The sequence below is a fragment of the Heloderma suspectum genome, chromosome 5, assembly GCF_057233095.1.
Source record: "Heloderma suspectum isolate Gila_16-S chromosome 5, 16-S_ref, whole genome shotgun sequence".
Taxonomy (NCBI): Eukaryota; Metazoa; Chordata; class Lepidosauria; order Squamata; family Helodermatidae; genus Heloderma; species Heloderma suspectum.
In genome coordinates this window covers 123,287,620-123,864,335 of record NC_139462.1, presented here as the reverse complement: position 1 = coordinate 123,864,335, position 576,716 = coordinate 123,287,620, and the positions used below count along the sequence as shown (strand labels likewise).

General features: G+C 44.1%; 5 protein-coding genes and 1 pseudogene across 41 annotated transcripts in view; 1 reads left to right on the top strand and 5 right to left on the bottom strand.

Annotated features, from left to right (window-relative positions):
• The window catches only part of ITFG2 (integrin alpha FG-GAP repeat containing 2), a 98,102-nt gene extending 15,297 nt beyond the window's left edge, over positions 1-82,805 (bottom strand). For 3 of the 25 annotated variants that reach the window (XR_014792512.1, XM_084859926.1, XM_084859931.1), the window contains exons 1-11: positions 82,204-82,774; positions 79,273-79,368; positions 74,553-74,594; positions 69,675-69,864; positions 45,507-45,646; positions 38,516-38,664; positions 24,967-25,061; positions 7,855-7,908; positions 5,503-5,594; positions 4,000-4,117; positions 1,167-1,340 (exon numbers count right to left, since the gene is read on the bottom strand). Coding sequence is in view for 23 of the 25 variants with exons in the window: in XM_084859926.1 (XP_084716052.1) it covers positions 1,167-1,340; positions 4,000-4,117; positions 5,503-5,594; positions 7,855-7,908; positions 24,967-25,061; positions 38,516-38,664; positions 45,507-45,646; positions 69,675-69,864; positions 74,553-74,594; positions 79,273-79,368; positions 82,204-82,371 (1,318 nt within the window). In the remaining 2 variants the exon portion in view is untranslated. Of the gene's footprint in view, positions 431-1,166; positions 1,341-3,999; positions 4,118-5,500; positions 7,909-14,184; positions 22,908-24,966; positions 25,079-38,515; positions 38,665-45,506; positions 45,647-69,674; positions 69,865-74,552; positions 74,595-79,272; positions 79,369-82,203 lie in introns of those variants that run through there. The other 22 variants (XM_084859936.1, XM_084859932.1, XM_084859950.1 and 19 more) reach the window with 21 other exon arrangements.
• Positions 82,806-93,806: 11,001 nt separating this feature from the next.
• Positions 93,807-178,702, bottom strand: FKBP4 (FKBP prolyl isomerase 4). 8 transcript variants are annotated; one of them, XR_014792514.1, is made up of 11 exons: positions 178,454-178,702; positions 166,353-166,497; positions 160,361-160,503; positions 140,057-140,177; positions 133,104-133,260; positions 132,766-132,856; positions 127,533-127,616; positions 98,869-99,069; positions 96,657-96,896; positions 94,717-95,848; positions 93,807-94,571 (listed from the first exon to the last, which is right to left on the bottom strand). XR_014792514.1 is itself a non-coding variant. In XM_084859957.1 (10 exons), the coding sequence occupies exons 1-10, from the start codon at positions 178,550-178,552 to the stop codon at positions 95,753-95,755; spliced, it is 1,377 nt and encodes a 458-aa protein (XP_084716083.1). In that variant the 5' UTR covers positions 178,553-178,702; the 3' UTR covers positions 93,807-95,752. The 8 variants fall into 8 exon arrangements, 2 of the variants coding, with proteins under 2 accessions (XP_084716083.1, XP_084716084.1); XR_014792515.1 differs by having other exon boundaries at positions 93,807-94,565; positions 94,712-95,848; positions 98,869-99,054; XR_014792516.1 differs by having other exon boundaries at positions 98,869-99,054.
• A 14,333-nt stretch (positions 178,703-193,035) lies between these two features.
• Positions 193,036-365,353, bottom strand: LOC146344360 (dihydropyrimidinase-related protein 1). 3 transcript variants are annotated; one of them, XM_084859925.1, is made up of 15 exons: positions 359,291-359,346; positions 356,866-356,958; positions 352,192-352,280; positions 342,425-342,609; positions 317,038-317,202; positions 295,671-295,732; positions 284,448-284,528; positions 246,505-246,573; positions 245,919-246,039; positions 243,232-243,388; positions 242,202-242,343; positions 206,944-207,114; positions 198,356-198,535; positions 194,709-194,874; positions 193,042-194,035 (listed from the first exon to the last, which is right to left on the bottom strand). In XM_084859925.1, the coding sequence occupies exons 2-15, from the start codon at positions 356,878-356,880 to the stop codon at positions 193,944-193,946; spliced, it is 1,695 nt and encodes a 564-aa protein (XP_084716051.1). In that variant the 5' UTR covers positions 356,881-356,958; positions 359,291-359,346; the 3' UTR covers positions 193,042-193,943. The 3 variants fall into 3 exon arrangements, with proteins under 3 accessions (XP_084716050.1, XP_084716051.1, XP_084716049.1); XM_084859924.1 differs by lacking the exon at positions 356,866-356,958 and having other exon boundaries at positions 193,036-194,035; positions 359,291-359,543; XM_084859923.1 differs by lacking the exons at positions 356,866-356,958; positions 359,291-359,346 and adding an exon at positions 364,835-365,353.
• Positions 365,354-378,548: 13,195 nt separating this feature from the next.
• Positions 378,549-476,426, bottom strand: LOC146344359 (janus kinase and microtubule-interacting protein 1). 3 transcript variants are annotated; one of them, XM_084859984.1, is made up of 5 exons: positions 476,346-476,414; positions 466,042-466,187; positions 412,741-412,869; positions 382,263-382,424; positions 378,549-379,875 (listed from the first exon to the last, which is right to left on the bottom strand). In XM_084859984.1, exons 2-5 carry the CDS (start codon positions 466,084-466,086, stop codon positions 379,813-379,815), a joined length of 399 nt encoding a protein of 132 aa, XP_084716110.1. In that variant the 5' UTR covers positions 466,087-466,187; positions 476,346-476,414; the 3' UTR covers positions 378,549-379,812. The 3 variants fall into 3 exon arrangements, with proteins under 3 accessions (XP_084716110.1, XP_084716112.1, XP_084716113.1); XM_084859986.1 differs by lacking the exon at positions 382,263-382,424 and having other exon boundaries at positions 476,346-476,426; XM_084859987.1 differs by lacking the exons at positions 378,549-379,875; positions 382,263-382,424; positions 466,042-466,187; positions 476,346-476,414 and adding an exon at positions 421,591-421,696 and having other exon boundaries at positions 412,838-412,869.
• A 16,882-nt stretch (positions 476,427-493,308) lies between these two features.
• Positions 493,309-562,728, top strand: LOC146344357 (wolframin-like). Of its 2 annotated transcripts, XM_084859921.1 has the most exons (7): positions 493,309-493,416; positions 501,251-501,333; positions 508,334-508,478; positions 510,383-510,553; positions 513,165-513,245; positions 552,464-552,612; positions 560,040-562,728. In XM_084859921.1, exons 2-7 carry the CDS (start codon positions 501,256-501,258, stop codon positions 561,849-561,851), a joined length of 2,436 nt encoding a protein of 811 aa, XP_084716047.1. In that variant the 5' UTR covers positions 493,309-493,416; positions 501,251-501,255; the 3' UTR covers positions 561,852-562,728. The 2 variants fall into 2 exon arrangements, with proteins under 2 accessions (XP_084716047.1, XP_084716048.1); XM_084859922.1 differs by lacking the exon at positions 513,165-513,245.
• LOC146344358 (uncharacterized) lies at positions 557,339-559,023 on the bottom strand (annotated as a pseudogene).
• Positions 562,729-576,716: the final 13,988 nt, after the last annotated feature.

Here is a 576,716-nt window from a genome sequence, read left to right as displayed (position 1 = left end):
CAAGTGGTTTAGATACAGTGTGAGAAGGTGTTGCAGAGTTAGAAGTCACTTTAGATTGTTCCAGATGGTGAGAAGAACAAGAGCATTGGCAATGGGGACAGTTGCACTGAAACACTCTCCATAATATTCTGCGCTGGAAGAAGCTGAGAAAAGGCAGAGCTGGTTTCTTGCAAATGGAGGCCAAGGCAGTGCGCAGAGGCCAGTTCAGCACACCCATGTATGCTCACTTGAAGGCCTGCTCCCACAATAGGGCACAGAGGCAAGCTGTTCTGTTTCTCCTGGCCTGCTGGAGTGTACCCTGTGTGCCTCTCCAAGGCAGAGAAGGCAGTTGGAATGTCTGTCAGTCAACAGCATTTTCCCACCACAGCCGGCACACTTTCTGAAGAAGGCCTTGGAGATCAAGCACCCATAAGGGGCAGAAAGAAAAACTCTGAGGAAATAGGGAAGAAAGACAGACACTAAGAATCTTTGGAGATCTTTTAGCCATGAGGCATGAGAACATTCCAAATGCTGCTAGTCGCTGCTGTGGATAAAAAGGAACTGAGAGGCAGGTGGGAGCCATGCCTGGAGCGTGGGCATGGGAGGTTGGCGGGGCTCCTGCCTAAAACTCTGTTTAGATCTACAATACTCCAAATGACTGCATGTAACCCATATGTGTGAGTCACAGAGACCATGAAGAAGAATCTGTCTCTACTGCATTGATGGTGTGGTATAAATAAATCTATTAATGCATCCTACTTTTTCAATATACTCCACCAGCCTGGTTGTTGTGAAAAATATTTCAAAATTGTAAACACTGTTGGGTTTGGGGAGGGAAGTTACCAATCAGATGTTTTAAAACAGGGGTGGGCAACTTGAGACCCTCCAGATGTTTTGGCCTACAACTCCCATCAGCCCTACCCAGCATAGCTAATGGTGAGGGATTATGTTCTTGATGGTCACAAGTGGTCCACCCTTGTTTTAAATACACCTACTGAAAATTTACATCTTTTCATAAGAATATTCTAATCACAGAATCTGGTGATTTTTAGGATGGAATCCTAAATTTGCTGCTCATAGTTCTTGGTCCCCCCACCCTTCTCTGTCTTATTTATAACCCAGATAAATTATTTTATTATCTTATTTATAATTCAACATTTTTAGGTTACATGAGGCTTGTGACATACCCACATCCAGTTGGAGCAGGAGATCTCTGTATTCAGAGTTGCTTTCTAGTATCTTCAGCAAATTGGTGGATTCCATTCTTTCCAACTGCACATCCCAATAGATGTAGATATTTTGGTTGAAACTGACATATACCAGACAAGGGCTATTGCAGCCTCCTTTGCAGGCATAGAGGCCTAGAGAAATGAAACAGCCATTAATTCAAGAACTAAAGGAACTACAGAAAAAGATTAGTGAAATGGGGGAATATCTGGTAGGAATATCAGATGATGAGATGCATAGTGAACCTCTCCCAATTCACTGTACTGTCCTATCAGTTGAGATGAAATACACTTTTCTTGATTGTTGTACATGCTGACAGATGAATGGGTGAATCAAGTCCACTGAAAAGCATGGTGCTACTGAGGTGATTTTTAGTGACTCATTCACACATGCGAAACTCCATTTAATGCTATAGCCATCAAGCAATGCCTTGCACACATAAACTAGCCTAGAAGAGGTAGGGGCCTTTTCTGAAAATTAAAGGCATTCCCAGAAAGCAGCTTCTTGAATAAATGACTCTGGGTTTGTTCACTAAAAAAGTACAGTGAAAAAAACAAGTGTCAGCCGCTCTGTGGAATATATACAGTATATATCACAGAATCATATAACAGTAAGGTTGGAAGGGGCCTATAAGACCATCGAGTCCAACCCCCTGCTCAATCCAGGTATCCAAGTCAGAGCATCCCTGACAGGTGGCAGATCAGCCTCATCTTGAATGCCTCCAGTGAGGGAGAGCCCACCACCTCCCTAGGTAGTTGGTTTCATTGTCATATTGCTCTAACAGTCAGGAAATTTTTCCTGATGTTCAGCTGGAATCTGGCTTCCTGTAACGTGAGCCCATTATTCCGTGTTCTGCATTCTGGGATGACTGAGAAGAGATCCTGGCCTTCCTCTCTGTGACAACTTTTCAAGTGCTTGAAGAGCGCTATCGTATCTCCCCTCAGTCTTCTCTTCTCAAGGCTAAATATGCCCAGTTCTTTCAGTCTCTCCTCATAGGGCTTTGTTTCCAGTCCCCTGATCATCTTTGTTGCCATATCGTTGCAGTTTGGGAGGGAGTGGATGTACTGCATGTACATCCATCTACAGAGAAGAAGATGGATATGTGTGTGACCATGCGCATGCACATATATATTTATGTGTATGTGCACGCGCATATATAATCACAAGAAATTCAATCAAACATGGGCATTCATCTCATGAAAATGGCTCTGTCTAGCCTAACTGCCAGCTCTTGCTTCTTGAAAGTTCTGGGCTTTGGGGTTTCTCTAACTGAAGTCACATATGCAAAGACACAGGCTGGGCAGGACTGTTGCTATTCTGTGCTTTAGTGATGGTGGAGCTGGGGCAACCAAGGCAGAGGAATTAGTTAAGACAGAAAGACAATATGGCATGATTATTTTTTTAAATCAGAAAAATAGGATTTTTAACATTTTAAATTGGATTTTCATAATTAAAAAAATGTAAATAGTAAGTTTCGCTTAAATAATAACAACTAGTTTAACATTAAATAATCTAGATATAAGCATTTTAGCCATACGGTTAATTTCTAAACTGAATCAATGCTCTACCAGATGCACTGAATTAGGCTTTTCTTTGGAAATGAAGATCCAATCTGATGCGATCATTTCTCAGATATAAATATTTGCATTCTACCTACCAGACATAGGCATTTCATTTTTATTTGATGAAAATAAATTGTTCTAGTCTGCCCAGTATAATCTGTTCCTCTGCTTTGACCCATGGGCATTTCATTTTTGTTTCCTACTTTTGCTTCCTGTGAGAGTTAGATTGCGCCAAGACAGAGTGAAGTAAAAAGGAACACTTGAAAAAAGAAGAAGACAAAATTGTCCAGTGTGCGTCTTCCGATATTCCCATACATAGGCTGAAATCCTATAACCACTTGACCGCTGAACTCAATGGAACACATTTCTGAGTAGATATGTACAGAATTGCACTGTTATCTTCAAACTGTTATGCTGGTCATAAGACCCTATAGGAATATTTTATAGATGCTCCCTCTATAGGTAAAAAAAGGAGAGCATGCAAAATATATACAGTGAGACAAATAGGCACAAAGCCTGCTTGTAAATAATACTCTAGTTGTAAATGAACATGGTTTAGAGGTCAGATTTGCATCATTGTTCAGGAAATATATAACAATCTATCAAAACTTCAGTAGGAAACTTTGTTTAATCATGATTTAAATCACCTTAAGTTAAACCAATCTGCCCTTGGGTGCAAGAGATCTTTTCCAGCCCTAATTTCAGGAATCCTTTTAAACCAGAGATGCTAGGAATTAAATGTCAGACTTTTTCAATGCAAAACTTGTGCTCTAGTTGTTAGCTAGCTATGGACCGCTAACTAAAAGTAGTTAGCGGTCCATAGCTAACTAACAACTACTTAGCACAGTAACAACTAACAACTAAAGCACAGCAGCAGTTTTTTGCTCACGAACATATGAAGCTACCTACCAGTAAGTCAGGCCATTGGTCTGTCTAGCCCAGTACTGTCTAATCTGCCTAGCCCAGCTCTGAACTTTCTGAAGGAAGAGTGAATATAAGTTTAATAAATGAATGAATATAGACTTGCACAATGACTCTCCAAGGCTTTAGTCAGGAGTCTTTCTGAGTCCTGATGCTTGAGAACCTTTAACTAGAAATAATAGGGACTGAATCTTGAATCCTTTGCATGAAAAGTGTGTGCTCTACCAATGAACTAGGAAGCCTCTATCACAGGGGAAGGAGTTCAGTTATTACCCAAGCCTATGGATCTGTTGCCAGATAAGCAGCTCACCTGCACAGAAGGCGCTCACATTTTCATCTACTTGGAACCTAGCCACTGTCCGGCCATGGTCTATGATGTATGTCTGACCATCCCAAGCACAAGCAATTACTTCTTCATGTCCATTTCCCTGGAAGAATTAAAAGCTTCTGATTAGGAAAAAAAAAATCAACCTGTGAGGATAACACCCATTCCAGCATCTATCTGGCCCCAGCACTGGCAGCTTATCACTAAAGTCAAATCAGGAAGGTTGATGCAACAAGACAAGAAACTGGACTAATATCTACAAATACAAGCAGCAGGCTTGTACAGGCTACAACAGCTGTAAAGCATATTGTGGGGAGGGGGAAGGAAATGGCACACTAACTCTAAGTTCTCTGTGTCAATGCGAGCACCATCAGTCTTGTTCTTTTGCTGGCTAAAGATCAGAGAATGGTCCAGGAGTATATGATCTGTTAAGGGCACAATCCTATGGAGAAAGTCAGCAGCTGCTGAAGTTGGAGGATGCTGAGTATCCAATGCAGTGGCTGAAGCATGGAGATGATCCTTGCCTCCATGCTCTGGCCACCCTGCATTTTTGCTAGATGGGCGATTTCGCCTGCCTAGTTGCAGCGCTTCTGAGTGGGAGGGAAGGAAGCTGGGGCCGGTATACAAAGCTGCATAACACAGCTTCCCCAATTTCCTCCCCTCCCCACCCCCGGGACCTCCCCCTTTTCCTCATCTCCACGCTCCGTTTCTGAACATGGAGATGTAGCCAGAACTGTGCTGGCTCCGAGGGGGAGTGCGGTTTCTGGGCTCTGAGGTCAAAGCCCTGTTTCCAACCTCGGAGCCCAGAAACTGAACAATCCTATGTCCCCCCAGTCACTCTTTAGGGGCATAGGATTGCTCTCTGCGAGTATTAAAATGAAGCAAGTCTCAGCTTGGTCAGTGACTGCTGGGAATCTTCCTGGGGGCCTCATGAAGATGCTCTGAACTTTCTGAAAGAACAATGGATATAATTTTAATGTACGAATTAATATAGAGGTTCAGTTCAGAAAGTAGCCATCAGAATAATAGAAACCTCTCTCTGACTGAAGAGGTTGCTTTTCAAACAAGCTCTCCAGGCACACGTTGTTGAAATGACGTGTACCTAGAGAGGTATTCACTGTCCCATCCTCTCTACAAGGAGAGTGTCACTGCCTCTGCTGCTCAGTTACAAAAGCAGCCTTGCCTTTTCTTCCTACGAGGGCATCACTGCCTTGTCCCCTGAATCTAGGAAGAAAAAGCAAGTGGATGGCACCAGTAGTGGTGACAGCTCTCTCCTCGGAAGAATGTATGCCAGTAGCATGTGCCTGGAGAAATACCCCTAAAGCAAATACATATTTTATTTTTGTGGTGGTTCATTAAAAGGTTACTGTCTTAGCTATTTAGGACAGAATGGACAACACCAAGATGCTCCTCTCTCTTCCAAGGGGTGACCTGGATGCATCTGCATCCGACTGTTTCAGCTGTTGTAACCTAGAACACAGCACTCACGGTAACATCCAGTTTTTCTAAAGCAAAAAGTTGATGGTCGACCTGCACTGACCACAGCAGCTTGTCTGCTCCCTCCATGAGTTTCAGTGTCCCTACGGTAGAAAGAGAAGATTAAACAGCAAGGCAGCCACCACATTCTTTCCTTATGCTGTGCCACAGAGAGTTCATTACGGGGGACAGTAGAATCCCATCCCAAGGTCTTGAATTACATCTGGATCAACACATCTGGCAGAAACACTCTTTATTTGGATAGGAGGAAGATAAACTGTGGGTGGGAAGTCTGTTTTAACTTTCTTGTTGTGGAAAGAAAATGTCTTAGTTAGGTTTGAGCTGTGGGTCCACACTCGGAGGCTTATGGTTTCTGAAGGTTTCTTGATGTCTGTCTGATTTTCCTGCCAACATGGTTGGCAGACGTGCTGTGGCTCTGGTCTGCCTCTGGAAAGGAAAGATGATCTAGGCATCCCCACCCAAACTGGAGTGCTCATTTGGTGTACTGAGGAGCTATGGACAGCAGCACAATTAGTCAATGGGTAGAGTGCAAGTGGTGAAAGACTTGTGACAGTCCAACTGAATATAGGTTAGAATACTCTGTGGCAATGATGGTGGGAAAGGATGTGTACTTCTCTGCCACCTTTACAGCTGTACAGTGTTAGCCAGCAGAGCTCTCCCAAGTGGTGAGGGGCCGTCTATAATCTGATCCAGAAGGGCAGTTACGGTAGCCCACTGTGACCATTTTTGCATATAAAATTGATCCCATCTATTCTCACTTAAGACACCACATTTTCAGCAGTCAGCGATGCATCTAGATATTGTCCCATCTAGTCAGATTGTTATGGGTTCCTTTCAGATTGTTCAGCCTGAAGATGTGGACAGGATTGAGTCCCACCACATGTACTCTTGACCCTTGTCCTTCCTTGTTCATTAAATTTGCCAGATCTGGCTTACATGTTTGGGTGTCAGGTGGCCCTAGTGTTCTTAAAAACAACCACCCTGGATCCAGGTGATTTGAACTATCCAGCTATCACCCCGTATCCATTTTGCCATTTGGGGGCAAGTTGTTAAGAGTGCATGGCAGCATCTCACCTCCAGGTAGTTGTCAATGAAAGTGGTCATTTAGACCTGTTTGAGTCCAGGTTCCAACCTGACTTTGGGATGGAACCACTTTGGTCTCCCTGACCTGTGCCAAGAGATGGAATGGTGGAATGTGGCCCAGTTTATTCTCTTGGACCTCAGTGGCTTTTGAAAAGCAATATTCAGTATGTTTGGGGCTACCTTGTCAGTGTGGGATTGGGAAGCACTGTTTGAAATTGGCTTTGGTCCTTCCTAAAGGGGTATTTCCAAAAGGTGGTGCTGGAGGACTATGGAGTACCAACAAAATCCATCTTGTCCCTTGTCATTTTCAATATCTATATGAAACCACTGGGTGAGGTTATCTGGAGGTTTGGGCTGAAGTGTCACCAGCAGGCTGATGATACCTAGCTCTACTTCTTGTTCCCATCACATGATCCTAGGGAGTGGTAGAAATTCTGAACTACTGTTTGAGGCAGTTCTTGTCTCAATTAAACTTCAGTTCATTCAAACAAGATGAAAGAAGAGGGAGGGGATTTTAATTATGTCCAGGGGAGCCCAGCTTGGGCTGCAAGCCCATTACCATGAGGGAAAAATAGTCTAAATTGTAGATCATGTTTGAGGATGTCCACGCAAACTTATTTTCCTGTATGCATAAGCGAATCTTGTAAGATTTGCTGGAGTCCATCAGAAGTAAGCTGTACAATACCATGACTTCCTCTTCTTTGTAATCTGCCCTGGGAACACCAACTAGCATTGCAGGTGCAGAATAAATCCTGGGGTAGTAAGACTGTGAAGCATTACATTGCACTTCCAGGGCTTTCTTCAGCAGCCTCAGAACCTATTTCTGATGCTAGGGCTCAATGAAGTAATAACAGATATGCAGAATGCCTCCTCTTCTCCTCAAAAGTAGGGTGACCAGGTGCCAAGGAAGACAGCAGCAGTCTTGTGCTTTGTATATAAAGCTGTCACATTACTTTTCAAAAACTGTGCAGGCAGTATTCACTAGTGAAATACTGGCCCTAATCCACGACACTTACAGTCACATTTCACACAATTCAAACAGCTATGGAAGTACTAATGTGAGGTGGTGGTGAGAAAATTATATTACTTGCAATTTTGAGTTCTGGGAAAATGCAATTTCCATGTCACTGATGGGCTAGCTGAGGGACTGTTTCGATTCCTGCAACAACTGAGTCATGATTGCACAAGCAGTCTGAAAAGCTCCAGCCTAAAGAATCCCTCCCCTTCCACTGATGTTCCCAGGAGATTACTAGGACTTACCATCCAAAGTGCAGAGTGCAAAAAGTCCTGAGCCACTATGCTCCTTGGAACACCCTACAGAGAAGAATCCAAAAGAGCAGAGTCAGGAATGCAGCAGAGCTAAACCTTCAGCACTGAGCTTCAGTACAACATTTGATGAGGGCTCCTCAAATGTTTTCCATTCTCAGAATTACAAAGCACCAGGTATTATCTGTAAAAAACCCCCAACCTTGGATAGTCGTTAGTCTTGAGAAGGGCTTCAGCGTACATGTCTCAACACAATCTTCCTTTTCCCATGGAATTTTATTTTATTTTGAAATAAATATAAAAATAGAGACAACATAAGCTTCCTAATTTCACTGTCCTTTGTCTGGACTTAATTATTCTTTAAAATGCTTTTAAAGTTTTATTTAGTATAATGTACAGAGAGGTTTCTGAGACTCCCGGGGAGCCGAGTCAGTCCAAGAGACTGGTAAGGATTTTTCAAGCAAAGCAAAATTCCCTCTCAATGAGCTTAAAATGGACAGGCAAAAAGTAGGAGAAAGAGAAACATTTCAATCGTTTCCCCAATAATCCTCAAACAGGGTGGGATAGCTAAACCAGCATTTCCCAAACTTCTGGTAGCTGAGGCATATTCCTTCCCCACCCCCAAAAACTGAAGATGTTTTCTGTCTCCTAATTCAGAAAAGCAGCAGTGCAGTGAGGGCCAGACCTCGGGGCCAAAGTCCAGCACCACACAGCCCAAGGGGGCCCCAGAGAGTGGCAGGTGATGGGAGCAGCAGCATGCAGGCCTAGTGTCAGCACCTGGGTGTGTCCTGTCCCCCCCACCGGCAATAAAACCATTATGTTTAGGTTCTAAAATTACCTAGCTTCACCACTACAGGGAAAGGCAACCAAATAATGATGGTGATGATTTATTAAATATCAGAAAAGACTTAAGTTGGCTTACATCAAAATTTAGAAACACAGAAAAATTTAAGACACTTTAAAACAGCTAAAAACAATTAACAACAAAATGCCACAATCTGATAAAACTACTAAATTAAGAAGTCCATTATATGCTATCAAATGCCTGGAAGTAGAGGCATCTTAACCTGGTACCAAAAAGATGACACTGTTGGCACCAGGTGGACCTCACTGGGGAGAGCATTCCACAATCAGGGGGCCACCATCGAAAAGGCCTTCTCCTTTGTAGCCATCCCCCGAACCTCCTTTGGAGGTGGCCCTCAGAGGAGAGCCTCAGATGTTGATTGTATTGAACGGCTAGGTTCATACCAGGAGAGGTGTTTCATCAGGCATTATGATCCTGAGCTGTGTAAGGATTTATAGGTAAAACCAGCACACTGAATTGGGCTCAGAAATGTACAGGCAGCCAGTGCAAGTGGGCGAGAAACATTATTATGTACTCAGACCTTCTGGCCCCTCTTAGCAATCTGGTAGCCACATTTTGCACAAGCTGCAAAATGATCAGAGGTTTGGAGTACCTTCCCTCAAGCATTTGGAGCTTTTTAGTTTACAAAAAAATACAACTAAATAAATTTATGCATGGTATGGAAAGAGGGGACAGAGAGAAAGACAGGTTGCTACCTGTACCTGTAGTTCTTCAAGTGGTCACCTTTGCATTCACACATACGGACTCTGCGTCTGCACGGAGCCTCACTTCAGGAAACCTCTATAGCTGAGGAGTTTGGTGGGAACCCCTCCCCCTACCATCCCTAGCTGGTTTCCGCTTCTTCCCTCAGTTCCTTGAGACTGATATTGTGGCCTCGGAACCAAGAAGAAAATTACTTTTGGTACCCAACATTGAACTTGAGTATGACACCAAAGAGGGGACAACGGGTGGGTTGTGTTGATCACTTGAAGAACTACAGTTACAGATAGCAACCTGTCTTGCTTCTTCGTGGTCTCTGTGCATCACACAGATGGGCGAGTAGCAAGCAGACTTACACAGATGTGGGTCAGTGTCCTACTACAGTACAGATGACAGGACAGCACAACCAAAAGCACAGTCGCATAGTCAGCCTTAGCCCGAATGTCTCACAAAGGTAGACGGTGCAGCACAGCACAGCTCAGGGATGGCAATCCCTTTGTCGAATGCGACTGACGTCGCTACCACATGAGTAGAGTGAGCTTAGACTGGGCCAGACAGTTGGAGTCCAGTGAGCTGTTACGGTAGTTTAATAGTCTTTATGACGCAGGACGCAAAGCACTGAGTCGGCCTTTGCATTTGACACCATTACAGACAAAGAGGTGAGGTAAACATCTGACCTGCTTGGTCTGTGATTTATAAAAGGCTAAAGCATGTCAAACATCAAGCACATGCAGGGTTGATTCCAATGATATTGAAGGGGCAGCCAAGTGAAACAATGTCCTGATTAAGATGGAACTGTGACATGACTTTTGGCAGGAAGGCAGGATCAGGCTGAGAACCACTTTATCTCAGTGAAAGTTAAGGTTGGTCCACTCTGAGAGCGTATAGTTCACTAGCATGGTGTGCTGATGTTACTGTCAGCAAAAAAGCCACCTTCCAGGAGAAAAGGTACAAGTCTATAATTGCCCACAGTTCAAAAGGTTTGGATGAAAATGCCTTCAATACCACGAAAATGCTCCAGCTCAGTACCGTTGAGCAAACTGGTGGTGTGAGATTCCTGATCCCTTTCAGAAACCTTTTCGCAGTCGGATGCAAGAAGATGGAGAAGCCCTCAACAGGAGGGCAGACAAAAGTAGAAACGGCAGATAAACTCTTGTAGAGGACAGTTTGAGTCCTCTCTCAAATAGAGATCACAGAAATCAAAGAATGTGGTGCAGGCTACATTTGCACGGTGGAAACAATGATCCCGGGGAAAGGAGGAAAAAGCAGTCCATTTCCTAGCATAGGAATGCTACATAGAAGGCTTTCTTGCTGCTTTGAGGACTTTCTGTACCGATGCTGGAACTTCCTCATTCTCCATCACCTGACCCTGCACACCATCAAGCAAAGAGTCACTAAGGGTGTCGGATTTGGCTGTTCTTCCTGGTGAGAAGGGATGGATGTGACAGGAGACAATGGTATCAGTCCAGGGCCATTCCGAGGAGCGGGGCAAACCATGGTTGACGGGTCCACCACAGAGTGATTATTAGTATGCACTTTGTGCCATCTGTCCTGACCTTTGCCAGGAGCTTTGTGATCAATGGGAACAGAGGGAACAGGTAATACAATGCTTCTGTCCATGGGAGAATGAAAGCATCTCCCAGCGAACCCATCCCAAGTCCTGCCTGACTGCCAAACGCCTGGCAAGCTGCGTTGTGTTGTGTGGCAAAAAGGTGTAGTTCCAGTGTACCTCAGTGCTGAAAAAATGTCCTCAGGACCAACTCCCATTCATGGAAGGTTAGCTTGGTCTGACTGAGTCGGTTGGTCAAAACATTGTCCACTCTGGCAACATGGATTACTAGCAATCTGATTTGGTGAGGCCAACACCAACTGAAAATCTTGAGCATCAAGGCAAACAGTGGAAGCGATCCTGTACCGCCTTGGTTGTTCAAGTATGTGACCACTGTCATGTTGTCTGCTGTGACCTGGACCAGCCTGCTTGGATGCCTGAAGGGCCTTGTCCATTGCTCTGAGCTCCAGGAGGCTGATGTGTTGTTTCGCCTCTGCAACCAAACCATTGTCTGTCGACCGTTAAGCCCAAGCCATCACGAGAGTGACGCATCCGTAGTTACTACTCGGGATGGAGAGGGTTGAAGGGCAGACCTTCAGATAGATTGGTTGGTACCGTCCATCATCACAGTCAGTCCTTGACAGCTTGTGGAAGTTGGAGCCTGGTCTGGCATGCATCCCACTCTGTATCGAAATGGCATATGAGCCAGTTCTGGAGAGGTCTCATATGCAAGCAGGTATAATAAAATGACAGATGTCGTAGCAGCCATAAGACCCAACAAGCGCTGGATCTTAAGCGCTGAGGTAGACATGTGAAATATGATTTCTGCCACCAGCAAAGTCAGCACCTTAATTTGGTCTTGCAGAAGGAAGGCCCAATCTGATCGAGAGTCCAACAATGCCCCATAAACTGAAGACTTGGGGTGGGCTGCACATGAGACATTTTGATGGTGAGGCAAAGTCCCAGGCTCTGAAGGAGACTGGTCACCTCTATCAACCATAGAAGATGGTTTTGTGCTGATGCCACCAATAACCAGTTGTCTATATATGGGTACACCTCTATGCCCCATATACAAAGGTGAAAACAGGCCACTGCGATGCACTTGGTGAAAGATCCTAGAAGCGGTGGCAAGGATGAAGGGTAGCACCTGGCCACTGGTGAGAGGATTCAGCATTGACTGCACTGGGAACAGGGTCTTGCACTGTGGAGGCTACATGCTCGGTCTCCAGACCCAAGGCCTGTGCCATTCCCAGAACCTGGCTAGGAAACTGTCCTAGGTCTTCCGTGGGAGAGATGGCATCATTCGACCCAACAATGGTGTCAGGTGAAGAGATAGAGAAGGGGCATGATGACTGAGATGTACTGTCAGATTGATAGATTTCTGTACAAGAAAGTGGAGATTCCTCTGCTGGAACCTGACATGCCGTCTCCCCCTGTGTGCAACTGTTATATGGCCAACAGTTGGATGAACATTAGGAAGGTCTGCAACTGCGCAGTTTGTGACTGCGGTGCATTCGGTAGTGTGGCTGAGGGCTGGGTGAGTTGCGGAGTGGTCTGCATCTGTGTAGTTTGAGGCCGCAGTGGAGCAGGTAGCACAGTCTGCAGCTGCAGTGCCTATTGTGTGATCAGCGTTAGGGAACGAGGAACTTCCTCCTGTTCCGGAGGTCTTGACACCACAGCCAATGGCTGCCATCAGGACTGACTTCCTCCCCAGTAAGGAGTATCAGGATGGTGATGGGCGTAGTATGGCCCATAAGGCTGGTTACAGTATTCATCCCAATCCTGCAGTCTCCTGTAGCACATATCCCAGGTTGGACACGTGTCCCACACATGGAGCAGTAATCTAGACCTGTGCCTATAACTGATTGACTTGTAGAAACTAGGGACATGGCCTCTGTTAGAAGAGATAACTGAGTAGGCTGAATCCAATGATCGTGAACATCGATCACAACCTGCACCATAGTCCTCCAGCTCATAACAACAAGGTGATGGAGTGTGTGGGTTTGCCAGAGATGTATCCCAAATCTCACCTGACGCTGACATTACTGGAATTGATTCCATTATTTCAACTGGATTCACCATAGGAATAAAGGAAAATACCATTGGTGGAACAACTGGTATGGATGTTGGCACAGGGGACCATATTCGGCCCTGAAGCATTGGTAGAGCAGTGAAAGATGTGGCAGGTACCAAGGGTTGCTGTCAAACCTGAGATGCTGAAGTAGAGATGAGTGGAGCGGTTGGAATCAAGGGATGCACTTCATAGACCTGGTTGGAATGCTGGTAGACGCAACTGAATGTGGAGGTTGCTGTTGATCCTGAGGTGCTCGCACAGCAGGGGAAGCATGTTGTTGTGAACTACCCCCAAATTCTGCTGTTTGGGGAAGATAGGGGCCATATCTGGAAGGGGATTAGGGTTTTTGGTTTTGGAGAAGGGCAGAAAAGCAGGTCAGATAAGCAGGTCAGATAGGATATTGAGGCCTTTCATAACCCAAGTGCAGATGCAGACTTCTTACATACAACTTTCTGGCCAGACATTGTGCTCTAATGGCCTTAATTCCTCAGTGAACACTTGCAAATTTCAGATCTTACCTCAGGAAAACAACTACAGAAGCCCACACCATGAAATACTTTATACCATGAAATACTTTATTTCTAACCTTTTCGTTTAAGCCAAATAAAAGGAAAAATAAAGAATTCAATGTCTTTTACAGCTGTAAGACCCTGAAAACCCAATACTGTGTAAGCAAGCATGCCTACATAACTCTTTTGTCACCTTTGTTTCCATCACCAAAATCCCCCTGGCTATCTTGCTCACCTGGACCTGTGAATAGGGATGGGGGAGAATTTCTCCCCGAAACTTCGGGGGGCCGAGTGCCAACGTATTCGGCCCCCCAAAGTAGTTTCGGGGAGAAATTCTCCGCCCCCCGCCCCCCCCCCCCGGGATGGGACTTACCTTTCCTGAATGTCCCTCCCGGCGGCGGGTCCTGGCGGCGGTTCGGCAGGTCTTCGACAGGGGCAGAGGCGGCAGCCGGTCTTTCGACCGGCTGCCGCTGCCGCCATTCCAATAAAAGTAAAAAAAAAACAAAACGCCCCCGTGATAGGCTACGTGACGATTAACGTAGCCTATCACGGCTAGATTTGCAAAGTCAGCCGTGATAGGCTACGTAAATCGTCACGTAGCCTATCACGGGGGCGTTTTTTTTTTTTAAACTTTTTATTTCGCGGCCGGGCGAGGCGAGGCGCCTCCTCCCCGGCCTGAATTTCGGCCGGGCGAGGCGGGAAGCCTCCCCCCTGGCCTGAATTTCGGCCGGGCAAGGAGGGAAGCCTCCCCCCCCGGCCTGAACTTCGGGGGGAGCAGTGAAGCGCCTCCCCCCCACCGCGAAGCAAGCTGCGAGACCAGGTAAGTGGCTTTCGTGCACCCCTACCTGTGAAAGCCAGAGATATACACCCATCAACTCCCATCTTTTCCTCACATCAGGAAAGAACAGCCCATTGACCTCTTTCTTCCCTTAATGTCTGACACCTAAAAATCCATTTCCCAACATCCATGAGCAATCTTAGAAGACTTGTTTTGATTTGATTACTAAATCCTGAGAGAAGAAGGATAAAAAGAGCAATCCAAATTCATAGAACACACACAGAGAGGGAAAGAAGAGGATTTCTGCTCAGTAGAGCAACCCCGCCCCCAGCTTTTCCTCCCATCTCCCTGTCTTTCCCAGAAGGAACTCAACAGAGCCTCCCATCACTTTACAAGTCAGCAGATAAGGAGAGATAAATCTTTGCATTATCTTCTGTTTTCCTTCTAAGTGCTCCATATTCCAATTATTCTCTTTTCCTCCCTTTTTCCTAGTATTCCATCCCATTCCAGACTCCAAAAACCCTTGGCTTTGGAATTTCCTGTTGCTCTTTTACACCTCTCGATCCACGTTCTTCCCAAACTGCTGTGTTTGCTCCTCCAAACCCTCTCTTTCACAACTCCCCCAAAGAGTCTGTTCCCCCACATTCAATTAATCCCAAGATGAAATGCCTTTCCCACATGATCAGTCGTCCTCCCCACACTCATACCTTGCTAAAAGTCAAAACTGCTCTTTGAAGTGCTACACTTCTATCAAAGCCCTTTTAAACACACACACACACACACACAATTTTCTACGCCCAAGTGCACCTAGCTCCACTATTGACTTTAAATGCTTAAGAACTTAAGAGCCATGCTGGATCAAGCAAAGGGTCTATCTAGTCCAGCATTCTGTTCACACAGTGGCCAAGTGGCTGTCGACAGGAAACCCACAAGCAGGACACGAGTGCAACAGCACCCTCCTGCCCATGTTCCCCAGCAGCTGGTGCACATAGGCATACCGCCTCAGTACCGGAGGTAGCACATAGCTCTCAAGCCATTATCTTGATTGTGATAGCTTGATTATCTTTAACCATCTCTGTGTTTATGTATGATTCTAATTCCCCAAATGTATGCATAATTCTAATTCCCCTGTTGTGTGATTTTAATTCATTAAAAAAATCTTCTTTAATAAAACAAAGGATTGCCTTCAAAGACCTTGTTGTGGTCTCTGACTCTCTCAGCATTTGGGGGTATCAGGTTTTCCTAAGTGCCCAGAGTTCAATGCGAAAAGATCCCTCAGGTATGTACAGTATGTGCTTGTTTTACACATATGTGATATGCACGTCCATGTAAATTAAAGCATACTTTGTAACAATGCGAGCCCAGAGAACTTGCTTGATCCAGATTGAAGTCATTAGGCTTTTTTGAAGTCTTTTTCTTCTTCTTTTCAATCTCCAAAGAAGTCGGACTAACCTGTTGAAAAGCTTTTGCCTTTTTTGTTAGCTTCTTGATCAGTGAAAACATCAGAGATCGCCCTGGCGTGGGAGGATCTTGTGTACTCGGAGAAGTACAACGTTGAGAGGAGGCGATCCCCAACGCTGCAGCAGGCTCCTGCATGGCAGGCAAAGTCTCTGAGGGCGAGGTTGGCTTCTCCGCCATACCTTTTGGCCCCTCAACAGCTTCTAACGGTAGTTTCCAGAGAGCAGCTTTCAGCCAGTCAGAGTGATTTCACTTCGCCTGTTTAGAAAAGGCTAGGCAGTGAGGACAAGCCTCCACAATGTAGCCTTCGCCAAGGCAGTAAAGGCACAATGAATGCCTGTTGGAAGGCGATAGTTTAGCACCACAGCAAGTATACTTGTGAAAAGGGGCCCAAAGGGTCATACGCCTGTGAGAGTGATCACAAGATCACAATAAACAAAGAAATACTTAACTGGAAAGAAGGAAATAAAACTTTGAGAGAAGAGAGAATATAAGCCTCAGCTTTTAATGACAAACTCTCAGTACTAACTGAGCACAGGAGAAATTCCCTCATGAGGCTGCCACAATGGTGGTTGAAAGAGGACTGAGACAATAAGTGGAAACCTGCTAGGGACATGCATACTGGGATGGTGAGGGAGGAGTTCCCACCCAAACCCCTCAGCTATAGAAATTTCCCAAATTGAGGCTCTGTGCAGGCGCAGAGCCCACATATGTGATGCACAGAGACCACAAAGAAGAAGCATTTCTCTCTTTCTCATGATACTAGAACTTGGATTCATCCAATGAAGCTGATTGTCAGAAGATTCAGGACAGTACTTCTTCACACAACGCACAATTAACATACAGAATTCACTGCCATAGGATGTGCTTGGCTATGTGAACATGAGGGGGAGCCCCAATGAGAGAGTATGATGTTAAGCATTGCCCATTTATTCAGTTTGTCGAGCATCACTTGAAGCTGAAGTATGGGCATTGCTTGAAAGGCGTTAAATCCTAAGGGGCAATCCTGTAGAAGGTTTTTTCAGCTCTGCACTGGCAGCAAAGCTTTCAGTGGATGAGTTAAACCTCAACCAGAAACCTAGACAAAAAACAATTTTTAATGGGGGGAAGGGGAATGAATCTATAGTTTGATATTGCCAAAGGTCCAGTGCAGACCTAGCTAGTGGAGAAGACATCTTATAAACAAAAAAGTCTAGGTTTAGGTTTCACTCCAAGATCACTACAGTTTTTAAGTGCACACTAAGGAAGGCTTACAGCGTGTCAGACTCCTGCATTCCCAGTGGGGCTCTAACTGCCCATACCCTCTCCTTAACCCCAAACCACTGTCCACACCCTTGGTAATCACATTCCAAGGGGCTCAACTGACCTAGCCCACCCTTCACATTTCCACTCACTGGAGGCTGGTGCAGTCCAGCCGTTAATCCACAACCCTTTCTTTTTTAAATGAGGCCTCCTAATCTACCTGGCCACAGCTGATGTTGGGGGAAGCTAACCAGGGGTATAAAAGTAAGGCAGGCTTGCTGCTGAGCCCAGCTCTATGACCATGAGAAGGCGCTCCAATGACAAAACATCAAGCTAAACAGACTATTTACATTTATTTCTAAAATGTAATAGTCACCCTATAGCTTCTGGCTCTCAGGGTGATGTATAATAAAAACAAATAAAATCCAAAATCCACGTAAAAACAACAGCAGTATAATAAAATGATCAATTTAAAGCAGCAGAGGTGGTGTTATATCAATTATTTAGTGCAACTATCAGGGCCAATGTGCTAGATGCGCTGCCCATTAAGCTTCATCAAGGGACTAAGCAGGGATGGTCCCTCTCTCCGTTTTTATTTGCCCTCTCCTTAGAGCAAAGGCTTTGAGAGCCAATCTCTCTGTCCCCTTACATCAACCCCACTGGTCCAGAAAGAACTACAAGAGGATCCGGAGGTGGTGGGATTCAAAATTAATTATACTAAATGGGAATGACTTTGCTTTAATATCCACCAGGGGTTCAGCAACAAATCAAGGCCCTATCAGGCTTCACTCTACGCTACACATCGCTGAAATACTTGGGTGTGACTATCTGAAAGAACCTATCCAAACTAAAGCAGTTTAACTTTGGCCCAGTCCTTTGTCCCAGATTAAACTTGATCTTAAAAGGTGGGGATAACTAAATCTATCCTGGTTGGGGTGGGTGGCTGGAGTAAAGATGACCTTGCTTCCAAAGCTTTCTGAACAACAAATTCCGAAATATCCCAAAATAGTCTTGTTGGGCATTTTTATGGGAGAGCATAAAAACAAAGCATAAGGGCCTAATTTTGTTTCTGTTGGGGGCAGCAAGATTAGTTTTTGCAAGACACTAAAAAAAATAATGCTGTAATTTCAATTTAAGTTTGGTACCAAAAGGTTTGGCACACAGCCATTGCTTAGGCTTTTAAAAGAACAAACAAGCCCAGATGCATTTTTCATGATTTGGCACCCTTTATCTCTTTCACGAACCTATCAGAAAACAGGTGTATAGCATCTGCCATTTATGCACAAATCTGTAAAATGTAATCATTGTTTTGATTTGCATTGGTACTCTAAATACACTTGTACAGCTGTGTTTTAGTTGTTCTGTGTATTTATCTTACTGATGAAATCTGTAACAGAAAAATGAGAACTATAATGATGTGTAAACTACTACCTGTTCCTTTGTACACTCAAAAGATTTATAATAAAGTGTTTAAAATTTACATATATATAAATAAAGCAGCAGAGGCAAAAATGGACATTAGAGGAAGAACTAAAAATACCAGAGTTAAAACTACTTAAAAATACAGCATAGGAGAAAAAAATATAGAGGATTAAAAGCCCCAAGAAAATAAAAGGGTCTTTACTAGGTGCCAAAAGGATAACAAAAAAGGTACCAGGAGGAGTTCTCTGAGGAGGGTATTTCTTAATTGGGGGCTACTGCTGAAAAGGCCTGCTCCTGAGAAGCTACATGCCTTAACTGAGCATGTGAGGGTTCTTGGAGCAGGGCCTCTCATGATGATCTCAGGGCTTGATTACGAATATACAGGAAGAGGCAGTTCTTCAGATATTGTGGCCCCAAGCTGTGTACTGCTTTGTAGGCTAACAACAGCACTTTGAATTGGGCCTGGAAATTAACGGGAGCCAGAAGAGATCACACAATACTGGTGTAATCAGATCATAAAACCCAGTTCCAGTTAGTATCCTAGCAACCATATTTTGTACTAACTGAAGCTTCTGGACCATCTTCAAGGGCAGCCCCACATACAATGCATTGCAGTCAACTAAACAGGAAGTTACCAGGGGATGGGTCATTGAAGCCAGACTGTCTCTATCCAGATAGAGTTGTAGGTGGCATACTAGCCTAAGATGGTAAAAGGTGCTCCATGCCACACAAGACAGTTGTGTCTCTAATGTCAAAGATAGATCCATAAGCACCTCCAAGCTACAAACCTGATATTTTAGGGGGTATGTAACTCTTTCCAGAATATGTTGAACACCACTCACCTGGACAGATGAACCACCCATGAACATAACTCTATCTTGTTTGGCCTGAGCTTCAGTTTATTGGCCCTCATTCAGTTATTACCATGGTCAGGTATTGATTAAGCATTTCTAAACCGGCCTCACTTTTATCTGATGAAAAAGAGAGCTAGAGCTGCATGTCATCAGCATACTGAAGGCTCTCTACTCTAAACCTTTGAATTACCTCACTCAACAGTTTCATGTACAGTCATGTGAAAAATAAAATACACCCTCTTCAGAGTTCTATGGTTTTACGTATCAGGACATAATAAAAATCATCTGGTCCTTAGCAGGTCTTAAAATTAGGTAAATACAACCTCAGATGAACAACAACACATGACATATTACACTGTGTCATTATTTATTTTACAAAAATAAAGCCTTTGCTTCATTGCCCTCAGCTGAAGTGTGAACTAAGGAGCTGAATGTGCTCTTCAAAGCAGGAGAGGGTGCTCAGAAGTGATTCTGTCAACTGCCTGGATCATCTCTCTGTTCCACACTAGGAGCACCCTCCATACTAGCCGGAAAATCCCCCAGAGCAGTCTGGAATCCGTTAGGTAAGGGAGTGGAGCATACTAATATATCCCCCACCAATGTAGCAAGGAATAGTTACTGTAAGCCTAAATATCAGCAGTAAGTGGACTGAACATGACAAGGGACTAGATATAAAATCTCCTGCCTTCAGACCACCACCACCATCCTGTCCAATACAGAAAACACAATTTAGAATGTGACCAGATACATGTGTTGGGCTGATAACAAATTAAGACAGCCCGATGGTCAGCATGGCAGCCCTTAAATCCATAAACATGGCAGCCCTGACAGAGATATTGAGGCTCCCAGAACCATCATTCTGGGAGTCATCAGCACCAAATTTGAGACCACCTCCATCAGCTCAGTCAGGGAGATAGATATTCATACAGGTATACATACTGAAACGAACAATAATGCTGTCCAGTGTCCATAAAAATCTACCAAAGATTTACCAAACAGATAAAAATATTAAATACAATTAAAACCAGCATTATGCAATTTAAAACTCAGGATGCCTTTGCTGCCCTCACTTTAACAGCAATTGGTAAAAATTTTGCCATTTTTGCCATAACTAACCTATCACAGTCCTCAAGAAGAAAGTTCACATAATAATCAGCCAGGCGCCATGGATAGGGCACTAATAAACGGGTAATTAACGCTTCACGGGCATTTCTATACAAACAGCAAAACAGCAGCACATGGGCTACAGTTTCGATATTTCGATCTCCACAAACACATACCCGATTCTGAACTGGGATTCTCCTGTAGCACCCTTCAAGTGCCGCAGAGAGTTAAAACGTGCACTTGAAAAAGCTATTCTATGTTTAGGGTATGAAAGGTGTTGTGAAAATAGCAATGACTTATCAACAGGACTAAGTAAGGACTGTCTAAGGTAAGTGCTCAATTTCTTCTTTATGGATGAACTATTTTGTCGTTCAATGTCCAACAGATGGTGTTTCGGTATTTCTTTAGCTTTGGGCAAATCTAAGCCCAATAATTGTTGGGGTGATAAAACAGCTAGATTTAACCTCAGGTTAACAGCTTTCATCCAACTGCTACTGTGCGAGTCTTTTTGTATTAAGGAAAGCAAGCTCATTGGAACTGAGTGCAGCTGCAACCAGTAAATAAGTTGTAGGGCCCTGGGCCTGTAAGCAAGCTAGTAGTAATTTTAGAGATGCCTAGAGATCCATAATGCTCTCTGCTTTGGTTCGTTATTAACTGCAACTCCTTGCAGTCAGGCCTCTCAGCTCATAAGATGAATCAAAGGCCGGTGTAGCACCCCTCAGCACATTCCATGCTAACGAGCTCTGGTACTGTTTAGCTTATCAGAGCCTAGGATGTGCCTGAGAGTGAAGCTATGTTTATCTTAAGCCACAGGTGTCCATGCTGAGAAAATTACGATAGTCTTGCTTCTGCCAGATATGTTGCTAAGCCCTGTTAGGCTATGCTGGGAAAGTTGTAGATGAACTCTAATTAATGCTTGCACCTATCATACTATCTCACTGCTATGCCTGAATAACATGTATGATATAAAAATCATCTTGCAGCAGATTTCTGGGTTCAGAGCTTTTGTCTGATCCAACCACTAGGTACGCCTGTGCGCTGTAAGTACTCAATAAAGTCTCCTTGTAAGCAAACCTGGATCTAGCTTATCATTTTTTCGGCACCTCTAAATCTTGAAAGCCCACGGCCGGGGCATACATAAGTGTCCTCATCCACACCTGTGTGTAGATAGAAATGACATCACCTTTGAGCCGCAAAGTGGCATTAGGCACACAGCTTGGAACTACAAAAATCTGTCTAAGAAGTTTAGAGTGCACTGCTTCCAATGATTTTAAATTGGCATCAGCCCAGATTTGAATCCAAAAGAGCAGCTGAGCTATAGGCTTAGCTTTGAAATCTTCAAGTGCTGCTGGAATAAAGTTGCGCCCCTTTGTTCTATAGAAATGCAGTAGCATTCTAGTACTTCTCATAGCTTTTTCTATCACATAATCATGCTGAGCTGACTATGTCCCGGAAGATTGGAATACTATTCCCCGGTATTTAAATACTTTAACTTGCTCTGTAAGGTGCCTATCCAAATACCATTTGTGTGGTTTATGACATCTGGAAAAGACCATTACCTTTGTTTTATCACAGTTAACTATGAGATGATCTTTTTGGCAGTACTCAGAAAATGCTCTTAACAGCCTCCTTAGGCCCACTTTGGTCTGCGTTAAAATTACTGCATCATCTGCATACAGTAAATATCTTTTTTCTTTGTGGATACATTTGGCGCATGAAACTTTGCGGATGATAAAGATTCAACAATGTCATTGATATATAGATTGAACAAGACAGGAGCCAGAATGCATCCTTGCTTGACCCCTTCAGTGGATAAGACTGGGTCTGTAAGGCCTCCATTCATTGTGCATCATATTCTCAACCTTGTATTATTATACAGGCTTTTAATCAGGAAAGAAGTCTTTTGTCTATAGACATTACGGCCAATTTTTCCCAAAGTCTTATATGGGAAATTGAATCAAATGCTGCTTTTAAATTGATAAATCGATATAAGGCTCTTTTGTTGTTGTTCCTACTTATCAATTAGATGGTTCAAAACCAACCACTGATCTAAAGTTGATCTACCTTGTCTGAACCCAGCTTGTGCATCTGACAAGATATTCTCCTAATCCATCCAGTTAATTAACTTGTTATATAGGTGTTCTGCATACAATTAACTAATTTGCACATAGCAAACTGATTGGATGGTAATTTGCTGGATCAGTTGGGGGGCCTTTCTTGTATAAGGGGGATGATTACTGCGGTATCTCACACCTCAGGGATTTTCCCTGTTAAATCAATACAGGTAAATACCACAGCCAACACAGAGGCCCACCAGTTGATGTTAGGTTTTAGTAGTTCTGGTGGTATAAAATCTATTCCATGTGCTTTATTAATCTTCAATTGGGAAATAAGACCTTTTACCTCGATTGTTGTCACACCAGGCCATTGGGGTAGATCATCTGGAGCTTCCAGAGACTGATTGGCCCTCATATTGCTATCAGAGAACAGTGCCTGATAAAAACAGCATCCATTCCTCAGGACTAATAACACATAACAGACTCATAACACATACTGACATTGTCCACTAATCCTGTCACTGTACGCCAAAAAAGACATGTAACTCTGTCATAAGAGGCTTTCAACAGTGTTTGCCAAGTGCTTACTCCATCCTGCCATTTTTTCTTTTTAATCAATGCTTTATACTTTTGCCAGTCCAACCATCGAGTCCAACCCCCTGCTCAATGCAGGAATCGAAGTCAAAGCGTCCCTGACAGATGGCTGTCCAGCTTCATCTTGAATGCCTCCAGTGTGGGAGAGCCCACTACCTCCCTAGGTAATTGGTTTTAGGTTGAATCATCCATAGGGTATGAGGGTGAAAATATTACTGATCATCTAAATGGGGATGGGATAGAATTAGGCAATGAACGTGCAGTGCAACATGATATTCAGGGAGGCCAAAGGGAAAAAATCATATGCCAGATAAATTTGGAGGGGGATACCATGTTTCTATGCTACTGCTAGAAGCTTGTGAGCCAGGAGCTGGAGTGCTTGGTTTTAAAGGAGAACCTAGATTTGCTGGGCATAACAGAAACATTGTGGAATAGAGAGAACCAGTGGGATATGGTTATCTCTGGATACAAACTCTAAGGCAGGGGTATAGAGCCAAAAGAGGGGGGGAATGACCCCCAACCTAGACCTCCACCAGCCATCGGATGTCAGGTGCATGTGGAGGAGGAGGAGTGAAGGGAGTTGAGCTGGCTCTGTCTGGGCTTCACTTGCCCTACCCCTTCCCCACTGTGGAGATGGCAGGATGGCTGAAGCCACCTTTGGTCCTCTGGCCGGGAAAGCCCACGCACAGCAAAGCAGTAGCACAAGGGAGTCCCCACCATTATCTCTGATTCATGATTGGAGATAACAGGGGGGGATTCCTCTTCCTGCTTCCCTGGGGAATCCCCTGCATTGCTGTTTCTCTTCCCATTGTTATCTCCAATCTGTAGGAGCAGGATTTGTGGAGCTGGGGGGACAGACCCATGGCGATGATGCAAACCTCCACAGGCCAGATGGGAAGCCTCTACAGGCCAAATTAGACCTGCAGGCCAGAGGTAATGCACCTGAGGACTGAGAAGGATGTACTGGGGGTGGGGTCAAAGATGACATAGAGTCAAATAAACTAGAAACCTTAAAAAGGGCAGACTCCTCTACAAAATCACTGTGGTTGGCAATAGTCAGCCCCAAAAGTAACTTAGTACTAGGGACATATTCCACCATATTCCAGGGGCAAAATCCTGTCTGTGTAGAGCTCTGAACATCCAGAAAGTAAATGCTATACATTGCCACCATTACAATCTAGACATGTTTTTTACTACAAAAAGTTCCAGGGCAACCTGTGCAACTGTACTCATGCTTCATAGCATGGGTGGGCAACCCCCGGCCCGTAGGCCTAATTTGGCTCAGGGAGGATGCCCACCCACTCCAAAAGCCCCACTCCCTGGACTGCAGGCTACCAGAGACTTTGGGAGGAGGTGGGGAGAGGAATCCCCTCGTTATCTCCAATCTGTAATTCACCTGATCCTGGGTGCCCAATCCTGCTTCAGAATTAGGTGCTAAGATGGTCTCAGTCACTCTCTCTGAAGTCACCTCTTGTGTCTCCTTTGTGTAGCTCTAATCTCCATTCCCCTGCCTGCTCTGAGCATGCTCTGCTCTGCTTCGGATCACCTGCAGGGAGTGGCATTCATCCACACCCTCTGGCTGGAAATTGGGGGAAACTCTGGGGAGGGAAAAGAGCCTCTTATGGACTCTTTTCTCTTTCAGAATGAGTGAATAAGAATAGTTCTTTTCAAATAATATTGCTGCAAAACGAAAAATTCAAAGTAGTAATTTGAGACTAGCTGGAAATCCTGAGAGTTAGGCTCGCTGGTCCTGAGAACAGATCTGCAAACTTGAGTCTCAGGGCCAAAGCTGGAGACCCAGCAACCCTAGACCTGGCTAATGCAAGCAGCCTAGATTTCATCTACAAGTAAATACATTTTATTTCCTCATTTTTGCCAAGCCCAGAATTTCTGCCACTTACCTCTGCCAATGCTGCCAATGAGATGAGTAGAAACATTCTTGTTGTGAATTCTTCCTGATGTCTGGTGGAGAATGACATCCCGGACTGGAGCTTCCCTAGAAGAAAACAAAGTCTGAAGAGGTACAGAGAATCTCGTTGTTAACAGCAATGTCTTGAAGTCTCAGGCCCTAACTAGGTATTATGGTGGGAGATGCCCAGGTCAGAATATGGGTCTGCTGCATAGCTGTAAAGTGGGAGTGACTGGAACCTGGGTAGGAGTTATGTTAATTTTTCCTCCATGTCGCAAGTATGATAAGCCCTCCCCCCACTTCTACCTAGGCTATAAAGCAGAGGTGTTAGGCTAGCAAGCTTTTGTGTTCATGTTCATCCATGTAATGGTTTGAAGATACTTCAGGACTCATAAACACTTCCAAGCTTGTCCCCCTTTCCTGCATTACTGGGTCAGCAGGAAAAGATTCTAATACCTGTACAGATGCTTATACCTCTGTGAAGGATTCTTAGTAAATTAACTTCACTAGTCTAGCAGTGTGAACTGCATTTGTATAGTTTTTAATAAATGAACCCTCTGGAAATAGTTAAAATAAAGAGTAAAAATGTTCTACAGTCCTTGGTATCAGGGTCCAGTCCTCTTCTTCTGAAGGTTGGAGTACGGGCATTATGAGGGCAGTGGCCATGTAACTCAGGGTGGATAAAATCTATATATTTTAAAAATCTGTTTAAAATTTAAATCAGAATTTATTTTAAAATCATAAATAAAATATTAAATACATAGCTACAATTAAATTTTATAAACATGCTAAATCTATTAAGAGAGCAATCCTATGGCCACCAGACACTAGAATCATAGAATCATAGAATAGTAGGGTTGGAAGGGGCCTACAAGGCCATCGAGTCCAACCCCCTGCTCAATGCAGGAATCCAAGTCAGAGCATCCCTGACAAATGGCTGTCCAGCCTCGTCTTGAAGGCCTCCAGTGTGGGAGAGCCCACCACCTCCCCAGGTAATTGGTTCCATTGCCGTATTGCTCTGACACTCAGGAAGTTTTTCCTGATGTTCAGTCGGAATCTGGCTTCCTGTAACTTGAGCCCATTATTCCGTGTCCTGCACTCTGGGATGATCAAGAAGAGATCCTGGCCTTCTTCTCTGTGACAACCTTTCAAGTACTTGAAGAGTGCTATCATATCTCCCCTCAGTCTTCTCTTCTCAAGGCTAAACATGCCCAGTTCTTTCAGTCTCTCTTCATAGGGCTTTGTTTCCAGTCCCCTGATCATCTTTGTTGCCCTCCTTTGAACCCTCTCCAGCTTGTCTGCATCCTTCTTAAAGTGTGGTGCCCAGAACTGGACACAGTACTCCAGATGAGGCCTAACCAGTGCTGAGTAGAGGGGAACTAGTACTTCCCGGGATTTGGAAGCGATGCTTCTATGAATGCAGCCCAAAATAGCATTTGCCTTTTTTGCAGCCACATCACATTGTTGGCTCATATTCAGCTTGTGATCGACGACAATTCCAAGATCCTTCTCGCTCGTAGTGTGGTTGAGCCACGTATCCCCCATCTTGTAACTGTGCATTTGGTTTCTTTTTCCTAGGTGCAGAACTTGGCATTTGTCCCTATTAAATGCCATTCTGTTGTTTTCTGCCCAGCACTCCAGTCTATCCAGATCACTTTGAATTTTGTTTCTGTCTTCCAAAGTATTAGCTATCCCTCCCAATTTTGTGTCATCTGCAAATTTGATCAGCATTCCCTGCACCTCCTCCTCCAAGTCATTAATAAAAATATTGAAGAGCACTGGGCCCAGGACTGAGCCCTGCGGTACCCCACTCGTTACCTCTCCCCAGCTTGAGAAGGTCCCATTGATAAGCACTCTTTGAGTCCGATTCTGTAGCCAACTGTGGATCCACATGATCGTTGTTTCATCTAGCCCACTTCGAGCTAGTTTGCTCATCAGGATATCATGGGGCACTTTGTCGAAAGCTTTGCTGAAGTCGAGGTATATGATGTCTACAGCATTCCCACGGTCTACAAGGGAGGTGACTTGATCAAAAAATGAGATCAGATTTGTCTGGCAGGACTTGTTTTTGACAAATCCATGTTGGCTTCGAGTAATCACGGCATTGTTGTCAAGGTGCTTCCAGATGGATTGCTTTATGATCTGCTCCAGAATTTTCCCAGGGATTGATGTCAGACTGACTGGTCTGTAGTTCCCAGGTTCCTCCTTTTTACCCTTTTTGAAGATAGGGACAACGTTAGCCCTCCTCCAGTCATCTGGCACTTCCCCGGTCCTCCATGATTTCTCAAAGAGAATAGACAGCGGTTCTGAGAGTTCTTCTGCCAGTTCCTTTATGACTCTAGGATGCAGTTCATCTGGCCCTGGAGATTTGAACTCATTCAAAGTAATGAGGTGTTCCTTGACCATATGCCTGTCGATCTCAAGCTGCAATCCTGCCCCTTCAGCCTGTACTTCGCCTTTGCCAGGGGGGTCATAGACCCTCTTTTGGGAGAAGACTGAGCCAAAGTAGGAATTGAGCACCTCTGCCTTTTCTTTGTCCTCTGTTATCATTTTGCCATCCTTATTTAATAGCTGAACCACCATTTCTTTCCTCTGCCTTTTACTATGCACGTAGCTGAAGAAAGCCTTTTTGTTGTTTTTAGCATCCCTCGCTAACCTCACCTCGTTCTCCGCTTTAGCCTTCCTGACGCCATCCCTGCAATTCTGTGCTACCTGCGTGTACTCTTCCTTTGTTACTTGGCCTTCTTTCCACTTCCTATATGTGTCCTTTTTTGTTTTCAGGTCATCCCTAAGCTTTTTGTGAAGCCACATTGGCTTCTTCTGTTGTCTTCCACCTTTTCTTCTTGTTGGAATTGTTTGTAATTGTGCCTTGAGAATTTCCTTTTTTAAAAGTTCCCACCCATCTTGGACTCCTTTTCTCGCTAGCATTGCTTGCCATGGGACCTTACTGATCATTGTTCTGAGTTTATTAAAATCAGCTTTCCTAAAATCCAGGGTACGCGTTTGAGTACACTCGGCTTTTGCTTCCCTTAGAACCAAGAACTCAAGTACAACATGGTCGCTTTCCCCCAGAGTTCCTGTAACTGCTACTTTATCCACTAAGTCATCTCTGTTGGTTAGGATCAAGTCAAGGATAGCCGATCCTCTAGTTCCTTCCTCTACTTTCTGTAGGAGGAAGTTATCCGCCACACAAGTCAGGAATTTCCTGGAGGGGCCATGTTTTGCAGAATTTGTCTCCCAACAAATATCGGGGAAATTGAAGTCCCCCATTACTACTACATCATGCTTCCTTAAAACATTGGCTATTTGCTTTTCAAAAGTTTCATCCTTGTCTTCTCCTTGATTGGGTGGCCGGTAGTAGACTCCGACCACCAGGTTCCTTTTATTCTTTGCTCCATTTATTTCAACCCAGATGCTCTCGATGGGGCTACCAAGCTCCTCCTCCTGTATTTCTGTGCAGAGATATGTATTTTTCACATACAGTGCAACCCCGCCTCCCTTTCTGTTCCTCCTGTTCTTTTTGAACAAGTTATATCCTTCAACTGCTGTATTCCAGTCATGAGAGTCATCCCACCAAGTCTCAGTTATACCTATCAAGTCATAATTTCCCTCCTGTATTAAGAGTTCAAGTTCGTTCTGTTTGTTTCCCATACTCTGGGCATTAGTATATAGACATCGAAGACCATGTGCTTCATAGTCTGGCTTTCTTCCTACCTGTGTCTGAAGACTATTATTGGGCGCTATCAGAGCTGTTCTCTCCATTGCAGTGCATGCGCCTACGTCCATTGTTACCCCCAACATTACATCTCCCTTCCCCGTAGGATTCAGTTTAAAGCCCTCCTGATGAAGTTCTTCATGCTGTGGCCAAACACATTCTTCCCAGCCTTTGTGAGGTGCAACCCATCCCTAGCCAACAGCCCATCTTCCAGGAAGTATAGCCCGTGGTCCCAGAATCCAAATCTCTCTCGTCGGCACCACCTTCGTAGCCAGTCATTCACCCGGAGTATTTTTCGTTCCCTTTCTATCCCTCTTCTAACTACTGGAAGGATGGATGAGAAAACTATCTGGGCCCCAAAGTTCTTGAGTTTCCTTCCCAAAGCTTCAAAGTCTGACGTGATCTCTTCGTAGCTCCGCTTGGCGGTATCATTTGTTCCCACATGGATGAGAAGAAAGGGATACCTGTCAGTGGGCTTTATGAGTGCAGGCAACCTTTCAGTCACGTCTCTAATCTGTCCTCCTGGGAGACAACATACCTGGCGAGTCCACGGGTCTTCGCGACATACTTGGGTCTCGATCCCACGCAGCAAGGAGTCTCCCACTACTACCACTCTTCTCTTCTTCTTCTTGTAGGCCTGGGTTTCATCGCCTCTGTTTGACTGACCTTTAGCCTCTTGCTCACTCTCATGCAGGTTCCCCTGTGATTCTTCCTCTGCAGGCTGTCCTCCAGTCTCATCTGCAAGTACCTGGAATCGGTTCCACAGCTCCACCGCTTCCACTGGTGCAGAGTGGCGTCTAGTTCTTCTTCTCCTAACTGTCACCGTTTTCCAAGGAGTATCCTCTACTCCATTTTTCTTCACCTCAGCATTTCCCACTGCCTCATCTTGCTGTTGCTCTTCAAGCTTCTGGTCTGCCCTTTGCTGCTGTAGTTCCCCCATTCTGTCCAAGAACTCTTCGTGTTCTCTTATTCCCCGGAGGGTTGACAGTCGCCGCTCCAGTCCACTTACTTTTTCCTTCAGCAGCGTGATCAACTTGCACTTGTTGCAGGTGTAGGCCAAGTTGTTCTCAGGCAAGAAAACAAACATTGCACACACCTTGCAGGTCACCACCACTGGAGAGTCTTGTCCTTCCATAGCCTCTTTTCCCTTTTTGTGTCTAGCTTTGTGATTGTTCTAGACTAGCCTGTGCCTGCTCCTCTACTCAGTAGAGGTTAAAAGCAGAGTCCCACTGGTGTGGAAGTGTGTGTTACAAGACAAATAAATGAAAAAAAATTAGTAAAAAAAAAAAATAAAATAAAAAAAGTCAGGGGCCTCCCCCTTGACCTCCCCTGCCGAACTCCCCTGGCCAACTCCTGTTTGCTCCCCCTGTTCGCTCGCTCTGTTCGCTCGCTCTCTGGGAGCTTGCCTGCTTCTGTAGTCCCTGGACCAGCTGGAGCAGCTTGCTCTGCTCTCTGTCTAGCATTATGTCCCATCCCCTCCCCCCAAGCCAGTACGGTTCTCTCTACACTGGCTGCTTCTCTGTGCTCACAGAGCACAGAGAGGGCGAAAAGGAGGCAGTCCCAGGGGTGTGGAGGGGACCACGGAAGCCTCTTTATGAGCAGCCCCCCCCCCCGCTCTGACGTCCCTGACTAGATGCAAGAAATTGCCTGTCTAGCCAGAAATGCAGAGCGGCCCAAGCATGGAGAATCATAGAATAGTAGGGCTGGAAGGGGCCTATAAGGCCATCGAGTGCAAACCTCTGCTCAATGCAGGAATCCAAGTCAGAGCATCCCTGACAGATGGCTATCCAGCCTCATCTTGAATGCCTCTAGTGTGGGAATTTCCACCACCTCCCTAGGGAATTGGTTCCATTGTTGTATTGCTCTGTCAGGAAGCTTTTCCTGATGTTCAGCCAGAATCTGGCTTCCTGTAACTTGAGCCCATTCCTCCGTGTCCGGCACTCTGGGATGATCGAGAAAAGATTCCAGCTTTCCTCTCTTTGACAACTTTTCAAGTACTTGAACAGCGCGATCATATCTCCCCTCAGTCTTCTCTTCTCAAGGCTAAACATGCCCAGATCTTTCACTCTCTCTTCATAGGGCTTTGTTTCCAGTCCCCTGATCATCTTTGTTGCCCTCTTCTGAACCCTCTCCAGCTTGTCTGCATCCTTCTTCAAGTGTGGTGCCCAGAACTGGACAGAGAACTCCAGATGAGGCCTAACCAGTGCTGAGTACAGGGGAACTAGTACTTCCTGGGATTTGGAAGCTATGATTCTATTTATGCAGCCCAAAATAGCATTTGTTTTTTTGCAGCCACATCACATGGTTGGCTCATATTCAGCTTGTGATCAACAACAATTCCAAAATACTTCTCGCTTGTTGAGCCACGTATCGGCCATCTTGTAACCGTGCATTTGGTTTCTTTTTCCTAGGTGCAGAACTTGGCATTTCTCCCTGTTAAATTTCATTCTGTTGTTTTCTGCCCAGCACTCCAGCCTATCAAGATCACTTTGAATTCTGTTTCTGTCCTCCAGGGTATCAGCTATCCCGCCCAATTTTGTGTCATCTGCAAATTTGATCAGCATTCCCTGCACCTCCTCCTCCAAGTCATTAATAAAAATGTTGAAGAGCACTGGTCCCAGGACCGAGCCCTGCGGTACCCTGCTCGTTACCTGTCCCCAGTTTGAGAAAATCCCATTGAGAAGCACTCTTTAGAGTCCGATTCTGTAGCCAGATCTGATTCTGGATCCACCTGATCGTTGTTTCATCTAGCCCACTTTGAGCTAGTTTGCTCATCAGGATATCACGGGGCACTTTGTCATAAGCTTTGCTGAAGTCGAAGAGGCTCCCCTCCGTGTTCCAGCTGCCCTGCACAGGATAGTCGCCAGCCTCTGAGTTCAGAGGCTGGAGCTCTCTTTACAGGATTGAACCCTTAATCTCATAAAATGAATGTCACACTCATACACATCGAATTACCTACGAATCAAACATGGGCATTCATTTCAGTTTTTCATCCCATGAAAATGGCTCTGGCCAATATAAATACAAGCTCTTGCTTCTTGAAAATCCTGGGCTTTCAATTTCTGTTGCTTAAGACGCTGAACTGCAGACTGGAAGGTCGGCAGGTCAGCAGTTCGAGACCCGAGTGCTGCATGACGGAGTGAGCTCCCATCTTCAGTCCCTGCTTCTGCCAACCTAGCAGTTTGAAAGCAAGAAATTGCAAGTAGATAAATAGGTACCGCCTCAGCGGGGAAGGTAACAGCGTTCCGTGCACCTCGGTGTTCAGTCATGCCGGCCACATGACCACGGAAGTGTCTTCGGACAGCGCTGGCTCTTCGGCTTAGAAACGGGGATGAGCACCGCACCCTAGAGTCGGACACGACTGGTTGGGGACACCTTTACCTTTTTACCTTTTATATATATATATATGTGTGACACACATACACACACACACATATACATATACGCACGCACGCAAATATAATAACCCAAAAAAAAGGAGGGGGGAAACCATGAAAGAAAAAGAGAGGAAAGAATAAGAACATAACATAAAACGCATCCATACACAATAATCATTTACAACACCATCAATAAAGAATGAACAAAGGGGGGATTTGATACTTCTATCCGAAATACATACATTAATATAAGCAGTCCATATATCTAAATAAGCATCCATTCAAAATTCATGACTGTAGGAGATATGTTCAAATGTATCAAGAGCAGTAAGGTCTTCATACCATTGAATGATATAAGTCGTAGGTGTTTATCCTTCCAAGCTTCAAGTATGAGTTCCTTTGCAACTGTAAGGGCTCTGAGTCCACTTTTGCTGTCCATCTGTTAATCTCCACATCACAGGAATATAATTTTAAAGCGCATGAACATCCTCAATTACCACAGATTTTTCAAACACCAAATTTATTCGAGCAAAGACGTCCAACCAAAAAGAAGTCACTACAGGCCACGCCCACATCATATGCCTCAACAAGGCATTGTCCACATTACATCACTAACATCTAGCAAAGCGAGTCAGCTTCTCCTTAACAAGCCTCTGTGGTGTCCAATATACGTGAAACATCAATTTTTGTTGAATCAGCCTCAATTTTAAATCTACAGAAATAGTACATATGGAAGATAGGGCAATTTTCCATTCATAGACTTTATGCAGCATTCTAATTCCTTATTCTATTCCTCTCTATTGCCCCCTTACATGCTCCGTTTCCCAGCATGGAGACCAGCGAGAACCGTGCTGCCTACGAGGCGCCGGGGGAGGGGGTGGAGAGCACGGTTCCTGGCAACTGCGGTCAGAGTGCTGGCTCCAACCTTGGTTCCCAGGAACCAAGAAATCCTATGGCCTTCTAGACACTGTCTAGTGGCCATAGGATTGCTCTCTAAGAGTCTAAAAGGATCTCTATCTACCAAAATCCTTGGATCCAGTAATCCAGTAAAAATCAACACTGAAGCAGTTAGAGAGTGAAGCAAAGGAAAAGATAAGAAAGACAGGCAAAACTCTCGCTACTTGTACTTTTATACACTTGTTCTGGCCAGAGGTGAGACCCCAATGAGTGATGAGACAACCATCTTCCAACCAAAAATGGGGTGCGGGGTTAGACCAATCAGAAACAAGGTGTCTATCTACCCCCTCCAATAATAGGGTTTTATGCCCACATGATTTGGGAACATTTCAGGCACTATTGTCAAAGGGTTAATCTGAGACTTCTTAAAACATCTACCATTTGGTCATGTTATGTTGATGGATGCGTTTCTATTCGGTACATCTTCCTGGAACTCACGTTCATCTTCAGTCATATTTGGTCATATCTGCTTTAACATTTTTGTTACTGGTATTTCTTAGCCAATAGGTGTTGAGCAAGGACATTCCTTCATCTCTGCAGGTGGAAAACATGAGATGTCCAACAACAATTCTTTCCTCCTAGTTGGTGCCTGTTCACGCTCAATTCTTTTCTTTCATTCATATCAGTTTCTCTGTCAGCACAGTTCACTGTGATGTTGCTCTGCAAGAAACTGTTGCAAAAGCAACTGCATTTTTCCCCTCTTCTTTCAAACTCAGTCCTGCAAAGTCTTAAGTTAGAGGCATTATAATGCCATAACCTTAATTAGCATAGAATCACAATTTCAGGGTATTCTTGCTCATGGGTCAGTGGTCTGGAATATAAGTATGGGGTCTTCTTAAATATGAGTCTGGGGTCTGCTTGTAGGTCTCCCCAAGACCCTCGTTCAGACCATTCAACCGTTGCAGATCAAGTTCACCATCAAATTCGCCATTGCAGATTCGTTTGAAGTAGCCCCTTCAGTCTTTTGTTGGCAAAATTATTTAGCCCTTTCAGTGCCAGATTAACAACATTTATAAACAGTTATTGTAGGCTTAGCTTTCTATAAAGAGACAATTCGCCCAACAGTATAGGAAATGCTGAAGCACTCATCACTGATGGCCCATACTCCAACAAATGCTGTACCTGAAAAAATTGCCAACCAGCACTACACGGTGTTACCTAATTCACAATACTGAAAATGGTAAAAACTCATCATCTGATCCTATTAACTGATTAATTTATTAGCTTAACCACAGAGTTAATTTAGGATGAGAATATGGATCAAGCTGCAGCTGATGAGACATTACATGCTGAGTCTCTCTTGCTGCTAAAATTGCTAGTGGAGCCATTGCTTCCTTTTTAATATACCTTGATCTTAATATACTTCAGTCCTAACACCATCCAGCCAGAAAGAGGTGCCAAATACGTAAGTTGACTCCAAAACAACACATGGAGGAGTATTAAAAGCAAAAGATGTTTCCAATCATCAGTACGAGTTAACAAATAAGCCTTATGATATAAACTAAAATGTGAAAAATTAAATCCTTCCTCCCTGATTGGCACCTGCATCCTCTTGAGCAAAACACAGGGAAGAGACCTCCCCACAAATAAACTCCCAAAATGCTTCATAACTATTTTGAAAGTATGTTTAGGGAATGTATAATTGAAGATTGCACAGTACATAAATTACCTGTGCCAAAACATTCATCTTAAGCATGTTAACCTTACCCCAAGTACTTTAATTAAGTGATGTCCACCTTTCCAAGTCAAGAGATACCTCTGCTGTTATTCAGTTTAACCATTTGGGAAATAACTCTAGGCACCGATATACCAAGATACTTTATTACTTCTGGACAGCAACGAAATTGCCATTTAGTAACTACATTGGGTGTCAGATTTTGACCAATTGATAGTATAACCCAAAAGTATACCAAAGGTATTAATTAATATTATTAATTTCGGTATAGAAGGTTCTAACCTACTCATAAATAACAAATTATCAGTCTATAACGCTGTTCTATATTCAACTCGGTCATGCACAAAACAGTAAATATCTCTACTCTGCCTAACTGCACATGCCAAGGGTTTCAAGCACAAATCAAATACCAAGGGAGACAGAGGACAGCCCTGCCTTGTGTCCTGCTCTGTTTCACTGAATAGAGTCACATGTGCAAAGATATAGGTTGGATAGGATTGTTGTTATTCTGCATTTATGTGGTGGTAGAGCTGGTTAATTACAGGAATTAGTTGAGACAGAAGGACAACATATAGCAGGTGGAGAAAAATCCATTAAAAATCAGAAAATTGGATTTTTGAACATTTAAATTGGATTTTTTTTAAAAAATGTAAATACTAAGTTGCTCTTAAATAATAATTAAATTAATGTTAAATAGTTTGGATATAAGCATATTAGCTGTACAGTTAATCTCTAAACTGAATCAATGCCTCTACCTGAGTTAAAGGAGGCTTTTCTATGGAAATGAAAAACCAACCTGATCATTTCTCAAATAGGAATATTTACGCTCTACATACATACATATATATAAATATAGAGCTTTCATTTTCACCTGATGAAAATAAACTGTTCTAGCCTGCCCAGTAACTATCAAACTTTTGCTTTGATCTATCAGTCATGGGCATTTAATTTTTGTTTTCTACTTTGGTTTTGTGAGGGTGAGGCTGGGCCAAGACAGAATGAAGCAGAAAGGAGGAACACTGAAAAGAGAAAGACAAAATTGTACAGTTGCATCTTCCTGTATTCCTATAATTAGGCTGCAATACTACTATAACCACTTGCCTGGGATTAAGCCTCATTGAGCTCAATTGAACTTATTTCTAAGTAGACATAGGATTGTGGTGTTAACCTCAAATTGTAATGGGTGATGGTTATAAGAAAGACCCTATATGGGAATCTTTTATAGACATTCCCTCTATAGTAAAAAAGGATTTATGCAAAATAGATAGTGAGACAAAGCCTACTTGTAAGAATGAGTGTAAATAATAATCTATTGTAAATAATAGTCTAAAAGCACAATACTATTGGGATAGCAGTAACCCTCCGAACGTGGAGACTTACAGACATCCAGTGGAGGCTTACAGACATCCAATGCAGAGTGGGATGAGCGGTGGATGTGATCTTTGTCTCCACGCTTCTCCTGCTTTGCATTTTGGCAAGATGGGCTTTTTCGCCCATCTAGCTGGGGTTCTGCAGAGCGAGAGGGAAGGTGGCTGGGGAGGCCGGGGGATATGGAGTAAGCTAGCCTCCCCAGTCTCCTCCCCCTCCCCCGGCATCCCCCCTTTCCCTCCTCCCTGAGGTTGCTTTTGTGAGCTCAGAGAGGCAGCAGGCACAGTTCTCTCCATGCCGGCTGTGAGGGGGAGGGGGCAGGGAGCTCGGATACCTGGGTCCGGATCCAGGAATCCAAACTATCTTACGCCACCGCTATCCCACCATCTCAGGGCCACAGGATTGTTCCTTAAATATGTTTAGTGGTCAGATTGGCACCACTGTTCAGGAAATATATGAAAATATTTCAGTGGGGAACTTCATTTAAATCAACCTTTTTCTTACTGATTTAAATCCAACCTGGCATAACACCAGTGTAAAATCTACATGATTTTATTCAGGTTAGAGAAAATGGTACAAATTAATATCAACAGGTTGTATATAAGGGGAAGAAGGTTGCTAGATGGAGGATGTAGATAAAGCTGATGGCCAAATGAGGAGGTAAGTTCTGCACTTATGCAAAATATGAATAGGACTGGCTTTTGCAACAGGTTGGCTTTGTTTAAAATGAATTTACTAAATCATGAGAATTTACAAGCAGAGCAAGTCTGAAGTTTGGATGATGCCTGAATAATTACATTGCTGGGTGTACTTTTGGTTTAATATGCACAAGATTGCACTCTGCTGCTTAAGATAAACAATGTTAATTGTCAGCATTAAAAGTTTAGAGTTTGCAAGCATATCTCTTATTAACCATTGTCCACCATTTAATATTGACTCCAGCTTCAATGCTGCCCACAGCATGAACAGGAAAAGAATTTGGGCTGAAAAACCAAGACAAAGTGTTGATGTATATAATTCATGTATATAATTTTATTAATATTTACATTAAGTTTGCAAGCTAGGCCATTTTATTACCATCCACATATTATTCCTGTTTTTAGTATTATCTCAAGAAGTATACAAGGCATAGAGCGTAGTCCCTTGTTATCCTCATGTTGCTTTAACAGTTGTCTCAATCTCTCCAGTTAAAATGGAGACACCGTGGCTTACGACAACCCTTGAATGTAGTCCACTGTTACCACAAACTGCATACCAAGTGAATCCATGACTAAGATCTTAAAAGACATAGAGAACAAATGACTCAAATAAATGAGCCCAGATTACAAGTGAAATCACAATATGGAATACAGCAGGCCCCGCCCCCCCGGATTTTCTGGACCAGTGCACACATTTGGGAATTTGAGAAACTGCTGTGGGCACCCCCACAAAATAGCTCTGATGAAGGATGTGGCTAATCACATAATGGCTGCCGCAGGAGCCTGGCTAGTCAAAATTGAACTACAGAGGGCCAGGGGAGAGAAAAAGTGAGGCTGGGGGGGGGGTGTGGAAACAGCAAGGCAAAGGGGCAGAGAAAGAGCAACCAGTGAGCTAATGAGGTGGGGGGAGAAACAGCGAAGCTGGAGGCTTGGAAGCAGGGGGAAATAGAAAGGCAAAGGGGTAGAGGGGAGAGAAAGAGCCAGGCTCGAGGCTAGAAAGGGAGAGAAAGGAGACTGCCCTAACATTTTCCAAGCTTTTTCTTCAAACATTTTCTTTAAGGAGACAGGGAGGGGAAAGCTTTGTGGATGTCATTGGAGGTCCACACAGGCACTATGTTGGGGACCCCTGGAATATAGAGTCAAAGAATAAAGCTTGTAGAAAATATTTATGCATTGAATGCAAATGCGCGCTCGCTCGCTTTCTCACACACGTGCACACTTTGCCCCCCTACTGCTGCTGTAGCCTCCTCATTGTGGTGATGGCCATTTTACTGTTGGAAAGCAAGCTCCACCAGGGAAGCTTCAATCTGCCAACTGGCCATGTGCTGTATAACTTGGCTTGAGTTCACTTCCTGTGAGTTGAATGGGAATTTTAAAGCCTCTTACCTTTAGGGAAATACAATAGACTTCAACAGAGGGGTGAAAGGGAGAGCACTGTGCTTTGCTTCAGTTTTCGCCATTATCTACATCACCAAAAGCCCAAATGTAATTTATTTGGGGGGGGGGGAGTGGTTGTGAATGTGACTTCATGCAAGATTTTTAAGCTACTATAGCTCATTCATTCTTCATTGGCTTTTTCAGAAATGTGGGATTACCCCACACCAAGTCAATTCTCCCTGTCAAATTTAATGATAGAACACTGAAAAATAAATCACCCTAACTATGGAGAAACTCCTAACTCCATAATATCAATAATGAATTGAGATTATTTGATTATACCAGTCTGCCCCACTAGACTCTAGTGGTCTCACCTGCTAGTTGCAGAGCTGTCGATCCTCTCCACTGGAGGCTGCTGCTCTGCTTTCCAAGTACAGAGTAAAACTGCGTAACCACACCCAGGCTGGGACACCATCATCTCAGGAGCACAATCAGCACCTGGATTCACAGACAGGCTATCCACCTGTTCCAGCCGAGAGAGAGCACGAAACAGGTCAACCAGGTTAAAGTTACCATTTTCCTTTGGTTTATAATTGTCAGGGTGGAAACTGAGCCGATAGAACCCCAGAGCAGTTCTGATTCTGAGGAGGAACAGCAATCCATGGGAAAGGAGCTCACTCATCTCTCACAGGCACAGCAGCTGGCAGAGATTCCTTCTGCCAGCATTCCTGGGATAGATAGTGGCCCTGGCAGTGAGAGAATGCTGGAGGGGGGCTTGCTGGATGGTCGACGCTGATGCAGGGAGTGACGACAGATGGAGGACGTGGAAAGGAGGTGTAGTGCTCGTTTGGCACGCAAGCAACGGTCGCGTCCTGAGGACCCAAGGGAAAGAGGGAGGATCACTCCCTACCATAAGTTCAGGGTCTTCCCGTGATTCTCCTTCAAACGGGGACCAACTGCCTAACCTGGAGCATAGGCTACTCTGCTATCTTTCCCCAGTGCTGTTCCTTGCTTAGTCGCTGGTGATTAGCATCTGAAATAGTCATTAAGTTGTAAAAGGATTAAAGCCTTTAAAAAGAATCCTTTTGTCTGTGTCTTGAGTTGGCTATTGGAATAGACTGTTAAGAGGCAGCTAGGGCACATCCGGACAATGATTTGGCTACCCTGCTGTCCTTATCTAAAACCTTAAACTATGGAATTCACTATCACAAGGTAGTGACGGCCACCCATTTGGATAACTTTAAAGGGGAATTAGACAAATTCATGGAGGATAAGGCTATCAATGGCTACTAGTCATTATATACTACCTCCAGTATCAGAGGCAGCATGCCTATGTATACCACTTGCTGGGGAATATGAGAAGGTAGGTGCTATTGCACTTATGTCCTACTTGTGGGTTTCTTACAGGCAGCTGGTTGGCCTCTGTGTGGACAGAATGCTGGAACCAGCATGGCTCTTCTTATATTCTTACGTTCTCTATGTTGCCCCTTGATCCTACCCCCTTTCTGGTTGCTCTCTCCCCCGCTATTAACCTTCATGTCCACCACAAAATCAACCTGTCTCTATCTCCCCACTCTGGCTTCTTCCCCACTGTGTACAAACATGCTATTGTCTCTCCTATTCTAAAAACAACAACAACACAACAACAACAAATCCCTTGACCCATCTTCTCTCTCCAATCTCTCTTCTACCCTTCATCTCCCAGTTCCTGGAATGTGTTACTTACTCATTTTTTCTCTTCTCCAACTCCACTCTTGACTGCCACCAATCTGGTTTCTGTCCCCTAAACTCCACTGAAGCTGCCTTCTCAAAAATAACTGATGAACTGATTGCAAAGTCTATTCATTATTCTTGACCTTTCTGCTGCCTTTGATACAGTTGATCATTCTCTCCTACTTGACTCCCTTTATGTTCTAGGTCTCCATGATTTTGTCCTTAATTGGTTCTCCTCCTATCCAATTGTTCTTTTAAAGTTTCCATAGGTGGAAGCTCTTCCTCTCTGCCAGGGTCTCTCAGGATTCTGTTCTTGGCCCTCAGCTCTTCTCTTTCTACTTGCTGTCCCTGGGTGACCTCATCATAGGGCTGAATGGACTCACCTCCACCCAGGTTCTCTGAGTGCTCACTAAGTCACCCCGCCCCCCCGGACCTGCTTGCGAGCCCCTGCTCTCACCCGGACCCATGCGCTGAGCAGGCACACGCTGAGCAGGCACGTGCCCAGCAAGTGGATCCAGCAGCGGTCTGCTCCCTCTGTGAGTCACCATTTTACGAAAAAAATGGTGACGCGTTCTTTTCCGCAAATCTAATCTTCTGCAACTGTAATGGCCCCAGGAGTGTAACCAAGTCACCTGTAGTTTTAGAGGGGCCTAGAGATCCATAATGCTTGGCTTAGGTTCATTATAAGTGCAATTTCCTTGCTAGTGGGCCTCTGAGCATGTGAGATGAGTCAAAGGTCAATAGCATGGCCTCAGCACATTCCATGCTAACGAAGGCTAGTATCTTATCAGGGCCTAGGATGTGCCTGAGAAATGAGGTTATGTTTATGCTGAGTTACAGGTGGCTGTGCTGGGAAAGTTCTGATTGTTTTCCTTCTGAACAAGCACTCTTAATCTATGCTGGGAAAATTGTAGACGAGCATTAATTAACGCTTGCTGCTGTCATGCTGCCTCCCTGCTAACATGTATGGTATAAAACCCACTGTACCTCTTGGCTCTGGGTTCAGAGAAGCTTTCTGAGCAAACAACTGGGTACGCCTGTGTGCTGTAAGTACTCAATAAATGCTCCTTGTAAGCAAACCTGGATCTGGCTTATCATTATCTCGGCACCTCCAAACCTTAGCAGCCCACGGCCGGGGCATACAGCAACTGGCGGCTGTCAGGGGGCCACCTGCGCCTGTAATGTTGCAGAAATGGCTCTTTTATGGCTGCCATTTGCATAACATTCGATTCACAGAAAAGAACGAGTCACCGATTTTTTCATAAAATGACAACTTGCTGAGGGAGCGGACAGCGCTGGGCACTTGCAGACGGGTCCGGTTAGTGCTGAGGACTTGTGCAGCTCAGCAAGTGGGAGTGGCGGCTCAGCAGGTGCGGTGCAGTGGGCTGTCAGAATCCACTCTCCACATGTCATCATATCCCATGATTTCTAGTAAGACCTATATAAAGATGAGACCCAATTATCTCTACCCCTGAACTGTCCCCCTTGTGCCAGTCCTGCATCTCGTACTGCCTCTGATATTTCTTCTTTGACGCTTTTTCATCATCTCAAACTCAGTATGTTTGAGACCAAGTTTCTCATCTTTCTTCCCAAGCCCTCCCCACCCTGTACATCTTCCTTATTCACCCACCCCGCACATGGCCTTGGTGTTATCATTCACACCTCTCTCCCCATGTTATCCATACTCAGTCTGCCAACTTGTGTCATTTCTCTCCTTGCAGAATTTCAAAAATATGCCCCCCTTCTCTTCCCTCAGCAAAATCTCTGGTCTACGGCCAGTCAGTTGTTGCCTGGACTACTGAGTATTCTCTACTCTCATCTTCCATTCTCTCACCATGGTCCCCTCACATCTGTCCAACATGCTGCTGTCAAAATAATTCATCTCTCTGATCACTTAACACCCTCACTCCTTAAATCCCTATACTGGTTTCCTGTCCGTTCCCAGATCCAGCACAAGAACCTTGGTCTTATCTTCAAAGCCCTCCATGGCCTCCTCCACTCTTCTATCCTGATACAGCCCTACCTGTGACCTTTGATCCTCTAGCTCCACCACACAGAAGTCTCCTGCACTCTCAAAATACTCTGCCCTTTCCCCTTGCCACCCAACTGCCTCCCAGAACACCTGTGTGATGCAGTCTCTTACTTTCTTCAAATCCTTCCTCAAAACCTACTGTTTCTATGAAGCCTTTGGCACAACCCCTTAGTTCCCATGCCCTACTCTGAGCTTGTAACTAAGCCCAAGTACATGTAACTAAAACACCCACGATGCTTTAGGTGGTATGCTTCTCAGGACAGGGGCCTATCCTCTTATAGTCTGTAAAGTGCCATGCACACTGATGGTGCTATATAAATAAGAGAATGGGGGTTGCAGTCCCTCTGAAGGAGCAGGCAGGTAGTTTGGGGGTGCTCCTAGATCCATCTCTGTCACTGGAGGCCAAGGTCACCTTGGCGGTCCAGAGTGCCCATTACCACCTTTGGCTAACTACACCTGCTCCTTGACAGGGACAGCCTGGCCACGGTAACCTCATGATTAGATTACTGTAATGCGTTATATGTGGGGCTACCCTTGTGCCTGGTTCAGAAGTTGAAGCTAGTACAGAATGCAGCAGCTAGGGTGCTCACTGGGACACCTTGTTATGTTCACATAAGACATGTGTTAAAAGAAATGCATTGGCTCCCTAGTAGCTACTGAGCCATGTTGAAGGTTATGCTATTGTCATAAACCATTTTACACACACACACACACACCCAGATTACCTATACAATCTTCACAGGAGGCCTTGCTGGTCATTCTGCAGAATGTTGCCATGTAATACCTCGATGGCGGACCTTCTTGGCAGTAGCCACCCTCGGGAAAACCTCCCCAATGCAGTTGGGGGGGCAAAAATGTGGTATATTTTAAATGCCTCTTGAAAATGCACTTGTTCACCCAAGCTTTCTCTAGCTTCTAATTAATTAAGAAGGCTACTTCATCTTACTGCACCTTCTTTGTTTTATATTGTTATTGGAATTGTTTTTAATACTGTATTTTAAATGTGATTTTTAATAATTATATGTGAACCCTTTGGAGTTTTTATTATATTAAGCAGCATACAAGTATAACCAATAAATAAATAAATAATAAGAGGGAGCATAGTTAATACAACATCTGATAAGTGGCATAATTCCATAGTTTCAATCATTATTTTGATCACTACGTTGCCTTGAGGTAAGAAAATAGGTAGGCAGATATTCGCACTATATTGCACAAAAGACCTAGTCATTTAAAATGGTGGTTCATTTAAAATCTCATACATGATAGAATGTGGGGTTTGAGAGGCAGCAGCTATAGAGCTCTGTACTATGGAGGTCCTTTATATACTGTGCTCCCTACACTCATAAAGCCCACCGACAGGTATCCCTTTCTTCTCATTCATGTGGGAACAAATGATACTGCCCAGCGGAGCTATGAAGAAATCATGTCAGGCTTTGAAGCTTTGGAAAGGAAACTCAAGAACTTTGGGGCCGATAGTTTTCTCATCCATCCTTCCAGTAGTTAGAAGAGGGATAGAAATGGAAAGAAAAATACTCCGGGTGAATGACTGGCTACGAAGGTGGTGCCGACGAAAGAGATGATGGTGACCTGCAAGGTCTGTGCCATGTTCGTTTTCTTGCCTGAGATCAACATGGCCTACACCTGCAACAAGTGCATGTTGATCATGCTGTTGGAAAGAAAAAGAAGACTAGAGTGGCGATTGGCGACCCTCCAGGGAATAAGAGGAAGGCTATAGCTGAAAACGAGCTGAGGTAAGCGAGAGATGCTAAAAGCAGCAAAAAGGCTTTCTTCAGATATGTGCATAGTGAAAGACAGAGGAAAGAAATGGTGGTTCAGCTATTCAATAAGGATGGCAAAATTATGACAAGGAAAAGGCAGAAGTGCTCAATTCCTACTTTGGCTCAGTCTTCTCCCAAAAGAGGGTGTATGAGCCCCCTGGCAAAGTACAGGCTGAAGGGGCAGGATTGCAGCTTGAGCTCGATAGGCATATGGTCAAGGAACACCTAATGACTTTGAATGAGTTCAAATCTCCAGGGCAAGAGGAACTGCATCCTAGAGTCATAAAGGAGCTGACAGAAGAACTCTCAGAACCATTGTCTATTATCTTTGAGAAATCATGGAGGACGGGGGAAGTGCCAGATGATCAGAGGAGGGCTAATGTTGTCCCTATCTTCAAAAAGGGCAAAAAGGAGGAACCTGGGAACTACAGACCAGTCAGTCTGACATCAATCCCTGGAAACATTCTCGAGCAGATTATAAAGCAATCCATCTGTAAGCACCTTGAAAACAATGCCGTGATTACTCAAAGCCAACATGGATTTGTCAAGAACAGATCCTGCCAGACGAATCTGATCTCATTTTTGGATCGGGTAACCTCCCTTGTGGACTGTGGGAATGCTGTAGACATAATATACCTCAACTTCAGCAAAGCTTTTAACAGAGTGCCCCTTGATATCTTGATGAGCAAACTAGCTCAAAGTGGGCTAGATGAAACAACTCTGAGATGGATCCACAGTTGGCTACAGAATCGGATTCAAAGAGTGCTTATCAATGGGATCTTCTCAAACTGGGGACAGGTAACAAGCGGGGTACTGCAGGGCTCAGTCCTGGGCCCAGTGTTCTTCAACATTTGTATTAATCACTTGGAGGAGGAGGTGCAGGGAGTGCTGATCAGATTTGCAGATGACACAAAATTGGGCAGGATAGCTGATACCCTGGAAGACAGAAACAAAATTCAAAGTGATCTTGATAGGCTGGAGTGCTGGGCAGAGAACAACAGAATGAAATTTAATAGGGATAAATGCCAAGTTCTGCACCTAGGAAAAAGAAACCAAAGGCACAGTTACAAGATGGGGGATACGTGGCTCAACAACACTACAAGCAAGAAGGATCTTGGAATTGTTGTCGATCACAAGCTGAATATGAGCCAACAATGTGAGGTGGCTGCAAAAAAGGCAAATGCTATTCTAGGCTGCATTAATAGAAGGAGAGCTTCCAAATCATGTGAAGTACTAGTTCCCCTCTACTCAGCACTGGTTAGGCCTCATCTGGACTACTGTGTCCAGTTCTGGGCGCTACACTTTAAGAAGGATACAGACAAGCTGGAATGGGTTCAGAGGAGGGTAACAAAGATGATCAGGGGACTGGAAACAAAGCCCTGTGAGGAGAGACTGAAAGAACTGGCCATGTTTAGCCTTGAGAAGACCGAGGGGAGATATGATAGCGCTCTTCAAGTACTTGAAAGGTTGTCACAGAGGAAGGCCAGGATCTCTTCCCAATCATCCCAGAATGCAGGACATGGAATAATGGGCTCAAGTTACAGGAAGCCAGATTCCAGCTGAACATCAGGAAAAACTTCCTGTTATAGTAACACGACAATGGAACCAATTCCCTAGGGAGGTAGGAGGCTCTCTCACACTGGAGGCATTCAAGACCAGGCTGGACAGCCATCTGTCAGGGATGTTTTGAATTAGATTCCTGCACTGAGCAGGGGGTTGGAGTCGATGGCCTTACAGGCCCCTTCCAACCCTACTATTCTATGATTCTTCTCATCCCCCCGGGCCCTTGCTTCGGAAATGCATTCTCTTACACAGGTGTCCACACACACCATTTCCTACCTGTCCCTCCAGGAGCCACTTTTTGAGCAGCACCAGCTGTCCAGAGATATTCTCTGAACTCTCAGATGAGTCCTCCCAACGAAAGGCACGCACCACACGGTCTGTATAACCCACCACCAGTTCACTCTTTCCATCTCCATCTGCAGGGAGCAGAAGACAGACCAACAGTTACGTCTTGGGAGGCTGTCACAATATCAAAGTGTGAGTGTGTGCATATAGGGGAGGGGGGGAGAGGGAAAGGGAGAGAGGGAGAGGGAGAGGAAAACAAAGAAAACCCTAAAGAAAACCAACTCGCTTACACAGAATGATACATATGTGCCTCCAAAGTGGCTGCTTTAATCAATTAATCAATGGGTGGCTAACTTTAATCCATGGGGCCAAGACTCCAGGACCTGGTTGTTTATTTTTTAGACTATTTTGGTTCCAGTGTGTTACTGTAACAACAACAGGGAGGCACTCCAATCCGAAAGGCCACCCTAAATGGCATTTAGACATAGTCCCTGGGAAATTGTGCATGAATCATTTGAGGGTCTGACTTTTGAGAAGAGCCCTGAATGCTGATTATATGCACCTGTGGGAGGAAAGTATAAAGTAAACCCTTTCCAGCAAAGGTTTAATGGACAGTTGTTGAAGTGGATATAGGTAGTGCAGGTAAAAACTGTTTGGTGGTTTGGCATTTCTAATGTCGGAGGACAGTATTATACTTTGATAATAGAACGTTATTCTTCTCATTTGAATTTGTAGATATAAATGTACTTATTTGTACCTTGTCCATGGTACAGATTTTATGCAAGAGTGTTTTTAAATTTCTGTATTTTGTTATATTGCAGGCAGCCCCTGATGGAGACTTGTTCTAAGAAACATTGGGCACACACATAATAAACAGGAACTTTTGTGACTCAGTCACTTGTTTTCTTTCCAGTGTGTTACTGTAACACAGAATGAATGCTTCCCCTGCCCTTGTGGCTCCTCTTGGAAGGTGGGCACTGGGAACTCAACAGTGGGAATTTAAAGAAAGGCCCCACTGCTGGCAGAGAGCTGCTAGAGAGTTGTAGCTACAGAGGCTCACCACCTGTTTGGTCAGGTCTTCCTGATTAGGACTCAGGGCTATGGCTGTTGGTCTAGCAAGGAAGGGGCTATTACAATAGTGCTGATGAAAAAGAAACAGTAACAGAGCAATCCTAACCCCTAGAGGCTAGTCTAGCATATTTTGGTGGTGCATTCCTGACCCTTGGCCACACTGCCTGAGGCTGATGGGAGCTGAAGTCCAAAATATGTGAAGGGCACCAGGTTGGGGAAGGCTGTCTTAAAGCAACAAAGTGAATTTAGATCTCTAAAAGCGCTAAAAAAAATAAGTATTGCTTATTTTTCAATGTTTCCAAAATTTCCAATTTTTCCAGAAAAAAACCACTTTTTTCCCCCATGGCCTCAAAATTTCCAGAAATTTTACGTCTCTAGCTGGGTGTTTAGGGAATTTGGCCTGAGGTAAAAAAAATAATTAAGAGGCTTTCCTCTCAAATATAACGTAACATATAGAATGTTTAACATTAGGCAACTATACTACTTCCCACCGCCCCTTTTCTTTGTTGCCCAGACTTGCAGCATCACAGAAGCTGTGGTCTAATTTCTAGGGCTGTGCACAGACCACCCCCCCCCCCAATTCGTTTCGGAGGCCGATTCAGATCTTCTGAATCAGCCCTGATTTGCTTTACACCGATTCAGCCCCGATCCAATTCACTTCAGATTCAGATCTGAATTGAGATTGGGATATCCATATTATTCAGATTTTATGTTTTCCTATTGACTTGCATTGGAAAACAGAAATGTCCACATTTTTTTCAATTTTTATGATAAACACACAAGATTTGAGGACCTGGCAGCCCCAATGGAGATGAGTGAACCTGCCAAACTTTGGACAGTTTGGCCCAGTAGTTTTTGTGCTAGCCATACATAAAATTTCCTTTTTTCAGAAACTAAAACAAAAGGTAAAACACTGTCAGCCACACAGGGGATTAGAGATCCTAATCAGAAGTTGTTTAAAGTGACAATTAAGAGGTGACTCTCCCTAATCTCTGGTGCTGGGGGGGGGGGGGGTTGAAGTGCAGAAGTACCTTTCTTTTGTCTGTCCTGAAGTAAGGGAAGAAAGAAAAGTGGAACACTTCTTTGGCTGCAAATTGCAATGCACATTACCTGGAAAAGTCACACTGACTGAACTCAGGGGGGCTAAATATTTATTAAATGCACTGCTGCACTTTCTCAACTCCATATAATTTTATAAACCTTCCCCCTTATTTGCCTTTCTTCTAAATTAAGCAGCCCAAACACTGAAGCCTATAGAGGAATTGTTCCAGTCCCCTGATCATTTTGGCAGCCCTTTTCCCCAAGAAGGGTAAGATGAAGCAAACATTTAAAAAAAAATACATATAGCCTAGCCTAGCCTAGCATCTTCTTTATGGCCATTTGATGTACAGAAGGGAAAACAAGCAACAGGCGAAGTGTCTTGGAAGATCAGCAAAAGTGATGATGCTTCATATTATTTGTACTGTGTAGTGTTTTGCCCCACAGTATATACTGGACTGTGTATTAGTGTACTGCTTTGGCCACACACAGTTTGCTTGTGCACAATAATGTGTATGGTGCTCTTACACAGCACACACACATGCACAAAAACCAAAAGAAAAGCAGATACAGAAAGAAAAACCTACCTATAAGCTAAGGGGTGAGGGAAAGAGAAATAACACTAACACCTAACAGTAGAGATGAGGGGTTGTGTTTTTTTTTGTATTCTTTAGTTTTTTATAAGAATATAAAAGTTGAAAAATGGGAAGGGAAGGAATAGTAATTGAGAAGGGGGGGGGGAGCCAAAGAACAAGCAGTACAAAGCAAGGAAACGAATTGCGGGGTTAAAAGTTCAGCCCTATTAGCACCTAGAGATGTCACTTTCCAAGGCTCAGTTCCCCCCTCCCAACTCCTCTCCCCTTCCCTTCTATAGCAAGTTGTTACATTTGCTCAGACAGGCTCTCTGGGCTTCAGAATTGTCCGAAGTGATCCGAAGCACTTCAGATCTCTCCAATCCACTTCGTATTCAGACTGAAGCAGTCTGAAACACCCCATTCTGCTTCAGAATTCGGGATTCGGACCAAAGCAATGCACACCCCTACTAATTTCCCTTGTGCTACATGTTGTAAAGTCCAAGTGGAGCTCTGATCACATCTTCAAGATGTCATCTTAGGTTGGTGGGACAGTAGAGTGCATTTCATTGCTGCTTGGTGACATATCTTGTAGTGCATGGTTTCTTGGTATCTTTGATCTCTGCATTTGCTTCTCTTATTTTCCTTTCTTTTCAAACCTGTTCCTACTTCATCCAGGGACAAAGTCTCCCCTCTCTTCACATTCTGGTAGACCTTGAACCTGAATGCTTTATCTGAGATTTCTGTCCTCCTGAACTTCCTGGTGCATCTGTAGTTCCCTGGACAGTTTAGTTAGCTTCTGTATTTTTGGTTCATGTTCTAGGCTTAGGTTCATGGCCACATTTACTGTTTTTGAGATCTCTGTGAGCTTTGTTGACACTACTTAACTGTTTTTGCAGTGGAGAGAGCGCAGTCATTTGAACCACTGTCCAATCTTCAACTAGGTCTTTCCTGGCTTAGTAAGAGAATGTCAGTTTCCTTGGATAGAACGCTTGCCAGTCTCCCACCTTTTCCTCTTTGATGGAATACTCCAAGCTCTCAGTCGTATTATTAGTGTAGGTGACAAGTTTTGGCAGTTGAGAATATTATTTAATGGATGGAAATATCGATACAGTCATTGCCAGAGCTTAAAAAGAGCCTGAGGTTTGTGAAGCCAATAAGTCAGGCCTCCATTTGCTCCTCGGCAAGCCATGGCCGCTCCAGTTTCAGTATTAAAACTTAAGTATAAGAAACAGAGAAGTCAAGAAACGTTAGTTCAGAAGGAGATGGAATTGGAGGGAAAACATAAGGAGGATTATTTGGATGAGACAACTGGAGGTGGTGAGAAAGGAACTGGATATTATGGAAGTAGATAAATTGGAAGATCAGTTACTTTCTTCTAACAAATATACTTTGAAGGAGGAGCTAAATATGGTTCTTTCATCACAAGTGAAGAGGAGCAATGAAATGCAATATTACCAATACATAATGACAATGAGGAGCTTATTAAACAAGGAGAGAGGCTATATGTGTCATTTTTTAGGATTATGTATCAAAAAAAATAGTCCAAAATCTGAAAATATACTTTTTTGAGAGAGAGAGGATACGAATACTTCAGGTTACAGAGGAAGGTCATCTGAGGTTAGATTCTTATATAATGTATCAAGAGGTCGTTCCAGAGATAAAAAATTTAAAACAACATAAGTCAACCAGATAGGATGATGGCAGAATTTCATAAGCATTATATGGCTGTCTTACAAATGTATATAATTCTGTAATTGAGTTTGGGATAGTCCCTCTATCTTGGAATGAGGCTAGGATTACACTGATTTCAAAGGAAGGAAAAGATGCTATGTGAGTAGTCTCATATAGGCCAATTTCCCTTTTAAATACATATTATAATTTTTTTCTGGCATTTCTGGCTAAACGATTGAATAGTATAACAGGAAACTGTGTGTCAACAGACCAAACTGGATTTATTAAAGGGTAGAAATTGGTTTCTCATATTCACAGAGCTATTAATATAGTAAATAATGCTAGGAACAATAGTAAAACAACACTTGTATTGCTTTTGGATGAAACTAAAGCATTTGATCTGACTGAATGAGTTTATATGTTACACATTTGAGGCCTTTAATAGAAAAGGAAATTTTAGTACTTAGATTAAATTGCTGTATTAGTCACCTTCAGCAAAGATGCTAGTTAATAAGGAACTTATACATATGTTCTGCTTAACAACACAAGCAAGGAAAGGGTGTTCACACTCTCCACTGAATTTTGTATTACTTATAGAACTGTTAGCAGTAAGAAATCACCAGGATAACAGGCAGGCAGGGCCTTGGCGTACAAAATGAAGCAGGACAAAGGCTAATTGAGTTTTGCCAAGAGAACACGCTGATCATAGCAAACACTCTTTTCCAACAGCACAAGAGGCAACTCTACACATGGACATCACCAGATGGTCAATATCGAAATCAGATTGATTATGTCCTTTGCAGCCAAAGATGGAGAAGCTCTATACAGTCAGTCAAAACAAGACCTGGAGCTGACTGTGGCTCAGATCATGAGCTTCTTGTTGCAAAATTTTGGCTTAAATTGAAGAACGTAGGGAAAACCACTAAACCATTCAGGTATGACCTAACTCATATCCCTCATGAATATACAGTGGAGGTGACAAATAGATTTAAGAGATTAGACCTGATAGACAGAGAGCCTGAGGAACTATGGACAGAGGTCTGTAACATTGTTCAGGAGGCAGCAACTCAATCCATCCCAAAGAAAAAGAAATGCAAGAAAGCCAAGTGGCTGTCTGAAGAGGCTTTACAAGTAGCTGAGAAAAGAAGGGAAGCGAAAAGCAAGGGAGAAAGGGGAAAATATATCCAACTGAATGCAGAGTTCCAGAGAATAGCAAGGAGAGACAAGAAGGCCTTCTTAAATGAACAATGCAAAGAAATCGAGGAAAACAACAGAATGGGAAAGACTAGAGATCTCTTCAAGAAAATTGGAGATCTCAAGGGAACGTTTTGTGCAAAGACAGGCATGATAAAGGACAAAGAAGGCAGGGACCTAACAGAAGCAGAGGAGATTAAGAAGAGGTAGAAAGAATACACAGAAGAACTATACAGGAAGGATCTGAATGTCCCTGACAGCCATGATAGTGCAGTCACTGAACTTGAGCCGGACATCCTCGAGAGTGAAGTCAAGTGGGCCTTAGGAAGCATTAGTAACAACAAAGCTAGCGGAGATGACAGTATTCCAGCTGAGCTATTTAAGATCCTAAAAGATGATGCTGTTAAAGTGCTGCACTCAATATGACAACAAATTTGGAACACTCAACAGTGGCCACAAGACTGGAAAAGGTCAGTTTACATTCCAATTCCAAAGAAGGGCAACGCCAAAGAGTGTTCAAACTACCGCACAATTGTGCTCATTTCACATGCCAGCAAGGTGATGCTCAAAATCCTACAAGCTAGGCTTCAGCGGGATGTGAACTGAGAACTACCGGAAGTACAAGCGGGGTTTCGAAGAGGCCGAGGAACTAGAGATCAAATCACCAACATTCACTGGATCATGGAGAAAGCAAGAGAATTCCAGAAAAACGTCTATTTCTGCTTCATTGACTACGCTAAAGCCTTTGATTGTGTGGATCACAACAAACTGTGGCAAATTCTGAAAGTGATGGGAGTACCAGACCACCTTACCTGTCTCCTGAGAAACCTGTACGAGGGTCAAGAAGCAACAGTAAGAACCGGACATGGAACAACCGATTGGTTCAAAATTGGGAAAGGAGTACAACAAGGCTGCATATTGTCACCCTGCTTATTTAACTTATATGCAGAGTACATCATGAGAAACGCTGGGTTGGATGAATCACAGGTCAGAATTAAGATTGCCAGGAGAATTATCAACAACCTCCGATATGCAGATGATACCACCCTAATGGCAGAAAGTGAAGAGGATCTAAAGAGCCTCTTGTTGAGGGTGAAAGAGGAGAGTGCAAAAGCTGGTTTGAAACTCAATATTAAAAAAAACTAAGATCATGGCATCTGGCCCCATCACTTCTTGGCAGATAGAAGGGGAAGAAATGGAAGCTGTAACAGATTTTATTTTCTTGGGCTCCAAGATCACCGCAGATGGTGACTGTAGCCATGAAATTAAAAGACGCTTGCTCCTTGGGAGGAAAGCTATGGCAAACCTAGACAGCATAGTAAGAAGCAGAGACATCACCTTGCCGACAAAGGTCCGCATAATCAAAGCTATGGTTTTCCCAGTAGTAACGTATGGCTGTGAGAGCTGGACTGTAAGGAAGGCTGAGCGCCGAAGAATGGATGCTTTCGAACTGTGGTGCTGGAGAAGACTCTTACGAGTCCCCTGGACTGCAAGGAGGTCAAATCAGTCCATCCGAAAGGAAATCAACCCTGACTGTTCATTGGAAGGACAGATACTGAAGCTGAAATATTTTGGCCACCTAATGCGAAGAGAAAACTCTCAGGAAAAGACCCTGATGTTGGGAAAGACTGAAGGCAAAAGGAGAAGGGGACGGCAGAGGATGAGATGGCTAGATAGCATCACCGATGCAATGAATATGAACTTGAGCACGCTCCGGGAGAGAGCGCAGGACAGGAAGGCCTGGCGTGCTATGGTCCATGGGGTCACGAAGAGTCGGACACGACTGAACAACAACAATAAGAGCTAATAATAATATAACAGGGATTAAAGTTGGTCAGAGCTCGGTTAAGATTGCACTATATGCTGTTGATATAACGTTCTCACTGGAAAGATAATTGACCTATGAGATCAATAGAATACCTGTTTCTGGAACTGAATCTTTATAGTCAAGTAGCAGGTTATAAGGTAATTTAGAATAAACGTGAAATACCGCCTATTAATATTTTAGTAGAAGAACAAACTGAGATATTAGGGGTATTTGGTTCAAGCAAAGTAAGTTCAGAGGTTAAATATTTAGTGGTACGACTATCTTCAAATTTAAGTCAGTTCTGTATTCTGATTCTTTTATTGTTCATTGCTCAGGAATCTTATCAGATATAGAGCTGTAAATAAATAATATAAATAAGTAATTCAACAAAAGATGTTTTCTCCAACCATTCAAATATGCAGTAGAAAAGCTAAACTCAAACCTGCCACAATCAAGAAGTCTGTGATAGGTTAAAAGCTGTTTTTATCGTTCTTACCATTGGTAAACATTTCAGTTGTTAATACAGCATTCTTAATACCAGAGTTCCAGGGCTGCCTAGCTCACTGAAACTGGGTTTGAAATAGATCCCAAGAAGTCTCCAGTATTGAATTATAAAATTAACACACAACACTGATACCTGCACTTCCCCCCTTAAAGACATACACAGAACTCACTTCAGCTCACATACGTAAAAGCCCTTTGTTCACAAACCTAAGTGACTGTACCATTTCCTCTTTAGCATTCACTCTAGGCTTTGGTTCTCAATAAATGTAGCCTCCCTAATATTTGTCTTGTGTAAATTTAATTAATTTGCTGAAATACACATATTAACTTCAATTATTCGTCTGCACATTCTTCTCTAGCATGCAGCACCCATGGTTTATTTCCACTACCACTATGTTTAATATCTGATAATTATTCTTTTACCCTAAGTATGAATGGTCTGCCCACTCATACTGAGCATTCCCCACTTCCCCAAGACTGTGCCTTTTTTCCCTACGAACACCTTCATTTTCCTATGCACTGGATATTGTTTGTTCATGCATTTTTAATCATACAACCATGATCTAGTTAATATCTGTTAAAAGCGGGGGGGGGGGGGGAATAGTCATTACATTGACCTCAGTCTTACAGGCCACAAATATATTTTTAATATCCCTCAAAAACCTATTGGTAATAAAAGGAATTTTGAAAACTGAACTCTCTCTCTATATTTGTTGTTTTATGACCCAAGGTGCCTATAGGAAAAACGGCATAGCGTATAAAATGGAATGTGCGGAATGCGTGGCATGTTATATGGGAGAGATGGGCACACTGCTCATCATTAGGGTAAAAGAACATCTACCAGATATTAAGCATAACAGTCGTGGAAATAAATCATGAGAGGGTTTTACCCTTAATGGTGGCCTAAAAATACATTTAAATAAATAAAAAAATAGGCACTGCACGCAAGTGAAGAATATGCAGGTAATATAACTGAAGTCAATATATTTCAGCAAATGAATTAAATTTATACACAAGAAAGATTAGAGAGGCTATGCATATTGAGAAATGGAAGCCTACTGTGAACGCTAGAGAGGAAATGGTACAATAATTCAGGTTTGTGAACTAAACGCTTTAAGTATGTAAACTGAAAGTGAGTTCTGTGTATGCCTTCATGGGGTTAACGGAGCAATCCTATGACCCATGGAAGAGCATTCCAGGGACCATAGGATATTTTGGATTCCCTCTCTTGAAGCTGTAGACACTGCTACAGCCTTGGGAGGGGGAATCCAACAGCAGATCCCTCCTCCCACCCCCTTGCAGCTGTCAAGGGACATTCTGGTGGGTGGGTAACGGACGGGGAGTGGAATGGCCAGGATCTGCGGAATCCCATGGCCTGCCCATACCCACCTTTTTTTCCCCCTTGAGGAGGAACTGGAAGTGAAATTGCCTCCGTCCTCCTCCCGCCCTGTCAGCAACAGCCTGGCAGGGTATAGGATTTTTGGAACCCTCTGACCTCAGAGACTTCCATATAACAGGCAGCAATCCCAAAAGATTGCACCCTAAGTGCAGGTATTCGTGTTGTGTGTTAATTTTGGAATGGAATACTGGAGGCTTCTTGGGGTCTATTTCAAACCTTGTTTCAGTAAGTGAGGCAGCCCTGGAGTTCTGGTATTAAGAATGGTGTATTAACTACCAAAACGTTTACCAATGGTAAGAACAATAAAAACAGCTTCTAACCTATCATGAACTTGTTGATTGTGGCAGGTTTGAGTTTAGCGTTTCTACTGCATATTTGAATGGTCGGAAAAAACACCTTTTGTTGAATTGATGATCTATAACGTTTTATAGGAGAATGTGTATATCTTCACAGAGTTAACAATTTATCAATCAGTCGGGAAGTTAAATTATCAACGGTTAGTTAACAAGATTAAAAAAGAACTGGAGGGCTGGTCAAAATTAAAATTAGTTCTAGTTAGTATTTAGTAAAATTAGTAAAATTAGGGCTGGATTAGGGATGGGGAATCTGTTTTGAATTTAGAGTTGGAACAAGAGTCGATTGCAGATGAAGGAGAAATCTTTGGAATTAACTAGGTTAAATGGTTGCTTAGATTACATTTGGGCTACTGGCAGCCTACACATGGCCCTTAGCCACTAGTAAAGCCTATAGAGCCCTGTCCCCTATTCCGTGCAGCCCAGCTACCAGCTAGACTTCAGGGAAAAAGTGATCTGGATCAAGATCACCGGGAGGCAGAGAGGTGTTAACCTTGCTCCCTTCCCAATCATCTTTGCAAGCAAAATAACGGTTTCCCTGCTGCTATTTGCAGCAGGGAAGTGGCAGTCTTGACCAGGATTGCTGGGGGATATGTGTGTCAAAGTTAAAGCCTCTTCCCCTTCCCCAGCAATCCTGGACCGGGACTGCTGGGAGGAGCAAAGTTAAAGCCTCTCCCCCAAATTACCCTGATCAGGATCAGTGGGAGGAGGTGGCTAACCCCCTCTCTTTCCATAATCCTGCACCGGTGTCTATGAACTGGTGTCTGAGTGAGTGTTGTGTCTATGAACTGGTGTCTGAGTGAGTGTTGTGATCTCACACATTGCTGCCCCACTTATTACCAGCCTCACCCACTTGTGCAGCCCCCCCAAAGAGTTCTGCAGGGGCCTATGTGGCCTGTCAACCTAAAAAGGTTGCCTGCCCCTGACTTACTTTATCTGTTCCTTGTTTAAGTAGCCAACTTAATTAGAATAATTAGCTAACTTGTAAGCTCTAATCAATGTAGATGTAAATAAAGTAATCAAACTAAAAATAGATACAGGCTACTGGCCCAGATGGTTTTTCTTCAGAGTACTATAGGACTTATATTTGTATAGCTACTCTTGCACCAATTTTGACTAAATATGTTTGTCTGTTGGAAAAACGAATCCCAGAAAATTGTAAGCAAGTCATAATGATACTTATCCCTAAACCTGGAAAGGAACCTAAAAAACAAAAACCCAGACCCATACGGATTTATTTATTTCCTAATGTTGAATATAAGGTTCTGACATTCATTTTGGAAGCAAAGTCATACCTCAATATATCCTGGATGATACACATCAGGGGTGGGCAGCCTTTACAGCCCTGAGGGCCACATGTGGTATTGAGTGGGCAGTCAGTACACATGCACACATGGCACCCCCACCCCTCTGCACACACACACACATCCTGCTCCAGATAACTGGGAGGAGGGAGAGGCTTCCAACTCTGCCACCATCCTGCTCTAGATCACAGGGGTAGGGAGGAGGCTTTAACCTCTTTCCTACCCAGCAATGTCGAATAGGATCGCTGGGGCAGTGTGACTAAAACCTCCCTCCCGCCCCTGTGATCCTGCTGTAGACATAGCAGAGAGCTTCAGCTATTGGGCGGTATAGAAATAAATAAATAAATAAATAAAAAATAGTCAGAACGCTCCTTTTGTCAGCACACTCCTTACTCCCTAAATTTTACTAAGCATGCAATTCTATACTCACTTACCTGGGAATAAGTCCCCTTGGACTTAATGGAACTTATAAAAAAACAAATATAGGATGGTAAATGTGTGATTACATCATTTATATAGTGCAGGGATGTCAAACGTCTGGCCTGGAGCCCTAACCCAGCCCACTCGGGTCCCCAGTCTGACCCCCCCAACTTCCTGGAATGGACATGCCCCTTTCCCAATATTACACACAGTTCCCGAACTTCTTCGCTTTTATTGCATGCTTTTTTCTCCAAACTGGTCAGTATAGATTTTTCATTTTGTTAAAACATTTTTTACTCTTTTTTTTTAACCTGCCAAAACATGATCTGACCTTCTACCATGCATTCTGACTTTCCACCATGCATTCTGGCTTCTTTCCTTCCTCTGGCAACTTCACATGCTTTGGAAAAACAAGCCAGAATGTGTGTGGTAGGTTTTCCTCCCTTTTTTTTTTTTTTAAATCTTTTTCTTGTAACACACACTTCCATACCAGTGGAACTGTGTTTTTAACCTCCAGTGGATACAGGACAAAGCACAGGCTATTCCAGTACAATCAGAAAGCTAGAAACATAAAGGGAATAGACACAATGGATGGAAAAGACTCTCCAATGGTGGTGACCTGCAAGGTCTGTGCCATGTTTGTTTTCTTGCCTGAGATCAACATGGCCTACACCTGCAACAAGTGCAAGTTGATCACGCAGTTGGAAAGAAAAAGAGGACTGGAGTGGCGAGTGGTGACCCTCCAGGGAATAAGAGAACACAAAGAGTTCATAGACAGAATGGTGGAACCACAGCAGCAAAGTGAAGAACAGAAGCTAGAAGAGCAACAGCAAGCTGAGGCAAAAGAGGAAAATGCTGAGGTGGGGAAAAATGAAGCAGAGGATACTCCTTGGAAAAGGGTGACAGTTACGAGCAGAAGAACTATAAGCTACTCTACACCAGTGGAAGCACTGGAACTATGGAACTGTTTCCAGGTACTTGAGGAAGAGACTGGAGGACAGCCTGCAGAGGAAGAATTACAGACGAACCTGAATGAGAGTGAGCAAGAGGCTGAAGGTCAGTCAAGCACAGGTGATAAAACCAAGGCCTTCAACAAGAAAAGTAGTAGTAGTGGGAGATTCCTTGCTGTGTGGGATCGAAACCCAAGTATGTCACGAAGACCCATGGACTCGCCAGGTATGCTGTCTCCCAGGACGGATTAGAGACGTGACTGAAGGGTTGCCTACACTCATAAAGCCCACTGACAGGTATCCCTTCCTTCTCATCCACGTGGGAACAAATGATACTGCAAAGCAGAGCTACGAAGAAATCACGTCAGACTTTGAAGCTTTGAGAAGGAAACTCAAGAACTTTGGGGCACAAATAGTTTTCTCATCCATCCTTCCAGTAGCTAGAAGAGGAATAGAAAGGGAAAGAAAAATACTCCAGGTGAATGACTGGGTACGAAGGTGGTGCCGACGAAAGAGATCTGGATTCTGGAACCACGGGCTATACTTCCTGGAAGATGGACTGTTGGCAAGGGACGGGTTGCACCTCACAAAGGCTGGGAAGAATGTGTTTGGCCACAGCATGAGGAACTTTATCAGGAGGGCTTTAAACTGAATCCTATGGGGGAGGGAGATGTAATGTTAGGGGTAACAACGGACAAAGGCTCATGCACCACAACAGAGAGAACAGCTCTAATAGAGCCCAATAATAGTCTTCAGAAACTTGTAGGAAGAAGCACATGGTCTTTGATGTCTATATACTAATGCCCAGAGTATGGGAAACAAACAGAACGAACTTGAACACTTAATACAGGAAGGAAATTATGACTTGATAGGTGTAACTGAAACTTGGTGGGATGACTCCCATGACTGGAATACAGCAACTGAAGTATATAACTTGTTCAAAAAGAACAGGAGGAACAGAAAGGGAGGTGGAGTCACAATATATGTTAAAAATATGTATCTCTGCACAGAAATACAGGAGGATGAGCTTGGTAGCCCCATCAAGAGCATCTGGGTTAAAATAAATGGAGCAAAGAATCAAAGGAACCTGGTGGTTGGAGTCTACTACCGGCTACCCAATCAAGGAGAAGACGAGGATAAAACTTTTGAAAAGCAAACTGTCAATGTTTCAAGGAAGCATGATGTAGTAGTAACGGGGGACTTCAATTTCCCCAATATTTGTTGGGAGACAAATTCTGCAAAACATGGCCCCTCCAGGAAATTCCTGACTTGTGTGGCGGATAACTTCCTCCTACAGAAAGTGGAGGAAGGAACTAGAGGATCAGCTATCCTTGACTTGCCCCTAACCAACAGAGATGACTCAGTGGATAAAGTAGCAGTTATGGGAACTCTGGGGGAAAGTGACCATGTTATACTTGCGTTCTTGGTTCTAAAGGAAGCAAAAGCCAAGTGTAGCCAAACGTGTGCCCTGGATTTTAGGAAAGCCAATTTTAATAAACTCATAATAACTAAGGAAGGTCCCATGGCAAGCGACTGTAAGAAGAAAAGGAGCCCAAGATGGCCAGGAGTTTTTAAAAAAGGAAATTCTAAAGACACAATTTCAAACAATTCGAACAAGAAAAAAAAGGAGAAAGGCAACAGAAGAAGCCAATGTGGCTTCACAAAAAGCTTAGAGATGACCTGGAAACTAAAAAGGACACATATAGGAAGTGGAAGGAAGACCAAGCTACAAAGGAAGAGTACAGGCAGGTAGCACAGAACTGCAGGGATGGCGTCAGGAAGGCTAAAGCTGAAAACGAGCTGAGGTTAGTGAGGGATGCTAAAAGCAACAAAAAGGCTTTCTTCAGATAAGAGGAAAGAAATGGTGGTTCAGCAGTTAAATAAGGATGGCAAAATGATAACAGATGACAAAGAAAAGTCGGAAGTGCTCAGTTCATACTTTGGCTCAGTCTTCTCCCAAAAGAGGGTGTATGAGCCCCCTGGCAAAGGCAAAGTACAGGCTGAAGGGGCAGGATTGCAGCTTGAGATCGATAGGCATATGGTCAAGGAACACCTAATTACTTTGAATGAGTTCAACTCTCCAGGGCCAGATGAACTGCATCCTAGAGTCATAAAGGAACTGGCAGAAGAACTCTCAGAACCACTGTCTATTATCTTTGAGAAATCATGGAGGACAGGTGAAGTGCCAGATGATCGGAGGAGGGCTAATGTTGTCCCTATCTTCAAAAAGGGCAAAAAGGAGGAACCTGGGAACTACAGACCAGTCAGTCTGACGTCAATCCCTGGAAACATTCTCGAGCAGATTATAAAGCGATCCATCTATATGCACCTTGAAAACAATGCCGTGATTACTCAAAGCCAACGTGGATTTCTCAAGAACAAATCCTGCCAGATGAATCTGATCTCATTTTTGAATCAGGTAACCTCCCTTGTGGACTGTGGGAATGCTGTGGACATAATATACCTTGACTTCAGCAAATCTTTTGACATAGTGCCCCATGATCTCCTGATGAGCAAACTAGCTCAAAGTGGGCTAGATGAAACAACGATCAGATGGATCCACAGTTGGCTACAGAATCGGACTCAAAGAGTGCTTCTCAATGGGATCTTCTCAAACTGGGGAGTGGTAACAACCGGGGTACCGCAAGGCCCAGTGCTCTTCAACATTTGTATTAATACAACGTTTTAATGTGGAATTCCATTGTTTTAAACTGTTGTATTATTGTACATTGCTCAGAGTGGCTGGGTGACCAGACAGATGGGTGAATAAGAAATTTAATGAATGAATGAATTACTTGGAGGACAAGGTGCAGGGAATGCTGATCAAATTTGCAGATGACACAAAAGTGTGCGGTATAACTAATACCCTGGAAGACAAAAACCGGATTCAAAGTGATCTCGATAGGCTAGAGTGCTAGGCAGAAAACAGAACGAAATTTAACAAGCATAAATGCCATGTTCTGCCCCTAGGAAAAAGAAACCAAATGCCCAGTTACAAGGTAGGCGAAACTTGGCTCAACAATACTACAAGCGAGAAGGATCTTGGATTTGTTGTCGATCACAAGCTGAATATGAGCCAACAACGTGATGTGGCTGCAAAAAAGGCAAATGCTATTCTGGGCTGCATTAATAGAAGTAGAGCTTCCAAATCACATGAAATACTAGTTCCCCTCTACTGAACCTCATCTTGAGTACTGTGTCCAGTTCTGGGTGCCACACTTTAAGAAAGATGCAGACAAACTGGAGAGGATTCAGAGGAGGGCAACGAAGATGATCAGGGGACAAAAAACAAAGCCCTGTGAGGAGAGACTGAAAGAACTACGCATGTTTATCCTTGAGAAGACTGAGGAGAGAAATGATAGCGCTTTTCAAATACTTGAAAGGTTTTCACAGAGAGTAAGGCCAGGATCTCTTCTCAATCATCCCACAGTGCAGGACACGGAATAATGGGCTACAGGAAACCTGATTCTGGCTGAACATCAGGAAAAACTTCCTGACAGAGCAATATGACAATGGAGCCAATGACCTAGGGAGGTAGTGGGTTCTCCCACACTGGAGGCATTCAAGATGAAGCTGGACAGCCATCTGTCGGGGATGCTTTGACTTAGATTCCTGCATTGAGCAGGGGGTTGGACTCGATGGTCTTATAGACCCCTTCCAACCCTAATGTTCTATGATTCCTGTAACGTGTGTGTGTGTGGGGGGGGAGGTACATTTCCGTGACCTCAGTCTTTCTGTTCATTCCCGTTTGCTGAAGAGATCATTTGCAAAAGATCATTTGCAGGAGATATAAAGTGAGCAATGGATTTTAAAATGAGCATCTGAATGACACTGAGAAGGCGGGGTGGGGATTCCACTGTTTCAGCTTTCATCAGCTCTGCTTTACTTTTTGTGCTTGTGCTTGGCTTTCTGTACTCATAATCGTTGTGGTGGGGGGGGATGCTTTTTCTCCACTTGCTTTCTGTATTTATAAAGGAGGAAGCTGTTGGATTTTTAAAATGCTCCACTTCACAGATTCATGTGCTTTGTGATTGGTATGGTTTTGTTAGCAGGCTATTTGGCTATAGGGCAGGCCCTGCACCCTCTCTGATATTGACAGCCATATGCATGTTGCTTTTACTAAGGTTTAGCTGGAAAAGTTAGCAAAGTAGATTGTTCAGCAGCTTTGGATCACATATGGAAGGTGAGTTCTGACATTAGGAGGTCTGAGGGAGGCTTGGAAGGTGGCAACAAGGGAGAGGGCCTTCTTGGTGACAGCCTCCCAATTACAGAATTAACTCCCCAGAGGGGCCCACCGGGCACCAACATTATCTTTCTGGTGCCTGGTTAAGACCTTCCTCTACTTCCAGGCATTTGGCAGTATATGGTAAGTTTTTAATCTGGTCATGGGATATTGTTTGGATATGTGTGTCTGCTCTGTTGATATGTTTGTAGCTAAACTGTTTTCATATCATGCACGGTACTGTATTTTTAAGGTTTTTAATCTTTGTAAACCGCCCAGAGACCTTGGGCTATTGGGCCTTATAGAAATGTAATAAATGAAATGAAATGACCGTATCAGTTCAGTAGCCTCAAGCCAGGCAGAGAGGAGAAATTAATCAAATATGCAAATAAAACAGTTCTGAAATAATTTATCTCTCCTGATTAGAAGGAAGCAACCTCAAGGTGTAAGGAAGGGAAATTGTATGTAAAGGTTTGTTGTAAAGGTTTTACAATTTTGCTAAGCTGATAAGCCACTCCGCTGGATGAGCATCCATTTACCAATGGTATCTTATTTTGTGTTTCACTGATAGCTCTGGTAGTTAAACCTTTATTAAAACCCTTTTTTTTCATTCAGGAACTGCAATGTTCAATACTTAAGAGTTTTCCTGCAACCTGAGTGTTTTGGTCATGACAGACATGTTGCCAACGTATTTGTTTACATTGTATAAAAACCCAGAATTTTGTGCAGTTGGTGTGCCAGTTTTGGGGTTAGTTCTGACTGGGGCTGTTGGACGTATATCATCTAACTCGTCACTACTGGAATTTTTGGACTCTTGGCCAAACCAGGTCCCAGGAAAAGCTCCAAACAGTCTCTCCCAGAGACAACCCATGGAGTCCCATCACCCTTGGGCAAGCCCAGATAGAACAGTCTAAAGGGTGCTGGACACTAATTGACTCAATAGTACTCAGAAATGAATAAGGACATAAGCCTTTGTTAAGTGCAAAAAGTGCTGAATGAGTAATGCAAACTTACCCTAAGCCCCTTTACTTACTGTGACTGTTCACCAGGAACAACCTGACTGCACCGGCCCATAGGAGAAGTATTTATTTATTTATAAAATATTTCTTAGGAGCCTTTCAGGCCACAAGCTGTCCCAAGGCAGCGTCCAACAATAAAACACACAGTAAAAACCAATGTAGTATTAAAAACAGTAAAAACACAATAAAAACAGCAACAACAGCAAACATTCTAAGAAACAACAAACATCAGCATAAAATAAAACAAAACAAAACAAAACAAAACATAGAACAGACAACTGCAGCTACACCCCAGTCCACTGAAATATAATCAGAGGAAAGCCAGAAGAAAGTAGCATGCTTTCAGGGCCTTCTGGCAGACCTCCTCTCCTCTGCACTCCTTTCTATTTCGCTCCAGAGTGAAACATACTCTGATTTACCTAAACCCCACCTCTTTGATCTCTCACACTGACAAACCTGTCCTACAGCAGATGGAACAGCCAGCACATGTCCATGGCTTAGTTTAAGTTCTAGAGCCAGCCTCTGAGAGAACAATGCTAATGTCCCCACAATAATTTATCTTTGCAAGCTTTTCATTGATTTGTATGTTTATATTTGAATTACAGTTGCTCTACCAAGTTACTCTCACCAAAATGATTGTACATTTTAAATTCTTGCCTTTGTTTAATAAACCCTTGTTTGAAGAAGCCTGCGTGAATGTGGATTATTTGGGCTCCCCCTTTGCCAAAGACACACTATTGCCAAAGTAAAAAAAGCCCTTTAAATGAGTGCATATCTTAAGAATATGCACAAGTTTGCACACATGTCTAGAAGAGACATAACATATGTCTTAATTGGTGCACATCATAATAAGTTTTAAAGTGTGGTATAACCGATCCTCCTTCTTGCATAGATCTATAACTGAACACCTTTGCTGTTCATGGCCTTTTAGTCTTATAATTTTTTCTATGCTGTTTTGCCATGTTTTAAACCTTTCAAATGGAATTTCTTGTGGAAGATCATTAAAAAGATAAGTAAATTTCGGTAATACCATCATTTTTATACTCGTAATCCAATCAGAAAGTGTTAAATTTATCTTTTCCCATCTGGCTGCATCATTCTTTATTTCCTTCCATAGCTTTCCATAATTTAGCTTCAGCACATTTTTCTGTCTTTTAGGGACTTGAACTCCTAAATATCTAAATGTTTGTTACTAAAGGAATACCTGTCATTTTTGAAATTTCTGTGTGTTCCCGTGGTCCTCTATTCAGACACATCAAATCAGATTTCTTTGTATTTACCTTTAGTCCTGCCACCTGTTGAAATTCTCTTATCAGTTCTTTTATTCCCTCTTCTGAATTCCCTAAAGTAAATAAAATGCTCCAGTTCTAGCTGGCTGGTGGGAGTTGTAGTCCAACACATCTGGAGGGCACCAGGCTGGGGAAGGCTTATCTAGAGAGTGTAGGGAATGGCTGACAGAGTCAGAATAGTTGTTCTGAGTTGGAACTTATTTGTTAATTCTTGGAATGTGAATTTTAACTAAGATAGGGAAGGATACTCTATAGTTCTAAGTAACGAAACACGATTAACAGGATAGGTAAGTAAAATTGAGCGGTAATCTTGTCATATTATATATACAATTCAATGATTTAAAAAAAACCCTGCTGGTGTAAGCCAGAGTTAAGGCTACCTCCTGTTGGCTCAAGCTCCACAAAGCCAGGAAATGGGAAGCTAAAGCTGAGGAGCCATGCCCCATGATCAGTAATGGTTGCGCAATGTCACAAATTGTGCTTGCTAACAATTTAACTTCTATGCACCCACCCCAGGCTCAAACAAAGATGGGGAGGATTGAGTGTCTGGGACAAGCAAAGATGCCTCATGTTGTCCTGGCCCTGTATTGCCTTATGAAGCCTTACTATACTGCTAGAGGAATCCTCCTACGAGTTGACTCATGTCTGTTTGTTTCTTGTAAGCGAACACAAGTTGTGACATTGCACAACATCATCACTGATCATGGGGCAAGTCTGTTAAGGCTGAACTTCCAGTGTCCTGGCTTTGTGGAGCTTGAGCCAACATGAGATAACCAGAACTCTGGTCTTAAACCAGCACGTTTTTTGATCATTGAATTTCCCTGGTTTTTAAAAATAAAATGTATTACAGTGTTCTGAAAAAAGCAAAAACACAAACTAAAAAACAAAGAAGGAGAAGGGAAAGGTGAAAAACAAGAAAGTGAAAGAAAAATGAATAGGAAAAGAAAAGAAAACTAAATAAATATGGTACAGTGTACATCTCTGAATATAGAGGAGAAGGGGGTTGGGTAAAACAAACTCAGATGTATAAATTGATAGCTGAAATAAAGCCTGAGATACTATTTTTGCAAGAACTCCACAAACCCAAGACAAAGAGTGGGATATTGGGCAGCAGACAATGGGGACACATTCTTAGCTCCAGGATCTAGATGAGTAAGGGGGGTAGGCATATTAATAAGATACATTTTCAGTTAAAAGGAATGATGAAAGATAAAAAGGGGAGATATATATATATATATATATATATATATATAAATAATTTGTAGCAGGGATATATAATAACAAAGAGTTAATAACACTGGCACCAATATATAGCCCTAACACGAATCAATTACATTTTCTACAGAAGATCTTAGCTGAAGTTAACAGATTCTCAAAATCAGAAAAAGTCATTGCAGGAGATTTAAAATGGAATCTGTAGGGGGCAACACCTAGGGGCAATATGAAACGAAGAACAATGTTAAAGCAGGACAAAAGAGTATCCTGGTATATGGAGATTTTGAAAAAATATGATATTTACGATGGTTGGATCGAAATAAACCCTAATTACTATAGTCATACATATTTTTCAGAAGTATATAAAAGTTTCAGTAGGTTGGATACAATTTTAACAATAGAAACCTTTTTACGAAGGCTTAAAAAAATGGAAATTGGACAAATAAAAGTAACAGAACATGCCCCAGTTAAAATGTATATAGAGATGGACCAACAAATTAGAAGGGATTATATATGGAGATTGAATCCCATATTATTAACTAAGGAAGATATTAAAGCTAGGATAAAAAAGGAATATAGAAAGATACTTTGAAGAAAATAAAACAGGGGAAACAGAAACAATTAGATGGGAAGTGGGCCAGGAAACAGTAAGAGGGGTATGTATAAAAGAGCTAAGTTTAATAAATTTAAGAAAAAGAAGGAGAAGGAGGAGACACTGGATCAAGAAATTAACAGATTAATGGAGCAGTACAAGTACACTGGTCAGACTAGAATCAGAAAAGAAATGGAAAAACTGGGGAAAGAGGCATTAGAAATAAATAAAACAATGATAGACATGTTATATGTCAAGCAAAGGTATTATGACTTTACAGGAAATAGCTCAAAATTGTTGGTAAATAGAGTCCAGAAAAGAGAACTAGGAACAGAATTTCAACTTTGAATACAAAAGGAGAAATTAAAACATATGATCAAGATCCCAGTTGTAATAATGACACTTCATCTCTATAAGGCATTCGATATGGTTAATCCAAAATTTATATTAAGTCCGCTAAATAAGTATAATTTGGGGAATAAGTTTAAAGATATAATAGAGGCAATATACATACAAACAACAGCAAAAATAAGGTACAATGGATTAGAGGCAGAAGAAATAAGGCTTAATTCAGGAACAAGGCAGGGATGCCCCCTTTTACCACTTTTGTTTACAATGGTAATTGAGTTTCTGGCTGACAGAATCAGGGGAAATAAAGACATTAAAGCAATACTCATAGGCAGGAGAGAATTTAAACTAAACCCATATGCAGATGACATTTTATTTACATTAGGGAATTCAGAAGAGGGAATAAAAGAATTGATAAGATAATTAACAACATTTCAACAGGTGGCAGGACTAAAAGTAAATACAAAGAAATCTGATTTGATGTGTCTGAATAGAGGACCACGGGAACACACAGAAATTTCAAAAATGACAGATATTCCTTTAGTAATAAAAACATTTAGTTATTTAGGAATTGTCACCAATTAAGACATATGTTAGCAATAATGAAGGAAGGGGCAAGGGTAAATTGGATAGAAATAGAAAGGGAATTGATGGGATTAAAGGAAGAGGGATTGCAAAATATGTTCTACATTAAAAAGTACATAAAACAACAAATAAGAAATAATGGAATAAAAGCATTATTAAAAGTATGGAACTTTAGGAAAGAGAATCTAATGCCAGCGGTTTCTCAATTAATACCGATTTGGGCGCACCCACAGTTTGATATATAACGGAAAGCGGTGGGGAAAAATAAATTGAAAGAAATAAGACTGAGCCAAATGAGAAGTTTTTATGAACAGCAGAATCCTATAACACAAGAAATATGGAACAATCATGTATGGGAATGTCATGGTTAGCATGGATGCAAATCAGTAAATTTATAAGAATTAGAAGGATAAGAAGGCAAAGTACAAGAGATTTAAAAGAATGGGAAAATGTGTAGATAATTATCAGTTAGGAGAAAAAGGTATAATAACCCAAATATATAAAATGTTGATAAAGCAGGAGATGGGGGGAATGTAACAATAAAGCAGATATGGGAAAGAGATATTGATGAGAAGATAGAGGAAGAAGACTGGAAGCAAACTTTAGATGGATTTCCCTTTCAAGCAATATCCACCAAAATAGAAGAAGGTGGATTAAAGTTGGTTGAGAAGTGGTATTTGACACCAGTGGAGTTAGCAAAAATGAATAAGAATCTATCACCTTTGTGTTGGAGAGAATGTGAAATTAACAGTACTCAAATACATACATGATGGGAATGTAGGAGGGTTAGAAAATTCTGGGACAAGATATTTCAAGAAATAGAAAGAATTGCTGATCAAAAGATTTGTAAAACACCAGAATTAGTTTTACTGAATATTTGTAAAAGAAAACAGAGGTTAGAAAAAAAAATTAATTGGTTTTTTGTTGGCAGCCGTGAGGCAATTAATTGCAAGTAACTGGAAGACAGCCCAGATGCTAACAATATCTATGTGGAAAAAGAAAATCTGGGACATAACAATAAATTAAAAGTTGATAAAGAAACTAAGAATCTACAGAGGAATAAAGAAAAGAGACACTTTCAAGAAGGATTAGCAAAAATAGACTGTATGACAAGAGTCAAATGGAACAACCTTGGTGGAAGCCTACAGAAATCTATGGGACTCATGAAAAGAAGAAGGCAATAAAGAAATGAAACAGGATGAATATATTAACCTGGAACAGAAATAGAAAATAAAGGGAGAAGAAGAATCCTGAAACTGTTTGAGCTGGGGGAGGGATTGGGGAGGGATTTTGAATTAATATTAATGTGGTGATTTTTTTGGAATTTCTTTTGAAAAAAAATTAAAAATATTTTTTTAAGAAACTAAAAAGCAAAACACTAACAAGTCATTAACCAAGTAGATGTGTACAAACAGATATGTCCGTGTATGTTCGTAAAGGCTTACTTCTGAGTAAGCCTGCACAGGATTCCAACATACCCTTTCTGTTTCCCTCCCTATCTCCTCTTCATCAATGATCTATCAATCAGTGAGAGTGATTCCATCAGCCTTCAAGATTACCTCACTTTGATCCGCTACCCCTCCCCCACTGCAGAATGACAGGAACACTGGGATTCCTCTCGAAACACTGGAGTATTGGCAGCATTCTAGCTTCAGAGTGAAACTGAGCATGACCAACATAACCTTCCTAGAAGCTGTTGCCATAGGCTTTCATGGGGCAGAAAAATCTTAGTAAGTTTTGAACCACTACTCAGAACTTCACTAAACCAAAGAAAGGCACATCTCCTCAACAAGGCTCAAAAAAGTATATTAGTAGTTTTCACCAAAATTTGAAAGAAATATACGATATGCTGAGCTGCACTTGGAGTAAAAAGTACAAATATGTAAATTCTCAGCACTTTTTAACTTGCTGTACCTGTGGCAATTTTTACTGGATCACTTTGACATTTTGCACAACTACAGACCTCATTGGGTAGATCATGGATGCCATGTTTCACATTATCAGCTAAACAGGTGTCATTTTTATGCAGAAGACGACTTTTGAGGCTTACAGTGGCAGAATTTCTTTTTTTGCTACTCATCTTAACTGAAGGGATACTCTTGTGGCCCTTTTATATATTTTATACACACTTGGTGGGATATTGTTATTTAATTTTTTTCCTCTGTTCAAATGTAATTACAGTATGTTAATTATGAGTGTGACAGCAATGCATGGGTGGAAATTTGGCTAGGCTCGCTACTCCACCTGAAAATAATTGCAGCACTCCCAAAGGAGCTGGTTGTCATGTGCAACTAATGAGCCCAAGCCACCAAGGCAAAGTATAAACTGACCAAAGACAGAAGGAAGGAGCTGGTGGATGGAGGATAAGACAAGGAGCTCTGTGTATGAAGCCATGCAACAGACAGGCAGGTTTTGTTTTGGAAAGACTGTAGGAGGTGATGGGACTTCTGCTCTGTTTCATGTCTCAGAAGAACACTCAAGGACTCAGGAGGAAAAGGGGGTGCTTTGGGGGGTTTTATTTTTGTTCTTCCTTGTGGGCTTTTCCTACTGATTTTCCTACACCCTATGAAAGCCCCTTGCACTCCCTGGGTGTGATTACTCACCAATGTCATTGATCAGCATAACTTTGGTGTTGGCAGGAATGTGCTGCTTGAATCCCAGCTTCTGGTCATCTGCTGTTGGGACGTCGTGGTGGCCTAAGGCATCCAGGTGCTTTGAGGATGGAGTAAGGTCAAAGAGATGAAACCAGCCTTCAGCACTCACTGCAACAACCAAGTTCTGACAGAGACGTTTCTGGATCAATAAGAGGTAGTAAGATAGGGAGGACAGCAATAACATGAAAGCAATGGACACCACCCTGGAAAGACTGTGGGATCAACAGTAGAAAGCCCCATGCACTGTGAAAGTCTTGGGCATACACAACGGGAGGGACAGCAAACTGAACAGGATCTAGCGTTCTGGACACGCTACCCGTCAGTGTCAACTGTACTACTTTCTATTCAACTGTACATGTGCATGGTTCTTTATACTGTCTCAGTAACAAAGCATGTGTTTACTTCAGCTTGTGCTTTAAGTACTCTCATTTTTCAAGCGTATACCTTTATATTTATATTTTAATCCTGAAATACATCATTTTATAAACCACTCTGAAATTTATTGAAAAGAGGCACGTGCATTTTTAATGAATAACATTTACTAACAGGTCAAGATCTCCAGCAAAGGAGATCGTTACCTTGTCGTGGTGCTGGAGCTTGCGCACCTTAATGACGTCATGAGCTAAACTGTGAAGGGACACCCAAGACGGGAAGGTCATGGCAGAGAGGACAGACTAAATACGATCCCTGGGGAAGGAAACGGCAACCCACCCCAGTATTCTTGCCATGAAAACTAAACGGATCAGTACAACCAGAGATAAGTTGGTATACCGTCGGAAGATGGTCAAAATGCTACTGGGGAGGAACAGAGGATAAGTTCAACTAGCCCCAGATGTGATGACGCAGCTAGCTCAAAGCCGAAAGGACGGCTAGCAGCCGATGGTGCTGGTGGTGAATGACGAATCTGATGTTCTAAATATCAACACACCATAGGAACCTGGAATGTATGAGCCAGGGCAAATTGGATGTGGTTATTGGGGAGATGTCAAGATTAAATATAGACATTTTGGGTGTCAATGAACTGAAATGGACTGGAATGGGCCACTTCACATCAAATGACCACCAGATCTACTACTGTGGACAAAAGGACCACAGAAGAAATCGAGTAGCCTTCATAATTAATAATAAAGTGGCTAAAGCAGTGCTTGGATACAATCCAAAAAATAACAGAATGATCTCAATTCGAATGCAGGGTAAGCCATTTAACATCACAGTGATCCAAATATACGCCCCAACCACACATGCTGAAGAAGCAGAAGTAGATCAGTTCTATGAGGATCTGCAGCACCTACTGGATAGTACGCCAAAAAAATATGTTATTTTCATTACAGGAGACTAGAATGCTACGATGGGTAGTGAAATGACACCTGGAATTACAGGCAAGCATGGTCTGGGAGAACAAAATGAAGCAGGACATAGGCTGATAGAATTTTGCCAAGACAACTCATTGTGCATAACAAGCACTCTCATCCAACAACCTAAGAGACGACTTTATACATGGACTTCACCAGACGGTCGACACCGAAATCAGATTGACTACATCCTTTGTAGCCAAAGGTGGCGGACATCTATGCAGTTGGTAAAAACAAGACCTGGAGCTGATTGTAGTTCAGATCACAAACTTCTTATTGCACAATTTAGAATCAGACTAAAGAGAATAGGGAAGACCCACAGATCAGTTAGATATGAGCTCACTAATATTCCTCATGAATATGCAGTGGAGGTGAAGAATAGATTTAAGGGACTAGATTTAGTAGACAGGGTCCCGGAAGAACTATGGACAGAAGTTTGCAACATTGTTCAGGAGGCAGCAACAAAAAACGTCCCAAAGAAAAAGAAAACCAAGAAGGCAAGATGGCTATCTGCTGAGACACTGGAAGTAGCCCAAGAAAGAAGGAAAACAAAAGGCAACAGTGATAGGGGGAGATATGCCCAATTAAATGCAAAATTCCAGAAGTTAGCCAGAAGAGATAAGGAATTATTTTTAAACAAGCAATGCGCAGAAGTGGAAGAAGATAATAGAAGAGGAAGGACAAGAGACCTCTTCCAGAAAATTAGAAACATCGGAGATAAATTCCAGGCAAAAATGGGTATGATCAAAAACAAAGATGGCAAGGACCTAACAGAAGCAGAAGAAATCAAGAAAAGGTGGCAAGAATATACGGAAGATCTGTATAGGAAGGATAACAACATCGGGGATAGATTTGACGGTGTGGTCAGTGAGCTAGAGCCAGACATCCTGAAGAGTGAGGTTGAATGGGCCTTAAGAAGCATTGCTAAGAACAAGGCAGCAGGAGATGATGGTATCCCAGGTGAACTGTTTAAAATCTTGCAAGATGATGCTGTCAAGGTGATGCATGCCATATGCCAGCAAATTTGGAAAACACAAGAATGGCCATCAGATTGGAAAAAATCAACTTGTATCCCCATACCAAAAAAACGAAGCACCAAAGAATGTTCAAACTATCGAACAGTGGTACTTATTTCACATGCCAGTAAGGTAACACTCAAGATCTTGCAAGGCAGACTCCAGCAATTCATGGAACGAGAATTGCCAGATGTACAAGCTGGGTTTAGAAAAGGCAGAGGAACTAGAGACCAAATTGCCAATATCTGCTGGATAATGGAGAAAGCTCCTGAACTTCTGAATGGAGTTTCAGAAAAACAACTATTTCTGTTTTATTGACTATTCTAAAGCTTTTGACTGTGTAGATCATAACGAATTGTGGCAAGTTCTTGGTGGTATGGGGATACCAAGTCATCTTGTCTGCCTCCTGAGGAATCTGTATTCTGTATTGATACCAAGAAGCAACGGTAAGAACAGACCACGGAACAACGGACTGGTTTAAAATTGGGAAAGGAGTACGGCAGGGTTGTATACTCTCACCCTATCTATTCAACCTGTACGCAGAACACATCATGCGACGTGCTGGGCTTGATGAAGCCAAGGCTGGAGTTAAAATCGCTGGAAGAAACATTAACAAGCTCAGATATGCAGATGATACCACTTTGATAGCTGAAAGCGAGGAGGAACTGAGGAACCTTACCATGAAGGTGAAAGAAGAAAGTGCAAAAGCTGGGTTGCAGTTAAACCTCAAAAAAACCAAGATTATGGCAACCAGCTTGATTGATAACTGGCAAATAGAGGGAGAAAACATGGAGGCAGTGACAGACTTTGTCTTTCTAGGTGCAAAGATTACTGCAGTCGCTGACTGCAGCCAGGAAATCAGAAGACGTTTACTTCTTGGGAGGACAGCAATGACAAATCTTGATAAAATAGTGAAGAGCAGAGACATCACACTGACAACAAAGGTCCACATAGTTAAAGCGATGGTATTCCCCGGAGTAACCTATGGCTGTGAGAGCTGGACCATAAGGAAGGCTGAGCGAAGGAAGATAGATGCTTTTGAACTGTGGTGCTGGAGGAAAATTCTGAGAGTGCCTTGGACTGCAAGAAGATCAAACCAGTCCATACTCCAGGAAATAAAGCCAGACTGCTCACTCGAGGGAATGATATTAAAGGCAAAACTGAAGTACTTTGGCCACATCATGAGAAGACAGGATACCCTGGAGAAGATGCTGATGCTAGGGAAAGTGGAAGGCAAAAGGAAGAGAGGCCGACCAAGGGCAAGATGGATGGATGATATTCTGGAGGTGACGGACTCAACCTTGGGGGAGCTGGGGGTGGCGACAGCCGACAGGAAGCTCTGGCGTGGGCTGGTCCATGAAGTCACGAAGAGTCGGAAGCGACTGACCGAATAAACAAGAAAACAACAGGCCAAGATACACATGCAGACAAAATCACATGAAGCAGCCTTGCTGGGACAGTATCACTTCAAATGCAATCTTCTCCTTTCTTGTTTTCCACTGTTTCATCTTGATTCTCTCATCTCTATCCAGCACTCTGCTGCTGAAGTTATTCACCTCTCATCACTTAACCCCTCGTTAAACCTTGACAGTGGCTTCCTTTCCACTCCCAGATCCTGCACAAGCATCTTTTATTTTAGAAACCCTCCATGGTCTTGCCTCTTCTATACAGACAGATCCATTCCTGGGTCCTTAACTCATCCAGACCCACCGCTCTCAGCTGTCTGAAGATCTCTTGCTCCCCCAAACAACTTTTCCCTATGCCTTGCGCTACCCCCTAGAATGCCCCTGTGATGCCACCTCTTTTACTTCATTCAAATTCCTCCTCAAAACTTACTTTTTCCATGAAACCTTTGGCACAATCTCCTAGTCCCCATTCCCCAGTGTAATTAAACCAAAGTACATGTAACTGGAATACTCTTCCTCTGTCTACCCCTGCCTCAATTCCCCCCCTTCCTCTACTGTTGCCCTTATGTCTGTTTTCTATATTGCAATCCCATCAGTCTCCTCATTCTATGTAAATCTACATGTATAGTACTAAATGAATGAATAACCCTTCAGCTTCATCCTAAGCATGGTTACTTTGATGTGATCCCCAATGACTTCAATGAAACTTACTTCAGTGTTTGACCAGCCTCTCTCAACCTTGGGTCCCAAGATGTTGTTGGACTGGTCATGCTGGCTGGGGAGGATAATTCTAGCCCAACATCTGGGGACCCAAGGTTGGGAAAGGCTGGTTTATACCCAACAACTTCATGAAATGTATTATTTTTGTTCCCATTTGACAGAGGCTGACAGAGTGACTTGTTTTGACATTAAGAGCTGAACAATCCATTTACTGAGCCACCCATTATCCTGATTCTCCCCCAGAACTGGAGAAAAAGTTTGAGATTATTTCGCACTATCCTGGCACATGAATGCAAGTTGGGAAGAATATTTAAAAAACAAAACAGCATTTACCTTTCCTTTATTGCACACATCCCCAACACCGACACAGGTAAGCTGGAAGAGGAGAGTATTTATTTTATTAGTTCTAACACTTTCCAAACCAAAACCTAACCAAGCAACAAGCTGCAAGGAAAGGGTGGTAAAGCAGAAGATCAACTCTAATGCAGATAACTAAACAATGCTAGAGTTATAATTTGAAATAAACACAAAGAGAACCACATTACATGCAAGTACCAAAAAGGCCATTCTGGATGAATGGCCTATGAATAAGCCAAACCACAGTGAACCAGGATTGCTCTAACTAACTGGCTTTCCAATGTTCTACCCCCTGGTAACCTGTTACATATTGACCTGTTTGCCAAAGAACCCCTGAGGATTACAGAGGACACTTTACCCTAAAAAACGCCTCTCAGTTCATCCAAAGCAGGGGTGATTGAACCTCTTTCAGCCCATAAGCTCAATTCCATTTTGGTGCTCTTGGGGGCTGCATTCTAGTGGTGGGTGGGGCTGAAGGCATAAGATGTGGGGCAAAACACCAAAAATACCAATGTATTTTAGCTTAACTTGCTTTCTGCTAGTAACTAAGCCTTAAGAGAGGCTCTGCAACTTTTAAAATGGGAGGGGAGGGGACTGAACAAGAGCTGGGAAGTCATCAAATGATCAGCAGTTGGAAGAAGGGGCATTGTCTTCTGGGGAACACAAGAGGGCCAGACTGGGATCCCAAGAGGTCTAGATTTGGCCCCCAGGTATGGGGTTTGACATCCCTGATCCAAAGCAATAGCTATGATTGTAGGATTACACTGCTGTCCTGCATGATCTTAGACTGGAACTCCAAACACACATAACGTTTCCAGATTTATGTTCTACTCTCTGTACACTCTTAGATGTTTGATACAGAGTAGAAGCCCAACAGGAAAGGAAAAGGAAAGGCAACTGCAAAGGGGATGACAACAATAAAATCTGTGCACTCAGCAGAGGAGCATCATTCTGCTGTGGAGCCTTAAAGAGCACCAAAACTCATGACTAGCTGGTGTACTGCAAGCATACCACATTTTCCTCTGGCAAGTATGATTAGCCTGGCCTTCACCTCATCTGTGGGACAAAACACAAAGGGGCTGTTGGGACTGCAGTATAGTCATTAATATCTTTTAATTATTAAATGAAAATCTGTAGGACAGATCACTCCAGTATCAATATAAACACTACTGGTGTAAGAGACCTACAACACAGCACTGGGCCAGTTGGTTACCAAATTTATAATAATAATAAATAATAAATAAAAGTATTACTGTAATTATTATCAGAAGGGGGCATTTGCTCCCTGATCCTGCTGACCCCACAGTGTGGACAAGTTTCCCTGGAAGGCAATGGCACTTTTGAAGAAGCCAAGCCACTCAGTTCCACTTTGTGTCAGCCAGCCACCATCTTAGATTACCTCAAATGTGGTGCACGACCTCAGATGGCTTGCTGGAGCAGAGCCAGTTCTGCTCCTGTTTGGAAGTGCCACCAGCTGCTGTGACAACCAGACATTCACCTCACTGGCCCTCACCTACTTCTGAATGGGAGCTGAGTCACGCTTGGATCTGCTCCAATTCAAAAGTGCTTCTTTTTCCCAGCTAGGAAATCATGGTTGTTTCCCTAGCATGGTCAGGGCCTGCCTGGTTGGTAAGTGATACATCAACAGGCAAAGGCAGAAGTTTGGCAGTGGCCATAGACTAAAGGGGTAGATGTTTGGTGACAGGGGATTCACCGGAAGTTCCACGAGCTGACCAAAGTCTGGAGGCAGCCCTGAGAGGAGTTTCAGGTAATTCCAGTCACTTTAGCCTAGTGTTTATCCTGGTAGAGGATCACAGAATCATAGAATAGTAGGGTTGGAAGGGGCCTAGAAGACCATCGAGTCCAACCCCCTGCTCGATGCACGAATCCAAGTCAGAGCATCCCTGACAGATGGCTGTCCAGCCTCATCTTGAAGGCCTCCAGTGTGGGAGAGCCCATCACCTCCCTAGGGAATTCTGCCCATCGCTCCGGTCTATCAAGATCACTTTGAATTTTGTTTCTGTCTTCCAGGGTATTAGCTCTCCTGCCCAATTTTGTGTCATCTGCAAATCTGATCAGCATTCCCTGCACCTCCTCCTCCAAGTCATTAATACAAAAGTTGAAGAGCACTGGGCCCAGGACTGAGCCCTGCGGTACCCCACTCGTTACCTCTCCCCAGTTTGAGAAGGTCCCATTGATAAGCACTCTTTGAGTCCAATTCTGTAGCCAACTGTGGATCCACCGGATCATTGTTTCATCTAGTCCACTTTGAGCTAGTTTGCTCATCAGGAGATCATGGGGCTCTTTGTCGAAAGCTTTGCTGAAGTCGAGGTATATTATGTCTACAGCATTCCCACAATCCATAAGGGAGGTTACTTGATCAAAAAATGAGATCAGATTCGTCTGGCAGGATTTGTTCTTGACAAATCCATGTTGGCTTCGAGTAATCACTGCATTGTTTTCAAGGTGCTTATAGATGGATTGCTTTATAATCTGCTCCAGAATTTTCCCAGGGATTGATGTCAGACTGACTGGTCTGTAGTTCCCAGGTTCCTCCTTTTTGAAGATAGGGACAACATTAGCCCTCCTCAGGTCATCTGGCACTTCACCCATCCTCCATGATTTCTCAAAGAGAATAGAGGAAAGCATGATTAAAGCTATAAGAACCTGCTTTGCTGAGAAAGAAACAGAATGGTTTCTCCAAAGCGAAGCCTCATCAACCTTTGGTAATTCTACGGGAGTTCAACTAGCATGTAGATAGGGGTAATGTAGTAGACACCCGAAAAGTTTTTGATGAAGTCCTTCACTAAAGGCTCCTGAGTAAACTTAGCTGTCATGGGATAAGAAGATATGTCCTGTTACGGACTAGTAGCTAGTTAAAAAAAAAAAAAAGGACAGGAAGCTGGAATAAACAGGAGGTTTTCACAAAGGAAAGAAGGAAGTAGTGGGTTTTACCAGGGGTCTGGTGCTATTTATAGATGATCCACAGCCAAGGATGAGCAGTGAGGTGGACAAGTTTGCAAATGATCCTGAATTATTCAGGATGATGAAATCCCAAGCAGATTCCAAAGAACTCCAAAACAATCTCTCCTAAGTAGGAGAATGAGCAACAAAATGGCAATTGAATTCAGGATAAGTGTAAAGAGAAAGGGCAAAGCAGGGGTTCCCAATGCGGTGCCCATGGGTGCCACAGCACCCACAGGCACCTCCAATGATGTCCACAGAGCTCTTCGCTCCTTGCCCCCTTCAAAAAAATTGTAATAAAAATTTGAAAAATGTTAGGGTACCAGGTTCTCCTTCCTGTTCCTGAACCTGCACTGATCAGCTGTTCAGCGGGCAGGAAAAACAAAGCAAGGCCAAGGGGAAGTGGGGAGAGAAAGAGCAAGGCTAGAGACTAGGGAGAGAGAGAGAGGAAGAAGGATGGGATAGGGAAGGGAAGGGAAGGGAAGGGAAGGGAAGAAGAAAGAAAGAAAGAAAGAAAGAAAGAAAGAAAGAAAGAAAGAAAGAGCAAGGAAAGGGTTGTGGGGAGAGAAATAGTGAGGATAGAGGCTGGGAGTGGAGAGAGGGCGAGCACACAGGGGAAAGGTCTGCATGGATGGAAGATTGGGCAGGCCAGGAAGCAACTCTTTCCATTTCCCCCTCCCTCCCAGCCTCGAGCCTTGCTATTTCTCTCCCGCCACACACACCCCTCTTGACTAGCCAGGCCCCACAGCAGCCATTATGTGACTAGCAACATCCTCCACTGGTGCCCACAGCAGTTTCTAAAATTCCCAAATGTGTTCACAGGTCCAAAAAGGTTGGGGACTCCTGGGGCAAAGACTCCTAACTTCATACATATATTGATGAACTGGCTGTGACAAACCAGGAAAGAGATCTTGGGGTTATGATGGATTTCTTAATTAAAAAGTCAACTCAGTGTACAGGAAAGCAGGAAAGGGCAAGAAACTTATGTTAGAGATTGATAAAAAAGCCAGTTCACTGCCTTTTTTATGTCACTTTTATATAACATTTATTAAAAGTGATGTCTTTTTATAAAATGGTGCGGCTGCATTTGGAATACTGTGTATATTTCTGGTTGGCTCACCTCAAGATGGTTACAATAGTTCTTGAGAAGACACAGAAAAAAGTAACTGAAATAATCAAGGCTCTGAATTATCTCCCCTACAGGATAAGGTATTGCAGACTTTATGGAAAAATAGACTGACTTGGGAGGCAGGCATGATAGCAGTTTATAAAATTATGCACGGTTTACAGAAAGTGGAGAGACACTTTTCTCCTCTCAGAATTTGGGGTCACCTAGTGAAACTGATTGGCAATAGATTCAAGAGAGGCAAAAGAAAACCTTCCCACAGACATAATTACTGTATTGAATCTGTTGCCACAAATATGGTGATAGCCATTAGCTTATAAAAGGGGATTAGACATGATAGCTCAATAGAACCTTCAAGTTTGGAGGCAGTGTACCTTGGAATACCAACTGCTGGGAGTTAACAATGCAAGCAGGCTTTTTCCTTCAGCCCTGCTTATGAACTTCCCAGAAACATGTGACTGGCAACTTCAGAAACAGAAGGCTGCACTCGATACACCTTTGATCTGATCCAGCAAGGCCTACATATTGCCTCTACTTATAATCTCTGCACATTAACTACCAGATGCTGGAAAATCCAGAGGACTACAAATGTCAGCTTCTACTGACCATTCCTTGACATGAGCGCACAGTCCAAGGCTTGCTTTCATCATTCTTGTATATGAATAGCCTCCCACTGGTGTCTCCAACCACTAGCTCATTCAGCTGGAGAAGAAGAGGAAACTATATTAACAGGGAATTTTTTTAAAGTTCAAAAATGTTGTTTTCCCCAGAGTTTACTTACACATGCAAAATCTTAAAATTCCCCTTCCTACCCCACACCAAAACAAATCATTTCCCATTATTACAAGCTTCTAACTTTGTTGACTTGAATACGCCAAATGAGAAAAGAGAAATTGAAAGGAAATTATAGGGGGGGGGGGGCCTGAGCTGACCTCAAATGGTCTCTTTTAGAAAATGCTCCAGTCCAGTCTCCAGCTATTGGAGCATCTGCTTAGTGCCCATCCGTTGTCTGTTACTGTCCATTAGATCCCTGATTCCGCATCTTTAACAACAGCCACTCTCAAATGTAGCATGGGAGATTTACGTTGCTTTACATTTAGCAGTGGGCAGACTCCAATGGGGGGCTTACACCGCCGCCAATTACTTTCTGCCCCAGCAATTCCCTTCGGCAAGCAGTGGGTCCCGCCAATTCCACTTCCCTAGGGGAAGCCCTGAAATAAATGGAAATGCTTCTTTCTGGAAGGAGGCAGGTCAGCGGAGCTCCCTTATGCTGCTTGTGCAATGGAATTGACAGGAGAGAACTGCTCTGGCTGCCTCTCCAAGTTTTGGGGGCAAGGAGGGAGGGGATGAAGAGGTGACTGGGGAGGCCGGCTTACAAAGAATCCTCTGGCCTCCCTAGTTTTCTTAACTCCCGCTCCGCAGAGCCCCAGCTAGATGGGCGAAAACGCCCATCTAGCTAAGATGCAGAGCAGGAGGACCACCTCTGCCCCATCTCCTGCTCTGCATTGGATACCTGTAAGCCTCCAAGTTCAGAGGATTACAGCCATCGCCATGTGCCCTAAGGCTGTCAGTTAATTTTTCATTATTTATTCCTATGTGTGTATGCGCACACATACACGTACATGTAATTCTTATATCTTTTTAATAAAAGTTCATTTAACAAGAGCCTGTACCATTTCATTCAAGGGACCAGCAGCTACACACAAGCCAAGTGTTTCCTCTATAAGGTGAGTTTATTAGGACTCATCTTGTAGTTACATTGGCAATAGATACATTACAGCTGCAGTAATAAATTAAAATTCCTACAGTAGCAATCCAACAGAAAGATTTTTTCCCCGTCACTCTACCTCCATGCCAAGGAAAACCTTGTGCGTCAGGTTAGGTGTTAAGAGACAGGAGCGGGGCCAATAAAGAACTATTGGCAATACCATTTCTAACTCCCAGAAGCAGATATGGGCATAGTTATAAGTAGCTAATTTTAGGTAAGTATCTTGATAATAAAATTTCAGGACCAAGGTCATTGCTTGAGTCTCCCAGGGCCACTTCAGTACAGACGTAACGGGAAATCAACAGCGGCCAAGCAAGCCTGGAAGCGTAATTGACTTAGCCCCAAAAGGAAACATAAAGATAGCAGACCATGGGCCAGAAGGAGTAGTTGTTACCAACTGGAGCAAATAAACTAGGTAGCAATTTTTGATCACTTTTAGCCCTAGTAAAATTATTAGTCATGGTCACAGGTAATGGATAGCTTTCACAAGAAAAAGCACATGAATTATAAAAAGAGAGCCAAAAATACATACTATTTGGGGCTATAAGTTCAAATTGACTGGAAAAGATCCAGTAAAACTTATAGCCCCCCCCCCCCCAATGTATTATGTATTTTAAGCTATTTTTTTACATACTTAAGGGAGCACTCCTATGGCCATTAGACGCTGTCTAGAGGGCCACAGGATATGCTCATTTCCAGGAACTGGAAAACTGAAAAATGATTCCTGGAAAACTGATCTCCCCCCTCATCCGTGCTGCCTCGGAGGTAGCATGAAGAAGCCCCATTCTCCACGCTCAGAAGAGGAGCACAGAGCGACTGAAAAGGGGCATTCTGGGGGGTGCTCCAGGGCAGGGAGAGCGGAGCTGTGCGTACAACACATCCAATGTGTCGTAGACACAGCTTCTTCTCCTGGTCGCCCCCGCCCTCCCGTGGCTAGACAGCCAAAAACGGCTGTCTAGTGAAAAACAGCAGGGCAGCAGAAGTGCAGAGGGAACGATTCCCCCCCCCCCCCGTGCCTCTCCTGCCTTTCTTTGGATAGGCATTTGCCTCTGAGTTCAGGAGGCGGCCGCCTATTTTAATAGGATTGCACCCTAAGGTGTTTTTTCAGTGAAAGTTAACTCATTTCCAACAGCCATCATTACTAATAATTCTACTATGGTCATAGGCTATCAAAAAAAGGCTACATTTACTCACGCCAGACGATACTGATCACCCCTTTTTCAGACCTGTGGCCCCATGGAAAAAGGGGCTCTTCTTTCTAAGCCTGGTCTTATTTTAGGTTAAAAAATTAGTATATATTTTTTAAACATTTTAAAATATGGCTTGCCAATGTCAGTCCTCCTGTATTGCATGTTCACTTTGCTGTGACTGAAAGTGGCTCAAGACAGGTTTGCAATATAATCTACTGTTAATACTGCAAACTAGAGGTGGGGCTATGGCTGTTTCAGACTTATAGCCAACTGTCCCCCCTCCAAATCCTTCAACTTGCAGCAAAAGTAGATCTACTTCAATTGAACCTCACATTCAGTTGCACTCAGTCACCCACCCACCCCCTCTCTCTCTCTCTCTCTCTCACACACACACACACACACCTGAATCAGAAAGAATATGAGCTTTTGGCTTTACTATCTTTTGGTCCTGGATGGACAATAGGCTACTGTCCACTACAGCCACTCGGAGGCTGTAATCCTATCGAATTTATTCGGAATTATTTTTGATTAAATACGCATAGGATTACTTTGTAAAGCTCCAATCCTATACTTACTTACTTGGGGGGAAATCCAACTGAATTCACTTGGACTTACTTCTGAGGAAACATGCACAGGACTGCACTCTAAAGTCCTAGATTTCTCTATTGTTTTTATTGGCAGCTCCCACCTGTGCCCTGTAGGAGACCCAAAAGTAGCGTCAAAGGGAACCTTCAGATCTGTCACCATATTTAATATACGGAATATATTATAACTCTATGGTCCCAATCCTTTCCCCATCAAATTTAGGCGTGGCAACTTCCAGAGGCCATTTTTGTGTCGTCGTCCCCCCGCCCTCGCACGCCTCCACGCTCCCCGGCCCCGCTATCGCGGAATTTCCGCGGCAAACAGCTTCGTAGCGTTGGCAGAGCGCTACAGTGAGTAACTTCAGCTTCGTTTGCCAACAAGCTACATTTCCTTTTCGGCGTTCCGTAGGTACTACGGGCGCCATTATATATATATTGGGGGGCGGATGCACCGCGGCGGTTACAGACATACCGCGTCGTTGTCCGCATCTCCCAAGCAGATGGCGCGCGGAAAGACGCTGCCGCTAAATTCCAGCGCTACTCGCTGCACGTAACTCACAGACCGCATGCTCCTCCCGGAGAGATTCCGCCCTTTCTGGCCAGCCGCGGGGGCCGTGTAGCCGCGCTAGGTCTCTATGGCAGCGTGCTTCAATAAGGGTCCTCCATTGGGCCAAAACATGTGTGAACGTGCATAGAGATAAGAAAAAATGAAGAGTCACAATTACAATCTGGAGAGATAACTTCCAGGTATCTTTGGACACCATTTTTGTGTCTCCCGAGATGGAAGCGAGCGCTGTATTTTAGCGTCCCTGTGATTGGGTAGCAATCCCTCCCCAGGCCCGCCCACAAACGAGATTTAGGGTGCAATCCTGTGCTTGTTTAGACAGAAAAAGGCCCTACAACTCCCAGCATGACTGGCTGGGGAATGCTGGGAATTGTAGGACTTTCTTCTGTTTAAACATGTATAGGATTGCACCTTTAGAAACGGAATTCAGAGGGGGGGGGGGTTGCCTCAGCCTGTGTTTCATATGAAAAATGTGTTTTTCAGATTTAAAAATAAAATATACAATTATCCTGCCAATTCAAATGACAATATCATTATTGCCCCCATATTGCAGTTTGAGCTGATGTGTGGCTGAGAATTATCCCTGCAATATAGTCTATCGATATTGCAAGTTAGAGGTCTGGCTGAGACATTATTTTTGACATGGATTATATTGTATTTTGTTAAAAAACAACAACAACACCACAAAGCACTATTGGGCCATGAGACCCCTTCAAAGCCACAGTTGGGCAATACCTGTATTAGGATAAATTAAAATGCCTCAAAAGTGTGCAAGCTTTTGAGTTCTCAGAAATGCTTCATACAGCTAGGTACAAAAAGCAGGGAGGGGATAGGGGAAGAAACAGCGAAGTCTAAATATTTGGCCAGATGTTAGGTGTTATCTACCTGTTACGCCCCCAAGTGATTCATCTAGTCTGCAAATTTCCAGTTTGAGACTTGGTCTAAACTGCAGACCTTATGCCACATAATCTGTCCAGATTTTTGGATTTTTCTGTTTCTTCCCCCATCCCCTTTCTTGGTACCTCCTAGTCTGATGAAGAGTTCTGGAGAATTTGAAAGCCTGCATGCTTTTTTGGAATTTTGGTTGTTTCTAATGAAGGTACTGTCCAACTGTATATGTATAACTTTTGTGTTTTGTCCCCTGATAAAGGACCCTCAGCTCTTTGAGCGTGAGGAGCCCCAGTGACAAAGCAACTCTGCTCCAGTGACGAAGCCTCCGCAAACAAGTGAATTAAGCAACTGTGCACATTTAGCCACAGGGTGAGGAAGCCAGGGCAGCCCACTCTTTCCTCCCTATTCTGTAGTCACAGTAACTGTAAATAAATAACTATAGATAATTTCCCCACCTTTTGGTAGTAAACAACTAAGTTTTCCAGGAAAAACACACCCAAATAAAATACCATTTATGAAGGTAGAAAGCCTGCAGTGGGGAGGGGACTATCCAATGTATTGCACTGGGTGCTACATGTACAACTATCTGCCTGCTGGACGAAGTCATGGTTGTGTGCTCGATGTAATGAGCTCCTGGCTCTCAGGTGACAAGTTGAGGCCAAGGATGCTGACCTAGAGAAGCTGAGAGAGGCAGAGAGATTGGTGGATGGGACCTTCAGGCATCTAACAGCAGTGTCCCACTCCCAGGGCAACAGCTCTTCTGCTGTCATGGAGAATGGACAGCAGTCTCTAGAAAGGAGGGTGTCATTCTGAGGAAGAGGGAAATGATCCTTAGGAGGGACCCGTTCCTCGGAAGATGAACAAATATCCTCCCGCACTGAGGATGTGCCTCTGGGGGGAGGGGGGCTTGTGGTGGTGGGAGATCATAGAATCATGGAATAGTAGGGTTGGAAGGGGCCTATAAGACCATCGAGTCCAACCCCCCTTATCGAATGATAAAATTCGATCATTTGACACATAGACAGCTGGGTTTCTGATGGGCATGTAGACTGCATGGTGAATTACTTGCCTGGTGTGAAGACTGCAGATATCACATGCCATCTAGATAACCTAGTAGAGTCAAAGAATCATAGAACCATAGACTCATAGAATAGTAGGATTGGAAGGGGCCTATAAGACCATCAAGTCCAACCCTCTGCTCAGTACTGGTATCCAAGTCCTTGACAGGTGGCTGTCCAGCTTCATCTTGAATGCCTCCAGTGTGGGAGCGCCCACTACCTACCTAGGTAATTGCTTCCATTGTTATATTGCTCTAACAGGGGTTCATCACCTGGAGCTTTTATCCTGCTATTGAGATGGCTCTCTCTCGGGCTCTTTAGATGACGCCGTTACCCTCCAGGGTGTCTCCTGCCATTTCCTCCAGCCTATCTTGTGTTTTCCCCAAATGCAAAATATGTATTTTTTCCAGCCCACAGAACAGGAGCACCATGACCTCCCTGTGAAATTCTCCAATAGCAGGAGAAACCGCTGTGTCTGCCTGCTGTGGGCATTTGTTTTCAGTTGTTGGGAGCGCGGTCAGGATGAGATTTGACAGGAGCAAGGGAATCACCTGCCGATTGCGCCTCCTGCCTCTGCATTCCTCAGTTGGAGGGAGAACAGGGTAAAATGCTTCCTTGCAACGAAGGGAGACACATCTGATCTCCCACCCCACCAAGCTCGGAAGCAACGTCCTCTGTTGTTTCAGAGCACCCTATTAAGTTCAATGGGGCTTACTCCCAAGTAAGTGTGCCAAGGGTTGCAGACTTACAGGGTGATGGTACATTTTATGTCTACTCAGAAGTAAGTCAGAGGTTTCATGGGGGGCTGCAAGAAAACAGTACAGCAGAAGTTAAGCTATGATAACAAGACTCCCTCACCCCTCCTTTTCACACATGCCAGGAAGAGAGAAAGGCACTCCCTCAGTTCAAACCAGGTGTCTGCCGTGTAAAGAAGCCCTTCCTAATCCTGCAAAGAAGCCAAAAGCAGGACACTCCGGAAAGGATGTAGGTTTTTGTGGGGGGTTTGCTTAATGTAGAAACACCCACAGTCAGGAAGTTTTTCCTGATGTTCAGCCGGAATCTGGCTTCCTGTAATTTGAGCCCATTATTCTATGTCCTGCACTCTGGGATGATCGAGAAGAGATCCTGGCCTTCCTCTCTGTGACAACCTTTCAAGTACTTGAAGGGTGCTATCATATCTCCCCTCAGTCTTGTCTTCTCAAAGCTAAAAATGCCCAGTTCCTTGAGTCTCTCCTCATAGGGCTTTGTTTCCAGTCCCCTGATCATCTTTGTTGCCCTTCTCTGAACCTTTTCCAGTTTGTCTGCATCCTTCTTAAAGTGTGGTGCCCAGAACTGGACACAGTACTCCAGATGAGGCCTAACCAGTGCTGAGTAGAGGAGAACTAGTACTTCCTGGGATTTGGAAGCTATGTTTCTATTAATGCAGCCCAAAAGAGCATTTGCCTTTTTTGCAGCCGCATCACATTGTTGGCTCATATTCAGCTTGTGATCGACATCACTTCCAAGATCCTTCTTGCTTGTCATATTGTTGAGCCAAGTATCCCCCATCTTATAACTGTGCATTTGGTTTCTCTTTCCTAGGTGCAGAACTTGGCATTTATCCCTATTACATTTCATTCTGTTGTGTTCTGCCCAGCGCTCCAGTCTATCCAGATCACTTTGAATTTTGTTTCTGTCTTCCAGGGTATTAGCTATCCCACCCAATTTTGTGTCATCTGCACATCTGATCAGCATTCCCTGCACCTCCTCCTCCAAGTCATTAATAAAAATGTTGAAGAGTACTGGGCCGAGGCCTGAGCCCTGCAGTACCCCTCTCGTTATCTCTCCCCAGTTTGAGAGGTAGTGCTGGGGTGGAGTCAGTGGTTGTGGTCCATGTTGGTACCAACAATGTAGGAAAATGTAATCATGAGGTCCTGGAAGCTAAATTTAAGTTGCTAGGTAGGAGGTTGAAATTTAGGACCATGCGCAGGGCCAGCTAGACATGCGAAGCTGAGGAGTCTCAATGTGTGGATGAGACAGTGGTGCAGGGAGGAGAGGTTCAGATTTGTTAGGCATTGGAGAACATTTTGGGACAAGCCAGGCCTGTACAAGAGGGACAGACTCCACTTGAACAAAAATGGAACCAGACCGCTGGCACTACACATAAAAAAGGTGGCAGAGCAGCTTTTAAAATAAACCCTGGGGGAAAACCGACAGGAGCTGGGAAGAATCCGGTTCGGGTTAAATCATCCCAAAGGCATGAAGATGAAAATGTTTCTGATTGCGCAGATGTAGAAGGGAAGGACGCCAGAGGCATCTGGGGAGGGATACCATGTATAGGTGTTTCTATGCAAATGCTAGAAGCCTCCGAGACAAAATGGGAGAGTTGGAGTGCTTGGTTGTAAAGGAGAACCTGGATATAGTGGGCATTACAGAAACCTGGTGGAACGGAGAGAACCAGTGGGATACAGTCATCTCTGGATATAAACACTATAGGAAAGACAGGGAAGGGCATACTGGGGGAGATGTTGCCCTGTATGTCAAAGATGGCATAGTATTGAGCAGACTACAACACCTAAAAGGGATAGGCTCTTCCACTGAAGCACTGTGGGTGACAATACCAGGCTCCAAAACTAGTTTAGTGCTAAACTAGCACTAAACTTAGGAACGTGCTATTGTCCCCCAGACCAGGATGCTCAGAGTGACCTTGAGATGGAAAACGAAATCAGGGAGGCCTCCAAACAAGGAAATGTTGTAATAAGGGGTGAGTTGAATTACCCCCACATTGACTGGATAAATGCATGTTCCAGTCACAACAAAAGGTTAAATTTCTGCCCTAACTGATTGTGCCCTAGAACAGTTGGTCATGGAACGAACCAAAGGTGAGGTGACCTTGGATTTAATCCTAAATGGTGTCACCCAGGACCTAGTACGAGATATAAATGTTGTTGAACCAATTGGAAACAGTGACACAGTGCAATCAGATTTAATATATACTTAACTGGAAAATTGCCCAGGAAGTCCAGCATAGTCACATTTGACTTCAAAAGAGGAAACTTCTCTAAAATGGGGGAACTGGTGAAAAGGAAGCTAAAAGGGAGAGTCAAGAGTATTAAATCCCTTCAAAATACTTGGAAATTACTCAAAACCACAATAATAGAGCTCAGCTAAAATGTATACAACAGCTTAGGAAAGGTAGCACCAAGTCTCGCCAGCATGGTTAACAAGCAGTGTTACGGGAGCTATTAGAGAAAAGACAGCTTGCCCAAGCGAAGAAAACAAAAATGAACACAAGCTTGCACAAAGGCGATTCAAGCAGCCAATAAGAGATGCAAAAAAGCATTTTGGAAAGCATATCACTAACAATATCAAGGCCAATAATAAAGAATTCTTTAAATATATCAGAAGCAGAAAACCATCTAGGGAGGCAGTTGGACCACTGGATGACAATGGAGTTAAAGGAGTACTGAAGGAGGACAAGGAGGTTGCAGAGAAGCTGAATTTTTTTCATCGGTCTTCACTGCAGAAAATATAGGACAGATATCGGTGCCTGAAATGTTTTCAGGAAGGGAGTCTGAGGAACTGAGGGAAATAGTGGTGACAAAATATGAAGTTCTCAACCTTATTGATAAATTGAAAGCAAATAAATCACCGGCCCAGATGGTATCCAGATGGTATTCTGCGCAAACATAGCAGTCATGGAATAAGAGGACAGGTCCTCTTATGGATCAGTAACTGGTTAAAGAACAGAAAGCAGAGAGTAGGAATAAATAGTAAAGTCTCCCAATGGAGGGAAGTAAATAGTGGGGTCCCACAGGGATCTGTATTAGGACCAATGCTTTTCAACCTGTTCATAAATTATCTAGAATTAGGAGTGAGCGGTGAAGTGGCCAAGTTTGCAGATGACACCGAATTATTTAGGGTGGTTAAAACAAAAAGGGATTGTGAAGAGTTCCAAGAGGATCTCTCCAAACTGGGAGAATGGGCATCTAAATGGCAAATGCAGTTCAATGTAAGCAATTGTAAAGCAATGCACGTTGTGGCAAAAAACCCCAACTTCAAATATACCCTGATGGGATCTGAGCTAGCAGTGACCAACCAGGAAAGAGATCTTGGGGTTCTGGTGGACAGCTCAATGAAGATGTCAACCCAGTGTGCAGCCGCTGTAAAAAAGGGCAAACTCAATGTTAGGCATTATTAGAAAAGGAACTGAGAATAAAACTGCCAATATCATACTGCCCTTATACAAATCATTGGTGCGACCACACTTGGAATAGTTCTGTTCTGGTCACCACACCTAAAAAAAGATATTGTAGAGCTGGAAAAAGTGCAGAAAAGGGCAAGTAAAATGATCAAGGGCCTGGAGCATCTCCCCTATGAGAGAAGGTTACAACAGCTGGGCTTGTTTACCTTGGAAAAAAGGAAGGTAAGGCAAGACATCATAGAGGTCTACAAAATTATGCATGGTGTGGAGAATGCAGATAGGGAGACCTTTTTTTCCCTCTTTCAAAATACAGGAACCCGGGGTCATCCTATGAAACTGATTGGTAGGTGATTCAGGACAGATAAAAGGAAGTACTTCTTCAAGTAGTGCATAGTTAAACTGTAGAATTTGCTACCACAGGATGTAGTGATGGCCACCAATTTGGATGGCTTTAAAAGGGGGTTGGAAACGTTTCTGGAGGAAAAGGCTATCAACGGCTGCTAGTCTGGATGGCTATGCACTCTCCAGTACCAGAGGCAATGAGCCTATGTACACCACTTGCTGGGGAACATGGGGGCGGGGGGGCTGTTGCGCTCATGCCCTGCTTGTGGGTTCCTGGTTGGCTGCTGTGTAAAAAGAATGCTGGACTAGATGGACCCTTGGTCTGATCCAGCAGGGCTCTTCTTATGTTCTTAACCGTGTACTCAAAAAATGTAGGTACTAAGATATTTATAATTTGGATTAATAAATCACTCTTCTCCACCTGCTAAATTCCTTTTTGTGTGGAATCCCAAGTTCGAAGCCAGCTTTGTTTTTGTGTTTTAGGGCAATGAAGTCTGAGGGAGGCAGAGCTGCTGCACAGCTGATTACAGCTGTGGTGCTGGAGGCAAGCATGATTAACCCTTCCCCTGAAGGCCATTTTTGCAATCATTCTATTGCAGGTGTATCCTGCTTGTGGGCTTCCCATAGACATTAGGCCTTTCGTCTGATCCAGCATGGGTGGTTTTATGTTCTTATGTAGATGGGATCACAACTGTGAGGGCAATTTTAATCATAAAAACGGCTTTCAGGGAAAGGGTTAATCAACCCCTCTCCCAGCATAACTGCTGTAATCCCGTACATCCTCTCTGTATTTCCAGCCCCAAATCCCATGTGTAGTTTGAACTCTGTAAATCTATGAGAATGTGGAGATGACATGATGGCAAATCCCTCCAGTAGTTTTGCACAGTCAAAAGAAGGAAATAATTTTTCTAGGTTGATTTCAGAGGTGAATTTTTGGTTGCTGCTGAATGTTCAGAATATAGATTCAAAATTGATCTTCATTCTAATGTAAGCAGTCAGATGAAGCTCTATAAAGCAGAGAATGTGGCATTTTAATCTGCATAATGTCTACATTTAGAAAAACCAATGAAAACTGGAATTCAAAAGCTTTGGCTAATTAATGGCCAATTCACATTCTACAACAACCATGATTTGCCACTCTTGTGTGCTCTCAGCAGAGCAGTGGTCACAGTAATGACAAATGTACTTGTATGATACATGTGTTTTCAAAAACCTATTCGTTAGTCACAATATACATCTTTAGGCATTCTTTTTAAAATCATAATTTTTGCAGTATCCCTTCTTTTTGTTCATTAGGTGTCATGATTCATGCACAATTGAGCTAGAAAATGGGCTCAGGTTGGGCCAAACTAAACACGACAATTACGTGAAATCAATTGTGCACATTTTTTCTTACACAAATGGCTGCTGCAAGGCAGGGTCAACTACAAAATTCAAGAAGGGAACTCTTTGTTGTTTGTGCAAATGAACCCAATTTATTTACCTGAAAGAAATTCTACTGATGTCAGTATGACTTGAATACAAATAAATTAGATTTCATTATAAGTAAACTAGACATGATAGAAACAGCCACATTCACAGTGCAATCATATACATGGCTATTCAGAAGTAAGCCCCATTGCATTCAATGGGGCTTAGGCCCAGGTAAGTGAGTATAAGGTTTCACCCTTAATTATATATCTGCCCCATTCAAGTATATGTGGAGGAAGGTATTGAATTTCAACATCAAAAGGGATGTGTGTGAGGGAAAGTGAACCTTAAGATTGTGGGGTAAGTTTCAGGTACCCATATTTTACTATTAAAGTATGTTTACCAAGAATCATAGAGTTGGAAGGGGTCTAGTCCAACTGCCTGCCAGGATGAAGTTACATCCCAGCCTCTGCTTAAATAACTCCAGTGAAGGAGACACCCCCCCACCGCCCCCCCAGCAGTCTGTTCAACTGCCAAATAGCTCTGTTAGGAAGTTTTTCCTAATGTTTAGCTCAAATCTGCTTCTCTGCATTTTCCACCCATTGGTTCTAGTCCTGCCTGCGGGATCCACGGAGAACAAGTGTGCACCAACTTCTGCATGGCAGCCTTTCAGATATTTAAAGACCACTATCATTCCTCCCCTCACTTTTCCAGGCTAAACATACCCAGCCCTTTCAACTGCATCTCATAGGACTTAAGTTTCCAGACCCCTCACGATCCTGGTTGCTCATCTCTGGATACAGGTCAGATGGTTAATGGTTCTTAAAATGTGGCACCCAAAACTGGACATGTTACTCCAAGTGTGGCCAATGCAGAATAAATCTGAACTATTACCATGACCTGGATACTATACTCAGTGGTGTACTGTATATTTTGAAGTGCAGGCACTTATCCTGATAGTTCCCATAGCCACCACCCCAAGGAGAGTCCAAAAATCCAGGCAGCTGGGTTGAACTATATCAACACACCGGTTCTAGCAGTTTCATTTCCACCAGGAACAGGTCTTTTATAAATCCAGTGGGTCTTCATTGGCCATTCAAGACCAAGCCACCCCCAAATACTTCACATTTCAACAGCAATATGTTGTTGTTGGGAAAATGCATTTCTCCCCAGCTACTGTGAGGAATTGGGGGTAGGGGGGCTGATGGTGACAAGTGGCAGGGTAGCTGGCCAGATGGGCAGCTAATAAATCTAATAAATAAATAAATACTAATCAAAAAGTGCTAGTGCTGAGTCCCTGCAAGCCCTGGCCTCACTGCACTACTATGCTTCTGCTAATGTAGCCTAAGATTGCACTAGCTTTTTCAGCAGCCATATTACACTGCTGGCTCATTAGTTGGGTTGTGATCCACTAAGGGTGCAATGCCATGGGGATGCCATAAGTCTCCAAATTGGGAGGCTTACAGCCATCCAATGCAGAGCGGGAGACGCGGCAGAGGTGATCTTGGCCTCTGCACTCCCCCCCCCACTGCATTTCTAGCTGAGGCACTGGGCAGGAGGGAAGGAGGCTTGGGAGGCCAGATGATTCCTCATAAGCCAGCCTCCCCAGGGACTGCCCCTGTTACCTTCCCTCAAAGGTCATTTTTACGACCTCGGAGAGGCAGCTGGCACAGTTCTCTCCACACTGGATGGGGAGGGGCAGGGAGCTCAGACTTCTGCGTCCAAGGTTGAAGTGCTGACTCCAGCCTCGGATCCAGGAATCTGAACTATCCTATAGCCCCCAGACTCTGTCTAGGGGCCATAGGATTGCTCTCTAAGAGACCTTCACCTGTACTACTGCCAAGCCCGGTCTCCCCCATCCCATGTTCATGCTTTGATTTTGATTTTTGGGGTATATAAATGCAAGTCTTACCTTTATCTCTGTTGAATAATGTTCCTAACCCCGTCCTTACAGGTCCGGGCTACTCTATCAGCTCTTGGTTATATTTATTTATTTAAATTATTTATTTAATTAAATTTCTTAATCGGCCATCTGGCCAGTCACCCGGCCACTGCGGCCGGTACAATAGTACAACTTAAAACAATACAATTCCACATTAAAACATCATATTTCTAAAAATACCCTAACCCAGCCCAAATGCCTGCCTGAACAACCACGTTTTTAATGCGCGGCAGAAGCTCATTAAAGAGGGGGTATGGTGGAGTTCCGTAGGGAGTTCCACAGAGTGGGGGCCACCACGGGGAAGGCCCTCTCCCTCGTCCTCACCAGCCTAGGTGTCTGATGGTTCTATACTTTATTGAATCAAGGAAGCCAAAATCAAATATGCTTTTTATCATTTCCCAAATTATTTGGTTTCATCACAGTGTACACACTGAAATTTGATTACTGTTTGTTAATCCAATGTAGAGGCACTTCAACTTTTAGGGTCAAGCCTTTACTCACTGATTTAACATGAATTATTTCCCATATTAAGGATGGAGTAACTGGCAATATATATATAGGACTGACTCATCTAGGGGTATAAAACTGTTAAGGTACTTCCACATGACCTAGAAATCTGAACTAATCTGAAGTTTGGTGCACATGTCATCAAATATATCCTGATTACTAGGGGAGGGGGGATGTGAAGGAGGCTTTGACACTGCACTTCCTTAGGTGTACCTGTATATGTGGGTACCTTTTAACCCAGGGATGGGGAACATGTGGCCCTCCAGATGTTGTTGGATTTCAACTCCCATCAGCTTAATCAGTGGTGAAGGATGATGAACACTGCAGTCTGCCAATGTCTGGAAGGCTGCACATCCCCCATCCTTGCTCTAACGTATTCTATGGGAGATCACAGCCAGGGTTCATACCTGTGCACTGATGTGACAAACTGGCCCATAGGGCTCCTCAGTCCTGGTGTATACAGCTGGGTGGCAAGACTGCGAATTCTCCCTGATCTGTGTTTCTCCTGTGTACATAAAGAACCACTCTGTGGCGCGGGAGGTGTGCATTCTTGTCCTGCCTCCTGGCCACCTCTCGCCTTTTCTTTTTTCAGACATCCAAATGGTAGGTTTTGATAATCCCTGTAGATGGACTTCAACCCAATCTCCTATTCCCTATATCAGTACTTTTATCACAATGAGACACTGGAGAGGTTACAGGCTTGTTCCCTGTGAATTTATTTATTTATTACATTTTTATACCACCCAATAGCCAAAGCTCTCTGTGAAGGTACAATTGTGGCTTTCTGTTGCTTGTCCTCACATCTCTCTTCCACATCTCTGGCCAAAAGGTCATTCTTCTCAATGGACCTTGAACTTGTGGGAGCCTGTGGGTTCTCTCTGTACATTTTCATACAGACTGGGGTTGGGCAAGTGTTCCAATGGAAATGTCCATCCCACCTTTGCTATGCGTTCCTGTGTGTTTTCTTGTTAAAAAGACAGCTGTTTGCAGGGTAGATGTGTTGTATTTGTGTTAGAAGGGATTCAAACCCCTAATGCAGGAATCCCTGACACACATGGCTAACGTGAGGGTGTTGCAAGAGGCAAAAAAGACAGGATATAAATGTAATAAATAAAAATAAATAAAATTATGCTGGTGGTAGTGATCATAGTTGGGACCACAGGATAGACAGCTACCTGTGTCAACTTTGTATAATCACTTACGTCAAGGTGTGAATTTACCCTGGCAAGTGCTCTGTGGGGCTCCCTTCTTGGGCTAGCAGATCAAAGGCAAAAGAGATTGACATCCCACCAAACAGGACCAGTGGGAGAGCACATGCATGGCTCCACCGCACTTCCCTCCACCCGTATGCTGCATCTCCCCCCCATACACACACCACTGAGAGGGCAGATGGATGAGGGGTGTCTCTGAAGAGCCACATCAGCTATAAAACGGCTGAGAGATGGCCAGGCCCAAATGCCTGGCTCTGAGGGGTTATTCCTAAGCACCAGGCATTGTGGGAGGGGTGTCCCTAAAGAGCGCTTACGACACAGGCAATCTCCAGGAACACCCCCTCCCACCTTGCCTGGCGCTGAGAAAGGACCCCTCGGAGCCAGGCATTTGGGCCTAGCCAAGCTGTACTTTTTACGTCTGACGCAGCTATTTAGAGAGACCAGCCACCCTTTGGATTACCCCAAGAGGATCCTCTGGACGAGCCAGAGTGGGTGCCTGTTCCAGAGAATCCTGTTGCTGGCTCTCCCCCTGCGGCATTTGCTGCAGTGGGAGAGCGGGGCCAACAGGGCTCTCTGGAACACCCACGGTTGTGCCGCCGGGCTGGGCAGCAGCTCCAGAGAGCCTTGTTGGCTCCGCTCTCCTTCTGTTGCAAATGCAGCAGTGGGAGAGTGCCTGGCAGGGTTCCCTGGAGCACTTCCCTCCCCCCCCCAGCGGGGGTGCTCCTGGTGATGGTGGGGAGCACATAATTTACCACTTGTCCTGCTCCTCTGCCTGAGGTGGGGGCTTCACCTCGCTTCACGGAAGGGCCGGCCCTGCCCGAAATCTATATTTGTATTCCAAAATTTTGCTGAACATGGCACCTACTCAACACTGCTGAAGATTTTTAGGGGATGCTTTATTGCTCAAGTTTGGGACTTCAGTCTTCATCTTCAGCAATGTGCAAAAGAGGAGGCATTACAAGAAAGGTGACAACGCTTGCCCATGGGAGGAGGACACTTATATTGACAGAGGAAACAAGACAGGATCAGACTGTTGTAGGAGAAGGGACACATTGGTTTTGTTTGTTCATAAGTCTCCCATATAATCACCTTTTTTTCTTTTTTGAGAGTAAACAGAGTGAAGAGTGAGATTTGGGACAAAATGGAGCTTGAACCTGAGAGAGATGCCAATGAGAGAAGAAAATGGAACCAAGAAGGAAAGGATCCTGATTGAACTCCCAAGATCAACAATAACAGAGTCAGAATGCATGATTGAATAAATAAAGTCCTTAAGATTACTCAGGTCTGTTCTGCCACCAACGTTTCCTACAGAGACAGACGCAAAGCAACACCATAACCCTAGCTGCTGCCCCTCTTTCAGTTAGATAGAAAAATAAAGGTCTAGTTCACTGGAAATTCTTCAGTTTTACAAAACTAACAGATCAGCATTTCAGCCTCAAGCGTCTATGTCAACTTCTGCTTTCTCTTCAACTCCATTCTGTTTCTCGTCTTTCATCTCTGTCTCTTCTTTGTGGACTGTTTCAGCTTCCAGCTACAGAAAAGGCATTAGGAGAAAAATAAGGTGAGGAGGACTCCTGCCTCTTTCAAGCTGTCTGAGCATTTTAAGGCAGGGTTTCCAAATGTTTGACACAGTGGCCTTCTAAGTCAAAGGAATATACTCCAAATGGAACAGTTTAAATCATGTCCTTAATTCTTATCCAGTGTTTAAACAATAAAAGGAGGGGGCATAAAATATGCTCCAATGAGCCAGAGGAATGTATTTTAGGAAAACTTTTAACAGAGATGAGGAACTTCTCGCCTGCAGGCTGGATGCTGCTCAGGTGGTTTCCCCATCTCATCCTCAGCCACCCCAGCCAATGAAGCAATGCGACTTTTAAAAAGCCTCAGTTGGTGACAATTGGGGCTTTTAAAAAGCATCACTGCTGTTATATGTGTGTGTGTGTGGGGGGGCATTGGGGGTTGTGATCCCCCCTTTAAATGTCCCATGGCAGCAATTAGACTTTTGAAAATGCCTCCATTACTGACACTAGCTTTTGAAAAGCCTAACTCCAGAAGGGGAGGCATTTCCTTGGTGCTGGCGAGCCTGTCTGTATGAATTTGTGTGTAATGTTTTTGAATAAGTATGTATTATTTTTGTGTGTGTGAATGCATGCGTATGGGGGGCAGGGCTGCCCGTTTTCTGCAGCCCCTGGAGGGGTCCCCGAAAGGGAATGTGGCCCATGGGCTGAAAAAGGTTCCCAATCTCTGCATTATAGTATCCATCAGTTTGAATGAGAACAAGTGGGATTTAGCCGTTGGCCCAAAACATACATGTGATTCTAAAGAACACTCATGCCTACCTTTGCTTCCTTGTCTGCGAGTCTCTGAAACATGTTTGCATACATCCTTTTCTCTTTCTCATGCTGTTCACGGATCTTTTGCTGACAGATTATTAGCTGTGTTTTGGCTGCTTTGTTGCTTGGGTAGATCTGCAGCACCCTCTGGAAATCTTCTCTCGCTAACTCAAAGTCATTGACAGCCAGCCGGGCCTCTCCACGCCGGAAAAGGCCTTTCTCATTGCTGCTGTCCAGCTCAAGGCCCTGGTAGTTAAGTGACAAAATGTGGAGTGAAATGTTTAGAAAACATACCCAAACATAGTTGTGAGAGCAGCATACAGCCAGACTTCTCTGGTGCTTTTGAGGTATTATTCCAAACAAGAGCCCTAAAACACCTTAAAGGTGTGTAGGGGTGTGTGTGTGTGTGTGTGTGTGAATGTAGAGATGGGGCAGCAGCCTAAGAGGAGGAATGCGAGAGAGCAGCCATCATTACTTACCCTAAAGGGCAAAGAGAAAACAGAGAAGAGCACGTGCTTACTGGGGGAAGTGAAAAGAAAGTTCTGGCACAGGAAAAGTGCAAGACTTAAGAGCTGCTCTGCTGGATGAGGCTAAGGTTTCCCCAAGCCCTGCATCTTTTTCAGCAATGGCCAGCCAGACACTTTTCAAAAGCTTATGAGTTAATCATGAACGTAACAACCTTCCCATATGTCCCTGGTATCTGGTATTCAGAGGTATAGATTCAATGTTGCTCCCAAAGCTATCAGTTGTTAGACCTTTCCTCTGTGGATCTGTCTAATCCTTCTTTGACTCCATCTAAGCTAGTGAGCCACCACAACTCTTATGGAATTCACTCTCACAAGATGTGATAGCCAGTGTGGTGTTCCCATGTGGTCATGAAGCTCACTGGGGATGACTTTAGACCAGTTACTATCTCTCAGCCTAACCTACCTCACAGGGTTGTTGTAATGATAAAATAGAGAGGAGGATTATGTACATTGCCTTGGGCTCCTTGGAGGAAAGGGTGGGATATAAATGTAACAAATAAATAAATGGCCATTAGCCTAGACGCCTTAAAATAAAGGATTAGCGAAATTCATGGCAGTCTATTAATGCTTTGGGCAGACAGAGGCCCAAATTGATGGCTATGTGCTACCTCCAGTACCAGAGGCAGTGAGCTTATGCACTCCAGTTGCTGGGGAACATGGGCGGGAGGGTGCTGTTGCGCTCATGCCCTGCTTGTGGGTTCCTGGTCGACAGCTGATTGGCCACTGTGTGGACAGAGTGCTGGACTGGATGGCCCTTGGTTTGATCCAGCAGGGCTCTTCTTATGTTCTTATGTGACATACAGTTGCATGTATCTTTCCCCCAACTTTAAAAAACAAAGCAAAATCAGCCTTAGGAGGTTGGGAGTCTGAGTGGAGGAAACAGAAAGGTGGTGGTGGGGGAAAGGTTGCTTACCTCTCTCCTCCCCAATTGTTTTCCAGCTCAGTCAACCCCACCCCAATCAGCTGTGTGCGCGAGGGTGCATGCCGAGTGGGAAAAATGGCCTCTTCTAGCCATTCTTCAACTCAAGCTTCCAGGCTTCCAGCTTTTTAAATTTTAAATAGCTGGTGGGGGTGGGGATACATACTACTGTATGCCATATCTAGCTTGCCTCAGTCTGCATGTTGGCTGCCTCAGAACCAATTTGCCTTGATGTGTTTATTCGTGAACTGTGTTGGCACGGGGACTATTTTACGGGGTCAGTGAAGTTGTGGGAAGCTGTTCACATATTACAGCGCAGCTTGCTTGCGCCCTCCTACATCAGCAATGAGATCTTTTCCTGTACTAGGGATACAGCAGGAGAAAGAAAAAAGAGGCTGAGCCAGTGAGCTTTTCCTCAGTCCCCCTACTCTGCACAGGCCATAGGTAAGTAATTTATAAGAGCTTAATTGAATATTTCTGCAATTTCCAGCTTCTGCATCAACTCAGTTTCTCATGTTTCAGCAGTCCAACTGCTGCTGTGTACGTTGACAAATCATGAAGTCTGGGAAATACAATTCACAAATAAATGGATCTAATGTGTTTTAAACCAAGATGCACATTCAATCACCAGGCCAAGGGAACCAAACTTAGATAAAGGGCACTGTATGGGTAATGTACCTTTATCTCAATCCACACATCTTCAAGCACAGCACTGGGAGTCTGCTCTTAGTGGCTGATGTTTATTTCCCTGGATATCTAAAGTGACACTTACCTTGTTGCAGTTCTCCAAGACCTGGGAATATTCCTTTAGCTTCAGATGGCACATGGCTAGGTTAAGATGGGCAGCAAGTCTCAAGTTCTTGGCCTTTGCTTCCTCCACATCAGAAAGCCCTGTTTCATGCTCTAGCCATGAAACAATCTTCTTATACTGTAATGTTGCCCGTTTGTATTTCCCTTCCTGGAAAACAATGTACTGGTTCAAATTAAAATGGGCTGGAGGGCCAAATTCCCCACCCAGAAGATGCCCAGGGGCCAAATGCACAATGTTTCAGCAAACAATTCCACCTGAATTTGCAGTGAACTATCAACTCCACCTCAATTAGATTTAAGAACTGGAACAATTAGGAAAGAATCTGCAGTTCTGGGAAGGCAGCTCTTCTTGAACATTTATAAATTAAATATAACAAATATATTACCAGTACATAGATATTACATTGGTTTGGCATGCAATAGCTTTTGTCATGATCTAGCTTCAGTCTTATGTAATTATGTGTGATTAGCTGTGGTAGAAGGTGGATGCATATCTGAATGGATATTCCCATCCACATTCTGCTTCAACTATCAGCTAAGTACAACTGGATTAAGACAATGAAGCATTGGCCCAGTTGCCTCATCAATGGGACTGTGTTCCCTCTTCTCACCAAGACCCAACCGCCTGTGAACAGTTTTGCACTCATTCACAAAAAGGTGTGAAAACTGCTATAAGGAATGGGGGTATGTTTTGCATCAGATTAAAATATCCACAAAATTCACCATTCCATTTTGGTACACCACTATTCTTGTACGCACAAGCTAGGCATAAAAATGCCTAGTTTACAGTAGATTAAACATGAACTAATTTCTTGAGGTGCATCGAGGGTGCCAGGAGCAGACTACAATGTTACTGAGGCACAATCTTCTGCCAGTCTTCCTAGATGAGGAGAGTGGGTATAAGAATAAGCAGTGCTCCATGCATCACTTCGCTAGGTGTAGTTTGTGTAGCATGTTTCATTCTCTCAAAATGTAGCAAAACAATCACTCTTGGGTCTCTTAATGGAATTCTGCTATCAGAATTTACTGTTCACACTAGTGAACTCCCTATCACTAATTTACTGTTCACACTACTGTTCACACTAGTACTGTTCACAGAGTAGACAGAGATTACAAGGCTGCATGTTGCCATTTTGCTGAAGGGCACAATGTTGGCACAACATTCAATTTCCTGAGAACAGAACATTGGGTTCCTTCTCTTCAGAGATAAGACACTGTAATGGTCTTGGATGAAGCAGATTATCTGCGTGCATTTCAATCCAGATTCAGGCCTGGGTTTGGCATTGAAACAGCCTTGATCATCCTGATGGCTCTTTTCGGAGGACAGGAGGAGTGGGACTCTGCCACATCTCCTTAAACTTTCAGTGGCTTTTGATACCATATTTTGCTGGAATGGCTCTGTGAGATGGGAGTAGGAGGCACAGTGAAATGGTGGTTGAGCTCCTACCTTCAGGATCAGTTTTAGTAAATAGTATTGGAGGTTTCTACTCAACTCCATGGCATTTATGGAATCCTGCAAGGTTCCATCTTTTAAACATCTATATGAAGCTGCTTGGTGAGGTCATCAAGGGGTTTGGAGTGAAGTCCTATCAGTATGCTTATGACACTCAGCTGTACCTCTGGGGTTAGGAAACATGTATTCTGGGTATGAGTGAGAGTGTGTATGTGAGGTGGGGGCCAGGTGTGGCCGATCCTGAAATGGAAAGTGAAATGAGTGACTTGGAGGGAAGTGGACCCTGTGTGCTGGGAATGTGGGGTGAGAGTAGAGATGCACAATTTCCAGAAGAGTTGAAGCCATGCCCCCCCCCCCCCAGAGAAATTTGGGTTGAAATTAAAAAATATGCAGTGCTTATTTTTTAGCACTACTAATAGAGCTAATAAATTTGGAATTATTGACAGAATAAACTATACTTTTAATTTAATATACTGAACATGACAATTTTATGACCAAACTACATTTTAGTAACTTCAGCAAATGGTCCCTGAAATGTCTGAATCATCCTAAAAGCAAAAAGAAGCAGGAAGAGTTGGAGGCAGAGGAAGACTGGTATACAGCATCTGTTCTTGGTTGTGAGGAATTGGAAATTTAGGGAAATCTGGTCTGAAGGAAAAGCTATTGAGAGCTTATTTAGCTGGGGAAGACGCTCTTACCTATTAGGAATGATAACCAAGCATATTTAAGAACCTCTGATTATTTGAAAAGTGACATTTTATTCCCTTTTGGAAATAATTCCCCCTAATAAACATCTTAACTTTTGCTCATTTTGAAATGTTGACTCTAGTGATGATGTAAATTCCATGCCTATGCGACAGGAACCAGGCTACTGAGTTTCTTTTAGGTACAGAGGGTTTATTTTGGTGGCTGTGATTAAATATTTTAGCTGAGGCAGCATTCTCTAAAAGGCTAGGTATAATTGGGAACTTTATTAAAAACTGTTTTTAATAAAGTTCCACAGATCGAAGACTAATTTAAAGAAAAGGAAAAAATAAAAGAAATATAGGTGGGATAATGTACATGTTGTTCTGTCACATGTGATAGTAGTGGCGGGATAACACTGTTTCCTCACATGAAGTTTTTAGAACATCCTTAACTGACTGCTACAGAACAACCAGCATACGTCCAGAAACACAGAGTTTGAAACAACAAAACCCAAATGGTCAAGAATTCACATTTTCTTGACATATTATGATATGGTCACATGTTGGGAAACTGAACATCCCTTGGAGCATTCCTAAAATTTATCAGTAAAAGATACATTAGATCAGTAATTTTAAAAAGGAATGGATGAAATAACTATGCTGAGAATATTACAGAGAGGATTCAAAAAATGATTCCCCTCATGACTTCCAGAAATGTTATATCTCTAGTCTTCCTATTACTTAGTTTTTAGAAATGATTTGGCGGGAGTAAAGGCCATGTCTTGTTTTTAAGCTTTTTGTATACTGCCTTGATATCTTAAGATAAAAGGTGGGTTAAAATAGTTTAAATGAATAAAAAGTCAGGGCTTATGCTGAAACTTACTTTCTCTATTGGCAGGAAGGGTCCCCTCCAAGTTAAGAGACTTTGCTATAGCAGGAAAGAAATAATCAAGTGATGTGGGTTTCCTGGAAGATTTGGAATTGGAAGATTTGCATAGGGTCATTTGCTAATTTGCATAGGGTCATTTGCATTGGAACATTTTCAGTTTGCATCAAAAAAAAAATTTGGATGCCCTAGAGAATGATCCAATTTAGTGCATTTATTTAATTTATCTATTTAATAAACAACAAAGTGCCCTATGTTAATTTCTGTGTCAATACATCACAAGTATTTGACTTGAAATATTTGAAAGGAAAAATTAAAACACACTTAGGGAGCAATCCTATGGCCACTAGTCAGCAGCTAGATGGCCATAGGATATGTGGTTTTCCGGGAACCTACCTAGGAGAACTGACTTCCACCCCTTCCGTGCGGCCTCACAGGCAGTGCAGAACAGCACTGTGCTCTGTGCTCAGAAGAGGAGCACAGAGTGGCCAAAATGGGGCGTTCCGGGGCAGGGAAGGCGGAAATGCCGATACGACACATCCTATGTGTCGACTGGCAGCCTCCTCCCCTGCTCTGCCTATCTAGCTGCAAATGCAGGGCAGAAGCCCTCTGTGCTTCTCCTGCCCTGCACTGGATAGGCAGTCGTCTCCAAGTTTGGAAGCGGCCACCTATCCCCATAGGATTGCTCCCTTAACGTGATTTAAGTGTTCCATTAATAGAAATTTGTATTAGAATACTTGTGAAAATATAAAGACAATGCATGTACTTCTATCACATTGTTTAAATTTAATGGGGGGGGGGAGAGACTGAAAGCTGTTGATACACTAATTAATTTTAGCAAGCTAAAGAACTGTGTATGCTGACAACCACTCATCTATTTCAATAGAGTTCAACTCTCTTCCAATAACATTGTTAGGGCACCTTCAGTTTCACTGTCACTATTTAATAATACAATTTCACACCGAGACAGATATGTGTACTTACTAGGGATAATCACACTGAAAACATTAATTACAATGTTGAAACTGCCAAGCTTGCCTAATATTGTATTTGCAATTGGCATCCATTATTTCTAATGAACTTATGAAATAGAAAATTTTCCATGGGAAAATAAAGCACATCACTGGAAAAAATGTGCTACTTTAAAAAATGTAGCCAATAATAGGCCAGCGGTAGAGCACATAGGAAAAGGTCCTAGGTTCAGACCGTGGCATTCAGTAATGAAGAAGACCTTTTCCTGAAATCCTGGAGAGTACTACCAGTCATGGTGGACAATACTGGGCTAGATGGACAACTTGTCTGTTCTGGTATATAGTAGTTTCCTATATCCCCAAGGGGAGGCAGTTTAGAATAAAAAGTAGGCAGGGACATATAATGAGAAATCCAACTGGAACAAAAATCTAGTAAGATTAGGATCCCCCCCCCCATTTTTCTATTTTGTCCAGAAATAGCCCCAAGCAAGATGGACTGGGCTGTGGCTGGGGCAGATAGCCTTCTATCTTCAAAGAGAAGGAACATTCATGGTAAATCTAATGTTCCATTCTCCTTTGGGGAAGGAGGACATGCTGTAGAGCATCCTTCCTGAACCTAGTTCCTGATCAGGAACTCTGGGGGAAAGCAACCATGTTGTACTTGAGTTCTTGGTTCTAAGGGAAGCAAAAGCTGAGTGTAGTCAAATGCGTACCCTGGATTTTAGGAAAGCTGATTTTAATAAACTCAGAACAATGATCACTAAGGTCCCATGGCAAGCGACGCTAATGAGAAAAGGAGTCCAAGATGGGTGGGAGCTTTTAAACAAGGAAATTCTCAAGGCACAATCACAAACAATTCCAACAAGAAGAAAAGGTGGAAGACAACAGAAGAAGCCAATGTGGCTTCACAAAAAGCTTAGGGATGACCTGAAAACAAAAAAGGACACATATAGGAAGTGGAAAGAAGGCCAAGTAACAAAGTAACAGTACAGGCAGATAGCACAGAATTGCAGGGATGGCGTCAGGAAGGCTAAAGCTGAGAATGAGCTGAGGTTAGCAAGGGATGCTAAAAACTACAAAAAGGCTTTCTTCAGCTACGTGCATTGTAAAAGGCAGAGGAAAGAAATGGTGGTTCAGCTATTAAATAAGGATGGCAAAACGATAACAGATGACAAAGAAAAGGCAGAGGTGCTCAATTCCTACTTTGGCTCAGTCTTCTCCCAAAAGAGGGTCTATGACCCCCCTGGCAAAGGAGAAGTCCAGGCTGAAGGGGCAGGATTGCAGCTTGAGATCGATAGGCATATGGTCAAGGAACACCTAATTACTTTGAATGAGTTCAAATCTCCAGGGCCAGATGAACTGCATCCTAGAGTCATAAAGGAACTGGCAGAAGAACTCTCAGAACCGCTGTCTATTCTCTTTGAGAAATCATGGAGGACGGAGGAAGTGCCAGATGACTGGAGGAGGGCTAACGTTGTCCCTATCTTTAAAAAGGGTAAAAAGGAGGAACCTGGGAACTACAGACCAGTCAGTCTGACATCAATCCCTGGGAACACTCCTTGCATGAGGAGTTCTTTTGCCAGTTCCTTTATGACTCTAGGATGCTGTTCATCTGGCGCTGGAGATGTGACCTCATTCGAAGTAATTAGGTGTTCCCTGACCATATGCCTATTAATCTCAAGTTGCAATCCTGCCCCTTCAGCCTGTACTTCGCCTTTGCCAGGGGGGTCATAGACCCTCTTTCAGGAGAAGACTGAGCCAAAGTAGGAACTGAGCACTTCCGACTTTTCTTTGTCATCTGTTATCATTTTGCCATCCTTATTTAATAGCTGAACAACCATTTCTTTCCTGTCTTTTACTATGCACATATCTGAAGAAAGCCTTTGCTAACCTCAGCTTGTTCTCAGCTTTAGCCTTCCTGACGCCATCCCTGCAATTCTGTGCTACCTGCCTGTACTCTTCCTTTGTAGCTTGGCCTTCTTTCCACTTGTTATGTGTGTCCTTTTTTGTTTTCAGGTAAACTCTAAGCTTTTTGTGAAGCCACACTGGCTTCGTCTATTGTCTTCCACGTGTTTTCCTTGTTCGAATTGTTTGTAATTGTGCCTTGAGAATTTCCTTTTTTAAAAACTCCTGGCCATCTTGGACTCCTTTTCTCCTTACAGTTGCTTGCCATGGGACCTTACTTATCATTGTTCCGAGTTTATTAAAACTGGCTTTCCTAAAATCCAGGGTATGCATTTGGCTACACTTGGTTTTGCTTCCTTTAGAACCAAGAACTCAAGTATAACATGGTCACATTCCCCCAGAGTTCCCGTAAATGCTACTTTATCCACTAAGTCATCTCTGTTGGTTAGGATCAAGTCAAGGATAGCTGATCCTCTAGTTCCTTCCTCCACTTTCTGTAGGAGGAAATTATCAGCAACACAAGTCAGGAATTTCTTGGAGGGGCCATGTTTTGCAGAATGTGTCTGCCAACAAATACCGGGGAAACTGAAGTCCCCTGTTACTACTACATCATGCTTCCTTGAAACACTGGCAATTTGCTTTTCAAAAGTTTCATCCTCGTCTTCTCCTTGATTGGGTGGCCAGTAGTAGAGTCTGACCACCAGGTTCCTTTTATTCTTTGCTCCGTTTATTTTAACCCAGATGCTCTCAATGGTGCTACCAAGCTCATCCTCCTGTATTTCTGTGCAGAGCTATATATTTTTAACATATATTGCGACTCCACCTCCCTTTCTGTTCCTCCTGTTCTTTTTGAACAAGTTATATCCTTCAATTGCTGTATTCCAGTCATGCGAGTCATCCCACCAAGTTTCAGTTACACCTATCAAGTCATAGTTTCCCTCCTGTATTAACTGTTCAAGTTCATTCTGTTTGTTTCCCATACTCTGGGCATTAATGTATAGACATCGAAGACCATGTGCTTTATAGCCTGTCTTTCTTCCTACATGTTTCTGAAAACTATTACTGAGCGCTATTAGAGCTGTTCTCTCCGTTGCAGTGCATGAGTCTTCGTCCATTGTTAGCCCCAACTTTACATCTCCCTCCGCTATAGGATTCAGTTTAAAGCCCTCCTGATGAAGTTCTTCATGCTGTGGCCAAACACATTCTTCCCAGCCTTTGTGAGGTGCAACCCATCCCTTGCCAACAGTCCATCTTCCAGGAAGTATAGCCCGTGGTTCCAGAATCCAAATCTCTTGTGCCGGCACCAGCTTCGTACCCAGTCATTCAAGCGGAGTATTTTTCTTTCCCTTTCTGTAGTTCTTCTAACTACTGGAAGGATGGATGAGAAAACTATCTGTGCCCCAAAGTTCTTGCGTTTCCTTCCCAAAGCTTCAAAGTGTGATGTGATTTCTTCATAGCTCCGCTTGGCAGTATCATTTGTTCCCACATGGATGAGAAGAAAGGGATACCTGTCGGGCTTTATGAGTGCAGGCAACCCTTCAGTCACGTCTCTAATCCGTCCTCCTGGGAGACAGCATACCTGGCGAGTCCAAGGGTCTTTGCGACATACTTGGGTTTTGATCCCACGTAGCAAGGAGTCTCCCACTACTACTACTCTTCTCTTCTTGTTGTAGGCCTTGGTTTCATTGCCTCTGCTTGACTGACCTTCAGCCTCTTGCTCGCTCTCATGCAGGTTCCCCTGTAATTCTTCCTCTGCAGGCTGTCCTCCAGTCTCATCCTCAAGTACCTGGAAACGGTTCCATAGTTCCACTGCTTCCACCGGTGCAGAGTGGCTCCTAGCTCTTCTGCTCGTAACTGTCACCCTTTTCCAAGGAGTATCCTCTACTTCATTTTTCCTCCCCTCAGCATTTTCCTCTTCTGCTTCAGCTTGCTGTTGCTCTTCTAGCTTCTGTTGTTCACTTCACTGCTGTAGTTCCACCGTTCTGTCCAAGAACTCTTTGTGTTTCTTTATTCCCTGGAGGGTTGACACTCGCCACTCCAGTCCTCTTACTTTTTCTTCCAACAGCGTGATCAACTTGCAGTTGTTGAATATGTAGGCCATCTGATCTCAGGCAAGAAAACAAAGATGGAACTGGCCTTGCAGGTCACCACCGCCGGAGAGCCTTTTCCTTCCATAGTCTCTGTTCCTTTTACGTTTCTAGCTTTCTGATTGTACTGGAATAGCCTGTGCTTTGTCCTCTATTCACTGGAGGTTAAAAACACAGTTCCTCTGGTATGGAAGTGTGTGTTACAAGAAAAAGAATTTTTTAAACAAGGGGGGAAAAAGAAAAAAATGTTAGGGGCCTCCCCCTTGACCTCCCCTGGCCAACTCCTGTTTGTTCTCCCTGTTTGCTCTCTCTCTCTCTGGGAGCTTGCTTCCTTGTATAGCCCCTAGACCAGCTGCTCAGCTAGGAGACAGGAAACAGACCGAGACTTCCTGCCCACACAGCTGCTAGGATTACTCAGGCCACACCCCAAATCAATTGGTGCTCTCAGGAGCACTTGGTGAGCACATGGCGACTCAGAATGGAAAGGATAGCCCCCTGGGCTTTCTCCAGCCCACTCACCACTTTGCCTTTGTCTCCTCTTCCACTGCAACTCCCCAGGCCAACTCCTGTTTGCTCTCCCTGTTCACTCACTCTGATCACTCGCTCTCTGGGAGCTTGCTTCCGTGTATAGCCCCTAGACCAGCTGGAGCAGCTTCCTCTGCTCTGCTCAGCTAGGAGACAGGCAACAGACTGAGGAGGGTTGTTTTTTTTTGTGGGGGGGGGGGAATGAAATAAGTACATGCTGTTTCTGAACCTTGTGCTTCTCCTTTCTAGGGGCAGAAGCCATGGCCTCCAATGAAAGGAGACGTTGCTAAGTTGGATTTTGATACCTTATATCCTGCCCAAGTTTTGAGCCAGAGATTGCACCTGACCATGACAGCCAACGCCTTAGCTCTAGCTGAGAAATTCATGACATCTAGATTAACTATTGCCTTAGCTAATTTGTGTATATTCTCCTTGAGTTTGCGACACTGCAAACTTACCAGGAAGGTCCATTCTGATATGGTGCGATTGAGGAATGCAGAAGACTGGGTTGTTTCTTTGCAACTGCGCAGGAAGGCAGGGATCACAAGTTTGTGTTCTTTCAACTGCTGCTTCCTCCCAGTTCCTTCCGTGACCAAGCAAGGAGAAAAACAGGAGTCTAGAGGTGAAGCAGTAGGTATGTGGAGAATACCCTGAGAGGCAAAGGAGGGCAGATGCTCCCTCCAAGGGGCCGTTACATGGTAAGGTGTACTATCCTAAGGTTTATGTCACTTGGTATCCCATCAGCCACCCATGAAGGGTGGGGTTGGACACCTCCATCACACCATACCAGAATGGACCTTCATGCCAAGTCCCCAATGTCCCATTCTCTGTATGGTGTGAGGAGGTGTCCAAAAGACTGGGACATCCTACTGCTTCCTCCCAGTTCCTTCCGTGACCAAGCAAGGAGAAAAACAGGAGTCTAGAGGTGAAGCAGTAGGTATGTGGAGAATACCCTGAGAGGCAAAGGAGGGCAGATGCTCCCTCCGAGGAGCCGTTACATGGTAAGGATGTACTATCCTAAGGTTTATGTCACTTGGTATCCCATCAGCCACCCATGAAGGGTGGGGTTGGACACCTCCATCACACCATACCAGAATGGACCTTCATGCTAAGTCCCCAATGTCCCATTCTCTGTATGGTGTGAGGAGGTGTCCAAAAGACTGGGACATCCTAAAGCTGAATTTAATTAGGGAGAGAATGTGGCTGACCTCAAGGTGGGGACACCACCCATTGGAGCACCCTCCTGCCAAACGCCACTTCAGCCAAGACAAATGAACCCAATTTGTAATGTCTAGTGAAAGTTTTAGGTGTCAACCAGATAGCCACTCTGCAGATGCACAAAGGAGCATTTATGGAAAAAGCAGTGGAGGATGCTGCAGCTCTGGTGGAGTGTGCCGTGAGGTGTAGAGACCTAGGAATGTGTTGTGCATCATAGGCTGATGTGATGCAGGCCTTAATCCAGTGTGTGATAGTGGTCTTAGAGAGGTCTTTTTGCCTAGTGATGTTGACTGGAAAGATGTGAATACTGAGTCTGTGAGGCATAGGTCCTTGGTTCTACGTATGCAAATTTTTAGAGACCTGCAGACATCTTTGTGCCATAGCTTCTTGGAGGGATGAGGTGGTTTTGGACAAAAGGATGGAAGGACCAGTTCCTAGGACTGGTGAAACGGAGTTTACCTTTGGAATAAAGGAAGGATGAAGTCTAAGTGTAACTGAGTTGCTGGTGAAGACACATAGATGGTCTCAGATACAGAGAGCACCCAACTCAGAAACCCTTCTGGCTGAGGGTTGCCTACTCCAGGTAGCCCTGGAGTAGGTGTCAGCATTCCAGTGTTTCAGCCACATGGACTTCCTGGTGACACTGGCCACAGCTATGGTTCTGGCTGAGTAGATTAGAGCATTCCAAGTGGCAGCTTCCACAAATGCGGATGTCTTATTTAATGTAAGGATCCCTCTATGTAAGGTCCTGCTGTCCAAATCAGGGGTATTAAGTAAATCCTCCACCCAGAGCATGGGTGCATGGGTAAAGAGCAAGGAAGAAGAGGATGCTCTGATGGCTAGTGAGGCTGTTTTGTGAACCCTTTTAAGGGTGAAGTCAGAGCATTTCTCTTTAAAACCCTTGAGTGGGGCATCTCCTTCTTTAGGAGCAATGGTTCCTGAGAGGAGGGCGGTCACTGCTGCATCTATGACGGGTCTCTCACATTTTCCATTGCTTGTTGTGGGAGTAGAATTTTTGTGCTACATTGATGCCTCATCTGCCTTGGAGTGGAGCAGCCCATTTGGAGTTAAGCAGCTTTTCAAACAGTGGAGGGAAGGGAACCTCCCTATTAGTTGTCTCGGATTCTGGAAAGACTGACACACCTGTGGAGGCAGCTGCTGAGGAGGGAGTAGTCTCTTCCAATCTCCTGCTTTGTGATTGGAGAGAATTGAACAAACGGGGTTGCTTTCATTGTCACTAACCCTATGCCCAGGGGGGTGCTCACTGCACAAGAGGGAGTGAGGCAATGGAGAAGCCCAGTGAAATTCCTCTGAGGAGCGAACAATGGCCTCCGTGGTCGTGGGTTTGCTTTGGGTGGCTTGCTTAGAAGCTTGCCCTTTGACATACTGTCCTTTTGGGGGGGCCTTTTTTGATTTAGGCATGGCTCTGGTTGGTGAGGAGGAAGGCAAAGACTGAGTCCCCCTGTAGTATTCATTCTGGAATGTCTTGAGAAATGCCTGTCAAGGATTTGGTTGCTAACTACCACCATCATAATTCTTTGGATTAATTGATCCTTATTAAAAGGAGAGGAATAGAAGTTGTCCTGAAGAAAAGATTAGGCTTGGTGAACTGCGGCTGCTGGAGGTCTGGGTAGGCCTGAAAAGTGGAAGATGGTGCCACGTGAAAAGGGCAGGAATATTCCAGCCAGCTAAAATGGCAGTCACGATCTGTGGCGCTGCTCCAGTCTCCCCCCACTGCCAGCGCCAAACCCCATGTATGGGCTGTGGCGTCCTCCACTGGGGCTGAGTTGGCATCTGAGGCCTCGGAATTCACCGCTTCCTAGACTAAGGGCTGATCAGTGGTGTGGTGGGGCCCCATTTGGGGTGTGGCCTCTTTGGAGCTTGGGGAGCTCCACCTCCTTGTGCTGCTGGTGCTGGTGTCTACCCCGCCTGGTTGTAGTAGCGCAATCGCAAGATGGTGAGGCATAGTCGTTCGGTGATCGGAAAAGCAGGACACCAGAAAGCTGCATGGGGAGGCATGCTAGCACACACCTGGAGGCTTGAGAACCCTAACATGTGGCATCCTCTTTCCAGACTTCTTTGATGCCATTGTTCCCTTCCCTACCAGAGCCATCAGAATGGAGATGAGAGGATAAGGAGAGAGATGATTTGTTTATTTAAAAGAGAGGGTAAAGGAAGCCTGGGACTAAGAAAACAGCAAGAAAGGAATTAAGGAGAAGTCAGAAAAAAGGTAGTTTTAAGTGGAAAGCTGGAGTGGAAGCTTGAGAGATTACTGTTCCTGGGCAAGGCAAGGAGGGAACTGTGGACAGAGCTGGAGGAAGCAGCTCTTGAAAGATTACAATCACGTTATCCCTGCCTTCCTGGGAGGTGCCAAGGAAACAACCCAGTCTTTTGGATGCCTCCTCACACCATACAAAGAAGTACTGTTTTCCAGAGTGGTTCATCAAGGCATTTGCAGGTTCATAATATCTGGCATGAGCTGGTGAAAATGTAGGAAGCTGCTGACACTCTGATAGCAAGGGTGGACTTGTTAGTCTTACACAGAAGAAATTTGGATTTTCTATCCCCTGCATTCCTTAAAGAATTTTTGTGAACTGCCCAGAGAGCTTCGGCTATTGGGTGGTATAGAAATGAAATAAATAAATAAGGAAGTCTTCCTATCTTTGGGGACCACTGTGCCTGGAACTAGGGTGACTACAGGAGTATCCACCAGAAGACACTGCATGGTCTCCTTGGGTTTGGTTTGGTTTGTACCAGACAAGGATCTCTGAGATAAAGGTCCATTATCATCTGGGCCTCAAGGAATTCTGGGGCAGTTGGGCTTCAAACAACTCTGGGAAATAACTTTATCCTTGGGGGGCATCCTCTTGGGAAGAGCTTCCTGGCCTTGGGTGGGTTGGACAGCACTGTTGCTGCAGGGATGAGGACTTGAGGCTATTTAGAGAAGAGGAATCTTGCACCGTGAGAAAAACCTCATCTTCTCCTCGACAAGCCACCATCATGTTGCCAAGGCGGGTGAACCTAAGGAGCGATGGCTTGGCTGGCCTGATGCAGCTACTTTTTGTCTTTCTCCTCCTATCCTGAAACAAAAAGCTGTTGTGGGGAGAGATGAGAAGCACTGACAGAAAAGAGAGGTCTGATTATGCTTACAGAACCGTCTCAAAATCTGCTCTCCTCATGGAAGGCAGTATGGGGCTCATGAAGACTTCCCCCGCCCCACTGGCAGGGGATGGAAACATCAGCATAATCCCTTCCCCTAGAAAGCCTGGGAGGAGCCACTCTCTATAGTAGAACCATGGGTTGGAGGATTCCCATCTGCCCAACAGGGCTCCCCTTATGGGGGGGCTGTAGCTCAGTGGCAGGGTGGATTGATTTAAATCAAAGCAATTCAAATCACCGATTTAAATCGTAATTTCAATCAGCAAGAAAATAAGGTTGATGAAACTATAATTCCTGAACAATGGTGCAGATCTGACCACTAAGCCATGTTAATTTAACAACTAGAGTATTATTTACAGTTTCATTCTTACAAGCAGGTTTTGCATATCTTTGTCTCACTGTGTATTTTCCATGCTTTCCTTTTTTAACTATAGATGGAATATCTTTAAAATATTCCAGTATCGAGTCTTTTTATGACCAGCACCCATAACAGTTTGTGGTTAATACTGCAATCCTGTATGTGACACTCAGAAATGAGTTCAATGGGGCTTGCTCCCAGGCAAGTGATGATAGGGTTGCAGCCTAATTATAGGAATACAAGAGGATTCAAATTGGACAAAATTGTCTTCTTTTTCTTTCCAGTGTTGCTCCTTTCTTTCACTCTGTCTTGGCCCAGCCTTGCCCTCACACAAACTAAGGAGGAAACAAAAATGAAATACCCATAACTGATAGGTCAAAGCAAAGTTTGATAGCTACTGTGCAGATTCAAACAGTTTATTTTCATCAGGTGAAAGTGAAATGCATGTTTGGGTAAATACTCATATCTGAGAAACTATTCAGATTGGTTCTTAATTTGGATAGAAAATCCTCCTTTAATTCAATGTATCTGCTAGAGGTGTTGATTCAATTTAAAGATTAACTGCATGGCTAACATGCTTGTATCCAGATTATTTAATGTTAATCTAGCTATTATTTAAGAGAAACTTTAATTACATTTTTAAAAGAATATATCAAAAATTCCAATTTAAACATTTTAAACTCCATTTTTTCTGATATAAAAAGAATCATTGATTTTTCTCCATTGTACTATATTGTCTTCTGTCTTAACTGACCCTTCTGCTTCATTTGGTCAAGCTCCACCACCACATAAGCAAAGAACACCATTCCTATCTAGGCACATCAGACTATAGTTAAACAGAGACCTAAATCCCAGAACTAGCAGTAGTTAGGCTGCTGCTGTTTATTCGGTCAGTCACTTCTGACTCTTCGTGACTTCAAGGGCCAGCCCACGCCAGAGCTTCCTGTCGGCCGTTGCCACCCCCAGCTCCCCCAAGGTTGAGTCCATCACCTCCAGAATATCATCCATCCATCTTGCCCTTGGTCAGCCTCTCTTCCTTTTGCCTTCCACTTTCCCTAGCATCAGCATCTTCTCCAGGGTATCCTGTCTTCTCATGATGTGGCCAAAGTACTTCAGTTTTGCCTTTAATATCATTCCCTCGAGTGAGCAGTCTGGCTTTATTTCCTGGAGTATGGACTGGTTTGATCTTCTTGCAGTCCAAGGCACTCTCAGAATTTTCCTCCAGCACCACAGTTCAAAAGCATCTATCTTCCTTCGCTCAGCCTTCCTTATGGTCCAGCTCTCGCAGCCATAGGTTACTCCGGGGAATACCATCGCTTTAACTATGTGGACCTTTGTTGTCAGTGTGATGTCTCTGCTCTTCACTATTTTATCAAGATTTGTCATGGCTGTCCTCCCAAGAAGTAAACGTCTTCTGATTTCCTGGCTGCAGTCAGCGACTGCAGTAATCTTTGCGCCTAGAAAGACAAAGTCTGTCACTGCCTCCATGTTTTCTCCCTCTATTTGCCAGTTATCAATCAAGCTGGTTGCCATAATCTTGTTTTTTTTTAGGATTAACTGCTTTTGAACTTTCTTCTTTCATCTTCGTCACGAGGTTCCTCAGCTCCTCTTTGCTTTCAGCCATCAAAGTGGTATCATCTGCATATTTGAGATCGTTAATGTTTCTTCCAGCGATTTGAACTCCAGCCTTGGCTTTATCAAGCCCAGCACGTCGCATGATGTGTTCTGCGTACAGGTTGAATAGGTAGGGAGAGTATTCAGCCCTGCCGTACTCCTTTCCCAATCTTAAACCAGTCTGTTGTTCCGTGGTCTGTTCTTAGTAGTTAGGCTAGACAGATCCATTTTCAGTGAGATGAAAAAATAAAAAGAATGCCCATGTTTGGCTGAATTTCCTACCAATGTGTGTGAGTATGACAGAGCCATTAAGGGCACAATCCTATGCACGTTTACTGAAAAAAATCCTACAACTCCCAGCATCCCTGTAGCCAGCCATCCTGGCTGGGGCGTGCTGGGATTGTAGAACTTTTTTCTGTCTAAACATGCATAAGATTGCACACTAATTCATTTTTATGTGATTGTAAGTGTAGGTTTAGCACGTTTATGATCAGACTTCATTATAAGTATGTTATTTTTTTAAATGAGGGAGAAATTTAGTATGTTATAATTTTTAATTTTGTTTGAAGTCCATTTTAAATTTTTAAAATCCAAACTTTATTTTTTTTAAAAAACCTATTTTTATCCACCCTGCTCCATGGTAGAGCACATGATTTGTATGCACATCGTGCCTAAAACCCTGGACAGCTGCTGCCAGTCAGAGTCGACAATACTGGCTAGATGGACTAATGGACTGACTCAATATGAGGATGCTTCCTATGTTCCTCCTCCTCAGTTTTTTTGCTGCCTTGTCGAGGAAGGGGCTTCTCTTCTTCCCCAGCCAGCACAGAAATGCAGCAAATCACAGGTGCGGGATCTATACAGGTCTTATTCTCTGAAGAACCTCAGCTTTCATTATTAAAAAGGCACGTTTCTAGCCATTATGACTGCAAAGATATGCTCAGAAGTGCGTGGGTAATGCCTGATGAAATCTCAGAAGCCAGAATAATTGCTTACTAGATTTCCAGAGAGGGCAGGGTGTCTGTGTCCTGCAGACTCTCCTTGGCTCTCCTAATAAGGATCAAAAACTGAATTATGCAAATTTGAGACATTATATAGATTATATAATCTATATAGTTCACAGAATTTGCGTTTTCTGGGTACAGAATTATTGGGCTGGATCCAATGCTGCCCTTGCATGGGCAGCCCAGGCCAGCTGCCGGGGGTGTGCACGCGGTCCCTGCTGCTGGCGGCCACCATGTAGCACTTCCAGGGGCAAGCGCAACATGAGCAGAAAGTCTTGTTTCCGGGAGGGCCAAATCGCACCCCTTCTGGAAACAAGCGTTTCCGCTCATTTCAGCACTTGTCCCTGGAAGCGCTTTAGCGCATCTGCCAACAGTAGGGGCTGTGTACACCATTGCAGGTGTGCCTGGGCTGCCAGCACAAGGGCAGCCCTGGGTCTAACTTATTATTTAAAAAAACTGTTAATGCAGAATACATACATCCCCAAGTACTGTTGCTTTCTGACAGCAAAATAACTGGGTATTTTATTTCTAATCAGTATGTGTGAAAGTCATCCCTCTGCCCCCACAACCAACTGCTTCTTAGCCCTTATACTCCCTTCTCCCTTAGGATACTAAATCACAATGCTGCCATGACAGAAGCCACCACTGGTAGAACTTCCTTTCTTTGCAAATCTAAAAGTTATAGTAGCCCTTGTAGGCCTCCTTGGCTCCCTACCTACTCCATCTTTAGCTCCTTCTTCCCTCAGTTCTGTCTCCTCTGCCCATTTCTCCAAGACCCCTTCACCAGCCCTTTCCTCAAATTCCTGTTTCACAGTCCATTAACTCCTTCAGCCACTTTGCCTCTGGTCTCCCTGCATGCTAGCTTCATCCAAGTCTTCAGTCCGCACCACAAAACTACTCCTGTCTTTAGGGTCTGTGTTGAGCTTAATTCCAGTTAAAAACTGTTTTTCCTTCCTTCACAGAATGAACAATTGGACTTACAGTGGATTTCCATTCTGTCCTAATGATGGAAAGACAGTCAAGAATGTGTTAATTATGTTCATACAACAGAAGTTAGGGGTTTAAAACTGATATTGGGAGGCAAGAAATGGCCTTGCTTCCCAGGTTGAGACATAAAATCATAGAGTTGGGAGATGCCATTTAGGCCACTGAGTCCAACCCCCTGCTCAGTGCAGGAATCAAGTTTAAAGCATCCCTGTCCAGTCTCTGCTTGAACAGCTCCAATGACGGAGAGCTCACCACCTCCCTTGGCAGTTGGTTCCATGGTCTGACTACTCTGACCATGAGAAGGTTTTGCCTGATGTTCAGTCAAGATCTGCCTTCCTGGAACTTAAGCTAGTTCTTTCCAGTCTTATAGTCTTGGATGATAGAGAACAGGTTGTGGCACTCTTCAGTGTGACAACCCTTTAGGTTCTTGAACAGTGATATCATATCCCCCATGCAGTCTTCTTTTCTCAAGGCTAAAGATACCCAGTTCCTTCAATCTTACCTCGTAGGACTTAGTTTTTAGCCCTCTGACCATCTTTGCTGCCCTTCTCTGAACTTGTTTCAATTTATCTGAATCCTCCTTAAAGTGTGGTGTCCAAATTGGACATGGTATTCAAGGTGAGGTCTGACCAGAGTAGAATGGAACTTTTACTTCCTGTGATTTAGAAACTACACTTCTACTGATGCAGCCTAAAATTGCATTTGCCTTTTTTGCAGCCACATCGCACTGCTAACTTATATTCAGCTTCTGATAGATGAAAAGATCCTTTTCACATGTACTACTATCAAGTCAGGTATCCCCAATCACCTGTGCATTTGATTTCTCTTTCCTAAATGAAGAACTTTGTACTTGTGTTAAATTTCATTCTTTCATTTTCTGCCCAGTTTTCTAACCTATCAAGATCATTTTGAATTTTGTTTCTGTCTTCTAAAGTATTAGCTATCCCAACCAATTTTGTGTCATCTGCAAATTTGATAAGCATTCCTCCCATCTCTTCCTCCAAGTCATTAATAAAAATGTATAGGGCCCAGGACCAAGCCCTGCGGCACCCCATTTGATACCTCCCTCCAGTTTGATGAGGAACCATTGATGAGCACTGTTTGAGTACAATTCCCCAACCAACTGTGGATCTATCTAGTAGTAGTGCCATCCAGTCTACATTTACCTAGCTTGCTAATCAAAATATAATGGGGCACTTCATTAAATGCCTTACAGGAGTCATTATGCCCACAGCATTTCCACAATCTACTAAGGAAGTTACCTGATAAAAAAAAATGAAATAAAATTTGCCTGGAAGGACTTGTTCTTGACAAATCCATGCTGGCTTCCAGTGATCACTGCATTAGTGTCAAGCTGCCTACAGATTGAGTGCTTTATAATCTGCTCTAGAATCTTCCCAGGTATTGATGTCAGACTGATTGGTTTACAGTTTCCCAGATCTTCCTTTTTACCCTTTTTGAAGATAGGGACAACATTTATCCTCATCCAGTACTTCGCCCATTCCCCAGGATTTCTGAAAGATGATAGATAGAAGTTCCAAGAGCCTACCCACTAACTCCATTAACACCCTAGGATGCAATTTATCTGGACCTGGGGACATGAACTCATTTAAGGTGCTTAGATATTCCCTTAGATATTCTCTGTCAACCTCAAGCTGGACTCCTGCCCCTTCAGCCTGTTTGTCACATATGCCAGATGGAACAGAGATCCTCTTTTGGGAGAAAACTGAGACAAAATAGGAGTTCCCCCTTTCTTTTTCACCTGTGAGAATTTTGCCATTTTCACCAAGCAGCTGGTCTACCGTTACTTTTAGCCTCCTTTTACTCTGAACATATCTGAAGAAGCCCTTTTTGTTAGCATTCGTTGCTAACCTCAGCTCATTCTTCCTGACACCATCTCTGCAATCTGCCTGTACATTTCCTTAGTGACCTATCCCTCCTTCTACTTCCTATGTGTGTCCTTTTTGATATTCAGATTATAGCTAAGCTTTTTGTGTAGCCATATTGGCTTCTTCTGTTGTCTTCAATTTTTTTTCCTCATTGGAATTTTTTTCTGATTGAGCCTTGAGTATCTCCCCTTTTAGGATCTTCCACCCCTCTTGAACTCCTCTTTCTGTTAGGTTTTCCTGCCATGAAATCCTACTTATCATTGCTCTGAGTTGATTAAAATCACCTTTCCTGAAGTCCAAGGTACACATTTGAGTACTCTCAGCTTTAGTTTTCCTTAAAATCAAGAACTAGCCCCAATGTTCTGGCTTTCACCTCATCACCTAACTCTTCCCTATTAGTCAGAATCAAGCCAAGGATGGCTCATCCCCTCGTTCCTTCCTCCACCCCTCTGAAGGAGAAAGTTGTCAGCAAGGCAAGTCAGGAATTTCCTGGAGAGACCATGTTTGGCAGAGTTTGTCTCCCAGGAGGTATCAAGGTAATTAAAGGCTCCCATTACTACTACCTCATGCTTCCTTGACATATCTGCAATTTGCTTTTGGAAAGGATCATCCACATCTTTGTCTTGGTGAGGTGGCTAGCAGTATCATAGAAGCATAGAATAGCAGGGTTGGAAGGGGCCTACAAGACCATCGACTCCAACCCCCTGCTCAATGCAGGAATCCAAGTCAGAGCATCCCTGCCAAGTGGCTGTCCAGCTTCATCTTGAATGCCTCCAGTGTGGGAGAGCCCACCACCTTCCTAGGTCATTGGTTCCATTGTCGTATTGCTCTTACAGTCAGGATATTTTTCCTCATGTTCAGCCGGAATCTGGCTTCCTGTAACTTGAGCCCATTATTCCGTGTCCTGCACTCTGGGATGATCGAGAAGAGATCCTGGCCTTCTTCTCTGTGACAACCTTTCAAGTACTTGAAGAGTGCTATCATATCTCCCCTCAGTCTTCTCTTCTCAAGGCTAAACATGCCTACTTCTTTCAGTCGCTCTTTATAGGGATCTATTTCCAGTCCCCAACTGGACCCTAACCACAGTATTGTTTTATTCCTTCCTCTATTTTAGCCCAGATGCTTTCAACGGGACCACCATGTTCATTCTCTTGAATTCCTGTGCAGGTTTGTAGATTTCTATCATACAGTGCAATTCCTCCCCACTTTTTATGGCTTCAGTTCTTTTTGAAAAAGCTATATCCTTCAATTGCTATATTCCACTCACGGGAGTCATTCCACCAAGTCTCAGTTATGCTTATTATGTAATATTAACCTTTTAAAATTAAAAGTTCAAGCTCGTTTTGTTCATTTCCCATACTCTAAGCATTAGTATAAAGACATCAAGAGCCTTGGACTTTATGCTCCAATAACCTCCCCGCATTTTTATTAAGCGGTTTAACAAGCCCCACAATAGGTACTCTCCCAGTTCCTGCTACAGTGCACGAGCTCGTATTTGTAGTCTTTACCTCTGGGCTTTCTTCTCTACCCCACACATAACTTCAGATTCTCCATCCCTCACATACATTCAGATTCTTAGAATTGTCAACTTGCCCCAAGAAGCAGCCTCAGTGATGACCACCTCCCCCTGCCCCCTGGCAGCAGCAGTACACCACAGGCCTCTCCCTCAATGCTGCACTGTGAGGGGTCCCTCCTCAGAGCAAGGCACTGGCAAGAAGGTGGCCTGGAGACCACCTGCGCAGCACAGGTGACCTCGAGTGCCACCTCAACATGAATGCCTCTCTGAGGAAGGACTCCTCACAGCAAGGCATTTGGGCTGGCTTCTCTGGCCCCTTCTTTCTTCTGAACGGCTGGTGGGGCTTTCCAGAGAGTTTACTCACCCGATGCTATGCTCCGAGGTCCTCAAAGCGAGGCATTGGGCAGGGTGCAGTCCGGAGAGCTGTCCCAGCCATTCTTGTCACAGCAGGAGAGTGGCTAGCACTGTTCTCCTGGGGAACTGGATCTGCTGTCCTTCAGGATCCACTGCCTGAGGCAGAGGATTCACCTCACCTCATGAAATGGCTTGCTCTGTGGGGAGGGGCTGTGGCTCAGTGGTAGAACCCCTGTTTGCATGTAGAAGGTCCCAGGTTCAATCCCCGCCATCTCCAGGTAGGTCTGGCAAAATTTCTGCACCCTAAATGGCTGCTGCCAGTCACTGTTGATAATACTGGGCCTAGATGGATATTGGGTCTGACTCAGTATAAAGCAGCTTCCCACGTTCCTAGGACGCTTGGACACTAGTGTTCCTAGGACACTAGAAATGGGGCTTCTACGGCAGGAACCATGGAGCCTGTTCCTAGGGTATTTGTTCCTTTTTTTCTTTTTTCCCTACACATTCCAGGTAACTAGGGATGTCAGGATCCTTCAGAAAGAGACTGGATTACAGGAAAGAGAAGGGCTAGGAGCCAAGATTCCTGTATGGCTGGTGGTTTGAGAACAGAGGTTTCAGGGGTGGGATGTGTGTGTGCTGGTTTTATCTGATCAAAGCAGGTGTCAGGCCTCTGAAATGCTTTTGGGCAGGACTTGGATTTGAGCTGGTGTGATGCAAGCTTGTGGTGTATGTCGTATGTAAATGTATGTGCGTGTGCACACATGTGCATCCCCTGCCACTTTAACAGGCACCCAGTGCAGCCCTCAGGGCTGAAAAAGTGGTGCACCCTTGCTAGATCCTCAACTTTCAGCACGAAGCTTAGAGGGATGCCTATTTCCTAAACCTTTAAAGAGACAGGCAAATGCTGTGTCCAATATTCTTGGTCACACTAGGGGCCTTGCCAGGTCCAGGATTCTCACACCCAGAGGTTTCTATAAGGGGTGGCTCAGGTCAGTGTACTTCGCAACTGTTCCCCTTTAAACCTTTCCTCTAAAAAGTTTGGCAATTCTGGGGTTTTCCTTTACTCTTTCTCCACCTTATATCATAGCTAACTAGGTCCCAAAATGGCTGCTGCAATTTTTTGTCCAAGGCCAGCACACTAGAAGGAAAGCATAAACAGGATGTATGTAGGATGCACTCCAGGTTTACACAGATGTAGTGCCCAGTGGGTGGGGGGAAGCAAACACCAGCCCCTTGACCAGTCAATTACCTCCCATTGCTGGAATCCTGGGGTTACTTGAAGGAAAGGCATATTTCACATACAAATTATAACTAAATCATAAAACGGACATTTTAAAAGGCTGCAACCACTAAAAGGACTCATTTCAGTGAAAATATATTTAGGATGGGAGTGTTAAAGTGAAATATTCCATTATTTATCTTTTGAATATCCAACGTGTGGGAGAAAGCTTCTCGTGCCACCACTGGGTTTTCATGACCAGAAATCACAGACAGCACAATTATTTTCCTTCAGGAGATCTTGTTGTAAAGGAAAGTGTTTAGGTGGTTTACATTCTGATTAATATGTGTAAAGCCAGTGACTGTGCCTAGATATGGCCTGCTGAACCAATCTTTTTTGTTATTTGAGAGTACTGCTTTTCTGCTCTATTGAGATAAGAAGATGCCTCTCCATCCAAGAAAAGAGAGGCTTCCTCTTCCTGTAGGGTACTTAACGGGTTGCCTCCTTGGCTGTTGATATGACTATGTTGTCCAAATAGATAAGAAACTTGCTTGTTGTGTAAACAGTGCTGAAAAACTCAGGAGGCAAGGTGGCTCACCAGAGGCTTCAGAGAGCTGATGCTCTGTGGTCTCTCTGCTGGTGACCACTTTGATAAAAAGTTTCTTAAGAGAACTCATGAGCTTAGTATTTAGAGATGACTCCCTAAGTTTCTTAAGAGAACTCATGAGCTTAGTATTTAGAGATGACTCCCTTTCCAAGGAACAAGCTCATAAGTCCCAAATGCCAAACACTCTGGAATGGGACCAGTAAACACTTGGCCGTTGACCCAAAAAATCATGGTGAATCAAGCATAAAGACATCTGTAGACCAAATATACCAAAGTGATAGCAACATCGAGTTAGAAGACCAAGGTCTATTGTTGCTCTCCAAAACACACATCTGTTAAAAAGCCTTTTAAAAAGACTATAGATGGGAGAACATTCTAATAGTGGCTCCACTATCAGTCCTGAGACAGATTTCCACCCAATTTCAAGCTGGCCTGAGACCAGCAGGGGCAAACAGGAGAATGGATCCAAGGGAGAAGATCTGAGGGAATCTCTCTCATTCTGCTTCGTGGGTTCTCCCATTAAGTTGCCTGCTTTTTAATGAGTTTCCCTGGCAACCTCGACAATCACAACAACCCTCTAGGTGCGGCCCCCACTCCGCTGCCCCTCAATTTAGAAAGCAGCAATTTTGCTTGAAAACAAGGCACAAGGGGCACACCTTGTTTGGAAGCAGAATCACACTCCCTGAAGCCTCCAGCAATTTTGGCAGCAAATTCAGTGGTGGAGGGCAGGAGTGCACCCCTCATGGGTTCTGGGAAACAGTGTGGCTCCTCGACCCCCAGAAGATGCTTACCCTTGTTCTAGGTCTATCAAAGGAGATTAATGCTAATTGAAAGAAAGGAAGAGAATTGTTAAGAATGCCCACAATCTGTTAGAGTGGCTCCTAGTGTTGGACCATTTTCTCCTGATGAAAGGGAGGATATGGACCGTTCCCCCTTACACGACTGTCCACCTCAATGGTCCTTTGCTGGCTTGGTGCCTTCCTGGATTGCAATCACTGTCAGCCTGTGAATGGATGTCCTCCTAGGACCTCTATGCAGCCACCTCCTGACACCGCCATGTGACCACCTCCCTTATTTCTTTTAAATTCCTTCTCAAAATTCACCTTTTCCAGGAAGGGTATGGATCAACCCCAGCTAAGCCAAAGTACATGCAACTGAAGTATCACGTATTCTTCCTCCACTTACTCATGCCTCTATTTCCTACTTTTCCCTTTATTTACCTTGTGTTTATTTCAGTTTGTAAGCCCCTTGGTGTAGGAACCTGCCATACCTGTTCTTTGTGAAATGCCGTGTATGCATAAATCACAACGAACAACAACTAACTGCATGGCTCTTATTACTGAGGTAGCTATTTCGAGGTAAAAAAAAATCTTCAGGTCCTTCTTGCTGCATAAGAGATCTCACACAGCCCCCACCCCCCTTGAAATCATAAAGCTCAGAAACATTTAGAGTGGCCTCTGGTAAACAAGATTTTCCTTCTTAAAAACCATGCTGTCCAAGAAGCCACAATGCCCTTCCTTCATGCTAGAATGAAAGACTGGTCACTTACCGTGAAAGATTCCTTCCAGACTGGTGTGAAGGAAGTATGCAAAAGAGGGTTAAGTCCTCCTACGGTCCAGGAAAGGCAGGGATCACATGACAATGTTTTTGTGTCTAATTGTTGTGATCCGTGGCTTCTTGCCCAGTTCCATCTGTGGCTAAGCTGAAGACAGAAGATACTTGAGGACTGGCATAGAAAACATACAGGGAAAAACAGCTGAGAACTGCCCTCCCCAGTCAGAGACAGTGAGCAGTGCTGAACTTGGTGAGCAACAGCAAGGCCATGTGGACACAAGTAAGCATTACTGACTCAGCCTGGCAGTTTAGGGTAGGGCTTGGATGCCTCCATCATACCAAAATGGAAAGAATCTTCACAATAAAATGACCACTCTTCTACTCCTGTTTGTTGTGATGGAGACATCCAAGAACAGGATGCACAACGCTAGGCAAAGGAAGAGGAGGCCACGTCTATGTGAGCAGGACCACCTTTTGTAGCACCCTCCAGCAGAAAGCTGTTTCTGCAGAGGCATAAGGGTCAATTTTATAGTGTTTGACTAATTGCTATTATTAGCCGAAGCTCTCTGGGCAGTTTACAAAAGATTAAAACCTTAAAAATACAATATAAAACACAACATTAAAACAAATTATAAAACAATTTAAAACACCCAATAACCCTCTCAGGAACAGTTAAAACCTTAGCATATCGTGCCAAATACCAAGTCTTAACCTAGTGCTGAAAGGATGACAACGCTGGCACCAGGTAGACTTAGGTGGGGAGAGCGTTCCACAATTGGGGGGCCACCACAGAGAAGGCCCTCTCCCTTGTTGCCATCCTCCAAACCACCCACAGAGGAGGCACCTGGAGGAAGGCCTCAGGTGACGAGTGTAGTGGATGGGTAGGGCAGAGAGAGGCACTCCATCAGGTCTTTTAGTCCCAAGCTGTGTAAAGCTTTATAGGTCAAAACCATCCCCTTGAATTGGGCTCAGAAACATACAGGCAGCCAATGCAAGTGGGCCTGAATTGGTGTTATATATTAAGACCTTCTGGTCCCCACTAGCAATCTGGCTGCCATATTTTGCACAAGCTGCAGTCTTTGATCCATCTTCAAGGGCAATTCCACGTAGAGCGCATTACAGATCACCACAGCAAAGGCTATCCCTGGGACTGGACTATGTAGCCATAGTTCTCAGCGAGAAGAGAGTTAGTGCTAAATGCCACTGAGTTGACTACAGCCTTGGTGGAATGTGCTGTTTACACAGAATCATAGAATCGTAGGTTGGAAGGGTGCCTAACAAGATGAGGCCTAACAAGACAATCGAGCCAACCCCCTGCTCAATGCAGGAATCCAAGTCATCCAAGTCATCCAGGAATCCAAGTCATCCCTGACAGATGGCTGTCCAGCCTCGTCCTGAATGCCTCCAGTGTAGGAGAGCCCACTACCTCCCTAGGTCATTGGTTCCATTACAGTCAGGAAGTTTCTCCTGATTTTCAGCCAGAATCTGGCTTCCTGTAACTTGAGCCCATTATTCTGTGTCCTGCATTCTGGGATGATGGAGAAGAGATCCTGGTCTTCTTCTCTGACAACCTTTCAAGTAAGTACTTGAAAGAGCACATTCCACCAAGGCTGTAGAGCACTAGTGAAGAGCACTATCATATCTCCCCTCAGTCTTCTCTTCTCAAGGCTAAACATGCCCAGTTCTTTCAGTCTCTCTTCATAAGGCTTTGTTTCCAGTCCCCTGATCATCTTTGTTGCCCTCCTCTGAACCCTCTCCAGCTTGTTTGCATCCTTCTTCAAGTGTGATGCCCAGAACTGGACACAGTACTCCAGATGAGGCCTAACCAGTGCTGAGTAGAGGGGAACTAGTACTTCACATGATTTGGAAGCTCTCCTTCTATTAATGCAGCCCAAAAGAGCATTGGCCTTTTTTGCAGCCACATCACATTGTTGGCTCATATTCAGCTTGTGATCGACAACAATTCCAAGATCCTTCTCGCTTGTAGTGTTGTTGAGCCACGTATCCCCCATCTTGTAACTGTGCATTTGGTTTCTTTTTCCTAGGTGCAGAACTTGGCATTTATCCCTATTACATTTCATTCTGTTGTGTTCTGCCCAGTGCTCCAGTCTAGCAAGATCACTTTGAATTTTGTTTCTGTCTTCCAAAGTATTAGCTAACCCGCCCCATTTTGTGTCATCTGCACATCTGATCAGCATTCCCTGCACCTCCTCCTCCAAGTCATTCATACAAATGTTGAAGAGCACTGGGCCCAGGACTGAGCCCTGCGGTACCCCGCTTGTTACCTCTCCCCAGTTTGAGAAGATCCCATTGATAAGCACTCTTTGAGTCCGATTCTGTAGCCAACTATGGATTCACCTGATTGTTGTTTCATCTAGCCCACTTTGAACTAGTTTGCTCATCAGGATATCATGAAGCATTTTGTCGAAAGCTTTGCAGCAATCAAGGTATATGATGTCTACAGCATTCCCACAGTCCACAAGGGAGGTTACCCGATCCAAAAATGAGATCAGATTCGTATGGCAGGATTTGTTTTTGACAAATCCATGTAACTCTCATTCTCCCTTCACACCTTCCTTATGGTGTTCAGAACCCAGAAATTCAAGGCTGTGGACTTTCAGGCCAGAAGGAAGTGCTGATGTCTTCCTCCGACCAGTGTTGGGAGTGTCAGAACTACTGACGTCCTGATTTGTTAGCTGAGGGGTCACTGGTGCCTTACACTGCAAACGTAAGAGAAGACGTGGCTTTAGATAACAGGTAAAGGAAATCCTTACTGTTGAAAATCTGGTGTTCAAGGAATCCCCTCGTGGCCCCGGATTTGACCATCATTCCTCTTCTTTGTCAGAACTGATAGGTCAACCAACTGGGGAGGGGGGCTTTTCCCAAAGCCATGGTTCTGGGGTTAGGGGATTCCCCTGCAGACACATTTATGGAGTATGGTCTCTCATCCAGGTTGAAGCACTGCAATTACGGCAACGATTAACCGGCTTCATTTTTCTTCGAGGTCTGAGAGGAGATGAAGATGAATCTGAGGGGGAGGGGCTGTCTTGCCCTGTCCTCCTGTTTCTGAGGAGATCATCAGTGAGTTTGGCACGTACCACTCTTTGGATTCAATAAGAAACTGGATTGTATAACTTGCGGAGGAGAGTTGAATCCTGCTTTGTCAGGCTGAGATGAGCTATAAAATTAAGCAAAGGTTCCCCCTGGTGGCCATCCTGCAGTAGAGAATGACCCCTGATTTTGGCATGAAGACCTGGGGAGGACAGAAACAGCTGAGTGGGTTCTCCTGCCAACCCTTTGTCCAAAAAGGCACGCTCCCTTCAGGGATAAGCCTACATGTCCACTGTGGAAGGGCCTGATCTGGAGGGCCTATGCAGAAGCTGGACTCTGCCCTCTCTGATCATGGCTGGCAGGGAGGTATGGGCTGGCAAGTCAGTGTGGCATGTGGTCCAACGCCGCTTAAACCACCGCATTTTGTGAAGCTCCCTCAGACAGTTGTGACTGGCCTGGTTGCAGCAAGTGAAGCTGCTGTGGCAGGTGGTGGTGGCAATATCGAACTCCCTCGTGGACTCCTCAGGAGTTGTCCTCTCTGATGCCTCTGCTTTTCTGTTTGCACCTCAGGGGACACTCACATTGTCCTTTGAGGAAGGTTTGAGGCTCCGCATGATACACATATGCCTGGCTGTTTTAATTTTTGTGGTCTCAGAGGTAGTCTTTTTTGCCAGTGGCCCAATGAGGCAGCAAAATTGCAAGGGGAGGGGAGGGAGGGAGGGAGGGGGGGGTTTGAGAGAGAGAGAGAGAGAGAGAGAAGAAACCAGAAGGGAAGAAAAGATGAGAAAAAGAAGCAGCCTTAAAAAAAAAAGGTTAGAGACTCTTACAAGGAAAAGGATAGTAAGTTTTAGTGGAAAGAGAGGTTGTTGAGGAGATAGCCCAACAAGAGCTCTGTCCTAGGCGAAAGATGCAAATTGGAGAAAGGGACAAACTGGAGGAGGAGCCACAGATCACAGGTATGACACACAAAAGCAGTGTCGTATGATCCTTGCCTTTCTTGGGAGGTACCAGAACGTAATACATTCTTGGATGCCTTCTTCACACTAAAGAGGGAAGGCAGGAATTATTTGGGTGGGGCAGGGCCATTCCTTGCATCGTAATATTGGAAGATTTTAAACCTTGCCACCTGCCATATAAGCAGAGGAGTGAAGGTCTTCCTTACTGGCTTTCCTCACTGGAGTACAAACATTCAGACAGTTGGAATGTTCATGAACATTCTGTGCTATTATAATATCTCCTCCAATTGGTATTAGAAGTTTCACCATCACAAACAGTACAATTTAGATTAGCAAAGCTTTCACAACAGCAAAGTAATGTATTTCTAAACTTGTTAGATTAGAAAAAAAACTGGAACTGTGCAAGGCTTCAATTTTCTGACCACTGCACCCAGAAGCCACTTCCAACAGTATAAAGAATTTCTTTTGATGAATTTCTTTTTAGTTATTTTCCAATACTGAAGACACTCAATTCCTAGTTTCAATAGAATATAAGTCAAGAGCACGCCAAGCACGCGTTCTACTACAAAAACCTGCTAGTGAATACAAAAACCTGGCAGCAAACATAGAACCCTTCGTTATACCTACTTTGAAATACTGGGTCCCCTTTTCCTTTGCAATGGTGCCTTGTTCCAGCTTCTCATCAGTGTTCATCTCCCAGGACTCCTTAGCCTACGCAAAGAAAACAAGCTAATCAGCAGGGTGCTTTTTTGAAGACAAGAGCCCATGGAAAAATGACACAGAACAATATAGAAGCATAAATAGAGGAAGATCTGGCAAGTGTATACACACATCACCTTACTAACCCCATTGCTCAGCATAAAGGCGCACACACTGACAATGCGATGCAAGAAGATGTAAACAGCAAGCAAGGGATAACTTCCTTATTCCAACTTTAGTTAAGCCTTTAGGACCGGTAAATATGAGATAAATGTATACTGTTTCACTTCAGCTTCACCACCTGCATGCCAATGTAGCACACAGCAGTAGGATGGTTTAGCGTTTAGTGCCTTTCTATTCCCTGTTTTGTACCTTTTCCCTATTTCCCAAGTTTCTCTCCTGAATAGACTGTGCTAGGATGGTTTTACAGTTTCTAGATTAATCTGCAGCATGGATCCCTTGTTGTAGTCACTTCTGTGAAACTAATGCGCAGCTAGTTCCATGCAACACACATGCAACATATCATGTGTGTTGCATATCGTGCAACACACATGATATGCCCTTCTTTATGTTGTTCATCCCTGGGAGGAAAAACTGAAAAAAATGTGGTGTATATACATTTGGGGGGAAAATATCTAAATGCGCAAAACAGGAAGAAGAGGACATCTCTGGTGAAGGACAATGGCAATAGCCTTTATTGTATGCTCTATGTGTTTTGGAGTGTAAAATCCCTTCGTCAGGAGCAAAAAAGGAAGATATGTGAATTCCAAAGGACTGTAGCTTTCTCAGTCTCTTTGAGAAAAAAGCGAAAAGCAAAAAAGCTTTAGTTCTCTTCACACTTATGAAAGGTTTCTGCACTGCAGAAATCTTTTAAAAAAAATCTTATGAACTGGTTTTTAAAAGCAAGGTTTAAAAATATTTATTTATTTAATCAATTTCTTAGCCTCCTTTCAAGTCTTCCCAAGGCAACTTACAGCATAATACAACAAACATATTAATAAAATTATATTAATATAAACAATTTTAATAAAACTAGTTAAAATAAATCACGATTTTAAAATATTGATCACCAGCAAATACCATTAAAATTTTCAGTTAAAAGCCAGGGAGAACAGATGAGTTTTTAGTAGCCACAAATGGGGCCAACTGTATATCTCTCATGAGCAAATTGCACAGGGTAGGAACCACCACTGAGAAGGCCCTATCTCTAGTGCCTGCCTGCCAGCCTGACTAATCTTCATGGTGGGCCAGCAACCAGGGCTTCTGATTATCTTAAAACCTGCACACATTCCTACATGTCTAGGTGGTCCTTCAAATAACCTGAACGTGAAATATTTGGGGCTTTAAAGGTAAAATCCAGCATACTGAATAGGGCCTGGGAATACACTGGCAACCAATGCAGCTGGTACGGAATTGGTATAATATGATCTGACCGTCTAGCCCCCCAAAGGCCCCCCTACTGTCAAAGAATCCCCAGCTCATCACAACTTCTAGGACTGCCGCTCCCTTCTGTTCCTCATCCCATTATTATTCCCCCGAAACACATCTGGATTTTGAACTTAATCAGATCCTGAACTCAATAACCCTCAAACTACAGCCCCTCTGTACAATACTCCCTTTCTCCCATCTCACAAGAGATCCTCAATCCATCCATATTTAAGAAAGGACCCCAAAAGTTCTTATAGCAGGGGTTGGGCAACTGTGGGAGGTCCGGGGGCCGTTCTTGCCCCCCAGAGTCCCCCTGTAGGTCACATACTTTGGGGGGCACAGTCCACAGGGTGCCACCCAAAAAAATTAAAAGAAAGAAAGATTCAGCAACAAAGGACTCCATAGTGCTACAGAGAGCTACTGTTTGGTGCCCTGTAGTAGCTACAGGGCACCAAAACAGACAAGTTTAGCTTACAAATAAGCTAAATTTGGCCCTTTTGCTGCTACAGAAACCCTTTTCTGTAAAAATAAAAAATACATAGGGGGGCACCAGAGGCTGCTTTGTTTTGTACTTGTTTTTATTTATTTTTAATGTGTGTTTCATTGTTGTGACAATGAATTGTGATTCCCCCTGCCCTTAAGCGGCTTTGAAAAACATATTTTTTCAAAAAAAGAAGTAGGGTATAAGTAAATAACACAGGTTTCATGTGGCTAATTTTATCCTCAATCACTATGATAATGATACGCTACTAAAGATTTCAACAGTATTATCAAGATTAATTCAATATGCAGATATAGTAATAGTCCTTAACACTGTGGCCTGTTAGGCTAGAGACAAGACATTTCCTTCTCCCAGCCTATTTGAAGCTATTTGAAAAGAAGGATCATTACTTGTGGTATGCAAGTATTTTCCCAGCTACCAAAAATGAACACATACTTGAGTATATTTGGGTACAATAGTTTACTGCTCCACCTTCAACATCATGCTTGCAACTATAATTGCACAGCATACAAATATGAAGCAGCCAGGGAGGCAATCTGCCAACCCTGCTGTCCCAACCTGCTGCTTCTGCTTCACCAAGCTGGGCTGGGCCCCTCCTCCCCTCACAGAGGACGTTCCAACCATCTGCCCGTGATCAGGCAAGGAAGATGCCAGGGAGGCAAACTGCAAGAACTGTCTTTTCCACTAGCTGTTGCTTTGCTTATGATCTCTGGATGATTATTTACAACTTTCGCACCCACAGAGCTGTAAAAATCTGACTGCTGTCGCTCCCTCAGCTAGGAACACTATAAGGCTGTGAGATAGATGGGAACTAAGGGACAGGACTATTATTGGCATCTGCCTTTTAGCTGCTGAGAGTATTCACTAGATCAAGCTGTAACACCTCTGACTGAAAGCTACCTGGAGGAGGAGAGTTTCAATAGGTTCTGGGTGATTGTTGACAACTTTTCACCCTCAAGAGGTTTCACATCTGGTTGTGGTATGGTGTGTTTACTGGTGTGGTTGCTGATGGACAGATTGCTTGTTGGCAGAGTGTGTTTGGGTTGTGGAATATGTGTTTGAGGGGTATAGCTTCAGGATGTTATTGAGTGATGGTCATTGTGGGAGATGCAGATACAGATGTGAGATGCTGTTCCCTTCTCTGGTCCTTCCTCCAACTCCCCTCCCCCTCCCGCCTGGTAGTGCTGTTACTTATGCCAGGTCAGTTCATAAGAAGATCTTACTCATCCATTGAGTTACTTATGGATGATGAAGCCGAGACTTGGGTGGGTGTGCTGGGTGGAGTTGATCTGACTCAGCATTGCCCACCTGGGGACTCAGTGTTACATCAGCACAGGCTACAGGGTCGGGGGTGGGAGAGCGATGTTGCCATAACCCATTGGAGTTCCATTTCCCTCACCAGGAAACCCCACCATCTTGGGGCTGCCTTGCACCTGCAGATGCACCTGCATCTGGTATTGGGCCAAAGAGACAGATTGGGAATATTACTGGTGTACTGCCCACCAAGCTGCCCAGCAGCCGCCCTGACTGATGTGGTCTCTGGCTTGAAGCTGGAGGAACCCAGGACAGTGATCCTGAGGAACTTCAGTGTTCATGCCAAGACCACCTCTAATGGATTGGTTCAGGACTTCATACCCTCCATAGCAACAATGGGGCAGTTTCAAGTTATCACTGGCCCAACTCAAAGAACATATCCTCAATGTGGTATTTGCCCCAAGTTATGAGATGGATAGTCTGAAAATCGGGGGGGGGGGGGGATCCAAATAACTATGTTGTCATGGTTAGACTATACTCTGGTGAGGTTTGTACTCATAACTCCAGTTTCCCCTTGCAGGAATGGGGGTCCAATTCAGATGGTCCACCCCTGGAGACTAATGGAATCTGATTCATTCCTGAATGCTCTGGGGGAGTTTCAGTGGATAGAGCTGGCAATCCTGTCGAGGCCCTAGTCTCACTATGGAATGGTGAGGTGCAATCCCTCCTGAATGCCCTCTCCAGCACCATGATGTCAGTTTGGCTCCCTGGTATTCCAGAGAGCTGCAAGCAATGAAACAAGCTGGATGATGTACAGAGTGAAAATGGCGCAAGCTGACCAAACACGTATTAGAGCACATAACTGTGCCTATTGCGTGGCAGTCAGGGCAGCAAACGGGCTTATTTCGCTGCATCCCTTGCATCCTCAAGTCCAGCAGAGCTCTTCAGAGAGATCTGGGGTTTATTAACATCTACTCTGGTGAATGGAGGTTTAGATCCATTGGAAGCCTGCTATGCCCTTTTTGCAAAGCACTTTGAGGATAAAACTGTTCACCTCCAGAGTGACCTTGATGCTGTTATTGTGACAGATCAAGGTGTCCAACGCTGCAGCTAGCCCAGTTGTCTGGGATCAGTTTCAGTGGATGTGATCTGAGAATGTGGACAACATGCTTGAGTATGCATCTGACCATGTACTTACTTAGTCCTTGCCATCATGGCTGATTAAAGCTAGCTGAAGGGGTATGACCAGATGGGTCTAGGCTGTGGTAAATGCTTCTTAATGTGGCGGAGTGTTCCCTGCTTCCTTTAAAGATAAATCAATCCATCCTGGACGCAAAGGTTCTGGACAACTACTGTCCAGTTGGAAGTGTTCTTTTGGGATGATAAGTGTTCTTTTTGGATGATAAGTGTTCTTATCATCCAAAAGCACCTGTAGTTGCACCGTCACAACTCTTTCAACACTCCCCCCCCCCGGGGAGTCTTGAAAGAGTTGTGACGGTGCAACTACAGGTGCTTTTGGATGATACAGATTATTGAGACTCATTTCAGGACCATTTAAATAAACTCAAACAATTTTTAAAAATAAATTAGACAGCATAATTAAACAAGCTAACCCAATTATGCATAGTGCATTTTATGTCTGTAAAGTAAATTTAGATCAGCTAAGAAAATTAATACGGCATATTTCAATTTTGCCTTGCTCCCCCCCCCCCCCTTCAAGGCTTCAAGACGTTTGGAAATTTTAAATCTTTAGCACAGTTCTTTGCCGGAACGATTTCCTTGACTGTGCATCTCAAACTGCCCGAAGGAAGCAGACAGGAAAGAGAAATATGGCAAGGCCAACAGACGTTATGGGATATTAATACATGTCCCTAAAAGTTATTACTCCCTCCTTCACACACATACTTGTTATTGATTAATTAAAAGCAAAACCTCTCTTCATCCCCTTTTTATCAGAGGAATCCCTCCCATACATACCTTTTCAAAGCTTTTGAGTTTGATTTCATACTGTAGCTCTGCATCTGGAGGAATATGAAACTTCTGTTTTCCAGCACTTCCAAAACCATAGCTGTGAGACAAATGAGAAGCTTCTAAGAGCCAAATCAGCCCATCCCTTTTCACTCAAAAGAACGTCAGCCATGTAGTGGCATCACACCATTAACCACTCAACAAGGAATCTCCCAATCAATGAGTTTTAAGATGAAGGCTCCCAAGGACACACCCAATCCCCAAAGTTAGGCAATGGCAAGAACAGACTGTGCCTCATTCACTCAAGTAAGAGGTCTGGCAGGATCACTTCAAGACAGGGGGTATACCTGGGTTTGAGATACACCACAGACTCTTCCAACTTCTCCATTTTCTGCAGCGCTTTGTCCAAGCCTGGAGGAAGGTCATAGTTTTCTCCCTCTCCTATTTCAAACCGCAGCTCCCGTTTGTCAAAGACTGTGTCTCCATGCCAACCTTCTACCTCAACTGGTACAAAAAAGTAGCATATTTATATGGGATTACTGAGGTTGTGCATTATGAATCACTCTCAACACTCTAAGCACTGTATCAATACTAGCATTATGTCATTACCTAGCATGGTATGAGAGCAGATGGAGGTTATAGCATACTTCGCTGTAGTGGGCCGTGACACACCCAGGAAATCACAGTTATAAAATCATTAAGGTGCTAGACCAACATGCATTGGGAGAGTGAATTATCTTTTTGAAATACACAGAATCAGTATCAGATGCAAAAAGAAGCTAAATTCCAAACGTCCAAATGTGTGTCAGTAAGGAATCTTATTTTCCACATTATGGAGAACTGGTTATTGTGCCATTATGCTTGATAAATGGGAGTACATCCTATGGCCAATAGCAGACATCACTTGCATGTAAAAATTTCTACACGGGGGTTAAATCAGCAGTCCACGCAACTCCATGTCCTACTTCTGACAGCAGCGAAATAACAATGTTCCCCTGGAGTAAACCAGGGGCAATCAAGAAGAAATCAATCCTTTCGCACTCATTCACAATTTCTAGAATTTGTTCAGAGAAACTATGACTGCGCTGCTGCATCTTGGTTAATAGCAACTGATGGCCCAATTAAAAATAGACATGCTTTTCTGAACTCAGGATGATGACCTAGATAACATAAAAATAGGGATCACAGTGGATTCTTCATCTGCTATGGGAAGTCAGCTTCCTCACAGTCTTGTAACTCAAATGGCAAGCATGCATACCAGCCAAACTAATGCCAGTACAGCCATCAATGATGCCCCACCCCCATGCTTCTGGCAGGTTTCCCATCCTGGAATACTCCTCTCACTTCTTCCCTGCCACTGCCCCACCCACCCCCACTACCATGTCTAAGCCCTTCCTCACCAGCTGGGAAAAGTTAACCAAGCACCTTTTAGCAATATAAATAGCCCTCTTACTTGTATGGGTGCCCGAGATGGGAGGAGGAGGTATCGTTCCCTCCCTCCCTTCCTTTACAGCTCTGTATAAAATCAGAGGATCATTTGCTCCCCCTCACCTCTGCAATATACAGAAGACCAGGGGAAGGGGTTTATGACAGCCTAATCCTCTCCGTTCACACTGGGCTTCAAAAGAAAAGAGGAAGCAGTACAGCACCTGGCTCTCAGGCAACTTAACAAAGTAAAACGATAATTTATGTGGCTGGAGAGTGCTTGTTAGTCTTGCCCAGTGAAAGAGAAGGAGGCAAGAGGAGTGGCAGTTGCTGGGCAGGCAAGTCCGAGGCAGGCACCCACCTGAAGAATATAATGAGGGTCAATACTGACAGCTAAACTAGCATTCAGTTAGCTGGTATTCAGCTCTATCATTACAGGTGCCAGAAAGAACCTGCGGTGAGTTCTGTTTTTATACAGTTGTGACAGTAGGTTTTTCAGCTCCCTACCATTGTAATGCCTGAAAATAAAAATTAGTCCTGTCAGGATGAAAACTGGCACAGAGATCTTGGCTGGTGAGGGATATTATCTAGCCAAATCTGACGAAGGACACCTGAATTATAGCAGTTTCAACATTTGACTTTGAGATGCATGGCTCAAAGCAAATACAGACTTCCAGGGTGGGGCCTCTTCCAGAAAGAGAAACAGCAACTGCTAGCTGGACCAGACTGCTGCAGCCGACATCATTAGGTGGAGAAAGGGCAGGGCAGCACCGTGCGTGTAAAGACGTGCAGGCATGAAAGAATTCACAATGAATGTATTATCTCTGTCTCTATGCCCTATCTGTAAAATGTGTATATGTTTGACTATATAATCCATATTGTGATTGGTTGTAGAACGAGGTTTGGATCATCCTATAGTGATTTCAACTGTATGTATTCTAAGATCACTGCCATGGGTTCACCTGATTTGCAGTCTGTGATAAATCCACATCACAGAACTGTGGTAAGCTACTCTGTTTCAGCTTTATCACCACCCTTTGGGGGCAATTTGGAATAACAATGAACTAACTGTATGCCTCATACACTTCTTGGCTCACTAGACTACTATAGTGGACTATAGTTCACAAAAGCTTAAAGGTGCCAGAAGACTCTTGGTTGTTTTTGCTGCAATAGATAACTATGAAAATAATAAAAGCAGGGATAATATGGGGATAATAAGAAAAATAGCCTAGATTACCAGGCTGATGTAAAATTACTGAGTTAATATATGTTCAATGCTTTCAAAACCCTGAAGTGCAATGGTAGTTATTACAGAGTCGTAGTAAAGCTGAATTTTGCACCCCACACCAGGAGGGCTCATATAATTTCCTTTCAAAACAAAAAAAAGGAAAAACGTTATAGGACAAACACCAAAAATATTTGGTTTAAGAAAACAGTTTAGGCACTTACAAGTTACTCATGTTCCAAAAAGCATGAGAATCATAAACTAAGGTCTTAACGTCCATGACAAATATGCATTATTTTTTTTTTACTGTAATGGCCATATTTGGACCAAACACTAAGCCAACATTCTTCAGAATCCTGGCTTATCAATTCATGAGCAAGCATGCTCATGCATGCAGCCCGATTGCTCCAGCTTGGCTCCTCTTGTAATCAGGAGCTGCTAAACTACCCAAGCAGGAACCTAGCAGGGTGGAAAAGCTTAGAGTTACATCCCAACCTGAACCTGGCTTGTGCTTCTTCAACAAGCCCATATCTGGAAACCAACTTCAAACCCTGGCTTCAATTTCTAGCTTGTTAGAGGAGAGAAAATGCAGGAGTTCCAGTTCAGACATAACAGTAAGCGTTACCATCCTGCCAAATTCCTGCTAAGTTCAACTGCTCCTGCTTGCAAGACAAGCTAAGATGATGCACAGGCAGCATGCATCAGCCACTTACTTGTGAACAGTAAGCCAGGATTCTGAAGAATTCTGGCTTAAGTGTTTTGTGCAAATGTGACCATTGTGCCAACCTTGACATTCAGTTTGGCTTTTCACCTGTATCACATATGAATACAGTGGGTTCCACACAGGTAAATCTTGCAATGTATGATGGAGTGCTATTATTTTGCGGTCATTTTAAGCCAGCCTTCCCCACCCAAGTACTCTCCAGATGTTTTGGACTGCAGCTCCCATCTTCATTCACCACTGGCTCTGCTAGATGGGGCTGATGAGAACTGAAGCCCAAAACATCTGGAGGGCACCAGGTCAGGGAAGGCTGTTCCAAGCATACGTTCCTTTCATTTTATGGAGTGTTCCCACTTGGTTGTTGTATTCTGAGGAAAAGTAAATGGCGACCCTTCATTATTTTTCACACAATTCTTCACAGCCCACACCTCATCCTCTTCTATCTTCTAATATTTTCTCTTGCATCTCTGAATTAGTTTAGTTTAGCAACAAGAAAAGCCCCAAACAACTACTCCACAAGAGGTGTTGAGGTATGCATCTGTGCAGCTCTGGAAAACTAGAAGCTAACTAAAATACTTTGTTTTAGTTAGCTACTAAAACATTTAGTAGCTAACTAAAACATTTTGAAGTCCCTAACTCTTTGAAAAGCAAAATGGAGACATTGGGCTGGTGTATAGATGCAGTGCTGGCTCCTTACTAACTGCATTTAACTATTGGAGGCAACCTCAGGAACGTACAATCAGGAAAAATTCCACTCATCCTGCTTATGTGCAATTAAGCAGTTCACTGGCACCAACATTAACCATGGTCAAGGTTTCCTTTAATCCAGAATTTGATACCCATTTCAAAATGTGGGTTCAGGGAAACCCTAATTAGCCTTGCCCATAGTTAAGTGCTGACAACCTCATTAACTGCTGTTACATCAAACAGGGCATAGAGTCAAGCAACCTAGAAATTTCAAAAGGGGCAGACTTCTCTACAGAATTGCTGTGGGTGGCAATATAAGGCCTCCAATGTAATTAGTACTAGGGACATCCTATCCACCCCCACCCTTTTATAATGAGATAGAGAATGAAATTAGGGAGTGGGTAACTTCAATAACCCTCATAGAGACAAGGTAAAATGCATGTTCTGATCATGCCAAAGCAGTAACATTTCTAGATAGACTGTCCCCTAGAACATTTGGTTATGAAATCAACCAGAGCGGAGATGACCCTGGCCTTAAGCATACATGGCACCTAAGAGCTGGTGTGAACATATTCATGATCTGGAAATAGTGACCACAGCGCTATGACATTCAATTTCGTAAGTGGACAACAGACAAGGAAATTCAACACAGTCACATATAACGTCAAAAGAAAAACAAAACTTCTAAAAAATTATGGGATTGGTAAAAAGGAAGTTAAAAAAAAGGAAAGCAGGTGGGTCAAATCTCTCCAGAAGGTTTGGGAATTATTCAAAGCCACAATAATATAATTATTATGTTAATTATACATGTTAGCAAAGGTGAGTCACCAAAAAAAAGTTTTTGCTGTTATAAGCATCACAATTCTACTGCTTATAAAAATGACATTTGTTGAGCAAATAACTCGAACCCTGACATCCACAATCTTCCTGATGCGGTCTACAATTGTGCTAAATTTCAAACTGATCTGATACAAATTGCCACAGGTACAGCAAGTTAATTAGAGCTGAAAAATAACACATTTGTCTTTTTTACTTCAAAATGTGGCTTGGAATATCATATATTTCTCTCAAATGTTAGTGAAACCTACTGATAAATCTATGTTATTCAGGCTTGTTGAGGAGCTGTCCCTTTCACTGGTTTGGTGATGAGCAGTTCTGAAGAGCAGTTCAAAAGTTATTAAGGCGTTCCTGCCCAATGAAAGCTGACGGCAGCAACTGCTGCCAAAGCTATGCTGGACACGTTCAGTTTCATTCTGAAGCTAGAATGCTGCCAGTACTCCAAGGTTTGCAGAGGAATTCTACTACAGAGGCATTCTACTATGCTTGTACGTGCAAAACATATTATGGAATCTGAAAAAGCACATATATATATATATATATATATATATATATATATATATATGGAATCATAAAGCATATATTATGGAATCTGACCACACAAGGTGGGACAACATGTTAGTATATGGATTAGGATCCTAGCATGGGTGGGTGGGTGCAGAAACTCGAATCCTTTGTCTCCCCCCGCCCCCCCTTGCTATAGACCCAATCTGGATCACACACACCCCATGCCTCCAATTTACATTGCCAAAATAGCATCCAGTTATAAAGTAAATTTCAGGTATAGGGAAAAGGGTTAAAAACCCCTACCCACTCCTCAAGGATCCTGATCCATATGAAGTCCCATGAGATTACTTTTGAACAAAACCAAAACCTAGCTACAGCTTTAAAGTAACATGCAGTTTGACCTTCAGAGAATTTGGGAGGGATGTGGATGAAATGCACAGGTGGGAGGAGCAGAAGGATCCGGTCCTCATACCACCGTTCTGAAAGCAGAAATGCAGTGCAAGGGCCCTGATCCTTGGTCTTACTTTCTGTATGGTGGGAAAAGAACATGGAAGGATCGTGTCTCACACTTGGGGTATATCCACACCTTACACTCAACGTGCATTCACATTATGTACATTCATTAAAATGGTTGCGAGAATCTAGCCCTATTCAGTCATTCTCATTGTGTGTAAACTTTAAAACATGAGGAAAGGGAGCAAGGATAAGCTTGCTAGCTCCTCCCCCTCCTTCACCATTCTCATCGCTTTCTAGGTATGCAGGGCAACTTTCTACAAAGGAGAGCCTCCTCTATTAGTGGAAGTTCTTCCTGAGATTTAGAATCCTGATTCTTGAAACGAAATCATGATCACCATTAGTTAAATATTTATAATCCCATTTACCATATACGTACACTTGCAAGCAAGCAGATTCAAATACATTGGGGAGAGGGTAGCATTGCCAATACTGTAATTATCTATTTCCGTTTCAAAACAAAGGGAAATCCAATGATAAAAAAATCTGCTGGTTGAAGACTAGAGTTAAGGGGTGAACTGCACATGAGGTTCAGTGTAAGTAATTGTAAAGTGATGTACTTTCAAGCAAAGCATCCTAATTTCATATATACACTGATGGGGTCTGTGCTAGAGGTTACTGATCAGAAAAGAGATCTTGGGATTGTGTGCAGCAGCTGTGAAAAGGGCCACATCTCACAAAAGGTATTGTAGAACTGGAAAAGGTGTAGAAAAGTAAAACCGAAGTAATCAGGGAGCTGGAACAACACCCTTATGAGGAAAGGTTACAATGTTTGGGACTTTTTAGTTTAGAAGAAAGGTACTTAAGTGGGGCACACAGTGGAGTATAAAACAATGCATGTTTTTCCCCTCTCACAAAATACTAGAACCTGTGGTCATCCAATGAAGCTAAATGGCAAGAGATTCTGGACAGATAAATACTTCTTCACACAGCATATAGTTAAACCATGGAGTTCGCTACCACAAGATGGCCACCAACTTAAATGGCTTTAAAAGGGGATTAGACAAATTCATGGAGGCAACCTATGATTACTAGTGATGGTGGTTATATATTTCCAGAATCAGAGGCAGTGTTATTCAGAAACAACAGCAGAAGAGGGCTATTGCCCACATGTTCTCCTTGTGAGCTTCCCATAGGCATCTGGCTGGTCACAGTGGGAAACAGGATTCTGGATTTGATCTGATCCAGCAAGGTTCTTCTTATGCTTTTAAGGAGGGAGTGGAGTTTGTCCCAGGGAGGGGCTGTGGTTAGGGACTGTGCAATCCTGCATTGCACCTGGAGTTACATCAGCACCAGCCCACTAGGATCCAGATACATATTCAACCCAATCTAACATCTTCCTAGTGATAGTCTTGACAGTTCTTCACAGTTCTTTGGATACTTACTCTCGACAAGAGCTCCCTCATTAGGTTTGGAGTAGCCTTCTCCCTTCTTACGGATTCTTCGAATTATTCCACCATCTTCATCATCTGTGAGGTCTTTCCCCTTGAACTCAAACAGCTCAATCTAAAGGAAAGAACAATAGACATTTGCATTTAATCCTTACAAAACCATGATACAATTCTGGAGAGCTGACTTTACTCCAAAATAGCAGGAAGAAGTGTAGCATTAACTGAAGATGTACCCTTCCTAAGGGTGCAATCCTATGCATGTTTAGGCAGAAAAAAGACATATATCCTGGTGCATTCTGGGAGTTGTAGGCCTTTTTTCTGTTTAAACATGCATAGGATTGTGCCTTAAAGATCTTTTCTAAAATTCAAATAACCACCCATTAAAACTTAAAAGAAAAAAGGACTTTTCAATTTTAAACAGACAATTTGAACTCTTAGAATGCCAAACCAAGTTAAAACAAAAAATGAATAAGGAAAACATTAATTACAGTTAATTACAGAAAAACTATTTCCATTGAAACAGTACCACAGGAGTAGTATTCAGGCAATACAATATTGGACCTAAGAAAATGCTCCTTCTCCCATATGAGTTTCCCTCTACCACTAAATACTAAGGCCATCAACTAAGGCTCTGCTTCAGGTGCCAGAAAGACAGATTTTTATTCATATAATTTTATTTTATTTGTTACATTTGAATCCTGCCTTTACACCAAATAATGCTTAAGGTGGCTAATGGATACACATAGGGTACAATAATACAAATAATAAAATATAAAACACAATACTATAAAACAGCAATAAAATGCAAAGTAAAAAACATGAGAACAAGGCAGATAAACATCCATAAAATCAATAAACACAACCAGTCTAAACCAGTAATAGATTTACAGTGTACAATTAGAGGCACCCAACCCAAGCACCCTCTGGATTCAGTCTTCATGGAAACAAATAGAGACCCAGCCAATGTAGATGAATAGCTTACAGCATGGTAGGCTTTATTCACACGGTTGTCTGCATTACTACCAACATGATGTAATTGTCAGCACTGGTGCAAATTCTCCCGCCACTTGAGAGCACTTGCACTAATGAAAGTGGTGGCCATTGTTGTTGCTGCACTTCCCCCCACATGTGCCATATCTGTTTCCCTCCTCTCCCCACCCACTGTGTTTGTCTCCCTCCCCTCCCCTCGCCCGCTGTGTCTACAAGGCATTCAAGCTCCCTGAAGAGCTGCATCACCTGGTAAAGAGGCCAGCACGGCTCTTTAAAGATGTGGCCATGCCCAAATGCCTGGCTGAAGGGGTCATTCCTCAGAGCCAGGCATTATGGGAGGGAGTGTCCCCAGATATCACAAAGGAAGGGAGCACAGTAGCAGCAGGTCCTCCTGGCAGGGTGTGTGGTGTGTGTGAACATGCAGTTGGTCACTCCTCCCACTTCACCTCGCTTCATAGGAGGACTGGCCCTGGTAATTGTTTCCTGTCTCACATTTTTATGTGCAGTAAAGATTGGGGTAAAGCTTCACCACATTTATCTTGTGTTGTAATCTGAATTAGAAAAGTGTGAACGACATTTTTAAATGGGGAAATTATTTCCCCAAGTTACAGTTTCATGGGTAAAATCTTCTTTTAAGGAAAGTGTTGCCTTCCTGCCTTTTTCTCCATTGGGGGTGGGGGGATGTCACAATTCAAAGTAATTCCATACTTTGGAATTCTCTATTGCCAGTTCCGGTCAGCACAAGCAGCAGCAGATTTCATGGCTCCTCGGTTTGTTTGTTTTAATTTTAATTGTTTTAAATTGTCACGTGTTTTAAGTTTTAATTTGCCAGTTTAAACCTCTATTATTGTAGTGCATGCCAGGCAACTGTAATGTTTTGGCTGCCCTAAGGTTTAATCTGTTCATTTTTTTCCAGCTGTGAGGAGGCAGCGCGAGAGCTCTCAGTGTTTGGACTATGTTTTGAATTCTTCTGATAAAGTCCTTACATACACACACAAGCCGTAGAGGCATATGTGAACGCCTGCCTCATTGCTTTGCCAATTTTGCTGACTTCTGTAAGCATTTATCAAGTGGAGGAGTTTGCGGAGTGGTGCTACCTGATTCTTCTACCCTCTGTTTGCAATGTGTAGTAAGAAAAAGAGGCAGAGAGTCCAACTAGAGTCTCCAACTTTCCCTGTTTCAAAACAATCTAAAATTGATAGCTTCATGTTTGGTGGCTCTGATACCCCAGGAGGACTCCCAATCCTTACTACTAATCGTTATTTAATCCTGGCCTCCCCTTTGGGGGAAAATGATGAGTCCCAGGAAGGAAAAATTGAGGAGTCCCAGGAATGGAGAAATATGGAGAAGCAGGCAACTACCAGGCTGAAGCCTAAAGATGTGAACATGGCAATTATTGATACCATGGCAGAGCAGTGTTTGTTAATTTTTGAAACTCTAATTTATGTTTTTGGGACAATCGGAGCTATAAATGTTAAACTAACCCCTATCACTGGATATACAAAGCAACTTGATGAGATTATACAACTTCTCAAGGATCAGGATACCAGAACAAGAAGTGAATCCAAAAGTAAATCAGAAAGACATGACACTTCCAGTTTTACAACCTATTCAGGCTTTGGTTCCTTCAACTGTATTCCAACATTCGAATTCCTTGAACCTTGCAGACTGTGGAGAACTTGCAGAACTGAAGAATTGGGACTTTAAGGGGAACTTAATTTTAGTCACAGACCAGGTGGCCTTTGAAATATCACCATTATCAAATGGGGTTCTGCCAAGTTGGTGGGGGAAAAACAGAGTTGTATATAATCTTAATGCATTGTTGAACTTAAGAATTCATATAAGAAATATTAGATCTGTACACACGCTTCCAGGCTCTCTGTATTTACAGAGATGTATAATAACTTTCAACTCACCAATGTTGGTTAAAGAAATCTTTGCTGCGAGGCTCCAACTGGGTAAATATGGAGTAAGGGCTAGAAGGGTCTTTAAAACTTCTTCATTAACACCACTATTTAAGCAGATATCCAGAAGGAAACCCATAGATCAGTATGCCCCAGAAGCAAGTAGACTACACAATGTTTTAGAGCAGTCTAACACTGAAATGCTCATTGATTTTACAACTCAGGAGACGGATGTTGGGACCATTGACATACAGTCCACTGATCAGGGCCTACAGAGAACAAACTGTAGGACTCTATGTCCTTCTAGTCCCCCACTCAAAAATGATATTTTGTTAGACACTGAAATTCTCTTAACCAATACTGCAATTAATTCTAATATTGACAACTTTCAGTTGATACCGCAAAAAACCCAGAAAACAGTGGTGGCTGAAATTAACACCACAGTAGTCCCAATAGCAAATAATTCTCAAAGGAAACACATGATCCAGAACTCCACTTTCCACTTAAATGGTGCCGCGCAGCTTGACCCCTCAATAGATCAAATTACATCAGATTGTTCCTCCTGACAAAATAAAGCTTTGGGGAGTTCACTTAAGTGTGTCTCCTGGAACATCTCTGGATGTTCTAATAAAAGGGCAGATGATTCATTCAGAAGGTACCTTAGATCTTTTGATATCATATTCCTACAGGAAACATGGTGCACGGGGGAAATTCTTTTGAGTGATTACAAAACCTATGAAGTCCCTGCAAGCAACTCCAGAGGCATGGGATGCCCGTGGGGGGGGGGGGGAGAATTAGCCTGCTATATATCAACTTCATTGAAAGAGAAAAGCTATCTCATCAGTAATTTGCAGTCCTGGGCTTTGGCTATTATTATTATTATTAAATTTATTAATCGCCCATCTGGCTGGTCACCCAGCCACTCTGGGCGATGTACAACATACAATAAAACAGTTTAAAACAATATAATTCTACAATAAAAACATTTTCTAAAATACCCTAACCCACCCCAAATGCCTGCCTGAACAACCACGTTTTTAATGCACGACGGAAGCTCATTAAAGAGCTATATTTTTCAAAATTAATTCAACACCATATATCATGGTAAATGTATATATTCCTCCTTGAAAATCAACTCATCACAGCAAGAATGTTTAGGAAAGCCTTACAGATTATATACTTGGCCTGCAGACCCAACTATCTGAAGCTCACTTGATATTAGTTGATTTTAATGCCCGGATTGGCCCAAACTGGAATGCAACAGAGCCAGTCTCCTATTTTTCCCTGGATGACTTCCCACTGACAGAGGATAGACAGTCAAAGGATCACACAATTAACACCCAAGGGAAGCTGTTTATTCAAATGATCTTTCAATCTGGACTTCTCATTCTGAATGGCTCTCTGTCAGAGGATTTGACAGGGGAATTTACCTTTATCAACCATCTTGGGGCTAGCGTAGTTGATTATATTGCAGTCCCCCCAGCTGTGTTTGGGCTGATTACACTCTTTAGAGTAGATTCATATCCATGTAGTGATCACCAACCACTGATTGTCCAGTTGTAATGTCTTAAAAATGCCCGGGCAAATCAAGAAAATAGGCTCCCAGTCCCAAGCACGAGGGTTGCAACATACCGTCGTAAATGGGCAAATGTGAATTTAAATGCTTTGGAATGCTTATGGCATTCTGAGAACGTACAACTCTTGCTGAATACCCTGTCCTCTTCCAAAGAGACGGAAGTAGTACTAGAATGTTATGCCCAGATTATAGCAGCAGTCGAACCTCTCTTATTTTGGAAAGGCCAGTCAAAGAACCAGAGGCCAAAAGAGGGCAATCCATGGTTTGACGAGGACTGTAGGACACTTAAGCAGGAAATTAAAAGACAACATAAATTCCTAAGAGACAGAGGTATAGTCCTTTTACCACAGTCCTATTTGGCACTGCATAAATTATATAAAAATACAATTAAAGAAAAAAAGCAAGAGCATGCCAGGTTGCAATGGGTGGAACTAGCATCAGCATTCGAAAGAAATGATAGACCTAGATTTTGGCACCTTACTTCAGATTTAAGATACTCTGGGACTCCATCCATTGACTCTGTTATTACGACACATGAATGGGAACGACACTTCCATTCCTTCTTTTATGATGAGATGGCCTGTCTTCCCCCATTGCAGGAGGAAGACCCGGAATCACATAGTTGGCCCCCAGTCACCTGTGAGGAAATAGCTATGCTGATACAGAAGTTGACGCACGGAAAGGCCCCCGGAAGGAGTGGCATTTCATCAGATTTCTTGACTGATTATCCGCATTGGTGGATCCCAATGTTAGCAACCTTATTTACACTTATTGATAGAACTGGGAAATTTCCCCAAGATTGGGCAGTGGCTATTGTAGTGCCTATTTATAAAAAAGGCAATCGGTCAGACCCTAAGAATTATCGCCCTATAAGTCTACTGGATGTTATCATAGAATCATAGAATAGTAGGGTTGGAAGGGGCCTACAAGGCCATCGAGTCCAACCCCCAGTTATAAGTTACTTACAACTTATAAGTAAGTTGTATGCAAGACATCTTTTAGATAAGCTGGAAAATTGGGTGCTTGGGGAGAATTTCCTAGCTGAAGACCACCAGGCTTCCAATATGGCAGATCTACAGTAGACCATTGTTTTCTACTAAAATATTTGGCTGGGAAATATACATCTCCCCCTTATCACTCACTTTTTGCTGCATTTGTAGACCTTCGAGCAGCCTTTGATTCTATATCTAGACCCCGCCTTTGGCAAAAGCTTACATTTTTAATATGGATCATAAATTGCTCAGGAGAATAAAGGGGCTGTATGAGAATTCTATCTTGTGTGTGAGTGTTTTCAGGTGATCTTTCAGACCCCATTATTGTTAACAAAGGAGTGTGCCAGGGATGTTTGCTTGCACCTCTTTTATTCAATCTATATCTTAAGTAGTAGTTCCCTACTTATCTAGTCCAGACTTCTTCCCACCTCTTTTAAAGGACAGGAGTATTTCAGTGTTATTATATGCGGATGATGCTGTTCTCCTGTCATACACCCACGTGGGGATGCGTAGGCTTTTAAGAGCCCTAAGCTCATATTGTGTGAGAGAAGCCCTTCAGGTCAACTATGAAAAAACTAAAATCTTAGTCTTTGGCGAAAGGAGGAAAAAATACCAATGGCAGCTGGATAACCACCTGCTTGATCAGGTTAACAAATATAAATACCTAGGAGTGACATTTCAAAGTTCAGGATCTTGGTCGGAGCACTTGAAAGCAATAGCCCTGACAACTAATGCAACTAGTAATGCCATTCTTCGTTTTGCTGCTGGACCAGGTGGTAAGATGGTGGCCCCTTTAATAGAGCTATACCAGGGCAAATTATTTCCCCAAATATTATATGGGGCACCTGCCTGGACCCAGGCTAACATTGCTTCATCGGAGTCAGTGCAGCATACATTTCTATCCAGAGTACTTAGGGTTCCCAGATCCACTTCTAAGGCCATTGTCCGACTAGAAACAGCTTGTCACTCAGTGGGAATGCTCGTCCAAAAAGCTGCCACTTTCTTCTGGTTAAAGATAGTATTCCAACTGGCCTCCCCTTGGACTTATTAGCATATGAAGCTATGGGAAGGGGCTCATGGGCAGACAAGATAACCACATCTATCTCTGAGTTGGGCTTTTCACAATCATATTTGCTTGCAAGGGGCTATGATAGAGCTAGGGATGAGATTTCAAAGAGGTTACAAGATGCTGATATTCAAACAACAATGGCTGTGGCTGCTGAAAGTCGCTCTAACAAGATCTATAAAAGCATCATGACCTCTCCGGGGAAGGTTCCCCCGTATTTGATTTCCATCACCTCACATAAATTGAGATGGCTCATGACTAGGTGCAGACTGAACTCACTCCAATTGATGGAGGTGAAGGCACGTTATAGGACCCATCATGGCATGAGTGCAGATTGCCCAGCTGGTTGCCCCAAGGCAGAGGACATGGTACACTTTCTAGCAAAATGCCCATTGTACATCGATTTGAGGAAGCAATACCTTGAGCCCCTATTAGCTGTGCTTGAGGATACTTCTGGTGCAAGAATAACTTGATTATTATTAGCTGGAACAGATCATTATACATCATATAGGACTGCTACGTTTGTCAGTCGAGCCCTGGAGAGGCGAAAGTCATTGACTGTTATAAAAAAACTAAATTCATAAACATGGTAATAACATTCTGGCAAATATTGTTTTAGGATTTTAAAATGTTTTTAACTTGCTCTTGTTAGTTATTTTATTAATAATTTGTACTTCGGTTTCCCTTTTGGTTGATGTGAGAATTCTATTTGTTTTGTGTGCGGATGGCCTCATCGGCTAAAAAGCAATAAACTGTATTCCATACTTCGATTCCCCATGCCCTCTGGTATTACATTTTTGTGTGTTTTGTCTGTTCAAGCCATTTTCAGCAGCCATGTGTGAGAGAAAAATTAAACTCCTGAATACTGGCTGCCTGAGGCCTCTCCGTGCCTGCACCATAGAAGATATCAGGGATATATTATGGCATCCATATTGTGCCTATGAGGTTTTGGCATGTGTGATAGATGGTGGACAGTTCTCCATCTCTATACATGGCTTGGCTCCTTCCATGATTGACCGCTATGGGGGAGGGCATTGTCAGCAGGCAGTATGGAATTCCCTCTCCAAACAGGCAAGCAACTTCTCTTGCACTTTTATTTTGGATGGCATTTGAAGGTCTTAGGTGAATATTGTTTATTGCCACCATAATCCCTTAATATCTGCTGAACTGCTTTTGTTTATTTGGTTTTATTTTTTGTTATTTATGTAATTCATAATTTGCCTTGAGAGCTCCCTTTTGTGCCAAATGGCATGGCAAAATACTGTCCAAATTAATGAAGATATAATTTCAGTGCACGTATTGAAGTGAAGGTTTCCTTTTTTAATGTGCAACCAAACATTAAATGTGCAGTTCTAGGAGGGAAAGTACATTCTAAAGGAATATTCGTTGAAAGCTCCAAGTCATACAAAACTTGCATTATGTTTGCTGATGTAAAAGGTGACTAACAAATGTATGAAAAGTAAAGTGAATCATCCAGGCTCCATTAGAACCCCAGACCCTGATCAAACAAATCCATTTCTTCTTCCCCTGTCAAAGCCACTGCTTTTCTCCACAGAGTGACTGTTCAACAATATTTCAGAGATAAAGGAAAGCATTCTAGAACATGGGGACCCCTTTCCTGACAAATAATGTGAAGCTGTCACTGTTATATGAGCAGGAATGACAAAAAATATCCAGCATCACATTCTTAAGAGAGACGTTATTGGGACAAAGTTACATGAAACAATTGTGTCTGCACATTTGCATCAGTACAATACAGCATCTGGTCTGGTCTTCAGTGAAAAAGCTTCCTTGAAGATATTTCAAGATTCCACCAAATACAATAAGACAATGCTCAGGGACAAAAATTACTGAGCTTCGAGAAGAGAGAAATCTCCTATCCAAATGTATAATTGTAATGAGAAATCAGCCTCATATCATACTGACCTCAAAGAGGTACTTGGGATGTATGAGTTCTCAGCTCTCCCAAAAAAGTCAGGTTGCTTACCTGTAACTGCAGCTCTTCAAGTGGTAATCTGTTTATTCACATATATAGGCTCTGCGCCTGCGTGGAGCCTCGATTCAGGAAATTTCTATAACTGAGGATCACTTTGGCGGGAACCCTCCCCCACTGTGCATGTCCCTAGTGGGTTCCCACCCAATCCCTCAGTTCCTTGAGACAGCCTAATATGGCCTCGAAGCCGAGGGTAAATATCACATCTCAGTACCGACACGGACGCGGGGATGGTGGATGGGTTGTGTGAATGCACAGACGGCCACTCAAAGAACTAGTTACAGGTAAGCAACCGGCCTTTCTTCTTCATGGTCTCTGTGCATTACACGTATGGGCGATTAACAAGGTGACCCTGAGGTGGGCCAGTATCCTGCTGTAGAAATGAAGACAAAACTGCTTGACCAAACGTGCAGTCTGACTGAGCTTGAACATCGAGCTTCTAGTGTGTAATAAACATTGATGGCTTTGCCCATGTTGCAGCCTTACACAAGTCTGGCAGGGAGATACCTTGTGCAAATGCTGTCAATGCAGCTATGCCCCCCATGGAGTCCCCCCAGGTCGAGTCAGAAAGTTCTAGCCCAGCTATCTCATAAGCCAACCATATAGTCTGCACTATCTGAAGTGGAAGTGAATCCTTGCAACAATATCAGAAACCCTTTCTTGGGTCCCCCATAACATACAGACGTTGAGTCTTTCAGAATGCCTCAGTGCTGGATTTACAGAAAGCCAATGGCCGGTGGACATCTACGGCATGTAATGTTTTCTTTGATTTCCTTGTTGTGATTGGATCACTTTGTGGTAATGTTTAGAACTGCCAATCATGAGAAGACAGGCAAGTCAGGCTCAGTGCATCCGCTTGGATGTTGTCTTTGCCCACAATATGGAGTGCCATCAGCATGATACCTTGAGGGATAGCCCAATCGAAAATGTCGACAGTCAACGCCACCAGTCAGGATGAACGTGTCTCCTCTTGTTTGTTGAGGTGCCAGAGCACTGCAGTATTGTCTGAGTGGATTTGGATGTGTGTGTGTCCCAAAGACCCTTTTTGAAAGCAAGAAGAGCTTTCCCCACGGCCAAAAACTTGAGAAAGTTGATATAATGCTGCTTTCTTTCATCGACCAATGTTCCTGTATTCGAAGGGGACCACAATGAGCTTCCCAACCTAATAGGGAAGTGTCAGTCACGAGCACATGGGACTGAGAAGGGCGCAGGACCAGTCAGAACCAAGCGGCGTCAGTGGTACTGTCGAATACATAAAGGAACCAATTCAGTAACAATCTCATTCACACGTAGACAGTTGCTGCCATCAGATCTTGTAAACGCTGAACTGTAAATACTACCATGCAGTGCTGAAGGCATAGTTCCTTGGCCAGTTTGACAAGAGTCAATGCCTGATCATGTGGAAGGTAAGCCTGACCTGATACTGAATTTAACATGGCTCCAATGAACAGAATGACTTGGGTTAGGATCAGTGTGGACTTTTCTTCATTGATATATAGGGGCCCAACGACCCCAGAAGGTTGTGAACTATCACTATGGCTCGAAAAAGATGGGTACGGGGAAGAGGCTACAGTTAGCCAGTTATCTAGGTATGGGTAGATCTTGACCCTTGGATGTAGAGATGTGCACATACCACTGCCATGCATTTGGCGAAGACCCTCAGGATGGTGGCCATTCCAAACGGTAGCATTTATAACAGGAACATCTTAGAAATTATGATGAATTGCAGGAATCTCTGGTACGAATGTTCGATAGCAATGTGGAAGTAAGTGTCCTTGAGGTCCAAAGCTGCAAACCATACTCCCCGACTGAGGAGTGCAAAGTGGTCATCCAGAACTTTCTGGGGATAATGAACAAATTCAGGTCCCTGAGATCCAGAATCAGATGTCATCCATCCTGTTTTGGAACTGTAAAATACCGGGGGGTATGGGACGATGACACATGACCCACTGGACTGCTGGAATGGTATGATGCGCTGTATACCTCCGTTGAAGAAGGCAGAAGAAACTCCATTTCAGATTGCAGCATCTCTGACACACATATTATAACACGTATTGAAGCCATGGGAGGGAAGACGTTAAATTCTATTCTGGTACCATGTTGGATGATATTTGGGAACCAAGAGTCTGATGTTATCATAGTCCAAGTTGGAAGGAAGTGAGACAGAAGAGTACCAAACACAGGGGGTCAGGAAGGGAGGACAAAGAAACAGAGTGGGTGAGTCAAACTTGCTGTCTGGTGGCATTATCAGATATTCCACAGGCCTGGTGAAACTGACTGGAGGTGGATTCCCTTCTTTGCTGCTGCAGCGGTGGTATCAAAAAGCATGGTCCGAAGGCTGACGTGCCTGGGAGTTGCTGACAGAACCCTTTATGAAGTCTATAGGATGACTGTTGCTGTCTGAGGCCCATTTTCTTAGGAGTTGACTTAGTTTTCTGGACAGTGTCCATTGCCTCATCCATCTTTGCATTATTAGACCTGTAACCAGGCACACCCCCTGAACGCAACTGCACCGACCACAGCCTTGGCATCACAGCCTGCCTGATGTCTGGTCATGTTGCCTGCTGCCTTGAAAGCTTAAGGGCCTGAAAAAAATCTGCTGCCTTGAAAAAATCTGCTGCCTTGAAAGCTTAAGGGCCTGAAAAACTCTTGCCAGTTCCCTCTGGCCATCTGGGAGATAATCACATGCGGAGCTAATTTTCTCCCATAAGAACAATCAATAGCGCAACGTAGTGGCTTGGTAATTAGCCACCCGAAGACCTAATGCTGCTAATGAGTACAGTCACTGACCCAACAGATCTAATCTGGGACCTTCTTTGTCCACAGGTGATGCATGGACTTTCTGTGATCTTCCTTGAGAAGATTCTACTATAATTGAGTTGGGTCTTGGGTATGCAAAGAGAAATCCCGCATCTTTCTCTTGTACTTGGTACATAGACTTAAGGCGCTTCAATGTTGGTGTCATGGATGAAGGTGCCTTCCAGGACTGTTTGCAGAATTGCTGGACTGTTTGCAGAAGAGTAGGTAAAAACCGAATTGCCAGCGGGGTAGATGGTTCGATATACATCGTGCTGAAAATCAGGTGCTGTATACGCTCAGCTGGTTGAACATCAAACCCTAATGACTGCACCATTCTGAGCACCTGATCTGTGAAATTCCCCATGTATTCTGAAGGAGATGCTCTATCCTGAGTGCCCACTACATCCTCAGGGGATGAAATCGACAGTGGTACTGAAGAGAATGAGGTTGAATCTGATTGGTAGTCCTCAACAGAGTGAGGAAGCACCATAGGACTGAGCAATCTCTCCTCCTGTAGCTCCTGTATCAAAGAGGGAGAAAATGGTAGTGGGGGTTCAGAGAAGCAGTTCCATGTACCTCTGCTGGCTGCACGCTTGATGCCTGAGATGGACAAACCTAAAAAAGGGAAGAAGACTGTGGAGGCACTGGAAGAAGAAAAGAAGAACTCTCCACCAGAGGACATGATAAGGACATCGAAGGAGAAGGCCGGTACTGGGGTGATGTCACACTGAGGTACCTGGTATGGTCATAATACATGTCTTGGTCTCGACAATACTGCCACTTTGGAAACTGATAGGTGGCAGAGACCTATCAAAATATCGATCCCGCTCTGTACATGGAGAGTGAGACCTCTCACAAGTATCTGGTCCATAGTGTCTTCCTATGTTCCTCCCTGACCAGACCAATTCAGAAGAAATCTCCATACTCCCTAGGCAGGTGGGGAATATGTGGTAGCTGAGCTCTGGAACTGGGACTATGCCCTTCTCATATCGGAGAGGTGTCTTTAATCTTGCCTTTGGAGGTCAACACCGTACGCATAGGTTCCAGCCTCGGTACCAATATTGATGCAGTCGTCGATACTGGCGAATTCAATAGTGGCAGAGGCACTGGCATGGAGGTTTCAGGTTCCAAGTCACACAATTTTTTTGGAATCCTTATTTTTCTTTTGCTCCTCCAAAGCAGGCTTTGGAGTTCTCATCTTTTTAGACAATTTTCTAGCAGCGATGATTGCCAGAGAATGGCCCAGAGTTGGAGGGTCCTTTCGACCCATGTCTAGAGTCGAAGGACATGGTGAAGTAGGCTTAAGGAAAGACATTCTAGTGGGTCCAGGTGATGGTCCCCTGGTCCGCAGATTCTGTGCCTTCTGAGTATCTACGGCCTCTAAAGCCTTCTTCCAGAGGAGAGCTTCTTCTGTCCAACCTGCTCCTCTGGGCTTGCTTAGTGAACCCTTGACAATGGGGACAGGTCTCAACTACATGAGCCTCCTGCAAGCAAAGCAGGAAGAGGAAATGTCCATCCGTTGGAGGCAGCTTACTGCAACAAACATATTTGCGGAAAGGGGCCTTTAAGGCCATACGCCCCATGACAACACAGCGATCAAAGATTGTGAACAAAAAAATGCTTTTTTTTTTTTTTTTTACTATAGAGAGAAAAAAGTGATAGATTGGGAAAACAGAGAAATGAGAGAAAACCCCCAGTAATGCAGTCAAAAAAGCTAAATCACAAGATGAAGATCCCTATGAAGCAACCAGTAAGGTGGGTGCAAGAGAACTGCATAGTTGGGTGGAAACCAGCTGGGGACATGTGCGGTAGGGGGAGGGCTCCCGCAAAAATTATCCTTAGCTATACAAGTTTCCCGAATTGAGGCTCCGCAAAGGCACAGAGCCCATATGTATGATGCACAGAGACCACAAAGAATACTCTGTTCTGTACTCTAGAAGAAAACATGTTTGCCTTCTCCTTATGTATGACAAGTTAAAAGCCAACAATGTCCAACCCCACAGTGATTTAACTTTCAAAATAAAAAATCACCTTTAAAAGTCAAAACCCATTTTGCTTTACAAAATAACCTTCCGTTCAACAAAGAATCAAATAGTTTTATTTAAACATTTCATGCACACAGAACTGCATATTAACAATCCCCATTATAAGGTCTAAAGCTTATTTGGGGTTGGTGCACACATTAAGGACGTCTGGGCTTCTCTCTTTCTTCCTATTCCCCCTCATCTTCCCTCCAACCTTCATTTCTCTCCTCCCTCTAGTTCCTCACTCCCTCCTTTCCTCCAACATCCACTTCTGGGTTTCTCTCCTGCCTTCTACTCCCCTCACCCTGCCCTTTTTCACAACATCCATTGCTGGGATTCTCTGCCCTTTTTTTGGTTTGTTTTTGAGGGGGACTTGCACTCTGATCCCATACATGCTTACTCAAGATAAAGTGCAGCAGAGTTCAAGGAGGGTAACTGGAGTAAGGGCTCTGAGGATTCAAGCCCTCAAGGGAATGCAGGTTGTAGGGATGGCCGTTGCAGGGAAATCCGGCCCTTTTTAGGCTCGTTGGGAGTTCCCTCGAGCACCCAGCTTGGCTTGCATTTGCGAGCCAAACCATGGGCTTTTTTCTGAAATCCGGGAACTCTTCTTGGGTTTTTTGGTTTTTTTCAAATAGAAAATTACGTCAGTAATTGCCAGCTGATTATGCCAAACTCTGCCTTCATCTGCCATTTTGCGGGTAGAAAGTTTGAGAACCCCTATTTTATGTTAAGAGACGTTCTGAAATTAATCATTAACTTTATTTCCAGCTGGGACATTAAAGGGGTTAGTTTGACCCCAGTAACAGATAAATACTGTCAAAAATGGCATGCAAGGTTTAAATAAACGTTAATTATTAGCAGTTACAGCCACGGTACAAAAATGACTTTGATGTGATGCCTGCCTGCTTCTTTCTCTCATATTATATAACAGTCTTCCCCAGTCCGATGTCTTCCAGATGAGTTGGATTACAACTCCCATCATCCCCAGCCAGCATGTCCTACAGCATCATTTCATTCATTCATTTCATTTATATTCTGCCTTTCTTCCTCCTCAAGAAACCCAAGGCGGTGTACATAATCCTCCTCCTCCGTTTTATCCTCAAAACAACAGCCCTGTGAAGCAGGTTGGGCTGAGAGTCTGTGACTGGCTCAAAGTCACCCAGTGAGCTTCCATGGCCAAGTGGGGACTAGAACCCAGATCTCCCAACTCCCAGTCCAACACTACACCACACTGGCTCTCAACACTGGCATCGGTCAACTAAGCACCTTTGCTGAATACATAAAACGAACTTAGTGGCCTTATTTGATATGAACTGGAAATTCTGTTCCCAGCATTGTGAAAACAACTGACTGTTCCACCTATAGTCAACTATGGGCTCATGGGGAGCAGAAGAGATTAAAAAGTACATATCATCGTTGTTATAATAACTGGATTTGCTTAGAATGAAATGGCTGACTGAAGATAGTAGACAATCTTCTTGAAGGCCACCCTGGGAGAGGTCACAGAATACACTGGAATGATTAAAGCAACAGAGAACCACAAAGTCATTCTGTCTGTAGGCATTAAAAGTCCAGCACCTACTCTACTAGACCAATTTCAGGCAGCCTCTGTTGCTCCCTCATTCATGACCTATAACAAGGATCACCACCTTCTGTATTCTCAGGTTCCACTTTATTCTGCAGATAGTGGTGGGGGGGTGGGGGGAGGAGGAAAATAGTTTATTGCAAAAAATAATGGTCCATCCCAGTGATCCAACTTCATAATTAAGTTGTTGCCACTTTATAGGTAAGATTTTCTTTAAAGATTGTTTAAAACCACAATTTAATTAAAATATGGTCCAGTTGACAGCTAGCAGAGAAAATGTCTCTGAGGGCTGGACCCAGCCCATGGGTTGCGAATTGTCTTTCCCTGATCTATACAGAGATGCCTCCTTAACAGTTACTATATCCTGGAGAGAGCAGCCCTAGTAATGCATACAATGTACAGGCTCCTTCAATTTCAACATCTACACTTTTCTTCCCAGACATACAGCTGCAGCTCACTAAACTGCAATACATTCACACAGCTGTACATCAACATTTTTCAAATGTTTTGAATGCAACCCCCCTTCAAACGTTATCTCTGCTTTCTATGCTCCCGTCCCTGAAGCCACTGGCAGTCATTTCTTCAGCAGGCAAACACTCACAATCCTTGCTTACAGCTGCAGTCATGCAGCCTACCGCAGAGTGTCTAAGGCACCCTGGAGCACTAATCCAACAATGCCATTAGAATAGGAATAGAACAGATATCTCAAGACTCCCTCCTAAAACCAACCAGCCAGAGAAAGGGGAAAGAACAGGGAGGAGCTGCTATAGTCATAAGCTCCCATACTCTCTCTGCAGCTTCAATAGTTAGCAAAGCAATTGGGTGGCTGCAATGCTACACCTCCGTGCTAGGAAAAAAGGGCCTCTAGCTTTGCCTGTTGCAGGACACTCTCCTTCCATGGAATGTTGCACCCATCTTCCAGCAGACTTACACACCCACAATTTGAAAACAATGCTGTACACCAAACCTCTTGTAATAAACTTTGCACAGGGAGTGGCCAGCTGGAAGGCAGAACCAAAGTGGTAGGCTCCTGAGAGTTGCTGGTTACCATGAAGAGAATGTTGTTTGGGAGGGTGGGGAATGACAACTGGAAAGGGTAAAAACAAAACACTGTTGGAAAGAATGATAGATAAGGTTACAGAGGAAAGCAGATTGAGGAGAAGGAGGGGGGAAAAACAACTTGAGTGGGCAGACAGTGAAGGGGGCATGACTGCACAGAAGTGTGAAGAATAAATAAGACTGCACAGAATAAAGAGCCCCAGAGTTCAACACTGTCAGAGTCTGTTATGTGAAGCCAGCAAGACTTACATTCCAAACATTCAGAGAGAAGGCTACAATGATGATGGTCAAGTACTGGATAATGGGCAGTATCCAATACTGCTGCTGCGCCTCTGCTGATTCCATTGGGACCCACTGTGAGTGCAACAGGAACTTAGCACTCCCTGAAGGAACCCCAGAAATGAGCAGAAACACTTTGTTTCTGGAATGCGACAGGTCAGAAGAGCTCCCTTCTATATTGGTTTCTGACTGCTTCGTGCACCGCTAGGTTCCCATTGCACTAGTGGTAGGTCCCACTAGCATGCAGGAAGTATTGGATACTGCCCACTGACTCCTCTCTGCCTATTTGTGTGCATTTAAGGATATGCAGAGTAGGGAAATTACTCAGGTACTGGGAAACAGAATAGGAGCAGTTAAACTTGCAGGGTTGGATCCAGACTTAGTCATACTCAGAGTAGATCCATTATCTTGATTCAACCCAAAGTCTGGAAAGACGTAGTTTATATAGGTTAGTTAAAAGCAACTTACTAGGAGGGGTTAATGTTTATAGCATATAATCTGACAATTGATAACTGACAACCCATTCATGTTGGTTCCCCAGCCTCTGATCCCTCATTTCAAAATAAAGAAAGCAGCTTGAGAATTTCAGTTTCCATTATTTTTTTAAATAGTTGCAAAGATAGGCTGAAAATATGCAAGCAATGTCTGTGAAGTCTCTGAAGCCACAGTGATCATGGACCGGTTTAACTCCATGCCTTGTCCAATAAATTATGAAAAATTATGCAAATCAGTAAATATATGAAAACATGCAGAATTTATATTTGTATGTGGAAGCTCAATAAAGGGCAAAGGAAGGGATGGGGGGTCTCATTCCTCCCCCTGTCCCTGCCTCCTGCACCCACTGTGTTATTGCAGATCTCGACTCTTACTGCAGAATCAGTCCTTTCACTCAGCTTCCTTATGTAGCCCTGTACTCTTCAAAACTTGTCCAGCTTTGACCAGGCAAGTAACATGCCCCAATTCTGAGGTACAGGGATTCCTAGAATCTGCTGCATTTGGCACAAACTGTTTAGCTTTAGCTTTGCAAGCATGTAAAGCTAGAGGGGATAACAGCTGCCTTGCTTCTGATGGAGAGAACAGCGCTGATAGCGCCCAATAATAGTCTTCAGACACATGTAGGAAGAAAGCCAGACTATGAAGCACATGGTCTTCCATGTCTATATACTAATGCCCAGAGTATGGGAAACAAACAGAACGAACTTGAACTCTTAATACAGGAGGGAAATTATGACTTGATAGGTATAACTGAGACTTGGTGGGATGACTCTCATGACTGGAATACAGCAGTTGAAGGATATAACTTGTTCAAAAAGAACAGGAGGAACAGAAAGGGAGGCGGGGTTGCACTGTATGTGAAAAATACATATCTCTGCACAGAAATACAGGAGGAGGAGCTTGGTAGCCCCATCGAGAGCATCTGGGTTGAAATAAATGGAGCAAAGAATAAAAGGAACCTGGTGGTCGGAGTCTACTATCGGCCACCCAATCAAGGAGAAGCCAAGGATGAAACTTTTGAAAAGCAAATAGCCAATGTTTTAAGGAAGCATGATGTAGTAGTAATGGGGGACTTCAATTTCCCCGATATTTGTTGGGAGACAAATTCTGCAAAACATGGCCCCTCCAGGAAATTCCTGACTTGTGTGGCGGATAACTTCCTCCTAAAGAAAGTAGAGGAAGGAACTAGAGGATCGGCTATCCTTGACTTGATCCTAACCAACAGAGATGACTTAGTGGATAAAGCAGCAGTTACAGGAACTCTGGGGGAAAGCGACCATGTTGTACTTGAGTTCTTGGTTCTAAGGGAAGCAAAAGCCGAGTGTACTCAAACGCGTACCCTGGATTTTAGGAAAGCTGATTTTAATAAACTCAGAACATCAGTAAGGTCCCATGGCAAACAATGCTAGCGAGAAAAGGAGTCCAAGATGGGTGGGAACTTTTAAAAAAGGAAATTCTCAAGGCACAATCACAAACCATTCCAACAAGAAGAAAAGGTGGAAGACAACAGAAGAAGCCAATGTGGCTTCACAAAAAGCTTAGGGATGACCTGAAAACAAAAAAGGACACATATAGGAAGTGGAAAGAAGGCCAAGTAACAAAGGAAGAGTACAGGCAGGTAGCACAGAATTGCAGGGATGGCGTCAGGAAGGCTAAAGCGGAGAACGAGGTGAGGTTAGCGAGGGATGCTAAAAACAACAAAAAGGCTTTCTTCAGCTACGTGCATAGTAAAAGGCAGAGGAAAGAAATGGTTGTTCAGCTATTAAATAAGGATGGCAAAATGATAACAGATGACAAAGAAAAGGCAGAGGTGCTCAATTCCTACTTTGGCTCAGTCTTCTCCCAAAAGAGGGTCTATGACCCCCCTGGCAAAGGCGAAGTACAGGCTGAAGGGGCAGGATTGCAGCTTGAGATCGACAGGCATATGGTCAAGGAACACCTAATTACTTTGAATGAGTTCAAATCTCCAGGGCCAGATGAACTGCATCCTAGAGTAATAAAGGAACTGGCAGAAGAACTCTCAGAACCGCTGTCTATTCTCTTTGAGAAATCATGGAGGACCGGGGAAGTGCCAGATGACTGGAGGAGGGCTAACGTTGTCCCTATCTTCAAAAAGGGTAAAAAGGAGGAACCTGGGAACTACAGACCAGTCAGTCTGACATCAATCCCTGGGAAAATTCTGGAGCAGATCATAAAGCAATCCATCTGGAAGCACCTTGACAACAATGCCGTGATTACTCGAAGCCAACATGGATTTGTCAAAAACAAGTCCTGCCAGACAAATCTGATCTCATTTTTTGATCAAGTCACCTCCCTTGTAGACCGTGGGAATGCTGTAGACATCATATACCTCGACTTCAGCAAAGCTTTCGACAAAGTGCCCCATGATATCCTGATGAGCAAACTTGCTCGAAGTGGGCTAGATGAAACAACGATCATGTGGATCCACAGTTGGCTACAGAATCGGACTCAAAGAGTGCTTATCAATGGGACCTTCTCAAGCTGGAGAGAGGTAACGAGTGGGGTACCGCAGGGCTCAGTCCTGGGCCCAGTGCTCTTCAACATTTTTATTAATGACTTGGAGGAGGAGGTGCAGGGAATGCTGATCAAATTTGCAGATGACACAAAATTGGGAGGGATAGCTAATACTTTGGAAGACAGAAACAAAATTCAAAGTGATCTGGATAGACTGGAGCGCTGGGCAGAAAACAACAGAATGGCATTTAATAGGGAGAAATGCCAAGTTCTGCACCTAGGAAAAAGAAACCAAATGCACAGTTACAAGATGGGGGATACGTGGCTCAACCACACTACGAGCGAGAAGGATCTTGGAATTGTCGTCGATCACAAGCTGAATATGAGCCAACAATGTGATGTGGCTGCAAAAAAGGCAAATGCTCTTTTGGGCTGCATTAATAGAAGCATCGCTTCCAAATCCCGGGAAGTACTAGTTCCCCTCTACTCAGCACTGGTTAGGCCTCATCTGGAGTACTGTGTCCAGTTCTGGGCACCACACTTTAAGAAGGATGCAGACAAGCTGGAGAGGGTTCAAAGGAGGGCAACAAAGATGATCAGGGGACTGGAAACAAAGCCCTATGAAGAGAGACTGAAAGAACTGGGCATGTTTAGCCTTGAGAAGAGAAGACTGAGGGGAGATATGATAGCACTCTTCAAGTACTTGAAAGGTTGTCACAGAGAAGAAGGCCAGGATCTCTTCTTGATCATCCCAGAGTGCAGGACACGGAATAATGGGCTCAAGTTACAGGAAGCCAGATTCCGGCTGAACATCAGGAAAAACTTCCTGAGTGTCAGAGCAATACGGCAATGGAACCAATTACCTGGGGAGGTGGTGGGCTCTCCCACACTGGAGGCCTTTAAGACGAGGCTGGACAGCCATTTGTCAGGGATGCTCTGACTTGGATTCCTGCATTGAGCAGGGGGTTGGACTCGATGGCCTTGTAGGCCCCTTCCAACCCTACTATTCTATGATTCTATGATTCTATGATAAAGATGCAAGAATACCATCTCAAACTTACCTCAAAAATTAATGTAGCATTGGGAGGTATCTTAGGGGGGCTGCCAGCAGAGCCATATGCATATTCAGGTTTGCAGGTAATTTGACAAAGTTCCCCAATTTTCATAGTTCCCACAGCAATATCCCAAGCTTTGATAACTTCACCTAAAGCAAACGAACAAAAACAGAATATGGCCACATTATAAAAAAGCAAAAAAGTTACTGTCATCAGGGTGGACTGATTTAGAACAATGTTATTTAAATCAGTGACTTAAAGCATGATTTAAATAAGAAAGAAAAAGGTTTCCCACTGAAATGTTTTCATATATTTCCTAAACAACCTGACCACTAATTTTACTTACAAGTAAATACAATATTTACAGTGTTTCATTCTTATAAACAATCTTTGCATCTTTGACTCACTGTACATATTTTGCATGTTTTCCTTTTTTATCTATAGCAGGAATATCTTTAAAACATTCCCATATAGGGTCCTCCTTTCCTAAGACAGTTTGAGGTTAACAGCACAATCCTCTACGTGTCTCCTCAGAAAAGTTCCATTGAGTCCAATGGGGCTTACTCCCAGGTAGGTGGGTACAGGATTGCAGCATTAGTATGGGAATAAAGGAAGATGCACACTGCACAATTTTGTTTTCTCTTTTCCTTTCCAGAGTTCCTTCTTTCTACTTCACTCTGTCTTGGTCCAGCCTTGGCCTCACAAAAAACAAAGTAGGAAACAAAAATTAAATGTCCATGACTGATAGGACAGAGCCAGTTCTGATAATTACTGGGCGGACAAAATCCAATAAAAAATATTTAAAATCTGATTTTTTTGATTTTTTTAAAACATCAGTTTTTATCAACCTTGCTATATTGTCTTTCCATCTTATCTAACACCTCTGCCTTGCTTGGCCCAACTCCACAACCACACAGAAAAACAATCCTATCTAGCTTGTGTCTTTGCACGTGTGACTTTAGTCAGAGAAACTGGAAGCCCAGAACTTTCAAGAAGGAAGAACCAGTAGTTAGGCAGGACAGAGCCATTTTCATGAGTTGAGAAAGTGAAATTAATGCCCATATTTTAATGGTAGGTAACTTCATTTTTATGAGACTGTAAGTATAAGTTTAGCATGTTTATGATGAGATTTAATTGTAATGTTATTTTTGAGTATTTTAGTATTTTAAGTAAGACATTTAACATTTTTTAATTTTTTAATTATTATTATATTTATTTATAACCGGCCTTTTCCCCAATATTGGGAATCAAGGCGGCTTTACAACATTAAAAACCTGTACAGTTAAAACATATAAATAGAAATATACAAAAGCTAAAAATATAATTAAATCATCAATAGTATTAAAATTGTATAAAATATCAAAATTTTAAAAGACAACAACAATATAAACAATAGTATCAATCCATCATATTCTCACAGGCCCAGACTAACTATCCTCAAAAGCCTGCTGGAACAAAAATATTTTTGCCTGCTTGTGGAAACATACTAAGGACGGTGCCACTCTTACTTCCCTGGGAAGGGAGTTCCAGAGCCTTAGGGCAGCCACCGAGAAGGCCCTCTCCCATGTTCCCACCAGGCGAGCCTGTGACGGTGGCAGGACCATGAGAAGGGCCTTCCCTGAAGATCTCAGGGCACAAGCAGGCTCATAGGGGAGAATACGGTCTTTCAGATAACCTGGACCCAAGCTGTATAGGGCTTTATAGGTCATAACCAGCACTTTGAATTGTGCCCGGAAACCAACTGGGAGCCAGTGAAGCTGTTTTAGCAGGGGAGTTGCATGCTCCTGTAGCCAGCCCCAGTCAACAGTCTGGCAGCAGCTCTTTGAACCAGCTGAAGTTTCTGAACACTCTTCAGAGGCAGCCCCACGTAGAGCGCGGTACAGTAATCCAAATGGGATGGAACTAAAGCATGCGTCACTGTGGCCAAGTCAGACATCTCAAAGAACAAGCGCAGCTGGCGCACTAGCTTTAACTGTGCACTCCCAGCCACCGCTGAAAACCTGGGCATCCAGGCTCAGGGCTGAATCCAGAAGTACGCCCAAGCTGCGAACCTGTGTCTTCAGGGGAGTGTAACCCCATCCAGCACAAGCTGAATCCCTATTCTCTGATCTACCTTTTGACTGACCAGGAGCACCTCTGTCTTGTCTGGATTAAGCTTCAATTTGTTTGCCCTCATCCAGCCCATTACTGCCGATAGACACTGGTTTAGCATCCCAATAGCTTCCTTGGAATTAGATGGAAAAGAAGAGTTGGGTGTCATCAGCGTACTGGTGACACCAAACCCCAAAATTCTGGACAACCTCTCCCAGTGGTTTCATATATACAGTAAATAGCATGGGGGACAAAACAGAACCCTGAGGAACTCCACAGGCCAATGGCCAGGGAGTTGAACATAAGTCTCCCAGCACTACCTTCTGGGTCTGCCCCTCCAAGAAGAAATGGAGCCACTGTAAAACAGTGCCTCCAAGTCCCATCCCAGCGAGGCGGCCCAAAAGGATACCATGGTCGATGGTATCAACAGCCGCTGAGAGGTCAAGCAGAACCAACAGGGACATACTCCCTGTTTAAAAATTTATTTAAATGTTTAAAAAAACAATTTAAAAATTAAAAATCCATTATTATTATTATTATTATTGTTGTTGTTGTTGTTGTTGTTGTTATTGTTATTATTTTAAAACATTTTTACCCACCTTTGTTGTCATCCATATCAGTAGTCAGTCACTCACATGCTTTCTGATAGCTCAAAAAGTAAAACTGCTGTACGGTCAAGCGCAAAACTATGGCATAGTTGCTGGTGGTGGACATCCCACCACTTCTATGCTCAAAATAGCCCCCACCCAAAGCTGCCTCTCTCCCTCTCTCATACACACACACACACACACACACACACACCACATATATATATACAAGGTAATTGGGGGATGGGGGGATGATTAGCCTATGTTTAACACTCCTCCCCTCCTCCCTTTGAATCCAAAATAAAGGCTTCAAAGAGTTCCAAAAAACAGCAGAATGTGGCAAAAATGGGTAGGAACAATGTGGGGAAGGACCACACACCTCTCACAAAACATTGAAAAAGTTCATGGTGCTGGCTGCCCCTAAAAGGCTGCAATCAAAGACAACAGCTGCAGGGAAGGAAGACAGCAAAATGGCAGCCACAATAGGTACAGAAGGAGGAGAAAGGAAAGCTGCTGTGTTAAACGCAGCGTTAGAAGAGCTGGCAACTAAGGGGGACAAACAAACCCTTCTATAAGAGATCAAGGCAAGCCAGAACCAGACATGCTCTAATCTGCAAGATCTTACAGTTTTACTTCATAATCACTTAAAAATAATCGAGGATAAATTAAATAAAGTGTCAACTACATTAGAATCTGCTGTGGAGCTCAGCTTAACTGAGCAGAAAGAAATAAAAGGGTTGTACTGACATAATGAGGATCTATATCTTAACTCTGAAGATCGGGAGAAAGATATAATGGCAGAAAAAAATTAGGTGTAAAGGTGTCAAGAAAAAAGTGGAGGTGGAAAATCCTCAATCTTTCCTAGCAAATAGGCTGTCCCAGGTTCTCAACTGAGAGGATGGTGTAGCACCAATAATAGAATGGGCTGACAGAATTGGGCCAGTGAGAGACAGCACTGACTTATGCCTCAAGAGATAAAAGTTGCAAGATTCCTATATCAGCAATCAAAGCATGATCACTTCAGGTGCATAGCCTCTAATACAGTGAACCAACAAATCCGGGACTTAGGTTCATCACTCTGCCACTGATAACCATCTAGCTCCAAGGTAGTGAGTGGTGAAGCTGGAATTAACCACAGCAGAGGATATCATACCATATCTATATTACCTAAATAAGGCATCTGTTTATTCTGTGGCCCTTAACAGCTGCAGTTTCCCAGAACTTTGGAGCTTGAGTGAACATGGAAAGCTCTTAACGCAATGGCCAGTTCACACATGATGACAACACAGAGGGCAGTATCAAATGCTGCCCCTGTGCTAGCGGGACCCACAGCTGGTGCAATGGAGAGTTCGCAGATCCTGCAGCAATCACAAATGAACAAAAACACTCATTTCCAGACTGGGGGGTCAGCAGAGGTTGTAGAAGGTTGCTCTGCTGATGTGTCCCTTTCCGGAAATGAGTAATTCCAGAATTACTGTTGAAAGTGTTTGTTCTTGCTGCACACGCAGTGGGTCACACAAGCACAATGGAACCAGCAGGAGCACAGCAGCAGCATAGGATACTGCTCAGGTATGTTTTTTTTTAAAACTCTGGGTAGATGGGGAGAGAAGAGGGAAAAATCCCCAAAACAAATAGCTCTGGGATTGTAATCTTTGTTGATCTGGGATTTTCTGATACTGTGCATATTTTGAAATATTCACAAAACACTGGCTACTGTGTGCTTTGATTTTTTTTCTTCTTAAAAAAACAAAATCCTTCTTAAAAATGAGAAAAAGAATGGTCACTGAAGCTTCATTATGTGTAACGTGTAGCTTGACCCTATCAATTTATACTGATCACCCTGTCTTGGTACATTTCTGCCAAACAGAGTGAAAATGGCCGATATTGAGTCCTAACAACAAATAACTATGGTGCAAGTGCATTTTTAAGAGCTATTGGGCCAGTTTGCATCTCACGATAAGCCACCATAAAAATAAGCTACAGGCGGTTGTTTGTTCGCTTGCTAACTCACATTACTCCCAAAAGATGATCAGGTGCTCTACAGCTTGCCATAGTTTGTTTCCCCCTGCCCGCTCCCAGCACGTATCTCATGGGCCTTTGCAGCACAACCTCAACAGCCTACTCTGGTACTCCACTAATGACCACAAATGGCAGAACAGAGTTTGCCACTGGCAGAACAGAGTTTGTTTTGTAGCATTTTCCCCCCACCTTCGGTGAGATTTGCATAAATTTAACTTTTTAAGAAACGTTTGTTGAGATTTGTGCAAATTTGTTCAAGCACAGTAACTACTGCACATAATGGCAGTAGTTACTGCATTTTAGCGAAGTTGCGCATATTTCCCAAAAGATTTTTTTAAGAAGTTAAATTTGCACAAATCTCCCCAAGGTGAAAAAAAGCATTGCTATCTAGGAAGACGATGAAGCAGAGGAATAAACTGACTGCTGCCATTTCAAGATGTAATAGAGAGGGAATATCATTAGCGAGATCACAAGCAGCAACCTCATCTTTTGCTGCTCTTGCCAGGCAGTTCAGTAGTCCTTTCCAACACACCATAATGCCAGCTCGCACGTCACCACAACCCACTCTGAAAAAAAGCCACCCTGAACAACACAGCAACAAGCCATGGGTTCTCAGGGGCTGGGTTTACACAACACGAGAACCCACATTGAAGACGGAGTGTGGGTTGAATGTGGGTTGTCACTGAACTGTGGGCTGTCGTTGAACTGTGGGTTGTCGTTGAAATGCGGATTGTTGTGTTGTGTGAATTTTATCCACAAACAACCTAGGAAGAGAGCCCATGGTTTGTTGTTGGGTTGTGAACCATGGGTTGTTTATGGTTAACAAACCATGGTTTGTTAGTGCGGTTGGGTTCACACAACACAACAACCCACGGTTCAACCACAACCCACACTCAACCCTGAGTGTGAGTTGTTGTGCTGAGTGAGCCCAGTTACTGTGGCTTGTGCATGGTTAACAAACCACACTGAGGAAACTGCACACCAGGTTCGGATGTCACAACAAGCCACCCTGAAGCAAACAAGGCTTCAAGGAGAAATCCATCTTGGAGAAATCCATCTTGGGTTGTTGTGTTGTGTGAACCAGGTCACGCATCTTCTCAACTGTATTTGTGGAACACATGACAGCATTAAATTATTTTCTATAACGAGAAGAAAATTCTTGATGAAAATGTTGAGCACAAGGAGCACTAACACTGTAAGTTAAGAAGGGAATTATTGTTCAGTATGGAGTATGCTATGCATCATTTTCAAAATACTGTTAACAGATCATGTTATTATGTACCAGGCACAGAACACACTACCTTTCCCGAAGTCAAATGAGAACTTGTCCTTTCTGTCCCGGCTTGAATCAAATTTTGTGCCATCTAGAAGCCACCCACTATAGTGAACGGTCACTTTATCACCTATCATGGGAGATTCTGTCCCTATTCCTTCTTTCTTGATAATCTGTGAAGAAAAAACAAAACAATATTTATCTGAATTACTAGGAAGCCACACTATTATTTATTTATTTATTTATTTATTACATTTCCCTAAGAGGCAACAATAGGTCTGTTAGAAAAAAGAGAAGTGAGATTTCACAGCTTCACATGGCAATAGTGCTACTTTTACTACTTATAGCATTTTATTCAATCAGCAAATATCACAAGATCACACTTTGCTATTCTTAAACATAGAGTGCAAACCTATATTTCCTGTTCTTAAAAAAACAAACACGACTTTAATAGATTTTTTATACATTTCTGGTTGTCCCAGATTCTGTTTCCCCTGTGAATCTTTCCTATGTATTAGGCCTGCTTGCATACATTTAAAAACAACAACAGGTAGCCGTTTACACTCTTGACTGTAGCAAACAGTACCTGTAAGTTAAAACAGACGGCACAGGAAGTATGGTTTAGGAAAAGATAACAGGAGTCACAAAGTGGCCATCACATAGCTAGAAATGGTACTTTGTGATCAGGTCTACTTCACAAGAAAGTTGTGAGGACAAATTCATTAAAGCATGTTAAAGAAACCAATAACCCTACACTCACCCCTTTTTTCTTTACAAGGAACAGAGATCTTTCCTTTGTTATAATCTTCAGTGCAGATTTGCAGCAATGTTTTCATTCCAGTTTTGTGCTGTTCAGGAGTTACATATATGAAACTGCCTTATATCAAGTCAGAACATTGTCCACACCAACTGGGAAGTGGCTTTTATATAAAAAGGAGAAAACTGCAAAGTTGTGCTTTGTACTTTTGGGGTGTTCCTCATTTAACCCTGTGACATAGCCATTCTGAGGTTAAGCTACTACAAGATCACCCAGTGAGCTTCATGGCAGATAGAGATTTGAACCCCAGTCATAATGGGACAAGTAGCTATTCTGGGAATAAGCTAATGCTTTCCACAATCCAACTAACTTTACAGCAGTCAATCCCCTCCCTTCACAAAGCTAGTTGCTTCATTAAGCAATGACCAATGAATATTTCACAGGTTCCAACAAAGCTATCTTTCATTGACCACCCACTCATCTCTCCCTCAAACGAGGAGCTGCGTGTTCATATAGAGGGCTTGCGGACACAAGATAGAAAATAGCTGAGATACTCTTGGCTACCCCTTAGCACTAAAGACTGACCAGCAATTAGTGTCTGGACTAAACACACATTGAGCTGTTGTGTCTATCCAGGCAGTTAAACTCACATCCAATCTACTTCTGTATAACTCAAAACTTCATCTTTACTGAAACGTAACATAAACAGTAAGCAATTAATAAATACAGGATCAATACTTAGTAATAGAGGGTTGAGGAATGGATGAGCTGGTTGGACGAAATGGATGGACAACATGGATGAGATGAAATGGATGGACAAGGTGAAAAACAATACAAGGGCAGTAGTGGAGAACCAAGCCTGGGTGAGGTTTCTTCCAAACTGAGGAAGAGCTGGTGCAAACCGGATAGAAATTCTCCCTGGGGACATCTAATCAATGCATGGCATCAAAGCCTGATCAGTTGCTAACAGGTCCATAGAGGGTGAACTAGAGCAATTACAAATGCAGAGCTTGGGGAAAATGTAACAACGTAATAACAAATAACAACCCAGTTGGGGCAGAACAGTTAGAACTGTCAGATTTTTATACTACACTCACAAGATCTGACCCTTGTGCTCAGTGTTCATTAAATATACTAGGTTTTGTTTCCAATATCTTTTGATAAATGCAGAACTCCCACTCTACTTCTGTGCTCACATTTATTAACACAGGTAAGAGTCCACACTTCACTCACAAGCACTGTATGAGAAACAGCAAGTACCAGTCACACCGGTGTGATGCTACTTTCCGGGATTTTTTTAATGTTTCCAAACTTACTCAAACATCCATTCTTAAACCATTTAATTTGTCAATAGAATAAGTAAAATACATTAGGAAATAATTAACCCAGGGAAAATAAACTGGCTCACTTAAAGGGAACAAAAACAGTGTCTTTATTTTTCAGGCAAGGAGGGGTGTTAATAAAACTGACTGAAAAAAGCAGATAGTGTGGTCCTAAATATTATCTTCTTCTGCAGTGTACCTTTGTGAAAATAGTGACATTTTCACACACTCTTGCTTTAGCGTATTTGCATCACTCTTTGTTTTACGCACAAATGTTCTTTCACTACCTTGCCATGTTTTATGATGTTGTTCCCTTTGTAAATCAAGACTTCTGGGCTGAGACATCTGATGCCATATGCCTATAATGGTCTATTGCATTGTAGGTTGTGGACTCTAAGAGCAAATTTAAAGCAATAGGAGTTAGTTTGCTCCCTGATCTCGTGTTATTTTGTAATATGTTGCTTTGGTAACCCTATATACCAACAACAAACTCATTCTCAGAGCATGGATCCTTAGAACAGCAGCATCCACACACAAGAGTGAGGTAGCACCAGGCTTAGGGAAACCCCAAAGTTTGTATATGTATATAACAAAAAGGTTATTCCCTAATGGGAGAAAATCCCCCAAACAGCCTAAAGAGGACTGATCATGCTCAGTGGCCACAGAATGCTGGCTGCTGGAGGAGTGAAATGGAAAAGGGGGAGATGGGAAAGAGGGAGAAGGGAATGGAGTATCCAGGACAGGAGCACTCTACACTGCAACATTTTGTTGCGGGTCCTATTTGTCATTCATATTAGGAACCACTTACCAGAGCATCTTTCCCCATCTGGTACCTTCCAGATGTTTTGGACCAACACCCATCAGCCCAAGCCAGCATGGCCAATGGTCAGGAATGACGGGAGTTCTAGTCCAAAACACCTGGAGGGCACCAGGCTGGGGAAAGTTGTACCAGAGGAACATGAAGCAAAGAAACATGGCTCCAGGCTTTTTGCTAAACCTCAGTACTATGTGCATGCTTGCCAGCAAGGCTTTGACATATGGCACCCTTGTTGTTGTTCACTCGTTAAGTAGTGTCCAACTCTCCGTGACCCCATGGACCATAGCACGCCAGGCCTTCTTGTCCTCCGCTCTTTCCCGGAGCGTGCTCAAATTCATATTCATTGCATCGGTGATGCTATCTAGCCATCTCACCCTCTGCCATCCCCTTCTCCTTTTGCCTTCAATCTTTCCCAGCATCAGGGTCTTTTCCAGAGAGTTTTCTCTTCGCATTAGGTGGCCAAAATATCTGAGCTTCAGCTTCAGTATCTGTCCTTCCAATGAGCACTCAGGGTTGATTTCCTTTCGGATGGACTGATTTGACCTCCTTGCAGTCCAGGGGACTCGTAAGAGTCTTCTCCAGCACCACAGTTCGAACGCATCCATTCTTCGGCGCTCAGCTTTCCTTATAGTCCAGCTCTCACAGCCATACGTTGCTACTGGGAAAACCATAGCTTTAATTATACGAACCTTTGTCGGCAAGGTGATGTCTCTGCTTCTTACTATGCTGTCTACGTTTGCCATAGCTTTCCTCCCAAGGAGCAAGCGTCTTTTAATTTCATGGCTACAGTCACCGTCTGCGGTGATCTTGGAGCCCAAGAAAGTAAAACGTGTCACTGCTTCCATTTCTTCCCCTTCTATATGCCAGGAAGTGAGGAGGTCAGATGCCATGATCTGATTTTTTTAATGTTGAGTTTGAAACCAGCTTTTGCACTCTCCACTTTCACCCTCAACAACAGGCTCTTTAGATCCTCTTTGCTTTCTGCTATTAGGGTGGTATCGTCTGCGTATCTGAGGTTGTTGATAATTCTCCCAGCAATCTTAATTCCGACCTGTGATTCATTCAACCTGGCGTTTCTCATGACGAACTCTGCATACAAATTAAATAAGCAGGACGACAATATACAGCCTTGTCGTACTCCTTTCCCAATTTTGAACCACTCAGTTGTTCCATGTCCGGTTCTTACTGTTGCTTTTTGACCCTCGTACAGGTTTCTCAGGAGACAGATAAGGTGGTCTGGTACCCCCATCTCTTTAAGAATTTGCCACAATTTGTTGTGATCCACACAATCAAAGGCTTTAGCGTAGTCAATGAAGCAGAAATAGACGTTCTTCTGGAATTCTCTTGCTTTCTCCATGATCCAGCAAATGTTGGCGATTTGATCTCTAGTTCCTCTGCCTCTTTGAAACCCCGCTTGTACTTCCGGTAGTTCTCAGTTCACATCCCGCTGAAGCCTAGCTTGTAGGATTTTGAGCATCACCTTGCTGGCATGTGAAATGAGCGCAATTGTATGGTAGTTTGAACACTCTTTGGCATTGCCCTTCTTTGGAATGGGAATGTAAACTGACCTTTTCCAGTCTTGTGGCCACTGTTGAGTGTTCCAAATTTGTTGGCATATTGAGTGCAGCACTTTAACAGCATCATCTTTTAGGATCTTAAATAGCTCAGCTGGAATACTGTCATCTCTGCTAGCTTTGTTGTTACTAATGCTTCCTAAGGCCCACTTGACTTCACTCTCAAGGATGTCCAGCTCAAGTTCAGTGACCACACTATCATGGCTATCAGGGACATTCAGATCTTTCCTGTATAGTTCTTCTGTGTATTCTTTCCACCTCTTCTTAATCTCATCTGCTTCTGTTAGGTCCCTGCCTTCTTTGTCCTTTATCATGCCCGTCTTTGCACACAATGTTCCCTTGAGATCTCCGATTTTCTTGAAGAGATCTCTAGTCTTTCCCATTCTATTGTTTTCCTCGATTTCTTTGCATTGTTCATTTAAGAAGGCCTTCTTGTCTCTCCTTGCTATTCTCTGGAACTCTGCATTCAGTTGGATATATCTTCCCCTTTCTCCCCTGCTTTTCGCTTCCCTTCTTTCCTCAGCTACTTGTAAAGCCTCATCAGACAGCCACTTGGCTTTCTTGCATTTCTTTTTCTTTGGGATGGATTTCGTTGCTGCCTCCTGAACAATGTTACGGACCTCTGTCCATAGTTCCTCAGGCACTCTGTCTATCAGGTCTAATCCCTTAAATCTATTCCTCACCTCCACTGTATATTCATAAGGGATATGATTTAGGTCATATCTGAATGGTTTAGTGGTTTTCCCTATGTTCTTCAATTTAAGCTGAAAGTTTGCAAGAAGCAGCTCATGATCTGAGCCACAGTCAGCTCCAGTCTTGTTTTTACTGACTGTATGGAGCTTCTCCATCTTTGGCTGCAAAGTACATAATCAATCTGATTTCGATATTGACCATCTGGTGATGTCCATGTGTAGAGTCGCCTCTTATGCTGTTGGAAAAGAGTGTTTGCTATGATCAGCGCTTCACTTCATATGGCACCCTACCTCACTACTTTACTATTTGATCCATACTCCAACCACAAAACAAATTCCTTCTAAGGCCTTGGTCTCATTTCCTCGTATCTTCTTTCTTCTCCCTCTCACTTTACCCCCACCTTTTGCAGAATACAATCTTTGTAAATCCAGGAATCTAGTTCTGCAAAATAAGGTTGCTTCCACACTAACAATTTAGTATGGAATGACATCCATCAATCATTCTGTCTTTATATGGAATCCTGATAACATTGCCAATGTGCTGCATCCCAGTGTTTTTCATATTATCTGCCCATCTTTTTTCAAACAAGATTTGTTGCCATTTTTGTCTTAATACATAATTGCAGCACTAGCCTACCTACCTACTGAGGCTTTTCAGAGCTACCAGCCCTTAATCAATAGCTTCTTCCTTGCCTTTAAAATAAAAAAGCTAATTACTTCTTGCCTGTTAACTCACCTGTGGTTATAGCATCCCAGAACTGACCTTAGTCAGTTTCTGTCACCCACCTGGGGGGTGAAGTCTTTAATGACTAGTTTCCTCTTTGAAGCTACAATCACTCATTTAGGGGTTTTTTAGCTCAATTTTAAAATTGCAATATTAATAAAATAAAAAATAGAATAAATTGATAATTGTTCTGCCTGCAAGATGAAACCAGTAATTACTTCCCCTCTCCTGGGGAAGAGCAATTTAAGAATGCTGGAACCATCGGTGAGTGAGCAGGAAGTGAATAATCAGCCATATTCTTAAAAGTGAAAAGGAGGTATATATTATTAAGGGATATCTTGGCTATAGTTATTCATGCTCTGGTAACCTCTTAGATTACTGCAGAGGGTTGTATATTGGGGCCTCCCTTAAAGACAGTTTGGAAACTGTAACTAGTACAGAACTTGAGTGAGAGACCTTTAACTGGACAACTTGCTGGGAACACATAGAATCACAGAATAGCAGGGTTGGAAGGGGCCTATAAGACCATGGAGTTCAAGCCCCTCTTACGTAGAGTTTTACATTCTCTTACATAGAGTTTTCACCTCTGCTTAAGCTACAGGTGTGTTACTGGTTGAATACTAGTTTTAACTGTCATGGCATTGCCCTCTGAGAATGGTGTGATCACCTTAGCCACTAGGTGGCGCTGGATTTACTTATAGCTGGATGAAGTCCGGAGGTTCCGGTTCTGTTCAAGAGAGAAAAGTGAGTTCCTGCCTAGTTTCCTGTGTGTCTTCTAAGGCCTCATGGAGGGCTTAGAATCCTGGGAATTGTAGTTTGTTGTGATGCTGGGACCTCTTTCCCCTCTCAGAGTTGAGAGGTAGCACAGCATGCATTTAAGTCTATATTTCTTCCCCTCTGGCCCTGAAGCTCGAGCGGCCACTCAAAGCTATGCCAAGGTCCTCGGTCCTAGACAGTGCGCTCCTCCCACCCTTAGGGGGCAGCATGAGCCTTCCGCTGCTGAGGAGAACTATAATCGCAGCCCTTCTTTCCCACTTCTCTCTATGGTTTCTCACCAGAATGTTTTAAAAAAATTCTCTGGCCCCCACTCTGTTTCTGAGCTCCATTTAAGGCACTGGTTCAGACCTTAAAGGACCTAAACAACTTCAAATCCAAGGTATTTAAAGGAACACCATATTGTGACAAACCAAATCTTTCCCCCATTCCTGCTAGCACATTTTTGAACACAGGACATGCCCAGACATCTGTAGGTACCAAACTTTGCATTATTTCACATCTGAGGCTTCACTCTACATCTAAGGCTTCACTCTTCCCGTTACCCATGATTTAGACTTATGTTAAATAGGTACATGCAGAAATCACCTGGAGGGCACATGATCAAGTCATCTCAGCTACTGGTCAGTTTGCATTTCCAGTCCATGTCTGGGAGATTCCCACACTCCATGGAAATACCTTTGTACGTAAAATCTTCCTTTGTCTTTGAGCAACTTGGTAAAGGGTCAAGACTGGACTCTACTTTGCTGCAGAGCCCCAGGTGTCCCACTGCATCAAGCTGCTTTGGTGACATTCTCTTAGGGCTCGGTTCCTGATAAAACTAGTTTTAGATATCTGATTCAATGTTTTATTTTACTGTAAAAGCAGTTGACCATTCCTGAACTTCTCACTCTTGGTACTTGAATAAATATACACAATTGGGAACTAAAGTTAATTTTTACATCTTTTCCCTAGGTTGGTCTCAGTCACGTGCTGGACTGCTTGGCATACACGTTAATCTGATTTTCACAGAAATCAAAGGAAGCTCTGGAAAAGGGGCCTATCCTTCTCCATAGGTGTATCTGAACTTAATAATCACAGGCAGTGGCGGAAAACACCCCTAATTAGATAGGGTTGCCCAACTCTGCAGGATTGAAATGGCATATTCCTGTTTGTCACACATATCAACCTGCCCAGATGTTAAGATCATCTCCCAATGCTCTTCTTTAATCCCCCTGCTACTGGAGGTGAGATGAGTATCGACCAGGGAGGGGGCATTTCTGGCTGCGACAACTTGGTTGTAGTACTCCCTCTGCAGAGAGGCACTTACCCTTTAGGAAGCAGGCAAAATCCTTTTGTTCCTTCGGGCCTTTTAAGGATTTGGGGGTCAATTATCAGGGATTGAGAGGAGTCCAAATTATCTTGAAGGCACAAAGTTGCCTAACCTTGCGGAAGACATTGTCAAAAGCTTTTCATTTCATTTATTATATTTCTATATCGCCCCATAGCCAAAGCTCTCTGGGCAGTTCACAAAAATCAAAAGCCATTAAAATACATTATATAAAATACAAAACCATTCACCTAATGACATAGAATAGCACACACAACAACAACATATATCTAAAACAAGTCCAAGTAGACTATGTCTCTCACCAAAGACTTCTGAGCAAACTTAGAAGTCATGAGATAAGAGGAGAGGTCCACATACGGTTTGGTAACTGGTTAAAGAACAGAATATAAAGAATAGGAATAAATGGACACTTCCCACAATGGAGGGATGTAAACAGTGTGGGGCCCCAAGGATCTGTACTACGACCACTGCTTTTCAACTTGTTCATAAATTATCTGGAATTAGGGGTGAGCAGTGAGGTGGCCAGGTTTTTGACAACACCAAAATATTTAGGGTGGTTAAAACAAAAAAGGATAGTGAAGAGCTCCAAAAGGATCTCTCCAAAGTGGGAAGATGGGCATTAAAATGGCAAATGCAGCTCAAGGTAAGCAAGTGCAAGGTTCTGCATATTGGGGAAAACCTAGCTTCAAATATGCACTGATGAGGCCTGAGTTGTTGGTAACTGACCAGAAAAAGGATCTGGGAGTTGTGATGGATAGCTTGATGAAAATGTCAATCCAGTGTGCCATTGCTGAGAAGAGGGAAAATTCTATTTGGGCATCATTAGGAAATAAATTTAAAATGAACATGCCAAAATCATAATGCCAGGGGCTGCTCAACCAATGAGAAAGGCTTGTTCCCACCCCTGTCCAGGCTCCCCACTGCTACTACATTATGAACAGAGAGCAACTAATTCCCCCCCATGTGCAGATTTCCCTGAAGAAACCAAAATCCCCAGTTCTCCAGTGTAGCATCTGAAGGCTCCTGAGAGCTCCTGCCCACCCCAATTTCGCAGCATCCCAGCAATCTGCTGCTTATTGCTCCCACCCCATTTTTCCCCTGTGTACACTTTTGCCTACTGCTTCTAAAACCTCTTTCTCTCTCTCCCAGATGAAGAAGGGACTCTACATAACAAGAGAGAAATTACAGAACATCAAAGCAGCACAAGAGTGCTTTAGGGTGAGTTACTGCAGGGCAGCTGAGATGTATTTCTTACTTCTGAGTAAACATGCACAGAAGGGGGGATATGTTAAAGATCAAAAGCAGGCCAGGTAAGGTGAAGGAGTGTCCCCACTACTGCAGTAGTGTGAGGGGTCGCTGCTGCGCTCCTGGGGATCTTCTCAATGGGAAAAACTACTTCCATTGGGGAAACAAGAGGGAATGGGGCATCCCACCCCCTTGACCACATCACTGCCAGGTCATAGAGGCATGCCCAGGATTCAATGTGTGTGTGGGGAGGACATGGCACACTGTGGTAAAACCCCACAGTGTTCAGTGTGATGTCTCTGCTCTTAACTATTTTATCAATGTTTAGAAATGTTTAGGGTAGTCAAGCAGGGTAATACCAATACAAGAAACACATTAGTCTAGAGCACAGATGGGCAACTTGTAGGCCAAAACATGTGGAGGACCACAATTCCCACTGGCTAATGGGAATTATAGGCCAAAACATCTGGAAAGCCACAGGTTGCCCACCCGTGGTCTACAGCAAGCATGGGAAACATATGGCCCTCCAAATATTATTGGACCGCAACTCCCATCAGTCCTAGCCAGACAGCCAATGGTTAGTGATGATGGGAGTTGTAGGCTACAACATCTGGAGGGCACCAGGTTGGGGAAGGCTGCTTTAAAACAACCACAAAGTACTAACATTCTCCATCACACACTGCAAGATTTATCTGTGTGAAACCCATTGCATTGGGATGTGATGCAGATCAAAGGCCTAACTGAACATGAAGTTCAACACAATGGTCACATTCATACACAACATTAAGCCAGAATTCTTCAGAATCTTGGCTTATCGTTCACAGGCAAGTGGCTGATGAACTCTGACCCATCCCTGATCTAGAGGCTAACCAGGCTTAGATCTGGGAGAACTAAGGCAAAGTCCCACCCCTGTTATAGATTCCCCTCTGGAAGTCTGGGGCAGCTCAGTTTGATTTCCTATCTGTACAATGAGAACAACAGCATATTACAATAATGGCTGTAGGTACTTTGCATGTTTAATTTGCAATAACAGTAATTGGTAACAGGAATAATACTTTTTTGGTTTCTCATTTTTAATAATTTTAAGGAAGCTATAGAAGATACTCCAGTTTCAGATAAAAGCTAACCAGCAAATCACACCATTCGTTTGCTACCACCCAGGGCAGCTCTCTCTGGAACCTGATGCATGTGTGTGTGCACACAGAACTACCTCTGTCTGCTCACAAGGGGCTCTATCCTGCACAGCAAAGAGAAAAGACAAGACTTGTCTATGCACCATTCTCCCACAACAGAAAAGCTAATGTTTAACTACTGAGAAGAACCAAGTCTCTTGTGCAGGAAGTAACCTGGTAACTCCCTACCCTTATGGAAAGTGGTCACTTTAACAAAGCAGTGGCCCTGACCTCATAAATATTTCCCCTTCTCCCTTCCTGCATCATGTCTCACACCAACAAGCAATTTCACCTGCCCAAGATGCATTTCATTCCTTTACAAGTATTGCCTCCCTGTGCCAACTTAATTTAGGCATTAGATTCCCCTAAAAATGAGTTACTACCTCCATTGCTACACCCTCACCAAACCATGCACACTCGTCTGAGGTTATCCTAGTGCTCCAAGAAAAAAGAAAAAAAATATGGCTGGATATGCCTGATCTCATCTGATCTTGGAAGCTAAGCAGGGTCAGCCCTGGTTAGTTCTTGGATGGGACACCACCTGGGAATCAGGCTTCCTGTATTGAGCAGAGGGTTGGACTGGATGGACTTGTAGGCCCCTTCCAACCCCATGATTCTATGTTTGACTAACAGAAAAAAAATTGTTCCAGGAGATGGATTTCAAGGGACTCTAGTTTCTTTTTAAAAAGAGCAGAGGCTAGACTCAACCCTGCATGGAAGTCCCCATATTCCTGTATTCATGTGAAGGGGCTAGCCAAGGCTGCTTACTGGTAAGAAGAATGATCATTTAACCAAACTACACACATGCACAAAACTGCCCATGCTCCTGTGTCAGTAAGAACAGTCAGCTTGACCTACAGAAATTCAGTAGGCGAAGTGATGGGGGAAGTCACCAACTCCATTTCATGCCAGGTTGATATTAAAGACACAGAAACCAGATCGGGGGGGGGGGGAGTTGTGACCCTACTGAAAAGGAGGAAAGAGGCATTCTGCACATGCTATTGCTACATCACATATGCTCACACTGAAACCTGGCACTGATAAATGTACTTCCCAGACCAAATCCAGTGCACAGATGCAACACCACTGCTCCCCAAACGAGGCAGTATTGTATCCTCATTGGGTTCCCTCAAAAATCTCAATCCTTTCCCCCCTGCTGGAGCACTGATCAAAGTGCGATACGTTTGGGCAGAGCAGAGCAAATTCTGAAGAAGAGTGCAAGGTGTGATGGAGAAAGCTCCCAGTTATGAATCTCGCCTCTGCCATGAACTCACTAGAACGACCACAAATAAGCCACTGTTTTCGCTGCTTCAACCCACCCTCATGCAATATGGAGATTACAATGGTAGTCTAAACTTATAGGGTTGTGAGGATCACTAAGATAATGACTACAAGGCACTTTCGGGACTCCCCTGTTGCTGGGTGTTTTTTTTCTTTCCACTGTACACAAGAAGTTCCTTTGTCAACTCGAAAGTCTGCTGTGACTCCTGTAAGTGTGCTGGGCTTGCTCAGCCTCTCAGGCGCGGGGTGGGGGGTGGGGGTGTCACAATAATACTACCTCGTGGGGCTGCTGTAACGATTACTGAGCTACAGCACAGGGGGCGCTTGGAAGATCCGAAATGCCCCGTTTCAGTTCTAACCATTGTTATCATTCCTCTCATCACCACCACCACCAGCAGCATCGCCTCCGCTCAGTCATTCCGCCCGTCCAGTCAGCCGTACCTTGAGGACTCCGCCGTCGTTCTGGGGGGCGATGTCCACTCCCGCCTCTCCCTCCGGCGCCACGCTCATCTCCTCGGCCTTCCCTTCCTCGGCGGTCATGCTGATCGCCCTTCTTCGCTTCTCCCACACGAAAAACCGGGGCTACAAAGCGGCCGCTCTCTCCCCACCACCCTATCCTGCAACCGCAGCCGGTGCGACGAGACTGGCGGCGACTCGCCCTCCGCCGCGGCGCTGGGCCTACTTCCTCTCGCTTCGCCGGGAAGGAGAGCCTCTTCCGCTGCCTGCCGCGAGCGAGCGCCGCCTCCGCCGCAGCGTCACCGCTGGCGGGCGGACCGAAGGACGGAGAGCGAGACGCTTCTAGAAGAGCGGAAGGGGCCGCCCAGCTCGGCGGGGCCGCTTCGAGGAGCGGCTGCGGTGGGACGGGCCCGCGATCCCCGCGGCGCCGAGTAGTGGCGAGCGCGAGGCCAGCTCGGCGGGGGCTCGTCCGCGAAGGGAACAGACCCAGCGAGAGCGGATGGGCCGAGGCCGCCTTACGTGCCGCGCGTGCGCAGTCATCAGGAAAAGTTTAAAGTTGGCAGCCTCTACGACTAACTTACAACAACTAACTTATAACTAACTTAAGTTAAAAGTTAAATATTTCCATTTAAAATACTTAAAACGTAAGTTAAAAAGAAAGTAACCGATTAAAACTGGTTGACTGGTGAAAAAGGCGTGAAACATGGTGAATTGCCGATTTGCATTATTATTTTCAAGTGCAGTGAATGGGTTTCTTTTCTGTAAGCCCACAGAAATACATTAATTGACTTGGGACTCACCGGCTTTATCCGAAAACAACGTCATACTTGACATACAATTTTCAGAATAACAATTACCCAAGACCTAAGGTAGACCCTTCTTTCCCTCTCGATGTGTTGCTGATCTTTGGGTTCTTTGGACAACACAAAACACATTCAGTTTTACATGGATGCTGTTGGTACCATCACGGTCATCATGAGGTAAATGTGAAAAAACGTGTAAATTAGGCCACAGTTGGTTAACACTCATTTAAGCTTTTGAGACAATTTGGACAATTCTGGACTAATAAGACAGAGTGATTCTTAAGTTTGTGTAGAGTGATTCAAAGCTTGGAGAACTTTGAGGACGTAGTCCATGGACTAAAACATTAGTAAAAACATTAAGCGATGATGGCAGTGGGTAATGAGTAGCTTTTCACTGAAAAAATTTAATATTTGTTTTGAGTTATAGGTCTGACAGCTTTTTCCTAATTAGGGCCCAATAGGGCTCAAATTGACTGGAAAAGTTCCATAATATATTGAAATAATTTTAGGGAGTATCACTGAAAAGATGCAAAACAGGCAGTGGAAAATCTGTAAATAATGCCTGGAAAAAAACTTGTTCTTTTTAGCTTTGACTTATGGATGAAATTGTTCACCAAGATGTTGTCTATTTTCTGCATATTATACACCAACCTGTTCCTCATTCATAGCACAATTCTATACATGTCTCCTCTTAAGTAAGCCACTGAACTCAATGGAGTTGAACTCCATTGAGTTCAGTGGCTTACTTAAGAGGAGACATGTATAGAATTGTGCTATGTTCAGTGGAGCTTAGTCCATAGTAAGTGTGTAAAGGATTGCAGTCTGACACTGATCAATATCTCCGATCGTATCTCGATTGAGGTAACATTCCTGCTGTAAAACAATACTCCCTCCCAGCCCCCTTCATCTGTCAGCACCGTTCCTTCCAAATACATAGGGGAAGAAAGTTAAACAAGGATTCATGAAATCAAAAAAGGATCCTCATGATTTCATATGTTTTTTAAAGGGGAGATTGCCCAAACCACTATCCAGTCACAAAGCACATCTGCCTCCACAGACTGAACCAGAAAAATCACAGATTCACCACTCATGGGTGCAGCTACAGTACAAAAGCAGGGATCCTATTGATTTCATATGATTTTTAATGAGTAAATGCTCCAAACAAACAACATATCACAGAGCACATCTGCCTCTATGGACTGAATCAGAAAAATCGTAGCTCCGCCACTCATGGGCACAGTCATGGCACAAAAACAAGGATCCCCAGGGATCCTCATGATTTTTACAAGGAACCCTAAACACCATCCAATCACAGAGGACATGTGCCTCCACTGCCTGAACCATAAAATTCACAGATGCACCACTTGTCAGCGGAACCATGGCACGAAGACAAGGAACCTTGGCAGGGATCTTCTTGATTTCATATGATTTCTCTGGAGCAAATCCCCCAAACCACCATCATAACACAGGGCACATCTGCCTCTGTGGACTGAACCAGAAAAATCACAGATCCACCACTCGTGTGCAGCCATGGCACAAAAACAGGGATCCGAGGCAGGGACCCCCAGGGATCCGAGGCAGGGACCCCCAGGGATCCGAGGCAGGGACCCCCAGGGATCCGAGGCAGGGACCCCCAGGGATCCGAGGCAGGGACCCCCAGGGATCCTCATGATTTTTACAATAAAGATACCCCCAAACAGTATATTTGCCTCCACAGACTGAACCAGAAAAATTGTAGATCCACCACTCATGGGCACAGGCACGGCACAAAAACATGGATAGGAATTTAATGTGGGATCCACATGAAACCATGGTCAAATCATAAATCACATGGATGCCCATGTACTGATCCAAATTACTGATCCTGTACTTGACTGTTCTACTCCAGTACAAAAGCATTGATTCAAGGCACGTATCGTCAGAACTGAACATTAAAAATCATGGATTCTGTAATCACTTTTTTAAAACCCTGGGTTTTTAGGAATGAGTGAGCATGCTAGTGCACACTGCCTGATCTCCTACTGTGAGTGAGAGCAGCTAAATAATCCAGGAATGTTTTGTCCTTGGATTGTTTGTCATGATGTGCAAACAAGGAAGTCTGGCTTTTCTCTTCCACAACAAGCCTGAGAAATAATCCCAAATAAACCGTGGCTTATTTCTCTGGGTTGATCATGAACAGACAAACTTGGTTTCGTGTCACAACAAACTAGCAAGGGGCCAGAACATCCCTGTGTTGTTTCGGTGCTCACACTCATAGTAGAGGCGATCAGGCAGTGTTCACCAGCAGACTTCCACGCTCACAACCCAGGATTGTTTTGATATGTTGACTAGGCTTCTTTATCCAAATCCATAATCAAATCAGCTTTCATCCTTCTGTACTCGTTGGCCTCTAAAAAGCATATATCCATTGGAGCAAGGTGTTCCCATGGAACAACAACAGGTATATGAGGAATGAATCCTCATTAATCATCTTAATAGTGTTTACATGGAACACCTAAAATCAAATGTTAAGTCACACCCTTCTCTATGGAATGCACCATGAAAATCAGCATGGATCCAGCATGCCGTGCCACACTATGCTGCACAAGCTTTGATCGGAAGCATGTTCCTCATGATTCTTGCACACAAGCTCCACCATGGAATCAAAAAGACACAAAGATCTATCTCTGAGGCGCGAGGTCTAATGGATCTTCACGCTTTTTGGAGGACCACTATCTAATGGCTCACATCCACCTGCAGGTAATCCAATATAAGCAGGGATGTACAGATTTTGTTAGATCCTTTCTGTGTTTGTCAGGTGTCTTTAATTCTGTTGGCCACTCATTGACGCAATTGGATTATTTTCTATGAGAATTATCTCCCACTTGTGCAAATGTACATTCTCATTAATGCTCATGAGCGCTAATGTACATTAACACATTACTGCAAGTACTTGTTGTTCAGTCGTTCAGTGGTGTCCAACTCTTCGTGACCCCATGGACCATAGCATGCCAGGCGTTCCTGTCCTGCGCTCTCTCCCGGAGTATGCTCAAGTCCATTTTCATTGTATTGGTGATGCTATCTAGTCATATCATCCTCTGCCGTCCCCTTCTCCTTTTGCCTTCAATCTTTCCCAGCATCAGGGTCTTTTCCAGTGACTTTTCTCTTCGCATTAGGTGGCCAAATTATTTGAGCTTCAGCTTCAGTATCTGTCCTTCCAATGAGCACTCAGGGTTGATTTCCTTTAGGATTGACTGATTTGACCTCCTTGCAGTCCAGGGAATTCATAAGAGTCTTCTGCAGCACCACAGTTCAAAAGCATTGATTCTTCGGCGCTCAGCCTTCCTTATAGTCCAGCTCTCACAGCCATACGTTGCTACGGGGAAAACCATAGCTTTGATTACACAAACCTTTGTCAGCAAGGTGATGTCTCTGCTTCTTATTATGCTGTCTAGGTTTGCCATAGCTTTCCTCCCAAGGAGCAAGTGTCTTTTAATTTAATGGCTACAGTCACCATCTGCGGTGATCTTGGAGCCCAAGAAAATAAAATCTCACTGCTACCATTTCTTCCCCTTCTTTATGCCAGGAAGTGAGGAGGCCAGATGCCATGATCTTAGTTTTTTTAATGTTGAGTTTCAAACCAGCTTTTGCACTCACCCTCAACAAGAGGCTCTTTAGATCCTCTTCACTTTCTGCCATTAGGGTGGTATCGTCTGCGTATATGAGGTTGTTGATAATTCTCCCAGCAATCTTAATTCCAACCTGTGATTCATTCAACCCGGCATTTCTCATGATGTACTCTGCATATAAATTAAATAAGCAGGGCGACAATATACAGCCTTGTCGTGCTCCTTTCCCAATTTTGAACCAATCGGTTGTTCCATGTCTGGTTCTTATTGTTGCTTCTTGACCCTCGTACAGGTTTCTCAGGAGACAGGTAAGGTGGTTTGGTACTCCCATCTCTTTAAGAATTTGCCACAGTTTGTTATGATCCACACAATCAAAGGCTTTAGTTTAGTCAATGAAGCAGAAATAGATGTTTTTCTGGAATTCTCTTGCTTTCTCCATGATCCAGCAAATAGCTCAGCTGGAATACTGTCATCTCCGCTAGCTTTGTTGTTAGTAATGCTTCCTAAGGCCCACTTGACTTCACTCTCGAGGATGTCCGGCTCAAGTTCAGTGACCGCACTATCATGGCTGTCAGGGACATTCAGATCTTTCCTGTATTGTGTATTCTTTCCACCTCTTCTTAATCTAATCTGCTTCTGTTAGGTCCCTGCCTTCTTTGTCCTTTATCATGCCCGTCTTTGCACACAACGTTCCCTTGAGATATCCGATTTTCTTGAAGAGATCTCTAGTCTTTCCCATTCTATTGTTTTCCTCGATTTCTTTGCATTGTTCATTTAAGAAGGCCTTCTTGTCTCTCCTTGCTATTCTCTGGAACTCTGCATTCAGTTGGATATATCTTCCCCTTTCTCCCTTGCTTTTCGCTTCCCTTCTTTCCTCAGCTACTTGTAAAGCCTCATCGGACAGCCACTTGGCTTTCTTGCATTTCTTTTTCTTTAAGAAGAGGTGGCAAAAATACACAGAAGAACTATACAGGAAATATCTGAATGTCCCTGATAGCCATGATAGTGCGGTCACTGAACTTGAGCCGGACATCCTAGAGAGTGAAGTCAAGTGGGCCTTAGGAAGCATTACTAACAACAAAGCTAGCGGAGATGACAGTATTCCAGCTGAGCTATTTAAGATCCTAAAAGATGATGCTGTTAAAGTGCTGCACTCAATATGCCAACAAATTTGGAACAACAGTGGCCACAAGACTGGAAAAGGTCAGTTTACATTCCAATTCCAAAGAAGGGCAACACCAAAGAGTGTTCAAACTACCGCACAATTGCACTCATTTCACGTGCCAGCAAGGTGATGCTCAAAATCCTACAAGCTAGGCTCCAGCAGTATGCGAACCGAGAACTACCGGAAGTACAAGCTGGGTTTTGAAAAGGCAGAGGAACTAGAGATCAAATCGCCAACATTTGCTGGATCATGGAGAAAGCAAGAGAATTCCAGAAAAACGTCTATTTCTGCTTCATTGACTACGCTAAAGCCTTTGATTGTGTGGATCACAACAAACTGTGGCAAATTCTGAAAGTGATGGGAGTACCAGACCACCTTACCTGTCTCCCGAGAAACCTGTACGAGGGTCAAGAAGCAACAGTAAGAACCAGACATGGAACAACCGAGTGGTTCAAAATTGGGAAAGGAGTACGACAAGGCTGCATATTGTCACCCTGCTTATTTAACTTATATGCAGAGTACATCATGAGAAATGCCGGGTTGGATGAATCACAGGTCGGAATTAAGATTGCCGGGAGAATTATCATCAACCTCCAATATGCAGACGATACCACCCTAATGGCAGAAAGCGAAGAGGATCTAAAGAGCCTCTTGTTGAGGGTGAAAGAGGAGAGTGCAAAAGCTGGTTTGAAACTCAACATTAAAAAAACGAAGATCATGGCATCTGGCCCCATTACTTCCTGGCATATAGAAGGGGAACAAATGGAAGCTGTGACAGATTTTATTTTCTTGGGCTCCAAGATCACCGCAGACGGTGACTGTAGCCATGAAATTAAAAGACGCTTGCTCCTTGGGAGGAAAGCTATGGCAAACGTAGACAGCATAGTAAGAAGCAGAGACATCACCTTGCCGACAAAGGTCCGTCTAATCAAAGCTATGGTTTTCCCAGTAGTAATGTATGGCTGTGAGAGCTGGACTATAAGGAAGGCTGAGCGCCGAAGAATCGATGCTTTCGAACTGTGGTGCTGGAGAAGACTCTTACAAGTCCCCTGGACTGCAAGGAGGTCAAATCAGACAATCCTAAAGGAAATCAACCCTGACTGCTCATTGGAAGGACAGATACTGAAGCTGAAGCTCAAATATTTTGGCCACCTAATGCAAAGAGAAAACTCTCTGGAAAAGATCCTGATGCTGGGAAAGACTGAAGGCAAAAGGAGAAGGGGACGGCAGAGGATGAGATTGCATCGGTGATGCTATCTAGCCATGAATATGAACTTGAGCATGCTCCGGGAGAGAGCACAGGACAGGAAGGCCTGGCGTGCTATGGTCCTTGGGGTCACGAAGAGTTGGACACGACTGAACGACTGAACAACAAAAGAACACACACAAAAATCTAGCTACATAGAACAGCTTAAGCTAAACTAGACATATTGAAGCTGAAATTTCTATAACACTTTTATTGGGTTTATTTTTATTTTTATTTGTGTTTTGTTTTGTTTTGTTTTTATTATTTTATTTTTATTGTGCTGATTATGGTTTACTTTGATTTTGTTTTTTTTCTGTTGCATTATGGATTTCTGTATTTGTGTATGTAAGTCCTGCTTTTAGTGGTGGGAAACAATATAGAAATCTAAACCTCGTTGCTTCGAAGCCCCCAAACTTGGAGGCTTCCAAGTTTCCTATGCCCTACTGGGCTGAAGCCGGCAGTGCAGGAGGAGTGGCGGAGGCCCTAACTGAGCCGTGTTCCCCATTTGGTTTGCCCTGAACACTATTTTTACACCCGGGTTTTACTACAGGATAACACTATAGTCCCAGCTTCAATCTCCACTACTTAGCCAGCTGTTGCTTCTGAAAGTTGACACTCATCATTATCTAGACCCATTTCAATCTGGCTTCAGGCCTGATTTTGGGACAGAGACAGCTTTGCTCACCCCGGCTGATGACCTAACCTGGGAGCTGGACAGGGGGAATGCATCCCTGTTTGTTTTGCTACATGTCACAATGTTACATGTCTTGGATACATCAGGACTGGACTATTCAGATGCACTCTACATGAGGCTGCCCTTGAAGAGTTTTCAGAAGCTTCAGTTGGTCCAGAACACAGCAGCTATGTTGCAGATGGGAACACGGATGTGTGCGCACATTACACCCATTTTAGAGCATCTGCACTGATTACCAGTAGGCTTCCAGTCACAATTCAAATTATTAGTAATTACCTATGAAGCCCTAAATGGCTTGGGTCCAGGATACCTAAAGGACCACCTCCTATATCATCCTGCTAGTACTCTAAGATCTGATGGAGAGGTCCTTCTGTGGATGTGAAGTTGGCATATTAAGAGGACTTTTCTGTAGCTCTCCCCACCCCAGTTATGGAACTCTCTCTCATGGAAAATTCATTTGTCCCCCCCCCCTCCCTTTTTATCTTCCTCCAAGGTGAAGAATCACCCCAAAATCACTGTTACCAAAATTTGGCATCAGAGCACCACAGTGGTTAAATTTAGCATTTTTGCAACCCAAATTTAACCCTTTTGGTGCTCTGTAGCAGCTATGGAGTACCCAAAGGGCCGAATTTAGCTTGCAAAAATGCTAAATTTGGGCACTACGGACACCATTTTCCCCCATGAATTTTTTTTCAGAAGGGGGGGGCGATGGAGGATGGGAGGGCAGAGGCTGCCCCAGGAGGTAGAGGAGGTTGCATGTTGCCCATGCCTGACCTATATGAAGCTGCTGGGAGAGGTAACCAGAGGATTTGGGGCAAGGTGTGAGCAATACACTGATGACACCCAGCTGTACTTCTCCTTGCCATCTGAGTAAGGTGAGGCCATACAGGTGCTGGATTGGTGCCTGGAGGCAGTAATGGGATGAATGAGGCCCAATACATGTAGGCTGCATTCCAACAAGACAGAGGTCCTATAGGTGGGTGATCTTGGGTCCAGTAGACAGCCTGTTCTGGATGCGGTTGCACTCCCCTAAAATATCAAGTGGGGGTAGTCCTTGATCCAGCATTTTTTTCTTTTTTTAATGTAATATACAAATTCATAAAACAGTAAATGAAATATACATAATGGCACAGGAATTCATTGAGGGCTTGCTAGTGTAAATGAATTATTCCAGTTGATTGCTGATACTCAGTTATGCAAATAAGGATATTGTGCTGAAGCATGTCCAAAAGTATGACCTGGTTTGCACGACACAATAAGCAACGGTGGATTGTGAGCCATGTTTGTTCTGTGTGACTTATCATGCAAGTTAACTGTGGCACCTGCATGGTTTTGATGGGTGGTTCACGCTCAGCATGGCTTGTTGTGTTGTTTGAACCCAGGACAGTGGCTTGTCTGAGAGGGCTATAGAGCTACAGGGCAGTGAAAAACCCGACCACTCCTCGCAACCCTGCAAGTGCCGGGCTGCCTCCGTCCTGCCTTCTGCCCTTCCGCTGATACATTGCTAAGAAATGACATCAGAGAAATTCTTCTTCATGGTCTCTGTGCATCACACATACGGGCTCTGCACCTGCGTGAAGCCCCATTTCAGGAAACTTCTACAGCTGAGGAATTTTGGTGGGAACCCTCCCCCACCGTCCCAGCACGCATGTCCCTAGTGGGTTCCTGCTTATTCCCGCAGTTCTCTTTTGACCGCCATTGTAGTAGCCTCGTTAGGGAAGTTCTCTGTGTTCAGTCAAATCTGAAACCATTTTTGCTGAGGGATTTTTCTTCTCTCTTTTTTGTCTATTGTTCTTCATCCCTTAAGTCGTTTTTATTATTTTATTGTTTTAGTTTTTGCAATCTAGCAATTGCCCAACAGGCATATGGCCCTTCAGGCTCCTTTTCAGAAGTGTGTTTGTTGTGGAGGTAAGCTGCCTCTGACTGATGCACATTCTTTATACCTGTTCTGCTTGGGAGAAGGGCATAAGGTAGATGCTTGTGTGCACTGTCAGGCTTTTACCAAACAAGCCCGATGAAACAGTTCTGATTGGCTACATGCTGTTCTTTGGAAAGGAAGCGCAGGTACCAAAGGAGACCTCCACTCCTCTTCCTTTGGTGACTGCCTCACCACAGCCTGCAGAAGTGTCAGGGCTGGAATTGCTCCAGAGTCTAACTCAGACTGCGAGACCAGTAGAGTCTCTGATCAGGCAAGACCCACCCACATTGGGGCAGTCATTGACACTGGCAAAGAAGCCGAATAAAAAGGCCAGAGCTGCAAAATCATCAGCTACACCTTCTTCTGAGTCTAAGAAGAAGATAAAGAAAAGCTCTAAGGAGGTGGCAGAATCAGTATGAGACGACTGTGATCACTGGCTCCAATCACAATTCCCACTCCACCAATGCTACAATCCCTGATACCAATGGTTTTATCAGTCCTAACCAGTAGTGTAGTGGCAAATTCAGAAGTGCAGGGTCCCTTTGTGACAGTCACAGCCACGCCCCCTCACAGCCCCACTCCTTTCTAAGGTTGTACAACCTTATACAATATACAGCCTTCAACTGGGATCCAAAAACAGTGCAGCTGAGAGTAAGGCAGGGGTATTTCCATTGGATGTCTGAGAAAAATGCAGGGGTGTTAATCTTTTTCACTCACTCACTCACATTTTAGGTTTCCAAAATATGATACCCTATGGAAGCTTCACTCTCTAAACTCAGCCCTCATGATCCCTTCTCATTTAAACAGCCCCCTAGCACACTCCCTTAGCACCCCAACATTACCCACTAGCCTTCCCTACGTGCCTTCATTTTATCTCTCCCATCCTGCAACAGAAACATCCAAACACCCAGCTGAACTGAAACACACACACACACACACACACACACCCCTCCTTTCTCCTCTCCACACAACTGATTTTTTTCCATTTCCCTTCCCTCCACCAAGGTTTGTTTGCCCAGATACATGCCAACCTTGTACCAAAAAGTGTAGCTGACAGAGCAGGTTGCATTTGGCAATTCTGCTTACTGTAGAACTTAATGTCCAAGAATTATCAGTGCAATCCAATGGGTGTTTATCTTGAATTAAATTTACAGAGCTCTTGGGAAGGCAGCTAAGGCTGGCTTCAGAAACAGTACCGAAGCAAAGCCCTGGCGTGACCTGCCACTACTACACCGCTGGTCCTAACACAAGAACTGATTTTGACTGTGTCAACATTGAGATTGGGACAGGGATCGAATGGACCAAAACTACTAGCAGTACTATTATCCTCACCAGGATTCTTATAATTGCAAGTTTTGTTGGTATTAGCCAGCACCACAGTATCAAGACTGCAGGACAATGATGGAATCTTCCTGGCTCCCCCTCTAATGATAACATCCCAATCAATACCTCCAAGTATAACTTCTCATCCAACTATAACTTCCCAACTATTGGCTCCAAGTATAATTTCCTATCCAAGTATAACTCCAAATCAAGACCTCCAACATCAACTTCCCAACCAACACACCTGATCTCGTCGAATCAGTTGATTCCCTTGCGGCCTCCACCAGTTCACTGCATGGCCAAATTCCCTCAACATTAGCAGCTCTGTTGCACCTATGAGGCTGCAGGACATGCAGCATCAGAGGTCAGATCCTCCAGGGGCTTCCCTGCCCTTCGATACCAACGGGTATCAGTTGGACTCAGTGTCACAGTCTTCATTGCACCCATCCATCTCACCGGGTGCCACAGTGGGATCCCAGGATGCAACTTTCCCCTCGGAGGATTTAGGGCAATTCTCGGACCAGGTCATGTGTATGGCCTAGTCTTTGGAACTGGAGACACAGCAACCTGTCTTTACTGTCCTGACCCCAGTGTTCGACACAGTAAATACTGAGCTATCCAGGCTGGTGGTGATTCCACTCCTTCCAGCTCTGCACCATGCCATAAAAGAAGACAGGTGAGTTCCAAAGACAGGAGGCAGAGCAGAGGGACAAGGAAAGAGAGGGGAAGAATCAAAGGTGATGCTTTAGGAGTTTTCACCTTGCAGGGAAAACTCCTAAACTTGGCCAAGGAGTACTGCATTCTTGGCACTGAAGCCTGCTGTCAAGATGCTCACCGCGAGCCTGATTGCTGGTAGGGATGCTGCATTGTGTGGGGATGATACCCGTGGTGTTACTTGTATGAAGGAGGTGGTTGGCTCAGCCCCATACACCATGCTGTATTTCTCACCTTCTGGACTGAATCCATGGCCTCGGCAGTCTTGGAATTAAAAAGGCCTTGGCCATCAAATGGCAAGTTCTCGATACAAGACCAAGCCTCCTGATATAAGCCTGCAGACCTTGGCCAGGCATGGCGCCTCAAAGCAATTATCCTGACCAGAACCTTGGCACCGCAGCCTACCTAGTATAGAGAGGTGTCGCTATCATGCCTAGACAGGTGCATGGCTTCACCTTGAAATACCCGAGCAAGGTCTGTCTTATTCATAGGAAGGTGGTTGAAGAGGTGCCAACTTTCTCCCAGAGGAAGAGTTAATAACTGGTAACCTCTCATTTGGATTATTGTAACATGCTCAACGTGAGGCTGTCCGTGAAGATGATCTGAAAATTACAATTGGCACAAAATGCAGCTGTCCGGATGCTGATAGGGACAGCTGATCCTGAAAGACCTGTATTATTTGTTTCTGGGCCAAATTCAAGATGGTTGGTATTGACCTAAAAAGCTCTAAACAGCTTAGGATTCAGGTATCTGGAGGAATGCCTCTCCCTATATCAGTCTCCTCCTTAGGTCTGGGGGAAAGGCCATCTTGTTGTCCCACTAGGGGATGTACTTCCAAGTACTTCAAGATACAAGATAGGGCCTTCTCCTTTATCCTGCCTTGAAGGCCCAACATTAAATACAGAAATTCATGAGTTATTCTCTGAGTAACTTAATCTTTTCACCCTAGCCCTCCCAGCCTCCAACAGGGGTATAACAACAGTGGACTACTTTGTAGAGTATACTACTATCTTAGGCCAATCCCCAACCTGCAACATGGGGGTAACAGCACTAAACATCACTGCAGCTAGTCTTGTAAAAACTGACACATACAGTCAAGCTTTGAGTGTCACTTGGAATTTTCTTCTGATGCTTTGTTGAAGCAAAAAGCAAGCCAATGGAACACAAGCCGTCTGTATGCAACAGAGCACTAGCTATGGCCAGGGAGAGGATATGGGGGGACAATTTAACTAGGATTATTTTTGCTGCAAACTGAGGTGTGTTTTGCATGAGGGATTTATTGATGGAAACTCTAATCAGGCAACAAAATGAAATAGCTCCCAAGTCTCTAGGTTTGGCCTGGTGCTTAGGACCCAGAGACCCACCTCTGGGTCAAAAGCCCATTATCTGAGCTGTGAGCCCCTGTAGGACCGTTGCCTGTGCTGTGGTGTTATGCCCTGCCCTCTCCTTCCCCTTCCAGTTTAAAAGTGAGCATACCGTGCTGCTCTGTGTTTTCCAGGGCAATGGGGTGCACGCAATGGGCCTAAAGAGGAGAGGAAGTGGAACAAGGTGGCAGCAATTGGGCAGGAAGGAAATGGAAGACAGAAGGCAGAGGCACAGAAGCATGGCATGGCATGGTGGTAGTGGTAACAGCACATCCACCTACCTGCCCATATACATTGCATTATGGGCCAGCTTGTAAGGCCTTTTCCTGGGGGGGGGGGGAAATTGACATGATTTTTATTAGCAAGAATGCTGGGACTTGTAGTCACAGTCCCATCCCTGGTGGGAATGGATGCTACATTGAGATCTGAAAATGCTGCCAGAGTGAGAAGGGTTGTTGACGTTGTAGCTACAGATAAATAGGCTGGGAAAAGAACTGGCAATGTTCTGGTGGGGATGGGGAGAAAGAACCATGTAAAAAAGAAACAGAAGGAAGAACGAACTTGTAAACATAGGGGTGTTTGCTGCCATTGCTCCTCTGCCATTGGAACTCTGGCAGAGAGGGTTGTATTGGGGCAGATTGGGGGAGGCTTTAGATCCACAGGACCCACTGCCACCCTGGAATAGTGGGGGAGGGCTACAGCTCTGAGCTGGTGTAGTTTATTTCCCTCCTAACGCTGCCCCCAACCTTCTGCCACAGATTCTCCCTCTACCTAAACACATTCTGCAGTGTCAGATATTGTGCTTACTTACAACTAAGGCTTCTGCACCCACACTTTCTCATTTTCCCATATCCAATCCTCTTGCTCTGCAAATTGGAGGAACACTGAAGCTCAGGACACTATCAGGGCAGTGGCTACCTAGCTGCCCACTGACCCTCTGCTTTCCCTGTATATCAGGGTAAGCAACCTTTTCATCTGACGTTTCCTCTCCCCTCTTGTCATTCTCCTCCTCACAGTTGTGCTCTCTCGAGCCTTCCAAACAACTGTTTGGCAGGCTGTGGAGGACACTTTTTTCATATAGAGAATGACATGCAGGGATGAATTCTCCCCACATGCTGTCCTGCCCATCACAACTGCACTCCAACAAGCCCCACTGTTCAGTTGTTTGACAGGCTTGGGTGAACAAGTAACGGACGCCCCCCCCCCCCCCCCCGGCTTGCTTTCCTTGCCTTCACTGCTGCTTCCAGGGATTACAGGTAACAAAGGGGGCAGTGTGTTTGGGAGGTGGTTGGTGGGGACACCTTCTGGTGAAGATGAGGGGAGTGGAAATGGCTAATTTTTCTGAACCGTTGGATTGGCCATAAGTGAGAATATTTTCCCAGAAGATCTCAGGCAATTTTCAAGTTAATATGAGCTCTCTCTACATAACAGTGCATTTTCTAGATCTTCATAACAATCTCTCCCTGTCCCACATTCTTCTTTTTTTTTTGGTGCTTTGTATTTCTATGCAAACTTACACTGGCACTGACTCCTATACACCAATGCATTAAGGCAGCTACATTGAACACTGGATGGCAATTGCTTTTCAGCTGAAAAAGTTTCAGTGATTTTCCCTGTTTCTTTGAGTAATCTATCAAAGGTAGTGCAATCTTAACACATAAGAAATAGGGTTTTTAGTTTTCCTAAAGTACTTGTTTCCTTCAGTGATGTGCAAATGAATAACAACTGTCTTATGAACTAGAATTAAAAGTACTTCATTTCGTTTTCTTTTATTTCACAAGCCTTGGATTAAAAAAAAAAAGAATCACAACTAGTAGATCTGATATTTTATAAGTAGAAATGAATGTGATTTATAAAGAAGAGTTCTGTACAAAAACTTTAAAAATCCAACAACCATTTGAATTAGTTGCAAATACCAAAAAACACATGTGAAAAGTGAGCACTACCACCCCAATGTGGAAATCCTCTGAACAAGATGGCAGCAGTATCATTGTGTGGAGGTTTTAGCTCTTCCTAAAAATAAAGACACAGACTTGGAATGTACTAAGTGGATCAGTGCTGCTAGGCCCTCTTCTATTGAAGCTTTTACTTGACAAGGCTTCTTTAGTTGGGTCTATAATAAATTAAAAAATTACATTAACAAAAATCTGCCTGTTCTATTCTGCATGTTTTTAAAATGTTCATGGACTTCCTTCTTTAGTGGAATTTCTTACCTTGGCACTATGTCTACCTAATTGTTGGCAACATGTTCTAAAATGGACTCGCTCACAAACTGTGACTTGCATCAGTAACTCAGTAACATGCATCAACTACTCTAGCACAGCTAAGTGGGGGTGGAAGGTGCAAAGGAATCATCAGGTAGTTACAAGACAGGGCTAAAAGCAGCAGTCACTAATGGGGGAAAGGAAGCAACATGCTTTAAGGTGATAAAGGTATGAAAGAACAATTGTGAGCCAATTAATTTCAAGCAAACACACTACACCATCACAAGAACTTTCTATGCATTTTTTTTAAAGGAGACGATTAGTTTTTACTCGCATTAGTATGGAATAAAATGTTGGGGTCAACAACAGAGACACAGAAAAAAAGAAGATTGTTCCCATGACCCTTCATTCTTGGTTTTCCGGTTTCTGTTTGAACTCATCCAAGACTAGTAATATTGGAGCGGCCACCAGGGGGTGCAACAATGCGATGTCCAGTACGACGTGGGTTGTTATCATCTATCTGAGCACCTGTACAGGGGTAATCCAGAAGAGAAGTGATAGTCAATAGCCTCGCTAGACTGTCATTAATTCAGAATTCAATGGCACCAGTAGTTACAAAAGCTAAACTTGGATGATCTTTTCATACAATTATTTATGTTTTAGTTGAAAATTAATTCTGAGTTTGACAAATACTGGTTTTGGAAAACACACCCTACTGCATAACTTTCAGGGGGAGGAGCTCTGAAGCAATGGATCTACATCACCCGTACACTAATTTAAAACTGGATCTTGAGACCCTGTTGCAATGTTTCTTAAAAGCTAATGGGTATTTTGATACAGCACTAGTGGACTAATGGGACCATCCTCAGAAAAGTAGTATGTGCAGTTATCGTCTATTATATACAAACCAGGCTGTTGGAAGGGGACATCCTTCACCCAGTCCCAAGTGTGCAAATATAATGCTCATTTGAAATGCCCAGAGCCATATATAGCACAACGTAAGGCTGCACTTTGCAACAAGGCCTCCACTCAACCTGAAAACTTTCTTCCTGCCCCAAATAGCTAATCAATGCTGCAGCTGTTTATTATGCCACAACTGTCCCTTAGTAAATTGCTGAGGGATGATTTCATACAAATCTATTATCTCTAATGGGGTATGTTTTTAAAAGGTTTTGTGACAGTTTGTCACACACTGTTTCACCTGATAAGCTAAAATTAGACTGGTGGAGGTTCCTGATTAGCGGAGGCTGGTTTTTGGCAGGAGATGATTTAGTGGAAGGTGCAGGAGTTGCGTATTTTGTTGTTGCTGGGACTTCATAGACTGGACCGTCATACATTCCTCTGGAAACTCCTTGGAATTCTGTTACCTACATATTACAAAGAGAAATTCATTTACTCACCCTCAGTAGCTTCGCATTTTACCCACAGTCCCTGCACAAAATCTATGGTATGTTCACACAAAGGGGCATCAGAGCTCATGTGAGTGATTCATGCTTCCTCCATGGTCCCACCTCTTGTGCAAAAGTAGTAGAACATAAATATTATAACCTTTATCCTTAAGCCCCCACAAACAACGTGCTTTGCAATATATGACAACAGTCTCCAACCATTTGGGGGCCAATGGGCACATCTGGAATTTTTTAGAGTATTGTGGGCACCATCACAAAAAGGCTCCCATGGGGTCTTGTCCATTCATAAAATGGCTGCTGTGGTGGGAGTGGCCAGTCACAAAATGCCCATTTCACAGAACACAAACTAGTGAGGCTGTAACTTGCCTAAGAAACTGAGTACATGGTAGAAGTGGGATCTGAGCCCCCAAACATAAAACTACTCATTTTAACCCACATTTTTCTACTCCAACAGAACACCCACTTCATAGAATGAAAATTCTCTCTCTTTCCCAGGCAAAGCATCTATTCCATCTTTCATGGTGTTGTTGTTGGGGTTTTTTTGGGGGGGGGGATCCAGGATGGGGGCTGATAATGTGGCAGGTGGACTGGCATGACTCTGTGGGTTGCTGTGGTACATTTGTAACCCCTGATATAAAATATAAAGTGAAAGATAACAGCCCTGCCTGCAGGCTTACAATGTCCAAGCAAGAGAGAATGTGTATCTTGCCACAGGGAATATATACATTCACTAACACAGAGATACACACTGCACATGTGATCTGGAGGCAATGCCAGAGGTATGCCGGGATATCTCTATTACCACTTTGGGTGAACATCCAAAGCCACCCTTTATTACACCAACATAGTTGTAGTTGGTGTAACAGTATTTTTTGCCTGAGCAGCATGGATACAAAAATCTATGAATTTATTTATACAAGTGCTTATTTAGGACAGTTATAATGTTCTCAAAATTGGCAGCATGACCAATGGTCAGGGCTGATGGCAGTTGTGGTCCAAGACATCTGGAGGGTACGAAGTTGAGGAAGGCTGGTCTAAACAAACCATAGTTCCCCGAGTTTGGACATATGAGAGAATTGCGTTTAGTTTAAAATTGAAAGCAGAATCTTTTAATCTGCATGTGATTAATCTGCAGTGTGTGTGTGTGTGTGTGGGGGGGGGGGTATGTGCATGTCCAAGGTTTGCCATGACTCCTTCTCATGGCAGAAAACTTCAGCTTTCCACTACATCTGAACCAGGCCAGTATTTATGGTGTAGATGTAGCAATTCAGGGCCAAACTATAAGTGGCCTTGGAATCTTTACATGAATCTTTTTTTAGCCTGTAAAAAGCAGGTGCCTGGGGTCTCAATCAGGACTGTGGTGCACAGGGTTTTAACACTTTTCTCCTGTACTGCAGTTCTGATAGATGTCACACAAACAAACACTGCTGTTGCTCTTTGACATGGGAAAGAAGGTCCTTGGCACCAATGGAAGCTTCCTCCCATTCTAGGGTAAGGGATACCTGCTGAGGCTAGAATTTTAGGAAAGAATTCTAGGAAAAGATACATCTGGAATACAGAATAAGGTCACACAGGCAAAAGAAACACAACCACCAACTCCAAGAACTCTTTAGTTTCTGATGCTGCAAAGAGACAGCAACTAACAAAGAGCAGAAAATTACCAAAATAGCTTCTGATATATATTCTTGTGTCCCTCCCAAAAAGAATTCTGATTGGAAGGAGAGCCCTATGGAAAACGCATTTCCTGATTGCCTTCCCATCATATCTGCATGGTGTTTTCCATTTATGGAAAGCTTGGAGAGCAATGGGGGTCTTAAAAAAATTATCAAATTGGGCCAAACAAGTTAAAAAAATAAAGGCCTTCCAAGGGCTCCAATGTGGTTCCAAAATCTCAGAGCCAATCTGCTTTGGACTCAGGTCGCCTGCAATTCCACAGCAGTCCAATTATTGCCAAAGCAGATTTGTGCCTTGTCCAGTGCAATTGCACAGCCCAAGTTTGGATCACCCCCTGTTGTAGAAACATTTTTGGTCTCTTGGACCAGCCACTCAGCCCACTCCTGCTTGACATTATGAGCCTGGAATAGGAAATGCCAAGAAGACAAGTGGTAATCCACTTCCTTCCAAGCATGTTGTCATCAGGCCTCAATAACTGAAACTCATCCAACAACACATGACTCAACACTGCTCTTGCCACATTCACTATACTGCAGCCAAGTCACTGGGGATGAACTGGTAATGGAATCCAAGTGATTTGCAAAAAAGTCACAGCCTCTTTTAACATCTGCTTGCTGGCATGTAGCACCCAGAAAAGCTCTGGTGGACAGCACTGTGAAGATGCAATAGTGGCAGAAAAATATTGGCTCTTCTACATCATTACCACCGCAGAGTAGGCTGTAAGATGAGCACTTCTCTGTGTTTGTTCAGATTTGCACTGAGTTTTTTACTACCTACTTTCCAGCCATCATCCCAACTGTTTTATTGCTCCCAGCTCCCCAGCAAGCCAAGAAGTAAGGTGAGATTTACCGAGATGAAGAGAACACTTGGGAGAGATCTTGTCAACTGCTCAGATCATCATCATATTCCACAGAATTACAAGAGCACAAATAACTCTGTGACAACAAAGATGATCAGGGGACTGGAAACAAAGCCCTATGAAGAGAGACTGAAAGAACTGGGCATGTTTAGCCTTGAGAAGAGAAGACTGAGGGGAGATATGATAGCACTCTTCAAGTACTTGAAAGGTTGTCACAGAGAAGAAGGCCAGGATCTCTTCTTGATCATCCCAGAGTGCAGGACATGGAATAATGGGCTCAAGTTACAGGAAGCCAGATTCCGGCTGAACATCAGGAAAAACTTCCTGAGTGTCAGAGCAATACGACAATGGAACCAATTACCTGGGGAGGTGGTGGGCTCTCCCACACTGGAGGCCTTCAAGACGAGGCTGGACAGCCATTTGTCAGGGATGCTCTGACTTGGATTCCTGCATTGAGCAGGGGGTTGGACTCGATGGCCTTGTAGGCCCCTTCCAACCCTACTATTCTATGATTCTATGATTCTATAATAGGAATGCTAGGTATTTTTTTATTACATTTCTATACTGCCCAATAGCCAGAGGCATGCCAACCAAAAATCCTCTGAGGATTCACAAATTTCTTTCAGTAATTATCAGCCTCTGGGTGTGAACCATCTTAAATCTGCCCCACAACCCCGCAGAGTGATGAATCCACAGCCAGCCTTCATATGCTTAGATAGCTTTTTTCATTCCTTCAACCAGGGAATGGCATAGCCACATTGGATTGCCTCAGGCACATCACTGTCTCTCACCCTAAAAAACTCATAAAATTGTTATTAAAGCAATTTGTGCACCCCAATGCACTATACAAATGATTAACAGCAACAAAATAAAAGTCTTCTGTTCTGGAGATGTACACAAACCTACCTTATTTCTAATTTTGATCCGTTGATAAAGGTATTCAGGGAAAGGCTTCCGGGGAATGAAACGGCCCATTCCTTTACTTACATGGAGATTTCCATCCTCAAACACAATCTTCCCTTGGCTAATAACTATGAGAGGAGCACCATGGCATTCCATGCCTTCAAAGATATTATATTCAACAGCCTGAACAAAAACAAAAACTTACAGCTTATTCTTATGTATAGGCATGCGTGTACCACATTAATTCACCTGCAGAAGGAGTTAAGCATGGTAGTTTTGTTTTTAATCATCAGGGAGTCAAACAATTAAATATTTTGGTTTAATTCCAGTTCGAGTTCAGCTGCAACTGAAGTTGTTCTGATCTGATGCATATGAGCTGACCAGTTCAGTTTCAGTTCACATGAGAAAATTGCAATATAAATTAGTATGAGGAACATGCTATCACTCCCTGACCAAAATGCTTAAGGCGGTCTTGAGATGGAGAATGAAATCAAGGAGGTATCCAAAGGGTTGTGGTAATGGGTGACTTCAGTTAGCCTCACAAAGATTGGATAAATGTGTGTTCTGGTCATGACAAAGAGGTAAAATGTCTAGAAGCTATAAATGATCGTGCTACAGAACAGTTGGTCATGGAACCAACCAAAAGCTACTGTGAGATGTGAGTGTTGTTGAACCAACTGGAAACAGTGACCACACTGCTATCAAATTTAAATTATATGTCAGTGGAAAATTGCCAGACATTCCAGCACACTCACTTTTGACTTCAAAAGAGGGAATTTCTCTAAAATGAGATTGGTAAAAAGGTATTCAAAAGGGAATGTCAAGAGGGTCAGATCTCTCCTTTTTGGAGGTCTTCTTGGAGGTTACTGAAAGCTACAATAATAGACGCTCAGCCAGAATGTATATTGCAGATCAGAAAAGGTACCACCAAGTCCAAGAGGTCATCAGCATAGTTAACAAGCAATGTCAAGGAAGTTTTGCCCAAATTAGAAGAACAAAAATGAATACAAACTTGCAAAAAGAAGCAAACAATGAGGGAGGCAAAAACAGGTTTTGAGGAGCACACTAAAACCAACAGCAAAAATTCTTTAAATACATCATAAGTAGGAAAACCAGCTAGGGAGGCAGTTGGTGCACTGGATTACAAGGAAGTTAAAGGATTGCAAAATTAACTCTTCACTGCAGAAGATGTGAGGCAAATACCTGTCCCTGAACTGATATTGTCAGGAATGGAGTCTGAAGAACTGAGGTAAATAGTAGTGACAAGAGATGAAGTTCTAAACCTTATTGACAAATTGAAAACAAACAAATCACCCAGTCCAGATGGAATCCATCTAAGAATTCTTAAAGAACTCAAATGTGAAATTGCAGATCTTCTAACATGTAATATGTTAGAATGGCCACTGTACCAGAGGACTGGAGGGTGGGTGGACAATATAACACCATTTAAAAAAAGAGAGAGAGGTCAAGGAAGAATTCAGAAAATTACAGTAGGTTAACTTAACATCTGTTCCTGGTAAATTGGTGGAAAGCATTGTTAAAGATAAAACTAGCAAGCATATAGAAAGACAAGTATTGCTGAAGAAGAATCAACATGGCTTCTGCAAAGGGCAGTCTATTTTCAGTAATGTTTAGAGTTCTTTGAAAGTGTCAGTAAGAATGTGGATAGGGGTGACTGATAGACACTGTTTACTTGGACAAAGATTCCTGACACCAAAGACTCCTGAACAGCCAAGGGATAAGAAGGAATGTCCTCTGATGGAACAGGAAGCAGGGAGTAAGAATAAATGGACACTTATCATAATGGAGGGATGTAAACTGTAGGTTCCCCAAGGCTCAGTACTGAGACTGGTGCTTTTTAACTTCTACATAAACAATCTGGAATTAGGGATGAGCAATGAGGAGGCCATGTTTGCTTACATCATCAAATTATTTGGGGTGGTTAAAACGAAAGGGACAATGAATAGCTCCACAAGAATATCTCCAAACTGGGGGAATGGGCATTAAAATGGCAATTGGGGTTCAATGTAAGCAAGTCTAAAAAAATGTATATTGGGGCAAAAAAATCCTAACTTCACATATACACGGATGCGGCCTGAGCTGGTGGTGACTGACCAGAAAATGGATCTTGGGTTGTGGTGGATAGCTCTGTGAAAATGTTGATCCAGTGTGTGGCTGCTGAGAAAGAAGCAAATTCCATGTTGGGAATCATTAAGAAAAGAATAACAAATAAAAAATGCCAAAATCATAACTCCTTTATACAAATCTATAGTGTGACAACACTTGGAATATTGTGTACAGTTCATTGCATCTCAGAAAGGATATTGTGTTGGAAAAGGTGCAGAGAAGGGCAACTAAAATTATCATGGGATTGGAGAAACTTCCTTATGAGGAAAGGCTACAAGGTTTGGTGCTGAGTAAGGGAGCATGACAGAAGTGTATAAATGTATGGTGTGGAGAAAGAGGTGTGGAGCTTTCTCCATGGTGTGTAGAAAGAGGGTAGGGAGACATTTTTCTCCCCTTCTCATAATACTAGAACCTGGGGTCATCCATTTACCCTGAGTGGCGGGAAATTCAAGACAGATAAAAGGAAGTATTTCTTCACATAGCATATAAACTATGGAATTCACTAATACAAGATGTAGTGATGGCCACCAACTTAGTTGGCTTTAAAAGGGGATTTGACAAATTCATGGAGGATAAAGCTATCAATGGCTATAGCCACGATAGTTGTATATTACCTCTAGTATCTGAGACAGTGTGCCGCTGAATACCAGTTGCTGGGGAACATGAGTTGGTGGGAGCTGTTGTGCTCATGTCCTGCTTGTAGGCTTTTTATGGGCACCTGGTTAGCCACTGTGGGAACAGAATGCTGAATTAGATCTAATTTGATCTAATCCAGCATGGTTCTTCTTATGTTCTTATAGATTATTATTTGCACAGCAGGGCAGAGCAAGCAAATAGGTCTAAAACTGTCACAACAAAATGTCAACAGTAAGTAGTATGAAGCCTTCAGCTTAATATATTAATTCCTATTTTGTGGAATTACACTTGAAATATCTTCTTACAGAGTTCACTTGTTCCTTACCCATGATAGGAATGGAATATGATGCTGATTTCTAATAAACAAGAGGACTCATGTAATATCACATCATCATGAGTCCAATTCACCAATTGCCTCACTTTCTCTGTCACAAATGACTCCTACACACATGTCCTATGCAGTTGTTCCTAAAGCATGTAAGCTCTATGTATGAGTGAGGAGCTGGTGGGAATGCACTAGCTCCGCCCTCTTCATCCCCATTCTTGTCGCCCTTCATGTGTAGAGGGTGACTGTAATGAAGAGCTGCCTGTATCCATAGAGACTTCCCACACCATTTAGAAACCTGATGGCAACAGTGGGCAGAGCTAGCACACTCATGCCCACTCCTCATGTGTAGAGCTTACATGCTTTCGGAACAACTGCATAGAACAACTTATCTTCCTAACTTCCATTTACTAGTCAGATCAAGAGACTAGGATTTCCCCAACCAATCTCTTGCTCAGTCACACACCATCTATCGCAAGGATGCCTAACATTCGTCTTTAATATCTTGGAGATTGCTACCTCTGAGCCTCAGTCCCAGCGACCTAGCAGTACCCACTGGTACATTCATCCCATCTAAGAGAAGACTATCTATTCTAGATACCTTAATGCCCCTGACGATCTACCTGGCACAAACAGTATTCAAAATATTCTTAAGATCCTAGGAAGCAGGAATCCCCAGAGCCAGTCCAAAGGCAAAACACCCTCTCCAATCAGCCTTCCCTCCCCCCACTCCAATATCATGCTCCCTGTTGCCTGGGTTGAGAGCTCTTCCGTGCTCCCCATTGCCTAAGCAGAATGCTTCTGCAGGCCTCCTGGGTCTGGGAAGGTCTCTTCAGACTTTCTTCTCAAGGCCTAAGAAGGCAGATTGTTCCATTATCTTCTGCCTGGGGTCTTGCAGGCCTAGCAGCAGAGTTTAACAGTAAAAAAAAAAAAAAGTTGCTCTTTATATAAAAGCCTTCAAGGTTAGAAAGAAAAGGTTTCAGTTCTGGACAGCAACAACTTAATCTTTAACATCCACCTACAGAGGCTGGCTGAGCACCACAGAATGGGTGAATTTTCCTTCATCCATCAGGCTGTTTGTCCTTACAGCAGTGGAGGATGGTGGCTGCCAGTGGGGCGGTGAATCTACTCCAGGTTTCAGTCAGAACTCTAAAGGAGCTATCCAAGGTGTGAAGTTCTTCCTTTACAGTTCTGAATGAAACCTGGAGCAGATTCACCTCCCCACTGATATTGGAGCCACCAGCCTCCACTGCTTTACAGCCTACTACAGTGGTTCCTGCCTTAAAGAAGTAGAAACCCTCCAGTCCAGTCTCTGCCTGATGTTTCCCAGGCTCAAGCCCTCTTGAAGAGAGCAGAGTACAGAAGACTGAATAAACTCAATATATATAAACTTTCCCAGGTGTTGGTTTTGTTTTATGTGATCATTCTGATTCATTCTTCACTTATTGGTGAAGCCAATAAGTGTACCGCATCAGGTGTTTCTGGTCAACCCCTTATTCTGGATCGGTATCCTAATTTTTTTGGGGGTGGGGGCAACTCTATTCCAATTCAGATTCACCAGCAACTTTCAGATAATCGTTAAGATTCTGTTCAGTTCGGGGGGGGGGAATATCCTCCCCCCCATTTTTGGGTTTTGATTCAAGTTCAGTTTGGTTCCCTGCTAATAATGTAATGACAGCACTTAATCAAAATTATAGATCCTTTAAGCTGAAAAATTGTTTAAAAAGAATAAGTTTATTCTTAGGAGGGATGGTGAAAGAAAAAGCAGTATTCTGTAAATTAAATAAGACATCCTGGATACAGACAGATAGGATTTCACTATTTCCACAGAGTAACTATAAATCTTACTAACAACTGAGAAGAAAGTCAAGGTATCAACAATAATAGTATATAATGCAATAAAAATGAAAGAGCTGAAGCTTTAAAAAACAGCTATGATTTTACACAATAATTAATTCACTTTCTAATGAACAACAGAATGATACTTAGGCACATTCATGTAACTGAACGGGGCTGAGGAAAGTATAAATGATTAAATTCATGTATACAGTAAATGGATTATTATAATTGTAGTAACTGTTCTAAATAAATAATATATCAACAGTTCAGCTGCGTGTTTTACAAGTTCTAAACTGTATTCTTTCCATAACATATGTTACTTATACACTTGATAAGAGTCTAATTAGCAAGGTGACAAATAATGCATCTGTATTATCCTCTGGTTCCTTCTCCCATTCACTCACTCATAAAATGGGCAGAATCTCAAGAACTATGAAATTTGTTCCATCACACCTACTCAAATTTAGACCTGGTCTCCCTTGAATAGCAGCCCACTGCATACATAACAAACTTATTTTGAACTGATGGGACATTCAAAAGCAATTAGCAATACACAGTGGTGTGGTGGTAAATTTTGAAGAGCAGCTGCTCATCATGACAGTCCCCATAGCCACACCCCCAAGGAGAGTCTGAAAATGCAGGCAGCTGTGTTGATTCATCCCTCCATCCTTCCCTGCCCCCTCTTTATATATGTGTCTTTTGTAGGTCTTTTGTAAAGTGAATGGGTCTTAATTGTAATTCAACTTTGTCTACAACAGCGGTAGCTCACAATGACTGGGTCTGCATGTCGTGCTAAGCTGTGGTGTGGGTGGCTGCAGAGTGGCTTAGTGTGACGGCCGAACCCAGAGGAGTTTTCCAGTCCTGGATAGTTTTGCTTGAACAAGCCATCCTTAGAACCCATGGCTTGTAGTTGGGTGTTTAGGGTGGCTTATTCCCAGAGTGATTTAGTGTGACATCCGAACCTGGCAGGGTGTTTTTTCATGGGTTGTTGGGAATGGCTAGAAGGGAAAAAACATTTGCTGTTCCTTGTGATCTCACTAGTGCCATCTCCATTCTCTTTCATCCCTTTTAGCCTCAGAATGGATGTTTAATTTTTTTTTTGTAGGAATCATGAACAAAGGACACCACGGAATGTCCTAAACGTGTGTGTGTTTTTTAATATCCACTCCTCCACAAGAGTCAACGACCACTGCTAGGAATTTGTGCAAATTTCCCCTCCATTCCACTGCTCTGCTATGAATTTTGCATAGTTTTAGTGATCCCCTTCACTGCTCATGTACATCTGACAGCTAGCAATGGAGCTGGAGGCTGGAGAAGAGAAGGTGCTTTGGGGATGGGTGTACTTATTAATTCAATGTAACATGATGCAGCCTTTAAAATAAAAGTGTTCTCTAGCAAGACAGGGACTGAACTGGAGGACAAGGGGTGGGGGAACTGAAAGCAGCTGATGGTTGCATAACAGAAGGCACTGTGGGGGTGGGGATACTTAGTTCAGTATAACATGAAGCAGTGGGAAGAGTAGTTTCATTTCCCTGGTTAAGTTTTCCTGAGTTAGGTTTCATTTCTCCAGATCTGAAACTGTAGTTTTGGTTTAGGGGAAGAAGGGGATATAAAGGAAGAGAGACCCAGTGAGAGGGAGACCAGAAAGAGGAAGACCAGAGAGAGAGGATGACCAGAGCCTGAAGAGAGAGAAGGAAGAAGAAGCCTGGAGAAGTCTTAAGTGCAGCTAGGGTAGAAGAACTTGGGTTTTTGCAACTTTTATTTTCTTTTAATGCCTTTTGTATCACTCAGCTCAATTCTGTAAATATCTTTAGTTGCAATTTGCTTGCTTTAATTTACCAGTACACTGTTGTGGTTAACACCCAGGCGTCTGAAGTGCCAATCACCCCACGTCCATAGCCTAAACCCCATATTATTGGAAAGGGAAAGTTTTAAAGAACAAAGTTGGGACTCTTAAGGAGGCAAGAGATCCTTAAGGAGTTGCTCAGAGAGTTTAGGCCATAAAGGGAACCCTGATAGAGCCCTTAAAAAATAGGTGCTTGCTAGCAAGGGAAGCACTGAAGTGGAGGGCATTGAGAAGGTATGCTAAATAGGGGACAGATGCTTTAGTGCAAGAGCTCAAACAAACAACCCCCTTGCCCCACAAAGCTTGTGACCGGATTCGTAAGGGCTCAGAAAATTATTTCCTTTTTGTGATCTGATATGGGCAGGTGGTGGGGAGTTTTGCTTAGGAAACACCAAAGTGGAGGGTGAAATTGATGAGGACATAAGCAAGAGGGGAATCTGGCTATGCTGGGCTCAGTACTGGGCAGGCACTCTTATGGTCATGCACGCTTGCACAAGACCACAAACAAAAACTAATTATTAAAAAAATGGCAAATGCTTCCGTTTTCCTAAGGGCTCAGAAAAATATTTCATTTTTGCAATCTGATGCCAGGGATGGGGGGAGTTTACCTCATCAGTTGGCAACTGCAGCGGACCAACTGCAGAAAAGGCGCTTCCCTTGCTAGAGAAAAAGGCTGCTTCATGTTACACTGAAGAACACCTGCCCACGAAGTGCCTTCTCTCCTGTAGCTACCAGCTCCGTTGCTAGCTATCGAATGTACATGGGGGTTACAGAGCAGTGCGCGTGATTGCAAAGAATTATGCAAAATTCATGGCAGAGTAGTAGAAAGAAAAATGTCAAATCCACCACTGGGCTAGTGCACCCCCCTCCCATGCACACATACAAATCTAAGCAATTCTTTGGATCACAGCCACTAAATGTAGTAATAAAATCCACTTGACCTAATCGTCTTGTTCAAAATCAAGAACAACACAGAAGCACAAATGGGGAAGGGACATCTAATTACCCAGTGTGAATACATTTTGTATTTCTGCATTTCCACACAACTACAGGTCTAGTAGATTGAAAGGGATTCATGCCAGGTTTAGACTCTGCTACGTGTCCATAGGGATGGGTGAACCTCCCAACATCTGGTCTGTGGAGCGGTCCGCCATGGGGAAATCCAGGTCACTTGGAACTTACTGGATTTCCCCAGAGCCCTGACGCATCCGCTGGATTTCATGGGGCATCTTTCCAGCTTTAAAAAAGGCAGGATACTCTAATGGTGGCTGCCATTTTCCTATGCTGGGAAAATTACAGCTGTAATTTGCATATTTGGCCTACAGCAACAATTGGTTTATGGCTGCAATTTATGTAGAAGTGCTTTATGGATGGAAATGGAGTAAAATACACAAATTACAGCCGTAATTTTTCCACAATAGGCTAATGGCAGCTGCCATTAGCGTACTTTGTCTTTTTTAAAGCAGGAAAGAAGCCCTCTGTGAAATCCAGAGGACATGCAGGTGAGGGGCAGTTCACCGCAGACTCACTGAAGTCTGCAGCAGATTTTTCCAGCATCCCTATGCTTCCATGTAGGCCACTTAAAAGTCCTTACCCTTCTGTTGTCCAACGGTATGCAGGGTATGCATGTAACTGTATATTTCTGGTAGTAGCAGTGCTGACAATTATACTCTGAATATGACTGGGTGATGCATGCAGTAAAGAGCATTTATACACATGTTGTGCTACCATGGGTGAGAACTTTTCAGCAGTCTGCACCATTTGCAACAATGATGCCTCAGCTGGCCCTCAGAAGGACTGAAGAGCTCTTCCTCTTACCGATTTATGGCTTTTGGCTGAGATGGTCTTCCCCTTCTCTGGATCCCAGAGCACAATATCAGCATCAGAACCCACAGCAATCCTGCCCTTTCGTGGATACAGATTAAAAATTTTGGCTGCACTGGTACTGGTGACTGCAACAAACTGGTTTTCATCCATTTTACCTGTAGACTAAATCAATTTATCATGAGTTGATCAATTTATCTATCATAAGAATAGAGATGTAATAATAAGTACATATGAAAGAGATTTGAAGGCAATCAGAGAAAATACGGAAGCAACATAGTCTTTGGAAACATATCCTTCCTGAGTAACCCACCAGATGGGTTAGCTGTCGAAGTCATTCCAAAGTATTAAAGGCGTAGTGTGCCTTTAGTAAAGGCAAGTTGCGAAGAAAAAGAAAAAAAGAGGTTCCACCATTATAAGCTTCAGTCTTCTATTGCTTATGAAATGACTATGATTTTTATGATTCTATGACACCTGTTAAACTAATACCTCGAAAACTGGCATCCATAATCTACTACTTGATGAGGTCTACAAATATGCCAAATTTCAAACCACTCTTACAAAAATCGCCACAGGTTCATCAAGTTAAAGTGCTGAAAATTGAAACATTTACCCTTTTTACTCCAACATTTGCTCATGCATACCATATAGTTCTGTCAATTTTTGGTGAAAACTACTGATGTACTTTATTGAGGCTTCCTGAGGACGACAATCCTTCATTTGTTTGGTGAAGCTCTCAACAGTGGTTTGAAGGTTGTTAAGGTTTTCCTGCCTCACAAAAGCCTATGCCAGCAACTGCTAGCAGTTTTATCTCAAGCGTACTCACTTTTATTTTGAAGCTAGAATGCTGCCAGTATGCCAATGTTTTCAGAGGGATTCTGTGTTGCAGAGGGAATCTAATGGATTCTATGTGCAATCCCATTCCCTTAGTTATGGAATGTAACCTCAAAGAGAATTCCTTTAGCAGTATAAGTTTCAGATGCTTCATAGGGCAATACAGGACCAAGACAATGTGGGGTATGTTACTGAATATGCTCTTTTTTTGTGCAGACAGACACGTGTATGCTGTTGTTCAGGTTCCCATGGACACACATTAGTTAAATCCAACAAGGACCTTTAGACATTGGTCATAGAGTCTCTATAGCTAAGAGGAGACTTCCCCACTCCCCATACACATACACAGGATCTGAGGATAATGCCACTTGGAAAATTTATGGATTACAAGCAAGAATTTGAAATGCACTTGTTGATTTGGGGGGTAATTAACTTGCTGCGGACATGTGTGGACAGTCCATTCTGCAAGGAAGAGAGATGGACTGGGGAGACAGCACAAGGAGGAAGTGATTCCATACTGGTCACACGAGTAGGAAATACTCATGGGAGTGGGAAAAGAGAGGGGATATGAGGTCAGGAGGAGCGTTGGGAGAGGAGTAAGGAGAGAATTGGAGGAAAACTAAGCCAATAGGGAGGGGGTTGTGTTCCTGCTACAGCCAGCATTCATTCACTGTAGTTTAGAAGGATGCAGGTAGGGGTTTACTTGGAGCTTGTAACACTTGCACACTCCAATTTATATGTGCTTCTGGTAGCCTCTTCCTTATGAAGATCTCTGAACCCACAAAGGTCCCTAATGCAAGGTCACCCATGCATCAAGCCAACTTCTCCTAGTGTACTGCAGAAAAGGGTACAGATGATCCATTTAACTGCAGCTCTTGTAGGTCTGTACGCCAATCCAAGGGTATAACACAGTTCTGGAACTTTAAAGTATTTGAAAATTGAGCACTTAAAAAAATCCTTAACCTATAGATCAGGGCTGGGGAACTTTAGGCCTGGAGGCCAAATCTGGCCTTTTGGGATTCTCAAGATGGCCATGCCTCTTACCCTGCCCCCACACCTTCCCCCCATGCACTTGGTGGTTTCCCAGATTGTGTGCAGTTTTTTCCCCGATTCTGAAAGGATGAAATGCCTCTCCTAAGGCTTAGTTACTGTCAGTAAGAGCATTACGATATAATATAGTGTTATTTTGGGCCCCACCCCTTGCCTTTGGCCTTGCCCCTTTGCCTTTGGTCTGCCCACCCCTGGAATGTGTCCAAGAGCTTCTCTAAAATTGAATTTGGTCCTCAGGCTGAAAGAGTTCCCCACCCTGCCTGGTAGACAGGTGTGACCCTGGGACACAGGCAAGAGGTCACCAAAACTCTGTAACATCTGGAAGAAGCCTAGTAAACACAGAATTCAGTAAAAATCGATGTGGCTGCCATGGATAAAACAGCTGGTTTGGCCTGTTGCTGGAGTACAACGATGACCAACCTAGTGGTATTTGTACTTGATACAAAGGCCTAAGATGTTAAGTCTGAAGAGGGCTGCCACCAGAATCTCTTGGAGCAAGTAGAGAGGGAGAGGGATATGTGAGAGAGATTGCTAGCAGGAGATTGCTGATTCAATCTGCTTACACTTGCTAATTTTAATGTTTTAATTAATTAAGCTGATGTTTGCTGGTTTTATGCTGCTGTTTTAGTTGATTAAGTTTTGGATAATTTTGGTTTTAATACTGGATGTTTATTGTGCCATTGTATTATGGTTTATAATTGATTGATTGTATGCCACTTTGAGAGGACCAGTTGGTCCTGAATAGCAGCATAGAAATCTTTAAAATAAAATACAACTTCCAGCTCTCAGAACTGTATGAATATGCAGCTACCTGGGGATCATCTACATGGGAGGTTTTCTCCAATGCTGCTGTAACTTAAAGTCATTAGGGACACACGATGTTGTGGCCACTCTGCAGCAAAGCTGTCATTTCCAGCCTGAAACCTGGAGCTTTTTCAGGGGCATTTTGTGCTGCATTTTCCCTTTAAGACAGCTTCCACCCACTTCCAGTGCAGTGTGCCCCATATCCCTGAATTAAATGCAGATTCTTAACATGTGTTTTGGGGGTGTTTTCTGCTGTTGCATCAACGTAGGTGGGCAGCCTCTTTTGTTTTTTGTTTTTCCCCGCCACATCCCTGCTTTATGGAATGGCAACTGTCAGGGTTTGGGGAACTCATTGCCCTCAAGTGCACTTGAGCAAAGAGCAGAACTCCCACCAAAGGGTAAACATAAAGCACAACATCCCTACTCGGAAGTAAGGGAACAGCTGATTGCCCCAGTTTAATTTTTAATTTAATTTGCTCCACATCAATTTTTTTTGAGGGCACCAGGTTGAGGAAGTAACTTGTCTCCTTTCGTATCACTGAGCACAGAAAGGTGGGCTGTGGAGGGAAGCGAGCCTTTTATTCTCGATGGGCACTACTTTTCTGCTGCTGCCTCTGCTGGTGACTCCTCTCTTCCCTTTCCTGCATTCTTTAGTTTTTACTGTATCACCCTATCAGTACAGCAAAATACTGGGGCTGCAGACTTCTGCTCCTGGCCACCTCCTCTCGCTAGATAGCTAGTACTTGAAACAGCACGATTCCAATTTTCTCAATGGGAAAAAAACGCTACAGATTCTCAATGGGGGGGGGAGCGGGAAGCAGGCAACAGAGGCTGCAGACTGAAAATGGGTGAAGCAGCTAGATCGCTGTATTTACTCCCTGGAAGCTCACAACTGGGGTTATATGACTGGGCAACACAGGCTATGGACAGTCAATGGGTGCAGCGGCTAGTATTTCTCCTAGAAAAGTGGAAAGGGGGTGGGAGCTCTAACTCCCTGACTGTTGGCTGGAATGGGGCAAAATTGCACTGGTGAGGTGCTCTCATGGGGAGCCTTCAGATGCTGTAGGGAATAATAATGTAGTAGCCAGGGGGAGCCTGGACAAGGGTGAGAAACAAGCCTCTCTCATTGGTTGAGCAGCACCTTCCAGGTTCATGACGTTCAGTTCTACTCCCCCCACCCAACCAAGAAGTTTCAAGCACTGTGTGACCCATGAAAAGAGGATTTTTAAGGTATGGTATACTTGGCTTTTCTTGGCAGTATCAGGAATGAATCTGAGCATGTGGAGATGTCTAGCAGCTTCAATTCAGAATGGGAACAGCCAGAACAGGGGGAGGCACCCTCCCTAGTGAACTCAGATACAGCAAGGCTTCCTTCCCAAGACTTTGAAACAGAGATGGCTCAGCCTGAGTGCCCCCCCTTTCTTCCACCATGAGAACCCAGGTTTCAGAGGGGGAGGAGAGTGAGGGGCATGACTTGAGGGATGCTAAGGTCCGTTGCAGAGTGAAGTGGGAAAAGTTAGAGGTGGGGCTTGGACATTCCACCAGGTTGGCCACTCATGAAAGCCAATGTAGGAGGGCACCACCCTAAGGGAGGGGTATCTCTGCGAAGCTGGTCTGGCCAAGAAGTTCTTGCCCAGACTGCTGGCAACTTCTCTAACTTCCACTTCAGCTCCTCTATTGATATTTGTAGATGTGTGGATTAGCTATTTCATTGCAGTCTGAGTGTTTCCTAGAAACTGCATTTGTAAAGAAGCTAGTCCTTAACTAATGAAGTAGTGAGCCTGAAGCCTTGTTTCCTGGAGTGTGTTGATTGTGGAGGGGGAGGATGAAGGAATGTGACAGGCAGTGGCTAATTAAGTGGTTGCGTGAGCCTCAATGATGTGGGCCAGGGATCTTCTATCAGAAGTACCCTCTAAGAACATAGTAAGAGCCATGCTGGATCTGACCAAGGGTCCATCTAGTTCAGCATTCTGTTCACACAGTGGTCAACTAGCTGCTGATGGAAAACCCACCAACAGGACATCAGTGCAATAGCACTCTCCTGACCACATTCCCCAGCAACTAGTGTACATAGGCATACTGCCTCTGATACTAGAGGTAGCATATAGCCATCAGGAGTAGTAGCCATTGATAGCTCTACTGTGAAATGTCTTAGAGAAGGGCTCTATAAAATAGCTTGGGCAGCAGAATGTTTAGCTGATTTTGAATGGGTGGCATCCAATGCTCCACAAGAGCCATGGCTTCAGGAATGGTGGTCTGCCATAATTTCTGGCTTATACAAAGGAAGGTTGATGGTCTCTTTAAGGCTAATTTATCAACCATTCTTTTTAAAGGAGGCAAGTTATTTCAAGAGTATCACTTGAATTAGTGAGTCTCTTGAATTAGTTCTGGTTGAGGGGGGAAAAAAAGCCTTACCTCCCCAAAAGGATGACAATAAGCAGAGGAAAAGAACCAATCAGCCCTTTCCTTCCAGGCCTTTTGCTGTTCATCATCAATACTGCAGACCCTACAACAGCTGGTTGCCAGTCTTCCAGGCCAGCATTCAACAAGAGTAATTGGGATGGAAAGCATCAGGGCAAGCTCTCCTTGTCCAGACACAATTGACAGTCTGGTAGGGGAAGCTTTGGTTGTTCAGTCCAACCTGGCGGCTCTTGAAAGCAAACTAGTGGGTACTGGAAACAATAATTCAGAGATATACCTTAGAATACTGATCACTCCTGACAGATCAAATTATCCTGTAACTCAAGTCAATCTTAGCAGCTCTTCAGGCTGGGGACTTCATGACACTTATCCATTTTATGGAAGCATATCTACATATTCCAATACGACCTGCTGATCGCCGCTACTTTCGTTTTGCCTATGGGGCACTGCAGTACCAATACATGGCCTTACATTTCAATCTTTCCTCTAACCCTATGGTTTACCAGGGTTATGATCACCCTGGTGGCACACCTGAGAATTAAAATAAATAGGACTTCCGGTCGGAGCCATGTCGTCTTGGTAGTGACCTGCGGAGCTCTGCAGGTTGCTTATCTCAAACAGCTATGAAAAGGTTGAGAAACCTTACAGTACCAACCAGTTGAAATCTTGGAAGAACAGCTGCTTTTGTGCTGCAGCAGAAGGGCTGCAATCTAAGATCAGTGGCCGGAGTATCATCTACTGAAAGCTATTTGAAACTCCTAGTAATCAGGAGACTACAAGACTGACGAGTTCCAAAAAATATTTGTGAATTTAAAGTACCAGCAGTATCTGGGGACTGGCACTTAAATCTAACTAAACATTTTTTTTCTGTTTCTGCAACTATACTTGTTTGTTGTGCTTCTGGAAGTGGAGGATGGCAGTATCAAAGGGAAAAACAAAAGGTCTGGGAACGCCACCTACCCCCCCCCATTGCTCCCCCAGCAAAGGTTTCTAGAAATGCTGGAGGTGAAGAGGAATTGCTTGCTTTGATAAAAACTATGTCTTTTCACTTATCAGTGCAGTCAAAGAAGCTTGAAACAATCCAGGACTCAATCACTGCCCACCAGGGGGCTGTGGATTTAATTAATATCTCTCTTTAAAAAATGGAAATGAAGGTTAATGCTCGAAGATCGAATTACTGCTCAGGAAACTGCTATGCAAGCATCTCACAATACTTTGTCCGCTCAAATTTCCCAGTTGGAGGCTTTTACACGCAGGGCGAACCTTCGTATCCTTGGTATGTTTGGCTGCTTCATGGAAGCAGTCTTGACTGCTGATGTATGTTTGGCTGAATTTATAGATAAACTTTTGCATGAGTTATTGGTTTTGCCATCTGATTTTTGTGGATATTGAGCATGCATATCGTGTTCCTGGCTCAATACGTGGCACTAAAGGGACTTCTGGGACAGTTGTTCAGTTTTCACGAGTTGCTACAAAAAATTACCTTCTGCGTCTGGCAAGAGAATGAGGTGAGCTGCGGTGGGGACCAGCAAATGACAAGATTATGCTCTTTCCTGATTATACTAAAGAAATTGCTGACAGAAGAAGGCAATTCACCAAAGCGAGAAGTTTGGCAAAGCAAAATAACCTGCAATATCATATTAAATATCCTGCTATATTTTGCACTCTTTTTGAAGGCCAGATGAAAAACTTTTAAAATCCTGAATCATTTCTCATTGGTGAAGCCGAATCATTTCTCATTGGTGTTAACATTAAAACAAGGGAGCCAACTTTCTCAGCCTCCTGAGTTGGAATTTAGCCATTTTCTCTGAAATCTTGTTTGGGGTTTAGCTGATAGGATGTCTGGGAAGTTTGCCAGATTAAAAGTTTGCATTTTTTTTTCTCCTTTGTGTGTTATATTGTATGTGTGTATGTGGGGTACACATATACATTTTTAGATATAATATTACTTAAAATAAATGGTGTTTTATTTTTTATCCTTTTAAAAATTTTCTTCTTTTCTAAAAATTATCATTAATTTTTAATGATTACTATCATTACTATCATTATTATGGGATTATGATTATGATTATTTCTTGTTGGTTAAACTTTTAATGTTTACTATTATGTGTTAATGGAATGGTAATATATGGTTAATGGAAATAGGTGGTTTGCTCCCATTTATTTGCTATAAGACTGAGGTTATAACATCGAAAGACAAGGCTCACAGTTTATGGAGCAGCAGATTGAAGATTTAATAATACCTGCAATGTTTGGAAGGTATAGGTATAATTTGCAATTAGACTTATATTTGGATATTTGGTTTGCTTTCATTGAAGCTTAGATATAATCTTTTGTGTTGTTGTTTTCTTCCTTCCTTCCTTCCTTTCTCTCTCTCTCTCTCTTTTGCTTTCTTCCTTATTTTTTTTCTTCCCCAGAATACTGTAATGTTTAACCATGCTGTTGGTATTGTTTATTTCACTTATAAAAAATAAAATAAATATAGATTAAAAAAAGAATTAAAATAAATAAATTACATAAAATACATATTTATCTGTATTTGGATGATCTATTGTTCAGATCACTCTTATCCTCTAGGGCAGACAGGGATATCAAGGAGACCATGACCTGCCTGAGTAACACAGATTTGTAGTCAATCAGGCAAAGAACCACTTTCTTTCCATACAGCACCTGCAACATCTAGGACTCATCTGGGATATGGTGAAAGCAAGCATGTTCTTTTTTCCAGACAAAGTGCACAACATCATGGAAGACTGCAGTCAGGCCATCTCTGTACCTCAGGCTATGCTTATGAGCACAGCTCAGCTAAAGAGACTGATGATAGCATCTATAGTCTCCGTGCCATTGGCAAGATTCCATTCAAGGAGCCTTCAGCAGTTCCTGCTAGCCCAGATCTTGGAAAATGGTCCCATGAAGGTGGAACTGCATTTTGCAGTTTCTGAATTCTCTGACAATCCACAGCACCTGAACTGAGGCTGGCCCAACAGAGATCCTTTCCCAACAGAAATAACAACAAATGCCAGCCTTTTGGCTGGGGGCGGGGGCACGTTGCCTTTCAAAGACTGCCTAGGGCATTTGGTCAGAAGAGTTGTAACCCTTCCATTGGCTAGAGCTGAGAGCAATCAGGCTAGCGCTGTTGTTTTTTCACAGCAAATTGAAACTTTACCCTCAAGTATTTAATCTAATAGTGAAGCGATGAGATCAGCCAATCCTTGACCTTTTTGCCACAAGGGCCAACAGGAAAGTAGAGATTCTTCTCTCACTACCAGGACCCACAGGCGGGGCAATAGATTTACTTCAATTGGATTGGACTATTTTTTTACTTTCCTTCCTCTTCCCATAAAGGCAAGGACACTGCAGAAGATCAGGAACCTAAAAGGCAGTGTGTGATGGTAGCCCCGAGATGGCCCAGACAGCCCTGGTTTTCAGATCTAGTAGAGCTCAGTATGAGTCCTCCCTGGATTCTCCCTTTTCAACCAGATCTGTTATTGCAAGGTCCAGTTCCATACCACGATCCAGCATGGCTTCAGTTATATACCTGGAAATTGAGAGATGGCAACTACCTTGTCATCCTGCAGAATGTCTACTTCATACTTAGTTTTCTGCAGGCAGGTCTGGATAAGGGCCTTGCCCCAGCTATCCTTAAGAGACAAGCAGTTGCATTAGGAAGTATTCTGAAGATCAGTGATATGACTTCAATATCATGTCATCCCCAGGTCAAGAGATTTCTGCTTGGAGCAGCGATCATCTCTCCACTGGTAGTCCACAGGTTTCCATCCTGGGACCTTTCCCTGGTGCTGAAGGCTCTCACTGATCCTCGTTTTGACCTTCTTTGCTCAATCCCTATTAAAGAAGTCACCTGGAAAATGTTTTTTTCTTGTTGCATTGACATCTGCCAGGAGAGCAGGTGAGCTAAGGACCCTGTCTGATCTATGCACATTCCAACCAAATAGATTGGTATTAAGGACAGACCCAGGGTATATCCCTAAGGTGACCTCCTTATTCCATAGGAGTCAGCAAATCATCCTACCTGATTTTTGCCCTATTCCTACTCCTCCTAGAGAGAAACAGTGGCATAAACTAGATGTGCATGGAGTTCTGAGGATTTACCTTAAACCCATGCAGGAAACTAGAAATGCATATCCCATGTTTGTCTCCTGTAAAAAGGGGGATGAAGGAAGGAAAGTTCCTAGATCCACCATTTGTAAGGGAATGCACTGTGTTAGCTTATTCTACTCAGTCCAAGTCTCCCCCGCATAGGAATTTCTGCCAACTTGGCGCTCAGTGCAGCAACCTCCACAGCAATACAGTCTCTGGCGCCACTGGAAGGTATCTGTTGGGTGGCCACATGGACTTCTGCCTCCACTTCCATATGCCACTATAAAATTGATAACTATGCTTTGACCGAAGCATCACTTGGGCACATGGTCCTGCAGCAAGTTCTGTAGTATATGCAGTTGACCCACCCATAAAAGGATACTGCTTTGGGACATCCCTTTCCTGCCAACTCCACTCCCTCGCTGACTGAGAATGGGAAGTTGGACTTACCATGAAGTGGTGTTCTGGTCAGCAAAGAATGCGGAAAGCAGTCCCACCTGGGTTTGTTATCCATACAGTGTTGGTTACACGGAGTGCATTCACATTTGCATGATGCCCCATAGCTACTTAGGGACTCAGCTTGACAGTCCTCTAATTTTTTCTCTCTTCTTCAAAGTTGTTCGTTAATTTTCTCAGTTAAAGTTGGACAAGTTTTTCCTAAGATGAGGCAAGCCTGACAACTGAGAGAGGCTCCTCCCCTTCCAGGTCCAAGAAGTCTGTTTGATTGGCTCTGCCTTCCACAGAGGTGAGAGAGAACCCTTTCCTGCCTGACAAGAACATCACTTCATGGTAAGCCCTATGAAGAGAGACTGAAAGAACTGGGCATGTTTAGCCTTGAGAAAAGAAGACTGAGGGGAGATATGATAGCACTCTTCAAGTACTTGAAAGGTTGTCACAGAGAAGGCCAGGATCTCTTCTTGATCATCCCAGAGTACAGGACACAAAATAATGGGCTCAAGATACAGGAAGCCAGATTCCGGCTGAACATCAGGAAAAACTTCCTGAGTGTCAGAGCAATACGACAATGGAACCAATTACCTGGGGAGGTGGTGGGCTCTCCCACACTGGAGGCCTTCAAGACGAGGTTGGACAGCCATTTGTCAGGGATGCTCTGACTTGGATTCCTGCATTGAGCAGGGGGTTGGACTCGATGGCCTTGTAGGCCCCTTCCAACCCTACTATTCTATGATTCTATGAAGAAGCTTCATGAACTATTTGGACTGTGGAGGGCCGCAGAAAGGCCAACAGTGTGTCTGCAAAAAGTCACTACTTTGCTATTGCTTTTCCACATATGGAAAAAGCCAGGGTTGGAGAGGGGGGAAGGGAGATGAGTTGAGTGACTGAAAAGTCTATTGTCTAATCACAGGGAATGATTTACCAGGGCTCTCCCATCACAGTACCCTGGGGAGGGATGTTGAGTCTCATATAATGGTTTGCTCAAGTCTCCTCTGTGCTCTTTGCTAGTTCCGTCTCATCCAAGCAAGAACATTTGAAGAGATTGGTGGAATCAGTGTGAGAGAGGAGTACCTTCCTTTGAACCAATCCTCATCCTTCCATCTAATCCTTATTCCGAATTCCCAGTCCTTTTCATAAAGCCCTTCTTTTTCCATTCTGATCCATTCATTCAGACCCTGATCCTTTCTTTAATACAGGGGCGGGCCCTCAGCCTAGTTTCAAAAGCCCTCTGCATGTGATCAGTTCAGGCTGCTGGCATGAGTGATCTGCCCCTTCTCTGTGTAGGAAAGGAAGAGGGAGAGAGAGAAAAGGGGCTGGCAGAAAGTAACAGAGAAAAGAGAGAAAAAGCAGTGGCAGAAAGTAGGGATGGGCACAGACCCCCGCTTGGCTTCAGATGCTGATTCGGACATTCCAAAGCAGCCCCGCTTAGCTTCAGACTGATTTGGACCCAATCTGCTTCACTTTGGATTCAGATCCAAAGCGAGATTTGGGTATCTGAATTATTCGGATTTGATGTTTTCCCATTGACTTGCATTGGAAAACGGAAACGGCCATAACTTTTTCAGTTTTCAAGATATATAAATGCAATTTGGGGATCTTTGGCCCAGTAGTTTTTGTGCTAGGCGCAGGTGAAATTTGATTTTTTCAACAAAACTCTCAAAGCAATGAGCTCAAAGCAATGAGCTATAACTTTTCACGGTTTCCACAGAAGTGCATGAAATTTGGGGACCTCTCAGTCCTCATGGAGGGAATTCCACCTGCGAAGTTTCAGACAGTTTGTCCCAGTAGTTTTTGTGCTAGGCACACATAAAATGTGCTGTTCTCAGAAACGCAAACCAAAAGTCATAAACGCATAATCAGAGAAGTTAGATGTTTAAGTGGTGATTAGGTCACTATCCCTAATCTCTGCTGTAGGTTTCTCTGAAGTGCAAATAAATAACCCCTCTCCCCTTTCCATCCAACACAGTGGATGACCTCCGGCTCTCTTTGGCTGAATGGAATACACATTACCTGGGAAAACAGGCTGGCAGGCTGTCCTATGTTTTCAACACAAACTCTCAAAGCAAAGAGCTATAACTTTTCACTGGTTGTACAGAAGTGCATGAAATCTGGGCAACAGGCAGCCCCAATGCCAAGACCCCAAAGATGACTCATATTGGGCTTGCTTTGCCACACAGTGTAGTATGAAATTTAAATAATATATGTTAATGTGTGTAATGCTTTGCCACACACCATTTGCTTATCTACAACACAAGCATGCACACACACACTCATGAACAACAACAACAAAAGTGCAAACACTGAACTATCTATAAGCAAAGGGGGGAGGGGAGGACTACCTATAATCCTAACAGAAGAGACTAGGGTTATTTATTTATTTATTTATTTATTTATTGGAAAGAGATCAAAAATGGGAAGGGAAGGAATACAGGAATTGTGAAGGGTGGGGTGGGGTGGTGGTGGAGGGGAGCCAAGAACAAAGGAAGGCAAGGAAAACTAAAGTACTTTTTAAATGTTTCTGTTTTTTTAAATAAGCAATGAAGAAAAGAATGAAAGGTAAAACCTATTAGAGAAGGGGGGAGAAGACAAAGAACCAGCCAAGGAAAGGAGGAATCTCAAACTAAGTACTTTTTAAATGTTTGGTTTTTTAAATAAAGTATCTACAAAAGAAAGAAAGGGAATAGTTGAATTGGGAAGGAAGAGGAAAGACAAAGCTGCAGACAAAGTGCACACATACACCACAGATCTAGCCAACTCTCTCTAACAACATGTAAATCACCACCTCCAACTCTAACCAGTGCATTGTCTCTCACAATGAAATGAAAGCAGGCTGATCTCTCCAATATATCCAGGATTCCCCCACCTCCTCCACCGTCACTGATTGACTGGAGACTGCTGGGTTAAGTTCAGCCCTCATTTGGCAACTAGATTTGCCATTCAACAAAGCTCACCATTTCGCCCCTCCCTCTCCTCTCCCCTCCTTGCCCCCTCCCCAATCCTTCGCAAGTTTATATACAGAGAGACAGGCTGTCTGGGAGTGGCTTCAGTAGCTCTGAAGCTCCGAGGTAGACTGAGGTGTCTCGGTGACAAGCCGCTTTGCTTTGGGGTGTCTCAGTTCTGTTCTGATTTGCTTCAAATCATGTTGAGGCACCTCCGAAGCAGCCCGCTTCACTTTGGTATTCAGGATTCAGACCGAAGCAGGAACAGCCCTAGCAGAAAGAGAAAAAGGGTGACCCACCCACTGTTAGCTCTGGCCCTGCCCATCACAGGCTTTGGGTCCACTTACTGCCCTCTGACAGGTTACCCACAAAGGAATGCAGCCCTTGACAGAAAAAAGTTTGTCCACCCCTGCTATAAGTAAGTTTCATTTGTTGATGTTATTGTTGTTGTCTTGTTAGAACTTGTATAGGCAGTGTCATTTTCCTCCCCCGCTCAACCTCCTCTCATTCTGACCCTAATTTATAGGTTAGGTGTGACTTCAAAAAGTTCTGTGTTCTCTTTTCTTTTATTAGTAGTGTGTCAGCAATTTATTTATTATTATATACTTCATTGTTCTATCTCACCGAGTAGTTCTTTGTGGTGTGTGGGTCTCTTAGTTGTGTTGTGTGTGGGAATTTTATTTTACACAAAGAGAAAGCACAAGCACTCTGTTATTTATAAAGTATACTATATAAAAACATATTTAACAATATGAAACAAGTTGGTGGTGGCCAACCATGTGGTGCCCCCTAGTTAAAGTGGTAGAGGAAGTACTAGAAGCAGAGTTGCTGTTGGCACTGTTGGTGGTGAGTCCCCCACCATCACCAAAAAAGATAAAACATCCAATGTTTGCTGGCAGCAGCAGTTTGAAGCAGACACAGCAGCTTCACCCCAGCTCTTAGGCTGCTGCTAGTGGGACCCAACCCACTTCCATTGCAAAGAGGAATGGAAGAGGAAGCAGCAGAACTACAGTTCTGCTGTAGAGGAAGCAGCAGAGAGCAGCAGAACTGAGCTGATGGCAGTGGCAGCTCCATTTGTGGAAGAGGCAGGGGAGTAAGCTTGCTAGACAGTGACATTCCTGAAGGCCTCTGGTGAACCCTAGGGAGGTGGAGGCAGAAGCATCAGTGGCAACAGGTATGCCCTCTGATGTCTCCTACTGCTCTGATCGTGGATGAGAGCTAGAGTTTACACAGTGGTTCTATGTAAAAGAGACAGAACATCACTTCAAGGTGTCAGCAGATCCCAGCTATGCTACTTGCCTGCACTATAGAAAAGGTCTGAGCAGAGGGAAGAAATCGGGTCACTATACCACTAGCATTATGCTCCTGTACTTGAGAAGGCAGTACCAGTCTGTCTTGCTAGGGGCAAAGAATTCAAGTGACCAAAACAAGGGCAAGACTGGCAGAGCAGAGCAGACTGAGCATAAGGAGTCCCCCACTCAACCCCCACCCCCCTAGAAGCAGAGACTTAGGCAGGCCAGTATGGAGGACATGGGGTGGGGCAAGTATGGGGTAACAAGAAAGCAGTTTCCAATGCATTAAAAGATCACCAACCACGTCATTATGTGAATGTTTTTTATATTTTATATAATGTATTTTAATGGTTTTTAATTTTTGTGAACTGCCAAGACAGCTTTAGCTAAGGGGTGGTATAGAAATATAAACAATGAAAGAATGAATGAATCAGTGAGATGTTGGTGTTGGACAACCAACCATTCAGCCTGGTGGAGTCCATCGAGTATAGGCACCTGATGGAGCTTGTGGTCCCATATTACAGATGGTCATCATGCACCACCTTCAGCAGGACAGTGGTCCCCTCCCTGCACCAGGAGCCAGGGAGAAAGTGTTCATTCAGCGGCAGAGGGGAGAGCTGCAGAGGGTGCCTTTCACCTGCGATATGTTTGCAAGTTCTTGCATCTGCCAGGACCTAGACTCCAGTGTTATACCAGGTGAATCAGGTGAGGTATCCAGAGCAGAGTCTTGTCCAGCTTCTTTATATGAGTTTCAGATGATACAGCTTGAGGATGTTTACAAGATGTTTGGACAGGTTCGAGCAATCACTTCCATATTGAATCTTTGTCCGTCTTGGCTTATAAAAATTGGCAGGAACAGAACAGCTGGCTGGGCCAGGGAGGTGATTAAAGCCTCCTTGGTCTTGGGTCGCCCAAAAGATGTGGCAGTGAGACCACACCTGAAGAAACCCTCCCTTGACCAGGAAGATCTCAACAAATTTAGGCCAGTGGCAAATGTTGCTTTCCTGGGCAAGGTCCTTGAGCATGTGCTTATCAACAAGCTCCAGATGCTCTTGGATGAGACCACAATTATCTGGATCCATTTCAGTTGGGGTTAAGGATGGGTTTTGCCATGGAAACAGCCTTGTGTTGAAGAGTGCCAGGCACAGGTCAGAACCTCTCAGAGTTAGGCATGGGGTGGGGTAGGCCCTGCTGGCTGCTTCCCTGCTATGGCAAATTCCATAGTAAAAAAAATAGCTAGTGAGGCTCTCTAGAAGGCCACCATGGCAGCAGTTGTAAGGGCTCTTTCCTCCTAGTAAGGCATTATGGGTGAGGTGGCCTTGGAGATGCCTGCGCTGCCACAGCACTGGTAATCTCCAGGGCCACCTCACCCAGAATGCCTCACTAGGAAGGATGCTTCACGGCAAGTGAGGCAGTCAGGAGGCAGCAGTCAGAGGGGAATACGGAAGAGTGGAGGATGGCGGCGGCGGCGGGGGGGGGATGCATGGGGAAGAGAAAGAGACATGGGGGAGGAGGAAGTGCTGCCAGGAGGTAGGTGGGTGATGGTGGCAGTGGGGGGGGGGAGAGGCAAGGAGGGGGAGAGTAGTGGAGACAGCAGTAGCAGAAGCAAGATAGGGTGGCAGCATGTCTGCCTGTGGGGTGCCAAAGTATTACCTTGCCTAGGGTGTCAAAATAGGTCAAGATGGTCCTGATTGCCATGAGTATGCTGCTGACACATAGCTCTATTTCTCCTTTCCATCTTCATCAGGTGAGGCTGTGGATGTTCTAGTTTGGTGCCTGGCTGTGATGACTGGATGGGGACTAATAAACTGAAACTCCATCCAGTCGAGACCATGATGCTGCTAATGGGTGGTTCTTCTGACTGGATGGAGGGTGGCCAACCTGTGCTGGATGGGGTTGCACTCCCCCTGAAAAAGCAGGTTTGTAGGTTGGGGTTCTCAGGCTGTTGACTGATAGGTCCCAGAGCTCAACAGTCACGTGTGCATCCCAATAGGCTCAGGCCCATCGCTCGCCACATGTGTTGGTCCCTTTGCCCAAGGCATGTTGTGGTTTGAAAGGGGCCTGGCGTTATGGTTGAAAAAATGATTTCTCCGCTTTTGTGTATTCAGTTCAACCATAACTCATGAACCGCTGTAGGTTTTGCCACTGATATCACATGTTTTGTTAGGAACAGGTTGTAGACTCTGGTGTTTATCAACACTAGAGTTGTAAGAGAAAATTTCCCCGCATTTAGAGCATGGAGTACACCAACCCATGCCCACACACAATGGGTTTGCTCAGAAAAATACCTTAATCACAACAGATTACCCCTCCAAGACATAGTTCATGCTGGGGGTGGGTGCCTGATGTGTGGGCCTGGAGGTGGGGGCTCCAGGCTGGGGACAGTGATTTGGGGAGGACCTCATGCCTGGGTCTGCTGAGTGGGGGCTCATGCCAGGGATGGGTGTCTGGGGTCAGGGCTCATGCCAGGGATGGGTATCAGGGGTGGGGGCTCATGCTAGTGGGAGCAGGTCTGGGAGGGAGCTTGGTTGAGGGCCTCAGGCTGGGGGTGCAATTGGAAGGGCAGTTGGGGGGGGTTGTACATAGGTCTCTGTTGTGGAGGCTTGTGGCCCATCTAACTGGTGGGGTGGATAAGGGGTTCACTGGAGGTGGACCCAAGGGCATGTATTTTGCTATAAACAAGCCTTTTGCTACACAGTTCAACCCCCCAACCGCCCCCCCCACAACATTTCTCCAGAATAACAACAGAGAAAACATGTGGCAGTGTCCACTTATTGAAAGCGGGGGAGGGGGGAGAAACCTATTTCACACACAGGCAAACTGAGGTAGCAGGCAATTAAGAGTCAATAACTGTGAGAGAGTTTGGGTTACATAATCCGGGAGGGGGGAGTTAAGTGTGGCCCAACATTAAACAGGAGGAATTTAGCCAGGAATATGTACTGATTTGCACCACTAAAAGGGAAAAAAAGATTTTAAAAACCACATGTTCACAATGTGATTCAGATGCCTTATATAGCAAAACAAAATGGATTCCAGGCTCAAATTTACAAACAGTTCAACCCACCAACACCTCCCCTGCAAATATATCCAGAGCTACAGCACAGATAAAGCAATATCTAGCAGCTTCTCCAACACTGAAAGCAAACGGGCGGGAGAGGGAAAAAAAACAATTTCTCACACATATACACATGCTTACATGGGAGCAATTCCCACTGAATTCAGTGAGACCTACTTCTGAGTAGACCTATATAGGATTGCTGTATATATCCCATCATTTAAAAGCACTTGGCACACACAAGCAAATAATGCCAATGTGTATTCTATCACAACAACAACAACAAGAAGAAGTGTCATTTTAAGTTGCAGCATCATAAATGGAAAAGGGTTTATACTTTTCCATTCAGAATCCACCCATATCAAGCACTATATACAAACACACACACCTGTAAGAATTTATCAGTTTGCAAATCGCTCTCCTCAATACACACACATGAATACACACACATTTTACACAATGTGGCAGCACAAACTTAAATGCATTCCTCTAACCCCTATTTATTCTGTCACAACCCCATGGAAACAAAAAATGCGAATCAACCACCCTTCTTCAGGGGCAGGGCACAGCCCCTTTAATTCCTCTCCGTGCCTTGATTGATTGACCTGGACCAAGCTGCTCTGCCATGGGGCTCCAAAGTGCTCCTTTAAATCCACCCCCTCTAGCTATATGCCACAGCTCAGCGTGAACATTTCGAAGCCTCCAACCGACTTCTCTCAATACAAACAAAAGGGTTTGGGCGGGGGGGGGGGGGGAGCTCATATCTCCTCCAATCCTTGACAGATCTTGCTGGATTTCAACCTTGATGCTACTTAGCCCATCCTCACCCAGCCTGGCAAATTCGGCAGCTTTCCATCCATATTTTGTGTGACAGGTGGTTGGTCATGCCTTTTAACTCTTTTTCTCAAATTTTCACACTTTTTTTTACCATAGCCTATGCACTAGAAGAACTCCTGACACACCTATACCTCAAAGGGCAACACTAACTTCAGTCCATGAGCCCTACACGAGGGGTGAATCCTTTTTCCTTAAAACATCCCATAATAAGTTTTGTTATGCACCAAACCTAGCTAATCTGCTAAAAAATTACGTAGCCATCTATGTGCAAAATTTGGGGCAGATTGGACAAGAGAGAGCTTAGCTCCCCAAAACTGTCTTTTTGCCCCTATGGGAAAAACGTGAAAAATGGTGTTCCCAACCATAACTACAGGTGGCCCGATTGGGCCACCCACAGTATACCATGGGGGAGCTTAAAATACTAACCCTAAATGTAAAGGGGCTAGTCAATCTGGTAAAGAGACAGAGTCTCACATTTCATCGACACCCCCCCCCCAAATAACTCTCCTACAAGAAATACACACACACACAATAGGGGGCAGATGATTGCCTCATTGGTGGTTTGGGCAACAATTTGTAGTCCCAGGTACATTCAAGTCCAGAGGGTTCACAATCACACTATCACACATGCTGGCCTTTCAGTGCAAAGGTGACCTCAGGGACTGGGAGTTGTGTGTGTGTGCTGGTAGATTTTTGTTTATCAAGGGGAATTATGGTGACCACACTCTCACAACTGGAACAATTTATGCTCCAAACTCAGACCAGCAATCATTCCTGAAGATTACCCTTAAATACTTTGAGGCCTTTAAGGATGGTGAGGTAATATTGGGTGGAGAGATCAACTGCATCAGGGAGGGAAATTTGGACAGGCATGGGAACAAACCAACTTTCAGTACACCAAAGCAGAATACAGAAGATCTACTAGAGGATTATTGATTGCTGGAGGGATCACAACCCTAGAGAAAGGGACTACACCTGTTTCTCTCCATGACACCACACCCACACACATATTGACTACATCCTACGTTCAAGGGTTAGGGTTAACAGACCCAGTGACTGGGAATTTGGGTGTCTCAGATTACAGCCCTGTCATACCCACACTTAATGCACAACAGCCTACCTCATATGCATGGAGGCTTAAGGCATGCATTTTAATAGGTAAGACACTACTGACAAGGTGGGGATAGATATACAATACTTCCAATTGAATAGGCTAGGTGATGTAACACAAGCTACAATCCGGGATGCCATGAAAGCAGTAATCCATGGATCCTGAATAAGCCAGACAGCAGACATTAAGAGAACTAAACAAGACAGGCATATGCAGAGGTAGCCAGCTTCATAAAAAAGAGGCACCACTAGTATGTACAGGTATCTTCTAAGAAACCAAAAAGAGCTGGAGGCATTAGTAGTACATGAGATTGCTACCCAACTCCTGTTTTTGGAACAAAAATATTATGAATTTGGGAATAAAAGTTCAACATTTCTAGCAAATGCCTGCAAGAAAAAAGTAGTTAGGAACAGAATCATAGCATTTCAAAATGAGAAGGGAAGCATAGTGCACTCCAGCAAAAAGAGTTGTGGAAGTTTCGGTAAACTTTATAAAACTCTCCACACAGAGAATCCATGGGGGTGGGGGGTGGGGAATGAAAAATATCTAGACCAAGTGGGGCTCTAGCTACTAAAAGAAGAACACCGTAATAGATTAAATCAAGGCATTAATGAGGAGGAAATACTGCAAGCAATAGAAAGGCTCAAAAATAACAAATCTCCAGGCCCAGGTGGCTTTACTGGTGACTTCTACAAAAAAATTAAACGAGCTGGTGCTTCACTCAGTAATTCTCTTTAGTAGCATCCTAGCTGATGATCCCACACCTAAAACATGGAGAGACTCCCGTATTACAGTGATCTTAAAACCAGGGAAGGACTCCAAGCTTGCCCAATCATACAGGTCTATAGCACTTCTAAATCAGGACATGAAGCTTTTTACATCAATCCTGCCAACTAGGATCAATGGCTTCATAAACCAATACATCAATCCAGACCAAGCAGGCTTCATGCCAGGCAGACAGTTAGCTGATCCAATCTGATGGCTTCTTAATCTCATCCATTTTAGCAAACACTCCAAGAGACAGCTTGCAGTCTTGATAATGGATGCCTGCAAGGCCTCTGATTGCTTAGAATGGCCCTTCTTAATAAGTTTGCTGAGCAAAATGCAATTGGGAGATGGGTTTATGCTATACAGGTGTTATATCAATCATCTAATGCAACTATCAGAGTCAGTGTGCTAGGAGTGTTGCCCATAAGGCTTCACTGAGGGACTAGGCAGGGGTTCCCCACTCTCTCTGCTTTTATTTGGCCTCTCCTTAGTGTCCTTGGCAAAGGCTTTGACAGCCAATTCCTCTATAAAGGGGGTGGAGGTGAATGGCTCCCACCATCTTCTCAATATATTTGCAGATGATGTTGCCCTATTCCTTACTGATCCCCTTACATCAATCCCACTGGTCCAGAAAGAACTACAGGAGTATGGGGACATGGCGGGATTTAAAATTAATTATACTAAATTGAAACAACTTTGCTTGCCAGGAGGTCAGCAACAAATCAAGGCCCTATCAGGCTTCACTCCAAGCTACAAATCACTTAAATAGTTGGGTGTGACTATCCACAAGAACCTATCCAAATTTAAGTAGCTGAACTTTGGCCCAGTCCTGTCCCAGTTAAACTTGACTGTACAAGGTGGGGAACACCCCTGGTTGGGGTGGGTGGCCACAATAAAGATGGCCTTGGTCCCACAACTTCCTTTGTTGTTCCAAGTGCTGCCACTAGAAGTTTCTGATAAGGAACAATGTGGCTCGTAGAAAATATTTGACACCTTTATACATCAGGGAAAGCAAACAAGGCTCAGGAAAGCTGTACAATACAAAAACATAAAACAGGGTGGAGAGGGGTCCCTAATATTTGTAAATTCTGTGAGGCGTTCCTGTTAAAGCAAATGACTATATTCATCCAGGTAGCTCTAGATCACCCTTAGGCCCAAATGGAATTAAGCATCCCCAGTGAGTTTTCGCAGAGAAGTGTAAGCAAGTGTAAAGTGATACACGTTGCGGCAAAACATCCCAACTTCAAGTATAGCCTGATGGGATCTGACCTAGTGATGACTGACCAAGAAAGAGATCTTGCGGTTGTGGTGGACAGCTCAAAGAAGATGTCAAATTAGTGTGCAGCTGCTGTAAAAAGGGCAAACTCCATGTTAGGCATAATTAGAAAAGGGATTGAGAATAAAATGCCAATACCATACTGCCCCTATACAAATCGATGGTGTGGCCACACTTGGAATACTGTGTACATTTCTGGTCACCACACATTAAAAAAAGACATTGTAGAGCTGGATAAAGTGCAGAACAGGGCAACTAAAATGATCAAGGGACTGGAGCATCTCCCCTATGAGAGAAGGTTACAACAGCTGGGATTGTTTAGCTTGGAAAAAGGAGGGTAAGGAGAGAAATGATAGAGGTGTACAAAATTATGCATGGTGTGGAGAATGTGGATAGAGACATTTTTCTCCCTGTCTCAACATACTAGAACCCTGGGTCATCCTATGAAGGTGATTGGTGGGAGATTCAGGATAGATAAAAGGAAGTAGTTCTTCACACAGGAATTCGCTACCACAGGATGTAGTGATGGCCACCAATTTGGTTGGCTTTAAACAAATTCCTGAAGGAAAAGGCTATCAATGGCTACTAGTCCTGATGGCTATTTGCTACCTCCAGTACCAGAGGCTGTGAGCCTATGTACACCAGTTGCTGGGGAACATGGGTGGGAGGGTGTTGTTGCACTCACGCCCTGCTTGTGGGTTCCCAGTTGACAGCTGGTTGGCCACTGTGTGAACAGAATGCTGGACTAGATGGACCCTTAGTCTGATCCAGCATGCCTCTTCTTATGTTCTTAAGTCGTCCCTTTCTCCCAAATGCTCTTAATAAGGCATTTATTAATAAAGCACCAATAATAAAGCACCAATTAATAAAGCACCAATCCGTTCTTGACGTGTTCACGTTCTTGACGTGTGGTGTACAAAAATGGTGCCTTATATGTCCTTGCTACTACCACTCCTGGACCACCCTTCCTTCTATAATCAAGATAAAAAGGCCCTATTTCAAAAACTGGGAAGTGCAAAATTTACATCGCATAGCTAACTTCTATGTAAATAACTGGCCACTGACCATAGATCAACTGAAAGAATTACCAGCTAATTTGCTACAACTACATCAGATTGCTTACATTTTAGCAAACAAATGCATAAAAGGCTAGGCAACCTGGAGGCTCACCCCTTTGAAGGTATTATTATTAGAGCACAGTATAGTTCTAAAAAGTTAGTGTCAGATATTTATAGGATTTTAACTGACTACACGACGATCCATCTTGAAGGCCTTAAAATAATTTGGGAGGAAGACACTGGTGAGGAAATCTCAGAGGAAAAATGGGCAACAGTGTGGAACCAGAAACTATTACAATCAGTCTATGCACATGTAAGGGAATCAGTGCTTAATATTCATAGGTGGCATATTGCACCATTAAAATGTTCAAGAATAGCGGGCATATATGCACTGGAATGTTGGAGAGGGTTTGGCTGTAAAGGTACCTACTATCACATGTGGTGGCTGTACCCCTTAGTGGAGACCTTTTGGGAAAACATCTTTAAAGAAATTTCAGCAATTACTGAACAACAGATTCCCAAAGATCCCAGTCTATTGGACATTTTTGTTGGAAGAGCATAAAGCAATACAGCATAAAGTTCTAATGTTTTTCCTACTGGTGGAAGCAAGATTCGTTTTTGCACGACACTGGAAAATTAGTACTCTAATTTCAACTGAAGTTCACTACCAAAGGCTTGGCACATAGCCCTTACTGAGACATTAATATACCAACTTAGGCTTCCAAAAGAACAAACAAGCCCAGAAACATTTTATATAATTTAGCACCCTTTTTCCTCTTTCAGAAAACAGCTGTATACCAGTTGCCATTTATGCACAAATTTCGAAAATGTAATCATAGAATCATAGAATAGTAGGGTTGGAAGGGGCCTACAAGGCCATCGAGTCCAACCCCCTGCTCAATGCAGGAATCCAAGTCAGAGCATCCCTGACAAATGGCTGTCCAGCCTCATCTTGAAGGCCTCCAGTGTGGGAGAGCCCACCACCTCCCCAGGTAATTGGTTCCATTGTCGTATTGCTCTTACAGTCAGGAAGTTTTTCCTGATGTTCAGCCGGAATCTGGCTTCCTGTAACTTGAGCCCATTATTCCGTGTCCTGCACTCTGGGATGATCAAGAAGAGATCCTGGCCTTCTTCTCTGTGACAACCTTTCAAGTACTTGAAGAGTGCTATCATATCTCCCCTCAGTCTTCTCTTCTCAAGGCTAAACATGCCCAGTTCTTTCAGTCTCTCTTCATAGGGCTTTGTTTCCAGTCCCCTGATCATCTTTGTTGCCCTCCTCTGAACCCTCTCCAGCTTGTCTGCATCCTTCTTAAAGTGTGGTGCCCAGAACTGGGCACAATACTCCAGATGAAGCCTAACCAGTGCTGAGTAGAGGGGAACTAGTACTTCCCGGGATTTGGAAGCTATGCTTCTATTAATGCAGCCCAAAAGAGCATTTGCCTTTTTTGCAGCCACATCACATTGTTGGCTCATATTCAGCTTGTGATCGACAACAATGCCAAGATCCTTCTCGCTTGTAGTGTGGTTGAGCCACGTATCCCCCATCTTGTAACTGTGCCTTTGGTTTCTTTTTCCTAGGTGCAGAACTTGGCATTTGTCCCTATTAAATGTCATTCTGTTGTTTTCTGCCCAGCGCTCCAGTCTATCCAGATCACTTTGAATTTTGTTTCTGTCTTCCAAAGTATTAGCTATCCCGCCCAATTTTGTGTCATCTGCAAATTTGATCAGCATTCCCTGCACCTCCTCCTCCAAGTCATTCATACAAATGTTGAAGAGCACTGGGCCCAGGACTGAGCCCTGCGGTACCCCACTCGTTACCTCTCCCCAGTTTGAGAAGGTCCCATTGATAAGCACTCCTTGAGTCCGATTCTGTAGCCAACTGTGGATCCATCGGATCGTTGTTTCATCTAGCCCACTTTGAGCTAGTTTGCTCATCAGGAGATCATGGGGCACTTTGTTGAAAGCTTTGCTGAAGTCGAGGTATATGATGTCTACAGCATTCCCACGGTCTACAAGGGAGGTGACTTGATCAAAAAATGAGATCAGATTTGTCTGGCAGGACTTGTTTTTGACAAATCCATGTTGGCTTCGAGTAATCACGGCATTGTTGTCAAGGTGCTTCCAGATGGATTGCTTTATCATCTGCTCCAGAATTTTCCCAGGGATTGATGTCAGACTGACTGGTCTGTAGTTCCCAGGTTCCTCCTTTTTACCCTTTTCAAAGATAGGGACAACGTTAGCCCTCCTCCAGTCATCTGGCACTTCCCCCGTCCTCCATGATTTCTCAAAGAGAATAGATAGCGGTTCTGAGAGTTCTTCTGCCAGTTCCTTTATGACTCTATGATGCAGTTCATCTGCCCCTGCAGATTTGAACTCATTCAAAGTAATTAGACCATATGCCTATCGATCTCAAGCTGCAATCCTGCCCCTTCAGCCTGTACTTTGCCTTTGCCAGGGGGATCATAAACCCTCTTTTGGGAGAAGACTGAGCCAAAGTAGGAATAGAGCACCTCTGCGTTTTCTTTGTCATCTGATGGATTGTTTTGCCATCCTTATTTAATAGCTGAACCACCATTTCTTTCCTCTGCCTTTTACTATGCACGTAGCTGAAGAAAGCCTTTTTGTTGTTTTTAGCATCCCTTGCTAACCTCAGCTTATTCTCAGTAGGGGTGTCAGAGAATTTCTCGCCGAAACTTCGGGGGGCCGAGTGCCAACGTATTCGGCCCCCCGAAGTAGTTTCGGGGTATGCAAAATCGAGACAAAACCCTCAACTGCACATTTCCCCCCACAGCCATTGTTGGTATAGATGCCTTTATTGTCCAAAACTGATGACAATAAACTGAAATTACACATAGTGCTAAAGCGCTATAGCACTTTAGTTCTAAAGTGAAATTGCACAAAAGCCCCCCCATACCCATTGCTGGCGAAGCCTTTATGGTCTCAAAATTGCTAAAGCACTATAGTGCTTTAGTGATACAGTGGAGTTGTGCATTTCACTCCCTCCCCATTGGTGGCAGAGCTGCTTCTCTTCTCTTCGCTATAGCGCTTCAGCGCTAAACCACAATTCCCCTCCCCTCCTAGTCATTTTGCTTCTTCATGGAAAAGTGACCAGAGAAGGACAACAGCGGTGGGAGCTATAACTCCCTGACAATTTACTGCAATGGGGCAAAATTGCACAGGTGGGGTGCCCTTGTGGGGAGCCTTCATATGCTGTAGTGGATAATTGTGTTATTTTGCTTCTTCATGGAAAAGTGCGCATAACAGGAAAAAGGGGGTGGGAACTTGTGAAGGTTTGAGGCCTACAGAGGCAAAGGAAAAAAGGGCCAGGCCCCGAGTTTTTGTTGGGAGGGGATATCCCTAAGAGGAGTAGTTTCCCCAGTTAAGTTTCATTTCTTCAGGTTGAACAGTACTTTCACAGTTTTGAGGGAGGAGGGTATATAAAAAGAGTGAGAGAGCCAGTAAGGGCAGAGTCGGGGAGACCGGAGCCTGAAAAGAGAGCAGGAAGAAGCAGTCTGGAGAAGTCTTAAGGACAGCAAGAGTAAAAGAATGTGCATTTTGCAACTTTTATTTTCTCTTAAGGCCTTTTGTATCACTCGGCACTATTGTGTAAATACCTTTAGTTGTGATTTGCTTGCTTTAGGGCACAATCCGATGGCCGCTAGTCAGCGGCTCGACGGCCATAGGATACGTCGGTTTCCATGAATCGACCTCAGAGCCCACACTCCGAGGTCAGTTCCCTGTGAACCAACCTTCCCTCCCTCCTGCGCTGCCTCATAGGCAGTGCCGAATGGCCCCGCGCTCGGAAGAGGAGTGCCGAGCGGTGAAAACGGGGCATTCCAGGCCGGGGAAGGCAGAAATGCTGGTACGACACATCCAATGTGTTGTCCAGCAGCTGCTTCCCCCGCTCTGCCTTCCCACAGCTAGACAGCCAAAATTGGCTGTCTAGCCAGAAATGCAGGGTGGCTGAAGGGCAGAGAGGATGATCCCCTCTGCACTTCTCCTACCCTGCATTGGATAGGCGGTCACCTCCGAGTTTGGAGGTGGCCGCCTATCCCGGTAGGATTGCTCCCTCCATTTATCAGTGCTGTGGTTAAACCCCATGTCTAGAGTGTCAATCACCCCACGTCTATAGTCCAAACCCCATATTATTGGAAAGGGGAAGGTAAAAGAAGGAAAGTGGGACTCTTAAGGAGGCAAGAGATCCTTAAAGAGTTGTTCAGGGGCTCCAGGTCATAAGGTGAACCCTGACAGAGCTATAACTCCCTGACAGTTTGCTGGAAAGGGGTGAAATTGCACAGGTAGGGTGTCTTCGTAGGCAGCCTCCAGATACTGTAGTGGATTATCGCAGAACTGTACTTCTTCAGGGAAAAGAGAGCAGTTCTTTCCCTATTCAACTATTTCCCCCTATTTCCCAAGTTGCGCAGTTTCAAGCAGTGATCAGGGAAGCCTGTCACTGTGAAACTTCATGGTAGCGGACTAGCACAATAGCATGAGGCTGTCACTGTACTTGGGGAAAGCTGTCACTTTGTAACTGTAGCCGGGTATCAGAGAAGGCTGTGCTTGTTTGGCTGCGGTTGTCCCTCCGCTGCTTGTCACATCTTGCAAAAAGAGCTGTGCAGGTTGGAGCAGAGTGGCCACAACGGTTTTGACTGGTCTAGTTGCAAGGCGACTCTGTAAGTGATCAGAATAAGCCACACTGAGTGCCAAATGACAATATAACCCATGGTGGTTAAATAACTCTTACTGCAGACCATGGGTTATCACAGTAGCTTATTTTGGCCAAATAAGTCATTGTGGATTAAGAAATTCCCCGACAGATGACACGATAGCTAACGATGGGTTAAATAATAAATGGTGGCTTATTTAACCCAATGTATGTTATCGTGTTGTCTGAACCCAAAGTTTTCCCTCCGTCTTCAAGTTGACTTCTCATGTGTCCAGTTTCATGGTGGCAATCACAGCACATTGGTTTAGACTCCCTCTCCAGAAGCAAACTCGGATTCCCATGGTGGTCACTGTGGCTTGCTCAGAAGCTGATTGGGCAATGTTGTTGTTGTTGTTATTTACATTTCTATACTGCCCCATAGCTGAAGCTCTCTGGGCAGTTTATGGAAATTAAAACATTAAAATACAATATAAAAAGTTGGAAAGCCATTTACATAAAAGCACCCAGACAATCTACACAAACAACATATAACTAAAAACAACTTTGAACAGTCAACCACAACTGAAGACACATCCAGGACTGATTAAAACTTATCATGCTGCCAAATGCCTGGGAAAAGAGGCATAGGTAGTGTCAGCTCCCCGCACCCCCCCCCCCATTTTGGACCTATTTGTACAGGTTAGGCTTTAACTTAAATCAAGTATACATTTGTATACATTTAACTGAATGGAAGCCCACCCAACCATTGGGTGGGGGAAGCAAATCCCTTAAAGTGCTGTTTTGTAGAGGTGTCAGCAGGCACCACTGTCAGGGTGGACACTGAGCCCATAGAATCCCAGAGTAGTTCTGATTCTGAGGAAGAGCAGTCGCAACTGTTCCAACTTAGGGCATAGGTACTGTGCTGCTCAGATCTAGTTGCAATCGGTATAGTTGTTAAGTTGTAAATGAAGAATAAAGCTTTGAAAGGAATTCCTTTGTCTGTGTCTGGACTTGGCTACTGGTTTAGACTGAGAGAGACCTCCAAGGAGCCCTCAACAGCTTGGTCCCCATTTGAAAGGGAATTACTGGCAGACCCCTGAACTTAAGGACTAGGGACAGTCCCTCCCCTTTTCCCTTGGAGCCTCTGGGCGCAGCCGTTGTTTGCGCGCCAACCTGGCACTTCGCCTCCTTTCCGCGCCCTCCATCTGGCGCCGCTCTCTGCGTCTGCGTCGCGCATCCACTAAGTCTGCTATCTGTGCTTGGTCACTCCCTGGACTGCTAACTAAACTAGGAATGCTGGTGGGAGGAATCTCCGTCAGCTGTTGGTCCTGGGAAAGAGAAGCGCACTCCTCTCCCAGGAGCGACTGCTCTTCCTCAGAATCAGAACTACTCTGGGATTCTATGGGCTCAGTGTCAACCCTGACAACCACATCCAAGATGCTTTGACTTGGATTCCTGCACTGAGCAGAGGGTTGGACTCGATGGTCTTATAGGCCCCTTCCAACCCTACTATTCTATGATTCACTCAGAAAATTAATCAGGTTTGGGATGCTATCCTCTGCCTTCATTGCTCACCAGAAGAAAGCTCTGACTTTAACGTTTGCTCACAGCGTTCAAGATGTCTTTCTTTGCCTGCATGCTTAGACTCAATGAGGTTTGGGATTCTTCCTCTGTCTTCGGCTCTCTCCAACACCCTACTCCACCCCTACCAACCATGGAATTCAAGTAGTCTTTACTTCCAGGCTCATCCAAATTTGGGATTCTTCCTTTGTGTCATGTAAACAACCTCAAACATTAAAGTTTTTCCACAGTTTTCAAGTTGTCTTTGCTCACACCCAGGATCAGCCAACCAGATTTGGAATTTATCCCTCATTTTCAAGTTCCTACTTCCCAGTTCCTACTTCCTTCCTTTGATTCTAAAATCCCTTAGTTTCCTCCCACCCCAAAATCATCTTTGAAGGTGCATTCAAAAGAGAAAACAGCTCTTTTCCAGGAAGCTTTTCCTTGATTAACCAGCCTTGGTTTTATTGGTGCACTGTTTTTTAAAGAATAATTCTTATATCATGCTTCATTCTTTTTATCTCTTGTTCATTTTATCTCTTGTTGTTCACTGCTCCGGAATCTGTTTAGATATGGAACAGTATACAAATGTTGTAAATTAATAAAATAAATAAATACACCTACCCTTCTGTAATTTGGTGCGCTACCAAAGGGCGCCATTACAGTGTCAGCTCTTTTCATACAAACAGTCCACCAAACAATGTGGGGTGGGGGGATGGATTAACTATCATTTTTTAACCACCCCCAAACTGTAAATCCCTTGTACCCATCTGTCCAAAATTGGGCAGGTTCTTTCCCAGGCATGGGTAACTCTGGAAGGTCCAGGGGCCAAACTCTGAGGGGCAATCTCAATTTTTTTTAAAATGTTTCTGAGGGGGAAAATGACATCCATTTAGTGCTATGCAGCACTAAAAAGGGCCGAACTTGCTTACTTCCAAGCTACATTTGACCCTTTGGGTGCTACGCAACAGCTACAGAGTGCTAAAAGTTTACAGAACTTTTACAGACAGACACGCAGTTCTATCTCCCTGTGACACCTGAATCAGGAGAGGCTGTGCAAGTCTTGGATCAGTGTGTAAACTCAGTAATGGCCTGGATGAGGGCCAATCAACTGAAGCTGAAACCTGGCAAGACGGAAGCCCTGCGGGTGAGGGGTTCCTGAGTCTGGGAGACAGGCGCATTGCGTGTTCTGGATGGGGTTGAATCAGGTCCATAGTCTGGGGGTACTCCTAGATCCATCATTGTCACTGGAGGCCCAAGTGGCCACTGCAGCTCGGAGTGCCTTTTACCAGCTTCGGCTGGTTTGCCAGCTATGGCCTCTCCTGGCTTGGCCACAGTGCTACAGGCATTGGTAACCTTAAGACTGGATTACTGCAACGCGCTCTATGTGGGGCTACCGTTGAGGCTGGTCTGGAAGCTGGAGCTAGTGCAGAAGGCAACAGCTTGGCTGTTGTCGGGAGCTGCCCCTTTTCAGCATGCAACTCCTTTGCTGAGGGAACTGCACTGGCTGCCTATTTACTACCGGGCCAGGTTTAAGGTTCTAGTACTAGTGTACAAATCCCTAAATAACTTGGGACCAGGACACCTGAGAGAGCACCTTCTTCTTTACCAACCTGCCCAGTCACCAAGGTCAGAGGGCTTGCTCTTGGTGGTTCCACATGGACCTATGGCCTGGTTGGAGTCCATGAGGAAGAGAGCCTTCAATGTAGTGGCCCCCTTCCTGTGGAATTCCCTGCCTTTGGAGGTCAGGCAGGTGCCAACATTGTGTTGCTTTCGGCGCCTCCTGAAGACATTATTTCGAGAGGCTTTCCCTGAGTGACCAGCTGCAGTTTCTTATGTTCAGAATCTGTTCTTTTAAAATGTTTCAATTATGGGATTTTATTATTTTTGCTTGCTGTTCACTGCTCTGAGATCTTTGATGTGGAGTGGTATATAAATATTGTAAAATGAATGAATGAATGAATGAATGAGTGGGGTCAAAGGCACATGACTCCCTTGTTACAACAGCTTCATTGGCTACTGGTCAGTTTCAGGGCAGAATTCAAAGTGCTGGTTATGACCTATAAAGCTCTATACAGCTTGGGACCAGGCTACCTGAAAGAACACCTTCTCCCATATAAGTCTGCCTGGGTCTTAAGATCTTTGGGAGAGACCCTTCTTTCAATACCAGTGGTGTGTTTGGTGGCAATGCGAGAGAGGGCCTTCTAGGTGGCCACTCCCAGGCTGTGGAACTTCTTGCCAAGGGAGGCTAGGTTCGCTCCCTCTCTGCTCTCCTTCTGCCAGCAGGCGAAGATCTCTGTATTCAAGCAGGCCTTTGGCATGGAAGTGGGTCCCTTGGGTTGGATGATGTTCTTATTTATTTTATTTTAGAAGTTTCTTGGCCGCCTTTCAGAGCAGAAGCCCTCCCAAGGCAGCTCACAGCAGTAAAATACATATAATTCTGTTATGATAGTTTTAATTGTGTTTTAATACATTGTTTTATTATTGTTCTAATGAAGTTTTTATTTATGATTGTAAGCTGCCTTGAGTGCCATTTGTCTTGTTTGACAGGTAGAAAGCTAAATAATAAATTTAGCTTTGAAAAACCCCCAGGTTGCTCTAAATTTGGGAGGGTGGCAGGAGCTGCACCGGGGACAGGAGGACCTCCTGTTGCCCACCCCTGTTCTATTCCCACTGAAGGGGCAAGTATGGCTGCAAAGGTAACCTACTTCTGTCAAAAAACAAAACAGTCATAGGCGCTTTCCTTTTAATTTTTACAAAACCTATACTTAAGGGAGGTGTCAGCATTCATCACATTGCAGGTTTAACCGGGTTTTTATGAAAGTTGGCAGGCTTTCAAACGACCAAGGTTGTGCACAAAATAAAATAAAATAGTAATAAGGACAAAACATAATAAAACAATAAAGGCAAAATTAAGGACCATGCAAACAATTTAAAAAGCCAAGTTTGAAAGATAAGTCTTAACTCTCTGAATGCAGAGAGAGTAGGGGCCAGCTGCAACTCCAAAGGGAGTGCATTGCAGAGTTGGAGAGTGATAGAGGAGAAAGTCCTTTCCAGGATGCCTGACAAGAGGGCCTCTGCAAGCAGCAGTGTCTCCAAAATGGCCTCTCCTGCTGATCTTAATAACTAATTAAGTTCATGCCAAGACAAGCAGTCGTTCAGATAGCCACAACCTAGACTGTTTAGAGATTTCAAGGTTAAAACCACCACCTTAAATTGAGCCTGGAAAACAACTGGTAACCAGTGCAGATCTTTCAGCACTGGGGTGATGTGATCAGAATACCAGGCACCAGTTAGCAGCTTAGCTGCTGCATCTTGCAACAATTGTGGAGCACATTCCAATAGTCTAACTGTGAAGTAACCCAGATCACACTGACTCAGGGACAGTTGCAACTCATGCACTAAATGGACTTGTGTAAACATGGTCCTCACCACCACCTCTGCCACTCCCAAGCTACAAACCTGATCTTTCAGGGAGGAGTGTGACCTCATCCAGAACAGGTTGAATCCCAATCCCTGAGTCTGGCTTTCTATTGACCAACAGTACCCCTGTCTTGTCTGGATTTAATCTCAGCTTGTTTACCCTGATTCAGCCCATTATTGAACTCAGGCAATGTTCAAGAATGTCAACTGCTTCCTGCATCTCATTTCAAAGCTCCAGATGACCTCTGCCAGTGGCTTCATGTAGATGTTGAATAACATAAGGAACATGACAGAACAGGACACCACAGATGGTGCCAAACAGTAGTCACCCAATTCTACTTTCTGGACACAACCTGCAATACGGTGCCTCAAGGTTCAGCCCCACCAAGTAATCCAAAAGAATACCGTGATCAATGATATCAAAACCCACTGAGTGGTTCAAGAGAGCAAATAGGGTTGCATGCATCCCCATCCCCAATCCAGTTCCCAGAAGAGGTCACCACAAGGTGACCAACGCAGTTTCAGTCTCACATCCCGGCATATCTGAATGTGCTTGTTTTCTTCTTCTGTTTCCCATACTACTTTTGGGTTGTGTCTTTTGGAGTGTAGGCCTGAGGGCAGATCATTTTAAATATTTGTATAAAGCCTAGAAAAATGCTATAATTATCACCACCACAACCAACACCACAACCATTATTTGAAGCTGCTTGAAAATAATGGGTTGAACCCTAAGATCTGCAAGTGGAAAGCAGCTCATGGAAGGGGACATTCCAATGTCCTCCTTCCCCTCTTCAGCCCCTGTGCCCCACAAAAAGCAGATCAGGACCCTCCTGAATGGTGGGATGAGACATGGGGGAAATCATCCTAAATAAGTGGAGGCAACTTTCACCCCATTTGGGGCAATTTTCCGTTCCCACAGCAGCCCTTCACAGCCCCATCCCATAAAGTTCAGGAGGGTCATTGCCCCACCCTTTGGAGAGGCTTTTTGGGGAGGACAGTGTCAGGATAGGGCGCAGGCTCCCTCTTGAGTCTGAAGATTCTGATTCAGAAGAGGGACTAGGAGAAGAGCAGCTAGGACAGAAGGCGGGGGAGGAAATTCCCCAAGACACTCCAGAAGCCAGCAGAGAACCTTCCCAGGGGCATATCAGTCAGGAGGGTCAGGTACAGATACCACCTTCCCCTCCTGCTGTGGGAAATCAGCTTCTTTCAGAGGGGGAGGAAGGTCACGAATTGGCAAATGCAAGAGTCCACCATCCATCTGAACAGGCGGACCTTATGAGAGGAGGAAGGCGCTCTGCCAGGCTGGCTGCCCACTGGAGGCATGGGGGGGAGGACCCACCCTGAAGGAGGGGCTCAGAAAGCCATTGGAGTACTGTGTAGTAGCCTATAGTTAGTTTAGGGGAAACCGTCTTCCCTACTGGATTTTTCTCTATCAGAGGACTCAACTTAGCTAATTAGACCCTGACGGCAGCCTCCAGCCTTTATTGACTTTAATAGTTTGAAGAGCTGCTGTTAGCTCAGTAAAAGAGGGTGGATTGCAAGTCCAGTCTCTGACTGTATTAATACTTTATTTTCTTGGGCTCCAAGATCACCGCAGACGATGACTGTAACCATGAAATTAAAGGACGCTTGCTCCTTGGGAGGAAAGCTATGGCAAACCTAGACAGCATAGTAAGAAGCAGAGACATCACCTTGCCGACAAAGGTCCGCATAATCAAAGCTATGGTTTTCCCAGTAGTAACATATGGCTGTGAGAGCTGGACTATAAGGAAGGCTGAGCACCGAAGAATTGTTGCTTTCGAACTGTAGTGCTGGAGAAGACTCTTACGAGTCCCCTGGACTGCAAGGAGGTCAAATCAGTCAATCCGAAAGGAAATCAACCCTGAGTGCTCATTGGAAGGACAGATACTGAAGCTGAAGCTCAAATATTTTGGCCACCTAATGCGAAGAGAAAAGTCACTGGAAAAGACCCTAATGCTGGGTAGGATTGAAGGCAAAAGGGGAAGGGGTCGGCAGTGGATGAGATGGCTAGATAGCATCACCGATGCAATGAATATGAACTTGAGCACACTCCAGGAGAGAGCGGAGGACAGGAAGGCCTGGCATGCTATGGTCCATGGGGTCACGAAGAGTCAGACATGACTTAACGACTGAACAACAACACTACTGCTCAGCAGGAGGGCCTAGAAACAGGACAGACTGGAGGCTGAAGGGGAAAGCAGGGGATGGCAAGTTTCCTTCTGCTCATGGTTCTCAGGATCCAACCAAATAATGCCTCAATTAGGAATTAAAGGCTCAAGACATAAATGAATACTTTCAAATAATAAACATCAGAAATAAAACCACAAAACATGCACCTTCGGGGTCCTATTCAGCACATATCGTAGACTGAATAATGAAACCTTCTATGTGTAATTTAAGGCCACTTCTCAGAAGGTATTTTGCCTATACAGTCATTGTGGCATAGTAAACAGATCATTTATTTATCACAGCATACTCTTCCTTTGATAAGCTTGGAGTGGCTTCCCTGGGGTGAAGCTCCCAGGAGTCTCCCACCCGGGGGTCAGGTTTGGACCCGTTTACCTTCAATGGTGCTACAGAATCAGATGTGCCCAGACCATTCACTGGGGTCACTTTTGACTTGATTCACCGAAATGTAGATTCAAATCTCTGCTCATTCTTGGCACTCATCTGGTAGCCTTAGCAAACCACTTTCTGTCAGCCTAACTTACCAAGTTTCAAGCACGGCTTTTCCCACAAAAACGAAAGAATACAAGGGAAATAGAGTCTCAAGTCTTTCTCACACACTGATTCTGCATATTCGAAAGGAAAATGTTACATTGGGTGTGCCTATCATAATTAACACAGTACATGGACATTTTACACTTGCAGATTTGTACCAAGTACAAGATTATATGAGAAAATATAAAGTTATTTTTATCCCACCTTTCAGAGCCAACCCATGTGACTTACAAAATAAGACATTCGGATTAAACAATTATAATACAAAAAATCGAAACAATCCATAAAACAAAATCAGAATAACATATTGTGAACCAACAATAAAATCAGTAAAAGGCTTGATGGAATAAAAATGTTTTCAGGATATGTTTGAAAACCACACAACTGCGACCAATGTGTGGTGCATGTATAAAACTGACGCTACATTCCTATATAAATATATATGGGAGTAAATCCCATGGAACATAATGGGACTTACTTCTAACTAGACATGCATAGATTGTGCTTTGGGGGCTGTAACTCAGAGCTAAACTACACCAATGGAGCTTCCCTCTTTAATCCCTTCATGGGGGCGAGGACAGAAATTTAGAGTGGGGAAGCAGCTGGATGAGAAGGTTTAACCTCCTACCCATATGAGGTGGTGCCAATCCAGACCACAGCCCCACATGCTTACACTGCAGTTAAAAAAAGTTAGGCTCACCTACACACAGTGTATTTAACAGAAGTGAGCCCTCAGTGAGAAAATGAGAATAAGAGGCCCTAAACGCTGGTCTACTAACCTAGCTGCTGTTGGATTTCATGTAGCTAACATTTGGAGTATATAAACACTATAGCACAGCTACTGTTGCTAAACAAAGATTAAATTGCAATTGCCTTTACTTACTACACACTTATCCCAGACAACGGTCATTCTCTCTTCAATGCCGTTCACTCCTTCTGGAATCAGAGTGAAGTTGTCTTTTCCAACAGCTTTCTGTGCTGTGCTGTAGGTACAATGGGCGCTTCCAGTCACCTGCAGGTCACCACTGAAGGAATTTACATATGAAATATTTAAAATGGTGGATGGAGGATGGTGGACTGCTTACAGTTTTCATTCCTTGATACTGCACATGTAATGCATATTCTACTCATAGCTACTGGTTTTTAGTTCTGTTAACAGTAAGTCTCTGTTTCCACATTCACATCAATGATAGCTGCTCTTCAAGTTATAGTTTCTTAGAAATCTTTCTTAGTGACTTTATTTCAGGTCTGTGTGAAAGCATAAATAAGCCAAACCAAAATGCAGCTAGGTAATAAGAGGTTTTACATATTGTTATTTTAAAACTTGATTTTATAACCCCATCCCCCTAAAGGCCAACTGAAGTATTATGTGAGAAGCATGTGAGCCTGAAAATATTTTTTTACTGAAAAGTAGCCATGAGCGGACTACCAGTTTGAGTGGAGGAACAGAGGGGACAGGTCTGTTTAATCCTTTCCCTTGATGTCATTCAAAATCACCCTCTCCAAACTGCTTTTCTCATCAAAAAGGGGAAGTTACAGGAATTCCGTGTATTTAATAGGTGGGGAAGCAGCCTGGAGGAGATTCTGAGTAGAAAAAGAGTAGGTAGGGCCTCTCCCCTCCCGTTCTTCCACCCTTGATCACAGCTTTTAATGCTGCTTTGCTTTTCTGTTTTAAAGACAGGATATTGTTCATATGTCTCCAGCATAATGTTTGGTCTGACCCTAAGATGAACACAGAATTTACTTTTCCTTTGAGAACAAGAAAGATTAGGCTATCATCAAATCACATCAATTGTGATTTGTGACTCTTATTTATTATCATTTATTTATTTAATGCACTTTAGCTCACACCCAAGATGCTGAAAGATTCCCTTGGTTGGGACAGTGGTTTACAAGCATTTGCAATTTAATACCATGCCAAAAGTGAGGTCAAATGATCAGGTGTTGTAGGATCCAGACTCAGAGGTGGTGAAGTCACAAATGCTGCAGCCTTGGCCCAGTTTTTGCTCCAATAATGTGTCCCATCTGTCCCGAGACTGGCAGTGATTGGTTCCCCCAAAACAAGAGCACCTTGGGAAAAACACACACACACATACAACTGGTTATACCACCCTTCTTTCCCAAGCAAGGCAACTCAGCTGCCACCCACAGACAAGCCACATCGCTAAAATTAGTTAAGTAATGTTGAAGAGAAGATACCAGTTTAATTTGACTGATTTTACTGCTTTTAAGTATTACCTTACAGAAGGGTAGTCACATTAGTCTGTCATAGCAAAAACAACACCTTTGTGGCATCTTAGAGGCTAAGAGATTAAATAACAGTGGACTACAGTCCACATCTTCAGATGCAATGGGGGATCACACTTTGTGCATGCTTATGCTACAATACATTTGTTAGCCTTTAAGGTGTCATGAGTCTCTTCACCATTTTCACTCTAGGGAGACATGTTTACACAGGAGAAATGGTTTTCTCACCAAGGTGCTTGACTAACTCTGATCAGAAGGATTATCAAAGGAGTTCATATCAGGTGAAGTCTGGGCACGTTCATTGTCCCTGTGACAGAAACACTTGGGCAGGGTGGGGAACATGCTTGGGGTGGGGGTGGGGCAGATGACTACCCACCTGGCCCTCCACAGGCCAAATGATGTCAGGGCACACGGCCACGCCCCCTGATGTCATGTGTTCCCTAGTCAAATTACCAGCTGGAGTTCCTCCTGCCAGTGCTTTGCCTGAGGACCACACACAGTGGAGCTAACTCAGCTGAGGGTGGAGCACTCCTCCACCCTGCCCCTCATCCAGAGGGCCAGCTTCAGGGCAGTGCTGGCTTTCACCAGCCGGGGAAAGCCAGCCCAACCAAGACAGAAGGTGGAGCAGTGCTCCTCCTCCCTGCACTTCAGTTGGGGTGGCTTCACCTGCCCTGTGCCTTCCCCCATTGGGGGTGATGTGGGGTGGGTGAAGCTAGTGGGGAGAGAAATCCCTGTTGTTATCTCTGATTGATTGATTGATTGATTGATTATAACAGCAGGGATTTCCCTGCCCACCACTTGCCCTCTCATAAATATTTGTCACTTGATGACTGCAGCATCAAGTGGTCATCTGCATGTATGAATGAGCCATCATTAATCAAATGCAACAAACAGGATTTTTGTTTGGTCTCCCCCCAAATTGAATGCTTTTCATTTAGTGGAGTCAGTTCACTGCAACGAGACATCAAGTTAAGGGAAAACAAGTAAGGTATATGCTTGTGTGAACCAGGCTTTGGTGCTGCAACTTGGGGCATCTCTACATCAGCCTAAAATCCTGCATTTAAAACAGGGCTTTCTCATTATCTGCGATCTATTTAAAAACAGAACAAAGGGCATTTAGTGCAGGAGACACCCTGGAGGGTAATGGCAGGGTCACGGGTGTCATGTAAAGAGCCCGCAAATGTCTGTGAAGGAGCAATCTCAACTGCAGGATAAAAGCCTGACGTGAAGGAGCCCTTGGATTTCATAGTAGAAGAATCTGTTCTTTCTAGCACCTTGACAGGACATTTTATTATTGAGTGTACGTTTATTTATTTGATTTATTAGCTGCCCATCTGGCTGGCTACCTGGCCACTTCATCACATTGGGTGGATGAAGGAGGACAAAGTTCATTATGTCTGTGTTGTGATAAGAATAATCTATCTGCTGTGTGCCCATTTAAAACAGGAGTAGGGAGCATCAGGCCCACGGTCTCAATCTGGCCCTCCTGGGGTCCCAATACCGTCCCCTTCCACTATTCCCACCCCCTTTTCCCCAAGCATGGTTTTTTAGTGGTTTCCTAGCTTTTGTGCAGTTTTTTCCCCATTCTAAAAGGTTGAATTCCTCTCCAAAGGCTTAATGACTGGCAGGAAGAGCTTTAGGGTATAATCTTCTTCAGATGCCCATCAGCCTCCAAGCAGCCTGGCAGGGATCCTATGCAGGAGGAGCATAGAGGCAATCATCATTTCCACACTTCTTCTGCTCTTCATTTTTGCTAGACAGGCATTTTTGCCCATCTAGCTAGGGCTCTGCTGAGGAGGAAGGAAGGAGGCTGGAGACGGCTGGAGGTGGCTCATATCCCAACTTTCCCAGTCCCCTCCCGTCCCAGCCCACAACACCCCCCTTTCTGTCCTCTCCAAGGTCAGTTTTGTGAGTCTGGAGAGGAAGCTGTCTGTGCTGGCTGGGAGGGGGCGGGGGCAGGGAGCTTGGACTCCTGGGTCCAAGGTTACCGTGCTATCTCCGATCTTGGATCCAGGAATCCAAACTACCCTATGGCCTCCCAGACACTGTCTAGGGGCATAGGATTGCTCTCCCCAGTTTCAATATGCTGTTACTGTTTTTTTGCCCCACTAACTTCACCTTCAGTCCTGCCACCACAGCAATGCTGCCCCAAGAGCTTCTCTAAAATTGAATTTATTTGAGCCTCAGGCTGAATGAAGTTCCCCACCCCTGATTTTAGGAATGGCTACTGAAGAAAGTCAGCAAAACCTTATCCTGCCATTCTTTTGCCAGAACAGCCCAGAATCTAGTTTGGCAGTCAATCTTCTGTAGCCAGGAGTCTAACGAGACACACATTGAAAGGTGCATTCTGTACCTTTTTTTCTAGCCAGCGAAATGATATCCGCTGCACTCTTACTCATGACCTTGGTGATATACACTGGACAGTTGATCCGACTAGCTATGGTGATTGCTCGGAAAACAGCTTCTGCTTCAAGCTGAAAAGAGAAAACAAATTTGGCTGATGTAAACTTGCACACATGTGCCCCCCACACACACACACACACCACATGGGGCCAAAAAGGTTATGTACCCTTTGTACTTAAATCATCTTGTACTTAATTTTTTTAAAATGCACACCTCTCCACTTCCTTATATTTTACAATGATGGGTCTTCAAGTAACAACAAAAATGTTTAGTTTACATTAGTGCAAATAAGCAAAATAACTGAATATAAGTATATTTAATGAGAATCTGCCTTGTCCACTGTATTTTTCCATTAAATACCTCCCAAACAATATCCAGTCGGTCCTGTATTCCAGAGACTAAAATTAACTCCCTTCCAAATCTTTCTATGACATTATTCAATAGGGTTGTAAACTTCGCCTTGTATCTTACGCAATGGTAAACAAACAAAAACAGATCATAGCTGCTAGACCACTTGAACTGAATGCAGCCCTTACCTCCTCAGGTCTGCTCAAGGCATGCCCCTCTGGTCCAGTGATTCCCATCTCCAGTATACGTTTTTGTTCCTAAAAAGATAACGGAGACATGACAATTCCCTATAGGTTAAGAGTAATCAGCTGATATATCCAGTCACTTTTATATACTTAATTCAATTGTGTTTGCCAAATACAGAGGTCTGTTCTGGTCTTTCACCACCACAGCCACCACTAAATGCACATAATGGTAATTAGTACAGGTTGCCATGTGTTAGTTGCCTAGCAGAATTATGAAAGCGTTGGCCAACTTTTCTTAAAGACACATGTTTCCAGACCTCACCTTCCAGCTACTTCACCAGTGCAAATCTCCTTGGTTGGACAGGTCCAAGTCAAAAGGGCAGGTGGCACAAAGCCAATTGTTTGCCATGGAGATCTTTCAGAGACAATTATACCCTGGTGATGAAAGCAGCAATAAAAGCAGTCACCGCTTCTACAACATCCATGAAATGACGTTTAGAAGACTTGCTCCAAATGCAAATGGAAAACCTGGCTTGTCTGTTCATAGGGAATCATGTCCAATCACTCTGTTGAGTTTTCCACCTGTTGTAACTATCATTGACCATACTCACCTGTATATGCACTTTAAAGAGATTCAGTTTTGCAATCCACTATTCTTGCACCCGATAACAGTTTACCTTTTTATATTAAATTACTGCATTCAACTTTTCCCACTTCTTCCCCATGCCCTGGAATCACAGGCTGGTAGGAGTGTAGGCAATGTTAAGGAAACGGTCAGATCAGGCATAGTGAAGAGGCATAGCTAAAATGGCTGTCTGTTCCAAAGTTTGCTTTTGACCTATTACTGACAGGCAGCTTGTCCTGGGAAAAGAGAACATTATGAGAAAATTTCTTTCTCAATAAGGTTCATGCCCCAGATAGGTCAAAGCCACAGAGAACAGGTTGGGAAATTGCTATAGAACTGTACAGATTCATCAAATATGAAGAGGAGGGATTAAAAGAGTACAGTATCCAATCAAAGTACAGTAAGCACATCACATACCATGTTCAACTGTAAAACTATAAAAGTAAAAGATACTGGGTGGGATTGTTCCTGGCAAGGCATAACCTCTGCTAGTTGAAAGCTGTGTTGGTAATGTACGTTCTGTATTTTGTCTTGATCTCCTTTCCTGTTTTTCCATAGGGTATGTGGTGTGTGTGTATATGTAAGTGTTGTTGCAGAACCCAGAGTCAGAGAGACCACGGAGTGAAGGAAAAAGAGATTCTTTATTTAACGCGCGGGCTTAAGGCTGGAATCATTTCCAAAGAGCCAGAAGCCCCGATTTACATTAGCACATTGGTTTTATAGACATTGTGACACATATGAAACGGCTCCTCCTCCCCCTCCCGCATGGGGTTGCAATCCTCAACATTTCTTCTCTTAGCACTATTGTTTATAATACAAGAACTGGGTTATAGGGTAGCCATGATAAGGAGAGAACAGAAGAGAACAGCAGAGAACAAGATATACGATTGTATGACCTTTGACAAGATAAGGAATTCCTGTGTCTCGTCAGCTTACAACAATATATTCAAGGGAGAAAGAGCTCAGCAAGAACATGAAGCATGAGACTGCATGAGGCTACTTAGTCTGACCCCCGATATGGCTGCTACATTCCCCCCTTAAATGCATAATTTCATTACAATTATAGCATTTCTGATAACTATACAAAGCTTTTTGTGACATACATATTACTTAGCCTTTTGTTGGGCTATTAGAGCATAGAGGGCAGCAGTTTTACTAGCTGAGACATAAAACAGATTGGTTAAACAGCGCATAAGACAAGGAACGCAGAGACATAACAGTATCTCTATGAACAACACTGGTAGAATTAGGATGAACAATGCTTTCAAGCCAGCTAAGATCTGGAAGCCAAGGGGTTAACTAATTTAGCTAATTGTTTTGTCTTATTGTTTTGTAAGCTACTATATTGTGCAGCTTGTTGATTTGTTTATCTACAGCATTGCCATTATCAGTTAAGTTAAAACAACAGAGCTTTTGGTGTGTCTCACAACTTAAATGATGAAGAAGGAAGAGGTAATCTATACCAGCTCTGTTTTCTAGAACTGCACCTTTTAGATCACGCAGCTTTTTATTTAACAATGACAATGCTCGTGAGGAGGCATTTATGCTTTTGGCTAAGCTGCAAGCTAACCGGTTGATTTCCAGACTATTAGCCAAGGCTAAACCTGGAACCCCAACTAGTGACATTGCTAAGGCCAATTTTTCTGAGTCAGAATATAACTGCACATGACTATTACAATTTTTAGTTAGTTGGAGTGCTCGAGGCTGCCATTGACGGATTTTCTCGGGCTACAGGGGAAGAATTGGCACCAGTTCAATTGGCGGCTGAGGCAACATGGGTGGTTATTAGACAAGTTGGCAGGAATGAATGACCAAGTGCGGGAACTACATGTCTAAAACCATCCATGAGGCAAAAGTATGTGGGCATCATTAAAAGATATGTTTTGAATTTTATTACAGTGGAAGGGGGCCAGGGATAGCTTTATATTTTCTGGAAAATTTTTTGACAATTAAGCATTCGTGCACATGTAGCAACAATGGGGGTGCGTAGAGTGAACTCTGTAGGGGGTAGGATCTTTGCAACTACGCCCCAATTAGCATTTTGGGAATAAGTTAAACTTACACCATAAACTCTTAACATGGTATCTTTTTGAATTTTCCCAGGATGTCTACAGACAGGTATTAGGCAAGACCTAATAAGCCTGTTTGCAGGTATACCTCTTGGCAAACAAAAATGTTTTACTCTCGTGATGTTAGCCAGGTGAAGCCAGTAATTATCAGCAAATCACTGGGACAAACTTCTCCTTCTAGGCGCAGACCCCCCTTTTTGCACTTTATTAAGGAGACACAATGCAACACTACTAACACTACAACACGCATGTTTGATCTTCTTTGGGATCTGACCGTATGCTGGGCAGCTATTCACCTGGCAAGCTGCAGTAGGGTCTAGTCCCCTTCTTCAATTCTCTAGTTGCAGGTCTGACCGTATGCAGGGGGACAGTTTCCCGGTGTGTCCACAGTAAGGTCTAGCCTGAGTCTTCTTACTGCTTTTTCAGAATGATTTTTAAAGGATTTTCAGGATTTCTGTTTATAGTCTACTCTCTCCCTCTCGCTCTTTTGACTTGTGTCCAATGTATCCAGGGTTTAACTCCAGCTGCTTTCATAGCTGTGGGGGTGGAAAGTATGACAGTTCTCAGTCCTCTCTATCTGGGAGTCAAAGTGTTATTTTTCCCTCTTTAACTCATACTTTATCTCTTGGTTGGAAAGGATGAGCTTCTGTGATGGGAATGGCTTATTTTTTTAAGACAAAGCGACGCTGGGCTTGAAGAACTTTGCTCAGTGTTTGGACTTCTTGTTTAAGGCTAACGTTTGCTTGCCTTTGATGCTGCTCCAGTGTCAATTATGAAGTCAATGTCACGGCCCCTTACAGTCAATGTCACGGCCCCTCTCAAGCTGTTTCCCTCTTCGCCCATTTTGGCCCCTTTGGTTTTCTCCTTTGTGTATTTATTTTATTTGGGCATTCATGCCACTAATGTCCATCTTGTCCACACTGGGCGCACTGGTTCTTTGTTAAGAATCTTCTGCCTCTGCCGGGTCTTCTTCTTTTCTTCTTTCGTCCACGTCTTCTTGGGCCTCTGGGCTGAGGGAGGTGTACTGGCGATAGGCATCTGAAAGACGCTCCAAGTGCGCTCTGGGGCCTCGGTGGCACCTTGCAGCACTTTAGACACTTTGGTCATATTAACTGACTTCTTCATACCCGCTTTCATGGCTTTTAACAGCAGGCTTTGATACTGGGTGAGGCGCTCCAGCCCCACTTGTGTTTTGGGATTCCAGCGAGGGAGGGGTTTATTTACAAGGAGACTTTATTGGGTAACTTACAGCACACAGGCGTACTTAATGGCTGGATCAGACAGCTTCTCTGAACCACGAGCTATTGGGCTAAATGGGTTATTTATACCATACATGTTACCCATGAGGCAGCACAACACTAGCAAGCATTTTCAGCATAGGCTAGAAGTGTTTGGTTCTCAGGCACAGCTTCCTGTAAACAACTTCGCTTCCCAAAGTGCTTGATAACACTTTTATTCATTAGTATGGGAAGACAAATTTTTTCTCTTTCTTTTGCTTTCTTTTTCTTTGCTGATCTGCCTGTATTGCAGATCATGTTTCAAACTTTTTATATAAAACTTTCTGATCCATGCACCAGCCTTGTCTCTTTATTTATCTTTTTCAAGTTAAACTCACTTACTTAAACCTTTCTGCCTTACACTAGTCCCAATGACACACATTTGGGATAGGTTCTTCTTCTCCTTCTAGTTAGATTTTCTTTATCTTAAAGAACTATTACATTATTGTGGCTACTTTACCCCAGGTAATAAGCTCCAGGCACAATCAGCTGCTTTTAATTTACCCTGGGGGCAACTATGGCCACGCTTCTTTTCTACAAATGTTTTTTTTCTTTGCCTCTTTCTTGCCTTTTCTTCTTTTCTTCTCCCTTCTCTATCTGTCTTCTACTTTCTCTATTTTCTTCTTTTCTACTTGCTTTTGTCTTTCTTTCCTTGTCATCCATTGGGAACCACACTTAGTATCATTTGGAGTTGCAACTAACACTAATCTGCAAATATCACATATACTTTATGATATCTAGGAAATCATAAAATATATACAACAAACTTTTTCTGCAATTTAACACAATGAATGGAAAACACTTTTTGCATGGTAAGGCATGATGGAGCAGATCCAGCAATTATACTGCTCTTCTGGCTGAAAGCTCAGGGCCCATTAAAATTAAGGGACGGGCATACCCACACACGCAAAGAGTTCTAGGTCACCATTTTTGCATCGGCAACTCTATGCTGCATGAGTTCTAGCAGAAGGAAATCTAAAAGTTATAGATCAAACTCAGCCTGCTGTACACTGAGCTGACTACAAACACAGACACATGGTCTACAGCGATGAGAGTTCAAGTTTATCCAAAGCTTCACAGCACTGTCCATGGCAAGTCTTTGACAATTTAAAATTTTAGTCCATGTGCAGAGTGTCGCTAAAAAGCCCAGATGATGATGGAGGCAACCAGAGAAGGCTCTGGGCAAAGAAGATGCGATGTTTCCAGCAAAGGCTCTCCACTTTTGCATCAGTTTAAAAAGGGAAAGTGTGGCCCTACACCCTTTCTGACAGACAAGGGCCTTTAACTTTTTAGCAAGGCCTCTGTCTAAACAAGAGCGGCACAGCTCAGCTCTCTAGCCATGACACTTTAACTTGGGCAACTCCTCTGTAAATTTTATTTTACTTCTGTCAGGTTCTCTCACAGACATTTTAAAAACTTAGTCTTTTTTTTTTTCTTCTTCTAACCTGGTACACGAAAGCACTGAAACACTGAGTGCTGAAACTCAGGACGCTGGGGGGTGATGGGCATCGCCTTATACTTGCATTTTTCAGGCAGCCATTAATCTTCGGGGAGGCGGTGGGGTGATTTGCAGGACTTCAAAGGCAAGCTTCTCAGTTTGTCTGTATTTGTAAATCCCAAGCTTAAAACAGGACATGATGAGGTACAGGGCAGCCAAATTCTTGCTTTGGCACGGGCAACAAATAACTCGGGTCAGCTTTCTTCGCTGGGGTCTCAAACAGGAAAACAGTCTTAATTTAAAGTTGTAACATCACTGACAGCGTCAGCCAGCCAGCTACACAGATCTCATTGTTTTTTAAGACAGTTGCTCCAATATTTTCTTTTTTTCTCAATCAGGTTGGGTCTCCCAGCTTACACAGTTTATTGCAGCTTTCAGGAGCATGGTAGTAGCGTGATTTTGGCTTGGCCAGGAACATGCTGTCTGGTTTCTCGGTCTCTTTAGCACACACACTTAGGCAGTGTAACACTGGACACTCAAATCAGTGAGATTTCTTTATTGCAGGGAATCCCACGGCAAAAGCTTAATGGTTACGCTCTTCAGAAATCATATAGCCGATGGTCAGTAGCTACAGGCTCTATGCAATTTTAACACAGTTCAGAGCTAAACACGGTTACCTTGACAGAGATCTTCAACGTGGTCTTTCCGCTTCATTCTACTTTGGGCCAGTCTTATGGCACACTTTTCACTCGAAGAGGGGTCTAGCCTGTGCTCTGGGGGCTGATTCTTCACCTTTATTTTCTATTTTGCCTTCATCTTCTGGGTCTTCATTTTCAGTTTCCATTTCTTAGGGATTTTATCTCTATTAGGCGAGGTGATGATGTTGTACAACTCAGAACGTTGTGGGCAATTTTCCTGCCCCCCCCCTCTCGGCGCGCTAGGCTAACAGCTACTTCTTCGGCCTTACACTCTCACGCTCCCACGCTTTGTTAAAAGCCAGACTGTCCTGCAACATTTTTCTAATTAACAGCCTCAGATCTTGTTCTTTTTTTCCTCTCAGCTCGACCTTGAGCTTTTTGCTGTTCTCTCTTTCTATTCTGAATCTTTTTTTAAAAAAAAAACCTTTTTCCTTCTTTGTTTGACATACATCTCAAGGGGGTGCAAGGTTTGCTTCCCCCACCACCCATAGCCTCCCTCCTAAATTGAAGACAGACACAATTAGGGAATGGGAATTGGTCAGTGAGTAAGGGGTCTCACTGGCTGACACAAGAGGATTTTTCACACCACGCACTTTGCTACTGGCCTGGGCACCCGGACGGTCAACGGTATGTGTCAGAAACCGCAGTAGCCACTCACACAATCATCATTCTCTCTACTGCATCCATATGTCCCTGCCACCCACTTTTCCCACTTTTTACCAGAGCGGAAAACGGCTTCCCCAGCTTCCTCAGCTTCCTACTGAGTACTGGCGTGCTGGGTACTGGCGCCCACTCGGGGGTGTGATCAGGCCCCCCTTCTACTCGCAAGGAGTAGGTTCTTTTGTATACGTATACCACCAACACTGACCTTCTTCATAAGGCGGGGCCCTCTTTTTTTCTGCCCAGTGGCCTTTCTCCCTAAAGGCGGGGCCCTCTTTTTCCCATATACTTGCCTTTCTCCTGAAGGCTTCCAATGTGGGTTTCAACTCAATTGCAGCTGCGATACAGGCAGGGCTCAAGTTCCTTCCTCCGCTTCCCAAGGTTCTCTTGCCGCTCGCTGCCGTTTGGGCGATCCCGGTGCAGGCTTTCTCCCATTCACTCGACAAAAAGGTCGGTGGCACCAAGAAAGGGAGGCATGCGCCGAGCTCGTCCTCCTGGTGTGGTGATCAAGAGCAGGCAAATGCCACCTGTCTGGCTCAGAGCCTGCCACATCCGAGTCACGGCACCATTTATGTTGCAGAACCCAGAGTCAGAGAGACCACGGAGTGAAGGAAAAAGAGATTCTTTATTTAACGCGCGGGCTTAAGGCTGGAATCATTTCCAAAGAGCCAGAAGCCCCGATTTACATTAGCACATTGGTTTTATAGACATTGTGACACATATGAAACGGCTCCTCCTCCCCCTCCCGCATGGGGTTGCAATCCTCAACATTTCTTCTCTTAGCACTATTGTTTATAATACAAGAACTGGGTTATAGGGTAGCCATGATAAGGAGAGAACAGAAGAGAACAGCAGAGAACAAGATATACAATTGTATGACCTTTGACAAGATAAGGAATTCCTGTGTCTCGTCAGCTTACAACAATATATTCAAGGGAGAAAGAGCTCAGCAAGAACATGAAGCATGAGACTGCATGAGGCTACTTAGTCTGACCCCCGATATGGCTGCTACAGTGTGATACTGCCTTTCTTATTAATAAAAAGCAATGTGAACTCCATCTATCCAGTTGTTACTTGTGGATCAGTAAGCCACAATCTAGGACCTTAAGCTAGACGTATCAGGTAGGAACTCTAGGACAGCTTCTTATTTGGGCAAGGGATCCATCTATGATCCTTCTAAATTAAACAACAGTACCAATTGGGCAAGGAACTTAACTGTCCTTTAAATTATTCCATATAGCCTACTTTTCCTACCCCAGAAATGTTTCCTACCTTAGGAATATCTGTTTTGGGTTGGGTGTGTTGTGTTTGGTAATGGAGGTGGGGAGTGGGGCATAAGAACTTAATACGCACTTTGTGTGGTTTGGCCAATGAGGAAGGTGGCTTGGATGAGATATAAAGCAAATCACATACCTCCTTGGCATCGGTCTTAGGCAACTCAGTAGCAAGAAGGTCACAACAGAGCTTCAGAAGGTAACATGTTCACCTTTGGGTGCCATGGCAGCAGGGACCGAGGACAACAGCAGCAGTGAAGGCAAAGGCAGCAACTAAGGTCCTCTGGTGGCTTCAGCTTATGTGGAAAGCCTGGTAGTACTGGGAAAGGGTGGTCAAGGACTAAACCAGTGGTGAACAGTGGGATTTATGGTCAGGGGCTCTGTGCAGCTACTATCCAGCAGGATGCAAACCAAGGGGCCATCTACATGGCACCGCTTTCAACTTTCACTCTGTCATAACTGCGCAGCATTGCAGCTGCAAATTAGCTTCTGCTGCGGTACACGTGCGATTTACTGTGGACTTGTCCAATGGAAAAATCTGCTATGTCCTGACACATGGCTGTTAAAGTGAAGTAAACTGCAGCAGTCACGCTGGTTTTTTTTTTACCATTATATTTAAATGCACAGCTGCACAGCCACCTGAGGGTGGGGGTGTGACACTTTGGGTTTTAGTGGCTGTTTTGTATTTTAGAGGTTCTTTTCTGTCCATCCGTTCCTCTTTGGTAAGATGTGGGTAGTCTGCTCCTTCATTACCATGCCAACTGTTTGTACACAATCACAGCGGCAGTCCTCTGTGCACACATGCAAAGGGGAGTGCCCACATGAGAGGTACATGCTTACCCATCATTCCAAAATGGATCCCTCTGTTTCTGCACAGCTACCAAGGAACAGGGAGGAGTGAAATGGTATCACAGAGTGACGCAATCACTAAGCACACCTACCCTATGCACACTACAAACTGCGAAGTCAATTTGAGGACGGGACAGACAGCTCAGCAACCGCAGTAAACCCGCAGCAAGCTAAAAAATCGCAGCAGAACACCTCTGCGGAAATCCGCATTTTTCCTGTGAAAACCAGAGCTAGGCTGTGAAGTAGCGACTCCGTCGTATGTCTCGAAGGTCCTCAGATCGCAGCAGCCCTGGAGTAAATGGCTCATGTAGATGGGGACCAAGAAAACAACCAGGGCTATTTCTCCCCCTTTCTATATCTGACACAATAGAGTTGAGTGGGAGGTAAGCCCACCTAGGTAAGGGCAGTGGATTCTTCACCCTAGGCCAATGCTGGGGAAGGGAGATCATAAGGCACATGGCCAAGGATCTGTTACACAGGGTGCTTAAACAGAGAGCAAGGGGTGAGAGCATTGCTTCAAAGGGCTTCAAACTTCCTACACCCCCAAAGTCAAGCAGAATTGGGGGGGGGAATGCCCCACGAAATAGCCACCCACCTACAATCTCCTCCTCTCTGGAGGATGAGAAGGAGCCTGTAATGTCTGAGTTGCTGGCCAGATTGCAGCCAGACATGAGCCATAGGTGGGCAGGGCCAGCCAGATGATGTAAGCCCTAAAAGGGTCTGCCTGGTGCCAACATTGTCATTGTTCCGGTGCCAGGTTAAGACTGTCCTCTACTTCCAGGCATTTGACAGCATCTGATGGGGCATTTATGTAAGTTATTTTTATCAGGTCCAGTATCTTACTGTAACTGTTTTAGCTGTTTCAAGTGTTTCAAATTTTGTATGTTAAAGATGTTATATTATGCTTTTATTATCTTGCATTTGTATTTGTGGTTTGTAATGTTTGTGAATTGCCCAGAAAGCTTCGGTTATAGAGCAATATAGAAATATAGAAATAAATGAATGAATGAGGGAAGTATGCTGTTCAGAAGACTAACCTGCTGCATGATTTTGCAGTGATGATTTCCTAGAATGAAGTGGAAAAGGTTAGTAGGCAGGCCTGTCTGGGGCAGAGCTCATAGGAGAAAACAGCAGAGTGCCCAAGAAGGGGCCAACTCACCAGATGCCTCTGAATATGTCTGCTCTTCGCAAATATTTGGATTGATGGGCAGTGCCAGATGTGGAGACATTTGGTCTTTTTCTCCTTTACAGGCAATGCTGGGGCCAGATGAGCCAAATGTAGAGAGATGCCACTAGTCCCGCAGCCTCTGGCATCATTTTTCACAAGTGACCAGATTTAACAGCCCAATAGTTGACCCTACAGTAACTCAGTAGAGGCATGTGGGGTTCCTCCTTATCTTTTGGGTTACAGGGGTGGAGCCTTTGGAGTAATATTATTCCTACAATGAGTTACCAGTGCCCCCAGGGGACCACCACTTTCTGGCAATGAAAGAGACAATACAGAATCATAAAGTTGGAAGGGACATCAGAGATCATCTAGTCCAACCCCCTGCTCAGTGTGGGCTCTGCAGTGTAGGATACAGCTGCACCACCCCGCTAGATGGCCATCCAGGTTCAGCTTAAATGCCTCCAGCAAAGGAGAACCAACCACCTCCTGAGGCAGCCTATTCCACTGCTGAACAGCCCTCACTGTTGGGAAGTTTCTCCTAATGGTTAGCAGAAATCTTCCTATAAGCCCCCTGTAGGGACTAGCCTGCCCACATGTAGAGCAATAGTGGGGTGGGGGCCATAGCGTACATGTAAGCCTTGCCCCCAATGTCCTTGCACACCCAGCTGCTGGTTAGATGTTCACACACCGAGCACAAAAGTCTGAAAAAGGCTCTGTAAACAACTTCAGCTGAATGCACTTACAGACCTCCTGGGATCAGAAATACTGATAAGGCAGTTTGTGATGGCACCCTTTCTGCATGACAGCCTTTCAGATATTTGAAGACCACTATCAGGTCTCCCTTTGATCTTCTCTTCTCCAGGCTACATACACCCAGCTCTTTCAGCCATTCCTCATACGATATGGTACCTGTTTACAATTTACTGACTTCCCTAGGCAGTGAACCTACCCCTTCCTTGATCTTCCTCATGCTCCTAACATAGACAAAGAAAGGGACTTTTTTAACTATGAATCTCCAAAACTAGGATCTCCTCCAAATCTATGCCAAAGTTTTGTGCTTGTTTTGTGCCACAAATCCCAGGTTTTGTGCTGCCACCCACAACTGTGTACTGATACGTCAAGTCCGGGTTTGTAGTTAACACACCAAAAAAAAAATTTTCTGTCTTCCCCTCTCTCTCTCACACACACAGACACACACACACAGTATATGAATTGAGTGTAAATTGTAAACAAAACACCTGCTCTCAATGTACAGAAATTGTGATCTTGTTCATAGTAACTTGTAATTGCCCCTTTTGTCTTTCTAACTGAGCAATCCAAGCCAAATAACATACTAAACACTCCCAAACCAAAACTGTCATCTCCTCTCAGCTGATGATGTCATCCAACTACATTTTGGGGTGTGTGTGTGTGTGTGTGTGTGTGTGTAGGGGTATTTCCATCAATAGTCTTAGAAATGTCACTCTTTACTGTTAACTTTTGCCTTTGTCTTTCAAACTGGACCATGTGTTTTTAAACACATTCCCAGTACTGAAACTGTTGTTTCCCTTCTTTGTGAACCCCAATCCACTATCGCTCTGGTACGCTATAGTGTGCAGTAAGCAAAACCCCTATTATAACAGCCTTCAATAATAGGAACTGCCACATAGGAGGAAATCTTGCTAGGAAATATTCCCTCCCTCTGTTCACTTTCTGGATCACAATTTGGGCAACATATATCTACATCATTGAATATTCGTCACTCTCAGTAAAATTTGTGAGGATTTCTTCAAGGGTAAGACCATATTTGCTATATATGCCTCCTGGGTAAATATGCATGGGGGGGGGGGGCACGGTTACATAGAAGGAAATTAGCCTCCTCATACCTCAACCTGGAAAGGGCAAATCCTTTGTTATGGTCATAAAGTATCCCTGAAATTACAGCAAAATACTGCAGCATCCTTTGTAAGGTGGAGCTGCTACTGAAGTGACACAGTATTCTGTTATGCATTCTTCAAGGTCTTCAAAATGCATGGAGTGGAGTGGCTAAGGGAGGTTTTCTCTTCCTCTCTCATAAAACTAGAACCCAGAGGGGTCATCCCATGAAGCTGATTGGTGAGAGATCTAGGACAGATATAACAAATTACTTCTTTACACAGCACATAATTGAACTATGGAATTTAATACCACAAGATGTCATTTTCACGTTTTTGTTGCAGACACAAAATCTGAGATTTGTGGCACAAAACTAGCACAAAATGTTTGCATAGTTTTGGAGGAAATATGAGAATGTTATTTTTTTATCATTTGCTAGGCCACATCTAAGGGTATGTGCCGAAACAAAACTCAGGATTTGTGGCACGAAAACGGCACAAAACTAGCACAAAACTTTGGCATATGTTTGGAGTATGAGGAATGAGGATGTGGAAATTTACACATTTGTCAGGCCCTCCCTAAGGGTATGTCATTTTTATGCCTTTGGTGCCGGCACAAAATTCCATATTTCTGGCACAAAACAGGCACAAAACTTTGGCACAGAATCGGAGGAGATATGAGAATGTGAACATAACAACGTAAGAGCCTGGCTGGATCAGACCAAAAGTCCATCTAGTCTAGCATTCTGTCCACACAGTGGCCAACCAGCTGCCTGTAGGAAATCCACAAACAGGACATGAGTGCCTCAGCACCCTTCTGCCCATGTTCCTCAGCAAATGGTGTACATAGGTTTACTGCCTCCGATACTGGAGGTAGCATATAGCCATAAGAACTAGAAGCCACTAATAGCCCTCTCCTCCAGGAATTTATCTAACCTCCTTTTAAAGCTATCCAAATTGGTGGCTCTCACTACATCTTGTGGTAGCAAATTCCATAATTTAACTATGCGGTGTGGATTATTTATAATTCCTTATGCTATACCTATGGGTATTTCATTTTCATGCTTTTGGTTCCAGCACAAAACTTGGGATTTGTGGCACAAAACTCTGGTGCAGGTTTGGAGATGATATGAGAATGTTGGTTTTTTGATGTGTTAACTACAAACCTGCAGTTGATGTATCAGTACACTGTTGTGTGTGGCAGCACAAAACCTGGGATTTGTGGTACATAATGGCACAAAACTAGCCAAAACTTTAGCATAGGTTTGGAGGAGATCCTAGTTTTGGGGGTTCGTAGTTAACAGAGCCCAGAGAAGCCTTGTTTTTAATATCCCTCAGGAGACTCCGCTCATTCTGTACCTTGGCCTTCCTGACACCCTCCTTACAGGTTTGGCCTATTCTATTGTACTCCTTGGTTACATGACCCTTCTTCCATCTCCTATACATGTCCCTTTTGAGTTGTGGCTCAGAAGGAAGAATATGAGGATGGGTTTTCCCTCCTGCTCCATAAGCCAGAACCCAAGAATATGGAAAAGTGAGATAGTAAGGAGCAGGAAAAGGTGCACTATAAACACACCAATATAAAGTAGGTGAACCGGGTGTTACAATTCACAGCATACAAGGGTGCTGTGCTACAGGCTTAACCACGACAAAGCTACCCTGTGTCAAATCCTTAGAAATAATATACCTACCTGGAACCTAAGATCTTCTCTAGAGGCCCTCCTCTAAGTGTCCCACTCATGATAGGTACACAAATCCAATTAATCTGAAAGTGCTTTCCCACGTTCAGAAAGCCTCACCCAACCAGGAGAATGAAATGTATTTATGCCTGGGGTTTTTACATCCCATATCAAGGGTCCCAGGGACACTGGATGTTTAAGCATCTGCAATCAGTCGAAGCCTAGAGAGTGTGGTTTGAACAAGTCTTGACAAGAAGATAGGTAAGAGCTGGACGGTGGGCCCTTGCAATACCATACTTGAAATACCTTTATGATGCCCCACTAGGTGCCATGCTCAAGAAAGCAGCAGGGAATTCAGATGAATCCTACAACTGTTGTACCTCTGGGGTGAATCTGTCAATGATGCCACCCTTAAGCAGCTGAGATATATGAGGTACACATCTTTCAACAGCACCGTCCACCCTCTGGGCAAGTGTGACATAAAACCAGCCTTTTGCCTCTTCCCCATCCATCTAGGAGAGTGAGGTGCTCAGTTTCACTTTTAAGGGCCAGTTTTAAATGGACCGGGCACTTCATACGGGGTGTTCTACAGGAATAACCATAGTGCTGGGGGTGCCCCAAACCTTTTGCATCATGCCTCAATTGTGAGGGGCTGGGTATCTCAGGCCATCCCCAATCAGCTGTCGAGATGGAAAGTGGGGAGCCTGGAGTGAAGGTGACTGCCTAGTGGCTGTGGCTTGTTTCATGTAGGCCAGAGTGGTGGAGAAGGAGCTGCCTCTGCCACTTTAATTTTTACCACTCTGCCCTGGGCTCTTCTGAACTGCTGCATCCTGCTCTGGGCTCTTTGGGTGGCTTGTCAACAGGCCACACAGAGGGACAGCCTGTGCCTGCTTCCATTTCCTGCACAGGAATTTTGTGTGTTTGAGAGAGAAGCAGCACTGGACAGAGGATGAAGAAGTGAAAAATGTGCGCTGCAACCTTATCCTACCTGGCACTGGGAAAGCCCCTATCAAGAGAGGTTTACATTTCTCTGCTGGAGCTCACCTGCTGGCTCGCCCCGATACTGCAGGAGAGGAGCTGACCCAAGCCCGCTGTGCTTCCAAGTTCATTCACCAGATTGCTCTGGCTGCGAGGCTAAGATTCTGTGAGGCTAAGAAGGACTACTGGGAAAAGGTCAGCAAGAGTTCTATGTAGAAAGATGGAAGAAATTTACAGCTGTTTCACCAACATAGCTGACAAATTTTCTAGAATATTTAAATAAAACTTTAAAATAGGTTTCTGGCTTTGTCTCCCTTTCTTTTTCCTATAAGTGTAGCCATTGCCCTGTGAATTTTGCTTTTTAACTGTACTTCACAGCTTAATTTAGGTGGGTGTTCTTGGTTTTGTTCTGTTATCAGAGAAGTTTGCCCTTTATTTAGTTGTACTTCCTCTTCTTTCCCCCTCACTAGCCTTTAAATGTGTTCTCATTTATACATGTATTGACTTCTTACATGTGCCACTGGGGTGTGGAAGAAGTTTAGAAAATGTTATTATAAGCAAAGGTGTCGTGGTCAGAAGTGTTTGTTGCAAGCTCTGTGAAAAATAGCAACTAAGCAGTTTTATTAGTTTAGTTTTAGTCTTATTCTGGGGAGCCTACTCACAGTAACCCCCCTGTTCAACTTTACATTATATTACATCCTTCTTCTATTGGGCTTTGAAAAAGGAATTTTTGTAGAGTGTTTTTATTATCTTCACACTACTTCTTATCAACACCTTGCTCTCATCTGGGGGTAACAGTCATAAATCTAATGGAGTCATCAACAAAGCAACAGAAAAGACTGAGAAATCCTAAGAACAGCCTTGAAGAAGCAAAGAAAGGTAAAGTAAAGCCTGAAGCCTGGGGGAGTAGGAATTTGGTTGCTCTTTGTTTTCAGTCCCATTGTCACAAGCCAGAGCATTCAACCCTAAGATATCTCTGGGAGCTTGGAAATAAATGTAAAAGGGCATGAGAACTGACTAAAGGGGAGTACTGACTAAAGGTCCAGCTAGGGATACAATAATTGGTATTTGTAGCTCCTAACACTGGAAGCAAATGTTATAAAATGGTACTTACCAGAAAGGGATCTAGAACTCTGGGAATCTTACCTTCCTCCAAGACTGTCTCCCCAAATGGACAGAAAAATCAAACAAAAATCACACAGTCTTTCACACCAAGGGAGCAGGAAGGAGGGGGTAGTTGAATCATCTGACCCGTCTCAACCCCTGAATTCTGTATTAGATTGGTCTATGGACTTTGAAGGAAACATTCATGGGTTTATTGAATATACCTTAATCAACCATCTGGGAGCCAGTGTTGTGGATTATTTGGCAGTCACACCAGCGCTGCTTGAGCTGATTCTGTTTTTTAAAGTGGACTCTTATCCAACTTATGATCACCAGCCAATTGTACTTCAGGTGGCCTGCCTGGGGGAGAAAACTACTGTCCCGGTGTAGCAGCCATATCGGGGGTCAGACTAAGTAGCCTCATGCAGTCTCATGCTTCATGTTCTTGCTGAGCTCTTTCTCCCTTGAATATATTGTTGTAAGCTGACGAGACACAGGAATTCCTTATCTTGTCAAAGGTCATACAATCGTATATCTTGTTCTCTGCTTATCACGGCTACCCTATAAGCCAGTTCTTGTATTATAAACAATGGTGCTAGGAGAAGAAATGTTGAGGACTGCAACGCCATACGGGAGGGGGAGGAGGAGCCGTTTCATATGTGTCACAATGTCTATAAAAACAATGTGCTGATGTATTTCGGGGCTTCTGGCTCTTTGGAAATGATTCCAGCCTTAAGCCCACGCGTTAAAGAATCTCTTTTTCCTTCACTCCGTGGTCTCTCCGACTCTGAGTTCTGCAACATAAATGGTGCCGTGACTCGGATGTGGCAGGCTCTGAGCCAGACAGGTGGCAGTTGCCTGCTCTTGGTCACCGCACCGGGAAGACGAGCTCGGCGCATGCCTCCCTTTCTTGGCGCCACCGACCTTTTTGTCGAGTGAATGGGAGAAAGCCTGCACCGGGATCGCCCAAACGGCAGCGAGCAGCAAGAGAACCTTGGGAAGCGGAGGAAGGAACTTGAGCCCTGCCTGTATCGCAGCTGCAATTGAGTTGAAACCCACATTGGAAGCCTTCAGGAGAAAGGCAAGTATATGGGAAAAAGAGGGCCCCGCCTTTAGGGAGAAAGGCCACTGGGCAGAAAAAAAGAGGGCCCCGCCTTATGAAGAAGGTCAGTGTTGGTGGTATACGTATACAAAAGAACCTACTCCTTGCGGGTAGAAGGGGGGCCTGATCACACCCCAGAGTGGGCGCCAGTACCCAGCATGCCAGTACTCAGGAGGAAGCAGAGGAAGCTGGGGAAGCCGCTTTCTGCTCTGGTAAAAAGTGGGAAAAGTGGGTGGCAGGGACATATGGATGCAGTGGAGAGATTGATGATTGTGTGAGTGGCTACTGCGGTTTCTGACGCATATCGTTGACCATCCGAGTGCCCAGGCCAGTAGCAAAGTGCGTGGTGTGTAAAATCCTCTTGTGTCAGCCAGTGAGACCCCTTACTCACTGACCAATTCCCATTCCCTAATTGTGTCTGTCTTCAATTTAGGAGGGAGGCTATGGGTGGTGGGGGAAGCAAACCTTGCACCCCCTTGGGATGTATGCTAGCAAATTTTAAGAAAGGTTTTAGTGGAGATTATGGGGACCCCCCCATGAATCCTCAACGGTTGCAGACTTTGTGTGAAACAGAGTGGCCGTCTTTTGGTGTAGGATGGCCTACTAAAGGCTCTTTAGAGCCCAGCAAAATCAGCCGTGTATATGCCATTGTGGTTGGGAGACCTGGGCACCCCGACCAATTTCCCTACATAAACTCGTGAGATTCCATAGTCCGCGCTTCTCCTCCATGGCTAAAGAAATGCCTAGAATCCCAGGCAAAAGTTTTGGTGCTCAGAAAAGAAAAATTGGCCAAGAAATTACAACCAGCGTTAGAAGCCTCGTGTAAAGATCTGGCAGAGCTAATGGCGTTTCCACCTGCTTATGCCCTGCTTCCACCACGGGCCCATGTTACTGTAAGACCGCCCCGTTGAGATCCAGATCCTGTGGCTCCTGAGCCCCTGCCATCCCCCCTGTAGAGGCATTGCCCCTCGCTTTGACTTAGAACTGTCGCCATCAGTTTCAAGCCCCACCGGCAGTAATTCACCGATTTCAGCTACGGTCCTCAACTCCCAGATATTGTCTGCCGAGACTTTCATCTCTACGGGATCGGGAGGTTCCCCTCTTACACCTCAATCAGCATTAATAAAAGAAACTGAAGAATTGAAGTGTTGGGCAGAAGATTTAATAAAATCGGCAGTGACCCTTAAAAAGATGTGTTCTCACAAAAAAAGGGGAGGCGAGCTCGTCTACTGCTCAAGACTTGCACCCCCTTGAGATGTATGTCAAACAAAGAAGGAAAAGGGTTTTGTTTTTTTTAAAAAAAAGATTCAGAATAGAGAGAGAAAACAGCAAAAAGCTCAAGGTCGAGCTGAGAGAAAAAAAAACAAGATCTGAGGCTGTTAATCTGCGTTGTGCAACATCATCACCTCGCCTAATTGAGATGAAATCCCTAAGAAATGGAAACTGAAAATGAAGACCCAGAAGATGAAGGCAAAATAGAAAATAAAGGTGAAGAATCAGCCCCCAGAGCACAGGCTAGACCCCTCTTCAAGTGAAAAGTGTGCCATAAGACTGGCCCAAAGCAGAATGAAGTGGAAAGACCATGTTGAAGATCTCTGTCAAGGTAGCCGTGTTTAGCTTTAAACTGTGTTAAAATTGCATAGAGCCTGTAGCTACTGACCATCGGCTATATGATTTCTGAAGAGTGTAACCATTAAGCTTTTGCCGTGGGATTCCCTGCAATGAAGAAATCTCACTGATTTGAGTGTCCAGTGTTACACTGCCTAAGCGTGTGTGCTGAAGAGACCGAGAAACCAGATAGCATGTTCCTGGCCAAGCCAAAATCACGCTACTACCATGCTCCTGAAAGCTGCAATAAACTGTGTAAGCTGGGAGACCCAACCTGATTGAGAAGAAAAGAAGATATTGGAGCAACTGTCTTAAAAAACAATGAGATCTGTGTAGCTGGCTGGCTGACGCTGTCAGTGATGTTACAACTTTAAATTAAGACTGTTTTCCTGTTTGAGACCCCAGCGAAGAAAGCTGACCCGAGTTATTTGTTGCCCGTGCCAAAGCAAGAATTTGGCTGCCCTGTACCTCATCATGTCCTGTGTTGAGCTTGGGATTTACAAATACAAACCAACTGAGAAGCTTGCCTTTGAAGTCCTGCAAATCACCCCACCGCCTCCCCGAAGATTAATGGCTGCCTGAAAAATGCAAGTATAAGGCGATGCCCATCACCCCCCAGCGTCCTGAGTTTCGGCACTCAGTGTTTCAGTGCTTTCGTGTACCAGGTTAGAAGAGAAAAAAAAAGAAAAAGACAGAAGCAAGTAGAAAAGAAAGAATAGAGAAAGTAGCAGACAGATAGAGAAGGGGAAAAAAAGAAGAAAGAAAAGGCAAGAGGAAAAAAGAGAAAAAACATTTGTAGAAAAGAAGCGTGGCCATAGTTGCCCCCAGGGTAAATTAAAAGCAGCTGATTGTGCCTGGAGCTTATTACCTGGGATAAAGTAGCCACAATAACGTAATAGTTCTTTAAGATAAAGAAAATGGAACTAGAGAGAGAAGAAGAGCCTATCCCAAATGTGTGTCACTGAGACTAGTGTAAGGCAAAAAGGTTTAAGTGAGTTTAACTTAAAAAAGACAAATAAAGAGACAAGGCTGGTGCATGGAGCAGAAAGTTTTATGAAAAAAGTTTGAAACATGATCTGCAATACAGGCAGATCAGCAAAGAAAAAGAAAGCAAAAGAAAGAGAAAAAATTTGTCTTCCCATACTAATGAATAAAAGTGTTATCAAGCACTTTGGGAAGCAAAGTTGTTTACAGGAAGCTGTGCCTGAGAACCAAACACTTCTAGCCTATGCTGAAAATGCTTGCTAGTGTTGTGCTGCCTCATGGGTAACATGTATGGTATAAAACCCATTTAGCCCAATAGCTCGTAGTTCAGAGAAGCTGTCTGATCCAACCATTAAGTACACCTGTGTGCTGTAAGTTACCCAATAAAGTCTCCTTGTAAGTAACATCCCCCCCCCCCCCGGAATCCCAAAACACAAGTTGGGCTAGAGCGCCTCACCCAGTATCAAACCCTGCTGTTAAAAGCCATGAAAGCAGGTATGAAGAAATCAATTGATATGACCAAAGTGTCTAAAGTGCTGCAAGGTGCCACCGAGGCCACAGAGCATACTTGGAGCGTCTTTCAGATGCCTATCGCCAGTACACTCCCCTCGACCCAGAGGCCCAAGAAGACGTGGACGAAAGAAGAAAAGAAGAAGACCCGGCAGAGGCAGAAGATTCTTAAAAAAGAACCAGTGTGCCCAGTGTGGACAAAATGGACATTAGTGGCATGAATGCCCAAATAAAATAAATCAAATACACAAAGGAGAAAACCAAAGGGGCCAGAATGGGCGAAGAGGGAGACAGCTTGAGAGGGGCCGTGACATTGACTTCATGATTGACACTGGAGTGGCATTAAGAGCAAGCAAACGTTAGCCTTAAAACAAGAAGTCCAAACACTGAGCGAAGTTCTTCAAGCCCAGCATCGTCGCTTTGTCTTAAAAAATAAGCCATTCCCATCACAGATGTTCATCCTTTCCAACCAAGAGTTAAAGTATGAGTTAAAGAGGGAAAAATAACCCTTTGACTCCCAGATGGAGAGGACTGAAAACTGTCATACTTTCCACCCCCGCAGCTATGAAAGCAGCTGGAGTTAAACCCTGGATACATTGGACACGAGTCAAGAGAGCGAGAGGGGGAGAGTAGACTGTAAACAGAAATCCTGAAAATCCTTTAAAAATCATTCTGAAAAAGCAGTAAGAAGACTCAGGCTAGACCTTACTGTGGACACACCGGGAGACTGTCCCCCTGCGTACGGTCAGACCTGCAACTGGAGAACTGAAGAAGGGGATTAGACCCTACTGCAGCTTCCAGGTGAATAGCTGCCCGGCGTACGGTCAGATCCCAAAGAAGATCAAACATGCGTGTTGTAGTGTTAGTAGTGTTGCATTGTGTTTCCTTAATAAGGTGCAAAAAGGGGGGTCTGCCCCTGGAAGGAGAAGTTTGTCCCAGTGATTTGCTGATAATTACTGGCTTCACCTGGCTAACATCACGAGAGTAAAACATTTTTGTTTGCCAAGAGATATACCTGTAAACAGGCTTATTAGCTCTTGCCTAATACCTGTCTGTAGACATCCTGGGAAAATTCAAAAAGATACCATGTTAAGAGTTTATGGTGTAAGTTTAACTTATTCCCAAAATGCTAATTGGGGCGTGGCTGCAAAGATCCTACCCCCTAAAGAGTTCACTCTACGCACCCCCATCGTTGCTGAAACAAATGCTACGTGTGCACGAATGCTTAATTGTCAAAAATCTTCCAGAAAATATAAAGCTATCCCTGGCCCCCTTCCACTGTAATAAAATTCAAAACATATCTTTTAATGATGCCCACATGCTTTTGCCTCATGGATGGTTTTAGACATGTAGTTCCCGCACTTGGTCATTCATTCCTGCCAACTTGTCTAATAACCACCCATGTTGCCTCAGCCGCCAATTGAACTGGTGCCAATTCTTCCCCTGTAGCCCGAGAAAATCCGTCGACGGCAGCCTCGAGCACTCCAACTAACTAAAAATTGGAATAGTCATGTGCAGTTATATTCTGACTCAGAAAAATTGGCCTTAGCAATGTCACTGGTTGGGGTTCCAGGTTTAGCCTTGGCTAATGGTCTGGAGATCAACCGGTTAGCTTGCAGCTTAGCCAAAAGCATAAATGCCTCCTCACGAGCATTGTCATTGTTAAATAAAAAGTTGCGTGATCTAAGAGGTGCAGTTCTAGAAAACAGAGCTGGTATAGATTACTTCTTCCTTCTTCATCATTTAAGTTGTGAGACACACCAAAGGCTCTGTTGTTTTAACTTAACTGATAATGGCAATGCTGTAGATAAACAAATCAACAAGCTGCACAATATAGTAGCTAACAAAACAATAAGACAAAACAATTAGCTCAATTGGTTAGCCCCTTGGCTTCCAGAACTTAGCTGGTTTAAAGCATTGTTCATCCTAATTCTACCAGTGTTGTTCATAAAAGTTCTGTTATGTCTCTGCGTTCCTTGTCTTATGCACTGTTTAACCAATCTGTTTTATGTCTCAGCTAGTAAAACTGCTGCCCTCTACGCTCTAATAGCCCAACAAGAGGCTAAGTAATATGTATATCACAAAAAGCTTTGTATGGTTATCAGAAATGCTATAATTGTAATGAAATTATGCATTTAAGGGGGGAATGTAGCAGCCATATCGGGGGTCAGACTAAGTAGCCTCATGCAGTCTCATGCTTCATGTTCTTGCTGAGCTCTTTCTCCCTTGAATATATTGTTGTAAGCTGACAAGACACAGGAATTCCTTATCTTGTCAAAGATCATACAATCGCGTATCTTTTTCTCTGCTGTTCTCTGCTTATCACGGCTACCCTATAACCCAGTTCTTGTATTATAAACAATGGTGCTAGGAGAAGAAATGTTGAGGACTGCAACCCCATACGGGAGGGGGAGGAGGAGCCATTTCATATGTGTCACAATGTCTATAAAACAATGTGCTGATGTATTTCGGGGCTTCTGGCTCGTTGGAAATGATTCCAGCCTTAAGCCCATGCGTTAAATAAAGAATCTCTTTTTCCTTCACTCCGTGGTCTCTCTGACTCTGGGTTCTGCAACACCGGTCCTCGCCCATCCAACGACCACTTCAGTAATCACCAAACATCATATTAAATGGGCAAATGTGAACTCGGAAGTTTCGGATTCTTTATTATATTCTCAACAACTTTCTTCACTGAAAGTAACATTATTAAACTCAAGTGCAGCAGAAGAGGATGTTGAGGCTTATTCCCAGATAATGTCTACATTTCAACCTTTTCTATTTCGTGAAGCACATCAAAATACGCGGGGAGAAAGGGATCCAAACCCCTGGTTTGACCAACAATGTAGGGAAACAAAAAAGGAGCTACAACGGCAGCACCAAATTCTTAAGAACTGAAATGTTGCCCTGTTCCTCATTATTTTTTCGAACTGCGGAAATTTTACAAAAAATTGATCCAAAGGAAGAAGCACGCTTACCTCTCTACACAATGGTCTGAACTGGAACAGTCCCTGGTGTGCAAGGATAGGTCCAAGTCTTGGCATATAATTTCCTCCACAAGATACACTGGGGATCCCTGCAATGGTAATGTAATTTCTACACTCGAATGGGAGAGGCACTTCCCCCTGCTTTTTTTTATGATGAAGCAGCTGGACTTCTACTAACAGTGGAGAATGATTTAGCCTTACCAGATTGGCCCCCAGTTTCCTGTGATGAGATTGCATCACTATTAAAAAAGCTCAAAAGGGGAATGGTGCCTGGGATGAATGGGATTCCACCTGACCTCCTGATGGATCATGCTGACTGGTGGATACCAGCACTAGCTGCCCTATTTACACTCATCGATAGAACTGGGAACTTCCCTGATGATTGGTCGGCAGCAGTAGTGGTTCCTATTCACAAGAAAGGCTCCAAAACTCACCCTAAGAATGATCAGCCAATAAGCCTTCTAGATGTGGACAGTAAGATTTATGCGAGATACCTTATAGATACAGTCAGGGCCAGAAATATCGGAACAAGGATAACTGTTTTGGCAGTTGGCCTCTGTACACTACCACATTGACGTTGAAAGGAAACACACCCAGATGGGAGCAAAGTCAGGACTTTCAGCTGTAATTCAAGGGGTTTGACAAAAGTAGGGCACTAACCATTCAGGAGGGACAGCTAGTGGCATACACACATACCCATCGTTGGTGGCTCATAAGTAATGGAACAAACCAACATCATTTCAAACTTAAGGGTCACCTTTAATACTTGGATGAAAATCCTTTGCAGTCAATGACTGCCTGAAGTCTGGAACCCATGGACATGACCAAATGCTGAGTTTCGTCCCTCAAGATGCTTTGCCAGGCCTTTACTGCAGCTGCCTTCAGCTGCTGCTTGTTTGTGGGTCTTTCTGCCTTCAGTCTTGTCTTCAGGAAGTGAAAAGCATGCTCTATTGGGTGGAGATTAGGTGACTGACTTGACCATTGAAGAACATCCCACTTCTTTGCCTGGAGAAACTCTTGGGTAGCTTTTGCTGTATGTTTTGGGTCATTATCCATCTGCAATATGAAGCAGCATCCTATCAGTTTGGCAACATTTGGCTGAATGTGAGCAGAAAGTATAGCCCTATACACTTGAGAATTCATCCTGCTGCTTTTATCAGCAGTCAGGTCATCAATAAACACCAGTGACCTGGTTCCACTGGCAGCCATACATGCCCATGCCATAACACTGCCTCCACCATGTTTGACAGATGATGTGGTATGCTTTGGATCCTGAGCTGTTCCTTTCCTTCTCCACACTTTTCTCTTCCCATCATTCTGGTACAAGTTAGTCTTGGTTTCATCAGTCTAAAGAATCTTATGCCAGAACTGGGCAGGCCTTTTTAGGTGTTTGCTGGCAAAGGCTAACCTGGCCTTTCAGTTCTTGAGTGTTACCAGTGGTTTGCACCTTGTTGTGAAGCCTCTGTATTTACATTCGTAAAGCCGTCTCTTGACTGCAGATGTTGATAATGACATGCCTACCTCTGCAAGAGCGTTCTTGACCTGGCTAGGTATTGTGAAAGGGATCCTCTTCACCATGAGCAGAATTCTGCGGTCATCCACTTTAGTTGTCTTCCATGGTCTTCCAGGCCTTTTGCTGTTGCTGAGCTTGCCAGTTAATTCCTTCTTTTTCAGGATGTTCCAAACTGTTGTGTTGGCCACTCCCACTGTTTTTGCTCTCTCTCTGATGGGTTTATTTTGTTTCCTCAGCCTAATGATGGCCTCCTTCACTCGCATAGACACCTCTTTGGACCTCATGTTGGGAGTTCCAGTGAACAGCTACCAAATGCAAATGTAACACTCAGAACCACCTCCAGGCCTTTTATCTGCTTGATTGGTCATGGGGTACCCAGGAAACAGGCCACACCTGGCCATGCAGCTGCTTATCAGCCATTCCTTCCATTACTTGTGAGCCGCCAACGATGGGGGGGGGAGTGTATGCCACTGGCTGTACTTCCTGAATGGTTAGTGCCCCACTTTTGTCAAACCCCTTGAATTACAGCTGAAAGTCTGGACTTTGCTCCCATCTGGGTGTGTTTCCTTTCAACTTCAATGTGGTGGTGTACAGAGGCCAACTGCCAAAACAGTTATCCTTGTTCCAATATTTCTGACCCTGACCGTAAATGAGAAACTTGGGTATCCTCAGAAAAACTTCTGGAAGAGGAGCAAGCCGATTTCCGCCATGGCAGATCAACAGTTGACCACTGTTTCCTTCTAAATCACTTCATGAAGAAATATACGCGCCCACCTTATCATTCACTTTTTGTGGTTTTTGTTGATTTTAAGGCAGCCTTTGATTCCATATCTCGGCCCCATTTGTGGCACAAGTTGGCTCTCCTGAATATAGACGGCCGGCTACTAAGAAGAATTCAGGGGCTGTACAATAATTCCAGCCTGCGAGTCAGCTAAGGGTGGCCATTCAGAAGCCATTCCATTTAATAAGGGTGTACATCAAGGGTGTCTGCTAGCCCTTTTTATTTAACATGTATATTAATGACATCATTTCTGCCTTATCTGACCCACAGTTCCCCCCACCTTCGACTAAGAGAGATAGATATTCCCATTTTATTATATGCGGATGATGCCATTCTTCTTTCGCATACACGGGTGGGACTGCGAAGGCTCTTGAGAGCCCTAGGTGTGTATTGCAGAAAAGAACTTTTAGATGTCAACTATTCCAAAACTAAAATAATAGTCCTTGGAAAGAGAAGGCAGAAATATCGCTGGCAACTAGACTCCTAGCAGCTAGAGCAAGTCAGCTCGTATAAATATCTGGGTGTAACAATACAGAATTCAGGATCTTGCACCACCCACCTGAAAGCTGCAGTGTCAACAGCCAATGTATGCTACTTTTCGTTACATGTTTGGACTTCGTGGTAGGCTAGTAGCGCCCCTTCTTGAGCTCTATAAATCTAAGCTATTGCCCCAGCTTTTGTATTGGGCAACTGTATGGGTTTACTCAAACACTGCAGTGCTGGATTCAGAACAACATAAATTCTTAACAAGAGCCCTGGGAGTCCCTAGATCTACTTCTAAAGCAGTGGTACACCTGGAGTCTGTCTGCTGTTCAGTGAGAACTTTGGTCCAAAAAGCAGCCATTTATTACTGGCTCAAGATAATTTTTCAACAGGCCCCTCCTCCTGTCTTAATGGCATATGACAAAATGGGCCCAGAATCATGGGCTACTAAAATTGGCCACCTTATATCTGAACTGGGATTCTCAGTAGGTTATTTGGCTGCAAAGGGCTATAATACTGCCAGACTAGAAGTTGCAAGGCGCTTAGCTGATACTGATTTCCAGGATACTAGCACATTAGTGTTCAACTGTCATTCTAATGTATTGTATAAAAACCTTACTGCATATCCCAGGAAACTGCCCCTATGTTGGGCTCCACCTGCCTGCATGACTTCAAGAGACTCTTAATCAAATGCAGACTGAATACTTTACTGCTGGTGGAAGTCAAAGGTGCCGTGCTAGTCTACCAAATACCGACAGAGAAGGCCCTAATGGTTGTAAGAAGACAGAGGACCTACTTCATTTCTTCCTAGAATGCTCTCTGTATTCAGAACTAAGAACTCAATATCTGGACCCCCTTATTGACAATGTCAGAGATGATTCCCCTCTAAAGAAAACTGTATTTTTACTAGAAGGAACAGATTATTATGTATCATATCGAACTTATGTTGTTGTTGCAAAAACTGTGGAATGCAGTGTGGTCCTAAACAGTGTAGTGCATTTGGAAAACTCTGTTTTAACTGTGGGAAGCATAATCATTTTGCAAGATGTTGCCAAGTCAGAGCACAAAAAAGTCAGGTGCACACTCTTGAAGGTACTTTAGATCAGGAGTTTTACGCTGATGCAGAAGCAAAGAAGACTGATGAAACAGACTGGATCCTCTCAGTGCAGGTGGATGAGCCACTTACCCCATTTGAACACTAGCACTCATGTTAATATTTTATCTGGAAAAGATTATAAAAGTCAGCTCATAAAGGCCCAAACTGGGACCAATGGATATGAAAGTTGCTGTTATTATGGAACAAATATCCCAGTATTGGGCAGATGTATTGCTAGTATCAGGTTTAAAATGTCACATACAAGTTTCTGTTCCTTAAGAAAGTAATGGCTATAAACATGACACCACATCCAGAGTCAAAGAAGAATGTTCAGCAATTTGCGGGGACGATTAATTATCTTAGGAAATTTATCCTTAATTTGCCCACAGAAGCAGCCCCTCTTCAGAGGCCTCTTGAACAGAAAACTTGATGGTGCTCGGATGCATCACAGGAGGCCTCCTGGGAAGCTTTGAAGCAACACCTAACAAGCCAGCAGTTGTTAAAATTCTGCTGTCCAACCAAAAATCAAGATTTTGGCAGATGCCTCACAATCCAGCTTAAATATGATACTTCTGGCAACCAGTGACTTATGCATCGAAGTCCCTAGCTGATACAGAAACCAGATAAGCATAGATTGAGAAAGAGCTACTTAGTACATTATTTGCTTGTGAAAGACTTACTCAATATATTTATGGATGGATAGTGAGCTTCTTCACACAGAGCTTTTATCCTGCTATTGAGATTGGTTACTCACGGAAGTCTGTGGGTCCTTTAGATGGACCTCCAGGGCATCTCCTGCACTACGGGCATTTCTATACCAGCCTAAAATCCTGCATTTAAAATGGGGCTTTCCACTTCTGTTTTAAATGCAGGATCACCACTGACTCCCTTTACATGCACCCCCCCCCTTCTCCCTGTATCTGAGTCTTCCATTATCTTTCATTGATCTCGTTCCTCTTCTTGCTGCTTCTACTCTTTTCATGGAGGAAACTGAAGCGGAACACAACGGCGTAATTTGATAGCTCATTATCTGCAATCTATTTAAAAACGGAACAAAGGACATTTAGTGCGGGAGGGTCATGGCAGGGTCACAGCAACATGTAAAGAGCCCGCAAACTTCCATGAAGGAGCAATCTCAATCGCAGGATAAAAGCTCCATGTGATGAAGCCCTAAATGACCTTTATTCCATCTTTAAAAGATCAGAGATAATGAGCTATCAAATTACCACGTCTGAGTTCCATTTGAGTGACCTCCATGAAAAAGGAAAAGCTGCAATAAGAGGAGCTAGACCACTGCGCCATCTAGCAGCTGTATAATTAAACATATGGAAGACTCAGATAAAGGGTGAAAGGAGGGGGAAGAAAGCGCATGTAAAGGGTGTCCGTTGTGATCCTGCATTGAAAACAGAAGCAGAAATCCCTGTTTTATGGCTGTGAAAACAGATCATATGCACCTCATAGCTTTGTTTAGCAAACCACCAAATAACTGTACACTATGGATCCAACAAATGATAATCAAACTACAGAGATATGATTTGGTTGTGACCAACACATCAGGCAAACCTTTGTTCGCTGCAGATACACTTTCAAGAACTGTTTCCCCCACTAAGGTAGTAGAAAAGTCTTCGGAGACAGAAATGCAAGCTTATGCAGATAGGCTTATCGCTTCCTACCCAGTGGTAAATAAAAAAAATGTGACAAATCAAAGAGGAAACTGATACTGACCCTTCACTGCAGGTCCTGGAACAAGGAGTGACTAGTGGCTGGCTAAGGACAATTGGGTTCAGAGTATCAGAGACTAGTGGAATTGTAGACATGAATTCATGGTAATAAATGGCCTGATCTTCAAGGGGAGCAAAGTGGTGATTTCCACTGGGAAATGCTGCATAAAATACATGAAGGTAATCTAAGCATTGAGAAATGTAAAAAATGAGCTCTGGAAGTGACATAATGGCTTAGAAGTAATCAGGAAATAGCAGCTATGGTAGAAGGTTGTTTCACCTGTTTAAAATACAAGTCATGTCAACAACTATAGCCATTGAATCCACATCCTGTTCTTCAGAGGCCCCTCCAAGAAGTAGGAACTGACTTAGGTGGCATTCCAAGGTTTACTTAATAGTCACAGTCACAGACTACTCTCTCTATCCAGATGAAGACTTCAGTGACAATGCCTCACAGTTCTTGTGTACCAAATTCAGGCAGTTTGCCAAAGACTAGGATTTTCAGCACACTACATCTAGCCCTAATTTTCCTTAGTCAAATGGACTTGTAGAAAGGTCCATCCAGACTGTCAAAAATCTGATGAAGAAAGCCTGGTGATTTGTACAAGTTGATTTACAGTAGCACTCCATTGGAGAATTGTTGGTCACTTGCTCATCTCTTAATGGGAAGGCACATTAGTGCTAATTTCCCTATAACTGATGAGTTACTACAATCTCACACCAATGACAGTCCCAGGAAGATGAAGGAAATTCAGAAGCTGAAACAAACATATTATTTTGACAAGACAACACACACCCTTCCAGAATATAAACCAGGAGACAAGGTTTCACTCAAGAAATTATTTACTAGTTGTTGTTGTTGTTGTTGTTCAGTCGTTCAGTCGTGTCCGACTCTTCGTGACCCCATGGTCATGGCTTATTTTCTAAGACAAAGCGACGCTGGACTTGAAGAACTTTGCTCAGTGTTTGGACTTCTTGTTTAAGGGTAACATTTGCTTGCTTTTGATGCTGCTCCAGTGTCAATTATGAAGTCAATGTCACGGCCCCTCACAGTCAATGTCATGGCCCCTCTCAAGCTGTCTCCCTCTTCGCCTATTTTGGCCCCTTTGGTTTTCTCCTTTGTGTATTTGATTTATTTTATTTGGGCATTCATGCCACTAATGTCTATCTTGTCCACACTGGGCACACTGGTTCTTTTTTAAGAATCTTCTGCCTCTGCCGGGTCTTCTTTTTTTTTCTTTCATCCACGTCTTTTTGGGCCTCTGGGCTGAGGGAGGGGGGTATACTGGCGATAGGCATTTGAAAGACGCTCCAAGTACGCTCTGGGGCCTCGGTGGCACCTTGCAGCACTTTAGACACTTTGGTCATATTAATTGACTTCTTCATACCTGCTTTCATGGATTCTAACAGCAGGGTTTGATACTGGGTGAGGCGCTCTAGCCCCACTTGTGTTTTGGGATTCCAGCGGAGGGGGGGGGTACTTACAAGGAGGCTTTATTGGGTAACTTACAGCACACAGGCGTACTTAATGGTTGGATCAGACAGCTTCTCTGAACCATGAGCTATTGCGCTAAATGGGTTTTATACCATACATGTTACCCATAACACTAGCAAGCATTTTCAGCATAGGCTAGAAGTGTTTGGTTCTCAGGCACAGCTTCCTGTAAACAACTTCGCTTCCCAAAGTGCTTGATAACACTTTTATTCATTAGTATGGGAAGAGAAATTTCTCTCTCTTTTGCTTTCTTTTTCTTTGCTGATCTGCCTGTATTGCAGATCATGTTTTAAACTTTTTATACATAACTTTCTGCTCCATGCACCAGCCTTGTCTCTTTATTTGTCTTTTTCAAGTTAAACTCACTTACTTAAACCTTTCTGCCTTACACTAGTCCCACTGACACACATTTGGGATAGGCTCTTCTTCTCCTTCTAGTTACATTTTCCTCATTTTAAAGAACTATTACATTATTGTGGCTACTTTACCCCAGGTAATAAGCTCCAGGCACAATCAGCTGCTTTTAATTTACCCTGGGGGCAACTATGGCCACGCTTCTTTTCTACAAATGTTTTTTCTTTGCCTCTTGCCTTTTCTTTCTTCTTTTTTTCCTCCCTCTTCTCTATCTGTCTGCTACTTTCTCTATTTTTTTTTTTTTACTTGCTTTTGTCTTTCTTTCCTTGTCATCCATTGGGAACCACACTTAGTATTATTTGGAGTTGCAACTAACACTAATCTGCAAATATCACATATATTTAATGATATCTAAGAAATCATAAAATATACACAACAAACTTTTTCTGCAATTTAACACAATGAATGGAAAACACTTTTTGCATGGTAAGGCATGATGGAGCAGATCCAGCAATTATACTGCTCTTCTGGCTGAAAGCTCAGGGCTCATCAAAATCAAGGGACAGGCATACCCACACACGCAAAGAGTTCTAGGTCACCACTTTTGCATCGGCAACTCTATGCTGCATGAGTTCTGGCAGAAGGAAATCTAAAAGTTATAGATCAAACTCAGCCTGCTGTACACTGAGCTGACTACAAACACAGACACATGGTCTACAGCGATGAGAGTTCAAGTTTATCCAAAGCTTCACAGCACTGTCCATGGCAAGTCTTTGACAATTTAAAATTTTAGTCCATGTGCAGAGTGTCTCTAAAAAGCCCAGCCATTGATGGAGGCAAACAGAGAAGGCTCTGGGCAATGAAGATGCGATGTTTCCAGCAAAGGCTCTCTACTTTTGCATCAGTTTAAAAAGGGAAAGTGTGGCCCTACACCCCTTCTGACAGACAAGGGCCTTTAACTTTTTTAGCAAGGCCTCTATCTAAACAGAGCGGCACAGCTCAGCTATCTAGCCGTGACGCTTTAACCTGGGCAACTCTTCTGTAAATTTTATTTTACTTCTGTCAGGTTCTCTCACAGACATTTTAAAAACTTACTCTTTTTTTTTTCTCTTCTAACCTGGTACACGAAAGCACTGAAACACTGAGTGCCGAAACTCAGGACGCTGGGGGGTGATGGGCATCGCCTTATACTTGCATTTTTCAGGCAGCCATTAATCTTCAGGGAGGCGGTGGGGTGATTTGCAGGACTTCAAAGGCAAGCTTCTCAGTTGGTTTGTATTTGTAAATCTCAAGCTCAAAACAGGACATGATGAGGTACAGGGCAGCCAAATTCTTGCTTTGGCACGGGCAACAAATAACTCGGGTTAGCTTTCTTCGCTGGGGTCTCAAACAGGAAAACAGTCTTAATTTAAAGTTGTAACATCACTGACAGCGTCAGCCAGCCAGCTACACAGATCTCATTGTTTTTTAAGACAGTTGCTCCAATATCTTCTTTTCTTCTCAATCAGGTTGGGTCTCCCAGCTTACACAGTTTATTGCAGCTTTCAGGAGCATGACAGTAGCGTGATTTTGGCTTGGCCAGGAACATGCTGTCTGGTTTCTCGGTCTCTTTAGCACACACACTTAGGCAGTGTAACACTGGACACTCAAATCAGTGAGATTTCTTCATTGCAGGGAATCCCACGGCAAAAGCTTAATGGTTACACTCTTCAGAAATCATATAGCCGATGGTCAGTAGCTACAGGCTCTATGCAATTTTAACACAGTTCAAAGCTAAACACGGTTACCTTGACAGAGATCTTCAACATGGTCTTTCCACTTCATTCTGCTTTGGGCCAGTCTTATGGCACACTTTTCACTCGAAGAGGGGTCTAGCCTGTGCTCTGGGGGCTGATTCTTCACCTTTATTTTCTATTTTGCCTTCATCTTCTGGGTCTTCATTTTCAGTTTCCATTTTTTAGGGATTTCATTTCAATTAGGCGAGGTGATGATGTTGCACAACTCAGAACGTTGTGGGCAATTTTCCTGCCCCCCCTCTCTCGGCGCGCTAGGCTAACAGCTACTTTTTCGGCCTTACACTCTCACGCTCCCACGCTTTGTTAAAAGCCAGACTGTCCTGCAACATTTTTCTAATTAACAGCCTCAGATCTTTTTTTTTTTTTTTTCAGCTCGACCTTGAGCTTTTTGCGGTTTTCTCTCTCTATTCTGAATCTTTTTTTTTAAAAAAAAACCTTTTTCCTTCTTTGTTTGACATACATCTCAAGGGGGTGCAAGGTTTGCTTCCCCCACCACCCATAGCCTCCCTCCTAAATTGAAGACAGACACAATTAGGGAATGGGAATTGGTCAGTGAGTAAGGGGTCTCACTGGCCGACACAACAGGATTTTTCACACCACGCACTTTGCTACTGGCCTGGGCACCCGGACGGTCAACGGTATGCTTCAGAAACCGCAGTAGCCACTCACACAATCATCATTCTCTCCACTGCATCCATATGTCCCTGCCACCCACTTTTCCCACTTTTTACCAGAGCAGAAAACGGCTTCCCCAGCTTCCTCAGCTTCCTACTGAGTACTGGCGTGCTAGGTACTGGCGCCCACTCTGGGGTGTGATCAGGCCCCCCTTCTACTCGCAAGGAGTAGGTTCTTTTGTATACGTATACCACCAACACTGACCTTCTTCATAAGGCGGGGCCCTCTTTTTTTCTGCCCAGTGGCCTTTCTCCCTAAAGGTGGGGCCCTCTTTTTCCCATATACTTGCCTTTCTCCTGAAGGCTTCCAATGTGGGTTTCAACTCAATTGCAGCTGCGATACAGGCAGGGCTCAAGTTCCTTCCTCTGCTTCCCAAGGTTCTCTTGCTGCTCGCTGCCGTTTGGGCGATCCCGGTGCAGGTTTTCTCCCATTCACTCGACAAAAAGGTCGGTGGCGCCAAGAAAGGGAGGCATGCGCCGAGCTCGTCTTCCCGGTGCGGCGATCAAGAGCAGGCAACTGCCACCTGTCTGGCTCAGAGCCTGCCACATCCGAGTCACGGCACCATTTATGTTGCAGAACCCAGAGTCAGAGAGACCACGGAGTGAAGGAAAAAGAGATTCTTTATTTAACGCGCGGGCTTAAGGCTGGAATCATTTCCAAAGAGCCAGAAGCCCCGATTTACATTAGCACATTGGTTTTATAGACATTGTGACACATATGAAACGGCTCCTCCTCCCCCTCCCGCATGGGGTTGCAATCCTCAACATTTCTTCTCTTAGCACTATTGTTTATAATACAAGAACTGGGTTATAGGGTAGCCATGATAAGGAGAGAACAGAAGAGAACAGCAGAGAACAAGATATACAATTGTATGACCTTTGACAAGATAAGGAATTCCTGTGTCTCGTCAGCTTACAACAATATATTCAAGGGAGAAAGAGCTCAGCAAGAACATGAAGCATGAGACTGCATGAGGCTACTTAGTCTGATCCCCGATATGGCTGCTACAGAGGCTGTCTGGAGCATACCTATACTTTGTGGGGATGGCCACCAGAGTTTAGCTGTAGGCAAGGTGAAGTAAATGCCATGAAGAAGCTCAGAACTCTGATGGACAGCCCTGAAATGGCAGAAACAGTGGGGAAACACAGGCGGGGAAAGCACTGGGGAAACAGCCCTTGACTGGGTGTAGAGGGTGGTGCACACCACAACCGAAGTGCAGACAAGTCAAATTAAGGAAAACAATCGGACTAAAAATAGTCTCAGAAGAACTGATTTTTCGGTGCGAAACTCTGGGGTGGCTGCGAGATGGCCACGATGTCATGTGCTCCAAATGCAGCAACCTTGCAGTAAATCGCTCGTGGAAACACTCCTCAGGTTGACACAGAGCTATTCATGAGCACTTGTTGAGTACGGTTGCTCTACCAGCAACAGTAGTTCAGGTAGTTCAACCCACATTTTACCATCTTGTCAAGGAGGATATCATGGAAAACCTTGCCAAGTGCTTTGTTGAAACCAAAATATTTTATCTCCACAGTGTTCCCATAAACTACCGAAGTATACTTCAAAAAAGAAGATAAGGTTGGTCTGGTATGGCTCATTCCTGACAAAACTATCTTGGCTCCAAATAACCAATGCACAATTCTGTAGATGCTCACAGCTGCTTAATAATCTGTTCTAGAATCTTGTCCAGTACTGACATCAGGCTGACTGGTCTGTAGTTTCCTGAATCAACTTTTCTTCTGTTTTTGAAGATGGGAGATAACATCTGCCCATCTTCCAGCACCTCACCTGCTTTCCAAGATTTTTCAAAGATTACAAACAGTGGCTCTGAAATAACATCCACAAGCTCTTTCAGAACAGCACCCTGGAGTATAATAATCTGGCCATGGAGACTAGAAATAATTTAAAGTAGCTAGCTGTTCTCTAACCATCTCCTTAACTACACTGGGCTGCAAATTCCTCCTTATATCATTTGTTCTACTTGTCCCAGATTCACGCATCAAAAAAGGAAGAATATTGCAGCATTTGGAAATCAGTTAAGATGTAATTTACTAGGTGAAAAGGGCAATCCTATACATGTTTATTCAAATGTAAGTCTCACCATGTTCACTGGGGATTACTCTTAGGGAAGTGTGCATAGGACTGCAGCCATACACATCTTACAATATGTCTCTTAATTTTTATTTAGCTTTTGAGAGTTCAAATACATGTTACATGCAAAAGTACATGCAGAATCATACAGTTGGAAGGTATCTCAGAGATCATCTAGTCCAACCCCTGCTTAATGCAGGCTCTGCACTGCAGGGTGCAACTTACAGCATCCATGACAGATGACCATACAGGCTCTGCTTAAATACCTCCAGTGAAGGAGAAGCCACCACCTCCCAAGGCAATCTGTTCCACTGCTGAACAACTCTCACTGTTGGGAAATTTCTCCTAACACTAAGCCGAAATCTGCTTCACTGCTATTTCAGCCTACTGTTTCTAGTCCTGCTTTTAGGAGCAACAGAGAATACGTCTGCTACATCTTCTGCCCGACAGCCTTTCAGATATTTGAAGACCCAATCATATCTCTCCCCTTAATCTCCCCTTTTTCAGGCTAAACATAGCCAGCTCTTTCAACCATTCCTCAGAGGACTTGGTTTCCAGAACCCTCACCAACCTGGTTGCTCTTCTCTAGATGTGCTCCAACTTGTCAATGTTCCTTCTTAAAATGGGTCACCCAGAACTGGACACAATGCAATAAATGCAGCCTGACTAATGCAGAATAAAGCAGAACGATTACTTCCCATGATCTGGACACTATACTTTTGTTAATGCAGCCTAAGACTGCATTAACTTTCTTAGCTGCTGCATCACAGTGCTGGCTCATATTCAGCTTATGATCCACTAAGACACCTAGAAATGTTTAACATGTACTGCTGCCAAGCCAGGTCTCCCCTATCCTATACTTATGTCTTTGATTTTTGTACCTAAATGCAAGACTTTACATTTATCTCTCTTGAATCTCATCTTGTTAGATTCAGCCCATGAATGCCAATCCATTCATTAGCACTCACTGAGTATGGCTGCTCAACCAGCTGTAGATCCACCTAATGGTAGTATTGTCCAACCCACATTTTACCAGCTTGTCAACAAGGATATCATAGCAAACCTTGTCAAATGCTTTGCTGAAATCAAGGTATACTGCATCCACAGCATTCCAATGATCTAGCAAACGAGTACTGATGTCAGGCTGACTGGTCTGTAGTTTCCTGGATCTCTCTTTTTCCCCTTCTTGAAGATGGGGCCAACATTTGCCTGTCTCCAGGCTTCTGCACCTCACCTGTTCTCCAGGAGTTCTCAAAGATTAGAAACAAAGACTGCAAACAGCACTTCTGTAATAATGTCTGGAAGCTCCTGCAGCACCTGGAGATGTAATTCATCTGGCCTTTGAGACGTGAATCCATTTAAAATAGTCAAGTGCTCTCTAGCCATGTCCCTACTTATTATGGGATGCAATCCCTCCATATATCATTTGTTCTACTTGTCCCAAGTTGAGCACAATTCCCCTTGTGGAAGAAGGCTAAGGCAAAACAGGAGCTGATGGTTCTTTGCCACCTGCCAGAGGTCACCCGTGTAAAGGATGGGCGTGGGGAGGGAAAGGGGAAATCTCCAGGAATGACGCCGTTCAGCCATATTCTGCACGGGGGTCCTAGGAGGGTCATCTTTGTATTGTTGGCTCACACAGCTCTCAATATGGAGGCTGTTTACTGTACTGCACTCATACTGAAAGGCATCGAGCATGAGCAGAGTGTACAGTATAAATGTTTCTTTACACTCTTATATTTGTTTTGTAAGAAAAACTTCATCTTTGGGAAATATAGAAATTGATATTCACCATGGAGAATAAAAGTAATATTTATATGTTTCTGAGTGCTCAAATACTTCAGTGGTATAATTTCAGTAACCATGATAAAAGTAGTGTAACATAGGCGACGTGGAAAAATGGAGTTAGGCAATATCAGGATGGCTACATGTTAGGTTTATACAGACACTGTAGCTTTGAATCTTAGATGTAAGGGGGCATCCCTTCTTCATCTTTGCTGGGATTTGACAATCCCAAAGGTATGTTACAGCCTAGGGACCTGAAGCTGGAAATAACAGCAAGCGTTCTGCTGCTGGCATGCACCAGTACAGGAATTTATCTTTGATCTCAGATTGGAGATAGCAAGTAAGCGTGCCCTCCAAGGGGATTCCTCCAGGGGGTGGGGTTTGGAACCTAAGTCATGACCCTGGAGGAACCCAGAGAGGCTGTGCGGGTTGGATTGGGGTACCCTGCAGGCCACATTAGGCCTACAGGCCAGAGGTTATGCACCCATGTTATAGAGCCTTAAAAACTCCATACGTTTGAGGCCAGCACACCAGAGTTTTCCTGTAGTAAGTTTATTTTTGTCTGGCACACAGCAGAAGTGGAACAGACTCAGCAGACCTGTATATACTCCGCTCCTGACTTTCCTCATCCTTCAATAATGAGCAGATTCTTGAAAACATAACATATACACATCAAGTGATGCCCCAGCCACAGAAAATCTGATCCAGCCACCTGTCTGGTTTTGGAGGTTTCCCACATATACCCTTGCAGCCAAAGGATCTAGAAACTTTTCTTTAGATGAAAGCTGGGATTTGGGGAGGAAGCTGAATTCTGCACCAAATATTGAACTTTGTGCCCAATAAATGCTGCACTTTTTCAGTACTTTCATGTAATCATCACATAAATAGAGCTCAGCACACACAGTTCTTTGGCTTGCATTCTTAAGTCCCCCTAAAGCACATAGTTAAGCATGTATGACCTATTTACTTCAGGGGATATTTGGACTCAAATAAATTACTTCATATCTGACTTTGAATTTTCAGAGCACTAATGAAGGCTCATTTTCATTCACTCCTTGTCACGATAATTACATCTAGCATTCCTATACAAAATGGAAATTCATACATGCCGGTAGATCAGAGTTATCATTTCTAAATGGTGCACTGAAATATTAATCTGAAACCAGGACCCACATGAGATGAGTGGATAATGTGACACATTCCCATGCGAAACTCCTGAGGATGTGCCCAAGTGGACCTATCAATCAATGGACCCAGACATATCTCAATATAAATTTAAAAGAAAGATGTTTCTCTCACCTGAGCTATCAAATCACCATTTTCAGCATGGACCATGATTACAGCTCCAAGACGTTTCAGGTAAGTAAAGGCTTCATAAAGCTATGTACAGTACAGAGAGAGAAAACAATCAGCAATGACAACGTATTGATTATTTTAGAGCTTTTCTACACGAGGCTGTTAATCTGCCACATCTACTTTCAGTTTCATCTCAGAACTGAGATCCGAGGACTACACAAACAGCATTTCCTTTCCTGCTTTTCTGCTAGGTGGCACTGTGGCATAGCAGAATAGAGCATTTCTCTCTATTAGTAGAAACAGCACTTTCTTTCACTTTCACAACTAAATGCCTCATTTTCCCTGCTCTAAAAAAACTTACCAAAAGCGCTGGTTAGACACAAAAGTGAAACTGGAGGGTCACAACATCGTCTAAAGAACCCTTAAAAAACTGTGAGTAGGGAATGAGGAGACATGATAAATGCTTCATGTAGGAAACCCTTATTACTTTATACCTTTTAAAAAAAATGCATGTCATTTTCTCACTTTAGGGTAGCACAAAAGCCAAGAAAGATAAACCATTTCACTTTAACAACCCCACATCTATTCACCGTATCCCTTTTCACCAGGAAATTGGGTCAAGTCACTCATGGAGAGTGAAGTGTCACTGCATTCAGAGTTGAACATAAGAGTATAAGAACAGCCATGCTGGATAAAACTAAACTCCAGCATTCTGTTCACACACTGGCCAACCAGTTGCTCCAGTGAAACCCACAAATAGGACATGAATTCAACAGTACCCCCCTGCTCATGTTCCCCAGCAACCGGTATACATAGGCATATTGCCTCTGATACTCAGGACAATATTGGCAGTTTCATTTTCAATTATTTCCCCAATTATGCCTAACATGGAATTTGCCCTTTTCACAGCAGCTACATACTGGGTTGTTTTCATCAAGCTGTCCACCAAAACCCTAAGATCTCTTTCTTGGTCAGTCACTGCTAGCTCAGGTGAATTTGCTTTTTCTCCCCTCCATCATGCATCACTTTACACTTGAACCACATTTGGCCTTTTGATGCCAATTTTCCCAGTTTGGAGAGATCCTTTTGGAGCTCTTCACGATTCCTTTTTGTTTTAACCACCTGGAATAACTTGGCGTCATCATAAAACTTGGCTGCCTCATTACTCATTACTAATTCCAGATCTTTTATGAACAAATTGAAAAGCACTGGTCACAATACAGATCGCTGTGAGATCCCACTGTTTACATCCCTCCATTGGGAGAATTTACCATTTATTCCTACTCTCTGCTTTCTATTCTTTAAACAGTTATGATCCATAAGAGGACCTCTTCTCTTATTCCATGACTGCTAAGTTTGTTCACGACCCTTTGGTGAGCGATTTTGTCAAAAGCCTTTTCAAACTCCGGAAAACAATGTCTACCGGAAAAGCCCTGTCCACATCTTTACTGACACTCTCAAAGAAGTCTAAAAGGTTAGTGAGACAGGACTGACCTTTGTGGAAGTCATGTTGATTCTTTTTCATGGCTTGCCCTTCTGTAAGCTTACAGATTTTATCTTTAATAATGCTTTCAACCAATTTACTCAGAACAGACATTAAGCTAACCTGTCTGTAATTTCCTGGATCCCTTTTTAAAAATCGGCATTACATTTGCCATCTTCCAGTCCTCTGGTACAGAAGCTAATCTTAGGGACAGGTTACATATTTTTGTTAGAAGATCAGCAATTTTCCATTTGAGTTCTTTAAGTTTAGGATGGATTTATTAGCTTTCAATTTGTCAATAAGGTTGAGAATGTCATCTTTTGTCATCATTATTTGCCTCAGCTCCTCAAACTCCCTCCCTGAAAACATCAGTTCAGGCACAGGTGTCTGTCCTACATCTCCTGCAGTGAAGACAGACAAAAAGAATTCATTCAGCTTCTCCACAATCTCCTTCTCCTCCTTTAGTACTCCTTTAACTGCATTAGCGGTCCAACAGCTGCCCTAGCTGGTTTTCTACTTCTGATATATTTAAGGAATTATTTGTTGTTGGCCTCAATGTTGTTAGCAATATGCTCCTCAAAATGCTTTTTTGCATCTCTTATTGTCTGCTTGTATTTCCTTTGCAAAAGTTTCTATTCCATTTTATTCTCCTCATCTGGGCAAGACTTCCATTTTTTGAAGGAAGCCTTCTTTTCCTTACTAGCTTCCTTGACACTTGCTCGTTAACCATGCCGGTGACCTCTTGGACTTGGTGCTACCTTTCCCAACCTGTGGTACACTGTGGTAGCTGTGTTTTACCATTGTGGTTTTGAGTAACCTCCAAGCATTCTGAAGGGAGTTAACGCTCTTGACTCCCCCTTTCAGCTTCCTTTTTACCAGTTCTTTCATTTTAGAGAAGTTTCCTCTTTTGAAGTGAAATATGACTGTGTTGAACTTCTTTGGCAATTTCCCACTTAAATATGTATGAAATCTGTTAGCACTGTAGTCATTGTTTCCAACTGGTTCAATAACACTCACATCTCACACTAGATCCTGGGCAGCCCCACTCAAGATTACATTCAGGGTCTCATCCCCTCTGGTCAGTTCCATGACCAACTGTTCTAGGTCACAGTCATTTAGGGCATCGAGAAATATAACCATGATTGTTATGATTGAACATGCGTTTATTCAGTCAATCTGGGGCTTATTGAAGTCACCCATTATTACAAACTTTCCTTGTTTGGATGCCTCCTTGATTTCACTTTCCATCTGGTCTGGGGGATGATAGCAAATCCCTGGTACTAAATTACATTTAGATCCTGGTATTGTCACCTGCAGCACTTTTGTGGAGGAGTCTGCCCCATTCAGGTTTTCTAGTCTGCTTGACACTATGCCCTCTTTGATGTATGGAGTGACACCACCTCCAACACACCCTTCCCTGTCGTTCCTATACAGTTTATATGCAGAAATGGCGGTATCCCACTGGTTCTCTGTTCTACCAGGTTTCCTTTATGTCCACTATATCCAAGTTCTCCTTTAAAACCAGGCATTCCAACCGTCCCATCTTGGCTCAGAGGCTTCTAGCATTAGCATAGAAACACCTTTACAAGATGTCCCTTCCCAGATGTCTCTGGTATGTGCATCTTCTGCTATGGCCGCTAGGCCTCTTTGACTGGGTATCACCATATGCTCATGGCCTATTCACTCCCCATCCCCATTTGGGCAATTGGAAACATTTTTACCTTCACCTCCTTAGGGATAATTCAGCCTTAGCCAGATACTTCCCAGCTCCTGCCAGCTTTCCCCAAAGCTGCTCTGCCATTTTTTAAAGTGCCAGCAGTTTGGTTCAATTCCGGTTCAAGTAGAACCCATCCCTCTTGTACAGGCCTGTTTTGTCCCTAAAGTTCTTATCCATGAACCTCTCTGCCTCTCCAGTTCAGCAGCCTTTGGTTCAAGGAAACAAACGTGTTCCCTGAGAGCCAGGAGCTCATTGCACTGAGCACACACCCACGATTTCTGACAGCTGGGAGATAGCCATACATGTGGTACTCGGTGCAGTACACATTCCTGCTGGCTTTCTACCTTCGTGTTTATTATTATTATTAATAAACTTGCACAGGTGCTTAACTTGCAGCTACAGCATCCCTGACAGATGGCCATCCAGCCTCTGCTTAAATACCTCCAGCAAAGGAGAACCCGCCATTTCCTGATAATGTTTACTGCTGAACAGCTCTCACTGTTAAGAAATTTATCCCAATCTTAAGCCAAAATCTGCTTCCCTGAAATTTCCATCTTGGGAGCAACAGAGTACAAACTGCTCCATCTTCCACATGACAGCCTTTCAGATATTTGAAGACCATTATGTCTCTCCTTAATTTTCTCTTCTCCAGCTCTTTCAACCTTTCCTTGTAGGTTTCCAGAACCCTTCCCATCCTGGTTGCTCTTCTGTGGACACACTCCAAGTTCTCAATGACTTTCTTAAAATGGGTCACCCAGAATGGATGGACACAGTACTTAAAATGGACATAGAACTTCAAATGTGGCCTGACTAATGCAAAATGGAGCAGAACAATTACTTCCCATGATCTGGATACTATGCTTCAGTTAATGCAACACAAGATCAGCTTTCTTAGCTGCCGCATCGTACTGCTGGCTCATATTCAGCTTGTGATCCAATAAGACACTTTTCACAGGTACTGTTCCACTAGCTAGGTCTGCACAGTGGCCCTTGTCAGTGTAGAGCTATGTATTACTTTAATTGCTCCTTTCCAAACTTGGGTTTAGGTTAAGTATGTGGTTATAGTTGTGGTTCTCCGCAACCACTGAGGCATCTCTGTTAGAGCAAGGCTGCAAGAACTACACATCTCTGTTAGGGCAGGGCTGCAAGAACTTTTCCTCCTGGGCTTTAGTCCCCAACTTTAAGTTTCTGCTGGATTTACCTCTTGAGATTTAGCTCCCAACTGTAAGTTTGTAAAGGGTTACCCTCCTGGGATTCAGCTTCCTTTGCTGTGCCTGTATTTTGGCTTCAGCTGATGATTTAAGAGTTTAAATGCAGTTTGAAGTTCTTTTTATTCAAGAAACCTGGGCTACCACTACGACTGTTCCCACTTTTCCAGGATACCTTGTGTATACCCAACCAGCTAGCAAATCAGATAGTAGAGGCTAGCGAGTATGGTTTCAATGGATAATAACCCAAATATCTTACAGCTTGATGTAAGCGATAGTAGTAACATCTTAATTCTTCAGGTGGACTGGCCTTCAGGTCTGACCTTTTTTTTTAGTAAATGTATATTCTGCCCTGCAGAATTCAAAGTATGAAGATACCTCCAAATGGATGAACTTGATCGGGTCCTCTCCACCCTATTTGAAATACAGGCTGACCCCAAAATCTTGATAGCAGGTGATATGAATGCTAGAATAGGACAAAACAACTGTAAAATCGGTGAGAAAATGGGACTTACTCCAGACGATCTAGCTTCTCTCCCTACTAGAAATTCTAAGGATTTGGGGCTTAATAAAGCTGGTCAATTCCGCTTTGCTCTTGTTTATTTATTTATTGCATTTATACCCCACCTTTCTTCCTCTTGCAAGGAACCCAAGGCGGCTTACATTCTCCTCCTCCTCTCCATTTTATCCTCACAACAACAACCCTGTGAGGTGGGTTGGGCTGAGAGTCTGTGACTGGCCCAAAGTCACCCAGTGAGCTTTCATGGCCGAGTGGGGACTAGAACCCAGATCTCCCAGCTCCTAGTCCAACACTCTTGCCACTACACCACACTGGCTCACATGTTGTTGTTGTTAAGTTTCACTTATATATATGTAATGGGACAGATATAGACCCAAATTTGAACTTATATACATATATTGGCCCAAGAGGCAGGAGTGTGATAGATTTTATGATCCTCTCACAATCGGCTCTATTCTTTTTCAACAATTTTAAAGTCCTTACTAGACCAGAGAATGATCACATGCCAATTCAGATGTGTCTTTCGTTACCAACTGGAAAAGTTCCCCTCATTTTCGCTTCTGCAAATAATTTAATAACCCAGGGAGAAAAAAGACTGTGTTGGAATGGGAAGCTGCAAGAAGAAATAAATTTATTTCTAGCAACCCCCAAGGTGTTATCTTTGAGAGAGGAATTTTTTACCTCCCTGGACTCCCTGGGAACTTATGGGAAAATAGTGAAAGAACTTAGGCCATTTGTGGTCACTATTAAAGCTCCTTTTCCAGGCCTGCACACTAGTCAAAGCTGGTTTGATTAACGGTGCACTGCCCAGAAACGTAGGCTGGCAGGAGCAATCAGGAGACTGAGGCAAGAAGACTCCTTAGAAAATTTTACTGTGTACATCAGCTTGCGCAAAGAGTATAAAAATCTCCTGTGCCAGAAAAAGAACGAGTATGTACGACAATCCTGGATGGAGCTAGGGCTGGCAATGCTAGAAAGAGATTCAACCAGATTCTGGATGTTAGTGACAAAAGGGACAAGGAGACATCATGGCTCTACTGATAATCAAATTACTTCCTCAAAGTGGCAAGCTCACTTCAGCCTTGTTTAGACAATCTTTTGTTGGGACCCCATCTGATCCCCTTCACGGCAGGGATTTTTTGTCTTTCACTTCCTGCCCTGATTGGGAACCAGTAACCTGGATGAAGTGCATGATTTGATTGCCTCCCTGCCTCCTAAAAAGGCCCCTGGAGAGGATATGCTTCCTGGTGAATTGTTTAGATCTAATCCTACTTGGTGATGCCCAATTCTTGCTAAAATGTTTACTTATATAAACCAGCATGGAAAAATCCCCCAGGGCTGGGAAGTGAGCATTGTTGTTCCTATTCACAAGAGAGGCTCTAAAGCAGATCCAAATAATTTTAGACCAATCAGTCTGCTTAATGTTGTTTCAAAATTATATACTAAATATCTTTTACACAAATTAGAGTCATGGGCAGCTGAAAACTTGATTTTAGCTGAAGAACAGGCTGGGTTTGCAAAGAGGAAATCTACAATAGACCAGTGTTTTGTTCTCCATCATCTAATACAGAAATATTCTCAGCAGGATAGAAAAGAGTTATTTGTTACTTTTGTGGATTTTAGTTCAGCCTTTGACCTTGTAGATAGAGATCGTTTGTGGCAAAAGCTATCTGCCACAAACACTGATAGAAAGCTGTTTCTTTTAATCCAAATGCTTCACTCTGATACTAGTCTTAGAGTTAGGCTGGGGGCGAATGGATTCTTATCAGAAAGCATCCCAACTGATAAAGGAGTGCATCAGGGATGTTTATTGGCCCCTTTTCTTTTTAATTTTTATATTAATAGCATTGTACAAGAACTGAGTGATTTGGAATGCTTCCCAGCTTCTATTCAGGATGTTAAACTCTCAGTCCTCCTATATGCGGATGATATCGCAATGATTTCCACTACATTAATTGGTATGCGAAGGCTCTTGAGAAAGTTGAGTACATTTTGCACAAGAGAGCATTTGTCTATTAACTATACTAAGACTAAAATTGTAGTATTTGGGAAGAAAAGGAAAACACATATGCGGAAGTTGGACAATGAATCCATGGAACAAATGAACAACTTTAGATATTTGGGCCTTAATTTCAACGCCCGACTTCCATGGAGACAACATCTAGATGTAATTAAGCTGAAATCATCCCAGTCTATTCAATCTCTCCTTCAGTTCTCTCGATCACAAGGGGGAAGTTTGGTTGCCCCTGCAGTAGAGATATTTCAGAAGAAGGTAGTTTCACAACTGATGTATGGGGCTGAGGTATGGGGATACACAAATGCCTCTATTTTTGAGGTGGTTCAGAACTCTTTTATGAGATCTCTCTTGACTGTCCCCCCCTTCTAAGGGCAGAAGTAGGATTGATTTCAGTTAAAACATCTATTTACGCTGCTCTCGCTTTGTATTGGCTCAAGTTGACTCATATGAGCGATTCCCGCCTTCCAAAAAAATGCTTTCAAGAGCAACTTCAGACCCCATCCCAAAAGTCTTGGGTAAACCTGACCAAACCTATGTTACAAGCTTATGGAACCGATACTGAGTCCTTTCCTTCTTTCCCTTCTGATAGAGTAAAGCAGAGGCTTAAAGAAAAAAATTATCTTTATTCTAAGTGGATGTATTTGGTTACAATCTCACAAATGCCTTACTCTTGCTGGTACCCATTATATAAGATGTCATTTGATCTGGAGAGCTACTTTACAACTCTGACTGTGCCTCACTTATGGAAATCATTTACAGCATTGCGTCTACAATGCATGCCTTCTGCCTTCTTGGAGGGAAGATTTGACAATACCCCAGTCCATCAGAGACTCTGTATCTGTGGGTCTGCGGAGGTTGAGGATGTCTCTCATTACTTACTAAGATGCCCTCTCTATGGCTATCCTAGGCATAAATTTCTTGCCATTATTTCCCAGAGCCTCCTAAATAGAACACCTTTAGAACAGATATGTGTCCTTCTTTCTGGCACTGATGCTTTCACCACTGCCCAGGTAGCAAAATTTGCCTTGGCAGCAAGGAAAATAAGTGCCAAAGCCCAAACAGCCTACTAGGGATGATTCTGTTGGATGTATGAATTTATGTATATACATAAATATGTGACTGTACTGTTTCTCTCTCTCTCTCTCTTTTTAATGTACATTGTGGTGGCCTATGGCTTTAAGCAATTAAGTATGGTATCGTAGAGTTTAAATGAATTTAAATGATTACCTGAGTGAATGTGATAAATACATAAGTAAGTAAGTAAGTAAGTAGCACTTTCTGTCTTGCATGGATGCTAAAAACCTTGTGTGCTAAAAAACTTTTTACCTTGATGCTTTGTCACTGGGGCTCCTTGCGGTCAGTAATTTTTTATTACTGATGGGGGGATGAACTGCCAACAAAGCCCACTCTCTCTCCCTTCCCCAGAGAAGAGCAAATCACACATTTTAATTATGCAGCACTGGTCTATAATCTCCTTTCCCTTCCTCACCTCCCCATTCCATTAGCACTGACAGTAGCTGGCTTGATTGTGTTGATGTGTCAGTCACCTCTTTCCATTTTGTACTCATGACCTTGAAGTTAACTTGCAACCCTCAATTTGCCCTTTCTGTGTAATCGGGTCCTCCTGTGGAACAGACCCGTATGGTGATCCCTTGGTTGTGCATATAGTTAGCTGCTCTGCCCCACCAACCCCAATCTGGCTTCTTCATGTTACTTTCTCCCTCAACACAGAGATTAAATCCTTGTGAACTGTATTATATTTAATATGCAATTATCAGTTCTTTAAAATGCCTTAACTTCTCCCTCTAGACAACAGGGCAGGGATGTAATATATATCTAGAATTCAAGTGCAGTTTTCAACACGCAGACCTATAGGTAAATACTTTGAAGAGCCAAATTAAATGCAACACTAAACATATCACTCCGAAGAACATCAGGTGTTGTTGTTTAAACCAGATGCAGGGATCTCCAGCTCTTCCCACCCTAGTTGTAATCCCATAAAAAAACACCCCAATGCTGCTATGAGCCCTCCAAATCTCCCTTAGGTGCCAAGTAGGGATGTCAGAGGAATCTGGATGCAGGGTGGAGCTTGACAAGCTCTCATCGGCTTGGCTCCTGGGACTTCCATTCATCTTCCGTTAGCTGGCCTGACTTGGCAAGCAGTGAATCAGGCCAACTAGCAGATTTCTGGTGTTTCTTAACTTGTGTAAATTATGGCCACAATTTGTGCCAATCTGCATAGTTTAAGCAAATTACCACTGCAATTTCCACAGATTATGCATATTTTGGCCATAATCTGCATAAATTACATGAACTTCAGCCATAATTTGTGCAAATTATGCCCATTTGCACAAAATGTGACCATAATTTGCACAAATCTCTATTTGAGCAAATTACGTCTGACACAAAAAATACACAGAAGATCCTAGAGTTTGGGGGAAACCCATGGCTCGGCTCACAGATGCAAGCCGAGACAGGCATGCCGCGGAAGTCCACTGAGCCCCAAAAGAACCATATTTCCCAGCAACAGGCATCCCTAGTACCATTAAAAAACAAAACAAAAGTAATGTGCATTGGAGTGACATTTTTAAGGTTACACCTAGTCTTGCCGAGTTAATCATCTAAAGGCGCAATTCTATCAAAATAGGTGGCCGCCTCTGAACTCAGAGGCAACTGCCTATCCAAAGCAGGGCAGGAGAAGCACAGGGAGGATCATTCCCTCTGCGCCTCTCCTGCCCTGCTATTTTCAACTAGACAGCCATTTTTGGCTGTCTAGCCTCAGGGGGGCTGACCGAGAGAGGAGGCTGCTGTACAACACATTGGATGCTCTGTACATGCAGCTCCACTCTCCCCGCCCTGGAACACCCCCAGCCCCTCCCCTTTTCAGCTGCTCCGTGCTCCTCTTCTGAGGACGGTGGATGGGGCTTCTCCGCGCTGCCTCTGAGGCAGCGCAGACACGGGGGGAGGTCGGTTTTCAGGGAACCGACTCAGAGCTCAGGCTCTGAGGTTGGTTCCCAGAAAACAGCATATCCTATGGCCCTCCTGACAGTGTCTAGTCGCCATAGGATTGCTCCCTAAGTTACTCAAGCTAAATTTGCCATGAACCTGATTTTAAAACAAGAAATCCCTTTATTGTCTTATTGATCATTTCAATTAGTGTCCCACATCTCATTAGTTTCCCACAATTACAGAGTAACAAGTCCTAAAATAGTTCCTAAACTTTGTTTAGAAATAAGAGCTGTGTTTAGAATAAGAAAAAACAAAATTGAGGGCCAATCTAGACATTAAATGCATAAAATCTTTAGTGTGCCCAGTTTTTGTTCTTCAGAGAGCCAGCATGGATGGGGAGGGGGCCAGCAGCATCAGGACCAGAGAGCATAAGAACACAGATGAAACCTTTCCTGTGTCCTGTTGAAAATCTCCCCCCTGCCCCTGCTGCGATTTGCCCTGGGAGAAAGCTTCCATTAGTGCCAACGGAAGCTTCCCTGTGAGGGTTAATATTAGCTTTAATAGGGAGCGGGTGGGACAGGGTGTGTAGGGAAAGGGTTCACCCTGCCTTCTCTGCAATGCTGTAGCTTAGGCTCCAGCTGCTGGCATTTAAAAATACAAAAACTGTGCACATTAAATACTTACATGCATTTAATGTCATGTGTAGTTTCCTCCCAACAGCCTCTTCCTATTGTAATGCAGTGCTGTTGTCCATTATTCTATGAAAACAAAAAGTTTATAAATGCTATGTTAATATGTATGTATGTATGTATGTATGTCAGGATAATCAACAGTGGGATCTCATCATGAATTTACTGGAAATGTCTCTCTAGATAGTAGAGTTTTTTAAATGCCATAATTAGTAACATCTAGCCCTCTTGCATTTAATATTAGGTAAAGTAACTTTCCAGAGTAACTTCTATATAAGTTCTAGGCATGTGAACGTTCTTCATGAAACTTTGAAACAACACAAACCAACAGTTTCAAAACTCAAATGCTTCATCCAAATTTGTATTCTCAGTAATTCCTGCCCTGATTCTATGCTTTAATGTAATATTTATGATACATTTAACGATTTCAGTTCATAATAAAATCTAACTGAACTTCAGACCCAAAAGATATTATGAAATAGAAGTTCCAAGACCACTTTTATTTCTGAGACAGCGATGGAACATAATTGGTGGGTTCCTCTCCCTATCACACTTAAGCTTAATTCAAAAGCATGTACCTTGCTTAGAAGAGCTACTGTACTGGGATGCAGAGATCTGCAGAAAAAGGTATGCAGCAGATTACCTGGCTGTCAGTCATTTGGTAGAGATGTTTGTAGACCATGTAGACTTGGAAAGAATTAACTCCTGTTTATAGAAAAAAATGAATTGATGCAAAATAAGAGTTAATAAGTACCTAATGTTAAGAATAGGCCATTCAAAAGATGAATCAAAATGTGCCAGTTTTTATCCTGAAAATCCACCTCACAATGCTGTTTTCCAACTTGACCACTTCCCTGCCACAAATATGTGTTGTGAACAAAACTTTCTGACGCCACACTGGACAAAATGTATAGTGGAGCCAGTATCCCACTTTAATGGAAAGAAACTACATAAATCACATTCATGTATTCATGTTCTACATCATATTTATTTTATTATGTATTTTTTCATATGTCTGCCCCACAGTTCTATCTGTATTTCTTATTCCTCTATATCAGGAGTGGGCAACCTTTTTTCTGTTGAGGGCTGCATTCCCTCATGTGTAATCTGTTGGGGGCCACACGTCAGCGCTGAGTGGGGCTGAAGCCAGAGGTGGGCAGGGCAAGAGCCAAAAGTGTGTGTGGGGGCGTTATCCCATTTCTCTCTTACCCTCTTCTTTCCCATGCAGTGGGCTGCCGGAGAAGGGACAGATCACTCTTGCCAGAAGTCTGAGCTGGCTGCATGCAAATGGCTTTTGAAATTAGGCTGAGGGCTGCAAGTTACCTACCCCAGCTCTCCACCTAGAAGCTCATATCTGCTTGTGTGAGGGCAGGACAGTCTGTTCTGCAGTAACACTGTGGCCCTCCCCTGCATTCCCAGGACACAGCAGAGCACAGAGCAGGCATCCTCCATGATCTGAATGGGTGAGCAGGATCATCTAAGCAGAAGCAGGTCAGACTGTCTCCTTTTTGGCTGTGAGGGGGGTGCATTTTATGGCAAACACTAGCAAAGAACACAGTGCTTGTTTCTTTAATGTAGCACAGTGGTGGGCAACCTGTGGTCTTCCAGATGTTGTTGGACTACAACTCCCTTTGTCCTGACTACTGGCTGTGCTGGCTGGCGCTGATGGAAGTTGGAATCCAACAAAATCTGGAGAGCCACAGGTTCCCCACCCCTGATGGATTATGCTACATCACTGTGATAGCGAAAATGGCTTATTCGTGATACTCAGTTAACATGGTAAGGGCGCAATCCAATCTGATCCACCCTGGGTACTCAGAAGCCTCTGAACTTGAAGGCTAATGAATATCCAATGCACAGTGGGAGGCGCGTTGCACCTCCTGCTCTGCATTTTAGCTAGACAGGCAATTTCACCCATCTAGCAGAGGCTTCAGGGAGGGAGAGGGAGAGGGGGAGGGAAGGGCCTCGGGATATCTCATATCTCCATGTCCCCACTCTCCTCCCCTCCCTCAGGAATGCCCCCTTTCACCCCTTCCATGCTTGCATTTGCAAGCTCATAGCAGCAGCCAGTGCAGTTCTCTCTGCGCTGGCTGCCGGGCGGGGGGGGGGGGGAGGAAGGAGCCAGGGAGCATGGTTTCCTGTCTCCAAGCTCAGAGCCCTGTCTCTGAGCTCGGAGCCAGGAAACTGAACTATCCTGTGTCCCCCAGATGCTGTCTAGGGGGCACAGGATTGCTCTCTACGTGCTTTTAACCAAAAATACTAGTGAACTATGTTGTTCACTATTATAGGTGATATTTATGCATATTTTGAGATCAATAGATGTGTCTATAATGTATGGGAAATGTATTGAAACATCAAACTGGATGCCATTTTCAATGCAAAAAAAAAATTCTGCTGCTAATTTTATTCCATGTGCTGGAAGTGTTTTGTAGCTTATACAAATTCTCAGAATTAAGAAAAAGCTTTTCAAATAAAAATAAGTGAAGTAACTTGCTTACATACCAAAGTGATGATCTTCTCTAAAACTAAATCTTTTTCTTTTGCTAGCAAATAACACATAGTGGGGACATGGACACGGACACACACATATTGGGGGTCAGGGAGACAAAGACATACATATATACTGGGGCGGAGGGGAGACACATAGACATAGTGTGGACACACACACACATATATTGGGGGAGACACACACACACAAATATATATTGAGGGAGACACATACACATAGTGCGGGGACACACAGACTCACCACACATAGTGGGTGGGGGAGACACGCACACACATGCAGCGTGTGTGTGTGTGTGTGTGTGTGTGTGTGGAGACAGATACACATTCTCCCTTCTCCAGCCAGCCCAACTGGATCACTGCTTTGGCAGCACTGAAGTAGCAATCCCGCTGGAGTGGCTGGGAAAGGGAGAAAGCCTCCTCCCCACTCCAGAAACTCTGAGGCAGCCTGAATTACTGCTTTAGCACTGCTAATTGCAGCATTAAAGCAGAGATGCGGGCGGCAGCAAGGGGAGGGAGACCTGCATAGCTGGGACGGTGCTGCTGGTTCCCTCGGCAGTGCAGGCCCAGCTGCTCCTGAAGGCAGGCGTGGAGGCCCGTCTGCCCAGTTCTAACTGAGCAGATCTTTGCTGGCCTGCTGAGGGCAAGGGAAAGGAGGAAGGAGGAGGCCCGGCCGGGTAAGGCAGGCTTGGGTGATGGCAACTGGCTGCTGCTGTCACCACAGCCAGGCTGGCAGACAGGCAGGCTGGCTGGCTCTTTCCCTTGGTCACTGCTTCTGTTTTGTTCCTTCCTTACCAAGGCAACAAACACACAGACCCCCCTCAACATCTCAGGCTTCTGTATCTGTGTAGGCTTACAGCTAGTCCCATTCACTTTCATTACATGTTAAAAAGTATTTAAAAAAAAATAAAGAGTGAACTTTGAAAAATAATTTCCCACTTATTCCAATACAAAATAAAAATAGGAAGCCATCATTTTTTAAAAGTGAAATCCATTTAGTTTTCTTTAGAAATTGTTACTACAAAATGGTCACCAAACTGTTTCTCATAGTTACTTTTAACAGATGGGCTTTTTTGTACCTAAACTGCTCTTTTTCTCTCAAAATTTCATTAGTCTTCTTGAAATTTTCAGAATTTGTCAAACAGACATGTCTTTCTCACACCTGAAAAATTCAGAAATATTGGTGAAACAGTTTTGATTTAATAAAGGTTAGAATTATCACCTGATCCTCACAGTATGCACTTACACATACTAAGCATGTGTGTCATGTTACTGTAACTTTGGTGATCAGACTCAGTCAGACCAGAGGCATCTGAAGAATAGGCAAAGTAAATGAAAATGCTAGTCCAATTCATATGCAGCTGTCTCCAAGGTTCAGCTTTGTTGGCAAGCTGCTTGGCGTAGAGGATACACAGACACACACATACCCCTTTTGCAGAATACAGTACATTCACTTTAAGAAACTCAGCCTAGAATGGAGCAAGTCAAGGCTTGGAGACATGATAGGACAATTTAGCAAGTGATTTTGCCATGAGGGCAGCAGCTTCACGTACCCAGGTAAGGGTCACTCTTTTGTATGGTTTTCCGAAATTAATGCTTTTATGCAAATATGCAAAGATTTAAAATATAGTAACAACAGAAAAACAACAGAAACTGAAAAACTACAATGCCTTGGAAAAGAGCACAATGTGGGCCCCAGCTGAGCTTCTCTGGGAAGCTCATTCTACAACTGGGGTGCCACAACAGAAAAGGCCCTCTTCTTGGTAGCCACCTGTGGCCATTCCACATGTACAATATGTAAATGGTAAAAGTCTGTGTATATGTATGGTGGCTGGTATGTATCTGGAATGATTGACAGGTGAATCTGAGGCGGGGTTTGGCAGAGTGTGGACAAGAATGACAGTTTGGGAAGTGGAAGAAAGGGGGAGTGGCTGAGTGAGAATGGAATGCAGTGTGATTGGATGAGAGCTTGTGCAGAAAAAGGTGGGTGATTGCTTCTAGAGAGTCAGATAAGTCTGGGAGTAAGGTAGATTAGGTACAGCTAGAGAGGTCTGAGATGAAATTGGGAGATAAAAGCGAGAACACTAGTGAGATAGTCTGTGGGTTACAGAGTGTGTCAGATAGTGTGAGAGAAGGTGTGAGAATCATATTGTCTAGTTTATAGTGCTGACTTATTTTAATCATCATCCCTGATATCCTTTCCTCATCCCAAACCAGTTCCTATTTCCAATCCTGTTGTACCAAATAAACCTTCTTTGTTTTCAGTTTTAAAAAAGTTTCCTTTTGAGTTTTTAGGAAGGGTTTTGTGGAATAACCCCCATGTGCTGGCTGCTTGGTCTGTGCTACCAAAAAGAAAGAAAGCAGCTCAGAAAGGGTTATTGGTGACAGCAATAGAGAGAGTAGTGAAGCATCACCATACACAAACAGAGGGTTGTGGGTGAGAGCCTAAAACTGGATGTGTGAGGAGAGACACTGACCAAAGCACCTGAATTGGTGACTAGAAGTAGGATCGTGAGGTGGTCAAAAGGCCTCCTCACACCACCCACCTCACTACCTTTGGCAGGGGCTCCCAGAGAATGACTGCTGAGGATGATCTTAGGGTCCAGGCAGGTATACATGGGAGGAGACATTTTTATTAATGACCTGAAGAGGAGGTGCAAGGAATGCTTATCAAATTTGCAGATGACACAAAATGGGGCAGGATAGCGAATACTTTGGAAGACAGAAACAAAATTCAAAGTGATCTGGATAGACTGGAGCGCTGGGCAGAAAACAACAGAATGACATTTAATAGGGAGAAATGCCAAGTTCTGTACCTAGGAAAAAGAAACCAAATGTACAGTTACAAGATGGGGGATACGTGGCTCAACAACACTACAAGTGAGAAGGATCGTGGAATGGTTGTAGATCACAAGCTGAATATGAGCCAACAATGTGATGTGGCTGCAAGAAAAGGCAAATGCTCTTTTGGGCTGCATTAATAGAAGCATCGCTTCCAATCACATGAAGTACTAGTTCCCCCCTACTCAGCACTGGTTAGGCCTCCTCTGGAGTACTGCGTCCAGTTCAGGGCACCACACTTGAAGAAGGATGCAGACCAACTGGAGAGGGTTCAGAGGAGGCAACAAAGATGATCACGGAACTGGAAACAAAGCCGTATGAGGAGAGAGTGAAAGAACTGGGCATGTTTAGCCTTGAGAAGAGGAGACTGAGGGGAGATAGGATAGCGCTCTTCAAGTACTTGAAAGGTTGTCACAGAGAGAAAGGCCAGGATCAATTCTCGATCATCCCAGAGCGTAGGACACGGAATAATGGGCTCAAGTTACAGGAAGCCAGATTCCAGCTGAACATCAGGAAAAACTTCCTGACTGTTAAAGCAATACGACAATGGACCCAATTCCCTAGGGAGGTAGTGGGCTCTCCTATACTGGAGGCATTCAAGATGAGGCTGGACAGCCATCTGTCAGGGATGCTCTGACTTGGATTCCTGCATTGAGCAGGGGGTTGGACTCAATGGTCCTGTAGGCCTTCTATGATTCCATGAGACAATCCTCCAGGTAATCTGGCCCCAAGCCATTTAGGGCTTTGAATGTTAATAACAACACTTTGAATCATGCCTGGAAATGGACTGGCATCCAGTGCAGATGGAAAAATACTGGCATAATATGATCATGTTGGCCACTCCCTATTAACAATCTTGCTACCCTATTTTGGACAGCTGAAGTTTCCAGACCATTTTCAAAGGCAGCCCCATGTAAAACGCATTGCAGTAATCCAGAGGAGTGCGTACCAGAGCATGGATAACTGTAGCTAGGCTATCTCTGTCCAGATAGGGACATAGTTGCAAGAGTCCACCTATGTGTCTAGCAACAATGCGGGATCCAAGAGAACCCCGAAACTACGAACCTGATCCTTTAGGAAGAGTGCAACACATTGAACATCACTTAGCTGGGCCGAAGAAACACCCACTAACAGTACCTCCATCTTGTCTGGATTGAGTCTCAGTTTATTGGCCCTCATCCAGTCTATTGCTGCATCCAAGCTCTGTTTAAGAAAACCCACTGCTTCACCTGGATTTGATGAAAAGGAGAGCTAGAGCTGGGTGTCATCTGCATATGGGTGACACCTCAATCCATATTTCCAGATAACCTCCCATAGTGGTTTCATGTAAATGTTGAAAGGCATGGGGCAAAAACAAAGACCTGCGGAACCCCATGGCATAATTGCCAAGGCACAGAGCAATAATCCCCCAGTACCACCTTCTGGAATCAGGCATCCAGAAGGATACCATGATTAATGGTGTCGAAAGCTGCTGATAGGTCCAAGAGAATCAACAGGGTCACACTCCCCCTGTCTTGGCAAAGGTCATCCCACAGGCAACCAAGGCAGTTTCCATTCCAAAACCAGGCCTGAAGCCCAATCGAAATGGATCTAGATAATCAGTTTCATTCAAGAGTGCCTGGAGTTGGCCAGCAAACACCCGCTCAAGCACCTTGCCCAGGAAGGGGATGTCAGCCACCTGCCTGTAGTTGTCAACATCCTCCAGGTCCAGCTTAGGCTTTTTCAGGAGTGTCCTAATAACTGCCTCCTTTAAAGTGGCCGGCACCACTGCCTCTCTCAAGGAGGAGTTGACAGCCTCCTTGACCCAGGCACACATCCCCTTCCTATTAGAAGTAATAAGCCATGACAGGCAAGGGTAAAGCACACAGGTGGTTGACCGGACTTGGCCAAGCACCTTGTCCGCATCATTGGGCCTCAACAACTGAAACTCATCCAATAAAACTTTACTGTCTTCCTCAGGCCCAGAGCCTTTTGTCCCTTTGGAATCTTTGTTTAAACCTCACAAAAAACTTGGGCTTTAAGCCCTCAGTATTCCGGTAGCCACACCAGTCTCACTCTGCTGAAGCCACTCATTCGGTTCTGGGCCTCAGTCAGGCAAGGTACCATTCTGCTACTGAAATCACTTTGATTGTGTAATCCTAGCTGCATCTGTTGGCTCTTGCACCATTGGAATCACTCTAAGCCATGGAACCTGGGGTTCTGTCTGAGCCTCATCAGACCCCTTTCCCCAGAGCACCTGCCCTGGCTGTTAAGATCCCAGCTTTAGATGAAGCAGTAACCCACCAGCAGCCTCTTCTGAGGAGTCTTTTTGCTGAAAACTCAGGAATTTACCTGCACTGTCTCCAGAAAGGATCTCTTGGGATCATAGGAAAGGTATATTTCAGTCCAAGCCTATCTTCTCTACAAATTATAGCCCCCACCTCATATCCACTTTCTATCAAGTGTATGTTTGAGTGTGTGTAGAAATTTGGTCTAGTTTTGGAACCAGCTTTTGGTTGGAAGCCCTGACATCCCAGTTCATCATTGCCCTAGACACCCAGTGGGAAGGATCATGACTAGGCCTGCTTTCTCTGCTTCTCCATGCTCCCTCTTTATACCTACTGTGTCAGCCAATTATTCTGGAAGTTTGGGGTGATGCACAAGTGGTCAGGAAGATGTGCCTTTGTCAGAGTTGTAAGTCTGAGCCCTGCTTCTTTGACAGGAAGTTAGAGGAAGTGAATAGTGTTTAAAGTGCTGGAAAGTGTTGTGTTTTGGTTATTGGCAACCCAAGTCCTGCCCTCCCCTTTTGTCATGGTGACCTTGCACAAAAACTAGCCCCGGCACACTGCCCACTACTGTAGACAAGCTTCTGTGAGTTCTTTCCTCCTCCCTGCTGTTGCAATCTTACCCCCTGAATCTCTCTCTCCCAGCAGCACAAGGCCCCTAATTTGTTTAGCCCTGACCTCCACAACCCCCTCAGAGCCATAGACCACCCTTGCCCACCAGGACACTCCAACCTTAGTCTTCTGTGCAGCGCAACCCTCGGTTTAAATGCCGAGCAGACTTTTGAGCTGATTTCCCTACCATTTGGAACAAGTGCATGGATGTCTACGCTATTAGTTTGCCTTTTGTTACATTTGCTTAATACGTATATGTGTATTTGCAATACATGATCTGACTAAGTCCATTCTAGAGTTCATATAGTGCCAACCAGCTAATTCCAAAGTGCAGTTATTGTGTTCATTTTTTATTCTTATGTGTTCAATAACATTCCCCTGCTTTCAAAGAGACATGTGTGTGTGTGACCTCTGCCAAGACGTGCTATGACCAAGGTTTAAGCACCTTGGACGGGTGTATCTCTGAACATGCGTATACTTGCATGTGTGTCCAGAAAGGACATTCAGTAACAGTTCTCTCTGCTCTGATTCCCCAGTTTCCTTTCCTGCTGCATGAAGCACCCAGTGTATCACATATAGGCTAGAACAGTGGTTGCTTTGCTGTTCATAGGCAATGCTAACAATTCTTGCCACTAAAAATAGCTGAAGGGAAGGAGCATGAGAATTTTTCACAATGACAAGAAATAACAAGAATGAATACATGAAAGGAGACCTTATAACAAAATTATGGTTACAACGTAGGCACTAAGGTTTGGTAGTGACTAAATAAGATGTGACTACAACATCTTTGGAGTCCTGCTATAAGATAATTAAAGTCAATGGCTTAATGATTGCCAGCAACAGAAAAGCAGAACTTATTGACGTTTACTATGACACTGCAAAAATAGTAATTTAACTGTTACAAGGCAACACTTGTAATTTGAACTGAGCATCTTAGAATAATTTTTGTGCAAAAATAATCAGTTGCAATCTAAATGTATTAATATTAAAAGGGCACCCCTTTAGTCAAGGCAAGTCACACACACACAAAGAAGGTTCCGCCATTATAAGCCTCAAAATTCTGTTGCTTATAAAAATGATACCTGTTGAGCCAATACTTGAAACTTGTCATCCATGATCTACCTGATGAGGTATACAATTGTACAAAATTTCAAAATGGATAAAAATTGCCATAGGTACAGAAAGTAAAAAAGTACTGAAAACTGACACAATTGTACATTTTTTTCTCTGAGCTGGGGCTCAGCATATTATATATTTCTTTCAAATTATGGGGGAAAGTACTGATATACATTATTCAGGCTTGTCAAGGAGGCATGCCTTTCACTGGTTTGTTGAAAGTTTGATCAGTGGTTCAAAAGTTATTAAGATTTTTCTGTGCCATGAAATCCTATGGCAAAGTTATGTTAGGCATGCTCAGTTTCACTGTGAAGCTAGAATGCTGCCAGCACTCCAATGTTTTCAGAGGAATTCTATTATGGAAGGCTTCTATGTGCCAAGTCTATTTCTGTCATTATGAAATATGACCTCACAATAGTGGTGGCATTTGTCTTTGCTGAGATGTCACTGCGCTTTTATGTGCTGAAAGGTCTGTCTAAGCTATACAATGTCCATCCCCATTATTGTTATCCACATAATAACAAAACACACAAACCATCCCAAAGTACCACAGAACCACAAATCTACTATGTCACTGGAACATCCTCCAGAAATGTAAAACCTGAGCCCCATAGAAGTGTTTAAGTGTTATCTACTTTTAAGATGGCTGGCTATCCGTTACTTCAGAGGGGGGGAAAGAACTTTGGGAGATGGCTCTGGTCAGTCTGCATCAGGGACCAAGGAGGCCATGTGCAGTGCTTAAGCAATTTCCATGCAGGCAGCAATCAGCTCAAATGGCTCAATCAGCCCAGCCAACAGCAGAAGGACGGACTCTACAAAAGGGAGGCCTATGGCTTAAAGTTCACCGACTAACTTGACTGCAGACCCTGGCTGTAAGCAGGTGCATCAGAGTTCCCCAGAGCCTGGAAGAGGGAAGAAGAGGGTTTACATGGTGGCTAAGGGGTTGCTCTGGACCTCTTGTTATACTGGGCCTTCTCTGTAGGACTGCCTGTGTGCAGAGAACCCTCTTTGGAAGATGTGATGGAGCTGGAGCTCACTTGAGTTCGCTTATGCAGCAGTTCCCTCCTTCCCAAGCCCAGGTCAAATGCCTTGGCGCTGGCCACTTGGGGAGAGAAAACCCTTTCCCTGGGGCTTTGGTCAGAACCCCCAGTCTCACACTTCCCAAATTGGGAGAAGTGATACATTCATTATAAAAAGAACTTTTATGGACAATATGTAAAACAGAATAACAATCTTAAGCCTTTAAACTATCGCACAGATGCTAACCCTACTCCCATGTAACAGTCACATGGAAAACTTCACCTTCAGGGAAATTTGTGCGAATTTAATAGGTTTCTTTTAAAAAAAATTGGGAGATACATGCACATTTAACTTTATCTTTTTTCAAAATTAACACTTATCTGCTAAGGAGTGCATTTGTGCTCATTCACAGAGTAGGCTGCTGAGGCTGTGCCACAAAGGCACCCTGGACATGCCAGGAGTAGAAGGGACGACTGAGGGGGGAGTATGCCATGGCAAGCTGCAGGGTGCCTGATTGTCTGTTGGGAGTTAACATGTCAGGAGGGAGCCAGGGCCTAGAACAACAGCACATCTAGCTACCAATGGCCTTCCAGTTTCAAAGGAGCAAGAACTCCACATCCTTTTATCAGGGCTAGCCAAAGGAGGAGGACAAAGGAGGCACCCACCTCATAACCTGCCAATCAAGTGAAATCACATACACAGCAAATACACATCTGTTCCTGGTTAGGCTGGAACAAGAAAGGGGCCAGGTGTTAATCAAGGGAAGGATACTTGGCCCAGATCCAACAAGCCAACCATCTCAAAAGAGACTTGGTAACAGAAACCTCGCATAGGAAGACAGCCCAGAAGGGCACCAGAGAAAGTGTAAATTCTATAGCAGAGGCATAATTGCTAGGCACAATTATTTGATCAAAAGGGCACAATCCTGCCTAAACTTTGCATATTCTTATATATACTTTCAGAAATAAGTGCTACGATTTATGTAAATTTAACAGACGGCAAAGCCAGGCAATTAATTTCACTTCCAAATCAACCCAAATTAAATTAATTATTCAATCAATATGCAAATCACCCTTGTGAAGGAGCAATTTTCAGAAATTATTGCAGCACAAGGGTAGGGTAGGGTAGGGTATCCATTCCATCCCAAGCTGTTTCCCCCCACAAATGCCCTCCACAGGGCAATTCATCATACGGGAAAAACCCTCTTTCATTGGCACCAATGGAAGTTTTTTTCCCTAGGCTTAATTGCCACTCGGGGGTGGGGGGATTTGAGGGGGTGCAGCAAGTGGAGATGATAGGATTAACCCTTCCCTCTACAACTGTGATACCCCAACCCTGAAAATCCCTCCATAGCAATTAAGCTTAGAAAAAAAAATCTTCCATTAGCAATTGTTCTGATATGAATCAAAGGGTACTGTAACTCAGGTGGCAGCTTATTTATTCATTATTTATTTATCTGATAGTAAGAACTGTATATTCCAAAGTGTGGTTTTTGCGGTAGATGAATGATGTCAGATATTATATAATACACATATAGTTTTTTAGAGATTAACTCATCTAGAACAAACTTGTCTAAAGTGCTGATTGACACTTTAGTGTACACACACACGCATACACACACAGCTAAAACAGCAATATTAAAATACCATTCTAACACAAATAAAAAATAAATAAAAACCAGTGACCGTTAAAACCATGCATTAACTGAAAGTGGATTGAAACACACAGGTCTGTAAGGCTCATCTGAAAAACTGTCACTGAAGGAGCCAGTGTACCTCCTGTGGAGGGGCATTTCATAAGGAAGCAGCCACTACAGAAAAGACCCTGTCTCTTGTGTGTACCAACCCGATAGATCTACTGATAGGCATGTAAGCTGAAGTGAGCCCTTAGGAGCCTCTGCCTCCAGTCACATCTCCTAAGTGCCAACCCTTAGCCTTAAGATGGTCATTTCTTTTCTCTGTGACCTCCCACCTGGTGTGTTCCCTGAATTATTGGGTAGGCATAGTAGCGTGGAGGCACTCAATTTCTCAGGTGCAGGGAAAGACACCCATGATTGTTCAAGCTCCAGATTCCAGACTCAGCAGGTTCCTGACCACCAGCCTCGGACTTAGTGTCAGGAGCCTGGTCTAGTTCTTCAGCCAGTGACATTACACCAGCCTTAGATTGTCTTAGATTGTCTACACCAGTCTTACTCTTCTCCTCTGATTCTGAGCTCTAGACGAGGGCCATGACAGATATAAGAATGTCCTTTTTCTGTGTATTTGTTTAATTTATATGTAAGTTATATTTAGAACCAGAGATGTGAAGGCCTAGAAAAGAAAAGGAAAAGTCAGACACCCCCCACCTCCCGACTTCTTTTCAGTTTTTCCAGAGGGGAAATTGGAAAGCTTTCTGAACACTGGAAAAAACTCCTATGAAATGCTTCATCACTGACATGAGTGAAATGCCTTTTAAAACAAGCGTTTACTTGCTTTAAAGTATTATTTATTATTTAATAGATTTATATACTGCTGACCATACTTAAAAATATCTACATGGTGTAGCATGAAGATGCGTAGTATGTGTAGCATGAAGATGACATGCATGAAGATGATTATGTAAGATGATTTACAGCATGAGAGAATGATAATTCCTGTGTATATTATAGAGTTGAATGTTCTCAATATAATTTATAAATATTAACTTGAGATGCAAATATACTGTTAGTCCTTAATACTGTGTCTGTTTCTGTCTATATCATACACTTTTTCGACTTAACTACAGTTTTTGTGGTGTCTATTTACAAATCCTCACAGCCAACTTCTCAGGTGACAAACATTAAGATATGTGTGCTTATACTGCAGTGCTTTGCATCTCTCATACTGGATATATTCACAATTTTGCTTGTACAAAACTAATCCTCCAGCTGTATGGAGCACAGCCAGCATCTCCAGAGGCAGACAAATTGCCACATCCAAAGCCTGCCTGGGCTCATGCTGGCAGGGTGGGAGAAGCAGCATTCTCCTCCCTTCCTTCCTATTCTGGGTAGGGATGTCAGAGAATTCCACCATGGAACTCCGTGGCGGAACGGCCTGCCACCCCCCAGCCCCCCTGCGGATCCCCCCCGGGACGAGACTTACCTGGGGCGGATCTTCCGGGCTGCGGCGGCGGCTGGTCTTCTGACCGGCTGCCACCATTGCCATTTGCAGTCTTGTAAAAAAAAACAAAAAAAACGACATGATAGGCTTCGTAAAGATTTACGTAGCCTATCATGGCTGGGTTTCAAAAAAACAACAACCGTGTACGCAAATGGCGGCGGCTATGGCCGCCACCATTTGCATTCCTTATTTTTGGCCGTCTTAGTCTACATACATATTTACGTAGACTATGACGGCGAAAATAAGGGGGAACGCAAATAGCATAGTGGGCTCTATTTGCGTCCCTTTTTGATTTGCCATTTTAGCCTACGTAAATATTTACATAGGCTAAAACAGTGAATCAAAAAGGGACACAAATAGCGCCCGCTACGCTATTTGCGTTCCCCTTTATTTTCGCTGTCATAGTCTACGTAATTATTTACATAGACTAAGATGGCCAAAAATAAGGAACGCAAATGGCGGCGGCCGTAGCCACCACCATTTGTGTACGCAGTTTTCCCCACCAGAGCCCTCCGCGGCCGGAAATCCGGCTGCGGACGGCTCTGGCCTGGCTGGGCCTGGCCGGCTGCTCCGCGGAGCTGCCGCGGAGCACAGCCAGCCATGGAGGATTCCGGGGGGGAGGAATGGATCGCCTCCCCCCCCTGTCGAGGATTCCGGGGGGAGGGACGGAACGCCTCCCCACCCACCATCAACATAATCCGTGGAAAGGTAAGTGACTTTCGTACATCCCTAATTCTGGGGTTTGTTTGTTACAATCTATTTCCCTCCCACTGAGTCATGCCAGCTTCACGGTTGACATGAATTTCCCCTTGTGTAGGGGGCATGTTTCAGGAATGGGAGGATTTTGGATCCTGTGGACCCAAAGTTTCCCCTGATATACCGACACTCCTGATCCATTTACCTCTCCCAATGACAGAGCTCTGATATCAAGGAAGTAAGGGATGTGGAAGTTTCCACAGGAGCTGGAAGTTCCAAGGTTGGGTCTTCCTCCACCCGTCGAGAGCCAAACAATCCTAAAGCCCCTGAGACTCTCTCCTAGGGGCCATAGGATTAGGATTTATAATTCTGAGGCTGCAATCCTATGTGTTTTATTACCTGAGAATAAGGATGTCATGAGCACTGGGATTGGTCTGGGAGGCCAACGGACTGCCCTGCGCCTGTGCCTGCCCCCACCGGCCCTCACTCGCTGAGAGCTCGGCAAGCGGCTGGGAGCAGCCTGGACTTGTCATCACTGCGCAGTTGGTTCCAAAGACCCGCGGTGCCAAAGACCCGTCCTGCCTCCACCAGCAGTCAGGCAAGCCCTTAAAAGCCAGTGGGGGCAGGATGAGACCTTGCCGCCCCAAGCACTCTAGCCATCTCCTCCTCGCAAGGAGGAGACGGCTAGAGTGGTTGGGGTGCGCATGGTGCCGAGGACTCTGTAAGTCAAGCCACTGTGCGCTTAAAATCCTCAGCATGGAGGGTGGGCAGGAAGGCTTGCCGAGCGGATCCGGGTTGCATGAGCGGGGGGTGGGCTCGTTGAGCTCCCCTGCACCCCGGACGGAGGTGAGTCTGTCCATTCCTACCAGCGAATAAGCTCTAATAAGCAGAATACGTCTGAGTAAATGTGTACAGAATTCTTTTATGTAAAGCTGCCTTGAGGGTGTTACTTTAAAAGGCAATCTAAAAATATTTTAAAAAATACAATAAAATTGCTCTGTGAATGTCATAAATATGCCAAATAGTACACTTTTATACACTAGCCAAGATATAAATTATGCATTTTATGTTGTTAAAGTTTGATAAGAAAGTAAGCATTGCATATATTTCAGTTCCTCTGTGAATGTCACAAATATGCCAAATAGTACACTTTTATACACTAGCCAAGATATAAATTATGCATTTTATGTTGTTAAAGTTTAATAAGAAAGTAAGCATTGCATATATTTCAATTCCTCCCCCCCCCCAATTTCCAGTTGTTGTTGTTTTCTTTTCGGGGGGAAAATGGGGAAAAATGCATCCCCATCCCACATGGCTTCAAAATTTCCAAAAGTTTTACATCTCTATTTAGAACCCTTAGCAATTCCTATTGCTATTAGAGAAACCCCTACTATAAAAGGAATCAAGTTTAATTAAGCTAAACTGAATATCCTTGCAAATGGCATAGTACTTGTGATTTCAGAATCCGTTACTACAATACAGTGGCAGCTGGTGCTCAGTGGGTCTGGTGGGACAGAGGGTGGGTCAGCAGAAGTGGAGCCAAGGGGTCACAACTGAGGATGTTTGGTGTGGGAGGAATGTTGTGATGGCTGTTTAAGAGGGGAAATGATGGCAAGCTAGGATTGGGGAAGGTGGGATGGAATGTGTTATTCTTGGAAAGGGCCCACCTCTCTACATTTTAAAACAAAGGTGAAAAAAGACTCAAGAAGAAACCCATTTCACAATGAAGCAAACTGAGGCCAATATGCAAGTCACTAGACAGGCTGCGAATTCAAAGGGGAGCTTGGGTCCGATCCCCACCACAACACAGTCATGCAGTGTTTTGAGCCCAGATTTCTCTGCTCCACAGCAGGAACCCATTTCAAAGGAAGGGGAAACTGAGGACCATTAACTTGAAGCGCGCGCGCGCGTTTGTGTGTGGGGTGGGCGGAGAGGAATAACACAACACAATTCACACAACACAACACAGAAACAGCCTATTTAATCCATAGCAGCCAACAAGTCATACTACAGAAAGAGGAAACAGGGGCGAATAAACTTCTAGATCATGCCTCCAAAGGACAGGCAGATGTTAATGATGGTGGTGGTGATGATGATGACCTCAGAGCAACACAGAAACCATTCTTAATGAATAGCAATCAGCAAGCCATACCACAGGAAAAAGGGAACTGAGGCATGTGAACTTTAAGATCTTGCCTGAAAAGCAGAGAAACACCACAAAGGAAATAATCAACCCAGACATAGAACTGGCACCAAGGAACCACATGCTGATTTTCCAAAATGAAAAAAAAGCCAGCCACAAATGGATGTTTTTAAAAAAACTTGCCCAAGTTACTACAACAGATGTGTAAATGACAACCAATAAAAGAAAAAAGAAAACAGTTCTGAAAGCCTCCCCGAACTCAGGGGCTTCCAATCATCCAACGCAGAGCAGGAGGATGCGGCGGGGGCAATCTTCGTCTCCCCATCCTCCCACGCTGCATTTTTTGTTAGATGGGCTGTTTTGCCCATCTAGCTGGGGCACTTTGGACAGGGAGGTAAGGAGGGTGGAGAGGTCTCAGGAGAGCTCATTTCCTGGCCTCTCCAGTCTCCTCCCCTCCCCTTCCCCTCTCGCTTTGCTGACCTCATAGAGCAGCAGGTGCAGGTCTTTCCATGCTGGCTGCAAGGGGTCAGGGGAAGGCCGTCGGATCTCTGACTCCCCCTTTCGAGGTTGGAGTGCTGTCTCCAACCTCGGAGGGGGAATCTGAACAATCCTATGGCCCCTCAGACAATGTCTAGGGGTTACAGGATTGTTCCCTAAATTAGAGCAGGATCCTCAATCTTTTTGAGACCATGGGCACATTTGGACATTTGAGGAACTGTTATGGGCACCACCAAAAATGGCTGCCATGGATGGTGTGGCTGGTTACAAAGTGACAGCCACAGGGAGTGTGACTATCCAAGGGGCAAGTAACTTGCTGAAGCAGTAAAGTACAAGGTTGCAACAATCCTATGCATTCTTACATAGGAATAAGTCTCATGGAATTCAGTGGGACTTACTCCTGAGTAAACCTACATAGGTTTGCCCTGCATAGCCTATCTACTTCCCTCTCTCACACACAATGGTCACCAAAGCAAAAGAGGAGACAGGGCTCCTGTATGTTTAATAGTTGTTAGAAGAGGGGATTTCAAGAGGTGTACCTTACAGGAAAGCTGCATCTGCTAAAATTCCCTCTTCTGCACAGTTGCAGGAACACTGTCCTCTTTTGCATCTGGCCACCTTTCTCTGTCTGTCTGTTCTTACTCACTCACACCACTTTCTGCTTGCAACTATCCCCTACCTCCACTTTAAAACTTCAATCCTATGAAAGCCAGATTCCGGCTGAACATCAGGAGAAACTTCCTGACTGTTAGAGTAATACGACAATGGAACCAATTCCCTAGGGAGGTAGTGGGCTCTCCCACACTGGAGGCCTTCAAGATGAGGCTGGACAGCCATCTATCAGGTATGCTTTGACTTAGATTCCTGCATTAAGCAGGGGGTTGGACTCGATGGTCTTGTAGGCCCCTTCCAATCCTCCTATTCTATGATTCTATGACCTGTGCATTTTCATACAAATTTACCCAAAAACTATTGGGGAAGGGGTGAAGGGAAAGCAAATCACTCCCTCCCCCAAACTGGAGAACTCCCCTTCCACATGAACTGCTGCATTTATCCTTCTGAAACTTTGCTGGTTTCTTACTTAGGGACAACTCTAGGCTGTCTGTAATTTTCAGAACAATGGTCCAAAAGGAAAATAAGGAGATTAGTATGTCCTCTTTTGAGACTTCAAACTGTCAAGGCCACCCTTGTACAAAAATCCTTGTGGCTAGCATTCTGAAATTTGGAGACATGATCTCCTCTGATGGGGCAATGAATCCTGAAATGTGTATCCAATTCTTCCAAGTAATAAAAATTTTATTGGCAGTTCCCTTTAAAAGAAAATCAAAATATAAACGCTGCACCTATTTTTCTGACATTGGGCAGGTGTAATCCCCTTCTAGGGGGCTACTATGCCTGAAATTATCATCCAGTTCTGACCAAGAGAAAAAAGTTACAGGTTTTTTTAAAAATTTCCAATGGTAGTCGACAGGAAGCATAAAGACTAATTTTTCCAAACCTTGACTCAGGTTTGGTGCTAAGCTGAAATGGTCCGACTACAAATTGGCCTGAGCAGAAGCGGGATGTTTTCCAAAATGCTGAATGAGGGTCTGAGTTGAAGTGGGGTGGGGTGGGGGTCAGTGTACACTTCTTATGTATGTATGTATGTAATCTATACACACATGCAAGCAAGCACACCACATGCACACATCACACACACACACACACACACACACACATATATTAGAGGTGCACTTAGACTTGGATATATTATACAGACAGACAGACAGACGCAAATTTGTGTTATGGGCCTGTGCCGCGGATCTTTTAGGAACCTAGCAACGCCCCTGGTCCCAGCTATCAAAGTAAACATTCTACCCAAAATTAATTTTCTTTTCCAAAATGTTCCAATAGTATTGATAAAAAGTAAAATAAAAATGTGGCAATATATGATCAAATGTATACATGGGGAGGAAAGAGAGCTAGGATGAGTTCTGATATAAAAGGCAGAATCAAGAAAGAAGGGGACTAGCAGCCCAGATTCAATGTTAAATTATCATGCAAATTGACTTAATTGGTTGATATCATAGTTTGCAGAATGGATTAGGATAGGAGTTACAAAGATCAGACAGCAATCCTATGGTCCCTTGGAAAGTATCCCAGGGACCACAGGATTGCTCAGAAATACCCATGCTCTGACCTTGGAAGGGGAAGTTGGAGAACCCCCATCCCCCAAACACACAAACACAGCTGGTACGGAAAGAATTGCACTGGCTGCCCTCCAAGCTTTGAAAAGTTGCCTCGGAGGAGGAGGAAAGGGGGTGTTCCAGTGAGCAGGGGAGGGGAGGAGACCAGAGATGCCAGGATACAAGATAACCTGACCCTCCTTCCCTCCCCCTCCAAAGTGCCCTCACTAGATGAGCTGAAAAGCCCATCTAGTGAAAATCACCAGAGATGGCGGACAGGGAGAAGATCACCTCTGTCGCTTCTCCCGTGCTGGCTTCAGCCCAGCGGGACATAGGAATCTTGAAAGCCTCCCAGTTTGGAGGCTTCTGAGCAGTGAGGGTGTAATCGATAGGACTGTGCTCTAAGGGCACAATCCTATGGCTGCTAGGCAGCAGCTAGATGGCCATAGGATTTTTCGGTTCATGGGAACTGACCTTGGAGCCAGCCCTCAAAGGTCAGTTCCCAGAAAATTGCCTCCCTGCCCCTGCTGCCTTGTAAGAGGCACGGTTCGTCCTTGGCTCCATGCTTGTAAGAGCAGCGCTGAGTGGGGAGAAAGAGGGCGTTCCTGTGGGTGGGGAGGGGACAGCAGAAATGTCATTACAACATTTTCCATGCACCATCTGGCCTCCCCCCTGCACTCTGACCCACCTCAGCTAGACGGCCAAATGTGGCTGTCTCGCTGCTAATGCAGGGCAACCAGAGTGTGGAGAAGATCCCCTCTGCAATCCGCCCATCCTGCATTGGATAGTCGGTCACCTCCGAGTTCAGAGGTGGCAGACTATCCCCACTGGATTGCACCCTAAGATGCTTTAGTAAGGTACCCTTGAACACTTTGTTAGGGTTATCAAGTACAGAAAGACAGAAATGTATAAAAGACAGTATGATTTGGGCAAGCTGATGGAAATTGTAAGACAATTTTGTGTCCAACTGGATCTCCTTTAGCTTCAGTTCTTTTTTATCCTAAATTTAATAAAGAGAGCCAGTTAGATAGATTTAATTATTGGGTTTCTCATGGTATACCTTTATAAAATAGATAGACAGTTACAATAAGATGGGAGGATTTTAACCACATTTATTTCCTCACAAGATCAACGGATGATGACCAGAGGCAATTTAGAAAGCTAATGTGGTTTGAGTATATTTTAGTTTCTAATCCCAGAAAGCATTCTCTCAAATATATTGCCTTTTGTTATATGGTAAAGAGGATAATCCAGCATACATGGGAAAATACTCTGCAAGCAGAAATTTTGAATATACTCTGGCCTTATTGTTTTAAGAAAAGTATTTTAAGGAAGCAATCCTATGGCCGCTAGTCAGAGCCTAGATGGCCTTAGGATACATCAGTTTCCGGGAACCAAACTTCCGCTCCTCCTGTGCTGTCTCATACAGCACCATAAAAGCACTGAGGAGTGGCGTAAAAGGGGTGTTTCCAGGGGTTGGCTGGGGCAAGGAGGGTGGAAATGCCAGTACGACACAACCTATGTGTCATCCAGCCACCACCGCCACCGCTCCAACTTCCCATGGGTAGACAGCCGAAATCGGCTGTCCAGCCATGAATGTAGGGCAGGAGAAGCACGGAGATGATCCCCTCCGTGCTTCTCCTGCCCTGCATTGGATAGGTGGTCACCTCAGAGTTCGGAGGTGGCTGCCTATCCCCATAGGATTGCGCCCTAAATGATGTATTAAAGCAGGCAAACCTGTGACTGGGGTTATATTTAGATTAAACTCCTTATCTATAGAGATGTAGTCCCTAAGACATTGGCACTAGTCATATCCTCACTGAGGATCTCACTAATATAGTTGTTCTGAAGAAAGACTGTCAGCTATTACAATCAAATTATTAAAGGAAGCCATAATGCATTCCACACAAAATTACATTCCCTGCACTAAAGCTGAAAAATAATGGTGGTAAAATAGCTACCACTATTAAGAATAGTGACCATTGCTTACTTATACACAGTGAAACAAATCCTATGATTACAGTGAAGCATTCAGTGTTTTACACCAATATTGAGAATATTCAGCTCACACCACAGTCCTGTCCATGCAGATATGAAGTTTGAAGCATTGAAAATCAAATAGCCATAATCAGGATTGTCAACAGAATCTACACAACACCGAATCAGAGGATGGATGAGGCCTATTTCGGACCCTTTTTCCTGCCACTGCCACACCATCAACATTAATCACAAGCCACACTTTTCACTTTTAAAAGGCCTTCTTTTTTCCCTACTACTCTGCTGCTGACTTTCAATGACAAATTCAGCTGCAAGGACAGGGGTGTGGCTCCCAGTGGGGTTCAGAGGGGGCAACGTCACCCATCAACCCCTGGAAGTTGCCCACCCCTGGTCTACTTGGACCAGTTGGAGTGTAAAATACCATGAAAGGGTTCAGTATCTTGCAACCCTATTTGTCCAAGAGGACTGCAAAATGTACCCCTGCCAGGCAGTATTTTCAGTACAGAGCATTCAAGCTGTTCCCTAGAAGGTACTCTATAGGTACACATGTCCATGATGTTGCCAGCCATACTTGGGGACTTTCTAAGAAGGAAGTTGAATGCTTCTGCTGATCCAGACATTCTCTCTGTCACTATCATCAATGTCACTGCTATTGCAGCAGGAGATTTTTTTCACACAGGTTTGTGCATATAAAAACCATCTTACTGCAGCAGTGACAACAACAGGAAGAGCCCCTGGGGACACCCACGCATGGGGATGTTTGTGGAACAATCTGAACACCCCCATAGACTTGGCTCTTTCCAGGGAGTTGAATCCTGAGCAGGAACCGCACCTGGGAGCCACCTGGGCAAAGCCTCCCAAGGAATTCCACACATTACTAACCATAATATCTCATTCTGATTAATGACGCAGGAAAAGACCACAGTTACTCAATATTCAATTAACAGATACCCATATTTTTAAAAGCCTATTTTAATCTCTTCATCCCATCATTCTGCCCTTTATCTTTACTAACCTTTATCTTGTACCAGTATATCCAGCTCTTCCCTGATCCCGTCATACCAGTTGGTGATATCCACATGGAGAGAGTAATCGCAACAGGATTTGGTGTCTGCAGCCTCATGCCATTTTTCAAATGAAGTTAATAAACTAGAGCTAGGTTCAGGAAGAACGTGGTCAACTGCAAGGAAAATGAAGCAAATCTTTCAATTCAAATATTGAACATATTGCAGATGGATAGCAAATAATGGTACATGAAACAAAGCAGGTCTGAAAACCTGGTTTCATTTGGTGTATTATTTTCAAATGGATTAAAGAAACCTCCGTGTAAGGAATATCTATTTTCAATTAGCTTAGTTTCAGCTTACCTTTATTTTTCTCAAAGCAGGACACCCTGTCTGCCATCAGTATAGGTATCTGGGTTTGCTATTGATGGTCTGCTAGTGAAATGCCTCACATGGCAAGTGTGATTTATGTGGAGGAAGGGCTGCAGAAGGACTGGAAAAGAATGTACAATGTGGAGACCTGTCATAGGACTGAAAAGAACGTGCAGAGGCACACTGTTATTAAATTCTTGTCAGGCATGGTCTCTCTCTTTCTCTCTAATAGGAATGAATGGAAGTGATTTGTTTATATGGTCTGGGTCTTGTCAGTGTCTGGATGGGAATCCAATTGGGGACCCCATGTATACTACCTTGAATTCCAAGGTAGAAGAAAGGTGGGACGTACATGTACTGAATAAATACATGATTCAGTGATCAAAAACCTTGTGGTTTCAGACCAGAGTTAAGGCTATCTCATCTTGGCTCAAGCTCCACAAAACAAGGGAACTGGAAGCTAAGGCTGAGGCCTTAATTGACATGCCCCATGATGAATGGCAATGTTGTCCAATGTCACAAATTGTGCCTGCTTACAACTTCTCCTCCATGCACCCAAACTCAATAGATCAATTGTCTAACTTCATATTCTATGTAAGTCACTGTGAGAAGCTTTCAGAGGGGAAAAAGCACTGGTCTACTAATGCACTGTAATATAATTAAGAGAGCAATCCTGTGCCCCCTAGACAGCATCCGGGGGACATAGGATTCTTCAGTTTCCTGGATATGAGGTCAGAGACACAGCGCCGACCTCATCGCCAGGAAACCACACTCCTCTCCCCCTCCCCCTTGTAGCTGGCACAGAGAGAACCGCGCTGGCAACCTTTCCATGCTTGGTAAACGGAGAGCAGAGACAGGGGGGAAGTGGGTGTCCCTGAGGGTGGGGAAGTGAGGAGACCAGGGTGTCTGGCTTATACCTTTTCCTATTGCTGCCCCAGCCTCCTCCCTTCCCCCTCCCTGAAGCCTCCACTACCTTAAATGGAAAGTAGGAGGCAGGAGGCACCTCCCGCTCTGCAAACGATACTTGTAAGCCTCTGGGTTCAGGGGCTTATGAGTACCCAGGGCACAACCCATAGGACTGCACCCTAAATAACCCATTCATGTTCAGTATCGGTATGTTTCCCACACCCACACTGCCAAGACACACCTTTTCTTGGTGCCTCTTAAAATATATGAATTATTGTATTATTTTCCTAACTTTCTTTGACATTTTTTATCACTGGCAAAATCATCAATCACAATGGTGCTAGGAAATGCACCTACAAGTACCACATTCCAAGTCATTAGCAGCAGAATGACTCTCAGCCCTGCTGCATCAGAGGGGACCCGCCTTTCCCACTGTTTAACCATACTGCCAGCTACTGATGTAAGCAATAAATAGGCCTGGGTCAACTCAGAGGAGGATTCCTCTAGCAATACAAGTGCTCCATAAGGCAATACAGAACCGGGACAACATGGTGCATCTTTGGCAGTCCGTAGATGGTGAAAAAGGGCATTCCTGGGGGTGGGGAGGAGACTGTGGATGTGGGGCTATGAGGTATCCCCAGCTGTTCCCAGACTCCTTCCCTCCCCCTCCCCCAAACCTGCACTAGACTGGCAAAATCACCCATCTAGCAAAAACGCAGAGTGGATGGTGCACTGGATACTTGTAAGCCACCGGGTTCAGAGGCTTATGAGTACCCAGGGCACATCCCATAGGACTGTTGTTGGGAGCTGCCCCTTTTCAGCATGTAACTCCTTTACTGAGGGAACTGCACTGGCTGCCTATTGGCTACCAGACCAGGTTTAAGGTATTCGTACTAGTGCACAAAGCCCTAAATAACTTGGGACCAGGACAACTGAGAGACCACCTTCTTCTTTACCAACCTGCCTGGTCACCGAGGTCATTGGAGGGCTTGCTCCTGGTGGTTCCACATGGACCTATGGCCTGGTTGGAGTCCACCGGGAAAAGAGCATGGTGGCCCCCTTCCTGTGGAATTCCCTGCCTTTTGAGGTCAGGCAGACACCAACATTATGTTGTTTTTGGCACCTCCTGAAGACACTACTATTCCGGGAGGCCTTCCCTGAGTGACCAGCTGAGGTTTATCAAGTTCAGAATCTGTTCTTTTAAAATGTTTTGTTTTAATTATGGGGTTTTATTCTTTTATCTTGTTGTTCACCGCTCCAAAATCTTTGATGCGGAACAGTATATAAATGTTGCAAATAAATAAATAAATGTAATCATGATTGCATTTCATTTCATTTCATTTCAAGGTGCACACTTATTGATTTAGGTATACCCATCAAACAAAAATAAATGTAGATAACCATGTTTGCTAATTAGAACAAATCAAAACCATAATATTAGGAAAATATTTTTATTAGCAATAAACAAAAGTCACAATCTAGGGAGCAAGCTTTTGAGATATCCAGAAGGCTTTTGTGCTCAATTATAATAAAACTGGAGGGTCTGGAGCTTATTTAGGGAACTATATGCACAGAGGAATAGAGGAGTGTTAAATAAATAGGATGGGAATGCTAAAATGTACTTAAAGATTATAGTACCTAATAAAGGACTCTTCCCCGCCAATAAGCTCTCAATAGCTCTCCCTGCAGTTCTTATTCATCTACACCCCACCCCAGCCAATCTAGACAAGGGCAAATTCCCCCAAAGAGCAATTTAGGGGGCATTTGGGGGTGAAAAGTTGGTAACCCCTGCTTTCTACCTAATTTGAATGTGCTGAATTTAAAAAATGCAATTTATGAAGCTCAATTTTGTCTTTTTTGTACTTTACATAAAAAAAAGCAAAGTGAAGTGTCATCTGAAATTGGTATTTGTCTTTATAACAGACTAATTTTGCAACATTAACATCTATTGCTCAGCAAAATGAAATAAAATAGTTCTACATAGGTTAACAAACAATTTTTATATAAATATGGCTACAGCTTGTCTGTATCATGCGATCTGTTACGTCATACTTTGAAACAAAGGAGAGGGAGAGCACAGTATGAAGCATACAGACAAGAGAGACTGTGGCTCAAAGTGCCTTATTTACTGAGTCCAGTTTAAAATTCTCAATGTGTTTTGGACAAAGTCCTTCCTTAGATGTAATCTAATGTCTAAGAATTCTGGCCAGGACTCACTGGAACCAGAGTCCTAGCCACAATTCTTAAACACCAGATTACCCACGAGGAAGGATTTTGTCCAAAAGGCATTTGGCTTTTTAAACTAAAGGGGTGACTACCATGAGGGCATCACCTATGGAGGGCAAGGGCTCTGCCTCAGAGATGGAGGCAGAAAAGCCCCTTCGGGAGAGATGCCACCTGAAAAGACAGGAACTCAGAAGGAGTGCTAGACTGAGCCAGAGGCCTCCTTGTGAGAAAAGGTCTACTCACACATAGGAGCCTTGCTCACAAGGAGGATGTTTTCAGCTGCAGTCACTAACAGCTCACATCTGAGGTTTGGGTGTGACTGACAGCCTCTACATAAAAACAGCTATGTAAGATTAAGAGTTGCTGAAAACAGTATCAAATAGATCTTCCATAATCCAGCTTCCCTGGCCTTGGCTGATTCCTGGTGTGACTTCTGCACTGAACTCTGACAATCCTTCTGCCTGCTCCTGGTCTGTTGTGTTGCCTTGAAGCTGGTTTGCCTGTGACCTGGACTGTTGAGACCCTGCCTTTTACTTGATCCTTGTTTGTGCTGACCACCTTGGAACTCTTGGATGATTAAGCAATGCAAGATGTTTTGATTAGCTTTTTTGGTGACTTGCTTCTTATTAGTTTGTTTCTGCACCATGTTGTTGTTGTTCAGTCGTGTCCGACTCTTTGTGACCCCATGGACCATAGCACGCCAGGCCTTCCTGTCCTCTGACTCTCCCAGAGCGTGCTCAAGTTCATATTCATTGCATCGGTGATGCTATCTAGCCATCTTAACCTCTGCTGTCCCTTTCCCCTTTTGCCTTCAATCTTTCCCAGCATCAGGGTCTTTTCCAGTGACTTTTCTCTTCGCATTAGGTGGCCAAAATATTTGCGCTTCAGCTTCAGTATCTGTCCTTCCAATGAGCACTCAGGGTTGATTTCCTTTAGGATTGAGTGATTTGACCTCCTTGCAGTCCAGGGGACTCGTAAGAGTCTTCTCCAGCACCACAGTTCAAAAGCATCAATTCTTCGGCGCTCAGCCTTCCTTATAGTCCAGCTCTCACAGCCATACATTACTACTGGGAAAATCATAGCTTTGATTATATGAACCTTTGTCGGCAAGGTGATGTCTCTGCTTCTTACTATGCTGTCTAGGTTTGCCATAGCTTTCCTCCCAAGGAGCAAGCGTCTTTTAATTTCATGGCTACAGTCACCATCTGCGGTGATCTTGGAGCCCAACAAAATAAAATCTGTCACTGCTTCCATTTCTTCCCCTTCTATATGCCAGGAAGTGATGGGGCCAGATGCCATGATCTTAGTTTTTTTAATGTTGAGTTTCAAACCAGCTTTTACACTCTCCTCTTTCACCCTCATCAAGAGGCTCTTGAGATCCTCTTCGCTTTCTGCCATTAGGGTGGTATCGTCTGCGTATCTGAAGTTGTTGATAATTCTCCCGGCAATCTTAATTCCGACCTGTGATTCATCCAACTCGGCGTTTCTCATGATGTACTCTGCATATAAATTAAATAAGCAGGGCGACAATATACAGCTTGTCGTACTCCTTTCCCAGTTTTGAACCAATTGGTTGTTCCATGTCCGGTTCTTACTGTTGTTTCTTGACCCTCGTACAGGTTTCTCAGGAGACAGGTAAGGTGGTCTGGTACTCCCATCACTTTCAGAATTTGCCACAGTTTGTTGTGATCCACACAATCAAAGGCTTTAGCGTAGTCAATGAAGCAGAAATAGACATTTTTCTGGAATTCTCTTGCTTTCTCCATGATCCAGCAAATGTTGGCGATTTGATCTCTAGTTCCTCTGCCTCTTCGAAACCCAGCTTGTACTTCCAGTAGTTCTCGGTTCACATACTGCTGAAGCCTGGCTTGTAGGATTTTGAGCATCACCTTGCTGGCATGTGAAATAAGCGCAATTGTGCGGTAGTTTGAACACTCTTTGGCGTTGCCCTTCTTTGGAATTGGAATGTAAACTGACCTTTTCCAGTCTTGTGGCCACTGTTGAGTGTTCCAAATTTGTTGGCATATTGAGTGCAGCACTTTAACAGCATCATCTTTTAGGATGTTAAATAGCTCAGCTGGAATACTGTCATCTCCGCTAGCTTTGTTGTTACTAATGCTTCCTAAGCCCCACTTGACTTCACTCTCGAGGACGTCCGGCTCAAGTTCAGTGACCGCACTATCATGGCTATCAGGGACATTCAGATCTTTCCTGTATAGTTCTTCTGTGTATTCTTGCCACCTCTTCTTAATCTCATCTGCATCTGTTAGGTCCCTGCCTTCTTTGTCCTTTATCATGCCCGTCTTTGCACAAAACTTTCCCTTGAGATCTCTGATTTTCTTGAAAAGATCTCTAGTCTTCCCCATTCTATTGTTTTCCTCGATTTCTTTGCATTGTTCATTTAAGAAGGCCTTCTTGTCTCTCCTTGCTATTCTCTGGAACTCTGCATTCAGTTGGGTATATCTTCCCCTTTCTCCCTTGCTTTTCGCTTCCCTTCCTTCGTCAGCTACTTGTAAAGCCTCAACAGACAGCCACTTGGCTTTCTTGCATTTCTTTTTCTTTGGGATGGATTTCGTTGCTGCCTCCTGAACAATGTTACGGACCTCCGTCCATAGTTCCTCAGGAACTCTGTCTATCAGGTCTAATCCCTTAAATCTATTCCTCACCTCCACTGTATATGCATAAGGGATATGATTTAGGTCATACCTGAATGGTTTAGTGGTTTTCCCTACGTTCTTCAATTTAAGCTGAAATTTTGCAATAAGATCATGATCTGAGCCACAGTCAGCTCCAGGTCTTGTTTTGACTGACTGTATAGAGCTTCTCCATCTTTGGCTGCAAAGGACATAATCAATCTGATTTCGATATTGACCATCTGGTGATGTCCATGTGTAGAGTTGCCTCTTGGGCTGTTGGAAAAGAGTGTTTGCTATGATCAGCGTGTTCTCTTGGCAAAACTCTTATTAGCCTTTGTCCTGCTTCATTTTGTACGCCAAGGCCATGCTTGCATGTTATCCTGGTTATTTCTTGACTTCCTACTTTAGCATTCTAATACCCTATGATGAAGAGGACATCTTTTTTTGGTGTTAGTTCTAGAAGGTGTTGTAGGTCTTCATAGAACCGATCAACCTCAGCTTCTTTGGCCTCAGTGGTTGGGGCATTGACTTGAATTACTGTGATGTTGAATGGTTTGCCTTGGATTCGTACTGAGATCATTCTATCGTCTTTGAGATTGTACCCCAATACTGCTTTTCCCACCCTTTTGTTGACTATGAGTGCTACTCCATTTCTTCTAAGGGATTCTTGTCCACAGTAGTAGATATAATGGTCACCTGAATTAAATTCACCCATGCCTGTCCATTTTAGTTTGCTGATTCCCAAGATGTCCATGTTCAATCTTGCCATCTCATGTTTGACCACCTCCAGCTTACCTTGAGTCATTGACCTTACATTCCAGGTTCCTAAACAATATCGTTCTTTACAGCATCGGACTTTCTTTTCACCACCACACACATCCACAGCTGAGTGTCCTTTCGGCTTTGGCCCAGCCGCTTCACTCTTTCTGGCGCTACTTGGAAATTCCCTCTGCTCTTTCCCCAGTAGTATATTGGACACCTTCCGACCTGAGGGGCTCCTCTTCTGGCGTCATATCTTTTAGCCTTGTGATACGTTCCATGGGGTTTTCTTGGCAAGAATACTTGAGTGGGTTGCCATTTCCTTCTCCGGTGGACCACATTTTGTCAGAACTCTTCGTCATGACCTGTCTGTCTTGGGTGGCCCTGCACAGCATAGCTTACGGCTTCACTGAGTTACGCAAGCCCCTTCGCCACAACAAGGCAGTGATCCATGAAGGGGTCTGCACCATGTAAAGACATAGAAGTGTAGAAGCTTTTCCCATCTTTAATAGAGAATGGAATTTCATTTGCAAAGCTACCTCTGTTGGCACCATGAGTCTTTCCCGAACAAATGCAATCAATTGCTTCTGACCCAGTTGTTTGGCATTAAGGAGAGACTCTTGTATTGCCTCTGTAGCCACATCCATTGTTGCAATGGTATGCTGAGTTGTAATGGATGAGTCTTTCTGAAGTCTGGAGCACTTTACGTTCATCAAAATGATCTCTTTGTTTTCTTGCAGCAGTCAACTCATTGCAGGTTACTTGATCATCAAGTCTTAAGTGCAAACACTGGCCTTGCTTGGGCTGCAATGTGGACCCATAAATTGAACGAAAGAGCCCACTTGCTGAGTGCTGAAATTTTTTGTGAGTCCCACAATTCCTTTTCCCCTCTTCCTATAGCTTTCAACCATTCTTGACTGGTCAGGATTAACCTGACTGCATATTTCATCTGAGCCTTTTAGAACCCAGTTGCCCTGCTGGAAATGACGTAGAACCTCCTTGAGAAGTTGGAGCATTTGTGCAAGATATATGATGCCCCTGCTGTGGAGATCTTGCACAAAATACAGTATGTCACCCTAGATGGCTCTCCAAGTGCCCCTTTGGCATGTAGAGACCTGGAGGGCTTAAAGAGGAACTCCAGAACTGGCTGGGAGCTGGCAAAGAGACATGGTGTGAATCACCCAGATCCTTGGAGGTTGAGGGAGAAGGGAGGCCAGATCATTGAGGGGAGACCACCACACAAAATCATCCAGCCTGAGATCACATGCATGTACCATAGCTGCCACTCTCCCATTCAGATGAGATGAATGATTAAAAACCATGTTCACAAATATGGTAGATGACTATTGCCTTCCAAGCTACTCTACTAGATGAAGAGGGAAAAGGAAAGGAAGCCTGTGCAACTCAAATCTCCCTAGGCAACAAGTCTATGTAGGAATCAGAACTTCATCATTTTAACTCTCTAAGTGTCATTCCAACCCTTTGAGTTCTGATTGAACATTGCAATTTGAATCCAAATTTGTAAGTGTTCCTGTGAGAATTCAACTTGCTAAGCAGAATATTCAAAGGGGGGGGGGGCACTGGTTTACCAACTTTTCACCAAAAATGCCTCGTACTTCATAGTGAAGGATTTTCTGGAAAATAGTCCCAGTCTAATATCTCACAACCAGAAACATACTGTATAGCAGTCTTCATCTGCCTTCATCTCTTCCCATTGCCTCTGGCTTCCTGGTTGATGATGCTATTTCAGGGACTCTTACTGCTGTACCCTCTAGACAGACCTCTGACTGAATTCCCTCTGGTGTTGGGCTCTGCTGCCTGCCTGACATTACACCACAACCTCACAGTTCAGTCTCCTGCCCTCTACAGCTGCCAGCTCCCAGCTCCAGATTCCAGGTATCTCTCCAGAACAGGTCTCTCAGATTGGCTTTCTCCTTTCCCAGCTCTGAGCACTGCTCTCTTCAGCTACCATTAACTCCAATTCCCTGTCACCGTCTGGCGCTGATTGACCCTCACAGTCTCTAACAGACTTCCCTGTCTCCTAGACAATCATGTGCCTTATGGAACTCCTCACTGCCAATTACCTTTGTTGACCCACTTGACCAATCTAAATAGATATCTTCTTCCACCCCCACCCTCCCAGGGGAAGGCAACCTGGTGCCCTCCAGATGTTTTGGACTACAACTCCCATAATCCCTGACCACTGGCCATGCTTTCTGGGGCATATGGGAATGATGGCACAAAACATCTAGAGGGCACCAGGTTGCCTGTCCCTACAATAGTCCTTTTAAACAGCCTGAAGCCTTGCTTCATAAGCCACCATAACCATGGCAACAACTTTTTAGGCCAAATACACAGTAACCAAGCTAAGCCTCTGGCCTACTCCATTAAATAATAACCTCACGGAAGTCGTACCAAGTATTTCAGCATAACAAAACATACACAAACAAACATGGGCATCCCCAGGAAGGGGCAGGGGCTGACCCCTTCCCCCGGATGAGCCATATCTAGATTCCCAGCTTCCCTTAAAAAAAAAAAAAGTATCTAGCCCTTGTAGAACCTAAAATTTGAGCCAGTGTAGTATAATGGTGAGAGTGACGGACTGGGAGCCGGGAGATCCAGGTTCTAGTCCCCACTTGGCCATGGAAGATCACTGGGTGACTTTGGGCCAGTCACAGACTCTCAGCCCAACCTACCTCACAGGGTTGTTGTTGTGAGGATACAACGGTGAGGAGGAGGATAATGTAAGCCGCCTTGAGTTCCTTGCGAGAGGGAGAAAGGCGGGGTATAAATGCAATAAATAAATAAATAAATAAAAATTTGAGACAAAATGCATAGTCACTATTCTGTCCATTTGTTTCGTAACCAAAATAGACTGCTCCTGCCTTTCAGGGTTTTTAGCTAATTAAAGAAATCATAGTAATGTTTAATCACACACACACACTCACACACTTTCTGGTTCATTTTAAAACCTAGGGGGGCGGGGTCCTTCCCCAGTGGGAAGTGATTGCTGCCTCAAAAAATCAATTCAGAAATCCAGGATTTGGGTAGGGCTGTAAGCTGCTTCAGTCCAAGTCCTGTTCTGAAGCGAATCAGGGCGATCTGGACCACTTTGGTCCACTTTGGAGTTTTTAACCTCCAGTGAGTAGAGGACCAGGCACAGGCTACTCTAGAACAATCACAAAGCTAGACACAAAAAGGGAATACAGGCTATGGAAGGAAAAGACTCTCCAGTGGTGGTGACCTGCAACATTTGTGCCATATTTGTTTTCTTGCCTGAGAACAACATGGCCTATACCTGCAACAAGTGTAAGTTGATTACGCTGTTGGAGCGTCGAGGGTCAACCCTCCAGGGAATAAGAGAACACGAAGAGTTCTTGGACAGAATGGGGGAACTACAACAGCAAAGTAAAGAACAGAAACTAGAAGAGCAACAGCAAGCTGAGGCAGAAGAGGAAAATGCTGAGGGGAGGAAAAATGAAGTAGAGAATACTCCTTGGAAAAGGGTGACAGTTACAAGCAGAAGAACTAGAAGCCACTCTGCACCAGTGGAGGCAGTGGAACTATGGAACCATTTCCAGGTACTTGAAGATGAGACTGGAGGACAGCCTGCAGAGGAAGAATTACAGGGGAACCTGCACGAGAGCAAGCAAGAGGCTGAAGGTCAGTCAAGCAGAAGCGATGAAACCAAGGCCTACAACAACAAGAAGAGTAATAGTAGTGGGAGACTCCTTGCTGCATGGGATCAAAACCCAAGTACGTCGCAAAGACCTATAGACTCACCAGGTATGCTGTTTCCCGGGAGGACGGATTAGGTTGCCTGCACTCATAAAGCCCACTGACAGATATCCCTTTCTTCTCATCCATGTGGGAACAAATGATACTGCCAAGCGGAACTACGAAGAAATCACGTCACACTTTGAAGCTTTGGGAAGGAAACTCAAGAACTTTGGGGCCCAGATAGCTTTCTCATCCATCCTTCCAGTATTTAGAAGAGGGACAAAAAGAGAAAGAAAAATACTCCAGGTGAATGACTGGCTACGAAGGTGGTGCCGGCGTGAGAGATTTGGATTCTGGGACCACGGGCTATACTTCCTGGAAGATGGACTGTTGGCAAGGGATGGGTTGCACCTCACAAAGCCTGGGAAGAATGTGTTTGGCCACAGCATGAAGAACTTCATCAGGAGGGCTTGAAACTGAATCCTACAGGGGAGGGAGATGTAAAGTTGGGGGCAAAAGTGGATGAAGGCTCATGTACCACAACAGTGAAAACAGCTCTAATAGCGCCTGTATTGGCCCCAGGAGCGTAGCCAAGTCATTTGTAGTGTTAGAGGGGCCTAGAGATCCATAATGCTTGCAATGTTCATTATTGTTGCAATTCCCTTGCTAGTAAGCCTCTGAGCATGTATAGATGATTCAAAGGGCTGACAGCGCAGCCTAGCACATTCCATACTAATGAATGAGAGTGTTATCAAGCACTCTGCCTGGGAAGCAAAGGCCGAGCTGAGAAAAGAGCAAAATCTGAGGTTGTTAATTAGAGAAATGTTGCAGAACAGCCTGGTCTCTAACGAGGCATGGGAGCATGAAGCCGAAGGAGTAGCTGTTAGACTGATACGTTGAGCGCGGAAGGAGAATTGCCCATGGCGTTCCGAGGTGTGCCATATCATCACCTCGCCTGATTGGGATGAAATCCCTAAGAAGTGGAAACTGAAGATGAGGACCTAGAAGATGATGATGCGGAACAGAGTAAAGGTGAAGAATCAGCGTCCAGGGCACAGGCTGGACTCCTCTTAGAGTGGAAAGTGCACCGGAGGATGGTCCCAAGGCAGAATGAAGCGGAAAGACCACGTTGAAAATCTCTGTCAAGGTAACCGTGTTTAGCTTTGAACTGTCCTAGAATTTCACAGAGCCTATAGCTACTGACCATCAGCTATATGATTCTGCCATTAAGCTTTTGCCGTGGGATTCCCTGCAATGAAGAAATCTCACTGATTTGAGTGTCCAGTGTTGGACTGCCTGAGTGTGTGCGCTGAAGAAATCAAGGAAATGCTACTACCATGCTCCTGGAAGCTGCAATAAACTGTGCAACCTGGGAGACCCAACCTGATGAAGAAAATAAGATACCATAGTAGCAGTCTTCAAGAACAGTGAGATCTGTGTAGCCAGCTGGCTGACACTGTCAGTGATGTTAAAATTGCAAATTAAGACTGTTTTCCTGTTTGAGACCCCAGCAGAAAAAGCTGACCTGAGTCATTTGTCGCCCCTGACAAGACAAAGAATTTGGCTGCCCTGAATCTCTTTGTGTCTTGTTTTGAACTTGGGATTTATAAAAACAAACTGTGAAGCTTTACCTTCAGGTCCTGCAAATCACCCCGCTGCCGCCTCCCAAAGAAGATTGATGGCTGTGTAAAGAATGCAAGTATTAGGCGACACCCCCCCCCCCGCCCCCAGCATCCTGAGTTTCGGCACTTTGCTTTCGTGTGCCAGTATGAGGGAGAAGAGAAGAAAAGAGGGATGTGTCATCTTGTAAATCCCTGGCTAGCCTGTTTAGTAATAGATAGACCCAAGAGTTGTCATCCTCCTGCCCCGCACGCAAGCCTCAGTGTGCTTAGTCCTCATTTGAGACTTTTGTTGTTCCCTGGCTGTTAAGAGCCATGCAGTTCAAAACTTCCCTCTAACTATAAGTGTACTTTTGCAGAAAGTGAGGGGATCATAGCCGACTCCCCTTTTCCTTCTTGCAAAAGAGATGGTTTTGTTGTTTTTAATGTGTTTGAAGTGTTATGAGAGCAAAGATAATGTCAAGGCCCAGTATCAGTAATGCAGTGAAACCTTGTAAGTTATAGCCATGATTTGATTAGAAGTAGCCTGGAAGAGTTTAAGCCTATTCAGTTTTTAGAATGTCAGAGCAGAGCCAGGGGGAGTCACCCAACTCCCTAGCCGCCACTAGTTTAGCCTAGAGAGGGAGAGGGAGGCTGGAAGATGTCTGGTGAGAGCCTGACAGACCAACAAATAAAAAAAGAGAAAGAGTAAGTAGCAGACAAAGTAGGAGAAAAAGGCAAAGAGAAGAAAAGGGAGGAGGAAGAATGCAAAGAGAAAGAACAAGTGAAGAGAAAAAGCATGGCCGTGGTTGCCCCCAGGGTGAATTGAAAGCAGCTGATTATGCCTGGAGCTTATTACCTGGGGGTGGAGTAGCCACAATAATGTAAGAGTTCTCTAGAAGGTGAAAAAGAGCTTGTATATATGGCTATGGCATGTTGAAGTATACAATGAAGTAGATGTCAACCCCCTGGTGATCAAGTGGCAAGGCAGACTGTTATTGGCCTTTGATCATCCAAGGGTGGAATGTATTGGCCCTAGGAGCATAGCCAAGTCATTTGTAGTGTTAGAGGGGCCTAGAGATCCATAATGCTTGCTTAAGTTCATTATTGTTGCAATTCCCTTGCTAGTAAGCCTCTGAGCATGTGAAGATGATTCAAAGAACTGATAGTGCAGCCTAGCACATTCCATACTAATGAGTGAGAGTGTTATCAAGCAGTCTGCCTGGGAAGCAAAGTTTGTTTACAGGTAGCTGTGCTTGAGAACCAAACACTTCTAGCCTATGCTGGGAATGAACGCTATGGGGTGCTTGTTAGTGTCATGCTGCCTTATTGCTGACATGTATGGTATAAAACAAATTTGACCCAATGGCTCGTGGTTCAGAGAAACTGACTGACCTGTGTGCTGTAAGTTACCCAATAAAGTACTCCTTGCAAGTAAACCCTTGAGTCTGATTTATCACTATCTTGGCAGCTCTAAGCTAAGAGTTCAACACCCACTGCAGGGGCGACACAGCACCCAATGATAGATTTATTTATTTATTTATTTATTTCTATACCGCCCAATAGCCGAAGCTCTCTGGGCGGTTCACAAAAACTAAAACCAAACAACACACAATAAAACAATTTAAAATATATAGAACATTAAAACCACAATATAACAATACAACCACAATAAAACCTAGCAGCAGTACAGGAGTTTAAAATACAGATTTAAAACAGCAAAGATAAAAATTTAGAAAGCTAAAATGCCTGGGAAAATAAAAAGGTCTTCACCTGGCGCCAAAAGGAGTACAATGTAGGCGCCAGGCGAACCTCACTAGGGAGCTCATTCCAGAGCCGGGGTGCCACAACAGAAAAAGCCCTCCTCCTAGTAGCCACCCGCCTCACTTCCTTTGGCAGGGGCTCACGGAGAAGGGCTGCTGCTGATGATCTTAAGGTCCGGGCAGGCAAATATGGGAGGAGGCGATCCTTCAGGTAACCTGGCCCCAAGCCGTTAAGGGCTTTGAATGTTAACACCAGCACTTTGAATCGGGCCCGGAAATGGACCGGCAGCCAGTGCAGCTGGAAAAGTACTGGTGTAATATGAGCTCGCAGGCCAGTCCCTGTTAACAATCTTGCTGCCCTATTTTGGACCAGCTGAAGTTTCCGGACCGTTTTCAAAGGCAGCCCCACGTATAACGCATTGCAGTAATCCAGACGAGAAGTTATCAGAGCATGGATAACTGTAGCTAGGCTATCTCTGTCCAGATAAGGGCGTAGTTGGTATACCAGCCTAAGCTGATAAAAAGTGCTCCGTGCCACTGAGTTCACCTGTGCCTCAAGTGACAGTTCTGGATCCAAGAGCACCCCCAAACTACGAACCTGATCCTTTAGGGGGAGTGCAACCCCCTCCAGAACAGGTTGAATATCACCTAGCCGGGCAGACGAACCACCCACTAACAGTACCTCCGTCTTGTCTGGATTGAGTTTCAGTTTATTGGCCCTCATCCAGTCCATTACCGTGCCCAGGCACTGGTTCAGAACAGCCACTGCCTCACCTGGTTTTGATGAGAAAGAGAGGTAGAGCTGGGTGTCATCCGCATATTGATGGCACCTCAGCCCACACCTCCGGATAACCTCCCCCAGCGGTTTCATGTAGATGTTAAACAGCATGGGGGATAGAATAGAGCCCTGTGGAACCCCATGGCACAATTGCCATGGCACAGAGCAATAATCCCCCAGCACTACCTTCTGGAATCGGCCATCCAAGTAGGAGCGGAACCACTGTAGTGCAGTGCCTCCAACTCCCAACCCAGACAACCTATCCAGAAGGATACCATGGTCGATGGTATCGAAAGCTGCTGAGAGGTCCAGGAGAATCAACAGGGTCGCACTCCCCCTGTCCCTCTCCCGGCAGAGGTCATCCCACAGGGCGACCAAGGCAGTTTCCGTTCCAAAACCAGGCCTGAAGCCCGATTGAAATGGATCTAGATAATCCGTTTCATTCAATAGTGCCTGGAGCTGTCCTACAACCACCCGCTCAAGCACCTTGCCCAGGAAGGGGATGTTGGCCACTGGACTATAATTGTTAACTTCCTCTGGGTCCAGGTTAGGCTTTTTCAGGAGTGGTCTAATTACTGCCTCTTTTAAAGCGGCAGGCACCACTCCCTCTCTCAAGGAGGAATTTACAACCTCCTGGACCCAGCCGGACAACCCCTCCTTGTTTGATTTAATAAGCCATGAAGGGCAAGGGTCAAGCACACAAGTGGTCGATCGGACTTGGCCAAGCACCTTGTCCGCATCCTCAGGCCTCAGTAACTGAAACTCATCCAATAAAACTGGACCAGACGGTGCTCTGAACGCCTCTACCAATGGAACTGCATTAATCGTGGTGTCCAATTCATGACGAATCTGAGCGACTTTATCCTCAAAGTGCTGCGCAAACCCGTCACAGCGTGCTACCGAGGGTTCCACCGTCTCTCTCCCTGGCCCAGAATGTAACAGGCCGCGAACCACTCGGAAAAGCTCCGCCGGACGACACTGAGAAGATGCAATGCTGGTGGAAAAGAACTGCCTCTTTGCCACCCTCACCGCCACAGAGTAGGCTCCATAGTGGGCTCTTACCTGTGTTCGGTCAGACTCAGCACAAGTTTTCCTCCACCTGCGTTCTAGCCATCTCCCCTCTTGCTTCATTGCCCTCAGCTCAGGTGTATACCAAGGAGCTGGCCGGGCTCTGCTCAGAGGGAGAGGGCGCTTGGGTGCGATCGTGTCAACCGCCCGAGTCATCTCTGCATTCCACAGAGCGACCTGGGCTTCAACAGGAGCACCAGCCATACCAGCAGGAAAATCCCCCAGAGCCCTCTGGAATCCATCGGAATCCATTAATCTCCGGGGGCGGACCATTTTAATAGGTCCCCCACCCTTGCAGAGGGGAAAGGCCGCCAGAAGTCTAAACCTCAGCAGGAAGTGATCTGACCATGACAAAGGGACAGATGTTAATTCCTCTACTTTCAGATCACCATCCTCCTGCCCAGTCAAGTCAAGTATGTTTTCAGAAACATGTAGGAAGAAAGACAGACTATAAAGTGCATGGTCTTCAATGACTACACACTAATGCCCAGAGTATGGGAAACAAACAGAACAAAGCCTAACTCTTAATACGGGGGGGAATTATGACTTGATAGGTGTTAACTGAAACTTGGTGGGATGACTCTCATGACTGGAATACAGCAGTTGAAGGATATAACTTGTTCAAAAAGAACAGGAGGAACAGAAAGAGAGGTGGAGTCACAATATATGTTAAAAATATATATCTCTGCACAGAAATACAGAGATATGTATTTATCTCTGATGGAGCTACCGAGCTCATCCTCAGAGGAGGATGAGCTTGGTAGCCCCATCGAAAGCATCTGGGTTAAAATAAATGGAGCGAAGAATAAAAGGAACCTGGTGGTTGGAGTCTACTACTGGCCATCCAACAAGGAGAAGACGAGGGTGAAACTTTTGAAAAGCAAACTGCCAAGGTTTCAAGGAAGCATGATGTGGTAGTAATGGGGGACTTCAATTTCCCCAATATCTGTTGGGAGACAAATTCTGCAAAACATGGCCCCTCCAAGAGATTCCTGACTTGTGTTGCTGATAATTTCCTCCTACAGAAAGCAGAGGAAGGAACTAAAGGATCAGCTATCCTTGACTTGATCCTAACCAACAGAGATGACTTAGTGGATAAAGTAGCAGTTATGGGAACTCTGGGGGAAAGTGACCATGTTATACTTGAGTTCTTGGTTCTAAAGGAAGCAAAAGCCGAGTGTAGCCAAACCCGTACCCTGGATTTTAGGAAAGCTGATTTTAATAAACTCAGAACAATGATAAGTAAGGTCCCATGGCAAGCGACTCTAATGAGAAAAGGAGTCCAAGATCGGTGGGAGCTTTTAAAAAAGGAAATTCTCAAGGCACAATTACAAACAAGTCCAACAAGAAAGGAAGGCGGAAGACAACAGAAGAAGTCAATGTGGCTTCACAAAAAGCTTAGAGATGACCTGAAAACAAAAAAGGACACGTATAGGAAGTGGAAGGAAGGCCAAGCAACAAAGGAAGAGTACAGGCAAGTAGCACAGAATTGCAGGGATGGTGTCAGGAAGGCTAAAGCTGAGAACGAGCTGAGGTTAGCGAGGGATGCTAAAAACAACAAAAAGGCTTTCTTCAGATATGTGCACAGTAAAAGACAGAGGAAAGAAATGGTGGTTCAGCTACTAAATAAGGATGGCAAAACGATAACAGATGACAAGGAAAAGGCAGAAGTGCTCAGTTCCTACTTTGGCTCAGTCTTCTCTCGAAAGAGGGTCTATGAACCCCCTGGCAAAGGCAAAGTACAGGCTGAAAGGGGCAGGATTGCAGCTTGAGATCGATAGGCAGATCGTCAATGAACACCTAATTACTTTGAAATCTCCAGGGCCAGATGAACTGCATCCTAGAGTCATAAAGGAACTGGCGGACGAACTCTCAGAACCACTGTCTATTCTCTTTGAGAAATCATGGAGGACGAGTGAAGTGCCAGATGATTGGAGGAGGGCTAATGTTATCCCTATCTTGAAAAAGGGTAAAAAGGAGGAACCTGGGAACTACAGACCAGTCAGTCTGACATCAGTCCCTGAAAATATTCTGAAGCAGATTATAAAGCAATCCATCTGTAAGCACCTTGAAAACAATACAGTTATTACTCAAAGCCAACATGGATTTATCAAGAACAAATCCTGCCAGACGAATTTGATCTCATTTTTGGATCAGGTAACCTCCCTTGTGGACTGTGGGAATGCTGTGGACATAATATACCTCACCTTCAGCAAAGCTTTCAACAAAGTGCCCCATGATATCCTGATGAGCAAACTAGCTCAAAGTGGGCTAGATGAAACAACGATCCAGTGGATCCACAGTTGGCTACAGAATCGGATTCAAAGAGTGCTGATCAATGGGATCTTCTCAAACTGGGGAGAGGTAACGAGCAGGGTACCACAGGGCTCAGTCCTGGGCCCAGTGCTCTTCAACATTTGTATTAATGACTTGGAGGAGGAGGTGCAGGGAATGCTGATCAAATTTGCAGATGACACAAAATGGGGCAGGATAGCTAATACCTTGGAAGACAGAAACAAAATTCAAAGTGATCTTGGTAGCCTGGGGCGCTGGGCAGAAAACAACAGAATGACATTTAATAGAGATAAATGCCAAGTTCTGCACCTAGGAAAGAGAAACCAAATGCACAGTTACAAGATGGGGGATACTTGGCTCAACAACACTACAAGCGAGAAGGATCGTGGAACTGTTGTAGATCACAAGCTGAATATAAGCCAACCATGTGATGTGGCTGCAAAAAAGGCAAATGCTCTTTTGGGCTGCAGGAATACAAGTATAGCTTCCAAATCCCGGGAAGTACTAGTTCCCCTCTACTCAGCACTGGTTAGGCCTCATCTGGAGTACTGTGTCCAGTTCTGGGTACCACACTTGAAGAAGGATGCGGACAAACTGGAAAGGGTTCAGAGGAGGGCAACAAAGATGATCAGGGGACTGGAAACAAAGCCCTAGGGTGAGAGACTGAAAGAACTGGGCACGTTTAGCCTTAAGAGAAGACTAGACTGAGGGGAGATATGATAGCGCTCTTCAAGTACTTGAAAGGTTGTCACAGAGAGGAAAGCCAGGATCTCTTCCCCATCATCCCAGAGTACAGGACACGGAAGAATGGGCTCAAGTTACAGGAAGCCAGATTCCAGCTGAACATCAGGAAAAACTTCCTGACTGTTAGAGCAATACGACAATGGAACCATTACCTAGGAAGGTGGTGGGCTCTCCCACACTGGAGGCATTCAAGATGAGGCTGGACAGCCATCTGTCACGTATGCTTTGAATTCGATTCCTACACTGTGCAGGGGGTTGGACTCAATGGTCTTATAGGCCCTTTCCTGCTGTACTATTCTATGATTCTATGAGTTATGAAAGCCTCTTCCAGACCAAAGAAACTAAATAATCAAACCAAAGAAGAACTGATCAATAAAATTCAAAGTTTAGAAAGATAGCATGAAGAAACAATTGATCCTCAAAAACAAACTGAATTAGAAGTACTTTGAGCACCACTAAACTTATTAAGTGAACTTAATATATATGAATATATATGTATTAAGTGAACTTAATACATATGAACTTGAGCACGCTCCGGGAGAGAGCGCAGGACAGGAAGGCCTGGCGTGCTATGGTCCATGGGGTCACGAAGAGTCGGACACGACTGAACAACAACAACAACAAAACTTATTAAATAAAGTTGAAACTAGTAAGGCTTTAGGTTTCACAAAACAGAAGTACTTTGAAAAAAGTAATAAAGCAGATAGATTGTTAGCACGTTATGTTGCAAAGGAGCAAAAAAAAAAAAAGGATTAATACCAACAGTAATATCTGAAAAGACTCTAAAACTAACACAGTCCAAAGAAGAATTAATGAATTTTTGAAATACTATAAACATTATGTAAATCAGATAAGCCTTCAGAAGAGGAAATAAATTATTTCTTAAACAATTTGAATATCCCAACTTTAACTGAAGATGACACAAAAACTTTAAATGCTTCACTAACAGAAGATGAAATAAGAGAAGTTAAAAGCCTGACCATTAAGTAAGGCCCCAGGCATGGACGGATTTACTGCAGAATTCTATAAGTACTGTATTGATGTCTTAGCTTACCATTAAATATTCAAACTCACAACAGATACCCAACTCATGGAAAGAGGCAAAAATGGTACTAGTACATAAATTAGAGAAAGATCCTACTTTACCAACTTCTTATAGGCCAATCTCTCTTTTGAACCAAGACTATACAATTTTTACAGCAATACTGGCATCAAGATTAAATAAGCTAATTGGTCAATATGTACATACTGATCAAGCTGGATTTATTTATATTTATAAAGAAAATTTTTAGACAATACTAAAAGAGCCTTTTCAATTATTAATCCTTGTAATGAACATAAATGGAAAGCCATCATGGTCTTTCATGATGCAGAGAAAGCCTTCGATAGACTGGAATGGCAATTCTTATTCATCACTCTTCAGAAATTCAACATAGAAGGACTCTTTCTTGACTGTATAAAAGCAATCTATAAAGAACCTACAGCAAGAATAATGATAAATGGTCAACTATCAAATACACTTAGTCTCCAAAGAGGAACTTGACAAGGTTGCCCATTATCTGCACTTTTATTTTCCATAAGCATAGAGCCTTTAGCACAGAAGGTTAGGGAAAATCAGTATATTTTCCAACTTTTGGAAACTCCAACTCCAACTTTTATTCCTTTGAGATCAGGACTTAAAGATCAGCTTACATGCTGATGATGTGATGTTACCACTATAAGACCCTAAAGAATCGCTGGCTCATGTATTACAAATAATAGATCAATGCAGCCAAGTTTCTGGATATAAATTAAGGGCGCAATCCTATGCATGTTTAGACAGAGAAAAGGCTTACAACTCCCAGCATGCCCTAGCCAGCACTGCTGTAGGCCTTTTCTCTGTTTAAACATGCATAGGATTGTGCCCTAAATAAATTAAAGCCAGAATTGATGGGAATAAATGTTCAAGAACAGGATAGAGAAGAAATAGTCCAACAATATAATTTAAAATGGCCAAGTAAACCCATCTGTTATTTGGGTATTTTTTTAATCAACTGATCTGTCAAAACTGAAGGAGATAAATTATTTCACATTTTGAGGGAATATAAGAAGGGATATTAATAGATGGAATAACTTAAAGCTTTCCTGGCTTGGTAGGGTTGCCCTGATTAAAATGACAGTATTACCTAGGTGGTTGTTTATTCTAGAAAGTGTTCCAATTGAGATAAACAACAAAGACCTAGCTTTGTGGCTTGTAAAAAAAATTACAAGCTTTTATATGGGGTAATAAGAAACGCAGAACAGCTTTAACACTATTACAAAGACCTAAATCTCAAAGTGGAATATTGTGCCCAAACACTGCAAAATACTATCAAGCAATGAGATTAAAACAGATAATACAATGGAATACAGTAAACAACACTAACCCTTGGTATATGCGCAAACAAAATAGTTGTAAAGTTCCCCTCTACCATTTGCTGTGGGTACATAAAGGAAAGCTCGGTAAAAAATAGTGATATACTTTTAGATTCATAGAATCATAGAATAGTAGGGTTGGAAGGGGCCTACAATATACTTATACCTATATAAGTAATTCTGGTGCAAGTATTGTGGATTATGTGATGATTTCTTGTTCATTTTGTTCAACAATTCTATTTTTCTCAGTAATGGGTAGTAACCTCCAGCCCTCAGATTTTCCTTGCAGTGCTATTAAAAATTTTAGTACTCAAATTCTGATCAAGCACTATGACATCAGATAGGCAGATTAAATGGAATCCCTTGCTATAAACAGGTTTGGAATGGAGACTTTATTCAGAAGAATTTTTGGGACTAAGAAATGATCTGGTCCGAGTGTCCAATGAGAATTAGAGTTTCATCCATCTGTACAACTAATAGATTCCTTCAGACCTTTTTTTCTTAAAATGGTATCTCTATCAGAGAACTATCAAATTAAAAGGGGTAATGCATGGTTTAATGAAGACTGCAGGAATCTAAAAAGGCAGATGGGAAAAGACCTAAGATCTTACCGTACCAGCGATTCTTCCATAATCCCATCTCAATTTTATGAAATGTGCAGAAAGTATAAAACATTAATCAGTGAGAAAAAAAAGGATCTATTATGAGGAACAGTGGCAGGAATTAGGCCTTGCGCTTTTGCAAAAGAATCCAAGTAAATTCTGGAATATACTTGAAAGGCTGAAAAAGAGAACTGCTCCCATTCTAGAGGGAAGTCTTGCTAAGACCGAATGGGAAAGCCATTTTAGGAGGGTATTTAATGAGCCTAACCTTCCTAGTTCTTCTTTTGAGGCTTCCGTTGAATATAATCAGGAACACTGTTGGGAAAACCTTTAAGTAGATGGGACCTAGTCATTAATCTTAAAATTAAAAAATGGTAAAGCTCCCAGAGAAGATGGTCTTCCACCAGACCTCCTTACTACATTCCCTGACTGGTGGGCTCCAATATTTGCAATGCTATTTTCCTTAATTAACATCACAGGGATTTTGCCTCTCAGTTGGTCATAAGCTATTGTGGTTCCAATTTATAAGATGGGGCCCAGGAATGATCCAGCAAACTATAGGCCAATTAGTTTATTAGATGTTGCAAGGAAGATATATGCTAGGTCTCTTCTTAAAAAACTGGGGGATTGGGTGGAGAATAATTGCTTGCTCCAGAACAGGCTGGCTACCATCCAGGTCGGTCAACTCTAGATAATTGCTTCATGTTGAAATATATAATTGATAAATATCTGGCTGGAATCATAAAGTTTCTCTGAAAGCTGCTTTTGATTCTATTTCCCGGGAATGTCTTTGGAGCAAATTACAATCTATGGGCATTAACCCACAGCTTCTAAAATGTATAATGACTTTATATTCTGGGACCTGCTTGTGAGTTAAAATTGATGGAGGACATTTATCTGCCTCTGTACCAGTCACAAAAGGAGTAAGACAAGGGTGTTTACTTGCCCCACTTCTCTTTAATTTATTCATAAATGATGTAGTGGAGTTCTTAAGAGGTGAATGGTATTTTCCAGTTAAAGTGGGAAATCGGAAATATTCAATCCTCCTTTATGCAGATGATGCAATCTTGATTTCTTACATCCAGTTGGGCTTACACAGATTGTTGAACCAGTTCAGTTTAAACTGTAGAAATAAGCTTCTTTCTATCAATTACCAAAAGACAAAAACTATCATATTAGGTAAATCCAAGCAAATCCTTAATTGGTCACTGGATGGGAATAAATTGGAGCAAGTGTTCTCTTTTAAGTACCTTGGTGTGGTCTTCCAGTGGACAGGTGCATGGTCTTCACAGGTTCAGTCAAGCACCTTGCTAGCTGGTAGAACATTAAATGGATTAGTACGCTTTTATCACACAAAAGGGGGCAATCTGGTTCAATCCTCTTTAGAATTCTGTAAGATTAGGGATTTGCCAAACCTGCTATATGGAGCTCCGCAGTGGGCCATGGCCAATTTAGTTTCATTAGAAAGAGCTCAAAATAAATTTTTGCATAGACTCTTTGCAGTTCCCATTTCTACAAAATGAGAACTGGTTTGTGCAGAACTGGGTGCAATGACTATTAAAGTTGAAGCACTTAGATTAGCCCTACTCTTTTGGCTAAAAATCATATTTAAGCATGTACCAGAATTTATTCTGATGGCAGTGGAAGAGATGGGCCCAAACTCATGGAAGCAAAGAATGCAACTGCTTGCCATGAATTTGGGATTTTCTACCTCTTTTCTTTTAACTCAGGGATCTGACAGGGCTAAAGTTATGTTGCTCCAAAGGCTTAAGGACACTGAGATGCAATCTCAGGTGGCTGGGCTCAAGGCTTGTCAATCTAAACATTTTAATGCCTCTTTTATTCCTTCATACCCATCTTTTCCAAAATAACTGGTAGATTTACCAAATATTAAAATCTCTACCTGGTAGAGTTTAGGCTTCAGTGGGTTTCCTTTGGGTGTGTATGGAAGCTGATATCCAGTCCCAGATAGATGAAGAAATTCAAGATTTTAATGTATTTCTATGGGCAGCTCTCACTTCCACTCCTAGGGACATTTCAATTGTATGTAGCTCACAAAATGAGGTACCATACTTGCTGAGTGTGGACCAGGAAGTAACATCCAGACAGTGAGATAATTCTGTTTTTATGCATATATGTATCTTCCATCATCCTCTTTTGCTCTCCTCCTCTTGGAGGAGGGAGGAGACTCTCCTCCTTACCCATCCCTCTGTGCTAACTAACTAGAAAGGAAGTATAAACCTATTTCCTTTAGGGTTGTCCATCGCGGGAAAATCCGGCCCTTTCTGGGCCCGACAGTGTTCCCCTTTCATCCTCCATTCTGCACACAGCAGGGTCGCTTTGTGGGCAAGTCTTTCATTCTCCCTCCCAGCAGCACTCCCCTTTCATCCTGCTGTCCCTGCTACTATGGTGGCAGCGCAACAGCGAGGGCAGGAGGATGCCATGCCTGCCCTCACTCTCGTGCCACTGGAAAATCTTCCAGCTGGCCCGACTCAGTGAGGGCTGAGTTGAGCCAGCTAGCGGATGTTGGACCAGAGTTGAGGGGGGGCTGAGCCAGCAAAGCTTGCCAAGCTCAACCCCCAAACAGATTCCTCCAGCATCCCTAAATTTCTTTCACTACATGATCACTAAAATGATATGTGTCAAAAGTCTGCAAAGACTAAGGTCCTCTAACCGGGCTACTTTTTACCCCTTTGTTGCTGTACTAGAAGGTTACTGCTAGGTAGGTGGAAGACTAACAGAGCAATTAACTAGGAGCAGGTGAAAAAATAAATGGGGATCACTCTCGATGGATGTAGATGTATGGGAAGAAGCTCCAGGTAAAATATGACAATATACAGTTCACACAAAACATGGTGATAGATGCACACAGTAACTGCGTGAAAGTTTAACGAATTGGCAGCAATGTCACTGGAGTAATGCTTGTTCAGTGCTTTGGTAAGGGAAGCTTATCGGTGTGAAGATGTGCACTGAAGGCCAGATTTGCCTCAGGTTGTGATTCAGCAATTCAGGAATGGCCCTTGGACCATTTCAGAGATCAGCCCCTTCAATTTGGGTCCAAATTAGAACCTTGCACCAGAAAATTCTAAGCTTCATGTTTCCCCATTGACTATCATTGGGAAATCAACAAATGTTTATAATGTATTTGCTTGGTTTGGGTTTTGTTTTGTTTTTTACTACACTCAAAGAAATTTACAGGCATAGTAGACCCTTCTGAGTGGAGAAGCCTATCAAATTGTATTATTTCCTGGAAGAACTGGATGAAATTGGCAGACACTGTTGCCCCTTCCAACAACATAAAGCCAAATTTAAAATAAATAAGTGCAGGAGTTTTTGTACAACAACAGACTTGCCACTCTCTCTGATTAAGGTTATTGTGGGGATAAGAAAAAAAGTAAAGTGCTTTATCGAAATTATGAAAAATAGTAATGGTACTAATAAATGTACCTGTGGGCAATGTTCCAGAAAGGACCAGTTTGTGTTCTTTCTTCAACCCTAGTACTTACTGATACTTACTTACTGATACTGAGTACTTACTGATCATGGTAGTGCCTCCTGCTAGAGCTGCCTTTGTGCCTTGGTAGAAATCATCAATAGCCGTCATGCCTTGATAGGGCTTCTGTAGATAAGTATTGACATCGACACCTCCAGGAATAACCATTAGCCCATGAGCCTCAATGGTTTTCACTCCACCAGGAACAATTAAATTCTCTCCTATTTGTCTAACAAGAAGAAAAAAGGGCAATTTAGTCTTTTGCCTAGAAACATTAATAGCAATTCTTTAAATAGTCACCTGTAGTGGAGGCTGATGGCTCCAATTTTGGTGGAGCTGTGAAGCCATTCTGGGATTTAGTGAGAACCAGCCAGAACTCTAAATGAGCTGTCCAGGGTGCTGAACCTATTCTGGGGCTAGGGTTCAGCACCTTGGATAGCTCCTTCAGAGTTCAGACTGGTTCAAACTGAAACGCAGAAGGGAATCACTGCCCCACTGACATCGGAACCACCAGCCTCCACTGGTCACCTGTAACATTTAATAGGACATTGCACATATATTAGGGACTAAATTTTAAAAGGTTACCACACAGCAACTTGAATCCTAATGGATCTTATTCCATTTTTATAGTAGGTTCTGCAAATGAAACTTTAGCTACTATTTCTCAGGGGTTAGCCATGTGAGGAAAGGGGGGGGTGTTAAACAATACTGTAATTTTGTAAAAAATATGCCGTACTTTTTTAAAGTGCTCTTTACAGATCTAAAATCACTTTGCTAGCTGGGGCATGCTGGGAGTTGTAGGACTTTTCTCTCTCTCTAAACATGATTAAGATTGTGCCCTAAATTTGTAATTATTGTCTGAATAAACTATACTTTTAAAATTAATATACCAAACATGATAATGCTATGAGCAAACCTAGCTGAACATAATATATTTCGGGCTCCTACTTTATATCTGTCCAGGGGGAACTTCAGTAAGTAGTTTCTGAAACATCTGAATCATCCTAGAGGCCAGATGAAGCAGGAAGTGTTGGAGGCAGAGGAAGACTGATACGCAGCATTTGCTCCTGTTGGTGAGGAATTGGCTGGGGTGGAGTTTAGGGAAATCTGGTCTGAAGGAAAAGCTGTTGAGAGCTTATTTAGCTGTGGAAGACCCTCTTACCTATTAGGAATGGTAACCAAGCACATTTAAGAACCTTTACGCAATCCCTTTAAGTAAACCTATTATTTGAAGAGTGACCTTTTATTCCCTTTTAGAAATAATTCCCCTTAATAAACATCTTAACTTTTGCTCATTTTGAAAGGTTGTCTCTAGTTATGGTGTCCATGCCTATGCCATAAGAACCAGGCTAGTGGGCTTCCTTTAGGTATAGAGGGTTTATTTTGGTGGCCACAGTTAAATGTTTTATAGTGGAGGAAGAATTCAATGAGGTCTAACTGTGAATTTTATTAAACATTGTGGTGATGAGTTCCACAAACCCAAGCCTCAACTAATTTATCAAAGAAACGTAGGTGGGATAACCCACACATTTTTCTTTCACATGTGACAGTAGTGGCAGGATAACCTACAGTGTTTCTCTCACATGTGGGTGAACTACATTGACTGCTACAGCATCTAACCAGAATAAGCCCAGAAAAACATGACTCCATAGAACAAAACCCAAACTGACAACACATTTTCTTCACATATTATATGGTAATTCTAGCCACATCTTGGGAAATTGAGTGGCCCTAAATATCTTCTGTTGCTGCTCTCCTATAAAAGATACATTAGATCAGTAATTTTAACAAGGAATGGAAGGAATAACTATGCTGGGTATCTTACAGATAGGATTTAAAAAGCATTTTCCAACATGGCTTCAAAATTTCCGGAAATTTTACATCCCTAATCTTACATAAAATTCTTCCTATTACGTAGAAATAATTTTGGGAAGTAAAGGCATTAATATGCAAAAACATTGATGAATAAAATGCTTAAGACATTCTAAATAAAATATTTTATAATCCAAATTTTGTTAAATTTTTCCTATTTTTTGTTAAGTACAAGAAAAGGTTCTTGGGAAAACATGGTGAAAAATGTTTTTTCCTGAATTTTCCAGTGTTTTTTTGTTTGCAGGCCTCCACATCTCAAACTTTAGGTAGCTCCTTCTGCTCTCTCCTTCCTGGAAGACTCCCCCACATTTGCTGCCTCTGCCACTGCTCCCCCAGACTACTGTGCCACCCCCCCCACCAGTGGGCCCCCAAACTAGCAGAGACACCTCACCAGATGCCAACTTGGGTGTACCTGGCAAGCAGCAGCAGAACTTCTGCATGGAAGCCAAGCCGGCTCAAATGCAATAGCCAACCTTGCACTGACATTGGGCCGGGCATTGCATCTGAGGTAAGGTAACATGGTGGGCATGTGGCAACGGTGGGATCTGAGTACCAGACTGGCTCCCACGCAAAAGGACTGCCACTGCCCATTGGGAAAACTTGTCCAGGCAGGTGGTGAAGTGAGTAGCGATGGTAGTGCCTTTGCCTGGGAGCTGGCCTGGTGCTTGGCTTTCATATGCAGGCATTGCATTTGGGGTGATTTGACATGGCAGGTGGCTGCTGCAGATGGGACTCAAGTTTGCTAACTTGGTTCTTAAGCAAGAGTGCTGCTGCTCGCCAAGGAACTTCACTTGTAGGAGGAAGCAGGATCTGAGTAGACATATACAGCATTGCAGTATAAGGTATTTAGCATTTTTACATTGTATAATACTTCTTCATGGTGAGCTATCACTACAACAGAGTCAGGTTCTGTGACATTTTGGAGGTGTACAACACAGTCATATGATTACACTAGCATCAATTTGATTATTTCAAACAAGGGGATCAAACAAAGCTCATAATATGTTTATGGCCATAAGTGGTAACAATTTATATAAATTGTCAAATATCTTATCTTGTTTCAAATTTGAATGACAGCTTAAGGCAGGGACGGGAAGCCACCCGCTCATAGGCCTAATATGGCCCCACCCATCCTTTCCCCAAGCCATGTCCCCTGGAGGCTGCAAGGGGCATCTGGAGGAAGTGGGGAGAGGAGTCACAGACCAGAGGTAACAGGAGATTCCCATCACTTAATGCACCTCTAGCCTTGCCCATCGGGAGAGGGAGCAGCACCTAAGTGCTTCACCCACTCCACATCCTCCTCAACAGGGGAAGGGCAGACGAAGCCACTCCAACCAAGATGCAGGGGGAGGGCTACTACTTCACCAGGGGCCTCGGCTGTTGAGGCCTTGGTGCCTGCGGCAAAGCTAGAAGCAGAGGGGACTGATCTGCTCTGCCTGGGCTTTTCTGGTTAGGAAAAGCCTGGGTGAAGTGAAGCCAACCCAGCTCAGTTCTATTTGCTCTTCCATCAAATGTACAAAACCCTGTTGAGATATACACATTTCCCAAGGCCTGATGGAGATTATGCACAATGCTCAGTGAATGTACAAAGTTGAGATATGCACATTCCCCAAAGCCTGTTGGAGATTATGCGTATTGACTGGGAAACATGCACAATTCCCTCTTCATGGTGGATGTACAAAAAAAAACTGGTTGTTATACATATTGATTTTCAATATACAAGCATGTGAATGTGTATACACAAACATGGATACAGTCAGAAGAAAGGAGAGGGGGGATTTTATTACAAAGTGAGACCAAAAGGCTGAACAATGTAAGGGAAAGGTGTATTGTATTCATATACAGCAGGGGTGAGCAGAAGGTAAATCTCCAGATGTTTCGGACTTCAACTCCCAGAAACCCCTGCCAGCATGGCCAATGGTCAGGAAGTCCAAAACTTCTGGAGATCTACTTTCTGCCCACCCCTGCTATACAGAGCACAGATGAAATGAGCTGCATTCAAAATAACGTGACTGTGCAGGAATGTAACCAGTTAGCCAATTTGCGTTTTTTCTTGGTTATAAAATGGTTGCTTTCAGTCTAGAGGCTATTCTTCCTGTGAAGAATCAAAAGTTCAGCCCAGGAAACTGACGGGGGGTGGGGGGGAAGAAACATCAAAACCTAAGAAGGAAAAAGAAACTTGAAATTTTATGGAAAACAGATATTTAAGCAGAACTCTGCTGCCTTTCTGATTGTCCAAAAGGTTGGGAGGGGGAGTCAAAATAACGGATATAGGTAAAGCTAACTAATAGTGTTTCGGTAGAGTTGAAGAGAATTAGAATCATAGAATAGTAGGGTTGGAAGGGGCCTATAAGACCATCAAGTCCAACCCCCTGCTCAATGCAAGAATCCAAGTCGCAGCATCCCTGACAGATGGCTGTCCAGCCTCATCTTGAATTCCTCCAGTGTGGGAGTATGAAGAGAGTATGAAGAGAGAGCTGAAATCAGGAGAAATAAGCCAGGATGGAAAGGGGTGCAGAAGACTGAGAGCATCTCTACACCAGCCTAAAATCCCACATTTAAAACAGGGCTTTCTGCTTCCATTTTAAATGCAGAATCAGAACAGACTCCCTTTACACATGCTTCCTTTCCCCACTCCTGCTCCCCCTTATCTGAGTCTTCCATATGTTTCATTGGTCTAGCTCCTCCTCTTGTGGCTTTTCCTTTGCCATGGAGGGAACTCAAGTAGAATACAAGCGGGGGAATTTGATAGCTCATTATCTCCAATCTATTTAAAAACAGAATAAAGGTCATTTAGTGCAAGAGACACCCTGAAAGTTGATGATGTCATCTAAACGGCCCGCAAACTTCCATGAGTGAGCAATCTCAATAGCAGGATAAAAGCTCCATGCGAAGAAGCCCTCAGACTCCAGAGGACAAAGCTGAACGAGTTGAAACTGCTTTATTGCTAGGTACAAAACCCTTAAGTAGGAAAACTATGTAAACTAGGTTTAGATGGATGTATTTTCCTCAGTTATTTTCATGCCCTATTGCTCTAATTAACTGTTTTAACCGTTTTAAAATTAGTTTCTCTCTCTTTAAAAATATAGTTGCAATAACTGTTTGTTTAAATTGCTGACCTCCAAAAACCTTTAGTAAAAACTAAATTTGTTTTGATTTAACTTCGTCTGAGACCTTGTTTTTCACCCAACTAATTGTCTTACCAAACTACCTAGTACTGTGAGTTAGCTGGGTCAGCAAATAAATTCCAAAGGTTAAAGGGCTGTTTCGCGGAGCCAACCAGGAAATAAAAGACTTCCACTTGACGGCAGTGGTGTTGACTACAAGAGGGGTCAATTAACTGGTTTGCTTGCCTCCTCTCCCTCTCATGGTGCAGGTGTGACCCAACCAGTAATAAACTGAACCAAGGTAAAGGGGGGGGGGGTAATTTCTTACCTGCTGCTACTTATCTGATAAAAACTGCCCCCATCCCCGAAACTGCTATTTACTCTGATAGGAAAAACATATGGACAAATAGCAGCAGGGTTGATTTGTATAGGGAAAATGGTATAGGGGGGTAAGGGTTAAACCCCATCCCCTCTAGACCACAGCCCAAACCTGGATTCCCCCATGGCTTTGGGCCAGTCATTGTCAAGGTTGTTGTGAGGATAAAATGGGGAGGAGAATCATGTATGCCGCCTTGGTCTCCTTGGAGGAAAAAAGGTGGGATATAAATGTAACAAATATATATATTCAAAATCAGTCACTTTATGCAGATGCCTCCATTTGAAACCTGTTTTTGCTAGTATGGAAGCTTTCAAGTCTGTTACATCCAATAAAGGAAGAACATAACGAATGATTATCAATCATCAGTCCTTCTAATAGCAAACTCATCTGTTGAGTGCCACCAGGATCGTAACCAAAATTTGGCCACCCAAAACAAGATGGAAGTATCAGCATATGTGGGAGAAACTTGAGGTTTGCATATGTACTTTTTTTTTTAAGAATCAAAGGAGGCAACCATCCTTCCCTAAAACAACAGCCCAATAAGGACTGAGCATGCTCAATAGTCATGGAATATAGCGTGACAGTTGGAAAAGAAAAATGGAACATGAGCAGGGAGGAAGGAATGGCCTGCTTGGAGGGAATCCTGTGTGTAACCCTGAAGAGGAACACTCCGTTTAGGAGGGAGGATGGTTGAATGAATATTCATTTGGAAGTGAAACAGCACCACCCAAAAATAAGGATGATGTTTATATACTTGGGGGACTCCCTAGGTATGCAAAAGTTTGTAAATTAAAAGAAACATATATATTTTTAAATATGCAAACTAGAAAGTGATCTTACAGAAAGGTGATGGCAGTTGAGCTGAAAGAGAGAGAAGGGGTCTAAAGCAGAGGTGGGCAACATGAGTAAGATGGCCTGTGGGGCCTGCACAGTTCCTCTGCCCACACAAGGGAGCCCTGCTTCCCCACTTCTCCCCCTGAGCATGCTGCTGCCCCACTACACAGGGCAGGTGCAGAGGAGCGTCTTCCCCATGTGCCTGTGTAGCAGCAAAATTGGGCTCCTGCCAGTCTGCCAATCAGCTGTTTGGTGAGCTGGTGGGAGAAGATTCTGCTGAGATAGCAGCACACAAGAAGAGTCACACCCACCCCTTTCCCAGTAGAATTTGCTTATTATCCAGCTCACTGGGGCTGAAGGGGAGGAACAGGGTTAAAGCCTCCCCTCTGATCTCAGCAACTTGGATTGTGATCCCTTGGGGGGAGAAAGAATTCTTCATCTCACCCTCTTGCTATCACGGTCCAGGTCACTGGGATTGAGTGGAGGGCGGATATTAAAGCCTCCCTCCCTACAGTTCCAGTGATCACGATGATTGCTAGGACAAGGAAGAGGCTTTAACCTCACCCTCCTCTCACCAGTCATTTGCTGGGATGTGGAGCCAAGGAAGAAGTGTGTGTGTGTGTGTGTGTATGAATGAGTGTGTGTCCTTGTGTATGTACAAGTGAGTGTGTATCTATTAGTGTGTGTGGGTGCACACATGGGGATGGGGATGCAATTCCCAAGGGGGTTGAAATTGGCCCCTGGAGTCCTTGAAGTTGCCCATCCCTGGTCTAAAGGAACCCAGGCAGACTCTGTGAGTAAATCAATTAAGCCTACAGTTGAGAGTTTGTGAGACATGGCATGCTCATATGTGAGGTGATTATAAAACCAAGTGAATGTGTGCGCGTGCGAGAGGGAGGGAGAACACACAGAATGGAAGGGGAAGAGAAGGAACTGGCATGCTCAAACTCCTGACAGCTTATAGTATGTATCTGGGGAGTGGTTTTAAGGTTGGGGGGATCCATTCCATGAGGTTGAAAATCTCACCCCTGCAGTATATGGGGATGCTTCCAAAGGAAGAACCCCCCCCTTCCCTCCCTTTCTTATTCTTGAGGACAGCATCCTCCCCCCACCCCCCGCTATAAAATGGTCAGGTTTAGGCCTGGTAGCCGTCTAGTGCTACATAGCTACCAAAGTGAGAATAAAAAGGTGTCCTGTATCCCTAACCTCACTAGTGAATCCACCCATCCCCCAAGGGCCTGAACCAGCACTACAAGGCCCCTCTTCCAGGTTGACTAGACCTGGGGTGTCCATGTGTCCTCCTTCACAGAGGACTGTCCTCTGTTTCAAAGTTGTCTTCCATTTGAGGGGCTCTGCATCCCAAGCCTGGTATAAAGATAAAGAACCAACAGAAGGAAGCTCTGGGCCTTGAAGTTGCCCATCAACAGCACCTGGATAGCAGTCCAAGTAAGAGAGACAGGTCACTTGGTCACAGGCTTCCACACTATCGTGAGATGCATTGTATTTCTATAGAAATTAGAACATTTTTTTCCTAAATTTGTATCTATATGCATAGATTAGCGTATGCAAATTTTATGCAAATAGGTGTCATCCTTTCCGGTGATTGACCAGTGGGCAGCTAGAGCCCTGGGCACCACTGTGTTGCATTACTGGGTCCAGGAGGTTGTAAATTCCTACTTGAGAGAGGGAGTGGTGCCGACCTCTTTAAAAGAGGTGGTAATCAGACCACTCCTAAAAAAGCCTAACCTGGACCTGGAGGATGTTAACAATTATAGGCCAGTGGCCAACATCCCCTTCTTGGGCAAGGTGCTTGAACGGGTGATGGCAGGACAGCTCCAGGCACTCTTGAATGAAACGGATTATCTAGATCCATTTCAGTCAGGCTTCAGGCCTGGTTTTGGAACGAAAACTGCCTTGGTCGCCCAGTGGGATGACCTCTGCCGGGAGAGGGACAGGGGGAGTGTGACCCTGTTGATTCTCCTGGACCTCTCAGCAGCTTTCGATACCATCGACCATGTTATCCTTCTGGATAGGATGTCTGGGTTGGGAGTTGGAGGCACTGCACTGCAGTGGTTCCGCTCCTACTTGGCTGGCCGACTCCAGAAGGTGGTGCTGGAGGATTATTGCTCTGTGCCATGTAAAATAACAGTATTTTATCCCCCATACTGTTTAACATCTACATGAAACCGCTGGGGGAGGTTATCCAGAGGTGTGGGCTGAGGTGCCATCAATATGCGGATGACACCCTACTCTACTCTCTTTCTCATCAAACCCAGGTGAGGCAGCGGCTGTTCTGAATCAGGGCCTGGGCACAGTAATGGACTGGATGAGGGCCAATAAACTGAAACTCAATCCAGACAAGATGGAGGTACTGTTAGCAGGTGGTTCGTCTGCCTGGCTAGGTGATATTCAACCTGTTCTGGAGGGGGTTGCACTCCCCCTAAAGGATCACGTTCGTAGTTTGGGGGTGCTCTTGGATCCAGAACTGTCACTTGAGGCACAGGTGAACTCAGTGGCATGAGGCACTTTTTATCAGCTTAGGCTGGTATACCAACTACGCCTTTATCTGGACAGAGATAGCCTAGCTACAGTTAACCATGCTCTGATAACTTCTCGTCTGGATTACTGCAATGCATTATACGTGGGGCTGCCTTTGAAAACGGTCCGGAAACTTCAGCTGGTCCAAAATAGGGCAGCAAGACTGTTAACAGGGACTGGCCAACGAGCTCATATTATGCCAGTACTTTTCCAGCTGCACTGGCTGCCAGTTCATTTCCAGGCCCGATTCAAAGTGCTGGTGTTAACATTCAAAGCCCGGCTTGGGGCCAGGTTATCTGAAGGATCGCCTCCTCCCATATGTGCCTGCCCGGACCTTAAGATCATCGTCAGTGACCCTTCTCTGTGAGCCCCTGCCAAAGGAAGTGAGGCGGGTGGCTACTAGGAGGAGGGCTTTCTCTGCTTTGGCACCCCGGCTGTGGAATGAGCTCCCTAGTGAGGTTCGCCTGGCACCTACATTGTATTCTTTCCAGCGCCAGGCATTTTAACATTTTAGCTCTTTAGACTTTTAGCTTTGCTGTTTTAAATCTGTATTTTAAATCCCTGCATTGCTGCTAGGTTTTATTCTGGTTGTATCGTTTACTGTGGTTTTAATGTTTTATATATTTTGTATTGTTTTATTGTGTGCTCTTTGGTTTTTTGTGAACCACCCAGAGAGCTCCGGCTATTGGGCGGTATAGAAATAAACTGAACTGAAATAAATAAATCTACTTAAATGAAATACTAAATTATACACCACTGAAATAAGCCCTCAATTTAATTCACTTCCATTGGTATTGGCAAAAAGGACAAAAACGCAGCTCTCCCTCTTTGCATCATGTATCGTGGAGATTCTTTACTTGGAAGAACCTGCTTGCCTCACTGGTTTTGTTCTGTGGTTTCTACAGTAAAAACAAACTTTAGCTCCATGTCACTTGCTCTCTTAACAATTCAGTAATCTGCTATCAGTAAAGACCAAAAGGATAACTCATAACTTTTACTAGATAGAGTTGTTAACAGATACCTACAGACTTTAAACAGGGCAGAATGGCATGCAAAGAAAGTTCAGTGTTTTAAAACTAACTTTATAAGTCCATCTTCCAGGTACACATCTGCATAGAAGGAGTGGTCATCATTGATAATTCGTCCACCTTTAATGAGTAGGCGATCATTCTGAAGGGGGGGGGGATAGAAACAGTGAAAATATAATAAAAATTTAAAGAATTAGGTTGTACAGCTTACATTAAAACTTTAAATAATTAATCCTCTGCAGCAAAAGGCTTAATTTAATCAGAAGGCACAAGGAATTGTAAGAACTAGTTATGTATTTCATTGCTATAATCATTCTAGATTAGAATCTCATGTCTCAGTTCTAGATAGTTAAAATTGGATAAATAAATACATATATACATACATAAGTGTGTGTGTTGGCAGGGGGAAGAAATACAATGTTACTCCCTGACGTCAACATTTTTAAACCCACCATGGCAGAAACAAAACTCGGTGTTTTTAACCACCGGGTATCGGTCTGCTAATTTCAGGGGGAGGGGGATGCAATATTCAACATTTTTTCCCATAAAACAGATCCCCTCACCTTCAAAATTAACACTCATTTCACAATCTGAATTGGACTATGGCTTATTTCCTTAGCAGTTTATACTCCTCTTTCAGAAACGCACACTAACTGGATATTTTAAGGAACACCACCAACTCCATTACCAGAAGAATTCTCAGAGTAGATCAGGGCTACATGACCTTTGTGGGCTGATTCCTGCCTATGGAGATCTGGTCAACCCTCTTCCTGCCCTGTTCCATTATTAGGCACACACACAGAGAGAAACCATCTCCCCACACCCCACATGGTGACTTTTTTGCTTTGCAGTTCCAAATCTTTCAACACTTGTTATGATGGTTTTGCTGCCTTTTAACTCTGACCACTTGTACTGTGATATTGTAATTGTCATCTGATTTTAATTTTTGCTTTTAGTGGGTATGTTTAGTATGCAGTTTATAGTGTTACTTTAGCTTAGGGGTGAGCACCATGGAAAGCTCAGAGTTGTGCTGGGGAAGGAAGCCGAACAGGATTGTCTGTATGTTGCTCCAAAGGAGCCTTTATTAGCCTCCAGCTGTGATGACGTGGGAGTGGCTGTGGCATGTAAGGGTCCTCGTGGCTGGAGTCTTGAGAGCCCAAAGATGGCAAGGCAACCTCCTCTGGATGCAAGGAAGCTGACCCCTGGGATCTTTCTGGGGAAATCTATCTTGGGGAGGTGGAACCCTCGTGATGCCTTTCCATGACCAAATCCTCTTCTTGAGCTCCTAACTCTGGAGACTTTTCAGAAAACAAGGGACTGGGATCCTCTGAGGATGAGGGTTTGGGGTTCTAATCCATGACAGGAACTCAGCTGGGGCATGCAGGACTGGCGCCAGCCAACCCCAGCCAAGTCAGACACCTCCTTCTGGTGCCCATCGTGTCCCAATTGGGGCATGAGTGGTGCAAGAAGGGACTCAGCTGGTGCTTGCAGGAGCTGGTCCTGCAAGACCTGGCAAGTCCAGGAAATCCATGTTATCTCTGATAGAAAATAACAAACTTGGCTGGATTCCACTTCCAGTAGTGCACAGGGGAATCCCCTTGTTATCTCAAATCAGAGATCAGAGATAACATGGGGACTCTTGTCTCCCACCTCTTCCCCAAACTCCAGCCCAGGGGGTAGGGCTTGGGGAGGGCATGGGCCTGGCTAGAATAGGCCAATGGGCCAGAGGGTACCCTCCCCTGCTTTAGTCTTGAGAACCCTCCCTGTTTTTCCAGTCTTGGGCAGGCTGTAGAAATAAGGGGTTTCATCAAGCCTAACAAGCTAACATCTATCACTGGTAGACCTTGTTCAGCTTGGTAGGGCTGACTTTGGCAGGCCTGGGAGCTACTGGATTGTAAAAAGAAGTGAGCCCATTAGCAAAAACAGTAACTGCCTACAGAAGGGTTAGGCAACGCGATACCCATGGGCACCAATGCACTCCTACACACCCTTCTTGGCACCTGCCAAGGTGCCCTACCCATCCCACCTATTTTTTTAAATTAACACATTTTTTTTTACTGGCAGCTAGGATTGCTATGAAATAGGTTTCTGGTGGTGCTGAAAAGAGTAGGTTCAAAGGAGTTGTTTAGTTGTGTTGGGGCTGAGCCCCTGTCTCTGTATTGTCTTTTTGACAGATTACTTGTCCTTTGCCATGCCTCTCATAGCAGCCATTTTGTGGTGGTTCCCAGGACAGTTTTTCAAATTGCCAGAAATGCCCAAGAAGGTTGCCTACCCCCAGGCTACAGCGTAGATAATTTCTGTTTCTGTTTTTGCTTTTGTTTCTGTTATTCTCTTTCACATCAAATAGGTATGGATTCCTCAGCCTCTATAATAAATGATCCAGGTCTATTTCTATATACACTGCCTGAACTACTAGTGACTGTAAGGACCCACCTTCTTTCCCTTAACAGGAAATACATTATCTGTGTGCTTCCTAGTATGTTCTAGCTACTTGTCAGCTAAAAAGCGTTTTTTGGACTCCTCTTTCCTCTGATATTCCAGAAATTAGCCCAGGAGTGCAGAACCTCTCCAGCTGGCATCTCAGCTGTGGAGCTGGCTTTGCTCTGCCCAGGTGGAGTGAAGCCCACCAAGGAGCTGGCTTCAGGACTCTGTACCTTTCCTTCATGCGCAAGGCAACAGGGGAGTAAACTCTTTCCCACCCCTCTCCTCTTGGAGAAGGCGGGGCTTCAGGGAGTGGCAGAGCCTTGCCAGAGGACACCTGGGCTAGATGGGCCAGCCATCCTGGAGGGCCACATTTAACCCATGGGCCAGAGGTTCCCCATCCCTGAGTTAAGCTGTTGTGTCAGAAGAGCAATGTATAGTCTCTACTGCATTTTTCTGACTGATTGTCCAACCTGAAACACCTCCAATATTGGATTACTATGAGTTTCCAATCAGATGGTGGACAGCAGAATCAGTCAGATAACACCCACCACCCCATCCCTTTACTCTGGCTTCATGCTGTATTTAATAACACTTACTTCCTAAATCTTGTTGTTGCAGTAAACAATAGGCAAGATAAGATTTGCAACAGCTGAGTTACTAAATCAAAACACGGCTTTCTTGCAACTTGAAATGCCTGTGAACAGTATTAAATAACTTATAAATGGGCAACAACAACAAAATCTTCAACCTACCTTTAAACTCAAAATATGCCTTAATTATTTTGCTTTTTGAAATGTGATTTGAATGAATCTAAGCATTAGGATGCCTTGCTTTCAGAACTGGACAGGATAAAGAGCCTCCTTGGAATTTTCTGACATTGACTGATAAAGCTAACCAATATAAGAAAACTATTAATTTGTTGCAGCTGTTCTGAAACATTTAATGGAAACAATTAGCTCATGTAGTTTTCTTATAAACTTTACCTTTTCCCCTGAACACCACCATCCTATAGTTGAGAACTCACTGAGAACCCTGTACTTAATGAGTTTCCATATACCCACAGATACTTGTAGTTATTGTGAACCTTTTAAAGACACAAGAGGACCTGCCAGAAAAAAGGCAACTTCTATGTTTCAGTAGCAGGGAAGTGGCAGCTAAGGCACAGAAGGGGTTAAACCTATAGGCACAAGAGACTTTAAGCAGCCTTTGCTGGAGTTAATGAATGTCTGTCTGTCTGTCTCCCCCCACCCCACCCCACCCCACCCCACCCCATACAATGTCTCCCTATACACTTTCTTCACACCATACATAATTTTGTACACCTCTATCATGCCTCCCCTCACTTATCTTTTCTCTAAACAGTCCCAGATGTTGTAAACTTCCCTCATAGGGGAGTTGCTCCAGCCCCTTGATAATTTTACTTGCTCTTTTCTGTACCTTTTCCAACTCTACAATATCCTTTGATAACTGTAACAATATTTAGTTATATTGTTATAGTTATCAAAGGATATTGTAGAGTTGGATAGTTATTGATAATTGATAACAATATCCTGTGTGATAACTAGAACTGTACACAATATTCCAAATGTGGTTGCACGATCGATTTTCTAAAAGGGGAGTATGAATTTGGCAGTTTTATTTTCGATTCCTTTTCTAATTATGCCTAACATGGAATTTGCCTTTTCCACAGCAGCCACACACTGGGTCAACATTTTCATGGAGCTGTGGACCACAACACCAACATCTCTTTCTTGATCGGTCACTGCTAGCTCAGATCCCATTAGCATATACGCGAGGTTGTGACTTTTTACCCCAACGTGTGTAACTTTACACTTGCTGTCATTTAACCACATTTGTCATTTTGATGCCCATTCTCCCACTTTGGAGATCTTTTTGGAGCTCCTCACAATCCCTTTTCGTTTTAACCACCCTAAATAATGTGGTGTCATTGGTGAACTTGGCTACTTCGTTGTTCACTCCTAGTTCCAGACCATTTATGAACAGGTTGAAAAGCATTGGTCCCAATACAGACCTCTGTGGGACCCCATTATTTACATCCCTCCATTGGGAGAATTTACCATTTATTCCTAGTCTCTTGCTTTCTGTTCTTTAACCAGTTATTGATCCATAAGAGGATCTCTCCTCTTATTCCATGACTGCTAAGTTTACCCAGGAGTCTTTGGTAAGGAACTTTGTCAGAAGCAGTTTGGAAGTCCAAGTAAACAATGTTTACTGGATCTCCCTATCCACATGTTTACTGACACTCTCAAATAACTCTAAAAGGTTAGTGAGACAGGACTTACCTTTGCGGAAGCCATGTTGATTCTTTCTCAGCAGGACTTGTCTTTTTATATGCTCACTCATTTTACCTTTAGTAATGCTTTCAACCACTTTACCTGGAAGAGACATTAAGCTAATTTCCCAGATCCCCCCTGGATCCCTTTTTTAAAAATGGTGTTACATTGGCCATTCTCCAGTCCTCTGGTACAGAAGTTAATCTTAGGGACAGGTTACATATTTTTGTTAGAAGATCAGCAATTTCACATTTGAATTCTTTAAGAACCCTAGGACGGATACCATCGGGGCCCGGTGATTTATTAACTTTCAATTTGTTAATAAGGTTGAGAACTTCATCTTTTGTCACCACTTTCTGCATATGTTCCTCAGATTCCCTTCCTGAAAACATCAGTTCAGGCACAGGTATCTGTCTTACATCTTCTGCAGTGAAGACAGATGAAAATTATTCATTCACCTTCTCTGCAATCTCTTTATCCTCCTTTAGTAATCCTTTAACTCTGCTGTCATCCAACTGCCTCCCTAGCTGGCTTCCTGCTTCTGAAATATTTAAAGAATTATTTATTGTTGGCCCTGATGTTATTAGCGATGTGCTCCTCAAAATTGTTTTTTGCATCTCTTATGGTCTGCTTGCATCTCCTTTGTGCAAGTTTGTGCTCCTCATTTGGGCAAGACTTCCATTTTCTAAAGGATTTCTCACTAACAGCTTCCTTGACACTGCTCATTAACCATGCCAGTGACCTCTTGGACTTGGTGTTACCTTTCCCAACCTGTGGTATACATTCTGTGTTTTATTATTGTAGTTTTGAGTAACCTCCAAGCATTTTGAAGGGAGTTAACTCTCTTAACTCCCCCTTTCATCTTCCTTTTTACCAGTTCTCTCATACAGACCTCTGTGGGACCCCATTATTTACATCCCTCCATTGGGAGAATTTACCATTTATTCCTAGTCTCACATTACATTTGAGAGAAATTTCCTCTTTTGAAGTTAAATGTGACTGTGTTGGACTTCCTTAGCAATTTTCCATTCAAATATGTATTACATCTGATGATAGCACTGTGGTCACTGTTTCCAGCTGGTTTGACAACACTCACATCTCATTCTATGTCCAGGGCTGCGTCTCCCCCTGCCCTCCCCCCTTCCCATATGATGCCACAGCTGCATCATACCGCTATCACATTCCTGCATTTTCTTGTTGTCCATAAGGAATATACATCATGCTCCACCTTCCACCTTAAAGAGCAAACACCCTTTCAGGTATCTGTAAAGGACACTGTAAAGGACATATTCTGGGCAACAACAGTTCTTGATCCTCCATGTTGTCCTTTAAAAAAAATTCAAATAGCACTCTAGGGATGCAATTCTAAACATGCTTACATGAGAGTAAACCCCATTGAACACGGAGGGATTTCTGAGTTATCAGAAATCACATTGGATTGTGCTGGACTGCTGCAGTCCTATGCACACTTACATGGAAGAAAGCACAATTGAATTCTGCAGGGCTTACTTCTGAGTAAGCATGTGTTGGTTTGGGCTGCATAGAAAGGAACATACAACCATCCCTTATGACACAAAAGGATCTCTAGCTTCCCTTTATCATGGATGGGTCCAGCAAAAAAGGCACAAGTGGGAAAGAAATGACCCAAAACTCTTTTATGTGCAGTGGTTGGTAGTAAAACACACAGTTTTTCAACAGGCTAGTCACCTTGCTTCCGAAAACGCAGGAGAACTAAATTATTAATATCCTCCCTAATTTGTTAATCACGATAGGGCCGTTGGCTCTATTTTTAATGCGCTGGTATATGTGATTTTTGAACTGCGGCCCCTCAGCACCTCCTTCCTCCCCACCCGGCCTTAATCCACATGTATCACAGAGCAGGTGCCTCGCCTTTTCGAGGCGGCTCGCTGCCGTTAAAGGCGCCCTGCACGCTGCTCAGCCCTGGGCCCCCTCTGTCTTTTGTTCCGTTCTGCCTGCGCTGCTCTGGTTTTAAACGCCTTCACCGAGCGAGGGGCGCTGCTGTCCTGGGCCAGGAACGGCGCCCCCCGGTTCAAAACCCTGGCCACGCCCAAGGCTGGCCTCGCGCGAAGAAGTCCGGAGCGGGCCCGCAAACGCGCCCAGCTCCGCTTCATTGCTCCCCGCTGCATGTCCTCGCCTGCCCGAGGGCCGGGAAGGGCGGCGTTTGCTGTTTGCGTCCCTACTAGCCGCCCACCCAGAGGGTTCCCTTCGGAACACTGACGCCTCCACGAGGCGCGTGGCTTGCGACGCCGCCGCCATCGCTAGTCCGCCAGCCGGCCACCTTCGCTGCCCTTATGGGCCGCCTGTCCATCAGGATCCCCGCCCGGCCACTCCCGTCCAACCCTCTGGCGTCCTCCACCTGCGCCGTGCCTGGCTGGGCCTCCCGCAGCGCCTCCCTCCCTCCGCTGATGCTCACCGTGATGTGCGGGATGCTCTTCTTGCCCTGGTGCCCAGACATGCCGGCTGCAGAAAGGGGAGTGCCCGGCGGCGGCGCGGCGGCAACAAAGCGGCAGCACGGTCAGGCCCCAGCCTGGGATTCGGGGGCGAAGGCGCGGGGCGGGGCCTGCGGATCTGCGGCGGGCCCTCGTTGTGGGCGGTGCTGGATCAGGGCGCGAGCGGGCGGCCTCTGGCTCCCGGCGGCAGCGGCTCCCACCGCGAGGCGTCCGATCTGCTCCTCGCGCGCCGGCCAGGAAGCGCTTCCTTGGCTCCCGGCCCCCCGCTCCCCAGCCCAGGCCCTCGACACCGGCGCGGCAGGAAAGCGCCGCTTCCCCTGCATGCTGCCCCGCCACGGCGGCCGGAGCGCCTGCCATGGCAGCCAGAGGGCCCGTGCCTGGCCTTCTCGCCTCTGTCCTCACAGTAGCACCCCCCAGCCAGGATGCATGAAGGATGCTGGCACCGAAGGACCCATTTCGGCACCTTCCCTTGTTGCCAGGCGCCTGGGACAACGCCGAGAAGGGCAGTGGGGCTCTTTTTCGCCTCCCATTTGTGCAGAGGAGGGAATTCTGGCAGGACAATCAGAGAGCCTATTTAGGCTTCACTATGGCATTAAACCATAACAACAAACTAATTTTGGCAGGTGCAGTTGGTCATGCAGAGGTAAGGGAAAAAAACCCTTAGCTGCCCAAATTCTCTTCTGCACAGATATGACTAGAGATGAACAACAGTTATACTTAAGTGAAAGATGACATGATAGAGGAATCCTTTTGCATGGTGTACATTCTCATCTCAATGTCATCTGTGTTGTGGGGTGTTTAGAAAGCCTGCAAAACCTGTATGACCCAACACAACAGTAGACAAAAAGAAGTCAGTGTGTACACCCTGGGAAACGGATGTCTCTTTCACACCGCTTTTACATTCTTAAAATGGAAGTGACCTGCCCTCCTTTGCAGTTAGCCAGCCTACAGGCTGATTAAGACAGCCACTCCATCCTCTGAGCTGGCCTTTTACACCACAGAACAATCCCACTAGACGTAGCTGATTTGCTAACTATATGGGGCCACATAACTAGGCATTTGTTTTCTACCCAAACTGCATAGCTTCTGCATAGTTTGTCACAAGCTCAGACTGGGATTTTGCCTTGTACCATGAAACACCCACACGCTTCAACATAGTCTCCAAGAGACTTGTCCTTCAGCACATGAGCCAGTTAAATTGGACATGGACTTTTATCAGGATGTTTTCTGATATCAATGGCATGGGATCTCAAAGGTGGCAGCAGCAGCAAGGGACGTTTTAGTTGGGCACAGTGGTGAGAGCGGCCAGAATGAAAAGAAGTACAATATGCTGAGGTTGGAGAAGCAACAAGAAATGGCTTTAGTGCGTGGGATGCTGAACCTCAAGCCCCTCCCCCCCGTATGTGGATGTCTGGGGTTCCCAGATAGCCACTCCACCTTCCCCTAACCCCACCTCCTTTCCCCTGACTGCTGATCATTTGCTGGTTTCCCAGCTGTTGTGCAGTTGTGTGTGTGTGTGTCCCATTCTAAAAGGTTGTAATGCCTTCCCTAAGGCTTAAATACTGGCAAGAAGAGCTCTAAACTGAAATATGTGGGCATCTGTTTGTTTGGGGGCCCTGCCCCTTTTGTCCTCCGTCCCACTCATCACTGAAATGCAGCCCCCAAGAGCTTCTCCATAATGTAATTTAGCCCTCAGGCTGAAAGAGGCTGTGCACCCATGCTTTAGTGGGACCAGAAGAACTTTTAGAGAGCATGTATATGATGCACATTTCAAACTGTGGTGACAACAATGAGAAAAAAGGAAGTCTGTAATCACCATTGATTACAGCCACCATGTATGTTCTGTGGTCACAATTAAAGGCAAGTTGAGAGCAACTGCTCTGTGACTTGCCCCAACAACACTACACCTAGAAATTACAGGTATTCCTGTGCATTCCGTGAATAAGGGGATACAGGAGGGGAAAGGACTCTTTCCCATGCCAACAGTCTTAAAACAGAGTTCCATGTAATTTCTAATGGCCAGTTACTACGATAAGAATGATAAGATTTCCTTCCTATGCTAAGGAAATCAAAGACACATTTGCAAATTAGTAATTTAGTACACAATATTAATTCAGTTCACCTTTTCTGTTACTTCATTTTAATAGCACCAGGAAGATACCACTTTAGATCACCTCCATGTTCTGGTTACCCCATGAGGTAAGCCATTTTTATTTATTTACATCATTTATTTGTGTTTTGTTTCCAAGTGGCACCAAGAATTTTGCCAGGGGTGGAGAGACAAATCATCCTGTGTGGACTGATCCTGACAGTGGATTGGTACACACAGTACAGCTTGCTAAATGAAGTAATCACAACATGGAGGCAACTTCAAGCAGCCTCCACTTGGTGGTCCTTAGCTGCTTCAGTCAAATGTCTTGCTCTACATTTTTTTGGTATAATTTATACATTACAGAAAAGACAAGTGTCTTTTTAACAGACACATGTTGGAAAATTGCATTTCCCTGTCCTTACCATCTGTTTTCAGTTATGCACTCCTCTACAGCAGTCACTACAGTAGGCAAACAGGAACAGTATTCCCAGTTGTGCAAAGGGTTCTAATCTTGTTCAAGCAAATATGAATTAAAGTCTGTTTAACATGGGGAGGCTGGGGATTGAGGGTATGCGTGGGAGGACATTGGGGCAGGGCCAGCCCATGTGACCCCATCCCTGTCACTCATCTACATATATCCTATTCAGGTATAATGCATGAATAAGGCTTATTCATTATTGTATCTTACACAATTACACCTAACCTGTCATCTGTGCGGGCTGTCCTGAGACTCCTATATAGGAAGCCGCATCAGCTCCATACGTAAGCAACAGTCTCAATGATACTGTTGTGAGGAGACATAAATCCTGAGTATTTGGGGACTGGATCATGGTGTGTGACAAACCAACGATCTAGCTGGTGAGCAGATTCTAGGATGTTTGACTCCATCTTTCCTCTGTTATAACTTTAACTAATGGGGGTAAGCTTGAGTCCACCAGGGCAGTAGGAGCAGTTGAAGAGATATTTTTCCTGAATTTAAAGTTCCATATCTAATGATGATCATAGAACTGGAAAACATCCAAGAACTTAGATCCATGTGTCAAGAACAACGAATTCTGGCCTTGAAAAGGTTTTCTGAAGGCACCAGTATAGACAGCAACACAAGCACTGGCTCACAAGGTTCTACTGCAGTCCTTCAGTCTTTCCTTCTCCAATGATCATTGTAATGAATGGCCTTACAGATGTCAACAGGCCACAAATCATTAGCAAATTTAACTGTATGGCAATAATCCACTGCCATTCATTTTAGTGGCTTGCACAGGAAAACTTTCAGTTCTGATCAAGTACTTCAAAAGATACTTAATATTAACTGCTTTAAAGCATTTACTCAGCAGTGGGGGCAGCGGTGGGGGGCAATCATTAATACCTGAATATATACAAATGCCCTAGTTGAAGTATTTATCAGACCAAAGTATTTCTGATACCATAGTGGTGTGTGCTAGCTTTCTCAGTCTTGTATGCTGTGATAGTTAAAAACTTGATTGTCCACTCCACAAAGGTTAGTAAATAGCCAATCAAGCTGTATTTCTTGTTCAGCTCATTAAGTGCTCACCTTAAACCTATTTTTACTGAGGTCTAGTGCTGCTTCAGTGTCTCCAAAGAGAAATTTGCAAACTGCTCAGTTTTTCTGAAAGAAAGGTCAAGCAAAACAGAGAAAAAACATTGCTTGCTCATTGATGAGCTCAGCAAAGCTGGAACTGCACAATTAGTATTTCAGAAGAGAACTGCCTGGCTTTCCAAGGCACTCGACAACTTGAATTTATAGGACTTGCAAACACATGGGCTGCTATCCAAACTATTTACTAGCCACCAAGTGAAGCGCTCCATGCAGTGAGTTAACAGAGATTATGTCCCCACCATGCATGTCAAGCAGTGGGCAAGGAGAAGGGGCTGCTGATGTAGGCAGACATGGAAAGTGAAAGTGATATAACAGGTTACCGAGAATAAGCATTTCAGCCCTATGGCACTCATATTCAGAGAACCTGCACATAAAGTCACCTTCTTAGCACAATTATAGAATCATAGAATAGTAGGGCTGGAAGGGGCCTATAAGGCAGGAATCCAAGTCAGAGCATCCCCGACAGATGGCTGTCCAGCCTCATCTTGAATGCCTCCAGTGTGGGAGTGCCCACTACCTCCCTAGGTAATTGGTTCCATTGTCATATTGCTCTAAGCATCCTGAAGAGGATGCAACATTCCTCTTCGGGATGCTTAGTGAACAGAAGCCAAAGGTGGGGGTGGGGGGACCAAGAATGTTGCATCAAGGCATCTGCTGTCATCAAATCCATTCTGATTTTCTGCATCTTCCCTCTGAGCCATGAGGTGTGTTCTGAACGCCTATTTTTAAGGGTACATTCAGCACCTAACAAAAAGGGAACCCCCAACTTCAGTGGTTATCTCACCACACTTCTCCCAAAAATAAGCACACAACCAACAGAGAAAGGTATGTGCATCTGCTCTAAGCTAAAGCACATTGGACCATCAATAGTGGGTACTTCTAATTCATATGAGAGAGGGGCAGAATTTACATCTGTGCCCAAAGCAAAACCCCAAGACACTTTGAAAATAAGCCTTGAGGATTAGATATTCATTATCTTTTTCATAACAGTACCGAATTCATTCCTTTAAGCATAGTAGATACACTTCTTGCTTCAGATCACACATCTGTTGACTATGCAATCACATTTCAGTAGGTCAAGGTTTGTTAAGAGAACTTGATCTAGTGCTGCAACACTGAGTTTGCATCCATGTTCCATCATGTACACTTAAAACTCCACTAGGATTTATGTGTGATGATGGCCTCCTTCCAGACACAGTGGCAAGAGAACGGACATCGGCCAGACATTTCAGATTTCAATGGGGACACATTTACTTTTTACAGGATATTCATGATATACTAGCTAAAGGCCAAGTCACCTTTGATGGAACAGCGATGGGTAGAGAGTTCCATTCCTTTTAGCACCCTCTGATGTCTCCACCCCACCCAACACTGAGGTCCAGTAATAACTTCATCCCATAAAACTCAATTTGGGACACTGAAAACCAAGCCAGCCTCTTTCTGGGTTTCATTTCTGGGTTTCATTTAGTTTACTACTAAACTATAGTAGAACGTGGGGCACTGGTTTTTAGATAGATCGTAGTTCAATGGATGCACTAAAGAAGTATAACTCTTTGGGTTTGTTCCTGGGTCCGTCTCGGCTGCCTTTACCCGGAATAGCCAGGTGGTGCTGCCCTGCCCCCCGCAAGCCCTCTTCCCGATTGTGCTGGCAAGAAAGCTGCAGTGAGCCGTGCAGCAGGGGCTACGGGGAAGGCGCAGGATCGGCGAGCGAGGAGGCGGGACTGACGACTCCCCGGGCCTGAACCGCAGCAGCCAGCCCTTTCCTCCACGTCCCAGCCCACCGACGCAGCGCCTCACCTTCCCATTGTCTGGGCTCTGCGGCAGCTCCTTCCCGAGGGGGCGCCTGATCTCCAGGCCAGGCGTCGTGGGCTCCCTCTCGCCACTGGGCGAACTGATCGCGGAGCCGGAGATCTCGCTGGCGTCGCTGGCCGTCTCGCTGTGGTTGTCTCTGCCGGCGCCGTCCAGCATGTCGTGGCGGCTGCCGCTGCGCGGGGTGCGGGAGCCCTTCTTGCCCACGCTGTAGGCCTCGAAGTCAATGGTCTTATTCTCGTAAGCGCCCTCCACCGAGGCGAACATGCCGCCGTATTTCTGCCGGGGCGTCTGCGCTGCGCGGCCGGGCCGGGCCAGGTAGACGGGCAGGTCGCTCTCGGTGTTCCAGGCGCGTTTCCTCTCGGCCATCCTCTCCCGTTCGCTTCTCTGCTGGCTCCCGCCGCTGCCCCTAGTGGGAACCATGCAAATAAACGGGACCGGCGCGGACGAAGGCGCGGGCTGCAGGGGCCCGCCGCTCCTCCCGGGAGGCCCCGAACTCCCACGTGCCTCCCTGCCCTCCCCTCCCCTCCGGAGGACCGAAGCTGGTGCGTTAGCTGGGGGCACGCGAGATAGAGTACAAAGGAGGCGGCAGGGAGGGAAAGCCCTGCAGGAGTGGGAAGGGCGGCGGCGGCGGGGATTGCAATGCACCAGCACGGCCGATCTGGGGGCGGAATGCCGCACGCGCTGCGCACACTGCGCCGCAAAGGGAGCCCCCTCCGGTAGGTCGTGCAGCCGGACGCCTGGGTTCAGCCCCCCCCCCCCCGGGCGTTCTGGGGGAGGGGTTGGCAGCACGGTGAGAGGATGCCCGTGGGAGCAGAAAATGCGCCCACCCCGTGGACACTGCGAGGGCTTTAGGCAGCGGGGCTGAGTCAACCCGATGCCTTTGGGTGGAGGCCGATTCAGGCCGAGAGGGCCCAGATTGGAATAGCGGCTGCAGACTTCCCCTCTGCATGTGCTGGATTGTCGTTTTCCTGGATGGGCGTTGTAGCCTAACACACTTGGAGGGCAGCAGGTTGGGGAAGGCTGAGCTACTAGGAGCTGGACAACTCCAGGTGCACAAACCGAATCCTGCCAATGAGATGGAGGGGGGGAGAGCCCTGCGGCTAGCTGGATCCGCTTGTTTTCTCCAAGGACGGGAGATAAAGGCGAGGCTGATGTGCCTTTAGCCTTGAACCGGTTTTCTGGGGGCAGGCAGGGACACGTGCCAGCGCAGGAAGGTGGCAGCTGCTCCGACCTCCTCGCTTGTTCACCTTTGGGCACCATGGCAGGGTAGATTGTGCCCCCAATGTTACTTAGAGAGAGAGTGCAAGCAGATGCCTCTGCCCACCTACTCACCCTCTCTCTGTGGGCAGTGCACACAGAGCAGAGACAAGGAACTGGATGGCTTTCCAGGGCCAATCTAGAGAGCCAGACAACACTGAAGGGGACCCTCCCCATCCCCAAAGTCCCACCCCCTAACTTCACCCAGACCCATTTTTTTTGTTTCTCAGTGTAGAGAGAAAGGCGCTCATGTGCCACATAGAGGAGTCTCTTGCCAGGCACCAGTGGAGTCCTTTCACTCTCTGCTCGCCATCCCTATAAGGAAGGGAGAGGGGAAAGTGAAACTGACAGAGCTGTGGCCTCAGGGAGGCCCCCTCCAGCCAGGCCTCAGTTGTTCTCCTGCCTCATCTCCCTTCTGAGGGGGTGGGGCTTCAGGGAGGGGTGTGGCACAGGCCAGATGGGCTGGTGGGCGGAGTGTGGCCTGCAGGCTGGGCGTTCCCCATCCCTGGCACAGAGGCTTGGTCACTGGCGGAGCAGCCATCTCCTCCTCCTCCTGCTGCCCAGTGAGCTACAGCCACTGAGCAGGCAGAGGCAGTGGCTTCCTCACCAAGGCTGCTTCTGCTTGTGCTCTCTCCCTCTCCCCACTAGCAGCAGACCTGCTGCATCACCCAAAGAGAGGGGAGAGGGCAGGCAAACAATCTGGGAGAGCCGCAGCCACCACCTCTCAGTCACCCTCTCTCTCTGGGTGGCACAGGAGGGAGGATTTAGCTCACTGGCTAGAACCCCCCCTGCTGCCCTGCCCAGAGATCGATTCAGGTGAGCCAGTGAGAGGGTGTGATGAGTGCTGTTGCCACAGCCAGCTTTGCACGCCAGGAAGGGAGGGTGAAGAAGCGGGCAAAGGGATCTACTTGCTCTCTCTCTCTCTCTCCCTCTGCAGTAGCCCTATGAGCCCAGTCCTCCTTGCCATCAGTCCCAGAGAGGAGCAGCCACACTGCCTTCGCTTGCCTGCTCACCTCCCTTTTCCCTCCAGCAGTGGCAGAACTCAGAGGAGGAGGAAAGCCATCCTGGTGGTGGTGGTGGTGCTTGTCTCCCCCTTCTCTTTTCCAGCTGTTTCCTGTTCAACCAGCTTTCCTCACCAAGAGGCCTCTTTTCCTTCGACATGAAAGTGGCCATAGGAAGCACTCTTTGTGGCAGTGCTGGGGGTTTCAAATGCATGTTTAACTTCATGGGCAATTAGGCCCTGATAGGGCTGTGCCAGGAGGGGCGTGGTGTGGGGATGAGGAGGTTGCACCTGATGAGCAGAGGGTGAGGACTGTGGATGAGTTTGGGGAGAGGGGCAACTTCACTTTGCACAGTTTTGCCCGCTGAAAGGAGCTGTCCGTTCAGCACCAGGCAGCGCTGCCTGCCTTTACGATTGCAGTCCAGGCAAGTTTAAGGATCCAACGTGACAAACAAAACAGCCGCCTACCCCAGCAGAGGAGAAGAGATATTGGTTGCCCAAATGAAAGGTGCTGGGACTCACACACAATGGAAAATAGCACCCTCTGGCTTGGAAATCCTCACCTGGTCCGTAGTGTTTGAAGACGGCTTAGAGTTACTCTGCAGAAAATTAGATACTTGGACTGGAAAGATATGGTTTCAGCTCATCACTCAGAGAACACATGGAAACAGATCCAGAGGAGAATTTCCATCTTGGCCCCCTCCCCGACCAACTGGGCCATTCAATGGAACCAATTACCTAGGGAGGTCATGGGCTCTGCCACACTGGAGGCATTCAAGACGAGGCTGGACAGCCATCTGTCAGGGATGCTCTGACTTGGATTCCTGCATTGAGCAGGGGGTTGGACTCGATGGCCTTGTAGGCCCCTCCCAACCTTACTATTCTATGATTCTATGAAAGTGGGGGTGGTGGTTAGCAAATAATGTGAGACCTAGGATGCAACAGTATTGCCTCAGTAACTTTCAAAACAAAATCAACAGGACTTCACAGTGTCATTGTCACATGCAGCATGAACACACGTGTATGTATGCACCCACACAACCGCATGTTACATACTTTGCTGGTGTGGTACTCTAACTTCACTCTCCAAGCACTGGAGGGTTGCCATTGGTGATTCCCCAGCATACTGGGATGAGGTGACTGTGGTTGCTCTTGAGCAATGCCTCTAGCTCCTCCTGTTCCTTCCTCCTCCTCAGCTGCTGGGCCTGCCACTTCTTCCTCTGCCTTTTGCTGCTGCTGCTGGGGATGGTGCTCTGCTCACTGCTGCAGTTGACTAGCTGCCACCTGGCCATCTTCCTCCCACCCCCTCCTCCACCCCTGTTGCTATCTGCGGAGGAATTCCCTATGTTGTGTTGGCACATAAAGAAGTTACAAAGGGTCAATAAGGGGTGTGAAAGACCTGTCTGTATGTGTGACTTAAGCAGCTCTTCCTTGCAGAGTTACACCCACAAAGCGCATTTCAAACCATGGCCGCTACACAACTACAGCGGCCCCTCCCCAAAATGTGCTCTCATAGAATCATAGAATAGTAAGGTTGGAAGGGGCCTATAAGACCTGTAAGTCCAACCCCCTACTCAATGCAGGAATCTCAATGTAGTTTAACATGAAATACAAAAAAGGGAGGGGTGGAAGGCCTCAGACACCTCACTTTATATCAGTGAGGTGGCTGAGCCCCTGCTTTTTCTTTTTGCGGAGAGGGGAGAAAAAAAACCTTAAAAGAAATGCAAGGTAATAGCAGGTTCACATGACATGGCTGAGTGCAGACAAGGCTGAATAAAGGGTACTTCTGTTGTCACTTGCCAGTATCCAGCAATGGAAAGGCATATGAAGCTTTTAAAATAACAGGATGTGTGTGTCTGTGTGTGTGTGTTTCTGGGCTGGGGGTGAGGATACATATAACCCAAAATACGTGTCTACTCCAAAGTCACGTTATATTGAATATACTCAAGTGTATTCATAGGGGTGCCTGCAGCAGTCTGCACAGTGAAGCAGAACACCAGTTTTGCAGCCAGATCTTCTATTTTACTTCGTACAAATTTCAGAGCTGGATGAGCCAGGCACTGCAGGTTTTAACTGCACACCCTATGCCATGCATACTCCACTGAGTCATTGGGCAACCTTTTCAGCTCAGTCTGGAATTTTTGTCATTTGTTTTTTGTCAGGGGCTAAAGAGAGCCTCGTGTGGCGCAGAGTGGTAGGCGGCAGTATTGCAACTGAAACTCTCCCCACGACCTGAGTTCGATCCCAGCAGAAGCCGGGCCTCAGGTAGCCAGCTCAGGTCGACTCAGCCTTCCATTCTTCCGAGGTCGGTAAAATGAGTACCCAGCTTGCTGGGGGAAAGGTAGTCACGACTGGGGAAGGGCAAACCACCCGCTACAGTCTGCCAGGAAAATGCCAGTGCAAGCGGCGTCCCTCTAGGGGTCAGTAATGACCCGGTGCTTGCACAGGAGGAACCTTTCCTTTCCAGGGGCTGAAGCCTACAGTGTTGAGTGAAAGGAACTTTGTACTGTATATAGTCATGTTTGTATATAATCATACATAGATGTTGCGCCTCCCGGCATGGTGTAAATGTGTGTTGTGTAAACACACCCTTCTGTTGCCCCACAGGGGCAGGCCTCAAACTGCAGTCCCAGTTCTGGGGGGAGGGAATGGGTGGATGACCTTTTCTTATTCAACCATTAGTAGAAATCAGTACTCAGTTGTCTGTTTATAGTACACATTGATGACCCACTCACTCAACCACAGTATTGATTTGACAGGCATTTGCAGCATGCAGCTATCTGTAGGTTTGATAATGTCCACCAATTGAGAAAGGAGCCTCCAGGGACCTGGCTGTGTTGTTTGATAATGTGCATGAACTAACAAAGGATTCTTTCCCCCACCCCGGCACCATCCCCAAACATGTGGCTTGTTTCTGACCAGCTTGGCTAACTTTTTTGTAGCTGAGAAAGCCTGATACTTCCAGCCTACATTTACCTGAGGAGTAAGTAGTAACTTCTGGGGTGAGTGGGACTGTGGGTGCAGTTCTTTTTTCTATGTTGCTCAGACTATGTGCTCCAGACAGATGATAGAAATGGGTGCCCAAAGGTATGGCCCAGGTGGAGCAAAGGAGAGGTAAAGATGCTGCTCATATTTACGAAAATAGTGAGGCTGCAAGCCTATTTATGGGCAGTAGTTCATGCATCAACAAAAAGAATTGGTAGGAAATTTGGCATAGGATGGTTGACCAAGGACATTCAGACTTCCTGAAGAAACAAACCTGTTCCAAATGGAGGGGATTAAAGTCCTCCTTCAAGATGGGACTGGAAGTGACACATGGGAAGATCACCCTAATGAACCTACCACCATTCTACTGCCGAGTCAGGGCAATATGGGAGACAGCTGGATGGCTTGTCTTCCTCGCCCACAACATGGGTACTGCGTAACGCAACTTTTATGGTTTTTATTCAATTTGTGCAAATTTAGAGATTGCACAAAATTGATTGCAAGTAGAAGAACACTGTTACAGTCTGGAACTTTTGTCATTTGTGTTTTGGAATGGTCTTTTGTGTTTTGGAATGGTCTTTTGTGTTTTGGAATGGTTTTCCAAGCTGGAATGGTCTTTTTTTACTTCTTTTTCCACATTACTGATGTAATTTGGTTTGAAATTTAGGCATTTCTTTTATTCCTTTCTCTCATTTATGAGGATGATGGGCATGCTTCTGTTAGGATTCTGAACAGCAGCATGACAGAGAACAAACTGTCTTTTTTATGTCTCCATTGCAGCAGCACATCATCCCTTTCTACAGAGGGAGTGGGTGTGGGGCGTCTTGTGCAGGACTGCACAGGCTCTGCATCTGCTGTGCCTGAGGAGGTGGAGGACCATCATGGGAGTTAGGAGGATGAAGAAGAGCATGAGAGGGAAGTATCAGCTGACAGTGGTCTGGGTTCTTCCTCAGGTTCAGATCCAGAGCCAGATAGTGGCACACCATGGTTCAGGGTCTTCCAGCAGACTCTGCAGCACAACAGAACAATCGGGGTCAGCTGGAAGATATAGGTGCCCTGAGGAAAGCACGTAAGTTAGAATGTCAACTGTGCTCTTATCTGCAAAGTTGTTGTAGTCGTCATCATCGTCATTATCATCATCATCATCTGGAAGTTGTGTACTGTATATTACATCCCAGTTCTAGGACAACTGCGTTAATGAGAAGTAGTAGTAGTCAGCCAAGAGCTGTTTTCACTGGCTCTTCTTCTGTAGTTTATGTATGGGTCACAGTTTGGCAGAAAGTAGAATATGGACCTTTTGTATCTCAACTCCCAGCCTTTGCAACCATTATCCATGCTAACAAGGCTGATGGGAGTTGAATTAAGAAAAGAACATGAATTCCAGCATCCCCTGGGCAGCATAGTTGGGGTTTTCCTCTGCGTACTTCAAACATGCACAGGCAAGATACCTATATTGCACTCCATTCTCCAGTTGTCATTGTAATATCATATTACTGACTGTTTGTTTTCCAAATGCAAGTGCTGACCTGAAATGTCACTTGGAAAACTTGGAACATACTGTGCTGCTCTTGCAACAACACAGTCCCAATCCCAAAGCAGTAGCTAGACTGGCTGCTAGCAAAGGTGTGTCTGCATTGTTATAGTAGTGCATGCTTCTCATAATGCCTTGAACTAATGCAATCATCATTGGCCTAGACTACTGACCAAGAGGAAAGCTGCCCTCAACGATGACTTGACTCCTTCCCCTTTGGAGGAGTAGCTGACTGTTTCAGTTGTGTTCACTGGCTAAACAGATTTGGTCAGCCATTGGACCACACCAAAGTGATGCTTATTTATGAGCATGTGTATGCACTGCCTCTCTTCTGTCCTTCATAAATATAATAAATATCAATAGAACTCACGTTGCCTATGATTGATTTATGCATATAGTATTCAGTTCCCCTGTCTCAGTGTCATGTCAAGTATTAACTGTCTGGGGAAATCTGATGAAAGGAAAATGACTCCACAGGTCAGCATCAGGGGTGGACTGTAGGGGACACCATTCCAGTTCACACACCGTGGTGGTGGTGTGAGCGGTGTTGATGGTTGCCAGATTCATTCTCCATCTCAGAAACCAGTGGGTGCTGCTGCTGGTGCTGCTGGAGGCATAGCCTACTTGGATGAAAGAAATTGTATTTCCTTATGAGTCACTGTAGGGAAATCATCAGCTCTCCCCAGCGCAGCCACCACAAACGGAGGGAACTGCTCCTTCACTGGGCAATCCTATCTTTGTGCTTTCAAATGTGTAGGAAATGCTTGTATTTCAGGGCCAAAAAAGACACCATTTTCTACTGCAAACCTTTAATCAGTTCTTTCACCTGAACCCACATTAACTAAATTTCTCTGCCACCCACCAAATACACCCACAACCAGGCCCAGCTCTTGGGTACAGTGTTTCACAGATACCAAAGCTCCTGTTGTATGTCCATTTTATTTCTGAAAGAAATGGAAATTTTGGGATGATTTGAAAAACATGCAGAACTAAGGTTCCAGTGCACTTCAGAGATGTAAAGCCACTGTGTTGCCTACTCCAACCTTGTTTTAGATATCCCAGGGCCATTAAATTAATTAAAAGTATGACTTTTATGACAACTTTAAGTATGACAACTTTCAGGACCTGAAAACATAAAATAAAGGGGTTGCAAATACTTTATTAGATAGTAGAATTGAGCTGCAAAATCCCTTCGATATGGGCCGGGAGCAGGCAGGAAGAGTGAGGGGGAAAAAGAACCCCTGACCAGCCAGGGAGCTCCCAATCCTCTGTCAGAGAGTAAGGTTACTCCGCTACTCTGCTGAGTGGAAATGTGCTCATTAGCGGAGTACAGGTTTTTCTGTAGAATTCCCCCCCCCTTGGGGAAATTTGCACAAATTTGCCAAACCTCACTACTTATTGCCAGTAGGCGCAGAGAATTTGTGCAAATCTCCCTGAAGCAGTTGGAGGGGAAAGTTTCTATGTTTAGGGAGGCAACGAAGTGGAAGGGTCACTGAGAAGTGACAAAAGAACATGTAATATGGAGGGGATATCCTTATGCTGGGGTACTCTTCTCCACTAACAACTGTACGATTCAAGACAGTAATTACAGCACTAGTGAGATCATGAGGATGGAGTGGGGAACATCTTTCATTCCCATAATAAACATGCTCAAAGCCAAAGCCTTCCAGCTTACATTAAAAGAGATGAGAAATATAAGCAAATGCACCAACTGATACTTGTGCAGTAATAAAAACAAGAACCACAAAACCAAATTTATGTCACTCAGAATCATTAGCATAACTTTTCCCTATATTAGTGCAATTCAGCCCAAATTCATGCTATTTTGAAAACTGTGGGAATTAAAAATATGTCTCCATTGGTGAAAATTTGAAAACATGAAAGAATTGGGGGGGGGGGCACAAATTGCCACCATTAGAAAAAGCAATCCTATTGGCTCAACTCGATGCAGCTTGAGTCAATGCCGGGGCGGGGGGAGTGAACAAAATCTGCACGGCCAAACTGGAAAAATCCATTGAGCTTTTACCCCAATAATGGAATTCTCATACATCCCTCCTTCTACTTTGCTGGGATCTGGCCTTTCTCCTTCAGCTGCTAGCACGTCTTAAGTATGTTACCTGCCACTGTTTGAGTTTAATTTTTTCTGGGTTTAGTTTGATGTTCTGCTCTCTGCACTGCTGGAAGAACGAGAGATGCTTATAATTATGGTCATGTTCTGCCTCTATACCATTAGCCCCTTCTCCTATAATCAGGATGTCATCTGCAATTATCTTCATATCTGGCAATCCTTCTACTGCCTGGTTTAGTTTCCTCTGTAAGGAAACTAAACCAGGTATATAAGTAGAACACTTCGGTTCCTGGCAAGATGCCCGTGGGAAGGCGGAGCTATCTATAATGGCCACGTTATAAGGTGTAGACAATGCAGTCAATGTGCTTTACCCTTCATCTAGCTTTACATGTCAGAAGCCATTGCAGACATCACATACAGTGAGTATTGTGGGTCTAGAGCGATCAGGCAGAATATCATCAATTGTAGGCAATGGGTAATGGCATCCTCTGAGGGCTAAGTTTAATGGCTTGGGCTCTATGCAGATCCCCAGTTTTCCTGATGGCTTCTTTACTACGAACATGCTGCTTATCCAGGGAGTGATGATACCCCTTTTTTGCAAACTGTCTAGTTTTTTATGAACAGGCTCATACAATGTCCCTGGGACTTTCCTCCATGGCAAACAAGCAGGTCTATCAGTGGGTCGGTTTCTAGTTGTAGCTCTCCATCAAAACAACCATAACTCTTGAAAACACCTCCATACTTCTCCAGGATAGTTCCATGGTCCAAGATGTGAGAGAATTCTGTATTGCACAGACAAAATTCTGGTGCAATCAAGTCCATTGATTGGATGGCTGCATTACCTAAAAGGGTGGGTAGGTCTGTTTCCTTCAAAACTAGAAATGTAATTTGTTACCTTTTGTTGTTTGGGAGACTTGTTAGTGGCAGATTGCATTTCCCTGATGTCTGCATAGTGTTCTTATTGTACAGTATCAGGGAGCAGCTGCTCTGCCTAATGGTTATGCTAGAATCTAATTCATGCTGGGGGATCACATTGCATGATGCTCCACTGTTCAAATGAAATCTCACAGGTTGTTGGTGCAATACTATTATTACAAACAGTCTTTTTGCTGGTGATGTACCCAGAGTCTGGACTTGATATGGGTTGAAGTTCAGAGAGACTGTCATGACTTCCATATCCTCAGCACTGTCTGTGGAGTCTACAGCCTCCTGCACATGTCTTAGTACATCCCCCTTGCCTTTTTCTCTCTCCACACACTATGGAAGTGGTTTAGTTTACCACAAGGTGCACATCACTGGCCAAATGCAGGCACTTTGCCTTTCTCTGTTCATGCTGCCTGCCACAGTAGATGCAGCTCACACTTGGTGCAGAACCCTGATTTACTTGTCCCTGCTTTGATTTGATTGGGTTTTTCCTGACTCTGTGTACTGCAGGAGCTGCTTGTAGTCTTAGGGTTTTTAATTTGGTTTTGAGGCCTGACTGTGCTTCCTGGGTTATTCCCAGGCATTTCAGAGCAGGTGTTCTTGCAATTGGTGATCCAGTAGGCTATGCCCAATTCTGTCCCTGATCAGGGAATTTTCTAGCTTTCCAAAATCACATGTGCTTGCTAAAGTTCACAGCACTGTGACATAGCAATCTAATCCTTATCCTTCCTTCTAATTTCTTGTAAAGAATTTCTATCTCTCCACTGTCTCCTTGCACTTTGAAGAAGAGTAGGGCCGTGTCTCCACGACAATGGAAGGAGAAGCGAATGGAGGAGTACTGGATTTTTTTTAAAGGAATCAGCTTTGCTGCGCTTTGGTCCATGCAGGGCTCCACAAGCGAGTGCTCCACACCGCTAAACATCTCTTCACAGAACATACTTCCTGGTGGGGGTGGAGGCTGGAGTGAACATCCACTGACTGGCCAGGGCTACTCAACCAATAAGAGAGGCTTCCCCCCACACACACTCTCTCTCCCCCTTTCTCCTTTCCCCTGAAGGTCCAGATGCACCTGCATTTCAGGAGCATGCCTCATTGAGCACAATGAGAGTTACTTGAGAGTAGAGACACACATGCTTGTGCTGGAAAAGGGGGGCGGGACACACAGGGATGGGAAACCAGTCCCCTTTCTAACCGCAGGATCTCTATAAGGAAGGTGTGAAGTAGTTACTTCCTAAGGCAATCAACCAAGCCACAGAGATTGAAGTGCTTTGCAAGCTTTAAACTCTGTATTCAGTTCACAGGGATCCCTGTAAATTCTGACCTTCGGCAAACCTCATTGAGCACAATGAGAGTTACTTCTGAGTAGACACTACTTGGTTTGTGCTGGGAAACACAGGGGACAGGAAACACCCCTTGACTGGGGTCAAGGCACACTCCTGGGGAAGGCTAGCATACCCGGGGTCAGTACTGCCAGGAAGCAGGGCGGGTCAGGAGAACAGGGATATCCCTCCCACTAGAGGAGGTGGCAACATGTTGGCCCTGCCTACTGATGGAAGGGGCTATCCCAAAGGATAAAGAATGATGAATACTCTCTGTGAGTCCTGGGAAAGTGAGTCTTCACAAAACAAATGTGGCAATGCATGCAGCGTCAAAGAGAATGTGCAGAAAACAGCAATCTTTGCATCTCTTTTAATTGGCAGACTATTTGTCGTTTTCTTTCTTTTTAAATAAACACTTTGGGAAGTGTGTAGAAATCCCTCATGAAAATTGTGATAGAAAAAAGTGAACCTAACATTACGCAGTGCCCTTCCAGTAACGATGGCACCTGGAGCGTTAAGGCCAGCCTACGTCATTGCAGGGGTCTTAGAAACTAATATCATGTCTGCACAGAAAGATCTTTGCCAATACTGCACAACTCCCTCCCACTCTGAGTCTCAAGTGTTCCTCTTTGGGGCAGGAAAAGCAAGAACCTAAGAGAAAGATATGCATTTGATTTGCTGCTACCAAGCAGTTCATATCCCGCTGTTTCAGAGCAATCAGTCTTGGCTGTAATGTTTTCTTGCATTGCTTTTATACTAGGGGTGGGCAACTTTTTTCGGTTTGTGGGGCTGCTCTGACCCCTGCAGAACCCATCAGGAGCAGTATGAATAGGTGGGGCTGGTGGTGGGTGGGCCCAAGACATAGGCACACATTCACTCACTGCCACCCCCACTCCCCAATAATCCTGATCAAAACAGCGGTTTCCTTGCTTCTAGAAACAAAAATCTTGATTAGGATTGCTGGGGGGCAAAGTAAAATCCTCCCTCCTAGTGGCCCCAATCAAGACCACTGTTTTCCCTTTGGTATTAGCTGATGTTCCCTGCCCAGCTGATGGCTCATCCACTGGACATTGGGAAAAGTGGGCAAGGCTCACCAGGGTTGACAGGATGCAGAGGAAGTGGCCAAGGGCTGCGGGTTGACCATATGTATTTTATGCTAAAATGATATTTATTAACAGAACTACAATTAAGATGATGTATATTGATGCATCATCATTGAAAATAATTCTGTTATCCTATTGCTCCCACCCCCTGTCATGTGCTATTTTTTTTCTCTGAAGGCTCTTAAAACTTTTATCCTGCTAATATCTACCAATCACACACTTATAGCATTCAAAATTTTCACTGCAAAAGTGCCTTAAAGTGTCACTGTGAATTTGATTTTGTAGCAATGAACACTTCAACTATTGAAGATGTCATTCACTTAAAATACCTTTTCTAGCAATTCTTGGTTTGTCCTGATAAGTTCCTGTTTTTCTTATATCAGCTTAGAATCCTGCAAGAGTTTTCAGAATTAAAATGTACTTTATTTCTTTCTTTAAAAGATACATATACTACCTTTATCTATGATTTCAAGGTGGTTTACAAATATTAAAACAAAACAATAAATACATAGGACGAAATCTAACACTGCTGGTCCACTTATGCTATTGACTTACCGCTAGCATAAGCAACCTCTAGCAGTCTGGCAATTCCATTAAGCGGCTGTGATGGGTTTCAATGTAAAACGCATTACGTCTGCTAACACGATTGGTGTAGTGCTGAAGGTCCGTGATGCTGCCGGTATGTCAATAGCGTAGGCAGACTGACTGCCCATACAAAATAACCAGCAGACAATTAACAGCAGAGCAGTTAAAGTTCAGAGACTTTAAAATACTTACAAAAGTAAAATTCTTTTAAAATGCCAGGGTAAAATAGGTTTTGAGTGGTGCCTAAGACAGCAAATTTGGATTCCGGCATAATTCTCTGGGAGGGTATTCCATAGCTGTACCACTGCCAAGAAAGTCCTCTCCCTCATTGAAACACACCTTACCTCTCATGGAGGAGGTATTTGGAGGAAGGCATTGACCTTAACATGCAAGCGCAGGCAGATTGATATGGGAAGAGGTGCTCACTCAAGTATTTGGGTCACTAGCCCTTTAGGTCTCAAAGGCAAGGACCAGCACTTTGAATTTGGCCTGGAAGCAAACAGGAAGCCAGTTAAGTTCTTTTCAGACTTGTGAGATATGATCCATGTGAGCACTGTCAGTCTAGCCACTACATTCTGCATTAACTGAAGCTTCCAAATTGTTTTCAGAGACAGCTCTCCAAGTAAAGCACTGCAGCAATGCAGTAATCAGAGCATGGATAATCGTGGCTAGACTGTCTCTATGCACAAGAGGTCTCAGGTAGTACACCAGCTAGTGAAAGGTATTTCCTGCCACCTTGGCTTCTAAAGGAAAGGCTGGATCAAGGAGCACCTTTAGGGCCGATGCAGTTCCATCCAGAACTGCCTGTTCAGGTGAAAAGTATCAAAAATCAATGGTAATGTCTCCAACACAGTAAAATAATACATCTAGCTTTGTTCTAAAACAACAATGCTAATAAGATATTCTTGCAAACACAAAAGATTATTTGAAAAGCAATTTTTATTTTGAAGAACAGATATTAACAATTTCATCTTAGCACTGAACTGTTTATTTATTTATTTGATTTATTAGCCGGTCATCTGGCTGGCTACCCAGCCACTCTAGGTGGCATACAATACTAATAACAAATTTACATAATGAACTGAACAAAACAACATAACAAAACAACACTGCTCTAAAAAACCCTAACCCACCCCAAATGCCCGCCTGAACAGCCAGTTTTTTCAAGCCCAGCAGAAGCTCATCAAAGAGGGGGCATGGTGGAGGTCACTAGGGAGGGAATTCCACACTACAGACAGTAAACACATAGTAAACTAAATAGTAAACACATCATATGCCAAGAAGGAAAAAAGTATATATTTTTTCTTAAGGATGCAAAAGATGTTCACAGCCATGGCACAGCTCATAGCTTAATATGGTATTAGATAAAAGGAGGAGAGACAGATAGAATATAAAAAGAGCTCTGAATGGTTCCTTGATCCATGAGGGGAGATCAGCTTTTTCCTCCCAGCTTTACAACTGAGATGACAAAAGTGCATACTCGCAAACTGAATGCTAGTTCATCCATCAGCATTGCACCCATCCCCATGTTTCATGAATGCTGTCCATTTTTTATTTTTTAAGTGAAATTTAAAAGTTTATGCATTTATTTATTGCCTTAAAGCGGAGGTGGTAGGGGAGGATACTGGAGGTCAGAGTGGGGTTGGAGAGAACTGCTCTGGGGATTGTGGAGGGGGGTTTCTGGTGGCATTAGAAATGCTGGCTAGTCATGCTATACAGAGCTAGCTGCTATACATTTGCAGTACAGTTTAAAAAACAAAACAAAAACCCAGATTGCAACCATGGATGGATAAGATACACATGGACTGAAAGAAGCCCCACTCCTCTAAAACTGTTATGTCCAGCCTCGCCCAAAAACAACCATTTCCAAATCCAATGAACAAAATCTAAACACACAGAAGCCCAGCTTTTTATTCATATATGAAGAACATTACACTTAGATGCATAGTGTTACCAAACACCACAATATTGCACTTTTCGTGATGTAGTAGTCTGTGCCTGGAAAAAGAGGCTTCGTTCTAGCTTGGGAAAAGCACAGAAGTATTTTTGCAATCTTAAAAGCTCTTGAGTTTGGATCTTAAAACAGAAGTATGTACAGAGAGGGCATCACCCCTCTCTGGCAAGCCCATTGTTCTCCAGACTTAATCCCTTGAGCTCTTCCATTCCTTGGATATCACTTACAAAATTGTAATTATGCTCCAGATGCCAGCCTGAGAAGGGTCACTAGGTAAATGCATTCAGCAGCCTGCCTAAACTGAGAGGAAGAAGAATTGTCAGTCTGGTTTACTCCCAAACTAACATCTTTTAAGCAATTTGATAGGCCATCCTCCTGTCAATGAGACATAATTTTGTCATTGTTTGAGTTTTCATAATTAAATCCAGCATCAGTCAGCCAAGTAGCTAGGGCTCTTTAACCTGAAGAACCCCTAATTTCTCTGCCTCAATGGGTATCTTGTGGAATTTCCCCTCCCCCCCTTCTCTTTTGATTGCTGAAGAGGCACAACTGCCTCCACCCTCATCACATTCTAAACTGCACAGACGAAGGAGGACAGGTATTACTGTTGGGAATATTGCAACCTTGTCAGCAAGTTACAGGAATGGGGCAGTGTTGCAGTTCGCTAGTTAATGCAGGGGAATTTTGGACATAGCTAGTCTTAGGATCTCTATAGCCTACAATGTGGTTTCCTGCTCCCCCCTTCCTTCCCCACTCTCTGACCTTCTCCATTCCTCAGAGCACACCTGAAGAAATCCTCTCTTGACTTGGAAGATCTTAATAACTTCAGACTGGTGGCAAATGTTCCTTTCCTGGGCAAGGTATTTGAGCGGGTGGTGGCCAACCAGCTCCAGACACTCTTGCATGAGACTGATTATCTGGAATCATTTCACTTGGGGTTCAAGCTGGGTTTTGGCATGGAAACAGCCTTAATCACCCTGTATGATGACCTATGTCGGGACAGAGACAGCGGGAGTGTGACCCTGTTAATACTCCTGGATCTCTCAGTGGTTTTTGATACCATCAACCATGATAAACTTCTGGACTGACTGTCTGAGCTACGAGTGTGTGGGTGGGGGTACTGCATTGCAGTGGTTCTGCTCCTACTTTGATGGCCAGCTCCAGAAGGTGGTGCTTGGAAAATATTGCTTGGTCTTGTGGATTTTCCAGCATGGAATTCCTCAGGGGTAAGTAAGTAATAATTTATTATGATCAATTGACCGGCAAAACAGATTTATTAAAAAAAGGTAAAGGTGTCCCCAACCAGTCGTGTCCGACTCTAGGGTGTGGTGCTCATCTCCGTTTCTAAGCTGAAGAGCCAGCGCTGTCCGAAGATGCTTCCGTGGTCATGTGGCCGGCATGACTGAACACTGAGGTGCACGGAACACTGTTACCTTTCCCGCTGAAGCGGTACCTATTTATCTACTTGCAATTTCTTGCTTTCGAACTGCTAGGTTGGCAGAAGCTGGGACTGAAGACGGAGCTCACTCCATCACGCAGCACTCGGGTCTCGAACTGCTGTCCTGCTGACCTTCCGGTCTGCAGTTCAGCATCTTAACCACTAAGCCACCGCGGCCCCCCCAAAAAAAACAGATTATAAAACAGATTTATAACATTATACAAAATCCATAGAAAATAACAATTAAACCGAGGAAGAGCACATAGCACAAGTTATACATAATAAAACCTCAAATTAAGGCCTGGCGTATTTTAATTGCTACTGCACATAATTTGGCAACATTAAGAGTGATATGCAGAAATAAATAAATAAATAAATATTAAAAGTGTCTGGACATCCTGGCAAATTAACTAAAAATGGTTCAGTAAAGCTTTTACGTGCATCCCGATAAGAAGAACACTACAGGAGAACATGAGACACTGTTTCAATCTCCCCTGATCCACATGAGCACTTACGTTCATGATATGGAAATTTTCCATATCTGCCTTCAAGGACAGCTGAGGGAAGTGAATTACTGCGAGCTAATGTGAAGGCTCTACGGTATCTTTGAATTGAGAGTATAACAAGATATTTTGCCAGCTTAGAAGGCCAGAGCATTCTGTCATAAAGGCCGGGATTGGGTATTGATCCTAAATCCTGCTGATGGTCTATGTCAGCAAGATGCTGTCTAATTAGCCCCCTGGCCGCCTCGTATCCCATCGGGAGATATTGTCAGGGGAAAGGCCATAGGACTGTAGCTTTTGATACAGTTTATTGGACCATGTGGACTGAAAACTATCATAAGGAGTTAGTGGGGCCAAGCCAACTGGGAAAAAAATAAACTTCAGCCAGATGTTAAAAATTGCAAGCCAGGCCCTGGTTTCAACCTTTTGAAGTCCAGCCTCCAGACGCAAAATTGCATTGGAAAGGCACCGTGGCGCTTGGAGGATGGCCCTCAAAAATTTGGACTGAACTACTTCGAGGGTGGAAAAAGTGGAGTATGGTCCAATTGTACACCGTACAGAAGCTGGGTTATCACTTTGGCCTTAAAAAGCTTTATTGCTGCTAGAATGTAGTGGCCGCCTCTAGTGCAAAACAAATGTAACATAGCACAAGCACTCCTATGGGCTGACTGGCTGACAAAGTCCGCATGCACCTTCCATCCTCCATTGGCTTGGAAGACAGCTCCTAGGTATTTAAAGAATGTTACCTGCTCTATTTCGTGATTGTTGATAGACCACTTGTATAGCTTTGGTCTTTTGGCAAACATCATTATTTTTGTTCTTTGATAATTAATGTGAAGATGTTCTTTATAGCAATGTTGTGCCAAAGCCCATAATGCTCTCTTCAGACCAACAGGTGACTGCATCATCTGCATATAATAACACAGTTAGGTGCCTGTTACTTAACCTAGGTGGATGAAAATCAGGATGGTTAAGGACTCTAACTAGCGAATCTATATAAAAATTAAATAACAAGGGGGCTAATATGCAGCTTTGCTTAACAGCATTAGAGGCTAAGACGGGTCCAGACAGACAGGCCCCTGGGATTGCATCTAATTTTTAAGATGGTATTTTTGTGAAGTTTACACATAAGAAATAATAGGCAGCAATCAACCATGGAAGCCTGAAATTTTGACTAGAGTCTGTTTCTGGAAACAGAGTCAAAAGCTGCTTTAAGATCTATGAATGCTGCAAACAAAGATGACCTTGGTGTGCTTGTGTATTTCTCCACCAAATGTTGTAAAATTAAAGCCTGGTCTAAAGTGGAGCAACCAGATCTAAATCTGGCTTGTTCATCAGCCAAGATATTCTCGTGGTCCATCCAGTTTAAAAGTTTTGAGTGGAGATGTCCGCCGTAAAACTTATGAATTATGGTAAGAAGGCTAATTGGTCGATAATTTTCAGGATTATCTTTCTCTCCCTTTTTAAAGAAAGGAATAATAATAGCCAAACCCTAATCTGGGGGACTACGTGCATACTGATCTATATAATTAAAAAGAGTTGCAAGAATTGGAGCCCACCAGGCAATGTTACTTTTAAATAGCTCTGGGGGTATATAGACACAGCTGGGAGCCTTGCCTAATTTAAGTTGATTTATCAGATCAATAATCTCTCACGCTGTGGGGGGGCATTTAGGTAGATTATCAAAAATACACTCCAACTGAAAGGGAGGAGGAGCCTCTTCTCCTGCATATAGCGCTGAAAAATATGCCTCCCAGCTCTGAGCAGATATATGACATTCCAGACGTACAGGACCATGGGAGGGGTGCGCTGCTGTCAGATGCCAGAAAGTGGCAGAATCATTGGACCTGACTGTGTGTATACGCTGTTCCCACCCCATTTGGGGGGGCATGTTTCCTTTTCTGCTTAAGTAGGGTTTTATAGCATTTTTTTCGAGGATTAATTCCGCTAGTGACACCACTAAGGGATTTTGCTAAATTTTGCACTCAGGGCCTCCTTGGCTTGAATACAGTCCCCATCAAACCAACCCTGAGATCTACAGTTATGAGGCTGAGCTGTCCCCACAGTCCTGACAGTTAAATAACCCTTTAGTTCATCAACCAAAGACTCATATATGTCAAGGATTCCCTCATTAGGTCCCAGCGCAAGGATAGAAGAGCGAAACTTATAAAAGTGGTCTGAGTGTAACAACTTAGTAAGCATCTCATCCACCTTCTCAGACCATCTGATCTTAGAAGACCTGATTTCAACTGCAGAATTTGGTATAGAATCAATGGTGATATACATCTGCTGGTGCAAAAATTTCAAAATCAAAGTCAGCGGGAGATGATAGGTATCAAGCCAATTGCCTGCTTCAAGATGGTCAACTAGATGGGTCAGATTTCGAGAAGTGACTAGATAACCAATAACACTCATCCTGGAGCCCGACCAGAAGGTAAATTCACCAGAAACGTTCCCTGTATAAGAGTCATTTAGAATACAAAGGACTAGTTGATGGAGCAGTTGAACCATACATAGTCCGGAGTAGTTGTTGATAGTATCTTTCAATTTCCACGTGTTTATTGAAGAAAGGGGAGGCCTGTCAGGGGGATACAACACTTTGTTTGTCAGATATAGATAGATAGATAGATACATAGCACGAAGCAAGGAATAGCAATTACTATGCAAACAATAATAACTAAAGTGATGATCTGATCATATTTTTGCAATCTTATGAATAGGTATGATGCCATGACCGAACGCAGCCCAACTGCGTTTATCGCGTTGGCGGCCTTGGGGAAGGTCTGTGATAATTCGCATACCTGGTATGCCAAGACTAGAGGCACACTGCCATGGACCATGACTGTTGTTGTGTGTCCACACAACCACCACACTCTTGATGGCTGCCTTATATTGGAAATGGTGCCATTCTGTGTAAAGGGATAAGGCACATTGTCAGAGACTGCTTCTCAGCTGCTAACTAGGTCAGCCACAATTTCTGCAGAGGAATCGGCCTCTACAGTCTAGTTTTGCCCATTAAACTGAACTGAGGTGTCACAGTGACGATGGTTCATGTTTCGCTGACCACTAGCAGCATATGAGACGCACAGGGGAGCAATAACTTCAGCACTTAATGACAGTGCAGACTGGCCATTCAGGCCAGGTGAAATCAAGTTTAACCTTGGAGACTATGCTAACTGCCATTGGGATACTAACAAGAGGGGCTCTACCTTGACTATGCGCAGGTGCGTGAGTACAACCATAACATGTCTAGTTAGTTGAGGCAGCCATGACTCAGAGTAAATGTGCTTGTTACACCTCTGTGACATCATCCATTGCACATAATAACCTGTAAAGGATGGGGATTTGTCCCTTTGCCAAGTCCCATTCGTAAAAGCCCCATTTATTTTATAATTTACTTCACATGTACTACGTCCCAAGCTTAGTTTTGTACCATTACATTGCCAGCAATATTTCCCTTGTGCTTCAATGGCCAATTGTACATAGTCAGATCTACTGCAATGCTCATCCTGCTATGTTTCATTACCTTTCAAAACTAAATAACACGGAGCTGTCATTCTAGTTTCATTCAACAGGTACGGTATCATTGGCTTGTCCCCTGCTGAATGTATTGGTACATGACTACATAGCCAACAATCAGACACATTCTAGTCTTTACACACTTGGTTCATTAATTGCAAAAAACTATTTCTTGTGACAGATGAACTTAGTCCAAGCAGAATCAGAAAGCTGATGATGTTTATCTTCATCTTGAAAGGTTTACGGGTTTGTTTTCAGATAAGGGAGAGGTTACTAGCACAATCACCTTACCTCACTTCTTATGCTTGTACTGCCTTTTGAAACTAATAGTAATGGGACCGATCGGTTCAGCTACCCAAGTGTCAGTTAACCACGGGCTACTTGAATCCATAGATGCTATGCCAATGTTTTTTTTAATTAATCTTCTGACTCACTTGCTTCCTCTTCTGAAACAGTTGTGGTCAGGTGTGCTAGCGTTGTTCTCTCGAACTCTGACATCGTCTGCTTCAAGTCCCCCTGTTCACTGGTGAGGGAGCATGCAGCTTGGTCCTGTGATGTCAGCTGCTTCTGGCCCTGGCCTTTCAGGGCTGCCTGTTACAGTGTCTTTAGCCGCATCACAGTGAGAGAAATGGATCTAAGAATCTCGACCTGCTACTTTGAGAGCAGCGTGCGTGACCAGCAGAACTTGGTATGGCCTTTTCCATCATTTTTTGATGCTGTCTGCCACCTAGGCCTTTATGTACACTCAATCACCAGGATGAAACCTGTGGGTGGGAACATCTAATGGCAAAGGCTGTGAATCTATTATGTACACTTGGAGATGAAAAAACTGCTGCTGCAGCTCAGAAACATATTCAGTTAGTTCTTCATCCCTACCTGCTTAGATGACTGTTCAAGAGTTTTGCCAATTGTTGTATGATTTCTGCAGCAAAATGACAGCTCAGGTCACTTTCAATAATGGCCGGCAGGCTGTATCTAAGGCTGTGGCCCGCTTACATAGATATGTCTCTACCTAGCCAGACAATTGGTCCACTATCACAAGCAGGTATTGAAAGCTATTACACTTTGACATGTGGGCAAAGTCAGTTTGGAGAACTTCAAATGGCAGCTGGGCCTAAGGCCATCCCCCCTTCAGTCCGGGTGGGATGGCTCAGGCGTTGGCTTTCATACAAGTGAGACAAGTAGAGAGTATACGCTTTGCCGCCTGGTGACACCTAGGCACAAACCAGGCCCTAGATATTTAACGGCTAGAGCTGTAGTTCTAGAGTGACCCAGCAGGTGGTGTCTGTATATTACATTAGCCAGGCCTGCTTTCTTTGTGCTTTGAGAAAAACTAACCGTCCATCTGGCACCCTCCAAATACTATTTATGCTTTGGGAAGCCTCAGTATCTAACTACACATTTTATTCTTGCCTCTTCAGCCCAGTATGTTAAAGGAATGTCCCGGAGCGCTTCTGGGAGCGAGAAACATTCTGGCTCCCCTCCTTCAGTAAGAGCCATCAAATGAGTTGATGGCAGCGAAAACCCACGAGTTGTCAGGATCACATTTGATTTCAGCTCGAAATTTTCTTAACAAATCTCTCTCTAATAAATTTATAGGACTATGATCCATTAGTATAAAAGCATGGTCTGTTTTAAAGGGCCCTCTAAACACCATGACTTCTTTACTAAGAGGTTGATAATTTCGGATCGCATCAATATCTATCACCCACTCCCGGCATCCCAAGAGGGGGAGTTCTTTAGTATTCAACACAGAATAACTGGTACCAGTATTAACTAAACAAGAATACTCATTTTCTCTGACCTTGATTTTCAAGAACGGGTATTCAATTTCAGTTTCCAGCTGTTGGGTGTCGGGGCAGGGGTTTGCGGTTTTATGTGGAAATCTCCTTGGGACCGTCACTGCCTGTCTTCTTCCTCTCTCTCCATCTGCAAAACCTACAAAATCTTCTTTGCCCTTAGGTCTGAGGGGACACTCATTCTTCTAGTGGCCTGACAATCTTGTTCTCTCAGGCAAGTTACATTCCAAACAGTCGGTAAATCCTTTTCTCACAAACTTCAGTGACTTGATTTAAGTCTCTGAGAGAGAAAGGGAAGTCAGTTCTTTGAGAAAATCCTGGCAGACTAAATTCCACCAAGTAGATTTCAGGGATTAGACCTGATAGACAGAGTGCCTGAGGAACTATGGACGGAGGTCCGTAACATTCTTCAGGAGGCAGCAACTCAATCCATCCCAAAGAAAAAAAAATGCAAGAAAGCCAAGTGGCTGTCTGAGGAGGCTTTACAAGTAGCTGAGGAAAGAAGGGAAGCGAAAAGCAAGGGAGAAAGGGGAAGATATATCCAACTGAATGCAGAGTTCCAGAGAATAGCAAGGAGAGACAAGAAGGCCTTCTTAAATGAACAATGCAAAGAAATCGAGGAAAACAACAGAATGGGAAAGACTAGAGATCTCTTCAAGAAAATCAGAGATCTCAAGGGAACGTTTTGTGCAAAGACAGGCATGATAAAAGACAAAGAAGGCAGGGACCTAACAGATGCAGATGAGATTAAGAAGAGGTGGAAAGAATACACAGAAGAACTATACAGGAAAGATCTGAATGTCCCTGATAGCCATGATAGTGCGGTCACTGAACTTGAGCCGGACATCCTAGAGAGTGAAGTCAAGTGGGCCTTAGGAAGCATTAGTAACAACAAAGCTAGCGGAGATGACAGTCTTCCAGCTGAGCTATTTAAAATCCTAAAAGATGATGCTGTTAAAGTGCTGCATTCAATATGCCAACAAATTTGGAACTCTCAACAGTGGCCGCAAGACTGGAAAAGGTCAGTTTACATTCCAATTCCAAAGAAGGGCAACGCCAAAGTGTGTTCAAACTACCACACAATTGCGCTCATTTCACATGCCAGCAAGGTGATGCTCAAAATCCTACAAGCTAGGCTTCAGCTATATGCGAACCGAGAACTACCGGAAGTACAAGCTGGGTTTCGAAGAGGCAGAGGAACTAGAGATCAAATCGCCAACATTCGCTGCATCATGGAGAAAGCAAGAGAATTCCAGAAAAACGTCTATTTCTGCTTCATTGACTACGCTAAAGCCTTTGATTGTGTGGATCACAACAAACTGTGGGAAATTCTGAAAGTGATGGGAGTACCAGACCACCTTACCTGTCTCCTGAGAAACCTGTATGAGGGTCAAGAAGCAACAGTAAGAACCGGACATGGAACAACCGAGTGGTTCAAAATTGGGAAAGGAGTACGACAAGGCTGCATATTGTCACCCTGCTTATTTAATTTATATGCAGAGTACATCATGAGAAATGCCGGGTTGGATGAATCAGAGGTCGGAATTAAGATTGCTGGGAGAATTATCAACAACCTCCGATATGCAGACGATACCACCCTAATGGCAGAAAGCGAAGAGGATCTAAAGAGCCTCATGTTGAGGGTGAAAGTGGAGAGTGCAAAAGCTGGTTTGAAACTCAACATTAAAAAAACGAAGATCATGGCATCTGGCCCTATCACTTCCTGGCATATAGAAGGGGAAGAAATGGAAGCAGTGACAGATTTTACTTTCTTGGGCTCCAAGATCACCACAGACGGTGACTGTAGCCATGAAATTAAAAGACGCTTGCTCCTTGGGAGGAAAGCTATGGCAAACCTAGACAGCATAGTAAGAAGCAGAGACATCACCTTGCCGACAAAGGTCCGTCTAATCAAAGCTATGGTTTTCCCAGTAGTAATGTATGGCTGTGAGAGCTGGACTATAAGGAAGGCTGAGCGCCGAAGAATGGATGCTTTCAAACTGTGGTGCTGGAGAAGACTCTTACGAGTCCCCTGGACTGCAAGGAGGTCAAATCAGTCCATCCTAAAGGAAATCAACCCTGAGTGCTCATTGGAAGGACAGATATTGAAGCTGAAGCTCAAATATTTTGGCCACCTAATGCGAAGAGAAAACTCTCTGGAAAAGACCCTGACGCTGGGAAAGACTGAAGGCAAAAGGAGAAGGGGACGGCAGAGGATGAGATGGCTAGATAGCATCACCGATGCAATGAATATGAACTTGAGCATGCTCCGGGAGAGAGTGCAGGACAGGAAGGCCTGGCGTGCTATGGTCCATGGGGTCACGAAGAGTCGGACTGAACAACAAAATCAGAAGGCAACATCTGGCCAGGCACCCATTAACATTCTATAGCAGAGAGACTAGGTCAGTTTGCAAGACAAAGACCACTCCTGACCTATGTGCTCTTTGTTACACACACTTTCCCAGCATACCAAGGAGAAGGGGAAATATAGCTCAAACATGGAGGGAGGTTGGTCCCCTTTTTTCCTCAACCCTTTACAAACTTACAAGACAGCGCTAAATATCAGGGGGGAATCCAGCAAGAACTTACAGGCCTTGCAGCCTTTCATTAACAAAGACCACTGCGTGGTTGAAAAGAACCTCAGCTGCATATTTTAAACTCACCCCAAGCTTAGAAAGGGGGAATAAGAGTCTTCTTAAAGCAGGGAAAAGTGCAGGCTAGCTTCAGATAGGGCTCAGTTTAGGCTCAGGCCTTAAAGAGCAGGTCACCAAATAAAACAAGTTTAAGGGTTCAGCATATCATTCAAGTTTTAAAAAACACACAAAAAAGGATCCAGACCTTGCAAGCCACAGCCTTCCCAAATCACCTACCCTTTGTGTGCTATCTCCTCCAATGACCAATTGAATAGAGGATCTCCCCTCAATCGGTCTCCCAATAGTGATTGTTAGTCCTCCTTCCTAAATAGGAATCACCATTCCTTGGGCGGCCAACTGATCTACATTCCCAGCCGCCGAAAGCCAGTGCTGATCAGGAGTTCACACAGTCTCCCTTGCGTTTCAAACTAGGCCCTCCGATCAGATTCACTGCAGCAGCAGTTGGGCCTATCTATATAAGGAGGCATGCTTGCAAGGGAGCCAGCTCTCCGAGAGCGAGAGCCCCAGTGACGAAGCACCTCAGCCCCAGGGGCAAAGTATCAGCAAACAAGCGAGTTAAGCAACTGTGCAAGTTTAGCCACAGGGTGAGGAAGCCAGGGCAGTTGACTCTTTCCTCCCTATTCTGTACTCACAGTAAGTAACTGTAAATAAATAACTATAAATAATTTTCCCACCTTCTTGTAGTAAAAAACTAAGTTTTCAGGGAAAACAAACCCAAATTAAAGAACAGTTATGAAGGTAGAAAGCCAGCAGTGGGGAGGGGGCTATCCAGTGTATTGCACTGAGTGCCACATGTATGACTGTCTACTTGCTGGACAGAAGTTGTGGGTGTGTGCTCGGTGTAATGAACTCCTGGATCTCAGGGAACAAGGGTGTTCCCTTGAGTCTGACCTTGAGAAGCTAAGAGAGGCAGAGAGGTTGGTGGATGAGACCTTCAAGGACCCATTAGCTGTGTCCCACTCCCAGGACAACAGCTCCTCTGCTGTCATGGAGAATGCAGGTCTTGGGGAAGAAGGGCATCATTCTGAGGAAGAGGGAAATGATCCCTTAGAAGGGACCCATTCCTTGGAAGATGAACAAATATCCTCTTGCACCGAGGATGTCCCTCTGGGGGGAGGGGGACTTGTGGTAGTGGGAGATTTCATCATTAGACACGTAGACAGCTGGGTATGTGATGGGTGTGTAGACTGCATGGTGAATTGCCTGCGTGGTGAGAAGGTTATGGATATCACATGCCATCTAGATAGCCTAGTAGATAGTGTTGGGGTGGAGTCAGTGGTCGTGGTCCATGTTGGTACCAACGATGTAGGGAAATGTAGTCATGTGGTCCTGGAAGACAAATTTAGGTTGCTAGGTAGGAGGTTGAAATCCAGGGCCACCAAGGTGGCATTTATTTTTTATTTTATTTATTTATTTATTTCATTTCTATACCGCCCAATAGCCGAAGCTCTCTGGGCGGTTCACAAAAATTAAAACCAAACAACACACAATAAAACAATTTAAAATATATAGAACATTAAAACCACAATATAACAATACAACCACAATAAAACCTAGCAGCACTACAGGAATTTAAAATACAGATTTAAAACAGCAAAGATAAAAATTTAGAAAGCTAAAAAGCCTGGGAAAATAAAAAGGTCTTCACCTGGCGCCGAAAGGAGTACAATGTAGGCGCCAGGCGAACCTCACTAGGGAGCTCATTCCAGAGCCGGGGTGCCACAACAGAAAAAGCCCTCCTCCTAGTAGCCACCCGCCTCACTTCCTTTGGCAGGGGCTCACGGAGAAGGGCCGCTGATGCTGATCTTAAGGTCCGGGCAGGCACATATGGGAGGAGGCGATCCTTCAGGTAACCTGGCCCCAAGCCGTTAAGGGCTTTGAATGTTAACACCAGCACTTTGAATCGGGCCCGGAAATGGACTGGCAGCCAGTGCAGCTGGAAAAGTACTGGCGTAATATGAGCTCGCAGGCCAGTCCCTGTTAACAATCTTGCTGCCCTATTTTGGACCAGCTGAAGTTTCCGGACCGTTTTCAAAGGCAGCCCCACGTATAACGCATTGCAGTAATCCAGACGAGAAGTTATCAGAGCATGGATAACTGTAGCTAGGCTATCTCTGTCCAGATAAGGGCGTAGTTGGTATACCAGCCTAAGCTGATAAAAAGTGCCTCATGCCACTGAGTTCACCTGTGCCTCAAGTGACAGTTCTGGATCCAAGAGCACCCCCAAACTACGAACCTGATCCTTTAGGGGGAGTGCAACCCCCTCCAGAACAGGTTGAATATCACCTAGCCGGGCAGACGAACCACCCACTAACAGTACCTCCGTCTTGTCTGGATTGAGTTTCAGTTTATTAGCCCTCATCCAGTCCATTACCGTGCCCAGGCACTGGTTCAGAACAGCCACTGCCTCACCTGGGTTTGATGAAAAAGAGAGGTAGAGCTGGGTGTCATCTGCATATTGATGGCACCTCAACCCACACCTCCGGATAACCTCCCCCAGCGGTTTCATGTAGATGTTAAACAGCATGGGGGATAAAATAGAGCCCTGTGGAACCCCATGGCACAATTGCCATGGCACAGAGCAATAATCCCCCAGCACCATCTTCTGGAATCGGCCATCCAAGTAGGAGCGGAACCACTGTAGTGCAGTGCCTCCAACTCCCAACCCAGACATCCTATCCAGAAGGATACCATGGTCGATGGTATCGAAAGCCGCTGAGAGGTCCAGGAGAATCAACAGGGTCTTTCTCTGAAATGCTACCTGTTCCATGTTCAGAGCCAGTTAGACAGGCGAAGCTGAGGAGTCTCAATGCATGGATGAGATGGTGGTGCAGAAAGGAGGGGTTCAGATTTGTTAGGCATTGGGGAACATTTTAGGACAAGCTGGGCCTGTACAAGAGGGACAGACTCCACTTGAACGAAAATGGAACCAGACCGCTGGCACTACACATAAAAAAGGTGGCAGAGCAGCTTTTAAACTAAACCCTGGGGGAAAGCTGACAGGACCTGGAAAGCATCCAGTTTGGATTAAATCATCCCTAGGGGATGAAAATGAAAATGTTTTTGACTGCTCAAATGTAGAAGGGGAGGAAATAAGCCAGGAGTACATGGTAGAACATAATAGCCAACCAAAGGGGCCATCCCATAGCAAAAGATGCACACAACAGAGGCATCTGGGGAGGGATATCATGTATAGGTGTTTTTATGCAAATGCTAGAAGTCTCCGAGTCAAAATGGGAGAGTTGGAGTGCTTGATTTTAAAGGAAAACCTGGATATAGTTGGCATTACAGAAACTTGGTGGAGTGGAGAGAACCAGTGGGATACGGTCATCTCTGTAGGAAGGACAGGGAAGGGCATACTTGGGGAGGTGTTGCCCTGTACATCAAAAAGGGCATAGTGTCAAGTGGACTAGAACACCTAGAAGGGGAAGCACTATGGGTGACAATTCCAGGCTCCAAAATTAATTTAGTGCTAGGAACATGCTATTGTCCCCCAGACCAGAATGCTCAGAGTGACCTTGAGATGGAAAATGAAATCAGGGAGGCCTCCAAACAAGGAAGTGTTGTAATAATGGGTGACTTCAATTACCCCCACTTTGATTGGATAAATGCATGTTCCAGCCAAGAAAAAAAGGTTAAATTTCTTGATGTCCTCAACAGTTGTGCCCTAGAACAGTTGGTCATGGAACCAACCAGAGGGGAGGCAACCATGGATTTAATCCTAAGTGGTGTCGCCCAGGAACTAACTAGTTGTTGTTGTTTATTCATTCAGTCGGTTCTGACTCTTTGTGACTTCATGGACCAGCCCATGCCAGAGCTTCCTGTTGGCTGTCGCCACCCCCAGCTCCCCCAAGGTCGAGTCCGTCACCTCCAGAATATCATCCATCCACCTTGCCCTTGGTCAGCCCCTCTTCCTTTTGCCTTCCACTTTCCCTAGCATCAGCATCTTCTCCAGGGCATCCTGTCTTCTCATTATGTGGCCAAAGTACTTCGGTTTTGCCTTTAATATCATTCCCTCAAGTGAGCAGTCCGGCTTTATTTCTGGACTGGTTTGATCTTCTTGCAGTCCAAGGCACTCAGAATTTTCCTCCAACACCACAGTTCAAAAGCATCTATCTTCCTTCGCTCAGCCTTCCTTATGGTCCAGCTCTCGCAGCCATAGGTTACTATGGGGAATACCATTGCTTTAACTATGCAGTTAAATTGTTGTCACACTGTAAAGTGTTGTCACACGGTTAAATTGTTGTCACACTGTTGTCAGTGTGATGTCTCTGCTCTTCACTATTTTATCAAGATTTGTCATTGCTCTCCTCCCAAGAAGTAAACGTCTTCTGATTTCCTGGCTGCAGTCAGCGTCTGCAGTAATCTTTGCGCCTAGAAAGACTAAGTCTGTCACTGCCTCCATGTTTTCTCCCTCTATTTGCCAGTTATCAGTCAAGCTGGTTGCCATAATCTTGTTTTTTTTGAGGTTTAACTGCAACCCAGCTTTTGCACTTTCTTCTTTCACCTTCATGATAAGGTTCCTCAGCTCCTCCTCGCTTTCAGCCATCAAATTGGTATCATCTGCATATCTGAGCTTGTTAATGTTTCTTCCAGTGATTTTAACTCCAGCCTTGGATTCATCAAGCCCAGCACGTCGCACGATGTGTTCTGCATACAGGTTGAATAGGTAGGTTGAGAGTATACAACCCTGCCATACTCCTTTCCCAATCTTAAACCAGTCTGTTGTTCCGTGGTCTGTTCTTACCGTTGCTACTTGGTCGTTATACTGATTCCTCAGGAGGCAGACAAGATGACTTGGTATCCTCATACCACCAAAAACTTGCCACAGTTTGTTATGATCCACACAGTTCAAGGCTTTAGAATAGTCAATAAAACAGAAATAGATGTTTTTCTGAAACTCCCTGGCTTTCTCCATTATCCAGCGGATATTGGCAATTTGGTCTCTAGTTCTTCTGCCTTTTCTAAACCCAGCTTGTACATCTGGCAATTCTCATTCCATGAATTGCTGGAGTCTACCTTGCAAGATCTTGAGCGTTACCTTACTGGCATGTGAAATAAGTGCCACTGTTCGATAGTTTGAACATTCTTTAGTGTTTCCCTTTTTTGGTATGGGGATACAAGTTGATTTTTTCCAATCTGATGGCCATTCTTGTGTTTTCGAAATTTGCTGGCATATGGCATGCATCACCTTGACAGCATCATCTTGCAAGATTTTAAACAGTTCAGCTGGAATACCGTCGTCTCCTGCTGCCTTAATATTAGCAATGCTTCTTAAGGCCAATTCAACCTCACTCTTCAGGATGTCTGGCTCTAACTCAGTGACCACACCATCAAATCTATCCGTGATATTATTATCCTTCCTATACATATCTTCCGTATATTCTTGCCACCTTTTCTTGATCTCTTCTGCTTCTGTTAGGTCTTTGCCATCTTTGTTTTTGATCATACCCATTTTTGCCTGAAACTTACCTCCGATGTTTCTAATTTTCTGGAAGAGGTCTCTTGTCCTTCCTATTCTATTATCTTCTTCCACTTCCGCGCATTGCGTGTTTAAAAATAATTCCTTATCTCTTCTGGCTAACCTCTGGAATTTTGCATTTAATTGGGCGTATCTCCCCCTTTCACTGTTGCCTTTTGCTTTCCTTCTTTCTTGGGCTACTTCCAGTGTCTTAGCAGACAGCCATCTTGCCTTCTTGGTTTTCTTTTTCTTTGGGAAGTTTTTTGTTGCCGCCTCCTGAACAATGTTGCAAACTTCTGTCCATAGTTCTTCCGGGACCCTATCTACTAAATCTAGTCCCTTAAATCTATTCTTCACCTCCACTGCATATTCATTAGGAATATTAGTGAGCTCATATCTAACTGATCTGTGGGTCTTCCCTAGTCTGATTCTAAATTGTGCAATAAGAAGTTCGTGATCTGAACTACAGTCAGCTCCAGGTCTTGTTTTTACCGGCTGTATAGATGTCCATCACCTTTGGCTACAAAGGATGTAGTCAATCTGATTTCAGTGTTGACCATCTGGTGAAGTCCATGTATAAAGTCATCTTTTAGGTTGTTGGAAGAGAGTGTTTGTTATGCACAGTGAGTTGTCTTGGCAAAATTCTATCAGCCTACGTCCTGCTTCATTTTGTTCTCCCAGACCATGCTTGCCTGTAATTCCAGGTGTCGTTTGACTACCCACCCTAGCATTCCAGTCTCCTGTAATGAAAATAACATCTCTTTTTGGCTTATTATCCAGTAGGTGCTGCAGATCCACATAGAACTTATCTCCTTCTGCTTCTTCAGCATCTGTGGTTGGGGTGTATATTTGGATCACTATGATGTTAAATGGCTTACCCTGAATTCGAATTGAGATTATTCTATTGTTTTTTGGATTATATCCAAGCACTGCTTTAGCCACTTTATTATTAATTATGAAGGCTACTCCATTTCTTCTGTGGTCCTCTTGTCCATAGTAGTAGATCTGGTGGTCATCTGATGTGAAGTGGCCCATTCCAGTCCATTTCAGTTCACTGACACCCAAAATGTCTATATTTAATCTTGACATCTCCCCAATAACCACATCCAATTGGCCCTGGCTCACAGATCTTACATTCCAGGTTCCTATGGTGTGTTGATCTTTAGAACATTGGATTTGTCATTCACCACCAGCACTGTTGGCTGCTAGCCGTCCTTTCGGCTTTGAGCTAGCTGCATCATCACATCTGGGGCTAGTTGAACTTATCCTCTGTTCCTCCCCAGTAGCACTTTGACCATCTTCCAACCTGGGAGTCCCATCTTCCGATGGTATACTGACATATCTCTGGCTGTACTGATCCATTTAGTTTTCACGGCAAGAATACTGGGGTGGGTTGCCGTTACCTTCCCCAGGGATCATATTTAGTCTGACCTCTCTGCCATGACCTTCCTGTCTTGGGTGTCCCTTCACGGTTTAGCTCATGGCGTCATTGAGGTGCTCAAGCTCCAGCACCATGACAAGGTAACGATCTCCTTTGCTGGAGCCAGGAACTAGTACAAGATGTAAGTGTTGTTGAACCAGTTGGAAACAGTGACCACAGCGCGATCAGATTTAATATATACTTAAGAGGAAAATTGCCCAGGAAGTCCAATACAGTCACATTTGACTTCAAAAGAGGAAACTTCTCTAAAATGAGGGACCTGGTGAAAAGGAAGCTAAAAGGGGGAGTCAAGAGGATTAAATCCCTTCAAAATGCTTGGAGATTACTAAAAACCATAATAATAGAAGCCCAACTAAAATGTATACCACAGCTTAGGAAAGGTAGCACCAAGTCCCAAGAGATCACCGGCATGGTTAAGAAGCAGTGTTAAGGGAGCTATTAGAGAAAAGAGAGTTTCCTTCAAAAAATGGAAGTCTTGCCCAAAGTGAGGAAAACAAAAGGCAGCACAAGCTTGCACAAAGGTGATGGAAGCAGACAATAAGAGATGCAAAAAAGCATTTTGAAGAGCATATCGCTAACAATATCAAGGCAAACAATAAAGAATTCTTTAAATATATCAGAAGCAGGAAACCAGCTAGGGAGGTAGTTGCGCCATTGGATGACAATGGAGTTAAATGAGTACTGAAGGAGGACAAGGAGATTGCAGAGAAGCTGAATGAATTCTTTCATCCGTCTTCACTGCAGAAGTTATAGGACTGATACCCATGCCTGAAGAAGGAAGTCTGGGGAACTGAGGCAAATAGTGGTGATGAAAGATGAAGTTCTCAACCGTAGTGATAAATTGAAAGCAAATAAATCACCCGCCCAGATGGTATCCATCCAAGAGTTATCAAAGTACTCAAATATGAAATTGCTGATCTTCTAACCAAAATATGCAACATGTCCCTAAGGTCAGCCTCTATACCAGAGGACTGGAAGATTACCAATTTTCAAAAAGGGATCTGGGGGGATCTGGGAAATAACAGGCCAGTTAGCTTAATGTCTGTTCCGGGTAAATCCTGTTTCCCGCCTCCTAGCTGAGCAGAGCAGAGGAGGCTGCTCCAGCTGGTCTAGGGGCTATACAAGCAAGCAAGCTCCCAGAGAGCAAGCGATCAGAGTGAGCAAACTGAGAGAGCAAACAGGAGTTTGGCAGAGCAGTTGCAGTGGAAGAGGAGACAAAGGCAAAGTGGTAAGTGGGCTAGAGTAAGCCCAGGGGACTGTCCTTTCCATTCTGAGTCACAGTGTGCTCACCATGTCCTCCTGAGAGCTCCAATTGAATTGAGGGGGTGTGGCCTGAGTACTCCTAGCAGCTGTGTGAGTGGGGAATTTCAGTCTGTTTCCTGCCTCCTAGCTGAGCAGAGCAGAGGAAGCTGCTCCAGGCAGTCTAGGGGTTATACAAACAAGCAAGCTCCCAGAGAGCAAGCGATCAGAGCGAGCAAACAGGGAGAGCAAACAGGAGTTCAGCAGGGGAGGTCAAGCAGGAGGTCCCTAACAAATTTTGTTTTCAATTTCTTTTCTTGTAACACACACTTCCATACCAGTGGGACTCTGTTATTAACCTCCAGTGAGTAGAGGACAAAGCCCAAGTTATCCCAGTACCATTAGAAAGCTAGAAACAAAAAGGGAATAGAGACTATGGAAGGAAAAGACTCTCCAGTGGTGGTGACCTGCAAGGTGTGTGCCATATTTGTTTTCTTGCCTGAGATCAACATGGCCTACCTGTGCAACAAGTGCAAGTTGATCACGCTGTTGGAAGAAAAAGTAAGAGGACTGGAGCGGCGAGGGTCAACCTTCCAGGGAATAAGAGAAGACGACGAGTTCTTGGACGGAACGGTGGAACTACAGCAGCAAAGCAAAGTACAGAAGCTGGAAGAGCAACAGCAAGCTGAGGCAGAAGAGGAAACTTCTCAGGTGAGGAAAAATGAAGTAGAGGATACTCCTTGGAAAAGGGTGACAGGAGCAGAAGAACGAGAAGCCACTCTGCACCAGTGGAAGCAGTGGAGCTATGGAACCATTTCCAGGTACTTGAGGATTAAACTGGAGGACAGCCTGCAGAGGAAGAACTTTGGTGGCGCCGAGTGTGCCGGGACATCAAGACCTATGTCGCCTCCTGCACGACCTGCCAGCAGGCGAAAGACCCCTTGGGCAAACCCGTGAGCTTGCTCCACCCCCTGCCTACACCCTCAGGCCCTTGGAAGCTGCTCTCCCTCAACTTCATCACCGACTTGCTTCGCTCACAAGGTAAGACCACCATTATGGTGGTAGTGGATTTATTTTCTAAGATGGCTTACTCCGTCCCATGATCCAGGCTGCCCACGGCCAGGGAGATGGCAGAACTCTTTTTGTCACATGTTTTCCGGCTCCATGGCTGGCCGGAGGGACTTATTTCAGATTGGGGGCCCCAATTCACGGCTCATTTCTGGCGGGAATTGCTTGGACTACTCAATGTGATGCTCAAGCTTTCCTCTGCTCACCACCCCTAGACAGATGGTCAGACCAAACGCACCAATGCCACTCTAGAACAGTACTTAAGCTGTTATGTAAACTACCAACAAGATGACTGGTTTTCCCTGCTGCCTCTGGCAGAATTTGCTTAGAACAATTCATGTCATGCCTCAACCCACCAAACTCCTTTCTTTGCCAATTTTGGGTACCATCCCAAGGCTTTCCCCTCCTTGCTTGGTCCTACCTCGGTGCCTGTGGCCCATGAGTTTTTAGAGGAATTGTGCTTGGTGCACCACCTTTTACGGGACTCCATCGAACAAGTGAAAGCAGCGTATAAAGAAACTGGGGCTGCCGTCGCCAGCCCGGCCCGCCTCTGCAGCTGGGAGACTGGGTCTGGCTGTCCACCCGATACCTCCCCTCTCGCTCCCCCGCTAAGAAGCTCGCAGCCCGCCGGATGGGTCCTTTCCAAATTACAGCCCAGATTAACCCTGTCACTTTTCGCCTGGCTCTTTCCCCCTCCATGAAGTTGCATTCTGTGTTTCATCGCTCCTTGCTTTCCCCACTGGTCTCTGGCAATCCCCATCACTCCATCTGCACCCCCCCACTTCCGGTGCTGGTGGTGGGGGGAGGAGTTTGAAGTCGCTGACATCCTAGACTTGCGCCTTTCCCGAGGGCGCCTGCAATACTTGGTGGACTGGAAGGGGTATGGCCCAGACGAACGCTCCTGGGAACCAGCTGAGCATGTGCATGCTCCTTTGCTGCTGAGATGCTTCCACCAACAATACACCTACAACCCCGGGGCCCCAGGGGGGGAGCAAGAGGGGGTGCTCATGGGAGTGGGGATGATGTCAGGGTTGTATCTGAGCCCATAGAGTCCCAAAGCAGCTCTGATTCTGAGGAAGAATCAGAGGGGGGAGGAACTTTCCCAGACATCAGCGGCACAGCTGGAGGGGGAGCCCCCCCTTCTCACATCCCTGGGAGTGACAGTGAACAAGGCATGGAAAGGGAAGGACAACCTGAGCTTCTAGACGCGAGGTGCAGGCGCAGGCACCAGCGAGAGATCACAGGGGCCGAGCTTCGGCGCTCAGCCAGATTGGCTCGACGTCAACAGCTGCGCCCAGAAGCATCATAGGAGAGGGGGAGAACTTCCCCTCCCACCCCTTAAGTTCAGAGAGTTGCCGCCCTTTTCCCTTTGAACCCCTAGATGGCTGTTCCTTTGTAGTTCTCTGAGTCTCTAGCAATTAGCATCTCGTTAGGGTAAATGGAATTAAAGCCTTGGAAAGCAGCCCTTTTGTCTGAGTGAGTGTTGATTTGGCTACTGGAGTAATCAGTAGGCAAAAGGGGAATCCTGACAGTGCCTACTTATCTCTGTGAATAAAGCCTATCACTTAGAAACAGACACCTTCCCTTATCTTGTTAGTTATGCTAATTCTGTATGGAGTGTTTGAGAAGAATTGCCTCCATTTTATTAGACTAGTTGGGGGGGGTTGTTTACTTATTTACTGCATTCTTATCCCATTTTTCAGCAAAGTACCAATTCCCTAGGGAGGTGGTGGGCTCTCCCGCTCTGGAGGCATTCAAGATGAGGCTGATCAGCCATCTGTCAGGGATGCTCTGACTTGGATTCCTGCATTGAGCAGGGGGTTGGACTTGATGGTCTTGTACGCCCCTTCCAACCCTACTATTCTACGATTCTATGAAATATTATCTCCCAAAGTGGGTCACATCAATAAAAACGAGAGGCAGCCCCTGCCATCAGGCTTATCAACTAAAGTGACAAAAACACACCAGGGAAGGGTTGTGGAGGAAAAAGGATGAGGAGGGAGAACAGTTTCTCAAAGCCAGCACACGGTACTGAGCAATACATGAGCATTTAATGGCACTTTAGGCCAGGCTGAGCTTCCCTTGCTTGAACAGCAATTGAGGGCTCTTGTTCCTTTGGCTATGGATGGGGTCAGAGCATTCTTCCCCCCTACCACTCCAGTCCTAGGGCAACTGTCAGATGTAGCTCAGTGTTCTTTCTGGCTGTGAAGTGCTCAGCAATTAAAACATGCTTAATCACAGTTTCCTATAAAGTGGATGTAGAATGATGTCATTATCTGATTGGCTGGTATAAACCTTGCCTGATAAGGAATTCGATCATTTGGTTCCCACCCACCCCCTCCAGTTGAGCTTGTTTCTGTCTATTACAAAGGGAAATGTTTATAAGGAAGAGGACAAAGAGGAGCTTTTTTATGTACCAGAGAGAACTTCCTTTTGGCCTAGTTTCCAGGAAATCATAGGGTGAGTTCCTCCTCCTTTTATCTCCTTTGTTCTGAGAAAGTTATATGATGCATCCATTTTTAGAAATATGTTCTGCAAAAGGCTCCTCCAAGTCAAATTTCATATGGCAAGTGTGTAAGAAGTGGACACGCGTGCGCGTACAAACATACATTCTTTTCTTGGAGTCCATTCATAGTCACTCCCCCTCCCATAAATGCACTACTAAGAGTTCGGAATTCTGCATATGTATTTGAACTTTTTCATTGGGCATACACAAGCAGTCTTGAGGAGCAACTCTATGAACTGCGCCCTCACTGCTCGGAAGCCCCCAAACATGGAGGCTGCTGAGATTCTATGCCTTGCCAGGCTAAAGCCAGCAGGGCAGGAGGAACAGCAGAGGGGGTCTTTGTCTCCCCATCCTCTCTTCTCCTATATTTTTGCTAGATGGGCTTTTCAGCCTGTCCAGCGAGAGTGCTTTGGAGAGGGAGGGAAGGAGGATGGAGGAGCTCAGCCCACCAGAATGTTCTTTTTCTTTTCTGACCTCAGAGATGGAGCTGGCACAGTTCTCTCTGTGCTGGCGGCAAGGGGATTGTGTCAGGGGCTGGATCTCTGACTCCCCCTTCCAAGGTCAGAGCGCTGTCTCCGACCTTGGAAGGGGTTTTCCAAGCCACCCTACGGTTTCTCGGATGCTTGTCCAGGGACCATAAGATTGCTCTCTAAGTTGCCAGTTCAAACTACTGAGATGATGGGTGCTATTTTATGGTTTCTCCGCAATCTATCGCAATCATCCAATATACTAATACTGAACTTAGTGCTGATCCTTATGTATCCAAAATGCACAAGAGGGAGGTATCACATCATGACTCCCCTGGAGGATTCCTCATCAGAGGAAGAGCTAGAACCTTTGGAGTTCTGTTCCTCTGAGGAACAGAGGACCTCAGGACAGTCCAAGAGGTCCTGGGACCTCAGGGGTGATAACTTTAGATATGCCTTCTAACAAGGCAGAGAGCTCAACGTCAGAAACAGAAGGGATGCTGAGCCACCACCTACCTCCTGAAACGCTGACACCTAAAGATTCAAACTAGGACAGTGACCAGGTGAAGGAGAGTCTGGTTGCTGAAGAGGTTTCCTCAAAAGTAAAGGCCTCCTCATGATCTTTGTCATGAGTAGACTTATGACAAAGTGCCTCTGATGTACTGCAGCTGAATCCTGGATGGGGCTCTGGAACCTCCAACTTATAAACTCTCGGTTGAAAGCAGCTGCTTACTGGAACAGCACTTTTATTTCAGCTCAGCTGCTGTCCCTTGTTTCCATGCTTCTTTTTTAACTGATCTCTCATGCTCATGCTTCTGGTCTCCTGATTAGACCCTGCTTTTTGACTGTCCTTTTTTCTGGTCTGATAATACTGTGGTTTAGACCTTTGCTTGTCTACTGACTTTGCCGCTGGAAGAAACATTAACAATCTCAGATATGCAGATGATACCACTTTGATGGCTGAAAGCGAGGAGGAGCTGAGGTCTTTCATGACGAAGGTGAAAGAAGAAAGTGCAAAAGCTGGGTTGCAGTTAAACCTCAAAAAAACAAAGATTATGGCAACCAGCTTGATTGATAACTGGCAAATAGAGGGAGAAAACGTGGAGGCAGTGACAGACTTTGTCTTTCTAGGCACAAAGATTACCGCAGACGCTGACTGCAGCCAGGAAATCAGAAGACGTTTACTTCTTGGGAGGAGAGCAATGACAAATCTTGATAAAATAGTTAAGAGCAGAGACATCACACTGACAACAAAGGTCCGCATAGTTAAAGCAATGGTATTCCCCGGAGTAACCTATGGCTGCAAGAGCTGGACCATAAGGAAAGCTGAGCGAAGGAAGACAGATGCTTTTGAACTGTGGTGCTGGAGGAAAATTCTGAGAGTGCCTTGGACTGCAAGAAGATCAAACCAGTCTATACTTCAGGAAATAAAGCCAGACTGTTCACTTGAGGGAATGATATTAAAGGCAAAACTGAAGTACTTTGGCCACATCATGAGAAGACAGGATACCCTGGAGAAGATGCTGATGCTAGGGAAAGTGGAAGGCAAAAGGAAGAGGGGCTGACCAAGGGCAAGGTGGATGGATGATATTCTGGAGGTGACGGGCTTGACCTTGGGGGAGCTGGGGGTGGCGACGGCCGACAGGAAGCTCAGGTGTGGGCTGGTCCATGAAGTCATGAAGAGTCGGAAGCGACTGACCGAATAAACAACAACAACCAACAACTGACTTTGCTGAATGGATTTGCCCTAGGGCTAAGCCTGAGCTAGTCATGGTAGGACATTCCAGCATGTTCTGGGAAACCGCATAGTTTGCAGAAGTAGGAGGAATCCTTAAAAAATCTAAAGGGGACAACTCCCCCTCCCCAAAGAGCAGCACAGAGAGAACTGAGCATTCTTGGTGGCCACAGACTGCTGAGTGTCTGTAGGGGTGGGGGGATGGCAAAAATGTGTGTGTGTGATGGAGAATACTGAAAGAAGGCTTGGCTGGATGGTTGCCATCCTGAATGGGAGCACATTTTGTTGCAGGTTTGACACAAAAAGAGTGCTGCATTCACCAAGCACTTCTTCCAAAACAGTGGGGGTTAAGGGATCATTTCAAAAGTGCATAAATGTGAAAACGTTCTATAAGAATTGGCTACTGAAGCAACTTTGCTGGGATGGCCCATAAGCTAAATGGCTACATTCTTCTTTGGAGCTGATGAAGCATGCACAGGACTGGCCCAGGACCGCCCAACACCTGGGGTGGAAGGGTGCACAGCCACACTCTCTTCTCTCTCCCCCCACTCCCCAGTGGCATCCACTGCTGTTTTTCTCCCCCCCCCCGCCCCCAGCCACCGCCTCCTGCCTTCTTCTGATGGGTCCTTCCTCAGAGAACAGTATTGGCAGAGAAGTGGTGCAGGGGGCCACCTGCGCTGTGGCAACACAGGTGATCTCCAGGGCCACCTCACTCAGAATGCTTCTCTTTGAGGAAGGACCCCTCCGCACAAGGCCCACTGCTCTGGAAAGCTGGGCCAGCCACTCTCCAGAACACCCTATGCCTGTAGTGGAAATCACGTGAAGACAATTGTTCACTGAGGAGTTTAACTGGTGTGCAGCAGTTGCTCCTTCCATGCCTGAACCTCCTTTTGGTTCCTGCTGCCTTAAAGGGTCTGCAAGGCTTCTTTGCTGATTATTCTCAAGATTAGTTGCAAGGTTAGTTATCTGTCCGAGATAGTTTGTTAGGTCTCGAGGTTAGCCACCTGCTTAGGGAGTTTTGGGAGTATTGAGGTGATCACACTGTTATCCATATTGGCTGCTGGCCACATATTCACTTATCTTGTCAAGAATATATGAATGTGGTCAAGGGTGTTGCATGACCAAAACAAGAGGTGTGATTAAGCAGCATTGCAAGCAGGAGTTAGCAAACTGCATTATGGTCTATGGGGCTAAAACAGTGTATAAGTCCCAAGGGAACCTCACCATAGACGTGGACTGAGGAAGGTGCTGCATGCTGGCCATTGGCAGGGGTCTCTCCGTTGTCATTTTCCAAGGGTTCCCAACAACAGAAAGGGGAAGTAAAGCTTATAACAATTTTACTCTGTACGTGTCTCTGTAGCTGTCTTCATTTAACCTTTTGTTCACTATTCAATAAAATCTGTAGCCCTGACCCATTGGTGTGTTCATTGCCTCCAAATCTGCTCAAAAGAACCATTGTCTCTTGGCAATATAATGCCTTCACTCTGAGATGTCCTCAAAGTGAGGTATAGGGTGGGTGGCAACAGTGAGTCCGGAGAGCCATGCCAGCTTCTTTCCTCCTCCGGCATTTGCCTCACTTTGAAAATTCCTTTTAGTGAGGCATAGGGTGGCAGGGTATGTGACCTTCCTGGCAGGGTGCACAAAATCTGGTGCCCTTCCTGATCTGCTGCCTGGAGGTCAGGGGTTCACCTTGCCTCAGGAGAGGGACAGCCCTAGGAATACACTACAGCATATGGATGCCTGATACCACTGTTTAATAGTGACAGAGTACCATATCATTGCTAAGGTGCAAGAACTGCTCTATGTTTAGGTTAATACTTTGACCCACACATTTTGTGTATTTCAGATTGACTTCTGTAGAATACCAGACTAACACTTGCATCTGTGTACACTTAACAGAATCACTTTGTGAAGAGATTCCACAAAGACTCAATATCGCATCTCAATTGGCTCCATTGGGGGCCAAACTACTCATTACAGTGAGCATGCTTTTAAAACCTATTGGCCACTTACTTTTTTTTCCAAAAAAGAAAAAGCAGCCATGCAGCACGCTGATCTATACTGGAATCACAACTCATGGGGAGGAGAGGGTTAACCAGATTGTGGGCCTTCGTTGCTGCTTTTTGTGAAAAGATAAAGTGGCCAGTATTAACACCTTTTTTTTAAAAAAAGTGTGCTTAAAGTAATGTGTATTTTGACCCACAGTCCCAGACAGATCTCTTTGGACATTTAGTAATCAGTCACGTTATCCTCTCCAAGAGAATGTGTCTTAGGGCAAGTCAACACCTTTCTTCAAAATCACATAGTATGTTGCCAAAATAGCAAGAAAAAGAATGCTATAACAAAATTGCTTGAGGCAAAATCAGAGCAGCAGTAGATAAGTGTGCTCTATAAGCTAAGCTATTCAATAGTCATATTTAATACAGGGGTGAAAAGCCCATGCCCCCCCCAAATTGCACCCCCTCACAGTTGCCCTGACCCCCACCTCCCATCTCAAATCCTCCCCCCACCCACCGCCAATCATACGGATCGCTCTTTTTCTGCCGCACTGAGCAGCAGAGAAGCAATTATCTGTATCGAGAATGTTGAGAGAGGCAATCTGGGCAGCAGAGGAAGTGAGCCAGTCCCCTCCTCCACTGCCTGGATTGCACTCTCATCTCTGTGCAGGGAGGAAAGGGCAGTCCCTCTTCTCCATGCACAGAGAAGCTATGTCAGTAATGGAGGAAGAAGGCTGGTTTTCCACCACCGAGATCTCACTGTTTCAGTGGGATTAGTTGGAGGCAGGTGGGATTTGTGTGTATGTGCCTATGTGTGTACATGCCCTACTCTCCAAATCAGCATTACACACAACCCTCAGAGCTAAAAAGATTGTGCACCCCTGATTTAATGCAATATTTTTCTCACAGTCCTTAACAAGCATTTTTCAAGTGGTAGAATAGCAGCTAGTATATGTTAGACATAGAAATGTACCAGGAAGCAATGAAGATGACTAGTGTAGCACTGCATGCAGAGGAGAGGATCAACTGACAGAAGGCATGAAGGGAGCCTTTTACCTCTCATTTCCCAATCAGAGCTTTTTCCAAGTTTTCAATTTTTGCTTGGCATCTGAGAAGATCAGCCTGCAATTGTTCACGTGTCTGAATTGAAAGTTTAAAGAATACTTAGTTAAAAATGATGGCAATTGGATATAGTTCCTGTATTATCTTCATCTGCATGATACATTGTTACAAAATACAAAAATTCAGTTCCTCTGCTCTCCACTTCAATCTAACTAGAGAGGGCGTTGCTTGCTGCGGTGGGAGATGGCAGCGTAACAGGACTGCTCCAGTCCCTAGCTGCCTATAATTAGCACTTAAATGTGACTTAAGCCAGCACATTAAACAAATAATACTTGGGAAAACTAATGAGATGAAGAGACAAAAGAAAGTGGAACAAAACAAGGCTTGGCTGCCACCTCACAAGCAGGAGTCTGAAGCGATTCTTCAGATTCATCAGATGAAAGTGAAAGTGATATGGCATTGGGTAAGATGAAGGGGGAGGGGAGGAATGAAAACTAAATTGGCTAGTGAACTTAATGAGGATATGAAAAAGTGTTTAAAATAACTAAGCAAAGATTTGCAAACAGATTTGAGTATAGCTCTAGCACCAGTAACAGAGACATTGGCAGAAATGAAGAAAAATATTAAAGAAATAGAAGAAACAGTGAGTGAAGCTTTTGATTTGGCTCAGCACCAAGAGGCTAGAGTTCATGATATAAAGAAAGAAAGAAAGAAAGAAAGAAAGAAAGAAAGAAAGAAAGGTCTTACGAGATAAGTTGGAAGAGTGAGACAACCGCTATTGCCATCTTAACATTCACCAGAGAGGCTTCAAGGAGGAGGATTCAAAAGATAAAGTGGTGAAATGGATTCAAGACTTCTGCCCAGACCTAATCACATCAGAAGATCTGGAAAGAATTCATAGAGTGGGTCCTAAGCAAATACATGAAGGGCATCGGAAAGATATTATTGCAAGGTTTGCTCATTATACAATGAAATTAACCACCTATCATGCACTGAGCAATGTAGAAGATCTGCAGTATCAAGGAGATAGGGTTGAAATTTTCCAGGACTTCACAATGAAAACCATCAGGAGATGCAGACAGTAGAAGCTGTACACAGAGGCTCTCAGAAACCCCGGAATTAAATATGTGTGAGGATTCCCCTTCAAATGGATTGTTTGGCTGGAGCGCAACACAATCATCATAACTATTATAGAGCAGTTACAAGACTTTTGCAAAGAATTAAAGATTTATGTGCCTAAGACTGATTTAATGAAGACACAGGATAAAGAGAATCTTCAAGAGAAGAAAAAGCAACAACAAGAGAAGAAAGCAGAAGGCAGAAGAAAATATTGAATATACAGTGATTAATTGAAGACTAGTTGATAATTAAGCTGTTGACTCATGTTTTCTATAGTTTGAAAATATTTAGAAAGATCTATAATGGGTGGAAGGGCTGGGGGAAGGAGGGATTCAGCCTCAGGAGCAAAGTGCTCTTGGCCTCTCAGTGGAGTCCACAATGGGACAGCTTTCTGTGGGGATCTGGTGGCATGTTGGCCTCAATACCAGGTGTTGGGCAAGGAGGGGGGAGGGAGGGGAGGGGGAGGAGGGTTTTGCAGACAGTCCTTTCTTCATTGTTGCAATACAGTCACTTACCACGTTTTAATAGTCCAAATTAAAATGAGTGTACAAGATGGTGGTCTGAGAAGATTAAAAGCATGAACTGTAAATCTAATGGTTAATATCTTAGATAGTTTAAACATAAATTATTTTAATATGAATGATCTCGGATCGCCAGCTAAACAATAAAGAATAATGCAGACCATCCATAAATTGGGTGCTGATGTTTTATTGCTACAGGAAACGCATCATAGAAAACATGTACAATGTATTATAAATCATCCATCCTTGGGAGAAAAACAGAGTGCCAGTGGGATGTCAAAATCAAAGGGAGCAGCTATAATCTTTATGAAGAGCTCTAGATTTGAAGTTGTAGGTCAGTTAAAGGACCCAGATGATAGGCATATAGTAATAAAAAGTAAACTGGGAGACAGATGGTTAAACCATTGGATTCTATTACGCTCCTAATATGAATTTATGCAAAAATTCCTCGCTAAAGTTAGGCAATTTGCATGGGGAGGAATATCCTTATGAGGGGATACCAATTGTGTCTTGAATATAAAAACGGATGCAACAACAAGAATCTATAGAGCCTCTTGCTCAAGGTATTAGAATGGAAAATATATTAAAGGGGGTAAAGATTGGTAGAGAAGAGTTCAAAATTAGTCTCTATGCTAATGATATAATTATTTATTTATATGATCCTGTGAATACTTACGTTGCAGGAATATGGTCAAGTACCAGGATATAAAATTAATATTACAAAATCAGAGTGGATCGGATTCAATATGGATAATTCTACAAAAACTAAGATTACCAAAGAATATAACATTCCTTGGAAAGATACTCCAGTTAGATATTTAGGGGTATGGATTACACAAAATATTGATATCTTAACAGAATATAATCATTGTAAGGTCATGCTTGAAGTAAAAGAGGACTTGGTTCGCTGGAACCAGCTTCATATTTCATGGATGGGTAGGATATCTGCCTTAAAAATGGTGGTACTTCCAAAAAATTTATTTTTGTTCTTAAACATACCATTAAAGGTCCCACAAAAGATACTTGGAGACTGGCAAACAATGTTCTTAGATTTTGTTTGGAATGGGAAAAAACCAAGAATAGCAAAAAAAACTTTAATAAAACCAACAAAGGATTAGCCTTCCCATCCATAAAAAAATATTATGTTGCGGCTATGCTTATGCATTTGAAGACATGGTTTAATCCAGATAGAGCAACTGAATTAGAACAGTATAATGTTTCAACAAAGTTAAAAAATACTTTATGGTTCTGTAATAAATTTGACAGAAATATATTAAGAATGAACCCATGTACCAAAACCCAGTTTAACAACTGGTTGAAACTTAAAAGAGTATTAAGTCCAGGTTTAACTCCATTAACAGCTATTACGTATAATGACGAGATGATAGATGAAACGCAATTAGGCAATCTATCTTTATGGTACAATCATGGGCTAATAGAAATAACCACACTTATAGATAAGGGAGCATTTAAATCATATGAACAAATACGGAACGAAATGCAATACTCCCAACCTTTATTTTTTCAGTATCTACAGCTTAGAAGTATAGTTTTAAGGGAAATCCGGACCTCCTCGGGAAAAAAACACCTTTGAAAATTTGATGATACACAATCAGGAAAACCTATTAAGTAAGCTTTATAAAGTTCTATTAGATTTAGATCTTACAATTATTAATTATCAGAAAAGCTGGGAAAGAGAACTAACTTGTCTGATTCCAGTAGGTACCTGGACTTGGATCTGGAATACTATATCACAGCAGACTATTAGCACAAACCTGAAATAATTTTTTTTCAAATGTATATTCCGCTGGTATTTAACGCCTCTTTGGCTTAGCCACATTTATCATAAGGGTGATAACAGGTGCTGGAGATGTAAAATGCCTAACACAGATATGGCCCATGTTTTTTGGTTTTGCCCAATCATTACGGACTATTGATGAAACTGAGATTATATCAGGATATAGACTACCTTTGGATCCAGTAATTATTCTTTTTGGTTATGTCAAGGAAGTTGTTCTATCTGATGACACAGAGATGATAGTGCATTTATTAACAGCCACCAGAATGCTGATATCGGCAAACTGGAAAAAACCGAAAGCCCCTACAGTTGATGACTGGATTATTAAAGTATGGGAAATAATACATATGGTTAAGTTAACTAATATAGTAAGGGTTAGAGAGGGAAGACAGCAAAATAATAGATTTATAGAAAAGTGGTAATTATTTGCAATGTATTGGTGTAATAAGAATCAAGAGAACGTACAGCCTTTTGTGTTATTGGGAACTTTGTGATATTTGCTGGTTTTGTTGATAAATTTGATTATATTCTATATTGTTAGAACTGATGATGATGATAAACATTCCCTTGGTAACAGATCAAACTCTTCCCCAGTAACATGAGGGCCTAAATTACTATACTCTGCATCCAGAGATCAAGTCTTTAAAACGTGTTGCATCCAACATTAGTCTAATTTAAGTCCCATTCATTTTCATGGATCTCCTCTAAGAACGGTTAATACTGGACAGAACTTTGGGAAGGATTGCTTTCTATTGGCTATCCAAGCCTCAAAATTCGAAGAAGAAAAAAAGAAGAACAAAAAGAAATTAAAAGAATATCCAACTTAGATCTTTGTTATTCTACTCTTAAATATTTAGGAATTTGGCTAACAAAAAACACTGATCAATTAGTTCATAGAAATTATAAGAACTTTTTAATTCTATAAAGAATTACAAGATGGGCTACATTAAATTTATCTCTATTAGGCAAGCTTGCAATAGTAAAAGCTCATATATTACCAAAATTTTTATTTTTGTTTCAAAATATTCCTTTGTATCCAGATGTTAAAAAAATAAAATTTTGGACAAAAGTTTTTGAAGAGGCTTATCATTGGGAGTAATAAAAGCTTAAAAGTCATAAACAGTGTAAAATATAGACCTGCTCCAAAAGGAGGATTGGCAGTACCAAATCTAATAAAATATTGTGAAGCCTTTCAGCTAGCCCAAGTTGTTAAACTCATAAAGTTGAATAACGCCCCCGATTGGACTCAGATAGAAGGATCTGAAAACACTAAGCTTTCTTCACATGGAGCTTTTATCCTGTGAGTGAGATTGCTCCCGCACAGAAGTTTGCGGGCTCTTTACATGATGTCATGTCCCTCCAGGGCATCTCCTGCACTAAATGCCCTTTGGCCCATTTTTAAATAGATCGCAGATAATGAGCTAGCAAAATACCCAGTTGAGTTCTGCTTGAGTTCCCTCTGTGAAAAGAGGAAAAGTGGCAAGAAGAGGAGTGAGATCAATGAAAGATTAAGGGAAGACTCAGATACGGGGAGAAGGAGGGGGGAAGGAGAGGGGGAAAGGAAGCGGGTGAAAAAGGGAGTCATTGTGATCCTGCATTTAAAATGGAAGCAGAAAGCCCTGCTTTAAATGCAGGATTTTAGGTTGGTGTACAGATGCCCTAAAGAATAGTGTTGCTGCCAAAATTAGATTACCCTGAATTCTGGTGGCAGATTTGATGTTCTGCCTAGAAGGAACCCCAGCAAAACAGTTTCAAGACTTACCAGAACATCCTGAAGCTGCACTAGCCCAAGAGGAAAATGTGACATGATGAGATTATTAATGATATATTTAAATTGATTATTTTCATGGAATCATAGAATAGTAGGGTTGGAAGGGGCCTACAAGGCCATCGAGTCCAACCCCCTGCTCAATGCAGGAATCCAAGTCAGAGCATCCCTGACAGATGGCTGTCCAGCCTCGTCTTAAAGGCCTCCAGTGTGGGAGAGCCCACCACCTCCGTAGGTAATTGGTTCCATTGTCGTATTGCTCTAACAGTCAGGATGTTTTTCCTGATGTTCAGCCGGAATCTGGCTTCCTGTAACTTGAGCCCATTATTCCGTGTCCTGCACTTTTTGCAGCCACATCACATTGTTGACTCATCTTCAGCCTGTGCATTTGGTTTCTTTTTCCTAGGTGCAGAACTTGGCATTTCTCCCTATTAAATGTCATTCTGTTTTCTGCCCAGCGCTCCAGTCTATCAAGATCACTTTGAATTTTGTTTCTGTCTTCCAAAGTATTAGCTATCCCGCCCCATTTTGTGTCATCTGCACATGACCCTCCCCCCCCCACACTCCACATTTTAGTGATGATCTTACAGGTCATGTGACTCAATTTACCTTTTATGTGCTACAGGTTGCTGACTGCTGTGAATTCAAAAGTAGTTGGCTCTGCCTTTGATGACCCGCCCTCTGCCCCACCAGCCCCAGTGGGCATCAGCTGCTACTGTATAGAGGCAAGAATATTCCTGATGCGCAATGAATAGAAAGTGAGGAATTAATTAACAGATATGATTTGAGAACAGATATACATAATGAAGCTGGAAGGAGTTGGGCAGAGTAGGAAAAGAAAATGAGAAACAAAATTGCAGGCTGGGAGCAAAGTGACAGGCAGAGCAAGCACACGTTAACAGGAGGATATCTAGACTTCTGTTGAACACATTCAAGGTTTGAAAAACCAAGTGATTGTATTATGTCTGAGAGAGAGAGAGTGAGAGAGAGAGATGCAAAGGATAAATTAAGAGCAAATTAACTAAAAAGTGGTAAGGGGGCATTCACTTATTACATACACAGGTACTTACATCTTCCAAGTCTTCTTCTGGCGTAGCTGGAGTCCTGTCTATTTTATCTATGTTATAAGAAGTTACAGATGATATTTCTGAATCAATTGATTCTTCATCAAATCCAAAAAATGTCTCCACAACACACCTCTGAAACAAGACCAAGGATCTTTGTTACAGACAGATACCAAATGATTCCCCTTTCCATATGCACCTGGCCACTTTCTCTTAAGCTAAGACATAGGGAAATGGCTCTTTAATATCCCCTCCCCAGTGTAATCAGCAACAAAGGCTCTATCAAAGTTCTCCCCATATGCAACACAGCTGCTCACTCATGTGCACCAGTTAAGATACACACAAATGGGTATGAACCAGCTGAGGTAACACAATAAGAGACCATTGGGAGGAGAAGGGGTTAACCAGCCCTGAGGCTCAGATCAATTGTCAGTGTGTCAGTAGTGGAGTTATTGTTGCTAGCCATTCAGTCTTTGCTTCAAAATACATCCACTGTTAAAAATTAGTTGCCAGTCAAGGCCTTAAGGTCTTTGGATTTCCAAGGTAATCAACATTTAATTGCTTTGTACTGTTTGTTCTTTGGCACCCTGCCCTTCTCAAATACTTTTCCTTCCCTTCCCATTTTTCAACTCTTATAAAAAAAAAACAAAGAATACAAAAAAATCACAACCCCTTTTCTCTTCTGTTAGGTGTTAGCGTTATTTCACTTCCCCTCACCCTAGCTTGTAGGTAGTTTTTTCTTTCTGTAGCTGCTTTTCTTTTGGTCGTGTGTGGGCGCGCGCGCTGTGTAGAGATGGTGCGGGCATCGGATTCCATCCTGGAATCCAGCGGAATCCCCGAGCCCCTGCCTCCACTTGCCCCCTGCCCGCACTCGGTGAGGGGCCCGCACTCACACTGGCGGCCTCATTGAGCTCCGTGGTCACCAGTTTTTGAAAAATAAAGTGGTGATTGCAAAAATGTGTATATTTGCATATGCGCGAAAATGTGCATCATCACTTTTGCTGATTTTCCAAGACACTTTGCCTGTCACTAGGGATGTACGAATTCCCCACTGTCCGTTCCAGTGGGGAATCCACACGGGGGGAGGCAATCTGTTCCTCCCCCCCCGAATCCGTGCGGAGCAGTTCCGCTCTGCGTGGATTCCGTGGAACCAAGGGCCACCCCGTTCCGCCATCCGCATGCCCCGGATTCTGCCGTTTTGTTTCCAGCTCCCCAAACTTATGTAAATAATTCTGTAAGTACCACCAAGAAATCCTTTCTGCGCGCCCGCTGTCAGTCTCCGTAAGCCTCAGGTAACAGGGAAAATGCATATTTATTTTCGTAAAAACGGTAAACCCCTTCGTGGGGATTCCCCACGTAACTTCCGGTCACCTGACCTCACCTCACCTCACCGGAACTGTCCTGACCTCACCGGACCTGTCCTGACCTCACCGGACCTGACCTGACCTCACCTCCACAGACAATAAACAGAAAAGAGGGAGGATTTCTGTTGAGTTCAAGACTCAGCCCCAGTGAAAGAAAGCCTCGGGTCACAAGGAAAATGCCTCATAAAAAGGGTAAAGCCGTTGGCGTTCTTCTTCCTCCATTTCCAATCTACGGATTTCTTTTCGTAATTATTTTCGTAAAATCCGCCATTCAGCAAAAAAAAAAAAAAAAAGGGTCCGTGTGAGCTCCGGTCTAGGTCTAGGTCGACCGGGCTGCTCTGTTCCGAGGAGGATTCCACAGACCAGATTTGTCAGAATTCGATCCCATTTAAAATTTGTGCGGAATTCTCTGACATCCCTACCTGTCACTTCTTTTCCCTTGGGTACATCAAATGACCATAAGAAGAATATGATCAGGCTAGGCTTTATGCCCTTCCTGGGGAAAAGAGCTGTCAAAATGATCAAGGGACTGGAAGAACTCCTCTATAAAAGGCTTCAGTGTTTGGTCTATTTAATTTAGAAGAAAGGCAAATAAGGGGGAGGTTTATAAAATTATATGAAGTAGAGAAAGTGCAGCAGTGCAATTAATAAATAAGCCCCACTGAGTTCAGTCAGTGTGACTTTTCCAGGTAATGTGCATCGCAATTTGCAGCCAAAGAGGTGTTTCACTTTTCTTTCTTCCCTTAATGAGAGCCTCAGGTTAGTGGCAGATTCAAGACAGACAAAGGGAAAGTACTTTTGCATTTAAAACAAAAACAAAAAAACCACCCTACACCAGAGATTAGGGACAGTGACCTCCAAATTGTCTCCTTAATACACCTTCTGATTAGGTGTATAAATACTTAGGTGATATAGGTGTACCTTAATACGCCTTCTCTAATCCCCTGTGTGGCTGACAGTTTTTGTTTGTTTTTACTTTTGTTTTAGTTTCTGAGAAGAGGAAATTTAATGCATGGCTAGCACAAAAACTACTGGGCCAAACTGTCTGAGGTTTGGCAGGTTCAGTCACCTCCACTGGGGCTGCCAGGTGCCCAAATTTCATGTATTTATCATAAAAACCAAGAAAGTTGTGGTCATTTCTGTTTTCCAATGCAAGTCAATGGGAAAACATAAAACCTGAATAAATTGGATATCCGAATCAAGATTCGGATCCAAATTCAAACCAAACTGGATCAGGTCCGAATTGGTCCAAAGTGAATCAGGGCTGATTCAGAAGATCTGAATAGGCCTCCAAAGTGAATCAGGGGTCCATGCACAGCCCTAGTTATTGTCAAAAGCATACTAAAATTTCACCGTTTTCACCTGACCTTTGAATGCCAGCAGAGAGGGGCCAAGATGAGTCTCCAGGGTAGAGTGTTCCACAGCCTGGGCACCACAGCCAAGAAAGCCCCGTCCTACTTATCTATCTGCCGTTTTGTTGAATAACTGAGCAAGTAGGTAGGATCATATGAGTGTGGCAAACTGCCATCCCCACCTTCTCCTGCTTCACCAGGCAGGGACTCGCCCCCTCTTTTCACCACAGAGGCCATTACAACTAACTACCCTGTGAGCAAGACAGGAAGAACCCAGAGAGGCAAACTGCCATCACCACCTTCTCCATCTCCTGCTGCTTCTCCTCCCCTCACAGAGGCCACTGGAACTGCCCAGTGAGCAGGAGAGGAAGAAGTAGTAAACTGGCACCATCTCCCTCTCTTCAATTAGGCTATTTTGTTTTATTATTTTAATTATATATATCTTCTTCCCTCCTTATCATAGAATCATAGAATCATAGAATAGTAGGGTTGGAAGGGGCCTACAAGGCCATCGAGTCCAACCCCCTGCTCAATGCAGGAATCCAAGTCAGAGCATCCCTGACAAATGGCTGTCCAGCCTCGTCTTGAAGGCCTCCAGCGTGGGAGAGCCCACCACCTCCCCAGGTAATTGGTTCCATTGTTGTATTGCTCTAACAGTCGGGACGTTTTTCCTGATGTTCAGCCGGAATCTGGCTTCCTGTAACTTGAGCCCATTATTCCGTGTCCTGCACTCTGGGATGATCAAGAAGAGATCCTGGCCTTCCCCTCTGTGACAACCTTTCAAGTACTTGAAGAGTGCTATCATATCTCCCCTCAGTCTTCTCTTCTCAAGGCTAAACATGCCCAGTTCTTTCAGTCTCTCTTCATAGGGCTTTGTTTCCAGTCCCCTGATCATCTTTGTTGCCCTCCTCTGAACCCTCTCCAGTTAGTTTAAGACAAAGTTTGTCTTAAAGTGTGGTGCCCAGAACTGGACACAGTACTCCAGATGAGGCCTAACCAGTGCTGAGTAGAGGGGAACGTGTACTTCCCAGGATTTGGAAGCGATGCTTCTATTAATGCAGCCCAAAAGAGCATTTGCCTTTTTTGCAGCCACATCACATTGTTGTCTCATCTTCAGCTTGTGATCGACAACAATTCCAAGGTCCTTCTCGCTTGTAGTGTTGTTGAGCCACGTATCCCCCATCTTGTAACTCTGCATTTGGTTTCTTTTTCCTAGGCGCAGAACTTGGCATTTCTCCCTATTAAATTTCATTCTGTTGTTTTCTGCCCAGCACTCCAGTCTATCCAGATCACTTTGAACTTTGTTTCTGTCTTCCAAAGTATTAGCTATCCCCCCCTTTTTGTGTTATCTGCAAATCTGATCAGCATTCCCTGCACCTTCTCCTCCAAGTCATTCATACAAATGTTGAAGAGCACTGGGCCCAGGACTGAGCCCTGCAGCACCCCACTCGTTACCTCTCCCCAGTTTGAGAAGGTCCCATTGAGAAGCACTCTTTGAGTCCAATTCTGTAGGCAACTGTGGATCCACCGGATCGTTGTTTCATCTAGCCCACTTTGAGCTAGTTTGCTTATCAGGATATCATGGGGCACTTTGTCGAAAGCTTTGCTGAAGTCGAGGTATATGATGTCTACAGCATTCCCACGGTCCACAAGGGAGGTGACTTGATCAAAAAATGAGATCAGATTTGTCTGGCAGGACTTGTTTTTGACAAATCCATGTTGGCTTCCAGTAATCACTTGCATTGTTTTCAAGGTGCTTCCAGATGCTTTATCATCTGCTCCAGAATGTTCCCAGGGATTGATGTCAGACTGACTGGTCTGTAGTTCCCAGATTCCTCCTTTTTACCCTTTTTGAAGATAGGGACAACATTAGCCCTCCTCCAGTCATCTGGCACTTCCCCCGTCCTCCATGATTTCTCAAAGAGAATAGACAGCGGTTCTGAGAGTTCTTCTGCCAGTTCCTTTATGACTCTAGGATGCAATTCATCTGGCCCTGGAGATTTGAACTCATTCAAAGTCATTAGGTGTTCCTTGACCATATGCCTATCAATCTCAAGCTGCAATCCTGCCCCTTCAGCCTGTACTTCGCCTTTGTCAGGGGGGTCATAGACCCTCTTTTGAGAGAAGACTGAGCCAAAGTAGGAATTGAGCACCTCTGCCTTTTCTTTGTCATCTGTTATCGTTTTGCCATCCTTATTGAATAGCTGAACAACCATTTATTTCCTCTGCCTTTTACTATGCACATAGCTGAAGAAAGCCTTTTTGTTGTTTCTAGCATCCCTCGCTAACCTCAGCTCGTTCTCAGCTTTAGCCTTCCTGACACCATCCCTGCAATTCTGTGCTACCTGCCTGTACTCTTCCTTTGTTGCTTGGCCTTCTTTCCACTTCCTATAAGTGTCCTTTTTTGTTTTCAGGTCATCCCTATGATTTTTGTGAAGCCACACTGGCTTCTTCTGTTGTCTTCCACCTTTTGGAATGGTTTGTAATTGTGCCTTGAGAATTTCCTTTTTTAAAAGCTCCCACCCATCTTGGGCTCCGTTTCTCGTTAGCGTCGCTTGCCATGGGACCTTACTGATCATTGTTCTGAGTTTATTAAAATCAGCTTTCCTAAAATCCAGGGTACGCGTTTGACTACACTTGGCTTTTGCTTCCCTTAGAACCAAGAACTCAAGTGCAACATGGTCACTTTCCCCCAGAGTTCCTGTAACTGCTACTTTATCCACTAAGTCATCTCTGTTGGTTAGGATCAAGTCAAGGATAGCCGATCCTCTAGTTCCTTCCTCTACTTTCTTTAGGAGGAAGTTATCCGCCACACAAGTCAGGAATTTCCTGGAGGGGCCATGTTTTGCAGAATTTGTCACCCAACAAATATCAGGGAAATTGAAGTCCCCCATTACTACTACATCATGCTTCCTTAAAACATTGGCTATTTGCTTTTCAAAAGTTTCATCCTCGTCTTCTCCTTGGTTGGGTTGCCGGTAGTAGACTCCGACCACCAGGTTCCTTTTATTCTTTGCTCCATTTATTTTGATCCAGATGCTCTCGATGGGGCTACCAAGCTCATCCTCCTGTATTTCTGTGCATAGATATGTATTTTTAACATACAGTGCAACCCCACCTCCCTTTCTGTTCCTCCTGTTCTTTTTGAACAAGTTATATCCTTCAATGGCTGTATTCCACTCATGACAGTCATCCCACCAAGTCTCAGTTATACCTATCAAGTCATAATTTCCCTCCTGTATTAAGAGTTCAAGTTCGTTCTGTTTGTTTCCCATACTCTGGGCATTAGTATATAGACATCGAAGACCATGTGCTCCATAGTCTGGCTTTCTTCCTACATGCGAAGACTATTATTGAGCACTATCAGAGCTGTTCTCTCCGTTGCAGTGCATGCGCCTACGTCCACTGTTACCCCCAACATTACATCTCCCTTCCCCGTAGGATTCATTTTAAAGCCCTCCTGATGAAGTTCTTCATGCTGTGGCCAAACACATCTTCCCATCCTTTGTGAGGTGCAACCCGTCCCTTGCCAACAGCCCATCTTCCAGGAAGTATAGCCCGTGGTCCCAGAATCCAAATCTCTCTTGTCGGCACCACCTTCCTAGCCAGTCATTCACCCGGAGTATTTTTCATTCCCTCTTCTAACTACTGGAAGGATGGATGAGAAAAGTATCTGGGCCCCAAAGTTCTTGAGTTTCCTTCCCAAAGCTTCAAAGTCTGACGTGATTTCTTCATAGCTCCGCTTGGTGGTATCATTTGTTCCCACATGGATGAGAAGAAAGGGATACCTGCCAGTGGGCTTTATGAGTGCAGGCAACCTTTCAGTCACGTCTCTAATTCATCCTCCCGGGAGACAACATACCTGGCGAGTCCACGGGTCTTCGCGACATACTTGGGTCTCAATCCCACGCAGCAAGGAGTCTCCCACTACTACCACTCTTCTCTTCTTCTTGTTGTAGGCCTGGGTTTCATCGCCTCTGTTTGACTGACCTTCAGCCTCTTGCTCACTCTCATGTAGGTTCCCCTGTGATTCTTCCTCTGCAGGCTGTCCTCCAGTCTCATCCGCAAGTACCTGGAATCGGTTCCACAGCTCCACTGCTTCCACTGGTGCAGAGTGGCGTCTAGTTCTTTTTCTCCTAATTGTCACCCTTTTCCAAGGAGTATCCTCTACTCCATTTTTCTTCACCTCAGCATTTCCCACTGCCTCATCTTGCTGTTGCTCTTCAAGCTTCTGGTCTTCCCTTTGCTGCTGTAGTTCCCCCATTCTGTCCAAGAACTCTTCGTGTTCTCTTATTCCCTGGAGGGTCGACAGTCGCCGCTCCAGTCCACTTACTTTTTCTTCCAGCAGTGTGATCAACTTGCACTTGTTGCACAGGTAGGCCATGTTGTTCTCAGGCAAGAAAACAAACCTTGCACACACCTTGCAGGTCACCACCACTGGAGAGTCTTGTCCTTCCATAGCCTCTTTTCCCTTTTTGTGTCTAGCTTTGTGATTGTTCTAGACTAGCCTGTGCCTGTGCCTGTTCCTCTACTCAGCAGAGGTTAAAAGCAGAGTCCCACTTGTGTGAAAGTGTGTGTTACAAGACAAATAAATGGGGAAAAGTTAGTTAAAAAAATAAAATGAAATGAAAAATGAAAAAAAAAGTAAGTTATTTTCGTACCTGAGGCAGAAGCCCCACAAGTGACTCAGGTACTAAATCCCAGCAATACAATAATAATAAATTAAATAACTAACAATTTGCTGCTATTTCATGACACCCTGACTCCACTGCCTAATGACAGGGGCAGCCCCCCTTTTTGCTGTTGAGGGCTTTAGCAAAGTCTCAACTGTTTTCTCTTCTAAGCATTCCTATGCGACATTTTAAAAACAGATACTGTGTCACGGAGAGTCTCTTTTCTAACAATACTGTCACCATATGCATCATAATTATCCCATTACTAATTGTGGTGATATTTTCATTACTTCTGGGCTTCCTGCTCGTCAAGTGATGCATATGTTAATATGTTAAATATTTGAACCAGTAGTAACATTTAACAACTCTTCTATAATGCCTAAAGTTGTGAAATCAAAATAAAATTTGACCAAATTTAGTTTTTAGGAAGGGATGACATGGTTTATTTTAGTGAATTGTCTTGTCCTTGATTGATTGATTTAAAAACACTTTTATACCATCCTTCATTTTAAAAAATCCATTAACAATTACTGGTCAAAAGCTGCAAAATTTCTGGATTAACTGAATTCAGAAGTGGTTCATCCTCAGGTCAACTTATATATCTGATGTAAGCATAGGACTGAGTTTGGTAGGTCAACACACAGATAAATAATCGAGTTTCAATACAGTTATTGAAGCATTGTCTTCTCAGCTTTAATAAGAAGAATCTTGTGGCACCTTAAAGATCAACACGTTTACTGTGATTCATGAAAGCTAATGCCATGAGAAATCTGTTAGTTTTTAAAGGGCCACAACAGCCTGCTGTTTGTTCTTCAACAGATTCACATAACTACCTCTCTTGACTTTCCGGCTAACAAGTGACAAATAAAACAACTGGCAGAGAACGTATCTCAATCTCATTAAAATTCAAAGATTCATCCTACTGGGATTACACCTCATCCACAAAGATGAGAGACACTCACATAATACTTGACTACACTCCCTTCCACTATTTTTCATTTGTTTTTAAATCTATTCTGTCAGCTGTGGTATTTTTGTGTCATCATTTGTTATCTTTATATTTCGTGAATAGTAAATGTTAACAATGATTAATATGCCCTAATCTATTTTCCCTGTCCAAACAACAGCAGACCTTTTATAAGCATCTCCAAATTATGATTAATATATTCCAGCAGAAGGTTCACAGTTAATTTCTGAGAGCCACTAAAGAAGTTTAGAATGTGTTATCAGTTACACCACAGCTTTACAACTTTATTGTAAATAAAGTTTACAATATTATTATTGTATTATTATTGTATTATTATTATTGTACTATTATTATATTATAGTTTATTAGGAGTTAGGAGCTAACTGTGTAGAAAATATCTCTTCTTTTCACTTCATTAACCAAACTGACCCTACGGGGGGAAAACACAAAGCAAACTCAGTATCACAAGAATATGAACAAATAACTTAAGAGCTGCTTACCTTCATGCTTATAAGTCATTTCTTGGCAGCCAGAAAAATATAGGCACACCAGAGCACACAGGCAGATGAAAAAAGAGAAATACAAGGCAAGAAATATATATTCCATCTTAAAGATGCAGCACTGAACACTTTCTGTTTATAGTCAGTAATGTGCCACAGTAAAGTTTGCCAAGCAGCAAATAGTTCCACAAGGTCTCCAGTTAATTCCATTACTCCATGGTAAAGCCAGAAATAGTTCATACACTTTAAATACCTGCTAAGTATTATTCTTAAATAAAATCATGTAAAGTTGTATAAAGCTTATGACTGTCAGAGGAGAAACATGATGCTTAACTGTACAGCTGCATTTCTTTGAATGTACCAAGCTCTGTACACAATGCTGTGTACACAAAGAGCCTCACCCTCTGTGGTGCACCTAGAGATCTGCGCTAACTGGAAGCACCATGCAACTCTCAAACATCCCATGACAATTAACAGAATGCCCAATGAAAGCCAGCATAGCAACAGTTACCTGGTACTCTTATACACCAGCAAGGGAATGATTTCATAGCACTATTGAAGGCCATCTAATCTCTCCACTGACAAGGCCCCATGGCTTAATCTACGCCAGGGGTCAGCAGCACAGCACCCACAGGCACACTGGTGCCTGCCAAGACCCTTGACAGTGCCCACCAAATCCCTTTGCACTCCCTCCATGCAGCTACCTCACTCCCCCCCCCCCGACACCTTCCCCAGCCATTGCCTGGGATCCCCCCCTTTCTGCTGCCTACCTCTGCCATCATCTCAGAAGCAATGAAGCCATAATCAGGAAGCAGGAAGTGGCAGACTGGGAGACAAAGTCTTCCAGTCTGTTGACTTCCTACTTCCTTGTTAGGGTTTTTTGTCATCTCTGAGGTGATCACAGAGGTAAGCAACAGAAGGGGGGAATCCCAGCAAGGGCTAGGGAAGGTGTATGGGGAGCGGGGGGGTCAGGAAGGTGTGTGGGAGAGAACTGAGAGAAGTCACTGAAGGGGGTGGGCAAAAAAAGTGAAAACCCAGAGAAGGGAGCAAGAACCGAAAAAATTGTCAAATGTGCCTGTAACCTGGAAAAAAAATCACATGTGCCCATAGGCCCAAAAAGTTTGTCTCCTGCTGATCTACACAATCCATACCATAGCATGCCACAAGAAGAAAACAGCATCACTGCAAAAGCTACTTGTGAACAAATGCTTATGATGACTCAACTGAGAAAGCCAAGTTGCACATTGCAAAGGAAGGATTTTTTTTTAAAGGCCAGCATGTAGCCATATTACTAGCCCATGTGACCTCAGGCAAAAAAATCCTTTCCAGACACAAATATGGCAGTCATGCATCAAAGGGGCCCAGTCGCTTGCTCTCTCCTGCTAGATCACCCAAAATGTAACTTCATTGGTCACAACCCCTTGCCATGAAACATCTTGATTCTAGCTTTAACAGTCCCCAAAGCACCAAAGGATCCCATGTGTTAATGTGCTCAAAAAGCAGCATCGCTGCTGAAATAAAACATTTGGTCGAGGAAATGCACTGTACTCTAATCTTGGCAGCAAGCATGGTCATCCACAGGAAGGGCCAAGGGGGTGCAGTTGCCACCCTGGATGAACCATAATCTCCATAATCTCAGCTTTCATTTAAACAAAAAAGCAAGTCACTGGCCCTTGTAGAACCCAAGGGATGACGCAATATCTGCAGCCACTATTCTGCTCATTCATTTTACGAGAAACTAGCCTTCTCCCATCTTCCAGGGTTTTAGCCCATGAACAAAGTCAAACAATAGTTAGCACACCCACTGTCTGGGTGTGTTAACTCTTCCAGATGTGTTAAGCCTTTGGGGGTGCCTTTTCTCTTAAGAACTAATTGCCACCTCAAAAAAAAAAAAAAAAAAAAACCAGGGAGGGAGAGAGAGAGATCCGGTAGTTTAGTGTAGTTGAGTTTGGACAGTAGTGTACCAAGCAAAAAGAAAAGGTAGCAGCAAAGACAGGACTTAATTATCTTTCTAATTCAGGTCTTCTTAATATTTTTTTCCTGAGTTTATAAACATTTAAAAATTACCCTGACAATGTCTGCAAGTAAAGTTCATAATTATTATAATTATTATTACACCAGTCCTGGTGTAGCCTGGTGTTCCCATTTGCGGTAGAGTAGCATAAGACACCCCTTCATGGATCACTGCCTTGTTATGGTGAAGGGGCTTGCGTAACTCAGTGAAGCCATAAGCTATGCCATGCAAGGCCACCAAGGCCATGACGGACAGGTCATGGTGGAGAGGTCTCACAAAATGTGGTCTACTGGAGAAGGAAATGGCAACCCACTCCAGTATTCTTGCCCAGAAAACCCCATGGAACGTATCACAAGGCTAAAAGATATGATGCCGGAAGATGAGCCCCTCAGGTCGGAAGGTTCCAATACACTACTGGGGAAGAGCAGATGGAATTCCCAAGTAGCGCCAGAAAGAGTGAAGCGGCTGGGCCAAAGCCGAAAGGACACTCAGCTGTGGATGTGTCTGGTGGTGAAAAGAAAGTCCGATGCTGTAAAGAACGATATCGTTTAGGAACCTGGAATGTAAGATCAATGACTCAAGGAAAGCTGGAGGTGGTCAAACATGAGATGGCAAGATTGAACATGGACATCTTGGGAATCAGCAAACTAAAATGGACAAGCATGGGCGAATTTAATTCAGGTGACCATTATATCTACTACTGTGGGCAAGAATCCCTTAGAAGAAATGGAGTAGCACTCATAGTCAACAAAAGGGTGGGAAAAGCAGTACTGGGGTACAATCTCAAAAATGATAGAATGATCTCAGTACGAATCCAAGGCAAACCATTCAGCATCACAGTAATTCAAGTCTGAGCCCCAACCACTGAAGCCGAAGAAGCTGAGGTTGATCGGTTCTATGAAGACCTACAACACCTTCTAGAACTAATACCAAAAAAAGATGTCCTCTTCATCATAGGGGATTGGAATGCTAAAGTAGGAAGTCAAGAAATCACCGGGATAACAGGCAAGCATGGCCTTGGTGTACAAAATGAAGCAGGACAAAGGCTAACAGAGTTTTGCCAAGAGAACACGCTGATCATAGCAAACACTCTTTTCCAACAGCATAAGAGGCGACTCTACACATGGACATCACCAGATGGTCAATATCGAAAGCAGATTGATTATGCCCTTTGCAGCCAAAGATGGAGAAGCTCTATACAGTCAGTAAAAACAAGACCTGGAGCTGACTGTGGCTCAGATCATGAGCTTCTTAACATAGGGAAAACCACTAAACCATTCAGGTATGACCTAAATCATATCCCTTATGAATATACAGTGGAGGTGACAAATAGATTTAAGGGATTAGACCTGATAGACAGAGTGCCTGAGGAACTATGGACAGAGGTCCGTAACATTGTTCAGAAGGCAGCAACTCAATCCATCCCAAAGAAAGAGAAATGCAAGAAAGCAAAGTGGCTGTCTGATGAGGCTTTACAAGTAGCTGAGGAAAGAGGGGAAGCAAAAAGTAAGGGAGAAAGGGGAAGATATATCCAACTGAATGCAGAGTTCCAGAGAATAGCAAGGAGAGACAAGAAGGCCTTCTTAAATGAACAATGCAAAGAAATCGAGGAAAACAACAGAATGGGAAAGACTAGAGATTTTTTCAAGAAAATTGGAGATCTCAAGAGAACGTTTTGTGCAAAGATGGGCATGATAAAGGACAAAGAAGGCAGAGACCTAACAGAAGAAAATGAGGTTAAGAAGAGGTGGAAAGAATACACAGAAGAACTATACAGGAAAGATCTGAATGTCCCTGATAGCCATGATAGTGCGGTCACTGAACTTGAGCCGGACATCCTAGAGAGTGAAGTCAAGTGGGGCTTAGGAAGCATTACTAACAACAAAGCTAGCGGAGATGACAGTCTTCCAGCTGAGCTATTTAAGATCCTAAAAGATGATGCTGTTAAAGTGCTGCACACAATATGCCGACAAATTTGGAACAACAGTGGCCACAAGACTGGAAAAGGTCAGTTTACATTCCAATTCCAAAGAAGGGCAATGCCAAAGAGTGTTCAAACTACCGTACAATTGCACTAATTTCACATGCCAGCAAGGTGATGCTCAAAATCCTATCAGCAGTATGTGAACCGAGAACTACTGGAAGTACAAGCTGGGTTTCAAAGAGGCAGAGGAACTAGAGATCAAATCGCCAACATTCGCTGGATCATGGAGAAAGCAAGAGAATTCCAGAAAAACATCTATTTCTGCTTCATTGACTACGCTAAAGCCTTTGATTGTGTGGATCACAACAAACTCTGGCAAATTCTGAAAGAGATGGGAGTACCAGAACACCTTACCTGTCTCCTGAGAAACCTGTATGAGGGTCAAGAAGCAACAGTAAGAACCGGACATGGAACAACCAATTGGTTCAAAATTGGGAAAGGAGTACGACAAGGCTGTATATTGCCGCCCTGCTTATTTAATTTATATGCAGAGTACATCATGAGAAACATCGGGTTGGATGAATCACAGGTCGGAATTAAGATTGCCGGGAGAATTATCAACAACCTCAGATACGCAGACGATACCACCCTAATGGCAGAAAGCGAAGAGGATCTAAAGAGCCTCCTATCGAGGGTGAAAGTGGAGAGTGCAAAAGCTGGTTTGAAACTCAACATTAAAAAAATGAAGATCATGGCATCTGGCCCTATCACTTCCTGGCATATAGAAGGGGAAGAAATGGAAGCAGTGACAGATTTTATTTTCTTGGGCTGCAAGATCACCGCAGACGGTGACTGTAGCCATGAAATTAAAAGACGCTTGCTCCTTGGGAGGAGAGCTATTGCAAACCTAGACAGCATAGTCAGAAGCAGAGACATCACCTTGCCGACAAATGTTCGTATAATCAAAGCTATGATTTTCCCAGTAGCAACGTATGGCTGTGAGAGCTGGACTGTAAGGAAGGCTGAGCGCTGAAGAATTGATGCTTTCGAACTGTGGTGCTGGAGAAGACTCTTACGAGTCCCCTGGACTGCAAGGAGGTCAAATCAGTCAATCCTAAAGGAAATCAACCCTGAGTGCTCACTGGAAGGACAGATACTGAAGCTGAAGCTCAAATATTTTGGCCACCTAATGCGAAGAGAAAACTCTCTGGAAAAGACCCTGATGCTGGGAAAGACTGAAGGCAAAAGGAGAAGGGGACGGCAGAGGATGAGATGGCTAGATAGCATCACCGATGCAATGAATATGAACTTGAGCACGTTCTGGGAGACAGCGCAGGACAGGAAGGTCTGGCGTGCTATGGTCCATGGGGTCACGAAGAGTCGGACACGACTTAAGACTGAACAACAACAACAAGCATAAGACAACTCTGCTCTGTAGTCCAGTGTTGTTATCCAGTCTCCTGGATATGGAGAGAGAGGAGAGTGGAATGAAAATTTGAAGTGACTGGTTACTGCTGAGGAGGGGAGAAAACAACTGGAGATGAAGAAGGCAGCTGAGAAGGAAGTTCAGGAAAAGCATTACTGTGGTGAAGAGAAAAGGTAGACAGAGAAGTCCTGAGCCCGAGAGGAAAAGTGAACCTCCAACACAGAAGCTGGCGACAACAGACTGAAGGTACTGAGAAAGTAGCTGATTCTAGTCAAACAACAGTAACATTGAGTTTTGTAGTGAACTGTGGTTCAAAATTAGAGTTCTGCACATTTGGTTTATATTATACTATAAGTTCTTTGTTTGATTAATATTGTTATTTAACTAAAATACTAGTTAAGTCAATACTGTTACATAATTAGTGGTTTGTCTCTGGAATGATTGCAAATCTGCCCTTCCTCATCCTAATTATAGAAGAAACCTGAGGCACTGCAAGTAGGTTTAGCCACAAGAGGCCAGGACAACTGAATCCTCTCCCTTTCTGATAGTAAATAACTTAGCTTTCCAGGTACGCAAGTGCAATAAACAGCTATGAAAGTGGAAAGCCAGCAAGGTTGTACTGAAAGCTCCCCAGCTCTTGCTGGCTTTCCCCCAGGGGTCAGTTTTAAAACTGTTCTACTGCCTTTTTGGTGTTTTGCTAGTAAGTTCCAGCAATCTGATTCCACCCTGATTCAAGTGGACCCAGTTCCTCAGTATCTAACAGATCCCTACACCACAGTCTCTTCCACACAATGAGACCCCTCAGCTTCGCCTGTCTAGTTGGCCTTGCATGTGAAACAAGTAGCGTTTCAGATAAAGCTATCTTGGAGGTCCTGGATTTCAACCTCCTACCTAGCAACCTAAATTTAGCTTCCAAGACCTCACGACTACACTTTCCTCCATCATTGATGCCAATGTGCCCCACAACTGCTGACTCCACGTAGCACATTCTTCCAGGCTCTTCTATGGCAGCGTTGGCACCCTGGAGGAGGTTAGATTACAATACCTCCAGCCAGGAGCAGATGTTCCTGCTGCTGCTCTTGCCACTGTTTATACATGATTCACGTTGGATCTTCCCGGGAATCTTTCATGCTCGATTTTGCTCAGGTTCTCATTTTTCCACTACTATGTTTGTTCCATCCCATTTCTGCATCGTATGTATTTTTGTGCATATTTTTCAAAATACTCACATTTGTACAGGGTTGTTGTTTTTTTCCCAAATGTACACATTTTGTGTGCATACTTTTTCAAATGTGTGCACTTGTTTGCATTGTGTTTTGTGAAGTTCATTGTAAACTTATGAACAATATGAATTTCAATGTCTACCTGCATTCCAATTCTTGTTTAGGTTTGGGAAGTGCAGATTTGATATGTTTGCACTAAAATGTGAAACAGACAAATTCCTCACCTATCCTTACCTGTTATGAGTCCCCTGCCCTCCAGAGACATATTTTTGGTGTGAGAGGATATATTTTCATCCCACAAAAAATGTGTCCCTTCTAATGTTTCCCTCTTGCTTAGAGTTTCCCTCTTGCTCTCCTACTTCAGCACCCTCACTCTCCATGACAACACAAAGAGCCCAAAGAACATAGAGTAGGGGAGGGGGAAAGGCCTGTAGGCCTAATCTGTCCTACAGACCCCTTCTGAATTACTCTAGAGGCTGGAGGTTGGCCTTTGAGCCCCGTGTGCTGGAGGAATCCCTGCTTTGATCTCCACTCACAGATCAGAAATAAGAGCAGGGGAGGTGGCTGGGGAATCCCCCATAGGGATGGGTGAACGAGTGATGTTCAAGCTCGCCAAGATTCTCTGAACATCAGCTCGCTCCTTGTCTCTCCTCAATTGGTACTGTTTGCAATTGCTGTCCATTTTGTGTGAACAGGAAAATAGTGGAAAACAAGAAGCTATTGAATGTGAAAGTCGCACAAAAAAATCCCCAAATTTGTGCACATTTCCACCATAGACTAAAGCGTGGGTGATTTAAATGTTGTGAATTTTCCAAAACTTGTGTGCATTTTTCAAGATGTGTGCATCTTGATAATGTTGTGCATTTTTTGCTACATTAGCAGCTGCATGAGTGAAGCTGCCTGACTGAACTGGGGGTTAGAAAAGCGCTCCTCCAGCCACCAGCTCAGTCCCTGGATGCTTCATGCTTCCCCCATGTGCAGCTACTTCCCCAAGCTGCTGCATGGGCAGAGCATTCAGGACAGCCAGCAGCTGAATGAGTGCCCCTCCAGCCCCTAGCACAGTCCCAGCCACTTCTCCTGTCCAGCATCCTTTCCCCAATGGGAGAAGGCACAAAGCGGATGAAGCGGTAGATGGAGACAGCCCCGCAAGTGGCTGCTGAGTTCCTTTGCTTTGCGTGCCACTCATGCCCCTATTGGAATGTGAGCAGCACGCAAAGCAGGTGAGGGACTGGGCAGCTCCCTGCAGGACCAGCTCTTGTAAGCCACACAGCTGTGGCGAAGTCCCTTTTTCTGTGCAGGGAGAGGCACAGAGAAAGCAATAGTGGGCAGGTCCAGACAATGTCATGGGAGGGGGAGAGGCCCTGGCTGCTTCTTTATATTCACAATTTTTATTTAACCTTTACATTTTCAAATATAACTAAATTCACACACATGTAGAATAAAAACATAAATGACATAAACATGATTTTTAAAAAATGTTGGTGAGCATAGCATGTGATTCCAGATGTATGTCATCCAGTAAGGAGCTGGCTAGCAGAGCTGCTGAAAGGGCTACATTTTGGAGCTCATCCTTTGTGGCCTTCGAGGTCCCATCTAGATCCAACAAGGCCCTGGCAAAGACAGAGTTCATAACGGAGGCTCTGAAGGCTGTAGCTGATGCCTCAAACCCCTTGACTATCTTGCTGCAGGGCTCCGTTGGTTCTCCGTCACTTTCTGCGGGGATAACTGCAGAGAAAACCAGCACTGCCGCTGTGGCATCCAGCACTGGTACTTTGAATATCTCCATGACCTCCACTGGCAAGAAATACATCTTGTGAGTAACTTGGAGAGATGCCTTGCCCTTAGCCTGGCTGGTCCTCTATGCCCTCCTCATCTTGTTCATGAAGTCACAATTCATTAAAGGGGAACATGAGGATTTAGGGGGTGGGCTTGTGGGATGACAGCCTTAGTACCCTCAGGTGCAATTTCTGTCAATGGAATAGGGGTGGCACTGCAAACCCCCGGGAGAGGATCATGTTGGTTGTACCCTGCCTATTGTCCAGAGGGAGAGGCTAATGTGTAGATCCAGAAGAAGGCTTCCTTCAGAAAAAGAAATTAATGCCCAAGATGGCATTTTTATGGACCACAGCAACTCTCCCCCATCCCAACATGGGTGGAATACCCAGAGGGGCAGGGGTGGGCCAGAATGATGCCACCCAGTTCACCCACCCACGCAGTCATGTTCAGCTCCCTCATCCATAATCAAATCACCAATAAGTGAGGTTTTATTATGAACCAACCTGTCATTTGGCAAGAACAACCCCAGGCGAGAAGGGCCAGCAGCCATGCCACCAGGTGCCTGCAGGATAAGGGAAGGGTCAACAGAGGAGATGGCATCCATCTACACCTTCTCAACCATCCCTCTTCTCTCTACACCATGCCATCCCCAACCTAGGATCATCCTTATAGGGGCATGCCCATTTTCCTCTCCGCATTCCTCCTGTCCAGACATATCCCAGCCCACTAGGCAATTCACTCATTCTTAATCAAACAATACACAATTTCCTGCCTCCTAGCTGAGCAGAGCAGAGGAAGCTGCTCCACCTAGTCTAGGGGCTATACAAGGAAGCAAGCTTCCAGAGAGCAAGCGACCAGAATGAACAAACAGGGAGAGAAAACAGGTCACGAAGACCCGTGGACTTGCCAGGTATGCCGTCTCCGGGGAGGACGGATTAGAGACGTGACTGAAGGGTTGCCTGCACTCGTAAAGCCCACTGCCAGGTATCCCTTTCTTCTCATCCATGTGGGAATGAATGATACTGCCAAGCGGAGCTATGAAGAAATCACATCACACTTTGAAGCTTTGGGAAGGAAACTCAAGAACTTTGGGGCCCAGATACTTTTCTCATCCATCCTTCCAGTAGTTAGAAGAGGGACAGAAAGGGAAAGAAAAATACTCTGGGTGAATGACTGGCTATGAAGGGGGTGCTGACGAGAGAGATTTGGATTCTGGGACCACGGGCTATACTTTCTGGAAGTTGGACTGTTGACAAGGGACAGGTTGCACCTCACAAAGGCTGGGAAAAATGTGTTTGGCCACAGCATGAAGAACTTAATCAGGAGGGCTTTAAACTGAATCCTATGGGGGAGGGAGACATAAAGTTGGGGGTAACAGTGGACGAAGGCTCATGCACCACAATGGAGAGAACAGCTCTGATAGCACCCAATAATAGTCTTCACAAACATGCAGGAAGAAAGCCAGACTATGAAGCACATGGTCTTGGATGTCTATATACTAATGCCCAGAGTATGGGAAACAAACAGAACGAACTTGAACTCTTAATACAGCAGTGAAATTATGACTTGACAGGTATAACAGACTTGGTAGGAAGGCTCTCATGACTGGAATACAGCAACTGAAGGATATAACTTGTTCAAAAAGAACAGGAGGAACAGAAAGGGAGGTGGGGTTGCGCTATATGTTAAAAATACTTATCTCTGCACAGAAATACAGGAGGATGAGCTTGATAGCCCCATCAAGAGCATCTGGGTTAAAATAAATGCAGCAAAGAATAAAAGGAACATAGTGGTCGGAGTCTACTACTGGCCACCCAATCAAAGAGAAGATGAGGATGATGCGCTATATGTTAAAAATACTTATCTCTGCACAGAAATACAGGAGGATGAGCTTGATAGCCCCATCAAGAGCATCTGGGTTAAAATAAATGCAGCAAAGAATAAAAGGAACATAGTGGTCGGAGTCTACTACTGGCCACCCAATCAAAGAGAAGATGAGGATGAAACTTTTGAAAAGCAAATAGCCAATCTTTCAAGGAAGCATGATGTAGTAGTAATGGGGGACTTCAAATTCCCCGATATTTGTTGGGAGACAAATTCTGCCCCTCCAGGAAATTCCTGACTTGTGTGGCGGATAACTTCCTCCTACAGAAAGTAGAGGTAGGAACGAGAGGACTGGCTAGCCTTGACTTGATCCTAACCAACAGGGATGACTTAGTGGATAAAGTAGCAGTTACAGGAACTCTGAGGGAAAGCGACATGTTATACTTGAGTTCATGGTTCTAAAGGAAGCAAAAGCTGAGTGTAGCCAAACGCGTACCCTGGATTTTAGGAAAGCTGATTTTAATAAACTCAGAACAATTGTAAGTAAGGTCCAATGACAAGCGACTCTAATGAGAAAAGGAGTCCAAGATGGGTGGGAATTTTTTAAAAACGAAATTCTCAAAGCACAATTACAAACAATTCCAACAAGAAAAAAGGGTGGAAGACAACAGAAGAAGCCAATGTGGCTTCACAAAAAGCTAGGAGATGACCTAAAAAAAAAAAAAAAAAAGGACACATCTAGGAAAGAAGGCAAAGGAAGAGTACAGGCAGGAAGCACAGAATTGCAGGGATGGTGTCAGGAAGGCTAAAGCTGAGAATGAGCTGAGGTTAGCGAGGGATGCTAAAAGCAACAAAAAAGCTTTCTTCAGATACGTGCATAGTAAAAGGCAGAGGAAAGAAATGGTGGTTCAGCTATTAAATAAGGATGGCAAAATGATAACAGATGACAAAGAAAAGGCAGAAGTGCTCAACTCCTACTTTGGCTCAGTCTTCTCTCAAAAGAGGGTCTATGACCCCCCTGGCAAAGGCGAAGTACAGGCTGAAGGGGCAGGATTGCAGCTTGAGATCGATAGGCATATGGTCAAGGAACACCTAATTACTTTGAATGAGTTAAAATCTCTAGAGCCAGAGGAACTGCACCCTAGAGTCATAAAGGAAATGGCAGAAGAACTCTCAGAACCACTGTCTATTCTCTTGGAGCAATCATGGAGGACGGGTGAAATGCCAGATGACTGGAGGAGGGCTAATGTTGTTCCTATCTTCAAAAAGGGCAGAAGGGAGGAACCTGGGAACTACAGACCAGTCAGTAGGTCTGTACAATCCCTGGGAACATTCTGGAGCAGATGATAAAGCAATCAGTATGTAAGCACCCTGAAAACAATGCAGTGATTACTCGAAGCCAGCATGGATTTGTCAAGAACAAATCCTGCCAGATGAATCTGATCTCATTTTTGGATCAGGTAACCTCCCTTGTGGACTGTGGGAATGCTGTCGACATAATATACCTCGACTTCAGGAAAGCTTTCGACAAAGTGCCCCATGACTTCCTGATGAGCAAACTAGCTCAAAGTGGGCTAGATGAAACAACGATCCGGTGGATCCACAGTTGGCTACAGAATCGGACTCAAACAGTGCTTCTCAATGGGATCTTCTCACACTGGGGAGAGGTAACAAGCAGGGTACCGCAGGGCTCAGTCCTGAGCCCAGTGCTCTTCAACATTTGTATTAATGACTTGGAGGAGGAGGTGCAGGGAATGCTGATCAAATGTGCAGATGACACAAAATGGGGCAGGATAGCTAATACCGTGGAAGACAGAAACAGAATTCAAAGTGATCTTGATGGGCTGGAGTGCTGGGCAGAAAGCAACAGAATGAAATTTAATAGGGATCAATGCCAAGTTCTGCACCTCGGAAAAAGAAACCAAATGCAGTTACAAGATGGGGGATACTTGGCTCAACAGCACTACAAGCAAGAAGGATCTTGGAAGTGTTGTTGATCACAAGCTGAATATAAGCCAACCATGTGATGTGGCTGCAAAAAAGGCAAATGCTATTTGGGCTGCATTAATAGAAGCATCGCTTCCAAATCCCAGGAAGTACACGTTCCCCTCTACTCAGCACTGGTTAGGCCTCATCTGGAGTACTGTGTCCAGTTCTGGGCACCACACTTGAAGAAGGATGCAGACAACCTGGAGAGGGTTCAGAGGAGGGCAACAAAGATGATCAGGGTCTGGAAACAAAGCCCTAGGAGGAGAGACTGAAAGAACTGGGCTTGTTTAGCCTTGAGAAGAGAAGACTGATATGATAGTGCTCTTCAAGTACTTGAAAGGTTGTCACAGAGAGGAAGGCCAGGATCTCTTCTCGATCATCCCAGAATGCGGGACACGGAAGAATGGGCTCAAGTTACAGGAAGCCAGATTCCGGCTGAACATCAGGAAAAACGTCCTGACTGTTAGAGCAATATGACAATGGAACCACTTTCCTAGGGAGGTAGTGGGCTGTCCCACACTGGAGGCATTCAAGACGAGACTGGACAGCCATCTGTTGGGAATGCTCTGACTTGGATTCCTGGCTTGAGGAGGGGGTTGGACTTGATGGTCTTATGGGGCACTTCCAACCCTACTATTCTATGATTCTATGACAACACAAGTGCCAACGCTGCCCAGGGAATAAAGGAGCACTGGCTCAATCTCATAGTCAAAGCCACAAACCACAAAAAACACACTTCTAAAACCTGTCCACCAAGGCTATAAGGCATGTGTTCATAGATTACTGTCCCCCAAACCTAGTTCTCACCAGAGCTTGGGCTGAAACCAACACCAGCCCACCCTTGCACACTCCTTGGTCTCACTCAGGAGAAACCACACCTAACAGCCCATATAAAACACTTCATTCCCCAGGAGAATGTGCCCTCAGCCTTGGTAATGTTGACACTATGGCAGCTCCATAGAGTCACTGGGAAGATGTACTGAATTCACCTTCCCTTCTCCTGAAGACCCAGCTTTCAGTCTGCTGCTGTGACTCATGTTCCAGCCACGGCTGATCAGAGAGCACTTCACTTTCTCAGCCATGACCTTGGGGTTATGAAAGTGGGGGGCAATTTCTCCACATTGGGGCATGATATGGAAAAATTCTAAAGAAAATGTTTCAGGGGGACACCAGTCAGAGGCTTTCCCGCCTTTTCTTTCTTCTTAACTTTTCTTTCTCTTTCTTTCTTTCTTTCTTTCTTTCTTTCTTGTTCTTGGTGGCCGCCGCCGCCACCACCACCACCACCACCACCACCACCACCACCACCACCACCAGGCCTCCCTGTGGACTCCTGCCTGGCATTATTTTTAAGGGGATTTTTAATTGTTTTTGTTTGTTTGTTTTTTCTGGGGGATTTTGTTGTGTTTTTAGGGGTGGGTAGCCTGCCTGATAGGTGGGAGCAAGGGGGCATGTGTCCACCTGCTGGAGGCAGTGGGGGGAGTGTTGGGGGCCAGAACATACCGAGGCTGGGCGGCAGGCACTGGCGGAGCGCAAGGGGCAGGTCATGCCAGGTAAGGGGAACAAGGGAGAGATGTGTAATATCTGTCCCCTGCTCCGGGCCTGTCCAGTGCCAAAGGATGGTTGGGGGAGGCGTGACCCCATCTTCTGGCCTTCGTTTGCTGCTCTGCAATGCCAGGTCTGTTACCCAGAAAACCTCCCTCATCCATGACATGATCCTGGATGAGGGTGCAGACCTGGCATGTATTACGGAGACCTGGCTGGCTGAGGCCAGTGTTCCAACCCTTGCGGCCATGTGCCCAACCGGGTTTTCGTATGCACAGCAGCCGAGGGCTGGGGATCGGGGAGGGGGAGTGGCTGTTATCTACCGAGAGTCCTTGGTCTTCACCAGACCTCCTCTCCAGGAGACCAAGGTTGCTGAGTGCATGTACTGGAGGTTGGGCCTGAAGGGCAGTCTGGGGATTCTGCTCGTGTACCGTCCACCCCGCTGCACGACTGACTCCCTGGCCGAGGTGCTTGAGGTGGTCTCTGATGTGCGTGTGCAGTCCCCTAACTTATTGGTGTTGGGGGACTTCAACGTACATTTGGAGGCCATCCTCACAGGAGCACCTTGGGACTTCATGGAGACCATGGCCTCCTGGGAGCTGCATCTAACTGGGCCCACCCATGTAGCCGGTCATGCACTAGACCTTGTGTTTGTTTCTGGAGAAGCGGGGAGTGATCTGGGAGTCGGGGGTATATCCACCACCCCCTTGTCATGGTCAGATCACTATCTGGTGACGTTGGACTTCTCGGTTCCACAACCCCTCCGCAGGGGTGGAGGACCCATTAAAATGGTCCGCCCCAGGCGTCTTATGGATCCAAATGGATTCCTGAACACGCTTGGGGATTCTCTAGGGCATGCCAACGGCCACTCGGTCGAGACCCTGGTGGGTGGCTGGAATGCCGCAATCACTGGGCCATTAGATCAGGTGGCTCCAAAACGCCCTCTCCCCCTGAACAGGGCTCGGACTGCACCATGGTTCAATCCGCGGTTACGAGCTCTGAAACAGGAGGTGAGACGGCTAGAGCGCCAGTGGCGGAAGTCTCGCTCCAAAGACGATCAGACACGGGCTAGAGCTGTATCTTCAGCCTATCACGTGGCGGTGAAGGCAGCAAAAAAGGAATATTATGCTGCCCCCATCGCATCTGCAGAGTGCTGTCCCAGGAGGCTGTTCCAAGTGGTCCGGAGCCTGGTCGGTCCTGTAGCTCCGGAACCACTGGAGCATTCTAAGGCCTCCTGTGAGGCCTTGGCAAGGCACTTTGCAGATAAAATTGATCAGATTAGGTGTGTTACTCTGCACGCTGTGGATACAGTTAGTGAGCAAGAGGCGGCCTGTGGCAAACCGGTTTTGTGGGATGGGTTCCAGCTTCTTCCTCCTGATGAAGTGGACAAGGTGCTTTCATCTGTAAGGCCGACCACCTGCTTACTTGATCCTTGCCCATCTTGGCTCATTATGGGCTGCAGAGAGAGACTGGGTGAGGGGATTAGGGCGGTGGTGAACGCCTCCCTTGAGGAGGGAGTGATGCCATCAGCCCTCAAGGAGGCAGTGATAAGACCACTCTTAAAGAAGACCTCCTTGGATCCTCAAGTTCTGAACAACTTTCGCCCAGTCTCAAATCTGCCATTTTTGGGCAAGGTGATTGAGCGGGTGGTGGCGGTGCAGTTGAAGGCACACTTGGAAGAAACTGATTATCTAGACCCATTTCAGTCAGGCTTCAGACTTGGGCATGGGACAGAAACGGCCTTGGTCGCCTTGGTAGATGATATGAGGAGGGCTCTGGATAGGGGTGAATGCTCCTTCCTTGTTCTCCTCAACCTCTCAGCGGCTTTTGATACTGTTGACCATGGTATCCTCCTGGACCGCCTGGAGGAGTTGGGCATTGGAGACACCGTATTGCGGTGGTTCCGGTCCTTCCTCTCCGGCAGATACCAGAGGGTAGCACTGGGAGAGGAGGTTTCGGACCCGTGGCCACTTACTTGTGGGGTGCCACAGGGTTCCATCCTCTCCCCGATGCTATTTAACATCTATGTGAAGCCGCTGGGGGCTATCTTCAGGAGGTTTGGGGTGCAGTGTCATCAATATGCGGATGACACGCAGCTCTACCTCTCATTCAAATTTTCACCAAGGTTGGCCATAGAATCCCTGTCCAAATGTCTGGAGACGGTGAGTGGCTGGATGGGGAGGAATAAGCTGAAGCTGAACCCTGACAAGACCGAGGTACTTTTGGTGGGAGACAAGAGGAGGCTAGGGGATGTTGACCTGGTGTTGAATGGGGTACAGCTACCCTTGAAAGACCAGGTCCGCAGCCTGGGGGTCATTTTGGACTCCCAGCTGTCCATAGAGGCTAAGGTGTCAGCTGTGAGCCGGACAGCGCTGTATCAACTCCATCTGATATGGCGGCTGTGCCCCTTCCTTCCCGAGCATCTGCTCCCATTGGTAGTACATGCTCTGGTCTCCTCTCGTTTAGACTACTGTAATGCGCTCTATGTGGGGTTACCCTTGAAGACGGTTCGGAAGCTGCAGCTGGTACAGAACATGGCGGCTCGCCTGATTAAAGGCAGCTGCCGGCGAGATCACATCACTCCAGTGCTGAAGGAGTTGCACTGGTTACCAGTTGTTTTCCAGGCCAAATTCAAGGTGTTGGTTTTGACCTTTAAAACCCTATATGGTTCCGGGCCAGCCTATCTTAAGGAGCACCTCCAGCAGCACCAGACAGGCCACTTAACAAGATCAGCCTCGGATGGCCTTCTCTCTGTCCCATCAGCCAGGACAGCTAGACTGGTGGGGACGAGGGAGAGGGCCTTTTCTGTGGTGGCCCCCACTCTGTGGAACTCCCTCCCTAAGGAACTCCGTCATGCCCCCTCTTTAATGAGCTTCCGTCGTGCATTAAAAACGTGGTTGTTCAGGCAGGCATTTGGGGTGGGTTAGGGTATTTTAGAAAATGTTTTTATTGTAGAATTTTATTGTTTTAAACTGTTTTATTGTATGTTGTACATTGCCCAGAGTGGCTGGGTGACCAGCCAGATGGGCGATTAATAAATTTAATAATAAATAAGTAATAAACAAACAAAAACAAGCCCAGCTGTTGTAACCTCTCATATAAGAGATGCTCCAGCCCCTTGATCATTTCAGTTGCCCTTTTCTACACTTTTTCCAGCTCTACAATATCTTTTTTTTAGGTGCCGTGACCCAAACTGGACACAGTATTCCAAGCGTGGCCGCACCATAGTTTTGTGTAGGGGCAGTATGATATTGGCAGTTTTATTCTCAGTTCCTTTTCTAATTATGCCTAACATGAAATTTGCCTTTTCTACAGTGGCTATACACTGGGTTGACATCTTCATTGAGCTGTCCACCAGAACCCAGAGATCTCTTTCCTGGTCGGTTGCTGCGAGTTCAGATCCCATCATAGAATCATAGAATCATAGAATAGTAGGGTTGGAAGGGGCCTACAAGGCCATCGAGTCCAACCCCCTGCTCAATGCAGGAATCCAAGTCAGAGCATCCCTGACAAATGGCTGTCCAGCCTCGTCTTAAAGGCCTCCAGTGTGGGAGAGCCCACCACCTCCCCAGGTAATTGGTTCCATTGCCGTATTGCTCTGACACTCAGGAAGTTTTTCCTGATGTTCAGCCGGAATCTGGCTTCCTGTAACTTGAGCCCATTATTCCGTGTCCTGCACTCTGGGATGATCAAGAAGAGATCCTGGCCTTCTTCTCTGTGACAACCTTTCAAGTACTTGAAGAGTGCTATCATATCTCCCCTCAGTCTTCTCTTCTCAAGGCTAAACATGCCCAGTTCTTTCAGTCTCTCTTCATAGGGCTTTGTTTCCAGTCCCCTGATCATCTTTGTTGCCCTCCTTTGAACCCTCTCCAGCTTGTCTGCATCCTTCTTAAAGTGTGGTGCCCAGAACTGGACACAGTACTCCAGATGAGGCCTAACCAGTGCTGAGTAGAGGGGAACTAGTACTTCCCGGGATTTGGAAGCGATGCTTCTATGAATGCAGCCCAAAATAGCATTTGCCTTTTTTGCAGCCACATCACATTGTTGGCTCATATTCAGCTTGTGATCGACGACAATTCCAAGATCCTTCTCGCTCGTAGTGTGGTTGAGCCACGTATCCCCCATCTTGTAACTGTGCATTTGGTTTCTTTTTCCTAGGTGCAGAACTTGGCATTTGTCCCTATTAAATGCCATTCTGTTGTTTTCTGCCCAGCACTCCAGTCTATCCAGATCACTTTGAATTTTGTTTCTGTCTTCCAAAGTATTAGCTATCCCTCCCAATTTTGTGTCATCTGCAAATTTGATCAGCATTCCCTGCACCTCCTCCTCCAAGTCGTTAATAAAAATGTTGAAGAGCACTGGGCCCAGGACTGAGCCCTGCGGTACCCCGCTCGTTACCTCTCCCCAGCTTGAGAAGGTCCCATTGATAAGCACTCTTTGAGTCCGATTCTGTAGCCAACTGTGGATCCACATGATCGTTGTTTCATCTAGCCCACTTCGAGCAAGTTTGCTCATCAGGATATCATGGGGCACTTTGTCGAAAGCTTTGCTGAAGTCGAGGTATATGATGTCTACAGCATTCCCACGGTCTACAAGGGAGGTGACTTGATCAAAAAATGAGATCAGATTTGTCTGGCAGGACTTGTTTTTGACAAATCCATGTTGGCTTCGAGTAATCACGGCATTGTTGTCAAGGTGCTTCCAGATGGATTGCTTTATGATCTGCTCCAGAATTTTCCCAGGGATTGATGTCAGACTGACTGGTCTGTAGTTCCCAGGTTCCTCCTTTTTACCCTTTTTGAAGATAGGGACAACGTTAGCCCTCCTCCAGTCATCTGGCACTTCCCCGGTCCTCCATGATTTCTCAAAGAGAATAGACAGCGGTTCTGAGAGTTCTTCTGCCAGTTCCTTTATTACTCTAGGATGCAGTTCATCTGGCCCTGGAGATCTGAACTCATTCAAAGTAATGAGGTGTTCCTTGACCATATGCCTGTCGATCTCAAGCTGCAATCCTGCCCCTTCAGCCTGTACTTCGCCTTTGCCAGGGGGGTCATAGACCCTCTTTTGGGAGAAGACTGAGCCAAAGTAGGAATTGAGCACCTCTGCCTTTTCTTTGTCATCTGTTATCATTTTGCCATCCTTATTTAATAGCTGAACAACCATTTCTTTCCTCTGCCTTTTACTATGCACGTAGCTGAAGAAAGCCTTTTTGTTGTTTTTAGCATCCCTCGCTAACCTCACCTCGTTCTCCGCTTTAGCCTTCCTGACGCCATCCCTGCAATTCTGTGCTACCTGCCTGTACTCTTCCTTTGTTACTTGGCCTTCTTTCCACTTCTTATATGTGTCCTTTTTTGTTTTCAGGTCATCCCTAAGCTTTTTGTGAAGCCACATTGGCTTCTTCTGTTGTCTTCCACCTTTTCTTCTTGTTGGAATGGTTTGTGATTGTGCCTTGAGAATTTCCTTTTTTAAAAGTTCCCACCCATCTTGGACTCCTTTTCTCGCTAGCATTGTTTGCCATGGGACCTTACTGATCATTGTTCTGAGTTTATTAAAATCAGCTTTCCTAAAATCCAGGGTACGCGTTTGAGTACACTCGGCTTTTGCTTCCCTTAGAACCAAGAACTCAAGTACAACATGGTCGCTTTCCCCCAGAGTTCCTGTAACTGCTACTTTATCCACTAAGTCATCTCTGTTGGTTAGGATCAAGTCAAGGATAGCCGATCCTCTAGTTCCTTCCTCTACTTTCTGTAGGAGGAAGTTATCCGCCACACAAGTCAGGAATTTCCTGGAGGGGCCATGTTTTGCAGAATTTGTCTCCCAACAAATATCGGGGAAATTGAAGTCCCCCATTACTACTACACCATGCTTCCTTAAAACATTGGCTATTTGCTTTTCAAAAGTTTCATCCTTGGCTTCTCCTTGATTGGGTGGCCGGTAGTAGACTCCGACCACCAGGTTCCTTTTATTCTTTGCTCCATTTATTTCAACCCAGATGCTCTCGATGGGGCTACCAAGCTCCTCCTCCTGTATTTCTGTGCAGAGATATGTATTTTTCACATACAGTGCAACCCCGCCTCCCTTTCTGTTCCTCCTGTTCTTTTTGAACAAGTTATATCCTTCAACTGCTGTATTCCAGTCATGAGAGTCATCCCACCAAGTCTCAGTTATACCTATCAAGTCATAATTTCCCTCCTGTATTAAGAGTTCAAGTTCATTCTGTTTGTTTCCCATACTCTGGGCATTAGTATATAGACATCGAAGACCATGTGCTTCATAGTCTGGCTTTCTTCCTACATGTGTCTGAAGACTATTATTGGGCGCTATCAGCGCTGTTCTCTCCATTGCAGTGCATGCGCCTACGTCCATTGTTACCCCCAACATTACATCTCCCTTCCCCGTAGGATTCAGTTTAAAGCCCTCCTGATGAAGTTCTTCATGCTGTGTCCAAACACATTCTTCCCAGCCTTTGTGAGGTGCAACCCATCCCTAGCCAACAGCCCATCTTCCAGGAAGTATAGCCCGTGGTCCCAGAATCCAAATCTCTCTCGTCGGCACCACCTTCGTAGCCAGTCATTCACCCGGAGTATTTTTCGTTCCCTTTCTATCCCTCTTCTAACTACTGGAAGGATGGATGAGAAAACTATCTGGGCCCCAAAGTTCTTGAGTTTCCTTCCCAAAGCTTCAAAGTCTGACGTGATCTCTTCGTAGCTCCGCTTGGCGGTATCATTTGTTCCCACATGGATGAGAAGAAAGGGATACCTGTCAGTGGGCTTTATGAGTGCAGGCAACCTTTCAGTCACGTCTCTAATCTGTCCTCCCGGGAGACAACATACCTGGCGAGTCCACGGGTCTTCGCGACATACTTGGGTCTCGATCCCACGCAGCAAGGAGTCTCCCACTACTACCACTCTTCTCTTCTTCTTCTTGTAGGCCTGGGTTTCATCGCCTCTGTTTGACTGACCTTTAGCCTCTTGCTATACTTGAAGTTGGGATTTTTTGCCCCAACGTGCATCACTTTACACTTACTTACACTGAACCACATTTGCTGTTTGGATACCCACTCCCCCAGTTCGGAGAGATCCTTTTGGAGCTCTTCACAATCCCTTTTTGTTTTAACGACCCTAAATAATTTGGTAAACTTGCCCACTTCACTGCCCACTCCTAATTCTAGATCATTTATGGATGGGTTGAGAAGCATTGGTCCTAATACAGATCCCTGTGGGACCCCACTATTTATATCCCTCCATTGGGAGAATTTACCATTTCTTCCTACTCTCTGCTTTCTGTTCTTTAACTAGTTACTGATCCATAACAGGGCCTGTGCGCTTATTCCATGACTGCTAAGTTTGCGCAGGAGTCTTTAGCGAAGGACTTTGTCAAAAGCCTTTTGGAAATCCAAGTAAACAATGTCTACCAGATCACCCCTGTCTACATGTTTATTGACACTGTCAAAGAACTTTAAAAGGTTAGTGAGACAGGACTTATCTTTGTGGAAGCCGTGTTGATTCTTTTTCAACAGTGCACGTCCTTCTATATGCTTACTAATATTATCTTTAATAATGCCTTCAACCAATTTACCCGGAACAGACATTAAGCTAAGCGGCCTGTAATTTCCCGGATCCCTCCAGTCCTCTGGTATAGAGGCTGAACATAGGGACATGTTGCATATTTTGGTTAGAAGATCAGCAATTCCATATTTGAGTACTTTGATCACTCTTGGATGGATACCATCTGGGCGGGTGATTTATTTGCTTTCAATTTATCAATAAGGTTGAGAACTTCATCTTTTGTCACCACTATTTGCCTCAGTTTCTCAGACTCCCTTCCTGAAAACATCATTTCAGGCACAGGTATCTCTCCTATATTTTCTGCAGTGAAGACAGATGAAAATAATTCATTCAGCTTCTCTGCCACCTCCTTGTCCTCCTTCAGTACTCCTTTAACTCCACTGTCATCCAATGGTCCAACTGCCTCCCTAGCTGGTTTCCTGCTTCTGATATATTTAAATAATTCTTTATTGTTGGCCTTGATGTTGTTAGTGATATGTTCCTCAAAATGCTTTTTTGCATCTCTTATTGTCTGCTTGCATCGCTTTTGTACAAACTTGTGCTGCCTTTTGTTTTCCTCACTTTGGGCAAGATTTCCATTTTCTGAAGGAAGCTCTCTTTTCTCCAATAGCTCCCTTAACACTGCTCGTTAACCATGCTGGCAACCTCTTGGACTTGGTGCTACCTTTCCTAAGCTGTGGTATACATAGGGATGGCAGAGAATTCCGCCATGGATTTCAGTGAGGCCGAATGCACTGGCATTTGGCCCCCCGAAATCTGTGGCGGAACGGCCTCCACCCCGCGGATTCCCCCCAGGACGAAGCTTACCTGGGGCGGATGTTCCGGTGGCGGCGGCTCCAGCGGCGGCTCCGGTGGCTGGTCTTTCGACCGGCTGCCACAGCCGCCATTTGTATCTGCTGTTTGCCGTGATAGGCTACGTAAGTATTTACGTAGCCTATCACGGCAAGCAAAAAAACAAAACAAAACAGCGTACGCAAATGGCGGTGGCTACGGTGGCCGCCATTTGTGTTCCCTATTTTTCGCCGTTTTATCCTACATAAATATTTACGTAGGCTATTACGGTGGGGGAAAAAAGGAACGCAAATGGCGCCCACTATGCTATTTGCATTCCCCTTTTTTTTCGCCATAATAGCCTACGTAAATATTTACGTAGGATAAAATGGTGAAAAATAGGGAACGCAAATGGCGGCCACCATAGCCGCCGCCATTTGCATACGCTTTTTTTCCCCCCCTACCGTGATAGGCTATGTAAATACTTACGTAGCCTATCACGGCAGCCTGGCTGGACGCAAATGGCAGCCACTATGGTGGCCACCATTTGCGTCCGCAGCAGCCAGTCCGTGGCTGGAACTCCGGCTGCGGACAGCCCTGGCCGGCTGCTCTGCGGAGCCGCCACGGAGCCGGCCAGGCAGGATTCTGGAGGGGAGGACCGGATCGCCTCCCCCCCCCGTCGAGGATTCCGGGGGGAGGGATGGAGTGCCTCCCCCCTGTGAATCAATCCGTGTAAAGGTAAGTGACTTTCGTACATCCCTAGGTATACATTTTAGCTGGGCTTCTATTATTGTGGCTTTTAGTAATCTCCAAGCATTCTGAAGGGATGAAATCTTCTTGAGTTCCCCTTTCAACTTCCTTTTCACCAGTTCTCCCATTTTAGAGAAGTTTCCTCTTCTGAAGTCAAATGTGACTGTGCTGGACTTCCTGGGCAATTTTCCACTTAAATAAATATTGAATCTGATAGCACTGTGATCACTGTTTCCAAGTGGTTCAACAATATTTACATTCCATATTAGGTCCTGGGCGACACCATTTAGGATTAAATCCAAGGAACAGGCTGTCAGAGAAAGCCACCTTGGTGGTCCTGGATTTCAACCTCCTTCCTAGCAACCTTAATTTGGCTTCCAGGACCTCACAACTACATTTTGCCACATCATTGGTACCAACATGGACCATGACCACTGACTCCACCCCAGCACTACCTACTAGGCTATCTAGATGGTGCATGATATCTGCAAACTTCGCACCACGCAGGCAATTCACCATGTGGTCTACATGCCCATCACAAACCCAGCTGTCTATGTGTCTAATGATCGAATCTCCCACTACTAAATATCCCCCCAGAGGGATATTTGTTCGTCTTCTGAGGAATGGGTCCCTTCTAAAGGATTGTTTCCCTCTTCCTCAGAATGACATCCTCCTTCCCTGAGACCTGTATTCTCTGTGACAGCAGAGGAGCTGTCACCCTGGGAGTGGGACACAGCTAATAGGTCCCTGAAGGTCTCATCCACCAACCTCTCTGCCTCTCTTAGCTTCTCCAGGTCAGCAGTTGGCATGGGAGGGAAGAAGATTCCCATTGCCCCGACACTGGTTATAGGTCCTCATAGCCTGTCCTGGTTGGCAATTTCAGCCATATGAACAAAACTGGAATGACAACAGAACCTCCAAACTTATCAGTGAGCCTTTCCAGAAGTTCCATGCAACTCTTTATAAATTAGAAAGGTAAAATCCCCTCCCCCAGACCTGGACAATTTTGTAAATTCCCTGGGCATAAAGCCAATTGAGGAGGAACAGAGAAACATAGAGACCAGTTGCTCTACTTAACTTGGATGCTAAACTGTTTAGGTCCATCCTGACCAAGTGACTAAACCAATTCATCATGCAATGCATCCACATGGAACAAATAGGCTTGATGCCTAGTCACCACGGCCCCATCTACACGAGCCTTTTACTCCGGGGTGGCTGCGAGTCGAATTTGGGCTGCTCTTCCCTTCAAAACAATCTTGGCACAAATAAGAGAAGATGCAATGAGTACATCAATGGCATTTGCCCCAGTTAAAGTGCATGCTTTCAACAAATCTCTCTCACCTTTGTGTTGGAGAGGCTCATTAATACCAACACATTAGCTCATTAATACACACGTGGGTGTCATGCCCAACAGTCACTGACTTCTATTGTTCTTTCAACAATAACCTAAATAACTGGACAACAAATCAAACCCTGCAGAGCCCTTCTCCTACTCTGTTTTTAAGTATAATAATGAAGACCTATCATCTACTGGATTCTTGATGTGAAGATGGATGGACAGGATTCAGAAACTTTCCCTTTCTGAGAAATTAACACAGACTGAGAATTTAAAAAGCAACAGAAGAAGAAGACACATTTGCAAATGTGTGGAATCCATTTATTTTGCGTGTAAATGAGCAATCTACATCACTCCCCTGCCCCCTGCCATACAGCTCTACTTTTGGAATGATATGTTTTGATGCCATATATTTTTATTATCTTAACTTGCCCCACAGACTGTATTTTGGTTATATGCGCAGGTTATGTTGAACAGTCAGAAATTTATTAAAGCACATCACGGCTGTGGGAGAGACAGACAAAACTGTGTCTCTCCCCCGAAAAGAAAACAGGATGCATTTATAGAGACGGAAAGTTGGAAAACAAAGAAAAGCACACTACGCATGCTCAGAAACCAATTAGTACTTAGCACAATCTTATCTGCACAGCAGTCTTATCTTTAGGGATGACTTACTTTGGTGGGTAGGAATTTCTTGCTTATGAGCAAGTTACAATTACCTTCTCATGGTCTCACACACACACACACACACACACACGCACAATCCCATCAAGCACCTTGCCTGAACCAAAACTACTTACAAGGCCTAGTCAGGCCTACCTTGATCACATGGAACAAAACAATATAAACAACAATTATGCTTATTACATTGCACATCTTGCTAGGTGGCTGTTTCTGGTAGAGCTCGGTAATAGGGTTCGACCATTTTAGTCTGATTTAGTGGGATTTGGATCACTGGTGTGCCTCTATGGGCATGGACTGGCGCATGGCTGCAGATCTAGCAGTTGGATACACTCAAGTCTACTTGAATCTGGTTTACTACTTTCAGGAAAGTGTTCTTTGCTTTCATGCAACAAAAGATGTCAAGCAGGAGCAGGATGCAGGTAGGCCACATCATGAGAATGTGCCTCTGGTGGATGCGGAGACAACTTTTTCTTCACTAATAGGAGCTAGGCTCACTGCTAGGCTTATGCTTATCTCACCAGCAAGTGTGTGGCTCACTACTGGTCCTTTAGAGGTGGCTATTTTGTAATCCAAAGGAGGCCAAAGTGCCAAAAGTCTAAGAAGATCTCACACAATAGCAGGAAAAAGGGCAACAAGCCAGTACCACAATAGCAACCAGAGATTTTCTTCTCTTTCTGGGTCCAAAATGACTCAAAAGGCTGATGAACTCTGTGTTAGGGCACATCTAGCACTGGTTCTGGGGCACGTCGTCTCCAGGGGGCAACACTTTCTTGCAGTGGGATGCAGGGATCCAAGAAGGCTGTCTTTGCAGCTTCACGGCGGTGTGGGTGGTCTTTTCCAGTGAGGCTCAAGGGAAGACTTCTTCTGATGTAGACTCAATCTCTAGGCTACAGGTTGTGACATTATATTGTAGGAATGTCTGGAAGCACTTTTTAACCTGTGAATGGAAAGCCTTCACACACTTCATTAATGCTTGGCAATAGTTCAACACAGTCTCATCCCTTAATGAAGGTTAGTAAGATGTTCTTTAATAGGTGCTGAAGACGGGAATCTCATGGGCTTCTTTATAAGGATCTCATGGGCACTGAGCACAGTTTGTCAGTATGAAGTGGCATATATGCTTACCAGGGCCAAAGGTAGAGCATTTGGCCATTTAAGTCAGTTTCAGCACAGATTTTGGTTAATTTGTTCTTTAAGACTCCATTCTTTTTTTCTTTTCTACCAGCCCTGCTGGCTGGGGATGGTAGGGGCACTGAAAATGCTGTTGAATTTGCAGAGCTTTGTACACACGACTACTAATACATATTTAAAGGAACAACATTTCTTCATTTGAATGAAATCTATTTGTATGTTAAAAGAAAGCTCACACGTCTCTTAACTCTCGGTTCAGTCACTCTGGTTTCCAGGGGAGTGATGGGGTGCCATACTCTGGGACTGGTTATTTGAGCAGGTGATGCACCTTCTTTCTCTCGGATGAGAACAAATAACAGGCTAATTCACTCAGGCTTTTATACAACAAGGCTCACTAAGTTAGAAAACTGTCAGAAAGTACACACACTGCTGGCCCCCCTTCACCATGGCCTTTCTCTTTCAGCAGCAAAATAAGTTTTCTCACAGTACAGAAAGAAGCATTCCTTATCAGTTAGAAGGTATACAGTGTGAAGAGTGGGTATGGTGCATTGTTTTAGCTTATGTTAGTAGCAAAAAAAGTGGCTTTCACTCTATGTGAATACAGCTATGAAAACAAACTCTAAAATCATGAAAATTGCTAACTTTCTAGCAAATCAGCATACTTGTGCTATTGATTACTGCATTATTACCACATATAATTCTGGGCAAATTCACAGCTGACTGCTTGCCATTCTTCTGAAACTAAATCTAATACACTCCCCCCTTGAATTCTCACAGATTCTATATGCGGTTGTTTATTAAACAGTCACAAAGAGTCTTTATTGTTTATTGCCAGTCACACACAGTCATTGCATCTTGATTTTACATGGGAGAAGCTGCTGTTGTTGTAACTTTCAGCTGGCGTATAGGACAATCTGTCCAGCAGACTCAAAGGACAGGCATTTGATGACTAAGGGAGCAATCCTATGGCCACTAGACACTGTCAGGAGGGCCATAGGATATGCTCTTTTCCGAGAACTGACCTCAGATCCCGCGCTCTGAGGTCGGTTCCCAGAACCCCCGACCTCCCCCCTCGTCCACGCTGCCTCAGAGGAGCCCCATCTTCCGTGCTTAGAAGACAAGCGCGGAGAGACTGAAAAGGGGCGTTCTGGGGGGGCCTTCCGGGGCAGGGGGAGCGGAGCTGCACGTACGACGCATCCAATGTGTTGCATGGCAGCTTCCTTTCCCAGTCGCTCCCCTGCCCCCCCGCCACTGCTAGACAGCCAAAAATGGCTGTCTAGCGAAAAGTAGCAAGGCAGGAGAGGTGCGGAGGGAATGATCCCCCCTGTTAATCTGGTACTAAAAGGGTTAAGAAAGAGTAAAGACGATTTGATCTGGAATGGTAGAAGGATTTGAGTGAGGGTTTTGGGGAGCCCTACAAGAAGAGCCCCTAAAAGACCCCAGTCTCATAACCAGTTTTATATTCCAGACTCTTGACCCCTGGGCAAGAAGACCATGCAGTTTGATTCTACGCTAAATTATATTATTTCACTAACTGAGACTCTTAAGATTTTGTGGGGCTGTCTTTTAAGAAAGGGGAAAAATGCATCTGACTTCACAAGCAGCTTCACGGAGCTTGCTCAAGGCCACAACATGCTGGCAGAGTGTCTAAGTGAGATGAACAGCAGAACTGAGGATGCTCAGATGCCTACTAAGAGGTGGAAAAGTACTGTTTTGACATCTCGTGGTGTACACCTGCTGAAAAAAGAATGTCCTTACTCGATGCTAGTTGGGCGGGGAAGCTGTAGCCCTGAGCACGAGCGACAACTGGGAGGAGGTGTTTGGGTGGATATGGCCAAAGATGACCGGGAGTTCAAAGAAGATATACCAGAGAGAAATGCAACAATCAAGATAACATGCCCAGATGGCAGACTTTGGGTCATATTTTGGGACACTTCAAAGTAACCCATTTGTAATGGTGCCAGACATGTTCCCCAGACATGTGAAATTGTGGGAGATAGATGAGACACCTTGTTTCTGATTGGCGAGCAAATGCTCTAACCACGTGCACCCCTTTTTGATTGGAAGATGATCATCTCATTGCTCCTTGGGCCCCACCTTTGACCAGAGCAAGGGTATAAAAGCACAGGGAATGAGAGCTCCTTGTTGCTCTGGTTCTTCTGCTGCTGCTGCTTCACTTCACTCTTTCTGCCATGCCACCAGACCCAAGGATTTGGGTAACTATGGACCTCTTTAAACCCTTAGACTTTGGAAATTAGGATGTTTTCTGAAAGTAGAACTTAGAATTATTTCTGAGTTTAGGACTTAAGAGTTAAGGATGGACGAAAGTTCCTTACCTGGTCCCGCAGCTTGCTTCGCGGTGAGGGGGAGGCACTCCGGTTCTCCCCCCGAAATTCAGGCCGGGGGGGGGGCGCCCCATCCCTCGCCGCCGAAATTCAGGCCGGGGAGGAGCGCCCTGTCTCCCTGGCCGCGAAATAAAAAAATTAAAACGAAAAACAAAAAACAAGTGATAGGCTACGTAATGATTTACGTAGCCTATCACGGCTACATTTTCAAATTCAGCTGTGATAGGCTACGTAAATCTTTATGTAGCCTATCACGGCTGACTTTGAAAAGGAAAAAAAAAACGCGTATGCAAATGGCGGCGCCCATGGGTACCGCCATTTGCGTTCCTTGTTTGGGCACGGGTAGTCTACGTAAAGATTTACGTAGACTACGGCGAAAATAAGGGCAATACAAATAGTGTTGCCTTATTTTCACCGTAGTCTACGTAAATCTTTACGTAGACTACCCCTGCCCAAATAAGGAACGCAAATGGCGGCGCCCATGGGCGCCGCCATTTGTGTACGCGCTTCCCCCCCCCCCCAAAGTCAGCCATGATAGGCTACGTAAAGATTTACATAGCCTATCACGGCTGAATTTGAAAATCTAGGCGTGATAGGCTACGTAAATCGTTACGTAGCCTATCACGTGTTTTGTTGTTGTTTTTTTTTACTTTACTTTGTAATGGCGGCGGCGGCAGCCAGTCGGAAGACCAGCCGCCGCCCCCGCCCCCGCCGAAACGCCGCCGGGACCTGCCGCCGAGAGGGACATTCGAAGGATGTAAGCCCCATTCTGGGGGGGGGGGGCGGAGAATTTCACCACCAATTTCGGGGGGGGCGAATGCGTTGGCATTCAGCCTCCTGGAGATTTGTGGAGAAATTCTCCGCCATCCCTACTTAGAGTGCTTTCTAAGCTTGAGACTTGGAGGTTATTTCTGAGGAGGGGATTTGGAATCCCATCTTCAGAGGTGGCAAATAGAATTATTTCCAGATCTTGGATTTTCCTTTCACTCTAACTCCTACCTCTATTCTTCATATGCCTAGAGGAACTTAGTAATGCTATAGCATAGCTTTCGTATTTAAGTAAGAAGCAGGAGGAGGTAATGGGAGGGCTAACACTTAGTTTAGGTTGTTTTAGTTTAGCTTTGAACTGCAAGTAGTAAACAGGAGAAAGTTGGAAGGAGGAGTCATAACAATGTTAGAAGCTCACGCCATTATCTTACTGGCCAAGTTCATAATACCAGCTTTGGCAATTGCAATTCTTTTGATTAATCTTCTATTGTTGCATTCTCTTTCCCTGTAATTATAGAGAAAATTTCTAACACTCATATAATCACCATGCCACTTTCTTTATATTTTGAATTTCTCTGAAATAAAGCATTGAATAGTTTTCAATTTACAATTTTGTCTGTAGTGATGTTTGTCCGTTTGGTTTAGCTTGGTTACCAACCGGGGTGCTTTGGATCCATTTGGTGCAGGTTCTGAGGTTAAACAGGACTGAATTTACATTGGTGCATTGGCTGGGAAACCAAGCTATTCCCATGGTATTTCCAAGGACAGGGAAGCCATTCCCAAGGATAGAGCTGGCAGAGCCAGGCAAAGCCAGTTTTGGAGTTGTGCAACATCTTCAAAAGTTGCTATGGGAGACTGGCTTATTGCTGAAAGGAATAAGGCAGTAGTGAGGGCAAAAAGTTCTGCTACTTGAGCAGAAGTACAGTTAGGCAAAAGATTTTGTTCTATTACAGTATGGAAAGTACAGACAGCATATCTCTTCAGCATTTCTTTGACAAAACCTATCTACAAAATACACACAATCTACATTAGTCAGTAACTCATCTGACAAGTCTGGACGTGGCTTTGCAACGTGCTCGGCCACTTCTAAACAATCATAAGGGATACTTTCAGAAGAATCAGGTAGCAAAGAAACAGGATTTAGAGTATAGAGTAATATGACTGCTAGAGAGAATCATAGAATAGAATCATAGAATAGTAGGGTTGGAAGGGGCCTACAAGGCCATCGAGTCCAACCCCCTGCTCAATGCAGGAATCCAAGTCAGAGCATCCCTGACAGATGGCTGTCCAGCCTCATCTTGAACGCCTCCAGTGTGGGAGAGCCCACCACCTCCCTAAGTAATTGGTTCCATTCTCGTATTGCTCTTACAGTCAGGAAGTTGTTCCTGATGTTCAGCCAGAATCTGGCTTCCTGTAACTTGAGCCCATTATTCTGTGTCCTGCACTCTGGGATGATCAAGAAGAGATCCTGGCCTTCCCCTCTGTGACAACCTTTCAAGTACTTAAACAGTGCTATTATATCTCCCCTCAGTCTTCTCTTCTCAAGGCTAAACATGCCCAGTTCTTTCAGTCTCTCTTCATAGGGCTTTGTTTGCAATCCCCTGATCATCTTTGTTGCCCTCCTCTGAACCCACTCCAGTTGTTCTGCATCCTTCTTCATGTGTGGTGCCCAAAACTGGACACAGTACTCCAGATGAGGCCTAACCAGTACTGAGTAGAGGGGAACGTGTACTTCCGGAGATTTGGAAGCTATGCTTCTATTAGTGCAGCCCAAAATAGCATTTGCCTTTTTTGCAGCCACATCACATGGTTGGCTTATATGATCGACAACAATGCCAAGATCCTTCTCGCTTGTAGTGTTGTTGAGCCACGTATCTCCATCTTGTAACTGTGCATTTGGTTTCTTTTTCCTAGGTGTAGAACTTGGCATTGATCCCTATTAAATGTCATTCTGTTGTTTTCTACCCAGCGCTCCAGTCTAGCAAGATCACTTTGAATTTTGTTTCTGTCTTCCAAAGTATTGGCTATCCCGCCCAATTTTGTGTCATCTGCAAATCTGATCAGCATTCCCTGCACCTCCTCCTCCAAGTCATTCATACAAATGTTGAAGAGCACTGGGCCCAGGACTGAGCCCTGCCATACCCATTCGTTACCTCTCCCCAGTTTGAGAAGATCCCATTGAGAAGCACTCTTTGAGTCCGATTCTGTAGCCAACTGTGGATCCACCGGATCGTTGTTTCACCTAGCCCACTTTGAGCTAGTTTGCTCATCAGGATATCATGGGGCACTTTGTTGAAAGCTTTGCTGAATTCGAGGTATATGATGTCTACAGCATTCCCACAGTCCACAAGGGAGGTGACTTGATGAAAAAATGAGATCAGATTCGTCTGGCAGGACTTGTTTTTGACAAATCCATGTTGGCTTCCAGTAATCACATGCATTGTTTTCAAGGTGCTTCCAAATGGATTGCTTTATCATCTGCTCCAGAATGTTCCCAGGGATTGATGTCAGACTGACTGGTCTGTAGTTCCCAGATTCCTCCTTTTTACCCTTTTGGAAGATAGGGACAACATTAGCCCTCCTCCAGTCATCTGCCACTTCCCTCGTCCTCCATGATTTCTCAAAGAGAATAGACAGCGGTTCTGAGAGTTCTTCTGCCAGTTCCTTTATTACTCTAGGATGCAGTTCATCTGGCCCCGGAGATTTGAACTCATTCAAAGTAATTAGGTGTTCCTTGACCATATGCCTGTCGATCTCAAGCTGCAATCCTGCCCCTTCAGCCTGTACTTTGCCAGGGGGGTCGTAGACCCTCTTTTGGGAGAAGGCTGAGCCAAAGTAGGAATTGAGCACCTCTGCCTTTTCTTTGTCATCTGTTATCATTTTGCCATCCAGAGATACTGGCCTTCTTCTCTGTGACAACCTTTCAAGTACTTGAAGAGTGCTATCCTATCTCCCCTCAGTCTTCTCTTCTCAAAGCTAAACATGCCCAGTTCTTTCAGTCTCTCTTCATAGGGCTTTGCTTCCAGTCCCCTGATCATCTTTGTTGCCCTCCTCTGAACCCTCCCAAGTTTGTCTGCATCCTTCTTAAAAGTGCAGTGCCCAGAACTGGACACAGTACTCCAGATGAGGCCTAACCAGTGCTGAATAGAGGGGAGCTAGTACTTCCCAGGATTTGAAAGCGATGCTTCTATTAATGCAGCCCAAATAGCATTTGCCTTTTTTGCAGCCACATCACATTGTTAGCTCATATTCAGCTTGTGATCGACAACAATTCCAAGATCCTTCTTGCTTGTAGTGTTGTTGAGCCACGTATCTCCCATCTTGTAACTGTGCATTTGGTTTCTTTTTCCTAGGTGCAGAACCTGGCATTTATCCCTATTAAATGTCATTCTGTTGTTTTCTGCCCAGCACTCCAGTCTATCCAGATCGCTTTGAATTTTGTTTCTGTCTTCCAAAGTATTAGCTATCCCGCCCCATTTTGTGTCATCTGTACATCTGATCAGCATTCCCTGCACCTCCTCCTCCAAGTCATTCATACAAATGTTGAAGAGCACTGGGCCCAGGACTGAGCCCTGCGGTACCCCACTCGTTACCTCTCCCCAGTTTGAGAAGATCCCATCGAGAAGCACTCTTTGAGTCCGATTCTGTAGCCAACTGTGGATCCACCGGATCGTTGTTTCATCTAGCCCACTTTGAGCTAGTTTGCTCATCAGGATATCATGGGGCACTTTGTCAAAAGCTTTGCTGAACCCGAGGTATATTATGTCCACAGCCTTCCTGTAGTCCACAAAGGAGGTTACCTGATCCAAAAATGAGATCAGATTCGTCTGGCAGGATTTGTTCTTGACAAATCCATGCTGGCTTCGAGTAATGACTGCATTGTTTCCAAGGTGCTTACAGATGGATTGCTTTATCATCTGCTCCGGGATGTTTCCAGGGATTGATGTCAGACTGACTGGTCTGTAGTTCCCAGGTTCCTCCTTTCTGCCCTTTTTGAAGATAGGGACAACATTAGCCCTCCTCCAGTCATCTGGCGCTTCACCCGTCCTCCATGATTGCTCCAAGTTAATAGACAGTGGTTCTGAGAACACTTCTGCCAGTTCCTTTATGACTCTAGGATGCAGTTCATCTGGCCCTGGAGATCTGAACTCATTCAAAGTAATTAGGTGTTCCTTGACCATATGCCTATTGATCTCAAGCTGAAATCCTGCCCCTTCAGCCTGTACTTCGCCTTTGCCAGGGGGCTCATAGACCATATTTTGGGAGACAATTTGGTTATTATGGTTATGATAATAACGATATTATCATTTTGCCATCCTTATTGAATGGCTGAACCACCATTTCTTTCCTCTTTCTTTTACTATGCAAATAGCTGAAGAAAGCTTTTTTGTTGCTTTTAGCATCTCTCGCTAACCTCAGCTCGTTCTCAGCTTTAGCCTTCCTGATGCCATCCCTGCAATTCTATGCTACCTGCCTGTACTCTTCCTTTGTTGCCTGGCCTTCTTTCCACTTCCTATATGTGTCCTTTTTTGTTTTCAGGTCATCTCTTGTTTTGTTTTCTCTTTTGTTTCTCTTTTGTTTTGTTTTCAGGTCATGATCTCTTTTGTTTTCAAAACAAAATCTCTTTTGTTTTCAGGTCATGAAATGATACCCCTTCATGGATCACTGCCTTGTTGTGGCGAAGGGGCTTGCGTAACTCAGTGAAGCCATACGCTATGCCGTGCAGGGCCACCCAAGACGGACAGGTCATGGCAGAGAGTTCTGACAAAATGTGGTCCACTGGAGAAGGAAATGGCAACCCACTCCAGTATTCTTGCCAGGAAAACCCCATGGAACGTATCACAAGGCTAAAAGAGATGACGCCGGAAGATGAGCCCCTCAGGTCGGAAGGTGTCCAATATACCACTGGGGAAGAGCAGAGGGTATTTCCAAGTAGCACCAGAAAGAGTGAAGCGGCTGGGCCAAACCCGAAAGGACACTCAGCTGTGGATGTGTCTGGTGGTGAAAAGAAAATCCGATGCTGTAAAGAACAATATTGTCTAGGAACCTGGAATGTCAGATCAGTGAATCAAGTTAAGCTGGAGGTGGTCAAACATGAGATGGCAAGACTGAACATTGACATCTTGGGAATCAGCCAACTAAAATGGACAGGCATGGGTGAATTTAATTCAGGTGACCATCATATCTACTACTGTGGGGAAGAATCCCTTAGAAGAAATGGAGTAGCACTCATAGTCAACAAAAGGGTGGGAAAAGCAGTACTGGGGTACAATCTTAAAAATGATAGAATGATCTCAGTACGAATCCAAGGCAAACCATTCAACATCACAGTAATTCAAGTCTATGCCCCAACCACTGATGCTGAAGAAGCTGAGGTTGATCGGTTCTATGAAGACCTACAACAACTTCTATGTCAGGGTGGACACTGAGCCCATAGAATCCCAGAGTAGTTCTGATGCTGAGGAAGAGCAGTCGCTCCTTCGGGAGAGGAGCGCGGTCCTTTCCGCGCTCTCCATTTGGCGCCGCTCTCTGCGTCTGCGCCGCGCATCTAACCAGTCTGCTATCGGTGCTGGGTCACTCCCTGGACTGCTTTCTAATCTAGGAATGTGGGTGGGAGGAATCTCTGGCAGCTGCGGGCCCTGGGAAAAAGGGGTGCGCTCCTCTCCCGAAGGAGCGACTGCTCTTCCTCAGCATCAGTACTCTGGGATTCTATGGGCTCAGTGTCCACCCTGACATTCTAGAACTAACACCAAAAAAAGATGTCCTCTTCATCATAGGGGATTGGAATGCTAAAGTAGGAAGTCAAGAAATCACCGGGATAACAGGCAAGCATGGCCTTGGTGTACAAAATGAAGCAGGACAAAGGCTAACAGAGTTTTGCCAAGAGAACACGCTGATCATAGCAAACACTCTTTTCCAACAGCACAAGAGGCGACTCTACACATGGACATCACCAGATGGTCAATATCGAAATCAGATTGATTATGTCCTTTGCAGCCAAAGATGGAGAAGCTCTACACAGTCAGTAAAAACAAGACCTGGAGCTGACTGTGGCTCAGATCATGAGCTGCTTCTTGCAAAATTTCGGCTGAAATTGAAGAACGTAGGGAAAACCACTAAACCATTCAGGTATGACCTCAATCATATCCCTGATGAATATACAGTGGAGGTGAAGAATAGATTTCAGGGATTAGACCTGATAGACAGAGTGCCTGAGGAACTATGGATGGAGGTCCGTAACATTGTTCAGGAGGCAGCAACTCAATCCATCCCAAAGAAAAACAAATGCAAGAAAGCCAAGTGACTGTCTGATGAGGCTTTACAAGTAGCTGAGGAAAGAAGGGAAGCAAAAAGCAAGGGAGAAAGGGGAAGATATATCCAACTGAATGCAGAGTTCCAGAGAATAGCAAGGAGAGACAAGAAGGCCTTCTTAAATGAACAATGCAAAGAAATCGAGGAAAACAACAGAATGGGAAAGACTAGAGATCTCTTCAAGAAAATCGGAAATCTCAAGGGAACGTTTTGTGCAAAGACGGGCATGATAAAGGACAAAGAAGGCAGGGACCTAACAGAAGCAGATGAGATTAAGAAGAGGTGGAAAGAATACACAGAAGAACTATACAGGAAAGATCTGAATGTCCCTGATAGCCATGATAGTGTGGTCACTGAACTTGAGCCGGACATCCTCGAGAGTGAAGTCAAGTGGGCCTTAGGAAGCATTAATAACAACAAAGCTAGCGGAGATGACATCAACAAAGATGATCAGGGGACTGGAAACAAAGCCCTATGAAGAGAGACTGAAAGAAACTGGGCATGTTTAGCCTTGAGAAGAGAAGACTGAGGGGAGATATGATAGCACTCTTCAAGTACTTGAAAGGTTGTCACAGAGAAGAAGGCTAGGATCTCTTCTTGATCATCCCAGAGTGCAGGACACGGAATAATGGGCTCAAGTTACAGGAAGCCAGATTCCGGCTGAACATCAGGAAAAACTTCCTGACTGTAAGAGCAATACGACAATGGAACATATTACCTGGGGAGGTGGTGGGCTCTCCCACACTGGAGGCCTTCAAGATGAGGCTGGACAGCCATTTGTCAGGGATGCTCTGACTTGGATTCCTGCATTGAGCAGGGGGTTGGACTCGATGGCCTTGTAGGCCCCTTCCAACCCTACTATTCTATGATTCTATGACAGTCTTCCAGCTGAGCTATTTAAAATCCTAAAAGATGATGCTGTTAAAGTGCTGCACTCAATATGCCAACAAATTTGGAACACTCAACAGTGGCTGCAAGACTGGAAAAGGTCAGGTAACATTCCAATTCCAAAGAAGGGCAATGCCAAAGAGTGTTCAAACTACCGCACAATTGCGCTCATTTCACATGCCAGCAAGGTGATGCTCAAAATCATACAAGCTAGGCTTCAGCAGTATACGAACTGAGAACTACTGGAAGTACAAGCTGGGTTTCGAAGAGGCAGAGGAACTAGAGATCAAATCGCCAACATTCGCTGGATCATGGAGAAAGCAAGAGAATTCCAGAAAAACGTCAACATTAAAAAAACGAAGATCATGGCATCTGGCCCCATCACTTCCTGGCATATAGAAGGGGATGAAATGGAAGCTGTGACAGATTTTACTTTCTTGGGCTCCAAGATCACCGCAGACGGTGACTGTAGCCATGAAATTAAAAGACGCTTGCTCCTTGGGAGGAAAGCTATGGCAAACCTAGACAGCATAGTCAGAAGCAGAGACATCACCTTGCCGACAAAGGTCCGTCTAATCAAAGCTATGGTTTTCCCAGTAGTAATGTATGGCTGTGAGAGCTGGACTATAAGGAAGGCTGAGCGCCGAAGAATCGATGCTTTCGAACTGTGGTGCTGGAGAAGACTCTTACGAGTCCCCTGGACTGCAAGGAGGTCAAATCAGTCAATCCTAAAGGAAATCAACCCTGAGTGCTTATTGGAAGGACAGATACTGAAGCTGAAGCTCCAATATTTTGGCCACCTAATGCGAAGAGAAAACTCTCTGGAAAAGACCCTGATGCTGGGAAAGACTGAAGGCAAAAGGAGAAGGGGACAGCAGAGGATGAGATGGCTAGATAGCATCACGGATGCAATGAATATGAACTTGAGCACGCTCCGGGAGAGAGCGCAGGACAGGAAGGCCTGGCGTGTTATGGTCCATGGGGTCACGAAGAGTCGGACACGACTGAACGACTGAACAACAACAACAACAACAACTCTTTGCTTTTTGTGAAGTCACATTGGCTTCTTCTGTTGTCTTCCACCTTTTCTTCTTGTTGGAATTGTTTGTGATTGTGCCTTGAGAATTTCCTTTTTTAAAAGCTCCCACCCATCTTGGACTACTTTTCTCATTAGAGTCGCTTGCCATGGGACCTTACTTATCATTGTTCTGAGTTTATTAAAATCAGCTTTCCTAAAATCCAGGGTACGGGTTTGGCTACACTCGGCTTTTGCTTCCTTTAGAACAAAGAACTATCCTTGACTTGATCCTAACCAACAGAGATGACTTAGTGGATAAAGTAGCAGTTGCAGGAACTCTGCGGGAAAGCAACCACATTATACTTGGTACGTGCTTCTGGGATGTTCAGTGAATGGCGGTCCAAATTGGTTCGATTCTCCTCAGCATTTGGGATCTGAGTCATGGCACCAAATTGTTAAGGAAATATCCAAGGCAGGTTAGGTTGAACGGTCAGAAATTTATTAAAGCACATCACGGCTGTGGGAGAGACAGATGAAACTGTGTCTCTCCCCCCAAAGGAAAACAGGATGCATTTACAGAGACTGAAAGTTGGAGAACAAAGAAAAACACACTACGCGTGCTAAAAAAACAATTAGTACTTAGCACAATCTTATCTGCACAGCGGCCTTCTTATCTTTAGGGATGAGTTACTTTGGTGGGTAGGAATTTCTTGCTTATGAGCAAGTTACAATTACCTTCTCATGGTCACACACACACACACACACTCAATCCCATCAGGCACCTTGGCTGGTTGCTTGAACCAAACTACTCACAAGGCCTAGTCAGGCCTACCTTCACATATGTGTTGCAAAACAATGTTTTGAAAAATAGAAAATAATAACAGTATTCAGATCAGTACTACTTCTGACTTGCCTCAGCTGACAGCCACAGCGCAAAAGCAGCTTCCGCAGAACTGCGTGAAATCTGGGCACTTGGCAGCCCCAATGGAGGTGACTGAACCTGCCAAACTTCAGACAGTTTGGCCCAGTAGTTTTTGTGCTAGCCATGCATAAACTTTGCCTTTTCTCAGAAACTAAAACAAAAGAAACTAAAAAAACTGTCCACCAGACCGCCACACAGGGGATTAGAGATCCCAAGAAGGTATTAAGGTGACAGTTAGGAGGTCAGTATCCCTAATCTCTGGTGTAGGGTTTTGCTTTTTTGAAGGGCACCTTCCTTTTGTCTGTCCTGAATCTGCCACTGACCTGAGGCTCTCATTAAGGGAAGTAAGAAAAGTGGAATACCTCTTTAGCTGCAAATTGCAATGCACATTACCTGGAAAAGTCACACTGACTGAACTCCGGGGGGCTTACTTATTAAATGCACTGCTGTACTTTCTCTTGAATATTGAATTTTCCAGGAATGCCACTTTTTGGAACATAGATCAGCATGGTTACATAATGGGACTCAGTATGGTTTACTAGACAGAATGTTAAGACTCACCCCAGGAGAGCTGGATTTAAATACCATATCATCCATAAATGTATTTGTACTTTCACCGGGGGCTGTTCTCATGGGGATTTGCTGCAATTTGGGAGCATTTTGAGGTTACTCGCAGCAGATGATGTCATCATGGTCAATCTGCAGCCACCCCTAGGCATGGCAGAAAATTCCGCCACGGATCTTGGTGAAGCCGAATGCCAGTGCATTTGGCCCCCCAAGATCCGTGGCGGAACGAAGCCCCCCGCCCCCCCACCCCATGAAATGGGCCCAGAATGGAGCACCTACCTGCTGCCGTCTGCGCTGCATTGCGAATGGTGGCTGCATCTGCAGTCGCCATTCGCTTCTTCCATATAGCCATGATAGGCTACGTAAATACTTACGTAGCCTATCACGGCTAACGCAGGGATGCCATTTGCATCCCTGCGGAAGCCGTGATAGGCTACTTAAGTATTTACATAGCCTATCACGGCAAAACTAAGGGAACGCAAATGGCGGCGGCTATGGCAGCCGCCATTTGCCTTCCCTTTTTTTTTTCCGTGATAAGCTACGTAAATATTTATGTAGCCTATCACGGCTAAAGGGGGAACGCAAATGGTGTAGCGGATGCCATTTGCGTCCCTGCTTCAGCCGTGACAGGCTACGTAAATATTCTGGGGGGGAACGGATCGCCTCCCCCCCGTCAAGAATTCCGTGGGGAGGAACCAATCGCCTCCCCCCAACCTGCGGAACCCAGCGGAGCCAGATAAGCGGGGTTTTGTACACCCCTAGCCACCCCTGAGATTTCTGGTGGAAAAGCCAGATTTTCTGAGACTACTTTTGCTCTGTTTTATTTCTTTAATTTGGGTTCTCTGTGCTTCTGGTGCTGTGTGCCCTATTCTCCCTCTGCATTTACTTTGGCATGATAGCCCTGCCCAGGGGTGTGTCTTTCACTTGGCATTGACCTCACTGAGCCTTTCCAGCCTTCAGAACTGCCCCGCACTCCCATTTCACCCGTAATTAGCCTCCATGATGATGCACTTCTCTGATGTTTGCATTCACTTTTCCACTGTTGTGTTAAATTGCATCTCTAATATTGTGTAAAGTCAGTTCTCTGATGTTATGTAAAGTCACTTCTCCAATTTGGAGAGGTCTCAGGAGCCTGTCATTGCAAGCAGGAAGAAAGTGCCCAGGGAAGGAGAAAGGTGGGTGGGTTGGAACCAATAACTCTGCAACAGTTGGCTGGAATGGGGCAAAACTGGGCTGGGGGGGATGCTCTCAGGGGAAGCCTTCAGATGTTGCACTGGAGAACCAGGGATTTTGGCTTTTCAAGATAAAAGTGTGCATATTGGGGAACAGGGAAGAGATTCCATGGCAGATTGCTGGAATGCAGCGAAATGGGTGTGGGAAGAGATGCTCTCACGGGAAGCCTTCAGGTGCTGCACTCAAGACACCGGGATTTTGGCTTCTCACACATTGGGGAACGGGGAGAGAGGAATAACTCCGCCACAGATTGCTGGAATGTGGTGAAATGGGGCGGGGGAATGCTCCCATAGGGAGCCTATTAGTTGTTCTCCATTCATAATAATGCAGTATCAAGGGGGAGCTTGGACAAGGGCCAAGAAACAAGCCTCTCTCATTGATTGAGCAGCCCTTGCCATTCTGATGACATTCATTTCTACTCCACCTACCCCACCCGGAAGTATCCTTTCAAGCACTGTGTGACCCCTGAAAACTGGATTTTAAAAGCACGGTACACTTGGTTTATTTTGCTTTGTCTGTCCCTGACGGACCAAAGCCAATTCCATGAAAATTGAGGTAATACTCCAGTGCGCTTCTCATTCTGTTGTCATCAAGGTTCCCCCCACCCAGTTTCCAAAGTATGCAAGGCAAGGCTTATTGCAAGACTGTTTTCAGATCAAGGGCAGTGGGGGGGGGGAACTTAGATACACATAAGGGGAACTGGAAGCTGTTGGGCAGGGAAAGACTTGCTTGTACAGCCCTGTTGCTGAGGTGGAACCCACAGGACGCAAAACACCACTCCCCCAAATTCCCCCCATCCTCAATATACAAAGGAAGCAGCAAGCCTGGCTGCCAGCAATTAAGGCATGATTGGAAGAGCTCATTAATGATTGGAAGAGCTCCTATCATTAGGAGAACATGTTCATAGAAGATTAGTACCCCATTTGTATGAGGCTAGTGTCAAGGGCTCCTTGGAGGCCTCTCTCAGTCTAATCCAGTAGCCAAATCCAGACATTTATTTATTTATTTATTGCATTTATATCCTGCCTTTTTTCCTCTTGCAAAGAACCCAAGGCAGCTTACATTATCCTCCTCCTCTCTGTTTTATCCTCACAACAACAGCCCTGAGAGGTAGGTTGGGCTGAGAGGCTGTGACTGGCCCAAAGTCACCCAGTGATCTTCCATGGCCAAGTGGGGACTAGAACCCGGATCTCCCGGCTCCCAGTCCGTCACTCTCACCACTACACTACACTACACTACACTACACTACACAGACAAATGGATTCTTTTCAAAGCTTTATTTCTCTTTTACAACTTAGCAACTCTACTGTTAGCAACTAGATCTGAGCAGCAGAGTACCTATGCCCTACATTGGAACAGTTGGTCCCCGTTTGAAAGGGAATTACTGGCAGACCCCTGAACTTAAGGACTAGGGAGAGTCCCTCCCCTTTTCCCTTGGATCCTCTGGGCGCAGCCGTTGTTTGCGCGCCAACCGGGCACTACGCTTCCTTTCTGCGCCCTCCATTTGGCGCCGCTCTCTGCTTCGGCGTCACGCGTCCATCAACTCTGTCACTCCCAGGACTGCTATCTAAGCTAGGAATGCTGGTGGGAGGAATCTCCGTCAGCTGTTGGCCCTGGGAAAGAGGAGCGCGCTCCTCTCCCAGGAGCGACTCCTCTTCCTCAGCATCAGAACTACTCTGGGATTCTATGGGCTCAGTGTCCACCCTGACATCTAGTATGCCAGGATGTATCAAAGAAAGAATGGGAGACTATTTCCATGCAGTAGCAGATGCAATTTGTTCTCATACCACCTGTCAGTTACAGTAGCTGCCAAACTGAGTCAATGTGGGGATACCAACACCACACACAGAATTCAGCGTAGGATCAGCTTTTAAGCACACCTTTACAACTCCTCAAAAGCTGCAGCTGTGACAATGTGGAAAAAAGCTAAATGTGTATTGAGGTCCACACAAGGTGTTGGAATTCACATGACTGGCTCCCCATGTAGCAGAATTATTACAAGTCAGCACAAGCCCACTACAAACTGTTTCCAGGTGCAGGAAACATGGTGAAAAGTTTCTGGCTGGCCAAATGTTCCTCACTCCCAGCTACTCCACATTGATGAGGCTTCAGGAAATCATGGATGGACACATCAGCTTCAGAATACACTGGAGCGAAATTAAGTTCTAGGTAGGGACAGGTCAACCTATAATTGGTCTATGCCTGTTACTCATTGAAACCCAGATATTCAGACTCTTGACATCCCCACAGTTAAGGGGAAGTCTATCCTTGTCTTTTTGCTGTTTTATATGCACAAAGAAGGTATGTCCAATTCATGACCTGAGCACAACTCTGAAACAGGGGCTTAAGATCAGGCAAAGCCTTAAGGCAGAGGCTGAATAGCAGAAGGTTCTGGTCAAGCAAGGACAGACATCCAGTATTTAAGTGGATCAGATCAAAATCAGCAGAAGGACGTTCCTATTGTTGGCTGTGAAAAGGCCCAGGGCACACTTGCCTATCTTCTCTTCTGGTCTTCCCACAAATGGCAAATGAAATTTCTACCTGCCTACTATTTTTGGTACCTAGGAGACAAATGTTCATCCCATGCCATGGAATAACACAACCCCTTTTTCAAATAGAGAAACAGGCTTATAGTTACACAGAGCATAAGTATATGCTTACTTTGCTGCTTACTGCTTATGGCCTTCCATATATGAGCCATATGGGACACCATCAGTAGCAGCAATGTGCTAGAAGCTTCGTGGGAGTGGCTCTTGCCATTGCTATAATAGCTCTCTTTACTACTATTATTGCAGCTTTGAGGTTGCTGCTGACAGAGCATCTAAGTTACACTGGTCTAAGTGCTGGTGTAGCAGTGACCATCTTAGACTGGGCAATAGGAATGTCCTGCCCAAGCCAGGGCACACATTAAGAAGAAGTGCTCCTTTCAGATATTTCGTAGAATCATAGAAATATATGAAAGGAGCACTTCTTCTTAATGTGATTACTCGAAGCCAACATGGATTTGTCAAGAACAAGTCCTGCCAGACGAATCTGATCTCATTTTTTGATCAAGTCACCTCCCTTGTGAACCGTGGGAATGCTGTAGACATCATATACCTCGACTTCAGCAAAGCTTTCGACAAAATGCCCCATGATATCCTGATGAGCTAACTAGCTCAAAGTGGGCCAGATGAAACAACGATCCAGTGGATCCACAGTTGGCTACAGAATCGGACTCAAAGAGTGCTTATCAATGGGACCTTCTCAAACTGGGGAGAGGTAATGAGTGGGGTACCGCAGGGCTCAGTCCTGGGCCCAGTGCTCTTCAACATTTGTATGAATGACTTGGAGGAGGAGGTGCAGGGAATGCTGATCAAATGTGCAGATGACACAAAATGGGGCAGGGTAGCTAATACCCTGGAAGACAGAAACAAAATTTAAAGTGATCTTGACAGTTTGGAGCACTGGGCAGAAAATAACAGAATTAAATTTAATAGGGATAAATGCCAGGTTCTGCATCTAGGAAAAAGAAGCCAAATGCACAGTTACAAGATGGGAGATACGTGGCTCAACAACACTACAAGCGAGAAAGATCTTGGAATTGTTGTCGATCACAAGCTGAAGATGAGCCAACAATGTGATGTGGCTGCAAAAAAGGCAAATGCTATTTTGGGCTGCATTAATAGAAGCATCGCTTCCAAATCCTGGGAAGTACTAATCCCCCTCTACTCAGCCCTGGTTAGGCCTCATCTGGAGTACTGTGTCCAGTTCTGGGCACCCACTTGAAGAAGGATGCAGAACAACTGGAGAGGGTTCAGAGGAGGGCAACAAAGATGATCAGGGGACTGGAAACAGCCCTATGAAGAGAGACTGAAAGAACTGGGCATGTTTAGCCTTGAGAAGAGAAGACTGTGGGGAGAGATGATAGCGCTCTTCAAGTGCTTGAAAAGTTGTCACAGAGAAGAAGGCCAGGATCTCTTCTCGATCATCCCAGAGTGCAGGACACGGAATAATGGGCTCAAGTTACAGGAAGCCAGATTCCAGCTGAACATCAGGAAAAACTTCCTGACTGTTAGAGCAATACAACAATGGAAGCAATTACCTGGGGAGGTGGTGGGCTCTCCCACACTGGAGGCGTTCAAGACGAGGCTGGACAGCCATCTGTCAGGGATGCTCTGACTTGGATTCCTGCATTGAACAGGGGGTTGGACTCGATGGCCTTGTAGACCCCTTCCAACCCTACTATTCTATGATTCTATGTGTGCCCTGGCTTGGGCAGGACATTCCTATTGCCCAGCCTAAGATTGTCATTGCTACACCAGCACTTAGACCAGTGTAACTTAGACGCTTGACTCAGTTGGGAGTGCTTTTAAAGTCTCCTTACAAATACCCAAATCAGCCGTAAACCAACAAGAACTGTTGATCAGAAACTGTGATGAGAAGAAAATTACTACTTACCATTTCCACATTTTCCCTGGAGAGGGTCTTAATTTTTTCTTCCATTCTATGTATACTCTGCAGCAGATTCTCATTCTTTTTATTCAGTCTTTTGTTCTTTTCTACAAGTGGCTTAAGTGCACTTCTGTCTCTCAAGACTGTTTCAGCTGCAGAAAGGTAACAAAGAAAGTAGTCTGAATATTAAGTGAATTCTTCATTGGATCAATATGACCTGGAATTATCACTACCAGGTAAGATCACATTTTCTTTTGGTTCTGTTTACCATGATATTGGACATATTCTGCTCCTAGATTTTTCTATAAACAACACTGTACTTACTGTCAAATATTGTGCAACTTTCAGCTGGACTTTATTGATTCAGTCAATGGCAGTGTTAAATGCAGTGGGTATTAAGGGCTCTCTTCCTGCTGCTCTGACTTGGCAGAAAGCTGACAGAAGGGCTGTGATGCAAGGCAATATAGGACCAACCCCTTTTTACAGTTGTGCAAATCTTTGATCCCAAATCATTACACTAGCAAATGCTAATTTCCTCTGATTCCTCACTTTGGAGCCAATCTGTCAGGCAGTGGTATGTTGGCTACTGATGCACTGCCAACTCTGGAAGACACACCCATGCAGATACTTTTTGAACTGTATTTTAAATTGTTGCTTGTTAGTTTATTTATGGTAGTGTTTTTTATGTATATTTTTTGCTTTCTGATATAGATGTTTAGTTTTGTAAATCTTATTTTGTGAAGCCACTCTGAGTGTCCTATGTCCAGAAAAGTAGGGTATAAATAAAATACTTAATACATTGCTTAATGTTCTCCTTTCATGTTCTCTCTATGCTAACATCAGCATAGATTTCACATATGCAAGAGGATGTTGTCATGATTATTCCATCTGCCTCTCAAGTTCTATGACCTTCCATTCCTAAAACTGATAATCTCCATGTAACCTAAAACTGATAATCTGCATGTAAAATATTTAATTAGTTCTTTGCATTGTGGAAAAATACTTATAAGAATCACAAATTCAAAATGAGAATTATTTTTCAATTTTGATACTAAATTAAGAAGAGATGACTTCTCCCTTGCTGGGAAGGATGTGTGATAACCACCCACAATCTGGGGATGACTTCTCACACACTGTCTTCCCCTGTATTCTGCAGAGAAAAAGGGTGTGCAAGAAGTCATCTCCACATGCCCTCTTCCCATTCAGAATTGGCAGAATCAGGAGGGGAGGAGGCCCAATCTCAGCGCACAAGGAAGGGAGGCACAAATGTGGGAGAAAGAGTGCGTGTGTATGCATTAATATGTGTGTGTGCTCACGGGGGGAAGAGTGTGTGTGGGGGTGTATGTGAGAGAGAGAGAGAGAGAGAGAGCGCTTTTGTGTGTGTGGATGAGCCATATGTACGTGCCTGTGTGCATGAGTGTGTGTGTGTGTGTGGGCACATCATGTGCCTGCGTGCTTGAGTTTGTGTGTGTGTGTGGGCACATCATGCACAGATGTGGCACATCCCTGAATGTGGCCCTCAGAGCAAACAATTTGCCCACCCCTAAAAGAGCATATCTTGCTGAAGAAGAATCTCTGTGGCTTCTCCAAAGGTATGTCCTCTCTCATTAACCTTTTAGAAGTCTTTGAGAGTGTCAGCAAGCATTATACTTGCTTGTTGTGCTTTTGAAAGTGGGAAACAGGATGCTGGACTAGATAGGCCTTTGGTCAGATACAGCAGGGCTCTTCTTATGTACATGAACTCTGTTGCAGCTGCTTCCCATTACTGTAACTGTGTCTGTCTTGGCTTTTGGCCAGAAAGCCCTTCAAAAGGAGCTGAGGCACTCCCCATGAAAGTGTAACACTTTTTCTTCAGGGTCTCTAAAGGGACTCACAGCAAAGGCTTTGTACAGGGACAATTAACATATATTTTAATATCTTAATTAAAACAATAATGCACATGTAATAATTTTACATGCATACCATCTACTTATCACTAAAACAATAAAACCGAGAACAGCCCTCCCAAAGTTCTGTCTTTGTTTTCAGCTTAAGTCCACAACAAAAATATAAATAAAACATCTCTCTGAAGCTTGATTTTTTTTTCCTGCTGGCTGAAGAAACAGTCTCTCCTCCATTAACTTCAGCTCCACAGCAATCTTCTCAATATGGATCAGGATCCAGCAACACAGGAACTTTGTTAAACAGCCCTTTATACAATATAAAAGAACATAACCAACAAGGAACTCATAATGTTTGTAGAAAAAAATCATAGCTCTAAAAAAAAAAATTCAGAAGGAACCCTCCCTCCTGTTAGAAAAAGACTGTCCTCTTATTCTTTGACTGCCAGTTCTTTCCTGGACCTTTGAGCTATTAGTCATAAATATTGAGCTCACCGGACACACATGCCCAGTGGCAGTGTACATCTGTTAAAAAGGGAAGTCGTAAAACATGGTTAAGACAGTCACATAAGCATAATCACACAAATAAACATGCCGACATAATCATATTGTACATCTGCAGGTCACGCTCTGCTGTGTCAGCTAGCAGCTTAGTCTGTTAAAATGTCTTGTCACTAGCAAAAATGTATAGGGGGCGGAGGTATAAAAAGACTTATGCATGTTTAGTTCGGGGTCCAGACTGCTTTGCTCTGCACCTGTTTTGCAAAACATCAATAAAATAGTGTTGGATCCACTGCTGCCTGCCTGGCATCCTTTCTTTCAACCAGAAGCAAGAACTTTTTGTCTAACAATTTGGTGCCGTGACTCGGATCCTGCTTCGGGGCGCGTCCCCTTCGCGCTGAACCGAAGGGCCGCGGAGGAGAAGTGGCCAAAGGGGGTTGTTTTACACTGCCTTCTCCTCACGTTATCGTCAGGGAAGGCGCTTGGGGACCAACGCCAGAGGGAGAGGGAGACGTGATCACTCCTTTTAGGCACCGGCAGTAGATGGACGCAGCTGCGGGCGGGACAGAAGAGGCCCTTGGGGTAAGTGAAACAGCTTACATTAGGGGATAAATGCAGGACGGTGGTACGTTTGTGATTGTGTGAGATGCCTACGGGGGAAGCGAGTGAGGAGCCCTGATCTGCATTTCCCTACCCCGGCGACGGGCTGGGTCAGAGGAGGGCGAAGCGCAAGAATTGTTGATTGAAATTCCCACCGTCATGGGCGGGTCCCAGTCCAAGCCTGCGGAGAAGTCCCATACGCCCTTGGAGTGTTGTTTGCGCAACTGGTCATGTTTTAAGCAAGATTATGGAACTAACATGACAAAGGATTGCCTTGTCCTTTTTTTGCACCCGGGAATGGCCAATATTACAGCCCAAATGGCCACCCGAGGGGTCTTTTGACCCGACCTTGGTATCTGATGTGCGAATAACAGTAACACAGAGGGGAAGTTGGGACCAGTTCCCTTATATTGATTCATGGGCAACTTGTGTGCCCCTTGGCGGCAGACCCGCTCCGTGGGTTGTTGAATGCATGTCCCTGGCCCTTCCCATGGTGGTCAAAAAGAAACAACCAAAAGAGGGACCACCTAGGGTCATGGCCACGGCACCGGAGGACCCACTGCTTCCTCCTCCCTACGGGACAGCTGTCACAGGGCGACCACACCCGTTGCAACCACCACCTTCTCCTGAGGGGCCCGCCCGGCGGCTGGATGCCCCCGAGGAGGACCCCTTTCACGAAATAGTACCAGAGGACCCCACCCCTCTAGTTGAACACCGGGACACTTTACAAGATCGTCTGCATTCCCTGGAGGAAAGATTGGAGGTCTTACAAAGAGAAGCAAAAGGGGGACCTAACTATAACCTGCAAAAGGATCCCCAACCACCGGTGAAGTTCACCTTCCCCATCAGAGAAGTCCCTGACCCTACCGCCCAACATCCTCAAGGGACGATGTTTGTCTACGTCCCATTCACGACATCTGACTTGTATAATTGGAAACACTTTAACCCTTCCTTTGAAGAGGATCCCGGCCCACTCCTGTCTCTGATGGAGAATGTGAGGCTCACTCACAACCCCACATGGGACGATACACAAATGCTGCTAAACACCTGTTTCCTCAGTCAAAAGCCAACCATCCTTGCGGGGGCACGAGCCAAGTATAGGGAGGAAAATCCCCAGGCAACTGAAGAGGAGACGGTGGAGGTTCTGCCCACAGGGCGACCCGATTGGGGGGTGGCCACAGCGGTACATAGACGCTTACATGCTGACTATTTTCGGCTCATTTTAGCGGGCATGAAGCAAGCCGCGAGAAGGGCCCCCAATTTGCAAAAAGTCCTGACTCTAAAACAAGACAAAAACGAACCTCCTGCTGTGTTCCTCCAAAGGCTGAGGGAAGCCTTCGCTAAATATACTGACATTGACTTGAATGATCCAAATAATTTAAGGATCCTCATGACTCAGTTCGTGGGACATAGCTGCCAAGACATCAGAAAGAAGTTGCAGAAGGTTGAAGGAGGGCTGGCAGCTGACCTAGGAGTTTTAGTTGAGGGAGCTCAAAAGGATTATGAGAGGCGAGAAGACGAAGAAGGAAAAGAGAAAGACAATAGGCAGGCAAAGCTCCTTGCTGCGGTTCTTAGACCCGACAAAGGGGGAGCTAAGAAGGGGGGAAAAGGGGGAAGGAAGGGATCTCCCCTGGGGAAAGATCAGTGTGCCTTCTGTAAGAAAATGGGGCACTGGAAGCGTGATTGTGAGGCTTTGAAGCGGAAAGAGAGAGAGGAGAATATGGGAGGAGCGGAGAGTGTTTTGTACGAACAAGAAACAGACTAGGACAGACCGGGGCCCGGCCCCCTCTTAGCCGTCTCTGAGGCAAGACGGGACCCCATGGTCAAAATAAAGGTTGGGGGCTGCTCCTACAAAGCCCTTGTAGACACAGGGGCCGCCCTGTCCATCCTCCCCCTCAGCGAGCCCCCAACGGGAAGTGGGGGGTTCACCACCATAATGGGGGTCGAGGGAAGGGCAACCCGAGTGCCTCTCTCTCGTCCCCTGTTCACCAAGGTTGGGAAAACACACCTAGAACATGCATTTGTCTGTACCCCCTCCTGTCCGGTGGCATTGCTAGGAAGGGACTTATTGACTAAACTCCAAATTGAGATTGCTTTTACCCCTGACGGAAGGATAGAGGTATGGCTCCCCAAACAGCACAGTAGTAACTACCAAATGGCCCTTTTGAAGGTTGCAGAAGAACCCACCTCAGAGGCCAACGAGGACTGGGGCTTAATAGAAAACAGAGTCAACCCTCTAGCTTGGGCTGGGATTGGAGGGGCCTCTCGTGCCACGTTGGCGGCACCATACAAAATTCCCCTTAAGGTGGGAGCAAGGCCTGTTCATGTGAAACAGTATCCCCTTTCCCGCCAAGGGAAGGAGGGCCTACAACCAGTAATAACGAAGCTCCGAGAAGAAGGCCGGCTCACCGAGATAATGTCCCCCTATAACACGCCCATCCCCGCTGTGTCCAAAGGAGGGGGCAAGGGGTATCGCTTGGTGCAAGACCTCCGCCTCATTAATCAGCAGATCGAGGCCCCCCCCATCCTGTGGTCCCTAACCCACACACCCTTCTTGTAGGAATTCCAGAAGAGCGCGCCTGGTTCACTGTCATAGACCTAAAAGACGCCTTCTTCAGCATCCGCCTCCACTCTGATTCAAGGCCTTTGTTGGCCTTTGAATGGGAGAGCCTAGAGGGAGGGTCAAAGGTTCAACTAACATGGACAGTAATCCCTCAGGGGCTCAACCTCTCACCGGTCGTTTTTGGCCAGCAGCTCCAAAAGGACCTCGAAACCTGGGTCCAGCAGCACTTAGAGGTGCATCTCCTCCAGTACTGTGACGACCTCCTGATTTCAGCCAAGGCCAAGAATACGTGCCTAAGTGGAACGGTTTCCCTCCTCAACCATCTAGTGGGGGGGGTTATAAAGTGTCAAAGGAAAAAGTACAGTTGGCCCAACCAACTGTAAAATTCCTAGGCTACCACTTAACTAAAGGGACTCGGAGCCTAGGGCAAGAAAGAGTCAAAGTCATCCGTGACACTCCTGTCCCTAAGTCCCCCCGCGAATTACCGGATTCTGCCGACTATGAATAGCAAACTATGGAGAAACTGCGCGGCCGCTGTATGAGGCGCTGCAAAAAGATAGATTGGATAAATGGAAATGGACTAAGGAAATGAATAAGTCTTTCCTCAGTCTTAAAGCTGCCCTTGTGTCACTGCCCGCCCTGGCCATACCAAATCCCAGCCGGCCATTTAGACTTTATGTGCATGAAAATAAGGGCATAGCTTCGGGAGTGCTTTGCCAGCGAAAAGGGCCCTCTTGGAGACCAGTGGGATATTATTCCAAGGTCCTAGACGTCGTAGCACAAGGATGGCCAAGTTGCTTGAGGGCAGTGGCAGCAACAGCTCTGATCTGCACCGAGGCCGAGAAAATGACGATAGGAGGACCCACTGAAGTCTGGGTGCCACATGGAGTGCCACAGATTTTAGGATCAGGAGGAGGAAGTAAATTTCTCAACCCGGCCCAGCATTCCCGATATGAAATAGGTTTACTGACAAACGAAAACCTCACTTTTAAGGCCTGCTCTAGCTTTAATATCACCACACTACTGCCAACATTACTGGGCACAAACGGACCGGGACTCCCAGATCATGACTGCCTTGAAGTACTGGACCTAGACACTAAAGGTCGACCAGACCTTGAAGATGAACCAATAGAGGGAGCCAAAGATCTGTTTGTAGATGGATCTAGCTATATGCTAGATGGACGGCGCTATACAGGAGCGGCTGTCGTTACCCAAGACGAGAGTGTGCACAAGGAAAAGCTGCCTCCTCATTTCTCTGCCCAATCCGCTGAACTGGTAGCCCTGACAAGAGCCCTGCAAGCCAGCAAGGGAAAGCGAGTAAATATTTACACCGACAGCAAAAACGCCTTCGCCGTTGTGCATGCTCATGGGCAACTGTGGAAAGAGAGGGGATTCCTTACAGCAAACGGATCTCCGGTGGCTAATGGCGGCCTAATAGTGGATCTTCTGGATGCCCTCCAGCTGCCCTCACAAGTGGCTGTTGTCCATGTCCGAGCCCATGGGAAAGAAAAAGAGGAAAAATGGAGACAGGGAAACCAAAAGGCAGATGAAGCCGCAAAAAGAGCAGCCAGAGAAGGAATCCAAGGAACATTCCTCGTCTTACCCAAAAGAGAAGAGCGCCCCACATACTCCCCTGCTGAGTTACAGATGGCACAAGAACACGGAATAAGTCCCTGCAACGACGGATGGATCCAGATGACAGATGGAAGACTGCTTCTTCCACAGACCCTGCAGAGGGCTGTTCTAGAACAAGTCCACCATTCTCTTGGACACCCTGGAGCATCAGCCATGATTGACTATTGCAAGAGGCTGTTTGTTTCCCCTGGCTTAACTGTACGCGCCCACCGACTAGCCACAACCTGTGAGGTCTGCCAGAAAACTAATTCCCCCAGGGCACCCCCCCCCACCAAAAGGAGGGCGACCATGGGCATACTATCCCTTCCAGAGGGTGCAGATTAATTTTGCTGAAATGCCACCATGTAGGGGTTACAGGTATTTGCTTGTGATAGTGTGTCAAATGACAGGGTGGGTAGAGGCGTTTCCATGCAGAAACTGCCAAGCAAAAACTGTTGTTGCTAAGTTGTTACAGGAGGTGGTGCCCCAGTTCTCCCTGCCCGAAGTTATAGAGTCCGATCAGGGCTCACACTTCACCTCAGTTGTTACACGAGGGCTGGCACAGGCTCTGGGGGTAGAGTGGCACTTACATTGCCCCTGGAGACCCCAGGCGAGTGGACAAGTTGAAAAAGTCAATTGGAGTCTCAAGGAGACTTTAACCAAACTCCAGCAAGGGGTAAAGCTCACTTGGGTTGAGGCTCTGCCGATAGCTTTAACAAAACTTCGAAGGATGCCAAGAAAGGACATAAAGTTGTCCCCCTTCGAGCTGATGTTTGGGTTCCCGCCTCGGGTACACTGCGGAAGGAGGGAGGAAGTCAAGTGGGAAATGGGTGATCAGATGCTAAGGGATCAGTTGACTTCTCTACAGTCTGTTCTTTCACAGCTACGAGCTTATTCCGTCCTGTTCCAGAGATTGCCGTTAGATGCACCTATCCATCTCTTCCAGACGGGAGATGAGGTGTTGCTGAAAAAGTAGAATAAAGAAGCTTTAAAGGAAGGGTGGGAAGGGCCCTATTTGGTGGGACCAACCAGCCACTCATGTGTAAAACTTGTAGGTTCTAGCAAATGGACACATTGCAGCCGGTTAAAGCCATTTAAATGACCCCTGCTTCCTCCTGTCACCCGGAAAGAACAGGAGGACGCGGGCAACGGTCCTTTGCTCCCTGGCACCCCTCCGGAAGCTGCCAGGGACACAGGCAAAGAAGCCATCCAGGAGCCACAATCGCCTGTAATATACAAGTCACAACTGGGAAAAGCTCGGGTTCGAATTACAAAAAACTTGTAATATGAAGCAAGTATTGTGGGTGGTGTTGATAATGCTAGTCGAAGAAATATTAACATGGATGGTGATACCTCAAGGGTTTAGGCTTGACAGCTTTAAAATAAAACCCCAAAATGCCACACCTACGCCTTTCAGACCACTTCTGGTACAAATCCCCGAGAGAGAGAGGCGTCCCTGGAGAACTAGGTTAGGAATCCCAATAACAGAGGAAACTGATAATGTGTGGTTAGAATGGATAAAGGATACAGCCAAGTCCTTAAATAAGTCTGACTGTTTTGTTTGTGCCACAGGAAGATCAGTGGCAAAGGTGCTGCCTTTTCCTCTGGGATGGGACACTCCTTCCCTCCTCACCTGCGTGATCCGTTTGTTCCAACATCCTGATGCATGGGGAGAGGAGGAATGCCAAACCCTCAATAAGTTATACCCCCCACTCAAATTAAAAGATCGCGTTAGACCTTCCACAGTCTTCTTGCAAAGAAGAAACCATACCAGATGCATACACCGAAACCTTGCAGACACAGAGGGGCGTATAGGGAACCTGACGAGCAAAATAAGATGTGTTAATTCCACCCTTTCAATCCCACGAGCTGATCTCTGGTGGTACTGTGGGGGCCTAGAGTTGTATGAGGTGTTGCCCTCCAATTGGTCCAGAGCTTGTGGGTTAGTTCAGTTGGCAGTCCCCTTTTCAATTGCATATCATCCCGCAGAGAGGACTAGCCAACCCCGGCAGAAACGGTCAGTAACCCCTTTTGATGATCGAATATACATTGACTCCATAGGAGTACCAAGGGGAGTGCCAGATGAGTTTAAAGGAAGAAATCAAATTGCTGCAGGATTTGAATCTACCCTGTTTTGGTGGGTGACCATTAACAAAAATGTGGATTGGATCAATTACATTTATTATAATCAACAGAGGTTTATAAATTATACCCGGGATGCTGTAAAAGGATTGTCTGAGCAGCTAGATGCCACCAGCCAAATGGCCTGGGAAAATCGGCGTGTTCTTGATATGATGTTAGCAAAAAAAGGAGGGGTTTGTGTCATGCTAGGTGGACGATGTTGCACCTTCATCCCTAACAACACTGCCCTAGACGGCACGGTAACAAGGGCTTTGAGGGGCCTCACCGCCTTGTCCGAAGAATTAGCTGAGAATTCAGGGATTAACAACCCCGTGACCACCTGGTTAGAGAGATGGTTTGGAAAATGGAAACACCTAGCAGCCTCAATCCTTATCTTGCTTGTAGTGGTGGTAGGAGTTTTAGTATTATTTGGTTGTTGCATTATCCCCTGCGCCCGAGGCTTATCCCAGCAGTTAATTGAAACTGCTTTGTCAAAACAGATGCTCTTGCTTTATTGTGCTGATAAAGAAACTCCGTTTTAAAATGCTTTAAGACATGAGTAAAGACTTAAAGGAGGGAATTGTTAGAAAAAGACTGTCCTCTTATTCTTTGACTGCCAGTTCTTTCCTGGGCCTTTGAGCTATTAGTCATAAATATTGAGCTCACCGGACACACATGCCCAGTGGCAGTGTGCATCTGTTAAAAAGGGAAGTCGTAAAACATGGTTAAGACAGTCACATAAGCATAATCACACAAATAAACATGCTGACATAATCATATTGTACATCTGCAGGTCACACTCTCTGCTGTGTCAGCTAGCAGCTTAGTCTGTTAAAATATCTTGTCACTAGCAAAAATGTATAGGGGGCGGAGGTATAAAAAGACTTATGCATGTTTAGTTCGGGGTCCAGACTGCTTTGCTCTGCACCTGTTTTGCAAAACATCAATAAAATAGTGTTGGGTCCACTGCTGCCTGCCTGGCATCCTTTCTTTCAACCAGAAGCAAGAACTTTTTGTCTAACACTACTAACCTGTCTCAAGAGTTCAGGGTCTTGTAGGGAGGAGAAAGCAAGCTTCTTTTACACTGCATTTTGGTAACTGCTTAAAATGGTGGCCACTCCCTATCTCACTCCTTTACTGAGCATGTGCAGGAATATTTCCTCAGAATTCTTAAAGAAAAATATACCAGTGGGTTATACAAGGCAGACCATAACCAAGGCCTACAGCAAGATCAGAAGCAGCAGCATGCTTCCAGCCAGGCCAAATTTAGGGGCAGGTAACGTAGACAACAATTTGGGGTTGGGGCTTGAGGGGAGCTAGGCTTTTGGGGCACCCATCATGGGCTATCCACTGAAAAGCTACAACAAATACTATAAAAACAGATTTACAGATCCAAGCATGCTAATTTATCAGCTTATTGCACAAAGATTAATCATGCATGAAAATCATGCAGTGAAGCTGTGTAACAGGCCACAAATACAATTAAAAATAAGACATTCAAAAGTTAGGCAAATGAAGTGTGGAATGCTGAGGGACCCTCCTTGCATGGAGCACCACTTGATCTGCTGGCCCTATATCTGGCTGTTCCTCTGGGGTATTGCTCATTTTCACTGGGCTCCTGCATTTTATAATCTCCTTAATGGGGAGGACTGTCTTTGTTGCTCTGCTTTCTGTCAAATAGTGTTCAAAGGCAGAGGGGACAAGAAGACTGACAACTCCATTCAAACTCTGCTGATAGGTTTTATAAATTCCTGACTTGGCTTACTGACAATTTCTTCTTCCAGAAGGTGGAAGAAGAGACAAGGGAATTAGCTATTCTAGACCTGATCCTCACCAAAAGGGAAGAACTGCTGGCTCATGAGGAGAAAGTAGTGGGAACCTTGGATGGAAATGACCACATCATCTTGGGATTCAGAATACTGAGGTAAGGGAAAGCTAAACGTAGTCTGGACTTTAGGAAGCCTGATTTCAATAAACTTAAGAAAACACTTGGGTGGTTAGAAATACGTTAGAAATACGAAAGGAGAAGGAAGTTTAAGAAGGGTGGGAAATTCTTGGAACAAGATATTGAAGGCACAATCACAAATAATTTCCAGTGAGCAAGAAATGCTCAACAAGTGTGAGGAGGAGCCCTGGTGACAAAGAGTCTCAGCCCCTGTGACAAAGCATCAAGGTAAAAAGAAGTGAAGCACAGAAGTGAGTTAATGACCCATGCAAGGAGAAGGTAAGTGTTATCCCATGTATTTATTTATTTAATTCACTCGGGTCATCATTTAAAGTCATAAAACATCAGCTGAAGCCAGAACAAGGGCACAGTAAAGGCAGCTAAATCCTAGGAGGATAATCCTTTAGAAACCTACAGTGCAGGAGCAAAATCCAAGTAGGTTTTTGTTTTTTTGTTTTTTTAGAAACTTAGAGTTACTGCCCCTGCTCTAACAGAGAAGCCTGAGGAAACTTCTCTAACATGAGGGAACTGTTAAAAAGAGAGTTGAAAGGAGGAGTCAAGAGGGTTAAATCTCTCCAAAGTGCTTTAAGGTTACTAAAAACCACAGTAATAGAATCGCAGCTAGAATGTATATTGCAAGTCAGGAAAAGTAGCACCAAGTCAAAACGGTCACCAGCATGGTTATGAGCAGCATCAAGGAAGCTATTCAAGGAAAAAGAAGGCTTCTTTTAGAACAATGGAAGTCTTGTCCAAATGGGGAGACCAAAAAGGAACACAAACTTGCACATTTGCAAGCAGAAAATAAGGGATGCAAAAAACAATTTTGAGGAGCATTATCTCATGACCCAGGGGTCTAGCAGTGACATGGTCTCAGAGGTCGAAGAACCAGTGGTGCCAGCAGAGGAAACTCCACTGCAAAACCTGAGACCTGGAAGCCTAAGCTGCTAGAGACCCCTGAGCCTGAGACCAGCAGCCTGTTCTACAAGAGCTCCATATTCCATGGAGCTGATGTGCCAATGCTGGCAGCATGCCAGGCATGAGCTCTTGGAGAGATGAAGGAATGCTAGGTTCCAGGCCAGAGGCTTGTCCCTTTAAGGTTTGCATTTTGTAGCAAAGGGTGAGTCTGTGACTGTAGCATTAAAAGCTTCAGTTTGGTCCCAGACCTTGTTGGAACATGTTACTGATTAGGAGTTCTCCTGGGTGCTGTAATGTCTGGCCTACCTTGTCTCTTGCCTTGACTAACATGTCTCCTGCTTTGTTGCCTGAGCCTCATGGGCTTCGTTCAGACCAGAACAGGACATCTTGCTCTGACCCACTGACACAGAATGGAAGCTGTGTCAGCTCAACCAGCTATGTGGGCATCCAAAAATGTTGACCCACCAGAACTCCAAGGGAAGTCCCCCGTCCCCCGCCCAGAAAGTGTCCAGATACGTTTTCAGGAGACTGAGTCCTATTTCTCAGCTTCTTAGCACAATGTCAACTCTATATGGAACCCTGACCATTCCCTAATGACCAGGTGAAGACAGGCTTTCTGATCAAATTGCTGAGAGAGAATGTTGCAGGTGGGTTGCGCTATATGTGTTACAGGCAAGTACCCTCCTGAACAGCTTCATACTTGAGGTGAAGCAAGCCTTTGATGACCAACTGAAAGCAGAAACTGCTAATCACCACATCCAATGCTTGCAACAGGGGTCTGGCTCAGTCCTAGAATATGCTAGCTCCTTTCACCTGTGGGCACAAGAACTGGACTGGAATGAAGCTGCCCTTGTCAATCAGTTCTTGGAGGGCCTGAGGGAGGAGATCCTGGCTGAGCTGGCCCAAGTTGATCCAGTGAGGACTGTTCCAGAACTGATTAATACATGTTTCTGGAATAAAGAACACCTTGACTCTTGGACCGATCTGCAGGTACCTACCCTAAACTGGTCATGGAGTGCAATACGGAGTACCCCCTAAAGAAAACTATCAGTGTCAACAGCTGCACCTCTGTCGGTACTGCAGTTAAGTCGAGCATTTTGCCAGGGTTTGCCCATGTAAAGACCCACATATCAGTAAGATGTTGAACTCTATTGCGCCTGCTACACAGAGGCCCACTGTCATGGACAATGTTATCAGGGATTCAGAAAGAGGCATTCATTTGATCCTACCAGCCATCCTGCACCTGCCTGGTGGTCAACTCCTGGATGTTGTTGCCATGAAAGACTCAGGGTTGTAATTTCATGTAATGACACTTTTGCAACTAAACATGCCATTCCAACCAAGACTATAGCTTTCTCTACAGCCATAGAGGTGACTGATGAGAGATGGGTCCATCATGGAGGATGGGTGACATGCCAGATGATTGGAGTTGGGCTAATGTTGTCCGTATCTTCAAGAAGGAGGAACCTGGGAACTACAGATCACTCAGTCTGACATCAATCCTTGGGAAAATTCTGGAGCAGATTATAAAGCAATCCATCTGTAAGCACCTTGAAAACAATGCAGTGATTACTCAAAGCCAACATGGATTTGTCAAGAACAAATCCTGCCATACGAATCTGATCTCATGTTTTGATCAGGTAACCTCCCTTGTGGACTGTGGGAATGCTGTGGACATAATATATCTCAACTTCAGCAAAGCTTTTTACAAAGTGCCCCATCCTGATTAGCAAATTAGCGAAAAGTGGGCTAGATGAAACAACTATCCGGTGGATCCACAGTTGGCTACAGAATCAGACTCAAAGAGTGCTTCTCAATGGGATTTTCTCAAACTGGGGAGAGGTAATGAGCTTCAAACTGGGGAGAGGTAACTGGAAAAGTTTCAGAGGTGAGCAACAAAGATGATCAGGGGACTGGAAACAAAGCCCTATGAGGAGAGACTGAAAGAACTGGGCACGGTTAGCCTTGAGAAGATTGATGGGATATATGCTAGCACTCTCCAAGTACTTGAAAGGTTGTCACAGAGTGGAAGGCCAGGACCTCTTCTCGATCATCCCAGAGTGCAGGACATGGAATAATGAGCTCAAGTTACAGGAAGCCAGATTCTGGCTGAACATCAGGAAAAACGTCCTGACAGTTAGAGTGATACGACAATGGAACCAATTAGCCTAAGGCTAAGACCTGAGGAGGTGGTGGGCTCTCCCACACTGGAGTTATTCAAGATGAAATTGAACAGCCATCTGTCAGAGATGCTTTGACTTAGATTCCTGCATTGAGCAGGGGGTTGGACTCAATGGTCTTATAGGCCCCTTCCAACCCTACTTTTCTGTGATTCTAAGATCCTATGACTTCTGGTCTTGGGTCCAATCACATGAAAAACCAGGAGGCTGGAAGTGAGGGCCCAGGGGCATAGTGAGAAATTAGTCTTCAATGTCCCACTTCCCATTTGTGTTAGGGATCCCCTGGCTGGCTCTACATGATGCTTCAAACTGCTGTCAGGCCTGCACCCTGGTCTTTGATGATCTTACTGATGTCAATACTATCTACCATTGGCTTCTGCTACCATGACAACCCCTTCACCAAGCTCTTCACTCCCGGAGAAGTACAATGATTTCCAGGACTTCAGCCCTGTAGGGGCCAGCACCTTACCACCACACCAGCCATATGACTGTGCCATTGATCTGATCCCTGGAGCTAAGATACCGACAGGATGTCTCTATTCCCTGTCTGAACCTGAACTCTGGACTTCATTGATAAGAATCTCAGGTGGGGCTTTATCTGTCCTTCTACCTTCCCAGCTGCTGCACCTTTGTCCAAAAGAAATGTGGGGAACTGCGTCTGTGTAACGTTTATTGCGCCTTGAATCACTATCCGCTGCCATTTATCCCCAAGCTCTTTGAGGAGCGGAGGACAACCACAATATTTACTAAATTAGTCTTTAAAGGGGGGGATAATTTGGGATGCATTAAAGATGGGGATGAATAGAAGACAGTCGTTATGGGCACTTTAAATAAATGGTAATGCCCTTCTGGCTCTGTAATACCCCAGCTGTCTTCCAATATTTTATGAATGATGTATTCTGTGATATGTCAGACCACTTTGTGGTGATTTACCTTGTGGTGTTTTACATCCTGATCTACTCCAAGATACCCCAACAACATATAGAACACATTAGGAAAGTCCTGATGTGGCTTTGGGAACATCATCTGTATTCCAAATTAGAAAAAGCTGCATTCAGTCTGACCACTGTAGAGTTTTTAGGCCACACGATTTCCCCTTGAGGTATCTATCTAAGAGCTAAGCACTCTTGGACCAGCAAACCCCAAGGACATGTAATGTCTTGCAATGGTTCCTAGGCTATGCCAATGATTATCATATCATGGGCTTCTCTGCTATTTCAGCCCCCTGACAGAAGTCTTGAAAGTCCATCAGCCATTCCAGTGGAACTCTCAAGCACAACACACCTTTGACCAGCTGAAACAGAGCTTTACTGAGGTGCCAGGACTAGCATATCCCAACCCACAACTGCAGTTTATTGAGGAACAGATACTGCCAATGTAGCTATAGGAGCCATTCTATCTCAATGGGCAGTTCTCAGACCCTCCACATCCCTGTGGTAATTTCTCCAGAAAAGTGACTCCTCCTGAACAGAATTATACATTATGGGATGAAGAAACTCTTAGCCATAAAAGCTGCCTTTGAGACATGGTGATGTCACTTGGAGGGTGCCCAGCACCTAATCTTGGTCTTCACTATCCACTGTAGGCAGACAGCGTACAGTCTCACTCACTGTCAGGTACGTTGGGCTCTTTTCTTTATCCAACTTTTGAATCACTTATGTTACGAGCTCGTAAAACTGGAAAACAGATGCACTATCCCATAAGCCAGAATATAATAAGGGAGAGCAACCAGACATCCATGTGACTATCCTGAAACCTGAACGTTTTGCAGCCACAGTGGAAGACCATGCACTTATAGATCTCATTTACTCTCATCAACAAAAGAATCTATATGCCCTTGCATAGCTCAAGAAAGTGCAAGAGAGACCCCCACCCCCGGCTTGGCAGTTATCCAGGGTCGACTGTATCGGCATTCTCAGCTCTACATTCCTGCTGGGTCTATGTGAAACCAGAAGTTACACCTTTATCATAAGACACTCCAGTGATTCTCACAAGTCTTATGGTGGCCCTGATTGCACTCCACAACACACCACCACGTGGGGACATGCAATACTTTCTACAGATCAAATTATCATACTGGAAAGCCTGAGGGATTGTTGCTGCCTCTATCCACACTGACAGGACCCTGGCAAATACTGACAATGGATTTTTTCACGCACTTGCCTCCCTTCTGTTGTTACACCCACACCCAGTTTTGTAGTTGTTGATACTTTCACCAAAACAGCCCTGTTCATTCTGTGCCGGGGGCCCAAGAAACTGCTGCCTTATTCCTTCATAATATTTTTTGCCTGCATGGACTTCCTGCCCATCTCATCGCTTCACCTCAAAGTTCTAGCAAGCTTTATGCTACCTACTAGACATCCGTGTTCATCTGTCTTCAGCCTATCACCCCCAAAGAGATGGACAGATTGTGGTTTGTTCAATGGAGCAATATCTCTGTTGTCACATCAGCAGGACAACTGGGCGGATCTCTTGGCCACAGCAGAATTTGAGTATAACAGCGCAGTTCACCCCTCAACTCAACACTCTTTTTTTCTTTTTTTGCCAATAACAGCTTCCAGCCCCATTACTTTCCTGATGTCACATCCTCCACCAATGTCCCTGCTGCTAATGCCTTCCTGCCAGAACTCCAGGCTATCCAAGAAGACCTCCGGGACCAGCTAACTCAGCCAAAGACACATATAACAACTACACTGACCACAAACAGCAGGCTGGGAACAAGGTTGGTGATAAAGGATTCAAGATGATCTTGACAGCATGGATTCCCATTGAGCATCCCATACTGGAGACAGCTATACTTCTGTTTATGCAGTCTAGCCTTTTTAGCTGTCACGTTGGACTGATGATTCATGTTTACCTTGCAGTCTACTAAAATCTGCAGATCCTTTTCACATGTACTGCTATCAAGTCAAGTGTCACCTGTTTGTCCAAAGTAAGCACTCAAGTTTACATTTATCTTTGTTGAAATGTATTAATTTGTTTTGATCCAGTTCTCATAGAATCATAGGGTTGGAAGGGGCCTGCAAGACCATTGAGTCCAACCCCCTGCTCAGTGCAGGAAGCCTGATTCCCAGGCAGTCTTCCATCCAAGTACTAACCAGGGCTGACCCTGCTTAGCTTTTGATCTCATCTGATCTCAGAAGCTAATCAGGGTCAGCCTGTACAGCTGTCTCCAGTATAGGATGCTCAATGGAAATAAACAAGAACTCTTTACCACCAAAACCTTAGCAGGTGTCTCATCCACCTCTGACCACTTGAGCTCTAGTAAAGGTAAGGGGAGGGGGGAGAACCAGACTACTCACAGCTTGCTGGTGTGATAAACCAAGCAGCAGCACAACATGGAGCTTAGGATAGAGTATGGGGGAGGGAAGTTACAACAAGATCTTCTGGTAAAAAGGTGTCCCCAACCAGTCGTGTCCGACTCTAGGGTGTGGTGCTCATCTCCATTTCTAAGCCGAAGAGCCAGCGCGGTCTGAAGACACTTCCGTGGTCATGTGGCTGGCATAACTGAACACCGAGGTGCACGGAACGCTGTTACCTTTCCCGCAGAAGCGGTACCTATTTATCTACTTGCAGTTTCTTGCTTTCGAACTGCTAGGTTGGCAGAAGCTGGGACTGAAGACGGGAGCTCACTCCGTCACGCAGCACTCGGGTCTTGAATTGCTCCTGCTGACCTTCCGGTCTGCAATTCAGCGTCTTAACCACTAAGCCACCGCAGCCCCATAAGATCTTCTGGACCAAGAAGCAAAAGGCATCAGTAACCATTAGGGAAAGTGTGGCTGAACAGGATGAGGGACAAGGCATAATGAAAGAGATCCTTCGTCATGTTGGAGTTGGGCAGTTAGCTGGATACGTTCTTTGCCTTTGCCATTGTACTCTCAGGTTGACTGTGTGGGGCTCCTCCAAACCCTTTTTACTGGATGGTTTCATATAAGGCTTGAATTTGGGACCTTCTGTTTATCAAACCTCTGCTGTTCTCACTGGCTACACTTTCACCCGAATTCTTGGTATATATGGCTGCACCTGTGGAGTGGCTGTCTGGTGGATGACAAATGGTCAACTGTTTGGTCCTGGGGCTATGTGGTTAGAGAGCTGCTCTGTAGACTGTGAGGGGTGGGTTCTGGAACAGCCTGCCCCCACCTTTTGTACCTCTGATATGATTGTTGATAGTGGGCCTCCAAAAGGTGAATTTTGCCTTAATTTCACGTTTATTCCTTGGAAAAACTTCAGCCCATCTACTATCTGGAGCCAGAAACTTATGGTGGTGGTGGGAAGGATGTTTTTAATCTTCTGGGCTCAATTCAACATAGTGGTTTTGACTAGGGATGCTGGCAAAGTTCTCCTGAATCTCAGGGGCTTGTAGAAGCCTGCCTCAAAAGGAGAAGTGGTTTTTTTAAAATCTCCAAATTCTTCTCTGGCTTGTAAAGAATTGCTGGATTCCCTGGATGTTAAATGCTTTGCACACCCTGAGCAAAGCTTTTGTCAGCTAGGGATCATCTGGGTTTTGGCTGCCCAAGCTTTCACAACCTACTTAAAATTGCCCATTTTGGTTGTGGCACACAAGATCTGGAATAACCTCCGTTAATCTGGTGCTAAAAGGGTTATATAATTTTGCTAACAAAAGACTGAAGAAGCTACTTCAGACTGAAAATGGCTAATTTGATCTGGAATGGTTTGAATGAGGGTTTTGAGGAGACCCACAAGACCCCCCAAAAGACCCAGATTTATATTCCAGACCCTTAACACCTGGGCAAGATGGCCTTGAAGTTTTGATTTTATGTTAAGCGATGTTATCTAACTAACTAAGACTTCACAGGACTGGCTTTGAAGAAAGGGGGGAAACTGCAGTTGTCTTTACAAGTGGCTTCACGGAGCAACTTCAAGATCACAAAGGCAGACAAAGCGATATGCGCATATGAGTGAAATGAACAGAAGAATTCAGTATGCTGAGACACTCACTAGAAGGAGGAAAATTACTACTTGACATTTTGTGGCGTACACCTGTAGATAAGCAAATGTCCTTACTCAACACTAGTTGGGCGGGGGAAGCTATAGCACTGAGCATGAGTGACAATTGGGAGGAGGTGCTCCAGTGGATAAGACCAAAAATGACCATGAAGATGTACCAGGGAGAAATATGTCAATCAAGATAACATGCCCAGATGGCAGACTTTTAGCCACGTTTTAAGATACTTCAAATTAACCCATTAGTAATAGTGCCAGAGTCGTTCCCATAATACACATGGGCATAAAACATGAGATTGTTGTAGACAGATAAGATGATTGGTGAGTGGGTGGTCTAACCAGCTACCCACCCCATTTTGATTGGAAGATGGTTGTCTCATTACTCATTGGGGCCCCCACCTTTGACCAGGGCCCTGTTTCCATGACAACAGAAGGAAAAGGGAAGAGTGGCTCACCTGCATTTTTGTAGGAGCCACTTTTGGTCCCGGCAGGGCTCCACAAGGGTGTACATCGCACCATTCTAAGTGACTTCACATAACTTACTTCCTGTGTGTGTGTGTATGTAGTGAATGTCATCTGAGTGGCAGGGGCTGCTCAGCCAATAAGAGAGGCTTCCCCCCCTCCTTAAGGAAGGTGCAAAGTAGTTACTTCCCCTTGTGCACATTTGTAAGACAAGCCTCCCAATGAGCCACAAGCCTAGTTGAACAGAATGGGTGTTACTTCTGAGTAGACATACGTATGCTTGTGCTGGGAAAGCGGGGAGAACACAGGGATGGCAAACTAGCCCCCTTTCTAACCAAACCAATACTGCACAGGATCTCTATAACAAAGCTGTGAATTAGTTACATCCTAAGGCAATAAAGCAAACAATGGAGAATCAGAGGCTCGAGATCACGCTTTTCTGCACTTAGGGAATTGGGCTTTAAACGGTGCCATTTCAATTGAGGGGGATCTCTGTAAGTACTGATGTGGGCATTCAGAGGGCAAGCCTCATTGACCACAATGGGAGTTATTTCTGAGGAGACACTAATTAGTTTGGGCAGGGATGGGAAACACACACATGGGGTCACGATGAAAGGCACCCCCCCCCCAGGCAGGGCTAGCATACCTCAGGTAAATGCGGGGGTGGGGGACACAGCAACTATACTGGGGAGAACCCAACTTAAGGAAAAGAATCCGACTTTAAGCAGTCTCAGGAAATCTATTTTTTCCCTGATAAGCTCCGGGGTAGCTGCTGGATGTCCACAATGTCATCTATCCCTAATGACCTCAACACACAGCTGGCTGAGAGTAAATTGCTGGTGGAAACACCCCCCAGAACAAGTGTATAAAAGCACAGGTAGCAGGGGCTAATTGCTGCTGCTGCTTCACTTTGCTCTTTCTGCCTCACCTGGGTAACTATGGACCTCTTTAGACTCTTAGACTTTAGAACTTACATATATTTTCTGAAGGTAGGAAGATGAAACTTTGGATTATTTCAATGTTTTTGCTTTTCCTTTCATGTTACCCTCTACCTTTAACTAAATGTAATTCTTCACATGCCTAGGGGAACTTAATAATGCTTTAACTTAGCTTTTTATATTCAAGTATCAGCCACAGTCAGTCCGATGTGCCTGATCTTGGAAGCTAAGCAGGGTCAGCCCTGGTTAGTACTTGGATGGGGAGACTGCCTGGGAATCAGGCTTCCTGCATTGAGCAGGGGGTTGGACTTGGTCTTGCGGGTCCCTTCCAACCCTATGATTCTATAAGTAATGTACAGGAGGAGTAAAAGGGAGAGTTAACAATTATGTTTTAGTTTAGCATGTTTTAGTTAACCTCATATTTTTGTTACATTCTCTTTCCTGTACTTACAGAGAAAGTTTTTAATGTTCATATAACCACCCTGCTACTTCCTTTTAATTTTATAATTTTCTAAAATGAAGCATTAAATAGATTTAAATTTACAGTTTTGTCTGTGGTGATGTTTTCCTGTTTGGACTTAGCTTGGTTACCCAGTGGGGTGTTTAGAACCCATTTGGTGTAGGTTCTGAAATTAAATAGGAGGGAATTAAGTGAAGAGATGAATCTTAGAACTAGATGTCTGGGGACAGCATTTGTGAAACACCTGGGCACTTTTTTCTCCAAAAACCTGTCATGCATTGGGCTGGTTTGATTCAGAATGCAGAAAAGCAAGATGTGATCTTTGCTCCTTGAGCAGGGCAGGCAGACCAGAGAAAGGGCTATCAATCCTGTGATGAATGTCTGGACTGGGAAGCACCATCTGTATAGAAAATTGCTGAAACATAAACAAGCCCTTTTCTATGCACAAAGATGGTTAGACTTAGAACAGTTAGTTATGACTCAACAAAATTTTGGCAGCTGGTGGCCTGCATACTCAAGGAAACTAAATACAGCTTGGATGCATGCCTAAGACTTGGCAATTACACTTAAAACAAGTGTTTAATTTCAGTGCTGGTCCAGGTCTGTGTATGAGAGCCTTGCTGCCAACTCAACTACCTGACATCAAGGAAACAAAGGTTTGGCCACCTGTGTCCACCAGCAAGGTGAAGAGACTAATCCAACGTCTACACAGGCAGAAGGCACCTGGGGAAGATATTCTCCCCTAAGAGCTTTTCTGGATAATTTGTATTGGTGGGCTCCCATACTAGCAAAGCTTTTCACTTAACATAACCTTCTGGTAGATTTCTAAGCGTGCAAAGCATTGAGGTCCCAATTTTTAAGTGGGATAAATCCCTTCCAGCTAATTACCATCCAATGAGTCTTCTGGGTGTTTCTTCCAAACTTTACATATGTTACTTATTGTGTAAGGCTGAGGATTGGGCAGATCAAAACATCATTATTAAGCAGGTTTCCGTCACGGGTGGGCTACTATAGATCAGTGCTTCATTTTAAACCACCTGACAGAGAAATACACAGGTGCCCCCAAGAAGCACTTATATGCTGTTTTTGTAGATATTCAGCTTTTGGTATGATTCAATAAACAAAAAACCTACAGTTTACAAATAGATAAGTGAAGGCTATACAGTTTTCAACCAAGCAAACTCTTCTCTAAAAAAAAAGAAAAAAGAAAGAAGTAGGTGGCCCTAAGCTATTTGTCATCAGTTCAGACTCAGTTTTCCACAACCCCACAGTCACCTCTGCATGTCATATTCTAAATCCTGTCCACATGGTTTGAGGGATGTTGGAGGGATGCAGCTGGGGGGTGGGGGCGGCTCAGCTCCTTGGACTCCATTCCGACATCTGCCAGCCAGCCCAACTTGGTCCACAGTGAGTCTGGCCAGCAGGCAGATTCTCCATCTTTGCATGGTGGCAGCAGCAACAGGGAGGGAGTGTTGTGCCATGGCACTACCCACCCGCCCTGCCACCGCCGTCACTACGCAACCCTCTGGCAGTGGCAGAGAGGGAGGGATGCACCATGGTGATGTCCTCCCTCCCTGCCACTGCAGCCATCGCCACTGCCGTGCAACTCTCCTTCTCTCCCTGCTGGCAGGAAGAGAGGGAGGGCTGCACAGCGGTGGCAGTGGTGGTGGTAAGGAGGGAGCATTGCTCTTGGGTGCTGCCTTCCCTCTCTGTCGCTGCCACTGCTGCTATCGCCCTCCCTCTTTCCCTGCCAGTGTGAACTCCAGCAGGGAGAGAGAGAGGTTACATGGTGGCAGTGATGGCGATGGCGGCGGTGACAAGGTGGGAGGGTTGTCTCATGGCAACAGTACCAATAGGGATCGGAAAGAGTTTGTAAGTAAGAGTTTGTAAGTAGGTATTTAAAAAAAAAAAATCCTGCTTGATCATCATTGGGTATCTGAGTACCGAGTATCTCATCATTTTTAAGCCAAGTGATATGTTTTGCAGTTTTTAACCAGTCATTTTAGGTTATCCAGACATTTTGTTGAAAACATATAAATTTGTATTTTAAATGCCTAGTATATGTATATACATATATACAATATTATTTTCTAATACTTTTGTCAGATTATAAAACTTATGTATTTATATAGAGAGAATTTTAATAGTATTTTTAGGATAGTTTAGCATGCTCTGAAGATTGTAATTAGTTAATACATATTTAAGAATTATTTTGGAAACATGTAAAATTGTATTTTAAATGCTTTGGTGTACCTTATATATCATTTATCATGTATTTTATATTTTATATTCAGTTCCCTTGAGAAAGACGAGGGTTGAAACGTGCTGGGAATTCAATTGGTGCAGCTGTTCCTTTTAAAATTTTGATTAGGGTTGTGCCACGGCACTTCCCTCCCTCGCTGTCACCGCTGCCATCACCATCACTGCCACTGCACAGCCCCCAGCTTGGAGAGCCCACTGCCTCACCTGACAAGCAGGGGCTTTCTGACATGCAGGCTGGGGGTTGATGCTGGCAGGGAGAGAGGGAGGGTTGCAGGGAGAGAAGGAGGGTTGTGTAGCAGCAGCCAGGTGGGAACTGGTTCTCCCCCCCCCCCCAATTTTGGAGCTTGGGGTTTACGGGGGGGGGGGGGACAAGTTCCAGGACTTTGGGATCAAGCCCCTGGCTTGGCTTGCAAAGGCAAGGCAAGCCAGGGGCACCATTGCTGGGCCCTAAGAGGGCCAGATTTTCCCACTACGGACATCCCTACATGGTTTATCTGCTTTGGGAGAAAGATAATTTCACTTGCAGTTTCTGCTTCTGTAGGGAGGAGGTGGTGATAAGGTTTGTGAGCCTTAGCTCACAATTTCCCTGCTTTTCGGTACTTGGTTGAAAACTGTATAGCCTTAATTTGTCTATATGTAAACCATAGGGTTTTTTTTTTTTTTTTGCAGATATTGTTCTATTGGCAACCAAGCCACTCGCACCATGTCAATATCTAATATAAAATCAAAGTGAGGGTTTTGAGTTTAACTCCATTTTCAAATTAATAAATAGGTCCCAGAAGTTATGCTTCCTCTTGTAATAATAAACCAAGGCTGAAATCCTATACCCACTTACTTAGGAATATGCCCTATTGTACTCAAGGGGACTTACTTTTGAGTAGACACATATGTTTGCACTGTAAATGAAAAAGAAAGGCCATTATAATCAATGGAACTTTTAAAAATGCAATTTGTACTGGAATGTAACAATACAATAATTAATAAAATAGTAAAAAATGTTTCCTTTACAATTTATTATTCCCTTTTACATCCAAGTGGTGATAGTTTGCACTTATTCTTTAGGTATCACTGCTTTCCAGAATTGCTATCTACCTTGAACCTCTTTCATTTAGGTTGTAGTCCTATACCTATTTACAGGGGAGTGAGCCCCATTGAACTCAATGGGACTTGCTTTTGAGTAGACATATATAGGATTGCTTGATTAGTCTCGGAACACAATCACCCATCTCCATCAGCCCACCAAGCTGCTGTTTGGCAAGGTGGTGGTGGGAGGCCTGAATCTGCTTGGAATCAGATGAGCGAAGAGACTCAATCTCATGCACCAGTTTTCCAGCAGAATCGCCCCCCTCTCCACAAGCCTGCCAAATAGCTGTGTGGTGAGGTGAGAGGCCTGAATCTGCTGGAAAACAAGGTGGGCTGGGCAAAGAATGCCCTTTCACTTTCCCAGCAATGTTCTCACCAATGCAAAAGTGAGGCCTCATATTCATCACTGTTGAGGTTCAGGTAGAGAATTTCTTGGGTAGATTTGAGAAATTTACAGAGATATTGAAGCTCAGTCATGCTTACTGCTAATATGTTGGTTTTCTGAAATGGTATATAAACCGGAACGGCCCAGAACAGCCCCTTTATATTCAAAAAGCATGCCAAAAATGGTGGCATGTGTTAGAAACACTTGAGAATAATATTTTAGGAAGAAACCCCTTGCAATAGTGTGTTATTATTAACCCCATAATGCCCAGAACACATCCGGAACAGAACAGAATGGCCTGGAACAGACACCTCCAAATGAGCAAAATGACCAGACTCACCAGTCATGGCAGGGATGCAAAAACCCACAAACCATCCACAGAAACGATGTTCTGATACCTGTTCATACAGTCTGTACTGAAAAAAAAATGCCCCCGAACAGCAGCTTCTGACTGAGTGATCCAAATCAACCAAATTCACCAGTCACATCAGACCGGATGGGACTGATGTAATAAGCTCGAAACGTCTATGGGAATGATGTTTCAATAGCCGTTTCAGGCCATAATCTGTATTGTGCATAACAGGCGGAACGGCAACTTCCGAGTGAGTAAAATGAGCCACAAACTGTTGTGGGGAAATAGCCTAGAATGGCAATTTCTGAGTGAGTGAAATTAACCCAATACACCACTGTTCACTTTATTAGATGGAAGGGATGAAGTTAATCATGAAACTTCTACAGAATCCAGAGGGAAGATCTGCAAATACCATTTCCAACAGCAGCCCATGGGTGTGGTGTGATTTAGTGCTTAAAATATCAGACTAGGATGGGGGATGCCCAACTAGCTCCTGAAGCTGCCATTGACCTTTGGCCATTCACACCTCTCAGCCTAACTGACCGCACAGGGTTGTGGTTGTTGCAATGACAGAACTGGGGGAGATTTCACCATTAGCTTCTTGAAGGTAGGTGGGATATAAATGTAGCAATTAAATAAACATTATGTTGCCAGAGGCATGAGGTAAAGCCTGGGTTCGGACATCATGATAACCCATGATGTGTTATCATGCTGTCTGTCGGAATTTTTTTTAACCCATTATTGCTTATTTGGCTGAAATAACTAACTCTGTTAACCCACAGTCTGCATTAGGGGTTATTTAACCCATCGTGGGTTATCATGTCATCTGGTGGCCACCGTGGATTATTTTGGCCACCTACAGAGTTGTGTGGCAAGAGTGTTCGAGATTACTGCCTGGGATAATTGCACAGGACTTTGATGGTGCATTGGGTGCCTCCTCACTAGGAGAGGCTGCATCTGAAGTTTGGTCAGGATCCTGCAAACTTCCAAGGATTTATTTGTGCCACCCCCTTTTTGGTGCACACTGGGATTTTGGTCCTTGTAGCCCCTGCTGCAATGTAACAAATGGGTTTCTGGGGTATCTCTTGCAAGCAAATGAACAAGACACATAATCCTACTTGGGAAAAGAAGCAACCTAGTCCAAAATTATGCAGTCGTACTGTTAAACCAAGCAACTTTTGTCTAATTTACCACTGAAAACAATTGCAGCATGTCACCTTAATCTTTCCGTGTGTGTGAGTTGGATAGTGGAAAGCTGAATTATTTGGGAATGTGAACTGTGGCACGGTTTCCGTAGGTGTTATGGAGCTTATTACAACAGTCCCATCCAGTAACATGTGGTTAGTGAGTTTGGTTGGTTTGGCACACTCAGAAGATGCCATTCCAGCCTATTTTCTGGAATACGGCCCATGGCCTGGAATGGGAATCAGAATATGGTTTCTGTGGATGTTTTGTGGCTTCTTGCATCCCTGCCATGGAGTTATGTGTGACTGGTGAGTTTGGTTGATTTTGGTCATTTGGAAGTGTCCTTCCGGGCCATTCCTTTCTCTTTTGGATGTGTTCTGGGCATTATGGGGTTAATAATAATACACCATTGCAAGGGGTTTCGCCCTAAAATATTGTTCTCAAGTGTCTCTACCACACGCCACTATGTTTGGCACGCTTTTTTAATATAAAGGGCCCGTTCCGTTCCGGCTTTTACACCGTCCCGGAAGAAAAGACAGATTGCGGGCACCGAGGACACCCCTACAGCCTTTGAAAAGAGCAAATCTGGACGCGCTTCTCCCGGGGTGCTTTCCGGAAGAGGCCTGGAGCCCCCGAAAGGTCTGAGAAGGGACAGGACGGCGGCGCCATGGGAGCTTCGCCAAGAGGCGCCCTTGCAACGAGTCCTCGACGAGGGGCGGGGAACGGCCAGCGGCGACAGACGGACGAAGGAACGGCGCCTCCCCGCGGGTCCGCTCCGGCGCCGCGGAAGAGCGGGCTGTGATTGATAGGAGCGGGGGCGGGCAGGAAGTCGCGGGGGCGCCTCCCTCGCAGAGGCCGCCCTGGTCCTTCACGAGTCAAGAGGCGGAGGAAGCTGAACTCTGCCGAGACGGCCGGGGAGGCCTGTCCGAGCTTCCCTCCTGCTTGGCGCTGCTGGCGGTGGATGGTTCAGGTGAGGCAGGAGAAGGGGAGGGCGGCTGCGTGTTGCTCGGAGCCCTGTGCTCGCCACGATAATCCCAGGCATTTCCGTTCGTCTCCCCGGTGCCCTCGGTTCCCCGCCCGTTGCGGTTGGCAGCGGAGAGCCGCAAGACCCTCCGCGCTTAGGATGTTGCGCGCTGGTCTCTCCCGCAGCCGCCTCCTCCCCCCCCCCCCCGTGGCCTTTTTCCTGCGGCTCCTGCGAAGGAATTGCACACGCACTTCCTGGCGGGCACCAGCTGTTTTTGCAGCTACCACCGGGCGGAGGGAGGGGAAAAGCCCTCCCCCCCAACTGCGCAGACTACCGCCATGCGTGGTTACTTGGAAGGGAGTCTGTTCAGTGGGGATTACTTCGGAGTAGTGCACAGGATTGTGAAACTTGCACCGTGAACCTTTGCTTGTTCATTTGGAAGGCAACCCAATGAATTCAGAAAAAAAATGCATTGGATTTCAGTGTGATTCTAAGCATCTTTTATGCAGAAGTAATCTCCAAGGAGTTTAACGAGCCGTACACGTAACTAAGTACGCAGAGAATTGCAGCTTCAGCAAGTTGCCTTTTCCTTTAGATGTTTACAATGGCTGGTCTGGCACAATTCACAGAAAGCAGCCGCTGCTTACCTGCTTCTAGGGCATCTCTACAACAGCCTAAAATCCTGCATTTAAAACGGGGCTTTCTGCTTCCATTTTAAATGCAGGATCACAACGACTCCTTTGTTCACGTGCTTCCTTCCCCCCCTTCCCCCCCCATCTGAGTCTGCCATTATCTTTCATTGATCTTGCTCCTCTTCTTGCACTTTAACTCTTTTCACAGTGGAAACTGAAGTGGAACACAACGGGGTAATTTGATAGCACATTATCTGCGATCTATTTAAAAATGGAACAGAGGGCATTTAGTGCAGGAGAGCCCTGGAGGGTCGCAGCAGGGTCACCACATCATGTAAAGAGCCCACAAACTTCCGTGAAGGAGCAATCGCAGTCGCAGGATAAAAGCTCTGTGTGAAGGAGCCCTAAATCATAGAATCATAGAATGGTAGGGTTGAAAGGGGCCTACAAGACCATCGAGTCCAACCCCCTGCTCAGTGCAGGAATCCAGGTCAGAGCATCCCTGACAGATGGCTGTCCAGCCTCATCTTGAACGCCTCCAGTGTGGGAGAGCCCACCACCTCCCTAGGGAATTGGCTCCATAAAGGCTTTCCAAATGCATTTTGAATGTATTCTTAAGGCTTGTTGTTTAACTTCCTTCCATTTCAGCCTTGTCCTTGCAGCGTCCCCTTGGATCGAGATCTGATCTCGTTTCTAGTTCTGGGTAGTTACAGTGGCTGTGCTCACCCTTCAAGCAGAAGTCAAAAGCTGCTAGCTTTGAATAGCTTTTCTGTAATTAATTCTTGTATGCAGTGAGGTTTGTGCGGGCCTAAGGAATTCAAGAACTGAGTTGGACAGCTGCAAGGGCAGCTCTTGGGGCTTCAGTATGGAAAACTTTAATAATATCTGAAAACTGACCTAGTGAAATCAGCTCTCTGCTCTGAGAGTAATAAAATCCAAATTTCTACTGGTATTTTGAAACTTGCACTAGTATGTGCTGTTTATTTTAATGTGTTAATACCTCTGCCCTTGAGCTTGACTCCTGAAAAAGGAATTGGCTGAGAAAAAAATTATTTTGCTTCTGGTGTAATCAGACTCAGTATTCTTAATCCTTTCCCTCTGTGCCATTTTCTAAATAAAACTCCTGACACGTTCCTATATGTTGATTTAAATTGGAAAAATAGCATGGGGGGAAATGGTTAGCCTGCTCTTCCAGCACCAAGGTCCCAGTCTGAATTGTCACCTTTCCTTCAGCTGGTAGAAACATTTTTCATGGATCTGTCCCTACACCACATCTAGTTAGTCCCTGAGAGAGCATCAAACTACCAGATCTTCTAAGAAGTAAACTGAGGAGTAAGTAGTGAAAAACTAACGCAAAGGAGTTCTCCTGCAGACCTCACATAAGGTCTCTTCTGTTCATATGAGCGTTCTTGGAAATCTGTGAGGCCGAAAGGTAAATGTGAGTCCAAACTGAAGATGGGTTTTATAAGGAATAAACACATCGATGTGCGTGTATATAGACACATACATGCACACACCAGCCCACATTTGGTGATTACTTATATTTGTTACCCCATTCCAAGTCCTGTGCATAAATGTAGGTAATACGTTTAAATTGAATAGGAGTTGTTTTAAAATGTCACTTGTATCATGGTACATGCTGTTTTGAATCATAAAACAGCTTTCCCCAACCTGGTGCCCTCCATATATTTTGGACTACAACTGACCATTGGCCATGCTGGATGGGGCACAAGGTTGTGGAAGGCTGGCATAAAATATGGGAAAAACAAGACTTTTTGGAACTTCAGAGGTATGAGTAGAAGTGTCCCTTGGGAATCCAACCTGTGATGGCCCCCTTCCTTTGGACCTCTGGAGGTCAGGCAGGCACCAACATTGTGTTGTTTTCAGTGCTTCCTGAAAACATTGTTTCTGGAATGACTGACCAGCAACAGTTTTTAATGGTATTCTGTTTTTAAAAATAACAAATGTTTAATGTGGTGTTTTATTCTGTTATCTTTTTATCTTTTATTGTTCACTGCTCTGGAGTCTGTTTAGATGTGGAGCGGTATATAAATGTTGTAAGTAAATAAATTTTTGGAAATTGGATCTTAATGTCATAATTGGATAATGTTTGAAAGCATTAATATTTGTTACAAAATGTGTCATCACTATTTTTTAAATATTTCTCCTTTCCTCTTCTACCAAGTAACTTTAGTGTGGTATCTTCAAAATTTCTCCTTGTCTACCTTTAAAGCCCCTGATCCTTTGAAAGCTCTACAGTGGAAACTGAAGTGAAATTATTTGGATTTTGAAAACTGAAACATTTTAAACAGCTGTTTAAGAGATGTAGAATTTTTTTGAAGTCCTTTTTTCCAGACTAAGATGTTTTGGCTAAATGGTGCTGTAGATACCTTTTTCATTTACTTAGCTTTATTCTGCTCCATACAGCTTAGATTTATTTACTTAGCTTTATTCTGCTCCATATAGTTGAGAGCATGTAATACACAAATAGCCTGGCATATGATGCATTAACCTTGCTGACAGTAAGCAGGTCTGGGTTTTGTCAGTGCCTGCATGAGAGACTACTACTAGAGAAATCAATGTACACTGCCTTGAGTCCCCTGATGCAGGGGTGTAGCACCTCTTTCAGCCTCAGCACTATGTTCCATTTCAGAGAAGCTCGGGGCGGGGGCTGCATTCCAGTGGTGGGTGGGGCCAGAAACAAAAAGGGCTGAAGGAAAAAGGGGTGGAGCAAAAAATACCAGCATATTTTACGTTAAGGCTCTCGCTGGCCATAACTAAGCCTAAGGAGAGGCGTTTCAACCTTTTAGAATAGGGAAAAAAACTGAACAAAAGCCAGGAAACTATCAAATGATAGATGGTTGGGGAAAATGGAATGGGGCCAGGGGAAGGGTGTGGCCTTCTGGGGTTAAGGACCAGATTTGTTACTGAAGCAGCAGCAGCATGAAAAGCTGCCAGGAATTATGATAAGGCTTTGAGTGGTTGTTGCAGAACCAGAGTGATTGTTTTTGTGCTTCCTCAATTGATTAAAAGGATGGCAAATAACTATGGCAATATGCAAATACCTCCCTGATTGCCAAGTCACTCTGCCAGCTAGCAAACCTATGAGGGTACCTTTAAATTGGACAATCCAGAGACTTGGCAGGAAACATGGCCCAGTCTTGAAGCATTCTGACCTCCTAGACAGGTTAACAGGTTCAAAGACTATTTATGAGTAATGAGTAAAAACAAACATATAGGTTAGGTTTTCACTTGGTTCCTAAGAAAATCTTAACTGCTGAGCAGGTTGAAATGAGAGAGTTGGTCCTTTTAAAGTCCTTTATGACTTGGGTCTGGGTATCTAAAGCTCAAAATCAGCACTTTGAATAGTACCTGGGAATGTACAGGAAGTCAGTGGAGATGTGGTAAAAACTGGCATGACATGTTCCATATGGCTGATTCGAGTCAATAACCTATCCTCAGTGATTTGTACCAAAAGAAGTTTGCTAGTAGTCTTCAAAGGTTAGTCCCATGTAATCTTATATGTCTGTTTCTAGTGTGTGACAGACGTATCTTGGTCAAGAAGGGGTCATACCTGATGCACCAGCTGAGGTTGCTGAAAGGTGCTTCATGCCACACATGCCACTTGGACATCTAATATAGGGGCTGAATCTAATAGCACCTCCAAGTTGTAAGCCTGCTTCATAAGGGGCAGTGCAACCCCATCAAGAACAAGGTGAATGCCATCTCCCTGCCAAAGAATACTAACAAAATTACCTACCAACAGTACCTCCATCTTGTCAGGATTCAGCTTCAGTTTGTTAGCTCTCAACCTGTCATTATTGACCTCAGGCATCCTTTCTTGCCTTATCTGAATCAGATGAAAAAGGGAGGGGGATGTAGAGCACATTAATGACATCCTCACTCCTTAGCACGGGGGAAGGAGAGAACAAATTAGATCCCTGTGAAGCAAATGCCATAGTGCACAGGAAACATTTGCCAGCACTGCCTTTTGGGTGTTCCATCTGCCAGAGAGGAATAGAACCACCGAAGCAAGGTGTCCCTAATTACTATATCCAGAAGGATACCATAGCTGATGATACTGAAACCTGCTGAAGGCTTTAGGAGAATTAACAGATTCATATTTCCCCTGTTCTTTTCCCACTGCAGAAGAACTGAGGCAGTTTTGGTATAAAGTTGGTTGAAAGCCAGATTGAAATGGACCTTGATAATCGGTGTTATCCAAGAATGTCTGGCAATCAACTGCCACCATGAAAAGGCGAGGTTTGGCTTTAGTTGATAGGACAATCATTCAGGTCCAGGGAAGGTTTTTTTTAAGGTTTGGCTGCACTATAATCTCCTTAAAGCTGCTCAGAACCTCTCTTGATCTCAGAGAGGTATTGATCACTTTCTGGATTCAACTGATCAGCACCTCCCCACACCCCCAATGTGTTATATGTTTATTTTAAATTTTTATATTCTGCTTTCTCTTTTTTCAGTGATAACTTGTCATTGGCTTATATAATAAGAAAAGTAAAATAGAACCACTGTGAACACAATGAAAACTAATACATACAAAAGAGCAGCAGAAAATAAAATACACTAATCCTTTCTCAGCTGGGGAAAAATGAACATAAAGTTTTGCAGCACCTTAAAGACCAACAAATTTATTGTGGCATAAGTGTCCTGGTCCTTTTAATGCTGGTGGGGCTAAAAGGAGTGCAAATGTGCCAACTCTGTCCCTTCTTCCAGGTGATCTTCCCAACAGGAGGACTGCTTGAAGGAGTGGAGAAGCAACTCTTTCAGGCTTCTTGGAGTGTGAGAGAGTTGCTGCACCATTTTCTCCAGACATCTCTCAAAATGGAAAATGGACAGTTTTGCAGAGTCCTCTGGGGTGGTGTCCCATTTGCTGGTGGGCAGTGTGTCCAGCAGTAGTGGAGCATGAGTCCCTCTCGCTCCAAGGAGCTGGCATAGCTAACAGGAGTGGGTGAGAGGCATCGTTCCATTCCCCCTTGTAAATGTCCTATCTTGCAGGGGGCAATATCCCATTTATTGATGGCAAGGTGGGTGCCTAGAGGAGGAAGCTGAGGGTGACTCTCTTCCACTCCATTTATTATGCTCTACCTAGCCACTTAACCCATGAAGAAATGGGTGACTGGCCCGTTATCTCCAGTTAGTGGTGTGCCCCCTGTGTACCCCAGCAGGTGCCCAACTGTGTTGACCTTTTATGCCTGCTGTGTTATTAATTAGGATAGGAGTAACAAAGTATGGATAATTCTGATCAGAAATGTTCAGAACAGTTAGAGTCGGTGTAGTTGAGAATGGAGTGCAACAAACTACTTTCTACCCAACATGTGACCCAGCTGTTCCCTGGATATACCCAGGGCTCTCAGAAACAATTTATTTGAACATGACAGCACATCTTTTTAACTACAGAGCTTACTTCTGGGAGACTACTGGTATATCTGCAGAGAGACTGGGTTGCAGGTTTGGCTGTTCATACAAAGAAGTCCCTCAGGACAGTTGGGACACATCTACTCAAAAACTATTTCAATGTCTGAACCATCTCCTAGATTAAATTGTGGTAAATAGGAAGTAGTGTGATTGGACTCCTTTTTAGGACTTTGGTATTTCTGTTCTTTCCATTTTTCCCAAGTTGCAAATAGAAGGCCTGTGAAAATTAGCTACTTGGAGAAGAAACTTTCTCTGTCCTTATATATCTGAAGCCTATAAATACATTCTGGGTTAGATAACATTCTGTTTTCATTAGGTGACTCGTCTGTTAGTGCTAGTATCTGAAAGCAGATACAGTCAGGTCCAGAAATATTGGAACAAGGATAACTGTTTTGGCAGTTGGCCTCTGTACATTGAAGTTGAAAGGAAGCACACCCAGATGGGAGCGAAGTCAGGACTTTCAGCTGTAATTCAAGAGGTGTGACAAAAGTGTGTGTGTATGCCACTGGCTGTCCTTCCTGAATGGTTAGTGCCCCACTTTTGTCAAACCCCTTGAATTACAGCTGAAAGTCTGGACTTTGCTCCTATCTGGGTGTGTTTCCTTTCAGCTTCAATGTGGTGGTGTACAGAGGCCAACTGCCAAAACAGTTACGCTTGTTCCAATATTTCTGGCCCTGACTGTATGTCTGTTATACAAAGTATATTGAGCGGCAAAGTGTTCAGATACATCACTGTCACTGAAAACGAAAGCCATGTATCTACTTCCTGACTATAATGCCTACTATAACTTATACATGTCCTGACATTTTGATACTCCACATTTCCATGCCCCCTTGCTGAACTGTTGACTGGGGATTGTACCTCCCCCCCTTCTGCAAAAAGCAGATTGTGAGTTATGTATAACAAAGAATCTGATGGGTCAAATGTAGATATTTATTTAAAAATAACTTCCACCTAAAAACCTGAAAGTAGCACTGTTTACTTGAAACTATTCGGGAAACTATGCTGCTAATAAGATGAATAGTTCACAACCAAGTAAATAAAGATAACAAGTTCTGATTAACTTGCTTCAGGTTCGGTGTGAAAGAAAAATACATATGTTTTCTTCAGAAGAGTTAGTGTCTTGAACCCCCAGTTAAATAGCAAGTATGTATATTGCTTTCAAAAAGTTAAGAGGAGATTTTAATTTCCTTCCAAGAAGTAAGAAGGTGACCTTTTAAAGTATGCATGTGTTTTGAAGATTGGCCATTCATTTGTATGAGTCAGAACTCTTTAAAAGGCCCAGTTTCATGCTGAAAATAAATACATCCTCCAGATGAAGATTAATCAACTTCTGGAGGAGGTAGGGAAGATAGAGCAACAGTAAACAAGCAGAATGTTAGTGTTATTTGTGAAGTATAGTGGTTGTACACACACACACAAAGCAAAAACACTTCCTATCCTAGAGTGGAATTAGGTGCAACTGTAACTCACCCACTACAATTCCTGTGTAGTAAAGCTAATACTATATAAACAAAACATCAAGGTATGAGTACCTTTTTAAAATTACAAATGTAAACTATACTCATGTTTTGTAAATGCTAATTTTTGCAGCAGCAAAACAGTCAGGGCACTTGACATGCATTCCTGAAAGTTACTACTTTGGCAGTTCACTCAGGTGTTAATGGGGATGTGATTTACTGGGCTGCTTTGTTTGGAGATGGTACTTGCTACCAAGTTCCTTTGCATACCGGACTGTTAATAAAGCTCAAGTCTCTTTTGACTGATTTTTGTAGAGGCCATGATGGAGGAACCAGAGGTTCTCTTTGAAGAACTAATGGAAAGAGCAAAAGCTGGAGAACCTAAAGCACAGACAGAGGTAATTTATCATGCTTTGTCACTTTTCTTGTAGTTTTTTATTAGCTGTGTTGGAGACCTTTTACTAACTAAAGTTTTTTAAGTCTTATGCTGTAGATTTAACTTTATAGGCTTATAAATAGTGTTATGTTGAATTGGCATGAGCTTCTGTTTTTACTGCAGAAGTTTGCCATTTGGAGGGAATTCAAAAATACTTTTGGCAGGTTGGGGTGTGTGGGGGAATCCCTTCAACATTCATGCACTTTTTCATGCCTGTTTGCAGCTATTGTTCCCTTAATGTGCTGCTGCTTGGGTGGTGGAAGATGGAGCATATTCCTGTTGCTGAGCTGACATGACCTGGCTTGCCATATTTGCGCAAGCAGATTCATTTCCAATCAGTGCTGTGTGGCAAGACTTTTTTGCCTTTATCCAGCTTTAACTGTGTATAGTTTACACAATTAAATATAGTTTAATTGTGTGCAGTATACACATAAGTAATTGGAGCAGGATGTGGATGTGAACATACATTTAGGTATGCATTCAAATGCGCAACCCATTGAAAGTAATGCAGTGTGGGTGGACAACATCCACCTTTGGATGCACATTCATATCTGCATTTTTCCTCAGCTAGCTAATTAAGGACGACATATTGAGGAAAAGGAGCATTGGCCCAGTCTGAAAAATTGTCAAAGGGGTATGTGTGCATTTGCACAAATATTCCTAAAATGCACCCCTTCTCCCTATTTCCATCGAAAGCAAGCTACATATTTATTTACATTTGAACATAAGAGCCGTGCTGGATCAGATCAAGGGTCCATCTGGTCCAGTATTCTGTTCACACAGTGGCCATCATGTAGCTGCTAAGCTAACCAGCCTGTAATTTCCTGGATCCCTTTTTAAACATTGGCATTACATTAATTATTCTCCAGTCCTCTGGTACAGAGGCTGACCTTAGGGACATGTTACATATTTTTGTTAGATTTCACATTTAAGTTCCTTAAGAACTCTAGGATGTATACCATGTAGACCAGGTGATTTGTCTCAGTTTGTCAATAAAGTCAAGAACTTCATCTCTTGCCACTGCTGTTTGCCTCAGTTCCTCAGACTCACTTCCTGAAAACATCAGTTCAGGCATAGATAGCTGCCCTACATCTTCTGCAATGAAGGCAGATGAAAAGAATTCAGCTTCTCCACAATCTCCTTATCCTCTTCTACCACTCCATTAACTCTGTTGTCATCCAGTGGTCCAACTACCTCCCTAGCTGGTTTCCTGCTTCTGATATATTTAAAGAATTCTTCATTGTTGGCATTGATTTGTTAGCGATATGCTCCTCAACATGCTTTTTACATATCTTATTGTCTGCTTGCATTCACTTTGTGCAAGTTTGTGTTCCTCTTTGTTGTTCTCCTCATTTGGGCAAGACTTGTGTTTTCTGAAGAAAACCTTCTTTGCTCCGATAGCTTCCTTGACACTGATTGTTATCTATGTTTGTGTCCTCTTGGACATAGTGCTACCTTTTCTGACATATGGCATACATTCTAGCTGAGCTTCTGTTATTGAGGTTTTAAGTAACCACTTAACATTTTGAAGGGATTTATCCCACTGGACTCCCATTTTCAACATCCTTTTTACCAATTCCTCATTTTAGAGAACTTTCCTCTTTTGAAGACAAGATTGTGCTGGATTTCTTTGGCAATCTTCCACTTAAATATGAATTTGATACCACTGTGGTCACAGTTTCCAATTGGTTCGATAGCACCTATGTCTCACGCTAGGTCCTGGGTGGCACAACAGGGTTGCCTTCCCTCTAGTCGGTTCCATAACAAACATTTCTAGGGCATAGTCATTTAGGACACTGAGAAATGTAACCTCTTTTTTGTGACTGGGACATGCATTTATCCAGCCAGTGTTGGGGTAATCGAAGTCACCCATTATTAGAACAGTTCCTGGTTTGGATGCCTCCCTGGTTGCATTTTCCATTACAAGATCACCCTGAGTGTTCTGGTCCAAGGGATGCTAGCATGTCTCCAGTACTAAATTACTTTTGAAGCCTGGTATTGTCACCCACAGTGCTTCTGTGGAGATGTCTGCCCCCTTTAGGGTTTCGAGTCTGTGTCACAGTATGTCCTCTTTGATGTACAGAGTGACACCATCTCCATTAGTCCTTCCCTGTTTATATCCAGAGATTACCATATTCCACTGGTTCTCTCCATTCCACCAGATTTCTGTTATGTCCACTCTATCTAAGTTCTCCTTTAAAACCAGGCACTCCAGCTCTCTCATCTTGTCTCAGAGGCTTCTAGCATTAGCATAGAAACACCTATACACAGTGTCCTTCCCCTGACATCTCTGGCATGTTCATCTTCTTCTGTGGCCCTTAGGCCTCTTTTGACTGGCAATCATGTTTCACCATATGCTCATGGCTGATTTCCTCCCCATCCCCATTTGGGCTATTGAAAACATTTTCACCTTTGTCCCCTAGGGATGCTTTAACCCAAACCAGATGCTTCTCAGGTCCTGTCAGCCTTCCCACAGGGTTTAGTTTTACTCGGACACCTTTTTATGTTAAGTGCCAGTAGTCTGGTTCCATTTTGGTTCAAGTGGAGCCTGTCCCTCTTGTACATGCCCAACTTGTCCCAAAATGTTCCACAGTGCTTAACAAACTAAACCCCTCCTCCCTACACCATCGTCTCATCCACGATTGAGACACCTCAGCTTTGCCTGTCTAGCTGGCCCTACGCATGGAACAGGTAGCATTTCAGAGAAAGCTACCTTGGTAGTCCTGAATTTCAATCTTACTGTAATGCCATGGAAAACAGCATAAGTATTGTATTGATCTGGGGGCCCTAATTCTGTCAGGTCCCAGTCAAAATAGATTCCTTGGATTACCAAGCTGAAACTAGACAGGTTGTGAAAGGAATGACAGTGCTTCTGTCTTGCCAGGATTCAAGCTGAATTTATTGGCCCTCATCCAGTCCACCACTGCATCCAAGCACTGGTCCAGACCCTGCACAGCCACACCTGATTCAGATGTTATGGAAAAATAGAGCTGGGTGTCATCTGCATACTGATGACACCTCACTCCAAATCCCTGGATGACTGCTCCCAGTGGCTTCATATAGCTGTTGAATAGCACTGGGGATAAAATAGTGCCATGTGGCACCTCATAGCAAAAATGGCAGGGGGCCAAGTTGCACTCTCCCCACACCACTCTCTGAGACCAGCCCCATAGGTAGGAATGGAACCACTGAAGTACAGTGCCCCTGATACCCATCCCCCGAAGCCAATCTAAAAGGATTCTATGATCAATGGTATCAAAAGCCACAGAGAGATGGAATAAGAGGAGCAAAGTCTCTCTCTCTCTCTCTCTCTCTGTCATGCAATATCCCAACCAGGTCCGATTCAGACCCAAAGCCAGGCCTGAACCCAGACTGGAAATGGTGTAGATAATCGGTTTCATCCAAGAATGCCTGCAGTTGCCCTGCCACAACTCTGTCAATCACCTTACCTAAAAATGGCGTGTTCACAACTGGATGATAGTTGTCACAGATCCTTGGGTCCAGGGTTGGTCTCTTCAGGAGTGGTAACACTAGCACCTCCTTCAAAGCATCAGACACCATTCCTCCCCCCAGTGAGGCATTAAGCACACCCTGGACTCACCCAGCCATGCCATACCAGCTAGCCTTAATTAGCCATGAGGGACAGGGATTGAGAGGGCAGATGGTTGGCTGCATGTCTTGCAAGCACCTTGTCCACGTCATCAGGCCACATAAACTGAAACTGAATGTTGTCTTGAGTGCCATTTTTGGTAGGAGGGTGGGTACAGGTCAAATAAATAAATGGATCCCACAAAACATGGTTAGATGGGGCATTGGCCACCTTACTTGGATCTTCCATCTAAATTGCTTTGGAGCCAGATGACTTCATCCTCAAATCCAATGAAAATCATCACAGCAGGCCTCTGAGGGCTGTAAAGGATTTGTCTGTGGGGTTAGCAACCTCCAAACCACTCTGAAGAGCTCCTATGGGATGCGATGGAGGCTGTGAAATATGCCTTTTTCGTAGCCCACACCGCCACATGGTAGGCATGATAATGTGCTCTAAGCAGTGATTCATCGACACGCGCACGCTCCTCAGCCACTTCATAAGTGAGGTAAGCACAAGAACCTTGAACACAACCCATGAGAAATTCTCCAAAATTTCTTCTCTGAATTTCTTTTTGAAAGCAGTTTCTTTCTATTGAATTGAATGAGAATGGTAAAAAAGTACTTTGGATAAATTTTCGGCACATCACTAGTCTATATATAGACCCTTATGTGACTTGTTCTTTTTGGAGAAGGCCCTTGACAAAAATATACCGGCCTAGAGGGTATATGAGTGATGATTCTAGTTCAAAGTTTAAATGTCTATCTAAAATAATTGCAACTCCCCAAGATTTGGAAGTGCCTGGTGCAGAAAAATGCTCACCATACCAGGACAATTTAAATAGCCTTTTACCCGTGGATTTATGATGCATTTCCTGAAAATATACTGTATCAGGTTGTTCTTTTTTTAAAGTCGTTGGCTATTTTGCATCACTTGACTGGCATGACTAGACCTTTAAAATCAAGAGAGAGACGTTTTAGACCATTATAAGACATAATCATATCAAAAAATGGTGTTCTGCATCCTATCCATCCAACTCTCCACCCAGTACTAACCAAAATTTAGTAAAACATGTAACTAATAAATTTAGAAAACCTTGACTTGCCTTCTGAACTGGGAGATAATCCCACATGGACCCACTAAGTCACTTGACAAGTACGTAAACCAGGGGGCTCCCTCCTGACAACCTCCTGATCATGCCAGTGAAAAATGCTAATAAATATCTAAGTCATCAAAAGTTATATATTTACAGTGTGTATAAGTATAAACATATGTTACTAGCATATTAAGAAAGCCAGAACTTCATAAGAGATGGAAGGAGCAATCCTATGGCCCCTAGACAGCATCTGAGGGCCATAGGATAGTTTGAATCCCCTTATCCTTGGAGGGGGGAATTGGAGATCCGCCCCACCTTCCCCTTGCAGCTGGTGCAAAAAAAGAACCATGCCATTGTCACATCCTGACCTCAGAAGAGGAGAAGGAGGCATTTCTGTGGGCCTCTCCAGTGGAGGAGACTGAGTTATCCAGTGGACTGAGATATGAGTTATCCTGAGGCCTCTCCAGCCCCCGTTGGAAATACCATTGCTACATGGGCAAAAAAGCCAGTCTAGCAAAAAAATGCAGGATGGGAGGACGAGGAGGCGAAGATGGCCTCGGCCGCACCTCCCACCCTGCATAGGATGCTTGTAAGCCTCCGAGTTCAGGGATTGAGAATCATCAAGGGCACAACCCATATAGGATTGCACCCATAACTAATAGTAACAAGACATTGTCAAATCAGGAACACAATCATTTTTGTAAATTCTCCTCAGTTTGAGGTGCTTGACTGAGATATTTTGAGGCTTCAGTCATGATGGAAGTTTAAAAAAAAACCTTACTTCATAGTGCACCTCATTAAACCTGAATGGTGTTTCTATTTTAAGGCACAAGTGTCAGCAAAATAGCATGTTTCAGAAGTTTATTTTCTGCCCCCTAATAAGCAGTATGCTTTAAATTCAGCCTAGAAAATAAGAATATAATTAGCTTGAAAAGACATTTAGTGTTTATGCACTCTGTTCTTCCTGTGTTTGGCTGCTGTTTAGGTCCAAACTTCAGCCTCTCCATTCTCTGTATCTAAAGGCTGATCTTGCTAACCCAGTAAGCATGCAGACCCCAGCCTTCAATGCAGCCCTTGACACTGCCCCAGGACTGCCAAAATTTCATGCTGTGGCAGCAGCAAAAAAAAGTCCCCGTAAAGCCTCTGTTGCGGTTTGCAGGGAGATTCAACTCTTTCAAGAGTTGAAGGCTCTCCTTCACTGATGTTATACAGTATGTGTAGTTAAGTACTAACCACAGGTGAAAGGAACCCCCAAGCACCTGTTCTGGTCATCCAAAGCACTGGATGATTTTCCAGCTGTTAGATACGGACTGGATTCACTGGTGTGAGTCAAGGAGCGCCATCTTTGGTGGTGATGTCACCTGACCATGGCTTAAAGATTTTTATTGAATGTGTGAAATAGTATAGTCTACCACTTGTCTGCTCAGCCCTTGCCCTTCTTGGTGTATAACATCTAGCAGAAGAGGAATGACTGACTGGGTCCAGGACGTCATTGATGTCTCCTTGTGAGAATAAGGGGGCAGGTAGTTTCTGTTGCTCCTCCTCCTGCTCTTCCTCCCCCTGTGCCTCCCATCTCCCCCTGCTAATGGGGTGGGTGGAGTGGGGAGATGTATGTGAGCAGTGGCTGCTGTTGGTCCTTGCCACTGTCACCACTTGCTCACTCCACTCTCTCCCAAGGGAGTGAGTGAAGGAATTAGTGGCAATTGTGGTGAGGAAATGCAGCAGCAATATCCTTGCTCTCTCTGCCCCAGAAGGAGAGTGAGCAGGTGATAGTGATGCAGAGGAGATTGGCACCCTGAAGGTGAGGGTCCCATTGAAGGTATCTTGCTTGAAGGTCCCTCAAATCCTGGAGCCAGTACTGGATGTAAAACTAATATACAGTTCTAGTACAAATAGTCCCACCGTGTGCTTATACTGTACCAAAGTGTGGCACGAGTTTTTATCTTATTTCCCTGGGGCGGGGAGAGCACCAAATGTACAAACGCTTTGTTTAAATTAGGGTGGATGTCTCAGTCCTCCAGTTCAAGCAACACATCTGTTTAGGGAGAAATATGTGCTTATTCTTACTCAGCCAAGGAAGTTGAGCAGGTATGGATGTGAGCCTGCTTTCACTAATTTTGTTCAGGTTTTTAAAAACCGAGCCATGGTATTTTTCTTTTAAATACACACTCTGCTGTGGAATATGGCAAGCATGGCTGTTCATAAATACAACCCTTCTTTGGATGTAGGATAGAAGTTGCAAACAAGATAAAAAATAATCTTGTTATTATATTTTTATAGATGGGAAAACACTACTTGAAGCTAGCGGAAGACCGGGATGAGGAGCTCAACAGTTGCAGTGGGGTTGAGTGGTTGATCCTTGCTGCCAAGCAAGGGCAAAAGGAAGCTGTTAAACTGCTGTGGAGATGTTTAGCAGAAAGAAGAGGTATTGGTCCCTGACGTTCTTTAAAAATTTCCATCTATGCTCCAGATTTTTAGAGACTGATGTTGAACTGCCTCTTGAAGGAAAAGCTCAATATTATTTTTACTTCTGTGTATTTACTTCTAAAACGTATATCCTGTGCTTCAATGGCCAGTCAGCATTCACAGGGCAGCTTACAAAACAAGTAAGCCAATAAAGCAAGAGCAACCAATTAGTAAAGAACTTAGACCAATGTAAATTAGTTAAAAACATTAAAAATTAAAAGGAAAAAAGTTATTTGCCTAGTGCCCAAAATGGCACAGTTGACACCAAGTGAGACTCCTAGGGGAGGACATTCTGCGGGCGGGGCACCACCATTAAAAAGTGCTCTCCCTTTTTGACACCCATGTTATGTGTAATGGTGGGGGCAGCCAGAGGACAGATGTCTTGAATGGATGTCTCAGCACATGGGCAGATTAATGACAGAAGATGGTCCAGCAAATACTTGGGTCCTAAGTTCTGTAGGGCTTTAAAGGTAGACACCAGCACTTTGGATTGAGCCTGGAAGCTAGCAGGGAAACAATGAAGTTACTTCAAAATAGGTGTGATGTGATCCTGCCTCCTGGTCCATGTTAGCAAGTCTTACAGCTACATTCTGGACTAACTGGAGCTTATGGGCTGTTTTCAAAGGTAACCCCAGTAGAGTGTTTGCTGTACTTCAAGCTAGAAGTTACCAGAGTATCAGTAACTGAGGCTAGGCTGTCTCTGACCAGAAGAGGTCACAGTTACTAAGCTTAGCTGACAAGAAGCATCCTGTGCCACTGAGTCTACAAGCAACAATGATGGATCTACAAGCAACCCAGTCTGTGTACCTAATCCTTCTGGGAAAATGCACCCCTTCTAGAACTGGTTGAACACCATCTACTTGAACAAACAAAACATTCACCAACAGTCCTGTCAGGGCTGGGACATAGGTGGCAGTCTGAAGTAAGCCAGGAGCCATGGGACAAGCCAGTGGTTGGAACCAAAGGACAAACCAGGAGACAAGTGCTGCAGAAAGGAAATGCACAGCCACTAACTACTGGGAAAAGGGGAAATGTTAGACAGAGCTACAGAGGAGACAATAGCCTTAATATGTAATGGGTACTTTTGTGGACATCTTTAAAGGTTATATGAGTAGTATGCAGGAGAGTGCTTAGTCTCTACAAACAGGAAGAAAATGTTTAATAGTATTTTAAATGGCACAAGGCGGGGGGGGGGGATGATGCTGGCTACCAGAAGGGATGGATGAGTCTGTCAGTTTCACTTCCTCTCACATTCAAGTGTTCTACTCTCAAGGTCCATCCATCCCATTTACAAAGAATGTTCAAATTTCGCTAAGTTGTTATTAAAAAAAATTAACCTAACAAGATTATCACTCTTAACTACCAATGTTGGCCAAAAGATGCTGTGTTACTCTTGCAACCCCATTCTGTTCAGTACTCATGACTTGCAGTGGAAGTCCTACCTGAAGGGGGAATGTTTGAACTTTCTGAGCTGGGACTGAGGATTTTCTGCACAGTAAAGCAATTATTGGGGAGGACACTTAACTCTTATCTCTTGGTTGCCATGTTTTCACTCTCTGCTTCTTGGCAAAACTCTCAACATGTTGTTCATTAAACCAAGTCTTTATTCCCTAGGTTGTCCTCTTGTATATTGTGTCCTATAGGGACATATTCTGTATAGAGCTAAAGAATTACATAGCTTGATAAGCTACAGGTTTACAGACAATAGAAGGAAGAGTGTAACTCTCATTTTGAAATGTGATTCAGTTTTCATAAGCACTTCATGATTTCTTTTGTAATAACAAATAATGGATGGCTGTCAGCTGTTCCTCCACCCCTAAAAGTGGGGTAATTGTACCTAATACATCTTTCCCCTTTCTTAAGGCATCACTTCAGAGAATGAGCAAGAAGTGAAAAAATTATTGTCAGAAACTGATTTGGAAAGAGCTGTGAGAAAAGCTGCCTTAGTCATGTACTGGAAACTAAACCCAACGAAGAAAAAGCAAATGGCTGTTTCGGAACTACTGGAAAATGTTGGCCAAGTTGACAGTGAAGGTTTGTATCCAATATAGAATAAAAGATTTAATGAACATGAATATTTCAAAAACTAGAATGGTGCAATTAAACCTTCAATAAAGGAAAATAACTAATAAATATTTATTATATAACTAATAAATAACTAATTAATAAATAATAAATATGTTCTTAACTTAAGAAAAACTTGTTGCAGTAATAGTCATAGCCATTATTTCATCAACATTCCTCTGGGTGCTTTCTGATAATGTTAAGTGGCTGGGCAAAACAGTAATTTACATACTATGATCATGAGAAGCAACTTTATACTGAGTCAGACCATTGAACTATCTAGTCTAAGTACTTTCTCCTCCAACCGGCAGACCTCTCCAAGCTGCTTTGCATTCAAGGAGAACACTTACCTTTCCCTTCTGACACAGTCACCCACTGCTCATGCCTGCTCCTAGCAAGCACAGAATGGGAGTAAGGATGACATAACCTATTACTTTGACCAATCAGAGAGCAAGGGGTTGTGTCAAAACTGCAAGTAGAGGTCCATATACTTAAAAACATAGAGCAACCAGAAAGTTTGCAGACATGTTTTTTATACATATAAATCGCTTCGAAGGCATCATTAACAGCCTTGCGGGTGCACCTATACACTCAGGAGCCCTGTTGGGGACACCTGCACTAGATATTCGAAGTTAAGTTGATGCTGCCTTTGGACGGGCGGTGCTGAACACCTTGAGGCCTGCTAGCAGGAGTCGCAGGGGGAAGTGTCAAGGCTGGAGGAGATATTTGCACAGAGTCAAGGGCAGTCTGGGGTCAAGCCAATATGGTTTATGCCAAGAGCACAGCACCAAACAAGGATGAGTACAAATGGGAAGTCACAGAACAATCTGGGGTCTAGGCCAGCAAGGTTCAAGCAAACCAAGGTTCAAGCACCAGGCAAGGAAGAGTCCAAATGTGAAATCACTAGGCAATCCAGGGTCTACTTACAGGAGGTCTGGGAGAGGGAAGGAGAAGTAGTCAGAAGTAAGATCAGGGACCAGAGCTGGTGTAAAAACATTTTTCCAGCAGCCATTCCTGCTGGGAACTGAAGCTTATAACCAAGGCTCAGGCTTCTGGAAGAAGTTCCTCAGGTTTCTATGCAACTGGGCAGTACTTCTTACAGTGGTTGTTCTGGCCTGCCTCTTGAGACATCACTGCTGTCGGGGGCTAGGTGATCACTCAGCCTCTGTTTGAAAGGTGGAGCTCCCCTCCACCTGTGGGATGGACTCACAACTATCTCCCCCAAGGGCCCAGGCTCCTCCTGGTCTGCTTTCTAGTCTCTTGGCATGGGCTGCTTCTCAGTGCAGTTTGTCTCCAGGAGCTTTAGCTCTTCCTCTGAGGAGGATTCCTCCAGTGGGGACATGACATTGTTCACCTGACTTTCCCTGCACCTATTTCAAGGTAAGCCAGCTTGCTTGTCACATATGTGGGATTGCACAAAGACCCCAAAGGATAAAGATAGATTGCTTACCTGTAACTAGAGTTTTTTGAGCAGTCTTCTGTGCAGTCCCATAAACCATCTGCCTTCCTTTTGTCAAGTGATTCTCTGGTTTAATTCCTGATGAGATCCTGCAGCAGTCTACAGGAAGGGAGCAAGAAGCTGGCCATACCCTTGAGATATGCTACCTAGCTCTTGGGCATGGGCCCTTGCACTTTTTTTTTTTTACGCTAAGAACTATCTTTAGAAGACTCCAGATGTTTTTCTGTGCAGGCATTGAACTCATATTTGACTGCATGGATGATCACTCAAACAACTACCATTATAGGTAAGCAAACAGTTTTTATTTTGCCTTAAAGTGCACATTGGTAAAATTAGCATGTCCAGTGTAATATTTTAATTTTATAAAATTTATCAACTACCTCTATGCAATATGGTGACATTCATTTTATTTTACGCATCAGGACCATAGTGTAAATAGTAATGAATGTAATCAGTAGACCAATAGACGTAAGCTTCCAGTTATTGGGAGGGACCTGGGAAAGATTGAAGGCAAAAGGAGAAGGGGACGGCAGAGGATGAGATGGCTAGATGGCATCACCGATATGGACTTGAGCACACTCCGGGAGAGTGGAGGACAGGAAGGCCTGGTGTGCTGTGGTCCATGGGGTCACGAAGAGTCGGACATGACTTAACGACTGAACAACAACAAATTTTGAAAGATGAAGGGAAATTTCAATAGTTTTCAGGTTGCAAGTAAAGGACACACTTGTTTATTTTAAAGCCTATTTTACTTCTGATGTGTTAACATGGTATTTCCTTCAAGTAATGAGTGATAGCTTTTAGTTTATAAAACTGTAACTTCCCACTTATGCTTACTTTCTCAAAAAGGCACCTACCTATAGAAAAAATATATACATTTAAATAATAGGACTTTTAACTAATCAATTTAAAATTTAATCAGTTTAAATGAGTTATAGCTGTAGTTTGAATCAGTATTGAGCCATGCTGTTTATTTTTGGGGATCACAACTATTCTAAAGGAGCAAATAACAATGCTATGCAATTGGCTGATGATGTATATCATTTAAGTGGATTCCTTTCCCTTTTGAGTTTTCCCATATACACCATGTTAAATACCTTGAACTTGTGTTTGTGAGAACAGGTGGTGAAAAATCGCCTGGCCCAGTTCCAAAGTCTGTACGGAAGCAAAGAAGAATGCTGGAACGACTGGTGAGCAGTGAATGTAAGGAAACATTTCTTGCACTAAAACTTTAATATCTGGACAGGCTTCATTTGATACGAGTTCAATAGGATCACTTGCTGGATCTCTACTACGGAATGTCAAAGAACGAAATAAATGATGGATAGTGTATTCCTTATACACATCCTCTCCGGAAAACTCAACTTTCTCTATGATTGACTTGTTCCTCAAATGATCAGTGCTACTGTCAGACTGAATCCCTAAATCCACATCAGTGGCATAACAGAAGGGATTGTGCTCTTGCAGATAAAGGAGAGCCAACCCAATTTTCCCAAAGCCAATTACTGCAGAGAATATGGACGCAATATGGATGCTATGCGGATGCCATTTGCATCCCAGCGGGCGGAAGTCTGCCAGCGAAACTATCTCCCCTCCACCACCACCCAGTCCGTGGAAAAATTGTCTTCCATGAGACCAGTCCCTGGTGCCAAAAAGGTTGGGGACTGCTGCTCTACCTCATTGCTGCACTTCAAAAAGTGGTACCCAAGTACCTCTCACCACAGATCATTCCTGCCTATAACCTTATCCACATCAAATACTGTGGCTTGGTAAGGATAAAATAACCCATTACAGCTTACCAACACATGATGAAAGAAAACATGCTTGTCCCTCTCAAAGGCAACAAGTTCATTTTGAAACTCAGAAAATACAGCATTTTCACTAAGCGTATTTTCTGCCTCAAGTCTATCATTCTCCCCATGTTCAATGTCAAACAAAAGTTTAAGCTTAACTCGCAAGTTAACTCGCAAACTGCATAATTTTCTCCCTCCTTCCCGGGTCCCAGCAGTGCCTCCCAACTATATAACCCCACTTTCCCTACCAGCAACCAGGGGGTGGGGGCATGAGTGTGAAAACCATGGGACCCAGGTTCTTAAATACAGTAGAGGATCAGGGAGAAAGATGCTGACAGCGAATGAGTATGTGGTGCCTCCAGCCCGCTAGGACTGCTCTTCCCTGAAAGCAGGTGGGGAAAACCAGTGACGAACTTATAAAACAACATCCAGGATTTATTTAAGAAAGAAGGTAAAGGGGTGGGGAGGAAGGAAAACAAACATGCAAATGAATAAATGATTTAAAGTAAGTCTCTAAACAATAACATGGGGAGAAGAGAGTCTAATGGTGATGTGTTACATAAAAGTAGATTATTTCTTAAAACCTGTCAACTGTGCAGTCCAGGACTCAGAAGTAACTGTAGGCCTCAGTTATGGACTGTTGGTTATAGAGCTGCTGCTGTCTGGAAACTGGGGAAGGGCAGAATGCTGCTGCCTCTTTCCCAGGGGCTGTCTTCGTGAGCAGTTTACTGCAGTTAGAGCAGTCTGAGTTTGTTTGTGACAGATGACATCGTCACCAATCATCTGTCAACTAGCAACTTCCCTCTTGAAAAGCCGCATTTTCTGAAACTCCTTTTAGTCCGACTTTTTTTTTTACTGAAAATGGCTTGCTGGTGGTTTTGCCACAGTGTGCCATGCCCCACTGTATGGACTATCCCACTGGGATGCTCCATTCCATCTTATTTCCCCATTTGAAGTAGTTTTTCCCATATCCCCCCTTCTGTGCATGTTTACTCAGAAGTAAGAAATAAATCTGTGCAAGTTTACCCATAAGTAAGAAATAAATCTCACTCCCCCACAGTGAATCTTCAACATATTCCAGTGCTGGATGGGACTCTCTGTAAAGCATTCCCTTTCTGCATGTTTACTCGGAAGTAAGAAATAAATCTCACTCCCCTGTAGTGAATCTATAACAGATCTCAGTGCATACAAAGCCACAGTAAATCGTTAAAGTGTTTAAAGGCTAACTTTTCTAACTCACCCTAAAGAGCTCGAAATCCATATATCAATGTTGTGCTTCTTTGACCTTCTGTAGTTTCTCTGTTGTTATGTAAAGTCGCAGTAGAGATCATTTGAGATCACAGGAGCTTCTCATCTCGTTGCAAGCAGGGAGGAGGAGAAAGGTGGTAGAAAGGGAGGTTGGAAGCAATAGTTTATTGATTTAATTTATTTATTACATTTATATCCCGCCTTTTTTCCTCCTTAAGGAACCCAAGGCGGCATACACAGTTCTCCTCCTCCTCCATTTTATCCTCACAACAACAACCCTGTGAGGTGGGTTGGGCTGAGAGTCTGTGACTGGCCCAAAGTCACCCAGTGAGCTTCCATGGCTGAATGGGGACTAGAACCTGGATCTCCCAACTCCCAGTCCAAAACTCTAGCCACTACACCACACTGGCTGTCCCTGGCAGAGTGCTGGAATAGGGCAAAACTGAGAGGCTGGGCTGCTTTCTTGGGAAACGTTTAGATGCTGCACTAAAAAAACAGGGATTTTGGCTTCTCAAGGCAAATGTACGCACATTGAGGAAAGGGGGCGGAGGGAGATAATATAGTAGCAGAAGGGAGCCTTCAGAATTGTGAATTAGTTGCTCTCCATTCATAATAACGTAGTAGCAGGAGGGAGCCTGGGGCGGGGGGGACAAGCTTCTTTCATTGGCTGAGCCAGTCTGATGACATTCAGTTCTCCTCCCCCACCCCTACCCAGAAGTATGTTCCTCTCAATCGCTGTGTGACCCCTGAAAATTGGATTTTAACGATACGGTACACTCGGCTTTTCTTGCTTCATGTGTCCCTGATGGACCAAAGCCGATTTCATGAAAATCCGGGTAATACTCCAACGCACTTGCGTCCCTGCTAGCCAGCGGCCGGATGTCCGGCTGCTGGCGGAGCCGGCCGGTGGCTCCGCAGAATTGCTGCTCATACACATGATTGGAAGGTATCTTTTTTTGTAAATACCCCTCTATGGGTTATCTTGAAATCAACTTATCTGGCAGCACTATCTGGCTGGATGGTGTTAGGATCTAAGTATATAAAAAAAGAAAGGAGCGTTCCCACCCGCAATATCAGTGATTAGAGAGACATGGCATGTAGTGTGTCAGCTGCAGTTCGATCCATATTCTCATCCTAAATTAACTTTATGATTTGAAAATAGAGAAGTGATCTTTTTTATAGAAGAACTGGGATGATAGTGGAATCAATGTTAGATCATTTAATAGGATCTAAAGAAGAATTTTCACCATTTTCACTGTGTGGCCTATATATCACTTATCAATGAATGCTAATGGTAATAATATCTTCAACTACAGCATGTTTTGGTGTCTTATCTATGGACCTTCAGCACTGAGTCCTCCATTATATTGCTGGAGGAATTAATTGGATCTTTGTTGTTGTTGTTCAGTCATGTCCGACTCTTCGTGACCCCATGGAAAATAGCACGCCAGGCCTTCCTGTCCTGCGCTCTCTCCCAGAGCGTGCTCAAGTCCATATTCATTGCATCAGTGATGCTATCTAGCCATCTCATCCTCTGCCGTCCCTTTCTCCTTTTGCCTTCAGTCCTTCCCAGCATCAGGGTCTTTTCCAGGGAGTTTTCTCTTCGCATTAGATGGCCAAAATATTTGAGCTTCAACTTCAGTATCTGTCCGTCCAATGAGCACTCAGGGTTGATTTCCTTTAGGACTGACTGATTTGACCTCCTTGCAGTCCAGGGGACTCGTAAGAGTCTTCTCCAGCACTACAGTTCGAACGCATCAATTCTTCGGCGCTCAACCTTCCTTATAGTCCAGCTCTCACAGCCATATGTTGCTACTGGGAAAACCATAGCTTTGTTGGCAAAGTGATGTCTCTGCTTCTGACTATGCTGTCTAGGTGTGCCATAGCTTTCCTCCCAAGGAGCAAGCGTCTTTTAATTTCATGGCTACAGTCACCGTCTGCGGTGATCTTGGAGCCCAAGAAAGTAAAATCTGTCACAGCTTCCATTTCTTCCCCTTCTATATGCCAGGAAGTGATGGGGCCAGATGCCATGATCTTAGTTTTTGTAATGTTGAGTTTCAAACCAGCTTTTGCACTCTCCACTTTCACCCTCAACAAGAGGCTCTTTAGATCCTCTTCGCTTTCTGCCATTAGGGTGGTGTCATCTGCGTATCTGAGGTTGTTGATAATTCTCCCGGCAACCTTAATTCCGACCTGTGAGTCCTCCAAGCCGGCGCTTCTCATGATGTACTCTGCATATAAGTTAAATAAGCAGGATGACAGTATGCAGCCTTGTCATACTCCTTTCCCAATTTTGAACCAATCGGTTGTTCCATGTCTGGTTCTTACTGTTGCTTCTTGACCCTTGTACAGGTTCCTCAGGAGACAGGTAAGGTGGTCTGGTACCCCCATCTCTTTCAGAATTTGCCAGAGTTTGTTGTGATCCACACAATCAAAGGCTTTAGCATAGTCAATGAAGCAGAAATAGACATTTTTCTGGAATTCTCTTGCTTTCTCCATGATCCAGCGAAAGTTGGCGATTTGATCTCTAGTTCTTCTGCCTCTTCGAAACCCCGCTTGTACTTCCGGTAGTTCTCAGTTCGCATACTGCTGAAGCCTAGCTTGTAGGATTTTGAGCATCACCTTGCTGGCATGTGAAATGAGCGCAATTGTGCGGTAGTTTGAACACTCTTTGGCGTTGCCCTTCTTTGAAATTGGAATGTAAACTGACCTTTTCCAGTCTTGTGGCCACTGTTGAGTGTTCCAAATTTGTTGGCATATTGAGTGCAGCACTTTAACAGCATCATCTTTTAGGATTTTAAATAGCTCAGCTGGAAGACTGTCATCTCCGCTAGCTTTGTTGTTACTAATGCTTCCAAAGGCCCACTTGACTTCACTCTCGAGGATGTCCGGCTCAAGTTCAGTGAGCGCACTATCATGGCTATAAGGGACATTCAGATCTTTCCTGTATAGTTCTTCTGTGTATTCTTGCCACCTCTTCTTAAACTCATCTGCTTCTGTTAGGTCCCTGCCTTCTTTGTCCTTTATCATGCCCGTCTTTGCACAAAATGTTCCCTTGACATCTCCTATTTTCTTGAAGAGATCTCTAGTCTTTCCCATTCTATTGTTTTCCTCGATTTCTTTGCATTGTTCATTTAAGAAGGCCTTCTTGTCTCTCCTTGCTATTCTCTGGAACTCTGCATTCAGTTGGATATATCTTCCCCTTTCTCCCTTGCTTTTCGCTTCCCTTCTTTCCTCAGCTACTTGTAAAGCCTCATCAGACAGCCACTTTGCTTTCTTGCATTTCTTTTTCTTTGGGATGGATTGAGTTGCTGCCTCCTGAACAATGTTACGGACCTCCATCCATAGTTCCTCAGGCACTCTGTCTATCAGGTCTAATACCTGAAATTTATTCCTCACCTCCACTGTATATTCATGAGGGATATGATTTAGGTCATACCTGAATGGTTTGGTGGTTTTCCCTACGTTCTTCAATGTAAGCCAAAATTTTGCAAGAAGCAGCTCATGATCTGAGCCACAGTCAATTCCAGGTCTTGTTTTTACTGACTGTGTAGAGCTTCTCCATCTTTGGCTGCAAAGGACATAATCAATCTGATTTCGATATTGACCATCTGGTGATGTCTATGTGTAGAGTCGCCTCTTGTGCTGTTGGAAAAGAGTTTGCTATGATCAGCGTGTTCTCTTGGCAAAACTCAATTAGCCTTTGTCCTGCTTCATTTTGTACACCAAGGCCATGCTTGCCTGTTATCCCAGTGATTTCTTGACTTCCTACTTTAGCATTCCAATCCCCTATGATGAAGAGGACATCTTTTTTTGGTGTTAGTTCTAGAAGGTGTTGTAGGTCTTCATAGAACCGATCAACCTCAGCTTCTTCGGCCTCAGTGGTTGGGGCATAGACTTCAATTACTGTGATGTTGAATGGTTTGCCTTGGATTCATACTGAAATTATTCAGTCGTTTTTGAGATTGTACCCCAGTACTGCTTTTCCCACCCTTTTGTTGACTCTGAGTGCTACTCCATTTCTTCTAAGGGATTCTTGCCCACAGTAGTAGATACGATGGTCACCTGAATTAAATTCGCCCATGCTTGTCCATTTTAGTTCGCTGATTCCCAAGGTGTCGATGTTCAATCTTGCCATCTCATGATTGACCACCTCCAGCTTACCTTGATTCATTGATCTGACATTCCAGGTTCCTAAACAATATTGTTCTTTACAGCATCAGATTTTCTTTTCACCACCAGAGACATCCACAGCTGAGTGTCCTTTGGCTTTGGCCCAGCCGCTTCACTCTTTCTGGTGCTACTTGGAAATACCCTCTGGTCTTCCTTAGTAGCATATTGGACACCTTCCGACCTGAGGGGCTCATCTTCCAGCGTCATATCTTTTAGCCTTGTGATGCGTTCCATGGGGTTTTCTTGGCAAGAATACTGGAGTGGGTTGCCATTTCCTTCTCCGGTGGACCACATTTTGTCAGAACTCTCTGCCATGACCTGTCCATCTTGGGTGGCCCTGCACGGCATAGCTTATGGCTTCACTGAGTTATGCAAGCCCCTTCACCACAACAAGGCAGTGATCTATGAAGGGGAATTGGATCTTTACAGAAAGCTAAACCTACCATAGCTCTTTGTAAGTGTTTATTGGAATGCTATTTTATGAATTGGATGTTCAGAATGTTAGGATTGAATTAAATAAAGAATGAACAACTATTCAAGTCCAAAGTTAAAGCCTTTATTTTACTGACTTTTTATTATGAATACACCCATGCACATGCATTACAGTAGAGAAAAACAGCTTGGGGAATTATATAGTGATTGCCAGATAAGGAGAGGAAGGAGGTGCTATAGCCCTGTCAAGACAGAGGATTGGGAAAACTATACAACCAGGGGAGCTTGGGTGCTGCTGATAGTGGCGGGTTGTGGGGACAAAACAGATTTAGAATCGGTAACTTTAGCAGTTACAGGAACTCTGGGGGAAAGCGACCATGTTATACTTGAGTTCTTGGTTCTAAAGGAAGCAAAAGCTGAGTGTAGTCAAATGTATACCCTGGATTTTAGGAAAGCTGATTTTAATTACCACAGAACAATGATCAGTAAGGTCCCATGGCAAGCGACACTAACGAGAAAAGGAGTCCAAGATGAGTGGGAGCTTTTAAAAAAGGAAATTCTCAAAGCACAATTACAAACCATTCCAACAAGAAGAAAAGGTGGAAGACAACAGAAGAAGCCAATGTGGCTTCACAAAAAGCTAAGAGATGACCTGAAAACAAAAAAGGAAACGTATAGGAAGTTGAAAGAAGGCCAAGCAACAAAGGAAGAGTACAGGCAGGTAGCACAGAATTGCAGGGATGGTGTCAGGAAGGCTAAAGCTGAGAACGAGCTGAGGTTAGCGAGGGATGCTAAAAGCAACAAAAAGGTTTTCTTCAGCTACGTGCATAGTAAAAGGCAGGGGAAAGAAATGGTGGTTCACCTATTCAATAAGGATGGCAAAATGACAACAGATGACAAAGAAAAGGCAGAGGTGCTCAATTCCTACTTTGGCTCAGTCTTCTCCCAAAAGAGGGTCAATGACCCCCCCTGGTAAAGGCGAAGTACAGGCTGAAGGGGCAGGAATACAGCTTGAAATGGAAAGGCATATGGTCAAGGAACACCTAATGACTTTGAATGAGTTCAAATCTCCAGGGTCAGATGAACTGCATCCTAGAGTCATAAAGGAACTGGCAGAAGAACTCTCTTCTCACAAGAAGAACTCCCACTGTCTATTATCTTGGAGCAATCATGGAGGACGGGGCAAGTGCCAGATGCCTGGAGGAGGGCTAATGTTGTCCCTATCTTCAAAAAGGGTAAAAAGGAGGAACCTGGGAACTACAGCCCAGTCAGTCTGACATCAATCCCTGGGAACATTCTGGAGCAGATTATAGAGCAATCAGTATGTAAGCACCTTGAAAACAATGCAGTGATTACTGGAAGCCAACATGGATGTGTCAAGAACAAATCCTGCCAGACAAATCTGATTTAAATTTTGGATCAGGTAACCTCCCTTGTGGACTGTGGGAATGCTGTAGACATCATATACCTCGACTTCAGCAAAGCTTTCGACATAGTGCCCCATGATATCCTGATAAGCAAACTAGCTCAAAGTGGGCTAGATGTAACAACGAACAGGTGGATCCACAGTTGGCTACGGAATCGGACTCAAAAGAGTGCTGATCAGTGGGAACTTCTCAAATTGGGGAGAGGTAACAAGCAGGGTACCGCACAGCTCAGTCCTGGGCCCAGTGTTCTTCAACATTTGTATGAATGACTTGGAGGAGGAGGTGCAGGGAATGCTGATCAGATTTGCAGATGACACAAAATTGGGCAGGATAGATAATATTTTGGAAGACAGAAATAAAATTCAAAGTGATCTTGCTAGACTAGAGTGCTGGGCAGAAAACAACAGAATGACATTTAATAGGGAGAACTGCCAAGTTCTGCACCTAGGAAAAAGAAAACCAAATGCACAGTTACAAGATGGGAGATACGAGGCTCAACAACACTACAAGCCAGAAAGATCTTGGAATTGTTGTTGATCACAAGCTGAATATGAGCCAACCATGTGATGTGGCTGCAAAAAAGGCCAATGCTCTTTTGGGCTGCATTAATAGAAGCATAGCTTCCAAATCACGTCAAGTACTCGTTCGCCTCTACTCAGCACTGGTTAGGCCTCATCTGGAGTACTGTGTTCAGTTCTGGGCACCACATTTTAAGAAGGATGCAGGCAAACTGGAGAGGATTCAGAGGAGGGCAACGAAGATGATCAGAGGACTGGAATAAAGCCCTGTGCAGAGAGACTGAAAGAACTGGGCATGTTTAGCCTTGAGAAGAGAAGACTGAGGGTAGAGATGATAGCATACTTAAAAGGTTGTCACAGAGAGGAAGGCTAGGATCTCTTCTCGATCATCCCAGAGTGCAGGACATGGAATAATGGGCTCAAGTTACAGGAAGCCAGATTCCGGCTGATCATCAGGAGAAACTTCCTGACTGTTAGAGCCATACGACAATGGAAGCAATTCCCTAGGGAGGTGGTGGGCTCTCCCACACTGGAGGCCTTCAAGACGAGGCTGGATAGCCATCTGTCAGGGATGCTCTGACTTGGATTCCTGCATTGAGCAGGGCGTTGGACTCCATGGCCTTGCAGGCCCCTTCCAGCCCTACTATTCTATGATTCCAGGGGTTCAGACGACACACTAACCCACCGTGAGTCGCTCCCAAACAAGAACCATGATGGATTAGCGTGTTTTGTGGGGAGTGTTTTTCCCACCCATGGTCAGTGGTGGTCCCACCCTCATTACCCACCCTCTGCAGACTGGGTACAGGGCCCTGGGGTGGCTTACTGTGTTGTGTATCAGTGTTTCTGTAGGTAAATTCAGGCGCTCCATGGATAAATCCCTGTGACCATAGAGACAGCTGCCTAGAGCACCCGGAAGTTCCAACAACACTCTAACCGATGCAGCTGAACTCGATGGTCGCAGTTGCGTAGTGATGGTTGGAGCAGCTGGCGCAACCCCATTCCTGCCACGGTGGCCAGTGGCATACGCAGTCGCAGCAGCAGGAAGACAATGATGGAACCGCAGAGAAGGGATGGGGAAGGGAGCTATGCTGCCCTGTGTGGTTCTGCAGTCACATGTGGGGTGCATGCGTCATGGTTTCTGTATTTCTGTCTACAGCGTGGTTCCGCTATCCACCCGCTCCCCATGATAGCGTGACCACACGCTTAGAGGAGGAAAGGAAAATAAGGAGAGCATAACTGGATATAATTACTTGGCTTTGGAGTAAGGGGAACCCAAAGGACTTCTCCTGGTTGGTCACAGACAGTTGGAAACATGCTATTGCTATGCTCAGACCTCCCAGCTTTTACTTATAATTCCGAATGGGCAGAAAGCTTCAAGTGGCTTACACATTCTTGAGTTCCAAGTTGTCCAGAGACAGCCAATTGACAATATATTCAATGATTAAAAAAACCCTGTCAGTTTAAGACCAGAATTAATGCTCTCTCATATTAAATCAAGCTCCACAAAGCAAGAACATTGGAAGCTATTTTATTTTTTATTTTATTTATTAAATTTCTTAATCGCCCGGCCACTCTGGGCAATGTACAACAGTACAATTTAAAACAGTAGAATTACACATTAACCATTATTTAAAAATACCCTAACCCACCCCAAATGCCTGCCTGAATGTATAAACATAACCATGTATATATAATTTATGTTTTATTATGTGTCTATTTACATATTTTGATTAAGAAAAGGTTATATGTAATTATCAGATTAAACTTAGTTTAATAAGGTTATGTGTGTACATGTGTGTATATTTGAGTGTGTGTGGGAGGGTGTTTGTGCATACACACACACACACAAATAAATTTATTTTATTCATTAAATTTCCTAATCACCCATCTGGCCAGTTACCTGGCCACTCTGGGCGATGTACAACAATACAACAATCAAAAACAGTTAAATTAAACATTAAAGCATCATGTTCTAAAAATACCATAACCCACCCCAAATGCCTGCCTGAACAACCAAGTTTTCAATGTGTGGCAGAAGCTCATTAAAGAGGGGGCATGGCAGAGTTCTCTAGGGAGGGAGTTCCACAGAGTGGGGGCCACCACAGAGAAGGCCCTCTCCCTCGTCCTCATCAGCCTAGCTGTCCTGGCTGATGGGACAGAGAGAAGGCCATCCGAGGCTGATCTTGTTGAGTGGCCTGTCTGGTATTGCTGGAGGTGCTCCTTGAGATAGGCTGGCCCAGAACCGTATAGGGTTTTAAAGGTCAAAGCCAACACCTTGAATTTGGCTCAGAAAACAAGTGGTAGCCAGTGCAACTCCTTCAGCACTGGAGTGATGTGGTCACACCAGCTGCTGCCTTTAATCAGGCGAGCCGCTGTGTTCTGCACCAGCTGTAGCTTCCAAACTGTCTTCAAGGGTAACCCCATGTAGAGCACATTACAGTAGTCAAGACAAGAGGAGACCAGGGCATGTACTACCGATTGGAGCAGATGTTCGGGAAGGTAGGGGCGCAGCCGCCATATCAGATGGAGTTGGTACAGCGCTGCCCGGCTCACGGCTGACACCTGAGCCTCCAAGGACAGCTGAGAGTCTAAAATGACCCCAGGCTGCGGACCTGGTCTTTCAAGGGTAGCTGTATCCCATTCAACACCAGGTCAGCATCCTCCAACCTCCTCTGGTCTCCCACCAAAAGTACCTCGGTGTTGTCAGGGTTCAGCTTCAGCTTATTCCTCCCCATCCAGCCACTCACCATCTCCAGACATTTAGACAGGAATTCTACAGCCAACCCTGGTGAAGATTTAAACGAGAGGTAGAGCTGTATGTCATCCGCATATTGATGACACCGCACCCCAAACTTCCTGATGATAGCCCCCAGCGGCTTCTCATATATGTAAAATAGCATCGGGGAGAGGATGGAATCCTGTGGCACCCCACACATGAGTGGCTACAGGTCCGACACCTCCTCTCCCAGTGCTACCCTCTGATGCTTGCCAGAGACAAAGGACCAGAACCACCGTAATACGATGTCTCCAATGCCCATCCTCTCCAGGTGGTCCAGGAGGATACCATGGTCAGCGGTATCAAAAGCCGCTGAGAGGTCGAGGAGAACAAGGAAGGAGCATTCACCCCTATCCAAAGCCCTCCTCATATCATCCACCAAAGCGACCAAGGCTGTTTCTGTCCCATGCCCAGGCCTGAAGCCCGATTGAAATGGATCTAGATAATCATGCCCGTGATCAGTGATGATATTGTGCAATGTGACAAATTGTGCTCGCTTACAACTTACCGTCCATGCGCCAACACTTTTTCTTGGCCTTTCAGGCCCAAATCTAAATGGGGAGGATAGAGCGCCTGGGGCCTGCTAAGATGCCCCACGTCCTGGTCCTGTATTGCATTATGAAGCATCTGAGCATTACTGTATTGCTAGAAGAATCCTCCTGTGAGTTTGCAGCTGTCTTTCCTAGTACTTGTGATTGATGATTTTGCCAGTAATAAGAAATGTCAAAGCCAGCTTTGAAAATAATACACTATTTCATAAATCTCTAAGAGGCACCAAGAACAGATGCATCTTGGCAGTATGGGGGTGGGGAACATACTGATCTTGAGCAGGAATGGGTTGTTTAATTATATTACACTACATTTGTAGGCCAGTGAATTTCCCCTCTAAAAGGTGCTCATAGAATATGAAATCAGACAATTGGATTCCCAAACCTTAACCCACAAATAGTTTATATTGCAAAGGATGCCATTCTTTTGGGAGGATGTAATTTGAAGTAAATACGTAGTATGCTGGAAAAAGATGTGTAACCCTTCCGCTTACCATTTAAAAATAAATAAATAAATATTGCAACACCATACCACCCAAACTGTTTTATTCCCACCAGGCACTTCAAGTTCCAGTGCAACCACAGATAAGACTTGGAGCATGCTTGCTGGTGGAAATCTCAGTGTGGTAGAGAATGAATATTTTTCTTTCATACCATCAACCCATTCTGTCCCAACCAAGCATCTCAGATTCCAAAGCAACAGCAAAAGTCTGCAGCATGTCTGCTAGTAGAAATCTCAATGCAGTGGTGAATTTTTTACTCATTCATCATGGTGCAGTTCTAAACACAGAAGAAGAAATTTGAAAAGTCTCATGCAATTCTTTCAGTCTTAACGTAGTTCCACAAAAAGCAGCATAAGGATGGTGAGGGTTGCTAGAAGAGGGCTCTTTCTCACTGGTTAACCCTTTCTGCCAGCTACTGATGTAAGCAACAAACGGGCATGGGTCAACTCACAGGAAGACTTGCCTAGCAATACAGTAAAGCTCAGATACTTCATAAGGCGATACAGGACCAGGGCAACATGATGCATCTTTGCTGGCCCCAGGCACTTCATCCTCCCCATCTGGACTTGGGCCTGAAAGTCGAAGGACATGTGTGGGTGCACGGAGGGTAAGTGGTAAGCAAACACAATTTCTGGTATTGCACAGCATCACTGATCATGGGGCATGTCAGTTAAGGTATGAGCCTTAGCTTCTGTTTTCTGGCTTTGTGGAGCTTGAGCGTACATGAGATAGCCTTAACTTTGGTCTTAAATGGGCAGGGTTTTTTATAATTGAATTTCCCTGGTTTTTGAAAAGGAAACTTCTCCCCAAGGTATTTGCTTTCTTCCATGTGAACCTATATGATATATGGAATTATAAATGTTTAATCATAGGACTGTTGGCTGAAGATAATAGATTAAATTGAAATTATATCAGGGTATAGACTACCATTGGATCCAATAGTTATTCTCTTTGGTTATTTAAAGGAAGTTGTTCTACCTGATGACATAGAGATGACAGTGCATTTATCAACAGCCGCCAGAATGCTGATATCAGCAAACTGGAAAAAAATGAAAGCCCCCACAATTGACAATTGGATTATCAAATTATTGAAAATAATATGTATGGTTACATTATCTAACATAGTAAGGACTAGGGAGAGAAGACAACAAAATAATAGTTTGATAGAAAAGTGGTCCTTCTTTGTGGTCTCTGTGCATCACACATATGGGCTCTGTGCCTGCGCGGAGCCTCGATTCGGGAAACTTCTTAAGCTGAGGAAATTTTGGCGGGAACCCTTCCCCCACTGTCCAGCATGCATATTCCTAGTGGGTTCCCGCCTCCTCCCTCAGTTCTCTTCGACCGCCATTGCGTGCGCCTCATGGGGAACTTGTCTCTTTGTCTCTGGACAAAGCAAACTTCAAATAGAAATAACACTGAGATTTTTATTCTATCTTTTTCTCTTTCTATCATTTTTCTGTCTTTGTGCAAGTTTTAATTTTTGTTCTGTTTCTTGTCTTGTGCGATTGCCATCACGGGCGTATGGCCCTCCAGGCGCCTTTCAAGAAGTGCACCCATTGTGGGGCAAAGCTCCCGCACAAAGACGGACACAACCTTTGTCTTTTTTGCTTAGGGGAAGGGCATATTGTAGAAACCTGCCATCACTGCCATGCCTTTCTAAACAAGCGGGGAAAAATCACTCTGATAGGCATGAAGCCGCTTTGTGGAAAAGGGCATTAGAGTCCACTGAGGGCCCTAGCAAAATGGCGGAGGCTGTTGTCCCTACACAGCCGGCAGTATTGCAACCCTTAGCATCAGGGTCCAAATCCCCTCAATGCTGTGCTTCACTGGGCACCCAAGACCCCCCAACACTGGGTCGGTCTTTGGTGTTGATGTTGGCAAAACGACTTTCGAAAAAAGCAAAGTTTTTGAAAAAGTTTGCCCTTTCAACTTCTGAACGTAAGAAAAAGAAGTCGGGCAAAAAAGTTTCTGACCCCACTCGGGACCAGGTGAGAGCAGTTCATTCAGATTTGTCACCTCGGGGGCATTTGTTGCCACCAATAGGCACACCAGTTCGAGTTCGGCCTCCTGCTCCTATCCTGACGACACCTCGGGATCAACCCACAGGAGTACAGACTTCAGTGGTACAGCTGCCCACACTTACACTGCTGCCTCTGTCATCTCCTATTCAGATGGTGTCAGCACCACAGACAGAACCCCCTTTAACATCTACATCAGAGGGTGAGGTTATGGAACGTTCCCCTTTTCAGCCTCCTCCAGGTCTGCCTCAGCTGAGGCATGAACTATATGAACGAGGATGGGATAGGCGCCCACGTTCGCCTGAATCCATATATTCCATGGCATCTTACCATAGGTCTTACGCATTGAGCAGATGAGACTGTTGTTGGTACCGAGATCGCTCTAGGTCACCACATTCTGAATGGGACAGACCTCAGTATCACTATGGTTCTTTAGGATCAAGACAATGAGTTGAAGATGACAACAGTGGGAGGCACTATTCTCCTTTGATGGAGCGCCCAAGATGGGAAGAGAGGTATCCTTGTCACAAGTCATTTGCTACTGTATTGATGGCTCCAAAAGAGCCTTTACCGCCTTCAGCAGAATCGGTACATCTTTCCACAGGCTGGTCTGCCTCCTCCCATGCATAGGTCTCCTCTGATTCGACCTCCAGCACCAGCACAACAGGATCTAGTACAAACCATGTTTCAGCTGGCACCACCTCCGACAACTACGGTACCTCAACCAGCTTCTAAGTCACCACCGCGCGTGTTGGAGACAAACTCATCTTCACAATCGTCCCAGCCATTGTTGCTTTCTTCTCCAGATACTCTGGTGGGAACCAACAAATCCATTTCCCCCTCGGAAGATTTGGGTCAATTATTAGAATGTCACAAGCCCTGGGACTTGAAACACAGCAAGTGGCACCTTCGATCCAGGATGCTGTATTTGATGCCATAAATACAAACGCACATAGGCCAGTGGCTATTCCGTTGCTTCCTACTCTTAACAACACCATAAAACAATAATGGAATACCCCTTCCACGGTACCTCCGGTATCAAAGCGGTTGGAGGGTGTGTACCATCTGCAGGGCATTAACGCAGAATATCTATTCAAGCGTCCTGCACCTAACTATGGTGGTGGCAGCTGCACAGGGCAGGTCAAAGAAAGCACATTCATCTCCCACCTATAAAGAGGGATGAAGGCTTGATTTACTCAGCAGGCGAATTTACTCATCTGCATCGATGGGTTTGAAAATCGCTAACTATCAAGCGGCTATGTCGGGTTACCAATTCCTTCTGTGGGATAATGTGGGCAAGCTCCTAGATTTTTTGCCAGACGAAAGGAGCTGGGTCACCTTTTTAGAAAATGAAGCTTTCAAATTATCGAGGCAGCAGATAAATACTCGCCATCTGACAGATTGTAACTCAAAGGTCTTGGTAAGCTCAATCACTCTTCGACACCATGCTTGCCTTTGATCTTCTGGCCTCCCTCAGGAAACGAGGGTGAGGATAGAAGATCTACCATTTGATGGATTGGGTCTCTTTAACTCTAAAACAGACAAATCGTTGGACACAGTCCAAAAGGCTCAGACTACAGCCCGCTGGATGGGGTTCTTACCACAACAACAGCACCAGCAACAACAGCCTCGGTATCGATGCAATCTTCTGTTCCTCTATACCAACCATACAGCACTGGAGTAGGTCAACAGCGACTACAGCCTAGCAGACAAAGAAGGCCCTTTCAGCTCTCCAGATCCCACGATTACCATAAGAAACCTGACAACAGAGGTACACGATGTCTTTGACTTTCTGCTGGTTCATCCTCTCAACCTTCGAACTTTGTTTTTTGGAACACGCTTGGTGCGCTACCATCACACGTGGTGCGACATCATGATGGACGGAGGTTATCGGATCGAATTCGACACCATCCCTCCAGTTGGTACCGTGAAGGTTATTGCTCTGTTTATACCTCTTCTTGCAGAGGTTCGGATGCTTATGGACAAAAGGAGCAATCCATCTTGTACCAACCACCCAACTGATGGATGGGTTTTACTCCCAGTACTTCACGGTACCGAAAAGGGATGGTGGCCTTCAACCAATAATGGACTTGAGGCAGATCAGCAGTTACATCTCGCCTCAAAAATTCCGCATGGTTACACTGACATCTGTTCTCCCCCTCTTCTCTCGAGGAGATTGGTTTGCCTCTATCGACCTCAAAGACGCTTACTTCCATATTGCAATAGAACATTCCCATCAGCGTTACTTGCGCTTCGCCATCAGTACCTACACTTATCAATTCAGGGTTCTACCCTTAGGCCTTGCCACTGCTCCATGGGTCTTTAGACGCATGGCAGTCGTATGCACCCATCTTTGATTGAGAGGTGTAGAAGTCTACCCTTACATTGACGACTGGCTCCTGGTAGCTTCAGTGAGGTTGCAACTGGTACAGTTGATAGAGGTGACCTGCGGTCTCCTCAACTCTTTAGGTCTATACATCAATGTGGAAAAATCTCAACTGACCCTTACTCAGAGGATAACATTCATAGGGGTATCGTTGAATTCAGAAATGGGAAGAGCCTTCTTGCCAATCACCAGGATGGAGACATTAGTTGCCTTTGCTTCATATTGACAGCAAGGTTACATCAGCGTACAAGATTCAACAGTTGTTTGGCTTCATGGCAGCAACGTCGGCAGTCATGGGCTATGTAGGATTGAGGATGAGGCCATTACAAGGTTGGTTCATCCGTCATTTCAACAACAAGTTGGACGCTCACCGAGTACGGCTAACACTTCTACCACTAGTCAGGGACGCGCTGTGATGATGGCTGGTACCGACCAATTTAAATCAAGGGCTACCTTTCTTTCTCCATCTATGGTTCTAATGACCGATGCCTCCCTTTCGGGATGGGGAGCACATTACCAAACTCTGACAGTGCATGGCAAATGGTCTCCCAGCAAAACTGCTTACCACATAAAAGTTCTGGAGCTAAGGGCTGTGGTCAAAGCACTGCATGCTTTCGAGTTGGACTTGACCAGCAGGACAGTTCAGAAAACATCGGACAACACAACTGTAGTTGCATATCTGAACAAGGAAGGAGGAACCAAGTCACTGCAACCCATGGCTCTAACGTTCCAGATACTCTGTTGGTGCATACCATGCCAAATAGCATTAAGTGGCGATTCATGTGGCAGGTGTGGACAATGTTCTGGCCAAAAGATGATGTTATCCCACAAGTGGGAAATGGACAGGACAGTTCTGTGCAGCCTCTTCGAGCATTGGGGAACGCCACGGATCGATCGATTTGCAACACCAAACAATGCAATCTGTCATCGTTTCTGCACCAGAGCGGGACGAGGCAGGACTTCCATGGGAGATGCCTTTGTTTTTGCTTGGGTCGGGACTCTGTTTTACATTTTTCCTTCCTTCCCACTAATGACTCAGGTCCTGGCAAAAATTGCGAAGGACGGTACGGATTGCATCCTGATAGCCCCGTGGTGGCCATGTCAGCCTTGTTTTGCTCCTCTAATGCGAATGGCCCAAGGTCGATACCAGCAGCTACCATTGGCTCCATCTCTCCTCACTAGAGAGAGCGGTCGGATTCGACACCCAGATCTGTCCACTCCTCGCATGACAGCTTGGAAAATCGGGTGATTGACAGTCCTGTGATTCCCGCTGGGGTGCAGAGAATACTGGACACTGCACGTAAACCATCTACGAAACGTTTCTATTCAAAGAAATGGGCTACTTTTGTGGCATTTGCTCAACAGCAGTTCTTCCATGCTAGACGATGCTCCATCATGTCCTGCATTTCCTCGTTTCACTTTTTGAGAAAGGACTCAAAAGCAACAAAAAGCTTTCTTCAGCTACGTGCATAGTAAAAGACAGAGGGAAGAAATGATGGTTCAGCTATTAAGGATGGCAAAACGATAACAGATGTCAAAGATAAGGCAGAAGTGTTCAATTCCTATTTTGGCTCAGTCTTCTCCTAAAAGAGGGTCTATGACCCCCCTGGCAAAGGCGAAGTACAGGCTGAAGGGGCAGGATTGCAGCTTCAGATCGATGGGCATATGGTCAAGGAACACCTAATTACTTTGAATGAGTTCAAATCTCCAGGGCCAGATGAACTGCATCCTAGAGTAATAAAGGAACTGGCAGAAGAACTCTCAGAACCACTGTCTTTGAACAATCATGGAGGAGGGGTGAAGTGCCAGATGACTGGAGGAGGGCTAATGTTGTCCCTATCTTCAGAAAGGGTAAAAAGGAGGAACCTGGGAACTACAGCCCAGTCAGTCTGACATCAATCCCTGGAAACATTCTGGAGCAGGTTATAAAGCAATCGGTATGGAAGCACCTTGAAAACAATGCAGTGATTACTTGAAGCCAACATGGGTTTGTCAAGAACAAATCCTGCAGATGAATCTGATCTCATTTTTTGATCAAGTAACCTCCCTTGTGGACTGTGGGAATGCTGTGGACATCATATACCTTGACGTCAGCAAAGCTTTCAACAAGGAAAGCTTTACAAGGCAAGGACTGAACAATTCCAACTGTCACCTTGTCTTTTTGTCTGTTATGGCAGTAAGCAGAAGGGTCAACCTCTAACCGTGCAACGCCTTGCTTCCTGGATCGTCCAGACTGTCGAGCTTTTGTATGAGTTGCCTGGACTCAAGCTTTCTGCTCCGATTAGAGCTCATTCCACGTGTGCCATAGGAATGTCTGTCACGTTCAACAGAGGGGTTTCTATTCCTGAGCTCTGTCGTACAGCTACATGGTCGACGCTGTCCACCTTTGTCAAGCATTACAGATTGGACATTCAGGTGAGACCTGACTGTGCCTTTGGTTGTGCTGTCCTTTCATCGATATGGTAATAGGACACTGACCCACCTCTCTTGTAAGTAAGTTTGTTAATCGCCCATATGTGTGATGCACAGAGACCACGAAGAAGAAAGACAGGTTGCCACCTGTAACTGTAGTTCTTTAAGTGGTCATCTGTGCATTCACACAACCTGCCCGCTGTCCCTACTTCAGTGTCATACTTGAGTTTGGTGTTGGGTACCGAAGTGTACACTTCTCTTGGTTACGAGGCCACAATGTTGCTCTCAGGGAACTGAGGAGGAGGCGGGAACCCGTTAGGAATATGCGCACTGGATGGTGGGGGAAGGGTTCCCACCAAAATTTCCTCAGCTTTAGAAGTGTCTCAAATCGAGGCTCCACGCAGTCGCAGAGCCCATATGTGTGAATGCACAGATGACCACTCGAAGAACTACAGTTACAGGGGGCAACTTGTCTTTATTTGTAATGCACTGGTGTAACAAGAATCAAGAGAATGCGTAGCCTTTTGTGTTATTGGGAACCTTGTGATATTTGCTAGGTTTTTTTGGTAAATTTGATTATACTCTGTATTGTTTAAATTGTTTATAGTACTTGGTCTTATTTGTTTGTATACATTTATATACTTTTGTCAGCATTGTAAATATAAAAAATGGGGAAAAAACTAAATATAATCATGATTTCATTTCAAGTAGCATAATTGTTTTTTTAGTGTACACCTCAAACAATAAATACAGCAAACAGTGTTTACAAATCAAAAGCATAGTAGTGGGATAATACTTTTATTAAGAATAACCAAAAGTCATAGTTTTGGGAGCCAGCTTCTGACATATCCAGAAGGCTTCTTTCTGCTGAATTATTATAAAAAAAGGAGGTCCTAGAGCTGTTTATTGGACCCCTCTCCTGCCATTTAAAATGAGAGGTGTGGATTCCAGTTGGTGGCTGCAATTCTATTCTGACTTAAAAGACAATACAGTCGATTAAACAAACTCCAACTTACATTTAAATATAAGAAAATATGGGATGGGAGTTGATTCTGGAAATATGGGATGGGAATTTATTCCAGCCCTGTCAGTAGGGCTTACTTCTGAGTAACCTGCATAGGATTATAATTTATAGCAGCTGTAGTTCCAGACTACCCCTTCATGGATCATTGCCTTGTTGTGGCGAAGGGGCTTGCGTAACTCAATGAATCAAAGAATCATAGAATAGTAGGGTTGGAAGGGGCCTACAAGGCCATCGAGTCCAACCCCCTGCTCAATGCAGGAATCCAAGTCAGAGCATCCCTGACAGATGGCTGTCCAGCCTCTGTCTTGAAGGCCTCCAGTGTGGGAGAGCCCACCACCTCCCCAGGTAATTGGTTCCATTGTCGTATTGCTCTAACAGTCAGGAAGTTTTTCCTGATGTTCAGCCGGAATCTGGCTTCCTGTAACTTGAGCCCATTCTTCTGTGTCCTGCACTCTGGGAGGATCAAGAAGAGATCCTGGCCTTCTTCTCTGTGACAACCTTTCAAGTACTTGAAGAGTGCTATCATATCTCCCCTCAGTCTTCTCTTCTCAAGGCTAAACATGCCCAGTTCTTTCAGTCTCTCTTCATAGGGCTTTGTTTCCAGTCCCCTGATCATCGTTGTTGCCCTCCTCTGAACCCTCTCCAGTTTATCTGCATCCTTCTTCAAGTGTGGTGCCCAGAACTGGACACAGTACTCCAGATGAGGCCTAACCAGTGCTGAGTAGAGGGGAACGAGTACTTGACGTGATTTGGAAGCGATGCTTCTATGAATGCAGCCCAAAAGAGCATTTGCCTTTTTTGCAGCCACATCACATTGTTGTCTCATCTTCAGCTTGTGATCGACAACAATTCCAAGATCCTTCTCGCTTGTAGTGTTGTTGAGCCACGTATCCCCCATCTTGTAACTGTGTATTTGGTTTCTTTTTCCTAGGTGCAGAACTTGGCATTTGTCCCTATTAAATGTCATTCTGTTGTTTTCTGCCCAGCGCTCCAGTCTATCCAGATCACTTTGAATTTTGTTTCTGTCTTCCAAAGTATTAGCTATCCCTCCCAATTTTGTGTCATCTGCAAATTTGATCAGCATTCCCTGCACCTCCTCCTCCAAGTCATTCATATAAATGTTGAAGAACACTGGGCCCAGGACTGAGCCCTGCGGTACCCCACTCGTTACCTCTCCCCAGTTTGAGAAGGTCCCACTGATCAGCACTCTTTTGAGTCCGATTCTGTAGCCAACTGTGGATCCACTGGATCATTGTTTCATCTAGCCCACTTTGAGCTAGTTTGCTCATCAGAATATCATGGGGCACTTTGTCGAAAGCTTTGCTGCAGTCAAGGTATATGATGTCTACAGCATTCCCACGGTCTACCAGGGAGGTTACTTGATCCAAAAATGAGATCAGATTTGTCTGGCAGGACTTGTTTTTGACAAATCCATGTTGGCTTCCAGTAATCACTTGCATTGTTGTCAAGGTGCTTCCAGATGGATTCCTTTATCATCTGCTCCAGAATGTTCCCAGGGATTGATGTCAGACTGACTGGTCTGTAGTTCCCAGGTTCCTCCTTTTTACCCTTTTTGAAGACAGGGACAGCGTTAGCCCTCCTCCAGTCATCTGGCACTTGCCCCGTCCTCCATGATTGCTCCAAGATAATAGACAGTGGGAGTTCTTCTTGTGAGAAGAGAGTTCTTCTGCCAGTTCCTTTATGACTCTAGGATGCAGTTCATCTGGCCCTGGAGATTTGAACTCATTCAAAGTAATTAGGTGTTCCTAATTATGGTTCAGTGAAGCCATAAGCTATGCCATGCAGGGCCACCCAAAACGGACAGGTCATGGTGGAGAGTTCTGACAAAATGTGATCCACTGGAGAAGGAAATGGCAACCCACTCCAGTATTCTTGCCAAGAAAACACCATGGAACATATCACAAGGCTAAAAGATACGACGCCGGAAGATGAGCCCCTCAGGTCAGAAGGTGTCCAATATACTACTGGGGAAGAGCACGGGGAATTTCCAAGTAGCGCCAGAAAGAGTGAAGTGGCTGGGCCAAAGCCGAAAGGACACTCAGCTGTGGATGTGTCTGGTGGTGAAAAGAAAGTCCGATGCTGTAAAGAACAATATTGTCTAGGAACCTGGAATGTCAGATCAATGAATCAAGGTAAGCTGGAGGTGGTCAAACATGAGATGGAAAGACTGAACATCGGCATCTTGGGAATCAGCGTACTAAAATGGACAAGCATGGGGGAATTTAATTCAGGTGACCATCATATCTACTATTGTGGGCAAGAATCCCTTAGAAGAAATGGAGTAGTACTCATAGTCAACAAAAGGGTGGGAAAAGCAGTACTGGGGTACAATCTCAAAAACGATAGAATGATCTCAGTACGAATCCAAGGCAAACCATTCAACATCACAGTAATTGAAGTCTATGCCCCAACCACTGAGGCCAAAGAAGCTGAGGTTGATCGGTTCTATGAAGACCTACAACACCTTCTAGAACTAACACCAAAAAAAGATGTCCTCTTCATCATAGGGGATTGGAATGCTAAAGTAGGAAGTCAAGAAATCACCGGGATAACAGGCAAGCATGGCCTTGGTGTACAAAATGAAGCAGGACAAAGGCTAACAGAGTTTTGCCAAGAGAACACGCTGATCATAGCAAACACTCTTTTCCAACAGCATAAGAGGCGACTCTACACATGGACATCACCAGATGGTCAATATCGAAATCAGATTGATTATGTCCTTTGCAGCCAAAGATGGAGAAGCTCTATACAGTCAGTAAAAACAAGACCTGGAACTGACTGTGGCTCAGATCATGAGCTGCTTCTTGCAAAATTTCGGCTGAAATTGAAGAACGTAGGGAAAACCACTAAACCATTCAGGTATGACCTAACTCATATCCCTCATGAATATACAGCGGAGGTGACAAATAGATTTCAGGGATTAGACCTGATAGACAGAGTTCCTGAGGAGCTATGGACGGAGGTCCGTAACATTGTTCAGGAGGCAGCAAGGGAAACCATCCCAAAGAAAAAGAAGTGCAAGAAAGCCAAGGGGCTGTCTGATGAGGCTTTACGAGTAGCTGAGGAAAGAAGGGAAGTGAAAAGCAAGGGAGAAAGGGGAAGATATATCCAACTGAATGCAGAGTTCAAGAGAACAGCAAGGAGAGACAAGAAGGCCTTCTTAAATGAACAATGCAAAGAAATCGATGAAAACAATAGAATGGGAAAGACTAGAGATCTTTTCAAGAAAATTGGAGATATCAAGGGAACGTTTTGTGCAAAGACGGGCATGATAAAGGACAAAGAAGGCAGGGACCTAACAGAAGCAGATGAGATTAAGAAGAGGTGGAAAGAATACACAGAAGAACTATACAGGAAAGATCTGAATGTCCCTTATAGCCATGATAGTGCGCTCACTGAACTTGAGCCGGACATCCTAGAGAGTGAAGTCAAGTGGGCCTTAGGAAGCATTAGTAACAACAAAGCTAGCGGAGATGACAGTCTTCCAGCTGAGCTATTTAAAATCCTAAAAGATGATGCTGTTACGTGCTGCACTCAATATGTCAACAAATTTGGAACTCTCAACAGTGGCCACAAGACTGGAAAAGGTCAGTTTACATTCCAATTCCAAAGAAGGGCAATGCCAAAGAGTGTTCAAACTACCATACAATTGCGCTCATTTCACATGCCAGCAAGGTGATGCTCAAAATCCTACAAGCTAGGCTTCAGCAGTATGTGAACCGAGAACTACCGGAAGTACAAGCTGGGTTTCGAAGAGGCAGAGGAACTAGAGATCAAATCGCCAACATTCGCTGGATCATGGAGAAAGCAAGAGAATTCCAGAAAAACGTCTATTTCTGCTTCATTGACTACGCTAAAGCCTTTGATTGTGTGGATCACAACAAACTGTGGCAAATTCTTAAGGAGATGGGAGTACCAGACCATCTTACCTGTCTCCTGAGAAACCTGTACAAGGGCCAAGAAGCAACAGTAAGAACCAGACATGGAACAACCGAGTGGTTCAAAATTGGGAAAGGAGTACGACAAGGCTGCATATTGTCATCCTGCTTATTTAACTTATATGCAGAGTACATCATGAGAAACGCCGAGTTGGATGAATCACAGGTCGGAATTAAGATTGCTGGGAGAATTATCAACAACCTCCGATATGCAGACGATACCACCCTAATGGCAGACAGTGAAGAGGATCTAAAGAGCCTCTTGCTGAGGGTGAGTGCAAAAGCTGGTTTGAAACTCAACATTAAAAAAACGAAGATCATGGCATCTGGCCCCATCACTTCCTGGCATATAGAAGGGGAAGAAATGGAAGCCGTGACAGATGTTATTTTCTTGGGCTCCAAGATCACTGCAGATGGTATCTGTAGCTATGAAATTAAAAGACGCTTGCTCCTTAGGAGGAAAGCTATGGCACACCTAGACATCATAGTAAGAAGCAGAGACATCACCTTGCCAACAAAGCTATGGTTTTCCCAGTAGTAATGTATGGCTGTGAGAGCTGGAGTATAAGGAAGGCTGAGCGCTGAAGAATTGATGCTTTCCAGCTGGTGCTGGAGAAGACTCTTACGAGTCCCCTGGACTGCAAGGAGGTCAAATCAGTCCATCCTAAAGGAAATCAACCCTGAGTGCTCATTGGAAGGACAGATACTGAAGCAGAAGCTCAAATATTTTGGCCACCTAATGCGAAGAGAAAACTCTCTGGAAAAGACCCTGATGCTGGGAAGGACTGAAGGCAAAAGGAGAAGAGGACGGCAGAGGATGAGATGGCTAGATAGCATCACCGATGCAATGAATATGGACTTGAGCACACTCCGGGAGAGAGCGCAGGACAGGAAGGCCTGGCATGCTATGGTCCATGGGGTCACGAAGAGTCGGACACGACTGAACAACAACAGTTCCAGACTCCCATCCCTATTTCTAGAGTCATAGGACTCTACTCAGAAATGAGTATGGCTTACATCAAGACTTTAGTTTCCTTCCCCCTCTCCTCCCTCCAGTGATCTGTCTGTTAGGCACAAGTCAGCAGGTGCCACTTGCCACCTCTCTGGCTATGTAAACATCTTCTGATTTCTGTCTCAGAAAAGCTTTTTTAAAATTAAACCAGTGTAATATAAACTTTCTTTCACACAGCATATAACCAGGCAGAAGCTCAGCCGGCAGAGTTCCTGCCAACACATCTTGTGCTGGACCAGTGGGACAGACTGGGGATTCTGCTGATGTGCCTCCCACCCTGCTACCCAGCAGTCTCCCTACCTGAGCTGACAGAGGTGGTCTCAGATGTAATGTTGAGGTCCCCCAGGCTGTTGGTTTTTCTAGGGCAGTTCAGGATTTCATGTCCTTCATGCCAACTATGGGACTGTCCCAACATGTCATCGTCCCAACACATGTAGCACACTCTACACTTATTTTTTTCAGCAGGTCATGGGGATGGTACTCTGACAGTGGAGGACTTTGAATTGGTCCCTTTGTCATGGTCAAATCACCTGTTGAGATTTAGATTGACCCTTTTCCCCTCTGCAAGGGCGAGGGACCTGTTAAGATGCTCAGTCCCTGGAGGCTAATGGATCTGGATGATTTCCAGAGGCCTCTAGGGGATTTTCTGGCTGATATGGCTGGTGCTCTTGTCGAAGCCCTGGTCGATCTGTGGAATGCAGAAATGACCCGGGTGGTTGACATGGATGCTCTTGAGTGCCCTCTCTGTAGTACAGCTCATGTGGCTCCATGGTATACCCTGGAGCTGAGAGTGATGAAACGAAACAGGAGACAGCTTGAGTGCAGATGGAAAAACTCCTAGTGGATCCAATCGAACTCTGGTATGTGCCTGTGGTCAGTATATTGAGAGTGGCAAGGAAAAGTCATTTGCTGCCTCCATTCAGTCTTCCATATGCCACCCAGCAGAGCTTTTTAGGGTCATCCAGGACCTATTACACACTGGACCTAAGGATACTTTGGACCCATCCGAGGTCCACTGCAATACACTGGCTAAGAATTTCCAGGATAAAATCTCTTGCATCCACCAGGACTTAGACGCCAATGTTACATCAGGTCAATCAGGTGAGGTGTCCAGAGCACAGCCTGGTCCAATTTTCTTGGATGAGTTTCAGTTGGTACAGCTTGAGAACATTGACAAGGTTCTTAGACAGATTCGTGCCACCACTTCCGTACTGGATCCTTGCCCCTCTTGGCTTATAAAAGCCAGTAGGGACAGAACAGGGAGCTGGGCCAGGGAGGTAATTAATGCCTCCTTGTGAGAGAGAATGGTCTTGGCCTACCTGAAAGAAGTGGCGGTGAGACCACTCCTGAAGAAATCCTCTCTGGACCCAGAAGGTCTAAACAACTTTAGGCCAGTGGCAAACATTCCTTTCCTGGGCGAGGTCTGAGCAGGTGGTGGCCAACTAGCTCCAAGCACTCTTGGATGAGACCGATCATCTTGATCCATTTCAGTTGGGGTTCAGTTTGGGTTTTGGCATGGAAACAGCCTTGATCACCCTGTATGATGACCTATTTCAGGAGAAAGACAGGCGGAGTGTGACCCTGTTGATACTCCTCAATCTCTCAGCAGCTTTCAGAAAGCCATGGTATCCTTCTGGGGCAACTGTCTGAGCTATGTACTGCATTGCATTGGTTCCACTCCTACTTGTATGGCTGGCTCCAGAAGGTGATGTTTGGGGAGTATTGCTCCTTCAGGGGGACTGCAACCCCATCCAGAACAGGTTGACCACCCTCCATCCAGTCAGAAGAACCACCTACTAACCACATCTCAGTCCTGCCTGGACTGAGCTTCAGTTTATAGCTCTCATCCAGTCCATTGTTGCAGCCAGGCACAGATTTAGCACATCCACAGCCTCACGTGGTGAGGGTGAAAAGGAGAAGTAGGTATCTGGGGCCTTCTTCTGAGTGCTACCTCCAAGGGAGGCTCAGAAGATGGCAACAAGGGAGAGGGCCTTCTCAGTGGTGCCCCCCCCAACTGTGGAATTAGTTGCCCACTGTGGCCCACCTGGCACTGACACTGTCATCTTTTTGGTGCCAGTTTAAGACTGCCCTCTTCTCCCAGACATTTAACGACATCTGATGGGGCAAGTATGTCTGCTGTCTTGAACATGTCTATAAAAATTGTTTACTGATACTGTTTTTAAATTGTGTATGTTAAAAAAAATTAGTATTTTTATCATGTGGTTGTATTTTTAATGAATTGTTGTGAGCTGCCCAGAGAGCTTGAGGCGCCATAGAAATGAAATAAATAATAGTAATGAATTTGCACATGACACAGAATTGGTTGGGATAGCTAATACCTTGGGAGACAAACAAAATTCAAATGATCAAATTCAAAATGATCTTGACAGACAGAAAAAGACCAGACAGAAAATAGCAGAATGAAATTTAACAGACAAGTGCAGAGTTCTTCATTTAGGAAAAAGAAATCAAATGCACTGGTATAAGATGGGGGATACCTGGCTTGACAAAAGTACATGTGAAAAGGATCTTGGGGTTGTAGTCACTAATGCGCTGAATATGAGTCAGCAGCGTGACGTGTCTGCAAAAGAGGCAAATGCAATTTTAGGTTGCATCAACAGACGTATAGTTTCTAAATCATGGGGAGTAGTAGTTCCACTCTACTCTGCAGTAGTCAGACCTCAACTGGAATACCATGCCCAGTTCCAAACACTACACTTGTAAGTCAGATTCCGATAAATTGGAACGAGTTCAGAGAAGGGCAGCAAAGATGTTCAGGGGGCTAGAAGCTATTTCCTATGAGGAAAGATGGAAGGAATTTGGTATGTTTAGTCATGAGAAGACTGCATGGGGGATATGATAGCACTTTTCAAGTACCTAAAGGTTTGTCACACAGGGGAGGGTCACAACCTGTTCTCTTTCATCCAGGACTGTAGGACACGAAATAACAGGCTTAAGTTACAGGAAGGCAGTTTTCAGTTGAACAGCAGGGCAAACATCCTAACAGAGCAGTCCGACAGTGGAACCAACTGCCTAGGGAGGTGGTGGGCTCTCCATCATTGGAGCTATTCAAGCAGAGACTTAACAGCCATCTGTCAGGGATGCTTTCAACTGGGTTCCTGCACTGAGCAGGATGGCCTAAATGTCCCCTTCCCACTCTTAGTCTGTTTGAGTATAAAACAGTGCAGGCTAATGGCGATGCTCGCTGGGAATGATAGGAGTTGCAGTCTGACACATCTGCAGGGGGCCAACTTGGGGAAGGCTGACCTAGAGCCTCCTGAGTACAATCAGCCATCTTAACAGTAACAGTCAACAGCAATAGCCTGCACTAGTTCCAGTGTATGGAATGATCCTGAAACACAGCCATTATTAGCTGGGTACATGTGTAAATGAATACATGTGTCCTGTGTTCAGAAGGCCTTACTTCTGAGTAAGCCTACTTAGGACTCCAGCAGACCCGTTTCCTTTCCCTCGCAATCCCCTTTTCATCAGTCTGGCAGTGATCCCCACAGCCTTCAAAATTACTGGACTCTTAGTAGACGGTTTCCTTCTGCCCTCTCCCACTGTCCGAATGCTACCAGGAGGACTGTGCATGTTTTACATATAAGATCGGAAGATTCCATTGATTTGAATGGCTACTTGACACCTAATTAAGCTAATCTCAATCAAACTTAGCCTATTTAATATTTACTTTTACTTTTAAAATATTTAATATTTAACTCAGGAAACTCCATGTAACCCACTGTTCCCAGCTCTTTAAATTCTCTCTCCTAACCCCGTAGACATTCGCAGTAAGCCGTAATTTTTACAATGTGAAAACTCCTATGCCACATAATTATGATGGTTTGCTTAAAATACGAAAGAAGGAAGCTAGCACATCAACAGGCGCAGTTTGTTTCCTCTCTTGCTACCTGCACACATTCTGATTTTATTGGCTCCCAGTCAGAATACTGAGGAATGCGATACTTAAATAGTTATGAACAAATAACTAAGGAGGGGACACAAGGAAATGTCCCACGTATCCTCACATTAAATGCCTTCTAATTCTTTTAATACTGCATTTCTATCCCACCTGTCTTCCTTAAAGAAACTCCTCCAGGCAGTTTACATGATTCTCACCCTATCCCTGTATATTCACAATGACCTGGTGGTGTATTAGAGGCTGAGAAGAAAATGGTATCCATTGGAGCAAAAGGAGCTGCTCTAGGCATCCTGCAGGGGGCTACATTTTACATCAGCCTTCCCCAACCTGGTGCCCTCCAGATGTTTTGGACTTCAACTCTGATCAGCCTCTGATCAGCCTAGCAAGAAATCCTGGGAGTTGGAGTCCAAAACATGTGGAGGGTGCCAGCTCTGGGAAGGCTGCTTTACATCATTATATAAAAGGGGTGTTCACACATTACATTGAACCTCCATTCTTACTGTATGTACACACATTCAGATGGATATGGGAATCCGTCGACATGCATTAATACCTGAATCATGCACAGGTGCTACAGTCCTACTTAATCAAGAGAATAGATGATCTGTACAGGTGAACCTGGGCTGAATGAACACACACACAGTTATGTGAATTGATGAGCATATGTTAACACAAAAAGAATAGGGCCTCACTCTATATTTCTGCCTTCAGAAAATCGGCACATAGGCCCCAATACCCATATTTCTTTTACCCACCATGTGGAAAGGAAAAGCAGGGATTGGGGTTCTTTTGCTGCATTTCTGCTTTCAGAAAGGTGGTGTGAGGCCCTGTTCCTTCTGCTTCCCTGACCTCTGCATTCTATACCCCCTGCCCCCAAATTATTTGACCATCAAACTGCATGTTACTTTAGAGATGTAACTTTTTTTACTCAAAAGTAAGTGCAGGACCTAATATGGATCAAGACTGCAAAATCAGGATTATTTGACTTTAGCCCTTTGCCCTATTCCTGCATTTGACATTACAATTTGATGCCTTTTTAATGATGTAATTTGGAGGCATGGGCACCTAATTCAGATTGGGACCACAGCTTGGGGATGGGGGGCTAAGTCGCCTTACCCCCTCCTCCTGTTATGGTCCTGATCTCTGCATTAACATCTAGTCTAACCTTGTGAGGTCACATTCCATAACTAAACGAATAGGCATTACCTGTAGAATACAGTAGAATCCCTCTGAAAGCACTGGGGTACAGGAAGCATTCTAACTTCAGAGTGAAGCTGAGCATGCCCAACATAACTTTGCCATCAACTGCTACCGTAGGCTTTCATAGGGCAGAAAATCCTTAATAGCTTTTGAACCTCTGCTCGGATCTTCAGCATGCCAGTGAAAGGTACTTTTCCTTGATAAACCTGAATAAAATAGTTTTCATCAAAACTGGGTAGAGATATATGACATGCCAAGCCATAGCTTGAAGTAAAAAGGACACGTGAATTTCCAGCACTTTTTAACTTGCTGTACCTATGGCAGTTTTTATCAGATGGCTTTGAAATGGACTTCTGGATGGAGATGGTGCCGTGATCAGCTCTTCGCTGTGTCTCTCCCGAGTTTCAGCTTTAAAAATACCTCTGAGACTGTCACCTTATCTGGGTATTTGGTATTAACTTTGGTTAAGCTTTTGTTTTTTTGTTTTCCACATTTATATTTGCTTGTGCTTTTGGAGGTGAGAGGGGGATGTCAACATGGAAAGGAAAAACAATCTTGGGAACGTCACCTACACCCCCCCATGCCCCCCCCCGGCAAAAGTTTCTAAAGATGTGGCAGGGGGAGGAGCTGCTGGTTTTAATAAAAAAATATATCTTCGCAGTTATCTTTCCAGTCAAAACAGATTGATCCAGGATTCAATCGCTCCTCTTCAAGGGTCTGTAGATTCGATGAATGTTTGTCTTCAAATGATGGAGTCTCTGTATTAACATCTTGGGTTGAGTGTGCTTATGTTCCTGGTTCTACACAAGGTTCTAGAGCAGGACCAGTTATTGTTCAGTTTCTATGGGCTTCCACTAAAGAATATTTGTTGTGTATGGCGAGAGAGAGAGGAGAGCTCCAGTGGGGGCCAGCCAACAACAAGATTATGCTCTTTCCTGATTATACTAAATAAATTGCTGATAGGAGAAGACAGTTTACCAAGGTGAGAAAACTGGCAAAGCAAATTAATTTGTAATACCACATCAAATATCCTGCTACGTTTTGCAGTTTTTTTGAAGGCCAGATGAAGAAGTTTTTAAGTTCTGATGATACAGAATCATTTCTCACTGGCATTAAAATTAAAACTAAAGATTTGTCTTCTGCTCCTTGAATTTGGAATTCAGCCATCTTTTATTTTTCTTTAGCTGCTTATCAGCATCTTCATGTTTTGGTTTCACATTGGTGTCCACTGATAACAGGTCTGGGCAATATGCCAGACCTAATTGTATTGCATTGCATTGTTTCTTTCCCTTTTTTTTTTCTTCTCCCTTTTTCTGTTCTTTCCCCTCCTCCTTTTTTTCGTTTTTGCATATGTATAAACATAAACATGTATATATAATTTATGTTTTATTATGTGTCTATTTACATATTTTGATTAAGCAAAGGTTATATGTAATTGTCAGACTAAACTTAGTTTAATAAGGTTATGTGTGTACATGTGTGTATATTTGAGTGTGTGTGTGGAGGGGTGTTTGTACGTGCACACACACACACACACAAATAAATAATTTTATTTTATTTATTAAATTTCTTAATCGCCCATCTGGCCGGTTACCTGGCCACTCTGGGCGATGTACAACAATACAACAATCAAAAACAGTTAAATTAAACATTAAAGCATCATGTTCTAAAAATACCATAACCCACCCCAAATGCCTGCCTGAACATCCAAGTTTTCAATGTGTGGCAGAAGCTCATTAAAGAGGGGGCATGGCGGAGTTCTCTAGGGAGGGAGTTCCATAGAGTGGGGACCACCACAGAGATGGCCCTCTCCCTCGTCGTCATCAGCCTAGCTGTCCTGGCTGATGGGACAGAGAGAAGGCTATCCAAGGCTGATCTTGTTGAGTGGCCTGTCTGGTATTGCTGGAGGTGCTCCTTGAGATAGGCTGGCCCAGAACCGTATAGGGTTTTAAAGGTCAAAGCCAACACCTTGAATTTGGCTCAGAAAACAAGTGGTAGCCAGTGCAACTCCTTCAGCACCAGAGTGATGTGATCACGCCGGCAGCTGCCTTTAATCAGGCAAGCTGCCCCATTCTGCACCAGCTGCAGCTTCCGAACCAAAGTTAACCCCATGTAGAGCACAGTACAGTAGTCTAGACGAGAGGAGACCAGGGCATGTACTACCGATGGGTGCAGATGTTCAGGAAGGTAGGGGCGCAGCCGCCATATCAGATGGAGTTGGTACAGCGCTGCCCGGCTCACGGCTGACACCTGAGCCTCCAAGGACAGCTGGGAGTCTAAAATGACCCCAGGCTGCAGACCTGGTCTTTCAAGGGTAGCTGTACCCCGTTCAACACCAGGTCAACATCCCCCAGCCTCCCCTTGTCTCCCACCAAAAGTACCTCGGTGTTGTCAGGGTTCAGCTTCAGCTTATTCCTCCCCATCCAGCCACCCATCGTCTCCAGACACTTGGACAGGGATTTTACAGCCAACCTTGGTGAGTATTTAAACGAGAGGTAGAGCTGCGTGTCTTATTGATTACACTGCACCTCAAACTTCCTGATGATAGCCCCCAGCAGCTTCACATAGATGTTAAATAGCATCAGGGAGAGGATGGAACCCTGTGGCACCCCACAAGTGAGCGGCCATGGGTCCGAAACCTCCTCTCCCAGTGCTACCCTCTGGTACCTGCCACAGAAGAAGGACTGGAACCACCATAATACGATGTCTCCAATGTCCAGCCTCTCCAGGCAGTCCAGGAGGATACCGTGGTGAACAGTACCGTGGTCAGTACATATATGTATGTATGTATGTATATGCATTGTATGTATATATATGTGTATATGTCTCCAGATAAAATATTACTTAAAATACCCTTTTGATTTTTTTACTCTCTTTTATTGTTGTTATGTCTTGCTGGTTAAATCTGCTTGTTATAATATTGCTCCGTGTATGTATTCAACAAGTGGAGGGGCCTAGCTGAGTACTACAGTTGCACGTCAGTCCAAATGAAAGGCAACAATTTTTATTTTTTGTTTTTGTTAAGGTTTTGTTTTGTTGGAGGAGTGTTTGGCACTTTGGGAGGGTATCAGATAGAAGATGGGGACACAAATTAGATCATTTAATTTTTATTTTGGTTTTTAAATTTTCCATTATTGTTGATATTTTTGAATAATTTTAAATTTTTCTCAGTTTCTATGCAATAAGAAATATTCTAATGATGTCTGAAATGGTTAGTCCTAAATGTAAACTAAGGATGTATTTCTTATACCACTTAGGGTGCAATCCTAACTAGATAGGCAGCCGCCTCTGAACTCAGAGGCAGTACCGCCTATCCTAAGCAAGGCAGGAGAGGCACAGGGGAATTGTTCCCTCCACACTTCTCCTGCCTTGCTATTTTTTGCTAGACAGCCGTTTTCGGCTATCTAGCAGCGGGGGGGGGGGGGGCGACCTGGAGAGGAAGCTCCCGTACGACACATTGGATGTGTCGTATGCGCAGCTCCGCTGTCCCTTGCCCCAGAACTCCCCCCAGGACGCCCCTTTTCAGTTGCTCCGTGCTCATCTTCCGAGAGCAGAGGATGGGGCTTCTCCATGCTGCCTCCGAGGCAGCACGGACAAGGGGGAGGTCGGATTTCCGGGAACATTGATAATGTCAGATCATGCCCCAGTATGTTTGGAACTGCAATTTTCTGACACTGCTACAGCCATTGAAACAGTCTTTGGTATTTTAATGTTTCTCTTCACAATGATGAGAAGTTTAAAACTCCAATGTTAGCTGAACTAACAGAGTATTTTAATACTAATGAGGGTATGGCGGCTTCATGTGCCATTGAGTGGGGAGCCAGTAAAGCTTTTATAAGGGGGCAAATTATTTCTTATGCTACTTATCAAAAGCAACTTAAAAAAACTCAACAGACATTTTTAAATGAGAAGCTGAAATCTCTAATAACTCAGTTTGTCACTTCCCAACAGCACAACTCTATCAAGAGCTACAGAATACTAAGCTGAATAATAGTCTTTCACAGCAAGCAGAATTTCCTCTGACCTGTCTACGGCAGAAATATTGGGAAAATGGTGAACAGCCTAGTAAGATCCTTGCACATCGTCTTAAACAGCATCAACATCAAAATGTCATTTCAGCTATTACAGAAGGGAGTAGCAAAGTATATACCTCTCCTACAGACATAAACTCACCATTTTTGAGAGTTTATTCTGATCTTTACAGTACTGGTAATAAGATACCAGACCAAGATATGGAAGCTTTTTTTTCTCAGATGAACCTTCCATGTTTAGATTCTTCACAACAGCTCCTTTTAGGTCCTCTGCGTTTAGAGGAAATTATGAATGCAATAATGAAAATAAACACTGGGAAATCACCCGGTCCGGATGGATTCCCAATTGAGTGGTATAAAACATTTTCCAGTTTTTTAGCCCCGAAGTTGTATCACCTCTATAACCATATTTTTGAGGCAGGCTCCCTTTTTTTCATCGTTAAATGATGCTTCTATTACCGTGATTCCTGAGCCTGGCAAGGATCATACTTATTGTGCTAACTATCAGGAAAGGAAAGGTTCCTCCTGTGCAAGCACCGGGTCATTACTGACCCCTAGAGGGACGCCGCTTACGCTGGCGTTTTCATGGCAGACTATAGTGGGGTGGTTTGCCATTGCCTTCCCCAGTCGTGACTACCTTTCCCCCAGCAAGCTGGGTACTCATTTTACTGACCTCGGAAGGATGGAGGGCTGAGTCAACCTGAGCCGGCTACCTGAGACCCAGCTTCTGCTGGGATCGAACTCAGGTCATGGGGAGAGTTTCAGTTGCAATACTGCCGCCACTCTGCGCCACACGAGGCTCGCTAACTATCAACCTGTATCATTAATTAATGTAGATATCAAAATATTAACAGCAATCTTGGCTGATAGATTGTAACAAGTGATGGCCGCATTGGTTAGACCAGACCAGGTGGGATTTATTAGAAACAGACGGGGCTGATAATCTTAGATTAGTTGTTGATCTAGTTGCTTTAAACTCTGAAAGGACTGACCAGGCGGCCATCCTTTCCTTGGAAGCAGAAAAGGCCTTTGACAAAATCCATTGGAAATTTATTTTTACCACACTGACTAATTTTGGTTTTCCTATAGAATTTTTGAAATGGGTTAAAATCTTATACTTGGCTCCAAGAGCAAGATAATGACTAATGGTTTAGTTTGGGCTTTTCTTTTTTTTACTTGGGCAGGGCACCAGACAAGGCTGTCCACTTTCCCCATTGATAGTCAATGGGGAACGTTATGTTTGGAACCCCTGGCGTGTGCTATTAGACAAAATAGTAGTGTTCATGGATTTGTCCATTTTGGTTTAGAATTAAAAATTAGCCTTCATGCTGATGATCTCTTGTTGTTTATCTCAACACTCCAGTCGTCGGCTCCAGCTTTGATTAAATTGATTAATACTTTTGGTAAATTGTCTGGTGTGTTGCCCCGGCCATGGGCATTGAACTCTTAGGTTAGAGGTGCCAAGATAGTGATAAATCAGACTCAAAGGTTTACTTGCAAGGAGTACTTTATTGGGTAACTTACAGAACACAGGCATACCCAATGGTTGGATCAGCTTCTCTGAACCGCGAGCCATTGGGTCAAATGAGTTTTATACCATACATGTCAGCAATAAGGCAGCACGACACTAGCAAGCACCCCGTAGCGTTCATTCCCAGCATAGGCTAGAAGTGTTGTCAAGCACAGCTACCTGTAAACAAACTTCGCTTCCCAGGCAGAGTGCTTGATAACACCCTCGCTCATTAGTATGGAATGTGCTAGGCTGCACTATCAGCCCCTTGAATCATCTTCACATGCTCAGAGGCTTACTAGCAAGGGAATTGCAACAATAATGAACTTAAGCAAGCATTATGGATCTCTAGGCCCCTCTAACACTACAAATGACTTGGCTACACTCCTGGGGACAATACATCAGGCTATTCAATTAATTGGTCAAAGTCGGAAATAATGCCGATTGGGGATAGAATATATACTATTATATTAGCCAATTGGCAATTTTGACAGTGCCCAGAGGCTATTACTTACTTGGGAATAATTATCCCTAGAAATATATCTCAAATGATTAGTTTAAATTTAAATAAGTTGATTAATGATATTTCGCGAGATATAGATAGATGGGCATCTTTAAAGGTGAGTTTATGGGGTAAGGTTAATACACAAGATGAATACTATACCTTGAATTATTTATGTTATATGTGGGATCCCTATACTTACACCTGGCAAATATTTTCAAAAACTTAATGCTTTGTTTTGTAAATTATTTTGGGGTTCCATTCCACTAGGAATATTTTTTTAAAAGGATGCAACTTCCAGTTAAAGAAAGTGGGTTCAGTTTTCCAAATCTAGCTACACACCATCAGGATTATTTGCTGACATGTACCAAATTTTGGTCTTTTCTACTCAGATTTTATTTTTCACCTTGGTCAGTGTTGGAATCTTCTTGTCTGGAGTCTCACTTTAAATGGATGGCATTAGGTTCTCAGTACATTAAGGCAGACAGAGCTCCTCCCACAATTATGGCAGTCAGAGATGTGTGGCATATAATGCCACACCAATTACACTTTGATCCATTCTCCCATGCCAAATTGACTTTATGGGGAAATCCAGATTTAAGAATTGGGAAGAGAATGTTTTTATGGTGGACCTGGACAGATAAAAAGATCTTTACCCTAGATCAATTATTGGGTGTTGATGATGAGCTTTTGCTATTTTCAACTTCGCAAGATAAATTTGGTTTGCCTGCTACAGCGGAATGACAGTATTTGCAATTGAAACCTTTGTTTGTATCTAGATTTGGTCCTGCTGCTTTTACTGTTTTGGAGTCTCCTTTGTTACTGGAAAGCTGACCAGATATATCAACCTATGATTCATGTTTATAAATACTTATTATCAATGAACAAATATGATACATGTGGTTTACAGCAGAAATGGAATAGGGGATTGGACTGTCCTATTTTGTTTTGCTGTCTGTATCGGATATCTCTATGGATCTTCGGTTACATCTTATTCAGTAAAAACTTTTGCTTCAGGTCTGTTGGACCCCACAACGTCTCTTTAATAAAGGCTTGTCAAATTCAGCCAATTGTTGGAGGTGTAATGCAGTTAATGCTTCTCTTATTCATATGTTTTGGAAATGCCCAATAGTTCCCTACTTTGAGGAGGAAGTTATTATATGGATAAATTTTGTATTGGAAAGCTCTTTTATATTTACTGATGTAAGCGTTCTCTTAAATTACTTACCTGTTTTTTGGAATGTGACACATGATCAGCGTAAATGGATCTTTCACACCCTTGTGGTTGCTAAAAGACTGATACTGCAATACTGGAAAGATAAAAGCTCACCGCCTATAATGCAATGAATTGAAGACTTAACGCTAGCAACATTTGAAAAAGTGGTGTATAGGCGTAACTTGCAAATGGACTTCTATTTCAATATCTGGTCTACTTTTACTGAGGGTTATGTGTAACCTATTTTTTTCCTCTTTTTTCATCTTATAATATTGTAATATTAGAAACTGAGGATTTTAGAATATGTTATATTTTTAATTTGGGTTTTTTTTAATGTGTTCGTTGTTTTGTTTGGTTAAAATTCAAAAAAATGAATTTTAAAAAAAGATTGCTTTGAAATGTTGCATGATTGTAGGTCCGTTGGATGCCTGGTTTCACGTTATTGGCACAGTAGGGGTTGTTTTTATAAACAATAGAACTTTGAGGCTTATAAGGGTGAAACCTGTTTTTTTGCAACTCACCTTAACTAAAGGGGCACTCCTGTGCCCCTTTATTCCAGAGGTGATTCTGACACAGCTGATACATGTGGCACTGATGGAGAGACTGAAGAGAGGCTTAGCCATTATTAAATACTCCAGAGCCACCACTAGGGGTGTCGCGAGTGCCCGACTTTGCCTGGGCCCAGCCAACAAGTGCCCTGGAGCTCGGCAAGTGGCCGGGAACAGCTCGGACTTGGCTGCCCAGTCGGCTGTCCTTGACAGACAACCAGGCAGGAGGAAGAGGAGCCAGCAAGCAAGATACAGCTAGCGGCTGGGGTGTGCTTCATGCTGCTTCCTGCTGCTGCCCGGTCAGCTGTCCTTGACAGCCAACAAGGCCGGAGGAAGAGGAGGTGGCACCCTGTCACAGGCACCCCCCTGGACACTCCCCACACTCGGGCCCTATCCAGTGAGCACCAGCCATTTTGCTGACTTTTTTTTTTTTTTTACAAAAAAAGGGAGCTAAAAGAAACCGCGCATATTTAAATGTGCACATTTTTTAAGTTCCCTTTCTTCATCAAAAAAAGGCGGCAAAATGGAGGGCCCTTGCCGGACGGGCCCGAGGTGAGTGCGGGCGACTCACTGAGCTCCTGGGGGCTTGAGCGCACGTCCGAGGGGTGAGCGAGGGTGGCGCTTCAGCGGGCACCCAGAGAACCCAGGCGGGGGTGGGTTCGCACATCCCCAGCCACCCCAATGGTTCAAAAACAGAATTTAAAATAGAGATCCTCAGAAAAGGGCTTCTCCTTAGACCCTGATTGCACCAAAGGCGATAGCAAACATTGAAAGAGGCAACGGGAGGTGTGAGGACCTAGCTAAAAATTCCCCCAAACACTTTAAAGTGGTGGCTAAATTGGCTTGAAATCATTTGCAGAAGCTTCCCAATGTTCTAGCTTACCTGCTTTAGCACTACCATTGGACACAAAGAGAAATCGTACATAGGGTAAAGCCCCTCTGCGAGGCATCAAAATGGAAATGGGGAGCTCATACTTTACACCTCGCAATGTATGGAACTTTAGGCAGTATCCTGTGCTTCAGCCTTCAACCATCTAAGTCATGAGTACAAGATTTTAATTTTGGTGCCAGCCCTTAACAATGCAACTTCATGCTGGCTGGGGTATGCTGGGAATTGTAGGCCTTGGGGAGGGAGGAAGTGCCTGAATCTTTTCTTGCAAAGCTTATGCGCTTTCTCCCAGTCAAATAAACCATTGTTGTCTGTTTTTTCTGTACAATTCCAACATTTGGTTTTGCTAATGTGTTTGTATTTACAATTTTCAGCTACGAATTATATTGCCTTGGATGATTTTGTTGAAATAACCAAAAAGTATGCAAAGGGCATCATCCCAAGTAACCTACTTGTGCAGGATGAGGATGAGGACGATGAACTGGCGGGGAAGAGTCCAGAGGAGCTTCCACTCCGACTCAAGGTGAAAATTGGAGGTTGCTGCACTGTATGCTCATTGGGGCTTGTACTCCTTAAGCACATCCCTGTTGCATGTGATCCTTGTCTTAAAAGGAAAGGATCTGCAACCTAGAATGGCATGACACCTTTTGTGTGATGGTTTGAGTTTCACTCCACCTCCCCTCCCCAAGCCTAGAATTCCAAGCTGTCTAATTTGTCCTGTACAAACTGTTTATCTTACCTTTTTATAGCCATTCTAGTTTTTGCCAGATCTGTATCACTGTATTTCTCAAGAGCATTCTTCATATTCCTCCATTCACTGTTTATGGTTTTCCAGTTTGACAACAAATTGAAGTACTCATATATGCCTATTTGTTGGGAGGGGAAGAGTTTATACCTGTAAGTAATCTGTGGATTATTCTGAATCAACAAACATTATTTACATTGATAAGTAATGGAAGGGTATACTGTTGTTTAGATTTGTGGGTTTCCCTGCTAAGAAATATAATGGTCCAGTTCATACACTTCCTGGGCCAGTTCTGCGATCTGTATGGTGGATGTACATGATAACTTGATTTGTGTGAATCTTCCTCCTCAAAAAAAAGGGAGGGGTTATATGAATCAGAATTAACTATGGAGCATTTACCACACACATGACATGGCGGTGTGGTGGAGGTTTTCCACCATGCAAACAGGAGCACCACCTGGTGAGTGTATGGACTAGGGCCTTTGACTATGCTTTCATTTATGATGTTGCCACCAGCTATGATTAGTTTTGGATCCAGTAATAGCTCTATTCATACATTCATGGGTAGGGCATTTCCTGCTTCCATGTTGAAGCAGGAGCAGAGTTACACTTTCAGCCCAGCCCCCAATGTCACTTTCTTCTGACACCTGCATGTTGAGTGTGATTCTCTGCAAAGGAACCCCAGTGTGCAAGCAGGTGCTCACGTGAAGGGGCTTTGTATGACTAGGACAGCTGGAGAAAACCATGCTCAATGCATGGATGTTGGAGGAAGGAGATGCAGTGTTGGGGGTGGGGCTAAAAGTGCGGCCTCATTCCTGTGTCAGTACATAAACGCCCTACATATGAGTGGTGCATGAATAGGGCTAATGTCTCTCCTCAGTTTTGTTTAAAAATATGACTTCCACCACCACAAGAACAACACTGCTGGTGCCAAGTATGTGGAATAATCTTCCCCTTAAGCTTAGACATGTGCTGACAATTCTTATTTTTAGGCACATGTTGAAGACGTGTGTAGCTTACCTGCTTCCCACTGTGTAGTTTAGCCTACCAGCTATGTTATTGTTATGAATATGTAGACACATTATGTTCTATGTACTGGTTTTATATTTTTGTTTTTATTATTTGTGTACACCACTTTGAAAACTGTAGTTGTAAGCAGTTTATAAATACTCATAAACAAACAAATGTATAAAATAACCCATGTCTCCTTTACATATACTCACTACAGCAAGGTTTTCGTTTGCAAGAACATAGAAACTGGACCAGTGATCTCAAAAAGCTAAGGAAAACTTGGGAGTCATTAATTTAAATTAATGGCATACCAAAAATCTATACCAACCAATCTCCAAAGCAGGGAGACTGGCTATGAAATGTATCTTACCTGTCCTAAAGATTCACAGTATAACTCACAAGTGGGACGTGCAACACAAGATTGCAGTGCGGAGTGCTCCTGTTCAGGTTTCCTGAAAAAAAAGCTCCCCCACTGGATCAAATGGCAGAAAAAATACCTATACCAGCTCCAGGTTGGTTTAGGTAAGGGTCCCAATCCAGGTGCCCATTACAGGAGTAAGGCGCTTTGGATCCAGTGGCCAGCAAAAACAGTGCCAGTGATACTCCTAAGCCTGCAGAGCTCTCCAGGGGCATTCCAGGGGCCTCTGTGGCAGATATGCTGCCCTGCCAGCCTAGAGGGATTTGGGCCCCATCCTGGCTCCCTTAGCCATCCACCTGAGGGGGCAGAATTTCTCCTATTATGGCATGCATCTTTGTGGCACAAGGATGGTGGTGAACTTTTACCCCTGTGCTGATCGCCCGACTTCCAGGCACTCCGTTCCATTTCTCCCTCCCTGTTTTCCATTTTTCTCCCAGAAGTGTTAAACCAATTGGGACAAGCACACTGGTGAAGATAAATAATATCCCCCAAATACCTGATAATATTATTTTAGCTATACAAACTAAAAACATACATTCACAGACAATCGAAGAGAATACAATTCAGTTGTGCAATAATATCCTGCAATACCAAAAATAACCAGTACCAGAAATGACCAAACGCTTTTCGACCTAAGGTCTTCTTCAATGGTCTAGGATATAAAAATGGTTTATATGTAAAAAGGTATTTCACACACATACACACACACAGGCTTATACACACAGACATGTTTCAATCCTAGTTTCTCACATCTATAGACAATATCTGACACTGCAGTGTCGCCACTTGTAATTATAGAAACAAATTTATTAATTTTTTTAATTAAAACTTGTTCCAGAAGTTTTATTTTTATTTATTTATTTATTTTTATTTTTATATTTTTCTACATAAGTGTATTTTAATGACTACGGCACACACACACACTTTTAAAAAATGTTTACATTGTTGCTAAGAAATAAGCGAACAAGCACACAACTGTAAATAGGTCAGGTAACAATAGTATAATGTTCATAGAATCATAGAATAGTAGGGTTGGAAGGGGCCTACAAGGCCATCGAGTCCAACCCCCTGCTCAATGCAGGAATCCAAGTCAGAGCATCCCTGTCTAGCCTCGTCTTGAATGCCTCCAGCATGGGAGAGCCCATCACCTCCCTAGGGAATTGGTTCCATTGTCGTATTGCTCTAACAGTCAGGAAGTTCTTCCTGATGTTCAGCCAGAATCTGGCTTCCTGTAACTTGAGCCCATTCTTCCGTGTCCTGCAATCTGGAGATGATGGAGAAAAGATCCTGGCCTTCCTCTCTGTGACAACCTTTCAAGTACTTGAAGAGCGCTATCAGATCTCCCTTCAGTCTTCTCTTCTCAAGGCTAAACATGCCCAGTTCTTTCAGTCTCTCTTCATAGGGCTTTGTTTCCAGTCCCCTGATCATCTTTGTTGCCCTCCTCTGAACCCTCTCCAGTTTGTCTGCATCCTTCTTAAAATGTGGTGCCCAGACCTGGACACAGTACTCCAGATGAGGCCTAACCAGTGCTGAGTAGAGGGGAATGAGTACTTCCTGGGATTTGGAAGCTATGCTTGTATTAATGCAACCCAAAAGAGCATTTGCCTTTTTTGCAGCCACATCACATGGTTGGTTCATATTCAGCTTGTGATCAACAACAATGCCAAGATCCTTCTCGCTTGTAATGTTGTTGAACTACGTATCCCCCATCTTGCAACAGTGCATTTGGTTTCTTTTTCTTAGGTGCAGAACTTGGCATTTCCCCCTATTAAATGTTATTCTGTTGTTTTCTGCCCAGCGCTCCAGTCTAGCAAGATCACTTTGAATTTTGTTTCTGTCTTCCAAAGTATTAGCTATCCCACCCCATTTTGTGTCATCTGCAAATTTAATCAGCCTTCCCTGCACCTCCTCCTCCAAGTCATTAATACAAAAGTTGAAGAGCACTGGGCCCAGGACTGAGCCCTGCGGTACCCCGCTCGTTCCCTCTCCCCAGTTTGAGAAGATCCCATTGATAAGCACTCTTTGAGTCCGATTCTGTAGCCAACTGTGGATCCACCAGATCGTTGCTTCATCTAGCCCACTTTAAGCTAGTTTGCTCATCAGGATATCATGGGGCACTTTGTCGAAAGCTTTGCGGCAGTCAAGGTATATTATGTCTACAGCATTCCCACAGTCCACAAGGGAGGTTACTTGATCAAAAAATGAGATCAGATTCATCTGGCAGATTTGTCAAGAACAAATCCATGTTCGCTTGGAGTAATCACTGCATTGTTTTCAAGGTGCTTACAGATGGACTGCTTTATAATCTGCTCCAGAATGTTCCCAGAGATCGATGTCAGACTGACTGGTGTGTAGTTCCCAGGTTCCTCCTTTTTACCCTTTTTGAAGACAGGGACAACATTAGCTCTCCTCCAATCATCTGGCACCTCACTCATCCTCCATGATTTCTCAAAGAGAATAGACAGTGGATATGAATATGTTACAACAATATGAACACACAATGAACATAGTGGGTGTTAGTGATCTATTTAAAATAGATTATTGTTGGAACAATATAATTATACATATGAAAACAATATGAGTACAATTGTACATATATTGGAAGATAACAGACACATCTGTATCACAGGTATATACATATAAATATTATAATTTTTTCAAAGAATCTCAAAGTCTATCCAAAAAGTCTTACAGGAATCTGGTGTAATCCTGTTTCGCATATGAGTTGCTTCTTCAGATAAATAATAACTGTAAAGATATTAAGATATTAAAATCTATAGTCACATATATATGCACACATATGCACACACAGGAACACACATGTGTGTGCATGCATATGCACATATTTACAGACACAATATTGATTATATTCACATTAGTTGTCAGTTATTATCATAATATGTACATGTACAAAAACATTATTCAAATAAACACAAACGTTCTTGTTAAGAATTGTTACCATAATCTTATCAAAAATTATTTACATGAAAGCGGGGCTGTACTTTATAACCAAGGAAATTGTTTCAACTCACCGTCCTTAGACTCAACAAAAAATGCTGTGGCAGTATTGTAATCTCAGTAGTTTTTCGAATGAAGCCGCTTAGTCTGCAGGCATAGCTCGCATTTTATCTCATAAAGCTTCACAGAGCTACGAAAGAACAACACCTAAAGCATATAGTATCAGTGCATTACCAAAAAATTTCTTTGAAATGAGACAAAAAATAATCAAATAAACCTCAAACCACAGGCTGATAATTTCCCCTGCTCTAACGTCGATGAGTTGAATCGGCAGCTGTGAGCATACCATTTCGTTTCAGGTTTTAAATACCCAGTGTTAAAAAAAAGGCTAAGTCATCCACACTGCTGTTAGAGGTATAGTGTTTGGCTTCATATGCCATCAGAAAAATATCCCCAATACAAATGTCTTTATATATTACACAAAAGATGCCAGATCCAGAGAAACATTCAAACCTTTAGGGATCACAGACTGTAGTCTGAAGATCCACTCTGCCTCCTTACATAGCAGTAAGTTATTATATCTGTCCAATTCTATTTCTGTCTATAACTAGGAACTTAAAGTCCTCATGTGTATGAGCCCGTTCTGCAAATTGTTGCACCAAGGGAGCATCCAAAACACGGTTTCTTAATTTGGACCAATGTTCAGTATTCCTAGTTCGAATAGTACAAGAGGTTTTTCCTACATACAATAATCCACATGGGTAAATAATAACATAGATAACTCGCTTGGTCACACAATTGGAAAAATGATGCAATTCAAAACATCGATGATCCATGGGATGTTCAAAGACTTTGACTGGTAAGGAAAGATCACATACAGAGCAGCCCCCACATTTGTAATGCCCATAAGGTGAAGTTACATGTTGTGCAGATGGATCAATATCCGAGTGTACTAGATGGTCTCTAAGGTTTTTTGTCCGTCTAAATCCTATACATGGAACATTGCTGCATCCAGATGTATGGCTTACTATATGCCAATATTTATATATCACTTTTTTGATAGAGAAGGACAAATTGGAATACTCCAGAGAGATTGTAATCTTATTATTAGATCCCCTATCATGTGGATTTAATAACATAGGTCTAGAGACTGCATCTGCTCATGTTTCAGCACCCCTTATTATATTCCTTGGGTAACCCCTATCCACTAATTGTTGCCTAAATAGTATTTTTTGAGTCACATACTCATGATATTGTGAGGTGTTCCTCTTGAGACATAAATATTGTCCATATGGTAAAATCCTACGCAGATGCACAGGGTGGAAAGATTCAAAATGCAAAAGAGAATTCCTGTCAGTTGGTTTTCTGAATCCTCTAATGTATAAATGATTTTGTCTGCAGTATACCTCTGTATCTAAAAATGAAACACTCCGTTCATAAAAATGAGAAGAAAATTTTATAGTAGGATGTATGGTATTGATCCAGGTCAAAAATTGATGTAAAATGTCTTGTTTTAAAAATATTAGAAAGATATTATCGATATAACATTTATAAGAAAGAAAATACTTATAAAACGGATTGAAGTTAACGTTGCATATTGCAGTATCCTCTCAGGATGCCATGAATAAATTAGCCACGCTAGGGGCAAAAGGACTCCCCATTGCTACTCCTCTAACTTGAAAATAAAATTGTTGAGAGAATCTGAAATAATTTTTCTCAAGAATGATGCCCACTAATTCCATAAGGAAATATGTGCAGGGAGAAAGATTGTCCCTAGTATCAAGGAAAGATTCAACTATCATACGTGCCTCCTCATGTAGAATATTGGTATATAAGGAATTAACATCCATAGTTACCAAGACAGCCTCTGGAGGAATTTTCATGCCCTCCACCTTATTAATGAAGTCCCTAGTGTCTTTCAAATACAAAGGAATCCTGATGACCAAAGGATGTAGAAAATAGTCCAGATACTGCGATACAGGTTCCAAAATGGAATTGGAACCCGAGACAATTGGGCGACCGGGAGGTGGAAAACCAGGCTTGTGTATTTTAAGAAGGATATGGATTACAGGAACACGCGGATACGGGTTCTGAAGGAATTTAGAGGTCTTTTCATTAATCAGCCCCCAAAGTATCGCTTCAGTTACCACAGTAGTAATGATAGATGACTTGTTGGAGAAGCTGCCAGGGGCTTGAGCAGGTCAGTTTCCTGACCATCCATTTTCATTCAGAGAGGGGCTTGTTTTCAGTGACACTCTCATATTCAGTGTCTTTGCTATTCTCAGCCATAGACTTAATTGATAGACTGGCACAATCTGCCTGGCTTCTGGTTTCTTTAGGCTGCAATCCTAAACACACTTAACTGGGAGTAAGTCCCATTGAATTCTATGGGACTTACTTCGGACTCCTTTTTCTCTATAGGCTCAACTGCCATCAGGTTCTTTTCAGGCAGTTTTGGATTGGGTTTTGTAAATTTACAAACTTCTGCATTATCCAGGGAGTCCCTGAAGTATGTAGAAGCTGCTGTCTTTTTTTGCAGTAGGCCCATTTTGCTTCCAACTAGTAGTCACTCACCCACCTGTGTTCAGTAATAAAGGGAATGGTGGAAAGAACTGGTGACATGTTCTGTAATATCAGTGGACACTGGTTAAGAGCCTAACATGTTTGTTATCGTAATCAGCCTGTTAATAAAAAAAAAACCCTTTCCAAATAGCTCAGGTTTGGTGTCATTTGCTTACTCATCCTATTCAGGAGGCATGTGGTGATATGTGGTGCTGCAAAAGAATTGGTGAAGAAACTGCATTTTATTCCTTTCCAGGTCATAAAGTATCCACTTCATGCTATTATGGAAATCAAAGAACACCTCATAGATATTGCGTCGAAAGCAGGAATGCATTGGCTGTCAACTATTATTCCAACACACCATATAAATGCTCTCATATTCTTCTTCATCATCAGTAATCTGACGATTGACTTCTTTGCATTTTTTATCCCATTAGTTATTTTCTATCTGTCCTTCATTTCCATGGTGATTTGCACCCTGAAAGTATTCCAAGATAGTAAAGCTTGGGAAAACTTCCGTACCCTCACTGACTTGCTGCTTCGTTTTGAACCAAACCTAGATGTTGAGGAAGCAGAAGTTAACTTTGGCTGGAACCATCTAGAGCCATACCTTTACTTCCTGCTCTCAGTGTGCTTTGTAATTTTTTCCTTCCCTATAGCAAGCAAGGACTGGATGCCATGCTCAGAGTTGGCTACAATCTCAGTTTTCTTCATGGTGACAAGTTACATGAGTTTGGGCACAAGTGCCGAACCCTACACGCGAAGAGCGTTATTGACAGAGGTTGCTGCTGGGTCCCTCTCCTTGTTGCAGGTTGTACCTATTAATGTGGGCCACTTAAAGCTGTTGGGGAAAACATTTTACAGCATCCCTGTTGGCCACTTCTTTGTGCTGAACCTCAGTGTCCCTTGCCTTTTGTTTCTGTATTTGTTTTATCTTTTCTTTAAAATGTCACAGATGCGGAACTTCAAAGGCACATATTGCTACCTTGTTCCTTATTTAGTATGTTTCATGTGGTGTGAACTCTCAGTGGTTATTCTACAAGAGTCTTCTGGCATTGGTCTAATTCGTGCTTCTGTTGGTTACTTTTTGTTCCTATTTGCACTTCCTATTCTAATGATAGGCATTATACTGATGTGTCTCATCCACTTCATAAAATGGTTCATAACATTAGAGCTTGTGAAGATTGTGGTAACTCTTGTATTATGTGCGATTCCTCTACTTTTCCAATGGTGGATGAGAGCCAGCATCTCTGTAGTTGAAATGGTGAAATCCCTAACAAGGAGTTCAATTGTTAAACTTATTCTGGTGTGGCTCACTGCCATAGTGTTGTTCTGTTGGTTTTATGTGTACCGCTCAGAGGGGATGAAAGTGTACAACTCTACTTTGACATGGAATCAGTATGGATTTTTGTGTGGGCCACGGGCTTGGAAGGAGACCAACATGGCACGCACTCAGATTTTATGTAGCCATCTGGAGGGCCATAGAGTGACATGGACTGGAAGGTTCAAGTATGTTAGAGTAACTGACACTGACAATAGTGCAGAGTCAGCAGTAAACATGCTTCCTTTTTTTATTGGTGACTGGCTGAGATGCTTGTATGGTGAAATCTATCCAGCATGTGATCCAAAAAGAGTTACCATGGAAGAGGAGGAACTCTGTCGTCTAAAGTATCTGACAAAACATGACTGCCACATGAAAAGGTTTGACCGCTATAAATTTGAAATAACTGTGGGCATGCCTTTCAGTAGTGTGAATGGAAGTAGGCCTATAGAGGAGGAGGATGTAACCAAAGATATTGTGCTGAAGGCAAGCAATGAGTTTAAGAAAGTGTTGCTGAACTTGAGGCAAGGAAGTGTAATTGAGTTTAGCACCATTCTGGAAGGCCGTCTTGGCAGCAAATGGCCTGAATTTGAACTTAAAGCCATCTCATGCTTAAACTGCAAGTCCAAAGTGTCACCTGCAGGAAGGCATGTGAAAGTAGAGCACGATTGGAGAAGCAGTGTTCAGAAAGCTCTCAGATTTGTCTTTGATTTTTTCTTCTCCCCATTTTTGTCAGTTGCATGCTGAGCTTTAATTGCAACACCTTTTTTAATTGTATATGTTTTAATTTTTGTAAGCCACCTTGTGTCCCAGTACTGGGGAAAAGGTGGGGTATAAATAAATATAAATGTAACAATAACAATAATAACAATACTAACAACAACAATACCTGCCTTGTCACAACCAAAGATTTGGCTGAAAACAGCCACAACAGTTTTTAAAATGAATGCTAATTGTTTTGAGTACTATACATGATGCACACAATGCAGTCTTAGTAAGTCCTGCATTGTAGAGGCATCTGTATGTTAAAAAAAAACCTGACTGTCTGCATATTAAAAGCATAAACAATGGTTCCTACAAAAGTTGTTTTTTAACATCAACTAGAAACAGGAATAGGCAACCTGGAGCCCTCCAGGTGTTTTGGACTACAGTTCCCATAAGCTCCAGCCAACATGGCAAATAGTCAGTGATTATGGGAATTGTAGTCCAAAACATCTGAAGGTTACCTGGTTGCCTGCTCCTGAACTAGAGATATTAAAAGCACCCTTCTACTCTTCTATCTTTCTAGATACATAATGTAAAGCTGACCTCATGGGTGAGAATACTCTAGTATCACTTACTTATGCAGTGATCTGTGCCATGAGGTTGAATACATGATTTAAAAGTTGAGCTGAGTTAAAGTATAAGCTGGGTAATTCATCTGTGGAAGACAGACTTTCATTCAGTCACCAGTTTAAGTTTCATTGAAAGTATTGTTCATTAAAAAAGACAAAAAAAGACCCAGGATGTAGTGAAAAGTCTGAATGACTAATGTATAGGAATTTACCCTGGAGACAGAACATCTGGCTAATGGTCTGTATTTGTACATTTAAACATGAAATTAAACGAGTATTCAAAAACTGTAGCATGAAGCATTGCAGTCTTATTTAAACACACTTTCTTCACATGCACATTCTAGCATGCGACATCAATTCCACATAATGCGTGGAATATCTGGGGAATATTTGTTGTAATGATAAGGCAGCCCTCTCTCTTTGTAAAGCCTTGTTGAATATAATTCCTGCCTTCAATTCTGGCTGATATCTCTCCCAAGCCCTGCAACCTTCTGGAATATTCAACAAAAACCCGAATTTAAATTAAAGAGAACATCCTTAATTTATCATCCTGCTATCCCAATATGTAGTAGTTGCAATATTGCCATGCCCAATTGTTTATAATTATGTTTCAAGAGACTTTGTTCTGTTTAGAATTTCTCTCAACAAACTGGTTTTCAACTGTTACAGGATTTTTTATCTCATGGGCCTTTCTTCCAGTTAGAGATCAATGAGCTTTCCCAAACTCATCTTGGATTAACACAGAAATAATCCAGGGTTCTTCTGGGAAAAAAGGGGGAGGCTCAGAAAAATGACCCTCCTACATCCCTGTTCCCAAAAGGAGAGGGGACGCAGGGAGGGCTGTCAATTCTTCTTGGGCTATTGGGAGTATAGAAATGTAATAAATAAAATAAAATACTATGAACCAGAAGAGAATTCAGAGGCATGTTGTAATACCTCTCCTTTTGAGGCAGTCTTTTACAACCCCCCCCAAGTTTCCCAAGCCTGAGCTTGGAGAAGTTCACCATTATCTCTACTTTCGGCAAACAGTTTAATGAGGGAAAAACTCATTGCATATACAGTATTATGTAACTATTTCACTCCCACTTGGAACCTATATGTGCACACAGCACAACCATTGCTGTAGAACTTAGAATTCCCTCTTCTAAGGTCACATGAACATTTTCATCACTTGATAATTCCAGCATTAAATAATGACTTGCATGTGCAGGTGGGCTATCATTCGTACTGCACTGCAGATAAAATTCTATATTGCCTCAAAGACAATGTATTTCAGTGGAGGCATCAAGCTATAGATGAACCAAAAGACTTATCTACATGTGTGAACCAGCCCAAATTCTTTTCAACATGATTGTTGGCAACCTTCTAACTGGTTAGACTTTTTCAGAGATGTTCATGTGAGGATGGCAGAAATGCTGCATACTGGTTTTCAAATGGCTGTGCTTGAATAGCCAGTAATATCTATAAATATATTCCATGTGCAAATAAGTCCAATTACTTTTATGTATAATTTACCTGTGAAAGAGATATTGAGTACTGCAATGCATTGCACATGGGATGCTTTTGAAGACTGTTCAGAAACTGCAATTGGTGCAGAATGCTGCAGCTAGATTTTTTAAATTAATTTTTATTGAAAAATTTCAACAAAGCAAAACAAAACCATAAAGAGGAAAAGAATGTAGCTACATAGATTTGAATTTATCAGTTTCAGTACATGCATATGAAATGTGTGTATGAAAATACAACTTTCTAAGAATTATACATAAACTTCAACAAAGGCAGACCAAATATCCATATAAGTATCCATTCACAAGTGGTCTCTAGATACCATCTGTTCAAATGCTGAAAGTATTGTTAGGTCCTCAGTCCATTCTTTTATAGGAGGTGAGTGTTTATCCTTCCAGTGTTGTAATATCAGTCTTTTAGCTGTCAAAAGGGCGCAGAGAATCCATTTGCACTGGCCTTGTGTTAACTTCCAGGAAGCAGGTAGATAATTTTAAGAGGACATGTACATCAGTAAATATTAAAGAGTGTTCCAGTACAAAGTTTATCTGTATAATAACCTCCTTCCAAAAAGAGGCAACGATTCAGCATTGCCAAAACATATGGTTAAAAGAAGCATTAGCTGTATTACACCTCCAGCACTTAGCTGACTTAGACAAACCTCTATTAAAGAGACATTGGAACAATACACACAGAACAAGAGATTTTGCTGAGTAAGACATAACCTGAGATCCAGACACTTCAGATCCAGATGCTAGAGTGGCAATCCATTGATTAGGCAAAATGGGACAGTCCAGTTCCTGATTCCATTCCTGCTTAAGACTAGAGATGGCGGAGAATTCTGCCATGGACTCCAATGAGGCCGAATTCCAGGGAATTTGGCCTCCGGAGTCCATGGCGGAATGTTCCCACTCACCTTCGCCTCCCGCTGGATTGTCATGGAGCCGAATTCTCCTCGCTGGCGGCTCCATTCCACAAGCGATATGGCCGCCATTGCTGTCCATATCACTGCGGATGAGAAACAGGAACTGATCCAGACGCAAATGGCGTCCGCCACGCCATTTGCATCCCTGTTTCTTCTTACGATAGGCTACGCGTCTGTATTTACGTAGCTATTTACATAGCCTATCGTGTGAAAAAACAGGGACATGTTTTCACGTGATAGGCTACGTAAATAGCTACATAAATACAGATGTGTAGCCTATCGCAAGAAGAAATAGGGACGCAAATGGCGTAGTGGAAGCCATTTGTGTCCGGATCACTTCCTGTTTCTCATCCGCAGTGATATGGCATGGCAATGGCAGCCGTATCGCTTGCAGAACGGAGCTGGCTGGCGGCTCTGCAGACTCACCATGGAGCCAGCCAGCGAGGATTCCGGGGGGGGGGAGTAATGGATCACCTTCCCCCCTGCGGACCTCCCTGCGGAGCCCAGGTAAGGGGATTCGTACATCCCTACTTAAGACCCTGTGCATCATACCTATTCACCAATAATAAGTATTTATAAACATGCATTGTGGATCAATATAACTGATCAGCCTCAATAAATGGCTCTGTTAACTACGAACACCCCAAATTAGTATCTCCTCCAAACATATGCCAAGGCTTTGTGCCAGTTTTGTGCTGTTTTCTGCCACAAATCCTGGGTTTTGTGCTGTCACCCACAACTGTGTTCTGATACTTCAATTGTGGGTTCATAGTTAACACACACAAACCCCCATCATTGTCATATTACTTGGAAAATGTTTTATACCGCTCAATTGGAAACTCATCCGGACCAAGTGATTTTCCAGTATTCATATTCCTAATTGCTTTCATAGTTTCCTCTATATGCAAAGGAGCTGAGCGAAACTGCCATTGTGAGGAATCTGAACATGGAAAATCATCATGAAAAAAAACCCCATACTATACAAATCAGAATAAAACTTTACAGATTGTGAGTTTGTATCTATGAGAGAGGTGTATATCATGTCACTCAAGGGTGTCGTTAGGGGAGGACCCACCTGGGCATGGGCATGGATGTTTTTGAGCTGTGGCCTGGATCCTTTGAGCTGTCCTAGTTACCATTTTTTTTACATTTTCCCATTGACTTGCATTGGAAAACAAAAATGGCAATAACCTTTTTAGTTTGTATGATAGGTACATGAAATTTGGGGACCTGGCAGCCCCCATAGAGCTAACTGAACCTGCCAAATTTCAGACAGTTAGGCCTAGTGGCTTTTGTGCTAGCCACAGGTAAAATTTGCTTTTTCCAAGAAAATCTGTCAAAGTAAAGAGCTATAATTTCTTAGTGCTTCCCCATAAATTCATGGAATTTGGGGACCTAGCAAGCCCTATGGAGCTGACTGAACCTACCAAATTTCAGTCCAGTGGCTTTTGTGCTAGCCATGCGTAATGTTTCCTTTTCTCAAAGTCTAAAACAAAATGTAAAAACTGTCATGTCACCCAGGGGATTAGAGATCCTAATCAGAAGGTGTTTAAGGTGACCATTAGAGGTCACTATCCCTAATCTCTGGTGTAGGATTTTTTTTTTTTTTAGGTGCAAAAAACCTCTCTCCCCCTACTTTTCTGCTCTTACATGCCCACTGTTGAGACCTTGTCTGCAATGAAATTTTGAAGAGTGAAAAGGAAGGGAAGAAAGAGCTCCATGTGAAATACTGGTATTTCACACACCTGATTTTACTGTCCCAAAGTGGAACCTTTGGCTTACACACACACACACACACACACACACACCTGCAGCTATTTTTCTGACAAATTGCCAAATTGCGGTCTGAGTCAAAGTGGGGGTGGGGGGTGCACATGACTAGCATTTACGCTAGCCTGATCTGATAATGCTTCTTGAAGTTCTGGATCTCCATGAGTAGCCATTTCGATCTGACAAAGCCAATTTTCAGTTGGTAGTCGAGAAGCATACACGGCATGAACATAACCATTTACATCCTCTTAATTTGTTCCTACTTGCAGTGTATGGAGGCATGGCAATATGTTGGCTCTGCTGTGTTTTCTAGGAACATATTTGGCTACTGTGTTGAATCTCAGCCATCTTGTTAGAAGATGCTGATATCATAATCGTCCAAATCCTTTCTTTTAATCAAGGTCACCAAAGGCTTAGGTGCTGTGAGGAGTCTGAAATGGATAGATATCTGTAAGTTTCTCATGCTCAAATGTTAGCAATAACATCGTTCTGCTTTGGTAAATGTCAGTGGTGGGTGGTGACTCCAGTGCCAGCGGGGTGGTTTTATTCCATTCTGGACTGATTCCATTCTGGGTTTTAGTTACTGCAGCCAAAACTCTAAAGGTATGACCCAAGATACTGAGCCTTATCCCCAAAATGGGTTCAGCATCTTGGACAGTGCATTTAGAGTTTTGGCTGGTTGTAACTAAAACCCTGACTGGAATCACCACCCCATCGAAACTGGAGTCACTAGCCGCCACTGGAAAGTGTTCTAGAGAGAAATGTAATTCTGAATCATTTTGAACCAAGCAGTTGTAGTAGCACTCCACCTAGTCCATAGCTGTTTGCAGCACCATTAGCTAGGGATGTGAAACCCAAAGACCGAGACAAATTGGCTCCCTTTGGACCACCTCTGATGTTTCCCAAGGCAAGAATGGCTTCCCTCCAAAGTGACCAGGACCAAAGCTGGACTCAGATGAATTCATAATTCAGCCTTGGAAAGACAGGCAACATGTCTCCAAAAATTTCATCTTTTGCTTTCTTTCTTGGAACCAGGGATGGGAAACTTCCAGGAGTCGCGGGGGGGGGGGGTTGCGGGAGGCTCGGGGAAGTGGGGGCCATTCCACCTGCCCTGCTGGAAGACTTAATTCCCCCTCCCCTCCCTATTCCTTTTTCTTTGTGTGTCATGTCTTTTTAGATTGTAAGCTTGTATTTTGTTTTGCTGATTATATGTAAATAATGTGGGAGCCTTTTTGGCTGAGGAACAACAACAAAAAGTATTTAAAATAAATAATACTTTAAATAAAAAATACTTTACATAAATAGATATACGTTGTGACTGGTACAAACCTTACCATTGTGGGTTTGTTGGCACTATAAAAGTATGACAAAAAGATCATGTCCTTTATCTTTATAAACTCTGAAAACTGATTGGAAACTTCAGCTTAACCAGAATGCTGCAGTGAGGCTACTGACTGGGGTCAGTTACGAGGAGCACATGATTCCCTTCTTACAGCATCATCACTTGCTACCGGTCTGTTTCCAGGTACAAGTCAAAGTGTTGGTTATGACTTATAAAGCCTATTTGGCTTGGGACCAGGCTACCTGAAAGACCACCTCCTCCCATATAAGCCTGCCCAAGTTTTGAGATCTCAGGGGAGGCCTTTCTCTCAGTATGGCCACCAGAAGACCGTTTGGTAGGGATGTGACAGAGATGGCCTTCTCAGTGGCTGCTCCTGGGCTCTGAAACTCCCTGCCAAAGGAGGGAGTTTGGCCTCCTTTCAGTTGTTTTTCTGCTGGCAGGTAAAGATGTTTTTTATCCAGGCAGGCCTTTGGCATATAAGCTTGTTTATCACTGAAGGGATTTTTAATTGCTTAGTGCTGTTTATGTCTTTTATGTTGTGTTTTTAATTGTGTGTTTTAAAAAGTTTGTTTTTAATCTAGATTTTGTTGTTAGCTTCTTTGAGTCCAATTATTTTTCGGAAAGGCAGGGTATAAATAAAATAATTATATTTTGTCTAGCTTGACTCCAGGTTCAAACATTTGATTCAAGCCAGTGTTTTTTCCTGGTCTTCCATTCATGTGCCATTCTCTTCATGTTGTTCATGAAGACAATGACATTTCTTTTATGCCTCTAATGAGTTCTACCGTTCCCCTTTGAAAAATCTCAGAAGCACTTGTGATTCCAAATAGCAAAAGTTGAATGCAGAATATTCCAAAGGGCATGCTTAATGCACTCCGTTCAGAACTATGGTTTGTCAAAGGTATTTGCCAGGAATTGTTTGAGATGCAGATCTTAGGAAATACTTGGCCTGGGAAAAAAATACCTGGAGGAGCACCTCCTCCCATGCCATCTTGTCCACATACTAAGATCTTCAGATGAGGCCCTTCTCTGAGTGCCTTCAGGTACTGGCCTATAGAAAGAGGAGAGCCATTTCTCTGGTGACACTGATTCTGGTATTTCTTTTTTTAAAATATATTTTTATTTCTTTTATTTTTATAAATGAAATAAACAATACCAAAATTGTTGTTCAGTCGTTAAGTCGTGTCCGACTCGACTCGTCGTGACCCCATGGACCATAGCATGCCAGGCCTTCCTAATAACAAAATTACCAACAACCTAAACAATACTTCAATTTCCCAACAGTACAATATTCTGATGAGGACACCACAATAACAAAGAGATAAGAAAAAAGAGGGGGGGGAGGGAAAAGGGAGGAGGAAAGGAAGTGAAAGGGGGGAAATTCCCTTCCCCCCCCTCCCTCTCCCTCCCCGTTAAAGAATTGAGTTTAAACTCTAACACCCCCCGGCCTCCGATGCCATTCTTTTTTAAAAACTATATCCATAACCTTAACAATCTTACAGTTTAATAAACAACATTACATTTCAATATCATATCATCAATCTTATATCAAAGAAACAGGTCTACAATTCATTCCCAAGAGCCTATATTATTATTAGTAATAATAATAATAATAATATAGTATTATATAATAATAAAACTTAATATAAACCTTCAACCATCAGTAATATATTTTATACTAGATATATTATCTATTTTAAAATAAAAAATATAAAGAAAAGCCAGAAAAAATAGAAGTTGAAAGAGAGTAAATCAATATAAATATAATCATTTATCTTCTGAATTAGCCTGGACCATGTAGACTAAACACAAACAGTTAACAAAGCTTGTTTAAAGATTCCAGTTCATAGGGTTGTAACAGAATTCTCACGCATTTTTACGTTACGCCATGTTGGCGAAACTCTCATATCTGCACACTTAAAAACATGGAAATTGAGTTTTCTAACCTGTTTATAGATCTTCCAAATGAAGAGTTTCGGTGGGTTTTTAACCCATTTGTTAAAACTTTAAAAATGCAACACCTTCCGATTAGTTTGCAAGAACAACTGATTGAAATCAGGGAAGATGGAAGTTGACCAGCTGAATTGCAACAAAAACCTTTGCATAATTGGTGGATGGGATTGAAAATGGGTGTCGTGATTTAGTAAGCACAGCCAATGATGTACTTCCTCCATTTGGAGCTACGTATATTTGTGAGGTGTCTTTTTCAGCTATGACAGCCATTAAAATCAAGTATCGAAATAAAAACTTAGAACCAGACCTTTGAATCTCAGTATCACAAAGTGTTAAAGATTTTTAAAAATAATGACGCATCTTTAATCACATTGCTCTCACTAAAAATATTATTCTTAAATTTTTTTAGTGAGAGCAAAAAGGAGGGTTGTACCATTAATAAATAAAATAGATTATTTTAAAAATACTGTTTATTTCATCTTTATCTCATCCTTTTTAATTTCTATTTTTGTGTATGTATTTATATAATATATTAGTACAGTAGTACATGTATGTCATTTATAAATAAATAAACATATATTGGGAGTGCATGCTCAAAACATTTTCACTGATAGGGTTGTGTGATCAAAAAGACTCTGGGAGACCCCTGCCCTAGAATGATGCTAAGTGTGGTGTATTGTGGAGGATGCAAAATGGGGGCCAGGCTGCCAACACAGCTGATGCTGTTGCCACTTGCAGCGGCAGTGCAAGAAACAACAACAACAAAACCTTAGGAAAGAAAGAAGCTGTGCTACAACGCTTCCCAATGGTGACCCCTACCTATGAGAAATCATTGGAGAATTTCTCCTCCCACTGGAGAAATTCAGTGAAATTGGCCTACCGATTTCTCTGCCCACAAATAGGGTGGAAAATTAAGAGAGGTCTTTTGTGCACAGCTCTAGTCAGAACCTGTGCAATGCTACTGAAATTGGTGTTTCCACCAGGTTCTATGGAACTAACACTTAGAGGCCAAATGGCCTCTAAGTGTTAAAGTATTGCACTTTAAAGTATTGCACTTTATATCCTACTTATCTGCATATTCAGGCACCCAAAGTGGCAGAACCTCCACCCCAACACATTTGAAACATATTGGGGCGTGGTGTGTGGACCTGGGCCAGTGGGGCTGAGCATGCGCAGACTGGGGCCGGTGGGGCTGGCCCCAATTGGATACTACCCACTGTTCACCATTGAAATTCAGTGGTCCAGTACTGCAGCAGCAAAAATGGGAAAATCAGCCCTTTTGGGCAACTGTGCTGCTGAATTTCAGTGACAAATTCACTGAACAATAAAGAATTCTTTAAATATATCAGACAGAAGATGAAGTTCTCAACCTTATTGATGACTTGAAAGTGAATAAATCACCAGGCCCAGATGGTATCCATCCTAGAATTCTCAAAGAACTCAAATATAAAATTGCTGATCTTATAATGAAAATAGGCAACATGTCCCTAAGATCCTCTGTACCAGTGGACTGGATGGCAAATGCAACACCAATTTTTAAGAAGGGATCCAGGGTGGATCCAGGAAATTATAGGCTGGTTAGCTTAATGACTGTTCCAGGTAAATTGGTTGAAGGCATTATTAAAGATAAAATTAGTAAGCTTATCAAAGGACAAGTGCTGCTGAAAAAGTATCGACATGGTTTCTGCAAAGGTAAGTCCCATCTCGCTAACCTTTTAGACTTCTTTGAGAGTGTCAATAAACATGTAGACATGGGTGATCCAGTCGACATTGTTTACTTGGACTTCCAAAAGGTGTTTGACAAAGTCCCTCACCAAAGTCTCCTGAGCAAATTTAGCAGTCATGGATTAAGAGCACAGGTCCTCTTATGGATCAGTAACTGGTTAAAGAAGAGAAAGCAGAACATAGGAATAAATGGTAAATCCATTCTCCCAATGGAGGGATGTAAACAGTGGGGTCCCACAGGGATCTGTATTGGGACCAATGCTTTTTAACCTATTCATAAATTTTCTGGAATTAGGAGTGAGCAGTGAAGTGGCCAGGTTTGCTGATCATCCCAAATTATTTAGGGTGGCTAAAACAAAAAGAGATTATGTGGCTCAGTGTAAGCAAGCGTAAAGTGATACACACTGAGGCAAGAAATCCCAGCTTCAGATATAAGCTAATGGGATCTGAGCTGGTGGTGACTGACCAAAACAGAGATTTTGGTGCTGTGGTGGACAGCTTGATGAAAATGTCAACCCAGTGTGAGGGTGCTGTGAAAAAGGCAAATGTTATGTTAGGCATAATTAGGAAAGGAATTGAGAATAAAACTGCTGATCATACTGCCCTTATACATATTTATGGTGCAATCACACTTGGAATACCCTGTACAGTTCTGATCACCACACCTAAAAAAAGATACTGTATAGTTGGAAAAAGTGCAGAAAAGGGCAACTAAAATGATCAAGGAGCTGGAGCATCTCCCCTATGAGGGAAAGTTACAACAGCTGGGATTGTTTCGCTTGAAAAAAGGGTAAGGAGAGAAATGATAGAGGTGTACAAAATTATTCATGGTGTGGAGAAAGTGGATAGGGACACATTTTTTCCCCTTTCTCATAATACTAGAACCAGGGGTCATCCCATGAAGCTGATTGGTGGGAGATTGAGGACAGATAAAAGGAAGGACTTCTTTACACAGCACATAGTTATTCGCTACCATAAGATGAAATGATGGCCACCAATCTGGATGGCTTTAAAAGGGGGTTAAACAAATTCCTGGAGGGGAAGGCTATCAATGGCTACTAGTCCTGATGGCTATATGCTACCTCTGGTATCAGAGGCAGTATGCCTATGTACACCAGTTACTGGGGAACATGGGTGGGAGGGTGCTGTTGTACTTATGTCCTGCTTGTGAGTTTTCATGGGCAGCTGGTTGGCCACTGTGTGAACAGAATGCTGGACTAGATGGACCCTTGATCTGATCCAGCATGGCTTTTCTTACATTCTTATTTTTAGATTGTGAGCTTTTTTTCCTTTTCTTTTCACATGAAAATCCATGCTTATTTTCACATGTATTTTTTTCCAAATGTACACATCAGTTGTGTGCATTTTTGAAATATACTCATTTTATGAAATGTACTCAGTTTTGAAACACACTCAACTTTGAAATGTACTCAATTTTGAAACGTACGCATGCTGTTGAATGCTTTGTGTGTGTGTGGGGGGGTCTTTTTGGGAATCACCTTGGAAGCTTAGAAATGTACAGACCTCAATCACACATTACATCCAAGTCTGTTCAATCTGGAAGTTGCAAACTAGATAAAATCCTGATAAAAAAATGAATTGAAACAAATTTCTCATACATTTCTAGGTGTGTGCCATTTGCATACCAATTGTCCAAAATACCAGGGGGGAGGGAAGGAGAAGTGAGTCACCTGAAACATGCAGAATCCCCTTCCACATGAACTGCTGCACCTGTGCTTCTGAAACTTTGGTGGTTTCTTAATTAGAGCTGTAAGATGACTGTCATTTTCAGAACACTGGTCCACAGGGAACATAAGGGGATATGCACATTCTCTTATGGAAACCCTGAAAATGTCAAGGCTGATCTTGCACAAAACATCCTGCAGCGATCTAATATTTAGCGGGCTTGATCCCCTCAGAAGGGACAGCTACCCCTACAATTTTCATCCAATTTTTCCAAGAAATTTAAAAAGTTACCAGCAGTTCCCTTTTTTAAAAAGTAAAAATATAAAGGCATGTAACACAAAGACCCCTGCACCTATTTTTCTGAACGTTGGCACACCTAATCTCCTACCAGGATACTATGCCTGCAAATATCCAGTTCTGACAAATTGAAAATATATTTAGCTATTTAAAATTTCCCCATGGTAGTCAATGGGAGGCATGAAGCCTCAGATTTCCAAATCTTAACTCAGTTTCAAGTGGATGGACTCCAAATTGGTCCAGGCTGAAGCAGGCCATTCTCCAAAGTGCCGAACTGGGATCTGAGTTGAGTCTTGGGGTCAGTGCACACTGCTACTATATAATGGAAAAATCTAGCCCTGCATGCACATTTCTGCACTGCAGTGCATGCTAGAAATGGAAATTAGGTAAAAACTTGTGTTTTTTTATTTTTTTTAATGGCCAAATTACTTCTAAAGCTGCTTTCTGCACAACTTTGCACAAAACAGTTCTTTCTTGTTCTCATTCCTCCAAACAGAATGCAGCTGAGTGCTTTTCGAGTGCTTTGAGGACAATAGTTGAATTGAAACAGCAATTTGGTTTGAAGGAGCGCTTGTTGAAATAATTTAACCAAAGCTCAGTTTTTTAAAGAATATTGAAAAAGTCAGCTAATTTGTGCAACACAAGAATATAGCCATGATGCTTTCCAAATAATCAGATTTACCAACTGTACCATTATTTACCACCATAAGCTCAAAACCAGAGAGAGAGAGAGAGAGAGAGAGAGGTCTTTCATGGATTCAAGATGAGTGACATTCATTTTTTACATTCACAAAAAAAATCAGGAAATTCAGTTATAATGCTGATACTAGCAACCCAAATAGATTACTATTCCAGTGTAGTTCCTCCTTTTAAGTGAAAGCTTTATCTTGTCTGGAGACTCATTTCATGTAGCTATAAATATTTTGTATAGTCCATACATAAACCAGTTCAGTATTCAGTAGTTGAAGACTAAGGTAAGGGAACAGAAACTGAATTTTAAATGGGAGCACGAGGAATAATTTTATCATTAGTTACTCTCTGAAGTTACTGCCAGACCAGCTGATACCTTTTCAGCTTTACATTCCAAGATGAAGTTCATTTTTTTTTTAATTGCTGTGTTTTAAGGGTAAGGTTTTTTTAATTGTCATTTTGCTTTAACAAGATTTCTGTACAGTATTCTATCACATTCTCAAAAGTTCTTACAAGAAGAATCAATTGTTTGAATTTTAATTAGAACACTGTATATAAATACTACCCATGTCTTATAGGGTATATAGTAACTTACAAATATTCTTCTCATTTAAAATTATTCTATACATTTCATACTGGGTGTGGATTACTGGAATTGATACACATGCATTGTACCTCTGTGCACAATATTCAGCATCAATCAAGAAAATAGGTTTCGTTCATGGGGAGCTCAATCCTATGCCCCCCAGACAGCATCTGGGGAGACACAGGATATTTAAGTTTCCTGGCTCCAAGCTCATGGACAGGGCTCTGAGCTCCCAGCCAGAAAACCATGTTCCCAGCCTCCTCCCCCGCCCCCTCGTACCAGTGCAGAGAGAACTGTGCCGGCTACCTCTCCGCAGTTGCAAAACAGCGTGGAGACAGACGGGGAAAAGGAGGACAAGAGAGGGAGGAGACTGGGGATGCTGGAATCCAAGCCTCCTATCCCCAGCCTCCTTCCCTCCCCCTCCCTGAAGCCTCCACTAGACTAGTCCGGCTAAATGCAGAGTGGGAGGTGCAGTTCGGAGGCTTACAAGTACCCAGAGTGGATCCAGGAGGATTGTGCCCATAATGTGTGAACAAGGCTTCCTATAAAATCATAATGTCTTGTAACCTATTTAGAGTTTCCTCTATCCTCTTCCCATCTCCAAATCAAAGTACAAAAGTATGCAAGTTTGTTTATGTGGCCTTTCTCTATTTATCAAAATGTTAATGCAGAATAGTGCAAAATCAACATTTGAGGAATCTTGAGATAATCAGTCTGGCCAGTCATGGGCTTGTGATCTCCCCCCTTTCAGTCAAGGCAAGAAATAAGTTGGAGATTGTTGATATGAGAAAACTAACTCTACACATTTTCTTAGGCATACATATTTTTAAATCCCCATGTTCTGTTTCCTCCAGCTCTCCTATGCACCTTCAAAGGTTATACTGCCCATTTTAGTTTTTGACTCCTTGTAAATAATAATAATAATAATAATTTAGTAGTAGTATTACATAGTATTATGTAATGATATTATTATACTGTTATTACATTTATATACTGCCTTATTTGCTAAAAACCCATCAAGGTGGTACACAATGATTTAAACCAATAAAACCTTAAAACAATAAAAAACAAGGACATTAAGGGCACAATCCTATGTCTACTAGTCCCTGAGAACTGACCTTCATCCCTTCCCGTGCTGCCTTGTAGGCAGCGTAGATCGGCCCCATGCTCCATGCTCGTAAGAGGAGTGAGTGCAGAGCAGCGAAAACGGGGCGTTCCTGAGGGCGGGGTGGGCAGAAGTGCCATTCTGCCACTCCCTATGCATCGTCCGGTGTCTGCCCCCCACTCTGACTTCCCGCAGCCAAATAGCCAAAATCTAGCTGCAAAGGCAGGGCAGCTGAAGCATGGAGAGGATGATCCCCTCCGCACTGCTCCTGCCCTGCATTGGATAGGCGATCGCCTCTGAGTTCAGAGGTGGCCACCTATCCCGATAGGATTGCGCCCTAAAAGCATTAAAAAATTAAAACTGCATATTTAAAAAGGCTAAAGGAACTACACAACCTCCTTTGGGAATGCTTCACATATCTTCTGTTATGTTCAAAGTGCACCAAGGAATAATTTCATTGAACAAATCCCAAAATTATTTACATTAGCTGTATTGTGACATTTTCTTATTGGAAAATACAACCTACTAATTGCAGTCAATTGTGCATTGTCCAGGTTAGAGCCCCTCACCCCTTTGTTTTCTCAGAACATTGCTAATTTAGATCTTAAGTCACATCACATCATTCTGGTGCTGAAGGAGTTGCACTGGCTACCAGTTGTTTTCTGGGCCAAATTCAAGGTGTTGGTTTTGACCTTT

What these genes read in the sequence shown, in the direction of transcription:
- LOC146344360 (XM_084859923.1), bottom strand. Translation starts at nt 365,269, where the DNA reads ATGGTTCCCACTAGGGGCAGCGGCGGGAGCCAGCAGAGAAGCGAACGG. An exon ending in AGAGCCCAGACAATGGGAAG is followed by an intron (nt 352,281 to 364,834) that starts GTGAGGCGCTGC and finishes CCCCCCCTTCAG; the next exon opens with AATGATCGCCTACTCATTAA. An exon ending in CAGCCAAAAGCCATAAATCG is followed by an intron (nt 198,536 to 206,943) that starts GTAAGAGGAAGA and finishes GTTTTTGTTCAG; the next exon opens with GCTGTTGAATATAATATCTT.
- LOC146344359 (XM_084859984.1), bottom strand. Translation starts at nt 466,086, where the DNA reads ATGGAAGAAAAAATTAAGACCCTCTCCAGGGAAAATGTGGAAATG. An exon ending in CAGAAGAAGACTTGGAAGAT is followed by an intron (nt 382,425 to 412,740) that starts GTAAGTACCTGT and finishes TATTATATGCAG; the next exon opens with ATGATGCAGTCACCTGTTGG. An exon ending in ACAATCACGAAATAGAGCAG is followed by an intron (nt 379,876 to 382,262) that starts GTAACATTCTTT and finishes TCTTCCTCTCAG; the next exon opens with TTTAGGCAGGCTGCTGAATG.
- FKBP4 (XM_084859957.1), bottom strand. Translation starts at nt 178,552, where the DNA reads ATGACCGCCGAGGAAGGGAAGGCCGAGGAGATGAGCGTGGCGCCGGAG. An exon ending in GTGGTGTATCTCAAACCCAG is followed by an intron (nt 132,857 to 133,103) that starts GTATACCCCCTG and finishes TTTGTCTCACAG; the next exon opens with CTATGGTTTTGGAAGTGCTG. An exon ending in AACTCAAAAGCTTTGAAAAG is followed by an intron (nt 127,617 to 132,765) that starts GTATGTATGGGA and finishes TTCTTTGCGTAG; the next exon opens with GCTAAGGAGTCCTGGGAGAT.
- LOC146344357 (XM_084859921.1), top strand. Translation starts at nt 501,256, where the DNA reads ATGATGGAGGAACCAGAGGTTCTCTTTGAAGAACTAATGGAAAGAGCA. An exon ending in ATGTTTAGCAGAAAGAAGAG is followed by an intron (nt 508,479 to 510,382) that starts GTATTGGTCCCT and finishes CCCTTTCTTAAG; the next exon opens with GCATCACTTCAGAGAATGAG. An exon ending in ACGACTGGTGAGCAGTGAAT is followed by an intron (nt 513,246 to 552,463) that starts GTAAGGAAACAT and finishes TACAATTTTCAG; the next exon opens with CTACGAATTATATTGCCTTG.